Source organism: Gopherus flavomarginatus, chromosome 8, assembly GCF_025201925.1.
Source record: "Gopherus flavomarginatus isolate rGopFla2 chromosome 8, rGopFla2.mat.asm, whole genome shotgun sequence".
Lineage (NCBI taxonomy): Eukaryota > Metazoa > Chordata > Testudines > Testudinidae > Gopherus > Gopherus flavomarginatus.
Genome location: NC_066624.1, coordinates 54,283,064 through 54,771,553, shown reverse-complemented (window position 1 = coordinate 54,771,553; position 488,490 = coordinate 54,283,064). Strand labels below are relative to the sequence as shown.

Genomic DNA, 488,490 nt, shown 5'->3' with positions numbered 1-488,490 from the left:
GCTCAACCTTTGGCAGGGAGGTGAGATGGCATGACAATTGCATGTTCTCCAGATGCCAGTCCATCTGGGTTTTGTCTGATGCTCTGAGCTTCCACTTGTGAAGTAGAACTGAGTCCATCTTATATGAAGAGACTGCTCCATTTGAGAACAGCTGTGTGGCCAGGTGGGAACTGGGCATGGCTCCAACACACTAAGGGGCCATGGAGAAGGTGGCAATGTGCTTGTTGGAACTCTCTAGAGGATTAGTAGCTAGGCTGGAGTTGTGAGTGAGATATCTGGAGCTTGGGCCTCTTCTACTGAAGATTTTGGTGCAGTGAAGCTAAATCTTTTGCAGGCAAATGAAACCTAAAATGAGTGGAGCAGGGAGTGATAACACCAATTGGTTCTAGTGCTCAAAGGCTTTCCCCCTATGGGTCAATGTCTCCCTCTCACCAGTGCTGACTTGGGTTCTGTGTGGGTCCTTCACTTTAAGGGCTTCCATATACTTAATTTGAGTTTAGGCTGGCACTGTCCTGTGACTTCTGTATCTGCTCTGTCTCTCTTCTCCCACCGCACCCCAGCTCTGGTGTTAGCCACTAATCCAAGTAGATAGCATGTACGCTTGACCTGTCCAAATAAATACCTTCGTAGTCTGCATCAGTAGCTTGTTGGGCTGTGTGAAATAGGGACTGGCCAGAGGGCTCTAGAGACAGTGCATGGGGGGAGTGCAGGATCTGGAAAGTCACTTTCTTAAAGCCCTGTGTCCTTCTGGGCCATGGCTTTGGGGTGGTGGGGGAGGAAGGGTGGTTTTTACAAGACCTTCTCTATGAACAGAAAAGAACACTTCAAGTGAAGCTCTAAACTTTTTAAAGCTTAAAAAGGCAACCCCCTGCAAGGCCTGATGGAGTTGTGATGCAACTCATCTCCTAGCATGAGGGCCCAGTCGCACAAGGCCTCCAGCAAGTTCTGGCTAATCCCCTGTTACTGGGATCTCTAGTAAATTGCCCACCTTTACTAGACACTTGTGTCTTAGACTCTCTTGGAACTACCTGAAACGCATCACTCCCCCAGATCAACTTGGATGAGATTTTAGTCTTTAATGCAACCTTTTTTCTTTTCTTTCCCTTTGGCTCAAAGCACCTTAGAAGCAAAGTCCAGAGACCTTTCTCCTAGTCTTTCCTCTTTGCCTATTGCTGCACCAACCTGAGTGTCCCTCAGTTCCACTGAACCCTGGTTACACTACTGAGTAGCTTTCACTTTCTCTTCTGTGAATGGATTGTAGCCTGCCATAATCTAATGAATTCCTGTTACAGCCTGGATCTTTTCTATTTATTATATGCTGTATTTAAGTGTTCATGTAAATAAATTGGTTTGTTTTGCTAAAGAGAATCGTAGCCTATTCTTGGGTGGGGGCAACTTGTCCTCCTCTAGTGGCAGGTCTTTCTAACCACCTCTAATGTGATAGATTTCCACTGGGCAAGGAGTGGGTTAAGAATCCAAGTCTGGGGCAGACAACTTCAGGCAAGCAAAGCTCTATCTTGATCCTCTTAAATAGACCCCCATCTTGCTATGTAACTCCCATGGGCTGAGTCCAGACCCCTGTCTAGTCTTTCCCTTTCAGCATATTCCAAGGCTGCTGTCTCTAATTAGACACTAGTTAGTGACTGCTTCCTTGGCAGAGGGTCTGCTGAGCTTTGTGTTTCTGGAAGTGGAAGCTGATTTGGGTGGCACTATTCTTTCATCTTCCTAGAGGTCATTGGCATGGGGACTTTTGGCCACCATTTCAAGGCTGTGCCATGGAATGCTATGGCAAAGATCCCTACAACACACTGTTCCTCTGCAAGTGAGGGGATTTACTCCTGGGATAGCTTGGAAGGCATGGCAGCTAGCACATAGACCAGGCACAGTGACATGCCCAGCAGCTGGAGCAGAGGGGTGCCCCTATTATGCAGCACCCAGGAAACAATGGTGGCTACCCACAGACTGAGGGCCAAGTTTCAAAGCTCATATCCAAAGCTGGGCTATGCCAAAGGATCCTCTGGATCAATGGCGGTGCTGAGGGCAAGAGTGGCTCTGAACCTGCCCACAGCCTCTCCCCAGCAGGATGGGGGTGTCTCCTCAACTGTGAAGAGAGCCAGGAGATGGACAATTGCAGAGATAATTGGTGAGTCTGAGTGGGGTGACATGGTTTGCTAAGGGTGACTCAGATTCCTTCTTGCCTCACATGCCCAGGATAATCTCTATTGCTAGCCCTTGGCCACCTTAAGGAAATGAAGAAGAGCCTAAACAGTGTGCATTGTACAATGGTGCTAGGCCCTGAGCTGCCAGCCCTGGAGCCTGCAGTTTTCTGTCCCTCTGAGCAGAGGCAACAGTGAAGTATCCCTGTGCTCCACTCTGTGTGCAGCAGGCTTTCCCTGAGCTGCACCCATGCAGCTGTGAGTAGAGCTGCATTCAATGCCCCAGCCAGTGTCGGAGGAAACTGGCTGCTTGACTAGATGTGGCAATGCCTGTGCTGAGGCTGGAAGGGGAGTCGCTGCTCAGGAGGCTATGGCTATGGCCCCAGCCTCTGGCTGCAGGCAGGGGGTAGCTGGCTTGCACAAGGCTGCCCCTCCCTGGGTGGAATTTCAGTACCCATGGATCAATGGGTTTTCATAACCCAGAGGTGGTGTGCAAAGTCATCCCAGCTTTCGGGGGGGGGGGGGTGTTTGGTTTTAGGCAGCTATTGAATGAGTCATTGAATTTCCGAAGATTCAACAAATCAGTATTAATGCACAGCTGTGTTGCTGAGCTCTGGTCTGTCAAGCTGGCATAAGTCCTGACTGGCAGTGCTCGGTCAGGGTGCTTTGGGGCAGCAAAACTGACCAGCAGAGGTAGGGCAATGCAGGTGTACAGCTGGACAATGGAGTGACACAAATACCAGCTCTCCTTCAGAGTGAATTGTTGGGGGAGGGGGGAGAAGAGGATCCTATTCCTTTCCCATTGGCCAGGCTGGTGATTTTGGACCCAGAACTGTGCAGGGGAAACTCCCGGGGGCACTAGCACCCAGATCCTCAAAGGTATTTAGGCTTGTAACTTCAATGAATCTGCCCCTAGTGTCCCCCAGACTCTGTGGTGGGGGGTGTAATGTCTCTCCTCCCCTTTGCCATGTGGCCCTGGAGGGGAAACTGCAGAGGAGACAGCCTGAGGCTTGATCCAGCAAGCAGAGACACAGCCAGTGCAAGGAGCTGGGGACACTCCACTTCAAAGCAGCAATGTTTCTCCAACCCTTTCACTCCACCCTGCCTGTCCCTCCCCACTTCTCTTCTTTCTATGTAGCTTATCCCTTGCTAACTAACCCCTCCAACCCTCCCACTGTGGAACTAACCTATCCTTTGCTGCCATCACATTGGTCACTTGCTGCTGTGTTCTCCCTCTCCCCCAGCTCTGTCTGATCTGTTTAGATGTCAGTTTTTCATTGTATTCATATCTTGTCGTATAGCTAGATTGCAAGCTCTTTGGCACAGGTCTTTGTACAGCACTTTGCACAACAGTGACCTGGGCCGTGATGGAGGCTGTTTGCTGCTATAATAATATAAATAATAATAAAGATCCATACTGCTATAGCTTGCTCATAAGAGGTGGCAGACTATTGCTTTCCATTCACAAAGCACGCATTTCCCATCAAGGTGGCTTCTATGCTACATTAGGGAAAATGGACAAAGGAAGAACAAATACCAAGTCTCCAGATGAGGGGGAGCACTGTATCTCTTGCATGACAATCCTCATGGACAGGGTTAAAAGGGGAAGTGCACAGGGAACAGAACCTGAGCTGTGCATCCTGCAGGTGTCACTCCAACCCTCTGCCAATAGGGGGTATCACAGCTCTTACGGCCTCAATTATGCCAATGAAATGGATAAGTATGAGAAAAGGGTGCTGGTGTATTCTAGGACCACAGATTATAAGGCCAAGTGGCTTTCAGGGAGGGAAGACTGTTTTCCCACTGCTGAAAATGGGTGAAGACAGGCAATCCCCACCCTGAATGGTGGGGAAAATCTACAGTAAAATCCAGGAGAAACTAATGATCATGTTCCAGGGTCCCAGCCGGCTGCTGATGGTTGGGAAGGAACTTCCCTTAGGCACAGGTTATTCTGGTGTCATCTGATTCAAAAGGAGAATTCTTGCACCTTCCTGTGAAGCAGCTGGTCTAGGCAACTGCTGGAGCCAACACACTGGTCTGGAGAGGCCCTGGTTAGCCAATCCTAGGTTTACACAGGCACTCTGTGCATTTCACATGAATGGGGTGGTGACCAACTGTTTAGAAAGAGCTGGGAGCCTTGGTGAAAGGTGCTGCATTGAGAATGTTGGTGTCTGAAGCAGCGGCGTATTAGCTCCTAGGCCTAGGGTGGCAAATTTGCTCATGACCCCTCCCCAACTCTGCCCCTTCCCAAATCCCTGGCTCGCTTCCTCCCCCAGGTGCACTGTGCTTCCCTACTTCTACCTCCCTCCCAGGCTTGCCACACGAAAGCACTGGGAGGGAGAAGCGAGTAGTGGTGTGCTTGGAGGAGGCAAAGCAAAGGTGAGCTGGGACTCGCAGGCGTGAGGAGTAACCCAGGGGAGCCAGGAACCACTCTCTGCCCCAGCTCACCTCCACTTCACAGCTGCCATCCCCTGAGTGCACCACAACTCCCCTTCTCCTTCCTCCCTCCCTCCAGGCTTACCATGGGGGAGCAGAGATGAGCTGAGGGGGGCAATTTTTTGAGGGTCTAGGGGTGCCAAATTTGTTAATCCACCACTGGTCTGAAGTCCTATGTCTTCAGAATGATGGACCAGAGCCAAGCAAACTGCCCAACCCACGCTATGATTATCAGTAGCGTGCTATTAGTGGTATAGCACTGCACAGACATAGGATGCAGGGCCTGCATGGGCAATTACAGATGAAAACCACACTACTAGGAATGGGACTGAGTCTGACCCATTGCCAAGAGGCCCCCCAAGCATCTGTCATATGGGACCCCTTGGTCCAGGGCAGGGCATCAGAGTGGGTGTCAGGACTCATGCCACTGACTCATGATGTAACCTTGTTACTTCCCCTCCCTTTGCCTCCATTTCCTTTTCTGTAGAAATAGGGATAATGATTGGTATCCACTTTGGTAAAGTGCATTGAGATCTTTGAAACACGAATGGACAGGTTTGAAAGGATTGTTTAGATAATTGAGTAGACAGGATCACAGCTATACATGCCAGTTACACAGGTATCTAGTTTCAGAGTGGTAGCCATGTTCGTCTGTATCAGCAAAAAGAATGAGGAGTACTTGTGACAACTTAGAGACTAACAAATTTATTTGAGCATAAGCTTTTGTGGGCTAAACTTCACTTCATGAGATGCATGCAGTGGAAAATACAGTAGGAAGATATATATACACAGAGAACATGAAAAAATGGGTGTTGCCATACCAACTATAACGAGACTAATCAATTAAGGTGGGATATTATCAGCAGGAGAGAAAAAAACTTTTGTAGTGATAATCAGAATGGCCCATTTCCAACAGTTGACAAGAAGGTGTGAGTAACAGTAGGGGAAAATTAGCTTGGGGAAATAGTTTTTACTTTGTGTAATGACCCATCGACTCCCAGTCTTTATTCAAGCCTAATTTAATGGTGTCCAGTTTGCAAATTAATTCCAATTCTGCAGTTTCTCATTGGAGTCTGTTTTTTAAGTTTTTTTGTTGGAGAATTGCAACTTTTAGGTCTGTAACTGAGTGACCAGGAGGTTGAAGTGTTCTCTGACTGGTTTTTGAATGTTAAAATTCTTGATGTCTGATTTGTGTCCATTTATTCTTTTGCGTAGAGACTGTCCGGTTTGGTCAATGTACACGGCAGAGGGGCATTGCTGGCACATGATGGCATATATTCCATTGTGCTACATTGATGACATCTTCATCATCTGGACTCATGGAAAAGAAGCCCTTGAGGAATTCCACCATGATTTCAACCATTTCCATCCCACCACCAACCTCAGCCTGGACCAGTCCACACAAGAGATCCACTTCCTGGACACTACAGTGGAAATAAATGATCGTCGGATAAACACCACCCTATGCTGGAAACCTACTGACCGCTATACTTACCTACGTGCCTTCAGCTTTCATCCAGACCACATCACATGATCCATTATCTACAGCCAAGCTCTACGATACAATCGCATTTGCTCCAATCCCTCAGACAGAGACACCTACAAGATCTCTATCAAGCATTCTTAAAACTACAATACCCACCTGCTGAAGTGAAGAAACAGGTTGACAGAGACAGAAGAATACCCAGAGATCACCTACTCCAGGAAAGGCTCAACAAAGAAAGTAACAGAATGCCACTAGCTGTCACCTTCAGCCCTCAACTAAAACCTCTCCAGTGCATTATCAAGGATCTACAACCTATCCTGAAGGATGATCCCTCACTCTCACAGATCTCAGGAGACAGGCCAGCCCTCGCTTACAGACTCCCGCCCTCACCCCCACCAAATACTCAGCACAACTACACAACAAAAACACTAACCCAGGAACCTATCCTTGCAACAAAGCCCATTGCCAACTCAGTCTACATATCTATTCAAGGGACACCATCATAGGGCCTAATCACATCAGCCACACCATCAGAGGCTTGTTCACCTGCGCATCTACCAATGTAATATGTGCCAGCAATACCCCTCTGCCATGTACATTGGCCAAACCATACAATCTCTACATAGAATATCAGGGTTGGAAGGAACCTCAGGAGGTCATCTAGTCCAAACCCCCTGCTCAAAGCAGGACTAATCCCTAACAATTTTTTTTTGCACCAGATCCCTAAATGGCCCCCTTAAGGATTGAACTTACAACCCTGGGTATAGCAGGCCAATGCTCAAACCACTGAGCTATCCCTCCCCCCAAAAAGAATAAATGGACACCCATCAAACATCAAGAATTATAACATTCAAAAACCAGTCAGAGAATACTTCAACCTCCTGGTCACTCAATTACAGTTGCAATTCTCCAACAAAAAAGACTTCAAAAACAGACTCCAATGAGAAACTGCAGAATTGGAATTAATTTGCAAACTGGACACCATTAAATTAGGCTTGTATAAAGACTGGGAGAGGATGGATCATTACACAAAGTAAAACTATTTCCCCATGCTAATTTCCCCCCTACTCTTACCCACACCTTCTTGTCAACTGTTGGAAATAGCCATCCTGATTATCACTACAAAAGTTTTCTTTTTCTCCTGCTGATAATAGCCCACCTTAATTGATTAGTTTCATTATAGTTGGTATGGCAACACCCATTTTTTTATGTTCTTTGTGTATATGTATCTTCCTACTGTATTTTCCATTGCATTCCTCCAACGAATTGGGTTTTAGCCCACAAAAGCTTATGCTCAAATAAGTTTGCTAGTCTCTAAGGTGCCACAAGTATCTAGGAAGCTCTACAGGTGAATATTCAATTCAGGTACAGTCAGAAATTCAAAGTGCACAGCAAGTTGCAGCTTCTTTAGGTGCACAAAAGTTACCTGTCCAGAGTATGGCCTATAATTTCCATGTGTAACTGAGTCCATTGTAGAAGTGTTTAGGCACGGGGTTTAAGCCCCTTGACTGTTGTTCTCCTAAATAATGAAGTAATGGTTTGCCATGACCCCTCTGTCATCGAATGGGCCCTGGGATTGCTTGAGTCAAGCTGCATTTTGTTGCTTAGCCTGCATTTGCAGAGGTATTTAGAATAATAGAATATCAGGGTTGGAAGGGATCTCAGGAGGTCATCTAGTCCAACTCCTGCTCAAAGCAGGACCAATTCCCAACTAAATTATCCCAGCCAGGGCTTTGTCAAGCCCAACCTTAAAAACCCCTAAGGAAGGAGATTCCACCACCTCCCTAGGTAACCCATTCCAGTGCTTCACCACCCTCCTAGTGAAAAAGTTTTTCCTAATATCCAACCTAAACCTCCCACACTGCAACTTGAGACCATTACTCCTTGTTCTGTCATCTGTTACCATTGAGAACAGTCTAGATCCATCCTCTTTGGAATCCCCTTTCAGGTGGCTGAAAGCAGCTATGAAATCCGCCCTCATTCTTCTCTTCTGCAGACTAAATAATCCCAGTTCCCTCAGCCTCTACTCATAAATCATGTACTCCAGCCCCCTAATCATTTTTGTTGCCCTCCTCTGGACTCTTTCCAATTTTTCCACATCCTTCTTGTAGTGTGGGGCCCAAAACTGGACACAGTACTCTAGATGAGGCCTCACTAATGCCGAATAGGTGGGAATGATCACGTTCCTCATTCTGCTCGCAATGCCTCTACATATACAGCCCAAAATGAAGTTAGCCTTCTTAGCAACAAGGGCACACTGTCAACTCATATCCAGCTTCTCGTTCACTGTAACCCCTAGGTCCTTTTCTGCAGAACTGCTTCCTAGCCATTCGGTCCCTAGTCTGTAACAGTAAATGGGATTCTTCCGTCCTAAGTGCAGGACTCTGCACTTGTCCTTATTGAACCTCTTCAGGTTTCTTTTGGCCCAATCTTCTAATTTCTCTAGATCCCTCTGGACCCTATCCCTACCCTCCAGCATATCTACCACTCTTCCCAGTTTAATGTCATCTGCAAACTTGCTGAGAGTGCAGTCCACGTCCTCCTCCAGATCATTAATGAAGATATTGAACAAAACTGGCCCCAGGACCGACCCTTGGGGCACTCCGCTTGAAACCGGCTGCCAACTAGACATGGAGCCATTGATCACTACCTGTTGAGCCTGATAATCTAGCCAGCATTCTATCCACCTTATAGTCCATTCATCCAGCCCATACTCCTTTAACTTGCTGGCAAATATACTGCAGGAGACTGTATCAAAAGCTTTGCTAAAGTCAAGGAATAACATGTACACTGCTTTCCCCTCATCCACAGAGCCAGTTATCATCTCATAAAAGGCAATTAGGTTAGTCAGGCATGAGTTGCCCTTGGTGAATCCATGCTGACTGTTCCTGATCACTTTCCTCTCCTCTAAGTGCTTCAGAATTGATTCCTTGAAGATCTGCTTGAAGATTTTTCCAGGGACTGAGGTGAGGCTGACTGGCCCGTAGTTCCCCGGATCATCCTCCTTCCCTTTTTTAAAGATAGGCACTACATTAGCCTTTTTCCAGTCATCTGGGACCTCCCCCAATCACCATGAGTTTTCAAAGATAATGGCCAATGGCTCTGCAATCACATCCACCAACTCCCTCAGCACCCTCAGATGCAGCGCATCTGGCCCCATGGACTTGCGCTCGTCCAGTTTTTCTAAATAGTCCCGAACCACTTCTTTCTCCACAGAGGGCTGGTCACCTCCTCCCCATACTGTGCTGCCCAGTGCAGCAGTCTGGGAGCCGACCTTGTTCATGAAGACAGAGGCAAAAAAAGCATTGAGTACATTAGTTTTTTCCACATCCTCTGTCACAAGGTTGCCTCCCTCATTCAGTAAGGGGCCCACACTTTCCTTGACTTTCTTCTTGTTGTTAACATATCTGAAGAAACCCTTCTTGTTACTCTTAACATCTCTTGCTAGCTGCAACTTCAAGTGTGATTTGGCCTTCCTGATTTCACTCCTGCATGCCTGAGCAATATTTTTATACTTCTCCCTGGTCATTTGTCCAGTTTTCCACTTCTTGTAAGCCTCTTTTCTGCATTGAAGATCAGCAAGGATTTCACTGTTAAGCCAAGCTGGTCTCCTGCCATATTTACTATTCTTTCTATACATCGGGATGTTTTTTTCCTGCAACCTCAATAAGGATTCTTTAAAATACAGCCAGCTCTCCTGGACTCCTTTCCCCCTCATTTTATTCTCCCAGGGGATCCTGCCCATCAGTTCCCTGACGGATCCTTTTCTGAAGTCCAAGGTCTGTATTCTGGTGTCAGGATCCTGAACTCAACCATCTCATGGTCACTGCCTCCCAAGTTCCCATCCACATTTGCTTCCCCTACTAATTCTTCCCGGTTTGGGAGCAGCAGGTCTAGAAGAGCTCTGCCCCTAGTTGGTTCCTCCAGCACTTGCACCAGGAAGTTGTCCCCTACACTTTCCAAAAACTTTCTGGATTGTCTGTGCACCGCTGTATTGCTCTCCCAGCAGATATCTGGGTGATTAAAGTCTTCCATGAGAACCAGGGCCTGTGATCTAGTAACTTTTGCTTATTGCCTGAAGAAAGCCTCCTCCACCTCATCCCCCTAGTCTGGTGACCTATAGCAGACTCCCACCACAACATCACCCTTGTTGCTCACACTTCTAAACTTAATCCAGAGACTCTCAGATTTTTCTGCAGTTTCATACCAGAGCTCTGAGCAGTCATACTGCTCTCTTACATACAATGCATCTCCCTCACCTTTTCTGCCCTGCCTGTCCTTCCTGAACAGTTTATATCCATCCATGACAGTACTCCAGTCATGTGAGTTATCCCACCAAGTCTCTTTTATTCCAATCACATCATAGTTCCTTGACTGTGCCAGGACTTCCAGTTCTCCCTGCTTGTTTCCCAGGCTTCTTTTATTTGTTGTATAGACACTTAAGATAACTCACTGATTGTCCTGCTTTCTCAGTCTGAGACAAGAGTCCTCCCCTCTTGCACTCTCCTGCTCGTGCTTCCTCCTGGTATCCCATTTCCTCACTTACCTCAGGGCTTTGGTCTCCTTCCCCTGGGAAACCTAGTTTAAAGCCCTCCTCACTAGGCTACCCAGCCTGCTTGCGAAGATGCTCTTCCCTCTCTGCATTAGGTGGAGCCCGTCTCTGCCTAGCACTCCTCCTTCTTGGAACATCATCTCATGGTGAAAGTATCCAAAGCCTTCTCTCCGACACCACTTGCGTAGCCATTCGTTGACTTCCACAATTCAACGATCTCTATCCAGGTCTTTTCCCTGCACAGGGAGGATGGAGGAGAACACCACTTGCACATCAAACTCCTTTATCCTTCTTCCTAGAGCCATGTAGTCTGCAGTGATCCGCTCAAGGTCATTCTTGGCAGTATCATTGGTGCCCACGTGGAAAAGCAGGAAGGGGTAGCCATCTGAGGGCTTGATGAGTCTCGGCAGTCTCTCCGTCACATCGTGAATCCTAGCTCCTGGCAAGCAGCAGACCTCTCGGTTTTCTTGGTCGGAGCGGCAGATAGATGACTCAGTCCTCCTGAGGAGGGAGTCCCTGATCACCACCATCTGCCTCCTTATCTTGGGAGTGGTGGTCATGGACAGGGCCGGTGCAACCATTTAGGCGACCTAGGCGGTTGCCTAGGGCACTGGGATTTGGGGGGCACCATTTTCTCCGGCAGCGACCACGGCAGCCGGATCTTCAGCCATGCCGGTCACCGCCGGCCTTTAGGCGGAGGGAGCTGGGGCAGAAGAGTGCGGGGAGGGCCGCCTGCAGCAAGTAAGTGGGGGGGGGTACGCAGGGGAACTCCCCGCCCCACCTCCCCCCTGCCCCACCTCCTCCCTGAGCACGCCATGGCTGCTTCACTTCTCCTGCCTCCCAGGCTTGCGGCGCCTAAGCTGATTGGCACCGCAAGCCTGGGAGGTGGGAGAAGTGAAGCAGCCACAGCGTGCTCGTGATCGTGCGCGGAGCAGGGGTGAGCTGGGGGGGGGTGCCTCAGGGCAGAGGGGGGGTGGGGAGCTGTTGCAAGGGGGGCGCCTCAGGGTGGAGGTGGAGGCGGAGGCACGGGGGGGGGAGAGGACACAAGGAGGAAGTTTCGCCTAGGGCGCAAAACATCCTTGCACCGGCCCTGTTCGTGGAACCCCCATCCCTTGGACAGTGCATCACATGCCTTCCAGTTGGTGGAGTCTTATTCTGCTCCCTTCCCTCAGATGTATCATCTAGTCCACTCTCCGCATTAGTTCCTGTAGAGAGAACATGAAAACGGTTGCTCACCTGTATCTCCATTGCTGGTACGTGGACCCTCCTCTTTCTTCTTCTGTACGTCACATGCTGCCAAATTTCTTCACCATCCCTCTCTTCCCTCTGCACAGCCTGCTCCAATTCTTCAGAACGTTGTACCCGTAGAAGCATATCCTGACGTCTGTCCAGGAAATCTTCATTTTCTCATATGCAACGTAGGGTCGATACTTGTTGCTCCAGACCTCAAACCTTCTCTTCCAATATGGACACCAGCTTGACTTTATACAGACAAAGTCGCTTCTGTCCTATGGAAGAAAGTAGTACATAGTCATATCTCCAATGTGAGTGTTGTGAGTCAGGGCTTGGTGATGCATTTCCTAGTGGCTATGAGGTAGTGCCATGGACTTTCATCATGCTGATTGCTGCTGAGTTTTTCTGAGCTATTATCCAGGAGATTCAAGGAGTTTGGATTAGAAGAAAATATATGTATGGCAGCTTATCTACCCCCTGCCTGCTCAGAGGAGGATGGATGCACGAGCCCGCATGTTGTGTGAGGATGATCATGTTGAAAATCCACGTGCTAACTTCCCACTGGAAATCTTTGCATGCTGGGAAGACTCTGGAGAATATTAGCACAGCATTAAAACTGGCTTCCCATTGCTCTATTTCAGCTTTATTCAGTGCCCAGGGAGTCTGGTACTGCACAAACACCTTGGAAGAGACAGTCCTTACTCCCAAAGGGTTTACAGCCAAAACCGGTAAAGCAGAGAAAGGGTGGGAGGTGAAAGTGATGTACAGAGAGGGGCAGTCCCAGCTCTTCAGAGATATTGAGCCTCCTAACTTCCATGGATCTGTGTGGAGTGACTTCCTAGGAGACCGTACTGATATTTCGCTCTGTCAGCAGCACTGGGGTTTTTTTTTGGTTTTTTTATTTTTTTTCTCTCCACCGGCAGACTCCCCCCCCCATCTCATCTGATCACCCTATAATTTCCCCATGATCTCTTGGCTGCCAGTGCAGGGCCCTAGCCACTGGGCCACAGTTCACTGGCCTCAGCTGGCAGGTGCGTGGGGTTGCCAAGGGAGAGTGGAAGGGCAATACTGCTACAGCTGGCCATATCTGTGGCAGCTGAATGGTTGGATCTATGGTTCAGATGATTTGGTGGGAGGCTGGTCAGATTGTCCTGCTCCTACAGGGCCAAGAAGCTGTGGGAGGATCCAAGGACAAGGTCAGGAAGGGGGTCAGACTGGGTCTGTCCCACCTTGCCAGTGGTTTGGCTGGCATGTGGGTGGAGGGAGAGGGGGGCAGTCTGCAAAGGGTGCTGGTTTCAGGGACACAGGAAAAGTACCATCAGTGGATGTTGAGATCCTGTCACTGCCAGCTAGGTATGCCAGGGAGCTGCTCACTGATATTCAATGAGGTTGAGGAGCCGGTGCCCTTCTATCCCTGCACAAATGTAGAGCTGGCCATGGCATCCTTTATAGCAGGGAAGTGCTGTAGGAAGCATGGGCCTGTGAATGGTGCACTGGGCTGGGACTCAGGACATCTGGAATCAAGTCTTGGCCCTGCCACAAGTTCAGTGGGATCTCAGCCAAGTCACATGAGGTCTAGTTCGTCCCAGCATGCAACCACAGGGAGGTAGTTTGCCAGTGGGCAGCTGCAGGGGCCGAGAATCACTGAGTACCCTGGCCCACCCCAGCGTGCCTTCCAATGCCTGGGCTGCTCCAGCAGAGCTGTGTGCAGGTCCATGCTAGGATCCTTCACTCAGAGGGGCCCATGCCTCCCCTATGGCCCCTTTGTGCCAGTGCAGGTGGTGCAAATGGACTCTAGGGCGACAGTGAATCCAGCCCTTAACTTGCTCCATGCCTCAGTTTTCCCCATCTGTAAAATAGGGATAATAGTGTAATACCTCCGGGGTTACATTCAAGACTATGTAGCCGTGCTCAGAGGAGTGAAGCAGAGAGGAGAGGGCCCTAGCAGCAGAGAGAAATGCTAATGGTCATTACGGTTAACTGGGGCTGGACCCAGGCACTTCAGCCTGAAATCACTAGCAGCAGCTCCCTGCAGGGTACTGCACCCAGTCACTCCCTGCCAGAGGGACAGCTGCCTGCAGTAATCCTGACCCTGCCCTGTTAACCAATGTGTCTAGTTCATGGCTTTGTTTGGTGTTAGCGGGAGGTGGCTCTCTCACAATGCTGGGCTCTAGTGGGAGAATTGATTGCTCTGTTTCAGGGAAGGCTGAAGGGCAACCCTGCAAAGGGTCTGATAATCCTGCAAATCGCCATAGAACAAACCAGCTCCCCAGCGCCCCCTTAAGGTGATATTCACTCCACAGCAGCCTTCTCCCAGACATGTGCCTGTTCTGAAGGCTGACAGATTTGGGCTATTTTAGACAGGAGGGAGGCAAGAGGCCCTCAGGGAGAATTCTAACATGAGGGGCCCTTGGGGAGAATGCCCTGACAGCAGCTCCCAGATTGTTGCCTCTTGGCCTGAGCAGTTTGCCAATATTTAGTCCTTGCTGGATTGTTTCCATTAGAAGCAGAAATCAGTGAAAGGAGGTGGTTATTTTGTGTGCAATCCTGTTTATTTATAGTGGCGGTTCATGCAGTCCTGGTTCCCTGAACACAGCAGGAACAAACAGTAGCAGGCAGTTTCCTTGCTAACAATTTCAAAGCCTGCCTTTCCAGCCAGTCCTGTGCCCAAGGAGTTCTGTCTCCTAGCTTTCTTTCAGGGCCATGCTTATGACTGCATCTCTGTCTGGCTTTCTACCTCTCACACCCAGCTGGCTTGCCAAGTAGTCCCTGCCAGCTCCTGCATTTGCAGCCAGTTCAAGGACACTCTTCAGACCACATCACTTATTCCTGCTCAGGATGTGCCATGCAGCCAATTGCTGTGGGCAGTGGCTTTTATTGTCTCCAGCTGTCTCATTCCATAAAGGGGCATTTAATTGCTCCTTCCATTCAGCTTGAATGAAGGATGGTTAGCACACTCATCAGTTTTAACCATGTCTATGGTTGTCTATAGATCAAGGTAGTAGCTGACATCTTCTAACATAGCAATATTGGGGGGAGGATCCTGAGCTGGAGGGAAGCGGGAGCATGGTCTCGGGAATATAGATCCTAACTGTGGGCTTTGTAGAACAAAACCAACACCTTAAATGCTGCTCCCCCAGCAGCCAGTGCAGCTCATGAGCAGGCTGGCAGTGGGGCACTCCCCTTAGCAGACAGGCTGCCACCATGTTCTGTACCAGATTCAGCTCCCAAATGGATTGATGCTCCCCACTCATGCTCTAGTTCTCCTGCCAGCTAGGTATCTGTGTTACTGTCCAGCCTGCTCTACAATCTTACTGGCAAGGGCTGCCCTTCCATCCCTCCCACGAGTCAGCATTGCAGCCAGACATCATGATGATGGGCTCAGAGAAATGCCTCAGCCTCAGTGGGGGCATCTCTCTATCAGTCATGCTGCTTCTTGGGCACCCAGCAGAGGTGCCACCCACACTGTGCTCTTTGGTGTCTCCATTAGTTCGGTTCCCAGAGCCCTCGGGGGGGGGGGGGGTCAGCCTGTCTGTTTGTAGTGAGCTCAAGGGCTTACAGGATACAGTGATGGCCACTCACCTCCCACATTACAGGGCTTGTATGAGCAGGAGAAGGGGCCTCTCCTCCACTTCCCAGAGACTCACTGAGTGGCTGGTTTTTATCAATAACACAACAACATCTAAAGCATATTTAGCATGTTTTATCCAGCAGTCTCTTTACACAGAATCCAGTGTCATTATCCCTATGCTACATATGGGGAAACTGAGGCATACAGTGGGGGAAAGCAGCAAAAGTCCTGTGGCACCTTATAGACTAACCGATGTATTGGAACATGAGCTTTCGTGGGTGAATACCCACTTCATCGGATGCACGTAGGGGGAAGCGACTTGCCCAAGGTCATCCAGTAGCTCAGTGGCAGAGTTGCAAATAGAACCCATAGAATCTAGCTGCTCTGAGTACTAGAGCTCTGTCCACTAGGCCAATGGTTCTCAACCTGGGGGCAATGGTCCCCTGGAGGGCTGCAAGCAGGTTTCAGGGAGGCCACCAAGAACTGGGCTTCAGCTCTGGGCAGTGGGGCTGGGACTCAAGATTCAACCCTGTGCAGCAGGACTCGGGGAGGGAATGTCATCTCCAACCCCTGACTCACCTTAGCAGGCCACCCAGCCTGTCTGGTTGGAGGGGCATAACCAAAAATTGCAGCGTCATTACAGAAGAGAGCTCTTCCTCTGCCATCAGAAGGGGTTGCCTCGCAGTCATTGACTGCATGAGCAGGCACAACTAGCTAAGGAGACACCAATGCTCTGTCCTGCTACAGCAGCCCTTCAGGGAGCAGAGCTAAATGGAAGGCAGCCAAGTGGGGGTGCACATGCCCCGCTGAGTCACTCCCCTATGTCACCTCTGGTGGCTGTGTGCAGATTTGTCTATTGAAGTTTAGGGTAAAAAATGGGTAAAAAAAGGTTGAGCACCACTGCCCTAGGCCAAACTACCCCTAGGAGGACCTCAGTTCTGAGCTAGGCCCCCCACTTTGTGCACCTCCTGCAGCATAAAGCAGCAGCCTGCTGACTTAACTGGCCACTGGGAAAGATGTCAGCTTCCTTGGGTGGAGTAGAGCAGGCAGACAGTTGTGCACCCCTAACACCCACCCAGTGTAAGGGCATGGCCCAGGAGAAGGGGCATGACAGGAGCATGCTGCAATCAGGCAATTCCCAGCTGCAAAAACAGCCCTAGCAGGGCCTGAAGCTGAGTGTTAGCCCTGGTCTATACTACAGGATAAGGTCGAATTTAGCAGCGTTAGGTCGATTTTATAATGAATGAGTCTACACAATCAACGCCGTTCCATTGACCTAAAGGGCTCTTAAAATCACCTTCTGTACTCCTCCCCAGCGCGGGGAGTAGCACTAAAATGGACCTTGCTGGGTCGAATTTGGGGTAGTGCGGACACAAATTGACGTTATTGGCCTCTGGGAGCTATCCCAGAGTGCTCCAATGTGACCGCTCTGGACAGCACTTTCAATTCCAATGCACTAGCCAGCTACACAGGAAAAGCCCTGGGAACTTTTGAATTTCATTTCCTGTTTGGTCTGTGTGGCGAGCTCAGCAACAGAGGTGACCATGCAGTCCCCCCAGAATCGCAAACGAGCTCCAGCATAGAGCGAACAGGAGACACTGGATCTGATTGCTGTATGGGGAGAAGAATCTGTGTAGGCAGGTGTCATGGTATAAGTCCCCAATCTGAACCTTAGAGTCCAAAAGTTGGGGTACCAGCATGAATTCCTCTAAGCTTAATTACCAGCTTAGTACTTGTAGCACTGCCACCAACCACGAATTCCAGTGCCTGGTACACTCTGGTCCCCCCAAAACCTTGCCCGGAGACCCCCAAGACCCAGACCCTCTCGATCGTAACACAAGGAAAGTAAACCCTTTCCCTCACCGTTGCCTCTCTCAGGCTTCCCCTCCCTGGGTTACCCTGGAAGATTACTGTGATTCAAACCCCATGAATCACAACACAGAGAAATCAGGTTTGTTTCCCCCCCTTCTCTCCCCGCTCCCAGGCGTTCCCTCCCTGGGCTATCCTGGAGAGATAGACAGATTCAAGCTCCGTGAATCTAAACAAAGGGATTCCCCCCTTCCCCCCTCCCTTCTTTCTCCCTGTCTCCCACCACTTTCCTGGTAAGTACAGACTCAATTCCCTTGAGCCTCAACAAGGGGAAAAAATCAAACAAGTCTTAAAAAGCAAAACTTTTAATAGAAAGAAAGAAAAAAAGTAAAAGTTGTCTCTGTAATTTAGATGGTAAAAGTTACAGGGTCTTTCAGCTTATAGACACTGGGGAGAAGTCTCCCCCCAGCAAAATACAATTTAAAATACTTCCAGTAGAATACACATTTGCAAATATAGAAAACAATCAAAAGACTATAACCGCCTTTCTACTTTATACTCTGTCATAACCTTAGTCCCAGATTTGGACCTTAGCGTCCAAAATATGGGGGTTAGCATGAAAACCTCCAAGCTTAGTTACCAGCTTGGACCTGGTACCTGCTGCCACCACCCAAAAAATTAGAGTGTTTTGGGGCACTCTGGTCCCCCTGAAAAACCTTCCCTGGGGACCCCAAGACCCAAATCCCTTGAGTCTCAAAACAGAGGGAAATAATCCTTTTTCCCTTCCCCCCTCCAGGTGCTCCTGGAGAGATACACAGACACAAGCTCTGTGAAACTACACAGAGTGACTCCCCCTCTCTGTTCCCAATCCTGGAAACAAATAGTACTTTCCTATTCCCCCCAGAGGGAATGCAAAATCAGGCTAGCAAATCCAACACACAGATTTCCCCGATTTCTTCCTCCCACCAATTCCCTGGTGAGTACAGACTCAATTTCCCTGAAGTAAAGAAAAACTCCAACAGGTCTTAAAAGAAAGCTTTATATAAAAAAAAAGAAAAATACATACAAATGGTCTCTCTGTATTAAGATGATACAATACAGGGTCAATTGCTTAAAAGAATATTGAATAAACAGCCTTATTCAAAAAGAATACAAATCAAAGCACTCCAGCACTTATATTCATGCAAATACCAAAGAAAAGAAACCATATAACTTACTAGCTGATCTCTTTGTCCTTACACTTAGAAACAGAAGACTAGAAAGTAGAAACTACTTCTCCAAAGCTCAGAGAAAGCAGGCAGACAGACAAAAGACTTAGACACAAACTTCCCTCCACCCAGAGTTGAAAAAATCCGGTTTCCTGATTGGTCCTCTGGTCAGGTGCTTCAGGTGAAAGAGACATTAACCCTTAGCTATCTGTTTATGACACGCCCCCCAAATTGCAGACAGTGGGGAAGCTCACTGGCGGTGATTTCCTTCTAGAACTTGAAAATAAACAGATTAATACAACACATGCACCTTTACATATACCCCTAAGTATATAACTAACAGACTTCTACATTTTAAGAACACTTTTTAACTACTGAATTCTGGGAAACTCTCACGGGAGAGTGCATCAGCTACTTTGTTAGAAGCTCCTGTGATGTGCTGAATTTGAAAATCAAAATCTTGGAGAGCTAAACTCCAACGAAGAAGTTTCTTGTTGTTCCCCTTGGCAGTATGAAGCCACTTTAGTGCAGCATGGTCAGTTTGTAGTTGGAACCGCCGTCCCCAAACATATGGGCGTACCTTTTCCAGGGCGTACACAATGGCATAGCATTCCTTTTCACTGACTGACCAGTGACTTTCCCTCTCAGACAGTTTCTTGCTGAGAAACACGACAGGATGGAAGTTGTGATCTGTTGCTTCCTGCATGAGCACTGCTCCTATACCACGCTCAGATGCATCTGTGGTTACTAGGAATGGCTTGTCAAAGTCCGGGGCCCTGAGCACAGGGTCAGACATGAGCATCGCCTTAAGCTGGGTAAAGGCCTTTTGACACTCATCAGTCCACTTAACGGCATTTGGCTGGGTCTTTTGGTCAGGTCGGTCAATGGGGCAGCGATTTGGCTGTAGTGTGGTACAAATCGCCTGTAGTATCCGGCCAAGCCTAAGAAGGATTGGACCTGTTTCTTTGACCTTGGGACAGGCCACTTTTGGATAGCATCCACTTTGGCCTGTAGGGGGTTTATGGTTCCTCGACCCACCTGGTGCCCCAGGTAAGTCACTCTGTTTTGGCCTATTTGACACTTTTTGGCCTTAACAGTTAGTCCTGCCTGCCTGATGCGCTCAAAGACCTTTTCCAGGTGTAGTAGGTGTTCGGGCCAGGAGTCTGAAAAAATGGCCACATCATCGAGGTAGGCAACTGCAAATTCTCCCAGTCCAGCTAGTAGACCATCTACCAGCCTCTGGAAGGTGGCGGGTGCATTTCGAAGGCCGAAAGGAAGGACATTGAATTCATACACCCCCGCATGGGTGACGAATGCTGACCTCTCCTTGGCAGGTTCATCTAGCGGTACTTGCCAGTACCCCTTGGTTAAGTCTATTGTAGAGATGAACTGGGCACGTCCCAACTTCTCCAATAACTCATCGGTACGTGGCATTGGATAGTTGTCCGGACGAGTTACAGCATTTAGCTTACGGTAGTGCACGCAAAAGCGTATTTCCCCATCTGGTTTGGGTACCAGAACCACTGGAGATGCCCATGCACTGGTAGATGAGCGGATTATACCCATCTGTAGCATGTTCTGGATCTCCCGTTCTATAGCAGCTTGGGCATGAGGAGACACCCGGTAGGGTGGGATTCTGATTGGGTGAGCATTACCTGTATCAATGGAGTGGTATGCCCGTTCAGTCCGTCCTGGGGTGGCTGAGAACAATGGGGCGAAGCTAGTGCACAGCTCCTTGATTTGTCGCCGCTGCAGACGTTTCAGGGTGGTTGAGAGGTTCACCTCTTCCACGCCACCATTTTTTTTTCCGTCGTAGTAGACACCGTTAGGCCACTCAGCATCATCTCCCTGGACTGTAAACTGACAAACCTGTAAGTCTCTGGAATAGAAAGGCTTGAGAGAATTAACATGGTACACTTTAGGCTTTAGTGAGGAATTGGGAAATGCTATGAGGTAGTTTACAGCTCCCAGGCGCTCTTGGACCGTGAATGGCCCTTCCCATGATGCTTCCATCTTATGGGCCTGTTGCACCTTCAAGACCATAACCTGGTCTCCTACCTTGAAGGACCGTTCTCTGGCATGTCTGTCATACCAGGCCTTTTGCTCTTCTTGAGCATCCTTTAGGTTCTCTCTAGCAAGGGCTAAAGAGTGTCGGAGGGTGCTTTGTAGGTTGCTTACAAAGTCCAGAATGTTAGTTCCTGGAGAAGGCGTAAACCCCTCCCATTGCTGCTTCACCAACTGTAATGGCCCCTTAACCTCGTGACCATACACAAGTTCAAATGGTGAAAACGCTAAACTGGGATGTGGTACAGCCCTGTAGGCAAACAGCAACTGCTGCAACACTAGGTCCCAATTATTGGAGAATTCGTTGATGAATTTTCGTATCATGGCCCCCAAAGTTCCATTGAACCTTTCCACCAGGCCATTGGGGTGGCAACCAAGTGATTCACCCCATGAGTTTCCCACAGTTTTTCCATGGTCCCTGCCAGGAAATTAGACCCTGAATCTGTAAGGATGTCAGAGGGCCAACCTACCCTGGCAAAGATGTCTGTTAGGGCCAGGCACACAGTGTTAGCCCTGGTGTTGCCTAGAGCTACTGCTTCCGGCCATCGGGTAGCAAAGTCCACTAAAGTCAGTACGTACTGCTTTCCTCTGGGCGTCTTTTTTGGGAAAGGGCCCAGAATATCCACAGCTACTCGCTGAAATGGGACCTCAATTATGGGGAGTGGCTGGAGAGGGGCCTTGACCTGGTCTTGAGGCTTACCCACTCTTTGGCATACCTCACAAGACCGGACATACTTGGCAACATCCTTGCCCATCCCCTCCCAGTGGAAGGACTTCCCCAACCGGTCCTTGGTTCTGTTCACCCCAGCATGGCCACTGGGATGATCATGGGCTAAGCTTAAGAGCTTCTCCCGGTACTTAGTTGGAACCACCAACTGTTTTTGCGGCTGCCATTCTTCCCGGTGTCCACCAGAAAGAATTTCCTTGTATAAAAGTCCTTGGTCTATAACAAACCGGGATCGATTAGAAGAGCTGAGAGGCGGTGGGGTGCTCCGTGCCGCCGCCCACGCTTTCTGAAGGCTGTCATCTGCTTCCTGCTCAGTCTGGAACTGTTCCCTTGAGGCTGGGGTCACCAGTTCTTCCTCAGACTGTGGACTTGGGCTTGGTCCCTTTGGAAGCGATGTAGGTGATGGGGTTGTTTCCGTTGCTGGTGAACCGCTCTCCGCTGGTGCACCTGAGGGTATTTCAGGCTCTGGCTGAGCCTTTTGGGTATGGCTGTCTGTTGCTTCTACCAGTTCTGGCTCGCTGGCGCCCACTGGCGTTGAGTTTGAAGATGGGGTTGCAATCGCTGGTGCTGGTTGCTGTTCCAGTTCCGGGCCTGGGACTGGAGATGCTGTGGCTGTTTCAGTGGTTGGCATGGAATCTGGATCCACTACCTCTGTCTGGGTCTCTGGTAACACAGACGGGGCCTCTGTGGACGGCTCAGGAACAGGAATGGGTCTGGAAGCTTGCCTGGTTTGGCTACGTGTAACCATTCCCACTCTCTTGGCCCGCCTCACCTGGTTGGCCAAGTCTTCCCCCAGTAGCATGGGGATAGGATAATTGTCATAGACTGCAAAAGTCCACATTCCTGACCAGCCTTTGTACTGGACAGGCAGTTGAGCTGTAGGCAAGTCTACAGCTTGTGACATGAAGGGGTAAATTGTAACTTTGGCCTTTGGGTTGATGAATTTGGGGTCAACGAAGGATTGGTGGATAGCTGACACTTGTGCCCCCGTGTCTCTCCACGCAGTAACCTTCTTTCCGCCCACTCTCAAATTTTCCCTTCGCTCCAAGGGTATTTGAGAGGCATCTGGGCCTGGGGATCTTTGGTGTGATGGTGGTGTAATGAATTGCACTCGCATGGTGTTCTTGGGACAGTTGGCCTTGATATGTCCCAGTTCATTACACTTAAAGCATCTTCCATCTGATGGGTCACTGGGCCGAGGTGAGTTATTGGAGACTGGTGAGGTTGAAGGGTAGGGTATCTGTGGCTTTACTTGGGTGGTATGTGGGGTCTTTGGCTGTCCTCGGTTGTAGGGTTTATGGTCTGTGTGCCCCCTGGGGTAATCGTTCCCCTTGACAGTAGCTTTCTTGCTTTCTGCCAGTTCCATCCATTTGGCTCCAATCTCCCCCGCCTCAGCGATATCTTTGGGATTTCCATCTTGTATGTACCGTGTGATGTCTTCAGGAACACCATCCAAGAACTGCTCCATTTGTATGAGGAGGTGCAGTTCTTCCAAGGTTTGAATGTTGTTTCCTGTTATCCAGGCCTCATAGTTTTTTGCAATGTAGTAGGCGTGTTTGGGAAATGACACCTCTGGTTTCCACTTTTAGGTTCTGAAGCGCCGACGGGCATGACCTGGGGTTATCCCCATTCTGTATCTGGCCTTGGTTTGAAAAAGTTTATAGTCATTCATTTGCTGCTTAGGCATTTCAGCTGCCACCTCTGCTAAAGGTCCACTGAGCTGTGACCTCAATTCTACCATGTACTGGTCTTCGGGGATGTTGTACCCAAGACAGGCTCTTTCAAAATTTTCCAAGAAGGCCTCGGTGTCATCACCTGCCTTGTAGGTGGGAAATTTCCTGTGCTGTGGAGCAATATTTGGCGCCGGGTTGTTAGGGTTGGCTGGAGTCTGTTGCTTAGCCTTTTCTAATTCCATGGCCTGTTGGTGGGCTTCCCTCTGGAGTTCTATCTGTCTTCTGTGGGCTGCCTCGTCTTCTGCTTGTTTCCTTCTGTGGGCCACCTCTTCTTCTTCTAGTTTTCTTTTGTGTGCTGCCTCTTTGGCTGCCTGTTCTCTTTGGTAGGCTGCCAGTTTGATGCTTTCTTCCTTTTCTTTCAGCTCCACCTCTTTTTGTCTTTTTTCCAGTTGTCGCCTGTGTTCAGCTTCTTTGATTTGTTCTTCGGCCTCCATTTTTGTCTTGGTAGACATGGTTCCTGTTTTCTTGTGTTGGGGTGCCCTCCGGTGTTTATACTCTGAACTGCAGGTTCTCTGTTGCCTCCTGAAGTCTGCCTAGCAACAGTGCCTTTAGCTAATCTTCAATGTTAAGTAAACCTGAAAAACCACTTTATTTGCATGTATATAGTGCTGGTATGACTCTCAATGGGAGTGCTATTGTGTGACAAAAGACCCTTAACAGTCTGGTAATGGCTTGTTGCTTAACATGCAAGCCACAAACTGCCAGAGAGAGCAGAAAAAAAATTCTCTCTCGTTCCCTTTAAAAACCAAACTGTTTCTCTCTGCTAAAAAGCCCTTAGCAGAGAAGAGAAAAATATAATATTCCTACTGGCTTCTGGATTCTGTCTATATCCCACCACTGCCACCATGTCATAACCTTAGTCCCAGATTTGGACCTTAGCGTCCAAAATATGGGGGTTAGCATGAAAACCTCCAAGCTTAGTTACCAGCTTGGACCTGGTACCTGCTGCCACCACCCAAAAAATTAGAGTGTTTTGGGGCACTCTGGTCCCCCTGAAAAACCTTCCCTGGGGACCCCAAGACCCAAATCCCTTGAGTCTCAAAACAGAGGGAAATAATCCTTTTTCCCTTCCCCCCTCCAGGTGCTCCTGGAGAGATACACAGACACAAGCTCTGTGAAACTACACAGAGTGACTCCCCCTCTCTGTTCCCAATCCTGGAAACAAATAGTACTTTCCTATTCCCCCCAGAGGGAATGCAAAATCAGGCTAGCAAATCCAACACACAGATTTCCCCGATTTCTTCCTCCCACCAATTCCCTGGTGAGTACAGACTCAATTTCCCTGAAGTAAAGAAAAACTCCAACAGGTCTTAAAAGAAAGCTTTATATAAAAAAAAGAAAAATACATACAAATGGTCTCTCTGTATTAAGATGATACAATACAGGGTCAATTGCTTAAAAGAATATTGAATAAACAGCCTTATTCAAAAAGAATACAAATCAAAGCACTCCAGCACTTATATTCATGCAAATACCAAAGAAAAGAAACCATATAACTTACTAGCTGATCTCTTTGTCCTTACACTTAGAAACAGAAGACTAGAAAGTAGAAACTACTTCTCCAAAGCTCAGAGAAAGCAGGCAGACAGACAAAAGACTTAGACACAAACTTCCCTCCACCCAGAGTTGAAAAAATCCGGTTTCCTGATTGGTCCTCTGGTCAGGTGCTTCAGGTGAAAGAGACATTAACCCTTAGCTATCTGTTTATAACATACTCACTATTCTGAATATATAAGAGACTGTAGCAGGGAGATTGGCAAGAAACCTGGTTGCACATCTAGTCCCTTTCAGGACCCAGAGAGAACAATGCAAAACTCAAAAAACACAAACAAAGGCTTCCCTCCACCAGATTTTAAAGTATCTTGTTTCCTGATTGGTCCTCTGGTCAGGTGTTTTTGGTTCCCTGTTTGTTAACCCTTTACAGGTAAAAGAGATATTAACCCTTAACTATCTGTTTATGACAGCAGGACTCCGATCAAATAGAAGGAATGCTAATATATATGCCAAAATTGAACAGGGCATGATGGACAAAGGCTACAACAGGGACACACAGCAGTGCCACGTGAAAGTCTAGGAGCTCAGACAAGCCTACCAAAAGACAAAGGAGGCAAACGGTTGCTCTGGGTCATAGCCCCATACATGCCACTTCTATGATCTGCTGCATGGCATTCTAGGGAGGGACCATAATACTACCCCACCACTGTCCGTGGACAACTGCAAGGGGAAAGTCTCAAGCAACGGGGAGGAGGATTTTGTGGATGAGGAAGAGGAGGAGGAGAATGCATAGCAGGCAACTGGTGAATCCATTCTCCCCAGCAGCCAGGACCTTTTCATCACCCTGGAGCCAATACCCTCCCAAGGCGGGATACCCCATCCTGAAGGTGAAGGCCCCTCTGGTGAGTGCACATTTGTAACTACACTACAGGGTTTGAAAGCAATAGTGTTTAATGTTTGATTTGCCCTGAAGACTTGGGATGCATTCGCGGCCAGAACAGCTACTAGAAGAGTCTGTTAACATGTCTGGGGATGGAATGGGAATCCTCCAGGGGCATGTCCATGAAGGTCTCCTGGAGGTACTCTGAAAACCTTTGCAGAAGGTTTCTGGGGAGGGCTGCCTTATTTCGTCCTCCACGGTAGGATACATTACCATGCCAGGCCAGTAGCAAGTAGTCTGGAATCATTGCAGCACAAAGCATGGCAGTGAATGGCCCTGGGTTTTGGTCGCATTCAAGCAACGTTCGGTCTTTATCTTTCTGTGTTAGCCTCATGGTGACCTGGTTGAAATAGGGTAATTTTTGTAAGGTAACAGTAAAAGGCCCCTGTTCATGCTGGGCTGTTTGTGCTTGGCTAAAAGGGATCATCTCTGAGAACACATGCACCAACTTTCCCTGGCGCTGGTGGGTGCTCGAACCCCGTCCCCGGCCCTGCCCCGACTCCACCCTTTCCTTGCCCCGCACCATTCCAACCCCTTCCCCAAAGTTCCCGCCCCAACTCCCTCCCCTCCCATCCCCTATTGGACTCCTTCCCCAAATCCCCACCCTGACCCCATCTTTTCCCTGAGTGTGCCGCGTTCCCCCTCCTCCCCCTTCCCTCCCAGCTGCATGAAACAACTCTTTTGTGGTGCAAGTGCTGGGAGCTAGGGGGAAAAAACGGGCATGTGGCGCACTCAGGGGAGGAGGCGGAGGTGAGCTGGGCGGGCGGGGAGCTGCCAGTGGGTGCTGAACACCCACCAATTTTTCCCCATGGTGGGGGGAAGGGTGAAGGGATCATCACAAATAGCCATGCAGAGGGGGAGGGGGAGGGGTGTGCTGCACATCCACCTGAAAACTGCAGCCCCTCCTTTTAAATGGCAAACCCAACCAACATTACTTGCTATGGGAAAGGAGGGCGCTGCAGTCTGAAAACATTCCCACATGTTATGAAGGCATTAGAAGCCAAACCGTGTACCCTTTGGCTTACCATGGCTGCCTGGAAACCAGATTCTGTTGCCCAGACATGTGTGATGTGTCATCATACCAGCAGGCGCTCAATATAAAAGGCAAAATGCGACCTTGTACCTAACGCACATGCGCTGTCTGCTGTGAATTGCATGATTCACTGTGAAAGAGTCTCCCTTTTGTTCTCAGAGCTGTATCATCTTTAATTTTACTCTCCCATTTTATCCCCACACAGGTGCAAATGTTCTGTGCTCCACCTATCATCTCCGTCCGTTAGGTTATCGCAGATTAGAAGGCGAAAAAAACGCACTCCTGATGACATGTTTTCTGAGCTCATGCAGTCGTCCCGCACTGATAAAGCACAGTTGAATGCATGGAGGCATTCAGTGGCAGAGTCCAGGAAAGCATTAAGTGAGCGCGATAAGAGGCAGGATGCAATGCTGAGGCTAATGGGGGAGCAAACAGACATGCTCAGGCATTTGGTGGAGCTGCAGGAAAGGCAACAAGAGCACAGACTGCCACTGCATCCACTGTACAACCCTCTGCCCTCCTCCCCAATTTCCATATCCTCCTCACCCAAACGCCCAAGAACGCGGCAGGGGAGGCTCTGGACACCCAGCCACTTCACTCTAGAGAGTGGCCCAAGCAACAGAAGGTTGTCATTCAAGCAGTTTTGATTTGTAGTGTGGCTACAATAAGCAATGTGGCCTTGTTCTGCTCTCCTCCCCCACTCCACCCTACCTCTCCCAGGCTACCTTATCAGTTATCTCCCCTTTTCTTTAATTAATAAAGAAATAACGCATGGTTTCAAAACAATAGTGACATTATTTCCTTTGCCAGCTGTGATTGAAGGGGGGAGGGAGGCTTACAGGGAGTTAAAATCAACAAAGGGGGCGGGTTTGCATCAAGGCACAACACACACAACTGTCACACTGTAGCCTGGCCAGTCATGAAACTGGCCTATCTGTGCTCTTCTAATCGCCCTGGTGTCTGGCTGTTCAAAATTGGCAGCCAAGCGATTTGCCTAAACCTCCCACCCCGCCACAAACGTCTTCCCCTTACTCTCACAGATCTTATGGCGCACACAGCAAACAGCAATAACAATAGGTTTCAGAGTAGCAGCCGTGTTAGTCTGTACCCACAAAAAGAACAGGAGTACTTGTTCCATTCTATGCATCCGAAGAAGTGAGCTGTAGCCCATAAAAGCTTATGCTGAAATAAATTTGTTAGTCTCTAAGGTGCCACAAGTACTCCAGCAATAACAACGGGAATATTGGTTGCACTGAGGTCTAACCTAGTCAACAAACAGTGTTAGCGAGCTTTTAAACATCCAAAGGCACATTCTACCACCATTCTGCACTTAGTTGAACTGCTCCTTACTACTGTCCAGGCTGCCTGTGTATGGCTTCATGAGCCATGGGAGCAAGGGGTAGGCTGGGTCCCCAAGGATAACTATTGGCATTTCAATATCCCCAACAGTAATATTCTGGTCTGGGAAATAAGTCCCTTCTTGCACCTGCTCAAACAGCCCAGAGTTCCTAAAGATGCGAGCGTCATGCACCTTTCCTGGCCATCCCACACTGATGTCAATGAAACGTCCCTTGTGATCCACCAGTGTTACTGAAAAGTATCCCTTGTGGTTTATGTACTAGTTGGCAAGGTGGTCCGGTGCCAAGATAGGGATATGTGTTCCGTCTATCGCCCCACCACAGTTAGGGAACCCCATTGCAGCAAAGCCATCCAGTGTTGCCTGCACATTTCCCAAAGTCACTGCCCTTGATAGCAGAACCTCAGTGATTGCATTGGCTACTTGAATCACAGCCAGGGCCGGCTCTAGGCACCAGCAAAACAAGCAGATGCTTGGAGCAGCACATTTGCACGGGGCACCATTCAGGTCATCCTTTTTTTTTTTTTTTACTCACTTCCTCCCCTCTTACAACCCTGCAGACGTGGAGCCACAGAGTAGCTGGGGATCCAGCATGAGAGCTTAGAACCCATGGGACCCTGGGAGCTGTAGTCTTGCCTAGCTCCCTGCCTATAGAGCCAGCCCTAGAGCAGGAAAAGAACTACATTTCCCAGAAAAAGCAGCAAAGAGTCCTGTGGCACCTTATAGACTAAGTTTTGGAGCTTTTGTGAGTGAATACCCACTTCATTGGATGCATCCCACGAAAGCTCATGCTCCAAAACTTCTGTTAGTCTATAAGGTGCCACAGGACTCTTTGCTGCTTTTACAGATCCAGACTAACACGGCTACCCCTCTGATACATTTCCAAGCAATCCCTTGGCAGCTATCAACAGGAAAGGGACGGGGAGGGAGTGAGATAGCTGAGCCATGCTGCAGCTTGCTGTGAGTCAAGAGCTGCTAGAAGGGGGTGACACTGTGAATGGGGAACAACTATGCCCAAGGAGTAGACTTTGCCCCAGATATCCCCTTCAGAAGACTTCCTCAAATTGGATTAAGGATACTGGTGTGACCTCACCTTGCAGCCCCCAAAGAAAGAATTGGGTGGACTAAATGGACAGTGCACCTCTCTATATGAAGTCAAGCAAGGGAGGTATGTGGATCCCACTAGAATTTAAAATGAAGAGTAAGGGAGGGGAGGCTCTGCTAGGGGACTTCGGCAGCTTTAGATACAGTACCAGGCATATAGGAGTATTTCCACTTCTGAGCCATGGAAGCAGAAATTGACTTTTCCTTTCCAGATTTAACTAATATTCAGAAAGGGAATCTAGCACCTGCCTTCCAGATTTGAACTCCTCAAAATTCAGGAGTGCTCAAGCTCAATTTGGGAAGCTGTTACTTCTTTTCTCTCAAATCAAATATACTGATCCACTGTAACTTGCTGTAGAAAAAGTAGGATAAAATTGAGCAAAAAATGCTTCCCACTGGTTTTTAGGACTGGAATTGCTATTTTCAACAGCTATTGTCTTTTTTTTTTTAAGTTTTATTTGTTTAAAAGGAAGACAGTAATATTGCATTGGCAAATTCCCCATAGAAACAAAGAGTGGAACAAAAGAATAATAAAGGCATCTCAACTTTTCCTCATTTATGTAGGACAGTGTTATAGATTCATAGATTCATAGATTCTAGGGTCAGAAGGGACCAATGTGATCATCTAGTCCGACCCTCTGCACAAAGCAGGCCACAGAACCCTACCTATCCACTTCTATAACAAACCCCTAACCTATGCCTGAGTTATTGAAGTCTTCAAATTGTGGTCTGAAGACCTCAAGCTGCAGAGAATCCACCAGCAAGTGACCCATGACCCACGCTGCAGGGGAAGGCAAAAAACCTCCAGGGCCTCTGCCAATCTGCCCCAGAGGAAAATTCGCTCCCGACCCCAAATATGGCGATCAGCTAAACCCTGAACATGTGGGCAAGACTCACCAGCCAGCACTCAGAAAAGAATTCTCGGCAGTAACTCAGATCCCATCCCATCTAACATCTCATCACCAACCACTGGGCATACTTATCTGGCGATAATCAAAGATCAGTTGCCAAAATTAGGCTCTCCCATCATACCATCCCTTCCACAAACTTATCAAGCTTAATCTTAAAGCCAGATATGTCTTTTGCCCCCACTACTCCCCTTGGAAGGCTGTTCCAGAACTTCACTCCTCTAATGGTTAGAAACCTTCGTCTAATTTCAAGTCTAAACTTCCTAGTGTCCAGTTTATACCCATTCGTTCTTGTATCTACATTGGTACTAAGCTTAAATAATTCCTCTCCCTCCCTAATATTAATCCCTCTGATATATTTATAAAGAGCAAGCATATCCCCCCTCAGCCTTCTTTTCGCTCGACTAAACAAGCCAAGCTCTTTGAGTCTCCTTTCATATGACAGGTTTTCCATTCCTCGGGTCATCCTAGTAGCCTGTCTCTGAACCTGTTCCAGTTTGAATTCACCCTTCTTAAACATGGGAGACCAGAACTGCACACAGTATTCCAGGTGGGGTCTCACCAGCGCCTTATATAACGGTACTAACGCCTCCTTATCTTTGCTGGAAATACCTCGCCTGATGCATCCTAAAACCGCATTAGCTTTTTTCACGGCCATATCACATTGGCGGCTCATAGTCATCCTGTGATCTACCAATACCCCAAGGTATTATATTATTATAATATGCATCCAGATATCCTCCAATCACACAAGCTGAAAATTGTTCCACTTTACTGCAGTTCTGTAACCATATGGGAACCAATCCTGGCTGTGTTCTGTGCACATCCAAAATTCCTGCTGAATAACCCACACTGGGAGCGAGTTACCAGTAATCCAGGGCTGGGACAGCAGGAGGGTGCAGGTTGGGGGGGAAAGCCCAGGGCTGGGGCGGCAGGGGAGAGCGAGTGGGGGGAGGGCACTGATGGGGGGGAAAGGCAGGAGCCCAGTGATAGGGCAGAAGGGGTAGGGGGAGAGCCCAGGGCTGGGGCAGCAGGGGAGTGCAGGGCGGGGGAGCCCAGGGCTGGAGTGGGGGACAGCCAAAAAATTTTTTGCTTGGGGCAGCAAAAAACCCAGAGCTGGCCCTGCTCACAGCAGTCCCCACAGTAGACTTGCAACTCCAAATTGATTCCTGACTGACTGGTAGCACTCATGCTTTGCAAGCTGCCACAGGGCTATTGCCACTTGCTTCTCAACTGTCAGGGCAGCTCTCATCTTAGTATTCCTGCACTTCAGGGCAGGGGAAAGCAACTCACAGAGTTCCAGGAAAGCAGCCTTACGCATGCTAAAGTTTCGCAGCCACTGGGAATCATCCCTGCAACACTATGCGGTCCCACCAGTCTGTGCTTGTTTGCCGGGCCCAGAATTGGCATTCCACTATATCAACCAGCCCCATTGCCGCCATGATGTCCCAATTGCCACATTCTGTGCTTTCAGGAAGGTCTGTGTCCATGTTCTCCTCACAACTGTCCTCGTGCTGCCATCTCTTAGCCAGGTTCTGCACATACTGCAGTGTCATGTTCGAGGTGTTTACAATGCTCGCAACAGCAGCAGTGAGCTGAGCAGGCTCCGTGCTTGCTGTGCTATTGCATCTGCATGGGTAACCCAGGAAAAAAGGCGCGAAATGATTGTCTACAGTTGCTTTCACAGAGGGAGGGAGGGGAGACTGACGACATGTACCCAAAACCACGCGCGACAATGTTTTTGTCCCATTAGGCACTGGGAGTTTAACCCAGAATTCCAATGGGCAGCGGAGACTGCGGCAACTGTGGGATAGCTTCCCACAGTGCATCACTCCGTGAGTCTATGCTAGCTACGGTAGTGAGGATGCACTCCGCTGACTTAATGTGCTTAGTGGGGACATACACAGTCGACTGTATAAAATTGATTTCTAAAAAGCAACTTCTATAAAATCGATGTAATTTCGTAGTGTAGACATACCCTTAGTTGCTTAACCTGGTTACTAACTATTGATTGTTGCTACCAGCTAGTGGCTGTTTGGTAGCTCATGGGGAAGGAAGTACAAGGGACGGGACAGGCATGACAGGGCCTGTCTGAAGTCTGTGTTTCTCAGCATGGAAGGGGCTGGGTGCTATGGGGGAAAGGGGAGGGAATGGAGCCAGCTGGGGAGGAGATGGGTCTGTGGACTGTCACATATGGGAGGTGAGTAGGAAAAGTCTATGACAAAAGCTTGGCACCAGTGTTATCCATCAGGCCAGAGAAATGGAAACAAAAACATAGTCCGGGGACCTGAGCCATGGAAAGACCAGGCCACCCCCAAACTAGATGTGGGCTCAGTCCTCAGCTGGTCTTTAATCAGTGGAGGGATGGGGAAAAGGTGGATTTATGCCTAGATCCTGGGGCAATCAGGGGACAGTCCAGCCCTGGCACAACCTAGAGCAGCCTCGGGCTGTTCTGACTTATGTCTGAAGCCATTCTGTCAGCTGGAGATCACTGAAGAGCAGCAGCATTCTGGCCATGGCTCTTTCACTGGCTGCACCCCTGTGTTCACAGAGCCTGAGGATTCCCCTGGGCTGGGCAGATCACAGATCAGCCCGTTAAGTCACATTAGCCCAGCGCAGCCAGAGTAGGGGCAGGATCTGGCTCTTTCTTTCCTCTGATTCCCAGTTTGGGTGTTGGGGAGGGGCTCAAGGGGTGCCCTACCCTAAATTGCTTGGACTCCCAGGAGACCTCAGCTCTGCTTGAGGGTTTGATCTGGTGCTGGCTCCCGGTAAGCAGATGTCTTCCTTGACAATCAGTGCAGGTTTGTGCTGTTAGTGGTGTGGGAGGGCAAAGAGTGGAAACGCCTTAGCGATGCCCATCAACACTCTTTGGTGGGCCCCTATCTAGGCTGCAGCTGTGCACCTGAGTGCTGTCCAAGGCCCCATGCACGCCCATTGCGTGGCTTTTTATGGCTATCCAGACTCACAGTGATGTGATCTCAGCTTCCTGTGGCTCTTTGAGAGTTAGTCCAGCAGCCAAAAGCCCAAACCCTTGCCCCATCCCAGTCACGTGGCCTCGGGTCAGAGCAGGGGAAGAAGATTAGGGGTTTTTTTTAGCCCCAATGATCTCTCAGTGGTAAATAAACCTGTTCTGATAGCAGATGAGGGCACAGGCTGGGAACTGGGCTGGTCAATTATTAAACAAAGCATATTGAATCATTATGACCAGAGATGGTGCAATATGCTGGGTCTGTCCAGTCCCGGCTCCAAGCCCAGCTCTGGTGTGAGCTGGAGAGTTTGTCCAGTGAGCTCTGGGCTTGGCCTTTTCAAATGCAAGCCACGAGCATGGGAAAGAAAGGCTATGCCCGATCTCCAGATGTTCCATTCCTTCTTACAGGACACGCTCTCTTCTGTGTTGTTGGCAGCTTCTCTGGAAAGCGATTGTAGGAACAGCTCCTGCACAGCTCTGTCCCAATGTGTGGCAGAGGCAGTGCTGCTCCCTGTAGCTGTTAGCCCGGCAGAGTCAGCACAGCTAGAGCCAGGGAGCCAGAGTGTAGCCTGGTTCGCCACCAGGTTCATTACATAAATCACCTGGATACGTTCCAAGTGTAGGGGAAACTGTGACCTCGGGGCAGCTGGGCAGCTTTGTCCCTGAAACCCACGGCATTGCCCAGGGAGCACCATTGGAGGGTGAGGGGGCTCCCTGGCTGTCATCAAGGACAGACTCCAGCCCGACTTGCAGAGAATTTCAGGGGAGCCATGTCATTGCTGTCCCAGTGTCGGATGTTGGGTGGGAAGGCCTTGGCGATCATATCACTCCTGAAAGCTGCCAGGGCACCTCTCTGAGGTTCAGCCAGCCCTCAGCTAATGATAGGAATGGGAGTTCACAGTCCTAGGGCCAGACTCAGCCCTTAGTGACACAGCTGCAAATCCTGAGCAAGTGATGCTACACAGCAGAGTCTGGCCCTGGGCTACGTCAATGCAAAGGCCAGTTGGGTCCTTTCACATCCAGGAAAGGAGCTTGCGCAGTGCTAGGTCTGTAATGGGTATGTTGAATGGGGAAAGAGCAGGGACATGGCCATGGGGAGAAAGCTGAGCTGCAGGTGGCATGCTCTGCCCTCTGGGGCAAGGAACATGCTACCAGGAAGTCCCACGCTGGGGCAGCACAGCAAACTCCTGCACTGCAGTGAGAATAGCATCATGGGCCCTCAGGATGGAGCACCTGGAGATTGGGCATCACATGGTGCCCAGCCACCCAACCATCTGTCTTGTAGATGGATGAAACAGCCTTCAACCTGCTATTTGCTACAGCCATTTAGTCCTGTATCCCTGCCTAGGGGAGGACAGGCAGGGTCACAGTGACTGGGTTCTGGATTTCCTGGGGGCCTTGGGATGCTAGGTCATGACTCAGCATCATGTGGTGATGTTGCATCTCTACAAAGTAACTTTTCCTCTGGAGGCTGTTACTCAGCACTGAGTGCCCAGCTTAGCAGGGCGGGTGGGCACCGCCATGTGCAGGGCTCATAGAAGTTCAGTTCCAGCATTACCTGCCCACTGTGGCTGGGGCAGCAGCAGAGCTTCTTCAAACCACATGACCCTGACCCAGAAAGGGAAGCCCAGTGGCAGATGTTCAGGATCAGCTGGGACACTCAGCTGCAGAGCTGGAGGTACCCCTGGTCCAGGCCATGACAGGACCACTTTTGGGCCAGGCAAAACCTAGGTGGGGCTGCAACCCTTTATGCCAGATCACACATCCACTTGCAGATTTGGAGGGGATGGACATAGAGGCTCACAGGGTTCAAGCTGCTGGAGCAGAGGTGGCAGCTCCTGAGAGGGGAAGAGGACAGTTGGGGCGAACCAATGGCTCCCAACTTGAAATGGCTCTCTGCAGCCCCTGGCTGGACTCTACCCCTTTTAGCTGCACCCTGGGATCTGGTTTGTGGCCCACAGGTAGCAGGTGAGTGGGTGGGCTCCTGGATTAGCACCCACGTGCTGCTAAGTTAGAAGCTCACTTTAGAAACACTTGTTGCCTTCCAATGGCCAATACTCTTGGGCCTCCTGAACTGGCATGGGTGGTGGCAGCTGGGCTCTCAGATGAGCTGCTGGAAATGCCAGCTCAGTCCTCAGCTGCCTCTGTAGCACTCAGGGCCCAGCATGCTGCCCTGGCCTAGGTATTCCACATGCTACACTGAGGAAGGTTTGGGGATTTTAAGCCATGTTTGACCTTTGACCCAGCATCAGCCCCAGTGTTGCTAGCTTAATTGCACTGATTAATTCCAGCTTGGGAACTGGCTTATCAAAGTCAGTTAAAGTGGCGAACCAAACCGGGGTCAGGTCTCTGGCCTGTGTTCTGCAGGTTAGACAGATGATCACAAGGGTCCTGTATGGTCTTACAATCTATTAACTCCCTAGCCTGATGGGAGAACAGGGCCAGAGCCAAGGGCTGAGGGGGCATGTGTGCTCAGTGGTGTGGAGTCCAGGAGCACTCGGGCTGTGTGCCCCCCATGGTGGATCCTCATCTTTCTGGGTTGCAAGGGGCTGACTGGGGATCTGGCCTGGAGCCTTGTGGATTCAGCCACAGGGGGAGGGATATCAGGGAGGCTGGATAAAAGGCAGGGGCGAGGGAGTTACCAAACAGCAGGCACCTGTCAAATATTTGATCACAGGAGAGACGGGTGCCAGGAAACCCAGGGGGACGGAGGAAGCACATAGGAGCCCAGGGCTAGTGGCTGGTGTGTGCTGGGTGGGTAGCACCAGGGCCGTAACCACACGTACCCAGCCGTGAACACAGGTAGCATGGCCAGCGGGCTCCCCTCTATGCTGTGGGGTGCAGGCACCAGGAGGACACTGCTCATCTGCATCCTGCTGCTGCTGCTCAGCTCCTGGCAGGTGAGTTCAGCCTGTTTGCACAGAGCATGGGGGATCAAGGGCTGAGTATTGCTTGGGAGACACCAGTGTGAATCTGGAGCCACTCTGGCTCTGCAGTGGAGCAGACTGCCCTGGAAAGGGGTCACCAGGTATTAATATCAATGTGTGCGCTGGGTGATTGCCAAGGGAGAGCATTGCCACCTGCCCCCAGCCCAGAGCTTAGTCAGAGGCTTAGACCCACACAGAGAGCCAGAGCCTCAGTGGGTGAGGTGGGCACAGGGTGCTATAGGCCTGGGCACTGCTTAAAGGGACTATTCCTCTGCTGTAACAGTGGGGAGAACACATGGGCGAAGCGCAGTGCAAGGAGGGATGGCTCCCCCAGACAGGGATTCTCAACATGTGGTCCCAGCACCCTTCAACAGCAGAGTGTGGGGGAGAGGGCACCACCCAGCAGGAATGGAACTGAGGAAGCTGTAGCCAGAATGGAGAAGCTGGAGCTCCACAAATGCTGAACTCCTTTGTATTTACATCAGTACCGCTGAGTGAGAGCAGGATGGGGCCCACTCAGATATTTAACTGCAGGCATTTCTATGGGACTGATCCCCAGAGAGTCCCAGTGGTGTGCAGCCCCACACCCATGAGAGAGGGCAATACTGTTAGCCCCACGTTACAGTGAAAACTGAGGCACAGATTGGGGAGGGGACTTTCTGGGTCATCCAGGGAGTTTGACTGAGGCAGGGGTTGAATCCAGAACTCCTAGCACCTGCTCTAAGCACAGACTATCCAGGCAGGCTCATGCAGGGACCTGGGTAACCAGGCACACACTCCCCAAATCTGGCTGCAGTTTTACCCAGGGATCCTCAGCAAACAGCAGCACAGAGCTCAGACAGCCCCTTAAGGCTCCCTCTGTTTTCCCTGGGACTGGTCAATAGAAGCAGCCTGGGGCCAGGGGTTCTTGTGGGGTTCCAAGTCACTGCAGCAGAACCCAGAGGTTTCGACTACCTGCAAAGATATTGCATGAGGGTCTGATGCTATGAACCCAGCTCCTTTTCCTAGACTGCTTCTCCCACAGGGCACTATTGGATCCTACCTGTGCCTGTGAGAGACTGTACTTTATGGGCTTTCCACATACAGTTCTGCTGGTGACCCTCAATTCTGACCCACAGCCCCTTGCTAACCCAGCCCTGGATTCCTTCCCTCCCACCAGAGCTCTGCAGGTGACCGTTAATCCCAACCCATAGCCCATTGCTATTCCAGCCTTGGACTCCCCCATGACAACTCTGCCAGTGCCCCTCAATCCCAACTTGTAGCCCCCTGCTATTCCAGTCCTGAGCTTCTCACCCATCTCCACTGATGTCATAGAATCATAGATTAGGGTTGGAAAAGATCTCAGGAGGTCATCTAGTCCAATCCCCTGCTCAAAGCAGAACCAACGCCAACTAAATTATCCCAGCCAGACCTTTGTCAAGACAGGCCTTAAACACCTCTAAGGATGGAGATTCCACCACCTCCCTAGGTAACCCATTCCAGTCCTTCATCACCCTCCTAATGAAATAGTGTTTCCTAATATCCAACCTAGACCTCCCCTACTGCAACTTGAGACCATTGCTCCTTGTTCTGTCATCTGCCACCACTGAGAACAGCTGCGCTCCATCCTCTTTGGAACCCTTGTTCAGGTAGTGAAGGCTGCTATCAAATCCGCCCTCACTCTTCTCTTCTGCAGATTAAACAAGCCCAGTTCCCTCAGCCTCTCCTCGTAAAATCATGTGCCCCAGCCCCCTAATGATTTTCGTTGCCCTCTGCTGGACTCTATCCAATTTGTCCACATCCTTTCTGTAGTGAGGGACCCAAAACTGGACACAATACTCCAGATGTAGCCTCACCAGTTCTGAATAGAGGGGAATAATCACTTCCCTCAATCTGCTGGCAATGCCCCAATTTATGCAGCCCAAAATGCCATTAGCCTTCTTGGTAACAAGGGAACACTGTTGACTCATATCCAGCTTCTCACCCACTGTAATCCCCAGGTCCTTGTCTGTAGAACTGCTGCTTAGCCAGTCGGTCTCCAGCCTGTAGCAGTGAATGGGATTCTTCCATCCTAAGTGCAGGACTCTGCACTTGTCTTTGTTGAACCTCATCAGATTTTTTTTGGCCCAATCCTCCAATTTGTCTAGGTAACTCGGATCCTATCCCTACCCTCCAGCGTATCTACCTCTCCTCCCAGCTTAGTATCATTCGCAAACTTGCTTAGGGTGCAATCTATCCCACCATCCAGATCATTAATAAAGATGTTGTACAAAAACGGCCTCAGGACCAGAGCCGTAACAAGGAATTTTTGTGCCTGAGGCAAGGGCCGGCTCCAGGCAATTCGGTGGCAATTTGGCGATGGGTCCCTGAGTCCCTTTTGGAGGGAAGGACCTGCTACCGAATTGCCACCGAAGAATGAATGAAGTGGCGGCAGCGATTGGGCGGCAGGTCCTTCCATCCGACAGGGACTCAGGGACCCACCACCGAAGAAGCGGTGGTGGTAGAGCTGCTGCCGAAGCGCCGCCGATCACCCCACAGCTTTGTGCACCCAAGGCAAGTGCCTCACTCACCTCGCCCTTGTTACAGCACTGCTCAGGACCAACCCCTGGGGCACTCTGCTTGAACTAGCTGCCAACTAGACGTCATGCCGTTGATCACTACTCATTGAGCCCAACAATCTAGCCAGCTTTCTATCCACCTTATAGTCCATTTATCCAAGCCATACTTCTTTAACTTGCTGGCAAGAATACCGTGGGAGACTATATCAAAAGCTTTGCTAAAGTCAAGATATATCATGTCCATTGCTTTCCACATATCCACAGAGCCAGTTATCTCATCATAGAAGGTAATCAGGTTGGCCAGGCATGACCTGCCCTTGGTGAATCCATGTTGACAGTCTTTAAACCACGATTTGAGGACTTCAGTAACTCAGACATATGTTAGGGGTTTGTTACAGGAGTGGGTGGGTGAGATTCTGTGGCTTGCATTGTGCAGGAGGTCAGACTAGATGACCGTAATGGTCCCTTCTGACCTTAAGTCTATGAGTCTATGAGTCCCTCCATCCTAGGCTGAAATGGGGCATGGAGCTCAGAGTTTAGAAAGACTGAGAAGCCATGGAGATGGGACAGGAATGGGAGCTGCTCCTGAAACAGGGCTTAACTAAGGAAAGTTCATAGCCCAGTTTGTCCAGACTATTCCCCAACTCCCGCTCTGATCTATCTGCCTTTCCTCTTGCTGAGCAACTCCACACTGAGGCTACATCCTCAATGCTGGTATTTAGATGACTAACTCCCCTTACTCCCTTTGAGGCTCTGGTTGCATGTGTATGGATCAGTGCCACGTGCTGGGGTCTCCCCACATAGGGCACATCCATGCCCACAATCCCAATGCAAGGCACTTTGAAGTGGCAAGTGAATCCTGGCCTAGCACTGTGAGTGGCCTCCCGGCCAAGGGTCCCAGCAGTCACACAGCTCCTCATCCTTGAGAAGAGATGAGTCTACCTGACTGAGAAAGGGAAGAGCAACTTTGCGCACCAGCTCGCCACCCTAGGGAGAAGGATTTTAAATGAGGTTGTAAGGGGCAGCTGATAAAAGCTCACAGGTCAGTACCCACCTTAACAGAAGGTTAGATTTTGGGGGAACATGGAAAATTACAACAAGGTCATAAAAACAACAAGAGGGGAAAGAGTGGAGGAATCTGCTTGACATCTTAGATGTCCGTACACAAATGAAAGGCATGTGGGCAATAAACAGGAAGAATTGGAAGTATTAATTTTGTAAGGTAAATTATTCATTAATAGGCACCACAGAGACTAGGGGGGATAATCTCATGACAGAAATATTGGTATAGAGGGGTACAACTTGTTGAGGAAGGACAGGCAGAGTAAAAAGAGAGGAGAGGTTGCATTGTACATCAAGAATATATACACCTGTTCTGAGGTCAAGAAGGAGGTGGAGGCAGACCAGTTAAGAGCTCTGGAGTAAAGATAAATAGGGTAAAAAACAGGAACTACATCATGGTAGGGGTCTGCTACAGACCACCAAATCAGAAAGAGAAAGTGAATGAGGCATTTCTAGAACAGATAACAGAATATCCAGCACGCAAACCCTGATAGTAATGGGGAATTTTAACTATGGAGACATTTGTAGGAAAAGTGATGTCAAAACAACAAATTTCCAATAAGTTCTTGGAGTGTGTTAAGAATGACTTCTTGTTTCAGAAAGTGGAGGAAGTAACGAGGGATACATCTGTTTTAGACTTGATTCTGCCCAACAGGGAGGAACTGGTAGTGAATCTCAAGGTGGAAGGCAATTTGGGTGAAAGTGATCATGAAATGATAGATTTCATGATTCTAAGGAAAGGAAGCATGAGTAGGGTCACCAACCCTCCAGCGTTGTCCTGGAGTCTCCAGGAATTAATCTTTAATTCAAGATTATGTCATGTGGTGAAACCTCCAGGAATATGTGCAACCAAAATTGGCAATCCTGAGCATGAGAGCAGCAGAATAAGGACTTTGGACTTCAAAAAAACAGACTTTAACAAACTCAAAGAACTGGCAGGTAAGGTCCTGTGAGAAGAAAATCAAAGGGAAAACAGAATTCAGCAGAGCTGACAGTTCTCAGGGAGACAATACTAAAGGCACAATTGCAAAGTATCCCAATGCGAAGGAAAGATAGGAAGAACAGGAAGAGGTCAATATGGTTCCATCAGCTCTTTCATGACCTGAAAATCAAAAAGGAATCCTACAAAAAGGGGAAACATGGACAAATTGCTAAGGAGAAACAAAACATGTAGGAACAAAATCAGAAAGGCTAAGGCACAAAATGAGTTCCAACTAGCAAGGAACATACGCGGCAATAAGGAGAGACTCTTTGAATACATTAGTGCAGGGGTGGGTAAACGTTTTGGCCTGAGCATATGGGTATGGAAATTGTATGGAGGGCCATGCTCACAAAATTAACAATTCAGTGATGTAGAGTTTATTTCTGTTTTAAAAAGATACATTAGGATGTTTTGTTGAAAAATGGTGACTCAAATTGTACTCCTTGAACACCGTGATGCTCCCCTAACTGCTGCCCTTATTTCAAACTGCTGTTTTACAAGATTGCACACACTGTGAAAAAAATGGACCCGCTCTGTAGCCTGGATTTGTTGGACATCAGTGCCCCTGACAATTTTGAACCATAGCATTCTAGCCCAGATCCAATATGGATGGACAAGAGGAGACAGAGACAGGTGTAAACTCACTTGTAACTTTATGCCCCACCCTCCTCCCAAAAATGGTGTATTTGAAGCAGTGAGGTGAAGTCGCACCTGCAGTGTGGCTCTGTGTGTGCAGAAAGATGGTAGAATTGTGAGTCGGGGGCTGAGGAGTGCCAGGCAGAGCGGAGCAAGCCCCCAACCCTGGCTTCCTGGCCGGTGCACTGGGTGGAGCAGAGCAAGCCCCCGACCCTGCTCCCCAGCCAGAGCGCTGGGCTGAGCAGAGCAAGCCCCCAACCTTACTCCCTAGCAGGAACTCGAGGGCCAGATAAAAAGGTCTGCTGGGCCAGAGGCAGCATTAGGGGCAGGAGAAAGATGAAGGAAAATGTAGGTCCTCTAATTGGCAGGGAAGGAAATTTAAGAACTGATGACATCAAGAAAGCTGAGCTGTTTAATGCCTATTTTGCTTCAATCTTTACTAACAAGTTTAATGGTGAACAGATGCTCTACATAGTTAATATTAACAAGCGGGAAGGGATACAAGTCCCTTGGGGGAAGGGATAGCTCAGTGGTTTGAGCATTGGCCTGCTAAACCCAGGATTGTGAGCTCAGTCCTTGAGAGGGCCACTTAGCGATTTGGGACAAAAATCAGTACTTGGTCCTGCTACTGAAGGCAGGGGGCTGGACTCAATGACCTTTCAAGGTCCCTTCCAGATCTAGGAGATAGGATATCTCCATTATAAAAGTCAAATAGGAGAAGAACAGGTTAAAGAGTATTTGAATAAGTTAGATGTATTAATGTCAACAAGGCCTGATGAAATTCATCCTGGGGTATGTAAGGAACTAGCTGAAGCAATCTTGGAACCACTAGCAATTATCTTTGAGGGAGGTCCCAAAAGACTGGAGAAGGGCAAATATACCTGTCTGTCTTTAAAAAGAGGAACAAAGAGGACCAGGGAATTATAGACCAGTCAGTTTAACATCAGTACCTGAAAGATATTGGAGCAAATTATTAAACAATCAGTTTGTAAGCACCAGGAGGATAATAGGGTTATAAGGAATAGCCACTATGGATTTGTCTAGAACAAATCATGTCAAATGAACCTAATTTCCTTCTTTGACAGGATTACTGGTGTAATGGATGGGGGAATCAGTAGATGTGATATATCTTGACATTAGTAAGGCTTTTGATAAGTCCCACACAATATTCTCATAAGCAAACTAGGGAGATTTGGTCTAGATGAAATTACTGTAAGGTGGGTGCACAACTGATTGAGAGACTACTCAGGGACTAGTTATCAATCGATAGTAGTCACACTGGGAGGGTGTATCTAGTGAGATCCCACATGAGTCAGTCCTGGGTCCAGTGCTATTCAATATATTCAGTAATGGAGTAGATAGTATGCTTACAAAACATGTAGCTGACACCAAACTGGGATGAAGATTGCAAGTATTTGGAGAACAGCATTAGAATTCAAAATGACCTTGACAAATTGGAGAATTGATCTGAATTCAACAGGATGAAAGTCAATAAAGACAAGTGCAAAGTACTACACGTAGGAAAACTCAAAAGCACAACTACAACATGGGGAATAAGTGGCTAGGTAGTAGTACTGCTGAAAATGATCTCGCACTTATAATAGATCACAAATTGAATATGAGGCAATGAAGTGATGCAGCTGTGAAAAAGACCAATACTCTGGGGTGTATTAACAGGAGTGTCATATGTAAGATATGGGAGGTAATTGTCCTATTCCACTCAGCACTGGTGATACCTTAGCTGTATGGTGGCCAGTACAAATTGTCCAGGAGAAATTGGAGAGAGTCCAGAGGACAGCAACCAAAATGATAAAAGGTTCAGAACACCTAACTTATGAGGAAACGTTAAAAACCTGGGCATGTTTAGTCTTGAGAAAAGACGACTGAGGGGAAACCTGATCACTGTCTTCAGATACGTTCAGGGCTGTTCTAAAGATAATAGGGGTCAATTGTTCTCCATGTCTGCTGAAGGTAGGACAATCAGTAATGGGCTTAATCTGCAGCAAAGGAGATTTCGGTTAGATATTAGGAAGAACTTTCTAACTCTCTGGGTAGTTAAGCTCCGGAATCAGCTTCCAAGGGAGGTTGTGGGATCCTCATGCCACAGAGTGCACCTCAGCTTGTGCATCACTGCCTGGCCCATTGGAGTGGCCTCTTACTCACAGCAAATGCACTGGCCATTGCTTTGGGTATCTTTAATCTTTAGATTCCAAGCATTACAACAGTACAGGCATATCAGGAGTAGCCTCTCACCCAGCTTTCTCTCCACACCCAGCTCCATCTCTGCACTCTCCCACTTTACTAGCTGTTTTCCACATTATAGATCTTCTCCTTATTGAGCTAATTACATCATTAGCCTCACTATTGCCCCCAGGTGTCAACAGTCCCCACCATAACAAGCTAATTGACCTAATTAAGCCTGTAATCTCTGTTAGGCAGTTCCCTAAGTGACTAGGGTGCTACAACCAGCACTCTTTCACACCCCATGGTGTTTAAGAGCAGGCTGGACAAACACTGCCAGGGATGGTCTAGGTTCACTTGGTCCTGCCCCAGTGCTGGGGGCTGGACTAGATGACCTCTCGGGATCCCTTCTAGACCTATATTGCTATGATTCTATGATTCTCACCCTTTGCTTGTATAGGGACCATGGCCAGAAATCCCAGCCAAGTGGACAATGTTGGAGCCCACTGCTGCCCATGCTGGGACCATCTTGCTCCCTCCCTTTTTGCCTGTGAGGCCACAGGGATATCTGGCCCATCCCACCAGCATCAGTGGAAATCACACAGCAGGGGCTGCTGGATGGTGACCCCAGCCACAGAGACAGAACTGCACTGCAGGGTAGTGGCCTGCATGGTCCCTCCCACCTGCTTCTTACTGCCACCTGGGATCTCTTCCTCTACCATGCTGCTGGAGCCCAGCCCCGCCAACCTGCATGTCCTAGCTGTGGGCCTGGGGTGACACTGATCTGTGGGCTTAACAGGCACACAATACATACCTCTCTGCAGCTCCAGGAGGAGCTCTCACCCAGTCAAGAGGAATTGTCATCTAGTAGAGCAGAGAAGGAGAGGACTCCTGGGTCCTATTCTTGGCCTTTCCGCTGCTTCCATATGTGTCCCTACATGAGTGGCTTTGATCCCTCTGTGCCTCAGTTCCCTATCTGTTACATGGGGCGATGAGCATGGGGGCAGGTCTTTGGGCACCAATATGTGAGGCTTTCTGAGATGCTAGAGCCAAGTGCTTCCCCCGAGAGCCCTGTATTGCCCCACCATCATCAGGGATTGAACATCTTAACTAGCCTCCAGGTGGCTGGGGCTGACCAAGGGTCTTTCAGACGGGGAAGTCCCTTAACACCCCATCCACTGGGTCTCTCTACACCACAGCCAAGGCATGATCCAGCTGCCTTGATGTTAGATTCCCACAATGGCCATTGGGGTCTGCTCGCCAGGCTGGACATTAGAGGACAGGTGATGACTGAGGAGGAGGAGGTCCCTATACTGAGCTGGAGGGGCATAAGGCTGTGCCCTCCTGAACTTCTCCCAGACTGAGCCCAGAGCTCCTTCTGCCCCATCACAGCCTGGGCCTTGGAATGCCAGGTGGCTACCTCTTATGTTGATGCTTCTCCCATTCCAGCTGTCCTTGTCCCAGGGCCTCTGGATCACAAAGCCCATGCTGAGACTGGCCTGCCACATTGTCGAGTATAGTGCTGACCTGATGCCAGCCCCAGAGGAGTTGGGGGGGATGGAAGTGAGCCCTAGCAACTCCCTCTGTGGGGCTGACCAGCCCTCTCATGTCACTCTAGGGAACATCAAGTCCTGCTGGGAGCAGGATATTGCTCAGCATCACAGCCAGCCAGGTCTCCTCCCCACCTGCCATTCTCAAGTCAGGCCTTGATGAGGGACCCACACGCCACCGGGCAGTCAGGATGACACCCTTCTGGAGGATGGTGGGCAGCAAACCACTAGGAGCTTACTGCCGGCACGGCCTGGAGTGCAGCACCAAGATGTGCAGGTGAGTCTGGAGCTCCGGGGGAGCGCTATTATTCCAGCCCTGGACTTTCCACCCCACTCTGCTGGTGCCCCTCAATCCCAATCTGCAGCTCCCTGCTAACCGAGCCCTGGGCTCCCCACATGCACAGCTCTGCCAGTGCCCCTCAGTCCGAGCCACAGCCCCTTTCTATTCCAGCCCTAGGTTCCCTGCACCCCCCCAGCTCTGCTGGTGCCCCTCAGTCCTGACCCATAGCCCCCTGCTATTCCAGCCCTGGGTCCTGTCCCCTGCACCCTAGCTCTGCTGGTGCCCCTCAGGAGGGTGGTTGGAGCTGGGGACTGGGTTTAGGCCTTTTTCTACAGTTCACTCTGTTGAGATGGGGGCACTGAAGTTGGGTGTGCAGGGAATGGAGATGAATTAGGGAGCAGAATGGGGGCATGCAATCAGGAGATCCCGCTGCCCAGGGTATGGGGGTGATGTACTCTCCTCCTAGGCTCACGGCTGCTTTGCCTTCCCAGGAACGGGCACTGTGCTTCCCCACAGTACGAGTGCTGAAAGCTGGAAGCTGATGCAATCCTGGCTGGATACAATGCTCCCCATCTACCCCCAGGCTCAGAGCATCTGCAGACTGGAGGCCATCAATACTTGCCCCTGGAGTAGGACTGTGAGACACATGACCCAGAGCCCTGCAATCACCACTTGGATGTGAGGGCTCCAGCCTCCCCACACAGGTGGGAGTGTGTCCCAGTTTCCTCACATGCACCCTCAGTGAAGGGGAAAGTATTCATAGTCCCAGTGGGGGTGAATTCCAAGCCTGACCCAGCATCCCCCCAGCAGCAGCCATCTCGGGGGCTCCCACAGTGAAGCCTGCACAGACCTAAGCTGCTCGCAGGGACTGCTGTTGCTCCTGATACTGAATGGGGGCTGAGAGTGCAGGGATGACCCCAACAAGAGCTGGGAGACCAGACCCTTCCTTGCCCCAGCATTGCTCTGTGCAAGGAAAATTGGGACTCTTAAAGGAGCCACATGCACAAGTGGTTGCCACTCTACAGGGGCTGAGATTCCTCCTCAGAGCCAGCCCGAAGGAAATGCTCCCATGACCCTACCCAGCAGAGGGATCTTTTTTGTGCCTTCCTGCCAAGCCAAGCAAGTGTCCCACCTGGGGGTCCCTCTCCTTCCGCAGGGGCTGGGCAGACTCCCAGCCTGCCCCTGGGGACAGGCTCTAGGTGCAGACTGGAAGTCTACTGGGGGGATATCTTGCTGATCTGGGGGTTCCCACACTCCCCCATTGCAAGGTGATGGGCAGCACCCAAACTTCCCCTGCAGGGACCCCAGGGTGGCACCTGGGGTAAACATGGACTTTTTATTGGATCACCCAAGGCTCCTGGCTGGCTGTGTCACCTGCAGCGCACTGGGCGTCCCAGGTCTGCGCCTCATAGACTGTTTGAACCTACGCTGCTTGCTCAAACAATAAATGCATCTGGCCTGAAAGTCTGTGACTTCCTGACTCTTTCTGAAGGGAGCAGAAAGCAGTCGCTCCCTGGTTTCCCCAGCAATGCAGTCCTGCAGCTGATCAGGTCTGGCCAGCTGTGCCTAGGAGCTGGGATGTGTTAGTCGCCATCAGGGCTGGGCAAATACCCATGTCCCCCAGCAGTCCCTTGGCTGCAAGCTGAGCTCCTTTGGCCTGTGTTCCCAGGAAACATGCATTAATGGGACCATTCTAACGCACAGGTTTGTTGGCAGGGTGCGTGGGAACAGCAATGTGGAGAATATCAGCAGTCGGCAGAAGGCCAGTGCATGACCGCTTGGTTTCCACAAGCTCCCCCACAGCCAGTTAGGGACTTGGCCTCTGTGCTGTCTGAACTGCAAACACTGCGGGCTGGCAGGCCCAGGCCATACCACTTTAAAGAGATAACTGAGCCAATAGCACTGGGTCCGCTGATGTGGCTTAGCTGAAAAGCCAAAGAAACACGTCCCAGGCCGACAGAGAAGCACCTGTGCCAAGTGAGGCAGGGGGATAGTTTCCTGCATGTAAGGCCTGATCCCGAGCCGTGCTGAACTCACCCCACATGGCCTAAGTGTGCTCCGCGACAGTTCTTTGCCCAGTTCTAAAGGCACCGTGTCAGCTTGGCCTGCTGCACTACTCCAGGGACCAATGCCAGCCTGGAAAAGGTGGAGTTGTGGCACTTAGGGCAGCAGTAGTGCGCAAAGCATTTTGCACTGTAAGGTATAGCCACATGCTGGGGATGTGCCTGCCCAGCCCTGGGGAGAGACTGACCTCAGGGGGTGCTGTTACTATAAGTAATGCTGCTGTACAGCTGCCCCCCTCCCTGATTCTCTAACATGCTTTGCATGGCTTTCCATTGCAGAGATCCTGCCCCACATGGGACTGGGGCTCATGCTTTGGGTCTCAATACATGTCCCAGGTTCCAATACCCCCCACATGCCCACAGCAAAGATTCAGGTGACACCGCCCCCCCCCCCCCCCCCGCCTTCAGTACGGATGGTCTCCAGTCCAGAACAGATGCTGCTGTAAGTTTGCTCCCATCACTTGGCAGTAGGGTGTCAAGGCATCCGGTTTGCTGACTGGGCTATTAAAGGCACAGCAGGGCCCGGGGCTAAGGCAGGCTTCCTATCAGCCCTAGCTCCACGCAGCTCCTTGAAGAGGCTGCCAGGTCACTGCAGCCCCTAGATGCATGGGCAGCCAGGGAGGCTCAGTGAGCTGCCCCCACCCCGAAGGCTGGCTCCGCAGCTCCCATTGGCTGGGAATCACGACCAATGGGAGCTGCAGAGGTGGCACCTGTGGCCATGAGGGCAGCCTGTGGAGCCTCCCTGGCCGCCCATGCATCTAGGGACTGCAGGGACGTGGCAGCTGCTTCCTAGGAGTCACAGCAAATGCTGCCAGGACCCCCTACCCCAAACCCTCTCCCGTGCCCCAATCCCCTACCCCACCCCAGGGTCCCCTCCCACATGCAAATTCCCTCCCAGAGCCAACCAGCCCCAACATCCCAACACCCTGTCCCAGTCCTCTCCTACACCCCAAACCCCTCATCTCCAGCACCACCCCAGAGCATGCATCCCCAGCTGGAGTCCTCATCCCCCTCCTGCACCCCAACCCCCTGCCCTAACCTGGAGCCCTCTCCCGCACCCTGAACCCTTTATTTCTGACCCCACCCAGAACCAGCATCCCCAGCCCAAATCCCATACCCCCTACACCCCAACCCCCTTCCCCAGCCCGGAGCTCTCTCCTGCACCCCAAACCCCTCATCCTTAGCCCCACCCCAGAGCCCAAAGCCAGAGGCCCCCCCCCATGCCATTCCCCTGCCCCAGCCCAGTGAAAATAAGTGGGGATGGGGAATGGAGCGAGCGCGAGCGGGATCTCCGAGAAGGGGCAGGGCAAGGGTGTTTGATTTTGTGTGATTAGAATGTTGGCAACCCTGCTTGGCTTTGGCAGGCTGGCACAAAACAGGGCCCAGGGTTCCAAACTGCAACTTCCCATTTGCCTGGCTCCAGTGCAAGGGCTGTGATTGATGTGCTTGCACTGCCACCTGGTGGCTGATCTCAGCAGGTTCAGCTCTAATCTATAAACTCCCTTGAGATGGTTTGTGCAGTCACTGGGCTGTGAGTTTCTTAGTGCTGAGCAAGGCTGCTCCATCCCCAGCACAGAGATTCATAGAGTCTAAGGTCTATGAACAGGAGCTGCTAACAGGGAGTTTCGCAAGGGAGTTTGGAAGGGGAGTGGGAAGCGGGCAAAGGCCCCTTGCTATTATTTGTGTTTTAAAACCTATAAACTAAACTACAGTCAAAACTTTTTGCTTTAAACAACCCCTTCATTAACTAGGAGACAATGCAGGCAGACCCCCAGCGGCAGAGTGGGGGCTATCCAGTTTATTGCGCTGAGTGCAGCATGTATGATTACCTGTCCTGTGGGTGAGTGGCGTATGTGTGCAAGTGGTGCAAGGAGCTCCTGGCCCTCAGAAATCGCGTATGGGCTTTGCAGGCCAGGGTGGAGGAACTGGAACAGCTAAGGAGGCAGAGAGGTATGTTGATGAGGCTTTCCAGGACACTGTAGAATTGTCCTACCTCCGGTCAGACAGGCCCTGCACTGTTGAGAAGGATGAAAGGCCCAGGGAAGCAGAGCAGTCTACGGGAGCAGAGAGAAACCGTCCCATAGTTGGGACCCTCCATCTAGATGGTGTTGGGGTATCCTCTCGCACTGAGGTTACCTCTCCAGGGGAGGGAACACCAGTTACTAGGAAAAGGCAGGGGTTAGTAATGGGAGATTCAATCATTAGAAACATAGCTGGGTTTGTGATGACCGGGAGAACTGTATGGTGACTTGCCTGCCTGGTGCGAAGGTTGCAGATCTCTCGAGGCATCTAGACAGACTTATGTGTAGTGCTGGGGAGGAGCTGGTGGTCGTGTTACATGTAGGTACCAATGACATAGGGAAGGGTAGGAGAAACGTCCTGGAGGCCAAATTTAGGCTGTTAGGGAAGAGACTGAAATCCAGGACCTCTATGGTGGCATTCTCAGAAATGCTCCCAGTTCCGCGCATAAGGCCAGGTAGGCAGGCAGAGCGTCAGAGTCTCAATGCGTGGATGAGACGATGGTGTAAAGAGGAGGGGTTTACATTCATTAGGAACTGGGGAAACTTTTGGGATGAGAGGAGCCTGTACAGGAGAGATGGGCTCCACCTAAACCAAAGTGGAACCAGACTGCTGGCTCTAAACATTAAAAAGGTTGTAGAGCAGTTTTTAAACTAGGAGATGGGGGAAAGCCGACTGCTGCAAAGGAGCATGTGGATTGGACAGAGACTTCTCTTAGGGTATGTCTACACTACGGGATTATTCTGATTTTACAGAAACCAATTTTTTGAAACAGATTGTATAAAGTCGAGTGCACGCGGCCACACTAAGCACATTAATTCAGCAGTGTGCGTTCATGTACCGAGGCTAGAGTCGATTTCCGGAGCGTTGCACTGTGGGTAGCTATCCCATAGCTATCCCATAGTTCCTGCAGTCTCCCCTGTCCATTGGAATTCTGGGTTGACATCCCAGTGCCTGATGGGGCAAAAAACATTGTCGCTGGTGGTTCTAGGTACAGCCTCACCCCTCCCTCCATGAAAGCAGCGGCAGACAACCATTTCACGCCTTTTTTCCTGGGTGAACTGTGCAGACGCCATACCACGGCAAGCATGGACCCTGCTCAGCTCAAGACAGCAATCATGGACGTTGTAAGCACCTCATGCATTCTCGTGCAGTCTATGCTGAATCAGGACCTGCAAAACCAAGCAAGGAGGAGGCGGCTACGGCAGCACAGCGATGAGAGTGATGATGACATGGACACAGAATTCTCTCAAAACACGGGCCCCTGCGCATTGGAGATCATGCTGATAATGGGGCAAGTTCTAGCCATTGAGCGCTGATTTTGGACCTGGGAAACAAGTACAGACTGGTGGGACCACATAGTGTTGCAGGTGTGGGACGATTCCCAGTGGCTGCGAAATTTTCGCATGCGTAAGGGCACTTTCATGGAACTTTGTGACTTGCTTTCCCCTGCCCTGAAATGCCAGAATACCAAGATGAGAGCAGCCCTCACAGTTGAGAAGCGAGTGGGGATAGCCCTCTGGAAGCTTGCAACGCCAGACAGCTACCGGTCAGTCGGGAATCAGTTTGGAGTGGGCATTGGTGAGGCCTCATCTGGAGTACTGTGTTCAGTTTTGGGCCCCACACTACAAGAAGGATGTGGAAAAACTGGAAGGAGTCCAGCGGAGGGCAACAAAAATGATTAGGGGGCAGGAGCACATGACTTATGAGGAGAAGCTGAGGGAACTGAGATTGTTTAGTCTGCAGCAGAGAAGAATGAGGGAGGATTTGATAGCTGCTTTCAACTACCTGAAAGGGAGTTCCAAAGAGGATGGATCTAGACTGTTCTCAGTGGTACCATATGACAGAACAAGGAGTAATGGTCTCAAGTTGCAGTGGGGGAGATTTAGGTTGGATATTAGGAAAAACTTTTTCACTCAGAGAGTGGTGAAGTACTGGAATGGGTTACTTAGGGAGGTGGTGGAATCTCCTTCCTTAGAGGTTTTTAAGGTCAGGCTAGACAAAGCTCTGGCTGGGATGATTTAGTTGGGAATTGGTCCTGCTTTGAGCAGGGAGTTGGACTAGATGACCTTCAGAGGTCCCTTCCATCCGATATTCTATGATTTTATGATTCTATGAAGTCTACTGTGGGGGCTGCTGTGATGCAAGTAGCCAAAGCAATCACTAAGCTGCTGCGACGAAAGGTAGTGACTCTGGGAAATGTGCAGGTCATAGTGGATAGTTTGCTGCAATGGGATTCCCTAACTATGGTGGGGTGATAGATGGAACCCATATCCCTATCTTGGCACCAGAGCACCAAGTACATAAACCGCAAGGGGTACTTTTCAATGGTGCTGCAAGCACTGGTGGATCACAAGGGACGTTTCACCAACATCAATGTGGGAGGTCAGGAAGGGTTCATGATGCTCGCGTCTTCAGGAACACTACTCTGTTTAAACAGCTGCAGCAAGGAAATTACTTTCCAGACCAGAAAATAACAGTTGGGGATGTTGAAATGCCTATAGTTATCCTGGGGGACCCAGCCTACCCCTTGATGCCATGGCTCATGAAGCCATACACAGGCAGCCTGGACAGTAGTCAGGAGCTGTTCAACTACAGGCTGAGCAAGTGCAGAACGGTGGTAGAATGTGCATTTGGACATTGGCGCACATTACTGATTCACTCAGACCTCAGCCAAACCAATATCCCAATTGTTATTGCTGCTTGCTGTGTGCTCTACAATCTCTGTGAGAGTAAGGGGGAGACCTTTATGGTGGGGTGGGAGGCTGAGGCAAATCACCTGGCCGCTGATTACGCGCAGCCAGACACCAGGGCAATTAGAAGAGCACACCAGGGAGCAGTGCGCATCAGAGAAGCTTTGAAAACCAATTTCATCACTGGCCAGGGTACAGTGTGACTGTTGTGTTTGTTTCTCCTTGATGAAAACCCGTCCCCTTGATTGACTCATTCCCTGTAAGCAAACCACCCTCCCTCTTCCATTACAGCTTGCTTTCTAAGGAAATAAAGTCACTATCATTTAAAAATCATGCATTCTTTATTAATTGATTATAAAAAGAGGGAGAGAACTGACAAGGTAGCCCGGGTGGGGTTTGGGAGGAGGACAGGAGGGAAGGAAAAGGCCACTGAAAAAATTCAAAATAATGACTGCCTTTTGGTTGGGCTGTCCACTGGGGTGGAGTGGGTGGGTGCATGGAGCCTCCCCCCACGTGTTCTTAGACGTCTGGGTGAGGAGGCTATGGAACTTGGGGAGGGGGGAAGGCAGTTATACAGGGGCTGCAGCGGCACTCTGTAATCCTGCTGATGTGCCTGAAGCTCCACCAGACGCCGGAGGATGTCAGTTTGATCACACAGCAGCCCCAGCGTTGCATCACGCCTCCGTTGATCTTCCTGCCGCCACCTCTCATCTCCAGAGTCTCTCCTCTCCTCACGTGCGTCCCTCCTGTTCTCACGTTCACTGGCATCTTTCCTGTACTTTGATACCACGGCCTTCCACTCATTCAGATGAGCTCTTTTATTGTGGGTCACTTCCATGATTTCCGAGAACATTTCATCTCGCGTCCTTTTTTTTTTGCCGCCTTATCTGAGATAGCCTTCGGGACGGAGGAGGGAGGCTTGAAAAAATTGCAGCTGCAGGAGGGAGGGAAAAAGGGGAGAGAAGTATTTAAAAAGATACATTTTACAGAACAATGGTTATACTCTTTCACGGTGAACAACACTATTCACATTACATAGCACATGTGATTTCAGTACAAGGTTGCATTTTGCATCTTAATATTGAGTGCCTGCAGCTTTGGTGTTAGAGATCACAGACGCAGGTCCAGACAACAGAATTTGGCTTGCATGCAGCCATGGTAAGCCATTGTCTTTCGGCTTCTGCAGCCTTCATATATCCAGCACCCTCCTTTCCAAAATACCAAGCAAAGCCCATTGAGTGCTGTGTCTTTCCTGTTAATGTGCAGCAGCAGAAACCAAACTCCCCCCGCCATCCAATTCTCTGGGATGATCGCTTTACCCCTCCCACCACCGCGTGGCTGGTATCATGGAAGATCCCTGCTAGTCACCACCCCCCCGCCCACCGCGTGGCTGGTATCAGGGAAGATCCCTGCTAGCCAAACGCGAAAAAGCTCAGCGCCAATCACCCCCCACCTCCTCCCTCCATTTGGCTAACTGCAGGGAAGGACTTTTTTTTTCAGCCACAGGCAAACAGCCCAGTAGGAATGGCCACCTCTGTCCCCTTAATTAAATTCCCATATTTCAACCAGGTTGCCATGAATGATATCACTCTCCTGAGGATAATACAGCAAGATAAAGAACGGATGTTGCTTGAATGCCAGCAAACACTGGGACCATACGCTGCCAGGCTCTGTCATGCAATGATACCAGATTACTTGCTACTAGCATGGCGTGGTCAAATGCAGAGTCCCCTGGTCCCGCGGCTTCGGAGGACCTCCCGTAGGCACGAAGCCGCGGGACCAGCGGAGCCTCCGCAGGCAAGCAGCCGAAGGCAGCCTGCCTGCCGTGCTTGGGGCGGCAAAATGCCTAGAGCCGCCCCTGGTCAAGTGTCCTACCATGGAGGATGGAATAAGGCTGCGCTGCCCAGAAACCCTCTGCAAAGGCTTTTGAAGTACCTCCAGGAGAGCTTCATGAAGATGTTCCTGGAGGATTTCCGCTCCATCCCCAGACACGTTAAGACTTTTCCAGTAGCTGTACTGGCCGCGAATGCATCTCAAGTCCTCAGGGCAAATTAATCATTAAAAAACACTTGCTTTTAAACCATGTTTTATATTTACAAAGGTACACTCACCAGAGGTCCCTTCCATGGCTTCATTGTCTGGGATAGTGGCTTGGGAGGGCTGGGAGGGTAATTCTGTCAGGCTGAGAAAAAGGTCCTGGCTGTTGGGCAGAACCGTGTGCTGTATGCTCTCTGCAAGCTCGTCCTCCTCTTCCTCTTCCTCCTCTTCCCTGTCCACAGAATCCTCATGCATGGCTGAGATTACCCCCGCCTCGGAATCCACGGTCAGAGGTGGGGTAGTGGTGGCGGACCCCCCGTAGAATTGCATGCAGCTCAGCGTAGAAGTGACATGTTTGCGGTCCTGCCCCAGACCTTCCATTTGCTTCTTTGGTTTTCTGGTAGGCTTGTCTGAGCTCCTTAACTTTCAGACGGCACCGTACTGAATCCCTAGTGTGGCCTCTCTCCATCATAGCCTTGGAGATTTTTTCAAATGTTTTTTCTTTTTTGTCTTTTGAAATGGAGTTCTGCTAGCACACAATCATCTCCTCATATAGTGATCAGATCCAGTATCTCCCGTATGGTCCATGCTGGAGCTCATTTTCAATTCTCAGACTGCATGCTTACGAGCTGCAGAGCTCTGCGTGGTCACCTGTGCTGATCAGCTCTCCATGCTGGGCAAACAGGAAAATGAAATTCAAAAGTTCGCGGGGCTTTTCCTGTCTACCTGGCCAGTGCATCCGAGTTCAGATTGCTGTCCAGAGCGGTCACAATGGTGCACTGTGGGATAGCACCCGGAGGCCAATACCATCGAATTGCGGCCACATTGACCCTAGTGCAAAATGGCAATACCGATTTCAGTGCTACTCCCTTCGTCAGGGAGGATTACAGATACCGGTATTAAGAGCCCTTCATTGTATGGACGGGTGCAGGGTTAATGTGGTTTAATGCTGCTAAATTCGATATAAACTCGTAGTGTAGACCAGGCTTTGAGGAGAGTCTATTGATAGAGATTTTATAGGTTACAGTCAGGAACAGAAGATGGAAGAGGATAATGTAAGGACCAGCTCAGATGAGAAACATTCACATAAAAAGGAATCTGACACATCAGAAAAGGGCAGACAATTAAACAGTGACAAGTTTTTAAAGTGCTTGTACACAAATGCTAGAAGCCTAAATAATAAGATGGGTGAACTAGAGTGCCTTGTGAAATAAAGGAGGGTATTGATATAATAGACATCACAGAAACCTGGAGGACTAAGGACACTCAATGGGACACAATCATTCCGGGGTACAAAATATATCGGAAGGACAGAACAGGTCGTGCGGGGGAGGAGTGGCACTATATGTGAAAGAAAATGTAGAATCAAAGGAAGTAAAAGCTTAAGTGAATCCACATATTCCACAGAATCTCTATGGATAGTAATTTCATGCTCTAATAAGAATATAATATTAGGGATCTATTATCGACCACCTGACCAGGACAGTGATAGTGATGATGAAATGTTAAGGAAAATTAGAAAGGCTATCAAAATTAAGAACTCAGGAATAGTGGGGTATTTCAATTATCCCCATATTGACTGGGAGTATGTCACCTCAGGATAAAATGCAGAGACAAAATTTCTCAATACTCTAAATGATTGCTTCTTGGAGCAGCTGGTACGGGAACCCACAAGGGGAGAGGCAACTCTAGATTTAGTCCTGAGAGGAGTGCAGGAGCTTGTCCAAGAGGTAATAATAAAAGGACCGCTTGGAAACAGTAACCATAATATAATAACATTTAACATCCGTGTGGTGGGAAGAACATCTCAACAGCCCAACACTGTGGCATTTAATTTCAAAGAGGGGAACTATGCAAAAATGAGGGAGTTAGTTAAACAGAAATTAAAAGGTACAATGACTAAAGTGAAATCCCTGCAAGCTGCATGGGCACTTTTTAAAGACACCATAATAGAGCTCAACTTAAATGTATACCCCAAATTAAGAAACACAGTAAAAGAACTAAAAAAGAGCCATTGTAGCTTAACAACCATGTAAAAGAAGCAGTGAGAGATAAAAAGACTTCCTTTAAAAAGTGGAAGTCAAATCTTAGTGAGGTAAATAGAAAGGAGAATAAACACTGCAAAATTAAGTGTAAAAATGTAATAAGAAAAGCCAAAGAGGAGTTTGAAGAACAGCTAGCCAAAAACTCAAAAGGTAATAACAAAATGTTTTTTAAGTACATCAGAAACAGGAAGCCTGCTAAACAACCAGTGAGGCCCCTCGATGATAGAGATAGAAAAGGAACGCTTAAAGACAATAAAGTCATTGCGGAGAAACTAAACAAAATCTTTGCTTCAGTCTTCACGGCTGAGGATGTTCGGGAGTTTCCCAAACCTGAGCCAGTTTTTGTAGGTGACAAATCTGAGGAACTGTCACAGATTGAAGTGTCACTAGAGGAGGTTTTGGAATTAATTGATAAACTTAACATTAACAAGTCACCGGGACCAGATGGCATTCACCCAAGAGTTCTGAAACAGTGGAAAACAGAAGTGTTCTCATGACTGGCAGCCCTGGGAATCTTTTGTCTCTCTGGGTCCCCACCCCTTTTTCTAAATGAAACAGTACCATGTTTAAGATGGATTCCAGTATCAGGTGACATGAACACATGTCCTGTGATATCTCAGCCTCCATTCTTCCAGGGCTGGCCCGCATGCACCCAAGAAGGTTTGCAAGTAAACAGACCATTTACAACCAATCGTCCTAGTCAATGGGAGCCATCAACCACCATTAATGGCCCACACTTTGCATAATTATGATAGGACCCCGGAGTTAAACTTCATATTCCTAGTTTCAGATACAAGAATGATACATACATACAAACAGGAGGAATATATTCAGTAGGTTATAAACTTTGTTATGATACCTTACAAGAGACTTTTTGCATAAACCTTATTCCAGTTACATCATATTCACACTCATAAGCATATTTCCATAAAACATTATGGAGTGCAAAGTCACACTCCTGTCTAACTCAGGCCAGGGAACTACTATGATTTCTCATCAAGCCCACAGCTTCTGGTTGACCTGGAGCATATATATATAAAACGACTTCAAGTGATGGAGAAGCCACTCTCACGCTGGGTAAATTGTTCCAGTGGTTAATTACCCTGGATCAGTGCTATGCTCCCAGCTTTGGAAGTGAGTCCCCCTTCGATGGTGCCTGACCCCCCGCAGTGGTCCCACTCTTCCTTCAGGATAGGCCACATGGCCTCATTTCCTCCTGAGACTGTGGCCTTGGCTACACTGGCGCTTTACAGCGCTGCAACTTTCTCGCTCAGGAGTGTGAAAAAAACCACCCCACTGAGCGCTGCAAGATACAGCGCTGTAAAGTGCCAGTGTAAACAGTGCCGCAGCGCTGGGAGCACAGCTTCCAGCGCTGCAAGCTTATCCCCATGGAGAGGTGGAGTACGTGCAGCGCTGGCGCTGCGACCACACTCACACTTCAAAGCGCTGCCGTGGCAGTGCTCCCGCGGCAGTGCTTTGAAGTTTCAAGTGTAGCCAAGCTCTGAATCTCTGGGCTCCAACTCTTCTGCTTCAGGCTGTGAACTCAGCCCAGCAAGTCCAACTGAAATAGACTCACTCCTGGTAGAGACATGTACATCCTGCAGAGATTAATGCACTGCACCCAGTATTAGCTGTAACACCAGAGAAGCACTGTCAAAACAGTCAGGTTTATTAGCAACTGGCACACAGCAAAAGAAGTCCTTAGGTTAGCACAGAGGAACAAAGGTTAAAGCATAGTCCATTCTAGTCAACCAAGCTATAGTGAATCTAAGGGCTTGTCTACACTATGCAGCTTTTAGCGACAAGGCTGTGTCGACACAGCCTTGTCGCTAAAAGTCAGCATGTGTAAATGCTCTTTGTTGGTACTTTGTCAGCACTTTTGCCGACAAAATACTTCCAGCTCCGTGAGCAGCGTTAGCTTTTTCGGCAGGAGCACTAGCCACGTTCACACTGCCACTTGCATCGGCAAAACTTTTGTCTTTCGTGGGGTGTGGGAGGGGGCGAGATTGGTTAAGTAACCGTGAAAGACAAAAGTTTTGTCTTTCAATTTCTCAGTGTAGACATATCCCCATATTCAGGCTCTGTATGTCTCTCTCACTCTCACTTTCTTAGCCAGTTCCTAGGTGAGAGAGCCCCCAGCTTCCTCCAGAAGAAAACACTCCATCCCCCATCTCACACCTCTCAGTCTTTTCTTCTCCAGATGGGGTCTCTGTTTGGCTTCCCTGCTGAGAGGTGGGGAAGTCCACCTCCTCTGGGTCATTGGTTGCTAGGTATCAATGTCTCAGTGATTGGGTTTTCCATTGTTTTCTCAGATTTTCTACTGATATGCCCAAATAAATTTGTCAGTCTCTAAGGTGCCACAAGTACTCCTCGTTCTTTTCACAGATATGGGGTCACCCTCACCCAGTCCTTTTAATGACTCATTCAGGGACAGCTAGGCAACACACACAGAGCTACATCTCTTAGCCTGCCCTGAAAGCAAACGTACTCCTTTTCCCTTCACTGGGTAGCCATGCAAAAAATGTGGAAGCTGAGGCACAGAGTATTCATAAAAATATTACAGAAAATTCCCACTTCATCATACCCTGTCTTTTAAAAATAGACACTTTATTGCCACCCTGAATTTGTATAGTTGCAGCCTCCAGCCATTGCAGTCTGCCTTTGTCTGCTAGATTAAGGAACCCTCTACTACAAACTAATCCTCTCTTCCCTCTAGATGCCTAGGTACTTAGAACATCCCCTGGGGAGGGGACTCAGTCAAGGGATAACCCACACTCCCCTCAGGCAGGAGGAGACAGGCAGGGGATCTCCCACATTCATTTCAGGCAGGGGATCACCCACACTCCCCTCAGGCAGGAGGAGACAGGCAGGGAATTGCCCACACTCTCCTCAGGCAGGGGATCGCTCACACTCCCCTCAGGCAGGAGGAGACCGGCAGGGGATCACCCACACTCCCCTCAGGCAGGAGGAGACAGGCAGGGAATTGCCCACACTCTCCTCAGGCAGGGGATCGCTCACACTCCCCTCAGGCAGGAGGAGACCGGCAGGGGATCGCCCGCACTCCCCTCAGGCAGAGGATCGCCCACACTCCTCTCAGGCAGGGGGAGACAGGCAGGGGATCGCCCACACTCCCCTCAGGCAGGGGGAGACAGTCAGGGGATCCCCCACAGTCCCCTCAGGCAGGGGATCGCCCACACTCCCCTCAGGCAGGGGGAGACAGTCAGGGGATCCCCCACAGTCCCCTCAGGCAGGGGCATACAGTTCATACAGGGCATACAGATCAGCAGCCCATGTTTACCTCAGGTGTGGCCAGTCAGGGAATCACCCCCACTCCCCTCAGGTAGAGAGAGGCAGTCAGGGACGGCTCTTACTCCCCTCACACAGGGGGAGACAGTCAGGGGATCGCCCCAACCCCACTCAGGCGAGGGTGTAGAGTCGTTGGACCGCCTGCGCTCCCCTCAGGCCGAGGGAGACAGTCAGGGGACCAACCATGCTTCCCTCAGGCCAGGGGGAGACAATCAAGGGAACACCCATGCGCCCCTCAGGCAGAGGGAGGCAGTCATGGGATTGACTGTGCTCCTCTCAGCCAGGGGGAGACAGTCGGGGAATCGTCCACGCTCCCTCAGGCAGGGGGAGACCACAAATATGGTTGGCAAGTTGGCAACATTGTAAATGTGAAGTCATAAAATTTTCCTGTATGATGTTCAAAACTCATGTAGCGCAAACTGGTCAAACAGGTCTGTCTTGAACAAAGGAGTGTATGTTTGCCTTAAATTATATAGAAGCAGTAAACAGAATCATCAAGCAGGAAGACTAAACACAGGAAGCTCAAACAGGTGAAAAAGAAACACTAGGAACATCCTTCCACACAGACTCTGTCTCTGAATTCCCAGCTGTAAATGTTTTTCAAGAGGGGGATTGAAACTATAAAATGAAGGGGCAAACACCCCAAGACACCACTCTCTCTTCCTGCCCCTTCACATTCTCTACTCCTGAGAAGACTAAAGGAAAAAGTTGTGGATTTTGTGGGAAGGGTCCTGACCTGAAGAGTTTGGTCAGTAATGTTGCTGGAAGCACGTGATGAGAAATTTTGCTTGAATCTAATGGAGTTTAAATTACACGCTAGTAACTTATGTGCTAATAACATTTTATTTATTTTTCTTTTAACCATTTCTGACTTATATGCCTCATTACTTGTACTCATTTAAAATCTCTTTGTAGTTAAATTTATTTTACTGTTTTATCTAATCCAGTGTGTTTAAATTGAAAGTCTCTGAGTAACTCTATTAGCTAATATATTATTCCCTCAAAGGAATAACGGATTTAAAATATTTGTACTGTCCAGGAGAGGGCTAGGCAGTACAAGATATACATTTCTGGGGGAAAATCTGGGACTGGGGGGGAGTGTTGGGGTCACTCTGCAACGTAATCAAGGGTAGTGAGAGCCAGGGTGTAACTGGCTGGCTGCAGTTACGCACAGACACTCAGGGTGCGGTCTGCACGCTGGAAGACTGTTTGTGAGCAGCAAAGGTGGGAGCTACTTCAGCAAGGCATTGTAAGGCAATGCAGGGTAGGGGTACACAGCTCCCCCCTCACTAGTCTGGATTGTACCCCAGTGTGTCACACCCAGGTTACATAAGGAAGGAATGCTGAGGATCATCCAGCCCTCTGACTACTACCCCATGCTGCTCATCCCTGTGGGCACTAATGGTACTGCAAGGTATGACCCTGAGCAGATCAGAGGTGACTACAGGGCCCTGAGCATGAGGGTGAAGGAGTTGGGGGTGCACGTGGTGTTCTCATTGATCCTTCCAGTCAAGGGCAATGGCACATCCTGGAAGTAAACACATGGCTTCATGGATGGTGTCACCAGGAGGGCTTCGGCTTCCTCAGTCATGGGATGCTGTTCTGATAAGGACTGCTGAGAAGTGATAGGGTCCAACTATTGAGAAGGGGAAGAGTTTCTTCACATACAGACTAGCTAACCTAGTGAGGTGGGCTTTAAACTGGGTTCCATGGTGGGAGGAGACAAAAGGCCAAAAGTCCAAAACATGAAGACCTAAGTGAAGAGTCAAAATCTGGGGGGAATACGGGCAATCACAGCACGGACAGAGGAGAGACAGGAGGGTATCGGAGAAAAACTCAGTTCTCGCTTTTAGTTTGGGTGCAGCAAAATCAAATACTTTATTATTTTTTAAGCAATATTAATTGAAGGAGGGAGTGCCCGAGGACACTGGGTTGCCCCAGTCCCGGACAGGTCTCTTCACAGGTAAACAATTACAGCAAGCATTTATACCTTTGCTACAGACAATAGCAAGCAATATTACAGACAATGATGAGCAACAGATGCATTTTGTTTATGCATAGGCCATCCTGCTATCTTATTTTTCTTAGCTTCTGGGCACCAGCCTACGTATTTAATTATCAGTGCAAGGTCGTAATAACTTCTCACACAGTTCTTTTCTGCTCGCCTCACACAATCCTCACTTCTACAAGTCTCACGTCATTAGGGTTACAGCTGGCCTAACTCTTGTTAACAAACTGACATGCATTAAGATCCCCTACAAACCCTTGTCAATTTTTTCCCTTCTTCCACACTCCCCCCTTTTGTACTTCTAGTACAACAGATATTTTTAAATTTTTATTTGTATTAAGCCATTGATTTTTGATTTTACATTAGATGTTTTAACCGTAGGGGTTTTTATTGGATGAAATGACAATGCAAGATTAGCATGGACATGAAAGGTATTACTATTATTATATTTTTTACAACAACAACATAATTTTAAACTAACTAACAGCAATGCAAGCAATAATATACTTAGAGCAAGCATATGATGAGGTTGTTGTACAATTTTGGTTACAAAGCATAATACATTATACTTAGTACATAAAGTAGATACTTTATAAGCTGTATGAAAGGCATTTTTTTTAGCTTGATATATATTTTGAAGTATGTGAATTTGTTTTTGTAATTTAGAGATTTTTTGAACCGTTGGTAACAATGAAAGCAAATTTTGAAATTGATTAGGCATTACTTTAATTTAATTAAATGATACCTGAAACCTAAGAGCTACTTGCAACATTTTATTTGCAGGCCAATAAATTATATGATTGTCTGCAGCAGTGGTAAGATTAATGTGTATATTTTGCAATGTGGTGGCTTTGACATACACACAGCTATTATTAGCTTGAAAAAGTGGGTGTTTTGTCAGGGTAGTTTTTTGTTTTTTACTTTTTTAGATCACTCCTGTGGTAGTGGATCTTTAGGAGATCCGACCCATGGTGGGCTGACTCGGCCTGGCATCGTCCGGTGAGGAAGCTACCTGGGTCTAGGAGCATGTGTAGCCATCTTCCCTTCCCCTTTCCTTTCCGTGTGGGCTACTTACAGTCTGATCATCTCACTGGATGCAATCAGAGTAAGCAGCGCTGTCTCCCAGAGACTAGCCGACGCTCTTTGCTGAAGGGAGGTGTAGGAGGGTTGTGGCCATCCTCGTTAGCCTCTCCTGTGTGAGTACCCTGTAGGAAAAAATTCTTAGTTTATGAGCCGCTAGCGAGGACAGGGCACCCTCCCTGTGTGTGTAAGTGGAAAACGGGTGGGGGGCAGTCTAAACATTCCACCTCACCCTCTAAGGGTACCCCAGCATATTACATGTACATACATTAGGGTCCTGAAACCTGCAGACATTTAGACAATTGAAATCTGTACACACGTGAAAATTCATCTAAACAATGCCCATTAGAGGTTATTTTATAAGAATTTAGTTAGGTTTTTTTTTTTAGAGGAAATAATTTAGGTTTTTTGTTGTGCTAATTTAATGGCAGCTTTTTGTGAACAATTTGGGGGCTCGTCCAAATGTATACCCATCTTCCCTTCCCCTTTCCTTTCAGTGTGGGCTACTAACAGTCTAATCATCTCACTAAATGCAATCAAAGTAAGTGGCGCCGTCTCCCAAAAACTAGCCGACGCTAGTATTGGGGACCACTCCAAATGGCCATCAGCTGGTCATTCAGGAAATTCTGCACTTCTGTGCAGAAATACCACTTTTTAGATATTTTGATGAATTATTTAATTTTATAAGCATTTTTTTAATGGACCTGGTAGGATTTAGTACGTGGGAGCCCACACTTCCTTAACCGGTCCATATGCTTGGAAGGAGCACTGTGAATGTTTACACTTTTATTTAGAAAGTTTTTAAGTATGTTTTTATGGCCACAGATTAGATGGTATTTTTGACGTGTTTGTAAGGGCAGTGGGCCAAGCCTGGTGCTTAAAATCACTCTGAATGGCCATTAGCTGGTCATTTAGGAAATTCTGAATTAACATATAACATCAACAATACCAAGCAAAGCAAACATAAAAATAACAAGGGTAAAACAAATAGATGGTGTAAATTCTGCAGGGCTCCCCCCTTCCCAATTGCTCACCAAACTGTGACAAATTTCTGTTACCAATCTATCCCTTGTGTCAGGTGATCAGGCTGACACTGCAGGACGTTGGGGGAAGATAAAGAAAACACACCATATAACTGAATTTTAATGCTTCATTTTTTTGGCTCCGGGGACTGGGGAGACTCCATGAGTCTCGAGTGCGGAGTCTAAAGGACTCCCAAAAAAAAAAATAAAAAACTCAAGTACAGGGTTTAATACATAAATGTAAAACGTCTGAAAGTTTTCCTGCTCGAGCAAACCCCTCTGCTCCTCTTTATCCTCAATTAGTTAAAGCTAATAGTAAGGAGGAGACTGCTGAAGACATAGTAGATTTTTTCAGCAGCATTCCACGGGGTCACATCCCCCTGCCCCGGTTGTTTCCCCGCTGCAAATATCAGCTACACAATACAGTTTATGTATTGGTGGAAGGAAGCAACAAAGAGACTCTATGAGTCTCGAGTGTGGAGTCTAAAGGACTCCCAAAAAAAATTAAAAACTCAAGTACAGGGTTTGATACATAAATGTAAAACGTCTGAAAGTTTTCCTGCTCGAGCAAACCCCTCTGCTCCTCTTTATCCCCAATTAGTTAAAGCTACACAAATTCTTTCCTCTCCTACGGAAGGACTTTCTTCTCCACCCATGAGTGATTCTGATCCTCCACTAGTCCACCCGACCCTGATCCTTCTAATGAAAATGCCCACTACTTTCTTAGAAGCAGGGCACAGGCACTCCAGGCTCCTTTAAGAAACTTGCCTAAAAATGGGAGGTTAGTTACAGTGCATGCCCCTTGAACACCCAAAAATCTTAAAAACTTAGTAAAAAAATTTCCTAAAATTAAAAAAAAGCCAAAAAAGTTTAAAAAAATGCTTCAAACAGTAATTCAGTGCTATAATCCATCTTGGGCAAATATTAATCAACTCTTAAGGGCAGTTCTGCCAGCTAAAGTTCATCAACGGCTTAGCAGACAGGCTGCTTGGCCTAATGCCGACCCTGAAATTAAGCGTAAGTTAAAAAAGGCTAGAAACCGTCTTTTAACCTCTGTTACGAAAGTTTGTCCTAAAAAAACAAATTAAACAAAAATTACTAACTGCAAACAAAACAAAAAAAAACCTGGAATCTCTGAAAGAGACGCCGCAGGAGATTCCAGGGTGTAAAAGAACAGCCTTCCCAAAAGCGAAAGCATGTTGGAAATCCTTGTCAATGTTTTCCCTTCTTCCACAAGGAGGATATCTAATGAACATTTTAGATGTCTGTATACTAATGCAAGAAGTATGTGGAGTAAACAGGAAGAACTAGAAATACACCTCTACCCTGATATAATGTGACCCGATATAACGCGGCTTTGCATACAATGCGGTAAAGCTCTGACACGCTGCTCTGAGCAGCATTTTAAGGGTGCTGGGGCCAGGCCGGAGCCTAGGGGTTCGATAAGGGGCAGAAGGTCTCGGGGACGGTCAGGGCCCTCACCCCCTGGGATCTGGGAGGGCACTTTTCAGGGCCCCACAGTCCCAGAGCGGCCCTGGAGATTAGCGTGGGGCCGGGAGCAGACCGCTCTGCTTCCCTCGCCCCGGCCCCAGCCGTGTGGCTCAGGGGAGGGGGCTTGGGGGAAGGGATCCCCCCGCACTCACCAGCAGTGGTGGAAACAGAGCAGCCCGGCCCCAGTCTGTTCCACTCCTACAGCTCCCAACTGCAGCGCTCCACTTCCCGCCGCAGGTGAGTCCTTTCCCCAACCTCCCTGCACTCATCAGGACCATTGGAGGAACTAAAAGCAGCCAGGTGATCCAAGGACTCACCTACCCAACCAGGAGGGGATCTTCACGGCCAAGTTCCCTGTCATAGAAGCTGAGACAGTTGTAGTTTGAAATGGAACTGAAACTGAAAGAGCTGGAGGACCGTGAGAAGGAACAGTAGGATCGTGAGAGACAGAGGCAGCATGAACTACCGATGGTGGAGCTGAGAAGCAAAGAGACCCGTGCTGGGGTGAGTGGGAATGGGCCCAGGGACCAGAGTGGCTAAGCCCATAGGGAACTCTGATATAAAAGTGCTGGCTCGGTTTAAGGAAGGGGATGATGTAGATGCCTTCCTCACTGTCTTTGAGAAGGATTGCAATGTGAACCAGGTTGACCTTGCAGACAGGCTTTGGCAGCTCAACCCCTTAACTGGGTCCAAAGGCCTTAGGGATGTTCAGCCAGATGGATGGGGTGGAAGCAGGGGACTATGAGCTGTTCAAACAACCCCTGCTGTGCTAGTTTGAACTGGAGTACAGAGATCTCCCTACCCACTCTGTGACACTTTTCAGGGTTAACTGAGGTGTCCGGGATGAATCACTGCTACCTGATTACAGGGTGAGAGAGCCTTGTCTGTGCCCACCAGGAGAACTCTCTCACAGCTGTGCTGCTGGCTACTGGCAACACAAGCACTCTGCTCTGGGCTTCATGAGCCCCACTCTTTTTCTATAAACGTCACCAATTTACATGCCCCATTTTGTTACACTAGAGTGCTCAGTCCCCTATCTACTGGGCATCCGCAATGTACCCCAATTTGCTGCCTCTGGGGAAGCAGTGTACCCAGTTCACTAGTTTCACCTCCATTCAACACTCTCTTCAGCTAAAGGCACTGAGGGCTGGTCTACACTGAAAAGTTCCATCTGCACAGCTATGTTGGTCAGCAGTATGTAAAATCCATGCCCCTCAGACACATAGCTAAGACAACCTATCTAACCCCCCACTGCAGACAATGCTAGGTGGATGGAAGAATTCTTCCATGAACCTTAGTGGATTAACTATAGTTAGGGCCCTACCAAATTCACAGCCATGAAAAACGCGTCATGGACCGTGAAATCTGGTCTCTTCCCGTGAAATCTGGTCTTTTCTGTGATTTAACCTATACTATACAGATTTCACAGGGGAGACCAGCATTTCTCAAACTGGAGGTCCTGACCCAAAAGGGAGTTGCAGCGGGTCACAAGAGTTTGTGTGTGTGTGTGTGTGTGTCCACCCTCATGCTGCCTTCAGATCTGGGCCTGGAGAGCTGCAGCTTTTAGCTCTGACGGTGGCGCTCCACCAATAGCAATGCAGAAATAAAGGTGCAATACTATACCATGTCACCCTTATTTCCGAGCTGCTGCCTTCAGAGCTGGGCAGCCAGAGAGTGGCAGCTCTTGACTGAGGGCCCAGCAGTGCAGGCAGAAGCACAGAAGTAGGGGTGGCAATACCATACCATGCCATCCTTACTTCTGCGCTGCTGCTGGTGGCAGCTCTGCCTTCAGAGCTAGGCTCCTGGCCAGCAGCCACCGCTCTCCAACTGCCCAGCTCTGAAGGCAGCACTGCCACTATCAGCAGCACAGAATTAAGAGTAGAAGTACTGCAACCCCCTGCCCCTACAATAACCTTGCGACCCTCCCAACTCCTTTTTGGGACCCCCCTACAATTACAACACCGTGAAATTTCAGATTTAAATTTCTGAAATCATGAAATGTATGATTTTTAAAATTCTATGACTGTGAAATTGACCAAAAGGGACCACAAATTTGGTAGAGCCCTAACTATAGTGATGGGGAAAGCTGTACGCTGCAGCTGTAGCATGTTAAGTGTAGGTTTATAGTAAAACCAAGGTGAAGTTTACTTAACAAGGCTTGAGCTAAAGATTTAAATAAAATCAAATATAAGGATTTAGAAACATAAGGTTACGGGTAAAAGAAAAACATAAGAGGCAATCTATAGCCTATACTTATTGACAGGTTACTTTCCTGTCTAACAATCTACTTCTCACTCAAAGGTTATTCCCTGCAGTACTTGACCAGTCCAAAAGTTGGGAACCACTTTTCATGAGACATCCCCATTGACAGAAAGTCTCCTGATGTACTAGATACCAAATTGGGCCATTTCTTCTGCTCTCATATAGTAACCCAGGCCCAAGGGACCACCTCTTCAGAGAACTCTCCTGGGATGTGTTTGTCAGTGCTCAAGTCTCCACCTGGATCAGACGTTAAACATGAGCTGGCTCCATGGATGTCCATTGTTCTCCCTGTGGATTGAGTTAGCCCTGAGACCTGCCTTACCTTAGGTGGCAAGTCTCACTTCAACAGTTTTGGAACCTAATGTTCTACATTTTACACATCTCATCAGCTATCCGCCTAGAAACATCTGGCAGTAACCAGGGCATTCTGCTAGTTCTTCGCTCTCTGAAGAGACCACACGCAACTCCTTCGCTGTAATAGCAGGAAAATGGTCGGACACGGATGTGTCACACGTCTGTGTCACACCCGCTGATCTGGGTGCACACACCTGCACCCCAGGTAGGCTGGTGGCTCCGTGAACTACCCTGTGCTGTGGGCTCTCTCGCCCGGGGTGTAAGTGTATACCCCAACAGGGCCGGCTCTAGCCATTTCGCCGCTGGGGGCGCTCTGCAGCTCGCTGGTCCCGCGGCTCCGGTGGACCTCTCGGAGCCGTGGTGCCTGCGGATGCTTCACCGGAGCCGCGGCACCAGCGTACCTTCCACAGGGACGGCTGCGGGCGGTCCACCAGAGCCGCCTGCAGCATGCCGCCCCAAGCACGCGCTTCGCGCTCTGGGGCCTGGAGCCAGCCCTCTATCCCAACCCAGCGCCGTTCCCCCTCTGTTCTGCGCGGGGGTGCGTGCGACTCAGACCTTCCCCGTCCTCCGAGTCCGGCACTTTCCCCACGACCCCTAAAAGTAACAACAAAATCCAAGTAAACTTCCGAAAAAGACGTTGCCTCTGCTGGGTCCTGGCAGCTCAGTAGCTCATGGGGTCCTGACGGGGGCTTTCCAGTCGCTCTGGGAAATAGTGGCGTCGCGCCCGGTCCTTGTTGGCTCGGCTCACTCCGGTTGTGTACACTCTGCTTTGCTCCCCATTCCCATCCTTTAATGGACGCTCTGGGCAGCTATGGTGCTGCCAGGACCTGGGAAACTGAGGCCCCGTCCCCTCGCTTATCAGCCAATCAGCGTGTACCGGGGTGGCTAGCCGGGGTCCATGCGCAAGGCTAGCCACTGGTGCGGGCTGTGAGCTTCGGCGGGGTTTAGTCTGCTGGGGCGGGGCAGCAGGGAGTGAGTGGAGCCGATCCTGGCGCGGGACCGACCGAGCGCTCACCCCGCTGACATGATCCGCGTCCCCGCCATGATCCCCTCCGCCCGCCTGTGAAGGGTCCCGGCGAGCTGAAGTCTGCGAGGGGCTGCGGGCGGCAGCAGGACCGCGCCCGGCGAGCTTCGCTCTTCGCCTTCCCTTCCCCCCGCTGGCTTTGAGTAGAGGCTGGCTCCGCTTGGCGGGGGTGCGACTCGGAGCTGTCGCCTCGGTGCGTTCGGGGCTGCCCGGAGCGCGCTGCCAGACTACAGCTCACCGGCGCTTCTCCAGCCTACAGCACTGGTGTGTTGCTTATAATTGCTGGCAGATTTGACGCCGAGACCCCTTCGACCAGGCCATGAGGAGCAGGAGTAACTCCGGGGTGAGGCTGGATGGCTATGCTAGGCTGCTGCAGCAGACCATCCTCTGTCACCAGGTGAGGTGGGCTGAGCTATCAGGGTGGCTGCTGGCGGCCAAGGGGGGGTGGGCGCCGCCGAGCTGACTTGGAGGCAGCTAGATCGGCTCAGCTCAGTGTTTTGCACTGGGGTGTCAGACAGGTGGGATGATGGCACTTGGTGTTGGCAGCGTGCTGCTCCATTCTCGTGACACTTAACAGACTCTACTAGATCATTCTAACCCAAGGTTAGAAATCGGGAAACTAAGGTAGAGAGTGTGATCTGTAAAAAGTGACAAAGAGTCCTGTAGCACCTTATAGACTAACCTAATTATTGGAGCATGAGCTTTCATGGGTGAATACCCACTTCATCAGAGGCATGTGGTGGAACTTTCCAGAGGCAGGTATAAATATGCAGCCAGGAATCAGTCTAGAGCAGGGGTCGGCAACCTTTCAGAAGTGGTGTGCCGAGTCTTCATGTAGTCACTCTAATTTAAGGTTTTACCTGCCAGTAATACATTTTAACATTTTTAGAAGGTCTCTTTCTATAAGTCTATAATATATAACTAAACTATTGTTGTATGTAAAGTAAATAAGGTTTTTAAAATGTTTAAGAAGCTTCATTTAAAATTAAATTAAAATGCAGAGCCCCCTGGACTAGTGGCCATTCCCCAGGCAGTGTGTGTTCCACAGCTCCTTGTGTGACTTTGACCAAGTCACTGAGACTCTGTGCCTCAGCTTCCCCATCTGTAAAATGGGGACAGCACTGCCCTACCTCACAGGGAAGAGGGGTGGGGGTTGTAAGATAAAGACCTCCTGGTATAGGCGGGCCAGATGGGTAATCAGATAAGTATGCTGACGTTGCCTTGGCATATGACACTGAGCCCTTGCTTTCCCTTTTATTATTTGTTTTCCTCATGGATAAACAAGACTCTCTAGTTTTCCTCCCTTTCACAACTTGTTTATCTCCCTAATGGCCAGCCTTCCCCCAAGTTTTAAGGGCTGGAAAGCTAATTTCATGTTTCTTTTCCTCCCTCACCTGACCTCCCCTCATGCTGCAGGACCCGGTGACAGGATTGCTCCCAGCCAGCTGTGATCACAAAGATGCCTGGGTCCGGGATAACGTCTACAGTGTGCTATCTGTGTGGGGCCTGGGTTTGGCGTACCGCAAAAATGCAGACCGTGATGAGGACAAGGCAAAGGCATATGAGCTGGAGCAGGTATGAGAAACCTACAGGAGGGATGGCTTGGAAAGCTCACAGCTGATGTCCTGAGACTCGCATGCAGCTCGAACCTTCTAAACACTGGAAGCTGAACTAAAGATTAAACTCTTCTTGTAAGCAGGGCCCCTTGTATTTCTTCACACAGTAGTAGAGGAATTTGCTGTGGAATCTCTTGTTACTCACAAAACCGTGCACCAGAATCACTGTTTCATCCATTATTTTCATTAAATGGAGATATATCTGTCTCCTAGAACTGGAAGGGACCTTGAAAGATCATTGAGTCCAGTCTCCTGCCTTCACTAGCAGGACCAGGTACTGTCCCTGTTGATTTTTCTTTCAAGATTAAGGCTTCTAGCCCTTACACTTGGCTCTGACGCTTAAGGTTAACAGGTGCACCCAAAGTCTATCTGTCTGGTGACAGCCTGAAACGATGGTTCTGAGAGGAGTGAACTTCTCCAGTTTGACTCACCAGGGTGTTTGTCACCATTAACCTTCAGAGTTAACATGACTGCTCTCCATTTGAGTGAAACTTCTGTCTACAGTATCTATCCCACAATCCCCAAACGCTTCCTAGGAGCCAGAAGTCTGAGCTGCTGAACCCTCCAATCTCCCCACCTCTCTTCCCCCAATTCACAGAACCTTCTACATTGGCTTTTTTCAGCAGAGAATTTTGCAGCATGGTGAAAATGCAGGGGCAGTATTGAACTTAGTATTGAATTACACAGTTGGGGATCTGATAGCACAATGACAGGCACTGGTGTAAGAATCATAACTAGGCAGATGGAAAAGGAATTCTGTTCTGAATGTCTTAATCACTTTCATATTTAATTCAATAAAATCCCCTCCCCTCTGTCTTTGTTCTTTACTCTGTACTCAGGGAGTAGAATCTAGTTCACTTGCCATGGGATCTTGTTTGTCAGACTAACATAAAATAAACGAACCCCAAAAGGGTCTGACATTGGAGATGCACCAAGAGCATAGTAACAGACCCATGGAGTTTAAGGCCCAGTCATCTAGTCTGTCCTCTTGTATATCACAGGCCTCAGCACCCACACACAATCTCTCCCTTTTGCACCAGCCTTCTGGGATGAAAAACCTACAGATTGATTTGTCTAAATTTAAGCAAGTGTCACTTGCTCTTTAAGCTATGCTGTAACAAATCCCTCTCTGGGAGAGCTGTATGTGATGGATGGGCTGTTTATTTGTTAAAGTTCCATGCTGTGGTTCCAATATTGTTCTTGCTGTCTTTCATGGAGGTCAGCCATAAGAATGGCAGGATGGTCCAGTGATTAAGGTGCTAGCCTATGATTTGGGAGCCCCCAGGTTCAATTCTCTGCTCTACCACAGACACTGTGTGACCTTGAACAAATCACTCAGCCTCTCTGTGCCTCCGTTCCCCACCTGTACAATGGGGATGATAGCAACGCTCTGCCTCATGGGGAGTTAGGAGGATGAATTTATTAAAGATAGTAAGGTTCTCAATACTTTGGTGTGGGGGGATGACCATAGAAGTACCTTCAATAGAAGATTGAAGGAAGGAGTCTCTGTTAATCCTTATCATTCAGAATTAACCCCAGATATATCCAAAGGAGATGTGGAGCCATTTTGGACTGGTGCTCTTCAAACTGCTGACAGTATCTTAAGGCCCCAGATGGGGAAAGTCAGGGATCTAAAAGCTGTTCTCAGCCAAAGGGTTTGTTCTCTGACCTGAAGCTTGCTGAAAAATTCCAGGTGAGCCCCTGGAGTTCCCTGAGTAAGCCTTACTAGGATCAGGGGAGAATTCTGGAGTGCAAACAGTTCACGTGTGAGCTGCTTAGAACTCTGGAGAATCTGTATTTGTATCATCTAAATCATCAGAGAAACATTTTGACTCAAACATTTTAGAGCCAGGACTATTTCTCATAGCACACTAACCACTGGCTTCAGGTTAAATTCACTCCATGGGGAGCCCAGCAACCAGAAAAACACATGGAACATATAGTCTAACAGGGGAGCTGATTGCCTTGGCAGGATGGCATTTCAGACCCTCTCTTCCCATGACATGCATCACCTACATGTCCCTGGTGGATGGTTTCCATTTCCTTTGTATGTCTTTTCTGTAGATAGTTGGCTCTTTTTAGCAGGAATGCAGAACTCGATGCTCCCTTCAACAGGGTGGCCGGGAGAGAATCAGGCAACTCCCTGATCCTGCACCAGCCTAGCTCTGGAATCAATTATTTCAGCCTCGTGAGGAATGGAGGGTAGCCCAGGAATAGTGTCTTTTGTGGCAGTGTAAAGCCTGCGTTACAGGGATAGGAGCATTAAAACTGCATGGCTGGAATGCTTACAGCTCAGTGCTAGCACTTCTAGTGAGAGATGCTTAAGGTATTTCTGCACTCTCTATTGTGTGTGGTATCTTGGTCAACATGAAAAACCTGAGCACACTAGGGGAGAGAGAATAACTAACTACCCAGTTTCAGTGACACAGGGCAGTGGGATGTTATAGCTGAAGTACTGCATGCAGTGGGCAAGTATCTGGGTTACAGTTGGATGATTCACTTCTTGTGGATGACACAAAAGAATTGAACATTAAGAGGGCCTTGAATACAGCGAGGATTTGAGGCAGGATGGTGGGGATCTGCTGCTGGCAAGATGGGAGTATAATTGCAGACCCAATGCAGGGGGCAATTTGGAAAAGGTGCAGGGGTGGGAGTGGGTGGAGATGACAGGTGGGACGCAGAGCTGGCATTGTTAACAGAATAAACGTGGCTGGAGATACAGACCCAAGTGGGATTGTGTTGGATAGGGAATCATTCAGGTGATCTTAGAATATCCGGGTTGGAAGGGACCTCGGGAGGTCATCTAGTCCAACCCTCTGCTCAAAGCAGGACCAATCCCCAACTATATCATCCCAGCCAGGGCTTTGTCAAGCCTGATCTTAAAAACCTCTAAGGAAGGAGATTCCACCACCTCCCTAGGTAACCCATTCCAGTGTGTCACCACCCTTCTAGTGAAAGTTTTTCCTAATAGCCAACCTAAACCTCCCCCACTGCAACTTGAGACCATTACTCCTTATTCTGTCATCTGCCGCTACTGAGAACAGTCTAGATCTATCCTCTTTGGAACCCCATTTTAGACAGTTGAAAGCAGCTATCAAATCCCCCCTCATTCTTCTCTTGTGCAGACTAAATAATTCCAGTTCCCTCAGCCTCTTCTTATAAGTCATGTGCCCCAGCCCCCTGATCATTTTTGTTGTCCTCCGCTGGACTCTTTCCAATTTTTCTACATCCTTCTTGTAGTGTGGGGCCCAAAAGTGGACACACTACTCCAGATTCAAAATGATCTGGACAAATTGGAGAAATGGTCTGAGGTAAACAGGATGAAGTTTAACAAAGACAAATGCAAAGTGCTCCACTTAGGAAGGAACAATCAGTTTCACACATACAAAATGGGAAGAGTGTCTAGGAAGGAGTACGGCAGAAAGGGATCTAGGGGTTATAGTGGACCACAAGCTAAATATGAGTCAACAGTGTGATGCTGTTGCAAAAAAAGCAAACGTGATTTTGGGATGCATGAACAGGTGTGTTGTGAACAAGACACGAGAAGTCATTCTTCCGCTCTACTCTGCTCTGGTTAGGTCTCAACTGGAGTATTGTGTCCAGTTCTGGGCACCACATTTCAAGAATGATGTGGAGAAATTGGAGAGGGTCCAGAGAAGAGCAACAAGAATGATTAAAGATCTTGAGAACATGACCTATGAAGGAAGGCTGAAAGAATTGGGTTTGTTTAGTTTGGAAAAGAGAAGTCTGAGAGGAGACATGATATCAGTTTTCAGGTATCTAAAAGGATGTCATCAGGAGGAGGGAGAAAACTTGTTCACCTTAGCCTCTAAGGATAGAACAAGAAGCGATAGGCTAAAATGGCAGCAAGGGAGGTTTAGGTTGGACATTAGGAAAAAGTTCCTAACAGTCAGGGTGGTTAAACACTGGAATAAATTGCCTAGGGAAGTTGTGGAATCTCCATCTCTGGAGATATTTAAGAGTAGGTTAGATAAATGTCTATCAGGGATGGTGTAGACAGTATTTGGTCCTGCCATGAGGGCAGGGGACTGGACTCAATGACCTCTTGAGGTCCCTTCCAGTCCTAGAATCTCTGTATCTGAGGCCTCACCAATGTTGAATATAGGGGAATGATCATGTCCCTCAGTCTGCTGGCAGTGCCCCTACTTATACAGCCCAAAATGCCATTAGCCTTCTTGACAAAAAAAGCACACTGTCTACTCATCCAGCTTCTTGTCCACTGTAACCCTAGGTCCTTTTCTGCAGAACTGCTGCCTAGCCATTCGGTCCCCAGTCTGTAGCAGTGCATGGGATTCTTCCGTCCTAAGTGCAAGACTCTGCACTTGTCCTTGTTGAACCTCATCAGATTTCTCTTGGCCCAATCCTCTAATTTGTTTAGGTCCCTCTGTATCCTATTCCTACCCTCCAGCGTGTCTATCACTCCTCCCAGTTTAGTGTCATCTGCAAACCTGCTGAGGGTGCAGTCCACATCCTCCTGCAGATCATCAATGAAGATTTTGAACAAAACCGACCCCAGGACCGACCCTTGGGGCACTCCTCTTGATACTAGCTGTCAACTAGACATGGAGCCATTGATCACTACCCATTCAGCCTGATTATCTAGCCCGCTTTCTATCCACCTTATAGTCCATTCATCCAGCCCGTACTCCTTTAACTTGCCGGCAAGAATGCTGTGGGAGACCATATCAAAAGCTTTGCTAAAGTTGAGGAATAACATGTCTGCTGCTTTCCCCTCATCCACAGAGCCTGTTATCTCCTCATAGAAGGAGGAGTGTCTCCAGGTACCTCAGTTTCCCCACCTGTCCAATGACTTAAAATAGCGTTTGACTATTTAGGTGGTCAGGTTTGGGACTGTCTCTTAGTGTGCGTATGTACAGTGACAGGCATGATCAGGCTCTGCTTTCGTTTGGGGTCAGTGCAGCGTTGGGCACAGTGAGAGCACCAATCTCAGTGAAGTACCTGGCACAAGGAGCACCCGTTGATGATGGGCATCTCTGCAGTGCCTGGCACAACTGGGGGCCCTGAGTTCAGTCGGAGTTTTTCGCCTTCCTTTGCAGCATGAGACACGAGTCACTTGCTGGAGGATTCTCTGAAGCTTGAGGTCTTCAAACCACAATTTGAGGATTTCAATAACTCAGACATAGGTTAGGGGTTTGTTACAGGGGTGGGTGGGTGAAATTCTGTGGCCTGCATTGTGCAGGAGGTCAGACTAGATAATCATAATGGTCCCTTCTGACTTTAAAGTCTATGAGCCTATGAGAAGGCAATTAGGTTAGTTAGGCATGACTTGTCTTTGGTGAATCCATGCTGACTGTTCCTGATCACTTTCCTTTCCTCTAAGTGCTTTAGAATTGATTTCCTTGAGGACCTGCTCCATGATTTTTCCAGGGAATGAGGTGAGGCTGACTGGCCTGTAGTTCCCTGGATCCTCCTCCTTCCCTTCTTAGCCTTTTTCTAGTCATCCAGGACCTCTCTCGATTGCCGCGAGCTTTCGAAGATAAGTTTCCAGAAGCTAACGCCGGTGTTACTTGAGCTGGTGACTGGCTTGGATGCTGAATGTCACTGCTGTATGGTGGAGGAGGGCTGGGGCATCTGACTCTAGACACTAACTTCACATCTGGCTAAACTTAACCACTGGATCTAGATATCCTTCTGGGAATCCTGCGTTCGGTGCCTTTCTCAGAGTACAAATACTATGCCTTCTGAACCCTAACAGGTTTATTTCAGAGATCCGCAGTAGATCCGCAGTAGTAGGACAACAGAGAGTCTGCTACAATAAGGCACTTTCTCTGATTGATGTTAGGTTGTTTATTAAATAGATGAGGTCCAAAGTGCTGGGCTTCTCTTCCCAATGAGGGGGTTAGTGTCTATCTGGCTGAGGGATATGACTAGCTAGCACAGCTAAATGACTTGTAACCTCTACCTCAATATAACACTATCCTTGGGAGCCAAAAAATCTTAGCGCGTTATAGGTAAAACCGTGTTATGTTGAACTTGCTTTGATCCACTGGAGTACACACACACACACACACACACACACACACACACACACACACACACACACACACACACACACACACACACACACACACACACACACACACACACACACACACACACACACACACACCCCTCCCTCCCGGAGCACCGCTTTACCATGTTATATCCAAATTTGTATAGTATTGGGTGGTTTTATAGCGAGATAGTGGTGTATTTTTAAATCAGAATGTGGTGTTTGTGCTGAGTGTGGTATGTTGGGACCTGTTGATGCTGCAAGCCTAGCACCTATGGGTAAGGTCTGCTTTCAGTGAAGCATCCTTGCTCATGTTCTGCCTTCTGGATCCTCAGCAGGCCTGCTCCAAGCTTTGCATGAGGACCCAGACTGGCTGGTCAGCTGGGGGCTCCCTGGCTATAGTACCCAACATGCGGTGTGCAGCCTTGTGCCTCTTCTGTTAGGGAAGGGGTGGGCATTGCCCAGTCTGGGCCATCATCTAGGCAAAGATTCCCTGAGGAGATCCAGGGGTTACTTCCTGGGGCTCTGGCAGCACCATATGGCATGGGACAAGAGCAGTACATGTCTCAGCAACATCTGAATTTACCCCAGGTGGGATTGGGCTACCAAGGAAGGAGGGGTAGAGGGGTCCTGCTTCCTGGGGAACCATCAGATTGGTGTCTCCCACTCCCTTTTGGGGTCCCACAGGTAAAGGCAGAGGTGTGCTGTGCAGTGTGGGACAGATTGGCTCCATGCATAGTGGCTGACCTCTCTCTCTGCCCTCAGTCCTGACCTCTTTCTATAGGTGTGAATGTCCTTTACCTTAACTGATTCAAGGTTGATGCAGTCCTGGGGATTGTATCCTCCCACAGCAGCAGATCAGGTTATCCCTCATGATCTGCTCTGCCCCGGCAGCTCCTTCCTCAGCCACTTGCCCAGAAAGTAAATGCTGTGGAGAATCTGAGCTGTGGGTACGATTACAGGCTGCAGGGCTCTCGAAAGGTCATGGGCTAGATGCCATTGCTGAGTCAGTGCTCTTCCCATCTAGGGATGTGTTTAACAGGCCTGTTTTTTTGTTCCTTTCTGCAGAGTGTAGTGAAACTGATGCGAGGATTGCTGCAATGCATGATGAGACAGGTATGGTACATATGGTGTATTTCCAGCTGAAATTCTCCTGTTGTAACACACTGATTCAGCAGAGATCTGCCATCAAACTGATCGCAAAAAAAGCAGTCCTGGCCCAGGCACAAGGGTCTTTTGGGGAAGGCTTAAAACAAGCCTAGACCCCAGTATCCATCCAGTCACTGAACATTCTGTCCATGGCATGGATGTAGTGTTTTTATCTGCGCTAGCCTAGTGTCTTAAAGGAACCCTTTCCCCTACAGGCTGCCAATGCCATTGCGCCACTGGCATTGCCTCCTTCAATCGCTTTCATACCATCAAAGTGTGACCCCTTTCTCTAGGTGTGCTGCATGATGCAAACTCACTTGGGAAGCTTCCCTCTGCAGCCAGAATTCCTCCCCTCATGGCAGTGGAGTTGTGTGGCCCTGTAGCCTGTTGAGGCATGAAAATAAAGTATCTTGGACCTGGAATTTCCTGTCCCAAATGAGATTAAAATCTCAGCCTTTCTGCCCTGATAATGATACCAAGTGTGACTGAATCACAACTCTGTTCCCATAAGGTCCCCTGGTCTCTGTTGCTGTCCTTCTGTGCTCTTGTCCTTCTCCGAATCACTATTTCCCTTTTATCACTGCTGCTCCCCCCGGTCTCTGAACCACCCAGTGGCTGTTTCCCAGCTCCTGTGTATCCTTTGGGCCCCAGCGTGCTCCAGCGAGCTGCCTCCTAACGGAGCAGTCCCCACAGTACCAGCTAGGGAAACGGAAAGGCTGCTACCCACAATCTAATCCCTCCATGTCGATCTTCTCCATTCAGTACTAATGCCAGCTGTGCCAAGCCTCAGCCAGACACCAGGCTAATAATAATACCTTGCTCTAATATGACTCCTCCTCTCCTCTGAGCTTGTACCAGCTGTGCCAGAGCTAAGGGCCCCTTCATTCTCAGAATATGTGTGGCCAGAGTGATTTTTTTTGTGTGTGTGTTGCTTTCTGGAGTTCAAGTACAAAATACTGCAATGTCTCCCAGTGCCCTCTCCTGTGTTATCTGCTGGATCAGTTACCATGATGTATGGGGTGGCATATGAAGTGGAATAGACGGTTTGTGTCCTGGTATGACACAGTCACGCATCAAACGGTTACAGCCTGTGTGAACCACAAAATGTCTGCCTGCTTTTCTTGCTGCCATCCAACCCGTGGCTGAAGTGGCCATACATGACCTGGAGTGCCTGTGCTGCTTGAGTTGTGGACATGCAAACCTAGAATGCTGTCCATCCCTAAAAATGGGTGCTGGGGGCTTGCTGTGACCTAGGTAGGGGGTGAAAGAATCCTCCTCCAGGCTCTGGGGACCGGGTGGATATTCAAGGTCTTGGGTTCCTGAGGAGCTGCTCTTCCCCTACTGACTCCAAAGACCTTATTTCATGTTAACCATCCTCCTTGTCCAGGAAGGCGGGATGCAGCTCCCTTCAGAGCTAGCCCACACCTGCCATCAGGGGCTGCTGGTGCTGTTAGAATGGCTGGATATCTTCCCTCTTCCCCGCCACCCGCACACTCCCTGCGGGTACTAGGCTGCCATATAAAGCACATGTTTCATATGATGATCTTGTGACTCCACTGAACTGATAGCAGTGGCCCCTCTTTGTATTAGTCCTGGCATGCATGAAACATGCACACCTGTCCCTTGCATGTAGGCCCTGGAGCTATCTAGGAACCTCACTCTGGCCACTGAGTGCAGTTCTTAGCAGGCAGCAGTTCCAAGAAACCGGTAACTTGAAGTTGTTTACTCTGCAGTGACTCATAACCTGCCTACAGGGCTGCATGGAGGGCTGGGCTAGGACATCCTGCTTGATCCCTCCTGTGCCCCTGGCCCGCCCCACAGCCCCAGCTGTGAGCATGGCACTGGGGAAGCTAACTATCTATTCTTTTTCTAATGGAATGCTGCAGGTGGATAAGGTGGAGGCATTCAAACACAGCCAGAGCCCCAAGGACTGTTTCCATGCCAAGTACAACACCCACACCTGTGCCACTGTGGTTGGAGATGACCAGTGGGGTCACTTGCAGTTAGACGCCACATCAATTTACCTGCTCATGTTGGCACAAATGACAGCCTCTGGTAATACTTGCATCTAGGCATCTCTCTGGTGCTAATTGCTGTGGGGTGCTAAGGAATTAAGCCTCTCTGCTCCCTGAGAACCAGGGAAGTAGTATTATCCCTGGGGTACAGGTGGGGAAACTGGGGCATGAGGAGTGGGAATTGATTTATCCAAGGCTGCAAGGGGGTTGGTGTCAGAGCTGGGAAGAGGACACAGATCTACTGAATTCCAGTCCTGTGCCCTGTCTGTAACTGTGAACTACTACTCCTGAGCCTGACAAAATTCCTCTGCTCCGGGGTTTATCATCATGTTACCCTCAATGTGATCTAGTCCTTAAAGTAAAGCCTAGGAGACAGGAGATCTGGGATCTGTCCCTGGCTTTGCTAAGATTTATTGTGCAGCCCTAGGCAACTTGGGTCTCAATCTGTGCCTCAGTTTCCCCATCTATAAAATGGAGGTGATAATGCTGACCTACCTCAGAGGGTTTGGGAGGCTTCGTGGATGACTGAGTGTAAAGAGCTTTGAGGTGCTTAGATGGAAGGCACTGAAGAAGGCCTGAGTATTATCCAGCACCACCAGCTGTCTTATTGCCAGTACAGAGAAACCCAGAATCACAGCTGAGACTGAGCTGTGCTTCTTGGGGGTGGGGGGAAACAGCACAGAGGACACAGCTAGTGGGGAGTGGACAGCTTCCGGCAGTCATATGCTGTTCCTGCACTGAGGTAATTCACCCTTTGCTCCTTGCAGCATGTTTCTAGTGCGTACAGGGCTGGGTCCCCAGAGGATGTCTCGGAGCCCTAAAGTTCTCTACCCCGGCCTTACTAGCCCCACACTTTAGAGAGTGCATGACTCGAGCAACAGTGAAACTTGCCTGATTGCTCGTCTAGCCAGCTAGAGGTGGCTTTGTAAGGAAGGTGGAGCAGCACTTACTTTAAGGCACACTCCCAACACATAGTGGCCTCCTTCATAGGCTTCATGGCAGAGTGAGCTCAGCATGCAGAGCCGCTGTTCAGAGGTGGCCAGGATACACTGGCTGGTGCAGGACCTCCAAAGGCAATGCATGTAGACAGAGGGAAATCAGGAGGAACTGACAGTGTTAACAGGGAATGTCAACTCTTGAGCTGACAAGTGCCCAGCCTGCAACTACTGCATATCCCCCGGTGCTCTCTGAACACTGACAGATCAGATAACCGCACTTAGCTGTGCACTGGTTCCCTGTATCTGTATGAAGTCCCTACCACCTCTAATCTGCTGTCCTACAAGTACGGCATGTGACTGGCAGCTGCGAGCAACATAGGTTCAAATTCAGCCCTAGAGTAAGTGGATGCAACAGGGTTGAAGCCAGCACAGCTGTGCCTGCTTATCCCAGAGCTAGACTTAGCTGGCAGTTCCCATAATATGGCAGTTTGGATTGGGTGGGTGCTGGGGACAGCAGGAATCTGGTTCAGATTGAGCTCAGTTGCTGCTCTGTGGGCTGTTTGGTGGTGGATGATTTGGCCTCAGATCAGTTCTTAGGAGACAGGTGCCCAAACCACAGCAGCACAATTGGCAACCTCAGGAGATGGACCTAGGACTGAGTATGCCACAGAGCCAAGGTTGCCTGGATCTGGGCTGAAGCATGTTGGCAGGGGCAAGTGTGTGGAGGCAGATTCTGTTGTTTCAGCCTGATCTGCACCTGTTCTGGGGATGGCTGGATGGATGGAGGTGTCTGTTCTCCAGAGGTCTCAGGTTAGTGCTTTCAGTAGGATGAAACTCGCTTTATTTTTAAATGGCTCAGACTCCCCATTCTTGTCTAAGATTGGTCTAAACACAGAAGCTGCATGGGTTAAACTAAAAGGATGATGCTAAATAATACACTATGTTTAAGGGGCCATGAGAGCATACATACGGGCAGACACACTAGTTTAGCATCCTACATTCGGTTAAACTGGTGGAACTCCTAGATTCCGTGTACATGTAACCCTTGTTTGGGACCGAAGTGGCATCTCAGCTCTGTCACCTTCTCTGTTAGGTACAGGATGCTGGGGAATGTTAGAGAAAACAACCCCCTGCTTAACTCTCCAATGGATGTTATTTGCCTGGAGCCTGTGAGCACTACAGGCTCAGAGCCTGGCTTGTGGCTTCTGTGTATCTTTGTGGTGCACTCTGAACACTGACAGATAAGATAATGGCACTTTGCTGCACCCTGGCTTCCTGTATATGTATGAAGTTCCTGCAGCCTCTAATCTGCTATCTACAAGTGCAACCCATGACTGGCATCTATGAAACATATAAACACAGGGAAAAGAGCCACAGCTCCAAAATTGCTTCCAGTCCATGGCCTTGAGTCTGCAAGCTACTCCACTTGGGTGGACGCACATTGAAGTACCTGGGATTCCTCATGCTTTTATTGTGTGTGGAGTTTGTTACAGGATTGAGGTCTCTACAGGGATAACACACAGCAAGGAGGTTTGGGGGGCTGTGAAGAATACTACAAAGGCTGGGGGTGGGGAAGAGGGAAGTGACATGCTGCTTGAATTCTTATCTAAGTGTGTGATCTGGAGGCTTGCGTGTGTATGTATTTTAATAAGATAAATGGGTAAGAGTAATGGACCTCTAACAACTGACTGGCTGACTGCTAGCCAATGTGTTCATGGATTTTTCTCTGTTTCAGGGCTTCACATTATCTACAGTCTGGATGAAGTCAATTTCATACAAAACATTGTGTTTTACATCGAAGCAGCGTATAAAACTGCAGTGAGTAGCCCTTCCAAAAGCAGGCGTTGGCTTACTAAACAAGTTGTTGCTGGTTTTCCTGCATCTGTTGCTGGCTAGCGAGGTGGTGTGGCCTCTGGGGCATGTGTGTTGCAGGAGTTGGTTTGCACTGTGTGGGACCATAGGCATAGTGTGAAAAGCTTACTGGTCTTTTCCTAGTCCTGGTGTGACATGCCTGTGCTGCTACGATGCATGGAACTTACTGCTGGAGCTGGTCAGACAGCAAAAGGAAACATATATTGAGCAGCTTTTTGTTGTCACAGCAGCACTAGGGAGCTCAGCCTCTCCATGCCAGCGCATTGGGGCTGGAAGAGCTGCTGTCTCTGTATGTCAGGGACATTAGCACCAGAGGAACCTTTCAGCTGCTAGTGGCTCTGTGCAGGGATGCTGTGCTCCACTCCCTCCTTCTGACCCTGCTTAAGGCATGATCCATGTGGGCCAAAGGAGAATCGCTGTTGGTGTGATAGTTCCTGTGACACAGCAGCAGAGTTCTCATCACACCCACTAAAGGAAAGGATTTAAGTAGAAAACATTTCAGAATAAATTGTTTGCTAGCAGTAACAAAACCCCTGATATTACTTCACAGAACAATGGTTGTTAGGATACAGTCAGATTTTTCTTTCAAGCATCCTGCATGGAAAGTAAGCCCAACCCTGAGTGTCTGCCCCCTTGAGCCTTCACTAATGTAACCCAAATGCACATTCCTATCCTCCAGCTATTTTTGAATGTGCATTTTTGCCTGTTACCCTGGTAGGTTTACTAGCACTCAAGTGCTTGTCTAATTTTTCTTTAAACTTCATACATTTTGCCAGCATCAGTTGAGGATTTTGAAATGTTTTTCACCCATTTTTGGCTGGAGAGTGAAATGATTGAAATGTAAGTCTTCCTTTGCCCAATGGCTAGGGGCACTGGCGTGTGAGTCAGGAGTCCTGTGTCTGGTTCTACTGCCGATGTTACTGAATGACTTTGGGCATGTTGCTGTTTTTTCTGTGCCTCAGTTTCCCCACTTGTAAAATAGGGTTGTTATGTGGCTTCACCACTCTGATATCTATAGGTAGATAGTCCTAGTAAGTGCTTGTTTCAGATTTAGGATATGGTCACTTTAAAAATAATAAAATCGGTCGTCTTCTAGTTCCTGTAGAAATCAGATTTAATTGTCATTCCTCACAAGGGTGGCTGTGGCAGGCAGCACAGCAACCTCCAGCCATGGTGGTTTTTTTGTTTGTTTGTTTTTTTAATGGACAAAATTCACATTTGAACAAGACCAAAGACTGAAAACTAGAGTTGAGACCAGCTGCCTGTCCCTGTTAGAGGAAGGATGGCCTAGTGGTTAGGCAGTAGCCTAGGACTTGGGAGACCTAGGTTCAATTCCCTGCTCTGTCACGGACTCCCTGTGTAGCCTTAACTACTTACTGTTTGGGCCTTAGTTCCATCTGTATAATGAAGTAACAGCTATGCCCTGACTCCCAGGGTGAGAGAAGGAGGATAAAATCTTTAAAGATGAAGCACTTTGAGATCTAGTGATGAAAATCACTATGTAAGAGATAGGGACTATTTTATAGAGGTGTTTTTAGATGTCTGGGACCCTGCAGAATTCTTCTCTCTGCCTTGTGTGACTGTGGTATACAGAGATTTATTAATTCCATACTATTTAGTGTGGACCAAGTAGATTTTTTTCTACTCTCAAGCTGGTCTGTGACTCTGCCATGTGAGGTGCCAGGGCATTCCCTTGTGCAGTGACTCCCTGATGTGATCTAGATGCTAACTGTGCTGTGTCACTGCTGTTTCACTTGCTGCACTGATATGTTGATGTTGATTCATGGCAGGACTTCGGGATATGGGAACGTGGAGACAAGACAAACCAAGGAATCACGGAGCTAAACGTGAGCTCAATCGGCATGGCTAAGGTAAGTCTGACGAAGGCACTGGGAGGACATCTGGTGACCTTCAGCAGTTCGTCACCCAAGATGGATTTTGGAGGAGGATGAAATATAACTCCTCCCAGGGTATATTGACAAGCTATGCTCTCTAGCCTGTTTGATGCAGCTACTCATTGCTTGTGAGAGGGGGAGCATAAAACATCCACCAGTAGCAGCACCCAAGTTGTTAGCCAGGCTTGGCAGCTACTAAATAGCAGCTATTCATGAGTACCCAAGTCTCAAGAAAGAGTTAAACCCATCTCCAGTTGAGGTGTGTGTAGGCTCATCTCTGTTTGCCGTGTATAAGGTGAGATATGGCTCTTTCCCTGTGTTATCCTAGCTTATTGCTCTTTGCAAATTTGTCAGGCCAAGATCATTAGATTAGCAAGGAGAGGTCCTTTGAACAGCAGGTTAGTTTATCAGACCTGCTCTACGCTGTGGAGGAGGGGAGATTGATCTAAGTTATGCAACTTCATTGCTGAAGTCAATGTACTTAGACAACTTATCATGGTGTCTGCACTGTGGTGAGTCGAATGATGCTGCTCCCCTGTCGAATCCTCTCATGCAGGTGGAGTACAGGAGTTGAGGGGAGAGCGCTCGGGGGTCGAGTTATCGCGTCTAGTCTAGACATGATAAATCAACCCCCATGGGATTGATTGCTGCCTGCTGATCCAGCCGGTAGTGTAGACATACCCATAGACAGAAAGCACCTCTGTCTATTCAAGCTGGCGTATATAAGTCTCTGTCGTAGCCCATCAGTCTCGCTGAAGGGTCTGCACTAGAACCTCTTCATGCTTGGCCAGAGTTTCCTCTCCTTGTATTATCTTGGTTAATTCATCTTAAATCTTTCCCCAGATGTTTTAAAGAGGAAAGGGTTTCCAAGATTTGATCTCTCTCTGGCATGGGACTGGAGGATCCTCTGTTTGCAATAGTGGCGATAGCGTATGTGCTCTGTAGCCCCAAGACTGCCAAGCCTGGGGGCAGGGCAGCTCAGCAGGTTCTACTCCTGCAGTGGGATTTTTTTTTGTGTGACCTTGAGCAAGCTGTTGTCTTTCTGTGCCTCAGTTTCCCTACCTGCAAAATGGGGTTCTCATGTTTTGTAAAGCTGCCTATTCAAGGGCACCCTGACTGCAGTCAGGTGATGAACAGGTTGTAGGCTAGTGTAACTGCTGTAAAATTGTCCTTTAAAGTCAAGTGGTGGAGCCCCTAGCTTTCTGGCTACTGTTATTTCAAAATACCCTCTGCTTCTGGAGTCTCTTGGGTGAGATCCTAAGAGATAGGGCCTGGGGTAATGGGGTGTGTGTGTCGGGGGGGTGGGAGGGACAGAGATGGAGTTCCACAGTCCAAGCCCAGATCCAGCTCCTGGCTCTCCTGTGGTAACCTCTCAAATCTTGTCTTTATGTTCCTTACACTGGTAGAGGTTGGGGCCTGGGCTGGGAGGAATGCTCAGGTTTCGGAATCTGTAGCTGTCATACTAGAGCTACCGTGTGGTGCTGCAGCCTCAGCAACTGTCTTCACGTGCTCTGTTCTCTGCCTGGCTTCCTCCCCACCATCCCTGGTCACAGGCAGCCCTTGAAGCCCTGGATGAACTCGATCTCTTTGGTGCCAAAGGAGGCCCTCAGTCAGTGATCCATGTTCTGACGGATGAGGTGCAGCATTGCCAGGTACGAGTGCTGCTCTGAGGGTCCAGCAACTAGTGCTTCCTCCTGCCAGTCCAGCAGCCTGGAGTCTTGCTCTTCTTCTACAGAGAGGAAGAGCTGTCTGACTTCTTTACTCCTCCGAGTTTAGAGAAGTTTGATCCTAGACCATGTTGCTCTTGTCTCAGCTGACTGCAGTTGCTTGATGGGAGGGAGATGTGCCTTAGGGCACAGCCCTGCACTGGCAGGGGTGGAGTAAATGATCCAATAAGTGTCTCATTCCAGTGATTCATCTCCATCCTGTAGGATCCCTCCAACTTGGTGCTCTGCTGAGGCAGAATGTTTATGCTGTAGGAGGCAGTAGCTCATGGCATGTGGCTCCTTCAGGAGTGTTGGTGTGGGGGTGGCAAAAATCAAGTTGGCAGGGGTGCAACGAGGGGGGATGCAGTCCTTCCCTTGGCCCTTGACCAGAGGTGGGTGGCGTAATGGTAGATCCCCTTCCCTGCAAGCAGGACAGATGGGCTGCCAGGCCAAATATGAGTGGTTGGCATAGCAGCCTGGCTCACGGGGTCACCACACCACTCAAATCTGGCCCATTTTGGTTGCTTCTCCCCACCCCCTCCACATTGCTGCACTCCTTTCCAGCACCATTGGGCTCTCCCAGGTCACAGCCCTTTATAAATTACAAATGGTTCCAGTCCAAGCACCCCGAACTCTCTTAGAGTTTGGATCTGAGCCTCCTGGCCCAGGCCCAACTTTTGAATAACCCTAGCTCTTCCCTCTGCCCAGAACTGCCCTGCAATTCCCATGGCACACCCCACTGCCATAACATGATAATGCTGTGGGCCGTGGAAGCACTGACCCCCATTGCCTCGGCACTATTAAATGTGCAGAGACCAGTGTTTGATATCAGTGTTTCTCCTTCTTCCTAGTCTATTCTCCATTCCATGCTGCCAAGGGCTTCGACTTCCAAGGAAATTGATGCCAGCCTCCTCTCAGTCATCTCGTACCCCGCCTTTGCCGTGGAGGACAGTGAGCTAGTGGAGATAACGAAGCAAGAAATCATTACAAAGCTTCAGGTAAGCATCTCTCTAGGCTGCTTTTGACCCTTTCAAGGAGAGCTGTCCAGAACTGCGCGTCCTACTAATCTTCAGTGTCACAGGTAATAGCTGCCAGGGCTCTACCCCAACAGAGAAATCACAAACACCTCTGTCAAGGCTGATTTTCCCCCCTCTGGCACTTCGAGTGCAGAAGGTGGGGCCCACAAGAATTTTAAAAATTAATACCTGTCACTCCAGACTTGTATTAAACTCCAAAGTTTACAGCTTTTCTCCGACCTTGGCTTGGTAAACGCTGCCACCACCCAAATGCAAACCCCTTGGAACCCAGGAAAGTGCACTTGGGAATTCCTTCCTATGGGTTACCCTCAAGCCCTTTTACCACCCCTCCAGGGAAGAGCTGAGAAAGAAAACAAAGGAAATTAGCTGTTGACCTCTGCTAATTAAACATGCACAAACCTCTTAGGGACACAAAAATCCAGTCCTGTTCTTAAAAAAGGTAAATTTTATTAAACCCAAAAAGAAAGGAAATACATTTGGAACTTAGGCTTTTTGCTAGATCTTAAAAGAAACAATTAAAAGAATTAAGCATCAAGATAGCTCTCTTGAGGTTCAGCTTAAAGGTTACAAGTAAAACAAAAGCATCTGGGGTTAGCACAGAGGAGTCCACAAGCCAATAAGAAATAACCCTAATCACATCTTTCTAGACATTCCCTAATTTACTTACATATCTGAGGCTTCAGATAAGTAGGTTCGAGGTATGAATTGATCTATGATCATACCTGGCTTAAAGCTGCATACAGCATTGCTGCTCTGTATCTCTGCTCTCTCTGAGAACCACAACACACAGAGAAAGGGAAGTCTTTAAAACTGAGAAAAAAGTTCTAGCCTCCCATTGGCTCTTTTGATCAGGTGCCCACTCCTTTTCCTTTACCTGGGCGACTTTGTTGACCCTTTACAGGTAAAGCAAGAAGAGAACAGTCACCAAGAGGGACTTGATAGCTAACCGCCTGGTTGGGTGTCCATAAAGGGGAGCTATCCTCCCTTCATTTATCACAACCTCCCTGAGACCTGTCCCTTCTCCTAGGACCTACAGGTCGTTGAGCTCTGCTACTGTAGCCTGGCCAGCTAGCCAGTGGAGGTGCTGTAAGGGATGTAATCTCAACCCCATACTGACACACAAACCGAAGTGAGCCACCTTGGCTGGTGTACAGCTAATAGAGGAGTGTCGCAGGGTTCTTCCCCACTTTGAACTTTAGCGTCCAAAAAGTGGGGACCTGCATGATCACTTCTAAGCTTAATTTCTAGCTTAGATCTGGTACGCTGCCACTAGCCAAAAATATGGTGTTTGGCACACTTCCTGTTCCCCCAAAACCTTCCCTGGGGAACCCAAGACCCAAACCCCTTGGGTCTTAAAAGAAGGAGAAATTAACCATCCCCCCCTTCTCCCCCCCCCCCCCCGACTTTCCCCTCCCTGGGTTGCCTTGGAAAGCTATACAGATCCAAACGCCTTGAATCTTAAAACAAAGAGGAATTAACCATTCCCTTCCTTTTTCCCCTGACCAATCCCTGGTGAGTTTAGACTCAAACCCTTGATTCCAAAACAAGGAAAAATCAATCAGGTTCTTAAAAAGAAAGCTTTTAATTAAAGAAAGAATAAGTAAAAATTTATCTCTGTAAAATCAGGATGGAAAATGTTTACAGGGTATTCAGACTCATATAGACTAGAGGGACTTCCCTCCCTGCCCCCCCCAGCCTGAGATTCAAAGTTACAGCAAACAGAGGTGAAAATCCTTCCAGCAAAAAGAAAAACATTCACAAGTTGAAAGAAAACAAACATAAGACTAATCCGCCTTTCCTGGCTACTTACAAGTTTGAAACATGAAAGACTGATTCAGAAAGATTTGGAGAGTCTGGTTGTACGTCTGGTCCCTCTTTGTCCCAAGAGCGAACAACGAACAAAACAAACAACACAAACAAAGACTTCCCTCCACCAATATTTGAAAGTATCTTGTCCCCCCATTAGTCCTCTGGTTAGGTGTCAGCCGGTTTACTGAGCTTCTTAACCCCTTACAGGTAAAAGAGACATTAACCCTTAACTATCTGTTTATGACAAATCCCAACCCCATACTGACACACAAACCGAAGTGAGCCACCTTGGCTGGTGTACAGCTGATAAAAGAGGACAATGAAAGGGGGTGAGATAGGTGAGAAAGAGGGCCTGAAAGCCATGGCGGGCTGTATGTTGGGTGGCTGTTCTTTAGTGACACTCTAACTCTGCTGTACAGTAACTGCTCACTTAAAGTCTTCCTGGTTAATGTTGTTTCTTTCTTATGTTGCTGATCAATTAGAGAACATGCTCATTTAAAGTTGTGCAATGCTCCCTTATAACGTCGTTGTTTGGCAGCCACCTGCTTTGTCCACTGCTTGCAGAAAGAGCAGCCTGTTGAATCTAGCTGGTGGGGGCTTGGAACCAGGGTGGACTGGCAACCCCCTATCAGACTCCTGCTCCCCTAAGTTCCCAGTGTGGCAGCTGCCTAGCAGGCTATCAGTTGCCTGGCAGTTCAGCTGTCCCTCCCCCCACTGCTGGCTGCTGCTCTTGGGAGCCTCCTGATGGCTGTGTGGGGGGATGGGGGAGGGAGAAGGGTGATAATGTCAGGGTGTCCCCATCCCCCCGCTCCTGCCCCCTGCTTAACCCATCTTCAGAGAGCTGGGGCGGCATGGGGATGATGGACATGACAGGCTCAGGACAGGGAGGAGCTTGCTGGCAGCAGCTGCTATCTCAACTTGCTGATCTACTTAAAAGGGCAGTGTACTTATGTCATGGTATATTTCCCCAATCTGAACCTTAGGGTCCAAATGTTGGGGTACCAGCATGAATTCCTCTAAGCTTAATTACCAGCTTAGATCTGATAAGCTGCCACCAATCAGGAATTCCAGTGCCTGATACACTCTGGTCCCCCCCAAACCCTTCCCTGGGGACCCCCAAGACCCAGATTCCTTGAGTCTCACAACAAAGGGGAATAAACCATTTCCCTTCCCCCTCCTTCCCTCCAGGTGTTCCCTCCCTGGGCTCGTGGAGAGAGATACAGATTCAAGCTCGGTGAATCTAAACAAAGGGATTCCCCCTTCTCCTTCCTTCCTCCCAGATCTTTCCCGCCCTGGGTACACTAGGAGATCACCGTGATTCAAACTTCTTGAATCACCACACAGAGAAGAGTGATACCTTCCCCCCCTCCTCTTTTCCCTTCACCCAGAGGCAATCCAGATTCAAACTCCGTGAATCTAAAACAAAGAGGAAATTCACTTTTCCCTTCTCCCCCCTGCTCTCTTTCCCTTCTCCCCACCAATTCCCTGGTGTACACAGACTCAGTTCCTTTGAGCCTTAACTAGAAGAAAAAAAAATCAGACAGGTCTTAAACTTTTACCTCTTTTCTTTCTTTTTATTAAAAGCTTTGCTTTATCTCTGCAATTTAGATGGTAAAAAGTTACAGGGTCTGTCAGCTTATAGAAACTAGAAAGAAGCCTCCCCCCCCAGCAAGATACAATTTAAAATACTTCCAGCAAACTACACATTTGCAAATACAGAAACAATAAAAAGACTATAACCGCCTTTCTTACTAAATTACTCACTATTCTGAATATATAAGAGACTGTAGGAGGGAGATTGGCAAGCAACCTGGTTGCACGTCCAGTCTCTTCCAGGACCCAGAGAGAACAAAGCAAAACCCAAAAAATGCAAGCAAAGGCTTCCTTCCACCGAGATTTGAAAGTATCTTGTTTCCTGATTGGTCCCCTGGTCATGTGTTTGGTTTCCTGTTTGTTAACCCTTTACAGGTAAATGAGACATGAACCTTTAACTATCTGTTTATGACAACTTAGAGTTGGGTCTGTGTACTTAAAGGGGCAATGCATGCGCTCTCTCAGACACAGGGTGTATGTCTGTGTGTGTGTGTGTGTGCGTCTCTCTCTCTGCCATGTTATCTCCCCTCCCTCCATTCCTGCTGCCTTGTAGACTGTGAGGCTACATTGTTGTTAATGTGTTAACCCTTGAGGGCTCAGCGGAGTACTAGTTTATCATTTAGCAGTAAGGCATTCCCTGGGAAATATTCCACCCTCTGACTCCACCACCTCAACTGAGCTTCACAGTCATTGCTGTGTACAGTATTAAATTGTTTGTTTAAAACTTATAGTGTGTATGTGTGTATAAATAAAAAATACAGCCTTTTGTCTGACAAAAAAAAAAAATTAGGTCTGCAACCTAACACCCCCACCCCTCCCCCATTTACATTAATTCTTATGGGGAAATTGGATTTGTTTAACATTGTTTTGCTTAAAGTAGCACGTTTCAGGAACATAACTCCTTGCTTAAAGTTATAGTTACTGTAACTGCATTGTATCCAGCAATGAGGAATGGATCCTTGTCCCAAAGTGAATTTCCCTTTCTCTTCCAGGGGCGTTATGGCTGCTGCCGGTTTCTCCGAGATGGGTACAGGACCCCTAGAGAGGTGTGTATTATGGGGTTTGCTGGCTGGATTTTCCTTTGCTTTGCACCAGGCAGCTGCCTGATTGATGGGGTGGTGGGGGCAGGGCGTGTCTTGAGTTTCTTTTACTACACTTAAAACATCAGCCCTGAGATGGTTTAGGTTAAAGGAAGTCTGTCTAAGACTGTCTGGCACAGGAGGGGATGATGGAGGGGCCCTTTAATTCAGGAATCACTAAAGCTTCCACGTAGTAACACAGCCAAGAGAGCCAGCATGCAGTCGCCAATGGAGCAGCAGTGTTGGGTCACAGAGGGAACCCTGGCGACTGAGGGCTACGGAAGGAGAGGAGGAGTGTTTGCTGTTCAGTGCTGCTAGGGGATGATATCTATCCACCCTGGTGCTGAGGCCTGCTGTGGGGATGGGGCATGTTTCCTGGGTTATTGTCTCTAGGGGAGGTAGAGGGGACCTGCCATCTCTTGAGAAAGTCCTGCATAGTCAGGGCCTTTGGCCCCCTCCCAATCCTCCTCCTGCTCTGCTCTGCTTGGGCAAGATTAGCAGCACTTGGACAGCGACCAGCACCGAGCTCCATACTGATCTGCGTCTGTGAGACCCTTGCCCCTGGGAAATACAACCTTCCAGGCGGGGGAGAGTTGCTCGGGAGAAGCTCATTTCCTCCTCTTCCTCTCTAGCACTCCCATTCTGCCATCACACAGCTGAATGCCTGTAAAAGATGGAACCCTGCTCCTCCCCATCCTTGGGGTTTCTGTAGGACCCGCCTCCTCCCTGCTGGACTTCTGCTTTGAAGCTGTGTACATTTGTAACAATTACATAACAGATGCTGTGGGTAAACTATGTACAACTCCACTATACTCCCTGTTCCTGCATCTCAGCTTAACTCTGCCAAAGCCAGACCAGAGATGTCTCTTCTGGGCCTTGTGGGAACACATTATACAGAGTGAGGCTCACAACTATTGTATGCAAAACCTTGAGCTTTGGTGTTAATGACAGCTACCAGTCAGCTGCCAGGAGAGGGAATCCTGTGGTTTCTAAGTAAATATCTTAATACACACATTACAAACAGTATTTGGAATACTTACACATTTTAAACAGAAGATATTGGGTAGCAAATCTACTGGTATTCCTTGCACTGACTTTCACCACTCTGCTGCTGTCATGTGTATTTCACGGTGAGTGCTACACTTTTTAGCAGGCACGTTCCCTACTGATCTTAAAATGTAGTCTGTGTCACCTGGATTCCTCCCAGCTTGAGAAGAAAGCGTTTCATAGCTTTGTCAGGAAAATAGCAGTCTGGGAATCCTTTCAGCTAGCAGCATTCTAGCCCTTGGGTTAATAATGATGTAAACTGTAGTAATAGATATGTAATAGCAATTTATATGGCTATGACCGAAGTATTGACTGGTCTCAGTTTCTGGGGAGATCGGAAAGCTGTAGCCTGTATCCAAAATGATATGTTGGGATCAGCGTGTAAAATCACGTGCTGCCCTATGAACCTGGGTTATGCAGTCATGCATGATGGGCAGCTACCCCCTGCCTTTGGATGCAGTTCCCAGAGCTGGAGCAGTTCATGGCCAGATGGTCACCATGTGAGCACTCAGCTGCCGAAGCAGTCAGGAGAGGATGGCTCAGAAGGGAGAGGGTGTCGGGTCACTGGGCCAGGACAAGCCTCCAGCTGTAGCTTTGCGTGACTTGATCCAACGTATCTCTGGACAGGACCCAAATCGCCTCTATTACGAGCCTGCTGAGCTGAAGCTCTTTGAGAACATTGAGTGCGAGTGGCCTTTGTTCTGGACCTATTTCATTATCGACGGGATCTTCAGCGGCAATGTAGAACAGGTAAGATGTGGGATGGAGAGGGCACTCGGGTTGGGGAGGGGAGCCTGGCTTTATGGGGAAAAATAAGCTAATTGTTTTCCTGTCAAACACAGTCCCCTGGGTGCCTTTGTCAGTCTCTCTGTCTCCTTCGCTCCAGGTGCACCCTGCTTTGTTATCCTGGGGTCTCAGAACTGCTGGGATGCCTTTGTGTTCATTACTGTAGTGCCTAGGAGCCCAGTCATGGGCCAGGTCCCCCATTATGCTCAGCCCCATACAAACCGAGTAGAAAGACAGCCCCTGCGCCCAGTGGTTTACAAGGGAATAAACACACTGAACTGCTGGCATGGCAGCTGGGGGAGCGGGGCCAGGCTCTGCGCTCCCCTGTGTGCGTAGAGTGAGCACATTGGTTCTGCATGTTGCTATTTAACACTTACATGTGCATTCCTAATCCCAGTTGCTCCCGTGGGGGTGGGGAGGTCTGGGGCTAAATTCCCTGTAAGCCACATGGTCATGTAGCAACCTATTAAGTGCTGCACAGGCGCTCGGGGAACCCACCTGGCCGGGACCTGCCTCAGCCAGGGGAGGGGCACCTTGGACCCAGACCTGGGGAGGAGAGAGGTATCCACTGTGGGGAGTCTCTCTCTCCCCTCCCCCTCCCTTTCCCCTCTGCAGCCCTGGGGCAGCCTTCCCCTTGGCCCCATCCCAGAGCCCACACCCACTCCCCCCAACCTTCTCTCCAAGCCCTGAGCCTCTCATCCCTGGCCCCACCCCGGAGCCCTCACACCACTGCACCCCAACCCTCTGCCTCAGCTGTGAGCCCCCTCCCACACTCTGAACCTCTCGGCCCTACCCCACCACATGAATTTTGTTATGCAGCAATATGGAGGTGATGTGTCTGGGAGCTCTGCCCTTGGGGATGTTGTGTTGGGAGCTGATTTCCTGTGGTGCTTCTCCCTCAGGTCCAGGAGTACAGGGAGGCCCTTGAAGGTGTGCTCATCAAGGGGAAGAACGGAGTTCGCCTGGTGCCGGAGCTGTACAGCGTCCCTCCCAATAAGGTAGCAGGGCAGCCTCCATCTTGAGTACTTCCCTAACGGCAGGCTGTGGCATGACACACCTGCCTCCATTTCCCCTTCACAGTCTGTGTCTCAGCAGCAAATTCAAACCCTTTTATTCATGTGAAGAGCCACAGTCTGCAGATCCCTCATGGTAAAAGGCAGCTTCTCCCTAAACCCCAGAGTAAAACACGGTCGCAGGACAGCAGCTCTTCAGTCCCATTCAGAGGTCACCCACCAGAGTCATTAACCGTGATGTGATTGGAATAACAGAGACTTGGTGGGATAACTCACATGACTGGAGTACTGTTGTGGATGGATATAAACTGTTCAGGAAGGACAGGCAGGGCAGAAAAGGTGGGGGAGTTGCATTGTATGTAAGAGAGCAGTATGACTGCTCAGAGCTCCGGTATGAAACTGCAGAAAAACCTGAGTGTCTGTGGATTAAGTTTAGAAGTGTAAGCAACAAGGGTGATGTCGTGGTGGGAGTCTGCTATAGACCACCAAACCAGGGGGATGAGGCTTTCTTTTGGCAACTAGCAGAAGTTACTGGATCACAGGCCCTGGTTCTCATGGAAGACTTCAATCACCCTGATATCTGCTGGGAGAGCAATAGAGCAGTGCACAGACAATCCAGGAAGTCTTTGAAAGTGTAGGGGACAATTTCCTGGTGCAAGTGCTGGAGGAACCAACTAGGGGCAGAGCTCTTCTAGACCTGCTGCTCACAAACTGGGAAGAGTTAATAGGGGAAGCAAAAGTGAATGGGAACCTGGGAGGCAGTGACCATGAGATGGTCGAGTTCAGGATCCTGACACAAGGAAGAAAGGATAGCAGCAGAGTACGGACCCTGGATTTCAGAAAAGCAGATTTTGACTCCCTCAGGGAACTGATGGGCAGGATCCCCTGGGAAAATAACATGAGGGGGAAAGGAGTCCAAGAGAGCTGGCTGTATTATAAAGAATGCTTATTGAAGTTGCAGGAAAAAACCATCCCGACGTATAGCAAGAATGGTAAATATGGCAGGCGACGAGCTTGGCTTAACAATGAAATCCTTGCTGATCATAAACACAAAAAAGAAGCTTTCAAGAAGTGGAAGATTGGACAAATGACCAGGGAGGAGTATAAAAATATTGCTCAGGCATGCAGGAGTGAAATCAAGAAGGCCAAATCACACTTGGAATTGTAGCTAGCAAGAGATGTTAAGAGTAACAAGAAGGGTTTCTTCAGGTATGTGTTAACAACAAGAAGAAAGTCAAGGAAAGTGTGGGCCCCTTACTGTATGAGGGAGGCAGCCTAGTGACAGAGGATGTGGAAAAAGCGAACAAGGTCAGCTCCCAGACTGCTGCACTGGGCAGCACAGTATGGGGAGAAGGCGACTAGCCCTCTGTGGAGAAAGAAGTGGTTCGGGACTATTTAGAAAAACTGGACTAGTACAAGTCCATGGGGCTGGATGCACTGCATCCGAAGGTGCTAAAGGAGTTGGCGGATGTGATTGCAGAGCCATTGGCCATTCTCTTTGAAAACTCATGGCGAACGGGGGAGGTCCCAGATGACTGGAAAAAGGCTAATGTAGTGCCCATCTTTAAAAAAGGGAAGGAGGATGATCTGGGGAACTACGGACTAGTCAGTCTCTCCTCAGTCCCTGAAAAAATCATGGAGCAGGTCCTCAAGGAATCAATTCTGAAGCACTTAGAGGAGAGGAAAGTGATCAGGAACAGTCAGCATGGATTCACCAAGGGCAGGTCATGCCTGACTAACCTAATTGCCTTCTATGAGGAGATAACTGGCTCTGTGGATGAGGGGAAAGCAGTGGACGTGTTATTCCTTGACTTTAGCAAAGCTTTTGATATGGTCTTCCACAGTATTCTTGCCAGCAAGTTAAAGAAGTGTATAGGCTGGATGAATGGACTATAAGGTGGATAGAAAGCTGGCTAGGTTGTCGGGCTCAACGGGTAGTGATCAATGGCTCCATGTCTAGTTGGCAGCCGGTTTTAAGCGGAGTGCCCCAAGGGTTGGTCCTGGGGCCTGTTTTGTTCAATATCTTCATTAATGATCTCTGGAGGATGTCGTGGACTGCACTCTCAGCAAATTTGCAGATGACACTAAACTTGGAGGAGTGGTTGATACGCTGGAGGGTAGGAATAGGATACAGAGAGACCTAGACAAATTAGAGGACTGGGCCAAAAGAAATCTGATGAGGATCAGCAAGGACAAGTGCAGAGTCCTGCACTTAGGACGGAAGAATCCCATTCACTGTTACAGACTAGGGACCGAATGGTTAGGAAGCAGTTCTGCAGAAAAGGACGTAGGGGTTACAGTGGACGAGAAGCTGGATATGAATCTACAGTGTACCCTTGTTGCCAAGAAAGCTAACGGCATTTTGGGCTTTATACGTAGGGGCATTGCCAGCAGATCGAGGAACATGATCATTCCCCTCTGTTGGACATTGGTGAGGCCTCATCTGGAGTACTGTGTCCAGTTTTGGGCCCCACACTACAAGAAGGATGTGGAAAAATTGGAAAGAGTCCAGAGGAGGGCAATAAAAATGATTAGGGGGCTGGAGCACATGACTTCTGAGTAGAGGCTGAGGGAACTGGGATTGTTTATTCTTTAGAAGAGAAGAAGGTGGGGAGGAGGTGGGGATTTGATAGCTGCTTTCAACTACCTGAAAGGTGGTTCCAAAGAGGATGGATCTAGACTGTTCTTAGTGGTACCTGATGACAGAACAAGGAGTAATGGTGTCAAGTTGCAGTGGGGGAGATTTAGGTTGGATATTAGGAAAAACTTTTTCACTAGGAGGGTGGTGAAGCACTGGAATGATTTACCTAGGGAGATGGTGGAATCTCCTTCCTTAGAAGTTTCTAAAGTCAGGCTTGACAAAGCCCTGGCTGGGATGATTTAGTTGGGAATTGGTCCTGCGTTGAGCAGGGAGTTGGACTAATGACCTCCTGAGGTCCCTTCCAACCCTGATATTTTATGATTCTATGAACCGCTCAGTTCCATTCCTCTGTCCCAGGGACCCACTCTCCAGGCCTCCCGCTGAGAGTTCTCAGACCTGCTGCTCTCCCATTAGCCATGAAACATTGCTCTCCCTTGAAGCCTTGGGGCTCAGCCTTCTCCTGTAGCCCCAAGTCAGGTCTCCTGTGACAGAGGCTCCTCTGCCCTAGGGCTCCTCACCTGTGTACCCCATCCTGCTCCAGGGAAGCTCCCTCCAGGGCCAACCCTGTGCTGCTGGGCTCCTCCCACAGCCCTCCCTCCCCTCGGTCTTCTGCTAAAGTGTGCCCTACAGTGTTTGTCTCCTAGGCCTCCCAACCTGTGAGGCCTCCTCTGCTCTTGGGATCCACCCTCAAGAATCAACGCCTTGCTTCTAGGCCCAGCTTGCACTGACTAAGCTGACTCTGCCACAAGCTCTTTGGCCCCTTGGTAGGGTCCTCCAGCTCTAGCCAGTGCTCCTGACAGTTTTCTTATGGTGGGTCTCCTGCAGTTCTTTCCCTCAGACAACTCCCTGCTCCTTCTTCCTGTTGCCTGGCCTCAGGCAGCTCCCACTTGCCCAGTCTTGTCTCCATCTCAGAGAGATGGAGACAAGACTGGGCAAGTGTATGTGGCCCAGGTGCCTTCTCTTAAGCCTCATTGGGCAGCAGCTGCCCTGTCACAGTCACTGGGCCCGGCTCCCTCTTAAATGAGCCAGTGGGTGACAGGGCTGCACTTTATGCCCAGGGCCCAGGCTCTTGCTTGAAGCATTAGAGGTAACAGAAGTCAAAAGGGATCCAGTCTCCCTTCCCCTGCCTCATGTTCTTGCTGCCACCCCATAGATGCTCCCTCTACCAGTGCCCGAAGCTGGGAGGGGCAGTGATGACAGCTCTTATCCAAGACACCTGTGCATCACTGTCCACCTGCCTGGCCAGGGGTAAAGTGGAGTGAAGCTGGGCACCCCTGCTGGATTCTCAGAACAGCTGGGCCTGATCCCTGCAGGACTCCCCCTGCTGACTTTCCCCTCCCCCTTCTGCATGAGCTGGGTGGGGTGAGCATGGCTTGCTGGGTCTCGTCTCCAGTGTGCTCCATTCCTGGTCAGGACTAAGACTGGGCATTGCTGTGACCCCTGCCCTGTGGGTTGAGGGGATGTCCATCACGCCAGTTCTCTGGGTTAATGCTGCCCCCTTACCAACCGGTGTGTGGGGGTGGGCAGGGGCTGTGTGCTCCCTTCCCTCTGAGGTCAGAACAGCTGGCTCCAACACCCCCTGACCTCAGGCCTGCTCTCCTCAGGATGGAGTGGGTACATCTGCGCTGCAGCTGAGCGCGAATCTGTCTACCTGAGCTGGCAGGCTTGCCCCCAGCTGCAGTGTGGATGCAGCTAGCATGTCCAGCCAGGAAGCACAATGCCATCTATCTCCATGCCCTTCAGCTCATTGCAGCACTCACCGTGCACGCGCCGCTTGTTCCAATGGGTGTTGCTTGCTGTTGAGGCACCTGCCCTTCCAGGCAGTGCTTTAGTGGTGTTCTAAGCTCTGCTGGCTGCACTTTGCCCCCCCTCTGTCAGTCTCTAGGTCTGTCTGCCTGACCCCAATGAACCAAATGTCTGAAAGCAGCCAAGGAGGAAGGGGCATGCAGGGGCAGCTATGATCTCCTGGGGGTGGGTACTTTTAAAATGTGTCAATTGCCTTTAAAGTCAGCATCCAGCTGCCAAGAGTGAGAGGACGTCACAGCCATGCTGGGGATCCTCTGATAGCCTAAGAACTCTGCTACACTAAATCAGGAAGATCCATGGGAATGCTGCTACAATGTTGTGTGGAAACTCTAGCTGCTTCCAAGAGATTTGCATTGGGAGGCCCTGAATGTTGGTATTGGCCTCCCCTAGCTAACTGGGAGGAGGGTACGGAGTCTCCCATCAGGGCATGGGAGGGGAAGCTTGCCTTGATAACACCCCACCCCAATAAGAGAGGAGCCCCCAGGTATGTGATGACAGTTCTAAAGAAACGTTCCCTGCTGGGCAGTGGGTTGGTGCCTTGCAACATCTTCTAGGCTGTAGCCACTGTCGGCTGCCCAATCTCACACTTTTTTTTTTTTTTTTCCTTCCAGGTGGATGAGGAGTATGTGAATCCCCACACTGTTGACCGAGTCCCTATGGGCAAGCTGCCCCACATGTGGGGCCAGTCTCTGTACATCCTGGGGTGCCTGATGGCAGAGGTGAGATCACACCTGTCACTCTGGCCTGTCGGTTAGTCCAAACTTAGCAGCTCTAGTTGCTGAGGTATTTGTCTGCTCAGGAGTCAGTCTTCATTCCTGTTGCTTTAAACATTGAGTTGCTGAGCACTCTTGCCTCCACCATGGTCAGTGGGAACTGGGCGAACTTAGCACCAGGCCCGGAAGATCTTTAAATTTGCAAGAATTGTCCATAACTTCATGGAATATGTGGTGGTTCTTCAAGTGCTTGCTCATATCCGTTCCAGTTAGGTGTGTGCATGCCGCGTGCACGTTCGTCAGAAGATTTTTACCCTAGCAACACTCGGTGGGTCGGCTGGGCTCCCCCTAGAGTGGCACCACCATGGCGCCGGATTTATACCCCTGCCAACCCATCCGCCCCTCAGTTACTTCATACCACCCGTGTTGGTCGTTGGAACAGTGGAGTGCGGTTTTACTGACCTTCACCTCCCTAGCTACTCATAGTTCTCTAGTTATTTTGTTGTGTATATAGTTTATAGTTCATTTTTATTGTTCATAGTTAGTGTATAGTTAAGAGGGGTTCGGGGATTAGCCCCTTCCCCATACCCGGTGCCGGGGCCTATGCCTGGTTCACGGGTTTCAAACCTTGCTCGGCCTGTCATAAGCCGATGCTGACAGGAGATCCACACGACTCCTGCCTTAAGTGCCTCGGGGAATCTCACCTGACAGATAAGTGTCGCATTTGCAAGGCTTTTAAGCTGAGAACAAAAAAGGAGCGGTACTTTCCGCTAAGCAGCTCCTCATGGAGGCGGCTCTTACCCCTCCGCCTTAGGCACCGAGCACTGGTCAATCGGCGAGCAGAAGCACCTCCTCGGCACCAGACCGCGCCGGTACTGCAAAGGCCTCTCGGCACCAGCCGTCGCCGGCACCGAAGTCGACTCGGCACCGCTTCCTCTCCCCGAGGTCAAGAGAGCCTAAGACTCCTGCTGCTTCTGTGCCACCTGCACCATAGCCAGAGAGCTCATCTAAGTCGGATCGCCCAGCACCAACACCTGCTGCGGCACCGACAACGTCGGCACCGTCGATTCTGGTCCCACGAGGGCCGTCGAGTCCGGTGCCTGTCAACTCCCCAGCGCGAGTCTGTGGTTGAGCTTACTATTCCATCCACGCTGGAGACATTCTCAGCGGCGAGGGATCTGATTGCCATGACAGAGTTGATGCTGCCTCAACCCCCGGCACCGCCGGTGCGGGTAATACAGTCTATCGGCAAGCCTGCCTTGATAAGACCATCCTCTGTCGGCACAGCAGAGCGGCACCGTTCACAATCACGGTCCCGCAGATGTTCCAGGTCCCGTCGGCGCTCCTGCTCCCAACGCTGCTCGCGCTCCCGGTACCGTTCTCCTCCTCGGTAGTGGTCGCACTCGCGGCACTGGTCGGTATCCCATTCACCGGCCCGCTACTTTCAGCACCGTTCCAGCTCCTGGCATCGCTCTAGGCACCGTGACTCCCGTAGCCTCTCCCAACGTCAAGCCTCGATCTCTGTCGACCTCCTGGCACCGCTCCGGTCGCAGGTCCCGATCTCGTTCCCAGTACCGGTATGCCTCCCAGTACCAGTCCCTGGTGCCGAGTAGGGCAAGGTCCGCTAGAGACAGAGACTCTGCCCAGGGCTTTTCAGCACCTCCATGGCCATTCAGACATGCATCAGTGTCGTCCCACGTGGACAGCTCTTATGCTCAGGACCGCGATTCTGATGTGCCCACCAAAGTTTTCCAAGAGACCCAAGACCAATGACCCCATCAGTGGTCTTTCTGGACACCTTGGGCGTACCACCAGGCCCAAGGCGTACCAGTAGTTCCGTCCCACTCTGTCTCATCAGAGCACCGAGTGCCAGAGGCAACGGTTAGCCGTCCCCCTCCGACTGCTGCAGAGGAAGCCCCAGTTCACCCACCGGACTCCCAGCTTCCTCTGGAGCAGGAGATCGCCCAAGAGCAACAAGCCACCCAGGACCCGCTCGTCGCCAGCATCTCCTCTTCCTCTTCTCCAGATGAGGCGGTGGCAGGAACATCCTCCTCAGGCCCTCCTCCAGTCGACCTGAGAGCTCATCAGGACCTCCTAAGGAGGGTAGCACTCAATATGAACCTCCAGGTGGAGGAGGTCCCAGAGGTAGAGGACCCAGTAGTGGACATTCTATCAGTGGATGCCCCCACTAGAGTGGCCCTACCGTTTATTCGGACCATCCAGGGGAATGCCGATACTATATGGCAGTCACCAGCCTCTATCCCTCCTGCGGCCAGGGGAGTCGAGCGTGAATATATGATGCCCTCTAAAGGGTACAAGTACTTGTATGTCCATCCTCCTCCCTGCTCACTAGTCGTCCAGTCTGTTAATGAGAGGGAACGCCACGGCCAGCAGGCACCAGCCCCGAAATTGAAGGAGGCTAGGCGAATGGACCTACTCGGTCACAAGGTGTGCTCAGCAGGGGCCCTACAGCTCCGGCTGGCAAATCAACAAGCCTTGCTTAGCCGCTATAATTACCCACCGCCACCCAGGTGTTATAAGTTTATGGAGCTTCTCCTTCAAGACTCCCGCCAAGAGTTCGTTGCCCTCTTGGAGGAAGGGAAAAAAGTGGCCAGAACTTCCCTCCAGGCCTCGTTGGATGCAGCAGACTCAGCAGCCAGGACTCTGGCCTCAGGAGTTGCCATGAGGCGCATCTCATGGCTTCAGGTTTCAAACCTCCCACCGGAGCTGCAGTATACCATTCAGGGCTTACCTACCATTCAATGGTAAAGGCCTCTTCTTGGAAAAGACTGACCCTAGGCTGCAAAGCCTGAAGGACAACAGGGTTATTATGCGCTCTCTCGACATACATACGCCGGTGACCCAACTCAGGCCTTTCCGTCCCCAGCCTCACCGCCCATCCTCTGTGCCTAGACAAAGACAGGACTTTGGCAGGCGGCACGGCTGAGGTGGTCGCAGACGACCGTCAGGACCCCAAGGGGGCCAAAATCAAGGTCCCTTGAAACCACCACTGGGACCAAAGACGAACTTTTGAAGGTGCGCCCAAGGGCGGCATACCAGTTACAGGCCAGGACCCTCTCCTCCCTTCCCCAACCGTCTCTCCTACTTCCTCCGGCGTGGTCCCAGTTAATTTCAGATCGCTGGGTCCTACACACAGTGGAGTATGAGTACCACCTCCAATTTATTTCAGCCCCGCCCTCCCACCCTCCAACCCTGTCCCTCTTCAGGGACCCCTCTCACAAGCAATTCTTCTTACAAGAGGTGCAGACACTCCTCGCCATAGGAGCTATAGAAGAGGTACCGATGAACGAAAGGGGCAAGGGGTTTTACTCCCGTTATTTCCTAATCCCCAAGTCGAAGGGAGGTCTCAGACCTATCCTAGACCTGTGAGGACTCAACCAGTTTATGATAAAGTTGAAGTTCCGCATGGCATCCCTGCGGACCATTATCTCGTCCTTGGATCCTGGAGACTGGTATGCCACCCTTGATATGAAGGACGCATACATTCACATCACCATCTTTCCTCCGCACAGGAGATAACTCTGCTTTGTAGTGAACCGTCAGCACTTCCAGTTTACGGTCCTGCCGTTTTGGCCTTTCTACAGCCCCAAGAGTATTGACAAAGTGTATGGCCGTAGTCGCCGCCTACCTCCGCCAACGTCGGATACACGTTTTTCCGTATCTGGACAATTGGCTCATCCGAGGGGCCTCCGAGACACAAGTCACTCAGCATGTGGGCATCGTCAAGGACCTATTCACATGTCTATGTCTGATGATCAATATAGAAAAATCCACTCTGGTTCCCACGCAGAGGTTAGACTTCATAGGAGCTATCCTGGACTCCAATCTAGCCAGAGCCTGCTTATCACAGCCGTGGTTTCAGGCGATGGCAACAATCATTCGAGGTCTGCAGAATTTCCCGACGACCTCGGCTCGCACTTGTCTTGGTCTCCTGGGTCACATGGCTGCCTGCACATCTGTAACCAAACACGCCAGGCTCCGCCTCTGTCCTCTCCAAGTTTGGCTCAACTCGGTATACCGCCCAGGCAGGGACCCAATAGACACGATAGTCACCATTCCCCCGAGCACCCTAGGCTCCCTACAATGGTGGCTAACTTCCTCCCTGGTGTGTGCAGGGATGCCGTTCCATCCGCACCAACCCTCAATGTCCCTGATGACAGACGCGTTATCTCTCGGCTGGGGTGCTCACCTTGGTCACCTTTGTACTCAAGGCCTTTGGCCTTCTCAGGAGCTGGCATTACACATAAATGTCCGAGAACTGAGAGCAATCCGCCTGGCGTGCCAGGCGTTCCAGCAACAGTTGTGATGCCGTTGTGTCTCAGTGTTTACAGACAACACAACGGACATGTACTACATAAACAAACAGGGAGGGACATGGTCCTCCCTCCTTTTTCAGGAGGCCATCCAACTCTGGGACTTTTGCATAGCCCACTCGATAGATCTGGTAGCGTCCTTTCTCCCAGGCGTTCGGAACATCCTGGCGGATCGACTCAGCAGGTCTTTCCTGTCTCACGAGTGGTCAATCCGCCCGGACGTTATGCATTCTGTTTTCCAGAAGTGGGGATTTCCCCACATAGACCTGTTCGCTTCCCACGAGAACAGGAAATGCCAGATGTTCTGCTCCTTCCAAGGTCTCTCCCCGGGATCGATCTCGGGCACTTTCCTGATGCCGTGGAAGAGCTAGCTCCTTTATGCCTTCCCACCATTCCCGCTGGTTCACAAGGTCCTGCTTAAACTCTGCAGGGACAGAGCGTGCATCGTCATGATCGCTCCAGCGTGGCCCAGGCAGCACTGGTAAACCACGTTGCTCAACCTGTCGATAGCCAACCCAATTACCCTGCCACTCCACCCAGACCTCATAACTCAGGACCACGGCAGGCTTCGCCACCTGGACCTGCAGGCTCTTCACCTCACAGTGTGGCTGCTGCGTGGCTAAACCAGTCAGAGTTACGTTGCTCTGAATCAGTATGACAAGTTCTCCTGGGTAGCAGGAAGCCTGCCACCCGGTCAACGTACCTAGCCAAGTGGAAGCATTTCTCCTGCTGGTGTGAAACACTTAATCTTACTCCCACTGAGGTCTCGATCCCCTCTATTTTGGACTACCTCTGGTCTCTCAAACAGCAGGGCCTAGCAGTATCATCACTGAGGGTACACTTGGCAGCCATCTCCACCTTTCACCCAGGCGAAGGTGGTCGTTCGGTGTTTTCACACCCTATGGTTTTGAGGTTCAAGGGCTTGGAGCGCTTATACCCTCAAGTACGCCGCCCAACCCCGACCTGGGACCTCAACCTGGTTTTAACCAGACTTTTATGTCTTCCCCCATTCGAGCTGTTAGCAACCTGCTCGCTACTATACCTGTCTTGGAAGACAGCTTTCCTCGTAGCCATTACATTGGCCAGATGAGTCTCCGAGCTTAGGGCTCTTACGGTGGATCCGCTGTACACTGTGTTCCACAAGGACAAGGTGCAGTTGTGACCACACTCAGCTTTCCTCCCTAAGGTGGTTTCGGCCTTTCATGTTAACCAGGACATCTTTCTTCCCGAAGCCATACTCAATGTGACGGGGGCAACAAATGCACTCCCTGGACGTCCGTAGAGCGCTCGCATTTTATATTGAGCGGACAAAACCATTTCGTAAAATGCCCCAACTCTTTGTCGCAGTAGCAGACCAAATGAAAGGCCTACCTGTTTCCTCTCAGAGGATCTCATCTTGGGTGACGGCGTGCATCCACACTTGTTATGGTTTGGCTCATATTTCCCCAAGCCACATCACTGCGCATTCTACCAGGGCTCAGGCTTCATCTGCTGCCTTCCTGGCTCGTGTACCTATCCAGGAGATATGTCGCGCAGCTACCTGGTCCTCGGTCCATACCTTTGCTTCGCATTATGCTCTGGTTCAACAGTCAAGAGATGATGCAGCCTTTGGCTCGGCAGTTTTGCATTCTGCCACATCTCACTGCAACTCCACTGCCTAGATAAGGCTTGGGAATCACCTAACTGGAATGGATATAAGCAAGCACTCGAAGAAAAGACGGTTACTCACCTTTGTAACTGTTCTTCTTTGACTGCTTGCTCATATCCATTCCAGTTAGGTGTGCGTGCGCCGCGTGCACGTTCGTCGGAAGATTTTTACCCTAGCAACCCCCAGTGGGTCGGCTGGATCGCCCCCTGGAGTGGCGCTGCCATGGCGCCTGATATATAACCCTGCCGACCCGACTGCTCCTCAGTTCCTTCTTACCGCCCGTGTTGTCGTTGGAATAGTGGAGTGCGGCTTAGCTGTCCTCCACTTCCCTAGCTACTCCTTGTTTCTTCGCTATCTTGTTGTATATAGTTAGTTAGTATATATAGTTTAGCAGGGTTTCGGCATTAGCCCTTTTCCCGCACCCAGTGCCGGGGCCCATGCCCGGTTCACTGGGGTTTAAACGGTGCTCGGCCTGCCATAAGCCGATGCCCACAAGCGATCCCCACGACGCGTGTCTAAAGTGCCTTGGGGAATCGCACATTACAGATAAATGCCATATTTGCAAGGCATTTAAACTGAGGACAAAGAGAGACTTTTGTCTAAAGAATCTCCTCATGGAGGCCGCTTCGAACCCTCCGTCCTCGGCACCGAGTGCGAAGCACTCCACTAGCAGTGCTCCTCCGGCACCGGACCGTCCCGGCACCACGGAGATACCGCGGCACCGGCCTTCTCCGGCACAGGGACCTGCTCGACACCGATCTCTCTCACCGAAGCAGAAGAGGTTGAAGTCCTCCACTGCCTCTGTCCCCTCGGTGCCGCAGATGCAGCCTTGGTTGGACTGCCCGGCACTGGCACCTGCTGCAGCACCGCCTGCTGCAGTACCGTCGACTCCGGTCTCACGAGGGCCATCGAGTCCGGTCCCTGAGAGCTCCCCGCCAAGGCCTGTGGTTGAGCTTATGGTCCCTTCTACTCCAGAGACATTCTCTGCAGCCAGGGACCTTATCGCCACGATGGAGTCTGTCCTGCCTCAAGCCCCAGCACCGCCGGTGCAGGTACTACAATCCAGAGGCAAGCCAGCTATAATGAGACCTCCTTAAGTCGGCCCGGCTGACCAGCACCGATCACAATCCAGGTCCCGGTGCTGTTCGCAGTCTTATAGACTATCACAATGCCGGCGCCGCTCGCCTGTCTGGTACCGGTCGTGCTCGCAGCACAGATCGACGTCTCGGCCTCCACGGTACTCTTGGTACCGCTCCAGCTCCCGGCACCGCGACTCTCGCAGCTGTTCACGTCGTAGATCTTCGAGATCCAGGTGGACCTCCTGGCACAGTGACGGTCGCAGGTCCCAGTCTCGTTCTCGGCACCGGTATGACACCGACGGCGAGATAGACGGACCCTTACCACGGCCTCTCAGCTCCTCCCTGGCCGTCCCGGCACCCCTCCGTGTCTTCCCAGGCGGACAGTACGTATGCCCAAGACAAGGACACGAATGTGCCCACCGCGCTATTCCACGAGCCCCAGGCTCAGGATCACAGACCTCAACAGTGGGCATTTTGGACACCCTGGGCATATCATCAGGCCCAAGGTACACGTCCAGGCCCATCGCATTCTGTCACATGAGAACACCGGGTGCCGGAAGCCACTATTAGCCGCCCTCCTCCTTCTGTTTTGGAGGAAGTGTCGGTCCAGCCACAGGACTCCCAGATCCCTAGGGAGACAGAGGCTGTCCACCAAGAGGAGCCCTCAACTGACCCGCTTGTCCCTGGTCTTTCCTCATCCTCCTGCCCTGACAAGGCAGTGGCCGGAACGTCGGCGGTAGGCCCTCCACCAATCGACCTGAGGGCCCACCAGGGTCTCCTCAGGCGTGTTGCACAGAACATAAACTTGCCAGTCGAGAAGGTCCCGGAGATAGAGGACCCAGTGGTAGACATCTTAACATTGGATGCCCCCACGAGAGTGGCCCTCCCCTTTATACGGACGATCCAGGCCAATGCCAACACAATCTGGCAGTCTCCGGCCTCTGTTCCACCTGCTGCCCAGGGAGTGGAACGTAAATATATGGTGCCCTCCAAGGGCTACGAATATTTGTATGTCCACCCCCCTCCTTGCTCCCTAGTTGTCCAGTCAGTCAATGAGAGGGAACGCCATGGCCAGCAGGCTCCAGCCCCGAAATCAAAAGACACGAGGCGCATAGACTTACTGGGGCGCAAAGTCTATTTCGCAGGGGCGCTCCAACTCTGTGTGGCTAATCAACAAGGCCTCCTTAGCCGCTATAATTATAATACCTGGGCGGCGGTGGACAAATTCAAGGAGTTGCTCCCGCAGGACTCCTGACAGGAATTTGTGGCCATCCTGGGTGAGGGAAAAAGGGTGGCTAGAAAGTCCCTCCAGGCTTCCCTGGATGCTGCAGACTCAGCGGCCAGGGCCCTAGCCTCTGGGGTGACTGAGGCGTATCTCATGGCTGCAAGTCTCAGGCCTTCCCCCGGAGCTCCAACATACAATCCAGGACCTCCCCTTTGAAGGGCAGGGCCTGTTTTCAGATAAGACAGACCCTAGTCTCCAAAGCCTGAAAGACAACAGGGTGATTATGTGCTCACTGGGCATGCATACATTAGTCAAATTGGAAAAGGTGGGGATCAATATGAGAATTGAAAGGTGGATAAGGAACTGGTTAAAGGGGAGACTACAACGGGTCGTACTGAAGGGTGAACTGTCAGGCTGGAAGGAGGTTACTAATGGAGTTCCTCAAGGATCGGTTCTGGGACCAATCTTATTTAACCTTTTTATTACTGACCTTGGCACAAAAAGCGGGAATGTGCTAATAACATTTGCGGATGACACAAAGCTGGGGGGTATTGCTAACATGGAGAAGGACTGGGATATCATACAGGAAGATCTGGATGACATTGTAAACTGGAGTAATAGTAATAGGATGAAATTTAATAGTGAAAAGTGCAAGGTCATGCACTTAGGGATTAATAATAAGAACTTTAGATATAGATTGGGAACGCATCAGTTGGAAGCAACAGAGGAGGACAAGGACCTTGGGGTATTAGTAGATCACAGGATAACTATGAGCCGCCAATGTGATATGGCCGTTAAAAAAGCTAATGCGGTTTTAGGATGCATCAGGTGAGGTATTTCCAGCAAAGATAAGGAGGTGTTAGTACCGTTATATAAGGCGCTGGTGAGACCGCACCTGGAATACTGTGTGCAGTTCTGGTCTCCCAGGTTTAAGAAGGATGAATTCAAACTGGAACAGGTTCAGAGACAGGCTACTAGGATGACCCGAGGAATGGAAAACCTGTCATATGAAAGGAGACTCAAAGAGCTTGGCTTCTTTAGTCGAGCCAAAAGAAGGCTGAGGGGGGATATGCTTGCTCTTTATAAATATATCAGAGGGATTAATATTAGGGAGGGAGAGGAATTATTTAAGCTTAGTACCAATGTAGATACAAGAACGAATGGGTATAAACTGGACACTAGGAAGTTTAGACTTGAAATTAGACGAAGGTTTCTAACCATTAGAGGAGTGAAGTTCTGAAACAGCCTTCCAAGGGGAGTAGTGGGGGCAAAAGACATATCTGGCTTTAAGATTAAGCTTGATAAGTTTATGGAAAGGATGGTATGATGGGACAGCCAAATTTTGGCAACTGATCTTTGATTATCGCCAGATAAGTATGCCCAGTGGTTGGTGATGGGATGTTGGATGGGATGGGATGGGATCTGAGATACTGCCGAGAATTCTTTTCTGAGTGCTGGCTGGTGAGTCTTGCCCACATGCTCAGGGTTTTGCTGATCGCCATATTTGGGGTCGGGAGGGAATTTTCCTCCGGGGCAGATTGGCAGAGGTCCTGAAGGTTTTTCGCCTTCCCCTGCAGCATGGGCGGGGTCACTTGCTGGTGGATTCTCTGCAGCTTGAGGTCTTCAAACCACAATTTGAAGACTTCAATAACTCAGGCATAGGTTAGGGGTTTGTTATAGAAGTGGATGGGTAGGGTTCTGTGGCCTGCTTTGTGCAGGGGGTCGGACTAGATGATCACACTGGTCCCTTCTGACCCTAGAATCTATGAATCTATGACTCAGCGCAGGCCGTTCTGCCCGCAGCCACACCGCTCTTACCCTCAGCCCAGGCAGAGACAGGACTTCACTAGAAGGCAAGGTAGAACCGGTCGCCGGAGGCAGTCAGGCAACCAAGGGGGCCAGAACCAAGGTCCCTCCCAAACCTTCCACAGGGCCAAAACCCTCCTTTTGAAGGTGCGCCCGAGGGCATCATACCAGTGTTGTCAAACGATCCGTTCCCTCCTTTCTCCAGTCACCTCTCCCTTTTCCTCCCTGCGTGGTCCTGGCTAACGTCAGATCGCTGGGTCTTACGCACGCTGGAATTTGGGTATCACCTCCAATTTATTTCACGCCCCCCCCCTTTCCACCCCTCTTCCTCGTCCCTCTTCAGGGACCCCTCTCACGAGCAACTCCTCCTCCAGGAGGTGCAGACGCTCCTTGCCAAAGGAGCCATAGAGTAGATACTGGAACACGAATGGGGCACGGGGTTTTACTCCCGATACTTCCTAATCCCCAAGGCAAAAGGGGGTCTCCGACCTATCCTGGACCTGCGGAAACTCAACAGATACATGATAAAGCTGAAGTTCCGTATGGTATCCCTAGGGACCATCATCCCATCCCTGGATCCTGGAGACTGGTATGTCGCCCTCGACATAAAAGATGCGTATTTTCACATAGCCGTCTTCCCACCTCACAGGAGGTTCCTCCGATTCGTAGTCAACCGCCAGCATTTTCAGTTCGCGGTCCTACCGTTCGGCCTCTCTGCGGCCCCAAGAGTATTCACAAAATGCATGGCTGTAGTCGCCGCTCACCTCCGCCGCCATCGGGTACATGTTTTTCCGTATCTAGATGCCTGGCTCATCCGAGGAACCTCTGAGGCACAGGTGATCCATCACATCGGCATTGTCAAGGCCCTTTTCCTACATCTAGGCCTAATGATCAATGCAGAAAAATCCACTCTGATTCCCACTCAGAGGATAGACTTCATTGGTGCCACCCTGGACTCCAACCTCGCCAGGGCCTGCTTACCGCTGCCCCGGTTCCAGGCAATGGTGGCGATCATCCAGAGTCTGCAAGCTGCCCCGTTGACTTCGGTTCGCCCTTGCCTCGGTCTCCTGGGTCACATGGCCTGCACATTTGATGAAATACGCAAGACTGCGCCTCCGTCCTCTCCAATCGTGGCTGAACTCAGTGTACTGACCAGGCAGGGATGCCATAGACATGATCATCACCATTCCCCTGAGCATCCTAGGCTCCCTCAAAAGGTGGCTGAGCCCCTCCCTGGTGTGTGCAGGGCTGCCATTCCATCCACCCCAGCCCTCTATATCCCTGACAACGGACGAGTCATCTCTCGGCTGGAGTGCTCACCTTGGACATCTACGCACACAAGGCCTTTGGTCATCTCAAGAACTGGCCTTGCACATAATTGTCTGGGAGCTGAGAGCAGTCCACCTTGCTTGCCAGGCGTTCCAACACCACTTGCAAGGCCGTTGTGTGTCGATATTCACCGACAACACAACAGCCATGTACTATATAAACAAACAGGGCGGGACAAGGTCCTCGACCCTTTGCCACGAGGCCTTACGACTCTGGGACTTTTGCATAGCCCACTCTACAGACCTCATAGCGTCCTTTCTCCTGGGGGTTCGGAACACTGTGGCAGATCGCCTCAGCAGATCCTTCCTTTCCTACGAGTGGTCACTTTGCCCGGACGTTATTCTTTCGGTCCTCCGGAAGTGGGGATTTCTCCGTGTAGACCTCTTCACCTCCTGTGAGAACAGGAAATGCCAGATGTTCTGTTCCTTTAAGGCCTCTCACAGGGTTCGACAGCAGACGCTTTCCTCATACCGTGGACAACTCACCTGCTATACGCCTTTCCACTGTTCCCACTTGTCCACAAGGTCCTGCTGAAAGTACGCAGGGACAGAGCCCGCTTGATCATGATTGCTCCAGCATGGCCCAGGAAGCACTGGTACACCATGTTCCTAGACCTGTCAATAGCGGACCCTATCCCACTACCTCTGCACTTGGACCTGATAACTCGGGATCACGGCAAACCTAGACCTATAGTCCCTCCATCTCATGGCATGGCTCTTGAGTGGTTGACTCAGTTTGAGTTGCGCTACTCTACCCCAGTGCAACAAGTACTCCTGGGTAGCAGGAAACCTTCCTAGAGCAACATATCTGGCCAAGTGGAAGCGTTTCACATGCTGGTGTGCAGAGCATAACGTCCTTCCCACTGAGATCCCCATCCCCACCATCTTGGACTACCTCTGGTCCCTTAAACAACAGGGCCTAGCGGTATCTTCTTTGAGGGTGCACTTGGCGACCATCTCTACTTTCCACCCAGGGGAGAATGGCCGCTCCGTGTTTTCACATCCTATGATATCTCGAATCCTCAAGGACTTGGAGCACCTATACCCCCAGGTACGCCACCCCACCCCAACCTGGGACCTCAATCTGGTTCTTACCAGACTTATGTTGGCTCCATTTGAGCAATTAGCATCTTGCTCCCTTCTCTACCTCTCCTGGAAAACCACTTTCCTTGTATAGCCATCACATCGGCTAGACGAGTTTCTGAGCTCCGGGCTCTCATAGCGGACCCTCCATATACTATCTTCCGCAAAGACAAGGTGCAGTTGCGACCACACCCGGCCTTTCTCCCCAAAGTGGTATCAGTCTTCCATGTTAACCAGGAGATCTTCCTTCCGGTCTTCTTCCCGAAGCCACATTCATCGCACAGGGAGCAACAGCTGCACTCCCTAGACGTCTGTAGAGCGCTTGCTTTTTATATCGAGCAGACAAAGCCCTTCTGCAGAAGTCCCCAACTCTTCGTCACGGTGGCAGAGCGTATGAAGGGCCTTCTCGTTTCCTCACAGAGGATTTCGTCCTGGGTAACTTCGTGCATCTGCATCTGTTACGACTTGGCTCAAGTTCCATCCAGCCACCTCACTGCATACTCTACCAGGGCTCAAGCCTCATCTGCTGCTTTCCTGGCTCGTGCCCATCCACGAGATATGTCGAACAGCTACCTGGTCCTCGGTGCATAGGTTTGCCTCTCACTATGCCCTGGTTCAGCAGTCCAGAGATGATGCAGCCTTTGGCTCTGCAGTGTTACACTCTGTGACATCTCACTCTGACCCCACCGCCTAGGTAAGGCTTGGGAATCACCTAACTGGAATGGATATGGGCAAGCACTCGAAGAAGAAAAGACGGTTACTCACCTTTGTAACTGTTGTTCTTCAAGATGTGTTGCTCATATCCATTCCAAACCTGCCCTCCTTCCCCACTGTCGGAGTAAGCGGCAAGAAGGAACTGAGGGGTGGTCGGGTTGACCGGTGTATATATCCGGTGCCATGGCGGCGCCACTCCAAGGGGCAACCCAGCCGACCTACCGGGGGTTGCTAGGATAAAAATCTTCCAACGAACGTGCATGTGGTGCGTGCACCCTTAACTAGAATGGATGTGGGCAACACATCTCGAAAAACAACAGTTACAAAGGTGAGTAACCGTCGTCTTTTCCTTGTAGCGCCCTATTCCTAGGTAGTCTCTGCATCTGCCTCTGAGTAGCGCTTGTCTTTCTGACAAACACATGGGGCTGTTCTGTTGCATTCTACTCAAGGCCTTATCTCCAGCCTTTCTTCTTCTGGTCACTGCACTCTGCTTGGCCCCGCTTGCTGGCTAGTGTGTTGGGTGAACAACCTTTTCTGAAATATGCTCATATGAGTGTCTGGAGGCTTGTCTAAGTAACATCATCCACCACACCATCCCCTCTGCAGTAAAACATCCCTCCGCCAGGATAGTGAAGTCCCCAGTCAGCATCCAGGGGCTGCTATTCAGCATAGCAGTGCACTGTACTATGACCACTGCAGCGCGTAGCTACTTCATTCATCTTTCAGGCCTGTTTTTAGGAATTTCCCTGTCTGGGTGAGCTCTCTTCCTGCCAAATTATAGCAAATGGGGGCTTGGTGGGATTAAAGAGTTAAATGTTCTTTCTGGCCAGAGTGTGCTCGTTACTCAGAGTCTCTCCAAGAAAGCATAAGAACGGCCATACTGGGTCAGACCAAAGGTCCATCTAGCCCAGTATCCTGTCTTCTGACAGTGGCCAATGCCATGTACCCCAGAGGGAGTGAACTTAACAGGTAATGGTCAAGTGATCTCTCTTCTGCAATCCATCACCATCCTCTGACAAACAGAGGCTAGGGACACCATTCCTTCCCATCCTGGCTGATAGCCATTAATGGACTTAACCTCCATGAATTTATCCAGTCCGCTCTTTTTTTTTTTTTTTTTTTTTTTTTTTTTTTTTTTTTAAATGCTGTTATAATGTTATAAGCAAAATAACTCTCTGGGTGAAGGAGGGTCTGGCTCCGAATTGACTCATCCATGAGTACCAGAAAGGGGAAGAGGTTTTTCCAAGCTATCTTTTTCTAGTAGGCTTTAATAGCTCATTATAATGCTGATCGACTGAACCTGACAGATGGGGGTTCCCCATCTGATCTGGTCCTCAGTGTGTGATCTGTGTTGCTGATGTGTTCTGCTGCTAGGGTTATGTTAACAGGGGTCTCTGTAAGCAGCTTGTCTTCTCGGTGAGGGCAATTCCTCTCTCTGGTTATTTCTTCACACAGGGATTTCTGGCTCCAGGTGAAATTGATCCCCTGAATCGCAGATTTGCTACTGTCCCAAAACCGGATGTGGTAGTCCAAGGTGAGCATGGCAGTCTTACAGGTTGCTGTAGGTATGCTACACAAGAAGGGATGGAAACAGTCTCTGGCTGCAAAATGCAGGATGGCTTCCTGCCCACCAGCAGAGCTGGCAGCTTCACCACACTGGATCTGGTAACTGACTTGATTTGGCAGATGTTACTTGCATCTGGCAATGGGTGGTGCAGCTGGTTGCCCTTTCAGGGGGTTGAAAGGCTTCATACAAGTGGTGAGTGGTGCCATGGGGTGATGGCAAAAGTAACATTTCCCCCTTTACAGTTTCTCTGATCCTGTGAGATCACTCAAGCTAAGCAGAGTCAACTCAATCAATACTTGATTGGAAGACCTCTCAGGTGTCGGTGTGTCTGGGGACTCTCCCTTCTGAGTCAGTGCTGAGCCAATGCCCTAGCCTGGTTTGCTGCTTGAGATGCTGTTCTTTTGGATGGTGCTCTGAGAATGAAGGGGCCAGGACTCTGATTTAAAGATTCCTTGTCTCCCTTCAGTTAAACCAGCTGCTATGTTGTTCCACAAAGGTGGCTACATTTCAGCAGTGGCCCAAGTGACATGGGAGCCATATAAAGGAATCTGTTTAAGTAGGTAAAGTTCTTAAGGGTCCTTCAGGATGGAAGGTGCTATAGAAATTTAAGTGCTCCCTTAAACCATGATCTCCTGCCAGTGACATTGCTGGCTCATATCGTGATGAGTCTTGCTCTCACCTCTGTCACCTGCTAACCTAGACCTCTGATCCAGTCCACTGGGCAATGAAAGCTTCAACAGGGCAATTGTTGCTGCCAGGGGGATGGCTCTCGGACCCCTACCCCTCATGGCGGAGAGCCCAGGTTGTTCTCTAGGATGGCAGGTTAGTTGGGATGGGTGCTGACCCTAACGATGATGAAACGCAAGCAGTCATCGCCAAGCAACTTGCACCCAGTCTCTGAGCAGCCTCCGCAAAGGGGGAATGGCCATTCGGCAGTGAAGTTCCTGGCCTGAGATCTCCAGCTGCTAATACTGCCCTCTCCACCCTCGCCCAGTGTGCATCCTAGCCGAGACAGACAGCATCAAGGCCATCCTGAAGAAGCAGGGCATCGAGGTGGAGACAGTGGCTGATGTCTACCCCATCAGAGTGCAGCCAGCCCGGATCCTCAGCCACATCTATGCCAGATTAGGTGAGTGGCTGGAGCTTTGCCTAAGCACCTGGGGTAGGGGGTGATAGAACATCTGGATGGGACAGGGAAAGGCAGCTTGGGAAATGACTCGATCCTCCCTGTGTCTGACTTTCCAATGTGCACTAATGGCCAGCGGAGCAGCAAGTCTTGTCTCAGCTGTGGCAGTTCCCTTGACACTATCAGCTCCTTCCCCTCCCACCCCCATTTTTTTGTTGGAGAATGTCATGAGGCTGCCAGTAACCCTTTCCTGACTGAACACAGGTATGGTTTTTTTTCTCTAATGGTCCCTGCACACCTTTTAACCCCGCTCATGTAGTCGGCAACGGACTCTTGGGAGAGCTCCCTACAGCCTTGTCACCACCCATCTCTCTCTCTCTCTCTCTCTCTCTCTCTCTCTCTCTCTCTGTCTCTCTCTCTTCTCCCCCAATCCCCCTCCCCAAATCCCTCTTTCAAGCACCAACATCGGTCTCCATCCTGCTGACTGTAAGCCCAGGCTGCCATCAATATGGCCACGTTGGTCAAGCTTGCTTCCAAATCTAGATCTTGTTATAACAAGTTTCAACAGAGCCATAGATCGATGGAAATGGTTTTCCCCTCATTTAAAAACCTCACAACCTCCAGTGCAGAGCCTGCAGCCCAGATGCTGTGATGCTGGGCTCCTAGATGCAGACCTCCAACGGGCTCCGTACCCTCTGACTGTCCAGGCAGCTTTCATGGGCCGAAAGTCTGACAAGGGGCATGGAGGGTGAAAGGTCAGTTGGAGTCTGAACTCTTTTGTCATCTAGATAAGGCAGGGGTGCATGTATCCCTGGGGATACGCAGAGCTCTGCCAGGAGGTACATCAACTCATCTAGATATTTGTCTAGTTTTGCATCAGGCTACAGGAAAAGCATGAGTAAAGTCAGTACAAACTAACATTTCATACAGACAATGACTTGTTTATGCTGCTTTATACAGTTTACACTAAAATGTAAGTACAATATTTATATTCTGTTTTTATTTTATAATTACATGGCAAAAATGAGAGAGTCAGTCAGCAGTTTGTCAGTAACCCTCTGCTGAGACAGTTTTTTTTGTATTTTAGCTCTGATTTTGTAAGCAAGTATTTTTCAAGTGAAGTGAAACTTGGTGTGCATAAGACAGTCAGACTCTTGAAAAGGGTACAGTCGTCTGGAAAGGTTGAGAGCCACTGAGATAAGGGAACACTTCAAAAAGACAAGAGCCCTGTTATCATCCAAAGCCCTTGACCTCTTCTCTCTTCCTATGGCCAGTTGAATGCAGGCGAGGGAGGTCTGAATTAATGCTGACGCTCCTTCCCTCTTCCTCTAGAGACTGCTAACTCTTCAGCCGTCCCCTCTTGTGTTGCTTGCTTGATCTCTAGAAGGGACCTGTTTTGAACCAGATGCTGGGTGTTGTGAAGGGATTGCTTGGGGAAGGGAGACCTCTCAAGTCCTATCCCAACCTTTTGCTTTGTGTAGCTCCAGCCAGTACTCCTGAAAGCCCTGTGAAACGCGTTGCTAGCACAGCCTACAGCTTCTTGAAAATCTGCCTATAATGGGTCACAGAGACCCCCTTGGGACTGTCACCTGATGTGCTGAAATTACCTCTGAGCTCATTTTCCCTTCCAGCTTGGGACCTCAAGAACCCTGTTTTGTTGAACCAAACATGCTAGCCTGCTGCAACACAGACCCAAGGTCTGGTCCAGACCCCCAAAGCTGCAGTCTGAACTGAAAACAGCTGAGCAGGTTACCTGTCTCCAGCACTCAGACACCCAGTTCCCAATGGGATCCATACCCCAAATAAATCAGTTTTACTCTGTATAAAGCTTATATAGGGTAAACTCATAAACTGTCCGCCCTCTATAAATATATGCACAGCTGTTTGCTCCCCCAGGTATTAATCACTTACTCTGGGTTTATTAATAAACAGAAGTGATTTTTATTAAGTATAAAAAGTAGGATTTAATTGGTTTCAAGTAATAGAATGACGTAAGTCACCAAGCAAAATAAAGCAAAAACATGCAAGTCTAAGCCTAATACACTAATAAACTGATAACAGGTAATATCTCACTCTCAAAGATGTTCTAATAAGCTTCTTTCACAGCTCCTTCATAGTCTAGGCCCAATCCTTTCTCCTGGTACAGTCCGTGTTAGTTCCAGCAGACATCTCAGGTGGTACGCAGGGGTTTTCTCATGACTGGCGTCCTCTTTTGTCCTGCTCCCCTCCCTTTTATAGCTTTGACACAAGGCGGGAATCTGCTTGTCCCCACCCCAGCCTCATCAGTGAAAAAGTACAAGAATTAAGATGGATTCCGGTATCTTGTGACATGGTAACATGTCACTGTAAGACCCCTCTTGTCTCCATGCTTCCTGGGTTGGCCCACAGTACACAGGAACTCTACACCAACATTCCACACAAAGATGGACTACATGCCATGAGAAATAGTATCCCCGATAATATCACGGTTAACCTGGTGGCTGAACTTTGTGACTTTGTCCTCACCCACAACTATTTCACATTTGGGGACAATATATACCTTGAAGTCAGCGGCACTGCTATGGGTACCCGCATGGCCCCACAGTATTCCAACATCTTTGTGGCTGACTTAGAACAACTCCTCCTTAGCTCTCGTTCCCTAACGTCCCTACTCTACTTGCGCTACATTGATGACATCTTCATCATCTGGACTCATGGAAAAGAAGCCCTTGAGGAATTCCACCATGATTTTAACAACTTCCATCCCACCATCAGCCTCAGCCTAGACCAATCCACACAAGCGGTCCATTTTCTAGACACTACTGTGCTAATAAGCGATGGTCATATAAACACCACCCTATACCGGAAACCCACTGACCACTATACTTACCTACATGCTTCTAGCTTCCATTCAGGACACACCACATGATTTATTGTCTACAGCCAAGCTCTAAGATACAACCATATTTGCTCCAATCTCTCAGACAGAGATGATAAACACCTACAAGATCTCTATCAAGCATTCTTAAAACTACAATACCTACCTGCTGAAGTGAAAAAACAGATTGACAGAGCCAGAAGAGTACCCAGAAGCCACCTACTACAGGACAGGCCCAACAAAGAAAATAACAGAACGCCCCTAGCCATCACCTACAGCCCCCAACTAAGACCTCTCCAGCGCATCATCAAAGATCTACAATCTATCCTTAAAGATGATCCCTCACTCTCACAGATCTTGGGAGACAGGCCAGTCCTCACTTATAGACAGTCTCCCAGCCTGAAGCAAATACTCGCCAACAACCGCACAACATAAACACTAACCCAGGAACCTATCCTTGCAACAAAGCCCGATGCCAGCTCTGTCCACATATCTATTCAAGTGATACCATCACAGGACCTAATCACATCACATGCCATCAGGGGCTCGTTCACCTGCACATCTACCAATGTGATATATGCCATCATGTGCCAGCAATGCCCCTCTGCCATGTACATTGGCCAAACCGGACAGTCTACGCAAAGGAATATGGACACAAATCTGACATCAGGAATCATAACATTCAAAAACCAGTGGGAGAACACTTCAACCTCTCTAACCACTCAGTGACAGACTTGAAGGTGGCAGTTTTGCAACAAAAAAACTTCAAAAACAGACTCCAAAGAGAGACTGCTGAACTTGAATTAATATGCAAATTAGATACAATTAACTCAGGCTTAAACAGAGACTGGGAATGGTTGGGTCATTACACTAATTGAATCTATTTCCCTATGTTAAGTTCTCCTCACACCTTTTATGGGTCATCTTAATTATCACTTCAAAAGTTTTTTTTCTCCTGCTGATGATAGCTCATCTCAATTGATTAGACTCTTCCTGTTGCTATGCATACTTCCACCTTTTTATGTTCTCTGTATGTATAAATATCTCCTGTCTGTGTGTTCCATTCTGTGCATCCGAAGAAGTGAGCTGTAGCTCATGAAAACTCATGTTGAAATAAATTTGTTAGTCTCTAAGGTGCCACAAGTACTCCTGTTCGTTTTGCGAGTACACAGGAAGTCATGCAGGTAAATAAACCATTTACAAGCAATTGTCCTAGTCAATGGGAGCCATCAGCATTCTAAACCACCATTAATGGCCCACACTTTGCATAACTGCAATAGGACCTCAGAGTTATATTTTATATTTCTAGCTTCAGATACAAGAATGATACATGCATACAAATAGGAGGAATATATTTCAGTAGGTTATAACCTTTGTTATAGAGTATTAGGGTTGGAAGAGATCTCAGGAGGTCATCTATCCAATCCCCTGCTCAAAGCAGAACCAATTCCTAACTAAATCATCCCAGCCAGGGCTTTGTCAAGACGGGCCTTAAAAACCTCAAAGGATGGAGAGTCTACCACCTCCATAGGTAACCCATTCCAGTCCTTCACCACCCTCCTAGTGAAATAGTGTTTCCTAACATCCAACCTAGACCTCCCCTACTGCAACTTGACCATTGCTTCTTGTTCTGTCATCTGCCACCACTGAGAACAGCCTAGTTCCATCCTCTTTGGAACCCCCCTTCAGGTAGTTGAAGGCTGCTATCAGATCCTCATTCATTCTTCTCTTCTACAGACTAAATAAGCCCAGTTCCCTCAGCCTTTCCTTGTAAGTCATGTACCATTGCCCTCCGCTGGTTATGATATCTTACAAGAGACCTTTTGCATAAAGCATATTCCAGTTACATCATAGGGTACGTCTTCACTACCCGCCGTGTCGGCGGGTAGCAATCGATTGCTCGGGGATCGATATATCGCATCTCATCTAGACGTGATATATCGATCCCCGAACGCGCTTATATCGATTTCCATAACTCCACCAACCCGAACGGAGTTGCGGAATCGACAGGGGGAGCCGCGGACATCGATCCCGCGCCGTGAGGACGGTGAGTAATTCGATCTTAGATACTTCGACTTCAGCTACGTTATTCACGTAGCTGAAGTTGTGTATCTAAGATCGATTTTCCCCCGTAGTGTAGACCAGCCCATAGTCATGTTCATAAGCACATTTCCATAAAACATATGAAATGCAACATCACACTGTCTCCTTCCTCTTTTCTGAGAGCACATCTTCATTTACATACCAAATAGCTTCCCCACTGCATGTTCTGCTCAGGGATGTCTGTGCACCCCACTGCCTGGGATTTGCTGCATGATGGTAGGGAAAGCCTTCATTCACTGGTGCCAGTATATTAACAAGGGACTCGAACATCCTGGCACAAGCAGTGTGGGACCTAGGAGTTCAAAGGAGGAAGCATGTGACTGTTCTAGCAGCTGGATTTCATTTAAGCCACAAATCTTCAGTTTCTCTACAACGATAACAATAGAACCTGATCCAGTGGGAGGGCTGTAAATGTTAACTCTCCAGTGCAAGAAGCATGTTGGAACAGGGCATAATAATGAGTCCCTAGCTCTTATCTAGCACTTTTTCTTAGCAGTATTGTCCCAGTTTTACAGATGGAGAAACTGAGGCATAAAGCAGCCTTGTGACTTGCCCAAAATCATCCAGGAGGCCAGATGCAGGAATAGAACCCAAATCTCCAGAGTCCCGGTCTAGTGCTCAAATGGGCTATAATGCCTAGGGTGCAGCATAGCACATCCAGAGTGGGGAGCTGTCCTCGAACCAAAGCGTTGTCCAAAAGTAACAAGATTATCACTATTGGAAACACTCTTGCTCCAGATGTGTCTTGAATCAAGTGGGTTTCTTTGCAAGTGGACAGCTGTTGAGCCTGAGTCTTTTTGCTCAAATGTCCTGTCTTAGGTGTCCTCTCAAAGCATTTCAGTAACAGAGGCATTGACCTCTCCTCTTTCCACTTCTCACAGGTCGCAACAAGCGAATGAATCTGAGTGGACGACCCTTCCGGTACATGGGAGTCCTGGGCACATCCAAGCTCTACAACATCAGAAAGAACATCTTCACCTTTACACCCCAGGTAGGTTGTTGGGCTGTTTGTCATGGTAGGAGATGTGTAAGCGGTGCAGCTCCAACCAGGTAGGTGCATGGCCTTTATGGCTCGAAGCACAGGCTTCTTTTTAAAGGATACTGCAAACTGCTAAGTGTAGCTGTAGCCATGTGGATCCCAGGGTATTAGAAAGACAAGGTTGGGGAGGGAATGTCTTTTTACTGGACTAGCCTCTGTTGATGAGAGCAGCAAGATTTCAAGCCACACAGAGCTCTTCTTCTTAGTTTCTCTCACCAACAGAGGCTGCGCCAATAAAAGGCTGGTCCACCTATCTGGTCCCTCAAAGAGGCACAAAGTCAGAGATGGGGCCTGCCAATCTTGACCCAGTCCACAGAAACCTCTGTCGGTTTCTCCATAGCAGGTGCTTCAATGCTGTTGTTTTTTAAAGAAAGTGATCCATGACAGCAGGCCAGCCCCTGCGTGGACCCTACCATAAAAGCAGTGTGTGCATAGGCAATGGAAGGAAATGTCTCTTCGCTCAGCCAGTCCTGGGAACAGCGTGGCTGCCTGTGGTGCCATGTGATGCCATGGTGGTCAAGGCCTTGCAGCTGGGTGTACCAACAAAGCAGTTTATGGAGAGAGCCTCACAAAACGGGAAAGGGAACAGCTAGAGCCTCCTGGTTGGGGAAGCACTGAGTGTATGGGTAGAAAGTGCTCCTATAAGCAATTCTTCCTTTTCTTCACAAACAGGGCAGCCCTCTAGAGGCTGCTGTGAATAGGGAGAAATTAGGAAAAGGACCTTGACTGTGGCAAACTGTAAAACCTCTTGGTTTCCTCCTTTTTAAGAACACCAAGAGGGATTGGTAATAGAGCAGGGAAATTTTCACCTTCTAGGTCCCTGGTTCTAGCCCCACCTAGGCGTGCAATGATCAAAAGCCAGGGTGCAGCAGGCTGCTCCATGGCTCCTATATGTAGAGAGTAGGTAGGCAATTAAAATCTCCTGCCAACTGTCCCCCAGGCTGGCAGGCTTGACAGAGAACCTGAGGGCTGTGTAGGCAGAGGCAGGTCGTCCTCTTGCTGCAGCAGGTGACTTCTCTGCATCAGGGCTATGCACACTGGAGAGGCTGTGAAGTCTGCACCATCTGCAGCTCTGTAGACAAATGGAGGCTGTCAGCCCAGCCTAAAATCCACAGGCTGTCAGGAGAGAACAGAGCAGTCAGAGCTCCAGTCACCAAGATGATACAGCAGCTACGCTTGTGTCTCTTGGGCTGATGACTTGTGTTTTATAGGTGGTGTGAAGGTAAGTGGGGAGAGAAGCAGACTGTGTGGGAAAGAAGTGACACCCCCCCCCCAATTGCCACCCAGATGAGGGCATTCATCTAACAGCGATTTAACTGAATCTGTGTATGCAGCACCTGCTGTTAAATGCCTTGCTACAGAGCTATTGAAATCTGGTCTTTCTCTTTATTGATGTGTGCTTTATCACTAAAGTAGCTGCTAAAATTGCAGTGGAAGGGCACTTCCTCTCACAGCAGGATGCTGCTCAGCAGTGCCCATTGCTCTTCTCTCCAGAAGTGTCACTGCCACAGATTCCCTGGTTAATTACTCTGTGACAGCGAGCAGGTTCCCACCCCTGTATGACAGCATTAACACCTTCCCACACCTGCCTATCAGCTGGAGAGCTGGCAGCCATGCCTAAAGAAGGAGTCTTGAATCTGGGGTTGTCTTGAATCTGGGGTTGTCAATCTCCAGGCAGGTTATGTAGAAAGGATTTCCAGTGGGACCTAGCAGCCAAGAACTAGCTACTCCCATACAACTTCTGTGATTCTCCAGCATTGCCTGTCTTGCACTCATGCAGCCTACAGCACATGCCACCTGTAAGACCCCTAAATCCTGCAGATGCCCCAGAACCAATCCATGGCAATGGACTGACCCGCTTGCTGTGCTGTTGCAGAAGCCCTTTCTAGCTTTGCTCCTTTGTCCCATGAATGGTCCACTTCCCACCTCTCCCTGTGCTGCAGTAGCAGTCTGAGTCCTTGTGGCTTTCATCCTCTCACGCTCACCTCTACTCCCGTGTCCCCTGCAGTTCATCGATCAGCAGCAGTTCTACTTGGCCTTGGACAACAAGATGATCGTGGAGATGCTGCGGACAGACCTCTCCTACCTGTGCAGCCGCTGGAGGATGACTGGACGGCCGACAATCACCTTCCCCATCTCGCAAACCATGCTTGGTAAAGGCCCTCTGGCCTGTCTCTCTGCGTATTCAGAAAAGCAAAGTCAATGCATCCCTTAAACGCAGCGTAGCCTCTTGGCCCCAGCACCTAGCAGAGCTGCACTAAAGTTCTGTGGAGCTGGTCCAAAGGCCCCAGCTGATCAATGGGAAGGAGGCAGAGCTGTGCTGTCATGCTCTGATCTGTTGTAACAAAGCGGCCTTTGGTGGGGCACAACTGATAGTATCAATTCAGGACAAATTGCTTAGAGCAGGGCTGTCACATCCCAAGGCTGGGGGTCCTTTACTACTAAGGCACGCCAAACCAGCCAGAGAGCACTTTGGTGTTACCTCACTGGCTAACCAGAAGTCATACAAGCAATTCCCTCAGACACTCCAGTTTCCCAGTATCACCACCAGTGCCACTTTGTATGGGGATGAATGATTATGAAAACCAAAACCCCGGTAAAAGAAAAAAGGTTCTCCTGATCCTAAAGGACCAAGCCCCAGACCCAGCTCAATATACCAGTCAGATCTTACCCACAAATCATGCTGTTGCCTATCCTTTAGAATCTAAAGGTTTATTCATAAAAAGAAAGAAATATAGATGAGTTAAAATTGGTTAAATGGAATCAAATACATACAACAATTGCAAGTTCTTAGTTCAGGCTTGTTTCAGGCTTGATGCGATTACTGCTGATTTAAACCAGTCAAGTCTCTGGAGTACAAACATCCCAGCTTGGATGGGTTGTTCAGTCCTTTGTTCAGAGCTTCAGTTTCAAGCACAGTTCCTGCAGAGGTCAGCAGCAGGACTGAAGACAAAATGGAGAAGATGCAGCTGCCCTTTATAATCTCTTGCCATGTGGCCTGTGTTTCCTTTGTTTCAAACACAAGCTGCCTAGCACATGGCTTGGAAGCCTTAGAGTTCTCTCCATAGGCATGTCCCTGCATGCCTTGCTGAGTCACAAGGTGTATCTGCCTTCTCTCAATGGGTCAGTTATATAGCTGATGATCCTTTATTTTGTCTGCTTGATGGCCCATTTTGCTGATGCCAAACTGTCTGGGGTGTCATGCAGAAGCATAGGCCAAATTTGAAATACAGACAGACATTTATAACTCATAATACAAAGGAGATACAAACACATAAACAAGATGATCATGTCTGGCAAATTATAACATGTTTGCAGATATCTTGCATGGCATATCTGGCTGATTACTTTGTGGGTGTTACACCAGGAGTTGACATTTGAAACAGGTATAGGGCCAATACTTATGACTTTAAATACAAAAATGATACATGCATACAGTTAGCATAATCATAACCCTTCATAGATACCTTACTTGATCTCTTTTGTATAAGATTTGGTGTAACTTCTGTTAATCTATAAGGTGCCACAGGACACTCTTGTTGCTTTTTATAGGACCTTGGTTGCAACAATGATCTATACGGTCACAGTTCATGTCAATAATGTCATACCTGTGAATAGCTTGCCTTGCTGTGGAAGGCACTGCATCATGAGGAAAGGGTCAGACTGGACACCACTGGGGCCGAGAGCTCAACTCACAGTTGTCTTAGAATGCAGATCTTTGCTAAAGAGGCTGCGTTGTGCAATATTGGCAAAACAGCAGTGTTAGATGCCTCCCTCCCTGCCTGTAGGAAGTGCCTGTGCCTTGAGACATTGCGGGTATCTCCAGAGTCCATGCCAGCCTAGAGCTCTGCTGTTGGCTTGAGCTGGTTGAATTTTGACGAATGAAACACTACTTTGTAGAAAAAACTGCCTCATCTAGGATGTCGTAATTTGCAACAATTTCCATCTGAATTTTCATTTTTGTTTTTCCACTTCCCTCCCCTCCACCTTCCTCCATCACTTAAAAAAAGAAAGTTTTTGTTAAATAGTTGTGAAGGAAAAAGAACCAATAAAGTATTGGCAAAGTGAGCAGTGGCTCCATCCAAGCCCAGAAACAAGGAACAGAACCGTTCTTCCCTGGCTAGCCAGCCCTACCGTTGGCCCTCCATGCAGAGGGGGACTTTCCTCATCCTGCCCCTCTCATTTTCACTGTTGCCTCAGTCTATTTTAAGCCCAGTCTGGGTATTTCTAATGTGCTCCTTGCTGTGGCATCCTATTGCTTTTCCTGCAGTTCCCCTGAACTCTAATATCTGGGGATGATATTTCATTCCCCTCCCTGCAGCAGCCCTGTCCCTGGAAGCCCTCAAGTTGGGCTGGCTGTGCTTGCAGCCCAGGCCCTGTCAGTATAAATCCTAAGTGCTTAGAATGGGTTTGTTTTGCCTGCCCATGGCAGTCTGGCTGGGATCCCCCTATGAGACTGGCATCTGGGAAAGACTTTATATCCTGCCTACTCATCATCTGTTTCCTTCTTGAAGACTAGCTGCCCTTGCTTCTTTCCCATATGGACATTCCTCCCTGATCTCCTCCAGCCTGTCAGGTGCATAAGTGGCCTGTGACATTACAGGGAGGTTGTTTGATCACGAGGTAACTCTGGAACAAAGGCACTCCCTTGAGACAGCTGAGATTTGCCTAGAGGACATCTCACCTGTGCTGAAGCCGTTCCTGTTCCAGGGTGTGATCTCTTCCATTGTCATGTTTGGCAGAGGAACTTGCTCCTCATGGCTTGTTGCTGGCTTGGTTCTGTAGTGAAACTTCTTGGCTTGGGGAAAGTGGAGGGAGCCCCATTGCTTGGCACAACTTAAATAATCAGCCTGGACAGAACTCAAGTCCACGCACGCTAGGAAACAATCCTGCATTGGAGGGAGAGGTTCTACTGGGTCATGGGTCCCTTTGATTTAAGGAGAGGATGAACCATCTCCTGAGGCTGGGTGGAGTCACCTTTGCTCTCACCCATTCTTTGTTAATTTCTCTCTCTCTCTGTCTGCTATTGATGTTCAAGCTCATTCCCAACACTCCGTCCCTTAATGAGAGGCTTTCTGGCTGCCCTCTTGGAGGTCTCTCTAGAAGAGCAGTTGGGAAGATGACTTGGTGCAAAAAAAAAAAAAAAAAAAAGCCCTTTTGGAAGCCTGTAGTTCTGTAGAAGAACTAGGATTGGATCAGCCAAGTGTCCTGGCTTCAATGCCACCTGCTTCAGAGGGCGTGCAAGAAAACTTGACAGACAACTATGGAATAACCTGCAATAACTGCAGTGCCTTCCTAGCCTTAGTGATTGGTTAATGCTGAGAAGCATGAGGGCTTACGTCCTCATCATCCATCTATGAAAAGGTCTAACCCTTTTGTTTGAATCCCGCTACACTCTTGGGCTCTGTATCTAGTGGCAATGAGTTCCACATGTTATGCATTGTGTAAAAAGGTATTTCCTTTTATTGCCCTTAAAATTGCTGCCTTTGAATTAAATTGACTGTCCCTTAGTCATCTTTTCCCCTAAAAGAGGGACAAAGAGCATTTCCATCTCTCCGTCCCACTCTATAACTCTCTCATGTCTCCTCACTGCAGTAGTCAATCCAGCTGACTCATGCTGATGTCTAGTCTTTGAGCAACAGTATACGCTATCTGTTACAGTTCAAATGACCATTGTTCTCCTAACATGATTAGGAAACCTCTGGTCACTTTTAGAGGTACCTAATCAACCTTGTTACACCTCCTAATGAGGTACCTCAATTATGGAGACTGCCTGTTGGGCAGAAGGACTGATCTCCTTGCCCTGACTAACTCTCTGTCTCTTTCGCTATGTATCTTGCCACTGCATGGGTGGTAAGCTGCAGTGTGTTGACTATCACTCTGAGCCCCACACGAGGGTATAGGCCAGGCCTAGCACAGCACACAACTGCTTATGCCTGGGGCTCCCTAGAAGTCCTGGCTGGATGTGTCTTGAATGTTAAATTACCTTGTTACTGCTTGGTGCTTCAGTGGAAGGCAGCCTGCTAAAGAGAAAAGGGGAGCCTCTTTAGGCCTGGTCTGTGCTACAAAATAAGACTGTGACCTGACCTAAACTAGAGTTAAGTTGACATAAAGCAGCTTGCGTTGATCTAAGTGCCATACTACATGTACATGCCCTACTACACTGACATCATAACTCCACCTCCTCAAGCGGTGTAGGGCTTATGTTGATGTCATTAGGACGACACAGTGTCAGCTCCATTGGGTGTTGGCTGTCATTCTTGTTAATTTCAGGGTTCTGTGCTGGAGCTGTGAAACTGACAAAGTCCACCTCACAGCTCGGGCTGTCTCCCTGGGATGGATGGGAGGCTGCCCAGGGAGGAGCTGTGCATGGAGCTGAGAGCCCAGGCTCTCAGCGCTCCCCTCTGCCACCCCTCTTAAGAAGGTAGAAGCGCTCCTGGTGAGGATGTGCAACAATGACCGACGGAGGGTAGTGTGGATGTGAGCTGGGCTGTAATTTGACCTAGCATAGGCTGATTGATTTAAGTTTATAGTGTAGCCATGCCCTGTGTCCCAACACAACAGCTAGGTCTTTGGGTGACCAGGGAAGCTATTTTTTAGAATAAAACGGAGGTGGGGAAAAGTCTCTGTATGTTGGGCATGCAGGAAGGGTCTTCATGGAGTTGTCCTTCCAGTGGTTGGAGAGAATAATAAATGCTATAAAACAAAATGCCCTGTCTGGATTGCAGTGAGATTCTAAATGAATGTGTCTCCCTTGAGTCATTCTCATGGCTGGTATCTCTTTGTGACAGATGAAACTGGAACCAGCATCCACCCGACGGTGCTGGCAATGCTGAGGAAGCTGCAAGATGGGTATTTTGGTGGGGCAAGGTAAGCAAGAGCTACTGTTGCCATAGCGTGTACCCGCCGGCTGATGTGCTCCAAGGACTGTGTGAAGCAGGGGTTGAAGGAATGCCCCTGTGCAAAGCATTGCCAGCCAGCTCTGATCTGAGCAGATGCAGTCTCAGCTTAATAAACGCCCAGCAATCTCCCCTCATGATGACATGTTTGAGCATTCCTACTTGGTAGTAACCTTGTCCCTCAGTCCCCACTCTGGGGTAATCCAAGGCCTTTAAAGCCCTAGGGGCAAAGTGGTCGGGTTTGGCATACCTTTCAGCTCAAAGAGAGGCCCTGTTTTACCCTGTTCAGCCTGGGACGTGGTGGGGAGGAGGAGTGCTCCTCCTACCCATGGGCACAAGAGGTCCCAGAGAAGGGGATTTGAAGTACTTTGCAACAGGAGGTGTTTTTACTAAACCTTCAGTTATAAAGTCTGCACAGGGACATAAACCAACGCATCAGCTGGGAACCTGCCAAGCACTGTGCAGTCTTGTCCCAGATCAGTGCCATGAGCTAACCCTACAAACCCTTATTCCCATTCCTAGTGTCCAATACTTTGATATTGCAGTGGTGGGTGTTTTATAAATAGCAGAGGTAGTTATCAATGGGACTACATTGCATAGAGGAGGAGGCACTGTGCATGGCGGTGAATAGCTTGGGGTTGGATTTGTATACTGCAGAAAAGAAAAATTCTCTAAATTTTCCCTTTGGTCCCTGAGTGACCTACGGGACCTGCCCTCTGTTCCCACCCCATGTCTGGTCCCATAGTCCAGTTTTGGCCATGTCTGGGTGCTTTGTCCTCCTCTAGTGGCTGGATCAAAGAGGTATATAAGTCTACTATAGTCGTTGAGCTACCAGAGCTGGGTCTTAGCTCAGGCAGGAGAGGGCTGTACATCTAGGTCCAGAGGTCCGAAGTTTCACCCCTACTGCCAACAACCCACCAAGAGGCATTATGTTACCTGGTTCATGTTTATTTGCAAGGTGATTTCAGGTAGACCCTTAGGCATTCCTCCCTCTTTCTGAAGTTCCAATTCCTAGCTGGAGGGGGTGGCTGTGGTACAAATGCTGCCTCAGCAGTGTGTTCTGTAATAGAGGTTTAAAGAGACATTCACATTCTTAGAGCCTCTTCCTCTTTCCAGCTAACTCGGCATCTGTTTTTATGTAGTGTTCTGACCTCTCAATAACTCTGTCAATCAATCTGTCCCATTCTGCTTTGGTGGCTGTGGATATCTTTCTCCAGTGGCCTTTCTTCTGACTCTCCCTCTCCCACCCCTAAATTTCTAAGCCGAAGAAAGCATGGCTCCCTATGCTTTGTTTGCATCCCTCTTGCTTAGCTTGATCACTGTCAGGTGCAAAAGAAATATGCAGTACTGGATGGGTTTTCATTTATTGCTTCTCCAGGCCTGCAGAGGTCGCGCCTGATAAAGGTTAAAGCCATTAAAGGTTTGTCTCTTAAGAGATCTAAGGTCAAATCACACTTGATGATGGTCACAGTATTGGACAATATCCCCATTGAGGGCTGTAGCGGTCTAGGGCTCGCTGAGCAGTCTGACGTTCCAGCCAGTAGTGGGCAGTGCATGTGGACACCATGCTAGCCAGTATGCTACAGTTCCATTGGCCCCATTGGGTCCTCAGCCTGATGCAGAGCTAGCAGAACAAGCCCATGGCACTTCTGATCTGACCTCTCCTCTCTGTCTCGCCCAGGACCCAAACGGGTAAGTTGTCTGAGTTCCTGACAACTTCGTGTTGCACGCATCTCAGCTTCATGGATCCCGGGCCAGAGGGTAAGCTCTATGCTGATGATTACGGGCTCAGCATTGACAGCTACAGTGAGCTCAATCCCGAGGAGTGGCTGCATGGCTTTCAATTAGCGGATGATGGTAAGGAGGAAGAGGTTGGTGACCTTGGTGTGCTGGAATAGGCTGTGCTCAGGAGTGCTATGCTTATCAATAAACCAATTAACTCTGAGGCTGTCAGCAGGGAGCCTCAGTAACTTTAGTGTACTTGGATTTCCACCTTGGTTTTGTTCTCCCTTGACCCCCCCCACCAATTAACTATGTATCTCTAACATGACTGTAGCATTAGGAGGATTGAGGGCTGGGTGGATCACTGGCCTGGACATTGAGTCTCTGCTTTTGTGGGTGTGACAGGCAAAAGCCAAGAACAAGGGGAGGAAGTTCTGATTGGAAGCTAAGGAATTTGACTTTCTGCTTTAGGCCCAGTGCCGGGAAAATACAGAGGGTGATGTTGCACATAGGATCTGAATTGCAAAGAACCTACAAAGGACCTGTTTAAAATCCTGGGATATCTTTAGGAAGAGATGGTATATGTCTGCATCCAGTTAGCTACATTAAATAGTCTGGAAGGAAGGCTTTAAGAACTGATGAAAGTGAATGTTTTCTAGCTCCATTTGGAGTCCAAGGTGTCAGTTTTATGGGAAAATTTGTAAGACTTTAGGTCTTAAGTACTTTTGCTGAGTCAAGGCTCTTGTCTCTTGGGCTGTATGTCCTGATATGGAGCCAGGTGAGAGCAATCTGTTGCCCTGTTACAAAAACCACCCCGGCCCTAAAGGCAAAGGGTATCGTCCCAGGTTGGGCCACTATAGCTGGCTGAGGTTGGTTGTTTCCTCTCTCGTGATGTTGTCTTCGATCTCTTGTTTGCAAAGATCTCTCATAACCAAGTGTCTGTCCCAATCCCTTTCCTTAACTCTCCTCTATTCTCTTGACTTATCCCCTAATCCATTTAGACATTAACTGCCTGTAATCAGCTTGCTATTGCATATCTACCCTCACTCCCAGATAGCTGGTATCCCTGCTCTGGACTTGGCATAAGGTTTTCCTTGTAAGTTCTTTTTTTGCCTCTTTTTGGCGCACATGCTGCTAATCTAGATTTCCTTTTGCTATGATGCCTGCATCTTATAGGCAAGGTGTCTGTGTCTGTGTCTGTGCCTGTATGCAGCAGCTGTAGGGCTAAGTTGTAGCCTCTGCTCTGGCCAAATGTGCTCTTTTAACTGGAACCTCCTTCAGGCAGCAGAAAAGATGAGTGTTCCTGAAGCTTCCCAGATATCAAGGCTACAGTCCAGATGTTTTCTGCAGCATCTCATAGCCCCACATAAGATGATTAAAAATCCCCTGCACTGTATCTTTGAGTGGCGGCTCTGCTTATGACTATTGCAAAGAGCCCCTGTCTGAAAGCCCATCCAGATGCCTGCTAGGCAGGGTGCTAGGGAAGTGCCCCATTCAGACCTGAACATGGGGCAGATGCTGAAATACCTCTGCCTGTATGGATGCCCAGACCCCAACACTGGCTTGACTGTTTGTACAGGAAATCGAATGAAGGTGTATATGCTCTAGAGTAAGTGTTCACATGAAAGCTGTATGGCCATGCTCATGCACAGTTGAAGCAAGGGTGTTCCAGCATGACCTTTGCATGAAACCGTCATGGTCTTCATCCTGACGGCATTGCATTTACAAAGAATCCACCTATATTATGTTATACTATAAATGTTCTCCTGCAGAAGGCAGAGTGCTGCAGTTCATGCATGTGCACTGTACCGGAAATCTGTATGGTGTTCTCCATGTTGCATGGCTAATTGACTTCGATACTGCATGGGCTAGCAATCTGTCACTCCTCATCTGCAAAGACCCAGACCCTGCCATCCAAGGATGTTCAGTTGCTGCCGCAGAGAGAGAGAGAGAGAGAGAGAGAGAGCGAGAGCGCGAGCACGGCTGCATGCATGTGACTTTGTAGGCAAGTGGTATAAATCACACTACAGGCTTGCTTCACTGTGGCTTGAGTGTGTCGAAAACATCTGAGGTGCACTCTTGAGAGAGCCCTGTCAGCAAAGTGCTTCCATGTGAGGCAATGCACAAGTTGTCTTTGTGTTGCAGCCTCTTGGGCCACTGTGCAATGCAATAAGGCTTTGCTGCGATACTGATTCTGTTAACAATGTGGTGGTAATGCCAGAGTGGGGGAGGTATTCAGCTAGCCATGATAGAAGGCATAGGACAGGCCAGGAGTCTAATTGCATATAAGCCCTTTCCACCCCACACCAGACTTGTCTGATATCTTGGTTACTTTAATCCTGGGCTGTGGGCAGGCAGCGAGGAGATAATGGGTCCAGCAGGTGCCAGGGCTATTTGGGTTTTGACTCCAGGTGGGAGGGCTAGTGGGATAGAAAAGAGGTGGATGAAGAGAAGGGGGTTTCCATTCTCACCTGTGATGGCTTGGAGGCAAACTTTGTCTAATGGTTCTTGATTATGTATTAGGAATAGTTTATTCATAATTAGAAATAGCATTTTGTGTCCCATCAGGGCCCTGCTGTGCTGAGTCTTGCACAACTAGGAAGAGACAGTCCCTGCTCAGAAGAACTCAGTCTGGGTGCAGAGAAGTAGTAACAAGAGGATGTATCAAACCAATGGGAAACGTCAAGGCCGGGGGCCACAGGGCCCAGCTGACTTGCTTTGTGGGAGTCTTGCAGGGTTTGAGCTCATATCTTTTAATATAAAGGAAAAGAGATATGAATGATATTGGTGAAACCTGGCAGGAGCCTAATGAATGCAGTGCTCTGTTCACCAAGAGCCAGGCCGGAGAAGTGTATGAGGTGGAACCAAGGAGCATGGTCATGACTGTACTTAAGCCCACTGTGATCTCAGTAACTCTTTATTGGCTGTTCCCTGGGGCAGTTAGGGTTGAATTGTGCTGGATGCTTGAGATGTGCTGAATTGATTTAATGTGGTGTTGTCTTTTAAATGGATACTGATCTTGCTTTTAGAAACAGCATAAAAATATGCGCCTGAAATACTTGGGCTAACCCAGTGAAAGGCTCTACCTCATTTCCTGGATGATGGATAAGCTGGGCTTCCTTTGGGTTCTCACTGGGATCACATGCAGCCAGGGGAGGGGGCTGGCGAAGCCCAGACTGATTTAGTTGAGGGATTTCACTTTGGTATGTGTGTGCTGCAGCTGACTGTCCCACCCTGCATCAGAAAGGAGAACAGCAGCAGGACCGAAGGGACAGATAGCACTGCTGGAGTTGGATGCTGGGTTTCTGAGGACTGGATTGATGGCAGGCATTGCAAGGTGTGGAGAGGAGGGACTTGGAACCATGTCCAATGCAGGAACTGCTCTCTGAGGCTGCTGTTGGTGCTGTACCTGTGTCTGCCTAGTGAGTGAGTCAGGCATGCTGTTGCTGCATCGTGTAGGGAGACTGCGCCTTCTCCTGTTGCCTCCAGTGTGCTGGTAACATGGAGTTCTCCCTAAAGCAAGGAAAACCCAGGGGAGCCTAGGCATAAAGTAACTAAACCCCTCTCTTCTGCCTGCTCTTCCAGCTGACGTTTGTGATGAAGTGGCTCAGTATTTAGATCACCTTTTGGAGCACACAGCTCCCAAGGCTGCCCAGAAAGGAGGGCTGCATCGCTTCCGAGCCGCAGTGCACACCACTCGTGACCTCATGTCCCTGGTGTCCCAGGCCAAAGAGCTGCACGTACAAAGTGAGTAACACACCAGGTGCTGCCCCTGGGGAGCAGCCATGTGGCTGGGGTCGTGCATGGACTCTTCCTCTCTACAGAGTTGAGCTGTAGGCCCCAGGTGACTCACTGGGAGGTCGGGGGCTTCCACCACCAATGGAGGTATTCCCACCCCTTGCTCTGGGGCAGGTTGGCACGACTGGCAGCCTCTGGAGCAGCAGGGGTGGCATTTCAGGCACGAGGTATATTGAGGAGCAGTGTGGCATGGCAGGCCATGGGAGAGTCAGCCCTTAGAGAGGGTCAGTGCCACGGTGAATCTTTCTTTCATCCCTGGTGTCCCTGGAAGTGAAGATTCTAGCCAAGCCTGTATTACAGCACAGCTGTGAAGATGTGAAACTCTCCCTGGGGCTCCCTTCTCAGGCCCCCAGAGCTTTCCCTGGGCCAATGGCTGCATGCTTCACAGCCTCATTGATTATGGAGGGAACAACAAGACCCGCAATGGGTGGTGAGAGGGGTGAAGTAGCTGAGGTGGTAGTGCTGGCCCTGGCTTCTCTGCTAAGCAGTCACTGACCTCTCTCCACGAGGAGGGGTAGCTCAGATGTGTGCTGGCTGCCAGTGGATAGCTGCCTTCCAGTCCTGACTCTGACACTGACTTCTTCTGTGGCCTTGGTCAGAATACTTACCCTTCCTTATTATTCTCCCCAGATTAGAGGCGGAAGTGACTGCTCCCCTGTCTCACAGCAGATATGGCTGTTGGCATTTCCGTAGCTCATAATATCTATTCACCAAGTGTTAGTGTCTGACAGAAGCACGGGCGGGGGAGGTGGCAAAGGAGCTCTAGGACTCAGGGTGAGCAAAGGGCACTGAGCAACAGGGAAGAGGAAATGTAATGGGGAGTGGGGGTGAGTAGGCAGGATGGATTCAAAGTTAGAAATGGGACAGCTGCATTTTCCAATCCTTCCCCCGTGTTCCATTGGCCCCTTCCATCGCCAGGTTTTGCAGCCTGGTTTCTGTCATGCAGGCCCATTGATGTAGCGTAGTTTAATTTAGCTGGGAAGCTATTTGCTTCTTGGGAAGCCGGGTAAAGCCCAGGGCATTGGGCCGACCTTTACCATATCTGTGTCTGTGTAAGTCATAGGGCTGAAGCTGTGAGCTAGTTAAAGATGTGTACACTGGAGGAGCCTGAACAGCCAAAGCAACACTGTCCAGGTGAGCGTGGAGCACGGTACCTGAGCTTTGAGTTCTACTGTAGCGGTGACTTTCTCTGTCCGTTAGTCTGTTAGCGTTACAGGGCTGGTTGTTATGTATGGCTGAGACAGGAAGGATGTTTGCAGCCCGGTGCCTCCTGTGGCAGAGTGAACAGTGCCTGCATCAGACACTTGTGAACAGGCCATAAGGAGCAATCCTGCCTCGGCTAGGGCAAACCCAAATTTCACATGGGGAGACAAAGGTCTCTTTACCACTTTCTGACTTGTTCAGAAAGTTCTCACCCTGAAATGGCAGCACTCCTATGGCACATTCTGGAGTTCTCATGCTGCAGAAGTGCAGGGGTAGTGCATGGATGACACCAGCATACAAACAGCATGGCAGAGCTGTGCTAGCCACTGAAATCATGCATAGAAATGTCCTTAATGGAGCATATTCCTCACACTGTGTCCTGGTGTTGATCCTTGCCCTCTTGCTTGTATTGGGAGATGGCATCTTAGCCCCACACCTGCCTCTGCACTGACCTAACCTCCTTTGAGCAGGTAAAGCCTCCTTAGGCCTAGAGCTCTGCAGCATCCTCTGCCAACTGCCCCCGATGAGCATGCAGCATCTGAGCCTTGGGTTCCCTAGAGGTTTGCTACTATTGCAGCCAGGGGTGGTGCAGACCATTGTACCCCAGTGCAGCTTAATCTAGCTTGAAGCAGGGGTGCACTGAACTGGTGTAAACAGCAGTTTGCCTGTCTGCATTGGGGGGTCCACACTTGTGGCTGGTCCCTAATGCCTGGAATTGGGGCTCTATCTATATTTCCCCCAGTGTAGATAGAGCCTTATTTAAATCTGTGTGGGGCCAGGAGCAGAGCCAGCCCCCCAGTGCCCTTTCCCTTCTCTCTGTCCTGGTTTCAAGTTCCTCCGTGACTGGCACAGGGTAGGTCAGATGCAGGGGTTCTCCTGTCTGTCTCGGGTGTGGTCACCGATCAGGTTCATAAGGTGTTTCTTAGGTACTGCCTTAGAGGTGAGGTGGTTGGGGCTTTTCCCCCGTTCTCTGAGTGGGGTTGTTGTTTTCCTCCCCCCCAAACACACCCACAGACACACCTAAAACATAATATTTCCGCTGCTGAGAGAGGAAGCTGTTTCACTGGATGCCTCATCCCCTTTACATTCCATACTCCAGTCACTTCCTTCCCATTTGTCTGTTGTCCCGCTATTTGTCTGTCACTGCCAGAGTTGTGCTGCCCAGGCTGGGATGCGAAGTGCTTAGTGACAGCCATGTCACGACGCAGCAAGGCTGATGGGTACCGGAGTTCTAGTTGCTACTGTGGTTGCAGCACTGTGTGCCAGTCTAGACTGACCAAACTAGAAGCCCTGCCTATGCTACAGATTTTACCATGTTGGAAGCATCCCCCTCTCTCCACCAACTGCCTCTTGTCTGTGTAGACTGGACCTGTTCACCTATTGACACCCTGCCTGGCTTTGCCTAGAACAGAGTTCGCTCAAAGAGCTTGTCTGCTGTAAGGAAATATTGTATCCCTTTTTCAGCATCCACGTGGCTGCATTGCCACTAGCACTGATGTACATGCTCATGCATGTGGGCCTCAGCTGATGCTAGTATTTACATATTTGCAGATGCACCATTGCTAAAAAGCGGGTACAAAAACATCTTGTATAGATGCCAACTCTGCCTGTCTGCTATAAGAAAGGAGAAGTTGGCAGCAGCCTTCTGAAGTCTGTCAGAACCCTTACAAATTGCTGCTTCCTAAATGCATCTCATTTGCAAAGACACTGGGACCAAATTATGTGTAACTCTGTTGCCAAGTTGTGTGCCGGCCCTGCAAAGGTCAGGGCTGTTGCTGTTTTGATAGCATGGTTATAATGTTGGTTGGATCTAGCCTAGACAGAGAAGACAGGTTGTGTTTACAATGGGATTGAAATCTGTAATGGAGATGGGTCCACTGACCACATACCTAGGTGGGCAGGTAAAGTCTGATGTGGGTTCTCGGTCTGTGGGTTGCAACCAGGTGCCACAAATAGAGCTGGGCAAAAATCTTTGGCTGCATCATTTATTTGCCACAAGATGCAGTTTTGGCTCAACCAAAACTACTCACAAATTGGGGTGGAATTTGGCGACTACTTTCAAACAAAAGGAATGAAAACTTCCTTTTTTTTGTTTAAACTTTTGTTTAGAAATTTTGCTAGTTTTTTTTTGTTTAAACAAGGAAAATTCCTGAAAACAAAATGGAAAAACAAGGACATTTTTTGTTGCAGGTCAAATTAAACATTTTGTATGACCTGAAACATATATACCTGTATATAGAGAGATTTTTCAGATGTTTTAGGCATGGCAACCAAAAAATCAGTTTATCCTAGCTGAAGTTAGGGCCACTGTGCCCTTCCCATATGGCTGAATGGCAGGAGGGTCCTGAATAAACAGGTGAGGACTGGTCCATGAGCACCATCTAGAGCAGTGGTTCTCAAACTGGGGGTTGGGACCCCATTTTAATGGGGTTACCAGGGCTGGCTTAAACTTTCTGGGGCCTAGGGCCGAAGCCCAAGCACCACTGCCTGGGGCCGAAGCCCAAGGGCTTCATCCTGGGGTGGCTCTGGTTACAGGCCCCCTGTCTGGGGCTGAAGCTCTTGGGCGGCTTCTCCTTTGTTCCGCCTCCCCAACCAGGGTGGTGGGGCTCGGGTGGGCTCAGACTTTGGTCCTCCCTCCTGGGTCGTGTAGTAATTTTTGTTGTCAGAAGGAGGTCATGGTGCAGTGAAGTTTGAGAACCCCTGATCTAGAGCATGCTGCCAAGATGCTGCTGCAGCAGTTTAACTGTTGGAATCCTGTTGGTCTGTAACCACTGAGAAAAGTAAAATGCGGTTACAAGTCATGCAGTGCCATGACTCTCTGCTCTTGAGTTAACCCAAGTGTTGCAACTGGCCAAAGAATAACTGTGCTGTGTGCGAGGCGTTGGGCATTGTCCAGGTTCAGTGTTCACTGTTAAATACAATGGGTTAAAAATCTAGAAAGAAACGTGACTGTCCTGATGAGCTCATTTGCACTTCCTTTCTCAAGGCTGGTGACACTACAGTGAGCAGGTAAAGCTAATCTGCCTCTAGAGCGTTATTAGTGCTCTACAGAAATTAACCCATAAAGGTAAGGTGGGTAAGTATTACCCTCATTTTACAGATGGGGAAGCCAAGCGGTTAAGTGACTTCTTCAAGACTGCAGAGAGGTCGGTGTCAGAGTCAGGCTTAGAGTTCCTGATTCTAGGGCTGCACAGCTGTTAATAAAACCCACAGAGTAACACCTCCCTGTGTCATAGCCAGTGTGCCCCAGCTGCCATTCTTCTCCTGCCCTCTTCTGCTGATCTAGCCCCTTGTTAAAGCTGCCCCAGGAAGACCCTCTCTCATCAGGCTTTCAAAGAGCTACTTATAGGGAAGGCTGCAGAGCACTGCCCTCTCTGCTCTATCCCCTCTAGGCTTCCAGTGTGTGTGAAATTAAGTAGTTCTCTTGTGCTGGATTAATCAAGCAATTAACTAGTGTATAAAATCCTGCAGTACTTGAAGACCCATGTAATTAATCTTGGCTGCAGTATATGCGCCTAAGTATAAGCGCTAGTCAGTTAGGGTTCTGATGCCTTGCGGCCTCTACACAAATTCCTGAGAGATTAGGGGCTATTAAATAGCCATCAATTTCCCTCCCCGTCCTATTCACCTGTGGTGGGGCCAGAGGACTGCTTGTCCCTTAAGCACAGTAGGCAGCAGCACTGACTGGAGGCTATGAGTTCACAAGGATTTTAAACTCTCCTGAGCAGGATAGGGCCCCAGACACTGTTCTAGATAAATTGCAATGTGCTGAAGTCTAAAGCCTTCGAGGACAAATGTTGGTTTCTTGCAGATGTCAACATGTACATCCCGTCCAAGCTGTTCCAGGCCTCCCAGCCTTCAGTGCACTTGCTGGGCTCCACCCACACACCTGAACAGGACAGCCAGGTGACCCTGAGCTGGGAGTAGGGTGGGTACTTGGGGTGCTGAACACATTCTGGCTTGAGAGTCAGCTGCCTGGCTCCTAACTGTATCCAGTGTGCCAGGTGGGACATAAACATACTGCTGCCCTGGGGTGGAGCAGCAGAATCCATGGGGGGGATGTGATCTGGGTGTCACCTGGGAACAGCTGGAGACATGGATAGTTCTGTTAGCCAGCTGCTCTTCACAGCCCTGTGACCCACTGGCTGCAGGAAACTCAAGAGCGGGAAGCGAGCAAACTGTAGCAGACAAGCAAGTGGGTAGAAGCCCTAACCTTGAAAGAGCAGGGCCTGCTGGGGAAGAAGGGAAGTGCTGCTGCTCTGGCATGTAACGTGAAGGGGAGGTGGAGCGGGTGTGGGGCAGGAATCTGCATACAACAGAGAGGAGGATAGGTTGGATGGGGAGTTATTAGCAGAGCATCCTGGCTCATAAGCCAGCCCCGAGCTGGGGTCCTTGCAGCAGAATGCTGTCCCAGCCCCTAGCAGCGGGGTGGGTCACGCTTAGTGGAGATGGCCAAGACCTGAGCTGGTGTCATGGCTCTGGTCAGTTTTTGGAGACAGCATTAACCAGGGAAGAGCAGAGCCAAGGCCAAGTCATCTGCCCCAAGTGGGGTGCTCTGGGATTCTAGAGCAGGGGTTGGGACACCAGCTAGAGCTCTAACATAGAACCTAAGTGACTTCTCCTCCTCCAGATTTGCTCACTCCACACCATGGTAAACCTCCCTCAAGACAAGGCTGGAAATGTGGACTGCAAGGCCCTGGTGGATCAGCTGCGAGAGTGCCCCACCCTACAGGAGCAGGCTGACCTTCTTTACATGCTCCACACCATCAAGTAGGAGCCCCCAGCCTGCATTACCCAGGAAGCCCTTTATATTGCTTTGCCCCTGGCTTTATCTTCCTGATCATAGTGTTACCATCCCCAATGAGAAGCCCACTCAGGAGAAGCAAGGTGGCTAGCTCCCTGTGTTTCAGCCTTTATAACTAGGTTGGGAAATGTTTGCCAGATGGGAGACTGGTGTGAGTGTTTGAAAAAAATGCCCTTAGCATGGATTTGCCTTTTAGCCACTTTGATAAATTATCATAGCAATGTAGGGCTGACAGGGACCTTGAGAGGTCATCTAGTCCAGCGCCGTGCACCGAGGCAGGACCACATAAACCTAGACCATCCCTGAAGGGGTTTGTCAAACCTGTTCTTAGAAACCTCCAATGACAGGGGTCCCACAACCTCCCTAGGTCACCTGGTCCAGTGCTTTTGTGTTAGCACCTCTAATGAGATCTGGGCCTTGTGCTGGTTACTGCGCATGTAATAAGAGATTCAGAATTTGCTGTCTCTAAAAGGATTAGTTGGGTACAGTTCTCAAGAGCTGGTACTTCCAAACAGATAGTTCCATTGCATTGCCTCAGCCCTGTGCATTGCTGAGCATACTATTTACTAGCTCAGAGTAAATAGTTTGGAGTTGGAATGTTATCATAGTGTTCGTTCTGAACAGTCATGTGTTACTCTGTAATGGTGCTGCTGTAGAGTTTGTGGCGGCTGGGTAAATAATCTTGCTTACATAGTCTTTGCTGTGACCTGGCATCTCCTTGAACACAGGGGGCTTGACTGGGACACGGAGATTGATGGCCAACCTGGTGCTACAGTCAAGGACCTCCTCACTGAGCTATATGTCAACGTGGGGGCTACCCAACAGTGGGCCCTGATCCGCTACATCTCCGGGATCTTGAAAAAGAAGGTGGAAGCTCTCGATGAGGTGAGGACTGGGCACAGGGGCCTTGCTCTGATCCCTGGCCTGGCTGGTGGGACAAGGCAACAAATGGGCAAATCAATGCGTGACTTCACAACTACCTCTGAGAAACAACTTATTTGTAAGAGACCTTTCCATCTGAGAGGTGGCCTCTGAAATGCCAGACTCTTTGTTGCTGTTTTCCCACTTTATGGAAAGTATGAAGGTCATTTAAATTTTTGAGACGCCACAGGGGCATACTGATTTATGTGCTCACTTAAAAGTATGTGGCCTGAATGTCCATGGCTCTGACAGCTGAAATGGGGAGCGCTTGGCCCTGCTTAAAGCCTTGCCCATCGTGGTTTGGATTTGCAGACTGTGCAGAAAATCCTGGTCTGGGGGCAGAGGATCTCACACCAAGCTGAGCCCAGTACAATCCCTGCAGTGGAGATGGAACTTTAGAAAATAGTCCAAAAGCCACACTGTGTGTCTTAGAGGTGTGCGTGAAGCTCTCGCTGGGCGGGAGGGAGTGCACTTGTAAGGTCACTGTGGGTCTGTGGCTGTTAAGTATCCATAACCAAGTGTGTGGTGATATCTCTGTCTAGGCCTGCACTGACCTCTTGTCTCATCAGAAGCACTTGACAGTGGGGCTGCCTCCAGAGCCTCGGGAGAAGACGATCTCTGCGTGAGTTCAGCGCCTTTTGCTTCAGTGTACCAAAGGGGCAGAAACCATTGCATTAGTCAGCCTGATCCAGGGGTCAACTTTGCAGGGGTGGGGAGGGGGAACATAACAGAAGATGAGTGCTGCCAGGCTCCGCCCACCTCTGAGGCTCCGCCTCTGCCTGCCCATAGGAAAGAGGCCACTGCTCTCCCAGGCTGGATCTGTATGAGCTCCCTCTCCCCTGAACCTCACTAGTTGTGCACATTGTGCTGTACATAGTGACCTCAAAGCAGGTGGGGCAATATGTGGGGGCTGTCTAAAGTCAGACGAAGGGGCATTAGCCCTGCATTGAGGGGCTGTAGATCATATCTGCCCTGTGTCTGTGTGTACTGGGATCTCCCCTCTATTCCCATTGTCTCCTCAGCCCTGTCCCGTATGAGGAGCTCACCCGCCTGATTGACGAAGCCAGTGAGAAGAACATGAGCATCTCGATCCTGACTCAGGTGACAGGGCTGAGTCCAGCCAGTTTTCAGGCAGCCTGTCCATGCCCTCACAGGCCAGAGGATGCGCCTGTCCCACTGGGCGGCTGCCTTGTGACCTGTCTCCTTGCTTTTCCCGTTCAGGAAATCATGGTCTACCTGGCCATGTACATGCGTACCCAGCCCACCCTCTTCGCTGAGATGTTCCGCCTTCGTATTGGGCTCATCATCCAGGTGATGGCAACGGAGCTGGCACACTCCCTGCACTGCTCAGGTACCCAGCCCGAGTCCGGTGTCCAAATAGTCAAGACAGACAAAGGGTGGGAGCATCCCTCTTAAGTCCTAGCCTGCAAGTGCTGACTGGGGGCCCATGGTATATGGAACGCCCAGGCTTTGTTGCATGTTGCCTCACAACTGGGCAAATAGCAGAGTGGCTGCCTTTTTTCTGAAATGAACAAGGTGGGTGAGGTGTCCAGCCCAGTGTCTCACACCAGCCAAACCTTCCCTGGGTAGGAAAGGACTGTGATAAGAAACTGTCCCTCAAGCTTTCATTGCAAGACCTCTGGAATATCTAGGGGAATCTCCATGGGCACATGTATGTGGGCACCTTGTGTCTGAGTAATGTGGTTCTACCGGTAGTTCTCAACTGGAGCCCATGGCCCAATTAGTTCAGCTGTGTGCTAAAGGCCGTGGGCTCCAGTTGAGAATCACTGGTATAATCACATTACTGGGTTATACAGTCAAACTTGCTGTGTAGTTGGGGCCAATAAAATAAAACCACTGGGGAAAATGTTGAAGGGAGATGCCTAGCTAGTAGACTCACTAACAGGGCTGGCTCCAGTGGAGGAAGCACATGCCTTGGGTGGCAAAAATGGTAGAACCGGCCCTGCTCACTAAGTGCTTGATAGTACTAAAAATATAGCAAGTCCCTGCTCACCAGCTCAGCCATTTCGTTACGTTTGGGTTTTCTTTTCTGTTTGAAAACTTGGCTACCTGCTCAAACAGGTCCGAATCCTCACTGTGCACTCGGCTAGCTTGTTGGGATCCTGAGAGAGATTGGGGTGTGAACAGCTTTGTTTGATTTTTTTGGGGTGGTGTCAAACTGCTCCTCACTTTGAAGGGACACAGTCAGCCTAAGTTACACTTGGATTGGGAAACTATTGGCCCTGCAAGTGTAACAAGGAAATATCTAAGACCAGAGTGGAGAGATGATACAGAGCAGTGGCTCTCAACCTTTCCAGACTACTGTACCCCCTTCAGAAGTCTGATTTGTCTTGCGTAACCCCCAGTTTCACCTCACTTAAAATTAACTTGCTTACAAAATCGAACATAAAAATACAAGTGTCACAGCTCACTGTTACTGAAAAAATTCTGAAGTTCTCATTTTTTACCATGTAATTATAAAATCAGTCAATTGGAATATAAATCTTGTACTTATATTTCAGCGTACAGTATATAGAGCAGTATAAACAAGTCATTGTCTGTATGAAATGTTAGTTTATACTGACTTCGCTAATGCTTTTTATGTAACCTGTTGTAAAACTAGGCAAATCTCTAGATGAGTTTATGTAGCCCATGGAAGAACTCTGCATACCCCCAGAGGTACATGTACCACTGGCCCAGAGCATAGGCCAGTAGCTTGGAACTTCAGAGAACCGGGTTCAATTCCTGCTGTGCCACAGACTCTGTGTAACCCTGGGCAAGTCACTTAGGCCAGGTCTGCACTTAAATTTTAGGTTAACAAAGCTACATCATTCAGAGGTGTGAAAAAATCCAACCCCCTGAACTCCATACCTATGCCAACCTAACCTCCAGCAGAGACACAGCTAGGTCAACAGAAGAATGCTTCCATCCACCTAGCGACTTGGGGAGGTGGTGGTCCCACAGTCATGGAAAAACCCTTCCCTTATGTAGGTTACGTCTACGCTATGGGTTTATGCCGACATAGCTATGGTGCCATAGCTATGCTGCTATAGTCCCGGTAGTGTAGACATGCTATTAGTCTTTCTGCGTCTCAGTTCCCCATCTGTAGAATGGGGAAAATACTCTACTTCACAGGTTTGTCGTGAGGAAAATACAATAAAAATTGTGAGGTGCTCAAAGGTAATGGGGGCCACATAAGTACCTTGGATAGACTGATCCCAAAAGAACAGGTTTCTCTAAGCATGTGCACATTTCACAGCATAGTCAGTTTCCCTGTTTCCTGGATGGTTTTGTGGATTTTTTGCACAGTTATTGGGGGAGAGGGTGGATGGAGTGGAGTGATTTAATTTGGCCAGGGGCTGTGAGGGAAGTATAGCACCTGCACCATTCTTCCCTCCTGTGTCTGTAATCGACTGGATATCAGGCTGACAGTATCACTTAGCCATATCTGTTCTCTTCTGGGGAGGCAGAGCAGGATGAGATCTCGAATGCTTGATTAATAAATCCTGGTGTGCAACTAATGTATGGAAATACCTAGATTCACTTGTGCCCCTCGAGCCAGGAACTTCCCATACTAGAACTTCCTCTAAGAATCCTCCCTTCTCCACTAATGATGTAGATTGTAACCTGGGAGGGAAAGGAGGTGACCTTGTTGGCAGTCTCTCTTCCAATTAATCTCTGATCTCTAGCTGAAGAAGCCACCGAGAGCTTGATGAACCTCAGTCCTTCAGATATGAAGAGTCTTCTACACCACATCCTCTCTGGCAAGGAGTTCGGAGTGGAGAAGAGCGGTGAGTCTGTCTGATTTAAGCTGAAATCTTGAAGTGGCTGCCTCTAAAATGGTTAGAGATGAAACTGCACCATTGTCATGGTATAATTCCCCACTCTGAACCTTAGCGTCCAACAGATGAGGTACCAGCATGAATTCCTGTAAGCTCAATTACCAGCTTAGAACCTGTAGCGCTGCCACCAACCAGGAATTCCAGTGCCTGGTACACTCTGGTTCCCCCAAAACCTTGCCCGGGGACCCCCAAGACCCAGACCCTCTGGATCTTAACACAAGGAAAGTAAACCCTTTCCCTCACCGTTGCCTCTCCCAGGCTTCCCCTCCCTGGGTGACCCTGGAAGATCACTGTGATTCAAACTCCTTGAATCTTAAAACAGAGAGGAAAATGCACCTTCCTCCCTCCTTCTCTCTTCCCCTCCCAGATTCTCCCTGAGAGAGACAGTAATCCTAACATAGAGAGAAATTAACCTTTCTCTCCCCCTTCCCTCCTTTCTCCCCACCAATTCCCTGGTGAAACCAGACCCCGTCCCCTGGGGTCTCACACCAGAATAAAAAAACAATCAGATTCTTAAACAAGAAACTTTTAATTAAAGAGAGAAAAACAGAAAAAATTATCTTTTGTAAATTTAAAATGGAATAGGTACAGGGTCTTTCAGCTATAGACACTGGGAATACCCTCCCAGCCTAAGTATTCAAGTACAAATTAAAATCCTTTCAGCAAAATATAAATTTGAACTCCTCCCAGCCAAATACACATTTGCAAATAAAGAAAACAACCATAAGCCTAACTCGCTTTATCTACCTAGTACGTACTATTCTGAATTTATAAGAGCCTGTATCGGAGAGATTGGAGAGAAACCTGGTTGCACATCTAGTCCCTCTGAGCCCCCAGAGTGAACAACAACCAAAAACTAACAGCACACACACAAACTTCTCTCCCTCAAGATTTGAAAGTATTCTGTCCTCTGATTGGTCCTCTGGTCAGGTGACAGCCAGGCTCACTGTTCTTGTTAACCCTTCCTAGGCAAAAGAGATATGAAGCACTTTTGTTCTATTAACTCTTACTTATCTGTTTATGACAACCATAACCACTCTCTGGTCTGGCCTTAGTCTCATTTCCAGCAACTCAAAGGTGTCCATTTCTCTGTCTCAGGCACTGCATCTTCCCATTATTTACTCTGGGCTGCAATGTCCTTCACACACCAGTGCTGTGGCTGGTGGCATCTTGAGACACCCTGGTCATTCATCCTCATGATCCACTGCAGTTCAGGCTGCCTAAACACATACAGGCGTGTGTGTATGAGCCCAGTCCAAAATTCAGTATTAAAATAACTACCCCTCCTCTGGTGGTGAAACAGGCCCTACCCGTGCGTGGAGCGGCTATCAGTCAGGGATGACAGGACAGCCTCTGGTGATAAAAGAAACTCCTCCTTCTGTGGCAGTAGTTTCTGTAGTTGGGAGCTTCTAAGAAGGTTAAAGCAGGGGCACCTCGGGTCCTGCTCACAGAAGGTGCTATAAGAAGGGCTTGGGAGCACGAGGTGCCCTGACTGTTGATGAGTCTGTGTCCTCGGAGCCCTGGCAGTGAATTCTGACCCTCTCCTCTCTTGCAGTGCGTTCTGTTGATTCAGCCCTAACCCCTGCTATTTCCATCCGCGAGGTTGGTGCCGTCGGAGCGACTAAAACAGAGCGAGCTGGGATAGTGAAGCTAAAGAGTGAGATCAAACAGGTGTGTGTTGGTGGGTGGAAGAGTGAGTTTGGGGAGAGGCTGGGATGTTGATGGGGTCGGGGTTGGGCTATGTGTGAGCCTGCTGGAGGACACTGATTGGGGATACCTGTGGGATGGGCTGTGGGCATTTTATCGGTATATTGATTTTGCTTGTGTTTCAGAAGGCCATAGGTCAGGGGCAGGCAAACCTTTTTGGCCTGAGGGCCGCATTGGGTTTCCAAAATTGTATGGAGGGCCGGCTGTGCCTCCCCAAACAGTCAGTCAGGCACGGCATGGCCCCCGCCCCATCTAACACCCTCTTGCTTCTTACCCCTGCTGAACTCCTGCCCCATCCAACCCCCCCGTTCCCTGAAAGCCCCTGGAATCCCTGACTGCCCCCTGCCACCCCATCCAACTCCTTCTCTCATTCCTGACTGCCCCCGGGACTCCTGCCCCCATTCAACCCCCCGTTCCCTGCCTTCTGACTGTCCTGACCCCATCCACACCCCCACCCTGAACTCCCCTGCCCTCTATCATAGAATATCAGGGTTGGAAGGGACCTCAGGAGGTCACCTAGTCCAACCCCCTGCTCAAAGTAGGACCAATCTCCAGACAGATTCTTACCCTAGTTCCCTAAATAGCCCCCTCAAGGATTAAACTCACAATCCTGGGTTTAGCAGGCCAATGCTCAAACCACTGAGCTATCCCTGCCCCCTTACCGTGCTGCCTGGAGCACTGGTGACTGGCAGCACTACAGCCGTGCTGCCCAGAGCACCAGGACCGGCAGCTGTGCTGCCCAGCTGGAGCCAGCCACGCCACTGCGCAGCACAGAGCACCGGGTCAGGCCCTGCCTTTGCAGCTGCGCTGCCCCAGGAACTTGCAGCCCCGCCACTCAGAGCATTGCACTGGTGGCGGGGTGAGCTGAGGCTGTGGGGGAGGGGGAACAGCAGGGGAGGGGGTGGGGGCTTGCCTCCTGGGGCAGGAGCTCAGGGGCTGAGCAGGAGGATCACATGGGCAATAGTTTGTCCACTTCTTCCATAGGTGGAGAAGCTGTATTGTAGCAAGGCATGTGTGCACCCCACTGCCCTCTGCTGAATGGGATGAGAACTACCCAGGGTTTCTTCTCATCCATCTGACTCTCTGCGGGCCCGCTCCTGTACCTTCCCCATGCACACTTGCTAGTGGGCTGCTGAGCCAGGCTTAGGAGTCCCTTGAGATTGCAGTGACAGTCACTGAACGGACATTTCCGGGGCTACTCTTTAACCCTGCCTCTCCCTGGGTCCTTGGCTCCAGCATTACATCCAAGGTATAAAGAAAACTAGGAATCCTGCGTCCTAGGGTATATTTCACTGTGAAACCTGTGGTGCATCTGTCTTCTGTGTACTCTGAACTCAGCAGCCTGGCAACCTGCTATGAGCAGGTTGCCACAAAGGGTGAGGGACAGCACCCAACACGTGCTCCCCGGTGACTCTGTAGGACTTGTTTGTGTGGAAAGCCAGATTAGCCCGTGGTGTGAATCTGGACCAATGTTAAGTGCACTGGTGTGTGCATCCACACACCTGCTTGTAGATTTCACTTTAGCTTAAGCTGGCTGGGAACAAACTTAAGTTAAACTGAAATAAACTTGTCAATACAAACCCCTGGATGCCTTTCACATGTAGATAGACCCTTAGATCAGGGGTTCTCAGGCTTTTGTACTGGTGAATGCTTTCACCTAGCAATCCTCTGAGTGTGACACTCCCCCTCCCCCCTTATACATTAAAAACACTTTTGTATATATTTAACACCATTATAAATGCTGGAGGCAAAGCAGAGTTTGGGGTGGAGGCTGACAGCTCACGACCCCCCATGTAATAACCTCATGACCCACTGAGGTGTCCTGACCCCCAGTTTGAGAACCCCTGCCTTAGATTAAGAGAAATCAAACCAGCCAACATGCAAGTTGTTCTGATGCAACAATCTGCTCTAAGTGTCAGTGGAGAAGCCATGAGGACTGGTGGTGAAGCTGGGCTTGTAAGAGGAAGGATGGCCCAGTGGTTAGGGCACTGAGCCACAGGACACCCAGATTCCATTCCCTGCTCTGCCAGAGGAAATCACTCAGTTCCCCATGTGTACAATGGGGATATAGCCGTACCCTGTGGTTAGCAATGGAGATGTTCTGAGTAGGGCCATAGAAGTACCTTAGACAAAGACGCAGGCCTCGGAGTGAAGGGTCCTAGATGTAACTGCACTGTGGTCACAAGCCAGACTCTTCCTTGGGCTGTGGAATGCAGCACAGCTGTATTGCTGCCCCAATCACATTGTCTGTCTGTATCGTGATCTCCTTTTTATCTTTCAGCAACTGGATAAACGTAGGCAGTCTCTGAGGGAGAGTAAGGTGAAACCATCAGTGTTCCCTTCAAGCCTTATCTTACTCAGCAACCTTGCGCACCGAGAAAGCTTCTGAGCATGCATGAGCTAACGGGCTTGTGTCAAACTGTAGCAAGCGAGCTGGCTTCCCCTCTGACAGCTTAGGGTTTGGGGCTCAGCTCTCCACCTGGAGGTACCATGAGCTACAATTGGGTCACTTGAAAGGACTAACCAGTCCAGTGCTGTGAGCAAGAGGCTACAGTCCAGTGCTGTGAGCAAGAGGCTCTTGGGTGGGATTGTGGACTGTGTCTTGTGTTCCCTGAGCTCTCGACTGGCGGTGACTTGTTGCCTGGGAAGCTGTGAAGAGCAGATGGGATCCAGTGTTGGGTCTCTCTAACCCAGACTAATAGCATTGCCATTCTGGAGTCCAGTCTGGGAACTCCTGTGGTTCTCTGGCCAGAGGTCAGTGTGCTCAGGTTCTGGTGGGGCTGGGAGAGGAATAGGAAAATTGGATGTACCATAGTATGCAATTCTGGAGGATCAACGTTGAGGAACACTCAGCAGGCCTCTGACCCGCTTTTCTTCTCAAAGCTTTTCCTAGGACCATTCCAGGGGAAAAGCTTTGTGCCAGAGAAGCCTACTAGTCTTACCCAGCTGTCTTAGCAATGTAGGCCTAGCCCGCAGTGGGAGAAGGGGTGGGGAGACACAGAACAGAACCCAAATGATGGTGCTTCATTCCATGCTATAGGACAGACTGGGCCTGTCTGCATAACCACGGATGTTTGACCTACTAGAACACACTGGGTCAGGAGCCTGCAGTGAAGCTAAGCAGGCAGCATGTCCTGTAGCTAACTATGCTGTGCCCACCAGCCAGATTCTGCCTTGCACTGTGGAATGCAGCACAGCTGTATTGCTGTCCCTAATCACACTGCAGGACTCCTGTCCAGTGCCGAAAATGGTCAAATAACCCCACTAGCTAAGTCAACTTCTGCTCTTCCTCCCCAGCTGCCTGATAGAGCAGTAAGAAACATGGCTCCCTCTGAATCCACTGCCGCCTCCTGCGCACTCCCAGGCTGACAGTCTGGAACAAGCTAGCTACTACTGCAGTGCTGATGTGATGAGCTTACTGGCTCTCTCCAGGCCACACCTTAAACGGCCTCTAGTTGGGGTACTCTAAGCTTCTGTGCCTGAGTAGATCTAAACCTCCAGGACCACCCCCTCCCTGCTAGATTCTAACCAGACTGAGGGGCTGACAGTGCCCAGCCTGTCGCTACTGTGTCCTAAAGCCAGTCTGGCACAGTAATTCTGGAAGGGGAGCCCAGCTGCTTGGATTTCACACTGTGCAGTGTGTCACCTTGTAAACACTAAACTGTTTAATTAGCATCTCCAGGCACCAACCTGGCTCTTTAATCTCCTGCCCTCTTCCAGCTTTGGTTTAATGTGAAACTCTGTGGTGCAACTTCCTAAACTGGCTCTAAAGTCTCTGGCTAGCCTCAATCACCTGAGATAGACACTGAATGAATGACACCAAGCTTTGCCCATGCTTCTGCTAATGCTTCTGCTGCCTGCTCCACCCTATCAGGGTTTGACTGTCTCTCTCTCTCTCTCTCTCTCTCTCTCTCTTCTTTAGTCCTGTGGCTTCCAGTCTCTGGAGATGGATTCAGGATCTCCCCTGGTAATGTGCATCTTATGTTTACACATGCGGTGTGTTTGTCCTCGCAGGTCCCAGAGCATTTTGCTAGCTAGAGGCAGGGATCTCTTCACCCTGGGGTGGAATGCAGCCACCTGTGGAGTGGAATACAGCAGCCCGTTAGCAGTGGCTAGGAAAGCTACACAACCATTTAGGACAGGACACATTAAGCACAAGCTAGGGACACAGCCACTTGAGAAGACTCTTTTAAGGCGGGCTCTGACACTCGGGCCTAATGTAGCTCTCCTGAGGAAGCAGGCCAGGAGGAAGTAGTGCTGTCTGGTCAGTCTCCCCAGCCCAGGCTTGATGGTGGAGCCAAAAGGCAAGGTGGTGCTTGATACCCTGAAAACTGCAAGGACAGCTGTGGAAATGGAGAATTCCATCTCCAGATGCAACTCTGTGGCTCTAGAAAGGTGGAATGTAATAACCCCCTCTGGATTGTCCCCCAGGGCCCTGGACTAATGTCCTGATTTGGGCAGAGATTGCCAGGGGATCTCTAATGGCCATGAGTGGCTTTGTCTCATCAGACAGCATTCTGTATATCCTATCCCATATGAGGACATTGGGTTAATGCTGGTTGGGAGAGGAAGTGTCCGCTTCTGAATTGTGTTCCTTAGTCTCCCCTTCAAGTACTAGCCCGGCCTGATCCTTCTTGTGTAGCTTGAGAGCTGCTGAGATCACAGCCCAGGGGAAACAGAGGCCAAGTGCTTCTCTGCAGTTAGAGCTCCACAAGCTAGGGGGGTGCGCTCTCTAGTGCTTCATCCTAGTCCTGTTGCGTTTCCTGTAACTCTCTTTTGTTCTCAGAGTTCTGGACGCTCCATCTTGCCTGCTGGCGGATCCTTCGCTAGAATGCTGGAAGATCAGGTCTCCAGAGATGGCCGCCATGGCCAGTGGCAGCGGAGAAGGCGGCTGGACGGAGCACTCAACAGGGTCCCGGTGGGCTTCTATCAGAAGGTCTGGAAAATCCTGCAGAAGGTAAGCTGGTCTCATGTTGCCGTTGTTCAGCTGTCTCTTCCACGTGTGCATGCATGTATATGTGAGTGCATATCCATGCACCTGGATCCACCGGGCCAGTGTTTTCACGTCATGGGGATGATCCAGCAGCAGCACGCAAACCTCATCGTTATGCGTTCTAGCCAGCTGAGCAACTACCCTATTCCTGCCTTTGAGGGCCTATTCCAATAGCTGCCAGCCGTACCGGTTCTCAGTGTTTGCTTGGGAGCTCTATGACAAGAGCACAGGTTTGGGCCCCATAAAGTAAGGTGCTTTTTATTACTGCTGGGAGCCCCAACCTGTTGGCTGGCTTTGCAGCTAAATCCTGTTTCCAGGGCTGCATAGATGTAAAGGGCCCATTTCATCCCTATGTTAGCAGAGGGAGGCAGTTTGTGACTCTCTTTTTTGTTCAGGGGCTGCAGGGGCACATGTGACCCCCTGCATTAGCCAGGACAGCCCAGATTTGCCCCTATGCTGTTTGTAAACGGCAGCTAGAAGCCCAGATGGGTTTACTGCCTGGTGCAGGTGGTGCTGGCGAGGAATTCCTGCACAAATATAGCTGCCAGTCTGGAGTGGTAGGTCATGGTACCAAACCTGCCAACTAGAGGTGCGGTCATACTGCTAGGCACGGATGTGAGACATATGGCACCAAACTTGGGGCTTGTCTACGTGGTAAATGGAAGCAAAGGGACTGTTGCAATCCACCCCTTTGTCATTATGCTGGACGTTTGCTTTCAGTAAAAGGGCTGCATCCTTCAGTAAAAAGCCTGTCTCTTGAGAGAACTTATCCAGCTTAACCAAACTGATGAAGGCACTTGTACTGCAGTGTGTGCCCATGTCCAGACTTCAGTTGAAATAGCTAGGGGGTGAGTTACAACTGCAATTGTTGTTTCAAGTCCTCTTACCATGTAGAAAAATCCTGAACTTTACCGTGTGTGTCCACCATATCTGGGTGCTAACTGCATTTCTCAAGGCTGCGTACTCTGCGTGGTGAACGGAAAATGCAGTTATTGGTTTGCTGGGTTTTAAACACTCCACTGGGGGGGATCCAGGCTAATGAACAGGGCCCTGTCTGGGCTGCAACCTCTAACCCTTGGTCTTATTCTGCAGTGCCATGGCCTCTCTGTGGAGGGCTTTGTCCTTCCAGCCTCAACAACCAAAGAGGTAAGAGCTTTGGGGATGGGAGTATCAACTGATCTTTATGAGGGTAGATCCATGAGGAAGTTTGTGTGAGAAATAATGTCAAAAGTGTTAAGGTTGCAAATTCAGGCACTCAGGTTAGGATGTGCCAGAATTAAGGCTGCCCATACCACAAGCATTAGAATTATTATTTTACTGCTAACACAGCTGACCTTTCCCCAGCCTTTTTCTCAAACAGCCAGACTGTCTTTGTTCTAACTCCATTGTTCTCCTCTTCCTCCCAACCCCCAAAATAAATGCGGCTCAGGCAGAGAATGCACGTGGAAAGGGCAGCCTGGAGAATTGTTTGTCAGTTTGCAAAGCAATTGAGAATGGTTAGAATGAGAAGCATCAGGTACCTCTAATGTAGGTGTTGCTACCTCCCCACCCTGCAAGTATTTGCATAATGCACCTCTTATCCTCCCTCCCTGCCCATCTCCTTTCATCTCCAGGGAGGACTAAACAGGGCCTGGCTCTCCCAGAATATCAGCCTTTCTCCCTTCTCTCCCGCCATCCCCTCACTGGGGCTCTAAATGATCTCCCACCCACTTGTTTGATGCTCACCAATCAGGAGGGGGAACAGTAGTTCGCTGCTTCCTCCCCCTCTTGACTGTGGAGCAGCAGGGTCTTGACCGCTGTTTTCCCCCACGTGGGTGAGAGAAGGCCCAGCAACTCCCAACAGTTCTGAGCCTCTAGACTGGTCAAGCGCCTGCTCTCAGGCATGGAGCAGAGCGTTGAGTGGCTTTGCCGTGTCATGAGCTAGACCAGTCTGTGATGGCTGCTTCTCCCACATTGCGGCTGGCTGCTCTGTTACTTCTGGGGGAATTCTGTGCCAAAAAATTAAAAATTCTGTTCACAATATTTTAAAATTCTGCACAATTCTGCATATTTTATTTGTCAAAATAACACAATATAATCACACTGGTTTCCATTATTTTTGGTCATTTTATTTCGAAATACCTGTGAGCAAGTAAGTCTCTAACAATATAGATAACAACAACAACAAAATTCCTGAATATTTTGACAAATAAATTTCTTACTAGCCATATTAATACAGAATTCTGAGTAATAATTCATTTAAAGTACAATACAGAACTGTATTTCCCACACCCCTCAGAAGCAGTGCAAAGGCCTGTGGGAGTCTGGGAGAGGGAAGTAAATTGCTGGGAAGGAGCCTGGGTGTGAACTAGGGTATGGGTGGGAAAAGGTATGGAACAAAAGTATGGGGGGCGGGGAGGGATTGTTAGGGAGCTTCCCCCATGCAGACCCTGGCTGACCCCTAGCCTTTCCCATTCAGTCAGGCACATCTACTCCATCCCCATGTGTTCCTGCACCCCTATCTATCCTTGCACGTCTTGTCCACATGTACCTCAACCCGCCCCTCAGACACCCACTCCCCTCTACCCAACCACCACCCGTCCCTATGTGCCCATGTGTCTGTGCCCCCTCCACCTGTCACCATTTGTCTGTGTGACCCCACTCAGCGACTCCCCGTCCCTATGTAGCACTGCACCCGCTCTCCCATCACCATGTGGCCCTGCACCCTCCTCCCCCCTGTAGCCCTGTGCCTCCACTGCTATTCAGCCCTGCCTCAGTATGTCCACAACCACTGGCCCGTAAGAGTCTGTCTGCTCCTCCTTCACCAGCACCTCATGGTATCTGTCTCCCCATAGCCCCTGTCTCCTAACCTGACCTGAAGGGTACTGAAGGCTTTCTCTTTCCCTCGCTGGCTGGGAGCTGCTGCTTTGTTCTATCGCCACAGTGTCCTCTGGTGGGCAAAAGGCAGAACTGCAGCAAGATTTCGTCAGAATCTCTTTTTCTGTGCAAAAAATTTAAAAATATGCATGGCTCATTACTATGGCATGCACGCAGTAGCATTGAATTCCCCCAGGAGTATTCTATGAAGCACGATCTTCAGTGCTCCTGAACTCAGGGGTCCCACCAGCCTCAGTCAGCCAGTTGCTCTGTCAGCATGTCACCTCTGCACCGGCACGTCCCTTATAGAGGGAGGCGCTTAGAATCCAGGCTCCTAGGTTCCATCCCACTGACTTGCTGGGGAACCCTTGGCAAGGCACTTTCCCTCTCTGTGCTTCTGTTCATCCACCTACACAACGGGGCTAAGGATACTGAGCGATTTGCTGCCTGCTATGAAATGCTAAAAAGCGCTAGATTGCGGGTGCTGGGCTCGGCATGCACTGTGAGGGTTGTGGGGTTCACTGGAACCTGGGACACACCTGCATGTGTATTAATAGACTTTTGGTTCTCACAGATGACTCCTGGGGAGATCAAGTTTTCAGTCCATGTGGAGTCAGTCTTGAACCGTGTCCCGCAGCCAGAATACAGGCAGCTCCTGGTAGAAGCCATCCTTGTCCTGACCATGCTGGCAGATGTGGAAATACACAGCATTGGGGGCATCATTGCAGTGGAAAAGATTGTGCACATAGCAAATGACTTATTCTGTCAAGAACAGGTACGGAACCTGCCCTCTGCCAGAGGGAAGGAGTGAGACGAACCTGGCCTTGGACTGTTCAGGGCTGTGGTGGCAAGCGTGCATGTCATATGTTCCTTAGCACGTGTGGGTCATGGCACAGAGAACTTGCAGCAGCAGTGCAGTCAAAGGCTTCTACTGAGTGTCCATTTGAGACCCAAGCCCTGATGGTTAAGAGCAATTTTGTGTGTCACCTCGAGGGCATATTTCTAGAGAAGGTGATGAGGGTGGAGAGGAGGCAGTGGTGGCAGGGTTTGGGCAATGGAAATGGGGATGCTGGGGGTGCCTGCTGCTGGAGTGTAGGCAGGATTGGCTCGGGCTGTGAGTGTGGAGTGGAAGTGATGTGGCACTTGGGGGTGCACAGGTGGCTGATAACTCCCTTCTCTCCTTTTCCCCACTCCTCACCCACACAGAAAGCACTGGGCGCAGATGACAACATGCTGGAGAAAGATCCTGCCACAGGCATATGTACCCTGCTATATGACAGCGCCCCTAGTGGCAGGTTTGGCACCATGACCTACCTCTCCAGAGCAGTGGCAACATATGTGGAGGAGTTCCTCCCCAGCAGTGGCTGCACCATGCAATAGACCCATTTGGGCTTGCAGCTGGAGTTTACAAACTGCCTTGGGTTACCTTTTAGGAGTCAAAGGCATGCGTTAAGCCTGCTTGCTGGTAGACTGTCTCCATGCCATGACAACTTGTTGAATTCAGCGGTGGAACCTACCATTTCCTAGCTTCACCCTGGAGGAAAAAGCTCTGCTGCAATAGCTGTTCTCAGCACAGGGAGCGTGTCTCTGCTGATACCAAGAGATGTTTCAGGAGAGCATGTTTGTGTGATTAAACCATGGCTGTGTTTGCATACAGCCATCCCAGTTCTTCCCTGGCACTGAACCCAGGACCGGGTTCACAAGTGAGAGGCCTGAGCTGAGGGTCCCGAGGTTTGATCCCTGCTCAGCTCTGGGGTGTCTATATGTGCGTTACAAGTCCGAGCTTGGGGTGGGTTTCACTCAGTGAGGTGGTGAATGGGGGATGGCTCTGAAGATGCATGCTATGGTGCTCAGGCAGGTCTCATGTCACTGGTTTCAAAACCCAACACACAATGGAGGGAACAGGCTCTTGCTGCTCTAGCCCCAAATGTGTGTTGAATTTTGAAGGAGGGTTTTATAAAGTGAACAGTAGCTTACCCTGTTGTCGTAGGAGCTTGGCCCCAGAGCAGACCCTGCTGGCATTAACTCGCTGAGCAACGCAAACCTAATCCCTGTGCTCTGCCCATTAGTCCCATGGGCTTCTTCCCACAGTGCAGTCTGGACCCATAGGCACTGACTCCATGGATGCTCTGGGGCTGGAGCACCCACAGGGAAAAACTGGTCGGTGCTCTGCAACCACCGGCAGCTCCCCGTCCTGCCCCAGCTCGCCTCCGCCTCCTCCCCTGAGCACGCTGCCACATCCTGCTTCTCCCCCGTTCCTCCCAGCGCTTGCACCATGAAACAGCTGTTTTGCGGCAAGCCTGGGAAAGAGGAGGTTTGGAGAGGGCTCCAATAGGGGCACGGAGGGGTGGAGTTAGGGCAGGGACTTTGGAGCAGGAGTGAATTCAGGTCGGGGGTGCGAGCACCCACTGGCAAGGAAAAAATTTGGTGCTTGTGTCTGGACCCCCCGGCTCCTCTGCCCCCCAGAGATGTGAAGCTTTCAGAAACCAGGCAGAGTCACTTTGGAAGGCGGGTGTATCGAGACCCTGAACCACTCTCCCCGTCTGCTGGGAGCCATGAAAGAGAACGCTGACTCTCGGCACTTTGGCTGGCTCTCCAGCCCCATCTCACACCATGTTCAGCCAGGCTTTGATGTGCTGTGTTCCTGCCAATCAGGCCTATTGTCAACTCACCCTCCTGGAGTGCCCCTTGTGCCTGACGTAGTGTTTTGGTGACTCCACCTCTCTCTCCTCATCAGGACTTCAGTGGGGACATGGCCCTCTGGCCAGGCTGTTCTGTTGCTCCTCTGCTTCCAGGGTATCGGTGTCACCAATAAATCCTACCTGACAGAATACCGGCAATGAACAAGTCTTCCATCCCAGCCTTCTCTCCAGTCTCACTCGTTTGCCAGAGCAGTGACTCTGAGCTTCCCCCCAGAATCCCTCAGCAAAATACAAACCCAGCAAGTTGTGCCCAGCCCCAGCTTGAGCTTGTAGCCAGCTTAGGTTCTCCCCAGTGCTCCGCTCTTCTACACAACAGTGACCCCCACCCCCCAGGGCTGCCTCCCTGGAGTTCTACCCCCTTTCGAAGGCCCACCACAAGCATGAATTCCAGTCCTGACCCTTTCCCCCCATACTCTTCCTGCCCAGCTCCTGCAGAGAGGGCCTCCAGACAACCTGTCCTGGTTTTCCCTTCCTCCACGGCACTGACATCCAGCCTGGCCTCCCTGCAAGTGTAACAAAGTGGGGCCCCTTCATAGTGGAATGTGGTTTATGCACCTCCTCAAGGCTGTGTCCAGCATGGTACAGATGGTTTCCACCTCTGAGGTGCAGGACCTGGGCACATAGGTGGTCCAGTTCCTCCTTACACTCGCTCATCGTCAGGAGCAGACAGTCCCTACCCTCCAAGGACTCCCAACATCCAGAGCAGTTCTCCCTTTCACAGCGCCTGCTCTGATTCCAGCAGCTTCTTTTGCATGTTCTCTGCCATTGCAACTATATGCTTGCACCCTGTCCCATTCAGTGCCTCTGCAGTAAGGGCCTCAGTCTTTTCACCTAGCTCTCGGCAAGCTGCTGAGAGTTGGTAGTCACCCACACTTCCCCTGTTTTATTTGAGGCAGTGTCCGAGTCCCTGCTGTAGGCTATTCAGCCTCTCGTGTGGGCTCTGCTCCCTTGTGCTCATCTCAGCCCAGAGGGAAACCTGCTTCTATACCTGCTGCTGCTGCTACTTCCAGTGTTCTTCCTCTGCCATTGCCAAGGCTGGTTCTTGTCTGGCCGCTTGGGCCATCACTTCTTGTCAGGCAGTACCTGTTTCCACCTGCTCTCACTTACAGGCTTTCAGCTGGCCAGGCAGAATCTGCAGGTGACCAACCGGCAGCCATGAGTCTCCTTCAGCAGTCTCCAGCTGGGTTTCTAACACCTTTTGAGTCCTCCTCAGCCTCAGCAGTCCTGGGCTGCAGCTCTTCGTTCAACCTAGCCCTTCCCTTCCCTTTATATCATCATCTTTTGTACCAGGATTGGGAATTCCCACTAATCCCTCCCCAGGATCACGTGCTGAGGAAGAGTCTTGGCTGCACCAACCTGCATATGCCACCCCTGGCCCCTTACCTCCAACTCTAGTCGGTTGTGGGACACTCCCTTCTCCTTTTCTTCCTGTACACAAGATGTGCATTGGCAGGTGTTGGTCCACATTTCCTCAGCCCAGCGTTTGACCACACCCTGAACCCACCAGGACATCTACTGCTACTCCTCTCCCTTAGATAGCCCTGTGTTTTGACAGCTTTTTAACCTTATCCAGGAAGGGCCCTGCTCCACAAACTTCATTGAAGTAATTCATGTATCTGTGCTCCATCAATGGACAGTCCCTCCTAAAGCATCCTGGCTTGCTGCACTGACTTCCTTGGCTGCCCCCAGAGGAGCTCTGTTCGACTGAGGGACTGACCGGAAGGCTGGTAGATCTGGAGTGCCCTGGAGAAAACTTCCTCAGTTTCCTGGCAACTCCCCAATTGGGGCACCTCCATCCACCTGTCTCCCTTGCTGGGACACTCCCAGTCTGGCCCATCATTCAGGCGTAGCCCTCTTGGCTTCAGAACAAGCTTTGGTAGGGTGGCCAATTTTGATTGGATGTATTTCTGGAAGTTTCATCACATGACATAATCTCTAATTTCTGGCAACTCCAGGACAGTGCTGGCAGGTTGGCAACTCTAGGCTTTGGCCTGCTCTCATGTCACCAACTGATGCAGGCCAGAACCATCTTACCCCACTTCAGACCCCTTAGGGCAGAAGTTATAGAAATTACTGCAGGACCATGTGGTCCATGACTTTTCCACTGAGCGGGTCAAGGCACAGCCACCAGGACACGAGGTCCTGCAAGCATTGTGCTACTACTTGAGGCAGAGATTTTCCCCCAGGGAGGGCTGGCCCCGGAACCTGAGCTGATATGCTGCTAGAGTCAGTCCTAGCCTGTTGGGTGCAGGGGCAGCTCTAGTTTTTTTTGCTGCCCCAAGCATGGCAGGTAGGCTGCCTTTGGTAGCCCGCCTGTGGGAGGTCCCCAGTCCTGCAGATTCGGTGGCTTGCCTGTGGGAGGTCTACCGGTCCCGCAGCTTCGGCGTACCCACTGCCGATTTGCTGCCGAATCCACAGGGGACCTCTCGCAGGCAAATGGCCAAAGGTGGCCTGACTGCTGCCCTCACAGCGACTGGCAGGGCTCCCCCTGCGGCTTGCTGCCCCAGGCACATTCTTGGAGCGCTGGTGCCTGGAGCCACCACTGGTTGGGTGGCAAATGGTCCTGCCTGCTGGTTGTCCAGAGTTGGAGGAGGAGCACCTGCGTGTGCCATTGCTGCTGTTGTAGCACAGCCATCTGCAGCTGTCACTGGGTCGCTGCCAACAGATGTGCCAGCCCCACTCTTCTTTGCCTTCCCAAATTCTGGGCCAGATCCCTCTGGCTCTATTTCAGAGGCTGATTTGAGGTGCTAACATGCTCTGTGTTCTATTGCAGACGCACTGTCTTAGAACACCCCTTTGTGGCATGCATGACATGGCGTTTCAGCGACTCTGCCTCACTCTCCCCCCTCTGGCCCTCAGTAGTCTGGTGCAGTGAGGCGGTGGCCCTCTGGCCAGGCTATGCTATAGTTCCACCTTTTCCAGGGTATCTGTGTCCCAAACGAATCATATCTGATAGAATAATGGCAATGCACACAATATCTTCTGCCCCGCAGGTTTTTCTTCAGGCTCTCATTTGTCAGAGCAGTGATTCTGGGCTTCAGTCAGGACCCCCTCAGCAAAACCTAACACCAGCTGAAATACAAACCCAGCAACTTCTGCCCAGCCCCTGCCTGGCTCTCAGCAGCCTTCACCTTCCCCAGTCTGGAATCTGCCAGGAGAAAGGGCTTACCCTGACATGAGCTCTTAGCCTGTCTTAGGTTCTCCCCAAGTGTGTCCCCCTGCAGGTGTAACCTTGCGGGGTTGTTAGAGGTCTCAGCAGTAGCTAACCGTGTGGGGCTGTTAGGTCTCAGCTGTAGCTAACTCTTCTTGGTTGGTGTGGGATCTGCATCCCATCCCATCCCATCCCCTTTCATCTCTCCAGGTGAAACCAGCAGTAAATTAATTGCTTCCCAGTCGCTGCAGCAGTGGACCATGGTGGCACTGGTCCTCCCTTGCATCGCCAGTACCTGGGTGGGGTGTGTTCATCTCTTGGACAGCTGGCTGCTCCAGTTCTTGAATTTCACCACTTAGTGATGGTATCTGCTGCAGAGCTATTTGGAGGCTTCAAATATTGTATGAATCTGCACTAGATCTTTCCTAATCTAACAGGCTGAACCCTCCAAAGTAGGTCAGTGCCACATAAAGCAAGTCAGTGCATGAGCCAACATCTCTTGCAGTCTGTGGATTTCTCTGCTGGCTTCCCAAGGCAGCACTGGGGACAGTAGAGCGAAGTGGTTTTTCTGTACAGTAGCTGATGTCTTCATTTTCTTTGCCTTTAACAAAGTATATGCTCCTCTGGAGGCATTGGGCGGATTGTCCTCCTTGCACAGAAACAACACTAGAAAAATCTCCTAGGTGGTAAAGTTCTTTTTTTTCCATCTTAACTTCTTTCCTCCCATAGTCCCCCAGCCACAAATGAACTCCCCCATCTGATCTTTTAATAGTGTCAGAACATCTGAGGCTAGGGGTGTTAGTGCTGTGTGCGCTGTAGGGGTTCCCTACAGCTCCATGGAAAGGGAGGCTAGGATATCTGCACTGCCCAGAAACCACTTCCACTCCCACCCTCTTCACCTAATAAAATAACCCTAAACAGGGAAGCAAAAGCGTATGTTACACTTAGCCCATAGACTAAATGGTGCTCTCTAATTGTCTGTCAAAGAATGACGTTGAATGCCATAGATGGGGCTGGTTCTCATTCATGCACATCAAGTTCTTTCAAAGTTGGGAGTAGTTGACAGTGTATGCACTTTACATTCTCCGATCACTCCCAGAGCAGCCTGCAATGGTCAAAAACCAGCTCCTTCTAATACCAGAGATTTTTACCTACTATAAAAGGTTACAGTGGAGATATAAGGGGGAGCCTCTCCATTTCAAATGGTTCATATGTAGGATGCTTGTGCTCCCTTTGCAAGGGGAAAGTGCTGCTCAGCCACTGCTGAAGGCAGAGTTTGAAGTACTTGACACCTAACACACACTGGTAATAAGGCCACCATAGTTGGAGTCCAGGAATCAGGTGTCCTGCTGTGGGGCTTCTGTTTAGCTGCATTTTTATTGTGAGATTTCTCTTAAAATTTGCTTTTGGAGAGTTTCTGCCCAGAGAGCAGGAGCTGAGCTGCACCTCCATAGATGTCATGAAGTGCTAAAGCCTTGTAGACCCAGCTGAGGCCAAGTAACACCCAGTTGAGTAGGTAAATAGTGTTCCAGCGTAAGGGCTGCTTGCTGCACTCCATTTTGATGGTTTACTGATCGTAACACAGTTGCACTCTCACACTTAACCATGTAACATTTTCAAACTCCATTTCCTAGATCTTGCTTTTGTTTTCAGGGGATGAGGGCTGAGATGCATGTAAACATTAGTCTTTTCTTCTAATAAAACAAAAAAAGGCAAAACCTGCTGAAGCCTGAAAAGCTAGAATAAAATGCCTCTATTTCCAGCATTCCTGTGTTTTCATTTCTAGCCCTCGGCGTAGTTTGTGAATGAGCTGTGCAGGGGAGAGGTGACTGAACATCCTAGCGTGCTGCTCATAGTCTGAGTTGGGGGTGGGGTTGGCATTGTCTACTGCTGAGGTAGAGTGACCGGCTCTGGCCAAGGGTAATAGCTTGGGACCAAAGGGAGTCTGCAGCTTTTGAGTGGTGGGGGGTGGTTTATGTGTATTACTGTAATGCCTAGGGTGCAAGTCTGATGGGGGCTTCTTTGTGCTAGGTGCTGTACAACTCCATCCCAGCCCCAACGGGCTCAGTAGAGCCTCCTACTCTCTATATTTATGTGTATCTTAACCATGGCCCTTGAAGCCACAGGCAAGCTTAGCTAGGGTAAGAGCAGCATACCTAATGCATCAGCTGGGCTCCTGTTACTAATGTTTGTATTGGGGTGGGGCCTGGAACTTCTCAAGGATCAGGACCCCATTATGCCAGGTGCTGTCTGCTACTCTGACAAAAAGTCAGTCCCTAAGAGACCACAGGTACTTGGCAGGGTGGAGCCCAGGACAATAGCGAGCAATAGTTTGTGTAACAATATCATTAGGCCAAGCTAGATCTAAAAGTGAGTCAGGCCCCAAAATTCACAAGCTTGGTTTTAAAATCACATGTGGGTGGTTTTTTTAAAATGAGGTGGTTTTCTGTGGAGACTGAGTCACATTGTCAAACTTGTTCGTGTGAGCAAGAGAGCTCAAAATGTACTTTTCCATATTCTAAATCAGGGCTGGCCAACCTGTGACTCCAGAGACGTGCAACTCTTCAGAAGTTAATATACAGCTCCTTGTATAGGCACCAACTGCGGGGCTGGGAGCTACAGGTACCAACTTTCCAATATGCTTGGGGGTGCTCGCTGCTCAACCCCTGGCTCTGCCCCTTCATGCTCTGTCCGCTGTGCCCTTGTGCCCCAAGCCTCCTGCTTGCCACAAAACAGCTGATCGGGAGGGGCGGGAACAGAGGGGGAGGCTGATTGGTGGGGGCTGCTGGTGGGTGGGAGGTGCTGGGATTGGGGGAGCTGATGACATTATACTGTGGCTCTTTGGCAATGTACATTGGTAAATTCTGGCTCCTTCTCAGGCTCAGGTTGACCACCTCTGTTCTAAATGAAAGCCATCATTCTCACTCTAGTTAATTTATCCCACTGGAAACTAAGGCTTGACTTGTTCGTAGTTGACAGGTGCCAACAGGGTGAGGAGTTTTCTGCTTGTAGAGGGCTCTTCAATCTAGCAAAGAAAGATATAATGAGAAACCGGAACTAGACTAAAAATAAGGTGCATATTTTGAATAGTAAGGGGAATTTAACCATTAGAAAAAACTGAGGGAGGGCTATGAGGGATTCTCCATCACCAGCTATCTTAAATCCAGCTGAGCTATCATTCATAAAGGATGAATTATACTTCCACCCAGAAGTAATGGGCTTGATGCAGGAATTATTGAGTGGGTTTCTTTGGCCTGTGGTAAGCAAGCCTAGATGATCATGCTATTCTCTTCTGGCCTTAAAAATCTATGAATCTTCACATAATCTGATGACTCCGGGAGCTGGAATTTGAAGAAAAAGACCAAATATCATGAGAGTTAGCAACACTGTAGTGAGCAGCGCGTGAAGAAGCTGTTGCTGCAATAGCTTTGTCCCTGCCAGTTGAGGACCTGATTAGACTAGGACCAGAACCTTTAACTGCATGAACCACCTTTCATCCAGCAGAACCAAACACCCCCAAATTTACAGCTTTACCCTGTTCTGTCTCTTGCAGTGTTGTAACTCGGTTGAAGTGAATTAAGTCACACCAATTAGAGTAGTGAAAATGAGAGAATAGGGTGTTCACACTGCTGACATGGGCTATCGTAGGCTATTTACCAGCGTCAGCAACATTAGCCAGTACTCACTCACTCAGTATAGAACTGCAGAAGAAATGTTGGGAAACCTAAGCATCCTTGGACTTTCAGGACCTTTACCTAAAGCTCTTAAGCAAAGGAAGCTGTCATGGCTCAGTAACTGGTTAAAAGACAGGAAACAAAGGGTAGGAATACATTGTCAAGTTTTCACAGTAGAGTTAGGTAAATAATGGGGTCCCTTGAGGATCTGTACTAGGACTAGTGCTGTTCAACATATTCATAAATGAGCTGGAAAAGGAGGGTAAACAGTGAGGTAGCCAAGTTTTCAGATGATACAAAACTACTCAAGATAGTTAAGTCCAAAGCTGACCGCAAAGAATTACAGATCTCACAAAACTGGGTGACCGGGCAACATAAGAAGGCCATACTGCGTCAGATCAAAGGTCCATCTAGCACATGTGCCCTAGAGGGAATGAACAGAACAGGTCATCATCAAGTAATCCATCCCCTGTTGCCCATTCCCAGCTTCTGGCAAACAGAGGCTAGGGACACCATCCCTGATCATCCTGGCTAATAGCCATTGATGGACCTATCCCCCAGGAATTTATCTAGTTCTTTTTTGAACCCTGTTATAGTCTTGGCCTTCACAACATCCTCTAACAGAGATCCACAGGTTGACTGTGTGTTGTATGAAAAAATACTTCCTTTTGATTTAAACCTGCTGCCTATTAAAAAAATGGCAGATGAAATTCTATGTTGATAAATGCAAAATAATGTACATTAGAAAACATCTTCCCAACTATATATAGAAAATGATGGAGTCTAAATTAGCTGTTACAACTCAAGAAAAGAGATCTTGGAGTCATTGTGGAAAACATCCACTCGATGTGCAGCATCAGTAAAAAACAAAACAAAAAAACACTAACAATGTTAGGAACCATTAGGAAAGAGAGAGATACTAAGACAGAAAATATCATAATGCCTCTATATCAGTGGCTAAATCACACTGGGAGTTACAGCTAGCAAGAGATGTTAAGAGTAACAAGAAGGGTTTCTTCAGGTATGTTAGCAACAAGAAGAAAGTCAAGGAAAGTGTGGGCCCCTTACTGAATGAGGGAGGCAACCTAGTGACAGAGGCTGAGGAAAAAGCTAATGTACTCAATGGTTTTTTTGCCTCGGTCTTCACGAACAAGGTCAGCTCCCAGATAGCTGCACTGGGCAGCACAGCATGAGGAGGAGATGACCAGCCCTCTGTGGAGAAAGAAGTGGTTTGGGACTATTTAGAAAAGCTGGATGAGCACAAATCCATTGGGCTGGATGCCCTGCATCTGAGGGTGCTAAAGGAGTTGGCAGATGTGATTGCAGAGCCATTGGCCATTATCTTTGAAAACTCATGGTGATCGGGGGAGGTCCCAGATGACTGGAAAAAGGCTAATTAGTGCCTATCTTTAAAAAAGGGAAGGAGGAGGACCCGGGGAACTATGGGCCAGTCAGCCTCACCTCAGTCCCTGGAAAAATCATGGAGCAGATCCTCAAGGAATCAATTCTGAAGCACTTAGAGGAGAGGAAAGTGATCAGGAACAGCCAGCATGGATTCACCAAGGGCAAGTCATGCCTGACTAACCTAATTGCCTTCTATGAGGAGATAACTGGGTCTGTGGATGAGGGGAAAGCAGTGGACATGTTATTCCTTGACTTTAGCAAAGCTTTTGATATGGTCTCCCACAGTATTCTTGCTGGCAAGTTAATGAAGTATGGGCTGGAAGAATGGACTATAAGGTGGATAGAAAGCTGGCTAGATCATCGGGCTCAACAGGTAGTGATAAATGGCTCCATGTCTAGTTGGCAGCCAGTATCAAGCGGAGTGCCCCAAGGGTGGGTCCTGGGCCAGTTTTGTTCAATATCTTCATTAATGATCTGGAGGATGGCATGGGACTGCACCTTCAGCAAGTTTGCAGATGACACTAAACTGGAAGGAGTGATAGATACGCTGGAGGGTAGGGATAGGGTCCAGAGGGACGTAGAGAAATTAGAGGCCTGGGCCAAAAGAAACCTGATGAGGTTCAGCAAGGACAAGTGCAGAGTCCTGTACTTAGGAAGGAAGAATCCCATGCATTGCTACAGACTGGGGACCGACTAGCTAAGCAGCAGTTCTGCTGAAAAGGACCTGGGGATTACAGTGGATGAAAGAAGCTGGATATGAGTCAGCAGTGTGCCCTTGTTGCCAAGAAGGCCAACGGCATATTAGGCTGCATTAGTAGGAGCATTGCCAGCAGATTGAGGGAAGTGATGATTCCCCTCTATTCGGCACTGGTGAGGCCACACCTGGAGTATTGCATCCAGTTTTAGGTCCCTCGCCCCCGCAGAAAGGATGTGGACACATTGGAGAGAGTCCAGCGGAGTGCAACAAAAATGATCAGGGGGCTGGGGCACATGACTTATGAGGAGAGGCTGAAGGAACTGGGCTTGTTTAGTCTGCCAAAGAGAAGAGTGAGGGGGGATTTGATAAACCTTCAACTACTTGAAGGGAGGTTCCAAAGAGGATGGAGCTCGGCTGTTCTCAGTGGTGGCAGATGACAGAACAAGGAGCAATGGTCTCAAGTTGCAATGAGGGAGGTGTAGGTTGGATATTAAGAAACACTATTTCACTAGGAGGCTGGTGAAGGACTGGAATGGGCTACCTAGGGTGGTGGTGGAATTTCTATCCTTAGAGGTTTTTAAGGCCCAACTTGACAAAGCCCTGGCTGGGATGATTTAGTTGAGGTTGGTCCTGCCTTGAGCAGGGGGTTGGATTAGATGACCCCCTGAGGTCTCTTTCAACCCTAATCTTCTATGATTCTATGATACATTGCTCTGTTCTGTTCATTTCTTCTAAAGCATCTGACACCAGCCACTGTCAGAAATGGGTCATTGATCTGGCCTAGTATGTCCTTTCTTATGTTCTAAATAATGTGACCTGGTTTTAGTTAAAGCACTAAAGTGAATGCTTCTCTTGAAAGAATGTGATCTACAATCACTACACCACTGGGAGGGTTTGCAAGCACTCTGGAGGGCATGATTAGATTTCCGAAGGATCTTGATCAGGTGAGGAATTGGTCTGAAATCTACAAGATGAAATTCCATGAAAATAAGTACAAAGTGCAACATTTAGAAAGCAAAATTGAAATGCACAACCACAAAATGGGGAATAACTGGCCAGGTACTTGCACTGTGGGCAAGGATCTGGGGTGCTAGTGGGTCACTGATGGACTATGAGTGATACAGTTAATAATTTATGGAGATATACCTATCTCATAGAACTGGAAGGGACCTTAAAAGGTCATTGATTGCATCCAGTCCCCTGCCTTCACTAGCAGGACCAAGTATTTTGAGGGTGGTTTTTTGCTTTTGCCTCAGATCCCTAAATGGCCCCCTCAAGGATTGAGCTCACAATCCTGGGTTTAGCAGGCTAATATTCAAACCACTGAGCTATCCGTGCCCCGGTTGTGAAAAATGCTCATATTGTTAGGGGTATGTTAATAGGAGTGAGGTATCTGAGACAGGGGAGGGAACTGTCAGCTCTGCTCAGCACTGGTGAGCCCTCAGCTGGAGAACTGCGTCCAGTTCTGGGCACGGCACTTTTAGTAAGAGGACAAGTTAGAGAATGTCCCATGGGACTACAGCTCCCAGCATGCCCTGGGACGGTCAGGCCGCGCTATAGGACTACAGCTCCCGGCGTGCCGAGGGGTCGGCGTGCCGTTGGTCCGCACAGGCCGGAGGGCGCGGAGCCGGCTCGGGAACCCATGGAAGCGGCTGTGCCGCTGCCCCCGGTCTATGTCTGCAGCCCAGAGTACCTGGCGCTGTGCGACTCGCTCTGCAAAGTGCCTAAACGGGTGAGCGAACGAGCGGGGGGCCTGTGGAGGGCAGGGCCGGACACCGGAGTGTGGTGTGCGGAGCTCGCGGGCTTTGTGGGAGGCGGAGTGGGGAGTTTCGGGGGGTGGCGTGGAGAGCTTGGGGGCACTGGGGTGCAGATGGGGAGCTTGGGGGGCTCTGCTGGGGCGGTGTGGGGAGCTGTGATGGGCTGGGTGGGGAGTTTGGGGCGTCCTGTGTGGGGCGGGGTTTCTGGGTGCAGGGTAGTGGGCCCTGGGGAGCAGGCTGTGACTTTCCCCTCCCAGCTGAGACGGGGTTGGTGTAATCCAGCGGCCTGGGAGTAGCAGTAAGGTTGGTACAAAAACAGTGTGACGTGAAAAGCCCCCCATGCCAGTCAGAACATCTGTGTTATAATTGTTTGTACACCTGGAGGCCCTGCCTGAGATCAGGGCCCCCTCGTGCCCAGCCCCACACAGACACACAGCAAGAGATGCTCCTTGCTCCAGAGCCTTAGCTGGCTGAGGGGAAAAGGGGAGCTGCCAAGTGAAAGAGATTAATGTGAGGAAACAGCAACATGGGAGCTAATGTACCCAGAAGGCTTTGTAAGGATCTTTAAAACCTGGCTAAGGGAGAAATTGGGAGCAGGGAACCTTGTTTAGAAAAATGGGGCATAAATCTGTTTTGTTTTGATAACATTTATGTAAAAATTTTCTCCTGTTCCCTATGCTTAACTCCAGAGGGGGGAATCTCAGCAGACCTGGCAGTCTCTAACCAAGCTGCTGTTTTCTGGTCTCTTGGATTGCCAGCCTCTCCTGGTGGGAAGGAGGGCACCACATGCTAGGACATTTTCAGTGTCCTCTGATCCAGGGAAGCTTAAGAGCATACAAAACTTCTGCTAGTTGAAAGAGTGATACAGGCTTGAGAAACTCCTCCTTGCTTAGGTAGTACCAAAATTAGGGTGTTGGCTTGAGATAGACAGCTTTCAAATAAACCTGGATAAAATCTTTATACCAAACTCTGCACCCCCATGTATTCTGCAGATGCCACATTCTTCAGAAGAACTATTTCATGTGTGAATAGGAGTGAGTGGATGTTCAAGCCTTGTACCTGTATTGCTGTTTATGTTTCTCCGCGGCTGCCTATTACTATAGTTTTCAAGCACTAAACCCATCCAAGTCACGATGGGAAGGAAATCCACATAAGGATGGGGGGAAAGAAATATTTGAGTGATTCCTTTTAATTAAAGAAAAGGAAAATGAAGAAAAGGCTCTTTGAAGCTGTTCACAGTTCAGGAGTGGTTGACATAGTCCCTGGGAGATGGATCAGTGGGCAGAGTCCAAGTGAGATGGTAAAAAATGCATGATAAATGCAGTGTATTACATGGATGTCACCTGTGTGGTATATATAAGGCTCTTGTTTGTTTTTATTTTATTTTATTTTTTAATTTATTCCGATTTTCATTTTTTATTAACGTTTAAAAAAAAAAACTGGAGAAAATAGGTAGAAACTGAAATCAAAGGGCAGAGTGGGGGTGGAGGGAAGCAGAGTCTCACCGTGTGGCAGTAGCCTTCCACTCCCTGTAGCGGTCCAGTCCTTTCAGCTTCCAGGGCCTAGCTCCCCGCTCATCTCATTCTGCCACTGTGTGGAGGAAGCAGATGGGGCCAGGGTAAAGGGCTGAATTCTGAAGGGGAGCAGAAGGCTGCACCCCTGACTACTGGCCCTTGGTGTATAGAGCCCCTCCTAACCTGGCTCACCCTTCCACACAGCCCCATCTGGTTTCCCAGCGAAAAATTCCTGGATACTGACACAGCCAAAATTTGGATGAAAATCAGTAAAACCCGAATATTGTTTTTTTTCAAAACCCAGGAATTTTGGGGGAAAATCGTTAAAGACTAACAATGAAGGACCTTTGGTACATATCAGCACCATTTCAGTTTAGGATCTCTGACATATCTGCTCTATGTTTGTGTGGGGGCTACATTGCAAGCTTCTGGGTTAGGGACATTCTTCTACGTATGGTGCAGGCCTGCTTGGTAACCCTTGCATAACTTGTTAACCTGTGCTCTTACATTTCTATTCTGTAGGCCAGTATGGTGCATTCTTTGATCAAAGCATATTCCTTACTTGACCACATGAGGTAAGTCACATCATCTATTTCATGCAGAGTGTATGCTAATTGCCTGATCCTATGGGTGCTGAGTATCCTCAGCTCACCAGGAACTCGGTACCATGCTGCATAGTGCAGGATTGGGCCCTGCATTCTGTGCATTCATAAAACCCACACACTGACTTCTAGTGTTGTTGATTTGTACACAAAGTTTGCTTGTTCTGCTAAATGGACAGTGTTACAGTAGTTATGACAGATGTGATTTATCATCAGAATCTGATGAGAAAAGTCTTCCAGGTACTAAATATCTAGTGCTTTTTTTTTTTTTTTTAAAGGTGCCATGCCATCTTCAACTTTTATTAATGAGTGACAGTGACCAAGCACTGATTAGCTTTCCCACTGCTAATAGAGCCTAATGGGCAGCTGGGAAAACAACACAGCCATGTCAGTTTCTTATTGCTGCTTGAGAACAGTCTAGCCAGGTCTTAGAGCTATTCATGGGGTACAACGGACTCAGAATTTGTGGGGTACAAAAGGACTCAGGCAGAGGTTTGGTGTAGGGTATTGAAGAGCCCTTCCCTCAGGAGGGTGTTGGGAATTGGGTAAGGAGGAAAAGAGAGGTTTCCTCTTCTCTTCCAGTGCTTAAGGGGGCTGGTGTATGTGTTCAAACATCCTGGATGCCTGTTAGCCTGCTACAGATGATAGAACCTCTGAGCAGTGTCCAGAAATAGCATCTTAAAGGAATCCTGCTCTTCTTCAAATGCTTGTTCATGTCGATTCTATTCTAGGTGTGCGCATGTGCATAGTCATTGGAAATTTTTTCTTAGTGGTATCTGTAGGGTTGGAAGTGGTGCCCCCTTGAGTGCAGTGCTCATGCACTGGTATATCAGGCACTGATGACCCTGTGCCCTCTCAGGGCATGGCAGATGTAGAGCGCTGCGAGATAAACCAGCCCTTGGAGACTGCAGCAGGGAGAGCACTGCAGTGTGTTCATACTGTCAGCCGCAAGAGCACTGGCGTGGCCACATTTAAGGCACTTGCAGCGGCATTGGGAGCAGTGCATTATGGGCAGCTATCCCCCAGAGCAACTCTTCCTATTCTGGTGCTGTGGCTTGTGGGAAGGGGGCAGCGGGATGCGGGACATTCTGGGGCCTGTCCCAATGCCCCGTGATGCATCGCTTCGCATCCCAGCAATCGCTGTGCTTCTGTGCACATTTGGCACATTTTCAATGTTTTTTGTACTATGTGCTCTGTCTTCCCTTTTGGCATGTGGAAATGGATCTCGAACTGCTGAGGAATATGCTGACGGGTCTCGCCAGCACGTCACAAATTGCAGTCAAGTTAATCTGTAAGCTACTAAGCGACAGTGAGGAGTCCGACGATGATGTCAACTCACATAATGCTTACAGCATGAGATTGCCTGTGACATTCACAGACATGCTCACCAAAGTGGAACGCCGCTTTTGGGCTCGGGGAAATAAGCACTGAGTGGTGGGATCACATCATCATGCAAGTCTGGGATGACGAATGGTGGCTGCAGAACTTTTGGATGAGAAAAGCCACTTTCATGGGACTGTGTGCTGAGCTTGCCCCCACTGTGCGGCGCAAGGACACGAGACTGAGAGCTGCCCTGATGGTGGAGAAGCGGGTGGTGGTTTGTGAAGCTACAGATGGGCTGGGTGGTGAAGCTACAGATGTTGAAGGCAGCTGATGGCAATAATAACCCGGATGTTGGGGAAAGTGGGTTGGCAGTGACATGGAGGCACAAGGGAAAGAGTTTTGGGACAAGGGCTGCAGAGGGGGGAGTGGGCGCGGACGTGCTCTGCCTGCATTGCTACGAGCGCCTGTATCGAGTCCGCTTGGCTCTCCATGATGCTTAACAGCCGCTCCATGCCTTGGTGCCAGCAATCCACATTCTGCTGGCGGATCCTCCTTTCACTCTCCTGCCACACCTACACTTTTTGATTTTCATTAAGGGACTGCTGCACATCCTCTTTGCTTCTTCTCAGATGCTTCCTGATTCTTTGGAGTCTTTCAGCCAGTGATGATAAGGATGGCTGGGATCTCAAGTTTGCACCTGTAAAGCCAAAATGCAACACTTAAGAGGTAGCATTGTTCACGCCAGACAGAGCAATGATTCGGCCGTACTTAAAGACAAGCACAGTGTACACAATAGTAGAAATTGCCTGTCCCAAAGCAAGCGCACATAACCCACAGGAGCCCCAGAATGGTGAGTAAGCACAGGGGCAAGGGGGACTGATTGTTTCACAGCTTACTGTCCTCTGGGGTTCTGTGCCTTGGGGAGAGCCAACAACTGCAGGGGGCCCCTATACTCAACACTGTCCCCACATTTTCCACAGGATGAATTGGTCCTGGAAGATATCTCGCTGCTAAGGGTGACCTGGGAAGCAAGGGAGGGTCTTCTACTACAATGCGGCTTCCGCCCTGGCCCATATGCAGCATGCCTGTGTGCAGCAGTGGTCCCCCCGCCCGTCACGGCACAGTGGTGTGGACATGTTAGCATTACTGGGACGAGGAGCATAGTAGCTCTGCCAAGGAGCCTGTGTAAGCGGATTGCCCAGCTTCTGCATGAGACCTTTGAAGAGATCACTGAGGCCAATTACTGCGACGTGAGAGAGCACGTCACTGGCCTATTTCGCATCTAGGCCTGCATGCAGTCCTAACCCTCCTTGCCCCAAGAGCCCTCACCAAAAAACTTCCTTCCCAAAATAAAAGCCGCTTACCAGGCACCTCCTCTGGTGTTTGTTCTTCCCCAAGCACCATCCACTGCAACTGGCTACCTTCCTCCTGGCTTGAAAACAGCTCCTGGCTGCATGCATCTGGGGATGCCGGGCTGTCTCCCTCGCTCCTGCTTTCCTCCTTCTTGAATTGGGTTCTGAAGTGTCCATGGTGGTTTTAGGAGTGGAGGTGGGGTCGCCCCCAAGTATTGCATCCAGCTCTTTGTAGAAACGGCAGGTTGCACAGGCAGCACCAGAGCGGCGGTTGCCTCGTGCGCTTTGCGGTACGCATTCCACAGCTCCTTTACTTTAACCCTGCACTGCAGTGCGTCCTGGTCATGGCCCTTTTCCATCATGTCCCTTGTGTCAGAGAAAAAGAGTTCTCACTCTCTGGTTGGGTGTAGCAAATGAGATACTTTATTATCTCTAGAAATTGCATGGACAGAGAGAGCTAAACAGGTCTCTCTCCAGGTAAACAATTACAGCAAGCATTTTTACCTTTTGTTACATGCAATAATAAGCAACAGCTGCATTTTGTTTATACATAGGTCATCTTGATATCTTATTTTTCTCACTTCTATTTAGACTATAGTCTACATCCACATCTAATGCAAAGTTGCAACAACTTCTCACACAGTTCTTTCCCATTCGCCTCACACAATCCTCACTTCTACAAGTCTTGCGTTATTAGGGTAACAGCTAGCCTGACTCTTGCTCGCAGAAGCGACTGTTTGCATTGAAGTCCCCTTCAAATCCCTGTTAGTTCTTGCTTTACTTCCACACTTGATATCTGCCCGAAGGTTGTATAATTCCTGCGACTGGAGCGCAGCTGGGACTGGACATCTTCCTCCCCCCAAACACTGATGAGACCCAGCACCTTGCCATTGTTCCATACTGGGGATCGCCTGGTGTGTGGAGGCGTGGTCACATGGAAAGATTCGCTGAGATCATTCCACATCTGGCTGAGCAAACAGGAAGGGGATTTTCAAAATTCCCAGTGAATTTAAAGGGCAGATCTGACAGTTCATCACCTGAGGTCAGAGCAGTAGAGTTCAAAGTGATGACTAGAGTGGCTAGACAAGGCATGGTGGGACACTTCTGGAGGCCAATCAGAGCGCATTAATAGACCAGGGTATCCACACTGGTGGCGCTCCAGGCGGAGCGCAGCAAGTATTATGCCTCTCATGGAGGTAGATTACCAGGAGCGCTCCAGCAGTGGAGTCCCTGTGCTCTGCATGCCTTGCCAGTGTGTACGCATCATGAGTTAGGGTGCTCGGAGCTGTTTTAATGCACTCTAACTCGAAAGTGTATCCAAGCCCGTAGTTCCTTCTTAGTGCATGTGGTGATTAGTTGGAGTGCCTTTCCTTGCATTGCAAGGGCTAGCGGTTTTCGTCTTACTGACTTGGAGCCTTAGGGCCTTGTAAATAGTTAGTTTATAGTAGTTAGTGTTAAGTAGTTGTTAAGTGTATTAATAGTTAGCAGTTAGAGTCCCAGCGGGGACTTCACCCCAGGTAAGCCTTTCATGGACTGCAACAAGCCTGTGCTTGTGAGTGACCCCCATAGCAGCTGCCTCGAGTGCCTGGGGGAATTACACGATAGAGATAAGTGCCAAATTTGTAAAAATTTGCACTCCCTCCTGGAGAAAGAGCGGGCTTTTCATTTACCGGTTCTCCTCATGGAGCCTGCCCTTCGTCCGGCTTCCATGCCGTCCCACCAGGACTCACTGAGTGCCTTGGTGTGCTCCCGGGCACTGGGTTCTGTCCAGCACCATTCCCCGTCGCCCGTGCCAAAAAAGAAGGCTAGGAAGCATGACTCCCTGGCATCAGGCAAGAAGGGATATGGGTCATTGGGCAAGAGACCCACTTCAAGCCACACGGCCACTCTGAAGCCCCATGCTCGTGCCTCCCTTAGCCCCTTGAAAGATCCACCACCAACTCCTGGGAGCAGCATGGGACCTAAACCCCCAGATGGTACCGACGCCTTCACAAGCTATCCTGGGGCTGAGAGAGCAGAGGCTTCTGCCTGCGCCGCCAATGCATCACGTGTCTCAGAAACCAGTAAAGGCTCCCTATGAGGGCAAGCCAGCTGCTAAGACCCCTTGGGGTAGTAGAGCACTGCCGATCCCCCAAGACGAAGCACTGCTCTCCACCTTCGTGCTACACGTCACCGGAATCACAGCCTAGACTCTCTGGGGCTCGCCCTAGGTCACGGTACTGTGATAGCAGTCCCCACCATCTCAGCATGGATCGCCTAGAGGAAGACGGTGGTCTCTGTATGACCAGCACTGTTTGCCCTCCCACCCGTTGTCTTTGGCACAGGTTCTGGTCACCTGCCTTGTGGGAGTGTTCCCTATCTCGTTTCTGGTTCCCCTGGCACCGGTCCCCTTGATACCGGCACTGATCCCCTCGCTCCAGGCACTGGTCTCCGACGGTGACAGTCAGCAAACAAACTCAGGTGTTAATGGCCCCACCGTGGTCACCGGAAGGGGATTCCTTTGGCACAGAATCTCAGTTCAGCCCCTCGCCTAGACTGCACCAGTGCAAGTGGACACCCTAGGCAGTATGGCCAGTGGCGAGGACAGTGGCTTTACTGGAGCACGTGGGGAGTACCAGTTATGTCATTGCCCCCTTCACACTGCTCATCAGCAACTGCCTCAGAGCAACAGCTGGTGGCACCAATGGCACCAGGCTTGGTGCATGAGGCACTACTCAGAGGTTGAGGCAGAGGAAACTGCACCAACCCCTAAGCCTCTCTCCCCCAGTGGTGCAATCGTCATCTTCGTCCCCAGATGAGGCTGTTGCGGGACCCTCGAGGGCCAGCCCACCAGATGATTTTAAAGAACACCAGGCCCTGCTTTGTTGGCTGGCTGAGAACTTGGGCCTGAAGGTGGAGAAAATGGCTGAGCAGGTGGACATCTTTTTTTGATGTCCTGTCAGCCTCTACCCCAGTCCGTATCGCACTACCAGTGCATGACGGTGTCCTCAATCTTGCCAGGCTCCTCCGGCAAACCTTTTTACCCATCCCTCCCACCTCAAAAAGGGCCAAAAAGAAATACTTTGTCTCTGCCAAATAATCTGAATACCTTTACACTCACTATCCTCCGGATTCGCTGGTGACCTCCGCGGCCAGTGAAAAAGATAAACAAGGTCATACCAGCTTGACCCCTCCCCTCACTACCCCCGCCCAAAAAAAAAAAATTAGTGAGAGCAAAAGATTGGACTTGTTCAGAAGAAAAATTCATTCGACTGCTAGCCTGCAATTCCGGGTGGCAAACCATCAGGCCCTCCTAGGGAGATAAAATTTTAATTTATGGGACTCCCTCTGTAAGTTCAGAGTCCCTCTCGTTGGGCTTGGGCCACGAATTTGGCACCCTGGTGGAGGAGGGTGCTCCCTCTGGATGGTGTGGGACGTGCCTGACTCCACAGCTAGGGAGGTAATGTCGGCGGTGGTTATGAGGCAAACCTTGCTACAAGACCTCCCATTTGATGATGTTGATCTTTTCTCAGAACAGAAGGATGCGAGGCTTCATGGGTTGAAGGACCTCGGGCCACCCTTCACTTGTTGGGCATACATACACCACAGCCTGCGAGAAAGCAGTTCCAGCCATCTAGGCCTTGGCAACCTTGTACAGGGTCTGCAAGAAGAAGGGAAAGAGATGTTTAATTTCAGTGACCGTTACTCTTCCTTTTCCCGCTCACTTGTGCAGCCCTGCCCAGCAAAATACCCTTGAGAGCCAGAAGCACTCATTTTCAGCATGCGGTTGAGAGCGATGCACCAGTCACCTCCCAGGATCCATCTTGCTTTCCTCAACCATCTTTTGTCCCTTCTGTTCAGCCTGGTCCCGAGTCACCTCGGATGGTTGGGTGCTGGAGATAGTGTCTTAAGGTTACACCCTGCTGTTTTTGGCTGCTCCTCCCTTCCACTCCCCGTCCTTCCTGTCCCTCTTCAGGGACCCTTCACATGAGCAACTCCTCGTTCAAGAGGGGCAGTGGAGGACGTCCCTCGGAACATGACAGGGAAAGATTCTAGTCCTGTTATTTCCTAATCCTGAAAGCAAAAAGGGGCTTCAGACCCATTTTGGATGTGTGATGCCTCAGCAATTTTCTCAAGAAGTTGACGTTTCTTGTGGTCTCCTTGACCTCCACCATCCTCTCCCTGGATCCAGGAGACTGGTGTGTTGCCCTTGACTTGAAGGATGCATATTTCCATATTCAAGATCACAGATGTTTCCTCCATTTCATAGTGGGGAAATGCCATTTCCAATTTATGGCACTCCCCTTTTGGCCTCTCAGCAGCTCCAAGGGTCTTCACAAAATGTATGGCGCCAGTGGCCAATTACCTAAGACGTTGAGGGGTCCAGGTCTTCCCATATCTCAACGATCTGGCTTGTCAAGAGCAGGTCTTGGGAACAATTGCAGAGCAGCCTCGATCTGGTGCTTTCCACCTGCCACAATCTGGGCCTGTTGATAAACGAGAAAAAATCCAACTTGAGGCCAGTCCAATGCATGGAATTTATTGGGATGGTTCTCAATTCCACAGGAGCCAGAGCCTTCCTTCCAGAGGCATGCCTGATCTCCCATGTGAAGAACCACCTGCTCACCATGGCTCACACCTGCCTGCAGTTGTTGGGCCACATGGCCACCTGTACATACGTGGTCAGTCATGCCTGGCTCTACCTCTGACCTCTTCAAGCGTGGCTGGTGTTGGTTTACGCCCCCAACAGACACAACATACACTGGGTAATCAGGGTGCCGGATCACATCCTGTCATCCCTGAAGTGGTGGTTGAACCCTGGGTTGGTGTTGGAGGGTGTTTCCCTTCATGGCCCCATCCCTGACCCTGGTTTCAGATGCTTCTGACCTCGACTGGGGAACTCACCTGGGCAAGCTCAGCACTCAAGGCCGCTGGCTGTGGGACAGTCTTGCCCTTCATATCAATGTTAGGGAGCTAAGGGCAGTTCGCCTGGCCTGTCAGGCTTTCTTGCCCCACCTGAGGTGCAAGATGTTGCAGGTCCTTATGGAAAATACTGCCCAATGTATTACATCAACAAGCAGGGCAGAGCCAGGTTGTCAGCTCTTTGCCAAGAAGCTTTCATCCTTTGGGACTTCTGTGTGCGGCATGCCATTCATCTGGTAGCTGGGCCCAGGACCAAAAATGTGCTAGCAGATTGCCTCAGTGGGACCATCTTGTATCACCATGAGTGGTCGCTCCATCTGGAAGCAGCTAGTATTATCTTCCAAAAGTGGGGAACTCCCCAGGTGGACTTGTTTGTGTCCTGCTAGAACAGGAAATGCTATGTGTTCTATTCGCTCCAGGGATGGACAGAGGTTCCATGTCAGATATTTTCCTGCTCCTGTGGTCGGGAGCCCTGATGTATGCCTTCCCGCCAGTGCCATGGATCCACAGAGTCCTCGTGAAGATCAAACAGGACAGGGCGAAGGTTATCCTGATAGCTCTCGAGTGGCCTTGCCAGCACTGATTTGGCCACTGCTACTCCCTCTTTGTCCAGCTCTGCTGTCCTAGGAGCACCACAATTTCCTGCATCCAAACCTAGAGGTGTTGCACTTGACAGCATGGCTACTGCATGGCTGAATGCGGAAGAGTGGGAATGCTTGACCCAGCTGCAACAGGTCTTGCTGGGTAGCAGAATGCCCTCCACCAGAGCAACTTACCTGGCAAAGTGGAAAAGATTCACATACTGTGCTTTGGATTGGCGGGTCTGTGCCAAACAGGCCTTGCTGCAGGTGATCCTGGATTACCATCTGCACCTCAAATTTCAGGGTGTGACACTGTATCTCAGGGGAACACCCTGCACCCCCATGTTCATCCTTATAATATGATTGTGTGGTATCCAATGCAAAGTTTGTCATGTCGGGTGTCTTTGGAAGGCTCATGATGTTGTTATAGTAATGTTATAGATTGTAATTTCATGTATATAGTTATGAGGCTGAAAATGTGTCCTCATGGCTTAAAACAAGCCCAAACAAAACTCTCCAGGAACAGAGGGGCAGTATGGGACAAGCCTAGCCCAGCCTCATAGAAATAAAGGACACTGGCTTAGGCAACAACAAAGGATCCGTTGGACTCTTGAGTGAGTCACCCCCCGCTTCCTTTGGTCAGTTTGGGACTAGGATGCGGTAATGCTCACCTGACCCTGAAGGGGGAGGAGGTCAAAGCCAAGGGGGAAGAAAGAACGTGATAAAAGGGAGAGACGTTTGCCATACTCTCTCTCTTCCACTTCCATCTACAGATACCACCACCAAGCGACTGAAGCGCTGATCAAAGGAGAGAGCCTGGCTGAAGGGCAACTAGCCAGCCTGTGGTGAGAAGCATCTTAGTTTGTAAGATTACTGAAAGTGTTAAGATCAACTTAGAATGTGTTTTTTACTTTTATTTCATTTGATCAAATCTGACTTCTTGTGCTTTAAGGCAAAAATCTCTGGCCACGCATGTGGTCGCGCGCACAGCTAGAATAGAAGGGATAACAGTTATGAAAGGTTGGTAGCTGTTTTTTCCTCTTGCCTGATGGGGTGATGCCTAGAAATTCCCGAGTGGAAGTTTTGGGGCAGAAAAGATGGTGGCGGCAGCCAGTATCACAGTTCCAGGGCTAGCTGCATATTTGTCCCTTCTCTAGTCACACAGGTGACATGCCCTGTGTCTTCAGCTCTCTCTGGGTGGAACCCCATGATTCTCCCACTCTTAGGTTAAGTGCCTTGTGTATCAACTGAGGTTGCTCCACAGATCCAACGAGGTTTAGCTACTTGTGAGTCTTCTCGTTGGCAGCTTTGACCCATGGTGAGTACAGTGACACACAGCAGCCTTCTTAGAACAAAGTAGTGTTTAATCTCAACAGTAGGAACAAAGCATAACCAACACAGGCACTGGCTTCTAACTGTCCTCAACTCCTACTCTGCCCCTGCTCCTCCCCCTCAATCCCAGCGCCTCCTTCAGGCTGTGAAATAGCTGATCACGGAAGGCATTGGGAAAGAGGGGAGGAGTTGATTGGCAGAGCCACTGGCAGGCAGGAGTAGGGGGTAGGGAGGGGAGTTTGGCTGCTGGTGGGTGCTAAACACCCACTAACTTTTTTTCCGTTGGTGCTCCAGGGCTGGAGCACCCACAGAGTCAGCACCTATGATGATAACCATAGAAAGGGGTTTTAAACACAGTAAAAAAATCTATGGTCACACATATCCCTCTTACTGTAAATGTAGGTACTGGTAGGCCTTGCTTATCCTAGACCTCACCATCTCTGGGTCCAGCGGTTCAGCCTACTCCTCTGCCTCATTCTCTCCTGTTCTTCAAGGACTATTCTTTGTTCCAGTTTTTCCTACGGGGGATCCCTTCCTGTAGTTTCCAGACTGTTGAAGTCTGCCTGGTGTCAGACTTTAAAGTGATTGACATCTGCATTGTCCTTTCTGATGCTCTTGTCCCCTTTTCTTGCTATGTGCAAGCAACTCCTGCTTGAATGAATCCCTTGTTATCCTATAACAAACAATACAATAATAGATCGAACAGTATGATATTCATATAATTTTACAGGTGCTCCCTGGTCTTTTAAACATGATTTATGTTCTCTAAGCCAAGGGGCCAATTCATCATTAAAAACAGGAGAGCAGCTGGGGAGACTGGAGGCGGGAGTGACTTTGCTTCCTCCAGGAGCACTGACCAAACACAGAGACTCACAATGGGGCAGGGGGTGAGATAAGATTGAGGAGGGGTGTGTTCAGGAGTTTTGTTGTTTTCCATTGATCTGTAACTCTTGTGCTTTGTAACAGTAAAGTGTGTGTGTGTGGGGGGGGGGGGTAACGTATTCTTTTGCTAAGCCTGGATTTCCTTGCTTTATTGTGATGTTGCCCCTGAAGGGGTTAACTAGAAAGCAGAGCTCCCATAGCCAGGTGGACTCCTTGGAATTTGTCTAAGCAACTAGGGATTCAGGAAGGTTTTGAAACTGATTCTGGAGTCTGGGGGGCCAGACTATAGGGTTCTACTGCCCAAGAGGGGTGTTTCTGCACTGGGGAGTGCACCTGAAAGACAGGAGCGGCGCCAGGGTTTTTGGCGCCCTAGGCGGGGGTCCTTCCGTGCTCCCGGTTGGCTGCAATTTGGCGGCGGTGGGGGGGTCCTTCTGCGCTCCCGGTCTTCGGGGCACTTTGGCGGGTCCCGGAGCGAGTGAAGGATCCACCGCAGAATTGCCATCGAAGACCCGGAGCGTGGAAGGACCCCCCACCGCCGAATTGCCGCCGAGGGCCGCAAAATGCTGCCCCCCCCCATCCTGGTGCCCTAGGCGACCACCTAGGTCGCCTAAATGGAAGCGCCAGCCCTGCTGAAAGACACAGAGCTCCGACCAGCAACCTGTCACTCTCCAGTCCCAGGGGCTTAGCAGCATATGGCATCCAGAGATTGGATCCCATCATAATGGACTGGTGTCCATTCAGAGAGTGGGACTAGACCAGGCTGTGACACACAGGTGTTATCATGGGTGGTGAGTATCATAGGCAGGGGGAGGCTGTGCCTCCCCAAACAGCCTAGTGTGGCTCCGCCTCCAAGCCAGGCCCCATCCTGCGGTTCCCAGCACTCTGCCCGGGCTGGCTGGCCTGCCTCACACAGGGACTCAGGGTGGCTGCTGCTGGGGTTGTGCTGCCTGGCGCACTGTGGGTGGCTGCAGCCGTGCCATCTGGGGCTGGTGCCTGGGGGCTGGAGCTGCTGCGGCCGGGCCCCCCGGTGCGCTGGGGCTGGGGGCCATGGTGGAGGTGGTCTGGGCTCCTGAGGGGGAAGGGGGAAAGAGGGGAGTGGGAGAGGGGGACTGGCCGCCCATGGGTGTTACCTATCTGTGTATGTGACCAAAATGATTGGATCTGTAGTCAGCCAAACTCAGAACAGCATCAAATAAAAGTGAAAATAGAAATGGAATCCAAACAAGGGCAAAAGATTAATTGCACAGTAATCTGAAGCCAGTGCTTGCAAGTGCTCCACATCAAAGGCAACCATGATAATGTTGCCTCACACCCATTAAAATCAGTGGCCCAGCTCAGAGCAGGAGGCCTTTTTCAGTAGAATGGCAACCTTTGCTGTGAGTGTTGTGTCCTGTGTATTTTAATAACGTAAGTTAATTTGAGATCCCTAACCTGAGGAACTTCCAGTCAAGCAGTTTCCGCTATGCCTCGTGAATCTGCCTTACTGCTCTTGTTCCATCTGTCTTGCTAGGATAGTCAAGCCCAAAGTGGCTTCCATGGAGGAGATGGCAAGCTTTCACACTGATGCCTATCTGCAGCACCTCCAGAAGGTCAGCGAGGAGGGGGACGATGACCACCCAGAGTCTGTGGAGTATGGACTAGGTAAGGAGCCTTTTTAAGCAAAGATGAATGGAAGATGGTTGTGTTTGTTTTGAGGTTGGAGTCTTGCACATTTTCCAGAAGGAGCCATCAAAGATTTTCTCATTTTCAGCCTTTTAAACAAAGTCCGTTTCTGCTCTAAGTGACTGTAAAAATGGGCTGTTCTTACTGCACAGATCTTCTCCCTGTGTTAATTGGCAGAACTACTAGCTTTCCCAGTGCAAACCTTTCTAAAAACTGCTCCTTTTAACCTAGAAGAGGCAGCACAGCTTTGCGAGAAGGAGCTAGATTCTGTACTGACTCATGCATCATTATCATAAAGCTAATGGAGTCTCAGTTTGAGAATCTATATTACTGCAGCCCAGCGTGACAAGGAATGATTCCAGCATTGCTCTTAGATCACTGGGTGAGTTGGCAGGCTGAGTGCTAGACACAAAACAATGGTTTACTTGGAAACCAAGTGCATTTGATCTGATGTGTCTACACAGCCTGCGGCAGCAAGCCTCCCAGCCTGAGTCAACAGACTTCGGTTGGTGAGTGGGGTTTGTGCTAGTGCTCTAAATACAGCTGCATAGACAATGCTTTGAAGTTGCAGCCTGGGCTCTGAAACCTAGGGAGGGGGGTGTCTATATAGCTATTTTTAGAGCTCTAGTGAGTCCTGTTAACATGGGCTGGGAGGCATGCTGCTGCAGACTGTGTAGACATACTCCCCAAGATGATAAAGATGGAGCCCCAAGAGACATTTTAACAAGGCCGCTTTCAGAGTAGAACTGTTCTTCAGTGGCCATGGCTGAACAAAGAGTGACTTAAACCTTGTCTAGACTGCACATAGGTTCTGATTCTAGTCATTGGTATAACTCCATCCGTATACCTCTAGTGTGGATGTGCAAAGCTGCTATTTGAACTGCTGGAACCTATGTATCCGACGAAGCGGGTATTCACCAATGAAAGCTCATGCTCCAGTACGTCTGTTAGTCTATAAGGTACCACAGGACTCTTTGCTGCTTTTACAGAGCCAGACTAACATGGCTACCCCTCTGATACTGGAGCTTATGGGTTTCTAGGGGGGTAGGAGAGAGGGGTATTACACAATGATCATCATGCAGAACTTGCAGTGTTCCTGGGATCTGAGGCTTCACTTTTAGTTTCAAACAGGCAGAGGGCACCAGAGAGTGGTCCATGGTGTAACCTGTTCCAGTGTTTCTTAAGAGGTCTGGAAGCCAGGCTTCCTGAACCAGTGGTGCAAAGGGGGTGGGGGTGAGGTGGTGTCTTCCTCCTCCTCCTCCTCCTCCGTGGAGCATTAACTTGAAAACCTAATGATGGCTCCTTAATTGCCAATGCCATTAACTCCTTCTCTGCTGCTCAGTATGATTCTTGGGTATTGGATTCTCCACTGGATGTCTTGACATGTCCTGATGTTCCAGGCGTTTGAAAAGCCATTTGATAGGAAGCAGCCACTCAAACCCATGTGCCTTGCATCAGCAGAAGAGGCAGATGTCGAACAAGCTGGGACTGGCCTTGATTTTAGCTCCAGCATATGCAAGCAGAAATCACGGAAATAACAGGAGCTCAGTGGGCTCCAACCAAGTACTGTAGCTTTGTGCTCTATAGTGGATTTATACTGCTCACTTGCCTGCCATGGCACTTGCAGCTGCTCCTTGAAGTCAGCACTCTGGAGGGCTTTAGCATTTCCAGCTGCACAGTGAGAGGTGAAGTTTGTCATCCAACATCAACGTGGGATGGCCGGGAAGGGTTCATGACGCTCGCGTCTTCAGGAACGCTACTCTGTTTAAATGGCTGCAGCAAGGGAATTACTTCCCAGACCAGAAAATAACAGTTGAGGAGGTTTAGGTTGGATATTAAGAAAAACTTTTTCACTCAGAGAGTGGTGAAGCACTGGAATGGGTTACCTAGGGAGGTGGTGGAATCTCCTTCCTTAGTGGTTTTTAAGGTCAGGCTTGACAAAGCCCTGGCTGGGATGATTTGGTTGGGAATTGGTCCTGCTTTGAGCAGGGGGTTGGACTAGATGACCTCCTGAGGTCCCTTCCAACCCTGATATTCTATGATTCTATCTTTGTGTGGGACAGTGGGAGACGCTGCCTTCTTCTTGATGTTACACTGATCCCGACTGCAGAGTCCTGAGTTCTGCACAAAACACCCAAGGCTCTTCCAAGGCAACAGGTTTAATTCTAGAAACTGGTCCTGGAATTCTGTGCTGCTCTGAGGGTCTGTCCGCAGTGCATCAGAAGTGTGACTGCAGCACATAGTTGAAATAGCTTTGATCTAGCAAGCTCCAATAACAGTAGCAGTGAAGCCAGGGCAGCATGTGCGGCAGCACAGGCTTTGGAAGCCCTCCTGAGTGAGTAACCTGTGCTGCCGCAGCTCACCGCTATTGTTTGAGCTAGCAAGAGCAAAACTAGCTTGACATGCTGCTGCCATATCTCTGATTGCAGTGAAGACATACCCTGAGATTTTGGATATGCCTGGAAAGGTCTCCAATGCGTGGAGTGGTGCTGGAGGTGAGAGAGTAGGTTATGTTCTCAGTCCGCATCCACTGAGTTCTCATGATAGTGTTCAAGTGTAGAAGGGCTCTGCTTCTGGAGACTAAGGATGTGCTGTGTGGCTGTTGGACAGGTAGAGGGGTTGCAGGCACTGCATGTGAAAGAGGGGACTAGAGCAGAGCAACCCAATATATCTGGTAACTGAACCAGTGTGTGTGGTGCAAATGGGCTAACTGACCTGGCACCTGATCGTTACTGAGCCAGGAGGGGTCCATACAACCCCTGCGTATTCTTAGTCTGAGAAAGCCATTTGGCTTTTAATTCTTTTTCCTGTGGAGCAGGGTCCAAAGAAACCCACCTTGGAAAGCCAGAGGGTGGCATCTTCCACATGGACCATGCTCAAAGGAGGTCAGTCCCCTTGCCAGCAGCTTCACTTTGGCTTCCTACAGTAGCCAGAATAGGAAGCCAGAACTGTAACTAAAGTTAAATATAGTTCCCTGGTGTACTTCCACTAGGAATGCAGTGATGTTCCCACTGAAGTCTTCTGTCCTGAGTGACGCTCTCTGGTTCTTACCCCTAGGTTATGACTGTCCAGCCACTGAAGGTATTTTTAACTATGCAGCAGCTGTAGGAGGGGCCAGCATCACAGCAGCCCAGTGTCTGATGGACGGCAAGTGCAAGGTAGCGATTAACTGGCCTGGAGGGTGGCATCATGCAAAGAAGTAAGAAGAAAACCTGTTACCTTGTGCTTTCCAACCTGGTATCTGAATCGAGCCTGATAGCTCCTAGCTTTCCACACAGACCATCAGAGCAAGGAGTAACAATAGCATCCAAAGAGACCAATACAAATGAATTGGGAATTTTTAGGAGGTGGGGAGGAGGATGGGTGGGTTGAAAGACAAGAGGCAGCTGGGGAAGAAGTGGTGTGTAGTGCAGAGGCAGGACTCTTGGCTCCCAGTTATCTAAGTTGTGGCTCTACCATGGGCTTTGCTGTGTGACGTAGACCACTCACTTAACTTCTCTATGCCTCAGTTTCTCATAGTACCTCATGTACTTCATAGGGGTGTTGCAAGGCTTAATGCTAGTAAAGTACTTTGAGATAGAAGTGCAAACTGCTGGTGTGTTGCCAAGCACTGAAGAGAATCGAAACCTGGAGACATACGAAGTATTTAAGAAGAGATGAGGTGAAATAGAATTGAATCTTCATATTCCTTCCTATGCTCTGAAAGTATCTGTTAGATCTGTATTGTAATATCTGAGATAGGGCAGTAATGTACTGTCAATAGCAATATTACAGAGCAGCAGGAGAGGAGATGGGAACTTTGCCCTTAAGATGCTCTCATTCCCAGGAGGTCACAGGACTAAAAATGTTTATAAAGCTGGCTGTGGCTTGTACCCTTATTGCTCTCTGAGTTTCAGGAGAAAGTAGTATTTTATCTTCTGAAGCACAAGGACTGTGTTTAATAGCATGTGCAAATGCGAAAGTCACCCCTCTTTCTAATAGAATCATAAGATTTTCCATACCAGATTGGACCAACAGCCTGTCAGTTTTGGTATACTGCCTGTGATAGTAATCTATAGTTGATGCATTGGAAAAAAGTCCTCAGGAAGTACCTCATCAATTGTGGAATGCTGTATTTAGGGACAGGGCAAGATTTCTTCTTGACCTCTGCGGCCCAGTGTCTTCTTGAAGCATGAGATTTGGTCCCTCTATTCTGTGTGTCTACCAGATGGGGTCATTCATAAAGTTCTCTCATCCTCTTGAAATCCAGCTGCAGCTTTTGCTTTCTACAGCAGTGCATTTCCTGAGCTGACGGGGAGTTCTGTCCATACTTCTTCCCCATGTGCACACTTTGGGGATCCATCTAAAAATACTGGCAGTTTAAGGTGAACCCCCAGGTCAGCATTAGAACTGTGCAAATCTGGATTTGGTTTTTGTTTCCACTGAGCGGGCGGAATTCAGATTAGTCAGGCAGAACAGTCTCAGTCTGCTCAGGATGAATGGCTTTTTAACGATTTCTTGTGCTGTTCTGTTTTGACTACACTACCTGGGATCTCCCTCATGGGTGATGCCTGGAACTAAGAAACAATCTCAACAACTTTGCCTCCGATGTGCTGAGCAAGGCTAACGCTAAAAGACATCATTACATCATTGTCAGTGCAGCTGTCCCGTGAGTGTTAAGTGTGCACTAGAACCCCCTAAGACATTTTCAGTGAGACATTTGGAGACTGATTTCAAAATCCCAACAACTTACTTTTCTGTTCAACGTATGCTATATTCTGGCTAGTGCCAGACATTATGTCTGAGCTATTAACTCCTGAGAACAGACATTTATAATGGAAATACTGACACAACCTTCAGGTAGAGCAGGGGTGGGCAAACTACGGCTCTTGGGCCAGAGCTGGCCCCTCTGGGCTTTGGAGCCGGCCCGTGGGATTGCCTCCCATGGCACTGCGGGCCCCACGCCGCTCTCAGAAGCGGCTGGCACCAGGCCCTCATCAGGGCCACAGCGTTTCCTGGAACGGTGCAGTGCCAAGGACAGGGCAGGCATGCAGGGAGCCTGCCCTGGCCCCAGTGTGCGCCACTGCCACCCCAGAGCCGCTTTAAGTAAGCGGCGCTGGGCCGGAGCTCGAACCCCTCCTGCACCCCTGCCCTGAGCCACCTCCCGCACTCCACACCCCTCCTGTACCCCTGCCCTGACCCCCCTCCTGCACTCTGCACCCTAGCCCCCTGCCCTGAGCCCCACCACAGTCTGCACCCCTCCTGCACCCCAACCCCTTTCCCTGAGCCCCCTCATACACTCCACACACCTCCTCTGCCCCAATCCCTTGCCCTGAGCTCCTTCCTGCACACTGCACTCCCCACACACACACTCTGCACTCCGTCCTGCACCCCAACCCGCTGCCCCAGCCCTGCATACAATTTCCTCACTCAGATGTGGCCCTCGGCCCAAAAACTTTGCTCACCCCCAAGCTGGAGACACAATACATGACTAACAAACTCCACATACTGGCAGAAGTTGGGGGAAATCCACTGAAGGGTTAGGAAAACCCTCTGACTTAACCTAGAGCTCTCCCTAGTGGTACCTTGGCTAAAGCTGGAAAGGACATTTTAAAATCAGTACATGAAATGTGCACTTTTTGGCATTCAACATTTCATAGAATATTAGGGTTGAAAGGGCTCTCAGGAGGTCATCTAATCCAACCTCCTGCTCAGAGCAGGACCATCAGCTAAATCATCCCAGCCAGGGCTTTGTCAAGCCTAACCTTAAAAACCTTTAAGGAAGGAGATTCCACCACCTCCCTAGGTAACTCATTCCAGTGCTTCACCACCCTCCTAGTGAAATAGTTTTTCCTAATATCCAACCTAGACCTCCCACACTGCAACTTGAGACCATTATTCCTTGTTCTGTCATCTGCTACCACTGAGAACAGTCTAGATCCATCCTCTTTGGAACTCCCTTTCAGGTAGTTGAAGGCAGGTATCAAATCCCCCCTCATTCTTCTGCAGACTAAACAATCCCAGTTCCCTCAGCCTCTGCTCATAAATCATGCGCTCCAGCCCCCTAATCATTTTTGTTGCCCCTTTGCTGGACTCTTTCCAATTTTTCCACATCCTCCTTGTAGTGTGCAGCCCAAAACTGGACACTGTACTCCAGATGAGGCCTCACTAGTGCCGAATAGAGCGGAATGATCACGTCCCTTGTTCTGCTGGCGATGCCACTACATATACAGCCCAAAATGCCATTAGCCTTCTTGGCAACAAGGGCACACTGTCGACTCTCATCCAGCTTCTAATTACTAAATAAAAATGCTTTGTGTCAAGACAGGTGCCCAAACCCAGTTGGACGTGCAGGGTGATAAGCAGTAGGTATTGTTGGGATTATGTACCTGGGTATCAGTCTAAGCGTGGGAGAATTGCAAGATTCCACCTGGAAGCAGATGAGGGCAAGAGGCTGAACACCTGAGGCGGTAGCGCTCAGATAGCCCAGAACCGGGACAAGAAGTGCAGACAGTCCTGTAACTGTAACACCGCTGTAGTGGATGCACGCCACCTTTGGAGCGCTGCCACCAGAAGTTCCTGAGAAATTGCCGGGAGGCACTGGCGCCCGAACCGTGGCCCTGCCCCTGCTTGGCCTCTTCCCCTGTGGCCTCACCCATGATCTGCCACTTCCTGCCCTTGCTGTGCCTCTGCCCCTGAGACCCCAGTTGCTCACTCCTCTCCGCCCTCTCCCCCCCATTGCTCACCCATAAGGCAGGAGGGGGCAGAAAGGAGTGGGCGGGGAGGAACAGACAGCAGGTAGAGAGGAACAAGTGGCGGGAAGGGGGAGGAGGCAGAGTGGGGGTGGGAAGAGCAGAGTGGATAATGGGGCCTCAGGGGAAGAGGCCAAGCAGGAATGGGGCCACAGTTCAGGCACTAGTGGTTCCTCCCACTTCTAGAGAGCTTTTGGTGCTCACATCCTGCCTCCCCAAACACAAGAGTCATGTGCTGCGTATAGACAACTGTAAGTGAAACACGTTAGCAAAAACTCTGTGTTTTGGGTTGGTTGTTTTTTTTTTTCAGTTTGCCTTATATCGTCAGTTTCTCTGTTCATTAAATGACCTTTAAAAATGAAAAGGGAGCTGAAAAAACCCTCAAGCCTATTTTAAAAAAGACGTTAAAAGGAAAATCCTCAGGCTATGCTGTTTAACAAGTGTTTAGTCACAAACAAGGATTTTTTTCTAAGTCAACTCCAAAAAAGTCAAATTGAATCTCTTTAGAACCTTAATTAGATCCACAACGTAATATTGGGGCTGCTAGACTGCTAATTTGTTTGCTATGTTTTGCGTTGCAATCCAGACTGAGACTAAGGGTATATCTACACTACGGGATTATTCTGATTTTACAGAAACTGGTATTTGGAAACAGATTGTATGAAGTCGAGTGCACGCGGCCACACTAAGCACATTAATTCGGTGTGCGTGTACCGAGGCTAGCATTGATTTCCAGAGTGTTGCAGTGTGGGTAGCTATCCTATAGTTCCTGTAGTCTCCCCCGCCCATTGGAATTCTGGGTTGAGATCACAGTGCATGATGGGACAAAAACAGTGTCGCTGGTGATTCTGGGTAAATGTCATCAGTCAATCCTCCCTCCATGAAGGCAACGGCAGACAATCATTTTGCGCCCTTTTTTCTGGATTGTCCTGGCAGATGCCATAGCTCGGCAAACATGGAGCCCGTTTAGCCTTTTTGCACTGTCACCATATGTCTACTGGATGCTGCTGACAGACGCAGTACTGCAGTGCTACACAGCAGCATCCCCTTGCCTTTGCAAGTTAGCAGAGACGGTTACCAACCATATTGTACCGTCTTCTGCTGTCATGGGTGCTCCTGGCTGGCCTCGGTGAGGTCGGCCGGGGGCGCATGGACAAAAAAGGGAATGACTCCCCAAGTCATTCCCTTCTTTAACTTTTGTCTAAAGGGAGAGTCAGTCCTGCCTAGAGTATCAGGCAAGCCTACTAAAGAACCAGAGAGGCAAACAGCCGCTCTGGGTCAGAGCCCCAGACATCCCGCAGAAATGATGAGCTGCATGCCATTCTAGGGGGTGCCCCTGCAACAACAACACTCGCTGCTTCCCTCCTCCCCCACCCCTTCTGGGCTACCATGGCAGTTATCCTCCCATTTGTGTGATGAAGTAATAAAGAATGCATGAAGAAACAATACTGACTTTATTGCCTCTGCAAGCAGAGATAAAGGGGGGAGGCAGCCTCCAGCTGCTATGATATTCCAGGCAGGACTGAATCTCCATTAGACAAAGCTTAAAGAAGGGAATGACCGGGAGTCATTCCCATTTTTGCCCAGGCGCCCCTGGCCGACCTCACCGAGGCCAGCCAGGAACACTCACGGGACGACAATGATGGATACCAGTCATGTTGTACTGTCTGCCATCAGGAAGGGAAGGGAAGGGAATGCTGCTGTGTAGCGCTGCAGCTCTACGTCTGCCAGCAGCATCCAGTAGACATATGATGACATTGAAAAAAGGCGAGAAACGATTTTTTCCCCTTTTTCATGGGGGGGCTGACGACATACACCCTGAACCACCCGCAACAATGTGTTTGACCCTTCAGGCATTGGGAGCTCAGCCAAGAATGCAAATAGTTTTCGGAGACTGTGGGAACTGTGGGATAGCTAGAGTCCTCAGTCACCCCTTCCCCCTCACCACCGGGAGCATCCATTTGATTCTTTGGCTTTCCGTTACCCTTGTCTCAGCTCCTTAAGTTTCATGCAGCACTGTGTTGAGTCCCTCTTGTGGCCTCTGTCTGTCATAGCCTTGGAGATTTTTTTCAAATGCTTTGGTATCTCATCTATTGGAACAGAGCTCTGATAGAACAGATTCATCTCCCCATACAGAGATCAGCTTCAGTATCTCCCGTACGGTCCATGCTGAAGCTCTTTTTCGATTCTGGGACTGCGTGGTCACCTGTGCTGATCGGTGCTCCATGCTGGGCAAACAGAAAATGAAAATCAGAAGTTCACGGGGCTTTTCCTGTCTATCTGGCCAATGCATCCGAGTTCAGATTGTGACCGCTCTGGACAGCAATGGTGCACTATGGGATAGCACCCGGAGGCCAATACCATCAAATTGTAACCACACTAACCCTAATCCGAAATGGCAGTACTGATTTCAGCGCTACTTCCCTCATCAGGGAGGAGTACAGATATGGGTATTAAGAGCCCTTTATATCGATATAAAGGGCTTCGTTGTGTGGACGGGTGCAGGGTTAATGCGATTTAACGCTGCTAAGTTCAATATAAACTCATAGTGTAGACCAGGCCTAAAGCCCAGTCCTTATGGCAGATAAATTGGTCTGTGCGGCTTTTTCAAGCTCATTGTGAAATCTAGTCAATTTCAAAAAGGAGTTATAGTAGTAGATGTTCCCTTGCCAATTTCAATGGGTTTACAATGACATTTTTCCAATATATCAAGATGTTTCTCTTCTGTGCTGTGCAGAAGACCCATGTGAACAACAGAGGAACCTGGGTACATGGGAAGCAGGGCAATGAGCTACCCACGAGGCATTGTCAAATGCACAAAAGTAAAGAAGCTGGGGAGGGGGAATGTCATTTTTTCTGAACTTTCAGTTGTAATCCTCTTAGGTGCTAGTTATAATCACAATAGGCCAAACACTTTCAGATTCTGGCTTTTTAAAAAGTTGACTGGGACCCTTTAGCACCAGAAGAGTGCACATTGATGGAATGATCTCCAAAGAGAATGTAGGGAATGAGGTATGAAATTCAATAGTTAAATGATTCCAGGTTTTTGTACCATCCCCCCATTTTTAATAGAGGAAATAATGGTGCTATAAAACCATAGAAGCCCTTTTCTGTAAAAGTCATTGAGTCAGATCTCAAAAGAGAGCTATGCATTTGACAGGCAACTTGAACTGTGGTGCAGGGTGGGGAGGAGAGAAGGGGAGGCAGAAATACTGGGATTTGACTTTCTAGTAATAAAATAGGTATTGGAAAAAGGGGAATCTGGGTGGCTTGATTCTGAACTCCCAGTTCCATGGGGGTGACTATTTTGGCAATGAAGGCTCAGGCTTGTTAGTTAACTTGCCCTCCTTCAACTCATTGCACTTATGGAAAAGGGAAAAAATCGATCTGGAAGATCAGCTGTTCTCTGAAAAAAAAATCTGTTAAAACAGGGCTTTGACACCAAAGATCTCTTCCTTGCAATTATACAGATTCAGCTGCTGATGTTAAGGAGGAAAACAAGCTTTTTTACTTCTGGTAGGTCCACGGAGCCTGCAAAGGTATGAGAGAGTAGAATCCAAATCACTCTTTCTTGCACATCAGTAGAATTAAATTCTAATGGGATATGCTGTACCATTCCCCAGGGTACAGTCTGGACTGTTGGATAACTGTGTCCCCTCAACTCTTCAATTGGGGGTGTCTTTTACACTGCTTCACTGTAACATCAAGCGCTCCTGGTCCATTGACATATAACCTCTAACCTGCAAAATCACTCCCAGCCGAATTACATGAGTGCTTCTAGCCAGCCATTCATGAATGATATTACAGAGCGACTCCAGCAAATTCCCAGTTCCAGACCTGTCCCCAGAAATATTCATCTTGTACTGCCCAGCACCCTCCTGGACAATACAAGCTCCTAGAAAGACTGTCATTTCATTAACAGGGTTTGTGCATATTTTCTATTGTCTCAAATGGAGGTTTCCAGATACTTCAATCCAAGAACACACTGGTTTAGATCAGGGGTCGGCAATCTCTGGCACGCGGCTCGCCAGGGTAAGCACCCTGGCGGTCTGGGCCAGTTTGTTTACCTGCTGCGTCGGCAGGTTTGGCCAATCGCGGCTCCCACTGGCCATGGTTCACCGTTCCAGGCCAATGGGGATGCAGGAAGCCATGGCCAGCACATCCCTCAGCCTGTGCCGCTTCCTGCTGCCCCCCTTGGCCTGGGACAGTGAACTGTGGCCAGTGGGAGTTGTGATCGGCTGAACCTGTTGACCTGGCAGGTAAACAAACTGGCCAAGCCCGCCAGGGTGCTTACCCTGGCGAGCAGCATGCCAGAGGTTGCTGACCTCTGGTTTAGATAAAACAATATAACAAGTTCATTAACTTACAGAAAGAGAGATTTTTAAGTGATTACAAGGAATGAGGTATAAAAGATATTGTGAGACACTGCATCAAATGGCTTACTAAATCCAAATATGTGATGCACATAGGTTCCTATAGCCTGCTGGCAATTTAGTAATTCTGTCCATTAAAGTCAGTTTTATCTAAAGAATTGATCTTTAAAAACTCATGCTGCTTATTGCATGAGTCCATTCGGTGACTTCTTTCTTCATGCTGGATGGTCCATCATTTCTCTTGGGGATTGCGTTTGAACTTTCAAATGGTTATTGCTAGGATCATTCTCCTTTTCTCTTTGAATATTGTCTACTTGCTCTTCACTAGTTTTTGGTACTTCACCAGTTATCCATGCCTTCAGAAATAATTAGCAGTACTGTAAAATCCATTAGATTAATTGTATGATAATCCCACATTTTAACATGGGTCTCTGTCTCAAATTAGGACTTAGCACATTGAAAGAACTGAGCAATATTCAGGCAATATAAGCATGGTGCAAAACAGAATGAAGGGAGACTTCAGTGCAAACTTTATCTGTTGGGGACTCACTGTCTTGGTACATGCAATTAACTAATAATGATCCTTTGTATCTTAGAGGCAGGAGTTGTGTGCCACACTGAAAGTGAATAAGTACACTCTTCATCTTTTATCTTTCTTTAACTTGCTGCTTTTTCTGCAACTGTTGGGGTGTGGGTGTATACACATACACATGCACTTTTATTTTGGATTCCTAGTCAGATTGGTGTGTATCCAGAACAAGTGCTCCTTTGTCAAAATAATCTGCTTGTGGGGGAGGCAGGATGTTGGCTTAATTGCTTCCTGAGGTCATAAGCATAGAAATGGAAACCACAGTCTTCATGGGTTCAGGGCTTGAAGTTCAAAATAGTCTAGGATGGCTTGGAGCTAAGGGTTGGTGCCTTTTATTGAGCAAATGCTGACCTTTCACCTCTGGAACCATGCTCAAAGCTTTCATCCAGCATGAATCTAGGAGATAAATTATCCCAAATATTATCCCAAAGGAGGCATCTTTGCAGCAGCTAATTCTCTATCCTGGAAGGTGCACTTTGGCAATAGCTGGTTCTACTTTTCTTTTGATTAGTATTTTAAATTGTCATCTGCTATATTTACAGCGTCAATAGACCCAAACAGCTGATGTTGCTGTCTTGTCTTTCAGCACAGATGGGATGTAAAAGGCCTCTTTGCCACTCATAGACTTTAAGGCCAGAAGGGACCATCCTGATCATCTAGTCTGACCTCCTGCATGTCGCAGGCCACAGAACCTCGCCCACCCACTCCTGTAATAGGCCCATTATCACTGGCTGAGTTACCAAAGTCCTCAAAGCTTGATTTAAAGCCTTCAAGTTACAGAGAATCAACTATTTATTCTAGTTCAAATGAGCAAGTGACCCAGGCCTCAAGCTATAGAGGAAGATGAAAATCCTCCAGAATGTCTGCCTATCTGACCCCAGACATGGCGATCTGTTAGATCCAGAACATGTGGGCAGGACCCACCAATCAGCCACCTGAGAAAGAATTCACCATAGTAACTTCAAGCCCTCTCCATCTAGTATCTCATCTCCAGCCATTAGAGATATTTGCTAATAGAAATCGTGAGTGGGCCAGATGCCATTATAGGCAATCTTCTTATACCATCCTCTCCAGATAAGTCTTGAAACAAATTAGGGTTTGGGGTTTTTTTACCCCCACTGCTCCCCTTGGAAGTCTATTCCAGAACTTCACTACTTTGATAGTTAGAAACCTTCATCTAATTTCAAGTTTTAACTTACTAATGGCCAGTTTATATCCCTTTGTTCCTATGCCAACATTGGCCTTTGCCTTAAATAACTTCTCTTCCTCCCTGGTGTTTGTCCCTCTGATGTGTTTCGAAAGAGCAATCCTATCTCCTCATAGCCTTCATTTGGTTAGACTAAACAAGACAAGCTCCTGAAGTCTCCTTTCATAAGGTAGTTTCTCTGTTCCTCGAATCATCCTAGTTGCCCTTCTCTGCACCTGTTCCAGTTTGAATTCATCCTCCTTAAACATGGGAGACAAGAATTGCACACAGCATTCCAGATGAGGTCTTACCAGTGCCTTGTATAGTGGTACTAAACACTTCCCTGTCTCTACTCGCAATACCTCACCTGATGCATCCTAAAATTGGACTAGCCTTTCTCATGGCAGCTCAGAGTGATTCTGTGATTGAGAAATACACCCAAGTCTTTCTCCCCCTCTGTCACTTCCAACTGATACGTCCCCTTCTTATAGCAAAAGAAACTTGTGAGTCCCTAAGTGCATGACCTTGCACTTTTAACTGTTAAATTTCATCTCCTTTCTGTTACTCCAGTTTTCAAGGTCATCCAAATCTTCTTTTATGATGTTGCAGTCCTCCTCCATATTGGCAATATCTCCAAACTTTGTGTCATCCGCAAATTTTATTAGCACACTCCCACTTTTTGTTCCAAAGTCATTAATGGAAATGTTAAATAAGATTGGTCCCAAGATCAATCCCTGAGGAGCTCCAATAGTAACATCCCTCCAGCCTGACAGTTCACCTTTCAGTATGGCCTGTTGTAGTTACCCCTTTAACCACTCTTATCAGCTAGGCACAAAAAATGGAAAGCACCTGCCAAAGTGCTCTCCTTAGATTGTTTTTGTGTGTCAGTCACCCTGGGATTGCAGCAGTAAATGCCAGCAATTCTCATTGTCCCTTCAGTAGTTTCCCTAAGATGGTTCTCTCACTGCTCTTATCGGCACCAGCTTTATCTTGGTTAGCTCCGCTAGTGATAGCAATAGTGAGAGTGCTAGTATAGAGGAGATCCTGGTGGCCACCAGCATCTTAATCCATGTATCATCTCACTCTGTCATCTAGAAGAATTAGGCCTGTGTATGAATGGGATTAGGTGACAGGGTTGCTGGGAACTGGACTCTATGATCCTGGAGGAACCCTCCAGTCCAGTGCCTGGCTATGTAGACCCTACAGTGGTAACAATTCCCTTTGCTGGTCTACAGTGGCACTCCCACCTGGTGTAGAAGCTGTAGTCATGGTACAGAGAACAATGGTGTTTCCTTCCGTCGGCACCTAATGCAAACTTGAGCCAATGTAACTGGGGATAGTAACTTTCTTCATGAGAGTGATCTAGCTGTTGGAGACCTACCCTGACTTAGAGTCCAGTTGTGCTTTCTTTGGGGAGAGGGAGATTCATTATTTTAAAAAAGTGAATACATTTGATTCTAATAAAGATGGCCAAGAGACAGGCCACGTGGATGCTGCAGGTTCCCTGCACAGCCCTGCCAATGCACCTCCCCAAGCCTGTCTTTGTGGCCTTTCCGGTGCGAGCTAATTCTGCACTGCAGTGACCCCTGCTACACCAGTCCTGAACTGCTACCTAGTTTTACCCATTAGCTAAGTGCCCAATTTCAGCATCCTCTGCTAGTCCAGTCCTAGAGAAGACTGTCAGTCATACTGTGAATTGTTAGCTCTGTAATGTGGGTCGTGGTCTATAAGGGACTAGTCCAGGAAGCCACTGTGGTATAAGGTTAGTATGCTAAAATACTCTGTCCCCAGTACATTAAGAGAGCCCCTGCTAGACTGTCCCCGGTTCTGTGGTGCGGAGGGACAGTCTAACAGGGGCTCTCTTAATGTACTGGTTCAGCAGTTTTATTACTGTGAAGCCCATGTGAAGTTAAGCAGAAGCCATAATCTTTAATGTCAAACATTTAAAATGCGAAAAATAGCCTGTATGTTAGTAAAACTGAAAAATGCTCCCTGGATGCTTTTAGAGAAGCAGTCCCCAGTGTTGCTCTGTTAATGGAGCTAGAGGTTCTCTGACAGCACCAGTTCCCATCTGCAGCAATGAGTGTTAGAAACTACAAGACTACTCTGCAGAGCTTCTTCCCATCTACCCCACAACCTTGTGCCGCAGAGGCGGAGAGTGGTGGTGGTGGGGGCGATACTGAGCAGAGAGAACCACAGGCTGAATATCCAGCAACATTTCCAGCAGTGAGGTCTGAGAACATGGACAAGTCTGGTAAAGGAACAAGGGAGGCCCTGTCACTTGAACCATCGTGGACATGTCTACACTGCCACTGGGAGCGAGTCTGCCAGCCCTGGTCCACAGACTCCCGCTGGCTATGGAGCTGTTGTGGCTCAGGCTCTCAAGCTCCCCCTCCCAGTCCCAGAGCTTGAGAGCTCAAGCTCCAGCCCAAGCTGCAGCATCTACACAGCTATGTTTAGCATGCTAGTGTGAGACACTGGACCTGGCCTGGGAAGTTCATTCCCAGTGGCAGTGTAGACACACCCTTAAAAGTGGGCTAGAAAACACTGTATGGGCCAGCCTGCACTGAGTTACTCCTGAGGGCATTCTGCGCCAAAAGTTTTAAAATTCTGCACACAATATTTTAAAATTCTGCAGATTTTTGCATTTTTATTTGTCAATAAATAAATGTGGAGGCTCCAGCATGGCAATGGGCGGTCACTCTGTCAGAGTGCTGGCTTCATGGGGTGTGGGTCTGGGTGCTGACTTGGTGTGGCTCAGTGGGGTGGGAGTGCAGGGAGCTTGTTGGAGTGGTCCAGGTGCAGGTGGGATGACACTTCTGGGGTGGGAGTTCAGTTGCAGGTGGCAGTCTGGGTGCAGAGGTGGGGTCTGGATGCAGGGAGATTGGGCTCGGTGGGGTGGGTCTGGGTGCAGGGAGTGAGGTTTGGTAGGGTGATCTGGGTATGAGGCAGGTCCAAATGCGTGGGGGTTGGGTGGATGGGGGAGCAGCTCCCCATACAGTGACACCCGCCACCCCACCCCACCCCACCCCACCCCAAGCTCAGGAGCGATGGAGGCAGGAGGCGGAGGAGTGTGGAGCTTCCTGCAGCTGGAGAGGTTTCTAGGGCTGGATCTGACCTAGCTCTGGCTGCTCCTTGCAGGGGAAGAGGAAGTCCTGTCCTCCCCAGACCAGCCGGGACTAGCAGCTGGATAGAAGCCACTGTCCCCAGCCCTTTTTCCCTAGTGATTTACACCTCTGCTAGCTGGTTCTGGCACCTGAATCGAAGCACCGTCACTGCTGGGGAGCGGCACATGACTGTTCTTGCAGCTTCCCTTTGCTTCCCCATCAGATTGCACCCTCAGGAGTAACTGAGTGGTGGCCAATAACTTCTACCAGGCTGGAAGACTTCTTGTGGTTACGCTCCAGGCATTTACTGTTGCATTACTGGTGCTCTGCTCGCAGACACTAGCTCCAAGCATGACAAAGAGCTGGCAATTGCTGCCAAAAAGAGCAGGGCCCTGGCTGAGAAGAAGTTATCTTGATTTATTGAGTGGCTGACTCAAGGTGGGCAGGACTGCAGGTCAGCTTTTGTGACTGGGCTTTGAAAGTGCAGAAGGATTTTCTTCACAGCTTTGCTTTTTATTGGATTGCATCCTGTAAGAAAGGCACCAGCATTCCTTGTTCTGCTAGAATTCAGCACACTCGTAAACCTCCTGGGATATGGGTGCTCAAACTTTGGCCAGCCAACAGTTGCATGGACAGTGTTCCAGAAGTTGGAGGGCTGCCTTTAACTTCCATAAAACGGAGAAGATTGCAGCTGCCCTTCCCTTTAGTGCAGTGGCATGAATATCAGCATCAAGATACTAAGGCTAATAGCCCATGAAGCTTGCAGCTTTGTTTTAGGATATCAATAACCTAATATCTTTCTTTCTCTTTAATGGGCTTTATAGATGGATGACTGTTGTTACCTCTTGTCAGGGTCCTTCCCCACTCTGAACTCTAGGGTACAGATGTGGGGCCCTGCATTAAAGCCGCCCTAAGCTTATTTCTACCAGCTTAGGTTAAAACCTGGTACTCCGCCACCACCAAGTGATTTAACAAGAAACAAGGAAAAGACCATGTGGAGTTCCTCTTCCCCCAAAATATCTCCCCAAGCCCTTACATCCCCTTTCCTGGAGAGGCTTGAGAATAATATACTAACCAGTTGGTTACAAAGTGATCAAGACCCAAACCCCTGGGTCTTTGGACAATGGAAAATCAGTCAGGTTCTTACAAGAAGGATTTTATTCAAAAGAAAAGGTAAAAATCATCTCTGTAAAATCAGGATGGGAAATAACTTTACTCGGTAATCAGATTCAAAGAGCCCAGAGGAACCACCTCTAGCCTTAGTTTCAAAGTTACAGCAAAACAGGGATAAACCCTCTAGCAACGGGAACATTCACAAGTTGAGAAAAACAAAGATAAACTAACGCCTTGCCTGGCTGTTACTTACAAGTTGACTTGTTCAGAAAGATTTGGAGAACATGGATTGATGTCTGGTCCCTCTTAGTCCCAAGAGCAAACAACACCAAAACAAAGAGCACAAACAAAAGCCTCCCTTCCCCCCCACCCCCAAGATGTGAAAGTATTATGTCCCCTTATTGGTCCTTTGAGTCAGGTGTCAGCCAGGTTATCTGAGCTTCTTAACCCTTTACAGGTAAAAGGATTTTGGTGCCTCTCTGGCCAGGAGGAATTTTATAGTATTGTATACAGGAAGATTTTTACCCTTCTCTTTATAGTTATGACACTTTTCTTGGAGGAGAGGGGGAACTGAGGCACAAGGCAGTTAAGTGACTTCTCTGCGGTCACACAGCTTGTTAGTGGCAGAACTGGAATTAGAACCCAGGTCTCCTGACTCGTGCTGTGTTTGTTGTGCTGCCTCTCAAAGAGAACTCTAGAGGTTGTGCTTAGGTGACTTCTGTGTTAGATCATTAACATGCTTTCCACAGCAGATCTGAGCCAGCATTCAGCCTGGATCCTTACAGAGTAGTGATTTCCCCTTATTTCTTTTCTTGCTGCCTCCTTAAATCAGCCTTGTACATATGAAGAATTCCTGGGATAGGAAAAATGGGACTTTTCTGCAAAGGCGGTGCTGGGAATGTAGAAGTCCCATGCATTAGCTGAGGACAGCAGTTTCCCTATAGCAGCTTGCATTTCCTCCATTTATTTGACTATGTGACAGCTACACATGAGCAAGGAAAACATGTTTCATATTAATTTCATGGGCCCTCCTTTCCGTGGGAGGAAGAAGCAGCTTAATTCCCCTCCGCCCCCATGACTCCCTTGCTGGTGAATTTTCTGGAGGGGGCGAGGTGTTTAAAACTTTACTCCTCTTCCTCTGAACTGCATTCTGACACTTCATTGGGGATATACACTTCTCACATGTGCAAGCTGTGAGGTGGATTTCAGCCATCAAAACTAAATGGAGACTGGGTGGCTGACGGGGATGGGAATGGGATCTGGCCCAGGACAGCAGTGGCCTGACATCTGTTCTTGAAGTCAGGCCAATGCTGAGTACTTTGGCTTTATTTGTTGGGTGTCAGAGTTCTTGGGGGAGTTCCCAGCAGCAGGAGTCCAGAGCACCAGACTGCTCACTTTTAGCCCATCAGCTGAGACTGACTACAAAAATTAGCTTGGACTTGTAGACCTCCATAGTGGGGGGGAGGGCGGGCTGTGTCCCTCCAAGGCAGGGCTGAGGTGCATTGGCACGGGGAAGATTGTGCTGCAGTGTCTCAGTACTGTGCTGCAGACAGAGGAGTTTTAAGTGCTGGACTCTCAATCTGCCACCTTTCAGTAGGACCAAATTCACTTAGTGTTTTAGATTTTCAGGAGGCTAATGGCAGCTAAATATGTGTGTTTAGCTGCTCTGTACTACCCTCTGCTGTTCATCCCCGGGCCAGTCGAGCACAGTCTCTCAAGCCACCCGAGGCCATGATGGCTGTTTTGGTGCGGGATAACACCAGCAACCTCATATTTAACATTTCAAGCTGGACATCAAGCCCAGGTTTCCAAAGTCCCATGTAACTGATCAGATACACTTTGTGTCTTGTGGCTGGCTCTCATGTTGCTGCTCCTGACCAGTGGGACTAGTTGACACCCATGCCTTAGTGTTCCTCCTTTTAGTCCACACAAGATGGAGGCTGTGCTGCTGGATGGGGGTTGTGGAGGGCTCAGGGGGCAAAGGTTGGGGCGAGCGGCTGTCTTGTCTCCACTTGGAAATGTTGAACTTCCTGAATGTTTCCTTGCAGAGATGAAGCTTCTGGCTTTTGCTACCTAAACGACGCCGTCCTGGGCATCCTGTGGCTGCGTCGGAAATTCGACCGCATCCTTTATATTGACTTGGACTTGCATCATGGGGATGGTAAGGCAGCCATGCGGGCTGCTAAGTGGTCCTGCCAGGGCAGTGCTTCGGGGAAGCTTTGTGGGAGCCAGGATCACCGAGGGGCTGTTACTGCAATGGAGATTACCTGCAGCACTTTGAAGATAAAGTGACAGGCAGGCAGGCTTTGTGCCTGTTTGTTTGGGTTAATAAAACCATAAGAAAAGCCCCAGAGTTGCACTCTTGACACCTCAGCCATAAAATAGAAATACACTTCTTCAAACAAAATGTACGCAAATGAACAGCCTTGCCTCTTTACCGCTCTTGCATAGATTCCAAGTCCAGAGGGGACACCTGTGATCACCTAGTCTGGCCTTCTGTGTAATGCAGACCACTGGACTCCCCGAGCAGAATTGCTGTTTAAACTATAGCATAACTTGTTAGAAAAACATCCCTGCTATTAATCAACAACAACTAAGGGAAAGAAAGCAGTTCCGCTGCCCCATAGAAGAAGGGTGATTAGGGCTGCTCTTCAGGCTGTGAAAATAGATGAGATTTGCATCATGCCCTGAAGTTCGGCAGTTTCAGGCTACTTCGACTATTTAGGTGTGGGGGAGGAGGCTATGCAGCTGAGGGTGCCTCTAGAAGAAGACCCTGCCAGTCGATCCTTCTCTCTAACACCAAGGGGACTTGAAATCAGCAGATGCGCTGGAGCTGAACTCCAGCAGTATAGCACAAGGAGTGAGAGGTTCTCTTAAATGAGAGGGGCCAAACCACTTAGAGCTTAATGGGTCAGAGCCAACACCTTTACATGGTTTCCAGAAACCAGTGTAGATCCAGGAGCTCTGGTGTCCTGCCTTGATACTCTGCATAGCAAGTGGGGTGCTGCAGTCTGCACACAATTGGATTTGCTAGTCGGTTTAAGGTGCACTCCCATGTCAAGTGCATGGTGATACCCTCAGGTCAAGGTGATAAAGGTGTGGATTAGTGGCATCCAAAAAAGTCCTAGCCTTCTACCTAATGGAGGTGTGAAACAGCTGTCTTGATTGCAGTGGCTGGAGATCTAGCTAGAGCCTAAGACGGCACATATGCTTTCAGAGGGACAGGTATAATTGTGGCCAAATCTTTTAATTGTTTTCCCCAATCTACCAATATCTTCAGTGAGTTGAGCCTTTGTCAGCTAGGCCAGATCCAGGCCCCGATCTTTACCTGACTGCTGGTAGAGCACACAACTGATTCACCTGGGTTGATACAAGTGAAGCGCTAGGGCAGGATGGGGTGTCATCAGCACCACAGCTCGTGTCTCCTCGGCCATGCTCTTAGTGAGAAATGAACAGTGGTGAGGCATTGGGACCCTGCAAACAGACCCGTGTATGGAGGAGGATGCCTAGAGTGCAGCTTTCACAAGCCAGAGGTACTAGCTCTCATCTTGCTGTAAAGCAGGGGTTCTCAAACTGGGTCACCCAACGTAGGTTGGGACTCCGTTTTAATGGGATCACCAGGGCTGGCGTTAGACTTACTGGGATCTGGAGCTGAAGCCCAAGCCCGCTGCCTGGGCTGAAGTTGAAGCCCGAACCCCACCGCCTGGGGCCAAAGCCAAAGAACAAGGGCTTCAGCCCTGGGTTACAGGGATCAGGTTACATGCCTCCTGGCCGGGCCTGAAGCCTTTGAGCTTTGGCTTTAGCCCCCAACCTGGGGCAGTGGGGCTCGGGCTTTGGGCCCCCCAACCCGGGGCAGCAAGCTCAGGCTTCGGTCCCCACTCCTGGGGTTGTGTAGTAATTTTTGTTGGTGGAAGGGGGTCACAGTGCTAAGAAGTTTGAGAACCGCTGCTGTAAAGAATGTTTTTTTTTCTCCACTTAGCAAGGTGAAGTTCCCTCAGTTCACTTAGGCCCAGGTCTTCAAGGTATTTAGGCACCTAACTCCCATTGATTTTTTTTTTAGGGAGAGTTTAGGTGCCTAAATACCTTTTGAGCACCTGGGGCTAGTTGCTGACTCGTGTTAGGAGCTGTCTTGTGTGTCTCTCCCAGCCCTGATGCTTGCTCTGTGTTATTAAAACACACGGCCCTGTGGTGGTGATCTGAGCAACGGTGGAATATTAAAAACAACAAGTTCTATATTAACAAGCTCTAATTCTATTAAGCCCCTCCGCCAAGGGGTCTCAAGCAAGAGGATTTCCTCACTGCCCCTCACCTTCCATACAGGATGCAGGATTGTGTAATGGCCAATCCCAGAGCTTAATTGCATCAGTGCAGATTTGTGATGTTGCAGCAGTCCGTACTAAATGATGATTCTATAAAACTAAAGCCGGAACGGTCTTTGACTGAAGCTGCTCTCTGCATTGGGGCCATTATTTCAACACTATTTAACGTTTCCTGCTCTCCTAATTTTTATGGTGTGTTTCATTTTGGTCCATTTCCCCTGCCCCCCCACATACACACATTTGGTTTGTGTTAAGTCTTCTGCAACTTCTTTCCCAATGTCTATGTATATTAAAAAGAGGCTTGATGAACTGGAGTGCTGCTAAAAGAGATGGATCATTAACTCTGGTTCTAATCAGGGACAGGTCTGTCCTGGGGCACCCTAATTCTGAGCTGCCAGGCTTCCTCTACTCTTCCAGTCTGAGCAGACAATACCAGTGCTGCGGACTTTTGCAATGATTTGTGATGTGGAGATGCATTCGCCAATGATTAGATTGAAACCAACAAAACTCATTTCACTTGTGACCCACACCACATTTGAACTAGTCTCCATTTGTTAAGGAAGGATTTACTATGTCATGTCTGCCTTTTGCACATTCTCTCCCCCTTCCCTACTGCTTGTTTGAGGTGTGCTCTTGTGATTTCTTTGTAATGTGTAGTTCATGTGAGTAATTGACACCTGAGTTTCTTTCTTTCTCTCTGCTAGGTGTGGAAGATGCCTTTAGTTTCACCTCCAAAGTCATGACTGTGTCTCTGCATAAGTTTTCACCAGGATTTTTCCCAGGCAAGCAATCTTATTATGGCTTCACTAACTAGCAGAGTTTCTGCACTTGGGTTAAGTCCTGTTCCCTTCACTCTTTCCAGGTTTCCCACTACCCGTCTGTGTCCGCATCCTCTCTTTATCCAGAAAACAATACAACAGCAGCCCATTCAGTCAGTAGTGCACTTCCTTAGCCTCTTCCTGACATTAAACCTCAAGGGCACGACCACTGCTGGGTTCATTCCGCTGTGCTGCCGCTCTCTCTACCTGGGCTGGTGTCCTACTGTGTAGCAGAGAAAAAAGCAGAACATCAGCAGGGCTTGGATGAGCCCAGAAGGGGCACTGAGGGCAACCTCACCCTCTGTGTACCGTTAGAGGGGAGAGGGGACAATGCAATGAGATGCAAGGCACCCTTGCTTGTGCCTTTTTCAAGAGAGGGAGGCTGTGAGGTTCTAACGTGGGACTTTCTAGAGCTATGTCGTCACTTACTGCAGTGTGTCAAGTACAGACACTACGTGGTGGAGTGAAAGGCTCTGGCAGCGAGGAGACAGCAGGGATGCTATGCTGTTAAAAATAGCAGTGTAGACACGTGAGGCACTGCTTGGGCTGTACACAGCCCATGTAGAATATCTACCATGGGGGTTCAGACATGTAGGGCACTCTAATCTTCTTATCTAAGCCCTGTCTCACCGTCTCTACATTGCTACTTATCCCATGCTAGCTGGATGGGCAGTGTCTGTACTCTACATGCCATCATAAATGTAGACATACTGTATGAGTTAGCTTGTCAATGGCTAAGGAGGACTCCATTGGCACTAATGAAAGCTTTGCAGGACTCTATCAAGAAACGTCTTCAGTCGTCCTCTTTACCTGGTTTCAGTTGTGATATGGTTCGATGTACAGAAGCAACTCTTACCAGAGTTTTCCGCCTTTTCATGTGACGCACTGTTTGCTCCAATCAGAAGTAAAATTTTAAAAATAGCTTTTTTGTTTAAAGAGAACATTTAACCAGTTTTTTAGGTTTAGTGTTAAATAAATCTTAAGAGCCTCAATTCACGTCCACTTTTGTAATTGAAGGAAAATATAATACAGATGTCCCCTGCGATGCTGGTAACTCAGATGCAACAGTGCTGTGCAGAAAGTGTAACTGACTATGGAAACCCTGCATGAAGCTGACGAGTCTAGTTTTACTGACTGAGCTGAGTGAAATGTTAAGTCATTGAAGATTGTAAATGATCAGTAAATCTTTCTAAATCCATTCTGGTTTAGTGTTAGGCAATGATTTTCAGTGATACAGACCATGAAACCTCTTAAGACAAGTTTTATCTTCACCGTGTCCTGTCCATAGGTGCTGTGCAACCCATGTAGGTCTGTCCTGTCAGGTGCTGAGCCCTCTGGCCCCAATCCAGCAAAGCACTTAAGCATGTGCTTAACTTTGAGCATTTGAATAATCCCATTGATTTCACTGGGATGATTTATGTGCTTAAAGTTACAGCCATGGTTGTGAGAAAGGAAATATTGTCCCCATCTTACAGATAGAGAGCTGAGTACGGAGAGACAGAGTGACTTGCCCAAGGAAGTCTGTGACTGAGGTGAGAATCAAACCCAAATCTCCCAAGTCCTAACCACAGGACCATCTTTCTGTCTGCCAGAATGGTATTTCTTATACACCTTAGGGAATGTAGAGCCTTAGCACTTGGATAGGTCAGTGGCTTTTATCCAAAACTTCGGCAGTATCCTTTTAACATCAGATTCTACCAAAACCCCTTTCACTGTCAGTTGCAGCAACCTGTGTGTAGATCAGGGCGTACACACTTCCCTCTCCCACTGTTGCTAATGTATTGAAGTCTCTGAACTCTCTCTGGGGCTGTAGTTTGCAGAGTTTGAAATCTTAGAAGTATCTTCCCCAGGGCAGATACTTCTTGAACAAGGTAACTCAAAACCTCCCCTGTTGGAAGTAGAGTGCAGACTTCTCTGAAGGTGTACTGTGCCTCAGATCTTCCCATCCTATGAAAGACATCCCAGATCTGTTCAGCCAATGTTATTGAGCTCATTTTCTCCTTAGCTGACTGATAGTTCTGGTTTGTTTTTTGTTGCTCAGGAACAGGAGATGTGTCTGATGTTGGCCTGGGGAAGGGGCGATATTACAGTGTCAACGTACCTATCCAGGATGGCATTCAGGATGAGAAATATTACCAGATCTGCGAGACGTGAGACCCATTTTCTATCTGTTTTGTTTTGAACAGAGGATTTCAGAGAACAGAACCTGTACAGATTATTACAAATCTTTTTATTATTTAAGTTTTGGCCCCTTTATGGTGTCAGTTTAAAGACACAAAGCTATGTTAACTGGTAGTTTACCTTGTAGGATCCCAATCCCTCTACAGATTGTATATACAGAAGCACTGAGCAGCAATGTCATCCACCTCTAGGTGGAAGGGGACAAGCATCCAGTTCATCTGTGTGTATTTATTTTGAGGGGCAGAGGATGTAATTTTAACCAAGCACAATGGGTCAAATATCTACTCTTAGACTAAATGCCATGGGATCTCTAGTGTCCATACAGAGAGGGACGTGGTTGGGGGACAAGGTTAAGGTTGTTTGCAAAGCATTTCAAGTGCAAAGCTCCATTGAATTTATTTTATCTAGCTTGGAAGGATTAAGGACTGAGCCATCTTTGCTAGAATTGGAATGGTTGGTTCTAAGGAGTCTAATTCTGCACCTTCACAGGTGCATGGCACAAACCACTAAATCAGCCTTTCTTGCAAAAAATGAAATCCAGGGCCTGTTTTTTTCTAAAGGTGATTATCTTTAGGACACTGCTGCTGCTGCTGCATGCATTTGTATGTCAATCTAGTGCTCATGATAGCCAAGGGCTAAACCAGTTGCTAGCTCAAGACCTGTGATAGGCAGTCATTGTGCAAGCTTCCCAGTCCAGCTCTGGCAATACATGTTTGTCCTGACCTATATAGTACCCGACTTCTGCCACTACCTCCATGATTCCAATCCTGGATCTCTTCTGAGTATACTGTGTCAAAATGCAAAGTGATTTTAAGATTCCAATAAACATCCACTCAGGAGTAGGATGAGACCATCAGATTTGTTTCTACTTGTGACTCAAGTTGGGATTTAAACCCAAATTCAAAACTGTTCAAACAGAATACATTGGAAATATAAAAATCAAACAGTTGTGAAGTCCAATGTGTTAAATGGGAAAATCTTACATTGGCCTGGAGAGCGTTAAATAAGCTAAAAGATCCCTTCCCTCTGACTTCTTTTTTGCCCTACAACGATTATAGAGTCAAATTATCCATCCATTTACAAAGTGGTCATGGTATTTGATTCTGTGACCTCCTGTGACAATGAATTCTGTAAACTGACTACTCCCTGTGCAAAGTATTTCCTTGTATTCTTCTCATCAGTGACCCCTGCTGGCGAGAGGAGCCCCCTTTCATTGGCTGCCTTTTCCTCTTTGGCAAATAGCTGGGCTCCAGACTTGCTCTTTGGCGTTCCCACAGCCAAGCACTAGTAAAAAGTTATGCAAAACCATGCCATTTCCCACCGTCTTGGTGGCAACTGCCTTCCTCGTCTCTATGGAAACTGACCCATTGCAGCACAATGATATAAATAAATAAAAAGGAAGTTTTGCTGCTGGAGTCTTAAACCATGTGCACTTTGAACTTGCCTCTCTATAAATAAGAGTGCTTGTGTCTGAATGCTTTTGTTGTAGCTGATAAACTCCTATCCTGCTCTTGGGTGGTATGGCATATGTATAATTGCCTATTGTTTCTGCAAATTGAATGACTCAGACTCCAATTAAATGTAATTGTTAGTAATAGCTGCTGTGTGGAACAGAGGCCAAGGTGTGACATTTGTTTTTTTTTAAAGTCTGACATGTCTTTAAAATATTGTAGATAAAGGCAGCCAGAGATGAGACGTTTGAGACTGACAACAACAGAGCTGGATACTCATCTGCAGCAGTATGCATCAGTCATACGCAGTGCAGAGATGTCTAAGAAATCTATACGTACACAGTGCTCTGGAAACTTGGGCACTTACCTATTTCCTCCATCAAAAGAGAAAGTTACATGAGTTCTAGCTAATCAATGACTATCTCTTATTCATAAGATCATCCAGAATAGCTTACTTATTTGATCTTCCTGAAAAAGTGCTCTAATTAGGTTCTGATAAAATGGTGGGTACCTTCATATCTATTTTAAATATTATCCTTCTGAAGATAAAAATACAGCACCTGAACAACATTACAAATGTGGAGAACCATACTAATAAATAATCCAGAATTTGCAGGGGCATTTTCTGAATTCAAACAGAAATATTTCACACACGTTTATTCAAATTGCTGTAGCAGTTAGTATGGTACATTCACATTTAATGATGTGAGGAGGAGAAATTTAGTTAATTCTCATCTAACAGAGTCAGTGATGTACAAAAGCAGTAACTATGTGTTCAGTAGGGTCATACATAGTACATTCCAGTGCATAGCATATTACTATACACATATGTATATGACTGTATTAGCAGGACATGCTGAGCTGCGGTGTCAAGTTTTTCTCAGCATGAGTTTGGGATTGTTGCATTATTCTTGACTGGAGAAACCACGAGTTATGCAGGTCACCTCAAAAGAGTGAATGTGAAACCTTTATAGCACAGATACTTTTATATGTTCTGTTTTTAGTAGGGAAGGAGGTTTGAAATGTATTAGCAAGTTTAAGAAGGGTTGGAACTGGATGTTTGTATCCCATCACTGAAGGTCAGGAGGCTTAGTTACTTTGAGCCTAGTGATAACACCAGCAGTTACGTTATATAGGATACAAGTATAGAAATCTTCAGATTTCCGCATGTGTGTTGACCATTGATTGCCTGGGGTTAAGAGGAAATGGCTGCTGTGGGCTGGTTATTCCATATTATTGTGCATGTTTCTTGCCCCTACCTCTGAAGCATCTGGCAGTGATCACTGTCAGAGGCAGGATGTTGGACTAGAAGAACCAGATCTGATCAGGTGTGGTGGTTTCTTCTGTACAGGCTTTTGAGGGAAAGAAAACTATAGTACATCTTAAAAATAATCTAAGCTAGCTTTTCTAAGCACTAGTGCCTTAGTTTCAGGACCTTTCAGGATCAAAACAAGGGTTGAGCCCCGTCTCTGGGAAAGTGGAATCACCCTTTCACAATGGCACAAAATGCCCATTTTCAGCTATGAGTCAAGCAATATCAAATCATAAACCATCTGCTGACCCAGACTGAACAGTCAGTGAATGTGAGAGGTGGGTGAATGTAGAGCAGAAAATATTTTTGTGGCAGATTGACTTTTTTTTATTAAACAAGATACCTATTTAAAGCACTTCAGATTTTGGAATGTTAGGCCCAGTCCTGAAGAAATGGGATCAGAGGATAGAGAGTGCAGGTAAGGCAGATGGAATGTGCATTTATCACATGTCTCTGTAACTTATAGTTTGCAGTGTTGTGGTAGGCCTGTTGGTCCCAGGATAAGAGTGAGACAGGTAGGTGAGGTAATATCTTTTATTGGACTAACTTCTGTTGATGGAAGGGACAAGCTTTTGAGTGTCAGAGCTCTTCCTCAAGTCTCAAACAAGTAACCAGAGTGTCTAATCTAAATGCAAGGTGTGGCAAATTGTTAAGCATAAGGGGTTCATGCATGCTGCGTGAAATGAAGTAGACAATTAATACTTAGCAGGTGGGTGACCAGTTGGTGTAATGAGCCATAAAACCAGTGTCTCTGTTAAGTCCATGGTTTTTAGTGTCCAGCGAAAGTTGTGAATTTAAATTCACAGGCTTTTCTTTTGAAGGTTTTGTGCACGTTTCCTTTGAGGATGAGGACTGAGAGGTCGGATATGGAGTGATCACTTTGTGAAAAGTGTGTGCCCTTGGGTGACAGGATGATCTTGTCTTATAGCTTTTCTGTGAGAGTTCATTCGAGAGCATAGTGTTTGGTTTCGCTCACATTGTTATTGTCAGGGCATTTGATACACTGGAGGAGGTATACCACATGTTCTGATAGGCATGTGTAGGACCCATGGCTCTTGAAAGTGTGTTGGGTGGGGGAGTATTATCATTGTAGCAGTGGATATATGGCTGCAGGTTTTACATTTGTTGTTCTGACAGAGTCTGGTGCTGCTTTGAGATGATGTGTCCTGGTGATGATGAGCATGGGGATGTTGAGTTGCTTGAAGGCCAGAAAAGGAAGCTTGGGAAAGATTTATTTCAGGGTATGCTCCTCATCAAATATGGGTTGTAATTGTTTGATACCCCGCATGGGTTCTAATGTGGGGTGATAGGTAGTAACTGGGGTGTGCAGTCAGTGCGTGTGTGGGACCATACTGTATTGCATCAGGTTCTCCTGGGGTATTTGGGTGACCTGTTCCATGATGTGTTTGTGACAGGTTCGGTCACAGAGACTCTTCTCGAGACTGTCACTCGATGAGCTGGGATACCACTGAGAACACCCCTCCTGCCAGAACAGGCTCCCCTCCACTCCTGTCTTGCTGAATTAGACGCTCCGGTCAGCTTCAGCACAGACCCAGAGGTTGGGACACGCCTCTCTGCAGTTCACTGAAACTGAGATTCAGTCAGCCAGGGGCTTCTCAGTTAACAGGGACTTTCCTAACACCCAGTGTTCAGCCTTTTTGGGAGCCTGAACCCCAGATAAATCCATTTTACTCTGTATAAAGCTTCTACAGGGCAGACAATTTATGAATTTACCCTGTATAACACTGATAGAGAGGTATGCACAGCTGTTTGCTCCCCAGGTATTAATCACTTACTCCGGGTTTATTAATAAAAAGTGATTTTATTAAGTATAAAAAGTAGGATTTAAGTGGTTTCAAGTAATAACAGACAGAACAAGGCATGCAAGAAAAGTAAAGCAAAAACAGGCAAGTCTAAGTCTCAGACATTAAGAAACTGATTACAGGTAATATCTCACCCTTAGAGATGTTCCAATAAGCTTCTTTCACAGCCTACACTCCTTCCTAGTCTGGGCCCAGTCCTTTCTCCTGGTACAGTCCTTGTTATTTCCAGTGAACATCTCAGGTGGTAAGCAGGGGTTTTCTCATGACTGGCAGCCTCCTTTGTCCTGCTCCACCCCCTTACATAGCTGTGGCACAAGGCGGGAATCTTTTGTCTCTGGGTCCCCACCCCTCCTTCCAAATGGAAAAGTACCAGATTTAAGATGGATTTCATTATCAGGTGATGTGGTCACATATCACTGTAAGACCCCTAGTCTCCATTCTCTATGGGCTTGAAGAGCAAGAAGGCTTTCAAGTAACAAAGGCCATTTGCAACTGATTATTTCTGGAGCACCCTTAATGTGTTTACATCAGTGATACAAGTTTATATCTTATTCTCCTAACTCCAGATATAGAAATAATACATGCAAACAAATAGGATGAACACACTTAGTAGATTACAAGCTTTCTAATGACACTATACAAGGGGTATTTAGTATAAAGTATATTCCAGTTGCGTCATATTCATAAGCATATTTCCATAAAGCATATGGAATGCAATGTCACAGTGTTGATCTGCTTCTCTGACGGAATGTGCTTGTTTGGTGAGGGTGTTTTAAAGTGTGTACCCTGGACTTTCTCGTCAGAGAATATTCTCTGGTATCTGAGTGCTTGGCTGTAGAGAACAGATTTCTTGAGATGTCTGGGTCAGTGGAAGTAAGTGTGATCATCTATGGGGTTTTTGTCTATGGGTATCTGTAGGGTTCCATTGTTGAAGCTGATTGTGGTATCCAGGAAGTTGATGCTAGTGTGGATGTGTTCTAATGCGAGTTTGATGGATGGATGGTGGTGGTTGAATTGTGGTGGAAATCTGAGGGCTTTTAGGTCATCTGTCTAGTGGATGAAAATTGTTGGTTTTATGATGCATTTTCCAGAAATTCTTCTTCAAGGTGGCCCGTGAAGAGGTTAGCATATTGTGGAACCATTCTTGTACCCAGGTTGTTCCCATGGAAAGTCCCCACAGACTTGGGGACTACATTTATCTACATTTAAACTTGTGCTGATGTAGTGCATCAGTGTAGACGCTCACTACAGCAATGTGAGGGTTTTTTCCATCACTGTAGTCAATCCACCTACCTGCCAGCCCTTAATTGCCCATTTTAAGTGGTCTCCGACAACATGTGTGAATCTGTCACACCTTGTATTTATCTTGGACACTCAGGTTACTTTCTCCAGATCTAAGGTAGAGCTCTGTGATTCTCAAAACTCGTCCCTTCCACCAACAGAAGTTTGTACAAGAAAAGATATCTCACTTATCTCGTCTAATCACATGGCTAGTGGTCCTGATTCACTTTGCACAAGTGAAAATGGAGCCGGGTGGGGAGAACTGGGGTCTCCCCTCCAAGTGTGGTGCATGCATAATATAAACATAACTGTGTAAAATACAAAGTAAAACTTAAATGGATACATGCCTCCAGGGCTTAAATTCTCAGAGATTATTTCCCAGAGCCCCCCATGCCCTTCCCCATTTGGGGGGCTCTGGGCTTCAGATGCAGGGCGGAGGGTCTCAGGTCTTTAGCCCCATGGGAGGGAGGCACAGGGGCTCAGGGGTTTAGTCCCATGGGGGTGGGATCATGCCCAGGCTTGTGGCTTCAGCCTCATGGCAGGTGCACCAGGGCTCCCATGAGTTTGAAAATATTTTCTGGAGTTCTGCTTCAGGGGGCTCCAGCTGAATTTAAGCCCTGCATGCTTCAGCTGTTGTATTGCAAAGCCATGTGATAAACAGTTGCTAAAGGATGCAGAAGGAGGCTGCTGCTCCTGTTAACTATGATGCACATTGAAATGTAGAATGACTAAAAGAATAAGCATGGTACCCTGTACCCACTCAAAGACAATCTGTTTTCAAGGCTTTCCATGAAATAATGTTGGAATTAGGCTGGAGCCACACCTGCTGCTGCTGTGGAAAGAGGAGATGTGCTAATACAGACACAAAATGTCCAGCTGAAATGAAGTGATCAGGCAGCCTGATTTTTATGCCTGACCTATTTTAAACAACTTTTTATCATTATTATTTTTCAAGTTCTTGTCCCAAGCAAAACCACTGCACTTCTCCAGTCAGCCTGCCACCTCCACTCTTCAGTCCCTGCCATCTTACTCAGCACACCTGATAACAGGACTTCCATCAGTCAGGAGGTCGATGGTGGGCTTTTAGAAAGCTCCCTGAGACTTCAGAATAAAGCTAATGACATGCCAGGCTTCGAAAGCAACCATGGAGCATGTGGGAGGGAAATGGAGGATCTCTAATTAGAAGAGTCCATGCTCAGGGTTTGGGCATCAGGATGGGGTACAAGCAGTGCAGCTCTCATAAAGAGAGAGGTTTATTCTGGGTGCCAGACCCAACAGGTAGGAATGGGAACACTGCTCGAATGCTGGGCTTGGTACCTGTTTGGGGATAGTCTTGGAAGGTCAGGTGCCTAAGCTTATAGGGGTTGCACCCGGCAAAGCACCTACAACAATTGCAAGATGGCTGGCCCACCATCTGGATTTCTTTGAGTTGATCTGGATTTCATCATGCAACAAGACACTGATTCTAAGTGCTCGGCCAGACTCTATAAAGTTGACATGATTAAAAATATACTGCCCTGCAAAAATAACCGCTGCAACAATGGTGAGATTTGCGCTGAAACCCTACAGAGACCACAGCGTTTGAAATGGGGCCTGTAAACCCAGACCCAAGCTTTCATTTCTTTCTGTTTGAACACAGGCCCTGGTTCTAATGGGGGAGTTCAGTCACCCTGACATCTGCTGGGAGAACAATACAGCAGTGCACAGACAATCCAGGAAGATTTAGGAGAGTGCTGGGGACAACTTCCGGTGCAATTATTGGAGGAACCAATCAGGGGCCATTCTCCTCTTGAGCTGCTGCTTACAAACAGGGAAGAATTGGTAGGGGAAGTAGGAGTGGCAACCTGGGCAGCAGTGACCATGAGATGGTTGAGTTCAGGATCCTCACAAAAGGAAGAAAGGAGAGTAGCAAAACACGGACCCTGGACTTCAGTAAAGCAGACTTTGACTCCCTTTGGCCTGGTCTACCTATGAGTTTAGGTCGAATTTAGCAGCGCTAAATCGAATTAACCCTGCACCCGTCCACACAACAAAGCCATTTACTTCGGCATAAAGGGTTCTTAAAATAGATTTCTGTACTCCTCCCCGAGGAGAGTAGTGCTGAAATCGACATTGCCAGTTCGAATTAGGGTTAGTGTGGACGCAATTTGGTGGTATTGGCCTCTGGGAGCTATCCCACAGTGCACCATTGTGACCCTTGTGGACAGCAATCTGAACTCAGATGCACTGGCCAGGTAGACAGGAAAAGCCCCAGGAACTTTTGAATTTCATTTCCTGTTTGCCCAGCCTGGAGAGCTCATCAGCACAGGTAATCATGCAGTCCGATAATCGAAAAAGAGCTCCAGCATGGACTGTGTGGGAAATACTGGATGTGATCACTGTATGGGGAGAGGATTCCATGCTAGCAGAACTCCGTTCCAAAAGATGGAATGCCAAAATATTTGAAAAAGTCTCCAAGGGCATGATGGAGAGAAGACACAACAGGGACTCACTACAGTGCCACATGAAAGTTAAGGATCTCAGACAAGCCTACCAGAAAACCAAAGAAGCAAACAGATGATCCGGTGCAGAGCTGCAGACATGCAGCTTCTACGCTGAGCTGCATGCAATTCTAGGGGGCGCCGCCACCATTACTCCACCCTGACCGTGGATTCCGAGGACGGGGTACTCTTAGCCATGCCTGAGGATTTCACGGACGGGGAAGATGAGGAGGAGGAGGAGGACAAGCTTGCGGATGTTGATCACTGATTACTCTTGCCCCTCGCTCCACCGATATGGTCACAAGGTGCCCGTTATCTACCGGGTAATGAGCGTTGGGATAGGGCGGAGGCTCGATCACTGGATGTACTCGGGAGGGGTGACAAGTGCCCTGAAGGTAGCAATGGGGATAACGCAAACAATGAGTCGTGGGGTTAAAATTGAGGGTTTATTGAATGGGTCACAAGTGAGGATGAGGAACAACTTAATACTAGTTACAACTTGGGCCTACAATATAATACTAGAACAAATAATAAAAATACTGCAATTACAAACAGAAGCTGACCCTGGTACCGCTCTAAGTCCCAGTAGTTATTTAGGTCCTTCCAAGGGTTAGTAAAGGTGCTATTGGTGCTATTATTAAGCATAAATGCAATTACTCGTCTAAGTAAAAAAAAATGCAATAAGACAGTTAAAGATTGCCGTGAGACTCCGGCCAATCCCCCTTGCGTTCAAGGTTTCCTGGTTAGCGGGTTTCCCCTAGCAGGAGCCTTGGGGCGGCTGGGATCGGCTTTCGTCTCCGGCTTACAACACGATTACAGGCTCAGTTAGTTAGCAGAATTAGTAGCTAGGCATACTTACACACACAGACCACAAACGTTTCATTACCACCGGCAGACGGGTAGGCTTCTGAGAACACGGAGCCGAGGGAGACTTCGAGTTGATCAGGCTCGGTTACGGGTACAGGTTTCTGCATTTTCTCCCTGCCCACTGCTTGCACGGTGGGCAATTTATAAGAGTAATGACGTGTTCAGTTTTTTGGCCAGGTTTCTCCTAATTAGGAGATTTACAGGTGCCTCGTTACCACCCTCGGGGGGGGGGGGGTTCCTGGAACTGGCTGACCACAAAATTTGCCTAGCCCCAACGGTTACTTTCGGGTAATGCTTCTCGCTTGAGAGTACGTGCATGCTCGTTTCCTGAACATGGAGGCCAGAGCAAAAGCTACCTAGGGCTGTGAGACTAACAGCGGAGAGCACACAGCACACCATACTCCCCAACAGCCAGGATCTTTTTCTCAGCCTGACTGAAGTAGCCTTCCAACCCTCCCAAGGCGATATCCCAGACTATGAAGCCATAGAAGGGACTCTGGTGAGTGTACCTTTTATAAATATAAAACATGGTTTAAAAGCAAAGTTTTTTAATGATTAATTTGGCCTAAGAACTTGTAATGCATTCTCGGCCAGTACAGCTACTGGAAAAGTCTATTACCGTAACTGGGGATAGAGTGGAAATCCTCCAGGGACATCTCCATGAAGCTCTCCTGGAGGTACTCCAAAAGCCTTTGCAGAAGGTTTCTGGGCAGTGCAGCCTTATTCCATCCTGCATGGTAGGACACTTTACCATGTCATGCTAGTAGCAAGTAATCTGATATCATTGCATGACAAAGCATGACAATGTATGGTCCCAGTGTTTGCTGGCATTCAAGCAACATCCGTTCTTTATCTCGCTGTGTTATCCTCAGGAGAGTGATATTGTTCATGGTAACCCGAATGAAATACGGGAATTTAATTAAGGGGACAGAGGTGGCTGTTCCTATGGGGCTGTTTGCCTGTGGCTGAAAAGAAATCCTTCCCTGCAGTTAGCCAAGCAGTTGGGGGGGGGGGCGGGTATTGGCGCTGAGCTGTTTGCATTTGTTTAGCAGGGATCTTCCCTGATACCAGACACACGGTGTGGGGGAGGGGTAAAGTGATCATCCCAGAGAATTGGATTAGGGGGTTAGTTTGGTTTCTGCTGCTGCACGTTAACACGAAAACTGCAGCACTCAACGGGCTTTGCTTGGTATGGGAAAGGAGGGCGCTGCTTTTATGAAGGTTGCAGAAGCCAAAAGACAATGGCTTACCAAGGCCGCAAGCAAGCTGAATTTTGTTGCCCGGCCCTGCGCCTGTGATCTCTAACACCAAAGCTGCAGGCACTCAATATTAAGATGCAAAATATGACCTTGTACCGAAATCACATGTGCTATGTAATGTGAATAGTGTTGTTCACCGTGAAAGAGTATAACCATTGTTCTGTAAAATGTATCTCTTTAAATACTTCTCTCCCTTTTTTTCCTTCCCTCAGCTGCAAATTTTTCAAGCTTCCCTCCTCCGTCCCAAAGGCTATCTCAGATAAGGCGGCAAAAAAAAAAAACACGTGCAAGATGAAATGTTCTCTGAGATCATGCAGTCGACCCGCAGTGAAAGAGCTCATTTGAATAAGTGGAAGGAAAGAGTATCACAGTACAGGAAAGCGGCCAATGAACATGAGGACAGGAGGGAAGAATGTGAGAAGAGGAGGGGCGCTCGAGATGAGAGGTGGTGACAGGAAGATCAGAGGAGGCAGGATGCAATGCTGCAGGATCAAATGGACATGCTTCAGCGTCTGGTGGAGCTTCAGGAATAGCAGCAGGAGTGCCACTGCAGCCCCTAACCACCCTCCCCATGTTCCATAGCCTCCTCACCCAGATGTCCAAGAACACGGGGGGAGGCTCCGTGCACCCTGCCACTCCACCCCAGTGGACAGCCCAAGCAAAAGGCTGTCAGTCAACACGTTTTGAAGTGGCCTTTTCCTTCCTTTCCTCCTCCCACACCCCACCCAGGTTACCTTGTCAGTTCTCTCCCTATTTTTATAATCAATTACTAAAGAATACATGGTTTTTAAATGATAGTGACTTTATTTCCTTTGAAAGCAAGCTGTGATCGAAGCGGGGAGGGTGGGTGGCTTACAAGGAATGAGTCAATCAAGGGGTCAGGTTTTCATCAGGAGAAACAAACAGAACTCTCACACGGTAGCCTGGCCAGTCATGAAACTGGTTTTCAAAGCTTCTCTGATGCGCACCGCACCCTCCTGTACTTTTCTAACCATCCTGGTGTCTGGCTGCACGTAATCAGCCGCCAGGCGATTTTCCTCAACCTCCCATCTCGCCATAAATGTCTCCCTCTTACTCTCATGGAGATTGTGGAGCACACAGCAAGCAGCAATAATGGGAATATTGGTTTTGCTGAGGTCTGAGCAAGTCAGTAAAGTACGCCAGCATCCCTTTAAATGTCCAAATGCACATTCTACCACCATTCTGCACTTGCTCAGCCTATAGTTGAACAGCTCCTGACTACTGTCCAGGCTGCTGTGTATGACTTCAAGAGCCATGGCATTAAGGGGTAGGCTGGGTTCCCAAGGATAACTATAGGCATTTCAACATCCACAACTGTTATTTTCTGGTCTGGGAAGAAAATCCCTTGCTGCAGCCATTTAAACAGATTAGTGTTCCTGAAGACCTGAGCGTCATGAACCTTTCCTGGCCATCCCACGTTGATGTTGGTGAAATGTCCCTTGTGATCCACCAGTGCTTGCAGCAGCATTGAAAACTACCCCTTGCAGTTTATGTGCTGGCTGCTCTGGTGCCAAGATAGGGATATGGGTTCCATCTATCGCCCCACCACAGTTAGGGAATCCCATTGCAGCAAAGCCATCCAATATGACCTGCACATGTCCCAGAGTCACTACCTTTGATAGCAGCAGCACAGTGATTGCTTTGGCTACTTGGATCACAGCAGCTCCCACAGTAGATTTGCCCACTCCAAATTGATTCCCAACTGACCAGGAGCTGTCTGGTGTTGCAAGCTTCCAGAGGGCTATCGCCACTCGCTTCTCAACCGTGAGGGCTGCTCTCATCTTGGTATTCTGGTGCTTCAGGGCAGGGGAAAGCAAGTCACAAAGTTCCATGAAAGTGGCCTTATGCATACAAAAGTTTCGCAGCCACTGGGAATCATCCCACACCTGCAACACTGTGTGGTCCCACCAGTCTGTGCTTGTTTCCCAGGCCCAGAATCAACGTTCCATGACATGAACCTGCCCCATTAACACCATGATTTCCAAAGCACCGGGGCCCACGGTTTGAGATAATTCTATGTCCTTGTCCTCATCTCTCTCGTCGCCGCACTGCCGCCACCTCCTCGCTTGGTTTTGCAGGTTCTGGTTCAGCATAAACTGCATGATAATGCATGAGGTGTTTACAATGTTCATGACTGCTGCGGTGAACTGAGTGGGCTCCATGCTTGCTGTGGTATGGCGTCTGCATAGTTCACCCAGGAAAAAAGGTGCAAAACGGTTGTCTGCCGTTGCTTTCACGGAGGGATGGAGGGAGAGGGGGGACTGATGACATGTACCCAAACCACCCACCATTGAGATCTCAACCCAGAATTCCAATGGGCGGAGGAGACTGCGGGAACTATGGGATAGCTACCCACAGTGCAATGCTCCGGAAATCAACGCTAGCCTCGGTACTATGGACGCACACCACCGAATTAATGTGTTTAGTGTGGCCGCATGCACTCGACTTTATACAATCTGTTTCCAAAAATCAAATTCTGTAAAATCAGAGTAATCCCGTAGTGTAGACATACCCTTAGGGAACTAATGGGCGGGATCCCCTGGGAGGCTAATATGAGGGAGAAAGGGGTGCAGGAAAGCTGGCTGTATTTTAAAGAAGCCTTATTAAGGGCACAGGAGCAAACCATCCCAAAGTGCAGAAATAATAGCAAATATGGCAGGCGACCAGCTTCGCTTAACAGTGAAATCTTTGGTGAGCTTAAACTCAAAAAGAAAGCTTACAAGAAGTGGAAACTTGATCAGATGACTAGGGAGGAGTATAAAAATATTGCTCGAGCATGCAGGGGTGTCATCAGGAAGGCCAAAACACAACGAGTTGCAGCTAGCAAGGGATATGAAGGGTAAGAAGAAGGGTTCCTATAGGTATTTTAGCAACAAGAAAAAGGTCAGGGAAAGCGTGGGACCTTTAATGAATGGGAGAGGCAACCTAGTGATAGATGATGTGGAAAAAGCTGAAGTACTCGATGCTTTTTTGTTTTGCCTTGATCTTCACAGACAAGTTAACTCCTGCACTGCTGTCCTGGGCAGCACAGTATGAGGAGGAGGTGAACAGACCTCAGTGGTGAAAGAACAGGTTAAGGACTATTTAGATAAGCTGGACATGCATAAGTCCATGGGTCCAGATCTAATGCATCCGAAGGGGCTGAGGGAATTGGCTGATGTGATTGCAGAGCGGTTGGCCATTATCTTTGAAAACTGGTGGTGCTCGGGGGAGGTCCTGGATGATTGGAAAAAGGCAAATATAGTGCCTATCTTTAAAAAAGGGAAGAACGAGAACCAGGGGAACTGCACACCAGTCAGCCTCACCTCAGTCTCTGGAAAAATCATGGCACAGGTCCTCAAGGAAACCATTTTGAAGCACTTGGAAGAGAGAAAGGTGATCAGGAACACTCAAAATGAATTCACCAAGGGTGTCATGCCTGACCAATCTTATTGCCTTCTATAATGGGATAGGGGTGGACATGATATATCTTTACTTTAGCAAAGCTTTTGATACGGTCTCCCACAGTATTCTTGCCAGCAAGTTAAAAAAGTATGGCTTGGATGAATGGACTATAAGATGGATAGAAAGCTGGCTAGATTGTCAGGCTCAACGGGTAGCGATCAACAGCTTGATGTCTAGTTGGTAGCCGGTATCAAGTGGAATTCCCCAGGGGTCGGTCCTGGGTCCAGTGTGGTTCCCATAAGATGTATTGAACAGCCTTCAGATGATGATCAGGTTTGGCTGTTCCTGGCTGGAGCTGGATTGTGGCTGATGGCTTGCTATGCACAGGTGTTGCAGAGCTCTGCAGGCAGTAAAAGATTTTTCATACCAGTGACCTGCATTAAATGAGCCTAATGGGAAGACTTCAGCCTTAAATCGTTGGGATTTTGAGAAGGAAGGAGAATCAGAAGAAGGATGCCTTTGTTTAATCTGGAAAGGAATGGGTGTCATCTGTAAGGAGAGAGAGAACAGGCTGAGTGGGGAGAGAGGCAGAATCAGTTAAGGTTGAGTGTAGCGGTTGTGGGAAAGGGAACGGATTCGGGGGGTGGTAGTTTGGTGGGTTTGGGACACTGTTTCATGAGGGCTAGGGGACTATTCCATCACTCATTTTCTGAAGGCTTGAAGAGGAGTCCAAACTTTGGGAGCTCTTCCAGATTTTTCAAAACCACAAACCATACTGAGATTCACCTGTGACTAGCCAAGAGAAGGTTTGAATGCCTGTGTGATCCCTAATGAATGTAATCAATGCTAGATAACATTTTAGCTTCCATTCTGTGTTCACTCAAGAAACAAGAGTGGTTGGCTTTCACATCCCACCCCAACACAAACCCACTCTCAGCTGCACTCCAGTCAAGAGGCTCCATTCTTCTGACCTTTCAGTATGTAACAAAGGGGCACTTATACTTCTGCCACTTCCTTGTTTTGAGTGAATTTAGAGCTGATGAAAGATGCTGGCTTTACAGCCCTAGGGACTGAGGGCCTCTGTTTAGCCACACAAAGCACAGCACAGGCAATGCCATTTTCTCCCCATATGCTGCCCTGATGGGATTTAATCAGGTGGTCGACACAATGCTGAACCCCGTTTGTCCTCATCTACGCTGCCCACTAAGCTATGATCATTGTCACCTTCCTTGATTGTCCACAGTCATGGTCAGGCATGATAGAATCCTGTGAGATAGACAAACTCTTAAGACTGTTGGGCTCTGGCCACCTGGAGTTGGTTTCTGTTACATTCTTGTATAGCTTGAAATTTAGCCTGTTTGCCAAATCTGGCACCAGTATCAGAGGTTGCCTAGAGAAGAAATTCTTCCAGAATGTAGATGGAGGTGATTGTAGAGCAGCACTTCCCATCTCTTCCCAGATGAGTAGAAAGAGTTACTCTCTCCTTGAGCATGGGGCTGTATTATCAACGTGCTCTAACAGAGATTCCAGGAGCTTAGGCAGTATTGATGCTTATCATTTAGGTAAGATCTGCAAAGTGCTTTGAAAATGAAAAGTGCTGTTTAGGATGAGTGTTGAAGTTAAAAACTTTATATTGTGAGCAAAAGGGTCAGAGCAGCCTGCAGGGATGCTTCACTGTCCTAACTGGGAGCCTTTGCTGAGAAATATTGGGAAGTCTTGGGACCTGGATTGGTTCTGTGTGGCTGGAAACAGACTGAATGTGTTCAGTGTAGCTCTTTTAGGAATAATCACAGGGCTTGTATGGTAGCAATTCTTGCCTTCTGTGGAAGTGGTGGATTCTGCCACAAGAAGAGAATGTCCCCTAGATGAGGCAGGATTACGGAGAACCAGACCTGTGCAAACGTTTACAGGTTCCAGTGGGAGCTGTCGTTGGCGCTGGAGAGCTCTCACAAAATTGCCCATCAAATGAAACTTCTTCAAAATGTGTATCTTGAAAAGTGGCTGTTGGCAGCAATTTCGGCCCATCTGACATTGGATCTAATGGCCTCAGTAACAGATCTTCCCATTCTTCTCTAGCAAGAGGCAAACATTCCACTGGCCATAGCGTTTCATGTGTCTCCCCTTTGCTAATGGAACCTCGAGGAATGCAGAGTGCCTTGTTCAAGGTAGCCAGAAACTAGTGTGTGTCTAACAGAAGTAGAGAAACTCAGCAGAGAGGAGTGTCCTGGGGAAAGGTCAGTTGGGATAGTCGCACACAGGGATAAGAGCAGCTGGGTGAACAAGCTCTAGCACTAAGGAGGCCAGTGTGGAGGCAGTATCCCTAGCCCTGGGGAAAGGAATGACTTGCATCACTCTGCAATGACCACTGTTCCCCACCCCACTCCCCAGAAAACTGAAGGAGCAGCACTCATGGGTTTGAATGAACCCTTGCAGGAGGGAAGATTACCACAATGTGGGGCCCTTTGGCAGAAGGATGTGAATAGTGGGGGCCACTCAAGTGTGATGAGAAATCTGGGTGAGATATTGTCTGTGCCAATAGAAAAACATCAGTCTCCTGGCATGTCCTCCCCAGAATGCTGGTGTTACTCTCGAGAGGTTGTCTGGGAGAGAGTACACACCCTGGGTGGTGTGTTTGAGGTTAGCTCCGGATTGACAGCCCAGGGGACTGAACTATATTATCAAGAGTACAATTGTAGCACGGGCAATCGCAGTGCATATCCTCCCCAACCCCAGTCATTATTATCAAGCCCTCAAAGAGCCTCCGTTAGTGATGAGAAAGGAGTCTGGCCTCCAGAGGCCATCCAGCTGTTGGTGTCCCTTCTGAGCCTGCCAGCCATGGGGCCTAGTTTTGTGTTAATTGTGAGGGTTGGGTTTTGTTTACCCATTCAATTATCCACTAAATTGTGATTCTCTTCTTCCTCCTCTCCCTCTCTTCCCCCCCCCCTCCAACCACTACGCTGTCTACCAACTAGCCCAGGGGTTTTCAAACTGGGGTCAGGACCCCTCAGGGTGTTGCGAGGTCATTACATGGGGGGTCGCAAGCTGTCAACCTCTACCCAAACCCTGCTTGCCTCCAGCATTTATAATAGTGTTAAATATATTTAAAAGGGTGTTTAATTTATTAGGGGAGTCACACTCAGAGGCTTGCGATGTGAAAGGGGTTGCCAGTAAAAAAGTTTGAGACCCACTGAACTAACCCCTTGGATAGTAGCAACTCTTGGTCATACCTGCCTTGGGCTGGCTCTGGAGCAGTGGCCTGCTGTAGAGCTGAAGAATCCATATCCTATTGCTAATCCCCTAAGACATCCACTCTTCCACACTGTGCCCTGGTGACATTCTCATTTGTGCCGCTCTGGTTGCTGAATGCACCTGAACCTGAGTCATCCATGCTGTACAGATCATGTTGCCCGCTTACATACCAAATTTGAGATGGGCACCTCATGTGTTTAGAGGGAAGTTACTAATGTGCTGTAGTCTGATGCACTCCCTACCTCCCTTCCCTTTGGCAGGGGTACAAAACCTCAAACCCATGACTTGCTGGCTGGGTGTGGTCAGCTCCCTCCTGAAATACCCTGGTGTGGATAGTGATATTGTATGTTTCAGTAGTTTCACATCAAGGTTGTCAGATAGACTGAGAAATTACTAGAGTTCCTACAAAGTACAAAGACTTGACTGTCTCATGTTATTGATCAGTGAAAATCCCCAGTGTGTGGCAAAAAGTGGGTCAGGCAAATTGATCACATGTGATACTTGTGTCATAGGAGCAAAAAAAAAGTACAATGCCAAGGTTAGCAAACCCCGCAATGCCTTTTGTGACTGTATGGGGAGGTGCAGTGTTTACTAATACAGTTTAGATCCTGTCTGCTGCTCACAGGAAGAAAGAACTCATTTGTTTTTTAATGGGGTGATGGTGGTATTTTGAGGCTCCTCTTTCAGGTTATTAATCTGCTAAAATCATCATTTTCCTCATTTATACCAAATCCCACTCCACTGAGAAGTCCTGTGCCCTTGGGCCAAGCTCTCAGCACATATGGGGCATGTTTAGAGTGTGCTGCCTTCTTCCAACACTTCTCAGCACTCTGCAGATATTAAGTTTGGGATATTTTCATAGGTTTGAAAGTACAATGTATGTTCATTGTATATTCTGTCTACATAATATTTATTGTGTATTTATTCCTATTTTAACAGCCATAAGGCCATTAAAGATCTAGCAGCATGTAGTAAGATTAGGAGTCTTAGCTTTAGTTTTCCTCCCAAATTCTGTGTGGGTAATTACCTACTATTTACCTCTGCAGTCAGACATGGATACAGCTCTTCCCTTCCTATCCTAAACTATTACTGTGTAGATGCCATATTCTTCACTATTATTCATGAACTAACAGTTGACATTGCTGCACTCTTAAACATTTGTTGCTTTTCACCCAGAGGTGAGTGCACTTCAGGGCTTTTCTACATGGCAATGCAGCGTGCAGCAAGGGTGTGAGTGTACAGTTCACTAGCCTGCTGCATGCTAAGTTGCCATGTGGACCCTGCTGCTGCACACTTAAAGAGACATAGCAGTACATCAGAGTGCACTCCAGAACAGTTAGTTGCAGTAGTAGGGTTTGGATGGCCAGCGCTGTAGACTTACACTCCAGCTTGGCATGAACTAAGTCACCAGGTAGACAAGCCCTCACTGGTGAGTGAAGTAATGCTTTCACCTGAAGCTCATAAAACCCAGTTCCTTGGTCCTGCAAACACTTGTGCACACAAATAACTTTGAGCTCAGTGGGACTGCTCACATCTGTAAAGTTACTTAGGTGAGCAAGTGTTAGTACAACTAGGGCTGAAGTTTCACTAATGTTTGGGATACGTCTGGATGAAAGTCATGTAAATGTAAGATCATTATCACGTAGGAGCTGTTACTTTTAACCAGCTCTCCAATTTATCACATTGTTTTATGTTTATGTATCAAGTGAGATTTTTGTATATTTTTCTCCCTGTTTGCTGAGGTAGAAATGTTTTGGTGCCTCTGGCCTGGATTTTTGTTGGTACTGCAAAATCACTTTCCATTTCCTTACTGTTTTTAGGCCCTTTTAACATGCAATGTGACTGAAGAGCAGAGTCCAGGTCTACCATGTCTGTCATAACTTTGACCAAAGTGGCATTCTGGGAAATAGGAAAGTACTTCTCTGCTCAAAATGCAAAGCCTAGACAATGATTGGAAAGGCAAAGTAACAGTGTGGTTTAGCTGGCTGAAATGGCCTGCACACATCACATGTCTCAATGTTCCACGGAGGTGTGGCCATTTGTGGGAACTCTGTTTTGTTTTATTGCATGCAGTGTGTTGAAGGAGGTGTACATGGCGTTCAACCCAGAAGCGGTAGTCCTGCAGCTGGGAGCAGATACGATAGCTGGGGACCCCATGTGTTCATTTAACATGACTCCAGTGGGGATTGGCAAGTGTCTGAAGTATGTTCTCCAGTGGCAGCTGGCTACTCTCATCCTGGGAGGAGGTAAGTGCATGAGAGACTTATTCTTCTCTTCAAGTAACAGGTTAATACGGCTTGCTCCCCTGAGGCTGCTCTTTGAAAGTGAGCCCTTCTGCTTCTGAAAGCGGCATCATTTGAGAAGGGCAGCTGAAGAAACTGAGTATGCATAGCATAAGGGGGGGCACTGTATTGCTGATGCAGTGCTTCTTTTACACAGACTTCAACTCCTTGGTACCAACAAGTCCACGTCTCAATTCCTGACTCCGAGATCCTAGGTTAAAGGTTGCTTGGCCCCTCCAGAGATCAGCTGTTAACCTCAGTCACCTCTGACTCTGTCTGCTCAATGCTAGCTTTGAGTCCCAGCTCTCATGATCTGCACTGCAGGCCTTCTCTTTAAAAGTAAGCATTATGCTCCCAGACCTACCTTGGGCATCTGGCAATGAATTATCTCATTTGGATTCAGGCAGCGTTTGAATCTTTTATTGGCTTCATTCACAATAAAGCAGAATTTTGATACCTAATGGAAGCCCCTTGAGTGCCTTTTGGCTTGTAGCGCATTCTGCCACTCAATATTACTAGCTGCTTGTCCAGTGGATGGGAAATAAGCAATTCTATGTCAACAAAATGGGGCAAGGGAGGAGCACTTTGTCCCAGGAAATCTCAACTTCTTTTGGAAGATGCCTTACCCACTGCATCAGCTGCTCGAGTAGCAGCTATCCGTTTAGGGGGTAGGTTGTATCATTTAAGGGATATCACCAAGTACAACCAATTGGGCCTAAAATTTGACTTAGCTACTGCTAGTTGTTTGGTGACTGTTCTGAGTGTTCAAACCAGCTGTGAGCGTGAGGAGGAGAGGCACAGAGAAATTTGTTTTATCTACCACTTCTTGCCAAGAAATGAGGAAAACTAGCCACTGTCTTAGGGAAAATAACAAAACTCAGATGGCTCCGTTCTGAGCAGGGAGATTGATGTTTGCCAGAAGGCAAAGGGGGAGAGAGAATGTGAAACTGTTTTCAGTCTCCCAAAGTGGAGTTTTGATTAAGTTACTGTTTATTGTTTGTAAGAACTCCTAAAGGTTTCTGATGGTTATTTGAGTGGAAAGATTCCCCTTGCACAAAGTAAGGACACAGCAGTGCTGATTGCAAATAGATTGGTGCTTTTGACTTGCTGAGCCCCAGAATGAGCCCCACTTTGGAGTTTGTGTTAATTTGGGGATGCTCAGATGCAGAATCTACTCACAGGTTGTTTCACCACTTCAGTTGGCTTCATATTTTGGTCACTACTTTTAAATAAGAGTAAATTCCCCTCCAGAGGGATTCTTGCTCAGAGGGTGGCACGGATGGAAATTTTATCAGCTAACGATCAGTGTTGCTTAGCCTTGATTTCATTTTGGATCACAAACTAAGTTAAAAGGGAGATCCCAAACTGCTGTACCTGATTAGTTTGCTCCGCTCCACTTACGTTAACTCCTTCCATGCTGAGCCTGAGCATCTCCCTCCCCACCATGTCACCTTAGGAAATCTTGACCCTTGGAGTCAAAGGCTTGCAGCTTGCAGGTATCTCTTGAAACCAGATCTGGAGGGGTGGATGATATTGCATGTGCAATTGCTGAGATGACCAGTGGGTTCAGTTTTGCAAGTCTTCCTTCTTAGTACTGGTGATTAACTGTTTTAACTTAGCCCTATGCATCCAACAGGTGCAAAATACAGTTACTGTGCATGACTTGAGAAGACCAAATAAAAAGCCTTATTCATATGCATTGCAGATATAAAATCTCTTGCTTCTCAACAATGCATTCCTTTCATTAAAACTGCCTCTCTCCTTCTCTCTCCCTCTTCCCCTTTCTAATTTCACGATTCTTGCTGGAGACAGGAGGCTACAACCTTGCCAACACAGCCCGCTGCTGGACATACTTGACCGGGGTCATCCTGGGGAGAACGCTACCCTCCGAGATCCCAGATCACGAGGTAAGGCTCTGACAAACCATCCCTTCTCCTAGAATGAGAGCTGAGTCATTCCACCTAATCAAAACGGCATCCTTGCCACTCAATACTGTTTTGTTGAGAGACACCCCTGTAACAATAACACACTGTCCCAGCAGCATAGTGGGCTCTTGTTCCCAAAACCCGAGACCATCTGCATCTTTTTACAAGGGATTCTGGAAGCCAGTCGGTTTCAGAGAGGGGTTCACCTGTTTGCACAAATTGTTCTTTGGGACATGCACATATTTTCACCAGAAAAAAGCAAGCCCTTTCTCAGGTTAAATTTAGCCTTGTTTTCCCTGGATTTATAGAAAGTTCCAGATGCAACTTCCAAACTGTACCAACTGCTGCTATTCCAGAGTCATGGGGCCAGGTGGTGTTCTTTTAACACAAGCTATCTTGAAATGCATAATCTGAACAATGGTATCCTAAAGTTTTGAACAGGGCAAGGGGATCAACTTGAAGATGCATCCGACGAAGTGCGTATTCACCCACGAAAGCTCATGCTCCACAACGTCTGTTAGTCTATAAGGTGCCACAGGATTCTTTGCTGCTTTAACTTGAAGGAACGCTGTCTAGATAAAATTTTGCACCTGTCAGTCTGTTTGCTGAATCCAGATAACTAGGTGTTTCTTCCCAAGCCACATATTTCAGTGCTCTTCCATTCCCACATCGAAGTTCAGTGCTAGCAACCCTACCAAAACAAACCAGAGTATTCAGCCCAGCCCTACAATAACAGCACAGTACTTGGAACTTCTGTAGTGCCTTTCATCTTGAGGATCTAACCAACTAGTATGTGTAGAAATAGGTAAAGAGCAAATTCATGGAAAGGAAAGGAAAGGAATTTCAGATTCAAGCTTGAAAGAGGTGATTAGCCATTGTAAGGCTTATGAAGCCTTTTTAAGGGTATTCTATTTAAATGTGAACCTCTGACCACAGCTGGGGAACACATGAATGAACCTTGAGTATACATGGAGAGTAAATAAGGTATTATTTCAGAATTTCAGAAATTAACAGGTATCAGTCATTACCTTTCTATTCTTGTTAATCTGAATATTCAGCATTTAATGATTTCTAAACAGTACTGAGGGATTAGTGTAATGCAGAAATGGAACAGTTGGAGGATGCTGCTGTGCATATAACATTGCATCATTTGGCTCCAGGCCTTATGACTTCTTAATCTGAACAAGCTTGGCCAGGGAATGGGTTATGGAAAGGGAGATGCTTTGCCTGTGGAGCTGGGATTGCTCTGAGTTTAGGGTCTGAAATTGACCAGACCAGATCAGCAGCAGATTCCTGTTGTAGCATTACAGTGCTTGTAGTTTTCAAGGGTTGAGATGAAGCTGATGTTCAAAGAGCTGTCTTGAATGCATGTTCCCAGATGGGTGTACTTGGAGATGACCCTAGATCACAGTGATTGAAGAGGCATGGGATCTGGAGGAGGAGTTGCATTGGCTGCCCAGCAGACATCCCCATTCCAGTTGTAGAGCCATCGGCTCAGCTTAAGAATTCTAAGTAGGTTTTCTGCAGTAAATTCTTTGATCTCAGTGCCTGCCAGGAGCATCATGTCTGGCTGTCAGATCATGAAGAGGATGGTAGTAAAAGAATCACTACATTTCAGTGTGGTGTGGCCACCAACTGGTTCAGCCAACAAAACAGGTGTTGATGGACAGAGGAAGTGTAGAATCTGTTTCTTTGTAAACTGTTTCCAAATCCAAGACCCTAGGAATGATCATAGTGTGATGGTGCACTGATCCTTCTGGTCTGACAGCCCTGCTAACATCTCATTACTTCTACCTTCTTACATCCTATTTCCCAAGTTCAGCTATTTCTCCTTAATACTTGCTCATATTACATATTCATGTCTCCTCTCATGCTGTCCTGGTGCCCTGAACAGCCTATCTTTCTGGACATGAAGTGGTTTCCCTCTCTGCTTAAAGCCCACTTCTATCACATAGGTTTCTATTGCCAATCGGCTGATGCAGCTTTCTTGTACCCTAGTCTTTGTATTGCACCATTTATACTGTAAACTGTTCAGGGCAAGGAACGTGACTATGATGCCTTATTTAAATGCCAGATAAATTGGCTGAAAAATAACGAATAAAGCTGTAAAACACCTATATGAACAGAGCATGGTGTGAAAGGATTTACTTTTGCAGAAACTGCGGCTCAACTCCATCAATCTATTAGAATACACTTGTGTGTCATCAAAATAGTGGATAAAGTTGAGTCAGTTACATTTGTTTGGATTTTAAAATTGACTTTTAAAAAACTTTTGACAAAGTCCCTCTCAAAAAACTATTAAAGAAAGATGAAGTAGTGTCATGGGTCAAATGTTGGCTGAGGTGATGAAACCAGTGTGAAGAAATGGTCCATTGTCATCATGCAGAAGGCTAGCAGCAGCATGCCTGCCACAAGGTCACATACCAGGACCCCTTTTATTGAATATCTGTGATGATCTAGAAGAAGGGGGTGAGCAATGAAGTGACAAAATTTGTAGGTGACATAATTATTTAGGCTAATTGAAACCAGAGAAGATGGAAGAGCGGCAGAAGGACCTTACCAGGCTAAGTGAATGATCAATACAATGCAATTGTCAACAATGAATTTCAGCTACCAAAGTGATGTGCAATGAGTCATTCCAACTATTCCTTGCCTACACATAATCACACAGGAAAAAGACTTGGGCATCTTTATGGTTTGCTGAATGAAAGTATTTGCTCAGTTGTATAGCAGGGCCAAAGATGTAAATAATGTTAGGATGATACTGAAAATGTTTAGAATCAGTGACACTGTGTTCAGTTATGGCCTCCTTCATCTCAGAAAGACCAGAAATGAAGGGGTCCAGAGATGTTCCATCAATGTGGTTAGAGGACTGGGAAGACCTTCATATGAAGTGATCGAAATGATTGAGTCAGTTTAGAGATTTGATGAATATGAGGGGAGATGCGGATGGGAAGAGAGAAAGAGATTCCGTATATTGATTATTTCTGAGAGGTATTCTTAGACCACAGTGATGGGCTGGGCATCATGTAAGGACCTATGTAGAGCCATGGTTACATTAAGTAGGATAAATGTAAGGGGTATGATACCATCTGGCTTCAGAACACAAACTGACCACTCAATGACAGGAGTCAAGTAAGAAAAGTTCCCCATGGGCAGGTTTATTCCATAATTGTCCGCTACAGGGTTTCTTGCACTTTCTTCCAAAGGGTTAGACATGCCACAGCTGAAGACAGGATTGTTGATTATAGGGCAGTTCCTATGTAATTTGTAAAGCCCCATGCGTGTCCTATGGCTGTCTGGTATAAGTAAATCTCCTATATTGGAATAGACCAGGGTTAGGCAACCTGTGGCACACGTGCCAAAGGCAGCACGCGAGCTGATTTTCAGTGATACTCACATGCCCAGGTCCTGGCCACCGGTCAAGGGGGCTCTGCATTTTAATTTTAAATGAAGCTTCTTAAACATTTTTAAAACCTTGTTTATTTTACATACAACAATAGTTTAGTTATATATTATAGACTTATAGAAAGAGAATTTCTAAAAACGTTAAAATGTTTTATTGGCACGCAAAACCTGAAATCAGAGTGAATATATGAAGACTCGGCACACCACTTTCTGAAAGGTTGCCAATCCCTGGAATAGACCAATGAGCCAGCTAGCCTGCTAGTATCCTCTCTCTGAGAATGGCCAATCCTGGATGCTTCAGAGGAAGGAATTATTTAAAATGTGCATCTATTTGTGTGATACTGTCTGGGAGGGAGGGTGAGTGTGATCAGCTGGGAATCAGCTTTTTCCCTGAAGCATGAAGGTTGAGAATCATGATTTTTATTCTCACTAGATTACAGATGCTGTTTTTAATATAAATGCATAATCCTGTTTTGAAACTGTAAACAGTTTGCATCAATAATATCCTTCAGCCCAGAGCTCCCCAGGCTAATGATAATATTTCCTTTGCAAGGATTTCCTTTTTCAGTTTTTAAATATACTTTTCCAGTTCTCCCCATCAGAGATTCCATGTGTTTGTAGCTCCTGAACTATAACCAAGACCAACAATTTCTGCAACTGACTGTCTTGACAAGAAGTCTGAAAGATTTTGTTTGTTTTCTTAACATCACCAGCTCCCCTTCCACCTCTCCCTGCTGAACAGGATCATTTCAAACCACTGAACATAGTATTTATTTGGCTAACAGTAAAGATCCTGCCTGTGCTTTCACATTGGGTAGTGGAAGATCATGTGCACTAAAGCTGAGATGTCCAGCCCTTGCCCATTGAAGAGCCATACTGTTAACTTGTGATAAGTCTGGGGTCTCACTTAATAAGCTCTCACATACCACCTGCTCTTATATTTAATATGTAAATGATGTTAATAAACATTCTTCATCCCAGCATGCAATATTGACTTACAGTGTGATCATCCTCTTTCCAAATCCAGATGGAGCATATTTCTTCAAGCCATTTTACCAAGCCACACAGTGTGCACCCTGTCACCAATTCTTGGGGCAGTGAGCCAGTCAACAGGAATCTTTTAAAATATCTTTTATTAGCCTACTTCAGGTCCTGAACAAAAAAAATGAACTGAAAGTGGTAATGTTAGTAGACTTGCTTAACAAGAGAAGTGTGTGGAAAAGGAAAGCGCATGCATCAGTGTGCTAGGCTATTTGCTAAACCTACAGGATGGCTGGATCCCTGCTTTAAGGAATTTACAATGTAAATTACAGAGGGCATGGTATAGGCATGAAATATACCAGAGGAAGATGCAATCTCAAATGAGTTTTAATGAGCTCTCAGCCAAGCATTTTGTGGCTCATGTCCTTTCAGGGTTTATTTACCAGGACAAACCTTGAAAAGTAGATCTTGCCGCATGGGACAGTGTGTTCCTTCTGCACCTGCAATGACTGAATTGTTTGCATTACTGATTGCAAGTATCCAGGCAGCAGCAAGCCTGCAACGCATTCAGTACCAGGGCCACAAAGCAGCTTTAGTGGGGCGTATTGAGCTCTGTATGTGAGAGGAGATGGGGAGGAGGAGAGGGGATGTTGGCATCTTAATGAAAGGGACCGACAGCCAGTGACCACCACAGAGGGAGGTAATAATATAGGGCACTTCTACTGCAGGAGGAGGTCCTGTGGCAGACAAAGCCCCTGTAGCCAGTTTGTATAGGTCTTCATTCTTTTATTCAGTCTTTTGTGCTCTTTTCATGACCAGGGATCAAAGAGACACTGCTGTGGTCCTGCTTAGATACCACAAACAGAACCTAGTCATTTTACTGAGGCACCTCCTCGCCTTCTCCCAGAGCCCTGAGGAGCCGCAGCTCAGCACTGTCTGGGGAACAAAAGAGACTTTGTACCTGCTGAATAAACTCTACTCCACTCCCGACTCCACCAGCTGCCACGATGCTGCCAGAAGTGAGCAAACAGGAGGCCTGCCTTTCCAAGACCATGCAAGGGGGTTGGGGTGGGGAAGAGAGAGATTTGCATTTAGGATGACAAAAAAAAAAAGCCAATCACAAAGCCTGATTGTAAGCATAGTGTAGCCCTTTTGTTGTTTCCCCTGTGTGTGTTTGGGCTTGTTCTAGTGTCTCCTTGCTGCTTGGCGCCTTCTACCTATGAGGCTGGCTAGCCCCGGGGATTGCTTTTTAAAAAATGAAACTATTCAATGAAGGTGAGGCAAACAGGGAGCCCTCTTCTGAAGTCAGCTTTTCTACCCTTCCACTGGGCAAACTTTCATTCTAACGCCAGCACAGCATGTCTGGGACTTTCCTTCTACTGAGCTACAAATGGAGGTTCCTTTATATCTCAGCTCACTGCAAGGGGGGGTTGCTCTCTTACTTCCTGTCCTATACCTATGCAACCTGAATTCAGCCCCCTTGTGCATACGCATTATGATGCAGTCTTTAGTTACATGATTACATGCTGTTTTTTTCACAGGGCCCCTACCTTATGGTCTTTTTTTGTGAGCCACAGAGAGCGTAAACTGTGGGTGTCTGATTTTGAAATTCCTAGGACTTAATTTTACAGACTTAGCATTACATAGCACTTTGTATTTTCAGAGCACAGCTTCTATTGATTTCAGCTGTAGCTGCAAGTGCTCAGCACTTCTGTAAATCAGATCCCTTTCTCTTCCCACAGTCCTCTCCCTCATTCATGATGCACTTTCCAACTTGTGCAACAAGCGAGGTAGGGGTCCTACACAGCAGCCTTCTTCAGGTCACAGCCCCAGTGTCTCCCGAGAGCACTATCCATCCTGGGTGCTGAATGAGGCGAGGGGCCTGTGGAAAAATAGTAACCATAAAACAAATCCAGAGAAGTGAGGTCTAAATTGATGTGTTTGCAACTTTTTTAATGAATCACTTTAAACCAGTGCGACTTCTGCATGTCTAAGAACTGCACTGCTAGATAGACCTCCTCCATACAGCCAGCATTTGAAGAGGGCAGTAGTTAGCCCTGTGCCTAATTGGAATATAGTGGCATTGGGCCTACCCTGCTAAACCTAGGAGTGCATATGTAGCATTTTGGTCACTCTCTGCATGGAAAAAAATGTTTATTAGGAGTGACAGAGCAAGACTGAAGGTTGCCAACAGGTAACATTGGACTGGTAACGATCACTAATGGCTTCTCTAAAAACCAGGTTCACTAAAATTAGACATTTGGGGAGACAGGGAGGGAAGCGTACTGGAGTAGGTCTTATCTAGCCCTCCCTGCCGAAGCGAACTCTGGCCACTGCACGAATGATCCCTTCAGTTGACTCTCTAGGGTTTTATTCAGTTTTACGTGATGGAAACAATGAGATTTCTACCACTTCCCTTAGGAAAATATTCCTCCTTTAAAAAGATTTCCATAACGGGAAATGCTCAGATACTCTGCTTGATTCGCTTTGTTTAATTTCATCCCACTACCCCATTCACCCTTGGACCAGACTGTCCTTTGTGTTTACACCCTTCACTTCTCTTGTTGTTCAGTGTGCACTCTATTCTAACCTTTCCTCCATCAGTAAATCTCTTTCTTCCTTTCTTCCTTCCAAATTTACATTGTGATTTAATAGTTATACTTTTGGGGGGGCAAATAAAATGTGACGTGTGCATCTGCTCCTGATGAACCTGGGAATGACTCCCCTCTCCCATCAGCTTGCAGTTTAATCTAGAGGACACTGGGCAATGGGTACACTGGAATTTACCAGAAACCTAATGACCGCTATACTTACCTACATGCCTCCAGCTTCCATCCAGGACGCACCACACAATCCACTGTCTACAGTCAAGCTCTAAGATACAACCATATATGTTCCAATCCCACAGACAGAGACAAGCACCTACAAGAGCTCTATCAAGTATTCTTAAAACTACAATGCCCACATGCTAAAGTGAAAAAACAGATTGACAGAGCAGGAAGAGTCCCCAGAAGTCACCTATTACAGGACAGATCCAATAAAGAAAATAACAGAACGCCACTAGCAGTCACCTTCAGCCCCCAACTAAAACCTCTCCAGCGCATCATCAAAGATCTACAACCTATCCTGAAAGAGGATCCCTCACTCTCACAGATCTTGGGAGACAGACCTGTCCTCGCTTACAGACAGCCCCCACAACCTGAAGCAAATACTCACCAGTAACCACATACCACAGAACAAAAACACGAACCCAGGAACCTATCCTTGCAATAAAGCCCAATGCCAACTCTGTCCACATATCTATTCAAGTGACATCATCATAGGACTAATCACATCAGCCACGCCATCAGGGGCTCATTCACCTGCTCATCTACCAATGTGATATATACCATCATGTGCCAGCAATGCTCCTCTGCCATGTACATTGGCCAATCGGACAGTCTCTATGCAAAAGAATAAATGGATACAAATCTGACATCAGGAATCATAACATTCAAAAACCAGTAGGAGAACACTTCAACCTCTCTGGTCACTCAGTAACAGATTTAAAGATGGCAATCTTGCAACAGAAAAGCTTCAAAAACAGACTCCAACAAGAAACTGCTGAACTTGAATTAATACACAAACTAGATATCATCATTTTAGGCTTGAACAGAGACTGGGAATGGCTGAGCCATTATACACATTGAATCTATTTCCCCATGATAAGTATCCTCACACCTTCTTGTCAGACTGTCTGAAATGGGTCATCTTGTTGATTATTACAAAAGTGTGTTTTCTCCTGCTGATAATTGCTCATCTTAATTAATTAGCCTCTTAGAGTTGGTTGAGCAACTCCCACCTTTTCATGTTTTCTATATGTGTATATATATCTCCTCACTATATGTTCTATTCTATGCATCCAACGAACTGGGCTGTAGCCCACGAAAACTTATGCTCAAATAAATTTGTTAGTCTCTAAGATGCCACAAGTGCTCCTGTTCTTTTCATTAGGAGGAAGCTCATCAGTGTTCTGAACTCCTGCTACTGTACAGAAAAGCTGCTGATGATAATGTCAGACTAGTGGGAGTGATATTTTCCTAACTAACCAGAGAGCTGTCCTTGGCCATTTCTGACCACTGTGTCCCTGCTGGGCTGAATCTGTCTGGCACAAAGATTTTGTACTAGGGCTGCAGCAGCAGTAAAATGCCCACTTTATTGACACAGCTTTTAACGTATACAGGTTAATGGTAACGTAAGACCTGGCTTCCAGAGCAACACCACTTCTAAACCTCAGGAGCTTTGCTACTGAACCATAAAGGATGGGCAGTTGTTTCCAAGGATGGAAAGCTCTGTAAATACAGCTACAGAACCCCTTGCAAGGTTCTTAGCAATTTTTGACAACTGATTAAAGACTTGTCTTTAGAAGCTGCAAGGCCATTCCAGGCAGGATGGCAAGAGAGCAGAGATAATCTGCCTGTCCTGTGCAATCTGCATTTGGGCTAACAGGCTTCCTTCACCTGCTCTACATCCTGTTCATCACAAGAAATCAAAAGAAGCAACTCAGCCACAGCAGCTTGTGGGTGTGTCTTCACTGCATCGTGAACTCAAATCCTTACTCTGGTGTTGACACTATCCCAGCTCCGGTCTACACCCACAACCTCTGACTTGAGGTGTGCTGGTGCTTTATACTCAAACTAGCTGGCTGAGCTGAGGATATCGGCTAGAACCTGGGTGCAGCTTTCACTCAGGCTGGTAACCTGCCCACTTTGCAGTGAGGTTGCAGGCTAAGTCACATGGATGCTGCTAGTCCTCCTGTGCTGCCTTACAATTTCCTGAGTGTCCAGAAGGACAGGCGTATTCTTCCACAATTTGCTGGGAGATAATCCGTAGAGCAGCTCAGCTCACTGCAGCAAAAGGCCCATTGGATATGCCCCCAGCAGTCCTAGTGCCATGCAGGGAAATGCAATGCCAACATGGGCTCAGTGGAATGGGAACACTCAGGCAAGGCTTTGCAGTGTCTCTGCTGTCACCCAGCTAGGCTAGCCCAGGTGCTCAAAGCTGAGTGCCCCTCATCAGCATTAACACTGCAGTGAAGCTGTATCCTAGAGCGAAGCAATTCAAGTGTTGTTTGGGGGTTCTCCCCTCAGTCTGCTCTGTGAGTGCACCTGAATGGAGAGGAGACGTAGAGAGCTGGAGCCAGAAGACTCATTACTGATGTAAGCTAGGGACTTGTTTACACAGGGCGTTCTACCCGTTTTAGCTGTAGAGAAATTTCTTGTATAGACAAACCCTAAATCGGTACAGGCAAGTTGCAAACCAGTTGAGGTGTGTCCACATACGAGTTTGCACCAGATTAACTCAAGTCGGTTTTTAATGGCCATACTGGGTCAGATCCATAGTCCATCTAGCCCAGTATCCTGTCTTCTGACAGTGACCAATGCTAGGTGTCCCAGAGGGAATGAACAGAACAGGTAATCATCAAATGTTCCATCCACTGTTGCCCATTCCTAGCCACTAGCAAACCAAGGCTAGGGACACCATCCCTGCCCATCCTGGCTAGTAGCCATTGATGGACCTATCCTCCATGAACTTATCTGGTTCTTTTTTGAACCCTATTATAGTGTTGGCCTTCACAACATTCTCTGGCAAAGAATTCCACAGTCTGACTGTGCATTGTATGAAGAATGCGGGGGGGGGGGGGAGGGAGGGATAGCTCATTGACCTGCTAAACCCAGGGTTGTGAGTTCAATCCTTGAGGGGGGCACTTAGGGATATGGGGCAAAAATCTGCCTGGGGATTGGTCCTGCTTTGAGCAGGGGGTTGGACTAGATGACCTCCTGAGGTCCCATCTAACCCTGATATTCCACGATTCTAAGAAATACTTCCTTTTGCTTGTTTTAAACCTGCTGCCTATTAATTTCATTTAGTGACTCCTAGTTCTTGTTATGAGGAGTGAATAATGCTTCCTTATTTACTGTCTCCACACCAGTCATGATTTTTATAGACCTCTATCACATCCCCCCTTATTCGTCTATTTTCTAAGCTAAAAAGCCCCAATCTTTTTATCTCTCCTCATATGGAAGCTGTTCCATACCTGAATGGTACGCTGCTTTAAAGTTACACTGGGGCAACCTTTGTGTGTAGGCAAGGTCCAAGTGATCTGTGTATACAGTAACTTGGAAAGAAAAAGGGCTTTTAGTTTTGCTAAGTCAGTGTGTGGTGGTGTTGAGGAGAGCTGGAGGAAAGGCTTAGGCGATGAAGGGGATATGGGTGGGGAAGGGAGGCGTTTAGACAGATTAGGGTTTATTAACTTGAGTTGCGATGGCCAGCTAAATGAGAGGTTTGCAATGATGCTTCCCCATGTATCCTGACCTGTGGGAAGTGATTCAGAGCTGGATTTACAAGCTCAGTAGGTTGGACCTGTTTCTCTAGGCAATGGTTTCGCACATCCAGCTGCCTTTCTTAATGAGTCATGTGATAGACTTCTTAAGGTTCATTGGGGATCCCTTAATTGTAGGGATCTAGGGCCAAACTCGAACATGATGTAAGTGGGTGAAGCTGTCCGGGATGTCTCTGGGCTAAGGTCAGCAGTAGTGTAAGTGATACAGTAGCTGTCTGGTGTCATAGTGCAGCTTGAATTTATTTGCCCATCCACTGGGTTTGCAAATTTTGTAATTTACCTGCTGCCAAGAGGGGTGGTGGTACCTCAGGAGGAGGTATAAGATGAAGCAGATGCCCTCTCCTTACGCCGTCCACCATCTCAAGAGAGTTGAGGCCACGTTCAGACCCTCGCATGTGCAGGCACAATTCTGGTTTCAGTGTTTCTGCTGGTTTTAATTGGTTTCAGTCATGGCTATTCTCAGATCACCAGTGTCAGCCATGTAGGGAAGTACTTGATCCTCTCTTCCTTTCATCTCTAGGGATCGGCTTCTGCACGGCAGCACTGTGCTTCATAAAGGAATTGTTCTTATTCAGCTGCCTGTGCTGAGGGATTGGGCTCTCTGATCACAAGTTCTCCCAGGCTTCAATTCGTGGTTGAGTTCCCCAAACACTGTGATTAGATCTGGAATCCTGAAGTGCTTTGGGCCAGGCTAGCTCGTGTTGTCACTGCATACATGCATGCAAATGGTCAGTTTTGAGTATTATCTAAGTCCCTGAAGTTTTCATGCACCCCTCAAAGCTCTGTTCCCCTTGAAAACTTGTCTCTCTCACCAATAGAAGTTGGTCCAATAAAAGATATTACCTCTCCCACCTTGTCACTCTAATGTCTCTGTTTAGTCCAACATCTTGAAGGCAAATTCTTTCCCTCTCTGTCAGTTTTATAACCCTGAAGAACAGCTACCAGTATTTCCCTTCACATTCAACCTGATCCAAAGGTGAATTCTCCAGCGTATACAAATCTAGGGCTGTGTCTGCTGCACAGGCAGGGAGGAGATGGGGGCACTTTCCATCCCCCTCTGAAATATCATGTGATGGGATGGTCATCCTGGGACAGGCCATGCCACATGTGTTGGCAGTGTGCTTTTAAAAAATAAACCTAAATACCTCATTCTGAAGTGCCCTATATTCCACCGGTTTCCCCGCTGCAGATGAACTCTCCTTGTACTGGGCGGAAATAGGGCTGTTTTTATTTCATTTTTATGTCTTGCTCACTGTAGGGCCAGGCAAATTCTCTTAAAAACTCCAGCAACAGAAACAGTCACATGCCACCTCCCTCCCAAGCCAACACAAACATGCCGTCCCACTGGAGGGTTGGCTGTTTTCTTTGCCTCTTCAGAAGATAGAGTTACAACAGGAAGTGGCTCTGTGGTGTTTTCCAGCCATTGTTTTGCAACCCCTCAGCCAGTGCAGGAACTGATGCATCCGCCTGTCACTCAAAGGAAGAACAGTCGGCTGGAAATGTTGCTGACTGAAATTGTCTACCTGTCAGGGAGAAATTAATAGCCAGGACTGATAAACGAGTGGAGCTGTGGAAAGACTGTTTTACATATTAGTTAGGACTTTTAAGCAGTCATTGGCGCACACAAGCCTAGGACTAACACCCAGTCAGGACCCTTGAAGAAATGGAGTCAGTTCACAGAAGGAATGTACAGGAGGGCTCAGTTTGGCAGTGTGCTGTGAAAGAAGAGAGTTTTGGAGACTGTTAGATCACTCTTTAATATTCTTCAGTGCAATGAGCTAGGAAAGCAAAAAGTAAAGGCCCCTTTCTGCCTGTTGAATGCAGGGGATACAGTGAAGTCCTGGTGTGACTGGTAATATGCCATTCCCTCTGCCTTTCTTAGCAGATCTTGTCCTTATCTAGTTTCAGTTTTCCCATTCTGTATATACTCAGCAATGCTCTGGGCTCTGAATTTTCTCATTCCGAGAGAAGAGATGATTTGAGGGTGAGGATTAGGCATTAGCAAGACACACCTACCCTACTTCAGGACTTTCACCCAAAATGTTTGAGAAAGTTCACTTGAACTATTTTTTTCTTTCTTATTATGGCTGTTCTGCTTTTGCTTTTCCTGATTCCAGCCAGAAATGACACAGGACCAGGATTGTAGCATCTGTCCTCACAATACTCCCAATCCAATCAGCAGTATAAAGCACTGGCAGTTTCATGAAACTTCCAGCCTAGTTTGGAGAATTCAGCAGAGATTCTCAGCTTTGGATGCTCATCTGAACCAGACCTTAGCGCCTTCTGAGATCAGCCCATCACTAGTCATGGCATGTTGATAAATACTGGCTGAGGATTTGCAGCAGGCTGTGTTCTGGCTTGATCTCCATAATCCGCCATACTAAAGGAGCCTTTCTCCCCTAGAGATGGCGCCTGCAGGCTGTGAGGCATTGTTGGGGTCAGGGTGGGACCACTTATACAACTGCTGCCCACGTTGTACTGCTCCCAAGAACAGATATTCATTCTCCAGGGCTGTGAATCTGGCACTTATCACCAGCGCTGACAAGAGGAAGCAAGTCAGAGCATAATTTCAGAAGATGATAGAAACCAATTCATATTATCACTAATCTCTCCTAGGAGGCTCATTGCTGAAACCCTGTCTCCAGAAATGTGTGCAGTTTTGCTTTAGCATCTTAGTAGTGCTGATGCACAGACAAAGGAGCAAAAAGTGAGGCATGTTGGCTCCTGTTGATTAGCTAACCAGAATACTATTGTCATAGGTAGCTACATGAACTGCCTGTGATGGGAGAGGCAGGGAGCAGGGTGAGGAGCACAGTATACATTTCTAGATAGAGGCATCCACAGCTGTGAATGCTAGTAAGAAGAAAAGCCCGTTTGTATGCCTGGAAAACCCCTTCTTGTTTAAAGAGAACAAGCCTGAAGTGCTAGAGACACCCAGATGCATTCAGTTGTTTGTCTAACTCTTCATAGTGAGGTGCTGCATGGGACTCCAGCAACATGTGACTATTTTCTGTAGGCAAGAAGGTGAGGTGGCTTATTTTGATTTGGGTCTTTTAGTTTTAACAGTTTAATTTATACAATGCTCAGTTATGTATTGACCATGGGTTCAGTGCATTGCTGTTTGGAGTTCAGCAAAGCCAGCCAAGCTTATCCCACCAGCTAATTTACATAGAACCATAGAGTATCAGGGTTGGAAGGGACCTCAGGAGATCATCTAGTCCAACCCCTGCTCAAAGCAGGACCAGTCCCCAGATTTTTACCCCAGTTCCCCAAAGGGCCCCCTCAAGGATTGAGCTCACAAGCCTGGGTTTAGCAGGCCAATGCACAAACCACTGAGCTATCTCTCCCCCTACATCAACTAGAGCAGGTAGCAGCTACCCTAGTCTTCCATAGATAAGCACAGTATGAATTTCTCCATCTTGATTGGAGTGACCTGATGGCTCAGCTCAGCCAGAAACATTTCACAATGCACATCAGTGTTGATGCTGAGGCTGGCTGTGCACTATTTGTCTGAGCTCACTGGGCGGTCTGGACTTAGTGTACCATGCATGTAACTGTGACAGATGTATCTCCCAAATGCTCAACCCTGAGTCTACCCAGCACTCACTCTTATGATGCAGCCTGAACTTGGAATGGATGTCCAGGGCTACACCATAGGGAACTCAGAGCATACTGGGATTGTAGTTCAAGGACTCTCCTATTCTTTCATTCCACCAATGGCCAAACAGATTTATTATTAATGGACACGATTTACAGTGTCCTGTGGAAAGGGGCAGCAAGCCTGAACGCCCTTAAACTAGGATACGGTCAAAGATGGTATGGATATAATGTGTACAGATTCCCAGGCTGTTTACAAAGCCACCACATGGTTTAAAGGAAAGAGGACATTTAAAACAACAATTTATCCTAACCTCTGAGTCTATCCGAAACAGGATGTTGTTTCCTGCTGGGTTCAGACACAGAAAGATTCACTCTTCTCCTCTGCTGGAGAAATGAAGGAATGTGTGGGTGGCCAGGACTTCGCTAGGTAAGGGCTCATGTGTAGATGGCTTTATGCACGGAAGTCCTGCTGAGCTACCAGCCCTTAGGGAAGTGGGCTGGCCACCCTTACTCCCCTCTGCTTCCTGTGGAGGAACTGAACCTGTTGTTAAAAGGGAATCTCCCATCCCAAGATGCACACAATAAGGGGAATTGGCTTAGCAAACTCTGGGATCTGTACCCCCAGTAATCTAGTGATTTATGTTCCCCTTCAAGGTTCTGCTTCACCACAAAACTAGCTGGTAGATTGTTTTGTGCTGGCTAGCGTTAGCCCTACAAAGCACAGTAAGATCGGAGACTGCAAATATATGTCTTGGAGGATTTGACAGTTCCAAAGCATGGAGAGGGTGCAGAAGGGAGAGAAACACATCATCTGCCTCTTTCATGTCTTCTTTTCCTTCAGCCCCCCTGTCCCTCTTTACTTTCCAAGAAGCTCTGACCAACTCAGTCTCATTTGGTTGATTTAAATTTACTGTTCATTTCTTACCATAATGAGTTCCTCTCTTTGTGGCTAGCATGGTGGCCTGGGGCCAGAAGGCCTGGGTTCTTTTTCCAGCTCTGCCACTGACCTGCTATGTGTCTTTAGACAAGTCACTTTCTCTCTCTGTGTCTCAGTTTCCCCTCCCACATTTTGTATGTCTTGTCTATATAGATCATTAGCTCTTCAGGAAAGGGGCTCTTACTATATGGTTGTACAGTGCTTCACATACCGGCCCTGACCTCAGTTGAGGCTGCTGGATACTACTGTAATCTAGCAAAGAATCCTGTGGCACCTTATAGACTAACAGATGTTTTGGAGCATGAGCTTTCGTGGGTGAATACCCACTTCGTCAGATGCAGTATTCACCCACGAAAGCTCATGCTCCAAAACGTCTGTTAGTCTATAAGGTCCCACAGGATTCTTTGCTGCTTTTACCGATCCAGACTAACACGGTTACCCTTCTGATACTGTAATCTAAATAATCTATCATTCAAGATGGTTTCTATTCCATTGCTCCTTGGGTCTGACATCGTTTTACCCCTTTGTGCGCTACAGACTTAACTTCTTCACAGTATTATTCAGACTCCAAGATAACAAAAATTCTCTCCTCACTCCAGTGTAAGTACAAAGCTACTGCTTTGAGCAGGTATGTAACAGTTTACCTTCTAGTCTCTTAAGTAATTAAATGGTAGGGGGAAGAAAAAGAAAAATCCCATCACGTGTCATTAACTTTGTAATGTCTTCTGGGAATTGTCCTTTTTCATGCATGTGCACCACTTCTGTTCTGTACATACCTGCGCTTGGTAATCTTTCTGGATGCTAATCCAGGCTGCCTGCATTGTACTTGAGGGATAGGTTAGCATATTTATTGTGAACTGGTAGAAGCCGATTTAAAAAACACTGATGTGAGGGAAACTGGTTTGGATCTAATGAAATGTCAGCTGAAATATTTACACAGCTATGAGATAACAGCATGTACTTTCTCTGTGTATATGTCTCTGTGCACAGAACTGCTGTCCGTTTGTCAGGTTCCCAGATTTATTCTGCTACTCCTGGCAAGGAACCGCTAATGATTTAATAGCCTGTCAACACCTCTACAGAGAAACAAGGGCTGGCACTTCCTGATTCCTTATTTTCTTTGCTTTAAATAGGAACTCCTATTCTGATTAACTGAAATCTGGAAATCAAGCTGTCAGGCTGGGCAGCCTTTTGAGATCCTTAATCGGAGCAGGTTGACTGTAATCCAGGGGCCACTTTCCTGCTATACAAACACAGGCTTTGCTCCCCTTTCTAAGGAAACAGTAAGAGTTCATTGCCTGGGAGAGAGCATTTGCTGAAACATGTTGCCACAAAGCAGATTAAAGTGGAACAACCGGATACGTACCGGTCCTCAGTGTTGCTAAGTCTTGTGATATTTGGTGCTTTTAAAGCCCCCAGTTCCTTGAGCCACATGGCTGTGAGAGGAACTCAGTTTCACTTAAAAATTAAGTTTCTAGCTCTTTTGGTTGTGGAGAAAGGCTTGAAAATGTCACCCCTAAAGACTCGGAAAAAAGAATCCCACATTTAATGGTTTTAAATAATCTCATGATTTGGGGGGGGGGTGCGAGGATTCATGATTTTTGCATGCTTTGGGTTGGCAGTACAGTGGACCAGGTGGTAAGGGTAGGACTGCATGCTCCCCTCCATCTGCTGCAGTTTTCTGTTGATGTCAGGGAGAGTTTTGCAGTAAGATCAAGGATAGAATCTAGCCTTTTATGTAGTAACTGAAGTTTGTTTGTTTTGTTCGGTATTTTGGTGTTGCATTTGGCCTCCTCCCTTTTAGGAGCACTGCTATTTCTACCCTTTATTTCTCATTACTTCTCATCCTCCTTTCTGTCCCTCTTTCCTTCTCTTTGAATCTTTTCATTTCTCCCCTCTCTATTTCCTTCCTGGCAGCAGCTCCTACGTTCAGTCTCCCATGACATCGCTCCCATCCCCTTCACCTTTCCATCCATTAGAATGATCAGCAATGGAATTGTAAATGTTGTCACTGAAATGTCATAGGCTTGACTCACCAGGGAGGCAGACTCAGGCGCACATTACTCTCATTTCATTTAAGTAACTTTCAATTGTTTTCCCATTGTAGATTTTTAGAATTCTGCACCAAGTGATTTCTGCACTTTGGTATTTCTACAATGTTTGTACCTACAATTTTAAAAATCTGAGTTTATAACATCGAAGGTGTTTTTTTGCCAAGGATATCTGAATGTGAAGCAAAATGAAGGCATCTGTCTTTGTAATTACTGGAGCACAAAGTTGCCTTCTCTTAATGTTCTTGTTCTGCCAAGAGAAAAATCAAAATGAGTCTTTTCGATGCCTTGAATACCATCCCTTGGCAACATCTAGCCTGTGAGGGATTGATTTCAAGATGGCTGATGCGACTGGGTTGTTTGTAACAGTTTTGGAAACATTAAGTCTCATAAAATCCACCGTCTCAAAGAGAATCAAAGATGGCCTTTTGATTTTTTGGGGCTGATGTGTCTTTCCGCAATTGGCCCTCCATAACTCATCAGAAATAAGCAAATTCCCATGAGTCGTTTGCTGCATGTTTAATTGAGGAGTGGCTGGGAGAATTTATTTAGACATTGCTTTTCTGTGCTTATGTAAAAACGCTATTTTAAGATTCACAAAAATTGTTCTAAAACAGAAAATAACTTAGCACAGTTGAGCAGTCACGTGCTCTGCATCCACACAGAGTCTTTGGAACCATCTGCACATGAAACCAATTGCAGGATTGGGATATTAGTTATTAAATACAAAAAAATTGCATTTCCATAAACAACAAGATGGTCCTTGGTAATTAATTGCTGTCTTAACTGTATTCATGTGCAGTATTAATTAACTGTATTCATGTGGAGTTTGTGATTTTAATAGTATTGTGATTTTAAAGTCTGGAAATGCAAAAGTTAAGGCTCCGACAACAGTACTATCCTCATTGTTGTCCATAAAAATGAGTTATGGGCATGTTATACTTATGTCCAGGGCCGGCTCCAGGTTTTCTGCCCCCCCAAGCGGCTGGGGGGAGCCAATCGGCAGCACTTCAGTGGCAGCTCAATTGTGCCGCTCCATTCTTTGGCGGCAGTACAGCGGTGGGTCCTTCACTCCCTCTCCTCCTCTTCAGCGATACTTCAGCGGCAGCTCAAAGAGGAAGAAAGAGACTGAGGGATCCGCCGCCGAAGACCCGGGTGTGCCGCCCCAGCAGCGGATGGAGTGCCGCCCCTTTGTATTGGCTGCCCCAAGCACCTGCTTCCTTAGCTGGTGCCTGGAGCCGGCCCTGCTTATGTCATAAACCATGATATACTTTTACAGAAAAAAAAGGAATAGAAAATAGTGCAACTGAGGCAACTTTGCTGTTAGAACCGTAACCTTTTCATTTTTGAACTTTTTGTGACTTAACTCTGCAACCCTAACATTGCAGTGTTTTTCATTTTATTTCCTGTTTCTTTTATAGAAATGAAATTAAAAGATCTTATTGAGCTTAGCAGCTTTTTCAGCTGAATGTGTAAATTCCTTGAAATAACTTGCTTTGTGCATTATTCCATGCTAATGCATGCATTGCACTAAGCTCCTTTGCAAACTCAAACCAATTAAAGGCTCTAGACCAGTGGCTTTCAACCTGTGATCCATGGACCCGTGGGGATCTGCAGACTGTCTAAAATTTCCAAAGGAGTCCACACCGCCATTTGAAATTTTTGAGGTGTCCGCAAATGAAAAAAGGTTGAAAACCACTGCTCCATTCAAGTATCAGTTGTTTTTGCTGTATCCCTGTTAAGCAAGGTAAGAATGCTTTTTACCATGGGGAAAATGTTCATAGTTGTCCCACAATGTGAACCGGAGGTGAATTGGAAAACCCTTTCCAAATTCACCTCAGGGCACAAACCAAACAAGGAAAATGTCCCGCTCTTGAAAGGTGACTATTTCAGAAAGTTGTGGACATATGAAAAGTAGATGTGCATGGAAACTGTATTGTAAGTTTATCATTAGTAGGCGCTAGGATGTTAGTGTGCTATAACAACCATGGAGCATTGAGAATATAATGTAACTAGTGGAGATGCCGTATGCATTTGAGGTATGCATATGATAGAAATTACCATTATTATCATGCAAAGAATCCTGTGGCACCTTGTAGACTAACAGACTACATGAGCTTTCGTGGGTGAATTTTTGTTATCATGATACTCGGACCATCAGCAAAATCTAAGACTTTATTGAAGAGCGAGGTTAAAATTTTCAAAAGTGATTTAATGCCTTGGTCTCTTCTGAAAATGGAAATTAAGTGCTTCTGAAAATCTTACCTTAGGAAAAATGACCCTTCCCTTTACATGACCTTCATTCACCTCCTAACATTCTAGGAGGAATCCGTGTGTCTTGTTCATACAGGCAAAGTGCTCAAATTATAGTCTAAATGACTGAGAAGATCAGTATTTCAATCTGCTGTTCCATTGCTATGAGCATTACTATAAGTCCTTTTTAGGGCTGTCGATTAATCACAGTTAACTCAAAAAAATTAATTGCGATTAATTGCACCGTTAAACAATAGACTACCGATTGAAATTTATTAAATATTATGGATGTTTTTCTACATTTTCAAATATATTGATATCTATTACAACACAGAATACAAAGTGAATAGTGCTCACTTTATATTATTTTTTGTTACAAATATTTGCACTGTAAAAATGATAAAATAAATAGTATTTTTCAATTCACATCATACAAGTACTGTAGTACAATCTCTTTATTGTGAAAGTGTAACAAAACAATGTAAAACTTTAGAGCCTACAAGTTCACTTAGTCCTACTTCTTTTTCAGCCGTTTGCTAAGACAAAGAAGTTTGTTTACATTTACAGGAGATACTGCTAGCTGCATCTTATTTACAATGTCACTTGAAAGTGAGAACTGGCATTCGCATGGAACTTTTGTAGCTGTCGTTTCAAGGTATTTATGTACCAGTTATGCTAAATATTCATATGCCTCTTCATGCTTCGGCCACCATTCCAGAAGATATACTTCCATACTGATGACGCTCATTAAAAAATGTGTTAATTAAATTTCTGATTGAACTCCGTGGGGGAGAATTGTATGTCCTGTTCTGTTTTATCCATATTCTGCCATATATTTCATGTTATAGCAGTCTCAGATTATGACCCAGCACATGTTCATTTTAAGTCCACTTTCACAGCAGATTTGACAAAACGCAAAGAAGGTACCAATGTGAGATTTCTAAAAATAGCTACAGCACTCAACCCAAGATTTAAGAATCTGAAGTGCCTTCCAAAATCTGAGAGGGACAAGGTGTGTAGCATGCTTTCAGAAGTCTTAAAAGACAACACTCTGATGCGGAAACTATAGAACCCAAAGCACCAAAAAAGAAAGCCAGCCTTCTGCTGGTGGCATCTGATTCATGATGATGAAAATGAACATGTGTTGGACCTCTCTGTTTTGGATCGTTATCAAGCAGAACTCATCGTGGATGCAAGTCCTGTGGAAGGATGGGTGAAGCATGAAAGAACATATGAATCTTTAGTACATCTGGCACGTAAACATCTTGTGACACCAGCTACAACAGTGCCATGCGAATGCCTGTTATCATTTTCAGTTGATGTTGTAAACAAGAAGCAGGCAGCATTATCTCCTGCAAATTGTAACCAAACTTGTTTGAGCAATTGGCTGAACAAGAAGTAGGACTAAGTAGCCTTGTAGGCTCTAAAACTTTGCATTGTTTTATTTTTGAATGCAGTTATTTTTTGTACATAATTCTACATTTGTATGTTCAACTTTCATGATAAAGAGATTGCACTACAATACTTGTGTTAGGTGAATTGAAAAATACAATTTCTTTTATTTCTTACAGTGCAAATATTTGTAATAAATAAATATAAAGTGAGCACTGTATACTTTGTATTCCATATTGTAATTGAAATCTATATATATGAAAATGTAGAAAACATCCAAAATATTTAAATAAATGGTATTCTGTTATTTTTTAATCGCTTGACAGCCCTAGTCCTTTTATATTGTTTTATGGGCTGAAATGAGGGCATGAAATGATGAAGGATATGCTGCAACTTCCTCTGAAATACGATATTTATCCTTTAATGGAGGGTTAAATAAACAACTCCACTTCTTTTCCACTGTAAAGCCATCCAGCACTTCTCTTAGAACACAGTTACCCATATTTGTGTTCCTCAATCATAGCGCCCGTACGTGGATAGTTTTAGGAAAGTGGTAACCAGAAACAAACCCTTTCAACTCTGTCACAGACTCAAATCCCACCCAAGTCAATAATGAAACTGAATGAAGTCTTAGCTGTGTGTTGGGTGTTTGGTCTATGTGATCTGGAAGTTATGTCCTAGGGAACAGGAGTCCACATCAAAATTTGTTGTCACAATTGGCACTTCTTGCCAAGGCTGCCAAGAAAGTTAAGAACTAAACTGAGCTATGGAGATTTTTCTTCTCCTCTCCTGGAGATGGTTGCTGAGCATCAGAATTGAAGCACGTTACTGGCTCAGTGTGGGAAAGCTTTCACAGCTGCTGCCTGTGCTGTACGTATTTTTAGATAAACAGGGGATCTCAGCTGCTGGAGCTGCCAAATGACACCTTTCCTATATTCCCCCTGTGCATCATTTAATCACATGGGGGAATACAGCTAGTTTGGCTTTCCCTTAATTTTATAGAATAAGCCTGATTCTTGCGTGCCTAATTACTTTCTTATAAACTGGCCAACCTTTTAGGCTAAGTTTAAATTCAAATGTATACATTTTTTTAACACACTTAACTCAAAGCCAGCTGAATTTTTAAAACCTCCCATGTGCTGGTTCTGTGCTCGGTGTTGTGTGTTTATGCAATAATTTATGGTATTCTGTATTAATATAAAAAACTGCAGTTTTTCTCCTATAGACTTAGTTTCACGTCTATCTGTAGCACGTTGTATGGAGAGGTATGTTAACAGCCTTATGCATAGCCCTGTTCCTTACTGTATTTCCTATCTGATGTAGCACCTTCCTGGTGTGCAGGGATCATGCTAGTGAAAGAATGTATTGTGCTAGAGCTGTGCAGGGGGGCGGGTTCAAAGTGTCACCACTCTGGCACAAGGAAATCCAGCCAGAGTGTTGATTTCATTGTGTGTTCTCATTTAATACAGGCAGGTGTGCAGGTACCCATATGTGTGATATAACAATGCTAAATGGATTTGCCGTATGTGCCAAGGGGGATGACAAATAAAATTGTATTCACAGCTGCAATGCTGTAAAATATGGCTCATATATGGAACTTGAATTGTTAGAGCAGTTGTAGAGTTCAAGCAGGTAGAAACTCCGTAACACGTGCATTAAATAATTAAGCTATGTGAGCCACCTTGGAGGGGAAGAGGTATTTTACAGATGAGCGGATCAGTGGCAGAGCTGGGAAGAAACTCAGTCTCCTTAATAGAGATGGGGAAATAGCCACTAAATTAGAGAGACAGAAATTCTTTCTTTGGGATATCAGGAGCACATTTGGAACCTAGCAAACAACAAGGATGGGAGTCTGTCTCTACTACCCCTAGTCCCACCTCAGATGCTTCCCCCTACTGCATTGTTTTCAGGACAGTTCTCCTTGAACCTCACCCAAACTATTTCTGCCCTGCACAGTGACGACTTTGCTGATTTCCCTTTCCCTGCAGTTTTTCACAAAGTATGGTCCTGATTACGTGCTGGAGATCACACCAAGCTGCAGGCCAGACCGCAATGAGCCACACAAAGTCCAAGAAATCCTCAGCATCATCAAAGGTGAGCTTCCCCCACCTCCTGCCACCTTACTGTTCTGGGAGACAGACCGCTAGCTGTTGCGAAATCCACAAATAATACATTGAGGAGAATATTTCTCTTAGTATCTTTATTGCTCTGGCTAGGAAGCTGAACTCCATGTGCTTGACAAGTCATAATATACAATGACATCCATCTTCTGCCCAGTGTTGGATGTGGTAACGGGTTGGTTGTGAAGTGCAAATGTTTCTATAGGTGTGACTGCTGCACTGTGGTCTGTGGCCTGTGGAATTCTAAGAAAGGTAGTCCACAGCTGTCCTCTTCAATACGAAAGGGCAGCCGGCAGAAACCCCAGGGCCTGGTGCTTGTTTATTTTTCATTGTTTTAACCTGTCTCTAGCTGCTGTACAGACACTAAAGCAAGCACACAGAATTAGTTAACAACAGAGCAGTAGGCTCACGTGTCCGCTAAAGCTAAATCTCTGAGCACCAGCCAAGAGACGTGTTTATACCATGCCCCAAAGGTCAACAGATCTGGGTTCTGCTGGACCAACAGGGGACTCTTAACTCCCCACTCCTGCGCGCACACACCTCTCAGGATGCCCAATTCTAGGGACATTTACTGAGCACACTTTAGCTGTTCTGAACTGTCCAGTGGCGTGTGCCTGGCCCCTGAGCTCCTGGCCCGGGAGGCTAGCCCCTGGCCCCTCCCCTGCTGTTTCCCCTTCTGCGCAGCCTCAGCTCCCCCCACCGCTGGTGCAATGCTCTGGGCGGCAAGGCTGCGAGTTCCTGGGACAACACAGCTGCAGAGCCAGGAGTTCTCTGTGCTGCACGGTGCGTGGCTGTCTCCAGCTGGGCAGCCACTAGCCACAGCTGCTCCAGGCAGCACGATAAGGAGGCAGGGAGCAGGGGTGTTGGATAAAGGTCAGGGGAGTTTGAGGTGGTGGTCAGGGGGCGGGGAACGGGGGGTTGAATTGGGGGCAGGAGTCCCATGGCAGGGGGGAGCGGGCAGTCAGGAAGGAGAGGGTGGGTTGGATGGGGCAGCGGGGGGCAGTTGGAGGATGGGTTCCAGGAGCAGTCAGGTGACAGGGAGAGGGGGTTGCTGGATGGGGCAGGAGTCCCGGGGAGGCAGTCAGGAATGAGACGAGGGGTTGGATGGGGCAGCAGGGGGCAGTCAGGGGCAGGATTCTCGGGGAGGCAGTCAGGAATGAGACGAGGGGTTGGATGGGGCAGCAGGGGGCAGTCAGGGGCAGGAGTCCCGGGGAGGCAGTCAGGAATGAGACGAGGGGTTGGATGGGGCAGCAGGGGGCGGTCAGGGGCAGGAGTCCCGGGGAGGCAGTCAGGAATGAGACGAGGGGTTGGATGGGGCAGCAGGGGGCAGTCAGGGGCAGGATTCTCGGGGAGGCAGTCAGGAATGAGACGAGGGGTTGGATGGGGCAGCAGGGGGCGGTCAGGGGCAGGAGTCCCGGGGAGGCAGTCAGGAATGAGACGAGGGGTTGGATGGGGCAGCAGGGGGCGGTCAGGGGCAGGGGTTCCGGGATGGTCAGGGGACAGGGAACCAGGGGGTGGGGGGATTGATGAGGCAGGGGTCCGGAATGCGGGGGGCGAGAAGCAGGGGTTGGGGGTGGATAGAGGGCAGGGGCCGGGCCATGCCTGGCTGTTTGGGGAGGCACAGCCTCCATACAATTTCCGAAACCCGATGCGGCCCCAGGCCAAAAAGTTTGTCCGTCCCTGCTCTAAAATGCAGCCTTCTGCCATGCTGGATACACCACAGGACCACGTGCTGCAGGGAAACTGAAACTGAGCAGTTTTGTTTTACTGAATGAACCATAAGTGGTTTGCAGAAAGATCACCAAAAGCAGTACTGGGGAATAGTGAATTTGACCTTAGTATTCAGTTTTAACAATCTTGCATAGAGGTAGAAACACTGTAGAAAAGATTTGTGTCACATCAGTGTCCATTTAAAACTCCTGGTATCAGCTGGATCAGTTAAATTACAAATCAGAAGGTGTGTGCTGGACTTCACAACACAAATGCCTATTAACAAACCTATGAGAAAACAGTGGGTGTTTGATTAGTGCCGATGCTGTTTTGTAAGAAAGGAACTCTTGAAAAGTATGACATTTTATGTTCTCTTGTGAACACACACAGTGCTACAAGTCATTCATGCTAGGGAGATAAATGAGGCTCTGTACAGAAATACATGGTAGGTCACAGGAGTTGAGAGGACTACATATGATGTAAACTCGGGGAGCAGATTATTTTGCATTATGTATTCTGTTCAATAATGTACCCTTCCCTCCATAAATTTGATTAGAGTCTAACTTTAGGAATGTCTTGGCATTCTGGAGTGCCGTACAAACTTGTGGTTTATGATTACCACCTTGGATTTACAACCACCTCTAAACAGTTGTGGGGAAGGAAGGAAGAACTTCTGCCTCTGTATTGTACATGATAAATCATTCAAAATGTATGCAAAAGGCATGGGGCCTTTGTGGAAGATCCAGATGGACATTCTTAATAGGAACCATGTGTCCAGAGCTCCATTTGCCAAACTGAATTCAGATCCCTGTCTCATATGCACTCTAAATTAAAACCTGCTTTTATTGAAATCACACCAGAGAAAGGACTGCTGCTTCTAGCATGAACTGTAAATTGGTGGTTTATACTTCAATGTACATGTTTAGAATAATTTTTTTCAGTTAAAAGAAGGTTGAAAAATAAAGATGATGAAGAAGAGTGGGGCCATGTGGTATGATCATATTGTTAACTGGATTATAAGAGCTTTTGGGGGATGGATTCTAGTCACCTAGCTATAATCATCTTCCAAACACACACAGGCATCTCTGCTAGCAGAAGGGAGCCCCTGAGGAGGACAGATGGAGGGCAAGCTAGTTATACTGCAAACAGAAAAATTGTGTATTCATGCGGCCCATGTCTATCTAGTCATGGGGTTTTCTATACCACCTGTTACCCTAGGAAGAAAGGGGAGATGACTCTTAGCTCACTACCTACTTGTCCAGGGTTAGTACAGACCTGGAGGCTTAGCAGCAGTTAAGAATGGAAGGCAGATGGATAGGAGGGAGGTGCTTTGGGGTTCAGCTATTTCCTTAGGATGTTTTCTCTTCTCAGCCTGAGCTCAGTTTGAGTCAGCTGCTCTCCTGGTGCTGATCTCTTGAAGGTGCTGGGACATCCTTGTGGTGGTGCCAATTGCATGTTACAAAACCAAATGTTCAGCTGAACATTGTTGGTATATTGCTGGCAGCAGAGCCAAGGGTGTCTTGGCATCTTTCCAAGTGGTTCCATGTAATACTGAAGAGGAGGGTAGGCAGGACATATCCCTGAAGGTGCTCTTGGGATGTGGAGCTCATCCATTAGGGCGGTGTCTGTTCTGTGTCCCAGTCTAACGGCTGGGTGCAAAGAGTCCCAGATGACCACCAGTGTCACCTGTTTTCGGATCTTAGTCGTAGCTACTTTCTCAATGAGCTGGCCTAAGAAAGGAAAGTCAGAGAAAGGAAGATAGTTGGGAAGATTTTACGCATCAACTATTGGGTTTATTTTGGTCATGTTGACTTGTGTTTTCAGAGTGGGCTAGCAAGTTCACCTCCAAGAGAAACGGAGTCACTGATTATCACTTTTTTAGTAGTTTGTGTCAGTTGTTTTATACGGGCTATCATCAGCCAGGAGGGGCTGAAGGAAGAGAACTGTTCACTAAACCTGAGGAGCTCTTTGGCCTTGACTAAACCTACACCTGACCTGATGATTTAAAGAGAGGGTGGAGTCAAACAGAGAGAGACCGGGAGAGACAGCGAAAACCTTACAAAGGGACACAGAGGAAATGGGAAATAAAATATGATATCCTGGGAAATCAATGAGTGACTGCATGATGGGGAGGCAGATCCAAAGCACAGATATTCCATGGGAGGGAGATGCAGGGCGTGGGAAAGCAGCAGTAACTAGGCAAATTAGTGGAAAACAATTGAGACAGAGCTTGGAATGCAATATAGCAGCAAAAAAGCCAAAGCTTTGCTGGGCTGCATACATAAGGTTGCCTCACTGAGCAGAAATCTAGTAACCCATCAGTATAGGGCCCTACTTAGAACAACCTACAGTAGGGCATAAACTGTAGGGCACCTTGCTCTCAGAAAAATGGGAAAGCAGCTAGAGGTTATGAGGAAGCATTACAAGAAACAAATATGTATAGCGAAGCAACTGCAGAAATGTGCAGGTGCATGAAAGGTAGAAAGCAGCAGGGAGAGGAGTTATATAGGGTGGTGCAGGAGCTTAACTGGGAGCAATAAGGTGAAAACCAGGAAGAGGAAGTGGTGAGATCTACCACTGGCTAGAGAATTTTCTCCATCCTTTGGGTCGCTTAGAATGAGACTGACCAGCGCCATGGAGAACATGTTGTAGGGAGCGATCCTGCCCTGGCTAGCAGCTGAGGACAGAATGACTTAATACATATGCCTCCCCTCAGGCCTGCTGTTCTTGGAGGGGAACTTACTCCTCGTCTAACTTGATGGCAGGAATCTGAGTTGCCATACTGGAGCCCTGTGCTCAGCAGCAGCACTGCAGCATGCGTCCCCCACAACACATGTTGCACAGCCAGTGTGCTTAGGTTTTGGGAGCAGAAGGAAGAGATGGGGCGGCTGCATTGATCCTTGTGGGCAGATTGGTGAGACAGCACTGGTTCAATGTTCTAGCCCACCTGTAAAGTGGGAATTAGTATTTTCTCACCTCTGTAAAGCCCTTGAGACCTGCGACTGAACACACCATGTAATCCTAAGTACTCATCTTCCAATGGACTCTGCATGTTTCCACCTTTGTGATATGCCTGTGGTGCAGTGTGGACCAGTGGAACCTTCTCAAAATGGTGCCCGTCAGAGCGCTCCTCTGTTCCGGACTGTTCTGAGGTAAAGCTGTAAAAGGCAGTGCTGTGTTCTGCCTACCTCACTTCCCTCCGGCCACAGTAGCAGACAGAACAGGAGCCTCACCAGAGCTCTGTGAGCATCTGTCAGAACAGATGATTCCCAGTACCACCTTAACTACCTCTTATACTGATGGATCAGTTCTGCAATTTCAGCCTCATGCCTTGGAACCCAGATGCATATCAAGGGGCGATGTGGAGGGCAAAAGTCTTTTTAAGACTTTTATTCCTGAGGAAACAAGGCTTTGAGTTCCAGAGGTGTTGCCAATGAAGCTCTTGACGTCACCTTGGATTCATTGGTCCCTCCCAGGTCCATGATTACAATAGTCGCTTAGGTTCAGCATCTGGATCCACAGTCGGATCAGAAAGCCCTTCACACAACATGGAACACAGTGTCCTCAGGGCAGAAAGATACAGGAAAGAAACCACAGATGGTTGGGCCAATTTCTCTTCTTTTGTTTTCCTCTCTGGGAAAACTTACTGAACCCACTCCCTGGCAGGCGTAGGCTTCCCCAGATATACAGGAACTCCTCCCTAGAGCATGTACTAACTCCCCTGGGGGAAATACCTCACCTGGTTCAATCCTTCCTTTACCAGGGCTGGTACTGCCTCCCATACAGCCACCTCATATCCACAGTCTGAGGCTAGATCAAGCTCTACCTTCCCCTTTGTGTCCTGAGTATTTGCACTGTAAAAATGATAAAAGAAATAGTATTTTTCAAGTAACCTCATATAAGTACCATAGTGGAATCTCTTTATTGTGAAAGTGTGACTTGTAAATGTAGATTTTTTTAAATACAGTTCTACATTTGTAAGTTCAACTTTCATGAGAAAGAGATTGCAATACAGTACTTGTATTACGTGAAAAATACTATTTTTTATTTTTACAGTGCAATTATTTATAATAAAAAATAAAGTGAGCACTGTACACTTTGTATTCTGTGTCGTAATTAAAATCAATATATTTGAAAATGTAGAAAACATCCAAAAATATTTACCAGTATATAAATAGTATTCTATTATTGTTTAACAGCGCGATTAATCCCAATTCATTTTACAGCCCTGATTTAGTCATGATGCAGTACAGAGACTTTTGAAGGGATTGATGAATGTCTGCGCTGCAGTCAAAGAACCCACCCGACATGGGACCTCAGTCTTGGTACTTAGCTCATGGAGGCTCTATTTGAGCTTTGGAACAAAGTTCCCTGTTTCACTTTTCAGTTGACAGGCTTCCTTGTGGCCATGGCATCTGCTAGAAGAGCAAGTGAGCTAAAGTCTCTGACAGCTGCCCAATCTTTTATAGCCCTCCACAAACAAAGTGGTTCTTCAGCCACACTGTCAGTTCCTCTCTGAGGTAGTGACAGAATTCCACTTAACCAGTCCATTAACTTGCCAGTATATTTTCCCTAGACGTCACTCAAGGGAGGCAAAGTTACATGCTTTAGGTAGCAGGAGAGCCTCAGCTTTCTAGCTGGACAAGTCTGGGCAGTTCATAAATCACCCACACTGTGCAGCTCCTCTGGAGAAAGAATAGAAATCAGTCGCATCAGAGTGCCTGTGTATGTGGGTGAGGCTTTGTGTGGAGGAATGGCGCAGCAGATCTCTGTTCCTGTCCCAATGGGGCTTGGATCACACTGCACAAGGGCCAAGGCAGTGTCCGTGGCCTATCTTAGACCTGCCCCAATTTTAGAGATCTATAGCGCTGCCACCTGCAGCTTGTGTCACATCTTTACGAAACCCTGTTCCCTTGATCTGGCAGCCAGATTAGAGGCTCAGTATGACAGTCAGTGTGTAACTAGCATGCTGCAGCCCATTGTCCGGAGGCAGGAGTGCTGTGGATCAAACATTGCAGAAGTCCTGGGAATGTGTAATAGCCCCTTGAAGAAGAACTGAAGGTTACACAGCTGTAACCGGAGTTCCTTGAGATGGACTTTGCATGTTCACACTCCCCACCTGCCGCCTTCTCTTCCTTGGAGTCCTATTTGGATCAAGGAAGGGGGCCAGAGTATAGCATCCCCTTTTATAGTCTTCCCCTAACAGGATTCAGGAGCACTGAGAGAAGGGGATGGGAGGGCTTTAGTGGGCACTGCTGCTAGAAGGTTCTGCCAGTTGAAGCTGCGCCATTGGTGCATCCCAAGCATGAGAATGTGCAGAGCTCATCTCTGACTCCGGTGATAAGTGGGTAATATTCATTGCTGCAAGTGCCTGTTGTTTGGGAATCAGCTGTTTTCCTCCAGGTGCCACCGTGCCCTGGTAACTGCACTTATTGGATGTGATGTCAGTCTTGTTTATCACTGGAAGAGGCTTCAGCACTGTGAGCACAAGGCCAGCTTTAAAGGACATGGAATTTCAGTTCATGAACTTGAGGGAGACAGAGGCTTAAAGATTCATATATTCCAGGTCCTGAAGGGACCATTTGTGATCACATAGTCCGACCTCCTGGAGAACACAACCCATAAATGAATCCTGGGTGTTCCTGTCCTCCCTGCCTGTCTATCTCTCAGTAGCCAGACAGTGGGAAGAGACTCCTGCATGCTGGAGGGGGCAATCTCTCTGCTCTGGTGAGGCTGCAATTTGAGTCAGTGCTGAAGAGAAGACTCAGCTGAATGGAGAAGTGCAGTAGTGCAAATTAATTCCTCTAATCCCTACCTCAGATCATAGAATCGTAGAGGATTAGGGTTGGAAGAGACCTCAGGAGGCCATCTAGTCTAACCCCCTGCTCAATGCAGGACCAATCTCCAACTAAATCATCCCAGCCAGGGCTTGTTAAACCAGGCCTTAAAAACCTGTGAGGATGGAGATTCCACCACCTCTCTAGGTAACCCATTCCAGTGCTTCACCAACCTCCTAGTGAAAAAGTTTTTCCTAATAGCCAACCTAAACCTCCCCCACTGCAACTTGAAACCCTTGCCCCTTGTTCTGTCATCTGCCACCACTGAGAACAGCCGAGCTCCATCCTCTTTGGAACCCCCCTTCAGGAAGTGAAGGCTGCTATCAAATCCTGCCACTTTTCTCTTCTGCAGACTAAACAAGCCCAGTTCCCTCAGCCTCTCCTTATAAGTCATGTGCCCCAGCCCCCTGATCATTTTCCTTGCCCTCTGCTGGACTCTCTCCAATTTGTCCACATCCTTTCTGTAGTGAGGGACCTAAAACTGGACACAATACTCCAGATGTGGCCTCACCAGTGCCGAATAGAGGGGAATAATCACTTCCCTTGATCTGCTGGCAGTGCTCCTACTAATACAGCCCAATAAGCCGTTAGCCTTCTTGGCAACAAGGGCACACTGCTGATTCATATCCAGCTTCTCATCCACTATAATCCCCAAGTCCTTTTCTGTAGAACTGCTGCTTAGCCAGCCAGTCTCCAGCCTGTAGCAGTGCATTGGATTCTTCCATCCTAAGTGCAGGACTCTGCATTTGTCCTTGTTGAACCTCATCAGATTTCTTTTGGCCCAATTCTCCAATTTATCTAGGTCATTGAGGACCCTGTCCCTACCCTCCAGCATATCTACCTCTCCCCCCAGCTTAGTGTCATCTCCAAACTTGCTGAGGGTGCAATCCATCCCATCATCTAGATCGTTAATAAAGATGTTGAACAAAACCGGCTCCAGGACCGACCTTTGGGGCACTCCATTTGATACTGGCTGCCAACTAGACATTGAGCAGTTGATCACTACCTGTTGAACCGGACAATCTAGCCAGCTTTCTATCCACCTTATAGTCCATTCATCCAATCCATACTTTTTTAACTTGCTGGCAAGAATACTGTGGGATACCAGTGTAAATCAGTGGGAATCTGATTAACACCCTGGCTTTATACAGGGGCCAGCTCCCCTCATGAAGGAATCTTGCACCCTGACTTCTGTCAACAAAAATGTGCATCCTTTCCTCTGCTCTTAAGCAATGACCTCACCCTGAGGTGTGGCTGACTAGCCGTCACTCCTAGCCAAACACTGGCTGTTGCTAATTTTCCTGGTCCTGCTGCAGCCTGTTTAACATCACTGTAACTGCCTTTTTCTGTGCACCCTTGCTTGTGCACTTTAGGTGCTAAGAACTGGTTCGCAACAGCTGAGAGCTGTGTTGGTAACTTGCTAGGAACCTGAGAACCTCACTTAATTGCATGAAATGTTGCCACTTGCACCCATGCTCAGTCCATGTTGAGTACTGATGTGCAAACTGCAGAGTACAGCTCCTGCCATGTAATTTTCCATCATGACCCAACTGCAGCTCTATGTGGAGCATTGCATGCTGGAAGCCTGTAGTTCTGTATTAAAGGTGAAGGCAGCTATATGTCACATTATAGAATCCTTTAAATGACCTGTGAGCCAGGCTTCAGCCACCCCAGTTTAAATGATTAAGAGCAGGGATGTGAACAGTCTTAAGGGGCACAGTGTTCCCAGCGTAGAGTAGGATGTATATAAACATGCACTCCTCTCCCTGCAGTTCCAAGCCGGAATCGCCTAAGGGTTCATTTCTTTAAATGAAGTTAGACTGTCAACTCTGTTGAAACATATGCAGTTCAGCTGGCCGTTGTGTAAGAATGCAGCATGTGCTTGCCAGTTGGCACCAGTCTTGCCAAGTGTTTAGAGGCTGTCTGGCCGAAACAAATAAAATGAAAGCATCACTGATTAAATGTGCCTGAAATGCTTAATTGGCTGCCAGAAGAACTGAAAATAAAACAAACTGCTTTCCATGGTGCCAAAAAAGCAGAATAATGGAGAATAACAAAGGCCTGGAACAGTGAGCCATCAAACGCTGGGGCATGCAGGGCAGCAGCCCAGACCGAAGTGTCCTGTTCTGCAGCACGGTGTGTTTTCTTTCTGCCCTCGCCTTTCTTTAGAGCTTTAATTTAATTGTTTAGTAAATATAAATCAATTGGTGAACAAGCCAGCCAAACAGTCCAGAGCCAAGATGTGTGTCTGCCTGGGAGAGGGCTTCAGCCCAGCATTTACACACCACTTGCAGTCATCTCAGCGCCTTTTCTGGGGTGCATGTATCTGGTCAGCGCTCAACTCATTCTGTTCAGTGCCCTGGACCATCAAGAGCAGGCAAGTCCCACCCTGTGCAGTGCTCTGTCCTCCTCTAATAGTGGCTGAGCCTGCACCAGCCTGGGTTAGTCTCTTAACTCAGGCAGGAGAGGCTCATGCTTTAAGATCTCAAGGTGCCAGGTTCAGTCGCACGGCCAATACCCCACTCAGGAGCATGGTGTTGTGCTGCCTAGTGCACATGTGGCTCCAGCAGAGCAGAAAGCTACTGGGATTAGCTTCTCAAATGCTGTCCTCCCCTCCATACCAGCAGGCATGTATTGGGTCACAATCCAGAACTGGGAGGAGGAGAGGAAAGAGATCTCTGTCCTCCCAGCAGCTAGGGAGAGACCCAAATAAAGTGACATCGTTAAGCTGCTGTGGTGTGATGCTCCATCAGCATGCGATGACATGGTGAGATGATGATAATTTCATGAGTCGCCATCTGTGAAAAGCAGAAGGTCCCACTGGCTTTGTTTAGGGCATCGATAACTGTGGGCCAGCAAGATGTGAATGATACCCTCGCACAGCTACAATTCTGAAACACAGTCAAGTCTGTTCTTAATTTTAGTCTTTGCTTTGCTGACTGCTCAGTTGTTCTGGCTGCTGTCGGCTTTTCCAGCCAAGTCTGTGCTGGTCATAACAGACCCTAACTACTGTGCAAAGCAATAAATTTACACAGTGGTGCATCCATTCCTCGGGCATGCAGTAAAAGCCTTTATGATCTGTTTGGGATGTAAAGCAGTGAGTCTACAGAGAAATTGGTAGTGTTGAAATTGGGGGAGGGAATCCCAGCGCAGGCTTGTGTGCCGTCTTTATCAAGTAGTAGTTGTTGCATATTTGAAAGTAACTGAGCGAGAGTTGCCAAATTGTTTGCCAAGAGTCCTGGGAAGCCCCAGGCACTTCTTCCTATATGAGACCTAAAGAATAAAAGTTGTAGATAGGCCCAGATCCTCAGCGCCATTGATGCCAATTTACATCTGCTGAGGATCTCACCTACAGCTTCAGTTGTGTGTAGATAGAGAATTGCCATTCACCTTTCTGGCACTGCAGCTGCTTTGAGGAGATCCAAGGGCTTACAGGGGTTTTTGCTCATCAAAGGGAGACGAGATTAGTCTTCTGTTTCCCACAATGGCTCAGTGGTTATGGCACTAGCCTAAGACTCTGGAGACCTCCTCCACCCCAAACTGCCTATATGACCTTAGGCACATCACTATGGGTTGGTCTCTGCTACAAAGCTAGGTCAGCTTAAGTACATCACTCAGGGCTGTGGAAAATGTTGTGCCCTGCATGATTTAATGAAGCTAAGCCCTGGGGTAGACACCACTACCATCTCTCAGAGGGATGGAGTTACAACAGTAATGGGAGACCTCTTCTATTGCTGCAGTAAGTGTCTACCCTACAGCAGCGCAACTGCAGCCCTACTGCTGTATGACTAGCATTTCTGCATAGATGTACCCTTGGCTTGTCTGGGCCTTGGTTCCCCATCTGTACTACCTCTTCCCTGCCTCCCAAGAGTGGTGGGGATGATTATGGATGTTGTCCCCATCACAAAAGCCACTGTTACAACTGGGGCCTCAGCATGGAGGACTGGGACTGAATAACCAGTGGAGTCTGTCACCCATTGGGAAGATTTCTCAGGATCAGGGACCAGGTGAGTCCACAGGGCAGTGGGAGGGAAGCTTGCCCTGTATATGTTGTCATGTCAGTAGAGAGGGTATCCATTTGTATGTAAGGCTGTCAGGCCAGTAATCGATTCGCTTATCAGTCCATACGTGGACTTGGGCCTCCTGACTTTCACAATTTAAGCCCACATGTGTATTTTACCATCTTATGGCCTGATCCCCTCACCCAATGAAGCCTAGAAAATGGAGAAACGCCCTTAGATTTCAATGGGAGCAGGCCACTAATCTTGGCTGGGAAAATCGAGAGTTCGCACGCTGCGCTCATCACTGGAGTATCTGAGTGCCTTCTAGTCATTCAATAAGCAGCGGGCTAATGTCTGTCATGTCCGCTCCCAGAAGAAGTGTGCAGTACAGTGCTTGGGTCTGCAGGTTGTATAATTCTGTACATGCTGCCGCCTGTTTATATTAGAGAAGACAGGCCAAAGAAATGTATCTGGCCCTTTGAGCGGAGGGAGGGGAGGTTTGTGATGGTCCTTAGTTCCTGGGGGAATTTGTTCCACAGACTCAGGTTGGCCCCTGAGGAAGCTCTCACCTGTGCAGACGGTACAGAGATCCAGCATGCCAGAGGAGCAAAGTTGTTGACAATAGTCTTATCTGTTCAATCCAGACTGTGGAACACCTTGAAGATAAGGACCAAGGCCTGGAACTTGAGTCAGTATTCTGTGGGAAGTCAGAGTTGTGCGATAGGCAGGCAACAACGCACTGCTCCTGGTGGGAGAGCTGGACCTTTGAGCCTTGCTGACAGGAGATGGGGACCTGGCTGAGGATTTCAGCAATAGAGTCATGCTAGCATGTTGCAGAGGGATGATGGTCAAGCCTCAGAAAAAGAAGTCAGAGAATCACCAGCATCACTTACTGCAGCACCTTGGTGTCCTATCAGGGCCTCACATTCGCGAGCCAGCCAGTCCTAATGCTGAGTAGTGGGCAGATCTATTACAGTTACAGCTCTTGTCAGCAGAGCTGCATGCTTAGGGGTTATGTGAACATAAGAACAGCCATACTGGGTCAGACCAACGATCCAGTGTCCTGTCTCCAACAGTAGCTGGTGCCAGGAGCTTCAGAGGGAATGAACAGAACAGGGCAATCATCAAGGGATCCATCCCCTTTTGTCTACTCCCAGCTTCTGGCAAACAGAGGCTAGCGACACCCAGAGCATGGGGTTATGTCCCTGCCCAACCTGGCTAATAGCCATTGGTGGCCCTATCCTCCAGGGACTTACTTAATTATTTTTTGAGTTCAGTTAGAGTTTTGGCCTTCACGTGTCCCCAGTAACAAATTCCTCAGAGTGACACTGCGTTGTGTGAAGAAGCACTTCCTGTTGTTTTTATTAGACCTGCTGCCTGTTAATCTCATTGGGTGAGCCCTGGTTCTTATGTTATGTGAGGAAGTAAATAACACTTTCCTATTCACTTTCTCCACACCAGCCATATGGTTCAAACCCAGGCATTTAATCGACATGGCCCTTAAAACCCGGGTCTTGAAGACCTTTTTCTAACCCTAGCTTAAAGCTGTTAGAATTCAAGAGTGATCAGAGAACTAAAATTCAAAGCTTGTTGTGATCCAACATGATTCCAGTTCATAATCAGATCCTGCGTCCCTTACCCAGACAGAATCGTTATTGACTTCCAGGGAGGGTCGTCAGAGAAAGGAGGCCAGGCAGTGCCTCCAGCCCTATAGGACATCCTGAGCAAGCAAAGACCTAAAGAAATTAAGGGTTCTTGGCTGATACATCTGAACTAATTATTAGTCTCCAGTCTGAATGCTTAATGAAAATGGTTTGTTCCCCTTAGCAGCCCCTTAAAGCTGGGTTTGAGAGAGAGCACAACCTCTCTCAATGAGAACAAGATGTTGTCTGGCATGCTGGGAATTCAATCTGCTTTGAGGGCTAGTGTGTCTGTATCACTTACTGATTTGTCAGCCCTGCCAGTGACGGGGAAGGGACATGTCATAAGCAGCGCTCTAATCTCCCAGAGGTCAGCCCTGCTGGATTTCACATCAATGCTTTTCCAACACACTTTTCGAAAATCCTTTCTTCCTGGGGTTTTGAAGGAGAGGAACAAGCCCCAATCGGAATACAGCAGCATTGAAGACAAAGCAAAGGGCCCTATTATGGTGACCAGACAGCAAGTGTGAAAAATTGGGACAGGGGGTGGGGGGTAATAGGAGCCTATATAAGAGAGAGACCCAAAAATCGGGACCGTCCCTATAAAATCGGGACATCTGGTCACCCTAGGCCCTGTATGCAGCCAAAAAAATACCTTGGTCTGCCTCCCTGTGAGACTGAAGTTAGTCTGAATGTAAATGTTGTTTTCTCTCTCCCTTTGTTTACAGGGAATCTGAAGCATGTGGTTTAGCTGAAAAGGAAAGCTTATGTTTCCACAACAGCGGAGCGTTTCCTGTGCCAAAGACAGTGTGTTTATGTGAGCAGCTTGTGGAATTTGTGGCTGCAGGGGAAATTTGGAAGAAATTATTTTATTTTTTTTTGACGTTTCCAAGCAGCAGTGAGTGGCCCCAGTGCTGAGGGGTAGGGGAGCTCCCAACTTCCACCCCCTTGTTCCAACAGATTCTGGCTTATTTTTTACAAAACTGCTTTTATTCTTGCAGATGGTTTTTCTAATTATCTTTTTTAAGGGAGGTGGTGGGTGAGGGACGCTCTGAGCCACAGACTCTCCACAGTCTGGCGCCTGTGCCACTTGTACTGGGCCGCCTTCCTGGTGGGACCACAGGCTGTAGGTGTAGATACTGTGACATGAACTCCAGAGGGGATACATTGAGCGACAGGCACAGGGCCTGTAATCTTGGCTGCAGCCTTATCTGGGGAGGGAGCCACAAACGTGTTTTTAAACAAATAAAAGAGTTGAAATATTTCTGCTTTGTCCTGTGTCCTTGCAAGCTGCTTATCACCCTGCGCAGTATCGGCTCCCTGTGCCCCTGGACTCCCCCTTTGTCTGTAGCCATCTGTTGTCCTATACATGCATTGTAAGATCTATGGGGCAGGGACTGTCTTTTTTGCTTTGGTTCTGTTCAGCACCTAACAGAGTGGGGTCCTGGTGCATGACTGGGGCTCCCAGGCAGCCTAACCGGGGCACTGCTAGCTCTCAGTGACCCAGGCTACCCCATGTGGAATTGGGCCCAGCATCTGCTCTCCGTCGCTGGGGAAAGGGCTTGATTGGTCTGTAGTTGCTGGAGGAGGAAAGTGGCTTACTGGAGCTCGTTATCCAGACTTCTGCACTCTGCTGAGGGAGCCAGACACCACAGTTAACCCTTTGTTCCAGGGGTTTGGCCTCCAGAGGTTGGCTTCACCTGCCAGGAGCCACCTTCTCTAGGAGCACTTGCACTGACAGTGGTACGGCTAAGTTCAGGCTAAGCACCCAGTGCTTATGTCAGTAGGTGTAGTTTTGACCCATAGTGATGTCAGTGCAGCCCTCTGGCTCCTGATGAGCTGCCAACATGGCCCTCCTTGGTGCTCTGTTCACAGCTAGTGCCTTGTCACCACAGCCTAAACCTCCTGCAGCCAGGAAACCAACAGGCAGCTTGCACTCAGACCCTGGCTAGGGACCAAGATACAAGCTAAGCTGCCAGCGAGCCCCAGGAGGCCGTTTATTTCTGTTGCTGATAGCTGGGACACATCCCCTGAACAGGCAGTTACTGTATAATCACCACCAGAAGCTGGAGAAGTGGATCCAGCTGATAAACATCTGCCATGCCGCAGAAAGTACCTTGCGTTCACCATTGGGCCTGTTTGCCAATCAACTGGCACTGCTAGAGTGGCCTCTCTGGAGACGGGCTCTGCTCTTCCAGGCGATTCCAGCAGCATGTGAAGTGTGGTGGTCTCTGAATGCAGGAGCCACAGCAGAGTGCCAGCCAGCCACGCCAGCTCCAGCCACTCTGAGAGGCAGGAGGGTTTGACTCCAGATCTGAAAATTTATGAATTGGGCCCAGTGCCAGCAGGAACATTTGCTGACAAAATACAGTGCAAACAGATGTGAATGGCCATGTAGCTCACCGATACTAGCATCTAGAACCCTGGCCCTGGAAGCCCCAGCTCTTTGTGCAGGGCTGTGCAGTGCTTGCTTGGAGACCTGGGAGTGAATGACTTGCAGGTGGGGCATTCCCCTATAAAAGTCTTCCAGGTGGGAGGTTATATTTTGAGAAGGTGATGAAGGCAGGGAAGGGAGAATGTCAGAAGTGGTGCAAATATAACTCAACTTCACTTAAAATGTGCTTCCTGTTCTATGAAGAGTTAGATCCTATGCTGTCCCCTGCCACCCCCCGCAGCTCTGAGCAGTCCCCTTCACACACACCAGCCCTCAAGGGAAAATGCTCAGAGGTCTGTCTCCTGGGGCAGATGAACAACTTATAGCAGAATCTGACATCAACCTCGCTCCTTTGCCCTAGAAATCGGCAGATGGAAAACAAATTGTAAAACTGGAAAGAGAGAAATTCAGCTGGAAAACACATACCCCCAGGGGGATTCTGTGGGATTATTAGGAACAGAACAGCAAGAAACAATGTTTAAAATTAGTCGTGTCCCTATAAAAACAAATCCCAGCCCAGCTGGAGAGTGATTTTTTGCACTGTGTATAAAGTTGTTAGTGCTTCCTGCCCCTGGCCTGCAGCAGGGTGGTCCAAGCAGTCAGCTTTGTCGTGCTGAGTTGGCATTAGTCGATTGTCTATTGGTTTAGAAGCTCCTCCTCCCCTCTCCCACTAAAAAAAAGAAACTCCAACGAATCCTGGAATCCGTAAGGGAATAACTAGCATGGAGCAAACATGGGGAAAGGCAGCTTGGAGCGGGGGAAGGGGACTGATTGTCTCTGGGAGTTCCTTTGCTCTCCTTGAATAGAAGTGTGACAGCAAAGGCTGTCCCCCATGTACCCTCCCCCCAAAATCTGAAGTCATAATACAGGGTTGCTTGATATCAGTCAGTGTGCTGCTGTGGAAATCAGTGTGAGGTGTCAAAGCTGTGGTCATGACATCAGGGCAGGAAAAGCTAGGGTGGAAGGGAGCAGATCCTGTGGTTACATTTAAAGGTGGAAGTGTGTGTGAGGAGAGCGACTAGAAAGAAAGGATTAACTTTTTAACTGTGTTTGAAATGGCCATGAGCTGCAGCCCTGGGAGCTGGGGTTTGGGCCTGGCTCTGAGCCCTCAGGTGGGGCAGCTCGCAAGATGCAGCTGCTCTGAAGCCTAAAGCAGCCTTGCTAATGTCCTCTAAAGACCTGTGCAAAGCGCTTGCCAGCATTAGCGTTACCGTTGGCAGAACCCATTTTCTGCCTGGCGCAGAGAGATGTGCTGTACCCATGAGTCCTCCATGGGGTCGCTAGAGCAAGGCACGTGCTGTTTGCACATTACCTGCGCCAAAGAGAGGGAGCCAAGCTGCAAGGATTGTGGGTCTGGTATTGGAGGCAGGAAGACAGGGCCGTGCATGGCAAAGCACTACCTATCCTGCAGTCCCCATGTCTGTTCCACGGAGAAGATGGAAGCAAACTTCAATATCTAGAGGCAAAACAAGACTATGTGGTTACCAAGCTGTGAAATGCTAGCTCCAACTGGTCTAGACCTATGACCCTGGGGGAAGCCAAGTTCCTCCCCATGCCCGCCTTCTCCTGCTGAAAGTCGCCACCTCTGCTCTAGGCGCTCCCTTAAACATACAGAAACAGGAGTCCCTGCCACTGCAGCTGCTTTTAATGATGGTTATCTAGTCAGTGCATCTGTCCCTCTGTATGTCTGTCCGGTGGTTTTGGCTTGTACGTGGTTTGGTTTGGGGTGTACATGCATGTGCATTCATTCAAATACAGTCTGAAGGACATAGAAACATAGGGGCAAGAGCCTTTGATTTATCCCTGGGTACTAGGAGCCCATCGGTGGTTGCTTTTTGCAGTGTCTTTGCGTTGTAGCAACAGAGCTGGGGGAAGCCAGCTGGCAGCGTTAAATGGCTCAGGTTGGTCAATGTGGCCTGGCAAGGCACCACAGGGACAGATGGTGTGGTGGTGTGTTTTTCAAAGGGGATTGGGCTGGCAAAAGGTGCTGCCTGGTGTCCTCGGCCCATAGCACCGGGCGCAGCAATCTCTTCATCCTTGCAGTGCACTCCCCTTTTACTACAGCTGATGTGATGGCAGGGCCAGCTGCCCGGTAAGCAGGGCCTGCATCGCTCCTTCACCCCTGTCATTCCTACCCACCCTGATGGACACTTCCTCCGCTCCTCTCCAGTTCTGGGCTGGGTGCAGGAATCACTGGGTGGATTGTCTGGCTGGCGTTATACAGGAGATAAGAGCAGATCATCAAAATGGTCCCGTTTGGCCTTAAAATCTATGAATCCCCATTGCACCTCCACGGCAGGTTACCGGGCTCCAGCCTCATGCTCCCGCTAAGCTATGGGACCATCTGTAGGGGCAAGAGGGGAACCCACTTCTCAGCCTCTCTGCCAATACCAGGGGTTTGCAGTGATGTAGTCGTGTCAGTTCCAGGACATTAGAGAGACAAGGTGGGGGAGGCATATCTTTGATTTTCAGATTACGTTTCTCTTCCCACAGCAGAAAGTGGTCCCATAAAAGCTATCCCCACCTTGTCTTTCCAACAGCAGGGGTAGTGTTTAGTGCCAGCTGCCTCACTGGCCATGCTTGGGGCCTGCTGTTTGAACACAGCCTCCCTGTAGCAGTGGGGCCTGATTCTTGGGTGCTGGGTCCCCCTTGCCATCAGCTGATGCAATGGGGGTGCAGCGTGAGCCTCCTCCATGGCTGGCCTGACTTACCAGCAGGGTCGCTCCCTGCCAGTGATGCTGCTGCAGGGCCACCTGGAAACTGCCAGAAGCTAGGCAAAGGGAAAGAGACCTTCCCCATTCAGTGCGCACCCCCCGCTCTCAGGCTGCAGCAGGCCCTGGCTGTGCCTATCCCAAGAAGCAGTTGACCCTATAGTTAGGACCCTACCAAATTCACAGCCATAAAAAACGCATCATAGACTGTGAAATTTGGTTTTCCCCCATGAAATCTGGTCTTTTGAGTGTTTTTACCGTATATCATACAGATTTCACGGGGGAGACCAATGTTTCTCAAACTAGGGATCCTGACCCAAAAGAGAGTTGCAGGGGGACTGCAAGGCTATCTTTAGGGGGTTGTGATATTGCCACCCTTACTTTTGCATTGTCTTCAGAGGTGGGCAGCTGGAGAGCGGAAGCTGATGGCCAGGCACCCAGCTCTGAAGGCAGCAGCACAGAAGTAACAGTGGCAATACCATACCATGCCATCCTTACTTCTGAGCTGCTGCCTTCAGAACTGGGTGGCTGGAGAGCAGCGACTGCTAACTGAGGGCCCAGCTCTGAAGGCAGCAGCACAGAAGTAGGGGTGGCAATACCATACCAGGCCATCCTTACTTCTGCACTGCTGCTGGTGGCAGCTCTGCCTTCAGAGCTGGGCTCCCGGCCAGCAGCCACCGCTCTCCAGCTGCTCAGTTCTGAAGGCAGTGCTGCCATCAGCAGCAGTGCAGAACTAAGGGTAGCAGTACTGCAACCCCCACACACATACACACAATAACCTTTCAGCTCCCCCAAACTCCTTTTTGGTTCAGGCCCCTTCAGTTACACCACCTTGAACTTTCAGATTTAAATATCTGAAATCATGAAATTTATAATTTTTAAAATCCTATGACTGTGAAATTGACAAAAATGGACTGTGAATTTGGTAGGGTCCTAACTATGGGCTTTGGCCTGCTCTGTTTTGCACCTTTGTAGCAGCAAGGGGTGGAGCTTCCTTGTGGTCAGCGTTGCGGAAATTCCCATCCTGAGCCTGGTTTTAAATCAAGCCAGTAGAGACAGCATGTTCCCAGGGGCCTGATCCCCCACCCCACGTGTGCCCTGGCCCTTCTTGCCATTTCTTCTTAAAAAGCCACTCACGCAGAGTCATTGGCATCCTCCTGCAGTTGCTCCAGGAAAGCTAATTTCCTGCTGCTTTAATTAGATGGCGAAGGAATAAATAGAAGGTGATGAGACTCCCAGTGTGGCCGGTCTTTGTTTTTATCTGTGCTGTTTTTCCCTTTGGACGCAAACAACAGGAAATCCAATGTGGAGTTACTTCAGCTGGATTCCGTTCTCGTGTCCCTGTCTGCCCACTGAACACCCCCTGCCCCTCATGACCTGAACAGGACGTTGAGTCCTGGGTGCTAGAGAGCTCCCTCCTTCCTTCCTTGGGGAGATTGTTCGCTTTGGTCTATAGTTCTTCTTCGAGTGATTGCTCATATCCATTCCAGGTAGGTGTGCGTGCCGCGCGTGCACGTTTGCCAGAAACTTTTTACCCTAGCAACTCCAGTGGGCCGGCAGGTCGCCCCCTAGAGTGGCGCCACTATGGCACTAGATATATACCCCTGCCGGCCCGCCCGCTCCTCAGTTCCTTCTTACCGCCGTGTCAGTTGCTGGAACTGTGGAGTGCGGCTTGCTGTCCTCCACGTACCTAGCTCTCCTGTACTCTGTTCGTAGTCGTAGTTGTAAATAGTTTCATAGATAGTTTGATAGTATATTAGTTAGTTGTGTATTATATATAGTTGTTTAACTTGTTCGCGGGTGGGCCGTTGCCCTTCCCGGCGCCCGGCACCGGGCTCATGCCTGGCTCGCCGGGCTTCAAGCAGTGCTCGGCATGCAAGAAGCCGATGCCGACTAGCGATCCCCACGACGCGTGCCTCAAGTGCCTGGGGGAATCGCACATCAGTGAGAAGTGTCGTACATGCAAGGCCTTTAAGCCTCGCACAAAGAAGGAGAGGGATCAAAGACTCCGCGCTCTCCTAATGGAAGCAGCACTGACTCCGGCACCGGCGGCGCAGCCGGCCACTTCTGCTCCGGCACCGGACCGCGCCGGCACTGGCAAGACTCCCCTGCACCGGCCTTCCCCGGCACCGGGAGCAGATCCAAGACCCTCGACATCTGCGACACCATCGAGGCAGGCTCGAGTGGAACGCCCGGCATCTACCTTGGCCGCAGCACCGCCTGCAGGGCTGCTGTCGACTCCGGGTCCGGAAGGTCCGTCAAGTCCAGCCCCTCCTAGCTCCCCCTTGAGATCAGGGGTCGAGCTGTTAGTCCCATCTACGCTGGAGACCTTTGCCTCGGCACAGGACTTGATAGCGCTCACGGAGCCATCGCAGCCTCAGACCACGGCACCCCCGGGACGGGTAACCTCCAGAGGCAAACCAATGCTGAGAGCGCTGTCTCCGGAGTCCCGGCACCGATCGCCCCGGAGACGTGAACGCTCGCGCTCGGGGCGCTGCTCGCAGTCCCGGCACCGTTCCCCCTGGCGGTACCGGTCGCACTCGCGGCACCGATCAGCATCTGCACGGTCCCGGTCTGGCTCCTCTTACCACCGGCACCGAGACTCTAGGAGCCGTTCACCTCAACGTTCAGCTCCTCGGTCGACCTCCCGGCACCGAGCCGGTGGTAGGTCCCGATCCCGGTCGACCTCCCAGCACCGCGTCGGTGGCAAGTCCCGGTCCCCACTGCCATCCCGGCACCGCGCTGATCAAAGGTCGCGGTCCCGCTCTCGGCACCGACCTCAAGGCAGATCCCGATCCGGATCCCGGCACCGACTACCACGCCGTTCCTGGTCCCGATCCCGGCACCGATATGCGTCGCGGCACCGATCCTCAGCACCGAGGACAGCGTCAGAGTCGCATATAGAGAGGTCTATCAAACTGGCTCAGCGCCTCCGTGGCCTTCCAGGGAACCATCTGTGTCCTCTCAGGCAGACAGCGCCTATGCCTTGGGCCAGGACAGACACTCGGCCCTGTTTCAGGACCCTCCACCTCAGGAACGAGGGCCTCAACAGTGGGGGTTTTGGACCCCATGGGCGTATCGCCAAGCCCAGAGTCCACAACATATTACTCCCCGCCCTGCGGCGAAACGCAGGCCACCGGAGGCGACGGTGTCTAGACCCCCTCCCTCCCCAGAAGCAGAAGGCAGGTCCAGGACCCAGAGCTCCCTCCAGTGACGGAGGTGCAGCCCCAGACAGAACCCCCCGTGGACACTCTGTTGCCGGGAGTTTCCTCGTCGTCTTCACCGGATGAGGCAGTGGCGGGTACCTCGTCCTCCAGCCCTCCCCCGCTAGATCTTAGGGCACACCAGGACCTCCTCCGACACATGGCACAGAACCTGGACATTCAAGCCGAGGAGGTCTCTGAAATCGAGGACCCGGTGGTGAGCATCCTCTCCGCCGATGCGCCCACCAGAGTGGCCCTGCCCTTTATCAAAACTATTCAGGCCAACGCTGCTACTATCTGGCAGTCACCGGCCTCCATCCCTCCGACCGCTCGAGGAGTAGAAAGGAAGTACATGGCCCCCTCGAAGGGCTATGAATATCTGCACGTTCACCCGACACCATGCTCCCTTGTGGTCTAGTCGGTGAATGACAGGGAGCGCCACGGTCAAGAGGCCCCAGCGCCCAAGTTGAAGGAGGCGAGATGGATGGACCTCCTGGGCCGCAAGGTCTATTCAGCGGGGGCGCTACAGCTCAGGGTCTCGAACCGGCAGGCCCTCCTTAGCCGCTACTCCTTTAACTCTTGGGTAGCGGCGGGAAAATTCGCAGAGCTGTTACCACAGGACGCCCGCCAGGAGTTTACCACCATCCTGGATGAGGGCAAAAAGGTAGCGAGGACCTCGCTACAAGCCTCCCTGGATGCTGCGGACTCGGCCGCTCAGACCCTTGCCTCGGGGCTTACGATGCGCCGAATTTCCTGGCTTCAGGTCTCTGGCCTTCCACCAGAGCTCCAGCATACGATCCGGGACCTCCCCTTCGAAGGCCAGGGCCTGTTTTCCGCTAAAACAGACCCCAGACTAAAGGACCTTAAAGACAATAGGGTCATAATTAGGTCTTTGGGGATGCATACGCCTGCGACACAGCCCAGGCCATTCCGGCAGCAGAACCAACAACAACAACGTCGACCGTATCCTCAGTTCCGTCCGCGGTAGGACCTCACTAGGCGCCGTGGCAGGAACAACCGATGCAGACAGTCGGGTGGCCAAACGGGGCAAAACCAAGGCTCCGCCAAGGCCCCTCCTGGACCCAAGCCTTCATTTTGAAGGTGCGCCCGAGGGTGCAGTACCAGTTTCCCCTCCGGATCCTTCCCCGCAGTTTTCCAACCGTCTTTCATTTTTCCTCCCGGCGTGGACCCAAATAACATCGGACCGTTGGGTCTTGCGTACGGTGCAAGCCGGTTATCGCCTGCAGTTTTCTTCGCCCCCTCCCCTCCCACCCACCATCCTCGTCCCTCTTCAGGGACCCCTCTCACAAGCAATTCCTGTGTCAGGAGGTGCACACGCTCCTCGTCAAGGGAGCCATAGAGGAGGTTCCAGAGAGCGAGAAGGGCAAGGGGTTTTATTCCCGCTACTTTCTCATCCCCAAGTCCAAGGGGGGCCTCTGGCCTATCCTCGACCTGCGGGGACTCAACAAGTATATGGTGAAGTTGAAGTTCCGTATGGTATCCCTTGGAACCATCATCCCATCCCTGGATCCCGGATACTGGTACGCCGCCCTCGACATGCAGGACGCTTACTTCCACATCGCCATATTCCCCCAGCACAGGCGTTTCCTCCGCTTTGTGGTCAACCGCCAACATTACCAATTTGCGGTCCTCCCATTTGGCCTCTCTACGGCCCCGAGGGTGTTCACGAAATGCATGGCAGTCGTCGTCGCACACCTTCGGCGCTGCTGCATTCACGTGTTCCCCTACCTCGACGACTAGCTGATCCGGGGCACATCGGAGCTGCAGGTCCGCGACCACGTCCGCAGAATCAGCAGCCTCTTTGCTGCCCTAGGCCTTGTGATCAACGTGGACAAGTCTACTCTGCTCCCCACGCAGAGGATAGAGTTCATCGGGGCCATTCTGGACTCTATCCTAGCCAGGGCCTTGCTACCCTTGCCCAGGTTCCAGTCGCTGTCGGCCATCATTCTGCGCTTGCAGGCGGCCCCGCTGACCTCTCTAAGAACATGTCTGGCCCTCCTGGGCCATATGGCGGCCTGTACATTCGTGACAGCGTATGCCCGACTTCGCATGAGGCCTCTTCAATCTTGGCTCATCGCGCAGTACCAGCCAGCCAGACATTCCTTGGACACAGTTGTCACCGTTCCCCAGAGGGTACTGGAATCCCTTCGGTGGTGGCTGGACCAGTCCATAGTCTGTGCGGGGCTCCCGTTTCATCCGCCCCAGCCCTCGGCATCCCTGACTACGGACGCCTCAGATCTGGGCTGGGGGGCGCACTGCGGTGCCCAAAGAACTCAGGGCTTGTGGACCCCTCAGGAGCTGGACCTCCACATCAACATATGGGAGTTGAGAGCGGTCCGTCTTGCTTGTCAAGCGTTCGTCCATCACCTTCAAGGTCATTGTGTCGCGGTGTTCACCGACAACACGACGATCATGTTCTACATCAACAAGCAGGGCAGCACCAGGTCCTCTCCCCTATGTCTCGAGGCGATGCGTCTCTGGGAGTTTTGCATAGCCCATGCCGTTCACCTTTCCGCCTCCTATCTCCCGGGAGTACGAAACACTCTAGCGGATCGACTGAGCAGGTCCTTCCGCTCGCACGAGTGGTCCCTCCGTCCAGACGTCGCCCTCTCACTCTTTCAGAGGTGGAGTCGTCCCCGGATGGACCTTTTCGCGTCCAGGGAGAACAGGAAATGTCGAGCCTTCTGCTCCTTTCAGGGTCAGGAGCCCGGGTCTATAGCGGATGCCTTCCTGATCCCATGGGCGACCCACCTGTTTTACGCGTTCCCTCCCGTTCCGCTGATACACAGGGTTCTCCTCAAGGTGCGCAGAGACAGAGCTCGGGTGATTCTCATAGCCCCAGCGTGGGCCAGACAACATTGGTACCCCATGTTGCTGGACCTCTCAGTAGCCAACCCAGTTGCCCTGCCCCTACATCTGGACCTGATCACCCAGGACCACGGCAGGCTCTGTCACCCGGACCTTCCGGCTCTGCACCTTACGGCATGGCTCCTGCATGGTTGACAGGCTCCGAGTTACGCTGCTGTACCCCGGTTCGGGAGGTTCTCCTGGGCAGTAGAAAGCCTTCCACCAGGGCTACTTACGCGGCTAAGTGGAAGCGTTTCTCCTGTTGGTATTCGGAGAAAGGTCTTCTTCCTATGGAGATTCCCATCACCTCTATTCTAGACTACATCTGGTCCCTCAAGGCCCAGGGTCTGGCGTAGTCGTCCCTCCGGGTCCACCTAGCGGCTGTCTCCGCGTTTCATCCTGGAGTGGACGGATGTTCCGTCTTCTCCCACCCTATGGTGGTGAGATTCCTGAAGGGATTGGAGCGTCTCTATCCGCAGATCCGCCCTCCTGCCCCTTCATGGGATCTCAGCCTGGTCCTAACTCGGCTCATGGGTCCTCCATTCGAGCCGTTAGCTACTTGCTCCCTGCTCTATCTCTCATGGAAGACCGCGTTCCTAGTGGCCATCACCTCAGCTAGACGGGTGTCAGAACTACGGGCCCTCACAATAGATCCCCCGTATACGGTCTTCCATAAAGACAAGGTGCAGCTGAGACCACACCCAGCCTTCCTTCCTAAGGTGGTCTCTGCTTTCCACATTAACCAAGAGATCTTCCTCCTCGTCTTTTTCCCAAAGCCCCATTCGTCCCGCAGGGAGCAACAGCTCCACTCGCTAGATGTCCGTCGGGCGCTAGCATTTTATGTGGACAGGACCAAACCGTTCCGCAAGTCCCCCCAGTTATTCGTGGCGGTAGCGGACCGGGTCAAGGGGCTACCGATTTCCTCGCAGAGGATATCTTCCTGGATTATCTCCTGTATCAGGACCTATTATGACCTGGCCCACGTTCCGGCGGGCCGTGTGACTGCTCACTCCACCAGAGCGCAGGCGTCATCGCTGGCTTTCCTTGCCCGCGTGCCAATCCAAGAGATTTGTAGGGCGGCGACCTGGTCATCGGTCCACACATTCCCATTACGCCCGGTTCAGCAGCCCAGAGATGATGCGGCCTTTGGCTCGGCAGTGCTCCAGGCCGCGACCTCTCACTCCAACCCCACCGCCTAGGTAAGGCTTGGGATTCACCTAACTGGAATGGATGTGAGCAATCACTCAAAGAAGAAAAGACGGTTACTCACCGTTGTAACTGTTGTTCTTCGAGATGTGTTGCTCATATCCATTCCACACCCGCCCTCCTTCCCCACTGTCGGAGTAGCCGGCAAGAAGGAACTGAGGAGCGGGCGGGCTGGCAGGGGTATATATCTAGTGCCATAGTGGCGCCACTCTAGGGGGCGACCTGCTGGCCCACCGGACTTGCTAGGGTAAAAAGTTTCCAGCAAACGTGCACGCGCGGCGTGCACACCTACCTGGAATGGATATGAGCAACACATCTCGAAGAACAACAGTTACAACGGTGAGTAACCGTCTTTTAAACACTTATGCCCAGATTAACATCGCCTCACCCCCTCCCCCCAACTGCCCATATTCTGCTGATTGGTTGGAATGAAAGATTGACAGGCAGTTGCCCACTAGGCCTAGCAGTGGGGCTGCACACATCTCCCTCCCCAGCAAGCACTGGACATGGGGCCCAGGGGCCTAGGGAGAGCCAAACTGAGAGGCAAAGGGAAAAGAACCCATTGGTGTGTGACCTCCCCCCAGCTTTTCAATCCACATGGAGCTCTGGTTTTGGGGATGTGGGTACCACGCCGGTGAGTGTGACTTGGACTTTGGATTCACGGCCTACTCCCGAGGATGCTTCTATAAACCAAATTGTGGCATCCTGCCTATGGCACACTTAGGGCTCAAGGCCTGGGTTCTCTTCCAGGCTCTCTCATGAGCTTCTCCTGTGACCCTGGGCAAATGGGGCTCAGTTTCCCTCTTGAGAGGGCGATGGTGGCACCAATGCACCTTTGCAAAACACACTGAGACCTGCAAAGAGTTCTGCACAGACCACGTGTTACTAGTAATGCACTTCTTAGCGCTAGCAATGCCCTTGGGGGCCTGACCTGGGAGAGGCCATGGCAGAGCACAGCTGTTATTGACAGGGTTAGTTCCTATGGGTTAGGAGCTGGTCTAGTGAAGTCCCTAACCACAGTTGAGAGTGATATTCTCTCCAGTGTGAAATGGCAAGACAGTGAGCCACTGTTCAGACTGGCTGTAAGGTGTGCATTTTAACAGTGGAGCAATTAGCCATGGGAACAATTTATCAGAGATTGTGGTGGTTTCTCCATCACTGACCACTTCAAATCCAGATGGGCTGTTTTTCTGCTGCAGGAATTGTTTTAGGGAAGTTCTGTGGCCTGTGGACAATAAGCCCCCCCCACCAGCGATGTAAGTTACACGGTGTGGACAGTCATATGTTGTCTGGAGAGTTTCTACTGCCAACACAGCTACCGCCTCTCGCAGAGGAGGAGGAGTTATGCTGATGATGGGGAGCTCTCTCCTGTCAGTATGGAGTGTCTGCACCAGATGTGCTGCAGTCATAGCACTGAGTGCTTTGAGCACCTCCCCTCCTGCTCTGCACATGCCCCTCTGCAGGTGCTGGAATGTGCATTGTCTGGGCACTTGCTCAGCAGCTGAGGAGGATCTGTGGGATGGTGCAAGCCTCAGAGACACAATGAACACAAGTAGTCCCCTGAGCCTTAGGAAAGGCACATTCCAGTCATAGGAGAAGGGACACTTTGAGCACCCCACAGCTTTGGACCCACCCCAGCACTGAGCTGTTCCCTCTCTGGAGGAACAAGCCATAAGCTGCTGCTTTCATTGCACAGCAGAGATCACTGGCACCAAACACTGCATGTAAAACAGAGATTATCCAACCTGGGCAGCTGCAGTGGCTTCTCCAATCTCCCCTGCAGCTGCAGCTTGTTCCTCCCTGGGCAGGCTCTACAGCTAGTTCCCCTGTGTCCTTTGCGAACAGAAGTGAATGGCTGCAAGGAACTTGGCCTCTTCAATCAGAATTTCAGTTGGGGGAAAGAGCTGAAATGCCAAACTCCAGTGACAGAGCGAGCTGGGCGGTTACATTGGAAAGCAGTGGGGCTTGTGTGGATATCCGCAGTCCGCTGGCTGGCCTATATGCAGTTCCAACATCTCCAGCCCCCTAGCCTCATCAAACCACTTAATGCCTAATTCTCTGATGGACCTTTGGTCTGACCCAGTACGGCCGTTATTATATTGTGACAGGACCTAGTACAGCCCAGACTAGTCCAGTAACCAGAGTCATAAGAGTTCCTTCTGCCCTGGTTACAGGCTAAGTCTGTACCTAGACTGTGCTGTTCTCCAGTTCCTAAGGCTGCAGTTCTAGACCTCTCCAGAGCTCATACCCTGCAGCCTTTTACCCCACTCCCACCCTGAGCCCAGCATACTTCTACCATAATAGAGGCTCAACTTAAATGTATACCCCAAATTAAGGACTATTTAGTCCTATTTAGTTAAGAACAATTTAGAAAAGCTGGATGTGCACAAGTCCATAGGTCCAGATCTAATGTATCCAAGGGTGCTGAGGGAGTTGGCTGATGTGATTGCAGAGTCATTGGCCACTATCTTTGAAAATTCGTGGCGATCAGGGGAGGTCCCGGACTATTGGAAAATGGCAAATATAGTGCCCATCTTTTAAAAAGGGAAGAAAGAGAACTGGGCAAACTACAGTCTGGTTAGCCTCACTGCAGTCCCTGGCAAAATCATGGAGCAGGTCATCAAGGAATCCATTTTGAAGCACTTGTAGGAGAAGAAGGTGATCAGGAACAGTCAACATGGATTCACCAAGGCAAAGTCATGCCTGACCAACCTGATTGCCTTCTATGATGAGAAAACTGGCTCTGTAGATATGGAGAGAGTGGTGGATGTGATATATCTTGACTTTAGCAAAGCTTTTGATATGGTCTCCCCCAGTATTCTTGCCAGCAAGCTAAAAAAGTATGGATTGGATGACTGGACTATTAGGTGGATAGAAAGCTGGCTAGATTGTTGGGCTCAATGGGTAGTGATCAACGGCTTGATGTCTAGTTGGCAGCTGGTATCAAGCAGAGTGCCCCAGGGGTCAGTCCTGGGGCCAATTTTGTTCAACATCTTTATTGATGATGGGATTAATTGCACACTCAGCAAGTTCACAGATGACACTAAGCGGGGGGGAGAGGTAGATAAGAGAGAGAGTAGGGATAGGGGTCCAGAGTGACCTAGACAAATTGGAGGATTGGACCAAAAGAAATCTGATGAGGTTCAACAAGGACAAGTGCAGAGTCTTGCACTTAGGATGGAAGAATCCCATGCACTGCTACAGGCTGGAGACCGACTGGCTAAGCTGCAGTTCTGCAGAAAAGGACCTGAGGATTAAAGTGGATGAGAAGCTGGATATGAGTCAGCAGTGTGCCCTTGTTACCAAGAAGGCTAATGGCATTTTGGGCTGTATAAGTAGGGGCCAGGGCCGGCTCCAGGCACTAGCATTCCAAGCTGGTGCTTGGGGCTGCATTCTGCAAGGGGCGGCAGTCCATGTGTTTTCGCCACCCCAAGCAGGGCACCGAATTGCGGCCGTGGACAGCGGGGGCAGTTCGTGTGCCCTTAGGGCGGCAGGCGCGTTTCCACGGTGGTGGCAATTCGGTGCAGCTTCTATGTTTAGCTGTCCGCAGCAGTTTCAGCTAAACATAGAAGCTGCGGCCGAAATGCCGCCGCCGCGGAAACCCGCCTGCCACCCTAAGGCGCACAGACTGCCCCCACTGCCTGCGGCAGAAATTCGGCGCGCTGCTTGAGGCGGCGAAAACTGTGGAGTCGGCCCTGGTAGGGGCATTGCCAGCAGATTGAGGGAAGTGATTATTCCCCTCTATTCGGAACTGGTGAGGCTACATCTGGAGTACTGTGTCCAGTTTTGGGCCCCCCACTACAGAAAGGATGTGGACAAATTGGAAAGAGTCCAGCAGAGGGCAACGAAAATCATTAGGGGGCTGGGGCACATGATTTATGAGGAGAGGCTGAGGGAACTGGGCCTGTTTAATCTGCAGAAGAGAAGAGTGAGGGAGGATTTGATAGCAGCCTTCACCACCTGAAGGGGGGTTCCAAAGAGGATGGAGCTAGGCTGTTCTCAGTGGTGGCAGATGACAGAACAAGGAGCCATGGTCTCAAGTTGCAGTGGGGGAGGTCTAGGTTGGATATTAGGAAACACTGTTTCACTAGAAGGGTGGTGAAGGACTGGAATGGGTTACCTAGAGAGGTTATGGAATCTCCATCCTCAGAGATTTTTAAGGCCCGGCTTGACAAAGTCTTGGCTGGGATGATTTAGTTGGTGTTGGTCCTGCTTTGAGCAGGGGATTGGACTAGATGTCCTCCTGAAGTCTCTTCCAACCCTAATATGGTAATATTCTATGATTCTATGAATTAAAAACACAGTAAGAGAACCAAAAAAATGCCACCATGGCTAAATAGCGAAGTAGAAGAAGCAGTGAGAGACAAAAAGGCGTCCTTTAAAAAGTGGAAGTTAAATCCTAGGGAGGAAAATAGAAAGGAGCATAAACTCTGGCAAATGTGTAAAAATATAATTAGGAAGTCCATAAAAAAATATGAAGAACAGCTAGCCAAAGACTCAAAAAATAATAGCAAAAATTTTTTTAAGTATATCAGAAGCAGGAAGCCTGCTAAAAAAAAAACAATGGGGCTTCTGGATGATGGAGATGCTAAAGGAACGCTCAAGAACAATAAGGCAACTGTGGAGCAACTAAGTTAATTTTTTGCATCAGTCTTCATGGCTGAGGATCTGAGGGAGATTCCAAAACCTGAACCATTCTTTTTAGGTGATAAATCTGAGGAACTGTCACAGATTGAGGTGTCATTAGAGAAGGTTTTGGAATAAATTGATAAATTAAACAGTAATAAGTCACTAAGACCAGATGGTATTCACCCAAGAGTTCTGAAGGAACTCAAATGTGAAATTGCAGAACTACTAACTGTGGTTTGTAGCCTATCATTTAAATCCGCTTCTGTACCAAATGACTGGAGGATAGCTAATGGGATGCCAATTTTTAAAAAGAGGTTCAGAGATTATCCCAGCAATTACAGGCCAGTAAACCTGACACCAGTACCAGGCAAATTGGTTGAAACTATAGTAAAGAACAGAATTGTCAGACACATAAATGAACATAATGTATTGGGGAAGTGTTAACATGGTTTTTGTAAAGGGAAATCATGCCTCACCAATCTACAAGAATTCTTTTGAGGGGATCAACAAGCATATGGACAAGGGGGATCCAGTGGATATAGTGTACTTAGATTTTCAGAAAGCCTTTGACAAAGTCCCTCACCAAAGGCTCTTAAGCAAAGTAAGCAGTCACGGGATAAGAGGGAAGGTCCTCTCATGGATCAGTAACTGGTTAAAAGATAGGAAACAAAGGGTAGATATAGATGGTCAGTTTTCAGAATGGAGAGAGGTAAATAGCGGTGTCCCCCAGGGGTCTGTACTGGGACCAGTCTTATTCAACATATTCATAAATGATCTGGAAAAAGGGGGAAACAGTGAGGTGGAAAAATTTGCACATGATACAAATCTACTCAAGATTAAGTCATATGTGACTCAAGATTAAGTCATAACATCCACTCAATGTGCAGCGGCAGTCAAAAAAGTGAACAGAATGTTGCGAATCAATAGGAAAGGGATAGATAATAATACAGAAAAAATAGAATTATAGGACTGGAAGGCACCTCAGGAGGTCATCTAGTCCAGTCCCCTGCACTCATGGCAGGACTAAGTATTATCTAAACCATTCCTGACAGGTGTTTGTCCAACCTGCTCTTTAAAATCTCCAATGATGGAGATTTCACAACCTCCCTATGCAATTTATTTCAGCACTTAACCACCCTGACAGTTAGGAAGCTTTTCCTAATGTCCAACCTAAACCGCCCTTGCTGCAATTTAAGCCCATGGCTTCTTGTCCTATCCTCAGCGGTTAAGAACAATTTTTCTTCCTTCTCCTTGTAACAACCTTTTATGTACTTCTTCTCTTTTCCAAACTAAACAAACCCAATTCCTTCAGCCTTCCTTCATAGGTCATGTTCTCAAGACCTTTAATCATTCTTGTTGCTCTTCTCTGGACTTTCTCCAATTTATCCACATCTTTCCTGAAATGTCTCACCAAAAACTGGACACAATACTCCAGCTGAGGCAGAGTAGAGCAGAAGAATTACTTCTCATGTCTTATTTACAACATTCCTGCTAATACATCCCAGGATAGTGTTTGCTTATTTTGCAACAGTGTTACACGGTTCACCTATATTTAGTTTGTGATCCACTATGACCCCCAGATCCCTTTCAGCAGTACTCCTTCCTAGACAGTCATTTCCCATTTCGTATGTGTGGATTGTTCCTTCCGAAGTGGAGTACTTTGCATATTGACCCTTGATACTGCGTGAAGATATGGTAGCCCCATCGCAAAAAAGATATTTTGAAATTGGAAAAGGTTCAGAAAAGGGCAACAAAAATGACTAGAGATATGAAATGGCTTCCGTAGGATGAGAGGTTAATAAGATTGGGACTTTTCAGCTTAGAAAAGAGACAACTAAGGGGGGATAAGATAGATGTCAATAAGATCATGACTAGTGTGGAGGAAGTTGTGAAGGCCAAGACTATAACAGAGTTCAAAAAAGAACTAGATAAATTCATGGAGGACAGGTCCATCAATGTCTGTTAGTAGGGCCCTTCCAAATTCACGGTCCATTTTGGTCAATTTCACTGTCATAGGATTTTTATCAGATTTCAGAGTGGTAGAAAAATTTCATGATTTCAGCTATTTAAAAATTAAATGTCATGGTGTTGTAATTGTAGGGGTCCTGAACCAAAAAGGAGTTGTGGGAGGTCACAAGGTTACTCTAGGGGGGAGGGGTTGCGGTACTGGTACCTTTTACTTTTGTGCTGCTGGTGGTGGCAGCGTTGCCTTCAGAGCTGGGCACTGGAGAGCAGTGGCTGCTGCCCGGGAGCTCAGCTCTGAAGGCACAGCTGTCACCAGGAGCAGTGCAGAAGTAAGGATGGCATGGTATGGTATTGCCACCCCTACTTCTGTGCTGCTACTGGCAGGGAAATGCCTTCAGAGCTAGGCACCTGGCCAACAGCCACTGCTCTTTGGCAACCCAGCTCTGAAGGCAGTGCCAAAGTAAGGGTGGCAATACCACGACTCCCCTAAAATAAATGTTCAACACCCCTGCAACTCCATTTTGGATCAGGACCCCCAATTTGAGAAACGCTGGTGTCCCCCATGAAATCTGTATAGTATAAGATAGAAACACACAAAAGACCAGATTTCATGGTCTGTGACGCATTTTTCATGGCCATGAATTTGGTAGGGCCCTAGCTATTAGCCAGGATGGGCAGAAATGGTGTCCCTAGCCTCTATTTGCCACAAGCTGGGAATGGGCAACGGGATGGATCACTTGATGATTACCTGTTCTGTTCATTCCCTCTGGGGCACCTGGCATTGGCCACTGTCGGAAAACAGGATCCTGGACTAGATGGTCCTTTGGCATGACCCAATATGGCCGTTCTTTTGCTCTTGTGTCTGAACATATAGCTACACATCTGATGACTCAAGCCTGATCTACACTACAAACGTAGGTCTACATAAGTCATGTTAAATCAATCTAATAATATATGTGTCTACACTACTGAGTCTCTTCTGCTGACCTAAGTGGGCTGTAAAGTCGACTTCTGTACTCCACCTCCGTGAGAGGCATAGCACTTCAGTCGACATCCACGACATGGGGATAATGTAGACACTGCGTTGTGTAATTTGAATGAATTGGCCTCCAGAAGGTGTCCCACAGTGCTCCACTGTGACTGCTCTGGAGAGCACTTTGAACTTTACTGTATGTCAGCCAGGTACATAGGAACATAGGCTCCTGTTAGAGCCCCGGGAACTTTTGAATTTTCATTTCCTGTTTGATCAGCATGGAGAGCTTACCAGCACAGCTGGTCATGGTGACTCAAGGCCGCAAACGTGCTCCAGCATGAAGTACAGAGCAGGATGTGGATCTTATTGCTGCGTGGGGAGAAGTCTGTGCAGACAGACTTCTGATCCAGCAGAAGAAACTCTGACATCTATGTCAGGTTGTGCAGGGCATGGGGGAGAAGGGCTACACCAGGGACACACAGCAGTGCCACTTGAAAATAAAGGAGCTTCGGCAAGCGTACCAGAAGACAAGGGAGGCGAACAGTCGCTCTGGTTCTGCCCCACAGACATGCCGCTTTTATGAGGAGCTGCATACAATTCTAGGCGGTGACCCCCTACAACCCAAAACTCTCTGTGGATACCTCCCAGGAGCCCTGGGCGACCTTGAGCAACAATGAGGAGGACATTGTTGATGAGGAAGAGGAGAATATGAGGCAAGCAAGTGGAGGATCCATTCTCCCCAACAGCCAAGGACTTATTTTTAACTCTGGAGTCCATCCCTTCACATGACCAGTTGGTGGCAGACTGTGATGCCAGGGAAAGCACCTCTGGTGAGTACATATTTCCAATCAAACTGTAGGGGTTACATGCTATTATTTTTTATGTTTAATCTGAACAAAAAAGTAGGTGTAGTGGGTATCAGTGGCCACTCCAGCTATGCAGAGGGTGCTCTTTGAAAAAGATTGTTTATGTGCACGGGGATGGCCCAGAAATCCTCCATGGAGATCTCTAGGAAGTTTCATAGAGGTACTCTGCAATCCTTTGCAGAAGGTTTCTGGGAAGGGCTGCCTTATTTCGTCCAACACAGTAGGACACTTTCCCGCACCACTCCAGTATTAACTCTGCTGGCATCATTGCGGCACACAGCATTGAAGCGTAAGGATCAGGTCTGTACCCAGACACTTGCAGCTCCCTCACTGCCTCTGTTACCCTCAGGAGATTGATATCGCATAGGGTCACCTAGGGTAAATGGGAGAAGTTTTCAATGCTAGCTGTTAAACCGCAAGCAATTTGAAAAGTAATCTGCCTCCTGTTTGGTGAAATCTGGGTCACACGACCATGCTTTCCCAAACATGCCATGGCTGTAGTTGGAAGGGATCACCATGTATTGCAAGCAGCATTGGAAAAAAAGGGGGGGAGAGGTGACGGCTTCCTGTTTGTCTCCCTCCCCCCCCCCCCCCCCGCAACCTGGTGCCAATTTTGTAAAAAACAAACTATTTGGGGGGGTTTTACACTGGTGCCTTCACATGTTCCAACCAGTGAGCTCAAGGATGTCTTCACAAAAGCTGCAGCACAAGACCTCTCACCCACTCCTCGTGGCCTTACTCACCATGACTGGATCAGCAAACCAAGTCTTGCAGTAGCCAGCGGTTGTGATTACATTGTGGCTTGCAATGAAGTGTATGGAGGGGTGTTTTTTTAATAAAAAAAATTAACCCTTGCACCAGAAACAATGTATGCACTGTCAATGCTACCCTTGTGCTTTGCATTCCTTGCAGCTGAAACCTTGTCTGTCGACCCATCTTCCACACTGGGTCAGAGACTTTCTCAGATTAGAAGGTGGAAAAAGAAGGCTCGGGAGGACATGTTCAGTGAGTTAGCACGCGCTTCCAAGAGTGACAAGACGGAGCTCACAGCATGGAGTATTACACTGTCCGATAACTTGCACATGGACAGGGAGGAGGGAGAACGTGCAGGGAACAAGAGTGTGCCACAGAGGAAGAGATGCTGTGGATTATGAAGGAGCAATCAGACATGTTGAGGCATCTGGTTGAGTACAAGAAAGACAGCTTGATGCTAGAGTCCCCCTGCAGCCTATGCTGAACCTGCTGCCACCATCATCCAGTTCTACATCCTCCTCTCCCAACTGGAGTGGGGGGGGAGAAGGAGGAGGACATTTGGTATCCTTTGCACTCAATGCCAGGGGAGGGTACAAGAACCAGAAGGTGCCCATTCCCACACCTTTGACTGTTACTGCAATGCATCTGTGTGATGTTATTAATATAAACTGTAACTGTATAGATCATTGTTTCAACCAAGGTCATATAGTGGCACCAAATCTGGTACAAAGGAGGTCAAGTAAGGTGTCTATTAAAAGGTTATGATTTGCTGATTATGATTATGCTATCTGTATGCATGTATCATTTTTGTATTTAAAGTTAAGTATTGGCTCTTTACTATCTGTATTTCAAACTTGTGCTATGCTTCTGGGTGACACCCCAGACAATTTGGCTTCAGCACTGCCTAGCCTGCTTGATGGCCAATGAAGGACCATCAGCTATACAATTGACCAGTTGAGAGAAGGCAGATACACCTGGTGACTCAGCAAAGCATGCAGGGACATGCCTATGGACAGAAAAGACGGTTACTCACCTTTGTAACTGTTGTTCTTCGAGATGTGTTGCTCACATCCATTCCAGTTAGGTGTGCGCGCCGCGCGTGCACGTTCGTCGGAAACTTTTTACCCTAGCAACTCCAGTGGGCCGGCAGGTCGCCCCCTGGAGTGGCGCCGCCATGGCGCCCAATATATATCCCTGCCGGCCCACCCGCTCCTCAGTTCCTTCTTGCCGGCGACTCCGACAGTGGGGAAGGAGGGCGGGTGTGGAATGGATGTGAGCAACACATCTCGAAGAACAACAGTTACAAAGGTGAGTAACCGTCTTTTCTTCTTCGAGTGATTGCTCACATCCATTCCAGTTAGGTGAATCCCAAGCCATACCTAGGCGGTGGGGTCGGAGTGAGAAGTCGCGGCATGGAGCACAGCCGATCCGAAGGCCGCATCCTCTCTAGACTGCTGGACCAGGGCGTAGTGGGAAGCAAAGGTGTGGACCGATGACCAGGTCGCTGCCCGACAGATCTCCTGGATGGGCACACGGGCGAGGAAAGCCAGCGACGACGCCTGCGCCCTGGTAGAATGCGCAGTCACACGGCCCGTAGGGACGTGGGCCAAGTCATAGCAGGTCCTGATGCAGGACGTTACCCAAGAGGATAGCCTCTGGGAGGAGATAGGAAGCCCTTTCATGCGGTCCGCTACTGCCACGAAAAGCTGGGGGGATTTGCGGAAGGGCTTGGTCCTCTCCACGTAGAACGCGAGAGCCCTACGGACATCAAGCGAGTGGAGCTGCTGCTCCCTGCCTGAGGAGTGAGGTTTCGGGAAAAAAACCGGGAGGAATATCTCTTGGTTGACGTGGAAGGCTGAGACCACCTTGGGGAGAAAAGCAGGGTGTGGTCTCAGCTGCACCTTGTCCTTGTGGAAGACCGTATATGGGGGGTCTACCACAAGAGCCCGGAGTTCCGACACCCGTCTAGCTGAGGTGATAGCTACTAGAAAGGCCGTCTTCCAAGAGAGGTAAAGCAGGGAGCAAGTAGCTAACGGCTCAAAGGGGGGCCCCATGAGTCGGGACAACACCAGGTTAAGATCCCAGGTTGGAGCAGGGGGACGGACGTTAGGGTATAAACGTTCCAGCCCCTTAAGGAATCTAGACACCGTCGGGTGGGAAAAAACAGAGTGACCATCCGCACCCGGGTGAAAGGTGGAGATAGCCGCTAGGTGGACTCGTAACGACGATATGGCCAGACCTTGCCCTTTGAGGGACCAAATGTAGTCTAAGATGTTGGCTACTGAAACTTCCATAGGGCGGAGATTTCTCTCTACGCACCAATAGGAGAATCGCTTCCATTTGGCCAAATATGTCGCCCTTGTAGACGGCTTTCTGCTGCCCAAGAGCACCTCCCTCACCGGCGTGGAACAGCGCAGCTCAGAGCCAGTCAGCCACGCAGGAGCCATGCCGCTAGGTGCAGCGACTGCAGGTCCGGGTGACAGAGGGTCCCGTGCTCCTGGGTAATCAGGTCCGGATGAAGGGGCAGGGGAACTGGGTCGGCTATGGCCAGGTCCAGCAGCATGGGGTACCAGTGCTGTCTGGGCCACGCCGGGGCTACCATGATCACATGAGCCCTGTCCCTGCGCACCTTCAGAAGGACCCTGTGGACCAACGGGAATGGGGGAAATGCATAGTACAGGTGGGTCGACCACTGGATGAGGAAGGCATCCGCTATCGACCCGGGTTCCCTGCCCTGAAAGGAGCAGAACGCTTGGCACTTCCTGTTCCCCTTGGCCGCGAAGAGGTCCACCCGGGGATAACCCCACCTCCGGAAGATGGAGAGGGCGACGTCCGGGCGAAGGGACCACTCGTGTGACAGGAAGGATCTGCTCAATCGATCCGCCAGCGTGTTCCGTACCCCGGGGAGGAAGGAAGCCATGAGGTGAATGGAGTGGGCTACACAAAAGTCCCAGAGTCGTATCGCCTCGTGGCACAGGGAGGAGGATCTGGTGCCGCCCTGCTTGTTGATATAATACATGGTCGTCGTGTTGTCGGTGAACACCGCGACACAACGACCCTGGAGCTGATGACAGAACGTTTGACAAGCAAGACGGACCGCTCTCAACTCCCGCATGTTGATGTGTAGCCCCACCTCCTCCTGGGACCACAGGCCCTGCGTCCTCAGGGTCCCTGCGTGGGCCCCCCAGCCGAGATCGGAGGCATCTGTTGTTAGGGACACCGAGGGCTGAGATGGGTGGAAGGGGAGACCCGCACACAATACTGACTGGTCCAGCCACCAACCGAGAGAATCTAAGACCCTCTGGGGGATCGTGATTAACATATCTAGTGGCTGTCTTGTCGGCCTGTAATGACTGATGAGCCACAACTGGAGCGGCCTCATGCGGAGCCGAGCGTAATTGGTCACGAAAGTACAGGCCGCCATGTGGCCTAACAGGGTTAGACACGTCCTCACTGACGTCAGGGGGGCTGTCTGTAGTCGTTGCACGATTGCCGACAAGGCCTGGAACCGCTGCAATGGCAGCAAGGCCCTGCCCACAGTGGCGTCCAGGACGGCCCCGATGAATTCCACCCTTTGTGTGGGGGCCAGGGTGGACTTGTCTGTGTTCACCAAGAGGCCCAGGGTGGCGAACATGTCGGTGATCACACGGACATGGTTGCAGACTTGTTGTTCCGACGTGCCCCGAATCAACCAATCGTCTAGATACGGGAACACGTGGATCCGACTGCGCCGAAGCTGCGCCACAACAACTGCCATGCATTTGGTAAACACTCTCGGGGCCGTGGACAAACCAAATGGGAGGACTGCAAATTGGTAATGCAGAGACCCCACAAGGAAGCGAAGGAAACGTCTGTGGGGTGGCCAGATAGCAATGTGGAAATACGCGTCCTGCATGTCGAGGGCGGCGTACCAGTCTCCCGGATCCAGGGATGGGATAATGGTCCCCAAGGAAACCATGCGGAACTTCAACTTCACCAGGTACTTGTTGAGCTCTCGCAGGTCGAGGATGGGCCTGAGGCCTCCCTTGGCCTTGGGGATCAGAAAGTAGCGGGAATAAAACCCCTTGCCTTTCTCGTTCTCCGGTACCGCCTCTATAGCCCCTTTGCGGAGGAGCGTCTGCACCTCCTGCCGAAGGAATTGCTCGTGAGAGGGGTCCCTGAAGAGGGACGAGGAAGGGGGGCGGGGAGGAGGAAATGAAACAAACTGCAGGCGGTATCCCGACTGCACCGTGCGTAAAACCCAGCGGTCTGATGTTATGAGGGACCAGGCCGGGAGGAAAAAAGAAAGGCGGTTGGAAAACGGGGGGAAAGGATCCAATGGGGAAACTGTTACTGCGCCCTCGGGCGCACCTTCAAAATGAAGGCTTGGGACCAGGCGGGGGCTTAGAGGAGCCTTGGTTTTGGCCCCCCTGGTTCCCCGAATGCCTGCGCCTTCCGTTCCTGCCGCGGCGCCTGTTAAGGTCCTGCCGCTGGCGGAACTGGAGATACGGCCTTCGCTGTTGTTGCTGTTGCTGCGGCCGGAAGGGTCTGCGCTGCGTCACTGGAGTGTGCATCCCCAGTGACCTCATGATGACGCGGTTGTCTTTTAGATTCTTTAGTCTAGGGTCTGTCTTATCCGAAAACAGCCCTTGGCCTTCAAAAGGAAGGTCCTGTATTGTGTGCTGGAGCTCCGGCGGAAGGCCGGAAACCTGCAGCCAGGAGAGGCGACGCATCGTTACACCCGACGCGAGGGTACGGGCAGCCGAATCCGCAGCGTCCAGAGAGGCTTGCAAGGACGTGCGTGCGACCCTCTTGCCTTCCTCTAAGATGGCCGCAAACTCCTGACGAGCGTCTTGTGGCAACAGCTCCTTGAATTTGTCTGCTGCCACCCAGGAGTTAAAGGCATATCTACTTAACAGGGCCTGTTGGTTGGAGACCCTGAGTTGCAGCGCTCCCGCCGAGTACACCTTACGGCCGAGGAGGTCCATCCGCCTAGCCTCCCTGGATTTGGGGGCTGGAGCCTCCTGGCCATGACGCTCCTTATCATTGACAGATTGGACCACCAGGGAACACGGAGTCGGGTGTACGTGGAGGTACTCGTAGCCCTTAGAAGGAGCCATGTACTTCCTCTCGACGCCCTTCGCCGTGGGAGGAATGGAGGCCGGAGACTGCCAGATGGTGTTGGCGTTGGCCTGGATGGTCCGTATGAACGGCAGGGCGACCCTGGTGGGAGCGTCTGCGGAGAGGATGGTGACAATAGGGTCCTCCACCTCCGAGACCTCCTCGGCTTGTAGACTCAGGTTTTGGGCTACTCGCCGGAGGAGGTCCTGGTGCGCCCTGAGGTCCAGCGGGGGGGGGCTGTTGGAGGAGGTCCCAGCCACCGCTTCGTCAGGGGAAGAAGATGAGGAGACCCCTGGCAAGAGGGTGTCCAAAGGGGGGTCTCCCTCGGCCCTCGCCTCTGCCTCAGGAGCCAACGTGGGGTCCTGTTGCTTGGATCCTTCCTCCCCATCCGGGGAGGGAGGGGGGCGAGACAACGAGGCCTCAGGTGCCCTGCGCTCTGCAGTCGGCGGTCTAGCAGGGAGCTGTTGGGGGCCCTGGGCCTGATGATACGCCCAGGGTGTCCAGAAACCCCATTGCTGTGGGGCTGCGTCCTGCTGTGGAGGCTCGCTGAACAGCGCCGCCTGCCGGTCGGTGCCCAGCGCGTAGCCACTGTCCGCCAGCGAAGACACCGACGGCTGCCTCGAGGGCCATGGCGGAGCGGACCCTGGATGGTAACGGTCCGCGCGGGCCGGCACGGGCGATCGTCTCGGTGCCGGGGACCGGTGCCGGGAGTCGTAACGGTGCCGGGAGCGGGACCGAGTTCTGCCACGGTGCCGGGATCTGGATCGGTACCGGGCGTCGCTTCGGTGCCGGGATCGGGACCTGCCACCGGTTCGGTACCGGGAGGTCGACCGGGACCGGGACCTGCCACCAGCTCGGCGCCGGGAGGTCGACCGGTGCGGCGAACGTCTGGATCGGCTCCTGGACTCGCGGTGCCGGTAACGGCGGCTGGAGTCCGACCGCGATCGTCTCGGTGTCGACCGGTGCCGCGAGTGCGACCGGTACCGCTGAGGGGAGCGGTGCCGGGACTGCGAGCGGCGGCGGGATCTGGAGCGACCTTGACGTCGGGACCTGGAGCGAGAACGAGAGTCCCGGGACGGTGCCGACATCATAGGCTTGCCTCTGGACACAACCCGCACCGGAGGTACCGGGGGTGGTAGCTGCGTGGGCTCGGTCAGGGCTATGAGGTCCCGTGCCGAGGCGAAGGCCTCTGGTGTAGATGGCACCACTATCTCAACCCCAGATGTCATGGGGGAGCTTGGCGGCACCGGACTCGACGGACCCGCCGGGCCCGGAGTCGACGGTGCCGGCGGCGCCGCGGCCGATACTGAGGCCGGGCGCTCCACTCGGGTGTGCCTGGCCGGAGTAGTGGACTTCGACGGCCTAGGCTCTGTCCCCGGTGCCGGAGAAGGTCGGTGCCGGGGAGTCTTCTCGGTGCCGGTGCGATCCGGTGCCGGCGCCGACATCACGGCCTGCGAAGCCGCCGGGTCAAGTGCCGCCTCCAGGAGGAGAGTCCGGAGCCTTTGATCCCTCTCCTTCTTAGTCCTTGGCTTAAAAGCCTTGCAGATGCGGCACTTGTCGGATCTATGCGATTCCCCCAGGCACTTCAGGCACGCGTCGTGGGGGTCGCTCGTGGGCATAGGCTTCTTGCAGGCCGCACACTGCTTGAAGCCCGGCGAACCAGGCATGAGCCCGGTGCCGGGTGCCGGGAAGGGCTAAGCCCCCGGCGAAAAACTATTTACAGCTACTTATCAGTTAACTACTACTATCTACTTAACAATCTAACTAACAACTACAATAGAGATAACGATAGAGATAACGATAGAGAACAAGGAGAGCTAGGGACGTGGAGGACAGCTATGCCGCGCTCCACAGTTCCAACGACCGACACGGCGGTAAGAAGGAACTGAGGAGCGGGTGGGCCGGCAGGGATATATATTGGGCGCCATGGCGGCGCCACTCCAGGGGGCGACCTGCCGGCCCACTGGAGTTGCTAGGGTAAAAAGTTTCCGACGAACGTGCACGCGCGGCGCGCACACCTAACTGGAATGGATGTGAGCAATCACTCGAAGAAGAACTCTAAGGTTTTTCCATGCCATGTGCTGGGCAGCTTGTGTTTGGAACAAAGGAAGCACAAGCCACATGGCAAAAAGACTATAAAAGGCAGCTGTGCCATCTCCATTTTGTCTTCAATTCTGCTTCTTATCTCTGGAGGAACTTTGCTCCATTGAAGCTCTGAACAAAGGACTGAATGACCCACCCAAGCTGTGGATGTATTCCAGAGACTTGATTTGAGCCTGCAGTTTATTCCATCCCCGCTACAAGCCTGAACCAAGAACTTTGCCATTACTGTATGGAATTGATTACTTTCACCAATTTTGGCTCTCATCTATATTTCTTATTTTTATGAATAAACCTTTAGATTCTAAAGGATTGGCAACAGCGTGATTTGTGGGTAAGATCTGACCTGTATATTGACCTTGGTCTGGGGCTTGGTCCTTTGGGATCAGGAGAACCTTTTTTCTTTTACTGGGGTACTGGTTTTCATAACCATTCATGCCCACAAGGAGTGGTGCTGGTGGTGGTACAAGGGAACTGGAGTATCTGAGGGAATTTCTTTTATGACTTCTGATTAGCCAGTGGGGTAAAACCGAAGTCTTCTCTGTTTGGCTGGTTTGGTTTGCCTTAATAATAAAGGACACCCAGTCTTGGGCTGTGACTGCCCTTCTCTAAGCAATTTGTCCTGAATTGATACTCTTAGTTGTGTCCCACCAGAGGCTGCTTTGTTACAAGCTGTAAGCAAGCTGTCCTTTTCTCTCCCCCCCCCCAGTGTTATGCGTCCTTTTGCCCCAGGTTATCTTACTTTTCTTTGCTGTCTCTGTGTGCAAAATAAAACTTAACGGAGTGAGGAGAAAAGGCTCTTTCTTCATTCAACACACAGTGGTTGGTGGGGTTGGAGTTTACAGGGAAGAAAATGCAATGGAGGGGACAGTTTGGTAAGGAACAACACAGATAAGTGTCACATTACTCTGGCTCATTGCTGAAACCAGCTTTCAAAGCTTCAAAGAGATGCAGAGCCCCTCAATGTGCTCTTCTTATTGCCCTGGTTTCTGGCTGCGCAAAATTGGCTGCCAGGCGATCTGCCTCAACTCCCCACCATGGCAGAAACTTTTCTCCCTTTGATTCAAGATATTATGGAGCACACATCAGGCAGCAATAACAATGGGAATATTGCTTTCACTGAGGTCTAACCTAGTAAGCAAATAACACTAGTGATCTTTTAAACATCCAAAGGCACATTCCACCACCATTCTCCACTTGCTCAGCCTATGGTTGAACTGGTCCTTACTGCTGTCCAGGCTACCTGCATACATCTTCATGAGCCATGGGAGCAAGGAGTAGGCTGGGCCTCTCAGGATCATGAATGGCATTTCAACATCACCAATGGTTATTTTGCAATCTGGAAAGAAAGTCCCTGCTTGCAGCTTTCTGAACAGATCTGTGTTCCTAAAGATGTGCACATCATACTCCTTTCCCGATCATCCCACGTTGATGTCAGTGAAACAGCCCTGTGATCCACCAGCACCTGCAACACCACTGAGAAGTACCCCTTTCAGTTTATGTACTCTTTGGCAAGGTAATCTGGTACCAAGATAGTGATATGCGTTCTGTCTGTCGCCCCACCACAGTTAGGGAACCCCATTGCAGCAAAAGCAGCAAAGAGTCCTGTGGCACCTTATAGACTAACAGACGTTTTGGAGCATGAGCTTTCGTGGGTGAATACCCACTTCGTCGGATGCATGTCACCCATGAAAGCTCATGCTCCAAAATGTCTGTTAGTCTATAAGGTGCCACAGGACTCTTTGCTGCTTTTACAGATCCAGACTAACATGGCTACCCCTCTGATAATTGCAGCAAAACTATCCCCTATGTCCTGCATATTGCCCAGAGTCACTACCCTTCTTAGCAGAAGTCTGTTCAGGCCCTGCAAACTTAGATTGATCCCATGGTAGATTTACTGACTCCAAATTGATACCCCACTGACCAGTAGCAGTCTGGCATTGCAAGCTTCCACAGAGCCATCGCCACTCGCTTCTCCACTGTCAGAGCAGCTCTCATTTTAGTATTGCTGTGCTTCAGGGCTGGGGAATGCTCTTCACACAGTTCCTGGAAAGTGGCCTTACGCATTTGAAAGTTCTGCAGCTACTGCTCATCATCCCATAGCTGCCTAACGAGGTGGTCCCACCAGTCAGTGCTTGTTTCCTGGGCCCAGAAATAATGCTCAGCCATGTCAAGGTGATGCGTGACTGTTGCCAGCAACAGCGATTTGCTCTATTCTATGTCTTCTGGCAGGTTGGCTTGCATGGCATCACATTGTTCCATGTGGCGGCTCCTGTACTGGCTGTGTAAATACTACAGGATAAGGCGCGAGGTCTTTGTAATATTCACAAGAACAATGTACAGCTGAGCGGGATCCATACTTATCGTGCTATCGCATCTGCGTGGGTAACCCAGGCTTGCGAAAAAGGCTTGGTTTGTTTGACATTGATTTGCGAGGGAGAGAAGGAGGTAAGTGCGTCATGGGAAGCTAACGTCATGTTCCCATAACCACCCACACCAATGTTTTGTTGCAATCACAACCCAAAATTCCACTCAGCTACGTGCACTGTGGGCTAGCTATCTACAGTGCAGTGCTCCATGCGTTGATGCAAGCCCTGCTAGTGAGGATGCACTCTGCTGACACAATGAGTGTAGTGTGGACATGCAAGATTGATTTACTTAAATTGGAGGCTCAATGTCAACTTACATGAAGTCAACTTAACTTTGTAGTGTAGATGTGGCCTCCATGGCTCCCATTCAGGTTTTCTGCTCAGTGGGTTGCAGAGGGTGCAGCAGTCAGTGGAAGAGCTGAAATGAGAACTCCTGGTTCCTGCCTTGTTAGTCAGGGCTCTGGGGTATATTGCAGGGGAGTCTTTGCATGTGTCTCTCGCACCCACAGCCATATACACCAACCAACAGGTGACAGTTCCCTGCAGATGCAGGAATGTGTGACAAATCTGCCAAAGTTATGAGGTCCAGCCCCCTTCTCTGCTTATCCCATTGTTCACCCTTAAATTGCCTTTAAAAGCTCCCCCTGTTCACTTCTGCTGGAATCATACAAACTATCAGAATAAAAAAGCTAAAACCCAGCAATGTTAAACAGAGCTAGGGACATGAAACTGGTAGATCACAATTAAAATAACACAAACCATTCCCCAAGCTACATTTAGTAAAGTCACAACTGCTCTACTCTGCCACCTACTGACTGAGGCCTGATCTACACTGAAAAGTTATATCAAGACATAGCTCTGACCCCTGCCCCCAACCAACATGCTGCCATGACCCCCTGTGTGACTCACCTCTGACAACAGTGTGCTTCCTGTCAGCATAGCTGGCATTGTTTGGGGGGGCTGGTGTTCCTGCTGCATCTACACTACAGGGCTATGCCTGCATAGCTATGCCAATAGAGTCTCTAGTGTAGACATACCCTTAGCCCTGGTCTACACTACGAGTTTAGGTCAAATTTAGCAGTGTTACATTGATTTAACCCTACACCTGTCCACACTACGAAGCTGTTTGTTTTTTTTTTACTTAAAGGGCTCTTAAAAGCGATTTCTGTCCTCCTCCCCCGACGAGGGGATTAGCGCTGAAATTGACCTTGCCGGGTTGAATCTGGGGTAGTGTGGTCGTAATTCGATGGTATTAGCCTCAGGGAGCTATCCCAAAGTGCTCCATTGTGACCGCTCTGGACAGCGCTCTCAACTCAGATGCACTGGCCAAGTAGACAGGAAAAGTCCCGCAAACTTTTGAATCTCATTTTCTGTTTGGCCAGCTTGGCAAGGTGCAGGTGAGTGCAGATCTCATGAGCAAAGGTGACCATGATGGAATCCCAGAATCACAAAAGAGCTCCAGCATGGACCGAATGGGAGGTACGGGATCTGATCACTATAGGGGGAGATGAATCTGTGCTATCAGAACTCCGTTCCAAAAGATGAAATGCCCAAACATTTGAAGAAATCTCCAAAGTCATGAAGGACAGAGGCTATAACAGGGACCCACAGCAGTGCTTAAGGAGCTGAAGCAAGCTTACCAAAAAAACAGAGAGGCAAACGGCCGCTCCCGGTCAGAGCCCCAGACATGCTGCTTCTATAATGAGTTGCATGCCATTCTAGGAGATGCAGCCACCACTACCCCAACCCTGTGCTTTGATTCTGTCAATGGAGTAGCACGCAACAGGGATGTGGGTTTTGGGGACGAGGAAGATGATGATTAGGAGGTTGAAGATAATTTACAGAAAGCAAGCAGAGAAATCATTTTCCCCAACAGCCAGGAACTGTTTCTCACCCTGGACCTGGAGTCAGTACCCCCCGAACCCACTGTGATAGACCCATGGCAGTTGGGAATAGCAGAGTAGTAGAAGGGAGATATACTGGCCACTGGGTAAGCAGTTTTCTGTTCCCTGAGTGACCAGAGCAGGGGCTGCTCCAGGCTAATGAGAACACCTGACTCCAATTAATCTGCAAAGAGTCAGATGAGGCTGTTAAGCACCTGACTTTAATTAAGGCTCCTCTGATGCTATAAAAGGGCTCACTCCAGTCAGGCCAAAGGGAGCCAGGGAGCCAGAGGAGAGGAAGTGCGTGCAAGGAACTGAGAGCAAGAGGCGTGCAAGAAGCTGAGAGTGAGTAGGCATACTGCTGGAGGACTGAGAAGTACAAGCGTTATCAGACATCAGGAGGAAGGTCCGATGGTGAAGACAAAGAAGGTGTTGGGAGGAGGCCCTGGGGAAGTAGCCCAGGGAGTTGTAGCTGTCGCACAACTGTACCAGGAGGCACTCTAGACAGCTGCAGACCACAGGGCCCTGGGCTGGAACCCGGAGTAGGGGGCAGGCCTGAGTTCCCCACAAACCTCCCAACTCCTGACCAAACACAGGAGGAACTGACCTGCACTGTGGCTTCTACCAGAGGGGAAGGTCTCTGGGCTGTTTCCTGACCCACAGGGTGAATCTGTGAGGCGAGAAAATCTGCCAATAAGCACAGGACCCACCAAGGTAGAGGAGGAACTTTGTCACACCACCCAAGGCTGTCTCCCGGACCCACCAGGCAGAGAAAGGACCTCTGGTGAGTGTACCTTTGTAAATACTATACACACTTTAAAAGTAAGTGTGTTGAATGATTAATTTGCCCTGGCATTCATGGCCAGTACAGCTACTGGAAAAGTCTGTTAACGTGTCTGGGGATGGAGCAGAAATCCTCCAGGGACATCTCCGTAAAGCTCTCCTGGATGTACTCCCAAAGCCTTTGCAAAAGGTTTCTGGGGAGGGCAGCCTTATTCCATCCTCCATGGTAGGACACTTACCGCGCCAGGTCAGTAGCACGTAGTCTGGAATCATTGCATAACACAGTGTATGGTTCCGGTGTTTGCTGCCATTCATACAACATCCATTCCTTATCTCTCTGTGTTATCCTCAGGACAGTGATATCATTCATGGTCACCTGGTTGAAATAGGATGATTTTATTAAGGGGACATTGAGAGGTGCCTGTTCCTGCTGGGCTGTTTGCCTGTGGCTGAACAGAAATGTTACCTGATGTTAGCCATGTGGTGGGGGGAAAGGTGAAGTGATCATCCCAGAGAATTGTGTATGGGAGGGGGAGGAGTTAGTTGGGTTTGTGCTGCACGTTAACCCAAAAACCACAGCCCCTCCTTTTAAATTGCCAACCCGTTTTAAATGGCCAACCCAATGGCTGCTTGGTATGGGAAATGAGGGTGCTGCTGTTTGAAACCATTCCAACATGTTATGAAGGTTAAAGAAGCCAAAAGACTGGGTCTTACCATGTCTACCTGCAAGCTGAATTCTATTGCCTGGCCCTGCGTGAAAGATCTCTCCCACCAAACTGGCATACCCTCAATAAGAGGCAAAATGCAACTTTGTACCGAAAGCACATGTGCTATGTAATGTTAGCAGCAAGGTTTACCGTGAAAGAGTCTACCCATTGTTCTCTAAAATGTGTCTTTTAAACTACCACTCTCCACCAGCTGCAAATGTTTCAACGCTAACACTATCTTCTCCTTCCCAGAAGCTAGAGAAGATTAGAAGGTGAAAAAAATGCACTTGTGATGAAATGTTCTCTGAGCTCATACAGTCCTCCCACACTGAAACAGTCCAGCAGAATACGTGGAGGCAGACTATGTCAGAATCTGGGAAAGCACAATATGAATGCGAGAAGAGGTGGCGGGCTGAAGATGATAGGTGGTGTCAGTTTGGTGACAGAAGGCAAGAGGCAATGCTGAGGCTACTGGAGGAACAAACTGATATGCTCTGGCTTATGGCTGAGGTTCAGGAAAGGCAGCAGGAGCACAGACCACCACTACAGCCTCTGTGTAACCAACTGCCCTCCTCCCCAAGTTCCATAGCCTCCTCACCCAGACACCCAAGAACGCGGTTGATGGGGGGGGTCTGGACACCCAATCACTCCACCCCAGAGAACTGCCCAAGCAACAGAAAGCTGGCATTCAATAAGTTTTAAAGTGCAGTGTGGCCTCTCCTCCCCCACCCCACCCAGTGCTTCCTTCCTCCCCCACCCCTCCCGGGTTATCTTGGCAGTTATCCCCCTATTTTTGTGATGAATTAATAAAGAATGCATGAATGGGAAGCAACAATGACTTTATTGCCTTTGAAAACGGTGATTGAAGAGGGGAGGGGAGGGTGGTTAGCTTACAGGGAAGTAGAGTGAACCAAGGGGAGTGGGAGGGCAGAGCTGTAACTAGGTATTTTTGCCCCTGAGGCAAGAATATAAAATTGCGCCCTCTCCCAGGGCCGGCTCTTTGATGGCAATTCGGCGGCGGATCCCTGAGTTCCTCTCGGAAGGAAGGGCCTGCCACCGAATTGCGGCCAAAGAATGAATGAAGCGGCTGCAGTAGAGCCTGTGATTTGGGGGGTGGGGTCTAACTCATGATTTTTGACTGCTTGGGCTGGTAATGTTGCTTCCAAGATGGTCTTTGGTTCCAGTCCAGTTCCAATCCAGAGGTTACTCACAGGTTAAGAGAGGAGGGAGGTGCTGGATATCAGCAGTGGCCACTAGGGATCAGCATGTGTCCTGAGAATGCTGGGAGTTCAGGTCTGCAGGGCAGGATCAGGGGTGGCAGGTTTGTAGAAATTGTGGTGGTGTCCAGAACCCACCCCTGCCCAAACTCCACCCCCCCCCACTCTGCCCCACCACCAGCCCAAGGCTCTGGGAGGGAGTTTGGGTGAGGGAGGAGGTCTAGGGTGCAGGCCCTAGGCTGGGGCAGGGGATTAGGGTGCAGGTTCTGGGAGGGGGTGTGGAGGGAGGGGGTGCAGGGGTGAGGGCTGTGGGGTGTGGCTGCAGATGTTGGGTTTGGGGTGCTGGAGGGGCTCAGGGCTCAGACAGAGGGTTGAGGGTGCTGTGGGAGTGTGAAACCTCTAACTGGGGGTGTGGGCTCTGGGGTGGGGCAGGGCTGGGGATGAGTTTGGAGTGCAGGCAGGCTGCTCCAGGACAGGGGCCAGAGAGGAGGACTCCCCCCAGCCCTTTTCCTGCCCTCCCAGCAGCACATTCACCTCCACCACTGTCACTGCATGTGCTCCTAGGGCCCCTCTCAGGTCCAGGAATCTCCCTCGCCTCCCCCGTGGGGTGGGTGCTGTTGCCCCTGACTGTAGCCTCACTGGGGGTGAGGGATGGGGCTGACTCCTTGCCCAGCATGGGGCAGGAGCGGTGACTGCGGTCAGGGGGCGGGGAGGCCCTGTGCTGTGGAGGGTCCCACTGGAAAAAGAAAGGGTCTGAGAGGGAAGGGCAGGCTCAGAGTTAGTCTGCCCTGGCCGCTGAGATGGAGGGCACATGGAGCTGCAGGGGATAGACAGAGATTCTCTGCTCCAGGCCGGAAAGGCATGGGGGGGGAGCAAGTCGGGGCTGGGGGACACTTGGGGGAGGGGCAGGAGGGGAGGCAGGTGAGGACACCAGTGAGATCATGTCTGCCCAGGCGCCCTTGACCAACCTTACTGAGATCAGCTATAAGAGCACCCAGGAGACAATGACAATGGCTACCAGTTGTAATGCACTGTCTGCTGCCAAAAGGCAATGAGCTACTGCTGTGTAGCAATGCTGTCCCACATCTGCCAGCACCCAGGAGATGTACAGTGATGGTGAGCTGAGCGGGCTCCATGGCATGGTATGGCATCTGCACAGGTAACCCAGGAAAAAAGGCTTGAAATGATTGTCTGCCGTTGCTTTCATGGAGGGAGGGAGGGAGGGAAGGAGGAAGGGGAGGCTTGACGACATGTACCCAGAACCACCTGCAACAATGTTTTTGACCCATCAGGCATTGGGATCTCAACCCAGAATTCCAATGGGCGGCGGAGACTGCGGGAACTGTGGGATAGCTACCAACAGTGCAATGCTCCGGAAATCGACGCTAGCCTTGATACTGTGGACACACTCCACCTAGTTAATGGTCTTAATGGTCTTAAGTGAGGATACACACAATCCACTTTATAAAATCGATTTCTAAAAAATCGATTTCTATAAATTCGACCTAATTTCATAGTGTAGACGTACCCTTAGAAAGAGTCTGCAGGGGAACTAAACTTGCCCAGCAACACTTCTGTTCTTTGCTTCATGCTGTGGACTGTTGTGTGGTGTTGCAATGCGCTGTTAAACAGCATTCCATCCCAGAGGTGACTTCCTTTCAGTGTTGGGTGAAGTGATTCCTGGATGTACATGCTTTAGGCTCCTTAGGGAAGAAAAGTGGTATAGCAGGGGTGTCAATCATACAGGCCAGGGTGGACCTGCCCCCAAACAATGTAGTTATGTGGCCCACATAGCATTGTCAGAATCTCAGCTGCTTCTAGCCTTTGTGGTTGCAAAAAATTTTTCCAAGTGTGAATGGAGTGTAGCTGATGCAGGGATGTCTGCCTGAGTCTGCAGGCAGCCTGAAACGATGACTTCTTAAACGTCAGCATTAACTATTTCCTTGCTCATTCTAGTACTGTAATGGGGAAGGGGATGAGGCTCATGAGGAGGCAGGAACTGAAGAGAGAAGAAAAGAGGAGTGACACAGGGAAGAAGGAGAGGCACAGAGAAAGGAGGATGCAGGAGGAAGAGAAAAAAAGGACAGACATAGCAATAGGCCTGAAGGAGCACAATTCTCCCATGGACTAACATACAGGTTGTGATAGCTAAGGATACAGGTCACGTCCACCCAGCGCGCTCTGTGCAAGCCTCCCACTGGCCCACACACACCCTCCCCTGCCTGCCTGAGCCTTTGTATACTCACCCACAGCCTATGGCCGCAGTTGACTCCTGCCCCAGAGCAGTGGGCTGGACAAGGGAAATAGTACTGGAAGGAATGTGCAGTCTGAGTAACTTAGTGCGAGACTCAGGTCTGCGCTTCCAAGGGCTTCACTGTTGATACAGCAGCCACGTGGAGTTGTGTTGCTTCATCAGGTATTCACGTTGTCGCGAGTCACTGCACAAGGGCAGATCTGCTGAAGTAGGTTTAACTCCCCCACCCATCAACTCAACTAACACTCCAACCCCTCACTAAACAATTTCAGGGGAGCTCTGAGCTTCCGTGTAGTGCATGGAATTGTCCGCAGTGCTGGGGTGGTTGTTTCAGAGAAGTGCAGCAGGCTCGTGCATCATCCCTCACCACTGGGACAGAAAGAAATTGGGGTGGACCCTTCCCTGGCTGGGGAACACTTTTCTGGCCTGCTGCTGACTAAGGGGAAGGATTTCTCCTCCTTGGTGCTCATTGTATTGCCATTGTGTGCCAGCCTGATGGGGCGGAGGGCTTCGCTAGAAGAAGCGGGGTGGGGGGGTCAGGGCAGGCCTTTCTGCTGCCTCTCAATACTGTGCTCACTCAACGGCTATTGAGCAACTGAGCCGGAGATCCTTTGCACAAGAAACTGAACAGATGCCCCTTTCCAACCATCTCCTGGGGGCTCCTGCAAAACCCGGAGGGGAATAGCAGTGGATCTGGATTCAGAGTGGTGCAGGGCTGCTCTCTGACCTTTGAGCTGCCTGCCAGCAGCTGCAGGAGGAGGGATTTACTCCTGAAGAGGGAATTGGATAAGACTAATGCAAGCAGTGAGCTGTGCCCAGTATGCCCTTCACACTGTGCTCAAAGCTGGTTTCCATGTAGGGTGACCAGATGTCCTGATTTTATAGGGACATTCCCGATATTTGGGGATTTTTCTTATATAGGTGCCTATTACCCCCCACACTCTGTTCCGATTTTTCATACTTGCTGTCTGGTCACCCTATTTCCATGGAAAGTCCAGCTTGTTCTTTATTTAATCTGCTGAACACAAGGAACATTTCCCAGGGGCCGACATGCAAACTCTCTGTTAACATGCACTAGAACAGGCCTGCACAACTTGTAAAGCGGCGAGGCCCATATTACTCCAAAGAAAACAGCTGAGGGCCGAAAGCCCCCGGCCCTGCCAAAACATCTCCATCCCCTGTGCCACCCTGCGCCGCCGAGCCCCGCTGAAACACTTCCCCCAGCGCCACCCACCCTGCGGAAACAAATTCTCTTTCCCCAGCGCCGTCCCGCTGAAATAGCTGTGGGCTGAAAAGGAAGGGGTGTGTGTGTGTGTGTGGGGAGGAGAAATGGCGTGAGTAGGATGACCAGATCACAGCAGTAATATAGGACATTCCCCCTCCCTACTCAGCCCCACCATCACATCCCTCTTCAACCCCCCAGGGGTCACTATATTACTGCACACAGCAGTACCAGAAATTAAAATACTGAAAATGGATGCCCCTCCTCCAGCCACCAACTCGTCGCTCACCTCCTGACTCCCCCCCCCCCCGCAAGTATAAAGCCTTGCTGCCACTGCCCGCCCGCCCGCTTCGCTCATCATCCCACCATGAAATAAGGGGAGGGTAAAAAGGGGACAGTTTGAAGGGATTTTCTGGGGCTATGAACTAAGCTGAGGAGGGCAAAGGGGCGCAGTTTGAAGGAATTGGATGTGACTGTCCAACACACAAACACAGTGGCCACAGGGAGTCAGGGGGGCAGGGTGATAGGGGTCGGGGAGCGGGGAGGTCCCAGGACTAGGGAAAGGGGCTGCAGTTGGGGCAGGGCAGGTGCAAAACACACACACACACATCTCCCCCCCTGGGATTTCCTGGCTGCCCACAGACAGTTCAAACCGCCCCCCCCCCCCCATCACTACGGATGCCACCCTGGGACCAACCAGCGCGGCAGCTATCCCTCCCCCAACTCAAGGGTTTTTTTGGAGGGCAGTCTTTGACCATATCCTCCCCTCTCCCTCCCAAGCTGTGGCTCGAGCCCAGGCCGGATGCCCCTCCCCTCGCTCAGCACTTACTGGCTCTGCCTCTGTCCAGTGCTTCCCGCCTCAGTAGATCCCAGAAGTGATGCACTCGCTATATGCCAGGTGTGGGGAGTGGGAGACGGAGGCACATGCGATTCTGGCCCTTAGGGCGGTTGGAGCATGTGCGGGTGGGGCTGTGAGCCCCCCCACCCCCGGGAGGCAGGGCGTGAACACAGCAGCCCCACTGTGCCCCTTGCCTGTGGGCCACACAGTGAGCCCACACGGGACGCATGTGGCCCGGGGGGCCGCAAGTTGTGCAGACCTGCACTAGAATATCTGTGCAACTGGGGAGCTGTGCTAGTGCCTCCAGTAAGCAATGAAGCAGCCAAGCAATGCAGCTGTGCTGGTAATCTTTTTTCTGGGTCTCAGGGGAGGGCAGCTTGGCCCTTGCTGCCATTTTGTGCTTCAGTTCAGCTGCAGAGTGTTACAGCAGCATCACTCTGCACTCTCTCTGACACTGAGACTTGAGATTTGTTCTCACTTTGCTGCTTTCCTTTATCTGAAGGAAAAGGCAAGTAGATTGGAAAAGCCCGATCTGCTTGAGATGTGTAAGGAGAAACATAATCCCTAGCTCTTAGCTAGCATTTTTCACCAGCAGATCTCAAAGTACTTTACGGAGGAGCTCAGTGCCTTAGCCCCATTTTACAGAGAAGAGCACAATAAATAATAATACACAGCCAAATCCTCAGCTGACATGCATTGGCACAGCTCTATTGAAGGCAATGGGGTTACAATGACTTACCTTAGCTGAGGAGCCAGCCTGCAGCATGTTGATCCATCTCTAGGAAACAAGGCAACATGAGGCTTATGAACTGACCCCCCTGCTTGAGGTATTTCTCAGCCAGCAAAGCATCAGCTATTGGAAGGCTCTTTACATTAGGGCCTGGTCTACACTACACGTTTAAACTGAATTTAGCAGCGTTAAACCAATTTAACTCTGCACCCGTCCACACAACAAGGCCCTTTATATCAATATAAAGGGCTCTTTAAACCGGTTTCTGTACTCCTCCCCGACGAGAGGAGTAGCGCTGAAATCGGTATTCCCATGTCGGATTAGGGTTAGTGTGGCCGCAAATCGACGGTATTGGCCTCCAGGAACTATCCCACAGTGCGCCATTGTGACCGCTTTGGAAAGCAATCTGAACTCGGATGCCTGGCCAGGTAGACAGGAAAAGCCCCGCGAACTTTTGAATTTCATTTCCTCTTTGCCCAGCGTGGAACTCTGATCAGCATGGGTGGTGATGTAGTCCCAAATCCAAAAAGAGCTCCAGCATGGACCGTACGGGAGATACTGTATCTGATCGCTGTATGAGGAGACAAATCTGTTCTATCACAGCTCCGTTACAGAAGACGAAATGACAAAGCATTTGAAAAAATCTCCAGGCTATGATAGACAGAGGCCACAGCACAGTGCTGTGTGACAAGCATAATGGAAACCCAAAGAATCAAATGGACGCTCATGGAGGAAGGGAGCGGGTACTGAGGACTCCAGCTATCCCACAGTCCCCACAGTCTCTGAAAAGCATTTGCATTCTTGGCTGAGCTCCCAGTGCCTGTAGGATCAAACACATTGTTCGGGGTGGTTCAGGGTATATCTTGTCAATTTACCCTCCCTCCCCCCCACTGTGAAATAAAAGGGGAAAAAAATCTTTTCTTGACTTTTTTCAATGTCACCGTATGTGTACTGCATGCTGCTGGTAGATGCGGTGCTGCGGCTCTGAACAACAGCATCCCCTCCCTTCCCCAGTGGCAGATGGTTCAGTACAAAATGACTGATAGCTGTCCTCATCATCCTGTGAGTGCTCCTGGCTGGCCTCGGTTCTCTAGTACACTTACCCCATATTCTAGGCAGAACTGACTCTATTTTTAGATAAAACATAAAGGAGGGAATGACCCGGGGAGTCATTCCCATTTTTGTCTTTGCGCCCTCAGCTGACCTCAGCGAAGGCCAGCCAGGAGCATACATGACAGCAGCAGATGGTACAGAATGATTGACAACTGTCATCTCATCGCCAATTTACAGTGGCACGGCAGACAGTACAGAACAACTGATAACTGTTATCTCATTGCCAATTTACAATGGCATGGCAGATGGTATAATAGGGATGGTAACCCTCTCTGCTACCTTGCAAAGGCAAATATCAACCCAGAATTCCAGTGGGCGGGGGAGACTGCGGGAACTTTGGGATAGCTACGGAATCGCTACCCACAGTGCAATGCTCCAGAAATTGACGCTAGCCTTGGTACATGGACGCACACCGCCAAATTATTGTGCTTTGTGTGGCCGCGTGTACTCGACTTTATACAATCTGTTTTACAAAACCAGTTTATGTAAGATCGGAATAATCCTGTAGTGTAGACGTACCCTAGCAGACAAAAGCATCATAAAATCCAATGCCTGGAAGTTGAAGTCCACAAAGTTGAAACCTGAATTAAAGCACACATTAGTGTGGGGTGATGATACTTAACCATTGGAACAGATTAGCAAGGAGGGGGCATGTTCACCATCACTTGGCGCTTCATATCATCCTTAAGAGCTGGTGACCCAGGGAAGGACCAGCAGTGCTGCGGGTGTCTGATGCTTTAACATGGGAGGAGGGCTAGGCACAGACAATGGCTAGCAATGGAAAAAATAATATTTCACAGGTGTACTCCAGAGCTAAGAGGGTCCCTGTGCTTAGAAAGCAGCAAGGCAGACTGCATTGCAGGTGCAAGGACTGCAGGTGACATTGATTTAGAATGGCCAATATGACTCAGTGTCAATGGCAGAGTTACAGCCTTTAACCTGGGTCCTGCAGCTCACTGCAGGGTTAGTCCAGAGCTGCTGTACAGAAATGTAAAGCAAACCTTGTTTCATGCTTTCTTACCTAGAGTTAACTGATTGCTAATCCACTCAAGGGAGTTCACACATTCATAAAGGCCACTGTGAACACTCCCACACCTATGTTCCAGACTGCAGATACTTTAGTTTATCCTAGGCTGGCCCCTGGCCTGGTATGGACATTTGAGGAGTGTCCATACAGCCCTTTACAAATGTGTCACTGGTCACTGTCAGAGACTAGATGGACCTCAGGTCAGGATTAGAGACAATTCCAGCAATTTCTAAGTGCCGGGGAAAGGGAAAAGAAACAACCTGAGCGCTATGGCAGCCATTCAAAACCAATGTCCCACCAGATAACAAGCCCTTCTGAGAAGAAGCCAATAACAGCTGGAAGGCAGCAACAGTTGGTTCCGGGTCTGCAGAGGCACTGTCCTAGCCTGTGGAATTGGACACACAGAGGTACCAGAAAAATTGCTGTGATTCACATGAGCTACTGTAGACATCCTAGAGATTTTTTTTGGGAGGGTGGTGGTGGAGGGAGTGTAAATGAGGGTCCTCAAGGAACAGTGAAGGGAATGAGAGAGTCTATGTCAAGGTCAACAGGATGGGTGCAGCTATGCACCAGCATTGCCAGAGGCACCAAGACATGGCACAACTGCCTGAATCCATAACCAGCTCCCCATGGAGTGAGCCAGGTCAGAGGCTAAGTCCCCAGGTAAACAAGGGCCACATTTTCAACCCTGTTCAGCGCCTGTATGCACCCAACATTTCTTATTAATAACAATAATTATTGTTTATTCCTGAAGTATCTAAAACCCAGCCTCACAGACCAGGAACCCATTGCACCAGGTGCTGCACAAACACAGCTGAGCTCTGGTGAAAATCTGGCCCCAACTTTGGTGCTGAGCCCTTTCGAAGATCTCAGCCAAACTACACAATAAGGGGCTTTGAAAACTCTTTCAGGCTCTTTTGCCCAGTTCTATGGGATGTTCTCTCAGAGTTAATAATACTGCTGTGGAGGAATTACAGTACAGATGCTCCCTGAGTTACGCAAGACCTGACTTGCACAAATTTGCACTTACGGAAAAAGTTCCATAAACCAGAAATAGGATTTTCGAGCTGTGGAAATTTTTGCGTAATGTATGGGTACACGTTTCCAACTTATGCAAAATTCAAGTTAAGCAAGGCTTTCCAGAATGGAATGATTTCATAAATTGGGGCGGGGGGGGGCGTCTGAATGTGGGGGGGTTTCCCCTCCAAAAAAATAATTATTCGCCCCCCCCCCTTGTTTTTTTACATTAGAAATTCTGATCCTGTCTCAGCTGGAAGACTATGGTGAGACAAAAAGGGAAAGTTGAGATATTGAAGGGAAGGGTGCTCTTTAAAATGCTGTGATTTTTGGTAACACCTATTTTAACTTCAGTGGCTGAGGAACTTTTGCCTTTGTTAAAGATTCAGCATTTTCAGTCCTTCAGCTAAGGTATTAAATGCTCACAGTAAACACTTTAGAGACTTCCCAGAGATTCTCTGGCAGACAAGGAAGACAAGACTACATTACTGATACTGTATTTCTAAAGGTTTGTCAACAGATGAAAATCAGTCTGGATTAAGGGAGGGTGTGAATTTAAAGCAATTTAGCTATTCCTGATTAACTCATGTGCAGACACACTTATTCTGGCATAAGAATGCCATATTACAAATTAGCTAAATCCTCTGACATTGACGAGGAATGGTTAATTGGGAATAGCTATTCCAGAATAATTTCCCATATAGACAAGCCCTAAAGTCAAAAACAAACAAGGAAATCAAAAATTAAAACAAACAAACTTTCTAGCTTTCTTTATACATTGTATGGAGATTTAAAAGGGCCATACTCCCAATTTTGTAAACATCCTTTGAAAGTCACCTTTAAAATAGCTAAAAAGAGTGGATGTGGGGAGAAGAGGAGAGATGTAAGAGCAAACTCAGCATTCACAACCCCAATCATTCAAAACCCATGAGTCAGGCTCCCAAACTCAGAGTTTGGCTTTAAAATCATGAGATGTTAAACAGTCAGTGTTGGGTTCTTTGCATTTGCCTTCTGGTGTCTGAGCTTAGAGCTAGAAACTTACTTTCCAAAAAAAAGGCAAACTGGTTTGATTCTGGCATGTTCACATGACTCCAAGAGCTGGTACTTTAAGAAAAAACAAATCCTGTGTGACTGATAATACAATGAGGAGAGCTGGCAGCACTCTTATGTGCCCCACTACCCTGCATCAGGGTGAGTGAGAAGTATGCAGAAGCCTGCGCAGCTTCAGGTTGAGTTGAATGCATGTGCCACTGATGGCAGGCCTGGGCTTCCTCTCCTGGTGTACTGAATGCCACACACAACAGAGCAAGAACCCTGTCTGAGCCCCTCCTCTCACACCTCTCCATTTCATAGCACTGCTGCAGGTCCTGCTGCAGGTCCAGGCTCTGGAAGATCCTGGCAGAGCTACTCTGTGCCTGGTTGGAGAGGAACACAGGAATTGCCAGCATGGCTCAGACCCAAGGTCCACCTGGGCCTGGGCTTCACAGAAAGGCAAGATCCTCACCGAAAGCATCTGGTGGATCATCTCCCCGCCCAGCAAAGGTCTCATGTGAACCCCTAACAGAGACTGGCTTAACCCTGCCTACATTACTGGGAATTGTTCCCTGGTCGAATCACAGGGTCCTAACGGGACCTGGCGGGAGTCGCCTCCCACTCCCATGACTCCCGTCCACGTTTTGGGACGGGCTCGGAGAATCAGGCCATGTGCTAGTAGCGATCGCAGCGGGTATAAAGAGGGACAGCGCAGCCCGTAGCGCAGCCCGTGTGCGCAGCAGGGCAGAACGGCGCGCTAGTTGGCCCAGGCCGGGGGCCTGGCTGCGGAGGCTCCGGCGGGGGCTGCCCGTTTAGCAGGGGGACCGCTGGCACCGCTGCAGGTTCCTGCGAGCTGTGAAGTCACTGCGGAGCAGCCGCCCCATGGGTAGCGGGGCGTGCCGGTCGGGACGCGTCTGAGTCAGCCGGGGAGCTGCGGAGAGGTGAGAGCGGGGGACGCTCCAGCCCCCCAGCTGGCCACTGCCGGGGTGTAGTGAGCACTGGGTTCCCGCCGCGGGCAGGGCAGGGCGGCAGCCGGGCGGCGCAGTAACTTGTGAAACTTCCTCTGTCTGCACGCGCCGGCCGGGCTCAGGCGGGTGCGAGCCGAGGGCAGAAATTCGGGGCACCTCCGGGCTTCTGCAGTGTCCCCCAGTTCACACCACGGCCACGCTGCCGGCCGGTCCTGCGGGCCTCCCAGCTGCAGTGCCGGGGCTCGAGCCCCCCGCGCACTCCAAGCACGTGGTGGGCGGACCCTGGGCCCAATGCTCGAACCCCCCGCTCCGGGATCGGGCCCGCAGCAGGGTCCCGGGGAGCCGCTTAGCCGGGGTCGGGCGAGGACAAAGGGGGCGGTCGTCGGGTGCCTCCCAGTCAGAGGAGAGGGGAGAGTTCTGCGGTCTGTGGGGCACGGGGCCGAGGTACGCTCCGGGCTATGGCTGGGACTGCTGACGGCCCGAGCTCGGCTGGCTTGTGAATCAGTTTGGGGCTGGAAGGGGGGGGGAGGCGCCGGCTCTGAGAGATCCCGGGGTCTCCCTGGCCCCGCAGACAGGGGTCACTGGGGGAGGGGGCGCTTTCCATCCTGGCCTGGTGGTGGAGCCATCTGTTCGCGTGGCAGTTGCTGGGGCCCAGATTTTGGTGTATGCTCCTCCCCTCATCATTAAGTGTCACTGCACGTGCAAGTGACACACTGGGTTGCCACCACCTGATAATCCAGTGTGAACCCTGCACTCCCCCATCTGTGAGTGCCTGGTGAGCAGCCTCCTGTGAGGTAGGAAAATGAGTATTGCCTTTCCCAAGTGGGTAAACTGAGGCACAGAAAGTGGGATGGCTCATCCAGGCAAGTCAGTAGCAGTGCTAGGCAGAAGTGCCCCATCAGAGCTAAAAGTGACCCCATTGCCTGGCTTAGTCCTGTGCTCTAACCACTACACTGTACTGCCTCTTTCACCTCACTCTGCTGTAATCATCCCATGGTCTGAAGCTGCTCTAGCCTTGGCTTCCAACACCACTTAGGTACTGTGGAGAGGGGCTCTTCAGAGGTGCTGTCAGACACCTCCTTGTATTTAGGCTGGTTACAAGAGACCCTTTCTAGAACAACCATGGCTGGCTTGGCAGAGAGAAGTGTGGGGTGATTATACCTGTCTTCCTGTGTCATAGGTGTCACCACTGCCCTCTACTGGAGGCACTCAGAATGGCCCAGCTGTGTGTACTAGACCCTATACAGCTAATAGCAACTCTCCTGTTGCTTGTGCTCCTGGAGTAGGAGCGCCTGTTCTGTGCCTGCTGTTGGTGAGCAGTGTGGACATGACAGCGCTTTAGCAAAATGGCGGGAAAGGACTGAGCTCTTCCTGGCTCCTCCCACTGCTGACTCCCATCCAAACGTGGCAGAGAGGTTAAAACAGGACCAGTTATATTCCCCTGCACTGCCCTGTCTACAGAGCTTTGGGAGGTATTAGCACATGTTGGCTAGCACCTTCTAAGGACCCACCTTTCCATCCATTTCCTCTGGGTGGGGGATGGGTTGTCTTGGCCCCCAGAATTCAAACTGAAACTCAAGTAATTTTAACAGCCCACTGGCCATCTGTTCCATTTCCCCTTTCCCCCCCAGTGCTGGAGTGTTCCTGGAGGAAGCGTTATTTAACTACCCACAGCACTTGTACGGTTCCAGCATCTTCTACCAGCAGTGAAACAAGGTCCTTCCTGAGAGGGGTGGAGATCGACCTCCCTCTAAGGAAAATGTTATTTGGGGGCTTAACTAGATCTGAAGCTGTCCCCTTTTCCTGCCTCTGCTCTGCCCCAAGGAATGTATGCTGTAGAAAGAGTGGGCCAGCAGCACTGCTACATTAATGGACTTAACATTTTAAGAGCAGCAAAGAATCCTGTGGCACCTTATAGACTAACAGACGTTTTGGAGCGTGAGCTTCCGTGGGTGAATACATCTGACGAAGTGGGTATTCATCCACGAAAGCTCATGCTCCAAAACGTCTGTTAGTCTATAAGGTGCCACAGGATTCTTAGTCTGGATCTGTAAAAGCAGCAAACACGGCTACCCCTCTGATACTTAACACTTTAAGTGATGATGACTATCAAGCTTTAAAGCTTAAACCCCTGCTGAAATGAAGCTCTCAATGCAGAGTGGTATTGTATTCCTCTGCTAGCTGCAAGAGCTTTGCTTCAGGGAAGGGGTGGTCCTGTTGTGTGGGTTAAGTGCATTGCAATGCCCTGGGATGCCCTTTTCCAAGGGGGGCAGATCCCAGCCCTCTGGCTTTGGCTGCCAGATCATTGTTTTGTATTACCATTGCCTCTAGAGGTCATGGAGCAGGAATCAGCTCCTGGTAGGCATGTTTCTAGCAACCCTGAAAAGGCACAATCCGGATCATGTCAGTCCCTCCCTCGTTCAGGACCTGCAGGCGTCTCCCCTTGTGCATTGACTCCTATTTGGTCAACCCCCTTTGGTGTGGCACTTGCTGGCTGGTGCATGGGTGGCAAGTTTGTAGAAATTTTGGTGGTGCCCAGAACCTGCCCCCCAACTCCGCCCCCACCTGCCTAAGGCTCTGGGAGGGGGTTGGGGGGGAGGTCTGGGGTGCAGGTCCTGGGCTGGGGATTAGGGTGCAGGGTGCAGGCTTTGGGATGGAGTTTGGGTGCTGGGTGTAGGCTCCAGGCTGGGGCAGGGGGTGGGTGTGCAGGATGGGGTGAGGGGTACAGGCTTTGGGACGGAGTTTGGGTGCAGGCTCTGGGAGGGAGTTTGGGGGTGGAAGGGGTGTGTGGGAAAGGGGAGGTGGTGCACGATCTGGGAGGGGGTGCATGCTCTGAGATGGAGTTTGAGGATAGGAGGGAGTGCAGAGGTGAAGGCTGTGGGGCTGAGGATGAGGGATTCATGATGCAGGACGGGGCTCAGGGCTAGGGCAGAGGGTTGGGGTGTGGAGTGAGGGCTGTGGGGCTGAGGATGAGGGGTTCATGCTGTGGGGGGGCTCAGAGCTGGGGCAGAGGATCAGGGTGCTGGAGGATGAGGGTTCTGGCTGGGGTTGAGGGGTTTGGGGCATTGGAGAGGCTCAGGGCTAGGGCGGAAGGGCAGGGTAAGGGCAGCCTGCCTTGCCATTATTGGAAGGCAGGCGCTAGGACCCTGGGGCAGCAGACAGCAGTTCTGCCAGGAGCTGTTCTACTCCAGCAGCGCAAGCAGGCAGGGGAGAGGCATGCACTGATTTCTGTCAGGCAGGCGGGGGGAGACACACAGGGGGAGGGGTGGCAGGCGAGGGCTGGGACCTGCTCCAGGCAGGGATGCTGCAGGGCAGGGTGGGAGATCCGCGGGGGCCAGGGCCCGATCCAGGCAGGGCCAGGGGAGAGACCCAGTTCCAAATATTGCTGGAGCAGGGCCCCCAACCCTGAATATTTCTGGTGCTCGAGCACCGCAAACATTTATAACCTGCTGCCTATGGGCTGGTGGCCATGTGAGTGTGTGCCTCTCAAGACGCTGAGGGCTGTTAGTGACTGGGATTCTGCTCCACGCTGCTGCCATCCAGCACAAAACTTCTGTCGAAGAACTGGTGCAATTAGAGATGGGAAGAGGCCACTCAATCTGAGGGTCCCATTTCACTGAGGGATGTGGGGATTACAAATGGGTCTGGCACAATTACCCTTCCCATATTGCTAAATGGGGGAGGGGAACCCAACTAGATCCAAGCACATGGGGAGGGGGATCCTTACAGGGAAATTAGAGGATTGCAGCCCTGCATTCCAAGGACAGGTCTGTTCTCTGCCCAGGGTGCTCTTGGGCAGTGTGGAGCCAAATGCTCCTTAGTGGCAAAGAGGAATCTGAAGTGCTGTTGGGGCTGGAAGATAGTTGGGGGCTACCCTATCCCACAGGCTGGAAGAAGACTGTTGCCGACACTCTGCTTAGCACGTTCTCACTGCTGGGCAGAGAGAGGAGGCATGCCCAGGGCTCGGGGGTGCCTGTCTCAGCACAAAGGCTGAGGATCCAGCAGTGGTACCAGACCCAAATGCATTGAGCTGGGCCACCTGCCCAGAGTGCCAGCTCTCTGGCTAGATGCCCCAATTGGGGGGATGGGGGACGGAGCAGTGTACTGGGCACAGCACAGAGCCAGCATCACTGCCCAGTGTTCCCAGTCTAATCCTACAAAGTGCAGGAGGGGATACGGGAACAAAAAGGTGAAGTGACTCACCCATGGATGTGTACATGATCAGTGGCAGAGCTGGGAGTAAAGACCAGGTATCTTTATCCAGTACCCTTGTCACTGGACCCTGCTGGCTCAGCAGCTATGTTGCCTTTGAAACCCCTGCTCCCTGAGAAGTCCCTGCATGCTGTCCCCTTGCTTCTGGCTGAAGCTCCCCAGCCAGAGCTAGCCCAGGACTGAGCAGCACTAACCATGGGGAGAGCCCACTCTCTCCGGGCTCAGCTCTGCTACTCCTGCAGCATCTGTTGCCAGGTAGTATGCTGTGCTCTGCCCTCTAGCAGCCAGCCATGTCTGTGTGCTGAGGCCTGGGTAAGGGCCACCCTTCCCCTTGGCCTGTTCCTGGTGTCTGCTTCCCTCCAAGCCGCCAGAGGCAGAGGGTGTGAGGCCCTTGTGGGGGACACCCAGCAGCCTGAGGACAGTAACACAACCTGGCTGTGAAACACAACCAACAAGGCTGGAGCCTGTGATCTGGCAGCTCTGACCTCTTGCAAACCCAGTTGCTGCTGCTCTTGCTGTCAGCACTGCCCTGCCAGGCCTCTGCTGCAGGTGCATGTGTGTAGGGTGGGAGGGTGGTAAGACCTGGCTGGGCCCTGCAGTGTGGGTTGCTCCTGTGGGTCTGCAAGCTGAGCAATGCTCCCTGGGGTTGGGGTTCAGAGGAAGGGATTTGGGACTGTGGCCTGTATTAGGAGCTGCCCATTGACAGGGCACCTCCACCCTGGATCATGATCAAAGAGCCTTGCTGTCTTTCAGTTGTCAGTCTGACTGTAGCCAGCAAAGCACTCCCTTCCTGTCTGAGGACTCTGACCCTCCTGGCAGGATGAGCTCCACTTAGGCAATCAGACAGAAGCTCAAGATGCTTCCTGAGCTGTGGGACGGGGTCTCTGCCATGGCCATTGCTGAATAGTGCAGGCTTGCCAGACAAATGCATCAGCACCAGCCTCTCTGCCATGGAAGAGCTGGAAGGGAACTGGAAGCAGGCAGGAGGGGGTCTGGGGGTGGATCATGGGTGGGGCCACCCCAGGCTGATTGGAGAAGCAATTACTGGTTGATCCATCCCTTGTCGTCTAGTACCAGCATCTGGCAGTCAGAGGCCTACGGATACACAGAGCATGGGGGTTGCATCCTTGGCCATCATGGCTAATAGCATTGATGGACCTATCGTCCAGGAACTTATGTAAGTTTTGTGTGTTGTGTTGTTTTTTTGTTTTTGTTTTTTTACCCAGTTAGTTTTGGCCTTCACAACATCCCATGACAGTGAGGTCCATAGGTTGACTGTGTGTTGTGTCAAGAAATACTTCCTTACGTTTTAAACCTGCCTATTAATTCCATTGGGTGACTCTGGGTTCTTGTGTTATGTAAAGGGGTAAATAACACTTCCTTATTCACTTTCTCCACAGCACTCATGATTTTATAGACCCCTCTCATATCCTGCCTTAGTTGCCTCTTTTCCAAGCTGAACAGTCCCAGTCTCTTTAATCTCTCCTCATATAGAAGCTGTTCCATACCCCTGATCATTTTTGGTGCCCTTCTCTGCCTTTTCCAATCCCAACAGGTCTTTTTTGAGATGGGGCGACCAGACCTACACGCAGTGTTCAAGGTGTGGGCTTACCGTGGATTTATATTACGATGTTGTGATATTTACTGTCCTATTAGCTATCCCTTTCCTAAGGGATGTGAACACTCTTAGCTTTTTTGACTGCAGCTGCACGTTCTGTCCTAGGGGACACGCCCATAATCAAATCCATGTCATGACATGCATCATCCAGCACTCTGATTGCCAGTCTCAGCCCAGGTTGCCATGGCTTGTGAACTCCCTCCTGGCCTCTCTCCAAGGCCAACCTGAATGCAGGCTGGCAGGGAGGGTGTGTGTCTGGGCGCTTGCCCTGCTGTTGTACCAGTTCTGTGGCTAAAGAACTCCGGTCTTCGGGGGCAGCAGCTCAGTGGCTTTAGCTAGCACTAAACTCTGCAAGAAACACTGACTGCCCCAGCATCCAAGCCTGAAGGAAGGGGCAGGGCTGCAGGCAGGAGATTGGGGTGAGGAGGTGGGGGGCTGGGATGAAATGGAATACATCCATGCCAGCAGCTGGCTGGGATGAGACTGGAATACAGCATGTGTGGGCACAGCAGGATTTGTCTCCCAAGAGGTGGTGGAACCCAGAGTGGCTGCATTCAGAGTTACAGTGAGATCTGCCCACCAGGCTCCCTGCACTGGGGTCTCCAGTGATGCAGGGCCTGGTGCTGATCCTTGACCCAGGGTGGAATGGCCCTGGTCTGCAGGAAGGGATGGCAAATAGCCTGGGGAATGCCATGGGCATCAAGCCTGGCAGGCTGGTGATCCAACAGCCTCTGCCAGCTGGCTCTGCCTGAGCTGCTCACACAAACTTGTTCTGGAGATGTTCTCATCATTCCTTTCATGGGCTGGCACTTCACTGGCAATGGGGTGGCCCTCAGCTCCCGATTCAGGCTGAGCCCTGAGTGAGGCTCCCCTATGGGAATGCAGGCTGCAGGGCATCCCAGGGCATGGTGCTTGTCTGTGGTGTTCTCCTATAGCAGAGGGGCTGGCAGGATCAGGGGGAGGGGCGCTGGGGTGTGGCTCTTGTAGTGAGAACTCCTGTTTCTCTTCCAGGACCCAGCAGGACATGAGCTCTCTGGTTTATCCCAGCCTGGGCATGAAGGACCGCAAAGCAGTGGCCATCCTGCACTACCCTGGGGTGGGCATGAACATCAGCAAGGCCAGCACGGGACCCCACATCACCAGTGCGGGCATGATGGCCCCCTCTGCAGCCCCCCCACCCTCAAAGCAGCCCTCCTTCGCTCTGCCAACGGCCCCTCACCTGCTGGCCAGCATGCAGCTGCAGAAACTCAACAGCCAGTACCATGCCATGGGGGTCTCAGGGCACCCGGCGGAGGCTGGGTCCATCCAGAGCTGGGGCTTTGGAGCTCAGCCCCTGAGCCAAGGGGCACTGGCTCCCCCTGCTGGCGCCCACAGTCCTGGCATTATTGATTCTGATCCAGTGGACGAGGAGGTGCTGATGTCACTGGTGGTGGAACTGGGCCTGGATAGAGCTAATGAGCTCCCAGAGCTGTGGCTGGGCCAGAACGAGTTTGATTTTGCTGCAGATTTCCCTTCCAGCCGCTGATGCCAGACTGACCTTGACCACAGGCAACCCTGGCAGAGGACTTAAACAGGACAGCTGCCAAGGGCTGGCTGGCATGATAGGCCTGTCCCTCCAGCCAACTGAGAGGCCTCTGGGCCTGGTTCCTACTACAGCTGAGTCCCCCTCTACAAGGCTGCACTTGTGCAGTTCAGGACAGTTCGGTGCAGCTGGAGAAACTGCAGAGTGGCTGGTACTCTGTGAGCTTCTCTGAGCTGTGTGACCTAGTGCCTGGTGGGGTTGCACCTTGCTGTGGAGGGCCAGCGTCTCCTGCTGGATGGATGGCTGATGCTGGAGGGGAGAATGGTGCCCTGGGGACTAAATCCCAAACTGGTGCTGGAGAACAAGGCAGACTGCCAGGAGAATGTAGCAGGGCGGAAGGTGAAAACAGGGAATGGAGGCTCATGCAATATGTACACGCCTGCTGTGTCCTGGGAAGGGCTGCCTCAACGGGTCTCTCATGCAGCTCCCAGGGACCAAAGCTGTGTCTCCCATCCCTGCAGGGGGCCAGTGACTCGCTTTACAGAGGAGACCGCCAGGGGCTAAGCACAGTACCTGCATTGCTGGGGGTGCTGGGACAAGGTGGGGAGGGGCAGGGTCTATTTCTGCAACAGCGTGGGGCTGATCCTGTGTGGCTTTTCAGTAAAACCTGTAGAAGGAATCGGCCTGCCCACAAGGCTGGGGCCTGGCTCCTGTCACCTGTTGTGCTGATTTATAGTTGGCCTTGGGGTTGCCAACTTTCTGATTGCAGAAAATCGAACATGCTTGCCCTGCTCCCGTCCCACCCTTTCTCCAAGGCCCTGCCCCCTCTCCCTCCATCTCCGCTTCCTCTGTTGCTAACTCTCAACCACCCTCCCTCGCTCATTTTCACCAGACTGGGGCTGGGGGTTAGGGTGAGGGTCCAGCTGGGGGTGTGGGCTTGGCAGTGGGGACAGGGATGAGGGGTTTGGGGGCAGCAGGAGTGTGGGAGGAGGCTCTCTGCTGGAGGTATAGGCTGCAGGGTGTGGCCAGAAATGAGGAGTTCGGAGCTGTGGGATGGGGCACATGGTTGAGGTGTGTGTGGAGGGTCAGGGTTCAGGCTGGGGGTGCAGGCTCATGTGGGGCTGGGGCTGAGGGGTTTGGAGTGCAAGAGGCATGCAGAGCATGGGCTCTGGGAGGGAATTTAGTTGCAGGAGGGAGTTCAAACTGGGGCAGAGAGTTGGGGCATGGGAGGAGGAGGGGTGGGGTGCAGGCTTCAGAGGGTGCTTAGCTCAGTTGCCTCCCAGAACTGGTGGCATGTCTCTTCTCCAGCTCCTAGGTGGAGGTGCAGCCAGGCAGCTTTGTGCACTGCCCCATCTGTAGGCATTCCTGCAGTTCTCATGGGCTGTTGTTCCTGGCCACTGGGAGCTGCGGAGCTGGTGCTTGGGGTAGGGGTAGTGCATGGAGCCCCTTAGCTGTCCCTGAGCCTAGGAGCCAGAGGGGGGATATGCCACCACTTCTGGGAGCCAAGGCAGCTAACCAGACTGTGCAGCCACCTGGACTTTTAACAGCTCACTCAGCAGTGCTGACTGGAGTTGCCAGGCTCCCTTTTTGACTGGGCATTCAGGTCAAAAGCCAGATGCCTGGCAATCCTTGTCACACTGCTAGAGCTGCTGTTGGAGCTCCCCTGTTCTGGTGGCTGGAACGAGCAGGTGCCTGATGCTCCAAGAGCAGGCTCTGCTGGTGGTGGTTTGGGTCTGCTCCGGACCTCAGCTGGTGTGATGCAGCGAGCTGTGGCTGTGTTACAGCTGTGAGTATGAAATCTGATCTGGGAGGGGCTAGGGCTGTGGTAACACAGGCTGGGGTGCCCAGCGTGTGCCTCTCCCCAGGGCGTAGGGCTGAACCCCTGCCTGCATGGTGCTCCGCTGCCCTAGTCAGCGCGCGGAGGAATCTGCTAGCAGGAGGGAGCCTGCAATGACAGCAACGCTCAGTAACATCCCTGCTGTGCTGGTCATGCCAGTTAAAAACAATGGGCCAAACAAGCTGCTCCAAAGCTCTAGCAGCTCTGTGAGAAATTGACTAGGCAGGGCTGCTAGTGCCTCCTTGTGGAGGGTGTGAGCCAGTGTGTGCCTTGGGGCTGGATTTTTCAGGGGGCCCCAGCACTGAGCAGAGGGCTGAATTCTCCCCTCTCTGGGAGAGATGGGGTGCCCTGTGGGTCTCCATGGGAGCTTGTGGGTGTGGATTCCTTCTGTCTGCATGACAACTGAGTGTGTAGGAAGAACTGCTGCTGCCATGCTGCAGCAATGGTGTGTCTACATGGCACTGTTCATGTGGCAGCAGCAGGGTACGTACCTGCCCAGCCTTCCTACCTTTCCCCTGTGTGCCCAGCAGGGACAGACATGTCCTCCCATGATTGACTGGGAAAGAAATCATACAAGTGCTCAGCTTCACTGCAGTACTAAGAACCATGGGCCATGCCCTTAGCCGCCTGTGTGCCATCCCCACCCACAGGGCCAGTGTGAACATGGCAGCTGAAATGGTATTTTGCAGCACGGCTGCTCTCGCTCCACCTAGTCTAATGTGAGAAGAGCAACTCAGACATAAGTAGCTTGAGTTAGCTCTGCAGTGAAGATGTATCCAAACCCTACTGCCCATGCTTTGTACGTGTACCCCACATTTAGCACCAATCACCCTACTGTCTAGGCACAGACCCACAAATGCTGGGATGTAGAAGAAGCTGTTGAGCTGAGGACACATTTCATGATCTTGGCCCCACCCAATGGTCACAAGGAAAACTGCGTGATCATATCAGTATGTGGCTAGGAGTACTTGTGGCACCTTAGAGATGAACAAATTTATTTGAGCAATTTGTTAGTCTCGAAGGTGCCACAAGTCCTCCTGTTCTTTTTGCGGATACAGACGTACACGACTGCTACTCTGAAACCTTTCACTATGTGACTAATACACCCACCAGGATGGCAGCAGTATCTCAGGGGATGCTTGGTTGAAAGGATAGGTGAGCCCGGCAGTCTGAGCAGCACTTGTGCAGTGGAAGCAATGGGACAGGCTTGAAGATATTATAATGACCCTGCAATCGGGGATCACAGATGGGAAAGGGAGAAGGGGCAGCGGGTGCTGGCAAAGAATGTGGGAATGAGGTCAGTACAATGGCCCTGGACTCTGGAGCCAACCCCTTTTGGGAGGCCCTGGGAGGGTGAGAGATGGGTTTTTGCATTAATGGGGAACCAGCCTTGAGCAGAAAGGGAGTGTGAGATCATGAATCCACTTCAGTAACTTGGTGCTGAGATCTGCAAGGCAGCCTGAGGGATTTGGACATGTTTCAGTAACTGGATGTTATGTCTCTAAATCCCCTAGACTGCCTGGGAAGTTTCAGCTCCCCCCCCCCCGCCCTTTTAGCGCTTGAATAGAGACTGGTACGGTGGCCCCACACACTGGGGGTGCTGAAGATTTTAGAATTCAGCTGGTAAAATCCCAGCAGAGAGATGAGAAGCACACCAAAAGGGACACCAGGAAGAGTAAAACGATATAATTAATAACCAAAGTGCCTCCCCGGAGTCATTCCCTCACCTGCGATGACTGAAATGGGAATATTTAGCACTTTAGATGTCAGAGTGCCATGCAAACGAGCTAATTCAGTCTCAGAACGTCCATGTAAGGTAGGTGAGTTTATTACCCTGTGTTACAGATGGGGAAACTGTGACACAGCCAGGGGCAGTGACTTGCAGAAGGTTGCACAGGACATCAGCAACAGTCAGGATTTGGGCCCATGGTTGGTTGGTTTCTGTTTCCTTCCCCCCCCTGCCCTCAGACCTCACTTTAACACCTCAAAGGGGGGAGGGGTCTGCAAAGCAATGGCTGCCTGCCCGCTACTGCACTGGTGGTATTTTTGTCACTGACATCGACAGGCTCAGGATTGGACGCATCGTGTAGTATCGCACCCAGGGTAAGAGTGAAGACGACAGCATGGGGCTCCCTGCTTATGGAGACTCCAGCTCAAATGTTCTTTCTGTGGCCAGCTCCAAGGCTCTGCCCGAGAGCTGTGGACCGTCTGGCTCACTGGGTCACCAACTCTCAATTTGCCCACAAGTTTTACACCAGTGGAGGTTTTGGCATAGGCAGTGGGCGGAAACATTCTGGGGGTTGGGGAAGGGGCTGAGTAAAATGTAAGGCCAGCTGTGGGGATGTTATGGCACAGGCTGGGCACCTGGGTCCACACCTAACCGAGCCCTTGGGCTGTGGTAGAGAAGAAGCAGGAGATACTAAACTGGCTAGTGAAGGTGTCCGCCCTGGTACTCAGCTATTTGTGGGGCGTGAGATTCAGCCTGGTCCCTGGAGGCTGAGGAAGTGCCCTGTTACTCACATGGGAAGGAGGGCTCTGCTCACAGAGGGCAGCTATCTATGAGAGCAGGGAGAGCAACCAGGCTCCCAGCTGTATGGGTTGGGGGGGCGGGGCAGGTCCTGCCAGGGCCGGCTCTGGCTTTTTTTGCCACCCCAAGCGGAGGGAAAAAAAAAAAAACCTGCGGGGTGGCCGGAGTGTGGGTGCAGGGTAACTCCTGGCCCCGCAGACGTGCCCCAGGCAGCAGAGTGTGCCCCCCAGCTAGCAGGGGGTGGGGGGAGAGAAAGGGGGCGGCCAGGGCTTCCTTTAGCAGGGAGCTCACCATGCCGCCTGCCAGGAGGGCTCCGTGCCACTCCGGTTGGTGGGCAGGGAAGGACACAGGCTGCCTTGCTGGGCTTGCTACAGACCTGGCACCCCTCCCAGCAAGGCACTCCCCTCCTCCGTGCTGCTGCCACCTACAGGTCGGCTGGAGCAGCGAACCAAAAAGAAGAAAACCTGCGGCGAGGGAGGGGGGCGCCGAAGTGGCGAAGCAAAAAAAAGGATTAGAGGGAATGCCGCACCTTGGAATCTGCTGCCCCAAGCACGAGCTTGCTTGGCTGGTGCCTGGAGCTGGCTCTGGGTCCTGCTTTCTGGGCATGGGCAGGGCTGGTGCAAGGATATTTTATGCCTTAGGCGAAACTTCCACCTTGCGCCCCCTCCCCCAACATTGGTTCATTGAGGGGCAAATCCCGACAAGCCTTTATAGACCCCAGGGGCCAGCCATGCTCAGGGCCTGCTCCCCAGACCAGGTTCCCCACTTCCCACCCCCTGAGATCCCTTGGATGGTGCACACCCCCCCCCCCCCGTGAGCCCTCCCCTCGCCACACTTGGGTTCTGCAGCTCCCGGGAGTGTGAGCCACTGCTCCTCCTGGAGCAGGCTCAGGGTCCTGCACCCTGGCGGCAGCTCACATGCCCAGGAGCCACAGAGCCCACGTGTGGAGGGGGGAGAGCTGGGGGGTGCATGGGGGCTTCTGCCCACATTCATCTGCAGGAGCCCCCAAGGGGGGCGCCAGGCCACAGCCTGGGCAGGAGGGGCAGGGGGCACAGCTGCTCCCTGCTAGCAGCACCGTGCTGCCTTTGCAGGGCTCCTGCCTCCTTGCACCGCATCGTCTCCTCCATGGCTGGCGCTCACCGCTCCCGCAAGCTAACACTCTGGCTCTCCGGTGCCTCCGGAAGGTGGCTCCTCCCTGCCACGCCAGGGCACTGTTTTTTGGTGCCCCCAGGGCTGTCCTTAGGATTTATGGGGCCCTATGCAATATTATTAAACTGATGCCCCTATGCCTGACGGCCACATGAGCTTGCAGCCTGGTGGGGACGGGGGTGGGGGGACAAGGTAGAAAGAAAAACAAGATGCCCAGCCTGCCTCATGGTGGCAGAGTCACAGTTCCCCGCAGAGACCCCTGTACCCTCTCCCTTACGCAGAATGGACATGCAGAAGGAACCTAATTAAAAGCACTAAACCTGGGGGGGGAATGTAAATCACAGGTTTTTTAATATGTCCTGAAGTTTGTCAGACATTTATTTGCAAAAACTTTGTAGTAAGGGTGAGTCAGCTGTCTTGCTGAATACAGCATTAAATATTATGGAATACATTATGCAGCTCTTCTCTATTTTGCATTTTCTTAATCAGTATTTCTAAGCTGATTTTATAAAGTACTCATTCCAGATTACTACATATTTAACTCACTGAAACAGACCTTATTTTAAATTAATCAGTCACAGAGGTTTAGTGTGTTCAGAATAATGTTCATTGCTTTTAGAAAAAGGGAACACTAATTTACTGTGTGTGATCTCCATAACAATACACGTTTATGAAATTTCACCACCTTTAAAAATACCAGAGAGTCCTGCGGCACCTTTAAGACTAACAGATGTATTGGAGCATAAGCTTTCGTGAGTGAATACCCACTTCGTCAGATGCAACATGTGTCTGATGAAATGGGTATTCACCCATGAAAGCTTATGCTTCAATATATCTGTTAGTCTTAAAGGTGCCACAGGACTCTGTTGCTTTTTACAGATCCAGACTAACATGGCTACCCCTCTGATACTTTGAAAAATATGTTTCCAAAGATTTCAGGCATAACAAAGGATTTTATATCTTACTAAGGTAGTGATTTTGCTTAAAACTAGTTCATTAGATAGTCAGAAGTAAAGAAAGGGAAACTCTTTGTCCAGCTATCTGGAAGCAAAGGGCTGTTGCTTCCTTCAGTGGAGGAGGGGGGAAGAGAGAGAGAGAGAGAGAGAGAGAGAGAGAGAGAGAGAGTGTGTGTGTGTGTGTGTGTGTGTGTGTGTGTGTGTGTGAAGGGAGCTTGTGGGCTGTTCCAGATGCATAAGGTGTGGGGCTTGTCAAGGTGGGGGTTCAAGTGTGGGGAAGTGCAGCAGGGGGTGGTCTGGGTCTGGGTGCAGGGGGTGGGGTTTGGCTGGGGGTCTGGATGCAGGGGGATGGTCTGGGTGTAGGGGGAGAGGGGCCCGGTGTAGGGTCTGGGTATGGCGGGGGTCCGGATGCATGGGGGTTGGGTGGATGGGGGAGCACCTCCCTATATAGTGACCCCTCTCCTCGTGACTGAGGAATGATGAGGGCAGGAAGGAAACAGGGTGTGTGTGTACGTGGAGCTGGGGGAGGTTTCTGGGGGTGGGTCTGGCTTGGCATTCCTCATCCATCCCCAGCCCAGCCAGGACTAACAGATGAGCCCAGCACAGAGTAGCAACCACTGTTTGGGGGAAGGACTGTGTCATGGTATAATTCCCCACTCTGAACCTTAGCATCCAAAAGATGGGGTACCAGCATGAATTCCTCTAAGCTCAATTACCAGCTTAGAACCTGTAGTGCTGCCACCAACCAGGAATTCCAGTGCCTGATACACTCTGGTCCCCCCAAAACCTAGCCCAGGGACCCCCAAGACCCAGACCCTCTGGATCTTAACACAAGGAAAGTAAATCCTTTCCTTCACCGTTGCCTCTCCCAGGCTTCCCCTCCCTGGGTTACCCTGGAAGATCACTGTGTGATTCAAACTCCTTGAATCAAAAACAGAGAGGACAATTCACCTTCCTCCCTCCTTCTCTTTCCCCCTCCCAGACTCTTCCTGAGAGAAAGTAATCCTGGCACAGAGAGAAATCAGCCTCTCTCTCCCTCTTCCCTCCTTTCTCCCCACCAATTCCCTGGTGAATCCAGACCCAGTTCCCTGGGGTCTCACCAGAATAAAAAAACAATCAGGTTCCTAAACAAGAAAAGCTTTTAATTAAAGAAAGAAAAAACAGTAAAAATTATCTTTTTAAATTTAAAAAAATGGAATAGGTACAGGGTCTTTCAGCTATAGACACTGGGAACACCCTCCCAGCCTAAGTATACAAGTACAAATTAGAAGCTTTTCAGCCAAATACACATTTGAACTCCTCCCAGCCAAATACACATTTGCAAATAAAGAAAACAAACATAAGCCTAACTCGCTTTATCTACCTAGTACTCACTATTTTGAATCTATAAGAACCGGTATCAGGGAGATTGGAGAGAAATCTGGTTGCACGTCTGGTCCCTCTGAGCCCCCAGAGTGAACAACAACCAAAAACTAACAGCACAGCACAAAAACTTCCCTCCCTCAAAATTTGAAAGTCTCCTGTCCTCTGATTGGTCCTCTGGTCAGGTGACAGCCAGGCTCACTGTTCTTGATAACCCTTTACAGTCAAAGAGATATAAAGTACTTCTGTGCTATTAACTTTTCTTATCTGTTTAAGACAGACTGGATGCAGGTAGGGGCAGGGCCATCCCTACCCATACGCAAAGTACACAGCTGTGTAGGGCACCAGTAACTTTGGGGCACTAAATTTCCTGGTGCCCTATGCAGCTGCTCCAGCCCCTGCTCCGCCCCGCCTCTTCCTGCCCCTGCTCTGCCCCATCCCCGCCCCGCACTCTCCTGAGGACTGCAGCAGGGCCAGGCCTGCACTTACTGGCAGCAGTAAGTGGAGCGACCTGGCCCAAGCCTACTCCACGCTACCAGTTAGTGCTGGGGGGTGGTTCCCCCCTGACCCCCAAGTCTGATCCTGCCCCCCTGCAGATGCCTGGGGCCAGCCCCTCGCCCTGTGGAGGCTGGGGCCCCACACAGCCCCTCCCATGAGGGGGCTGCCTAGAGCACCAAGATGTCTAGGGATGGCCCTGGGCAGGGGTCAAGATAAGACTTTTGTCTGCAGCCGTATTAGGACAGCAGCAGCCAGCAGCCATTGGCCAAGAAGGAGAAAGTCACATCTTCACATTCCAACTAAATTACATTAAAACAATGAAAGATTTCAGAGTAGCAGCCGTGTTAGTCTGTATCCGCAAAAAGAACAGGAGTACTTGTGGCACCTTAGAGACTAAAATTTATTTGAGCATAAGCTTTTGTGGTCTACAGCATCCGATGAAGTAGGCTGTAGCCCATGAAAGCTTATGCTCAAATAAATTTTTTAGTCTCTAAGGTGCCACAAGTACTCCTGTTTTATTAAAACAATGTAACATCCAGCTGTTAAGAAGGTGATCCTGGCCTAACAGTACCCACCGCCACCAGATAAAGAAATGGATCTTAAGATGGTTAAAGAAAACTTTTTTTAATAGCATCCTGTCTAGCAAGAAATCACTTATCAATAGCTGTGATTGTAAAATCTATACCTCTATTGTTTTGCATTTATGGTCCCCACTCCTCTATTGTTTATCTGTATGGTCTCTGTCTCTTTCTTTGATAGTTTCTGTCTGTTGCATAACTAATTTTGCTAGGTGTAAATCAAGGTGGTGTGGAATGATTGGTTAAAGAATTGTTTTACAATATGTTAGGATTGGTTAGAAATATTTTAGTAAAATGATTGGTTAAGATATAGCTAAGGAGGATTCAAGTTTCACTATATAAACGGGTCCAAAAGGAACTTCTTGGAAAACAACTCCAGGACATAGCCCCTAGATCAGAGCTGCCAGACCTCAACACCATGCCAACCACACTCTGCAGAGCAGAAGCTGGAGTCTCCCAGATGACCTGATCTTGACTGCCATCAAGAGAAGTTCAATCTGCCCCGCTCTCAGGACCGGCACCAGGGTTTCTCGCGCCCTGGGCGCATGGCCATTTCGCCGCCCCCGCCCCGCGCTGATCCTGTGGCTCTGGTGGAGCTGCCGCACGCATTCCTGTGGGGAGGGTCTGTTGGTCCGTGGCTCTGGTGGAGCTGCTGCAGGCATGCCTGCGGGAGGGCCACCGAAGCCGTGGGAGCAGCCAACCATCCGCTGGCATGACTGCGGCAGCTCCACTGGAGCTGCGGACCAATGGACCCTCTGCAGGCACGACTGCGGCAGCTCCACCGGAGCCGCCTGCCGCCCCCACGGCAAAATGCCGCCCCTTCAATAATCCTGGTGCCCTAGGCGATTGCCTAGGCTGCCTAAATGGTAGCGCTGGCCCTGCCCGCTCTAGCCCCGCCCTCACTCCGCCCCTTCCCCTGAGCAATGTCCTGGGTGACTACAGCAGGGTTGAGCACATTCTGCACTCACCAGGGCAGTGAGAAGTGGAGAAACCCAGCCCCTGACTGTTCTGCACAACTGGTGAGTGCTGGGGGGCAGTTCCCTCGTGTCCCCCAGTCTCAAGTCTGGGAGCCAGGGGAGCAGAGTGGAGTGGGCCTGGGCCAGGTCACTCCACTTCCCACTGCCCCATAAGTGCGGGGTCAGGCCCACCCTGCAATCACTGGAAGCTGCAATGTCAGGAAGCAGAGAGACCCGGCCCCAGCCCGCTCCGCTCCACCAGTGAATGCTGGGGGGCGGTTTCCCCCTGTCCCCCAAGCCTGGGGAGATGGAGCATTGGGGAAGGGGCATGGGATCGGGAAGAGAAAGGGACAGGAGAAGCAGGGGCAGGGGGGAAGGAAGGGGATGGGATGGGGAGGAGATGGAGCGGTGAGGAGGGGGCATGGGATGGGGGAAGCAGGGGCAGAGGGGAAGAGACAGTGGAGAAAGAAAGGGGTTGGATGGGGAGGAGATGGAGCAGTGGGGAAGGGGCATGGGATGGGGAAGAGAAGGGGATAGGGGAAGCAGGGGCATAGCATGCAGATCCCCTTGGCAGCAGCTGGAGCTCCCCTGTTAAGCAGGCCCTTGAACCCTGACAAGCCCCACCTCCCCTGCATCTGTACCACCCCAATAAGCCCCCCAGATACCCTCCCCACTGAGCCCCAACCACCTACACCTGGACCCTTACCCAAATGAATCCCACCACCCCTGCACCCAACTCCCCCTCCCCCACTGATCTCCAACCACTTTCACTTTGTCCCCCCTTCAGACACCCATTGCCCCTGCATCTGGAACCACCCTGTGCATCCAGATCCCCCACTGAGCTACCCTCACCCAGACTGCTCCACACAGAACCCTCTTACGCCCATCTGGATTTCCCCCACATTAAGTCCCTCTGCACTTGGATCCTGCTGCCAGGCTGAGCCTCCCTGCCCACATCTGATGTGCCTGGTGCAAAAGGGGCAGGGCCCCAGGGTGTTTCTGTGGCAAGCACGGCTCTTGTGCTGTGTCAGGGTCAGGTGCAGACTCACTGCCAAGTTCCTGTCCCAGGGGGGCAGGGGAGGCTGCAGGATATTCTCCCATCTCCATGCAGCCAGTGGCCTGCGCTCCCCACTGCCATAATGGAGCTTGCACATGTAACCCTTCTGCCCCTCTGAGTTGGCAGCAACAAGGGCCGGGTTCAGTATCCAGGGGTTCCGTTTCAGTAACACAATGCATAACCGGCTCGAACCCCCACCCAGTGACCTGGGACACTCATATACCACACCCCCCTGGGCGCCTCTAGGAGGCAATACTTCCCCTCTCGCAAGCACGGAGTCTGAGTGTAGCAAAATCCTTTTAATAAAGGAAGGAATCAATGCGGCATCCCACTGGAGAAACACCACAAACAGGGTTATAACACAAACCATAAACAAAAAAAAACCCACCTCCAAGTAAGTTTGGCACTGTCCTTTTTCCCTTTAGGGTTTTAAGTCCAATCACCCCAAAGTCCAACAACCCAAAAGTCTCTGGTCAATGCCACCCCAGAGTTCGAGAGTTTATCTGTAGAGGTCCCTCCCCCCAGCCTGGGTAGAAAGGGGCACCTTACGTGGTCCGGGGCCAACTGCCCTGCCTCTCCGTGGGTTCTGCTTCTGCCTTCTCCACGAACTGCTCCGCTTTACCAGCCGCTCCACTCTGCTCCTCCAGCCGTCCTCAGAAACTGCTCCGCTCCACCAGCTGCTCTGCTCCATGAGCTGCTCTGCAAACTGCTCGGCTCCGCTCGCTCTGTGGGCCGCTCCACCCGTCCCACAGCTACTCCGCTCTGCCAGCTGCGCTGCTGCCACCAGCTGTCCCATGATCCGCTCCAGCCGTCCCTGCAACTGCTCCACTCCACCAGCTGCTCTGTTCCACAGTATATCTTCAGGCTCCCCCACTAGTTAGCACAATGCTCAGTGCTCTCAGCTCAGTCATTTCAGCTCTTTAGTGATTTCCACTCTTAGCGATCTCAGCTCTTAGTGGGGGAGCCTCAGTGCTAGTGCACTATTAGCCCAAAGTGAATTCAGCTCAGTAACCTGTATTTAGATTCTTGAGGGAATAAAAAAATCAACTCTGACATTCCACAGTGGAGAGAGGAGGGGGTGCAACTGGTGCTTCTGGCTCCACAAGGAGACCACACTACCAGGTACAGATACCTATCCCCAGCCTCTCTCAATTCACTGGGGTTTTGGAACCTATGTCCCTTGTCTAGCAAGTACCACCCAACTGAGGGTGAGTCATTTGTCACCAAGCAGTCCCACAGCTCAGCAGTCTGGGATAGGGTAGGCGTGCCTATGCAAATACACTCCCTGACATTCTTTCCACCAGATGTCAGGGTAGAGCTTATCCTGACCCTGCTTACACACATTTATTTATTGTAAAAAAAAATTGCAGAATTTTAAAATACACCTCTGCCCCGATATAACACGGTCCTCGGGAGACAAAAAAACTCACCGCGTTATAGGTGAGACCTCGTTATATCAAACTTGCTTTGCCCTTCACCCCGTTCCTTGTTCCCTGACCACTCCCTCCAGAGACCCCCATCCCTAATCACCCCCAGAACCCCACCCCCATGTCCACTGACTGCTCTGATCCCTATCCACCTCCCTGCCCGACAGGCACTCACAGGCAGGGGCAGGAAGCGGAGCAGCCCGGCTCCAGCTTGCTCCACTCCGCCACCTCCCAGCCACAGCACTCTGCTTCCCGCCGTCGGTGAGTGCGGGGAGGTTGGGGAAAGGATGCCGCCCTGTACTCACCTGTGGCGGCCCCAGCCCACTCTGCTTGCCTTGCCCCAGCCCCAGCCGTGTCGCTGGGGATGGGTGGGGAAAGATCCTGCACTCACCTGCCTGGCGGGAAGTGGAGCATCACTTCTGGGAGTTGGCGGAGTGGAGCTGGCTGAGGCTGGGCTGCTCCGCTTCCCGCCGCAGGTGAGTGTGGAGTGGCTGGGGAAAGGATCCCCCCAAAGTCACCTGCTGTGGGAAGCTGAGTGCTGTGGCTGGGAGCTGGTGGAGTGGAGCGGGCTGGGGCCGGGCTGCTCTGTTTCCCCCGCTGCTGGTGATTGCGGGGGGGGGATCCCTTCCCCCAGACCCCCTCCCCTGAGTGACACGGCTGAGGCCAGGGTGAGGGAAGCAGAGCAGGCTGCTCCTGGCCCCCACTAATCTCCCAGGCCACTCTGGGACTGCAGGGCCCCCCAAAGTGCCCTCCCACAGCTCTTGCCTCCCAGACCCTGGTGGAGGGGGAGCTCCTGACCGCCCCGAGACCCTCTGCCCCTTATTGAAACCCTTGGCCCCGGCCTGGCCCCGGCACCCTTAACAGGCTGCTCAGAGCAGCGTGTCAGAGCTTTACCGCCTTGTATGTGAACCTGCCTTATATTGGGTCGTGTTATATCGGGGTAGAGGTGTATTATGCACCGAATTTGATGCAGAATTCCCTCAGGAATATGGGGCACTATGCAACTGTGATGTTGTGACTGCGAAGGGGGTGCTGGGCAGTAGGGGATCTATGGGTGGGGTAGCTGGGCAGAGGGTGTGCTGTGCAGTTGTGGTGGGAGGTCAGCGGAAGGGGTCTCTGGGCAGGGAGTGCTTGGCATAGAGGGTCTGGGGGCATTTGACATAGGGATCTGTGGGGGAGGTCTCTGGGTGAGGGGACACTGGGCATAGGTCTCTGGGTGAGGAGGCACCGGACATAGGGATCTGTGCGGGAAGTCTGTGGGCGAGGGGGTGCTGGGCATAGGGATTTGTGTGGGAAGTCTCTGGGTGAGGGAGCGCTGGGCATAGGGATTTGTGCGGGAAGTCTGTGGATGAGGGGGCACTGGGCACAGGGATCTGTGCGAGAAGTCTGTGGGTGAGGGGGTGCTGGGCATAGGGATCTGTGCAGGAAGTCTGTGGGTGAGGGGGCGCTGGGCATAGGGACCTGTGTGGGAAGTCTGTGGGCGAGGGGGTGCTGGGCATAAGGGTGGGGTGCTGGGCAGGGGAGCAGTGTGGAAGGGGCATGCTGGCAGTGCAGGGCTGGGCGGGACAGTGCGCATCTAGCAGTTGTGGGATTGTAAATGGTGCCCTTGTGCTGGGCTGAGTGGTCCCCCCAACCGGCCCCTCGCTCTACTGACCGCTCCCCCCACCATCATATGCCCTATTTCTCCAGTGGGGGCCCACAAATATATTTGGCACTGGGCCCACAAAAATTAATCGGTCTCTGCGTAGTGTGCGTATTCTGTTTCGGTAATCATTAATAAACAGAGGTTCTTCTTCGAGTGCTGTCCCTGTGAGTGCTCCACTCCAGGTGATGGTACGTCCCTGCGCCGTTGATCGGAGATCTTCGGTAGCAGTGCCTGGCCAGGACACGTGCTCAGCTGCTGTCTTGTGGCCTCATTAGAATCTGCCTGAGTGCACCCCCATCGGTTCCTTCTCAACCGGCCTTGGCTGAAGACAGGATTTGGGGAAGTGCTGCTTCTCTTCCCTGGACTCTGAAGGAAACAATTACAAAGAATATAGAAATAGTAACATCCCAGTTGTTTCCCCGTCCCTTAGAATAGTTACTTAGTTTAAAAATAAATAAATAAATAAAACTTTTTTTCCTCAAGCTTGTCTCCTGCGGAGACACTCTTCCCCAGCATTCCTAGTACAATAATGCCAGGGGCTTCGAGATTCAAGAAATGTGCTTCCTCTCAGGACTCTATGCCAAGGTCCTATGGACACTCACGTTGTATGAAGTGCCTCGGCAAGACACACGTCCCTGCCAAGTGTGTCCATTGCACGAGCCTCAAAGCCAGGGCTCGTTATGACAGGGAACTGCGGCTGAAAATGCTTTTCATGAGGAAATCCCTGCAGCCACCTCTGGAGACGGGAAATGTCAAACCCTCTTCCTTACGCTCCCTGGCCAGGTCCAAACCAATTGGGAGCGCGGCTTCACCCTCTCAAGCGAAGAGGCAAGAAGCCCAACTGTCTCCAAGCAGAGACTTTCACAAGTGTAAAGGGTCTCCTGCAAGATCCTTACCCTCAGTACTGACAGTGCTGAAGGCAGGTGCCTCCAACTGTCGCAGCACCTCAACCATGGCTCCCAAGGAGCATAGAGGCAGGGACCCAACTTCCTGTGCCAGGAAGGTCTCCTCAGGACCGGTCCCTTCGGCACCGAAAATAGACCTGGTGCTGACGCGTGCTCTATCCCAGTGCCAAAAAGAATGTCGGCACTGAGCCTGCCTGCCACTCAGATAGCATCAGTGGACCTCCTGCATACAGGTGCCAACTTTTTTTGGCGCCGGTGGGTGCTTGCAACTGCCCTGCCCTGACTCCGCCCCAACTCCACACCTGCCCCAAAGTCCCCACCCCAACTCTGCCACTCCCTTCCCCTTTTGGACCCCTCCCCAAACCACTACCCTGGCCCCGCCTCCTCCCCCAAGTGTGCCGCATTCTCCCTCCTCCCTCCTAGGCTTGCCATGCAAAACAGCTGTTTCACGGCACAAGCACTGGGAGGGATGGGGGAGAAGCGAGACATGGTGGTGCGCTCAGGGGAGGAGGCAGAGAAGGGGCAGAAGTGAGTTGGAGCGGGGAGCTGCTGGTGGGTGCTCTGCACCCACCAATTTTTCCCTGTAGGTGCTCCAGCCCCAGAGCACCCATGGAGTTGGTGCCTATGCTCCTACAAGAGACTCTAGGCACCAGGAAAAGCCAAACAAAAGTCTGTGCACACCTCTGAGCACCAATCGCGTGCAGCAGAGTCAGAGCCCAGGGAAAAGCAAAAACAGTTCCTAAGTCAGGAAGACCTTTCAGTGGCACCTGAGCCTAACTCTCCACTCCTGGACACACAGTGCTCACTCTTTGACCAGCCACTCTCCCCACCTGACCTGGCTACCTTTACTGACAGTGAGCCTGATATGCAGCAGCTGACGGAGTTTTCCCCACCTGCCTCTCCTCTTCCATCAGAACCTTTTACACCTCAGATCACGGCTCACAACCACCAGCCTCAGTTTCCCTACTGTGCTCCCCTGTGGGCAGCACCTAACTTTTCTTATCTGATGCCTTGGCCTCATTGGTACCCTTGGCCAGCTCCTACTGCCACTTGCCCTCATGCTTCTTCCATCAGACCACAAACTCCTTCTCCACCTCTATCTCCAGCTCTGTCTACTTCTAGAGTGCCTGAACTCCTCTCTGAAGAGGTGGGCTATGGACCTATCCTGATTTGCCGACTCCTAACACTCCATCAGCTCCAGATGGAGTCCTCATGCCTCCGCCTCCACAGAATGTGGTTGACTTCAAACAGTTCCAAGAACTTTTCAAGAGGGTGGCACTCAGCCAAGATATCCCTTTAGAGGAGGTCCAGGAGACACAACACAAACTCCTCAAAATCCTTCAACCCTCTGCACCCTCAAAGATCGTGCTTCCCATAAATGAATCACTCCTAGAACCAGCTGACACTCTCTGGCAGACCCTCTATCTTACCAACTTGCAAAAAGGCTGAACATAAATATTATGTTCCTGCTAAGGATGTAGACTTCTTATTCTCCCATCCATAACCAAATTCTCTGCAGCGACTCACAGGACGAAACAGCCACAGTACTGACCCACCCCACAAGACAAGGACCTCAAACACCTTGGGCTGCAAGTTTATACCTCCTTCACTCTGCAATTCAGAATTGCAAATTATTCTATCCTACTTGTAAGCTACGACTTTGATAACTACAATAAACTCTTTGATTTTACCTCCCATATTCCAGAGGACAGGAGAGCAGACTTTAAGTCTCCAGAATGGCCCTACAAGCATCTCTGGACATGGTGGATACAGCTGCTTGCAACTGCAGTGGTTATGTGCAGATCTTCCCAGCTCTCTGCATCCGGCATCCCCAAAGACCTGCAGACCAAAGTGGAGGACCTCCCCTTTGATAAAGACAAACTCTTGTCCAAGAAAACCGACGAAGTCCTTCACACCATGAAAGACTCTAGAGCGATCCTATGCACCCATCCCTTCCCAAGAGACAACGGTATCAACCTTACCAGAGGCCAGGCACCCAACAGTATCACCAGCCTCAGAACAGACCATATGATATACCCAGGAATTGCGCTAGACCTCCTAGGCGCAGACAAAACCAAGCGCAAACAGCTATCTCCCACCCATTGGGAAATAAACAACAATTTTGAAGTGTTGATTGAGGGTCTGCACGACCACCCCTTGACTCCTGTAATAACTTTAGTCCCAGATTTGGACCTTAGCGTCCAAAATATGGGGGTTAGCATGAAAACCTCCAAGCTTAGTTACCAGCTTGGACCTGGTACCTGCTGCCACCACCCAAAAAATTAGAGTGTTTTGGGGCACTCTGGTCCCTCTGAAAAACCTTCCCTGGGGACCCCAAGACCCAAATCCCTTGAGTCTCACAACCAAGGGAAATAATCCTTTTTCCCTTCCCCCCTCCAGGTGCTCCTGGAGAGATACACCGACACAAGCTCTGTGAAACTACACAGAGGGACTCCCCCTCTCCGTTCCCAATCCTGGAAACAAAAAGTACTTTCCTATTCCCCCAGAGGGAATGCAAAATCAGGCTAGCGATCCAACACACAAATCTCCCCTTGATTTCTTCCTCCCACCAATTCCCTGGTGAGTACAGACTCAATTTCCCTGAAGTAAAGAAAAACTCCAACAGGTCTTAAAAGAAAGCTTTATATAAAAAGAAAGAAAAATAAGTACAAATGTTCTCTCTGTATTAAGATGATACAACACAGGGTCAATTGCTTAAAAGAATATTGAATAAACAGCCTTATTCAAAAAGAATACAAATCAAAGCACTCCAGCACTTATATTCATGCAAATACCAAAGAAAAGAAACCATATAACTTACTATCTGATCTCTTTGTCCTTACACTTAGAAACAGAAGACTAGAAAGTAGAACTACTTCTCCAAAGCTCAGAGAAAGCAGGCAGGCAGAAAACAAAGACACAGACACTCAATTCCCTCCACCCAAAGTTGAAAAAATCCAGTTTCCTGATTGGTCCTCTGGTCAGGTGCTTCAGGTGAAAGAGACATTAACCCTTAGCTATCTGTTTATGACACGCCCCCCCAAATTGCAGACAGTGGGGAAGCTCACTGGCAGCGATTTCCTTCTAGAACTTGAAAATAAACAGATTAATACAACACATGCACCTTTACATATACTACTAAGTATATAACTAACAGACTTCTACATTTTAAGAAAACTTTTTAACTACTGAATTCTGGGAAACTCTCACGGGAGAGTGCATCAGCTACTTTGTTAGAAGCTCCTGTGATGTGTTGAATTTCAAAATCAAAATCTTGGAGAGCTAAACTCCAACGAAGAAGTTTCTTGTTGTTCCCCTTGGCAGTATGAAGCCACTTTAGTGCAGCATGGTCAGTTTGTAGTTGGAACCGCCGTCCCCAAACATATGGGCGTAGCTTTTCCAGGGCGTACACAATGGCATAGCATTCCTTTTCACTGACTGACCAGTGACTTTCCCTCTCAGACAGTTTCTTGCTGAGAAACACGACAGGATGGAAGTTGTGATCTGTTGCTTCCTGCATGAGCACTGCTCCTATACCACGCTCAGATGCATCGGTGGTTACTAGGAATGGCTTGTCAAAATCCGGGGCCCTGAGCACAGGGTCAGACATGAGCGTTGCCTTAAGTTGGGTAAAGGCCTTTTGACACTCATCAGTCCACTTAACTGCATTTGGCTGGGTCTTTTTGGTCAGGTCGGTCAGTGGGGCAGCGATTTGGCTGTAGTGGGGTACAAATCACCTGTAGTATCCGGCCAAGCCTAAGAAGGATTGGACCTGCTTCTTGGACCGTGGGACAGGCCACTTTTGGATAGCATCCACCTTGGCCTGTAGGGGGTTTATGGTTCCTCGACCCACCTGGTGCCCCAGGTAAGTCACTCTGTTTTGGCCTATTTGACACTTTTTGGCCTTAACAGTTAGTCCTGCCTGCCTGATGCGCTCAAAGACCTTTTCCAGGTGTAGTAGGTGTTCGGGCCAGGAGTCCGAAAAAATGGCCACATCATCGAGGTAGGCAACTGCAAATTCTCCCAGTCCAGCTAGTAGACCATCTACCAGCCTCTGGAAGGTGGCGGGTGCATTTCGAAGGCCGAAAGGAAGGACATTGAATTCATACACCCCCGCATGGGTGACGAATGCTGACCTCTCCTTGGCCGGTTCATTTAGCGGTACTTGCCAGTACCCCTTGGTTAAGTCTATTGTAGAGATGAACTGGGCACGTCCCAACTTTTCCAATAGCTCATCGGTACGTGGCATTGGATAGTTGTCCGGACGAGTTACAGCATTTAGCTTACGGTAGTCCACGCAAAAGCGTATTTCCCCATCTGGTTTGGGTACCAGAACCACTGGAGATGCCCATGCACTGGTAGATGAGCGGATTATACCCATCTGTAGCATGTTTTGGATCTCCCGTTCTATAGCAGCTTGGGCATGAGGAGACACCCGGTAGGGTGGGGTTCTGATTGGGTGAGCATTACCTGTATCAATGGAGTGGTATGCCCGTTCAGTCCGTCCTGGGGTGGCTGAGAACAATGGGGCGAAGCTAGTGCACAGCTCCTTGATTTGTTGCCGCTGCAGACGTTCCAGGGTGGTTTAGAGGTTCACCTCTTCCACGCCACCGTCTTTTTTCCCGTCGTAGTAGACACCGTCAGGCCACTCAGCGTCCTCTCCCTGGACTGTAAACTGACAAACCTGTAAGTCTCTGGAATAGAAAGGCTTGAGAGAATTAACATGGTACACTTTAGGCTTTAGTGAGGAATTGGGAAATGCTATGAGGTAGTTTACAGCTCCCAGGCGCTCTTGGACCGTGAATGGCCCTTCCCATGATGCTTCCATCTTATGGGCCTGTTGCGCCTTCAAGACCATAACCTGGTCTCCTACCTTGAAGGACCGATCTCTGGCATGTCTGTCATACCAGGCCTTTTGCTCTTCTTGAGCATCCTTTAGGTTCTCTTTAGCAAGGGCTAAAGAGTGTCGGAGGGTGCTTTGTAGGTTGCTTACAAAGTCCAGAATGTTAGTTCCTGGAGAAGGCGTAAACCCCTCCCATTGCTGCTTCACCAACTGTAATGGCCCCTTAACCTCGTGACCATACACAAGTTCAAATGGTGAAAACCCTAAACTGGGATGTGGTACAGCCCTGTAGGCAAACAGCAACTGCTGCAACACTAGGTCCCAATTATTGGAGAATTCGTTGATGAATTTTCGTATCATGGCCCCCAAAGTTCCATTGAACCTTTCCACCAGGCCATTGGTTTGATGGTGGTATGGGGTGGCAACCAAGTGATTCACCCCATGAGTTTCCCACAGTTTTTCCATGGTCCCTGCCAGGAAATTAGACCCTGAATCTGTAAGGATGTCGCAGGGCCAACCTACCCTGGCAAAGATGTCTGTTAAGGCCAGGCAGACAGTGTTAGCCCTGGTGTTGCCTAGAGCTACTGCTTCTGGCCATCGGGTAGCAAAGTCCACTAAAGTCAGTACGTACTGCTTTCCTCTGGGCGTCTTTTTTGGGAAAGGGCCCAGAATATCCACAGCTACTCGCTGAAATGGGACCTCAATTATGGGGAGTGGCTGGAGAGGGGCCTTGACCTGGTCTTGAGGCTTTCCCACTCTTTGGCATACCTCACAAGACCGGACATACTTGGCAACATCCTTGCCCATCCCCTCCCAGTGGAAGGACTTCCCCAACCGGTCCTTGGTTCTGTTCACCCCAGCATGGCCACTGGGATGATCATGGGCTAAGCTTAAGAGCTTCTCCCGGTACTTAGTTGGAACCACCAACTGTTTTTGCGGCTGCCATTCTTCCCGGTGTCCACCAGAAAGAATTTCCTTGTATAAAAGTCCTTGGTCTATAACAAACCGGGATCGATTAGAAGAGCTGAGAGGCGGTGGGGTGCTCCGTGCCGCCGCCCAAGCTTTCTGAAGGCTGTCATCCGCTTCCTGCTCAGTCTGGAACTGTTCCCTTGAGTCTGGGGTCACCAGTTCTTCCTCAGACTGTGGACTTGGGCTTGGTCCCTCTGGAAGCGATGTAGGTGATGGGGTTGTTTCCGTTGCTGGTGAACCGCTCTCCGCTGGTGCACCTGAGGGTATTTCAGGCTCCGGCTGAGCCTTTTGGGTATGGCTGTCTGTTGCTTCTGCCAGTTTTGGCTCGCTGGCGCCCTCTGGCGTTGAGTTTGAAGATGGGGTTGCACTTGCTGGTGCTGGTTGCTGTTCCAGTTCCGGGCCTGGGACTGGAGATGCTGTGGCTGTTTCAGTGGTAGGCATGGAATCTGGGTCCACTACCTCTGTCTGGGTCTCTGGTAACACAGACGGGGCCTCTGTGGACGGTTCAGGAACAGGAATGGGTCTGGAAGCTTGCCTGGTTTGGCTACGTGTAACCATTCCCACTCTCTTGGCCCGCCTCACCTGGTTGGCCAAGTCTTCCCCCAGTAGCATGGGGATAGGATAATTGTCATAGACTGCAAAAGTCCACATTCCTGACCAGCCTTTGTACTGGACAGGCAGTTGAGCTGTAGGCAAGTCTACAGCTTGTGACATGAAGGGGTAAATTGTAACTTTGGCCTTTGGGTTGATGAATTTGGGGTCAACGAAGGATTGGTGGATAGCTGACACTTGTGCCCCCGTGTCTCTCCACGCAGTAACCTTCTTTCCGCCCACTCTCAAATTTTCCCTTCGCTCCAAGGGTATTTGAGAGGCATCCGGGCCTGGGGATCTTTGGTGTGATGGTGGTGTAATGAATTGCACTCGCATGGTGTTCTTGGGACACTTGGCCTTGATATGTCCCAGTTCATTACACTTAAAGCATCTTCCATCTGATGGGTCAGTGGGCCGAGGTGAGTTACTGGAGACTGGTGAGGTTGAAGGGTAGGGTATCTGTGGCTTTACTTGGGTGGTATGTGGGGTCTTTGGCTGTCCTCGGTTGTAGGGTTTATGGTCTGTGTGCCCCCTGGGGTAGTCGTTCCCCTTGACAGTAGCTTTCTTGCTTTCTGCCAGTTCCATCCATTTGGCTCCAATCTCCCCCGCCTCAGCGATATCTTTGGGATTTCCATCTTGTATGTACCGTGTGATGTCTTCCGGAACACCATCCAAGAACTGTTCCATTTGTATGAGGAGGTTTAGTTCTTCCAAGGTTTGAATGTTGTTTCCTGTTATCCAGGCCTCATAGTTTTTTGCAATGTAGTAGGCGTGTTTGGGAAATGACACCTCGGGTTTCCACTTTTGGGTTCTGGAGTGCCGACGGGCATGATCTGGGGTTATCCCCATCCTGTATCTGGCCTTGGTTTGAAAAAGTTTATAGTCATTCATTTGGTGCTTAGGCATTTCAGCTGCCACCTCTGCTAAAGGTCCACTGAGCTGTGACCTCAATTCTACCATGTACTGGTCTTCGGGGATGTTGTACCCAAGACAGGCTCTTTCAAAATTTTCCAAGAAGGCCTCGGTGTCATCACCTGCCTTGTAGGTGGGAAATTTCCTGTGCTGTGGAGCAATAATTGGCGCCGGGTTGTTAGGGTTGGCTGGCACAGGCAGCCCAGCTTTTGCCAACTCCAGTTCATGTTTTCTCTGTTTATCCTTCTCTTCATTCTCTTTTTGTTGTTTTTCCATTTCTTTTTGTTGTTTTTCCATTTCTTTTTGGTGCTTTTCCATTTCTCGGCGGTGCTTTTCCATTTCTCGGTGGTGGGCCACCTCTTCTTCTTCTAGTTTTCTTTTGTGTGCTGCCTCTTGGGCTGCCTGTTCTCTTTGGAAGGCTGCCAGTTTCATGCTTTCTTCCTTTTCTTTCATCTCCATCTCTTTTTGTTTTATTTCCAGTTCCTGTTTGTGTTTTTCCATCTCTCGCCTGTGTTCAGCTTCTCTGAATTGCTCTTCAGCCTCAATTTTTGCCTTAGAAGTCATGATTCCTGTTTTCTTGTGTTGGGGTGCCCTCCGGTGTTTATCTTCTGAACTGCAGGTTCTCTGTTGCCTCCTGAAGTCTGCCTAGCAACAGTGCTTTTTTCCTTTTCTCTCTCTAGCTAATGTTCAATGAAGGGAAACCAGAAAAACCACTTTATTTGCATGCATATAAGTGCTGGTACTTGCCTCCTAATGGGAGGGCTATTGCATGACAAAAGACCCTTAACATGCAAGCCACAAACTGCCAGAGAGAGCAGAAAAAAAAATTCTCTTTGGTTCCCTTTTAAAACCAACTGCTTCTCTCTCTGCTAAAAAGCCCTTAGCAGAGAAAAGAAAAATATAATATTCCTACTGGCTTCTGGATTCTGTCTATATCCCACCAGCTGCCACTCATGTAATAACTTTAGTCCCAGATTTGGACCTTAGCGTCCAAAATATGGGGGTTAGCATGAAAACCTCCAAGCTTAGTTACCAGCTTGGACCTGGTACCTGCTGCCACCACCCAAAAAATTAGAGTGTTTTGGGGCACTCTGGTCCCTCTGAAAAACCTTCCCTGGGGACCCCAAGACCCAAATCCCTTGAGTCTCACAACCAAGGGAAATAATCCTTTTTCCCTTCCCCCCTCCAGGTGCTCCTGGAGAGATACACCGACACAAGCTCTGTGAAACTACACAGAGGGACTCCCCCTCTCCGTTCCCAATCCTGGAAACAAAAAGTACTTTCCTATTCCCCCAGAGGGAATGCAAAATCAGGCTAGCGATCCAACACACAAATCTCCCCTTGATTTCTTCCTCCCACCTATTCCCTGGTGAGTACAGACTCAATTTCCCTGAAGTAAAGAAAAACTCCAACAGGTCTTAAAAGAAAGCTTTATATAAAAAGAAAGAAAAATAAGTACAAATGTTCTCTCTGTATTAAGATGATACAACACAGGGTCAATTGCTTAAAAGAATATTGAATAAACAGCCTTATTCAAAAAGAATACAAATCAAAGCACTCCAGCACTTATATTCATGCAAATACCAAAGAAAAGAAACCATATAACTTACTATCTGATCTCTTTGTCCTTACACTTAGAAACAGAAGACTAGAAAGTAGAACTACTTCTCCAAAGCTCAGAGAAAGCAGGCAGGCAGAAAACAAAGACACAGACACTCAATTCCCTCCACCCAAAGTTGAAAAAATCCAGTTTCCTGATTGGTCCTCTGGTCAGGTGCTTCAGGTGAAAGAGACATTAACCCTTAGCTATCTGTTTATGACAACTCCACCATCTACTTGCCCGTTTGGCCACTTCAGATTTTCCACCATGCCTGGCAGCAGATTACACAGGACCATTGGGTCCTGGAAATAGTTCAGTCTGGTTACTCCATCCCTTTCATATCCCACCTGTCTGCCCTTTCCTTTTCCCCATCCCCCTTCAGAGACCCCTTTCACGAGCACCTACTTTGTGTAGAAGTGGCTCATCTTCTACAACTAGGTGCAGTGGAACCTGTGCTGACACAACATTGAGGGAAAGGGTTCTACTCCCACTACTTTCTGACTCAGAAAAAGACTGGGGGATGGAGGCCTATACTAGACCTATGCCGACTGAACACATTCATAAGGGTACAGGAATTCAAGATGGTCATACTAGGCACAATAATATCTGTGCTGGAACAAGGTGACTGGTTCACAGCCCTTGACCTACAGGACGCCTATTTTCATATATCCATTCATCCAGCCCACAGACGCTTCCTACGGTTCACAATCAGTCACGACCATTTCCAATACAGAGTACTCCCTTTCAGACTCTCCACAGCACCGAGAGTATTCTCCAAGACCCTAGCTGTAGTCATGGCCCATCTCTGCAGACACGGGATCATACTTTTCCTCACAATTTATTTGTCTCCACTACCGAGGAATCAAAGGGTGCAGCCATTTCTAAACGCCTTTCCAAGTGGATCTCTGACTGCATCAGAGCCTGTTACCACATTCAGAATGCACAACCACCTGAAGGCATCAGAACTTATTTTACTCAAGCCACGTCAACATCCATTGCCTTCCTCCATAATGTACCTATTCCTGATATTTAAGGCAGCCATGTGGTCATCCGAACACACATTTACCAAACACCATGCTATCACGCAGGATACCATGGCAGACACCATAGTAGGCCATACAGTACTGTCTACAGTGCTCACTGCCGCAACTCCAAAGTCCCACCAGCCATAGTGGGTACTGCTTCACATGCACCTGGAGTGGAGCACCCACAGGGACAGCACTCAAAGAAGAAGAGAAAGTTACTCACCTTGCAGTAACTGAGGTTCTTCAAGATGTGTGTCCCTGTGTGGGTGCTCCACTCCCCGCCCTCTTCCCCTCTACTTTGGAGTACTACTCTGACCTCTCCAAGGTAGAGAAGGAACTGAGGGGGGCTCGGGATGCGCACACTCAGGCAGACTATGAGACCACAAGACAGCAGCTGAGCATGTGCCTCCTAGCCAGGCACTGCTACCGAAGGTCTCTGATCAACGGCGCTGGGACGCACCATCACCTGGAGTGAAGCACCCACAGGGACACACATCTCGAAGAACCTCAGTTACTGCAGGGTGAGTAACTTTCTCTTAAGGTTATACTGTGTGAGGCGTTTTCACTGGTAAAAGATCCTACAAACCCATCAAGTGTAAGGTTATGTCCTGAGCCCTAGGAACGGGTTAAGGGTGGGTGCCTAAATTAAGAGAGTTCTTTGAGTTCTTGCTCATATCAATTCCAGTTAGGTGTGTGTGCGTGCCGCGTGCATGGCTGTCAGAAACTTTTCCCTAGCAGCTACCCATTGGGCCTGCTGGGGAGGCTCCTGGAGTGGCTCCAGTGTGGTGCTCTATATACAACCCTACTGGCCTGACCCTGCTTCAGTTTCTTCTTACCTCCAGTGACGGTTGTTGGAACAGTGGTCTCTTGCTTGCAAGTGTCCCACTAATCCCTACCTCTTCTGTTAATCTCTGTATATAGATACCCATTGTTAGTTAATAGTTCTTAGTTAGCTGTTAATTGTAGTCTCGCTACTTAGTGGGTCGGGGGGGGGCTCCCCCTCCACACGTGCTCTGCAGGGCCCCAGGGAATGCCATCTCAGGGCTTCAAACCCTGTAGTTCCTGCACTAAGCCTATGTCCACAGGGACCCCCATGACTCCTGCCTCCAGTGTCTGGGAGAAGCCCACAATTCGGACAAGTGCAAGATCTGCAAGGCTTTCAAGCCTTGCACCAGGAAGGAGAGTGACATACGCCTGAAGCAACTTCTCCTGGAGTCAGCTCTCTTTACACAGCAGGACCCGGCCCCAAGCGCCTCGGTGCAGAGTGCTCCTCCTGCGATAAGAAAGGACTTGGCATGCCAACCCAGGAGCCACTGGTCCCCTGGCCCCCAGTAGCATTCACCCCAGCACTGCTCCCATTCCATGGCTGCCCACAAGAAACAGGCCAAAGGGAAATCCCCCAGCAGGTTGCTATGGCTACTGCACCACCAGAATGGGACAGTGCAGGGGACAGGCCTAGGGCCGGCAGATCCTCGAGCTGCGCACAGCCATCCTGGGCCCCTGTCTCTCTAGGAAGCCCTACTCTCCTGGAATCACTGCGGCTATATGTGGGGGAAGTTATGATACCTTCCACTCTAGACACCTTTGAAGCCGCTAGGGGGCTCATAGAGATGGTGGCACCTAAGTCTCCCACTGTGAGGGATAAGCATCCACTCCCCGGAGGATGGCACAGTCTAGAGGCAAGCCTGCCATGTTGGGTCTGTCTGCCCCCTGACCTGGATCTCCGAACTATTTGGAGTCCTGACGCTGCTCCGAGTATGCCCCGCTCTGGTCTGACTCGTGGCACCGGTCCGACTTCCAGCAGTGGTCCCATAGCCCCAACCCTTGGAGCTGCTGACGTTTGAGGTGGTCGTCATCGGATAAGTCATGGTCCCACTCGAGGTCCAGGTCCTGCTCGGTGGCCTCGCGGCACCACTCTCAACACTGGCCTCAGCCGGGACGCCACTCACCTTCCAGGCGTCACTTGATGGACTGGCACCTCTCCATGCTGCGGCACCACTCTACATCATGGCACCACTCTTCATCGCAGCACCGCTCCCCAATGTGGCACAGCTCCCACTCAAGGCACCGCTCGTGGCACCACACTTGTTGCAGCACCTCTTCCCACTTCAGCACCCCCTCGATTGCGGTACCACTCTACATCGCGACACCGCTCTTCATTGCAGCACCGTTCCTCACCTTGGCATGGCTCTATGTCATGGCACTGCTCTACTTCACAGCACCGCTCCACATCCCACCATCACTTCCCGCAGCGGCACCATCCTACATTGCGGCACTGATCGACATTGGGGCTCTGCTATGCTTCACAGCACACATCTCGCCCATCAGAGGAGGATGTTTCTCTGGTGCAGTCTCGCACCACTCCCCCTTGGCTGTCCCACTCAAGGTCACCCTCCCTCTGCTCAGGCAGGACATTGGGAGCATCTGAGGTGCCCAGATCAGGGCCATGGCGCCTAAGGCAGGATGCTTTGGCACCCCAATGGCTGCCTCAATGGCAGTTCTGGACCCCTATTGTACCATCAGGCCCAGGGCGCCCCTCCTGGTATACCACCACCACAATGTTCAGGATCTCGCCTCCCAGAGACAACTCTGAGCCGCCCACCCCAGGACCCTCCACAAAACACTGACCCAGCACCATGTTCACCTCTCAAGACTACACCTGGTGCCCATGAGGACCCGGTCCCTGAGGATCAAGAGGCCATCATGGAACTGGACCTACCAGTGGCTTCCGCCTCATCGTCCCCTGATGAAGTGTTGGCAGAGACATCAACATATGGGCTGCCACCCGTGGATTACAGGGTTCTGCAGGAACTCCTCCTCCGAGTAGCCCTGAATATGAATCTTCAGGTGGAGGAAGTGGTTGAACTGGAGGACCCAATGTTGGATATCCTGGCACCAGAGGGTCCCTCTAGGGTAGCCTTACCCATTATAAAAACTATTCAGTCCAATGCCAAAACCATTTGTCAAACACCTGCCTCCATCCCCACCTGTGGCCAAGGGGGTTGTGAACGTAAATACTTTATTCCCACTAAGGGATACGACAGGTTTCAGAGTAGCAGCCATGTTAGTCTGTATCTGCAAAAAGAACAGGAGTGCTTTTGGCACCTTAGAGACTAACATATTTATTTGAACATAAGCTTTCATGGGCTACAGCCCACTTCATCAGATGCATAGAATGGAACACATAGTAAGAAGATATACATACAGAGAACATGAAAAGGTGGAAGTTGCCATACCAACTCTAAGAGGCTAATTAGTTAAGATGAGCTATTATCAGCAGGAGAAAAAAACCTTTTGTAGTGATAATCAAGATGGCCCATTTCAGACAGTTGACAAAAAGTTGTGAGGATACTTAACATGGGGAAATAGAGAGATATGAGTATCTCTACACCCATCCTCCCTCATGCTCTCTTGTGGTGGAGGCGGTGAATGAAAAAGAGAGGCAAGGTCAGCAGGCCCCTGCACCCAAGTCAAGGGAGGCTAAATGGCTAAGCACAATCATCCCTTCCCTAGACCCAGGAGACTGGTACACCACCCTCAATATGAAGGATGCTTATTTTCACATATCTATCACGCTGGCTCACAGATGGTTCTCCGCTTCTTGGTGAACAACATGCATTACTAGTTCACGGCCCTCCCATTTGGGCTTTGCACAGTGCCTCGCGTCTTCACCAAGTGCATGGTGGTTGTAGCAGCCTTTCTCCGCCACCACCATGTGCATGTCTACCCTTATCTGGACAACTGGATTTTCTGGGGCCGATCCTATCAGCAGGTGGAATCACAGGTGCAGTTAGTCAGAGACACATTCAATCAATTAGGTATCATACTTTATGTCAGCAAAACAGTACTCATCCCAACTCAAAGGATAGAGTTAATCAGAGCTGTTCTGGATGCGACTCAAGCGAAAGTGTTCCTACCAGAGACGCGTCACCTGGCCCTCTCGCAGATAATCAGCAACCTTTGCAGCTTCCCTACCACCACGACGAGGCAGTGTCTCAGGCTGTTAGGCCGTATGGCATCCTGCACTTACGTGGTTCAACATGCCAGGTTATGACTCAGGCCCTTGCTAGTGTGGCTCGCGCTTGTATATTGCCCAGGCCACAACAAACTAGATACAGTGCTGACCATCCCTTTGCACACCCTTGATTCTCTACGATGGTGGCTCAACCCCTGCATGGTAGGCACCAGGGTTCCTTTTCGCCCACTCCAGCCCTCCCTGACCTTAGTCACAAACGAGTCCGTGTTGGGCTAGGGAGTGCATCTGGGAAGTCTGGCAACTCAGGGCCTATAGTAAGTAGAGGAACTGGCTCTACATATCAACATCAAAGAACTCAGGGCAATCCTCCTCGCTTGCCAAGCTTTTCTGGCTCACTTGCAGGGCCACTGCATAGCAGTATTGATGGACAAAACTATGACTATGCTTTATATAAACTAGCAAGGCGGAGCCCGCTCATCTCCTCTCTTCCAGGACGCCCTCCTACTGTTGGAATTTTGCCTAGCCCACTCCATCTTTCTCCAGAGTTCATACCTGCCAGCCGTGTTGGATCACAGAAACCCCCTTGGGACTGCCAACTGATATGCCAAGACTACTTCTGCCCCTGCTTTCCCTGCCAGCTTGGGACTCCAGCACCCTGTCTTGTTGAGCCAGACACTCCAATCTGCTCCAACACAGACCCAGGATCTGAACCACATGCCCCAAAGCAGCAGACTTAGCTGAAAACAACTGGAGAAGTATTCCTGTCTTTAACACTCAGAAGCCCAACTCCCAGTGGGGTCCAAACCCCAAATAAATCCATTTTACACTGCATAAAGCTTATACAGGGTAAACTCATAAATTGTTCACCCTCTATAACACTGAAATAGAGATATGCACAGCTGTTTGCCCCCCCCCCCCAGTATTAATACATACTCTGGGTTAATTAATAAGTAAAAAGTGATTTTATTAGATACAGAAAGTAGGATTTAAGTGGTTCCAAGTAGTAACAGACAGAACAAAGTGAATTACCAAGCAAAATAAAATAAAACACTCAGATCTGAGTCTAATACGGTAAGAATACTGAATACACATGAAAACCTCACCCTTAGAGGAATTCCAGTAAGCTTCCTTTTACAGACTAGTCTTCTAGTCTGGGTCCAGCAATCACTTACACCCCCTGTAGTTACTATCCTTTGTTCCAGTCTCTTTCAGGTATCCTTGGGGGTGGAGAGGCCATCTCTTTAGCCAGCTGATGACCAAATGGAGCGGTCTCCCAAGGGTTTAAATAGACTTTCTCTTGAGGGTGGAGACCCACTTCTCTCTTCTATGCAAAGTCCAGCTCTGATGCACTCTGCCGCCGAGAAAAAGGAATTGAAGGAGTGGCGGAACAGCAAGAAGAGGGAATGAAAGGAGAACGCAGCACACCAGAAAGAAGCCTTGAAGCGGCTCTAAACACTTAAGGAGCACCAAGCAGACACGCTCCAGGAGATACTAGCTCTTCAAACTGAGCAGCTCCACGCCCACCCTCCCCTGCAGCCGCTGTTGCAAAACTCTTTCCCATGCGCCCCCCCCACACACACACACACACCGCCAACACACTCTTATCAACCTCCTGGCTCCACTCTCTTCCCGCTGCATTCCACTCCTCCCTCCTCACCAGGGCTTTCCCTAGCTATTCTAGGGCCCTACACAGCCCTCTTCCCCTCACAGGGTGTGTGTGTGGGACCCCAGACCTCCAAGGTGGGAACCGCCCCACCAACACTCACTGGCAGTGTGGCTGGGGCCGGGTTGTTGCACTTCCCACTACTGGTGAGCACAGGCCTGACCCTGCTGCAGTCCTCAGGGGAGTGGGGGTGGGGCTGGGGTGGAGCAGGGGTGGGGCATAGCAGGTGCGGGAAAAGGTGGGGGTGGGGTGGAGCAGGGTGGAGGCCATGGGGAAGGGGTGGACTGAGGCCGAGGCTGGGGCAGAACAGGGGCAGGAGCCATGGTGCAGGGGCTGGAGCAGCACACAGCTGCGTAGGGCCCCAGGAAATTTGGTGCCCCAAATTTCCTGGTGCCCTACACAGCTGCGTACTTTGCATATGAGTAAGGACAGCCCTGCTCCTCATAGTCCAGCAGTGTGGACTCCCAGTACCCATTTAACTCAACACCCATCCATCTGCAGTTTGGTTCTGCTGAAGTACAACACCCACTGCACCATACTCCAATGGAGAAGGTTGGGTACGATCCCTGGACATACACAAATCTGTAGCCATCCTGGGACCCCTCCTCCTCTTGAGACCTTCCATTCTCCCATCCTTCCATTCCCTCATCCCCCTCCCTGCTCATGAATTTTTTCATTTGAGTCTCTCTTCTGGTTGTTGTCTTTCAGTAAAAGAATAGTGCTTGTTTGGAAGCAATCTTTTATTCTATTAAGTGAAAGCGAAAAGAGCCCAGCAAAGCAACATATAATTATGTTAAGGCCCCTTCTTGCATCATGTGCACCAATCACCTCCTAGCATTACAAGCACTGCAATCCTGAGCATAGCAACAAATATTACTGGCTTTCAGCTTCATATTGCTGCCTCAAAGCATCCCTGATCCTTATGGCCCCACGCTGTGCCCTTCTAATAGCTCTGGTCTCCGGCTGTTCAAACTCAGCCTCTAGGTGCTCAGCCTCTGCAGTCCAGCCCTGAGTGAAGCTTTTACCCTTCCCTTCACAAATATTATGGAGTGTACAGCACGCAGCTATAAGCATAGGAATATTGTCATCGGTCATGTCCAGCTTCCTATACAGGCATCATCATCAGGCTTTTAAACGTCCGAATGCACAATCCGCAGTCCTTCTGCACTGACTCAGCCTGTTGTTGAACCACTCCTTACTGCTGTCAAGTTGCCCATGTATGGCTTCATGAACCACGGCATTAAGGGGTAGGCAGGGTCTCCCAGGATCACAATGGGCATTTCGACTTCCCCTACAGTTGAAGGATATAAATCCACACCATGTAGAGGTCAAGCATAGGAGTTTATTACACACAGCGCTGGCGGTATGTCACCTTGCTTATTAGGCTCAGAGACACTGTCAATCAATTGATTACAATAGAATATATAGATTTTCCATGAGCAGGGGAAAGTGACGGGGCAGGCAGTTCCACACCCCGGGATAGGTTTTGCAGCAAGACAAGATAGCACATTAGCCAATGGTTAAAATGTTACATAATGTCTCCGCCCATGGTCTCAAGTTAGCAAGTTAACATTTAATCAATACTTTGATAAAATGTTATTAGTATAAAATATATATGTTGAATTCTGATGTGGGGTCGATAGGAATGGAGCAACTCCTTTGATTGTCCAACAGGTACTGTCATAACTATAAAGGGAAGGAAACAACCCTCCTGTGTACAATGCTATAAAATCCCTCCTGGCCAGAGACACTAAAATCCTTTTATCTGTAAAGGGTTAAGAAGCTCAGGTAACCTGGCTGACACCTGACCGAAAGCACCAATAAGGGGCAAGATATTTTCAAATCTTGGTGGGAGGAAGGCTTCTGTTTGTGTGCTCTTTGTTTTGGGGATTGTTTGCCCTTGGGACTAAGAGGGACCAGACATCAATCCATGCACTCCAAAACTTTCTGAACAAGTCTCTCATATTTCAAACTTGTAAGTAACAGCCAATCAAGGTGTGTTAGTTTTATCTTTGTTTTCTCAACTTGTAAATGTTCTTTTTTGCTAAGAGGATTTACCTCTGTTTGCTGTAACTTTGAACCTAAGGCTAGAGGGGGTTCCTCTGGGCTCTATGAATCTGATTAACCTGTAAAGTTATTTTCCATCCTGATTTTACAGAGATGATTTTTACCTTTCTTTCTTTAATTAAAAGCCTTCTTTTTAAGAACCTGATTGATTTTTCCTTGTTTTAAGATCCAAGGGGATTGGATCTGGACTCATCAGGAATTGGTGGGGGAAAGGAGGAGGGATGGTTAAATTCTCCTTGTGTTAAGATCCAAGGGATTGGATCTGAGTTCACCAGGAACTTGGTGAAGAACTCTCTCAAGACTATCCAGGGAAGGGAGTTAGTATTTGGGAGTGGTGGCAGCAAAACCAAATCTAAGCTGGTAATTCAGTTTAGGCGTTCACATGCAGGTCCTCATATCTATACTCTAAAGTCCAGAGTGGAGAAGGAACCTTGACAGGTACATTCCTAGGAGTTAAAGCAAAGAAACAGTGAAAGTATATGACAATACAGATTGTCTCCTTTATGTCTTAAGGCAGGCATTGGTCCCTGGGAAGGGAGGTGGAAGGATGCCATATCTTATACTGACGTGCCAACTTTTCATAAACTCAAGGTTGGATCTGTGGGAAGAACGTTCCCTACAGAAGAGATTGACACAATAGGAACAAGGATCTTTTGTTCAGTTTGCAACTCTGAATAAGACACAATTATTTAGTTCTTAGCTTCAACACCTGAGAATTTGCTGACCAGGCCTATTTTAGCAAACACAAGATTATCTGTTTACCCCAGCTTTCTCTTAACTAATCACTATTTGCTAGGCCTCCGGTCTCCAGACCAAACTCTGGACTTCGGGTCTGAGAAAGAGCTGGCACAATCCATATATCAGGTTGTTATATAAAATGCACATAGATTTTAACCCTTCAACCGTGATCTTCTGGTCTGGGAAGAAAGTCCCTGCTTGCAGCTTCTTGAACAGGCCAGTGTTCCAAAAGATGCATGTGTCATGCACCTTTCTGGACCAGCCTGCATTAATATCTGTGAAACGCCCACAGTGATCCACAAATGCCTGGCGAACCATTGAGAAATACCCCTTGCACTTAATGTACTCGGTGGCTAGATGGTCTGGTTACAGAATTGGAATGTGCATGCCATCTATCATCCCTCTGCAGTTAAGGAACCCCATTTGTGCAAAACCATCTACAATCTCATGCACGTTGCCCAGAGTCATGATCTTTCGGAGCAGGATGCAATTAATGGCCCTGCACACTTGCATCAACACGACTCCAACAGTCGCTTTTCCCACTCTGAACTGGTTAGCGACCGATCAGTAGCAGTCTGGAGTAGGCAGCTTCCACAGTGCAATTGCCATGCACTTCTCCAGCAACAGGGCAGTTCTCATTCTCGTGCCCTTGCACCACAGGGCTGGTGCGAGCTCATCACACAGTCCCATGAATGTAGCTTTCCTCATGTGAAAGATCTGCAGCCACTGCTTGTCATTCCAGACATGCATCATGATGTGATCCCACCACTCAGTGCTTTTTTCCCGAGTCCAAAAGCGGTGTTTCACTGTGGTCAGCACCTCTGTGAATGCCAAAAGCTTTCTGACATCATAGCTACTGCATGTGGTGAGATCAATGTTGCACTCCTCTTGCCTTTGTAGTTTAAGGAATAACTCCACTGCCACTCGTGATGTGTTGGTCAGTGCAAACAGCATTCTTGTCAACAGCTCGGGATCCATTTCTGCAGCCAGAAAGAGGCAGGGCAGGGTGTGCAGTACACAAACCCTTGACATATGGTGCCAATGCGGAAGGAAGCACAAGGATTGCTGGGATGCTAAGCAATGCATCATGGGGCATTGGGACAGGACCCAAGATACCCAGCAACCTCTTCTGCCTTCCCACAAGTCTTAGTGGCAAAAGAGAAAGAGGTGCTCTGTGGGATAGCTAGCCAGAGTGCACCTCTCCAAATAGTGCTGCAAGTGCAGCAAGTGTAAACCCGCTATTGCACAGGCAGCTGTCAGTGTGAATACACAATAGCGGTTTTCTTTCGGCACTCTCTGAGCAGCACTGTAACTGCCGGCATGGTAACTTTGCCAGTGTAGACGTGCCCTCAGTTATGACCCTCCAGGAAAGAGAGGTGGGAAAACAAGTCAAACCTCAGAATAAGAAGGACAAGTTAACCCTAAGTAGGAAAAAAAAATTTGTGTGTGTGTATGCACAGTGCCGAAATCTGAAGACAGGTACAAAAGGGGTCTGCCCATATGCACGACACCCCTACCTCTTTAATTCACCAAAACCCCACGGATATAATTAAATTAAAGCCTATGCAAAGATTTCAAGAAGATATTGAACACACTGGCCTCAGAGACAAATTGCCTAAATAAAAGGCATGGTACAATGTGATACTTATAAGCATCCACTTGTAATAGACTTGATGTTAATGTTATTATTTAATATTAAACAGTGGGATAAATTTAATGTTAATAAGTAACCTGTAACAATGTATAATTTATATGATTTTTTTTGGGAAAAAAACATTTAAGCCTGCTAGAAATGGTAATTGGAAACACACCTCATATTAAAAAAGCTTTATAGTAATAATGCTTCTCAGCTATTACCAGTGAATAAACTTAAAGCTTAGCACAGCAAAGAATCTATTACAAAGTTGATCTGCTGTATGGAAAGGGAAACTGAGATACACCACCTCATGAATGTAATGACTGAACAGTGGGATAATTCATTATAAATCCTTAAAAGGTAGAAGCCATTGAAACCTGGCCTGAACAAAAACACAGGAAAGTATGGGGGTAATTCTTCTGTTTTGCCTGCAATCAGCAAGGATATTCGTAAAAGAAAGGAGTTTTTTTAACAATAAACTGCCCCTCTCCACCAAGGAGGCAGGAAAATGTTCTTTTTGTCTTTCAGAACTTCAGGAAAAGCTGGCGCCAACTGAAGAGCAACCCAGAATACCACAGATCTGCTGTCGCGACGATTGTCTTTTGTGTTTTATGTTTTGTGTTGTTTGTCTTGTCTTGTTGCTAGCATTGTTGCATACTGTGTTTTAAAAAAAAGATACTGCATTAGACTAAAAAGGATTCATAAACATTTAAACTGTATTTACAAATACAAATGTTGCAGAAGGGTGGAGGTCAAGGAAGGCCAGTCTGTTAACAGGGAAACATCCACAGGTAGTAAAGGCACATTTAAAGACAAAATATGCATGGGGTACAAGGTTTATCTGTTGGTGGGAATGGAAGGATGGACATAAAAAATTTGAAGCACAAAGTGAAATTACCAAGGGAAAAAAGGGTATGTGAAAACATTGGTTACTGAAAAAAAATCAGCAATAATTGGCAAGTCTTAATCAACTTCTAGCATGTAAACCCAACTGAATGCACCTGGGTGTGGTATAAAATTGGAGATAAGAAAAGGAAAGCCATTGCAACACCTTCCCTGATTACTATAAGGCAGCCAGGAAGGGTGAGTAGCCTAAAGAAAAGGCTCCCAAAGAGTGTATTGAAAACTGCTTTGGGTAAAACTGGATTAGGAGTTGGAAGAACGGAGGCTTCTAACATAAAAGTAATGGCAAACAAACTTAAGTTATGTTACATCACATACAAGACTTGGGAAAGACCATCAGTGCATCCTTGTAAAAATTAGGAATGGGGCAACAATTATTCTCTAAAATACTGCCAGTTTGGCAACAGCAAGGTGAAAAGGATTTGTTACTTTTAGCAGGGACTGTGGAAGCAATACAAGAAAATGTGTCCTCAGCATTAGCCTGTACATAGGCCCAGGAAATGTCAGCAATTGGTCATTCAAATAATTCAGGAAAGTATGCAAGGAAATTTGCCTTTGGAAATAAAAAAGTTGTGGGAAAAAGTTACAGAAGGGAAAAAACAATTAATGGCATGGTGGAAATTGATAAATTTTACCCTAAATAAATATCAAATGGTTCTACAAGCATATGTAGTATCTATACACCCCAGTCTAACTACTAATATACTGTATATGCTTGTTCATTAGCCCGTTCATTTACAAGCCAACCCCCAAGATGGTTAGGTAAAAATAGCAAAAACTGTATGACTCTTTCATAAGCCGACCCTATATTTCAGTGATTGGCAAACTTTGGCTCTCGGCCCACTAGGGTAATCTGCTGGCAGGTTGGGACGTTTTGTTTACTTGGAGCATCTGCAGGCATGGAGCCCCTCAGCTCCCTGTGGCTGCGGTTCACCGTTCCCAGCCAATGGGAGCTGAGCAGGACTGGTGCTACCATTTAAGCCAACTAGGCAGTTGCCTAGGGCGCCAACATTTGGGGGCACCAAAAAGTGGTGCACCCCACTTTATTTTTAAAGCCTTTCAGTGGCTGCTGCGCTGGGAGGGAGAGGGAGTCTGAGCCACCAGCAGGCATCCCAGGGGTTCCCGTGGGTCAGCGCACCGCCGCCAGAAGGCAGCCCAGGGGTTGCCCTGGGTCAGTGCCTCACCCCGGCAGCCAGCCCAGGGGTTCCCCTGGGTCAGAGAGCTGCTAGCAGCCTAGGGTTTGGGCTGCTGGTGGCGCGCTGACCCAGGGGAACCCCTGGGCTGCCTGCCGGGGGCTCACACTCCCTCTCCCTCCCAGTGCAGTGGCCACTCCATCCCATGCGATTCTTCTCATTGCCGGCAGTGGCACCGGTGGCTGGGCAGAGCTCTGCAGCTCTGCTTAGTGCACGTGGCACGAGCCTGGTGATGGGCGCGACAACAGGGCTTCTGGAGCAGAGGTGAGCTGAGGCGGGGAGGTGCTGGAGGGCTCCCGGGGGAAGGGGGAGCTGCTGCGGGGGTGGTGCCTCAGGGTTGAGCTGCCGCAGGGCTTTGGGGGGTGAGGGATGCAAGGTAGCAGTTTTGCCTAGGGCGTGAAACTTCCTTGCACCGGCCATGGAGCTGAGGGGCTCCATGCCTGCAAACTCTCCAGGTAAACAAAACAACAACATATTAGATATTTAATTCAATGATTCCATAGAGTAAAATCATCAGATTTTAGTGTTGACTCGTTTATAAGCCGACCCCTCATCTGTGATGCGTCACTTTTTCACCAAAAAATATTTGGCTTATGAATGAGTATATATGGTATATCCAGTGGTACCTGTGGGAATCCAGCTAATAAAAAATTGGTCATGTATTCCACTGATCATCATTCCTGGGCATATAAAGAAAACCAACAATGGAAAACCAGTGACATGTTTCAGTGAGTAGCCCATGAAAATTTGGGATGTGTGTGTGAGGATCAACATTTACAAGAAAGAGATGAATGTTTCTGTATTAAAGACAAAGGAATCAAAGACTTGTGTTTAATATATTCACTGAATAGAAATCAGCTGTTGTATGTGCAGGAAGGGGGGTATGTTTGTGTTAGGAGTCATTGTCCAATGGTAGTAGTGGACAATAAGGAATTGTATTTTATGACTTATTTAGTTAAAAGATGTTTTTGCAATATTACAAAGATTAAAAGTTGTGATTTTGAATACTGTGTACCTGTATGGATTTTAAATTACTTGAAGTTTAAATCACAATGTAATGCCTGCAACCTAAGGCATGAATATCACCATGATAAGAAAATTGTTACTCCATCCTATGTAAATATGTATGTATATTCATATTTACAATATATTGCACAGACAGGAGAACAATTACATATTGAAGTACAACATGATAATCCAGAAATCACTCATGTACTGAAAACTATTGCAGATGCAGACATCGCTCTTAGGCCTGGTCTACACTGCGAGTATATCTCGAATTTAGCAGCGTTAAATCGAATTAACCTTGCACCCATCCACACAATGAAGCTCTTTACTTCGATATAAAGGGCTCTTAATATTGATATCTGTACTCCTCCCCGACAAGGGGAGTAGTGCTGAAATAGGTACTGCCATTTCAAATTAGGGTTTGTGTGACCGCAATTTGACAGCTTTGGCCTCCGGGAGCTATCCCACTGCGCACCGTTGTGATCGCTCTGGACAGCAATCGGAACTCGGATGCACTGGCCAGGTAGACAGGAAAAGCCCTGTGAACTTTTGAATTTCATTTCCTGTTTGCCCAGCATGGAGAGCTGATCAGCACAGGTGACCATGCGGTCCCAGAATCAAAAAAGAGCTCCAGCATGGACTGTATGGGAGATACTGAAGCTGATCTCTGTATGGGGAGATGAATCTGTTCTCTCAGAACTCCATTCCAAAAGACGAAATGCCAAAACATTTGAAAAAAATCTCCAAGGCCATGATGGACAGAGGCCACAACAGGGACTCAACACAGTGCTGCGTGAAACTTAAGGAGCTGAGACAAGCGTACCAGAAAGCCAAAGAATGAAATGGATGCTCACGGAGGGAGGGGCGACTGAGGACTCTAGCTATCCCACAGTTCCCGCACTCTCTGAGAACCATTTGAATTCTTGGCTGAGCTCCCAAAGCCTGAAGGGTAAAAAACATTATCACGGGTGGTTCAGGGTATATCGTCAGCCCCCCCATCCCCCTGTGAAAGTAAAGGGAAAAAATCATTTCTCGCCTTTTTTCAATGTTGCCGTATGTCTACTGGATGCTGCTGGCAGACGTAGTGCTGCAGCGCTACACAGCAGCATCCCCTTCCCTTCCTTTCCCTTCCAGATGGCAGACGGTACAGTATGACTGGTATCCATCATCGTTGTCCCGTGAATGCTCCTGGCTGGTCTCAGTGAGGTTGGCCACTGTCGCCTGGGCAAAAATGGGAATGACTCCCTGTCATTGTCTTCTTTAAGTTTTGTCTAATGGAGATTCAGTCCTGCCTGGAATATCATGCCAGCTTGAGGCTTCTGCCTCAGGCTGTTCTCCTCAGTCAGCAGCACCAAGCGGTCGCGCCTACCCCTTGCTACCAGGGCTCACAATCAGATGCTTAGACCTCTACATTTTGCTGCAAATAAAAAAATTAAGCTGCCATTTAGAACTGTCCCCCAATAATACATATCCTGGGACATTTTGTATTTTACCAGTGTCAACCAAAGGCCCACACACAAATGGAGATTCACTCCTGCCTGTGCTTCTGTCCTAGTGCTTGTCACAGATTCCCATTTTCAGCTATAGGCTGAGGAAGTGCAGAATGGTGTTTCACTCTACTTTGCTGTAAGCCAATCGCCCTCCCCTCCTCCCTTTGATCTCTGCTTGCAAAGGCAATAAAGTCAGTGTTGTTTCTTATGCATGCATTCTTTATCACTTCATCACAAAAATGAGGGGATAACTGCCACAGTAGCCCAGGAGGGGTGAGAGAGGAGGGAAGCAACGAGTGGCGTTGTTACAGGGGCACCCCCTAGAATGGCATGCAGCTCATCATTTCTGCAGGATGTCTGGGACTCTGACCCGGAACGACCGTTTGCCTCTCTGATTCTCTAGTAGGCTTGCCTGATATTCTAGGCAGGACTGACTCTCCATTAGACAAAACTTAAAGAAGAGAAAGACCTGTGGAGTCATTCCCATTTTTGTCCATGTGCTCCCGACCAACCTCACGGAGGCTGGCCAGGAGCACCCATGACAGTAGCAGATGGTACAGTATGACTGGTAACCATCTTTGTCAACTTGCAAAGCAGCAGATGGTACAGTAGAGCTGGTAACCATCTTTATTAACTTGCAACGGCAAGGGGATGCTGCTGTGTAGCACTGCAGTACCGCGTCTGTTAACAACATCCAGTAGACATATAGTGACAGTGAAAAAAGGTTGAATGGGCTCCATGGTTGCCATGCTATGGCATCTGCCTGGGCAATCCAGGGAAAAGAGCGCAAAATGATTGTCTGCCGTTGCTTTCACGGAGGGAGAATTGACTGACAACATTTACCCATAACCACTCATGACAAATTTTTGGTTCCATCAGGCATTGGGATCCCAACCCAGAATTCCAATGGGCGGGGGAGACTGCGGGAACTATGGGATAGCTTTGGGATAGCTACCCACAGTGCAATGCTCCGGAAGTCGACACTAGCCTCGGTATACGGATGCACACCGCCAAATTAATGTGCTTAGTGTGGCCGTGTGCCCTCGACTTTATACAATCTGTTTCCAAAAAGCAGTTTCTGTAAAATCAGAATAATCCAGTAGTGTAGACATACCCTTGGTGGGAAACACAACTAGGGTGGTCACCTTCTGCAACTGGTATGTTAAATAGAGATCCATTGTGGAGATCATTGGAATCTAATTGGCTTTATTAGTAAGCATAATAGCTTTGGCTTGCTGGATGAAGAGAACTGTTCAAAGAATACAGGAAGCTGGCATGCAAAGTCAAATAAGGCTCTTGTTAATTATACCCAGGAGGCAAACCCAAGCTCAGCAGGTCTGAGTGTTGGACTCCTGTAATAGTTTTGTAATAGAAGGCTTTGGTAATACCATCAATGAGGAGGGGACTGTAAAGATAAGGCCTTTTCCTGTACCCATATAGTAAGGTCTGAGGCCTTTGTCTGAAGCCATATAAAGAGAACAGCAGCTATTAGCCAAGAAGCAGAAAGTCACATCCTCACCTTTCATCTAAATTACATTAAAACAATGTAACATCGAGCTGTTAAGAAGGTGATCCTGGATTGGTTAGAAAATTGTATAGTAATATTTTAGTAAAATGATTGGTTAAGGTATAACTAAGCAGGACTCAAGTTCCACTATATAAACTGGGATCCAAAAGGAAGTTCTTGGGAACCAGCTACAGGATACAGCCCCACAATCAGAGCTGCCAGACCTCAACACCATGCCAACCACGCCATGCAGAGCAGAAGTTGAAGTCCCCAGATGACCTGACTGGCCATCAATTAAAGTTAATCTCCCTGATTGGGAGCGGTGAGCATGGTATGCTTAGCATGTGCATTCTGTTTTGGTGATTGTTATGAAATAGAGGTTAAGTAGGATATTACTGTGTAAGGCTCTTTCACTGGTAAAAGACCCTGCATACTTGCAGAGTGTAAGATTACACCCTGAGTCCATGGAAGGGTAAGGGTGGGTGCCTAAATTAAGAGGGTTATGCCTTGAGCCCACAGAAGGGTAAAGGTGGGTGCCCTACAGCATAAGGTTATGCCTTGAGCCCGGGAGCTGGGTAAAAGTGGATGCCCCTGGAGTATGCGAGTAATAGAGAATTTTGTCTGGGTAACAGTTTGGCAGGATGGGGGTTCATGTGTGGAGAGCTCAGTGGGGGGTTCTGGGTGCAGGATGGGCAAGACTCAGCTGGGGGGGTCTACGCATGGGGCAGGTCTGTATTCATAGGGGTTGGACAGATGGCAGGTGGGTCTGACCTGGCCTGGCTGTGGTATCCCCAGGCCCTCCCCTCCCCCCACAGTGATTTACCGCTCTGCCAGCTGTCAGAAATGATGCACCCATGCTGCTGGGGAGGGGGTGTGATTGCTCTTGCAGCTTCCCCTTTTTCCCCATCAGAAAGTCATTTTTCTGTGAGGAAGCAAAGAAATCTGTGCAGAACATGAATTCTGCATGCGTGCAGTGGCACAGAATGCCCCCCGGAATACTCTTTGTAGGCTAGGGGGCTCTGCAGGGAAGCATGGGATCTGGGTTCAGCAGCAGTGAAGCTACAGAGAGCCAGCCAAGAATAAAATGCATTAAGTTGTTCCTCTCTGGTTTAGGGAGCAGCCTGTTTCCTCTGTCTCTTGTTTTCATTCTGAATTCTAAGTAGTGAAGGAATGTTATCTTGCAACCTTCCAGAAAGAGTACTTTAACTTCTCTGTGGAAGTGCTGTGAACATAATCCAGACAATCCCTGTTCTCTGCAGTGCTGACACATTTGGATGTTACACACTGCATGGGCTGTTTGCATTGATTTTAATTAATTACTGAAATAATATAAACTTGTAAAGGAGCTTTTAATATTCAGCTCTCATACAGTGCTTTTCATCTGTAAATCTCAAACTGCTTAACAAATACCATACACCTCAGTTCACTGATCGCACTGTTGCCAATGCTCGTGATTTTATGGTGAGTCTTGCACTATTTTGGTGTTTTTTCTTAAAGCCTGAACTCTTGCAGTCACGAAAATGTTAAATAGCTCCTAAATCACAAATTCCCCTCCTGCCCCAAAACCTCCATGAGATCCCCCTATGTGTGAAGGCTCCCCTCGTCTATCTCTGGGGGATACAGGGGCTGGATCTGTTGGGGCTTTGGAAGAAGGTAGATGCCTAATAGCCCACGGGTGCCTCTCCAACTCACGCTGCGCCCGCATGGCAGCCTAGGGCTCTGGAGGCGCTGCCGCACTGAAGCCTCCCCGCCGGCAGAGGGCGCTGTCTGGCACGCGCGTTTAACGGGGCTTGTCCTAGTCGGGCCGCCGTCAGGCCGGCCGGATATCCGTGGCTAGACGGAAGCGGGCCGTCCTTTCTTCGGCAGAGCGCGGCCATGGTGAGTACGCGGCCTGGTCCCTGGTCCCGCCATCCGTTGCCATCCGCAGCCTGCCGTGGCCCCGCCGCCGCATCCTGGCCGGGGGAGGGGACTCCGCTGTATGGCGCCGGAGGGAGCCGGGCCGGAGCCCTGAGGCGCTCTCCTGCCCCGGCCCCAGAGATCCCCGCGGGGCCGGGTGGGAATAGCGGGTTCCCCGAATTCCTGCCGCGACTCGCGCTGCCCCTGGCGGCGGAGCGGGTGCTGGACTTGGCCGCCGAGCGGGCACGGGGTGGGGAAGGACCGGCCCGAGCAGCTGGCGTGACTCCGGCGCACACGCGGCGTGAAGGGAGCTCGGCCGGGTGCGCACAGGGTAACGCGGCTAGGGCTGTGCGTGGAGCTGCGTGCGGGGTGTTACATGGCAGCGTTAATCTGAAGTCTTGCAGGTATTGAGGCGGCCAGTTCGGAGAGGGGATTGTGGTGGTAATATGCGGAGAAGGATACTGCGGTACGTTTCCGCTTCGCAGCTCCTCATTCTGTGTGTTAACAGAACCACAGGTTCTTAGGAACAACTACTTCGTGAGCAGCTTAGTAGTGTCTTAATCTATTTTTTTTCTACCTGAGGCTCGGGGTCCCAAGAAGCACCTGAAGCGCGTAGCAGCTCCAAAGCATTGGATGCTGGATAAATTGACAGGAGTCTTTGTAAGTATCTCTTTTTGAATTCTGCACCTCAAAATAAAAAAAAAAAAAATTACCGGTTTCATAGCTGGAATGTTTGCCTCCTTTTAATCTGCCTGTATTTGGCCTGGTAGGCAATTGGCAGCTTCTGTGAGGTTTCAGAGTAGCAGCCTGGTTAGTCTATATCAGGAAAAAGAACAGGAGTACCTGTGGCACCTTTGAGACTAACAAATGTTAGTCTCGAAGGTGCCACAGGTACTCCTGTTCTTTTTGTGAGGTTTCAGCCTCCACAAATCTTTGTCATAATTTGCCCACTGGTGGCAAGTTAGAGAAAATTATCTTGGTTGGTGACCACTTGGTTAACTTGGCAAGGGTTGTTCAGGGAGATTTAGAGTGGAGTTTGTAAGAGAGGGAGGTCCTCCACATTTGTGTAATGTATTAATACAGTTATTGGGTTGGCTTGTCAAAGAATAACTCAAATGTTTAGACCTAGGGACTGTTGTTGAGTGTTCCCCTACTGCAGCTGTCTCTGGCATACAAGGAGCAAGGCTGTCTGTGAGCCAGTGGGATCCAAACTTTATGAAATTGTGAAGAAATCATAAGTCTAACCTAGTATTTATTGAGCATGTACTGTTTCTGTTTTGGAAGATGGGTTTTGCTGTTTGCTGATGTGATTGAACAGCTGGCAGAAACTTAATTTTTCTTCTGTTTGTAGGCACCCCGTCCATCAACAGGTCCCCACAAATTGCGGGAATGCCTTCCACTCATCATCTTCCTTAGGAACAGACTCAAGTATGCCCTGACAGGAGATGAGGTCAAGAAGATCTGCATGCAGAGGTTCATCAAGATTGATGGAAAAGTCCGTACTGACATCACCTATCCTGCTGGCTTCATGGGTGAGTGGAGACAAATCCTGGGATAGATGGTGAGGATTGGGGCAAATGCTCAGCTTAATAAACTGTTGCATGGCAAAAAATGAACCTTTCATCACCATGCCGTGAAAGCCAGTGTTTGAACTGGGTGGATGGGGCGGCTGTTGCTGTGCAGTGTGGTTTGTGTTGGTTATGTTTTAAGTGCATATTTCACCAGAGGCCATAATTGGCCAAAACCAGCAATTGGTGCATTATTGACACACTTGCTCCTGATTCTGACAGTGAAGGTAGTTTCTGTGAACCTCAAGAGGTTAAACAGAAGAGAGCAGCTAGCTGACTCTTCAGAACTGTTGGCTTGTGTTCCCAGTTGAACAAATTGCATAAAACTACCTTTTTCTGAGCATGCTTGTGCTGATACTGTGATTTGTGCTAAGAAATGTTATCATTGGCAAATTTGCTGTTACTTGGCAGTTGGTCAAACAGAAAATAAACCAAGTATATGTAGCGTGATTCTTTTTATTATACCCAGGAAAGTCCAATATTTTGTGAGGTTTGCAGTTGTACTGGGATGTTGTTGGCCTTGCTTAAGCATTGGACTCTGCCTGTAGTTGCTTTGATTTAGTTTTAAGTTGCATACTGCCACTAGTATTAGTAACACATATTTGCAACCTCTGAGTGGTCCTTTGCACCTGGAACTACTTTCCAACTTATCTGACCTGAGTCTTGCATAGCCCACTATTCCATGACTCATTCTAATTGTAGCCATTTGCGTAGTCTGGTAGCTATTCAAGAGTGGGGGCTTATGTCAACATGTCTGACCCACTCTACAGAGTTTTTATATGCTTCATGGTTCTATATAAATGAGAACTCTTCACTGATGGTGGAACCTCTAGTGTGAATGCTACCGAATGGGGTAGCTTTCAAGCTGTGATAAAGGCCTAAGAACCTGGAAATGCCTCTCCTAATGAATTTGTTTTTAACCAGATGTCATCAGTATTGAGAAGACAGGTGAGCACTTCCGCCTGGTATATGACACCAAGGGTCGTTTTGCAGTTCACCGCATCACAGCTGAAGAGGCCAAGGTGAGCCCCTCTCTCTGGCAGTGTATGGGAATGTTTTGTTTCTGAACTTGTTGCAGCCATCAAAGCAGCTGAGTTTTGCTGCAGGTATCAAAACTGCCACGTGCATAAATCTAAAAGTTAGTGTCAGTCCTACTGCCTTGAGAGAGAATCTGAGCCATTCAACGTACCAGGTGCAGTCTCCATGGGGTTAAAGGGGAAGTGGTGAGGGCTTATGTAGTCTCCATACACAGAAAGGTGCAGCTGGCTGTCCAGTACATGACAGTCCAAAGTGGGCTCTTTATTATCCTTGCTGTAAGCCTTCCCTGGAGCCTTTTGCCTGGGGTGCATGTGCAGCCGTTCATTGGAGTGTTTACAAAGTGCTTGCTGAAGCATCACAGAGTGCAAATGGTCATAATACACAGTGGGCTACAAGATTAGAGGAGGAATACAGCTGTGCTAAAATGAACCACTTTACATGACATTAACTGTCTGTTTCTTCACTGAAGACCTGGCACGTGGGTTCCCCTGTGGGCAAACATTCGCTCTGGTGCACTCCCAAGTTGTTGTGCAGTCTGCTACTCTCCCTGCATCTATGTTCAAACTAGCCCCTTCTCTCCAGAAGGCTCTAAAATGATGCTTTAGACCAAGGGGTAGTCAATACATGGGCAGTGGGCCAAATCTGGACTGCCAGATGCTTTTGAATAGAACCCAAACTCTTTTTATTTGCTACTTATTATTGTTGGGTTTTTTATCATTTTCTCTGGAGTCTGGACCTCGACTATACCTTGACCAAGAAATTTGTACCTTGACAAAAAAATAATTGATTATCCCTTCTTTTGCTCTGGGAGGTTGCACCAGATTAACCAATGTAGATTACTGTGACTTTAAATTGAGTACAGTTCTAGTACAGACAAAGCCTTGTTTTTACCAAATGCTCAAAGCAGAATTTTCTGAGTGCAGTAAATATTAAACCTGCCTGTAAGTTCCTTTGCTTTAAACAAACAATTATATCGTGTCTGATCAAGTTCTAAGACTTGATCCCTGTTTTGCAACAGTAAAAATTGGAATGAATTGCTCAAGATGTCTGCGCCAATATTCTGTAACTGGTGGTGCGTGAATTGTCACTTATTTGGGGAAGTTGGTATCTGTGGAAGAAATGGCCATTGGGTTGGGTCCAGGGGTCCTGGTCACTGGAGTAATCTCAGACTCACTAGTGGTTTCATCTGTCTTTTTAAATTGGAAGTTTCAGGGATATCTGAAAACTGCTGGCCTTATTTGTGTTTGTATACAAAATCTGTTCTTGATGGACGGCATGGAGCTCAGGAAGGGCAGGTGCGAGCTGTAAAACAAAATGGCTATTAACTGGATATGACTCAGCAAAGCTTCTCAAATTCAAATGTGAAGTCAAAACCTTTGTACTGACTTAGACAGACACTAAAATAATGGTTCTACAACTCTTACATCAGAGAACTTATGTCAGTGTGGCTGTTCTGTGAAATTACATGTGATACCTTGCTTAAGTGTTCTTAGTTTAGAAAACAACAAATATTTCTACTCGTAACTGCCAGCCCTGTGGTTTGGCTGGGTTAGTTCTGCCATACATATAATCTCACTAGTAGACGCTGTAGGCCAAATCACTCCCTCAGCGACACTTGTTCGTTCCCCTTCGTTGCCATTTAGTATTGCACAAGTGTCTGATGGGATAATTTGGTCTACAAAAGTGTCTCCTATTGGTAGTACATGAACAGGAAAGGTCTCAGCTTGGCTCCCAGATCCCAGGAGGAGATTTTAGGGCTGGTAGTTAGAGGAAAACATCATTTTACTTATAAACTCAGCAGTTGGGATCTAAGAGAGGCACAATGGGCACATCTTCATGGTGCTGCTTTTGGCTATACTTCTGAGTAGAACCATGCTAAAATCTCTCTGTGGACACCTCCCCTCCCAATCTAGATCTTTTGGAGCACTTGGGTTATCTAGAAAGTAAAATTAGGGTAGCATTAGGAGGAGGTGAAAATAAACTTGCTTTGTTGCAGTGGGGATGGGTATGTACAGTACTCAATGTCTGACTGCTCTAATCTCCACGCTACGCTGTAGTCTGGTTCTCTCCTGTATTTGCTGCCCTCTCAGCTATGTTGTGACTCTCAGATTTGATCACTGTTAAATTTCCCCACAGAGACATGAAGTACCCATGTAGGGGTCAGAGGTTAGAAAGCCATTAGCTTTGTAGACCACATGAAAGGGTTATGGCAACTGCTGTTGGTCATGGGCCACAGTCTGGGAACCAACACTGGAAGCAAAATCTGGAAATCAGCTTTTCTTCTACTCACCTGCCAGGTTCACAGTTCCCTTTGTAAGAGGCCTTCAGCTTGTGTCAGGGAGCACAGAACTCTGATCTGAAAAGCCTGAAGTGCAGTGTAATTTGTGTTCAAAATCGACTTAGCCTCAAGCTATGTCTCTTGTTACTGAGCTGGGATGTCAGTGAATACCTCTGCTGACCTGCCCAAGGCCAGCAGCAAGACAGTCGTGGTGGAAGTGCTGAGGGGGGGAGAGTTGCTCCCTTTAACTTCACTCTGGAGTAAATGAGTATTTTGAAAGCCTCTTAGTTGGACACTTTGTTCTGGAGTGGAGATTGGCCTCTGCCCTCGGCACATGGCTTATCGAGCAGTGCTGATGCTGTTGTGCAGAGGTGATGCTTCATATGTTGTATCTAGGTCCTTCCCTGAGCCATATAAGCTATCAGTCTAGTCTGCTTGCATTCATTGCTGTTGGCTTGTGTTCACAGTACAAGCTGTGCAAGGTGAGGAAGATATTTGTGGGCACTAAAGGAATCCCTCACCTGGTGACCCATGATGCCCGTACCATCCGCTACCCAGATCCCCTCATCAAGGTGAATGACACTATCCAGATTGACCTTGAGACTGGCAAGATCACAGACTTCATCAAGTTTGACACAGGTACATCGTTCCATCTCCTCCCGCACTCAGCTCTCCAAAATAGGAGACATGGGGTTTGAATAAATGGGGTTATAGCATCCCCCCTTCAAAGGGAAGAAGGCATTTAGCTGAGCTGCACTGTCTGTGGGATCCGATTTCATTAGATGAGCACTGAGTGGGCTTGGAGGTGCCATAGCAGTTGCACAGTCCCATGTCCAAGTGTAACAGCAATACTGACTTCCTGGTTTTAGACCACTGTGTGCTATAGCTGCTGAGGAACTTACTGAATGAAAATTGGCACATCTAACATTTAGGTAGCAGCACCTGGGGTATATCACTTTTTGCCATGTGGAAATAAAATAGGCAATGCCCTTGGGCTAACTGTTGCCTGTTGTAAGGTGAGCATTTGATTCCAGGAGCGGGAGGAAAATTTCTAGATTATAGATGTTTCACTGCTCCTTCCTTGTCACACTCCAGATATAAGATCCCCCAGTGTACATTGTTTATGATGTCTGGTGCTGTTTCAGATGAGGCATCTCTCTGAAATGTGGATTGCCAAAGACTATCTTAAGGCAGGTCTTCACTTGAAATACTGCATCTGCACAGACACAGCGCTGTCCCCTCTGGTGCTTAGGTTGGTATAACTATTGAACAGGGATGGATTATTCTCCACAGAACGACATAGTTACACTGAAGTAATTTTGTGGTGTAGACCAGGGCCAAATCTTAATTTCTGTTTCTCAGTAGGGTCTTCTCCACAGGCAGCGTAGGGGTTCATGTTTCTAGTGCTGTTATATAATGCTGACGGGGGAAACGCTTCTGCTAGTCCCGCAAGGAGAGAAGATGGTTCTCTAGTTGTTCTGGCAGAGGAGGCCCTCCATGTGTGCCCTGGGGGAGGAATAGGGACTCTTCCTGGCTTTACTCAGACTCAGTGCACAGGGGCTTGAGTGGGGGAAAGTGGAAGAGCCCCAATGCCTGCACTTGTATTGCATTTTTTGGTTGTAGACTGTTCCTCCCCCTCCCCCCCCAAAAAAGGGGAAAAAAAAGGCAGCATGATGTTTACTCTTCCCTTTCCCAAACCAGAAGGGGTGCTGCATGCATTTGGGTTTGCAGCATGGAACACACAGTTCATCACTGCAGTTGCAATAATCCCTCACCCTTGTGTTGCATTTGTGTCTTGTGGAGGGGCTGACAGTAACCCTTTCACATAACATCTTGTGCCATGCTAAGGCAGTAACACATGCAACTTTGATGTGCAGTTGTATGTAAATTCTTCTAAATTTGATGCGCCACATCTCAGCTTCAGTATTGATCAAGGCAGGAGCTTAAAAAAAGCCCTGATTTCTTTAACTGATTTCTTCATGTTGATCGTCACTTCCAGTAGGACAGTGCTGATGGGGTTGGAGAAACCTGGGTCATAAAAGTGAAACACTTGGTCTCAAAAATAACACACCCTTACCTCCCATGTTTCAAACTTTGAAAAACCAAGTTACTTATTTTGTCCTGATGGTCTCTAAATCATTTTTGGTGCTTTGAGGGTCCCTCTGTATAGTGCAGTCTTTCGGATAAGAGGAGTGAGGTTATGACCAGTAGGAATAAAACTGGGTGGATGAAATATGACTGCATTGGAATAAAGCAGTGAACACCAGCTTCTCACTGCAACTGTTCACATTTGGTGTAAACTTACAGATTTAGCTTGCGCCTCTGTCTGTGGACTTGCATGGCCTGAGGTGGCCTCACTTGTTGGACAGTCAGCCTGATTGTAGTAGGTCATTGGGTGCCAACACAACTAATAGGACCATGTGCCTTGTCAGATCTTTTGTCTTTGTAGCATCTTGGTCTGACTGGTAGGGTTTCTGCTTGACCTCTGTACTGGGGCATTAGCTTAGTGCAGCAGCATCTGACCAGACAGTGGTCCACACAGGGTACAAATGATGATGCACATTGTCATAAAGGGCGTGGGGTTTATTCAGATTCACAAACTCATTAACGGTCTTCCTTCCACTTAGGTAACCTGTGTATGGTGACTGGTGGTGCTAACTTGGGCCGTATTGGTGTGATCACTAACCGGGAGAGACACCCAGGTTCGTTCGATGTGGTGCACGTGAAGGATGCCAATGGCAACAGCTTTGCCACCAGGCTCTCTAACATTTTTGTTATTGGCAAAGTAAGTGTGAGCTAATAGAACCCCTGTTGCTTTTCCTCTCCGTGTTACGGCTTTTGCTGAAGAGCCTCCTGCTGGATAGATGTCTCACTTAGAGGGAAGGGGAAAACAAGGTGCTAACTGCAAGAGAGATGGATGTGTTCCCAAATTAGTTCTGAGCTTGTTCTGTCTGAAGCTGCTGCTGTCCATAGCAAAAGTTAAACAGTGGCTGGGGCTGCCATCTGGCTCCACTCTATGTGGTCCCAACCTCCTACAGACTGTGGCCTGTTCACATGGCTTTCCTCACAGCCACATTAGTTGTAATGCAAACATTTTTGACCAAAACAGCCAAATTGCTCCGTGAATGTGCAGAAACCATTGTGTGCGCTGAATTGAAAAGTGGTGACCTCAGGGCACTGGCTGTGAACCATAAGCAGAGCACACCCACTCATGCAGGCCATTTTCCCATGAACGTGTCCTCTGGCTGAGGAACCTGAGAGCAAATTGTGGGTTCTGATCAGCTAGCAGAGGTCACTCTACAAAGCAACAAGGTGCTGTGCTGTGCTAATGGAAATCCACCTGCTCTTTACCATGTTAGCCAGAAGGGACCCTGTGATAATCTAGCCCCTCTCCAGTGTAACACTCACAGGCCCTAGAACTACCCTGAAATAATTCCCTGTCTGAGCTACAGCAGATTGTTTAGAAAAACATCCAGTCTTGACTTTAAAACCACCAGTGATGGCAAAGCCACCACAGCCCCTGGTAAATTGTTCCAATGGTTAATTACTCTCATGGGGTCCCGTTCTGAAAGAGGGTGTCTGTTCGAGGCCTGAGACCAAAGTAGGGTGGCCTCAGTAAGGCTGCAGAGGGGTCACAGTTGCAGTTACCCCAGATACAGTGACTAGGTGGATGACTAGTTAACTGCTTAAGGGGCAGTGTACAAGTCACTAAAGGCTCTTGACCAAACAGCAAGCATTAGGAGCACAGTCTTTGCTCATTGAATACAGTATTTTAAAAATAGTTGCATACAAGTAACTCATTATTTGTACTTCTAGCAGCAAGGAAAAGGAACAGGTATTAGAATATGCTTTGGACAAATTAGCCCAGCCATTACGGTCTGATTCTTCAAAGTAGTAAATGCCCTCAGCTCCCACTGATCTCGATGGGAGAGGAGGATGCCTGCCGTGTACAGGCTCGGACCATAAGAAGGAATATATATATATATATATATATATATATATATATATATATATATATATATATATATATATATATATATATATATAATATAAAAATAAATAAAATTGGGGCATTTTGCACCAATGCCGCAGTACATGATGGATAACAAATTCCTGCAGCTATGTAGCCTTTATATTGTCAAAGAGCTATCTAGGAAGGAGGCAGGGATTCGGCTGCTAGTACAAAATTCATAGACCATGTGTGTCCCTGGTTTAACCCCACTGACCTGTGGGACACCAGATTGAATTTAGGCTTGTGCCTATCCATAAGTTCTGTCACTCAGTAAACTATACTGTTTGGCTATACTGGATCTGTGCAGAGATGCTTGAGTTATGTCCTGCATGTAGGGGAAATGTTCCACTTTTTTTTAATGGAGATATCCGATCTCCTAGAGTGGGAAGGGACCTTGAAAGGTCATAGAGTCCAGCCCCCTGCCTTCACTAGCAGGACCAAGTACTGATTTTTGCCCCTGATGCCTAAGTGGCCCCCTCAAGGACTGAACTCACAACCCTGGGTTTAGCAGGCCAGTGCTCAAATCACTGAGCTATCCCTGTTGATCCTGTAATCTGGGTTTGACTGATGAGCTGGAACTAGGGAATGCACTGGCAGAGCAGCTGACTACCCTTGCATTTCAAGATTAACTTTACTTTGATCCCCATGATGGATTTCTTATGAAAGACTAAGGTCTTGTCTAAACAAGGATTTGTTAAACTGGTTTAACTAAACTGGTACAAATCCATGTGTGGCTGCTCTTGTTCTGCTTTGAAGCATTTATTTCAGCATAGCTTAAATCTGTTCCTAATAGACTTAAGCTAAACTGAAATGAGTGTCCATGCAGCCTTTTGCATCTGTTTTAACTGAATCTGTTTCTAAATTCCACCTTACCACAAAGTTGCACCAATGAATTTAACAAGCCCTTAGAAGCTGCTGCAAAGAGAACAGAATTTACTTCTCAAGAGGGAGGTTCTCTTAGCCTGGAATAACATGGAGGGAGAGGGGGGCGTAGTCTGGAGTTGGGTGAAGCATCCATACAGTGAAGGTTGCTTGATTGTACAGTGTTATGATTCTCCCCTCTTGTTTTAGGGTAACAAGCCATGGATCTCCCTGCCTCGTGGAAAGGGAATCCGTCTGACCATTGCTGAAGAGAGAGACAAGAGACTGGCAGCCAAACAGAGCAGCAGTTAAACCCTCAAAAGTGGACAAACAGCAGGCCATTTCCTTTGTCAAATAAAATTGTTACCAACTAAAACACTGCCTTTTTCCCCACCCTCTGAACACCAGTTCTTGCAGCCTGTGGCTCTGATAAGCTGACAGTGCACTGCAGGCTACCAAATCACAGGACTCTGGTCACTCTAGAATACTAGGTCACATGAAGCAGCTGAGCTACTACCTGTCCCAGATTCTAACCTAAAGTTGGGAGGTGATGAAGACTCATTGCTACTGGGGTCTTAAGACCTGCCAGTTGTAAGAAAGTTTCTTCACAAAGCCACAGTCCTCTAATGCTTTTCCCTTTAGAGTAAGGATTCTCAAATTGGGGGTTGACCCTTTAGGGTCATGAGGTTATGGGGGGGGGGTCTCGTCATGAGCTCTCTGCCTCAACCCCCAAACTCTGCTTCACCTGCAGCATTTATAATAGTGTGAAATATTAAAAAATGTATTTTTAATTTGTAAGGGAGGTTGCTGTGTGAAAGGGTTCACCAATGCTAAAGTTTAACCACTGCCTTAGAGGCTGTCTGCTGCCTCCCAACAAAATAAAACAAAAGGGTTATCATATTTTGTATATCTGCACAACAGCTTCATCTAATATAGACAGATCTTCAGAGACAAAGCAGAAGAGGTGGGTTTATGACCAAACTGCTGGTAGCTCGGGTTTTTGTACATATGTAACATCTTGCCCTACTACATCGTTTTCTGTGACCCTGGCCCAGCCTGGATCATGGATTGTTGCTCCTCCACCCTATTGATACAGTAAATCTGAGTTGACTAAAGACAGGAAGGCCTCTTACGCTGACACAGTAGAAACCTCAGAGTTTGAGGGTGAAAAAAAATTGACAAAGTAAGAAAATGGTTTCTGTGCTTTTCATTTGAAGTAAAATGATTAAAAGCTGCATTTTCTTCTGCAGAGTAAAGTTTCTAAGCTGTATTAAGTCAAGAACATTTGAAAGAAGCAGAACATTTGTTTACAAGAAGTGGAAACTTGGACAGATCACTAGGTTGGAATATAAAAATATTGCTTGAGCATACAGGGTTGTAATCAGGAAGGCCAAAACACAACTGAAGTTGCAACTAGCAAGGAATGTGAAGGGAAACAAAAAGGGTTTCTACAGATTTGTTAGCAACAAGAAAAAGGTCAGAGAAAATGTGGGACCCATAATGAATAGAGGAAGCAACCTAGTGACATGATGTGGAAAAAGCTGAAGTACTCAATGCTTTTTTTTTGGCCTCTGTCTTCACAGAAAAGGTCAACTCCCACCCTGCTGTCCTGGGCAACACAGTATGGGGAGGACGTGAGCAGCCCTCAATGGTGAAAGAACAGGTTAAGGACTATTTAGAAAAGCTAGGCATGCAAAAGTCCGTGGGTCTGGACTGAATGCACCCTAGGGTGCTGAGGGAATTGGCTGATGTGATTGCAGAGCCATTGGCCATTATCTTTTGAAAACTGGTGGTGAGCAGGGGAGGTCCCGGATGATTGGAAAAAGGCAAATATCGTACCCATCCTTAAAAAAGGGAAGAAGGAGAACCTAGGGAACTACAGATCAGTCAACCTCATTTCAGTCCCTGGAAAAATCATGGAGCAGGTCCTCAAGGAAACCATTTTGAAACACTTGGAGAGGAAGGTGATCAGGAATAATCAACATGGCTTCACCAAGGGCAAGTCATGTTTGACCAACCTGATTGCCTTCTATGATGAGATGACTTTCTGTGGATATGGGGAAAGCAATGGACATAATATATCTTGACTTTAGCAAAAGGTTTTGATATGGTCTCCCGCAGTAGTATCGCCAGCAAGTTAAAGAAGTATGGCTTGGATGAATGGACTATAAGGTGGATAAAAAGCTGGCTAGACTGTCAGGCTCAACGGGTAGTGATCAATGGCTTGATGTCTAGTTGGCAGCCGGTATCAAGTAGAGTGCCCCACGGGTCAGTCCTGAGGCCGGTTTTGTTCAATGTTTTTATTAACGATCTGGATGATGGGATGGATTGCACCCTCAGCAAGTTTGTGATAACACTAAGCTGGGGAGAGAGGTAGATACACTGGGGAGTAGAGACAGGGTCCAGAGTGACCTAGACAAATTGGAGAGGTGGGCCAAAAGAAATCTGATGAGGTTCAACAAGGACAAGTGCAGAGTCCTGCACTTAGGATGGAAGAATCCCATGCACTGCTATAAACTGGGGACCATCTGGTTAAGCAGCAGTTCTGCAGAAAAGGACCTGGGGATTACAATGGATGAGAAGCTGGATAGGAGTGAGCAATGTGCTCTTGTTGCCAAGAAGGCGAAAGGCATATTGGGCTGCATTAGAAGGAGCATTGCCAGCAGATCAAGGGAAGTGATTATTCCTCTCTAATTGGCACTTGTGAGGCCACATCAGTAATATTGTGTCCAGTTTTGGGCCCCCCACTACAGAAAGGATGTGGACAAATTGGAGAGTCCAGTGGAGGGCAATGGAAATGATCATGGGGCTGGGGCACATGACTTGCAAGGAGAGGCTGAGAGAGCTGGGTTTGTTCAGTCTGCAGAAGAGAAGGGTGAGGGAGGATTTGATAGCCTTCAACTACCTGAAGGGGAGTTCCAAAGAGAATAGAGCTCAGCTGTTCTCAGTGGTGGCAGATGACAGAACAAGGAGCCATACTCTCAAGTTGCAGTGGGGGAGGTTAAAGTTGGATATTGGGAAACACTTGCACTAGGAGGGTAGTGAAGCACTGGAATAGGTTACCTAGGGAGGTGGTAGAATCTCCATCCTTAGACAATATATACCTTCAAGTCAGTGGCACTGCTATGGGTACCCGCATGGCCCCACAGTATGCCAACATCTTTATGGCTGACTTAGAACAACGCTTCCTTAGCTCTCATTCCCTAACGCCCCTACTCTACTTGCGCTACATTGATGACATCTTCATCATCTGGACTCATGGAAAAGAAGCCCTCGGGGAATTTCCACTGTGATTTAAACAATTTCCATCCCACCATCAATCTCAGCCTAGATGAATCCACACAAGCGGTCCATTTCCTAGACTCTACTGTGCTAATAAGCGATGGTCACATAAACACCACCCTATACCGGAAATCCACTGACCGCTATACTTACCTACATGCCTCCAGCTTCCATCCAGGACACACCACACGATCCATTGTCTACAGCCAAGCTCTAGTACAACTGTATTTGCTCCAATCCCTCAGACAGAGATGATAAACACCTACAAGATCTCTATCAAGCATTCTTAAAACTACAATACCCACCTGCTGAAGTAAAAAAACAGATTGACAGAGCCAGAAGAGTACCCAGAAGCCACCTACTACAGGACAGGCCCAAAAAAGAAAATAACAATGCCACTAGCCATCACCTACAGCCCCCAACTAAAACCTCTCCAGTGCATCATCAAAGATCTACAACCTATCCTGAAAGATGATCCCTCACTCTCACAGATCCTGGGAGACAGGCCAGTCCTCGCTTATAGACAGCCTCCCAACCTGAAACAAATACTCACCAGCAGCTGCACACCATACAACATAAACACTAACCCAGGAACCTATCCTTGCAACAAAGCCCAATGCCGGCTCTGTCCACATATCAATTCAAGTGACACCATCATAGGACCTTGTCATGGTATAATACCCCACTTTGAACCTTTGCATTCAAAAGATGGGGTACCAGCATGAATTCCTCTAAGCTCAATTACCAGCTTAGTACTTGTAGCGCTGCCACCAACCAGGAATTCCAGTGACTGGTACATGCCAGTCCCCCCAAAACCTTGCCCGGGGACCCCCAAGACCCAGACCCTCTGGATCTTAACACAAGGAAAGTAAACCCTTTCCCTCACCGTTGCCTCTCCCAGGCTTCCCCTCCCTGGGTTACCCTGGAAGATCACTGTGATTCAAACTCCTTGAATCTTAAAACAGAAAGGAAAATTCACCTTTCCCCCTCCTTCTCTCTCCCCCTCCCAGACTTTCCCTGAGAGAGAAAGTAATCCTAACACAGAGAGAAAATTAACCTTTCTCTCCCCCTTCCCTCCTTTCTCCCCACCAATTCCCTGGTGGATCCAGACCCAGTTGCCTGGGGTCTCACCAGAATGAAAAAACAATCAGGTTCTTAAACAAGAAACTTTTAATTAAAGAGAGAAAAACAGTAAAAATTATCTTTGTAAATTTAAAATGGAATAGGTACAGGGTCTTATAGACTCATAGACTCATAGGTCAGAAGGGACCAATCTGATCATCTAGTCTGACCTCCTGCACAAGGCAGGCCCCAGAACCCCACCCATCCAATTTTATAACAACCCCTATCCCAGGACCGAGTTATTGAAATCCTCAAAAATGGTTTGAAGACCTCAAGCTGCAGAGAAACCACCTTCCAGCTATAGACACTAGGAATACCCTCCCAGCCTAAGTATTCAAGCACAAATTAAAATCCTTTAAGCAAAATACAAATTTGAACTCCTTCCAGCCAAATACACATTTGAACTCCTTCCAACCAAATACACATTTGCAAATAAAGAAAACAACCATAAGCCTAACTCGCTTTATCTACCTAGTACTCACTAGTCTGAACTTATAAGAGCCTGTATCGGAGAGATTGGAGAGAAACCTGGTTGCACGTCTGGTCCCTCTGAGCCCCCAGAGTGAACAACAAGCAAAAACTAACAGCACACACACAAACTTCCCTCGCTCAAGATTTGAAAGTATCCTGTCCTCTGATTGGTCCTCTGGTCAGGTGACAGCCAGGCTCACTGGACTTGTTAACCCTTTACAGGCAAAAGAGACATGAAGTACTCCTGTTCTATTAACCCTTAACTATCTGTTTATGACAGACCTAATCACATCAGCCACGCCATCAAGGGTTCGTCCACCTGCACATCTACCAATGTGATATATGCCATCATGTGCCAGCAATACTCCTCTGCCATGTACATTGGCCAAACCGGACCGTCTCTTCGCAAAAGAATAAATGGACACAAATCTGACATCAGGAATCATAACATTCAAAAACCAGTGGGAGAACACTTCAACCTCTCTAACCACTCAGTGACAGACTTGAAGGTGGCAGTTTTGCAACAAAAAAACTTCAAAAACAGACTCCAAAGAGAGACTGCTGAACTCGAATTAATGTGCAAATTAGACACAATTAACTCAGGCCTTAACAGAGACTGGGAATGGCTGGGTCATTACACTAATTGAATATATTTCCCTATGTTAAGTTCTCCTCACACCTTCTATGGGTCATCTTAATTATCACTTCAAAAGTTTTTTTCCCCCTACTGACGATAGCTCATCTCAGTTGATTAGACTCTTCCTGTTGGTATGCATACTTCCATCTTTTCATGTTCTCTGTATGTATAAATATCTCCTGTCTGTGTGTTCCATTCTGTGCATCTGAAGAAGTGAACTGTAACTCACGAAAGCTCATGCTGAAATAAATTTGTTAGTCTCTAAGGTGCCACAAGTACTCTTGTTCTTTTTCCATCCTTGGAGGTTTTTAAGGCTTGTCTTGACAAATCCCTGTCTGGGATGATTTAGTTGGTGTTGGTCCTGCTTTGAGCAGGGGGTTGGACTAGATGACCTCCTGAGGCCTCTTCCAACCCTAATCTTCTATGAACATTTCAGAGTTATCAACAGCCTCCATTCCTGAGGTTTTCATAAAAGACGGTTACTTACCTTTGTAACTGTTCTTCAAGATGTGTTGCTCATATCCATTGCAATTAGGTGTGCGCGAGCTGTGTGCACGATTGTTGGAAGATTTTTATCCTAGCAACACTCGGTGGGTCAGCTGAGGCACCCCCTGGCGTGGCATGCTTATGGCACCTGATATATGCCCCTGCCGACCCAGCGCCCCCTCAGTTCCTTCTTGCCAACTACTCCGACAGAGGGAAAGGAGGGCGGGTTTGGAATGGATATGAGCAACATATCTCGAAGAACAGCAGTTACAAAGATAAGTAACCGTCTTTTCTTCTTTGAGTGCTTGCTCATATTGATTCCAATTAGGTGACTCTCAAGCCTTACCTAGGCGGTGGGGTCGGAATGAGATGTTGCGGAGTGGAAGACCGCTGAACCAAATGCTGCATCATCCCTGGACTGCTGCACTATGGCATAGTGGGAAGCGAAGGTATGTACTGATGACCAAATTGCTCCCCTACAGATCTCCTGTATGGGCACATGAACCAGGAAGGCGGAGTACGAAGCTTGAGCCTGAGTGGAGTGGGTGGTCAGGTGTGTAGCTGGGACACCAGTTAAGTCATAGTGCACACGGATACATGATGTAATCCAGGACGAGATGCACTGGGTGGAGACGGGGAGGCCCTTTATCCGGTCTGCCACAGCTACGAACATCTGGGTCATCTTTCTAAATGGCTTCATATGCTCGATGTAAAAGGCAAGGGCCCTGCAAACAACTAGGGAGTGCAGCTGTTGCTCCCGTCGAGAAGCGTGCGGCTTCAGATAAAAGACTGGAAGGAAGCTGTTTGACATGGAAGGCAGACACCACCTTAGGAAGGAAGGTGGGGTGTGGTCGGAGCTGTACCTTGTCCTTATGAAACACTGTATACGGTGGTTCCAAAGTGAGAGCTCTAAGCTCCGATATACATCTTGCTGAAGTTATAGCTACAAGGAAGGCCATCTTCCAGGCAAGATATAGGAGCGAGCAGGTCACCATGGGCTCAAAGGGAGCACTCATGAGCCTGGAGAGGACCAGGTTAAGATCTCACGTAGGGGCTGGCTGTCTAATTTGTGGGGACAGGCGCTCCAATCCCCTGAGAAATCTAGTGATCATAGGACTGAAGAAGATAGAAAGTCTGTCCTCACCTGGGCGGAACGCTGAAATAGCTGCCAGGTGCACTCTGATGGATGATATGGCCAAGGCCTAATGTTTTAAGGACAAGAGGTAGTCCAGTATGACAGGAGCTGGCACCCGTAGGAGGTCTTATGATTCCAGATGCACCAGTAAGAAAAGCATTTCCACTTGGCTAAGTATGTGGATCTGGTAGAGGGCTTTCTGCTACCCCAAAGTACCTGCTGAACCAAGTGAGAGCAGCACCGCTCAGATTGGTTTAGCCATGCAGCATCCATGCTGTGAGGTGGAGAGATTGCAGGTCAGGATGACGGAGGTGTCCATGATCCTGAGTGATGAGGTCTGGCCACAGCGGGAGTGGAATTGGAGTGTCCACTGACAGCTCGAGGAGAGTGGTATACAGTGCTGCCTGAGCCACGCCGGGGCAATCAAAATCAGCCGGGCTCTGTCCCTGTGGATTTTGAGCAGGACCCTGTGGACTAGCAGGAATGGAGGAAAGGCATAGCACAGGGGAGGCTTCCACTGTATTAGGAAGGGCATCCAAGAGAGAGCCCGGGGAGCGACCTTGGAGAGAACAGAACACCTGGCATTTCCAATTGTCACGAGAGGCTAATAGGTCTATCGGGAAATCCCCACCTCCGGAAGACAGAATGGATAACATCTGGGCGAACTGACCACTTGTGAGCCAGGAATGATCTGCTGAGGCGGTCTGCTAAGGTATTCTGGACCCCTGGGAGAAATGACACCACCAGATGGATCGAGTGGGCTATGCAGAATTCCCATAGACGAGTGGCTGCCTGACAGAGGTGGGGGACAACTGGGCTCCCCCTTGCTTGTTGATAGAAAAGTTGGCTGTTGTGTTGTCTGTGAGGACTGCAACAATACGGCCTTGAATGTGCTGTTGGAATGCTTGACATGCCAGGCGCACTGCTCTGAGCTCCTGTACGTTTATGTGTAGGGATAGTTCTGCTGCCGACCATAACCCTTGTGTGTGGAGATTCCCGAGGTGGCCCCCCCATTCCAGGGATGAGGTGTCCATGACCAGGGACATGAAGCGCTGTAGGGCATGAAATGGCACACCTTTGCACACTACCTTGTGGACCAGCCACCAGTCTAGAGAGGCTAACATTCCTGGCGGAATGATAACTATCGTGTGCAAGCTGTCCCGACTTGGTCTGTACACTGTTGATAGCCAGGCCTGCAGCGGGCGTAGTCGTAGCCTGGCGTGTCTGGTCACATACATGCAAGATGCCATGTGTCCCAGGAGGCATAGGCATGTTTTCCCGGCCGAGGTCGGGAAGGTTTGAAGGCCATGGACGATGTTCGCTATGGACTGGAAGTGCATGTCCGGCAGAAGTACCCGGGCTTGGCTAGAATCTAATACTTCTCCTATAAATTCTATCCTCTGGGTTGGTACCAGAGTAGATTTCATGACGTTGAGCAGTAGGCCTAGTTGATCGAACATGGCCATGGTGGTCTGAACATGAGACTGCACCTGATCTCTGAAGCGACCTTGAATGAGTGAGTTGTTGAGATACGGGAACACTTGTATCCATTGCCGACGAAGGGAAGCAGCTACAACAACTATGCACTTTGTAAACACCCTGGGGGCAGTGGAGAGGCTGAAAGGAAGGACGTTGAAGTGGAAGTGCTGTTGGTTGACCACAAATCAGAGGAAACGCCTGTGTGGAAGTATACGTCCTTCATGTCGAGGGTGGCGTACCAGTCTCCAGGATCTAGGGAGGTGATAATGGTCCCCAGGGAAACCATGTGGAACTTCAACTTTAGCATGTATTTGTTGAGTCTGCGCAGGTCCAGAGTGAGTCTTAGCCCCTCTTTTGCTTTAGGGATTAGGAAGTAACAGGAATAAAACCTCTTGCCCCGCAGTTCTCTTGGAACCCCTTCTATCGCCCTGATAGCCAGGAGCGACTGCACCTCCAGTAGAAGGAGTTGCTAGTGAGAGGGGTCCCTGAAGAGGGATGGGAAGGGGGGGCAAAACAAATTGGAGTCGGTATTCACTTTCCACCATGCGTAGGACCCAGTGTTCTGATGTTATGTGGGACCACACAGGGAGGAAATAGGAAAGCCGATTGGAGAAGGGTGGGAAGGGATCCTGAAGGGAGACTGGTGTTCCGTCCTCGGGCTCACCTTCAAAAGTTTTGCTTGGGCCCCGCCGGTGGCTTGAGGGGCCCAGATTCTGACCTGTCTGAGGGCCAGATTGTCTCCTCCTACCACCCCGGCTGCGTCTTCTCGAGAAGTCCTGCCTTGGCTGAGGGGGAAGATAGAATCTCTGGGGCTGCGGCCTGAAGGGCCTTTTCTGCGTTACCAGCGTATGCATGCCCAGTGAACGCATGATGGCCTGGTTGTCCTTCAGACTCTGCAGCCTTGACTCTGTCATTTCAGAGAACAGACCCTGGCCCTTGAAGGGCAGGTCCTGTAGGGTCTGTTGCAACTCTGATGGTAAACCAGAGACCTGCAGCCATGAGATGTGGCACATAGCTATGTCTGAGGCCAGGGTTCTAGCCGCCGAGTACGCCGCATCCAGAGAGGCTTGTAAGGAGGTTCTGGCCACCTTCTTGCCATCCTCTATTAGAGCTCCAAACTCTTCTCTGGACTCCTGTGGGACCAATTCTTTGAATTTGGACATAGACATCCACAAATTATAGTCATAACGGCTCAGGCATGCCTGTTGGTTGGCCACTCTGAGCTGCAAGCCTCCTGCCTAGTAAACTTTGCGCCCAAACAAGTCCAGGCGCCTAGCATCCTTCGACTTAGGCGCAGGGGCCTGTTGGCCGTGGCGTTCCTTTTCGTTGACCGAAGCCACGACAAGGGAGCACAGTGGGGGGTGTGTGTAAAGGAACTCGTATTCCTGAGAGGGACCAAAGTACTTCCTTTCCATGCCTTTGGCCATCGGTGGAATAGAGGAAAATGACTGATAGATTGTCCTAGCAGTGGCCTGTATAGTCCATATGACAGGGAGGGCCACTCATGACTGTGTCTCAGAGGACAGAATGTCCAGCACGGGGTCCTCTACCTCCACCACTTCCTCCACTTGGAGGTTCATATTGCGCGCCACTCTGCGGAGCAGTTCCTGGTGGGTGTGGAGGTCCATAGGGGGAGGACCTGCCACCACCTCATCCAGTGAGGACGAGGAAGATACCCCCAGAAGTAAGGGATCCTGGGTGGGGTCCTCCTGTGGGGGGTCTTGCTGGTGAAGGTCAGTGACGTTAGCAGGGTGGGCCTGCAGTGGCACTGGAGCAGTTGTCTCAGCATCTCCCGGAAGGGGGGTTGAGATATCGTAGCCTCTGGTACTCATGGCTCCGAAGGTGCGGAACAAGAGGCCCTCAAAGGAGCTCCTTGGGCTTGGTGGTATGCCCAAGGTGTCCAAAAGGACCACTGTGGGGGTTCTTGGCCTGGGTCCTGGCCTTCCAACCACTGACCTTCATCACCCTCGCCCTGGATGGAAGCCACCCTGAGAGCACGACGACACTGAAGCAGAGTGAGATGGCCAAGGTGGTGCTGTACGGGACGATGCCAAGTCCCTCAGTGCCGCACAGTGCCATGGTGCAGGGGACTGCTGGCGTGATGAGGAGTGGTACTGAGACAGGGAACGGTGCCTGTGGTCATAGTGGTACCATCAGCCCGATCTAGATCTTGATGGAGATCGATGAGATCGGCAGCAAGACCAGCTCCGGGACTGGTACTGGGAGAGGTGCTGAGTCTGGTCGGTACCGTCCGTACCATGATTCAGACGTCTGGGAGCCAGAGCGGCAGCGTGAGTGCAACCAGCGGCGAGAATGAGATTGGTGCTGGGACTGCAACTGGTGCCGAGACAAGTGCCAGGGCCATGACTGGAACCAGTGCTGTCCTGCGTTGCTGGGTGACAGCGGTTGCAGCAGGGATGGCTTCCCCTTTGATCTGAGTTTCCACACATGTGGTGCCAGAGGCTGTTTGAGGAACCAGCTCCGTGAGCGTCATGAGGTCTCGCCCTGTTGAGAAGGTCTCAGGTGTAGAAGGGAGTCCCAGCTCGACAATGGTGCACGCTGGAGAGCTCACAGGTGCCGGACTCGATGGCACTTGCAGTGCCGGACTCGACAGCGCCAGTGCTGCTAGTTGTCCCACATGCTCCAGTAACAGGCACGGCTCTGGCTGCGGTGCAGGAGGCGCTGGCTATTGGTGAGCCAACGAGATAGAAGCGGCCGTCACCTGTTTGGGTTGCTTCTTCCTTTGACCCGGAGACAGGGACAGGTGCCGTGGTGGTGGAGGCACCATGGAGGTATGGCGCATGTCTTTTGATGAGTCCGAACACAGTGCCAGACCAGTCGGTGCTGCAGGAGCACTCTGCACTGACGATGATGGTTCTGGGTCCCATGAAGTGGAAGGGACCAAGCTAAGTGCTGCCTCCATGAGGAGCTGTTTCAATACAAAGTCCTGCTCCTTTCTTGTCCTGGGCTTGAAGCTTTTGCAAATGCAGCACTTGTCCGCTTGGTGTGATTCCCCCAGATATCTTAGGCAGGAATTGTGGGGGTCTCCCATTGGCATCGGCCTCAGGCAAGCCAAGCAGGGTTTGAAACCCCGGCATGGGGCGGGGGGCGAGACCCTGCTCCCTCTCGGCAAGAAACTAATCTAAACTAATTGCCCCAACTATTAAACAACTATTCACAACTATTAACAACTACTTACTACTAATGAAAACTATTAACAATTGCTAAAAATGAATGCTAGGGAGAGTGGAGAACAGCTAACTGCACTCCACAGTTCCAACGACCATCATGGGCGGTAAGAAGGAACTGAGGGGGTGCTGGGTCGGCAGGGTCATATATCAGGCACCGTAAGCACGCTACTCCAGGAGGCTCCTCAGCCGACCCACTGAGCGTTGCTAAGGTAAAAATCTTCTGACGATCATGCATGCGACGCACACACACCTAATTGGAATCGATATGAGCAAACACTCGAAGAATAAATGAGTTCTATTGTACTGTTCATGGGTCAGGGCTACACATGGCACCTAAATCATTCAGAGAGTTGCTAGTTCTGTAACTGCCTGAGTCGTGCAGCAGGCGCAAGACCTGTAATTTCTAAAGTTTAAGACACCAGAAATCTTGGCAGGAGCCCTGTTGGTCCAGAAGGACAGACACATTTTCCCACAAATCACTGGGAAGAGATCACAGCGGCTCAGCTCACTGGAGCCTTAAGAGCAATTGGATGAGCCCCTGGAAATAGGAGCACTGCTCTTGGGTGAGCACAGCACCAGTGTGGACACAGCAACTCAGCTAAGGGAGAGCCAGCCTAACCTGGGCACCAATCCCTCAGAGGCTCGGCCACTGTTCTCAGCAGGGCTGATCAGATGAAGGGGAACTGGAAGTGCTGACAGTTGTGATGCTGGTATCCCAGCTGGTCCAGGGCATCTGAGCTGAGATTCTCAGTCCAGGCTCTGTGTTCCAGGCCCTGCAATGTCCTCTCAGGCAAGGCTGGCGCTTGCACTTAGGCGGGCTAGGCAATCGCCTAGGATGCCAGAATTATTGGTGGGTGGCATTTTGCCAGAGGGGGCGGCAGGCGGCTCTGGTGGAGCTGCCGCAGTGGTGCCTGCAGACGGTCAGCTGCTTGCGTGGCTCCGGTGGACCTCCCGCAGGCATGACAGCGGCAGCTCCACCGGAGCCGTGGCACCAGCGTGTGGGACGGTGAAATTGCAGTGCGCCTAGGGCGCTCAAATCCCTAGCACTGGTCCTGGTCTCTGGTGGCTGTAGGATGTAACGTTTCGGTAGCCAAGCAGTGGGAGTTGGGAAGGTGCTGTCCAGGAAGGGCTCCTACTACATCTGGGGGAGCGGGCTCAGCTCTTAACCCCTGCCTGCCAGAGCAGAAAGGGGGGCATGACCTCTCATCTAGGGCTCCTCCCAGAGACCATGCTGCTTCTCTGCACTGCTTGCTGTACCCCCCCCTTCCCTACTCTGTGACCCCCAAGGAAAGGGCAGCAAGACCAGCTGGGGCAAGGCAGAGTGGGGCACATTCAACCTGGAGAGGAGGGCTCATGCCCACACTTCTGTGGGTGGGGGAGAGGACCCACGGGCATCAGAGGGGCTAGGCTGATGTGCCCAGGGATGTGTGTGAGGGGATAAGGTTGCACCCTGTGGTCACATGGCCCCTTAGGGCCTTGTGATGGGAATGGCTGCCTCGCTCCCCCTGTAGCTAGCTGCCCCTTCTCCGGGGTGTTTGCCCCTGCTGTCCTCATGGGTCTTTCCCTTGCAGGGGTCTGTCTGTGTGAACAGTGAGGGGTTAGTGGGAGCTGAGGCGAGGCTGGATGGGTGGATAACAGTGGGATGCACCATTCAGAGAAGCTTCCCTTCAGAGTCTCCCCAATGGGGAGACTTGGGGATTGAGCAACTACTGCCCATGCTAGGGTGACCAGACAGCAAGTGTGAAAAATCAGGATGGGGTGGGGGGTAATAGGAGCCTATATAAGAAAAAGACCCAAAAATTGGGACTGTCACTATAAAATGAGGACATCTGGTCACCCTAGCCCACCCACTACCCTGGGCAGGGCGAGGGAGCCAGGTTGCAGCTATTGCTCAGTGACATGGCTAGAGAGAGGGTTCGTGCCCTGCATGTGCCCTCAGCTGCCTGAGGGGTGCCCCAAGGAGCAGGCTTTGTCCTCCTCTCCCCAGCCCACCCCTCCCCTCTCCTCTCCTTTCCCTCTGCCTTAATGAAGTTCCCACCTGTGCATTGCTCAGCCCAGAAAAGGAATGGGGAGCTTGATTCTTCTCTGAGCTGTGTGGGGCAGTGCACTGGGATGGAGCAGCTGAGCCGAGGCTACAGTTGCTATCAAACCCCTCTCCATTGCATATCCCCTTCCCCTTCCTCCTGGCCAAGTAAGGGAGAAATTCCTGGACCAGGAAGTGGCTGGGATCTGTCTGGAAGACAGCAGCCTCAGGGCTAGTCCGGGAAATTGAATGCAGAGGCCATGTGGCTAGCTAGGAGCTGCAGAGAAGCTGGATGCAGAAAAGATTCCCCAGGAACTGATTGCAGAGGTGTGTGCAAAACAGGCTGTGATGGCCGGGCATCACTGCAGGGTGCAGGTCTGCGTGGGGCTTCTGGAGGAGCAGCAGGAGCTGGGCAGGGAGCCAGTGTCAAGGGACCCCAATGAGAGACACTAATTGAGCCTGGCTTGGAAACTTGCAGGTGCCTGTTTACTGGTGCAGAGCCTGGCTAGAGGGACTCCCCCCACCCCCAGGTGCTAGACCTGCCCCAGGAATCCCCTATTAACCACGAGTGCTTACTCTGCATTGGAACTGGCTAAGCCTCTGTATCTAGGGTGACCAGGCAGCAAATGTGAAAAATCGGGATGGGGATGGGGGGTAATAGGAGCCTATATAAGAAAAAGACCCCAAAAATTGGGACATCTGGTCACCTTATCTGTACCTAGGGTATCTGGGACTGCAGCTTTCCCACTTCCTGCCAGCCTTAGGGAAATGCCCTTTAACCATGAGCGGCTATTGGCCCCACTCAGGGTTAGCACCTACCAGCTCAGCGGCTGAAGCACTTACAGTGCTTGCCTTGAGCTGCAGTACTGTGCACCTGAGGGGCTTGGGGTGCTGGGCAGCGCCCATAATTACAGCAATTCCCTGCAAAGCAGCTGCAGGAGCAGCCAGGGACTAGCCACAGCCACGGTGGGATGTTCCTGTCTGGCCCAACAGCCACATTCTGGGGGAGATCCTGGAAAACCATCTGAGATTTGGGAGGGGAACAGGTAGAAAAGCCCAGCTGGAGCACTGAGATCAGCCCTCTCATGGAGTCACCACTTCTCGTGGAGCCTCCAGCATGCCTCTCATCTCCTCAACACTCTCTGTCGCCTGGCTGCCAGGCCAAGAAAGGCTGTGCCTGACTCTTGGGTGGAGTAGAGTGGCATGACATGAAAGCATCTGCTATCACTGGGGACTGATCTTGCAGCTGTTTACTGTGGGAGCTCTGATCAATCTTAAGCAGCAGTGCTGAATAGCTCAGAAATCTTGGTTCTCTCTGCTGGCCTTGGGAGCTCCTGTCATTGCCTGTGGTTTGGGGGTGCTCCTGATCCCCTGTGATGCTGATGCAGAAGGTCCCGTTCCCTCCCATGGCACTGCCTGCTGGCTGGGACTCCTCAGGGCCGGTGCAACCTATTAGGTGACCTAGGCAGTCGCCTAGGGTGCTAGCATTTGCGGGGGCAGCATTTCGGGTCCTTCAGCGGTGACAGCAGTGGCCAGATCTTCGGCTGCCTTGGTCGTCGTCATTTAGGCAGAGGGACCTGGGGCAAGGGGGGCGCGGGGAGCAGGGCCGGCTCTAGCCATTTCGCCATCTCAAGCACGGCAGCATGCCGCGGGGAGCGCTCTGCCGCTCGCCAGTCCCACGGCTCCGGTGGACCTCCCGCAGGCATGCCTGCGGATGCTCTCTGGAGCCGCGGTGGACCTCCTGCAGGCGTGCCTGCGGATGCTCCACAGGAGCCGCAGGACCAGCGGACCCTACGCAGGCACGCCTGTGGGAGGTCCACCGGAGCCGCCTGCTGCCCTCCTGGCAACTGGCAGAGTGCCCCCCGCAGCATGCTGCCCCAAGCACGCATTTGGCGCGCTGGGGCCTGGAGCTGGCCCTGGCAGGGAGGGCCGCCTGCAGCAAGTAAGGGAGGGCCCATCATACAGGGGAACCACTCCCCGCCCCAGCTCACCTTTGCTCCGCCTCCTTTCCTGAGCAGGATGCCCCACTCTGCTTCTCTCCCTCCCAGGCTTGCGGTGCCAAACAGCTGATTGGCGCCTGTGATGTTATTGATATAATCTGGGACCATATAGAATATGGTTGCAACCAAGGTCCTGTAGTAGCACAAATCTTATGTAAAGGGGGTCATACAAGGTGTCTAAGACCAGGTTATGTGTTGCTGGTTATGATTATGCTGTCTATATGTATGTTTCATTTTGTAGTTGAAGTTATGAGTATTGGCTCTATACTGACTGTATTTCAAACTTGTGCTGTGCTTCTGGGAGACATCCTAGACGAGTTGGTGTTAGCTCTGCTTAGCCTGCTGGATGGCCTATTAAGGACAATCAGCTACACAACTGACCCATGGAGAGAAGGCAAATACGCCTTGTAACTCAGCAAAGTATGCAGGGACTTGTCCATGTGACTCCAGACTCCATTTTGCTGTAATTTTCCACAGTAAGAACAAAGAAGTGTTCTTACACCTGGAAAAGACTATAAAAGGCTGATGCCTCATCTCCATCTGGTCCTCAGTCCTGCTTCTTACCTCTGGAGGAAGTTTGCTACAAACTGAAGCTCTGCACAAAGGACTGATTGACCCATCCCAGCGGGGGATGCACTCCAGAGACTTGATTTAAACCTGCAGTTTACTCCATCACTGCTACAAGCCTGAACCAAGAACTTTGCCATTACTGTATGTAATTGATTCCATTTAACCAATTCTATCTCTCATCTCTATCTTTTTCCTTTTATGAATAAACCTTTAGATTTTGGATTCTAAAGGATTGGCAACAGCGTGATTTTGGGTAAGATCTGATTTGTATATTGACCTGGGTCTGGGGCTTGATTCTTTGGGATCGAGAGAACCTTTTTCTTTTATTGGGGTGTTGTTTTTCATAACCACTTATGGCGGGGGCGGGGGGGACGCATCGGTTGGGGGGAGTTGGAGAGCTGCCACAGGGCTCGGGGGCAGGGGGAGGGGCACGCAAGGTGGAAGTTTTGCCTAAGGCACGAAACATCCTTGCACACCCCCAGGACGACTCATCCTTTGTTCTGTGGCACCCCCAGCTAGCTTGTGATGTTCTCTGTCCTGTCATGGCACTGCCTGCTGGCTTAAGAGGCTTCTGGGGTCCACACAATGCACCAGGCCAGCTTGCATAGCTCCCCATCCTCCACATGGCACTGCCAGCTGACTGGGAGAGCTCCTTGTCTCCTGTATGGGGCGCCCTAACTGTACAGCCTGTGTCCAAGGTATTAGTCCCTTTGTCTGCTCCTCCCTGCTCTTCTCCTGGGCTTAACTGAGACTCCATGAGGTTTAAGCTACACGTGATCTCTACAACAACTGGCACTCCCTGACCCCAAACAGCTCAAACCCACACATTTTTGACTAAAATATTTATTCTCTCTGGCATATATGCTTTCTTGCATGGCATGGATCTCCTATGCTTTCTCAGGATCTGGTGGGCGCCCATTCGGTGCGCTAATAGAAGAAGATCGTGAGAAAACTCTGGACAGAGCACTAGGTACTTTCTTAAACAATGAAGACCGTTGTCTGGGAACACTGGAGTCTGAAACAGCAGCAGCTACTGTGGAGAAAACAGAGCAGTGGTGTAGCACGTACCAGATTGGCGTGAGTACACTGTGCACTAGTAAGCTGTATTGGAAGTGACTGAGGGATTCCACTAGTAAACTACAGGACTGGATCCTCAGCTGTGGTCAACCACTGCAGAGTTCAGTGTGCATCTGCTAAAATACTGTGTGTGAAATGCTAGCTCGGGTAGGAAGGACAGTGTCAGTGTGGCCTTGTGAGAGATGTCTGTAGAATTGTGACCTCTGTTTTGTATTATGTGCTGAATGCATGGAGATTTGCCCAAGCAGCTGATTGCATCGCAGACAGTGCCGCAGACAGTGAAGATGCTTTACATATTGTCCCAGGACAATGGATGAGAAGCAATAAAAATGGTCTCAGGCCACTGGCTCTGATTGTCTCTCAACTACTAACCCCACCCTGTGAAACAATAGGTTTTCTGCTCTGCAGCCCACAGAGTGGGTTGAGCATGAGTCGGGGAGGGGGGCTGGAGCATCCCAGGGAAGTACATGGAAAAGAGAGAAGACATTCTATGTAAGAGGGGGTGCTGCTGTGTGATGAATGAGGAGACCAACCATAAGGACTGACAGGAGTGAGAGAGCAGGACAGATGCTGGGCAGCCTGCAATGCTGAGGAGCCACAGACACACAGGAAGGGTGAGGCCAGACTGGGGTGGGTGCAGCTCAGGGCTTGATTTATTTTCGGAGATCTGTAACTCATGCATGCTATTAAAGTCCCTGTGGCTAAGAAATTCCTTTGCTACACCCGTGTTCCTTGTTTTCCTGCCACGCTATCCCTGAGTGCTTGTAGCATAAGTGGAGCTCAGGGAGAGCACATGTGGGCGCCTGGGAGGGTGGCCTCAGGAAGGCAGAGACACTGATTTCAGGGTCTGGGGCAGTGGGCCGACAGTGCCCCATGTCCCAAGAAATGCATCAGATGAGAGGCTTGAATCTGGCAGTGTGCCCTGAGCCCCAGAGTTAGGAACAGCAACCAAACTCGACTCAGAGCCTGCTGGCTTGGAAGCATATGGGAGTCAGCAACTGGATCTGTTTGCAACAGCCTGGTAACTGTCCAGAGGGGTACTGGACCACCTGGTAACAGCTGGTGTAGTGGGTAGGGCAGTGGATGGGGGACTCGGGAGGCCTGTGTTTAGTTCCTGGCTCAGCCACAGGCTTCCTGGGTGACCCTGGGCAAGTCACTTAATCCACCCAGTGTCTCTGTTTCCCCTCTGTGTGATAGAGAGAACTCTTTCCTATCTCACAGGAACTCTGCACATAAACTCAACTAAGGAGTGGGAGGTACAGAGAGCCTGCAGTGAGAAGGGTCATAGAAATACTTTGATACCTGTTTTCTCTTGCAACGGGAAGTCTTTATGGCCAGCATCTTCGTAAGGCGAGACAAACTGCACCGTGAGAAGAATAAGAGAGTCAGCATATAAGTCTGTTTTGTTCCTGCTCTCCAGGGTTATGCAGCTGCTGGATGAGTATCAGGCAGCTGTTAAAGGGGGTGGAGGACTGTCATTCCATTCATGCTTTCTGAGGATGTCATGAATGACTACGGCCTGGTCTACAATTAGGTCAACAATTATGTCAGTGTCCAGTCTACGGCCTTGCTCCCGCTGACGTAAATGCCTTACTACACTGACATCATAACCACCTCCACGAGAGGCGTTGGGCTTATGTCGGTGTCGTTAGGGTGACACTGAAAGTTATTTACATTGACTGTTGGCTGTCATTCTTGTCAATGCTGGAGCCATGAAAGCCATGCTTGACAAGAAAGCCAGGCTGTCACGCCAGGGAAAGTGGGGGGCCTCCAGTCGAGCCCAATTGCCCCCCGGGTCCTGGCTCCCAGCCGGGCTGCCCCCCAGGTCCTGGAGGTGGGGAACTGAGAGCCTGGGCTTTCAGCCCCTTACACTGCCCTTTTTAAGTTGGGTGAAGTGCTCCTTGTGAGAATGCACACCACCAATAGAAGGTGGGTAGTGTGGACATCAGCCAGCATAGTAATTACTAATATAGATTGACTGAATCAAGTTTCTAGTGTAGACATTCCCAAGGGTGACGCGTGAGTCACTAATTGGAATTTCAGCCCCTTATATCAAATACAAAGATCTCTGTTTTGAAGTCAGACATGGATCCATCTCCATTCTTCTCCCTCCCTACTCCCAGTGCTGTCCATTCTCCGCCGAACATTTCCTCTGCCCTTCCTCCCTGACCACTCCTGTTGTGCATGCACCCCTCCTGCAAACCGCATTGCCCTGCTGCTGTTTGCCAACAGAGGGGCTTCCCCTTCCTGCTATGCTGGCTCCTTCTTCAATGGCATCAGCACCCATTTCCTTATGCTGCAGTGAGACAGGGGCTGCATGGGTAGGAGCAGAAGTTATTGGCCAAATCCCACAATTCATGGACATGGTGTCTGACCTCTGACTTGTGAGCTTTGGCCCCAAACTCTGAGCAGCATTACCTATGTTATGAGAGTTGATCCAAAGGGCTGACTGCTCAGAATGATCTAGGTGATGCTGAGCCTAACTTTTAGGTACCTGGAAAACCCACTGGGATTCACGAAGCCTGAGCTAGGCGCCCTGACTCCTGTATAATGAATGGGGAGCCATGGGAGCTTTAGAATGCGACTCACAAAGCCAGCATTCTGGGCAGGGTGTGGGGGAGCTGGCTAAGCTAGCCAATGGGAGATGCTGACCAGAGGGGTATATGCTAAGCCCCTCCCCTCGCAGAGATAGGTGCCTTGCTCTACTTGCAGTTCTCACCGAGGGACCCTCTTTGTTGCAAGGCCCCTCCTTCCCCTGTGCCAGTGTAGGAGGAGGAACCTGGTGGCTGAGTACCTAGTTCACATTCCCCTCCACCTGAGGAGGCCAGAAGATTTAAACAGGGCCTGCCATCTCTCAGAAAGTGCACTAGGCTATGGGTACTCTGGTGTGGGGCTGCCTCAGTCTCTCCTGTTGAAACTATTGTTCCGTGGCTAAATAATGAAAGATTGACTGGAGCAGGGGGACTGGACGCTGGGTCTCCCACTGCCTAGGTGAGTGCTCTGATCACCAGGCTACAGGGTCATTCTCATACTTGTGTGCATGCTCTCTCACGCTCTCTCCAAGGGTCATTTGGTCCACAGAGAGAGGAACTCCCTATATCTGAATATCCCACAGCCCAGTAGCCAGAGCACTCACCTAGGTGGTAACAGGCCTGTTCAAACCCCTTAGATGGAGTGGGGGGTTTGAATGGAGGTCTCCCACCTCCCATGTGAGTTTCCTACCCACTGGGCTATAAATGATGAGGGAGCCCTCCACCCCTCTCTGATTTGTGTAAGTTCGCCTGGGGAGCCCGATCCAGTAGACAGCCTCTGAGCATGCCCAATGGATCAGCCCCTCAAGTGAATCAGGCAGAGGAGCACCTGTTCTTCCCTGTGTGTGGATTGCACTGGAGCTTAGGTGGGACAGAGCCAGAGGCATCCAGACACTCACAGGGAGGCAGTAGTGAGCATGCCAGAGGCAGAAACATAAGAACCTCGAGATCTTTTGCTGCCAAATCTTAGGGTACAGGGTTTAAGTGGGAGTTTTGTGCCTCGCAGTGGTCCCAAAACTGGGACTCAGGCACCTGACTTCATCTGAGTATTCAGCCCAAGCTACAAGTGAGAAACAAGGGGCTGCATGAAATAAGATGAGTTTCAATGCTAAACCTGCAAAACTAGTAAACCTGAGCAGAGGATATCCAGTGCACAGATAACCATCACCATCAGTAACTGTCTCTAGAAAGCAGAGTGTCCAGGAGATCTCGAGTGTTGAGAGATAGCAAACTAAATAGATAGCAAACTAAACATGCATCTGACGAAGTGGGTATTCACTCACGAAAGCTCATTTCCAAAACGTCTGTTAGTCTATAAGGTGCCACAGGATTCTTTGCTGCTTTTACAAACTAAATAGAAGCTCTCAGTGTGACACCACTGCTAATAGAAGGACATGCTCTTCCCAGTGCTATACAAGCTGTGTTTCTCTCACAAATTTAGAGAGGGTAGAGAGCAGTTCTGGTCCCAATCATTTAAGAATGTTATACAGAAACTAGAGAAAATACAAAGAAAGGCAACTAAAAGGATGCAAGGCTGGAAAAAAGAGAGGCGAGACTAAGGCTCCAATTCCATACAAAGACTTCATAGAATGGACCATTATGATCCTCTAACCCAGTCATTCTTGAACTATGGGTTGGGACCTGTCATGGTATAATTCCCCACTCTGAACCTTAGCGTCCAAAAGATGGGGTACCAGCATGAATTCCTCTAAGCTCAATTACCAGCTTAGAACCTGTAGCGCTGCCACCAACCAGGAATTCCAGTGCCTGGTACACTCTGGTCCCCCCAAAACCTGGCCCGGGGACCCCCAAGACCCAGACCCTCTGTATCTTAACACAAGGAAAGTAAATCCTTTCCCTCACCGTTGCCTCTCCCAGGCTTCCCCTCCGTGTGTTACCCTGGAAGATCACTGTGATTCAAACTCCTTGAATCACAAAACAGAGAGGACAATTCACCTTCCTCCCTCCTTCTCTTCCCCCTCCCAGACTCTTCCTGAGACAAAGTAATCCTGGCACTGAGAGAAATCAGCCTCTCTCTCCCTCTTCCTTCCTTTCTCCCCACCAGTTCCCTGGTGAATCCAGACCCAGTCCCCTGGGGTCTCACCAGAATAAAAAAAACAATTAGGTTCTTAAACAAGAAGAACTTTAATTAAGGAGAGAAAAACAGTAAAAATTATCTTGTAAATTAAAATGGAATAGGTACAGGGTCTTTCAGCTGTAGACACTGGGAACACCCTCCCAGCCTAAGTATACAAATACAAATTAAAATCTTTCCAGCAAAATACCAATTTGAACTCCTTCCAACCAAATACACATTTGCAAATAAAGAAAACAACCATAAGCCTAACTCGCTTTATCTACCTAGTACTCACTAGTCTGAACTTATAAGAGCCTGTATTGGAGAGATTGGAGAGAAACCTCGTTGCACGTCTGATCCCTCTGAGCCCCCAGAGAGAACAACAACCAAAACTAACAGCACAGCACAAAAACTTCCCTCCCTCAAGATTTGAAAGTCTCCTGTCCTCTGATTGGTCTTCTGGTCAGGTGACAGCCAGGCTCACTGTTCTTGTTAACCCTTTCCAGGCAAAGAGATATGAAGCACTTCTGTTCTATTAATTTTTCTTATCAGTTTATGACAGGACCCAAAGTAAGTCACGACCCTATTTTAATAGGGTCGCAAGGGCTGGCACTAGACTTGCTGGGGTCCAGGACTGATGCTACACAATTTCACCCAGTGATTCCTCCATTGAGCCCAATAGACTCTGGTTGAGCTAGTGTCTTTTTTAAAAAGCCATCCCACCTTGATTTAAAGGCTTCATTCACTGCAGTCCCATGCAAGATGTTGCAATAATTAATTATCATCACTGTAAAAATGTGCACCTCCTCATTTGTAGTGTGAATTTGTTTCGTTTCAGGTTCAAGCCTTTGTTTCTTTCTCTGCCTTTGTCTGCTAGTGTAAGAGCCCTCGGCTGTCAGAAGTCTTCTCCCCATGTAGGTATTTATAGACTATGATCGAGTCACAGCTTAACCTTCTCTTTGCTAAAGGGTTTGACCCTCTGTAGTCTCTCACTGCAAGACTTCAAGTCATTCTTACAGCTCTTGCTCAACTTTTTTACAGTTTGGTGACATCCTTTTTAGTGTGGGCACCAGTACTGGACTCAGGATGAGAAAGTTACTCACCTTGCAGTAACTGAGGTTCTTCGAGATGTGTGTCCCTGTGGGTGCTCCACTCTAGGTGACGGTGCATCCCGGCGCTGTCGATCGGAGATTTTCGGTAGCAGTGCCTGGTTGGGGCGCATGCACCCAGATGGTATCTCCCGTCTAGTTGGAATCTTCCTGAGTGCGTGCACCCCACACCCTCCTCAGTTCCTTCTCTACTGTGGAGCATCATACTAATACTCCAAAGTAGAGGGGAGGAGGGCAGGGAGTGGAGCACCCACAGGGACACACATCTCGAAGAACCTAGGTTACTGCAAGGTGAGTAACATTCTCTTCTTCTTCGAGTGCTGTCCCTGTGGGTGCTCCACTCTAGGTGAATGTGTAGCAGTACCCACTATGGTTGGTGGGACTTTGGAGATACGGCAGTGAGTACTGTAGATAGTACTGTATGGTCTACTATGGTGTCTGCCATGCTGTCTTGCGTGAGAGCATAGCGTTTTGCAAACTTGTGTTCAGATGACCCCATAGCCGCTCTGCAGATGTCAGGAATGGGAACATTGTGCAGGAAGGCAACGGATGTCGACATGGCTCGAGTGGAATGATGCCTTCGGGCGGTTGAAGATTTTGCGCTTGGTAACAGGATCTGATGCAGTCAGAGATCCACTTGGATAGACGTTGTTTAGAGATAGCCGTACCTTTCGATCTTTTGGTAATGGAAACAAAGAGTCGTGGGGACTTACAAAATGGTTTGGTCCTGTCTAAATAAAAGGCGATTGCTCGCCTGACGTCGAGAGTATGCAGGGTTGCCTCTTGCGGAGTCTTGTGAGGTTTGGGATAGAAAGTAGGTAAGTATATAGGTTGGTTGAGGTGGAAGGTCGATACCACCTTAGGAAGAAATTTAGGATGTGGTCTCAAAGTGACTTTGTCTTTGGAGAAGATTGTGTAGGGAAGGTGGGCCATCAAGGTGCTCATTTCACCAACTCTCCCTGCTGATGTTATGGCAACTAAGAAAGCCACCTTCGTGGACATATGAAGATGAGGGGAGGTAGCTAAGGCCTCAAATGGAGGTTTCATGAGAGCATGAAGAACAAGGTTAATATTCCATGCAGCCGCTGTTGGGTAAATTTCAGGGTGGAGATTTTGCAGGCCAGTGAGAAAGCGTTTTACGGTGGAGTGGGTAAAGAATGAATAACTGTCTAATAGGTCATGGAAGGTGGTAAGCGCCGCCAGGTGCTCTTTGATGGAGCTGAGCTAAAGTCCTTCCTGTTTTCGTTTCAGGAGGTAGTCTAGAATGTTAGGGAGGGTCACATTATTGAGTGCTAAGTGATTACATGAGCACCAGGGGGCGAAAACGCTTCCACTTCTGCAGGTAGGTTTTACGAGTGGAGTCTTTCCTACTGTGCAGGAGGACATATTGGACTTGCTCAGAACAGGCTAGTTCATAGGTTTGGAACCATGAAGGAACCAGGCTGTGAGGTGGAGTTTTTGGAGCTGGGGTGAAGAACCCGTCCATTGTCCTGGGAAACGTGGTCTAGCCTGTTGGGGAGAGCCCATGGATGACGGGAGGATATGCAGAATAGGCAGGGATACCACATCAGTCTTGGCCAAGCCGGGGCAATAAGGATGACCCAGGCCTTGCCGTCCTCAATCTTCCAAAGAATTCTGTGTAACAGAGGGATTGGTGGAAGGAGTACAGGAGGGAGTTGTTCCATGGGATGAGGAATGCATCTCCTAGGGATGCAGTCCCGCTCTGGAGCAAAACGGAACATTTTCGATTCTAGGTCGTGGCAAAGAGATCTATTGATGAGCTGCTCCAGAGGGAGAAGAGCTGTTGGAGTACTGCGAGGTGCGAGGTGCAGTTCCCATTCGCGTTGTGTCAGGAAGTGCCTGCTGAGTGTGTCGGCAGTAGTGTTGTGGCAGCCTGGTAGGTAGGAAGTGATGATTTGTATTCGATGTCATATGCACTAATTCCATAGTTGAATGGCTTCCATGCAATGGGAATGTGATCAGGTTCCCTCTTGTCTATTTATGTAGTACATGCATGCTATGTTGTCTTTTAAGGCCCAAAGAGATTTGTTCTTTCTGAGGGGAAGAAAGTGAAGGCATGCTCGCCTCACTGCTCTGAGCTCTAAGAGATTTATATGTGTAGGTGCGTCTTTGATGCAGACCACTGGCCTTGTGCCCTGTGCCTCCCTAGGTGCGCTCCCCAACTGATTAGGGAAGCGTCCGTGGTGAGCATGAGTGTTGAGGAACATTGCTGGAAGGAAACCCCTGTGCAGAGGTTTTCTGGACTTGGTTACCCATGCTGGGAAGCTATAACATTGGGAGGAGGAGTTAGCAGCATCCCTAAGGTGTGTCCGTTGGGTTTGAAATTGAAATTGAGCCAGCCCTGGAGACATCTCATGTGTAGCCTGGCGTGGTGAACCATGAAGACGGTGGCTGCCATGTGACCAAGGAACTGTAGGCAAAGTCTTGCCTGTGTCCTGGGATGAATAGAGAGCGTGCGTTTGAGCTGTGTGATAGCGAGGAATCTGTGATATGGGAGAGAGGCCCTGCTCTGGATTGAGTCGAGATGAGCTCCGATGAACTTGATCTGTTGTTTAAGTGTCAGAGTGGATTTTTGGATGTTTATTTGGAGGCCTAGGCTGTGAAAGAGGGAGATGGTGAAATGGGTAGCTTGAAGTGTCTCGCCATAGGAGTTGCCCTTGATAAGGCAATCGTCTAGATACTGGAACAGCGTGACCCCATGTTTGCGGAGGTGAGCCACGACCATGGCTAGAGCCTTGGAAAAAACTCTTGGTGCTGTGGCGGGTCCGAAAGGAAGAACTCTGTATTGAAAATGGTCATGACCGATTGTGAATCGTAGGAAGCGTCTGTGAGCTGGATGAATTGATATATGAAAGTAAGCATGCTGTAGGTCGAGCGCTTTGAACCAGTTCCCTTGATCCAGTGCAGGTATTATTGTGCCCAGTGTGACCATCTTGAATCTTTGTATCCTCACGAATTTGTTCAGTCGGCATAGATCTAGTATAGGCCTCCATCCTCTGGTCTTTTTCTGAATTAGAAAGTAATGGGAGTAGAAACCTGTCCCTTGATTTTGCGTTGGCACAAGTTCCACTGAACCTAGTTGCAGAAGATGCACCACTTCTGTGCGAAGTAAGTGGTCGTGAGAAGGGTCCCTGAAGAGGGACGGAGAAAGGTAGGAGGGCAGGAGAAAGTTTGTCCTTATCAAAAGGGAGATCCTCCACTTTGGTCTGCAGTTCTTTGGGGATGCCAGATGCAGAAAGCCATGAGGATCTGCGCATAACCACAGCAGTTGCAGTTGTACAGGCTGCTGTGTCTGCCGTGTTGGAGATGCCTGTAGGGCTGTTCTGGAAATCAGTTGGCCCTCAGATAGGATTGATTTGAAGTCTGCTCTCATATCCTCTGGAATGTAGGAGGCAAATTCAAAAGTTTAGTGTAATTATCAAAGTCGTAACTGGCGAGGGGAGCAGAATAGTTTGCAATTCTGAAATGTAGTGTGGAGGACGTATAAACTTTGCGTCCCAAGACGTCAAGGCATCTAAGGTCCTTGTCTTGCAAGGCGGGTCGATATTGTGACTGTTTCAACCTCTGTGCAACTGCATCCATGACAAGGGAGTTCGGTGGTGGATGAAAAAATAGGAAGTCAGCGTCCTTAGCAGGGACATAGTATCTACGTTCGGCCTTTTTGCAAGTTGGTACTAAAGACTCTAGGGTTTGCCAGAGAGTGCCGGCTCCAGGAGTGGTTCGTTTATAGGGAGAGCAATTTTTGAGGGTGCAGACGGTTGAAGGATTCTGAGGAATCTGTGTTGCATCTCCTGAACCTCTTGAAAGGGAATATCTTGACTGAGTGCCACCCTCCTGAAAGTTCTTGAAATTGTTTACAGTCGTCCACAGCCTGTGGAGGCGGAGGGAGGAGGGCTCCTTCCAGGGTTAATGGAAAGTTAAGGATATGGTGCATAACTTGCATACTCAGGAGGGGGTTCAGGCACCTTAGAAGTGGACGGAGCAGGAGATTGATGCACAGAAGGAGGATGACTAGTAGGAGGATGTTGCCGAGGGTACCACTGAGGCCAAGGCATAGGGTAGGAGAACCCAGGTGTCGCCCATGGGGGGGAGAAGTAGGGAAGCTGAGGCTGGTGGCCTTGAGCCGTGACCTGAGGTGGCAGAGGTGCCTGTGGAGGAGAAGCAGGAGGGGAGAACTCCGCTTGTTGCTGTAAATCAAGTTCACTGTCAGTGAAACCAGTTCAGGTGGAGAGAGCGACATTCAAAAAATGAGCCCTGTCTAAGTAGGAGTGGAGAGTGAGGCTCAGGTGGCACTGAAAGGTCACATTGAGTGAAAAACTGTTGCTCCTGCTCCCTGGGCTGAGCTGAGCCTGCTGTCTGCTCTAGCTCATTAGCAGGAGAAAGTGCAAGTGACAGTAGTGCTGCAGGCTGCTTGGAGGTGCCCTGCTACTGGTGCCCAGGGGGAAGATAGTCTTGGTGCCAACGTTCTTCTCCCTGCAGGGGAGGATTGCACTGGTGGCATCATGGCCGTTTTTGGTGCCAAGGAGCATTGCGCTGCCGGCACCACAGCTGTTTTTGGTGACGAGGAGAGGCGTGCTGCCGGCACTGCGGCCATTTGCGGTGCCCAGGAGGCTCATGCTGCTGGCGCCACGGCCGTTTGCGGTGCCCAGGAGGCGTGCACTGCCAGCACCGTAGCCATTTGCGGTGCCCAGGAGGCGCGCGCTGCCGGCACCAGGCCGTTTGCGGTGCCCAGGAGGCGCGCACTGCCGACAGCGCGGCCATTTGTGGTGCTGAGGAGCAGCACGCTGCCGGCACCCTGGCCGTTTGTGGTGCTGAGGAGCAGCACGCTGCTGGCACCGCGGCCGTTTGCAGTGCCCAGGAGGCATGCACTGCCGGCAGCGCGGCCGTTTGCGGTGCCCAGGAGGCATGCACTGCCGACAGCGCGGCCATTTGTGGTGCTGAGGAGCAGTGCGCTGCCGGCACCGTGGCTGTTTGCGGTGCCCAGGAGGCGCGCACTGCCAGCACTGCGGCCGTTTGCAGTGCTGAGGAGAAGCGCGCTGTCGGCACCGCAGTCGTTTGCGGTGCCCAGGAGGAGCACGCTGCCGGCACCGCAGCCGTTTGCAGTGCCCAGGAGGAGTGCACTGCCGGCACTGCAGCCGTTTGCAGTGCCGAGGGGACTGGAGCCACAAGGACCTTCCTGACACGGGAGGTTAGGTCCCTGCCTCTGCGCTCTGTCAGAGCTGTGCCTGAGGCATTAGAAAAAGCTGAGGCACCTGCCTTTGGTGCTGTCAGCACAGAGGGTAGGGATCTCGTGGGAGACCCCCTACCCCTACCTCCTGTGAGACTGTTCTGCTTCTTGCCTCTGCTCCAGGGAGGGTGAAGCAACGCTGCCCACCGGTTCTGATCTGGCTGGGGCACGTGTGGGAGCAGGTTTGACGTTTTCCATCTCCGAAAGCGGCTGTAAGGATTTTCCATCATCAGCATTTTGAGCCGCAGATCCCTGTCGCGACGAGCTCTTGACTTGAGGCTCGCGCAAGGGAAGCACTTCACACAGTATGAGTGCCCATCTGTCCGTGGCATGGATTCCTGACAGGAAATATGCCTTTTGAATCCTGAAGCTCCTGGCATTATAAATTAGAGGTGGCCGAGGAGAGTGTCTCAACGGGAGACAAGCCTGAGGGAGTTTTTCTTTTTTTAAACTAAGTAACTAACTACACTAAAGGAAGGGAAACAACTGGGATGTAACTAATCATTATTTCTATGTTCTTTGTTACTGTTTCTTATAGAGATCAGGGAAGAGAAGGTAGCACTGCCCCGAGTCCCGTCTTCAGCCGAGGACGGTTGAGAAGGAACTGAGGAGGGTGTGGGGCGCACGCACTCAGGAAGATTCCAACTAGACGGGAGATACCATCTGGGTGCGTGCGCCCCAACCAGGCACTGCTACCGAAAATCTCCGATCGACAGCGCTGGGACGCACCGTCACCTAGAGTGAAGCACCCACAGGGACAGCACTCGAAGAAGAACCAGTAGTACGCTCACTACTTCATATACAGCAGTAATAACATCTTACTTCTATGCTGTACACAGCCAAGGACTACATCTGACTTACTAGCCACCGCATCACACTGGGAGCTCCTAGTCTGTCAATTTCTACCTAAATGTCCTTTTCTGAGACACTGCTTTCCACTCTGTAAGAGTGACCTACATTCTTGGTTCCTAGGTGTAGGACCTTGCATTTAGCTGGATTCAAACATGTGTTTAAGTAAGCCCAGTTTTCTATGTGATCCAGATCGCTCAGTAAAATGACCTGCTCTTACTTATTTACCATCCGACCAATTGTTGTGTGATATGCAAACTCTAGCAGCGATGATTTTGTTTTTTCCCCCCAGATCATTAGCTTAGGGTTAAGAACAGATCCTTGCAGAAGACCACTTGAAAACACCCCCATTAGATGATGATTCCTCATTTACAATTACTTTCTGCATAATTCATCACTTTATGCAGATGTATAAGTCTGGAATCTGGACTTATGAGAAATAAATGTATCACAGGCTATAAATATCTATTTAAGGGAACAATATACATGAAGGAAGAGAATTAATCCACCTCAGAAGATGGATGGGGAGTGGAGTGAAGGAAATGTTTACATTAGAGAGTAGGAAAAAGTGCTTAATCCTGCTTCCATTGAAGCCAATGGAAGAATACCCATTGACTCAAGTGAGAGACGGGTTGGGGGTCAAAGATTTTAACAGATGGAACAAGTGGACCATGGAATAAACACTGTAGATCAGATGGAGGCAACATCACTGCAGATTACAGAACAGGTTACAGGTAACTGTTAGTGGGAATGGAGTGGTGAAGAGATCTGCAAAATGCAAGGAGGTGGAACTCTGGAGAAGCCCGATCCTACGCTCTGGGATGTTGTTATTGGCTGTTTTAGAACTTATTTTACCTCAAAAATCTCTGAAGTGTCCTCTGTGTCCCGAGCTTGGTGCATGTTAACATACATTCCTGTAACACAAACACAGTTTGCTCAGCCATGGCTAATTTCAACTTTCAGTGTCATCTAACATTACCTTAGAGCAGTGTCTTGCAACTTTTGTGTCTTAATTTGCATGTAAAAATAGTGGGTACTATCTTTTATCTTTAGGAGCTGTGTTTATACACGGGTGCGTTTTTGTTACTTTTCGGGCATGTCTGGACACACATGCTACCTCCAATGTAATCCAAAAAAGCCCAAAGGCCCTGAAGGCTGCTGTATCAGTGATTTTGCCCAATGTAATTAACTTTCACTCTCATCATACTTTCTCTTCACTGCCCTCTTGACTGATCCCTTACCAAGCTGTCAATAAGAGATTTGCAGTGCAACCTTTACTGGTCTATTTGGTAACATCAGCCCAGATCCTCAAAGGTATTTAGGCACCTAACTCCCATTGAAATGAATGAGAGTTATGGCCCCAAAAAACCTTTGGGGATCTGGGCCATCATTAATGACAAAGAGCTGTAGGAAGTCATAGAGCTTAAGGCCTGAAGGGATTCTAGTCTGACCTCCAGTACCTTAGGCCACCAATCCGCACCAGTTACTCCTGTATTGAGCCCAATAATGGCAGTTAGATTAAAATATTACAGCCCTGAGAATAGGAGGGACTGAGGTGCCCCAAGGCTTGAGGCACCTTCAGTGGCAGGGAACATCATGAGAATGCTTTTGACAACCAATGAACCAAACGGTCCATTTGTAGCTGGTCTGCCCAAGAGACAATGTTCTGTGCAAATCTGTACAGGGAACTGCAAACAGAAAAGGAAAACTAGATCAAAGGCCCGAAGAGCCCCTTTAAAGTCTGACTTTTCTTTCTGCAGTGAGTCAGTTCTTTGGGGGAATCCCTCCCGCCTAGGCTTGCCCAGCCTCTTGAGTATCCTCTTTTAGTGAGAAGCTTTTTGCTGACAAAATCATTGAGATAAAGGAAGTAAAAAACATCTAACCCTCAAAAAAGTAAAAATATCAAGCATACATTCACCTTTGTCCTGTGCCACAGGAACAGAGGATGTTTCTTCAGCACTCTCACTAAAAACAAAAGGAAGCACTGATTTGAATTATTAACACTCACAATAATGAGCACTGAAGTGTAATCTTGTTTTGATTGTTAGCTGTGTGGGACCGGATGTGTCTCTACTTTGTACTCTGCCCAGTGCCAAGAGCCTTGTCAGTGCCTAACAAATAATCCTCCCAAGCACTTTACAGACTTTGTGTCTAGTCCTGCCTCCCTGACATCCCTGTGCAGGGTCACTGGGAGGCAACATGGAGGGGGATCAGGATTCTTGGGTTCTGTTCTCAGCTCTACCACTGACCTGCTGTGACCTTCGGCAAATGATTTTGTGCTACAGTTCTCCTCACAGGGAAATAGAGCTCACAGAATTGCTTACTCGCCTGTGTTGAACACTTTCAGCTTGACGGTTGAAATGACCTACATGACACATAGGTATAGTTGAGTAGGATTTTCAAGGCATACATGTGATCTAGGAGCACATGTCCCATTAAAAGTCACCTGGACTTTGACTTAGGAGCTTTTCAATGGAGCCTGTGTTCCTAAACCACTTAGGCACTTTTGAAAATCACCCCCTTATTGTTGACTTCAGTGACAACTCACTGCACATGAACTAATTCAGTCGTTCTCAACTAGGGGTATGTGTACCCCGGGGGTACGCAGTGGTCTTCCAGGGGTTACCTCAACTCCTCTAGATATTTGACTAGTTTTACAACAGGTTACATAAAAAGCACTAGTGAGATCAGTACAAACTAACATTTCATACAGACAATAACTTGTTTAGACTGCTCTATATACTATACGCTGAAATGCAAGTACAATATTTATATTCCAATTGATTTATATTATAATTATATGGTAAATGACAGTCAGCAATTTTGCAGTAATGGTGAGCTGTGACACTTTTGTATTTTTATGTCTGTTTTTGTAAGCAAAGAGTTTTTAAGTGAGGTGAAACTTGAGGGTATGCAAGACAAATCAGATTCCTGAAAGGGGTACAGTAGTCTGGAAAGGTTGAGAAACACTGAACTAATTCACTTCCTCATCAGAAATGGTAGAAATTTCTCATACTTCATCTCTACAGGTAGCATCCAAATCAGAATTGGAATAATGTGAATAGGCTTGAGTTTTTAAACGTAATTTGACCTTTATTTAGAGCCCAGTTCTTCTCCATCTCAAGTCAATGCTTCTAAGTTTAACCCCTGTTTCCTATATAGGCCCAGGATCTTCATTCTCATAACTGTTTTGGGTCTCACCTTTAGGGCAAAATCCTGCCCTTTGCTGCTTGGAAGTGCTATGAAGGGAGAGAGCACTGGGAACCTCTTTCCCCAGCCCAGAAGCAGGGCAATATTCCATATATAGGGCAGGACCGGCCAGCACGGTGCAGCTTGTTTGGGTAGCATGACTGGTAGATTCTGGATATACACCTGGTGAAACCAGCCCCAGAAGCAAACATCCCAGGGCCAGGGGGCACAGGGGACCCTATGCTGTACCCATCTCTAGCTGAGGTTTTGGGCTCCTTGTGGCTTTTAGCAGCAGTCCCCAGGCTGACCTAAAAACATTGGGGACTTGTCTTGCACATAGCAGGCTCCAGATTTGAAGAGTTCACAGTCAACTTTCATTCCCTCCCCTCATTTAATGCTGTGGGCAGTTGGGCCGGACCCAGGATCTGGCTCATAATGTTCAATAGAATGCTTGGCTGGACTGCACCAGTGCCACAGATAGGAGAGCACAGCTGGGAAGGGGCACACTCTGGCAACTGGTGGCGTAATCTAATCCCCTACATCCTTCAGCATAAAGGGCTCGATCCTGCAATATGGTGCACCTCCTGAGAGGGCCCGAGCCTGCCCCTTTCCCCTGAGCCAGCGGAGTTGAGCAAGCTCAGTGCCTCACAGGAATGGCCCATGTTGCAGCCTGCAGCATCTACTAGACTGATGTGGGTGCAAGGTTCACCCCACAATGCAGACTGCTTCAGCCTCTCTTGGCCATCCTGTCCAATGCTGCTCAGGGAAGTGAGGCCAGGGAACCTAAAGAGCATAGTCAAGAAAATGAGCCTCTAAAATGATCACTTTCAAACTTGATGTCAGTGAGTATTTCCAGCTGAGAATGTGTGGGGAACTGGGGTTATTTCCTGGTGACAGAATAAATTAATGCTGCTATGCAACTGTGGAGTTTGATCCCACTGAGCTGTGGACAGGGCTGGTACAAGGAAGTTTCGCACCCTAGGCAAAACTTCCACCTTGCACCCCCCACCCAGCTAACCCCCCGCCCCCCACAGCAGCTAACTCAGCCCCCCACCTGGGGAGCCCACCTCCCAGCAGCTACCCCCCTGACCGTGACAGCTAACCCCTCCCCCCCATCTCCCCATGGTAGCTAACCCTGCCTGGGGAGACTTCCCCCCTCTCCCCCCCGCCACGGCAGCTAACCCTGCCTGGGGAGACTCCCCCCACAGAAGCTAACCCTGCCTGGGGAGACCTACTCCACGGAAGCTAACCCTGCCTGGGTAGCCTGCCCCAGCTCACCTCGGCTCCTCCTCCTCCACTGAGCACGCCAGTGCTGCTTTAATTCTCCTCCCCGCCCTGGCTGGCGGCACTGATTGGAGGAGACTTAGAGCTGGGCTGTGTGCTCAGCGGAGAAGGCAGAGTGGAGGTAAGCTGGAGCAGGGAGCTGTTCCCCTGTGCGCCTCCCCCATTACTGCAGGTAGCCCTCCCTGCACGCCCCCCCACCTAGTTCACCTCCACTCCACCTCCTCACCTGAGGGGACTTTTAGGCACCCCCAACCACTAGGCGCCCTAGGTGGCCGCCTAGTTTGCCCAAATGGTTGCACCGGCCCTGGTTGTGGAGGACACAGGGCTCTGGTCATGGGAGAGGAAAGAGTTGGGTGGAGGCCTGTGTTACCTCCCATAGAGCCCCAATAAAATCTAGACTGAGCCCTGCCCAGTACCTCTGGAGACTCCTGCTGTAATGGGGCTCCATTCACCATATAGGTGCCTCCTGCTGGTCATCTTTGGGATTGACTCTGCAGGTTGATACACCTTCTGGTGTGTCACCCACCATTAATTCTGCTCCCAGACCCACCTCACTCCAAGGATCATGGCATACTCTTCATGACACAGCCTTCCAGCCATGTCACAATCTGAGTTCCCCACTTCCAGGAGCAAGTGTTGCAGTTCAACTGTTCCACCACTTCCCCAGTGGGGACTGCAGCCAATTGTCTAGCCACTTCTCAGCAGCCCCAGTACCCTCTTTGCCCTTGCCCCAGACACTCAGCCTGCAACTGCCAGCCACCAGCCAGAAGCTTTTCCCTAGCTCCCCTGGTCCCTAATCATATAATCATAGAATATTAGGGTTGGAAGGGACCTTGGGAGGTCATCTAGTCCAATCCCCTGCTCAAAGTAGACCAATCCCCAGATTTTTACCCCAGTTCCCCAAATGGCCCCCTCAAGGATTGATAGCAGCATTACTTTGTCTGTGCTGGCTTCCTTCCATTTGCAAGGCAGCCAGTCCTCCCTTCTTGAACTCCAGGGAGTAACTGACCCTGCTCTTCCTTGCAGCTTTTCTTACATGGGTTTGCCCGGCCCTGAATGGTTGCTCCTCTCAGCCCCTCTCTAACTGGCTGCCTCCTGCACAGTCTCCCTAGGGCTCTATTAACCCCTTTGAGACCAATGTGGGGCCAATGCCCCATCACACCCTCACTCAAACATAGACCCTCTCTTGTTTCCACCATGGAAGCAGTTACCTTAAACGTTTGCTGTCCTTGTTTAGAGCAGACACATCTGTGCTTGAGGCTGAGCCAAGGACTCTCGGTTCCAAGTCAGGGAGGGGACCGTGAGTTAATATTGTGTCTTTCACCCTCTGAAGAATAATTACAATTATTTCAGGCAACATTTCAGCTCCTTGGCTCACTTACCTTTGCCTTGCTTCTATTCCTTTCCTCTCTTGGTCCCCTTTTGTTACATTCATGGTCACCTCACCTGAATGCTCCTGCCCCAGAGAGGAAACTCAAGGGTAATGAAGGAATCTCATTGCTGGGCAGATACAAAAGCAGTGATGCATATATTTCTGGGACCTCAGTGGTATTCACAACACCTCTCCTCATCAGTAGCATTTATACATTAGGGAGATTAATTTTTTTCACTGGCTATTCAGGTTAAAACACGATAACAACAAAGTAATATGGCAATGAGAGAGGTGGACACCTGTGAAACTCTAATCCAGAGCTAGAAAATAACCTACATTAAAAATAAATTTAACCTTGAGGACTGATAATAAAGATAGAAAAAGTGGCCCAGATAAAAGGTGGGAGACACCATGCAGGATGAGAGGACAGGTAGGAGTCCAGATGAGCTAAACAAGCCCTGTATGTTTCCACTGTGTAGTAAGATGTACAGATGGCATCTACAAAAGTACTTAGGTGGCTGAACCCCGGACTTAAGTGCATTAATCTTGGGTTTAGGCACCTGAGTCCCAGTTTTGGCTCCTCACAGAACTCCCACCAAACCCTGTAGTTGGCTTAACTCACTTGGTGTCTAAATGTTCAGGATGAAAATTCCCTTTGAGCCAGTGTTTCTACCCTGGGCATTCATGCTGCTGCCTCCCACAAGGGGTCCACACACTTGTCTTGTGCCTAAGCCCAGGGGAAGACAAGCGTTCAGTTGCCTACGTCGCATGCAGGGCCCAGTCTGATAGGTGTGCTCAGAGGCTGTCTCCTGGATTAGGGCCTGTTTGGATGCTGGTAGGAGATAGCACACACCTTATAGCCTGGTGATTAGAGCACTCACCTAGGATGTAAGAGGGTCAGGTTCACTTCCCTCTTCCAGAAAGGGAGAGAGGCTTTGACCAGGGATCCTGAGAGGACAGTTCTATGAGCTATGGCATATTCTGGGGGTTGGGGGACTCCTTCAGTAAATCCTCTTGAGGCTGTTCCATGGTGGCTAAATAATGAGCGCAACTGGAGCAGGTGTTAATTGGGGGAGTAGTCTCCTGAGAGGTGGGAGGCCCCTGTTGAAATCTTATCTGCCTCGCTGGGAGAGAGAGGGAAGTTAGCCTGGGACTGCCACACCCTAGGTGAGTGCTCTGACCACCAGGCTAAAAGTTACAAGGTGGGCTCCATCTCCTCCTGGATCCTGTGGAGTGTATTCTTAGGTGCCTATTTTTCCCCATTCAGGGTAGATGAAGCTTAGGTGCTTCACTCAGCTTTGTGGGTTTCACCTGTGATTTTTCTAGGCACCTAAAAGTCAGGCGCCATGACAATCCGCATTGCACCGCCTAAGTTCCTTCCTGGATCTCACCCCCCTCTTCATATGTCCAGGTACATTTGCTGGTTGATACTGACTGAAAATTTAATTATAGAGGGACTCCTTTTTCTGATCGTTAAGGGGGATCTTAAACATGATATAGCTCTGATCTCGGCTCCACTCCCCTGTTAACTATCAACAACCCTTTGTATGAACATTTCCAGACTGCAAGGGTGAGCTTGCTCATCACATTATGGGGCAACAGTCCTGCGCTCAGTGACATCAGTGGGAGTTTTATCATTGACTTCTATAGAGGTAGGACTTGGCCAAGTGTTATCAGAGGAACTAGTACAAGTTTCACATACTCCACTTACCTCGTATTGAGCCTCTTTCCCAGTTGATGGTGGAGCAAATAAATTATCCTGTGTACTAGCCGAAGGGAGAAGGCTCAGATTATCCTGGTCATCTTTTATTTCTCTGACGATATCTTCAATATCATCAGGAATCGAGTTAGATAAAGCTTGGCAACACTTGCTCAAAGACAGAAATTTCTTCTGGCTGCTGGTGGTTGGCCTGACTTCTGGCAATGAAGCTTCACTCTCATATTGCTGCTTCTCCAATGGACAAGCAGACGCCACGTTCTCTCTCCCTGCTGTATCTGGGGGTGATTGGCTCTCAAAAATCAAAGAGGATTCTACTTTTAAAATTTTTTCAAAAGCTGCCTCTTCCTCCTCCTCTTGCTGCTTCACCTTTGCCTCAATATCATGGGTTACTAGTCGCATGATAAGGTCCTGCTGGTTCTCTACATCTTTTAAAAGCTCCACTTTAGCTATGTCAGGCTTTAACATGTCCCAGAATGAATTTCTGCTGACAGGCTGAAATTGAAGAGAGAGCTTTTGAAGAGAGCTTAATTTCAGAGTCAGTTTTCTTATGATTTTTTCTACGGTTCGCTAGTTAGAGAGGAAATAAACAGAAGTGCTTTTAGACTTGCATCTGGATACATTGTTTTCATTCAGTTGAGAATTCAAAAAAATCCTGATTTTTCTATTAAAAATATTAGTTAAAAAAACAACCATGGGAATATGAAAAATATTGTGATATAGCATGGCCAGAGGGCAACAGGAGAGTGATAGATGGGAGATATGTTAGCCCCAGGATGATGAGAGCCTTATTACCTGTAGAGGGAAGAGAGGCTACCACAGATTAGTTAGAACACCTGAAGTCAATTAACCCAATAAGAACACCTGAAGCCAGTCACCTGATTAACCCCCCCGCCACCCCCGCTTCAATCAGACAGTTGGAGGAGTTGAAGCGAAGTGGTTTGGTGTTGGAGCAGAGAGCAGTTTGAAAGAGAACAGTTTGGAGGGAAGCAGAGGAGAGTTTGGAAAAGTGCTATGGCGGGTCAGAAGACCAAGACCCTAGGTAAAGGGAAATCCAGCTTGTATAGAGCAGAGGGACTCCACAGGCACAAGGGGTTGGGAGAAACTTGGCCCAAGTAGAGAGAAGGCAGGAAGCCCCCAAGATGAAGGGCCAGAGAGGGAAGTAGCTCAGGGGAAGGAATCGCTAGTTCAAGTGGTTTACCGCTATCCCTAGGGCCCCTGGGCTGGGACCCAGAGTAGAGGGCGGGCCCAGGTCCCTCCTTCTCCACTCTCCTTCTCTGGGATACTAGTGGGACAGTTAATATCCCAGATCAGGGGCAAGAAACAGCATCCTGAACCCCCCCACAAGAAGAGAAAGCGTGGGACCCATCATAATAGTGCTGGCAATTTGCCACAAAATGTAAACAATTAAATGCATGTGCACTTGCTATTTTATGTGCATTTGTCATGGACTTTAAGGCCAGAAGGGACCATCATGATCATCTAGCCTGACCTCCTGCTCATCGCAGGCCACAAAACCTCACCCACCCACTCCTGAAATAGACCCCAAACTTCTGGCTGAGTTACTGAAGTTCTCAAATCATGGTTTAAAGATTTCAAGTAACAGGGAATCCATGATTTATACTAGTTTAAAGTGACCCATGCTACAGATGAAGGTAAAAAAACCAGGGTCTCTACCAGTCTGTCCTGGAGGAAAATTCCTTCCCAGATATGGCGATCAGTTAGACCCTGAGCATGTGGGCAAGACCCAGTAGGCAGACACCTGGAAAGAATTCGCTGTAGTAATTCAGAACCCTCCCCATCTAGTATCTCATCACCAGCCATGGGAGATATTTGCTGCTAGCAGTTGCAGATCGGCTACCTGCCATTGTAGGCAGTCTCATCACACCATTCCCTCCATAAACTTATCAAGCTTGGTCGTGAAATTGCTAATTTGGGTGCATTTGTCAAAAGAATGGGATTGACACTGAACCTCTACCCAGTCAGAGAGAGTTGAATCAAATTGAAAGCAGATTGAGGCTAAAAACTGACCAACTTAGGGCATGGCTACACTTGCAGATGTAGCGCGCTTTGAGTTAAACCAACCTTCAGAGAGCGCAGTAGGGAAAGTGCTGCAGTCTGTCCACACTGACAGCTGCAAGCGCACTGGTGTGGCCACATTTGAGGCACTTGCAGTGGCATTGGGAGTGGTACATTATGGGCAGCTATCCCAACTTCTTCCCATTCTGGTGCTGTGGCTTGTGGGAAGGGGGTGCGGGGTGCATGGCATTCTGGGTCCTGTCCCAATGCTCCATGTTGCATCGTTTCGCATCCCAGCAATCTCTGTACTTCCATCCAGATTTGGCGCCATCTTTCAATGTTTTTTGTACTGCGTACTCTGTCTTCCCTTTCAGTCTGCGGAAATGGAGCCCGAACTGCTGAGGAATATGCTGACGAGTCTCGCCAGCGCGTCATGTTTGGCAGTTGAGTTACTCCTTAAGATCTAAACTGACAGTGAGGACTCTGACGATGATATTGATTTGAGTAACGCATATGACACAAGATTGCTTGTGGCATTCAAGGACATGCTCAGCACCAAGGAACGCCGCTTTTGGGCTCGGGAAACAAGCACTGAGTGGTGGGATCACATCGTCTTGCAAGTCTGGGATGACGAGCAGTGGCTGCAGAAATTTTGGATGAGAAAAGCCGCTTTCATGGGACTGTGTGATGAGCTCACCCCCCACTCTGCGGTGAAAGGACACGAGATTGAGAGCTGCCCTGATGGTGGAGAAGCAGGTGGCAGTTGCAATCTGGAAGCTGGCAACTCCAGACAGCTACTGATCGGTTGCTGACCAGTTTGGAGTGGGAAAGTTGACCACTGGAATCGTGTTGATGCAAGTTTGCAGGGCCATTAATCACATCCTGCTCAGAAGAACCATGACTCTAGGTAACATGCATGACATTGTGGCTGGCTTTGCACAAATGGGTTTCCCTAACTGCGGAGGGGCGATAGATGCAATGCATATTCCAATTCTGGCACCAGCTCACCTAGCCTCCGAGTAAGTTAATCAGAAGGGGTATTTCTCTATGGTTCTCCAAGTGCTTATGGATCACCATGGCTGTTTCATTGACATTAATGCAGGCTGGCCTGGAAAGGTGCATGACACACACATCTCTCAGAACACTGGCCTGTTCAGGAAGCTGCAAGCTGGGACTTTTTTCCCAGACCAGAAGATCATCACAGGGGAAGTCGAAATGTTCATTGTGATCCTTGGAGACCCTGCTTACCCTTTAATGTCGTGGCTTATGAAACCCTACACAGGGAGCCTTGACAGCAGCAAGGAGCAGTTCAACAACAAGCTGAGCTGATGCAGAATGTGCTTTTGGCTGTTTAAAGGGCTGCTGGTGCTGTCTGTATGGGAAACTGGACCTGGCCGATGACAGCATCCCCATGGTTATATCCACATGCTGTACCCTCCATAACATTTGTGAAGGGAAGGGCGAAAGATTCCTTTGGGCATGGAACTCGGAGTTTCGTCACGTGGAGATTGAATTCGAACAATCAGAAAACAAGGCTATTGGAGGGACCCAGAGTGGGGCTGCAAGGATTAGGGAGCAATCTGAGGCTGAAAGCCACAAGTAATGTTTGGTGCCCTGCACAGGAGTGAAGTGCAGTGGGTCCAATGCTAGTAGGAATCTGTGTTTGCTATGCTGACTTGCAGTGCCTGTTGCTTTCCTGGGCTAAGATATCTTTTACTTTATGCAATAATAAAGAATGTTTTCAAAGCCAAAAAATCCATTCATTGAAAAGAAAATTCATTTATTGAAAGAAACACAACTGTTTGGGAAACAGAAAGGGCAAGGGGGTGGGGAGGGAAAGATACAGTCACAGATTTGTGTATGTCCTGTTATCATACTCAGCCTTCCTGTCTGGAGTGCTGTGCAATGAGTGCTGCACTTCAGGATGGCTATAATGCATGATAATGGGGGTTGAGTGCAGTGGGTAAGGGTAATTTTCAGAGCTGGGTGGTGAAGCTACAGGTGTTGGAGGCAACTGGTGGCGATAAGAACCCGGATGTTGAGGAAAGTGGGTTGGAGGTGACATGGGGGCACAAGGGAAAGAGTTTTGGGACAAAGGCTGCATGGGGAGCGGGGGGTGGTAGTGCTCTGCCTGCATGGCTACGAGTACCTGGATCAAGTCCGCTTGGTGCTCCATGATGCTTATCAGCCAATCCATGCTTTGCTGCTGGAGCTCCATGCTTTTGTGCCAGCGCTCCTCATTCTGCTGGCGGATTGTCCTTTCACTCTCCCTCCACTCCTGCGCTTTTAGATTCTCATTAAGTGACTGCTGCATTACTTCATGCAGCATGTTGTTTTTGCTTCTACGTGGCCTCTTCCTAATTCTTTGCAGTCTTTCGGCCGGTGATAACATGGACTGCTGAGGTCTCAAGGTTGCATCTGTAAAAGCAAAATGAAACACTTAACAGAGGCAGCATTGTTCACACCGGACAGAGCAATGATTCCCCCATACTTAAGGGAAAGCACAGTCTACACAATAGCATAATTTGCCCATCCATAAGCAAGCGCATATAACCCATGGGAGCCCCAAAATGGTGAGTAAGCACAGGGTCAAGGGAGACTGATTGTTTCATGGCTATACTGTCCTCTGGGTTTCTGTGCCTTGAGGGGAACCAACAGCTGCAGGGGGCCCCTATACTCTACACTCTCCCCACGTTTTCCACAGCAGTTCATCCTGGAATATATCTTGCTGCTGAGGGTGATCTGGGAAGCAAGGGAGGGTTTTCTATTACAATGCAACTTCCACCCTGGCCCATATGCAGCTTGCCTGTGTGCAGCAAAGATCCTCCCACCCCTCAGGGTACAGTGTCACAGACATGTTAGCCTGATTGGGATAAGGACCACAGTCGCTCTCCCAAGAAACCTGCTCAAGTACATTGCCCAAGTTCTGGATGAGACCTTTGAAGAGCTCACTGAGGCTGATTACTGAGATGTGAGAGAGCACATCAATGCCCTATTCTGCTTCTAGGCATGGATGCAGCCCTAACCCTCCTCGCCCCAAGAGCCTGCACCGAATAACTTCCTTCCCAAACTAAAAGCCACTTACCGGGCACTTCCTTTGGTGTTTGTCCTTCCCCAAGCACCAGTTGCTGTGACTGGGTACCTTCTTCTTGGCTTGAAAACAGCTCCTGGCTGCATACATCTAGGGATACCGGAGTGTCTTCCTTCTCCTCAGCACCCTCGCTTCTGCTTTCCTCCTCCTCCTGCCTTGTTGAACTGGGTTCTGAAGTGTCCATGGTGGTGGGGTCGCCCCCAAGTACTGCATCCAGGTCTTTGTAGAAACGGCAGGTCACGGGGACAGCACCAGAGTGGCTGTTTGCCCCGCGGGCTTTGTGGTAGGCATTCCGCAGCTCTTTCACTTTAACCCTGCACTGCAGTGAATCCTGGTCATGGCCTCTTTCCATCATGTCCCTTGATATCTGCCCAAAGATATCATAATTCCTACGGCTGGAGTGCAGCTGGGACTGGACAGCTTCCTCCCTCACAAACACTGATGAGGTCCAGCACCTCACCATTGCTCCATACTGGGGATCGCCTGGCACGTGGAGGCATGGTTACCTGGAAAGATTTGTTGAGAGCACTCCATGCCTGGCTGAGCAAACACGAAGGGGATTTTCAAAATTACCAGAGAATTTAAAAGGTGGGTCTGATGGTTGGTCACCTGAGGGCAGGGCAGTAAAGTTCAAAGTGATGACCAGAGTGGTTAGAACAGGCATTGTGGGACACTTCTGGAGGCCAATCAGAGCGCATTAACAGACAAGGGAGTCCACACTGGTGCTGCGGTGCTCCAGTGGGGGCACATCAAACCTTATTCCACTTGCTGAGGTGGATTACCAGAGCACTCTAGCTGCGAAGTCTGGATGCTCTACGTGCCTTGCCAGTGTGGATGCATCATGAGTTAGAGTGAATGGAGCTGCTTTAATGCACTCTAACTTGCAAGTGTAGCCATGCCCTTAGTCTTTGCTCCCGAACCAGTCAAGTGAAAGGACCAAAACAGCTGATAGATGCCAGGCAATGGGGGCACCATGGTAGGAGCTGGAGAGCTCAGATAGTATGCTAATCTCTGACACTAGCTAGAGACCAATGTAATGCTAACGTGACTAACAATAGCAAAGTAGAAACACACAGCAAAGGAGCAGCTGGTTGTGGAGCCAGTTGGCTCTGGCAGCAAGAAAAGAAATAAGGGTGACTGGGCAGTAGGTTCTTTTATAGCCTTCTGCCCCATGTCCAGGTGCCCAAGGTGGATGGCCTGTAGCTCCAATGTGTATGAATTTCTCTATGGTTCGGAGCTCATAGTGCCAAGGGTGCACATGTCTCAAGAGTAGGGATCTGGCCAGGCAGAGGGACGAAGTCTGCTTTGGACAAGGGACGGCCAGGACAGAAACTAAATGTTAAATGAACCGAATCATGGGAAATCCCAAGACAACCCAACATGACACTCTAGAATGGAAAACAGAGTCCCACTTTCTCTTCTGAAGAACTTACTTTGCTGGCAGAGGGGCTGCCACAGCAAAGGCTACAAGAAAAAGGAGAAAAGGAGACACTCCTAGGATGAAATCTAGGTCTTGTTGAAGTCAATGGGAGGTTATGAGCACTATCTCTCCTCCTGGAGAGGGAACCAAATCCAGAAAGTTTCAGCACTTCCAAAATGTGGGTGAAAATCAGTAAAAAACAAATAATGGCTTTTGTAAAACCCAGGATTTTGTCACTAAAAATCTATAAAAACTGATGCAGCAAAGCTCTTAGTCCTATTGACTTCAGTGGGATTCACATGCTTTAAGTTAAGTGTGTGTGTAAATGCTTTTGAGATCGTGGCCCTGGGGAGGGTAGGATGAACAATTTTTTACTCAATCTGAATATGACAATTCCTATGTTACAACCTGCTCCAGTCCTCCTCTCTGGACAGATCCTAGTCAGTTGGGATGGGATCCCACTGCCGAATCCCATGTGCTGCTGAGCCTCGTGGGTCTGGCAGGTGATTGGTCATGATTCTTAGCTCTGGGTCTCTCAGGTGCATTCCCAAGTGCAGACCCTGGGTCTGACACTCTTCTTGAGAATAAGATCCTGCAGTCTGACTGCCCAGGCGCCTTCCTTCCTTCACTCTCCCCAGCTGAGTCTTCTGTTTCTGGTGATGAAAAAGCCCCTTGGCTTAGAAAGCACCAGTCTCTGACACACTGAGGCAGGTGGTCAAGTGGAGAAACTGAAGTTCTCCCAGTTGTGTGCTGAGCAGGGGGGATTCTAGCTTCCCCTTCTCCCCAGACAGATTTCCATGAAAAGAATCCATTCAAAGTCAGTGGCCCTATTAACAGCTAGCCCTGTGTCCCAGCAGGGGACAGGCATCATGGCTGAGGGCTCATTGTTAACTTTCTAGAACATGATCCCACTGTGACATTCTGTACCTCAGGGGAACACCCAGCACTTCCGTGTTCATCCTTATAATATAATTGTGTGGTATCTAATGCAAAATTTGTCAAGTCAGGTGTCTTCAGAAGGCTTATGATCTACTGAGCATTGTTATAGTGATGTTATAGGTTGTAATTTCATATATATAGTTATGAGGCTGAGAATGTGTCCTCATGGCTTAAAGCAAGCCCAGGCAAAAACTCTCCAAGAGCAGAGGGGCAGTTCACACCTCATTAGGGCATGTATGGGACAAACCCAGCCCAGCCTCACAGGAACAAAAGACACTGGCCTAGGCAACAACAAAGGATCTGTTGGACTCTTGAGTGAGTTATTCCCCTTCCGTTGGTCAGTTTGGGACTGCGATGAGGTAATGCTCACCTGACTCTGAATGGGGTGGGGCAAAGCCAAGAGGGAAGAAAGAATATGATAAAGGGGAGAGACATTTGCCATTCTCTTCCTCTCTCTCCCACCTCCATCTACAGACATCACCACTAAGCAACTAAAGCACTGATCAAAGGAAAGATCCTGGCTGAAGGGCAACCAGCCAGCCTGTGGCGATAAGAATCTAAGTTTGTAAGGGCACTGAAAGTGTTAAGATCAGTTTAGAATGTGTTTTCCTTTTATTTCATCTGACCAAATCTGACTTGTTATGCTTTGACTTATAATCACTTAAAATCTATCTTTCATAATTAATAAATCTGTTTGTTTATTCTACCTGAAGCAGTGTGTTTGGTTTGAAGTGTGTCGGAGACTCCCCTTGGGATAACGATCCTGGTACATATCAATTTCTTTGTTAAATTGTTGAAGTCATATAAGCTTGCAGTGTCCAGTGGGCATAGCTGGACACAGCAAGATGGAGGTTCCTAGGGTTGTGTCTGGGACCGGAGATATTGGCTAGTGTCATTTGGTTGCACAATCCAAGGAGCAGCTTACATGTCAGAGACTGTGCGTGAACAGCTCAGGAGTGGGGTTTCTCAGAGAAGAGCAGGGTAAGGCTGACTCCCAGAGCCAAGGATCAGAGTGACCTAGCAGATCACTGGTCCAGATAAAACCAGAGGGGAATGTCACACCCAACCCTTTTGCATAAGCCTCCACTACCCAGAATAGACAGGTTGTTAACCTCCTGGGATGCCTTAACCCAAGATGGAAGTTACAATGCAAAGGGACAGTTTCAGGGAAGGTTACAATCAAGGCATTCACAAAACAAAATGGAGTTTACAAGTTGACACAGACATATCCCCCAGACTACCAATCTCACTCTGTTTACTTACCTCCTTTGGTTTTACATCCAGCCGTCCTGATACATTCAGAGAGGGACGTCTTTCTCTTTTTCTCTTTTCTTCAGCTCCACTAGTTTCAGCTGCAGGACTCTTCCCAGCCACTGAGACTCTTCTCAGGTCTTCTATACTCAGTCCAGTGTAAGCGAAGCATGCTTTTTTCAGCTCCTCAAGAGGCTCTGTTTTTATGGAAATAACTGCTAAATGTTCTGACACGATGTCCGGATCTATTTGTAATGCTTTATTTCCAATATAAGGGATTATTTTAATGGGTAGCCTGGTTTCTGTTGGTTGCTCATTTGCATTTTCATCTCTGATTGAACATTCTGGTGCAGGCACTGTGTGAAGGGAAACTTGTGCATGGACTCTGTCAACAATTCTATCAAGTGCTATAGCGCTCTGGCTGACCATCGGTGGATTGTCTTTAAAAGCAAGTGCTAGATGGCAATTAGAGATTTCGTTAATTATTATACTAGCTACTTGTTGAGGAAAATTTGTTCTGGAACATGTTACACTATCATAAAAGTCTTGCTGAGATCCAGATTTTTGCAGGACATTATTGTAAATAGCATGAGCCACTTGATTAAGAGTCTCGTTGTGTTCTGGATTTGCCATATCACCTGCTGCTTCCACAAGACTGATTTTATTTTTGGACATTAGGTTTTCCATGGACTGTTTCAGCTTTCCAGCAACTTCATTCACTTCAGTCTTTGATAAACTTCTTTTTTCTGGGCTTCTGCTATGAGTTGACTTTAAGATTTTAGACAAGAATCTACTTAATATTTCTTCCACAAACATCACTGGTAACACAGGGATATGTGATGCCGAGGGATGTTTTGGCATCTCTGTATTGGTAAGAATCTTTTTAATAATACTGACAGCCTCCAGCATTAAAGGTGAACTGGGTGGTGACTCTTCCTCCAAAACAGGTTGAAATTCATGTTTAGAAGTATCACTTACCATTAAAGCTATTTTATTAGCTAAAACTTCATTCTTGTTTGTTAGATCTTTGTGAATAGAAACATCAGAGTCAGATTGTTTCAAAATGCGTGTATAAACAGAATTGACCTCTCCAGTAGCTTTGCTGTCTTCTTCTTGTAAAGAATCTGGTTCATTGATATTTTCACTAGTATTTATCTGATTTTTTGAAAGGAGCACTTGCAGTGAATTCATAATTGTGGAAGTTACATCCTTCACTGAAGAAATATTTTGTGCATCCAAGTCCACAATGGGAAATATGGATAGAAGTTTATGTAAAAGTTTAGCTGAAAGTTTTTCTATGATGAGAGAAGATAATTCACTAATATCTGATGTTATGGGGTTTGTGTGATCCGAGGGTTCGGTGAGGTCTCTAAGCATATCTTCAACAACATTGTCTGCTTCAGCACATTGGTGAGGTGTTAATTCTCCAGAAAAAAAGTTCTGCAATTGATTCCTTGAGATCTCTCTTAATACCAAGTCAGCTATTGCTTCAGAAAGAATTGTGCACCCACTTTTTAAGCACTTCTGTATTGTTAACTGGGATCCAAACTGTGGCAAAAGCTTATTGTACATGGATTCTACAACTGTTTGAACAATGGCATTGCCATCTCGATGTAAACATTTAACATATTGAATAATCAAATTCTGATCTTTAGAGATTTCTGTCATAACCTTACTAACTAGCTTCATGTGAATAAAGTCAAATTCTGCAATTTGATTTTCCTTTTCTGCTGAGGAAGACATGTTGGAGTGTTCAGGGAGAATTTTAGATAACAGTTTGGTAATTATATCTTCTAAAAATCCATGTGGTACCCTAATAGTATGTGTGGTGGAAGTTTGGCATTGTGTGCTGAGTTTGTTAGCCTTCTGTAAAACCTCTTCAGCAATTAACCCAGATTCTAGAGGCTTAAATATAGTAGATGATGACGCTTTTGCCAGTGGTCCCTGAAATTGGTTATCAATAACTTCTCTCCTTATTGAAGTAGGTAATGTTTCTACTGAAGCACTGTGATCACTTTTAATGTCTGTATAATCTGAGGCTTCAGAACCACATTCTTTCAAAATGTCACTTAAACTGGAGTGAATAATTTTAGTAGCCAATGTGCTAACCTGTGGTGGAGGGCTCGGACTTTCCAACAGTGGCAGCTCCTTGCCTTGAGACTTTGAACACTCGTTTAACATTGAATCAGTTAAACTTGTCATCACATGAGAAGGATCAGTGTCAGCTGTCTTTCTGTCCTGGGTGTCCGTGTTTTGAGAAGAAGTGATTATTTTGCTTATTAGTTCACTACACATTTCTTTCAAAAAACCAGCAGAATTAATACCATCCTGTGACTGTTTTGCCTGATTCTCAGTTTCACAGGATGGCAGAAATTCACCATGTTCTTCATGCACTGACCTATGCTTTGCTTCCCCTTTGGGAGATTTCTTTATGCCTATTTTACAGAATGATTTTCTTGCAAATTGTCTTCCAATTGGGGGTAGAGTCATCCTGGAGCTAAGTGTTCTTATTGTTTCTCGTGCTGGTCTAGAAGATCTTGGTTTGGGAGCTGTGGTGTAGAAAATAGACTTTCTGATTCTCTCTGATGTAGTGGGAGCATCCCGTGCAGAGAACTGGTTACACTGGAGAGTTGGAAGATTATGTGGAATTTCCTTTTCCATTTCTGTTTTTTCCTCTGAATTAATCACCATGCCAGGAACACTGGTAAGTGGAAAGGTTTCTCTTAAGTCAACTTCTAATTTTTTAGCAGACATTTTCATTCCTTCTGACATTGTAACACCCTGACCAGGAATTTTATTATTTCCAAATGCTCGTCGAGGTTTTTCCATATGAAGATTTTCAAACTTCGATTCTGAAGTAATTTCCATCTGATTTTGACTGCATTGCTCTAATATGGCACCAGTTATCTCACTTACCATGATGTTTTCTTCTGTCATGTCACTAAATGGAGATGTTTCTCTTTGGCTAATTTCTTTTTCAGGTTTCCACTTGATGATTTCCAGAATTTTGGTAACAGCAATTTTAGCGTAAATGCTCAGTTCTGAATGGAGTCTTTGGACTTGGTAAATTGCATTCTGTATTCTTTCCCTGGTAATCACACTGCTAATCCTTGATATGTCGGAAGAGCTATGAAAGGGTTCTAATGTGGGCAGAATTCTTTTATTTGTAGTTCTTGGCACTTTATGTTCAAATGATAATTCTATTTCATTTGCTACTTGAATTGAGAGAGGCCTTAGGAATGGTTTCTGTTGTGCACCAGACCTATTTTCAACATGGAGTCTCATTATTTCAGAAAATTTACATTTAAAGTCATGTTTAAATTGAAAGGCTACAAATGACTCCAGTGTGAATACAACACTTTCAACCATCTCTTTGGCTATTTTATCTATAGAAGCCAAAGAAAAGTGTGGGTCATAAACAGGTAATTCAGATTGCGTGACTCTATTTTTTTCTGATTTGGAAACTCCGCTAGTTGAAACGGATGCAGTGGATATGCAGGACACCAAACACCTGTGGAAGTTATCAAACACAGTTGCTACAATCTCTCTAGCAACTAATCCAATTTCTTTCTGGAAATCTTTATGAAAAGTCCCTGGAGATTCGGTTCTTTTAAATTTACTACAGAACAATCTCTCACTAAGCTCAATTGGAGCCTTCTTTAAAATGCAAACAGAATGATCCAGATCTTTTACCCTTATAAAAATGTCCTTGACAACATTCTCAGCCACCTGCAGCATCTTCAAGTTGTCAATGCCATTTGCTTCTGTTCCTCTTTGCTGCTCAAATAATTTTTTGAAAATCCCTTCTGTAGGAAGACTTTGGTTTAAGGCTGAAGAAATACCCCCACCAATCAGATATTTTTTTGGATTGGTATCTTTTGTTGTCGATTCAAGTTTAAAATAAGTTTGGCTAAATGGAAACTTCTCTGTTTTGAAGTTCTTTCTGGGAAACTCAGCTATAGCTCCCATGCTCACGACCTTCCTGTGCAGACTAGAAATATTTTCAGTCTGAGACTGAGGTGTTATTGCTGGTTTTCCCTTGTGAATATTTTCTTTGTGGAACTCACTTGTCAGAGGTGTGAAAGGTGATTTTTGAGCCAGTAGTGGAGTTGGTTTTCCTCCTGTCACGATCTTGTGATCAGTTGATGAGCTGGTGGGTTTTATGCCTATGTCTGTAAAGATGACCCTTCTGCTCTTGGAGGATGGAAGACTTTCAAACACATCAATGATCTCTTCATTGCAGCTACTAGAGTTCTCATAAGAGAGTACTGACCCTACAGCTGTAGTATGTGTTTGAGCTCTGATTCTTTCTTCGTACTTTGTTACAGCGGGGTATAAGATACTTGTTACTTCAGCCAGGAACCATGTCATTATATTCTGAATTTTACTGTTCATGTCTTCAGCTCTGTTCTTCTGCAATACAAGCAAATGTGAAAGGACACATTAATGTGTTCATTTACTCCAGTTTTACCTTCTTCAGGTGGTATAAACTACTTACTGTATCTGATTAAAACATTTAGGATGGACAGTAACAGCTGTGACATCTATAAATAGCTAGTTTAGAAAAGGGCTCACCAGTGAAAGACTAATTAGGGCCACATTGGTTCCTCTGGAGCTCTGAAGTTATGGCAGCCTCTACTTTCCAAAGACCCTGGGGAAAATCCTGCCTCCCCTGGAGTCCATGGGACTTGTGCCATTGACTTCAGCAGTGCTAGGATCTAACCCCATTAGCCCAAGGTGACTGAAGTTTGCCTGTTTGTTCCTACCACAGGTGTCAGGGAGGGCTAGGAGTATGACACACCTCTGAGCACATTCTGTGGGGTGAAGTCAGAGACTCCATTGTGTGGGAGAGTGCAGCAATGCGCAGCTGTTAACCCCTGGACAGTCCTGAGCATTCATACAGTCTGACGGAGTCTCATTCTTAGCCAAGGGCCATTGCAACCTGCACTGAAGCAGCCTTGATGCCCAAGTTTTGGTCCTAGACTCTTACTGTCTTGAGGATGAAACCTCTGAGACATTCTGGCCAGTTCATGCTGGAGCTCCTGGGAGTTTCAGAGGAAGCTTTTACAGCCCTGCCGGGCCTCAGTAATCACAGTGCATCACACAGCTAGGCCAGCTGTGGCCCTCTCCTGGGAACAGCAAACCACAGTCATATTTGCCCAGTGGCTAAACATGTCTGGGGGCACCTGACTGGGAGGCAGCTGTTCTCCTTGCACAGTATACGCATGACAGGGGCCCGTGCCTGGTGCTGGACTGTCTCCTTGTCCCAAAGAAGTCACTTGTCAATCAGCATATTTCTCTTTGGGGCAGAGAATCAACTAATCTGCAGGCTGTTTTCTGTGTGTCATAGTGACCATGGAAGGGTCTGTGTTTTCTCTGTACATGCTGCTCTCCGGTCCACCGAGCTGCAGGAGGAGGCATCCAGCAACACCAATAATACTGCCATACTGCCTACTTTTATATACTCAAAGGGATGCCCCAACATTGGCTAAATGTCCCTTCAGCCCCTCTTCCTCCTCCAGGAGGTAGATGAAGTAATTATCCCCATTTTACCAATGGCAGAATGGAGAGGTAAGTGACTTGCCCAAAGCTCCTATCTAGAAGCCATGGCCCCTGGACCATGGTGCCCACTAGGTAAATCACTCAGGGACTCTCTTACTTTTCCCAGTGGGGATGATGATGCCATTTCACATTTACATAGCATATGTTTCTCTGTAGATCTCCAAATTCTTTACAAATCTGGGTATGCCTTGATAGATTGGCTGACTCACAGAGAGATTAAGGCAGCATCTACACTGAATTCCCTCGATTGCTACCCACAGGGAGAGCTGCTTCAGGGGCAGTGCAACAAAAACATAGCTTGACACCTTGTTTCTGTCAAGATGCCTCCCCAATGTGTTGGCTCATGCCACTGGAATGATTAGCTCAGAACTTTGAATTAATGAAATCTGACCTGTCAGGGGCCAGAGGCACAAAATCTAGAGTGCAGATGTACTGCACTATGTAACTTTGGAGAACATACTGTGATAAAGTTCCTCCTCTGCCTTGGTGGGTCCTGCGCTTTCTGGTGGATTTTCTCACCTTAGAGGTTCATGGCAGTCCTCAGTATGGCCTCTTTTGTTAGTGGCACAAACCTGCCACTCACTCAGCTAACCTCATCACTAGCCAGCATGGGGGAAAGGGAGAATAATCTCTGTCGTCTCTGTTGTCCCACCTAGTGAGTCGGGGACAGGCCAGATCCGTTTCCAAATTAGACCTTCCCCTCTGGTGTGTCTCACAGACCAAGCCAACTCCTCCTGTGTCAGACAGGGAGTTTGAGGGAAAGGGGGAAACCCGGGCCCACCCTCTACTCTGGGTTCCAGCCCAGGGTCCTCTGGATAGCAGCTGTCTACAACATCTCCTGTGACAGCTACAACTCCCTGGTCTACTTCCCCATGGTCTCTCCGAGCACCTTCTTTATCCTCACTGCAGGACCTTTCTCCTGATGCCAGATAGCGTTTGTACTCCTCAGTCCTTCAGCAGAACATCCTCTCACTCTCAGCTCCTTGCGCACCCCTCACTGACTGAAGTGAGGTCCTTTTTAAACCAGGCACCCTGATTAGCCTGCTTGTCTTAATTGATTCTAGTAGCTTCTTAATTGGCTCCATGTGTCCTAATTAGCCTGCCTGCCTTAATTGGTTCCAGCAAGTTCCTGATTGTTCTGGAACTGCCCCTGTTATCTTACCCAGGGAAAAGGGACCTGCTTAATATGGGGCTAATATATCTACGTTCTATGACTCTCCTGTAGTATTGGGCCCCTGCCCCGTGGACCCAATCGGCCCCCTCGCCCTTTCACTGTGAGCCAGCTGCACGATCTGCAGCCGGTTCTGTTCCAGACTGCACCGAGGAAACATCTGTACACACTCGTGCTTCACACCCTTCACTACCTCACCCTTGCGTCCCGCCCCTACAAAGTGGCGGGACCTCCTGCCACCTCTTGAGGGCCCAGTGGGCCAGCTTATACTCTGCCCTGGTCCCAAGGCCCGCCAGGGATGTCAGTTGGTGGCTCCTTCAAGGGGCTGTGAGCACGGTCATGTACTTGGCGCGGTTTACCCCTGTCCCCAACACCTGCCCCTTTTGCGGCATGAAGGAAACCCTGGCGCACATTTATTTAGAGTGTTCCAGGTTGGAGCCCTTATTCTGGCTCCTCTTGGATCTCTTATTGCGTTTTTGGTTGCACTTTTCCCCTTACCTGTTTATCTATGCACTCCCTATCCATGGCCCCTCAAAGTTGCAGGATCTCCTTATCAACCTCCTCTTGTATCAGAGAGGTAGCCGTGTTAGTCTGGATCTGTAAAAGCAGCAAAGAATCCTGTGGCACCTTATAGACTAACAGACGTTTTGCTCCACTAACAGACTTTTGCTCCACTAACAGACGTTTTGCTCCAAAACGTCTGTTAGTCTATAAGGTGCCACAGGATTCTTTGCTGCTTTTACAACCTCCTCTTGGTCCTGGCCAAACTAGCCATCTATAAAACCAGGGAGAGGAGGTTGGCTGACGGGATTTCCTGTGACTGTGGGGCCTATTTCTGCTCCTCTGTCCATTCATGCATCTGGGCAGAGTTCCTCTGGGCTGCGTCCGCTGGCTCCCTTGACACCTTCGAGGAGCAGTAGGCGCAGTCCAGGGTTCTCAGCGCGGTATCCCCATCAGGTTCCCTTCGTTTAGCCCTATGACCTCACTCCCGATCCTGTTTTTTTCATTGGTTGTCCCACGTAATTATTTGGTATCACACACCTGTGGATCCTCCCCTTAGGCTGCGGGGAGGTCCTTTAGCAGCGGGCAGGCTTCGCTCTCCCACTTCCTGGATACCAACAAGATGACTCTCCTGTAGCCATCTGGCCTGACCTTGTCACAATACTGTAGTTCCTCAGCCAAGCAAGTTTTGGGGCTGCAAGTCAGCTTCCCATTGGAAAAGAAATTAGGGATGCAGAGTATGGGTATATTCTAATGGTAACTGGTTTATTTACAACAGACACACTAGACATTGAACAGATGTGGTCACAAACAGCACACACACAATTCTGCTTTCAAAAATCTCAGCGCAAGCACCAGTGCCTGATTCCCAGAAAGCAACTCTGCCACAATAATTGACTCTAGCCAGAGAGATTAAGGTGGAGAGAGAAAGAGAGAGAGAGAGCACTAACTCTCTTCTCATTTGCAACATCTTCCCCCAGAAGATGATGCATCACAAAACTAACAACAATACAACTTTTCTTCAAAGATTGTACCCCACTCACAGGCTACAAAAAGAACTTATGAGTATAGATAACAGTGGCATCTGGTGACTTATACATAACAATACATTTCATATGTGCAGTATGACAACATGCATATGTTACTTTTAGTTTTATGTCTGGAGATCTATATGTGCAATCAGTTCATACCTGAAAATATGCTCTTTTCTTGTTTGTGATATTATTAGCAATCTGATCAAAAGGCTGTTGAGAGACCATTGAAGAAAGTAAGATTTTCTTTCCATTAACTGAAGGGCGACTAGAGGCATTAGCTCCTGGAAAATAAATTACAAAAAACTTCAGGTGTCTAACTGTTACATATAGAAAATGTGATGGTGTGGGGGAGCTAAAAAGAATTTATTGCCATGAGTTTGGGATGAATACATTGCACACACATGGAAAAGCCATGAGTGAATTATACAGAATATTCCTAAATCAAGTGGCAGTAAAATGTTTATCCTGCACTACACTGCTTCACAGGTAATGCCAGTTATTTTGTGCATTTCTGGTCCTTCTTTAAGTCTCACTGTTATTTGAAATATATTAGGTTCTATGCAAACAATCATCAGAGGGGTAGTCTTGTTAGTCTGGATCTGTAAAAGCAGCAAAGAGTCCTGTGGCACCTTAGAGACTAACAGACATACTGGAGCATGAGCTTCCGAAGAATTGGGTATTCATCCACGAAAGCGCATGTTCCAGTACTTCTGTTAGTCTATAAGGTGCCAAAGGACTCTTTGCTGTTTATGCAAACAATGACATTAGTATGTGCACAGTTTAGCAACTTCTACAAGTGCCATACAGTGTTACTTTTATATTAATTCAAAATGCATCCCATAGTTATGGAAACACAAGAGTTTATGTGGTGGTTGTGATGTTGTATGCTATATGATTTTATGAAAATATGCTAATCACAGACTCATAGAATATCTGGGTTGGAAGGGACCTCAGGAGGTCATCTAGTCCAACCACCTGCTCAAAGCAGGACTAATCCCCAATTAAATCATCGCAGCCAGGGGCTTCATCAAGCCTGACCTTAAAAACCTCTAATGAATGTGAATATAATGTAACTGGAATATGCTTCATGCAAAAGGTCTCTTGTAAGGTATCATTACAAAGCTTATAATCTACTGAGTGTGATCATCCTATTTGTATAAATGTATCGTTCTTGTATCTGAAACTAGAAATATGAAATATAACTCTGAGGTCCTATTGTAATTATGCAAAGTGTGGGCCATTAATGGTGGTTTGGAATCTTGATGGCTCCCATCAGCTAGGACAATTCGTTGTAAATGGCTCTGTTTACTTGCAAGTCTTCCTGTGAGTCAGGCTGGGAAGAATGAAGGCTTGAGGTCTAACAGGACATGTGACTATGTCACCTGGTACTGGGATCCATCTTAAATCTGGGGATCCAGAGATGCAAACAATTCCTGCCTTGTGCCAAAGCTATATAAGGGGGTGAAAGAGAACAAAGGAGGTGGCAGTCATGAGAAATCCCCTAGCTACCACCTGAGCTGGAACAAGGACTGTACCAGGGAAAGAATTGGGCCCAGACTAGAAAGGAGTCTAGTCTGTGAAAGAAGCTTATTGGGACATTTCTGAGGATGAGATTTATCTGTAATCAGTTTCTTAATGTATTAGGCATGTTCTTGTTTTATTTTGCTTGGTAACTTACTTTTTTCTGTCTGTTATTACTTGAAACCACTTAAATCCTACTCTTTATATTTAATAAAATCACTTTAGCTTATAGATTAACCCAGAGTAAGTAATTAATTCCTGGGGGAGCAAACAGCTGTGCATATCTCTCTATCTGTGTTATAGAGGGTGGACAATTTATGAGTGTACACTGTATAAGCTTTATATAGAGTAAGATGGATTTATTTGGGGTTTGGATCCCATTGGGAACTGGGTGTCTGGGTGCTAGAGACAGGAGCACTTCTTAAGCTGTTTTCTGTTAGGTCTTCAGCTTTTAGGGGACATGATTCAGACCTGGGTCTGTGTTTGCATCTGGCTCAACAATACAGGGTACTGAAGTCCCAAGTTGGCAGGGAAAATGGGCTCAGAGGTAGTGTCAGAACATCAGGTGGCAGTCCCAAGGGGGTCTCTGTGACCAAACTTGTCACAGTGATGTAGTCGAGCAGGAATCTGTGCACAGATGATTGCTTTGAAACACTGGTAGTGATTTTAAGTGAGTTTTGAGTGTGGTGACTGGAGAACAGACAAAGCGGTTACTGGTTTGTTACTTCTGTTTGTTTGTTTTGGATGAGGGAAATAAGCACAAGAAAACAGAAGAATGACTACCAGTGAGGCAGCTACAAAACTAGAACTGGCCAGACTGGAAGCAGAAGAGAAGGCAAAGGACCATGAGCTTCAATTGAGGCTCAAAGAAGCAGAGACAGCCAGGGTGGAGATTGCACATAGAAGGGCTATGGAGGCAGAGGCAGCCAGGGAGGAAACTGCTCAGAAAAAAGCCATAGAAACCCAAAGGTAAGCCCTGGAACTCAGGCAGCTGGAAGCTGATGAAAAAAGGGCTGCATACCAGCAAGCCCTGGAGTTAAAAGACAGAGAAATACAAGCCTACATTGAGACCCAGAAGCATAAACTGACTGTAATGGAGTGGAAAAGACAGAACCCTTCAGCAGCTGGCTCCACTTCCCCAAAAATCCAGCATGATAAATCCAGTGATATTGCTGAATATTCCGTCACCTTTGAGAGACTGTGCACCCTCCATGCAATTCCTGAAGATCAAAAAATGACCACATTCATAGCAAAATTGACTGGCAGAGTTCTGGACATATTCAATATGATGCCAATTGATGATGCTTCAAACTATGGTAAATTTAAGGAACTGGTTTTGAAACAGTTTCAGATTGTTAACCTACAGGGTTAAATTCAGGAGTCTTAAGAGAGGATCTGGATTGAGTAATGTGGCTTATGTAAATGAAATGAGAGATTTGTTAGGCCACGTCCAGACTAGGTATTAAAATCGATTTTAGATACGCAATTTCAGCTACGGGAATAACGTAGCTGAAGTCGAATTTCTAAAATCGAGGTACTCACCCGTCTGGACGGCACGGCATCGATGTCCGCGGCTCTCCGTGTCGATTCCGGAACTCCGTTCGGGTTGATGGAGTTCCGGAATCGATGTAAGCGCGCTCGGGGATCGATACATCGCATCCAGACTAGACGCGATATATCGATCCCCGAGCAATCGATTTTAACCCGCTGATGCCGCGGGTTAGTCTGGACGTGCGCTTAGATAAGTGGGTAAGGGGAAACAAGCATTACAAGCTTGGAAGAAATGTGTGATTTGGTTACTCAAGAACAATTCTTGAATATTTGCAGTGATGATGTTAAACAGTATTTGAGGGACCTCTCAATCTCACCAGTGATACCTGAGAAGGATACATCATGGTGAGGGAAGAACCCATGACTGAGTATGTCCAAGGTTCAGGAGGGAGTTGAAAGACATGATGAAAATTGTCCAAAACAACCTCCAGAGCAGTCAGGCCAAGCAAAAGGCATGGTATGATAAAAATACTTGTAAATGCACTTTTGACATAGGAGATTTGGTCATGGTACTCGCCCTACCAAAAAAGTTCAAAATGCAAAGCTTCTGGGAGGGGCCCTTTAAAGTGATGTAAGTGGTGAGTGAGGACACTTATAAAGTTTAAAAGCCCCTTGATGATACTGTGCCCCAATTGGTACATGCAAACAGACTCAAGGCTTATTGCAGCAGCATGGCTGGGGTAAACATGATCTGTTGTGTCAAACGGGAAACTGAGGCATACCCACTCACTGATTTGATGGCGGAATGCCAAGATGGGTCAACTCTGGAAAGTATGGAAATCTGTAGTGAGCTGACACTAGTCAAAAAGGGGGAAGCATTGTCAATGCTGCAAAGGTACAATGAGGTATTTTCCAACAAATCAGGGAGGACACACTTGCTGTTCCATAGAATCCTCACGAAAGGGACTCAGCCCCCTCGCCCACTTCCAGGCCTTATAGGGCCACTGGCAAGGTGAAGGAGCAAATTCGGGCTGAGATACAAAGCATTTTGGATCTGGGGGTGATTAAGGAATCTGACAGTCCATGGGCTTCCCCTGTGGTCTTGGTCCCCAAAAGGGATGGCACTGTAAGATTTTGTGTAGACTATAGGAAACTTAATGCTGTCACTGTAACAAATGCATACCGCATGCCAAGAACTGATGACATGCTGGATGTGCTGAGCCAAGCCAAGTACCTCAGTACCTTTGATCTAACCAAAGGTTACTGGCAGATCCCTTTGGAGGGGGAAGCACAACAAAAATCAGCTTCTATCACTGATATAGGGCTCTATAAATTTATGGTGCTACCTTTTGGTCTGGTAAATGCTGGTGCAACCTTTTGGAGACTGGTCAACAGAGTGTTAAATGGTTTGCAGAATTACACTGTCCAGAAAAGAAGAATTTTAGGTATACTGCCTCCACCGTGGGCAGTGTCCAAGTCTCTGGCAGCAAACTTCGGAAACTGTCCATAAGTTCTGTGCACAGCTTGCAAATGCCACACAGCACTTATGGACCATTTAGGAAGGACACAAGTAGCGGTTTAGTATGTACAAAAGGCAGTGTGGCCTTAGGGTAATCAGACAACAAGTATGAAAAATTGGGACAGGGGATGGGGGGTAATAGGCGCCTATATAAGAAAAAGCCCCAAAAATCAGGACTGTCCCTATAAAATCAGGACATTTGGTCACCCTATGTGGCCTAGTGGATAGACCATGGGACTGAGCTGCAAGAAAGCTTCATTCTATTCCCAGCTCTACCACTGGCCTACTGGCTGACCTTGGGCAGGTCAATTCTCCTCAATGTGTCTCAGTTTCCCCATTTGGAAAATGGGGCTAATGACACTGACTTCCTTTGTAAAGTGCTTTGAAATCTAAAGAGCTAGATAAGAGCTGGGTGTTAGCCTCCAGTCCATACAGACATGTGGTGGCAGGCAGTCTTATCTCAGTGTCAGAAGAAATACTGTCAGAGGAAAGATTGAAAAAATTGCATTTGTTTAGTATGGAGAAGACTGGGGATGTGGGGACATGATAACAGTTTTCAAGTAGGTAAAAGGTTGTTAAAAAGAGGAGGGTGATAAATTGTTCCCTTTAATTACTGAGGACCAGACAAGAAGTAATGGGATTAAATTGCAGCAAGGGAGGTTTAGGTTGAACATTAGGAAAAACTTCCTGTCAAGGTGGTTAAGCACTGGGACTAATTGCCTAGGGAGGTTATGAATCTTTGTCATTGGAGGTTGTTAAGAATAGGTTGTACTAACATCTGTCAGGGATGGTCTAGACAATACTTAGTCCTGTCACAGTGCAGGGGACTGGAGTAGATGACCCCTTCAAGTCTTACATTGCTATGTGTCTCTTTTGTTAATCTATATCCAGTTGTAACTCACTCACCTCCTGGGTGTGGTGTTCTGTCCCATTGGAGGTGCGGGGCGACAGAGAGTGAGTGAGATAGATTATGAGCCTGCTCTACAGCCTTAGCTAACAGGTAGTTGCCTTTTAGCTGTAGAGGCTCATGCACTAAGCTCCAGAGACCCCAGGTTCAATCCCGCCCGTCAACAACCAGGGTCTGTCGGTGTTACACAGAGCAATGACATGGTAGTATATTATTACAATTATTATGTATAATTAAATTTGGGATTGTAAGATGAAAACAGAACTCACAGGCCAGAGAGAAGAGTGTGTTTTGAGAAGATGTCTGAAAAAGATCTGGTAGTCAATTAGGAAACTTAATTCCAGATTGTGGGGCAGCTCTAGATATTTTGCTGCCCCAAGCACGGTAGGCAGGCTGCATTCGGCGGCTTGCCTGCAGGAGGTCCCTGGTCCCGCGGATTCAGTGGCTTGCGTGCAGGAGGTCCTCTGGTCCTGCAGATTCGGCGGCTTGCCTGCGGGAGGTCCGCCGAAGCTGCAGGACCAGCGGACCCTCCACAGGCATGCCGATGAAGGCAGCCTGCCTGCCGCCCTCGCTGCGGCTGGCAGAGCGGCCCCCATGGCTTTCCGCCCCAGGCATGAGCTTGGCATGCTGGGACCTGGAGCCACCCCTGTTGTGGGAGCAGCTTGTGGGGTGAGCGTTCTACTCCCTGCTGTGAAGAAACAAGGCTGGTGGCAAGGTGAAGTCTGGAAATTGAGGAGCAAGACGAGGAGGTGAATGCATGACTGAGTTTTGGCAGAGAAGTGGTTAAGATGCATGAGAAGGGGACATTCTGGAATTAATAGTAAGTGTATTTGCAGACCCTGGGGACAAGGCAGGAGGCAAAAGGCAGTTACAGATTCTGTACAGATTATTTTATGTGTATAGCCCTTGATTTGTGTGATGGAGTAGGGGCTGTCTGCATGGGGGATGGGAGAGCAGGGGAGGACTTTAGGGGATGGACAATACCTGAGCCTGTAACCTGAGCCAGGTAGAGGGGGAGAGGTGTCAGCATCTTTTGCCCAGGAAGCTGGACAAAGGAAGGGGCCAGTTGTAGGGGAGTTAGTTTCAGTTTCAGTTTTGGGCTGGGTGGTGGGAAGTCAGGGTATCCTAAGCTGGGATCCAAGCACCCTGAAACCCCAGAAGGACTCAATTGAGGGGTCTGGATTGTGCCAACAAGCTCTGCTGTAACCTGCATTCCTGTTGTCCAATAAACCTTCTGTTTTACTGGCTGGCTGAGAGTCACTGTGAGTCCCAGGAAGAGGGGTGCAGGACCGGACTCCCCCTCACTCAGTGACAACTGATGGCAGTGGCAGGAGATACTGGACGGCGCTTCCTGCAGTACGTGACTAGGGAGCAGTAAAACGAAGGGACGATTGTAGGGGTGATTAATCCCTGGGAGTGTGTGCCCAGTGAGAAGGACTTTGCAGTAACAAGGTCCCCCGGGGGATTGCAGTGAGTGGTTCCAGGGGAGGAGGAGTCTGCAGCTTGACCCTGGCAGAGAGGTGGTGACCTCAAGAAGGGCTGGTGCACTGAGGCTCTCCCTGGAAACCGTGGGGAGCAGTGAGCACCCCGGTCTGTGAGTGGCCAACAGGAAGATGTATGCCAAGCGGCGTAAGTGAGACCTGGTGGAGCTGTGCAAGCAGAGGAGGCTGCGCAGTGGGAGGCTCACCAAAGACCAGCTGATTGCCCGGTTGGAGGAGGAAGACCGCTTGAATGAACCGAGCCCTGTCTCTGAGGGAAGCAGCCTGGCAGATGCAGTGCAGGCACCAGTGTCTGTCCCCGCTGGGAGTGGTCAGCCGGCAGCTGAGGGCTTCCCGAGACCCCTCCTTCCTATGCCTAGGGGAAGGGCAGGGAGGAGCCCAGTGAATACCGAGGGCACCATGACACCCCCGGCCAGCAGGGGATCCTCCTGGTGAAGCTCACCCCCCAGCAGGGGATCGTCCCAGCGGCGCTCGGCATCCGTGGAGTAGATGCGGCTGGAATATGACAGGGAGCTGAGATGGGAAGAGCTCAAGTTAAGGAGGCAAGAACTGAAGGAACGGGAGATCCAGCATAAACATGAGGAGAACCAGCACCAGCGTGAGCTGGAGGAGAAGGAGAAACAGCATAAACATGAGCTGGAGCTGGCCCGGCTGACGAGCAGTGGGGCCCCGGCTGCGGTGAGTGAGGGGGGACCCAAGCTACAAAGAGCTTTGATAAGTGCTTGCTGGCCCGGCATAAGGAGGGGGAGGACATAGATACCTTCCTGACGGCCTTTGAGAATGCCTGCGAGCTGCACAGGGTTGACCCTGCAGACAGGATCTCATTTCTCACCCCCTTACTGGACTCCACAGCCGTGGAGGTGTACAGCCGAATGAAAGGGGCAGAGGCAGGGGACTACGAACTGTTCAAACAGGCCCTGTTCCGCGAGTTTGGGCTGACTCCTGAGATGTACCGGAAAAAGTTCTGGAGTCAGCTTAAAACCCGTGAGGTCACATACCTATAACTGGCCAACCAGGCGCAGGAGTATGCCCGCAAGTGGACAGCTGGGGCCCAAATTAAAGAGGATCTGCTTGACCTATTCATACTAGAGCACCTGTACGAGCAGTGCCCATCCGACCTGAGGCTGTGGTTGATGGACCAGAAGCCGGAGAACCTGCAGCACGCAGGCCAGCTGGCCAACCAATTTGTGGATAGTCGGGCAGGGGATAACAGGGAGGAGTCTTGAAGGAGCAGGCCTGCCTCAATGCAGAGAGAAAGTCACCATGGGACCTCCCAGCGGGGGCCTATGGAGAACCCCCACCAAAGGGGAACATCCAGCGTCAGGTCCATCTGACCCACTCGAGGGGACCCATGAGACATGGGCTGCTATCACTGTGGCCAACGAGGCCACATACAGACCCAGTGCCCCAAGCTCAGGGACAGACCGAGCAGACCCAACCTGCAGAGGGTTGACTGGGTAAAGACCCAGTCAGATGAGGGGCAACATTCCCAGGAAAGGGGGGCTGGCAGCGTACCACCTGTGAAGGAGGGAGGAGGTCCCCAGGTCAGCTCCTCTGGGGGGCTGGATGCTCCAGGCTCCGGGTTTCTGGTTTACAGGGTGGGCGCAGGGCTGCCCATCTGGAAAGAGTGCCTTGTTTCCCTGGAGGTAGATGAGAGGGAGGTCACTGGGTACTGGAACACGGGCGCAGAGATGACGCTTGCCCGGCCCGAGGTGGTGGCCTGAGATCAGATAGTGCCCGACACCTACCTGACCCTGATGGGTATGGGCGGGACCCCATTCAAGGTGCCCGTGGCGAGGGTACACCTGAAGTGGGGGGCACCTTGAATGGGAGGGCCCCAAGGACGTGGGGGTACACCCACATTTGCCCACGGACGTGTTAATGGGAGGGGACCTCGAGGACTGGCCAAGTAACGCCCGGAGTGCCCTGGTAGTGACTTGTAGTCAGAGTCAGCGAAGGGCACTGCGCCCCGACAACGGGGAAGGTACTCTGCCCGAGGCGCAGGACCCTAACCTGGTGGAGAGGGAACACCCAGGGACACGGCTCAGAGAGGCTGCGGCCTCAGACCCAGCCGATGAGAGAGAGCAGGTCCCCATCCCTGTCCCAATGGCTGAGTTCCAGGCCTAGTTGCAGAAAGATCCCTCCTTGCGGAAGCCCAGGGTCCGGGCTGACCTCAGTGCAGTACAGACCATGAGGAGAGGTTGCAAGGAGAGGTTCCTGTGGAAGAAGGGGTTCCTGTACCGAGAATGGGCTCCACCAGGGGAAGCAGAGTCATGGGGGATCAGGAGGCAGCTGGTGGTTCCCCAGAAGTTTCGCCACAAGCTACTGTACCTGGCCCATGACATCTCTCTCGCAGGGCACCAGGGAATCCGGTGCACCAGGCAGAGGCTGCTACAGAACTTTTACTGGCCTGGGGTCTTTACCGATGTCCGACAGTACTGCCAATCCTGTGACCCCTGCCAGAGGGTGGGGAAGGCCCGGGACAAGGGGAAAGCAGCTTTGAGGCCTTTACCCATCATAGAAGAACCTTTCCAGAAGGTGGCCATGGACATAGTGGGACCTCTCAACAAGACGACTCAGTCAGGGAAGAAATACATCCTGGCGGTGGTGGATTTCACCACTCGCTACCCCAAGGCAGTGGCCTTGTCCTCTCTCGAAGCGGACACCTTGGCAGATGTTCTGCTGACAATTTTCAGTCCGGTGGGGTTCCCCAAGGAAGTCTTAACGGACCAGGGGTCCAACTTCATGTCGGCCCTGCTCTGGTGTTTGTGGGAAAATGTGGGGTCCGGCATAACTGGGCCTCAGCGTATCACCCCCAGTCCAACGGGCTGGTGGAAAGGTTCAATGGGACGCTGAAGATGATGCTAAAAACATTTATGAACCAGCACCCGCAGGACTGGGACAAGTACTTACCTCACCTGCTGTTTGCATACAGGGAGGTACCCCAGGAATCTACTGCGTTTTTGCCTTTTGAACTTTTATATGGAAGGCAGGTAAGGGGGCCCCTAGACCTGATGAGAGATGAATGGGAGGGGAAGGCCGCTCCCGATGGAGAATCAGTGGTGGAGTATGTCCTGAACTTCTGGGAAAGACTTGCCGAGCTCATGGGCCTGGCCAGGGAGAATCTGGCCTGAGCCCAGAGGAAGCAGAAGGTCTGGTATGACCGCATGGTGCGGGCCCGTGCCTTCGCCACCGGGGATCAGGTGATGGTTCTCATCCCCGTGAGGAAAAACAGACTCCAGGCAGCCTGGGAAGGGCCCTTCAAGGTTATCAAGCAACTAAATGAGGTAAACTATGTGGTGGAGCTGTCGAACCGGGCACATCACCGTCGGGTGTACCATGTGAATATGATGAAGCCATACTATGACAGGGGGAATGTTGTGTTGGCCATGTGTGGACATTGGGAGGAGCAGGGAGATGACTCTTTAGTGGATCTATTCCCTGGGACAAAAGCTGGTTCCCCCCTGGAGGCGATTCCCCTCTGGATCAGCTGACCCCGGCCCAGCACGCTGAGATCAAAGGGGTGCTCCATCTGTACCGACAGCTGTTTTCCAACCAGCCTGGACGCACTAATCTGACTGCCTACTGGGTGGAGACCAGGTCACATCCTCTTATAAGATGTTCCCCTTTTCGGGTCACTGGGAAAACTGCCCAGGACCTAGAAAGAAAGGTCAGGGACATGCTGGCTTTGGGGGTGATCCAATTGTCGTCCAGCCCTTGGGCCTCGCCAGTGGTGCTGGTCCCCAAAAGGGATGGGTCGATCCTGTTCTGTGTGGACTATCGAAAGCTCAATGCCATCACTGTATCTGATGCCTACCCCATGCCCAGGCCTGATGAGCTCTTAGACAAGCTGGGAGGCTCTCGGTACCTCACCACCATGGATCTTACCAAGGGCTACTGGCAAGTGCCGCTGGACGCAGATGCCAGACTGAAATCAACCTTTATCACCCTTCTGGGGCTCTACGAGTTTCTGACCCTGCCCTTTGGCCTCAAGGGAGCACCGGCCACCTTCCAGCGCTTGGTGGATCAGCTACTGAGGGGGATGGAGAGTTTTGCTGTGGAGTATATTGACGACATCTGCGTCTTCAGCTAGACCTGGGAGGACCATGTGTCACAGGTTAAACAAGTGCTGGACCGACTCCGGGAGGCTGGGTTAACCGTAAAGGCTGAGAAGTGCAAGGTGGGGATGGCTGAAGTATCTTACCTGGGCCATTGGGTGGGGAGCGGCTGACTAAAGCTGGAACCAGCCAAGGTGGAGGTGATCAGAGACTGCTCCGCGCCCCAAACCAAAAAGCAGGTCCAGGCCTTTACTGGGATGGCGGAGTACTATCGAAGGTTCATGCCCCACTTTAGTGCCATAGCCGCCCCCATCACTGAGCTGTGCAAAAAGGGGAAGCCAGACAAGGTGGTCTGGACTGAGCAGTGCCAGGAGGCTCTCTGGGCACTGAAGGAAGCTCTGGTTAGTGGCCCAGTTCTGGCAAACCCAGATTTTGACAAACCCTTTATGGTGTTCAGCGACGCCTCAGACACGGGACTGGGGGCGGTGTTAATGCAGGAGGATGAAAAGGGGGAGAGACACCCCATCATGTACCTGAGCAAGAAGTTGCTACCACGGGAACAGAACTATGCGTCCATCGAGAAGGAATGCCTGGCCATGGTGTGGGCCCTTAAGAAACTGGAGCCATATCTCTTTGGGCGACACTTCACCGTGTACACCGACCACTCTCCCCTGACCTGGCTGCACCAGATGAAAGGAGCCAACGCCAAGCTCCTGAGGTGGAACCTGCTCCTGCAGGATTATGACATGGACATGGTCCATGTGAAGGGAAGTGCCAACCTGATAGCGGACGTGTTGTCCCGAAGAGGGGGCCCTGAACTTCCCCAGATCACTGGGCAGAGTGACCCCGCTCAGTTCAGTCTCGAAGGGGGGAGAGATGTGATGGAGTAGAGGCTGTCTGAATGGGGGATGGGAGAGCAGGGGAGGACTTTAGGGGATGGACAATACCTGAGCCAGGTAGGGAGGGAGGGAGAGGGAAGCTGGACAAAGGAAGGGACCGGTTGTAGGGGAGTTAGTTTCAGTTTCGGTTTTGGGCTGGGTGGTGGGAAGTCAGGGTATCCTAAGCTGGGATCCAAGCACCCTGAACCCCCAGAAGGACTCAATTGAGGGGTCCTGACTGTGCCAAAAAGCTCTGCTGTAACTTGTATTCCTGTTGTCCAATAAACCTTCTGTTTTACTGGCTGGCTGAGAGTCACTGTGAGTCCCAGGAAGAGGGATGCAGGGTCAGACTCCCACTCACTCCGTGTCAATCTGTAATCTCTTAGTCTTCGGATAATGGCTTACCCCGGCCCTTTTCATGATTTTCAGATTCTTCACTTTGATAACCATCCTCATGCAGTTTTCTCAGGTGGAATGCCATTTTTTTCTCTAGCTTTGCTTGTTTCTAGAGTATTTAAAAAGAATGTGAAAGTGCTGTTTAGCACAAGATTTCCATTGCAGAGAGCAAAATAATATTTTTAGATGCAGTGATATTTTGATAAATGTTTTGTTAAAATGTTTATATCTTCTAATTTATTAGATATTTGATGTCATCATACATATATAACTGTCCACATAATTTACATCATCTCTTTGACTCCCATCTGTGTTTCTTCCCCCAAAAACAATTTTATATATTAAAATGGCTTTGCACCCATTTGCACTCAAACTTTTACCTGTCTTTCCTTTTCTTCTTTCAAAAATGCAACCAGAACAAGCAATTCAAACTGTTTCTAGAGGAGCTGTGTGTCACACCCACGAAGCTCAAAATTCACAGCCATAGTCAGATTCTAGGAGGGCTTTCTATACTGGATAGCATTAATGATAACCCTTATCTATATATTGCTCTTTTCATCATAATCATCAGAGGCCTGATTTCCAAAGGCATTTAAATCATAGAACATCAGGGTTGGAAGGGACCTCAGGAGGTCAGCTAGTCCAACCGTCTGCTCAAAGCAGGACCAATCCCCGACTAATGCCTAACTCTCAGTAATTTTGATGGGAGCTAGGCATCTAAGTATCTTTGGAGATCTTGGCCTAGTGTCCTTGTTCTGTGGCATGTGAATTTTAAAAGAGATAGTATTTTAATATACCTTTTTTGCTTTCTCTTCTCTTCTTTTCCTTCGTAGATGTTCAGTTCTCGATTCTCTTTTAACATCATCTCCAATTTTCAGCAGAAGTAACATTTCTTTTTTTTTCCATGCCTAAAGATTATAAATTTGCCATGTTGTACCAGAAGGTGATAATTATAAGTGTGTTTTGCAAAGTGTGTCTGGCACATATAGCACATTTTCTGTTGCTTCATTTAATGATTTTCATATTGGTACATTCTAAACATATTGGGCCAAATTCAAAAAATTTGGTACCTACAAAATTATTTTTCCAAGTTATTAAATTCTACTCAGTTTTAATGTTTGATTGACAGTGGACCTGCTGGATAGCAGAATGACAAGTATTCTTCTGGACCATTCATAAATCTATAATTCCAAAGCCAGAAGAGAACACCCTCCTGTACAACACAGACCACAGAACATCCCCCAAATAATTCCTGGAGCAGATCTTTTAGAAAATCATTCAATCATGATTGGAAAATTGTCAGTGCTGGAGAGTCCACCACAACCCTTGGTAAGTTGTTCCCATGGCTAATTACTCTCACGGTTTCAGCCATCAGCACCCTGTTGGAATCACTGATTTTCAAAGTGACGTGTTCAATGTGTCCCTATCTGCACCACTCTTTAATGTTACAATTCCAATGCCATACATTTAGGGCTCAATTTTCAGCCAGCTCTCAGCTGGTCTCCCTTCTTACAAGTACAATTTTGCCGCCAGAAAAATTCCACTTTTATTTGTTTGACCCCTACAAATAACCATTGGCACAAATCCCACTACTAAGACTGCTAACTACCTGATTGTTTGCAGTGTAATTGTAGCTGAGCTGGTCCCAGGATATTGGAGAGACAAGGTGGGTGAGGGAATATCTTTTATTTTCTGTTGGTGAAAGAGACAAGTTTTGAACATACTCAGAGCTCTTCCTCTGTGTAAGCTGGAAAGCTTGTCTCTTTCACCAGCAGAAGTTGGTCCAATAAAAGATATTACCTCACCCACCTTGTCTCTCAAATACCTGATTGTGAATGCAAATAAGGGGCGAAACCCTGACTTCACTGATTCAATAGGAGTTTTGCCATTGACTTCAGTGGAGCCAGGATTTCATCCCAAGGGCAGAACTGTCTAAGTGGTAGAATTTGTGACTGTAAAAAACTGGCGCAAAACATGGAGGCAGTGTCTGGAAATTTGAGCCTTAAAATATTAATGTGTAACCCTGCCTAACTGACTTTAAAATGTACATTTTTTTTCTTCCAATATATACCCAAACACTTATGCATGTGTTTAACACTAAGCATGTATGCAGTCCTATTAAACTCAATAGAACTGCCCACATGCTTGAAGTTAAGCACAACATACATAAGTGTTTGCAATATTGAGGCCATATTAATTAACTCTTTAAAATTCCTCATGGGCTTGCCAGAAAATTCACTCACTGCTAATAACTTTAAATATTTGTCAGTTGACTCATTAAGGTGTGGTGTAAGTATATTTATTTGTATTGTGTCTTTCAGTTTCTTGTTTCTAACCTCCTCCATTTTTTTACGAAGATTAAGTTGTTTCTTTTTGTTTTGGCCATGTTGCTTTTTCTCTTCCTCAGCCCATTGAAAGTGTTGGTTTTCTTCTCCAGTGGCCTTGATTTTTTCCAATTCCTTATTAATCATGTCTAAATCTCTTTTAAGAAAAGCATAAATAATTGATTAGAATCAGTTGTGATGTTCTCTCCCAGTCAATTTTCTGCTCAGCTCCAGCCATCTTCTTTGCCTGGGTTTCTGCTTACTTAAGCCACCTGAAAAATTTAGAACTGATTTCACAAAGTTCCTAACACAATTCATGCCCAATTAATAAACAAATCTAAATTAGAATGAGGTATTTCATCATTTACACTCAGTATAGGTAAAAATAAGGCCCCATCCTGCTAGGAGCTCTGTGCAGGCCCCCAAAGACGCTCCCAAGTCAGTAAATTATAAATTTATTTTGTGTCTTGTACCTGTTCCTCATCTGCCTCTCTGACTCGTGTAAATTTGGACTTTCTTCTCGTAGCAACCACTCCCCAAAGTGGCAGGTGTCACCTCCTTCTGGAAGCAGATTGGGTTCTTGTCGTTTTGTGACTTGTCTTTCAAGTGTTTTCTGAAAATTGAGAATGGATTTAAGGGCTTTATTTGCCAGGAACGCCTTCATCAATCTGTGTGTTGAGTTCTCAGACAAGCACTTTGCTGAAGGCCAAACCCTCCATTTCACCCCTGAAATGACAGAATGAGGAGGGACCCTTCTGCAGTTCCTAGCCACTGCAGTCTCACAGTCTCCTCCACTTTGGGAATAAGCAACCAGACCTGTAGCCAGCCAGGTCCTAGATCTTGACCGAACTGAAAATCAGCAAACTCTTTAAATGGACTTTGAGGATGAAAAAAAAAGGACCACTGGTGCCAGAACTGGAGGGAGGGGCAGGGGGCCATGGCCCCCTACTTTTTGACAAAAGAAACATGCAAGTTTGCCCCCCACCAAAAGAGACAACCTGTACCTGCCAATAGTGTGGGGGCAGAGTAAGGGCAGTGGCTTCAGCAGAAGTTACTGAGCATGCTCAGTACAAACCAAGAAATAAATTTTGGGGGGAGGGGCACATGATCCTGCATGCCCCCCCCACGCATCGCCTCTGGCCCCACTACAAATGTTCCAGTGCCCTTGCAAAGGATTGTCATTTGCTAAAGTTAAGTTCAGTCTCCTAGAAGCATCTTCTACTTTTGTTTTATTTGTAACCAATTCTGTTTCTGCTGTCTTCACTCGGTATCATGTAAATCTCTGTTCTTTATTAATAATCTTACTCATGATTTTCCTATAAGCTGATTTCAGTGCAGTATATTAAAACTAAAGTGTACACCCTCATCTGAGTCAATCAGGCTGGCGTATGTTCTGCCTCTGGAGACAGCAGAGGTGATAACTTCTGCAAGTGTCCAGTGCCGGGGCTGAGTACTGCAGGGGAGCGCTCTTCAAGAGGGCTGAGGACAGGCGTGCACCCGAGGGTAACTTGCATGGTGAAGTACAGGCTGGCGGAGCATTTGAGGAGCTGGCTGGAGGTGCTGACAGACTGGAGTGTCAGGGAGCTGGCATGCGCATTAGCTCCAGCCCAGGCCCTATCTTGCTGTGGCTGCAGGTAAAAAGTGACTCACAGTCCTGACGCCTCGAGAAATGTGACAGGACTGATACTGTAACTGAGGAGAACAAATGGCCTTAGGCATTCTGGCTGCCCGCAAGGATGCAGGCAGCATGCCTGGTAGGTGCTGGAGGTAGAGTGAACCCCAGGACTAAGTTTTCTAAAGGGAAAGGCCTGTGACCAGAGGAGGCAGGAGCCTGGCCACTCTGCCCACTTGGGAGACAGCACTTCCTGTGGCCACTGGTTGTTCTCCCAGCCCCTGATGTCAAATAGTTTAGAGTTCTGCCTGGGCCCTGCACTGGAGAGCAAGAGGCTCCCTGCACCCTTCCTTCCCACCCCCAGTCTCTCTCTGCATGCCCAAAAAGGCCTAGCTACAGTCCAACCTTCCTGGAGGGGTGATGGTGGCTTGACTGTTAAGGTTGAGTTTAGATTTAAAGCAGGGATTCCACCGCCTTGTCTTGCATGAAGAATGCAGCGTTACTGGCCAATCGCTACTCACAGATAGGCCGTCTTGAATGGTTGGGAGAATTTTGGAGGAAATACAAGTAAATCTGTTAATTAGTTTGAGTTAAAACAGACTAAAATGATTCCTTTTCAGATTTTGTTGTTGTTGAGATTATAACTTTCCTGGTGCCATTCTACCTACCACAGCCCAGAATGACAGTCGCTAGACAGCCAAAAATTCACACCCATCGCACACATCATCACACCCGCTGTTGGGAAAAAATACATTTCAAGGAAGTTGTTTGTAATTAAGCAAAATTATTAATGAATGTTGTATTTAATTTTTATGATGATACTCAGGGCCAACTCAATAGCTCGGGTCATTTGTAAACTAGGTCATTCATAAGCTAGGTCACTGTGATATCACCATTCTTCTCCTGTTAATTTGCAAGCAGTTCTGTTAGTTGGTTGGATGCTGATAGTTGATGACATACCTGTTCAAAAGTTAGCAAATGCCCAGAACACCAGAATTAGCATTTCCTGTGCAACCTTAATTTTGCTCCCTTCTGTATAAGCATCATGATACAGTCTTTAACTACATGATCACATACTGTTTTTCCCACACAACTCCTGCATCATGCAGTGCCTCAGCTGGACTTGCTCAGGATTGTGTAGTGAAGGAGGCTGTTGCCTGCTTCATTTGTAACAGAAGTTGGAAAGTGTGTAGTGAACAAGGCAGGGGACTGTGGGAAAAAGAAAGGATGATCCCGTGGTTAAGGAAGCTGAATGGAGAACTGGATTCTGTTCTTCCTTCTGCCACAGAGTTCCTGTGTGATTCTGGGTAAGTCGCTTAACCCAAACTTTTCACAAGTGGTCACTGGCTGTGTGTTCCTCATTTTCTGAATGATCAACTTGAGACTCTGGGGACTGATTTACAAAAGTGCTGAATGCTCACAGCTACAGCCAAAGTCATTGGGAGCTGGGTTTTGAACATAAAGTGTTATAATGCTAAGTACTCTGAAGAATCAGGTCCTAGGAGTATCAGTTTGGGCACCCAAAATTAGTGGACCGCATTCCTTTCCCTGCACAAGCAACCAGACATAAGCTGTCCACAGCTCTCGTGCCGGTGATAGAAGAGGCACATGCTGACCCTTACCTAACACCCAGGCAGAAAAAGGAGCATATCCAATATCCAGCTGGCCATCAATAGTGAGTGCTAGTCAGCAATGGCTAGGGAGTGCGTGCTGCTCCTTCTGAGCCATGTCTTGTGTTGGCTCATTGTAGGCAACCTGCCTTGTGCGAGCTTGATGTCTGGAGTGATGCCTGCATGGCCATATGTTGCCTTCTACAGGAGTTTTCTGTGAAGGCAAAATAAGCTATAAAATATGATGGGTGCAAATGTAAAAAGTTCTCACTCTTGGCCAAACTTTTGTTCCCATTGAAGTCAATAACAAAGATCTCATTGGCTTCTAGGGGAGCAGAGTCAGGCCAACACTAAGTGTTTATGAACACCCGTCCCCCCCATTACTAACATCATGTGATTTTAACCTACTTTGTTCTCATTGGTGACATAGCCTCCTCTTTTAAATCTCCGTAGACTGTCTGTGCGCTTGTAGTAGGAATGCAAATGAGGATTGTGGAGACTCGTATATTTCGTTGTCATTATTTGACAGAAAGGATCACCAAGATCGAAACCACTAGAAGGTTGATAAAGCTACAAAAATAGTAACAAAATATCAGCTGTCTGTAGAAGAGAGACATTCCACTATTCTTTATACATCCAGGCCAAAATTTTAAAACATTGTCTGGTTAGATTAATTCCCAGTTTCAGCAGAATTACACTAGCTATGAATTTTACCCAAACAAAAATTAATTTACTCGTGGTACTCTTAAAGTGAAAGATAAACTTGTCTAAACTCAGCTTTTGAGTAACTGTTCTATTGGCTGCTGTACTGAAAAGACTAATTATTTCAGATATTTATAGAGAATTTTAGTTGCTCTACTAAAATTTACAAAATTTACTTCTGTAGACACAATTTGCACTTGTAGTGAATTGTGCCTGAGTGTGGTATATGCAATATATTCATGTCTTTCTCTGGAAGTCCTTTGCAGTTGCAAATTGTGGCTGCCATGCGTAGTAAGTGCAAGATTGCCCCTGCAAAAATGGAAGCTTGGTTTGAAAACCAGATCCTAAGATTTTATTCAAGTATTTTGAATTAATAAAAAAAAAACTAGCTAAATTTCAGAAAAACTACAGGCAGAACAATTCAGATTTTCTTTTTCAGTTTGTATATATTGCTCCAAAATACAAATACATACAGTAAGTTGTAAGATGTCAAGACACATAAGAGAGTAAAGGGACCAGTTACTGGAGGAGGATTCACCTCACCATATAAACTAATTCCAGTAAATGCTGTGCAACAGTAATCTGGAGAATAAAGCCATACATTGTCTCAGAGGGTCAATCAGTTCCCCATGGGAGCAGTAGTCTCTTAATTACTCTAGGCTCCTACATTATGTACAGGCTGGCTTAGGACCTAATGTATGCAAATTCTGATTCCTTCCCAAACTTGTGGCAATATATTTGAAGACAGTCTTTAAAGAGTAAATAACCTTTAAGCCATTTTCAGGGTATACTCCTGAAAGAAAGTCAAGGTATTTTTTCACTACCATGGACTAGGTAAACAGAGTCTTGCTTAGAGTTCTCAGCAGCTTTTTGGTGTTCTGGCCTCATCCAGAGAGCTTGGCGAAATGTCTTCAAGGTAGCAAAATGCTCCAGTGACCCTACAAAGGACTCGTGAATCCTGAATGCATCAAATCCAGACAAGAAGATGAGTCAAGTGTAGAAAGGCAATTTCTGTGTGAGGAAGGTGACCAGGCCAATGACCCACCTAGTGATCACGTGTACAAATCCCACCCTGGGCCCGAAGGGTAAAGGACACTACTGGGCCCAGGTGAACCTGCATGCTCCAGCTGGAGAGGCAGCTTAAAAGGGAGCCAGTGCCAATCAGCCCAGAAGGAGAAGGCTAGGGAGGAAGACAGATCTGCCCTGAGGGCTCCTGAATGCCGAAGAAGGCTCATGGTGAGGTATCTGCTGAGTCTGGATGGGGCTGAAGGGTTAGTCATCTTTTCTTTTGCTATTTATAGGACTCAGAGGCTTTGGGGGAGATGGATGGTAGGTTGTGACCCAGAGATGCAACTCCGGGAGCACTCCTGAGTGCCCAACACTGTTGTTTCTTGTGGGCCCTGGGTTGGAGCCGGTGGAGGGGGAGGGCCTGGGCTCCCTTTGTTGGAGCCAAGGAGGGGCATTAGCTTCATTTCCACCCCGTCTTCCCCTGTAGTAAGGAGAGAGAGGGACATTGATAACCTGAGGTGAGGATAAGCCACATTAAGAGATAGGAACTGACTGAAGGCTCTTCCTTCCAGGAGACGAGAGACTGGAAAAGAGGTGTGCTAACAGTGGGGCAGCCTGGCCCTCTGAGGACTCTACAACTCCCACAGTGTGCTAAGGTAATTGGCACATGCAAAACACGAAAGCTGAAAACTTACCTTGTCTCAGAGAGCTGCTGCTAACACAGTTGTGGTGCCAACTAAGCAGTTCAAAGCCCTGAGGAAGATGGGTGTTCTGAGGAACCAGGGAACCAGAAACAGAGCAAGCCGATAAGAAGCTACAGGAACACAGTGCACACCAAAGGCAATCTGGCAAAGCACTGGAACCAGCTTTAATGGCTCCAATTCAAATGAGTCAGTCATTATCTAATCAGAGTAAGTGGTGCTGGACAAGACACAGGAGCCTCTCTGAAATCAAGGCGAGTTGTAGGTGCCCAGAACCTCTTACAATTATGCCACTAATTCAAATATAGATTTGGGAGTCTAAATGTAGGCACTCAGCTTTGACCCTTTGGTGTTAGCACTCAGATGTGTGGCAAACAGATCTGCAGGGTGGAACCATAGATGGGATTTGTTGTTAGACCAGACACAGATGGATGAAGAAGGTAGTCAAGCAGTGCTTTGTTGGGGAAATTCAAAGGGGCTCACAAGTGCCTGAGTGCACCATGCTGCAACCCTTTTGTGGGTCCTCCCACTAGAATGCAGTTTAGGGTTTTCAGCACCTGTTCAGGAACCCCAGGCCTCTACCCTGTCAGGAAACAGGCTGACAGGGAGAAGTTTCCTGGGTTGGGATAGAGCAAAGTGTCTTGGGGTCTGTGAACAACCTTGGAGCCTGATGGAATCACCCAACCTCACTGGTAGCAGGTTGGAGCCAGAACTGAACTGGTAGAGCCACTGAACCATTACTGTACCTTTCCTCTAAGAAATATTGGTGGGGAAAGGCATGCGGAGCCTCCCTCCTCTGACAGACTGATAGCTTCTTGCATAAGTTAGTGACGGGATCCACATCCCGTGTCCCACCCAGCAGTAGACTCACCACATTGTGTTCCAGAGACCACTCATGGCAGGGTCTATTAGCAACTGACTCTGTCTGTGCCTGTTCTCTGTCCTTGGTCCAAGTGGTGACCCAGAATACCTTAGGGGTAGAGCCCTATTAAATTCACGGTCCATTTTGGTCAATTTCATGGTCATAGGATTTCATGATTTCTGAAATTTAAATCTGAAATTTCACCATGTTGTAAATGTAGGGCTCCTGACCCAACTCTGAAGGCAAGACTGCAGAAGTAAGGGTGGCCTGGTATGGTATGGCCACCTTCACTTCTGCGCTGCTCAGGGACAGCTCTAGACATTTTGCCACCCCAGGCACGGCGGCATGCCGCGGGGGGCGCTCTGCCGGTCGCCGGTCCCGCGGCTCCAGTGGACTTCCCACCGCAGGACCACCGGACCCTCCGCAGGCACACCTGTAGGAGGTCCACCGGAGCCGCGGACCAGCGAACCCTCCGCAGGCATGCTGCCAAAGGCGACCTGCCTGCAGCCTTCCTGCCGACCGGCAGAGTGCCCCCCGCTGCATGCCACCCCAAGCACGCGCTTGGCTTGCTGGCGCCTGGAGCCGCCCCTGGTGCTGCTGCTGGTGGGGCGCCACCTTCAGAGCTGTGCATCTGGCCAGCAGCCACTGCTCTTTAGCCGCCCAGTTCTGAAGGCAGCACAGAAGTAAGGGTGACAATACTGCAACCTCCAACAATAACCTTGCAATCCCCCCTCCCCGCAACTCCCCATGACTCTCTTTTGCGTTGGGACCCACAGTTTGAGAAACGCTGGGTCTGCCCCGTGAAATCTGGTCTTTTGTGTAATTTTACCCTATACTATATAGATTTCACTGGGGAGACCAGATTTCACAGTCTGTGAGGCATTTTTCATGGCCATGAATTTGGTAGAGCCCTACTTATGGGACAAAACCCATTCTCACATATGCAGAGCTTCCCAGCATGAGAAATGTAACCTGGTGTCCCCTGCTTATTCTTGATATAGAGCATGATGGTTTTCCACCAGAATCTGGACCCCCTTTTGGGACACCAAGCCTCTCCAAGTCCTTGGTGAGCGTGGGCAGGCCTGCTCTCATATCCTGAATGCATCGCTGCCATTCCTGGTATGAAGTCCTTTGGTGCGGTTTCCGGAGCACAGCATAGAGATATCCATGGTCATTACAATTTGTGCTGGTGGAAATGGGAAGTCAAATTCATGTTGAAGATTGTTCTTGCCTGCCACCTGGGCAAAGAGGCCCCAATGCCATCTGCCACCTGGATGTGATATGATAGACTCTGTGTAGCTTGTTTAAAATGGGATCTCAGGGTCCACTGAGGTGGTTTCCTGTGCAGACTTGCCATGGGTACCATGACTCCTGTTGAGGCCACAAGATCTAAAATTTGTGTCTACTCCTAACAATCTCTGGCCTTGACAAATCTCCACCAGGCTCATGATACCTTGGAGCTGACTCTGGAGTAGGAAACCACTGAGCTGAGCCATGACTGCCAGATCTTCTGCTTATTTCAGTGAGCTGTTGGGCAGCAAACTGGGACTAGGTAGTTTATTGTGACCCCTGCTGATTTCCGCACCCTGCTGGTGTCACAGATTGATTCAGAAAGGAGAACACGTGCACTCCCTGCTGGGCAGGTGGATAACTACAGCCAAGTTTTCCATGAACACAGATTTGGTAGTGCTGGTCCCCTCTTACAGATCTCATATGAAATATAATGTGGATAAATGTAAAGTAATGCACATTGGAAAAAATAACCCCAACTATACATACAATATGATGGGGGCTACTTTAGCTACAACGAGTCAGGAAAAAGATCTTGGCATCATTGTGGATAGTTCTCTGAAGATGTCCACGCAGTGCGCAGAGGTGGTCAAAAAAGCAAACAGGATGTTAGGAATCATTAAAAAGGGGATAGAGAATAAGACTGAGAATATGTTATTGCTCTTATATAAATCCATGGTACGCCCACATCTCGAATACTGTGTACAGATGTGGTCTCCTCACCTCATAAAAGATATTCTAGCACTAGAAAAGGTTCAGAAAAGGGCAACTAAAATGATTAGGGGTTTGGAGAAGGTCCCATACGAGGAAAGATTAAAGAGGCTAGGCCTCTTCAGCTTGGAAAAGAGGAGACTAAGGGGGGATATGATAGAGGTATATAAAATCATGAGTGATGTGAAGAAAGTGGATAAGGAAAAGTTATTTACATATTCCCATAATACAAGAACTAGGTGTCACCAAATGAAATTAATAGGTAGCAGGTTTAAAACAAATAAAAGGAAATTCTTCTTCACACAGCGCACAGTCAGCTTGTGGAACTCCTTACCTGAGGAGGTTGTGAAGGCTGGGAGTATAACAATGTTTAAAAGGGAACTGGATAAATTCATGGTGGCTAAGTCCATAAATGGCTATTAGCCAGAATGGGTAAAGAATGGTGTCCCTAGCCTCTTTTCACCAGAGGATAGAGATGGCTGGCAGGAGAGAGATCACTTGATCATTGCCTGTTAGCTTCACTCCCTCTGGGGCACCTGGCATTGGCCACGGTCGGTAGACAGATACTGGGCTAGATGGACCTTTGGTCTGACCCGGTACGGCTGTTCTTATGTTCTTATGTTATATATAATCTGTAATTGAGGTGTGTCCCTATATGCAAATAGGCTGAGATTTTCAAAGACGTCTAAGGAAATTAGGTGTCCAAATCCCTTAGGTGGCTTTGTAAATCCCAGCATAAGCATTGGCAAAGTCCAAAATGCATGGGTAGTAGCCTTTTTCTAGAAGAAGTTTGATAAAGTGTGAGCTTTCCTTTGGACCAGTACTTCTAATTGGCTAGACAATGATAAAGGTCCTTGAGATCCAGGATATGCCTGGTCTTTTTGGGTATCAAGAATTTGGAATTCCGTCTTTTTCCCAATGGAACGGACTAGATGGCTTTTTTTTTGTCTTGGCTGCAGCATCTTTTTCTGATAAAAAGGTGCCCAAGAAGAGTAGGACTTTGTCTTTTAGAGCCAAGAATTTTTTAAAAAATATTGTACATGGTTTGAGAAATTATATTTGCTAGGATAAGTGATTTTCATACTGATCACTTGGTTTAAGTGCTTTACTTCAAATTATGTAGCATGTTGTAGCATACAGATTAATTATACGAATGAGGATAATAAAAGCTTCTGTTATTCTCCAGCATACTCTACCTATGTAGTGAGGAATAAAGAAAATGAGATATTTTGCCACTTTCTATAGCTAATTTTTTACCTGTTTGCCCAAATGGGTGGAACAGAACAGCGTACTGGAGCCTGGTAGCAAAGGCAGCTTGGCCCCAAGTGGAATATCCAGGAGCTGATTGGGTGCTAAAGCTGGTAATCGTTTTCTGTTTCTAACCTAGAAAAAGAATACATTAATGGGATTTCTGTCTGACATTTGAATAGTCCACTTGCTTTGCAGTTCTCATAAACCACCCTGACAGTTTAAGAAGCCAAACAATTTTTAGAAGAAAACAAAGGACACAGTGTTCTGAGGGTGAGATGTTTAAAGCTGGTCTCTGGTTCTGAGACCAGAATTTGCAGGTGCTGTTGAGATAATTCAGATGTCTCTGTACCTGACTGTACTCATAGACAGCTGCAGCAGCACAGGAACCAGCAAACAGAACTGTAAACAGGGGAGTTTCAGTGGGAGTTCTGTTGGAGGAGAAGGTTTTTGTTTTTTGTGTAATATGTGTGGAGGCTGGTAGGGGCAGTGTGTTGGGAGAGAAGCTGAGCCCTGATTAGGGGGTAGGGCTTCTCTGCTTAGGGGTCCTATAAAGGTAGCCAGCCAGTCAGGCAGCGGCATAGACAGCTGCAGTGGCACAGGAGCCAGCAAACAGAGTGTAAATGGGAGTTACAGTGGGAGTTTACATGGGGAGTTTGCGGGGAAGACTAAGAGACCTAGGCAGAGGAATTGACAGGCTAGTGAAGGGAGGGGTGGTGTTCTGCTGGTGTTCTGGTCCCTGTTGGAGATTTGTTTTGCTGTAGGTGGTGGTGGTTTGCTTTGGTTTGTGTTTCCTGGACTAACAGGTTGTAGGTGGGAAGGCTATGACAGTTACAGAGGCAGCAGTGAAAGACACAATGAGGATGACTGGATGTGGAAGCTGCAGCATGTACATGATCCTGGAAGGGGTACCTGAAAAGAGTTTCGTCTGCATGAAGTGCCGCCTGATAGAGCTGATGGAAAAAAAGATCTGAGGACTGGAGATGCAGGTGGAAACTCTGGTCGAGTTTAGAAGGGGGTTCAAGCAGATGATGGAGCAAAGACATGAGGAGGCTGAAGAGAAAAGCACAGACTTGCAGATGGAAGCAGGACCAAAGAATTCTGAGGGGAGACTGCTGGGTGAGGAAAGTGGATGGTGGAAGCATGTGACTAAGAGAACCAGGCAGAGGAAAAGACAGGCCAGTGAAGGAGAATTAGAGCTCAGGAACAGGTTTGCAGAGTTGGAAAATGAGGAAGGGGCACAGCAGGTGGTCGCTGAAGGAGAGAGGGCAAGGAAGAAGAGAAGAGCAGCTAGGAAGAGGGGATGAGTCAATGGAGATGACACCAAACATGAGCCCCAGGAGGATACGGGATGGGTTGCAGAGGATTGCAAGGGTGAATAGGATTCAAGAGGACTTGCAGACAGAGGGAACAGGGGATAGACCGGAAAATCGCACTGTCACTAGGAAAAGGCAGGTCTATGTAATTGGGGACTCCTTACTGAGAAGAATAGACAGGCCTGTAACTAGAGCTGATCCAGAGAACAGAAGGGTGTGCTGTCTGCTAAGATATGAGATGTGGACCTGAGGCTGAAAAGGATCCTAATGGGAGCGGAAAAGAATCTGCTGATTGTCCTTCATGTGGGAATGAATGATACGGCTAGATTCTCACTGGAACGTATCAAGGGAGACTATGCCAGACTGGGGAAGACACTTAAGGAAATCGAGGCTCAGGTGACCTTCAGTGGGATTCTGCCGGTTCCTAGAGAAGGGCAACAAAGGTGTGACAAGATTATGGTGATCAACAGATGGCTCAGGCAGTGGTGCTATAAAGTGGGCTTTGGGATGTATGGTCACTGGAAAGCATTCATGGACAGAGGACTGTTCTCTCGGGATGGACTTCACCTGAGTAAGGAGGGAAATAGACTTCTAGAATGGAGGCTGGCACAACTGATTAAGAGGGTTTTAAACTAGGAATTTGGGGGAGATGGTTGGGAGATGTCCAGGTAATCTCCAAGCCGGAATTTAACATTGAGAGGGAAGAAATAGTAAGAAAGGATACAGCCGTGGGTAGGAGAAAGACCATAAGGAGAAAGAGTAGTGTAGATACCAGTCTAATAGGTGATACTGGCAGTAGAATGTCTGTGCCTAATCTGGTAAAGAATGTCAGTGAAGTCAAACGGCAAAAATTAAGATGTTTGTACACTAATGTGAGAAGCCTAGGTAATAAAGTGGAGGAACCAGAGCTACCGGTGCAGGAAGTGAAACCAGATAGTATAGGGATAACAAAAACATGATGGAATAGTAGTCATGACTGGAGTACAGGTATTGAAGGCTATGTGCTGTTTAGGAAAGACAGAAATAAAGGCAAAAGTGGTGGAGTAGCATTGTATATCAATGATGAGGTAAACTGTAAAGAAATAAAAAGTGATGGAATGGATAAGACAGAGTCTGTCTGGGCAATAATCACATTGGGAAAGAAAGCTACTAGAGCCTCCCCTGAGATAGTGCTACAGAGTGCCGGGATCTGATTTGGATATGGATAGAGACCTCTTTAATGTTTTTAATGAAGTAAACACTAATGGGAATTGTGTGATCTTGGGAGACTTTAACTTCCCAGATATAAACTGGAGAACAAGTGCTAGTAATAATAATAGGGCTCAGATTTTTCTGGATGCGATAGCTGATGGATTCCTTCACCGAGTAGTTGAAGAACCAACAAGAGGGGATGCCATTTTAGATTTGGTTTTGGAGAGTAGTGAGGACCTCCTAGAAGAAATGGTTGTAGGGGACAACCTTGGTTCGAGTGATCATGAGCTAATTCAGTTCAAACTAGATGGAAGGATAAACAAAAATAGATCTGGGACTAGGGTTTTTTATTTCAAAAGGGCTAACTTTAAAGAATTAAGGAAATTAGTTAGGGAAGTGGATTGGACTGAAGAACTTGTGGATCTAAAGGCGGAGAAGGCCTGGAATTACTTCAAGTCAAAGTTGCAGAAACAATCAGAAGCCTGCATCCCAAGAAAGGGGAAAAAAATCATAGGCAGGAATTGTAGACCAAGCGGATGAGCCTACAAGAAGTGGAAGATGGGAGGGATTAGCAAGGAAAGCTACTTTATTGAAGTCAGAACATGTAGGGATAAAGTGAGAAAGGCCAAAAGCCATGTAGAGTTGGACCTTGCAAAGGGAATTAAAACCAATAGTAAAATGATCTATAGCCATATAAATAAGAAGAAAACAAAGAAAGAAGAAATGGGACTGCTAAACGCTGAGGATGGAATGGAGGTTAAGGATAATCTAGGCATAGCCCAATATCTAAACAAATACTTTGCCTCAGTCTTTAATGAGACTAATGAGGAGCTTAGGGATAATGGTAGGATGACAAATGGGAATGAGGATATGGAGGTAGATATTACCACATCTGAGGTAGAAGCCAAACTCGAACAGCTTAATGGGACGAAATTGGAGGGCCCAGATAATCTTCATCCAAGAATATTAAAGGAACTGGCACATGAAATTACAAGCCTATTAGCAAAAATTTTTAATGAATCAGTAAACTCAGGGGTTGTACTGTACAACTGGAGAATTGCTAACATAGTTCCTGTTTTTAAGAAAGGGGAAAAAAAGGTGATCTGAGTAACTATAGACCTGTTTGTTTGACATCTGTAGTATGCAAGGTCGTGGAAACAAATTTGAAGGAGAAAGTAGTTAAGGACATTGAGGTCAATGGTAATTGGGATAAAATACAACATGGTTTTACAAAAGGTAGATAGTGCCAAACCAACCTGATCTCCTTCTTTGAGACGGTAACGGATTTTTTAGACAAAGGAAACGCAGTGGATCTAATTTACCTCGATTTCAGTAAGTCATTTGATACGGTACCATATGGGGAATTATTAGTTAAATTGGAAAAGATGGGGATCAATATGAAAATTGAAAGATGGATAAGGAACTGGTTAAAGGGGAGACTACAACGGGTCGTACTGAAAGGAGAACTGTCAGGCTGGAAGGAGGTTACTAGTGGAGTTCCTCAGGGATCGGTTTTGGGACCAACCTTATTTAATCTTTATTACTGACCTTGGCACAAAAAGTGGAAGTGTGCTAATAAAGTTTGCAGATGACACAAAGCTGGGAGGTGTTGCTAACACAGAGAAGGACCATAAAAGAAGATCTGGATGACCTTGTAAACTGGAGTAATAGTAATAAGATGAAATTTAATAGTGAAAAGTGCAAGGTCATGCATTTAGGGATTAATAACAAGAATTTTGGTTATAAATTGGGGACACATCAGTTGGAAGTAACAGAGGAGGAGAAGGACCTTGGAGTATTGGTTGATCACAGGATGACTATGAGCCGCCAATGTGATATGGCTGTTAAAAAAGTTAATGCAGTTTTAGGATGCATCAGGAGAGGTATTTCCAGTAAAGATAAGGAGGTCTTAGTACCATTATACAAGGCACTGGTGACAACTAATCTGGAATACAGTATACAGTTCTGGTCTCCTTTGTTTAAGAAGGATGAATTCAAACTGGAACAGGTACAGAGAAGGGCTGATAGGATGATCCGAGGAATGGAAAACCTGCCTTATGAAAGGAGACTCAAAGAGCTTGGCTTGTTTAGCCTAACCAAAAGAAGACTGAGGGGAGATATGATTGCTCTTTATAAATATATCAGAGGGATAAATACCAGGGAGGGAGAGGAATTGTTTAAACTTAGTAGCAATGTGGACACAAGAACAAATGGATATAAACTGGACACTAGGAAGTTTAGACTTGAAATGAGATGAAGGTTTCTAACCATTAGAGGAGTGAAGCTCTGGAACAGCCTTCCAAGGGGAGTAGTGGGGACAAAAGACACATCTGGCTTCAAGATTAAGCTCGATAAGTTTATGGAGGGGATGGTATGATGGGATAGCCTAATTTTGGCAATTAATTGATCTTTGATTATTAGCAGGTAAATAGGCCCATGGGATGTTAGATGGGGTGGGATCTGAGTTACTACAGAGAATTCTTTCCTGGGTGCTGGCTGGTGAGTCTTACCCACATGGTCAGGGTTTATTTGGGGTCGGGAAGGAATTTTCCTCCAGGAAAGATTGGCAGAGACCCTGGAGTTTTTTTGTCTTCCTCTGCAGCCTGGGGCATGGGTCACTTGCTGGAGGATTCTCTGCACCTTGAGGTCTTTAAACCATGATTTGAGGTCTTCAGTAACTCAGACATAGGTTAGGGGTTTGTTACAGGAGTGCGTGGGTGAAATTCTGTGGCCTGCATTGTGCAGGAGGTCAGACTAGATGATCATAATGATCCTTTCTGACCTTAAGTCTATGAATCTATGACCAGGTACTGAATGGCTAAGGGCCTGATACGGAGCTCCCCCATCCTCACCCCCCTGCTTCCACCTCCCCAGTCCTCACCCCACCCTGCTCCCATCTCCCCCGGGCTCACCCTTGCTGCTCCAACCAACACCAAGAAAAACCTCGTCCCTCCGCTCCAACGCCCTGAAGCCTCACACCTCCCCCTTGCTCACCTCTTCTATCTCCTCTGTCCCCAGCAGCTCATCTGCGGTCCTGGAGCGGGCATAGAGATAATGCTCCATGGCCGTCTTCAGCACCCCCCGTCTGGGACCCATCATTGTTCTCCTTCAATAACTCCAGCTCCCCCGATGAGCTCTGGCCCTAACTGCCGCTGCTGGGCTGCGATTCTAGAACTGTTGAGCTTGTTGCCCTGGGAGTGTTCTCTCACAATGGCCTTCTCGCCAGCCCGCCAGGTGGCTTATGTGGCTGTCGTCATTTTAGGGGGCAGTTATTGGAGAATCTGACTGGTCCTTCCTAATTCATACCCACCCCCTTCCTGGCACAGAGGATTGGCCAGGGCTCCCTGCAGAGACCCTCACCACTGCTCTTTGAGACCTGGATCCTGCTCCTGTTGATTTCTACAGCAAAACTTCCATTGACTTTGATGTGAGCAGGATCAGGCCATAACTGACTGCAGGGCTTGTTTTTGAGTTCCCCTTTGTGGCACATAGCCCTGCAGGCTTGGGAGCAAGCACATCTGTGATCTGCAGCCTGGGACTATGGTTTTCTTAGCAGCTCCTATGGGCATTGGGAGGTAAGGGTGCCCCCACCTTCTGGCTTCCTACCTTATTACCTACTAGCTCAGCTTTGAAGTTAGGGTTTTAGTGGTACAAGCATTTAAGCACTGTTGAGTTTAACTGGCTCGGCTATAAACTGGTGTCTTTCTATTATCTCCAAACATTGAGGAGCTCAATAGGATGAACCTTTAATTTCCCTGGCTCCTGTGGTATTACAAAGCTCCACAGTGGCTCAGGGTGTTTTCCTCGGCTCTCACTGCATTACAGAGTTCCTAATTCCCCAGAGTCCTCTGAGTCCCCAGAGCTGGAAACTCCACAGTTTAGTATGAGCTGAGCCAGAGAGGCAGGGGCCCAGGCGGGGAGAGTCTCAAAGCTGGGGAGTTGATGGCACAATCAGTTTTGTTCACACAGGGCCGAGGGGCAAATTTCCAAACTTATCTTGAGAAAATGCCTGCTCTGCATGCCTTGGTCATCACCACACGTATACACTGGAGCCTTGGGATTTTCAGAGGGATGTTAGCATACACAGAGAGGTACCCAGCCAATGCTGTATCCATGTGAATCACTTAGGCATAGCCCTCCTACACAGTATGGAACTGCAGAAACTCTGCATGACATAAGAATATAAGAATGGCCACACTGGATTCAGACCAAAGGTCCATCTAGCCCAAGATCATGTCATTCAACAGTGGCCAGTGCCAGGTGCCCCAGAGGGAATGAACAGAACAGGTAATCGTTAAGTGATTTATCCCATTGCCCATTCCCAGCTTCTGGCAAACGGAGGCTAGGGACACCATCCCTGCCCATCCTGGCTAATAGCCATTGATAGACATATCCTCCACTAATTTGTTTTTTGAACCCTGTTATAGTCTTTGCCTTCACAACATCCTCTGTCAAAGAGTTGTATAGGTTGACTGAGTTGTGTGAAGAAATACTTCCTTTTGTTTGTTTTAACCCTGCTGCCTATTAATTTCATTTGGTGACCCCTAGTTCTTGTGTTATGAGAGAGTAAATAACACTTCCTTATTTACTTTCACCACACCAGTCATGATTTTATAGACCCTATCATATCCTTAGTCATCTCTTTTCCAAGTTGAAAAGTCCCAATTTTATTAATCTCTCAGCTGTTCCATACTTCTAATCATTTTTGTTGCCATTTTCTGAACCTTTTCCAATTCCAATATATCTTTTTTGAGATGGGGTGACCACATCTGCATACAATATTCAAGATGTGGGCGTACCATGTGTCATAAACAGACAGCTAAGGGTTAATGTCTCTTTCACCTGAAAAAAAAGTAACCTGAAGCACCTGACCAGAGGACCAATCAGGAAACCGGATTTTTTCAACTCTGGGTGGAGGGAAAGTGTGTCTGAGTCTTTGTCTGTCTGCCTGCTTTTCTCTCAGCTTTGAGAAGTGATTTCTGTTTTCTAATCTTCTGTTTCCAGTTGTAAGTACGAAAAGATCAGTCAGAATTTATATGTTTCTTTTGTATTTACATGAATATAGTTGCTGGAGTGCTTTGGATTGTATTCTTTTTGAATAAGGCTGTTTATTCAATATTCTTTTAAGCAATTGACCCTGTATTTGTCACCTTAATACAGAGAGACCATTTGTATGTATTTTTCTTTCTTTCTTATATAAAGCTTTCTTTTAAGACCTGTTGGAGTTTTTTCTTTAGTGGGGAGCTTCAGGGAAATTAAGTCTGTACTCACCAGGGAATTGGTGGGAGGAAGAAGTCAGAGGGAGATCTGTGTGTGTTAGATTTATTTGCCTGACTTTGCATACCCTCTGGGTGAGGGGGGAAAGAGAGATTAACTCTCGGTAATTCTGTTCTCCAGGACTGGGAATGGGGACGGGGGAGTCCCTCTGTTTAGATTCACAGAGCTTGTGTCTGTGTATCTCTCCAGGAGCACCTGGAGGGGGGAAGGGAAAAAGGATTATTTCCCTTTGTTGTGAGACTCAAGGGATTTGGGTCTTGGGGTCCCCAGGGAAAGTTTTCAGGGGGACCAGAGTGCCCCAAAACACTCTAATTTTTTGGGTGATGGCAGCAATACCAAGTCCAAGCTGGTAACCAAGCTTGGAGGTTTTCATGCTAACCCCCATATTTTGGACGCTAAGGTCCAAATCTGGGACTAGGTTATGACATGAGATTTATATAAAGGCAATATGATATTTTCTGTCTTATTATCTATTGTATATTTCTTAATGATTCCAACATTCTATTCATTTTTTTGCTACTGCTGCACATTGAGTGTATGTTTTCAGAGAACTCCATGATCACTTTCTTGAGTGATAACAGCTAATTTAGACCTCATCATTTTATATGTATAGTTGGGATTATGTTTTCCGATGTGCATTACTTTGCATTTATCAACATTGAATTTCATCTGCCGCTTTGCGGCGCAGTCACTCAGTTTTGTGAGAACCCTTTGTAGCTCTTCACAATCTGCTTTGGACTTAACTATCTTGAGTAGTTTTGTATCATCTGCAAATTTTGCCACCTCACTGTTGACCCCTTTTTCCAGATCATTTATAAATATGTTGAATAGGACTGGTCCTGGTACAGATCCCTGGGGAACATCACTATTTACCTCTCTCCATTCTGAAAACTGACCATTTATTCCTACCTTTTTTCCCCTATCTTTTAACTAGTTACTGATCCATGAGAGGACCTTCCCTCTTATCCCATGACTGCTTACTTTGCTTAAAAGCCTTTGGTGAGGGACCTTGTCAAAGGCTTTCTGAAAATCTAAGTATGCTATATCCACCAGATCCCTCTTGTCCACATGCTTGTTGAGCCCCTCAAAGAATTCTAGTAGATTGGTGAGGCATGATTTTCCTTTACAAAAACCACATTGACTCCTCCCCAACAAATTATGTTCATCATGTGTCTGACAATTTTGTTTTTACTATAGTTTCAACCAGTTTGCCCAGTACTGAAGTCAGGTTTACTGGCTTATAATTGCTGGTATCACCTCTGGAGCCTTTTAAAAAATTGGCGTCACATTACCTACCCTCCAGTCATTTGGTACAGAAGCTGATTTAAATGATAGGCTACAAACCACAGTTAGTAGTTCTGCAATTTCACATTTGAGTTCCTTCAGAACTCTTGAGTGAATACCATCTGGTCCTAGTGACTTATTACTGTTTAACTGATCAATTTGTTCCAAAACCTCCTCTAATGACACCTCTATCTGGGACAGTTACTCAGATTTATCACCTAAAAAGAATGGCTCAGGTTTGGGAATCTCCCTCACATCCTCATCCTTAAAGATTGATGCGAAGAATTCATTTAGTTTCTCCGCAATGGCCTTATTGTGTTTAAGTGCTCCTTTAGCATCTCAATCATCCAGTGGCCTCACTGTTGTTTAGCAGGCTTTCTGCTTCTGATGTACTTAATTTTTTTTTGCTATTACTTTCTGAGTCTTTGGCTAACTGTTTTTCAAATTCCTTTTTGGCCTTCCTAATTATATTTTTACACTTCACTTGCCAGAGTTTTGGTCCTTTCTGTTTTCCTCACTAGGATTTAACTTCCATTTTCTAAAGGATACCTTTTTGCCTCTCACTTTTTCTTCTACTTTGTTGTTGAGGGGGTTCTAGAGGCCAGAGTGTCCATTGACTCCCTATCCTTATCCAAATGTTGGGTGTTATTCCAGGAGCACTGACTATAAATTGATTAGGCATATCAGTAGTTTAATTTCCCAAATGTCTCCATGAATTATCCAATCCCGCATGTATGCTTCCCATGGACCCGGCAGGATTTGGTATGTGGAAGCTCACACCCCTCCAACCAGCCCATATGCTTGGAAGGAGCACTGCGAACATCTGCACTTCCACCCAGAAAATCTCCCAAGTATGTCTCCATGGCCACAAATCAGATGGCATTCCTGAAGCACTGTAAGGGCAGTAGGCCACGCCTGATGCTCAAGATCACTCCAAATGGCCATAAGCTGGCCATTCAGAAAATCCCTTTTTTCTAAATATGCCAGATCCCACTGCAATTCCTTTCCTGCCTCAATGATATTCAATACCATCTCTGTCAACAGCTTCTGGGTCATTGAGCTAAGGGCAGAAACAACATGTAATTTATCAACCCCAGCCTATACTTGGTTTACTGTGCTCTAATAATAAGACCTGTGGCCTTTTTCAGTTGCTCTAATTTCTCATCATATGGTTGGCCTTTGTAAATGTTCCAAATTGCTGCTGCACTATTGGCATCATCCCACAGGGATCACTAAGGTGTAAGGCCTTAGCCATTGGGTTTCATTAAAGTATACAGTATTGCCTGTATAATAATGTGTTACAGGGGTGGTAGTGGTAGTGAGGATAATGACAGGGGCAGTGGTCGTGGCAGCAAAGCGCCTTTGGTATTTGTCATCTGAAAGCCAATTAGGGAGGGCTATATATGCTGAAGACACTTGTCTGAAAGCACAGAGCCCAGTCCCCGGAATAAACCCAAACCACCACTCAATACCACAGTCCCAGGCGCAGTTCCCACAAGTTCCTCCCTGCCGGGTTACGATACTTCGTCTCTTTCACCAGGGCCAATTCTTAATGTCTTTTGTAGTTAAGAATCCCTGGACTTTGGCAATTTCAGTGGAACGAACATACCTTCTTATTCTTTCCTGGAACAGTCGTGGTTCTGCAGCATACAGGGGAGAGGTTACCAGCACGTCACCCTGTAATAACCTCCAGCAGATGGTGAATGTATGGTGGTTCTATTAGTGGACAAGGGAGAGGTTGCTAGCACTTCATCTTGTCCTTTTCTCCTGCTGTCCAGAAGGAGGAAAAAGTATCAAAAGGATGGACAGGCTGATCAGCAGTTGGAGGGTCATCTAGAGGTGGAGAGGCCTTCTTCCAGTGAGAAGCATGGGTCCAGGTAGTCAGTCCTTGGCACTTCACAGCGTTGTTGGTAGTTAACAGGACTTGGTAAGGGCCTGTCCAGTATGGGGTCAGAGCGGTCTTTTGTTGATGGACCTTTACGTAGACTCAGTCTCCTGGTTCCAGCAAGTGGCAGGGTTGCTCAGGAGCCTTGAGTAGTGCTTCTTTCAATTGTGCATAAAAAGACCTGACACATTTCATTAGTGCCTGGCAGTAATTTAGCATTGTGTCATCCATTAAATGAATGTCCATCTGGGCAAGGGCCAGAGGAGGCACTGCTGGAAGTCGCATCAGGTATCCTGTTAGGGGGGAGGGATAGCTCAGTGGTTTGAGCATTAGTCTGCTAAACCCAGGGTTCTGAGCTCAATTCTTGAGTGGGCCATTTAGGGAACTGGGGTAAAAATCTGTCTGAGGATGGGTCCTGCTTTGAGCAGGGGGTTGGACTAGAAGACCTCATGAGGTCCCTTCCAACTCTGATATTCTATGATCTCATGTGGGCTAAGTCCAGTCTTTCAATTGGGAGCAGCCCTCATGCTAATAGCAAGGCATTTGGCCATTTTAAGTTTGTTTCTGCACAAATCTTGGCCATTTGTTTTTCATAATCCCATTCCAAAGTTTCACTGCATTCTTTTACTATCTGTCCAGTAAAATGAAGTCCCACAGTTACTGTTGATACTCACAGGTATGCCAAATCATGGTACAAAATCCTTAAGCAACAATTTCACAACAGTCTTGGCATCTGCCCTTCTGTAAGGGAAGGTTTCAATCCAATTTGAAAATACATCAATTAAAACTAACACATACTCATAATTACAACATTTAGGCATTTGAATAAAATCAATCTGAATATTTACAAAAGGTCCCCAGGAAGGGTGTGCTGCTTTTCTAGCTTTAACTGCTTTTTCAATATTAAGTTGCTGGCAGTGTTATTCCAATATTATATTGCTCAACCTCTTCCCTCAGTGAGTCTACAGGATAGGCAGATCAGCACTGTATGTGGCCAACAACACAATTGCAAGCAGGTATGGGAGGCCGAGGGGAAGAGAAACAAGAGAAAGAAGCAGAGAACAAATGAATTCATCACTACAACTAACAAACTCAATGCAAAAATAAGAGAACTACAGCCCAAGGCCAGCTGCTACCTGCCAAGACAGAAGGTGAGGGAGGTCCAACCCCCCTCAACCAGCTGTGAGGAAAAAAAGAACTAAGTGAGACACACGGCTCTAAAGATAACAGTGAGAACAGTGAAGGCCAAGGCAGAAAAAACAGTCTTTCAGTGCCGGGATGTTTTGGAAAAGGAAAACAACAGATCTAAAACTACAAAGATGGAAAAACACCAACTACCAAGCAAATTACTTTTAGGTGCATACCAATCTCGTTAACTGCAGCAATCATCCCCCCCCCCACCTTTGCTTGAAATAGGGCACTCCAAGAACATTTCTCAGCTTGGCGCAGCCTCTGTCACATATATTAAAACCTTAGTATTTCCTGATAGTATCTAAACCCCTTTGTATTCCAAGTTGGATAAAACAAGTATCTGCATTAACTCTAACCCTTCTATTTGGTTTTGAACTGGACTGTCCTATAAAAAATTAAACACAACAATTCTCGCCACTAGATAAACACCACAAGGACATAGACACAGAACACAATTTCTATTGTGCCAGTAAATGCATGGTATGTTGCACTGCTCTTTAGCTGGCATTAGCTTGCTCTAATTTTCTAAAAGATAAAAACATTTTCCTACCCCTTCTGGGGTGATCAGTCAGTGTTTAAAATATTTCTTTCTTATACAAATACCTTTGCTGATTGCAGGCAAGACAGAGGAATTACCCCCATATTTTCACTTTTACTTAAAAGGAACACAATTAACTTTTACCAGGGTTCTAATTGCCTGTTACTTTTAGCTCCTATTTTCAAAGACACACAGTAATTCAAAAGGAAAACACCAACTATTGTAGCCCTTTGGAATCTAATAGGATTTTAATTAAGTAGCACTGCATATTTGCATTTTCCTCACCCCTTTTACAATATACATTACACGTATTCTTTTCCTTGACATTCCTTTCATACGTTTTGGGTGGTTAAATTCCAATAGACACTCCGTATGTTTTCTCTAATCCGACTAACCTGTTCATAGCCAAATGATTTTAATTAAATAGTCTCTTTGCCTGGATTTATTTACAGACATTTCTTTGGAAAAGGGCCCATTTTTCTTTCAGAATGGCTGCAAAGAAACCAGGAATTCTTTCATAACACCTTTTCTTCAACATTTGTACAAAGTTTCACTGCTTAATTCTCTCCAGTAACTACAGAGTTAATTTCTCACTTTCTTTCCTTAAATCACTTGTTTATTTTCCCAAAACGACACCTCAATCAACTCAGATTTTACCATTCCAATTATTATTTTAGGGATCTGAATTTCCCATGTTTGCATTTACTGCATCCTTTACTTCTGCCACTATACTTTCAAGGTTTCCAACCCCTTTCCCGATTTTTTCTTTCTGCTCCCTGCCTGCTCGTCTGGACCCGATCCTTTTTCGCTTGCTGCATCATTACTTTCCATGGGCACAGACTTTGTTTCACTACCAATTTAGTAAGGAGAGTGGGCTTCTTGACTAAACTTCACCCTCCCTAGTCCTTTTCCTTAACAATATCACTCACAAGGGTCACCTGAATCATTCCCCCAATTGGCATTTTAACTGTTCAGTTTTTCTCTAGCTGTCAGGTACATGTCTCTTCTCTTTTTCCCCAACTCCTCTTATTGCCTGGTCCTGCTACAACCAGGGGTAGACCCACCTGCAAGCCCCCCCCCCCCGCTTTTTTTTCTTTTTATACTCATGAACACGCTGCCTGGGCTGGCCAGGCCAGGGATAGGAGAGAGAGAGAGAGAGAGAGAGAGATGGGTGGGAGGTTATCCTGCGCACAGGTTGAATAGTGGTACGCTGAAAAATCTCCAACTTGCTTCTGCTCTTGGGTTTTTCTCTGCCATGGGGTCTCTTGGGGTGCCTCTTTCAGAGACCTTTGCTCAGTAGTCGAGTCCAGGCCAGCTGCCTGTGGTTCCTTCAGTGTCCCCAAACCACACCAGCTCCAGGATCACAAAGGCAGATTGTTGGATCTCACTGGTAACTGCAAGTTGTATTGCCTTTGGTTTGCCTTTGTACCTTTTGTTCACAGCCAGCTGGGGCTGAAAGCAGTTTTATTGTTGTTGTTGTTGCTTGTTGTTTTTTTTTCCCCTCTGTACTTGGCATAGTCTGTGTTAACTCTTGACCTTGAACGCAGAGCAGCTTTCTCTTTATCTCTGGGCCAAGATGAATTTTCAAATTAACCTGTTCCTTCCCTCAGTAGACAAATTGTTCCCACTGTGTATCAGAGGCTTTTGGTAATGCAAGGGTTCCTCTGAGGTATGTGAGTTTAGCTAAATCAAAGGTACCTTCTAGTGGGAATTGTTTAGATGGGTTATCCTGTGTGTAACAGTTCCAGTCTCTAAATACCTGCAAGATCTTGGTCCATACTGCACATACATATAATATGCAGGGGTGCCCTTTAGTGGTGAGAGGGAATTCTTAGACTGTACCCCACCCATTTTCCAATCACACATGCCGGGAGAGGCGCCCTGTCTGCTAGCTGCTCATAAACTAGGGAATCTTGGGAGGGCACCTTGTCCACTAGGTTAGCGGCTCATAAGCTAGAAAGGATTTCCCTCACACTCCGGGAGATGCCCTGTCTGCTCAGCAGCTCATGAGCTAAAAAAATTCTCACTCTCTCACTTCCCGGGAAAGGGTCCACTGGGGCCAGTGGCTCATAAATAAGGAAAAATTCATGATTCAGCTGACTCCCCTTGCTTTCAGAACTCCCACATGGAGTAGCTCTGGTGCGGCTGGAGTCAGCTTAGTCTTAGACATGGTCAGCGGCTCATACCCAGCCTTTATTCATTCAAACACACATATTCACATACACACACACTCATTCCCCATATCTAGATGCATTGTGTTTTTGGTTGGTTGGTTGGGTTTTTTTTTTCCTTTTTTAACCTGAGGGTGTTACCACAACCCCTCCGTCTGGACTGAACACACCTGTGTTCTTCTCTGAGGGCATTACCACAGCCCTCAACTCAATAGGTCTGACCTAAGCCACACATTGGCTTTACCCTGGGGCAACAACACATTTCCCAGCTCTGTGTAAGCATACAACCAACCTTACATGGGGCAACCAATTCCCCAACACTGTTCTGCGTCTGATCTTGTTGCATAAGCAAAAGTTTGCATGGCGTGAGCCCAAAGGGACAGACGGCTCCACAGGCAGTCCTCCTGCAACACCCCAATAGAGATTTCAAAGGTCTCTTACCTCTATTATGGTGCCATGGGGTTCGCAGGGGAACAGTCTGTAGTAGTTTGTTGCTGTCTCAGCCGCGCGTTTGCCATCCGAGTCATAGCACCAAATTGTGGGAGAAAAAACGAGTCCTCACTCTGAGGTTGGTTGCAACATGTCAGAGGCAGTTTATTCTCAAGCAATATTGCAAGGGGGACAATGCACAGTGGCAGGTCTCCCAAAAGATAAACAATTAGGGCAAGCATTTATACCTTTTGTTACATACAGTAATGATCAACAACTGCGTTTTGTTTATACATATTCCTTCCTGATATCTTACTTTCCTCAGCAATTTCTGCTACAGTCTGTGTTCCATTCTTATCTAACTCAAGGTCGAAAAACAGCATCTCTTACGGTTCTTTTCCATTCGCCCAGGCCCTGCTTGGAAGTCTTGCGTTATTAGCTATTAGAGTTAGCCTGACTCTTGCTCTTCCTGGAAGACTAAGAGGTCTGCTTTTTTTCCAACTTCCACAGTTTGAATAACTAATTTAATTAAGTAAATCAGGAGTGGGTCATGGATATTTTGCAAGCAGAAAAAGAGAGTAAATTTGTAGAATAAATTGTTAAATGGAAATTATTTGCCTAGATCTTTGTTTGATAGAATTTAGCATTTGGAATAAGTGGTTGATTGCAACATTTCTTAACCCCTTATAATTAATAATCTCTCCCACCTCATATTTAGCTGTGGCACTCTGTTTACCTTTTCTAGACCTGAAGAAGAGCTCTGTGAGGCTTGAAAACTTGTGTCTTTCACCAACAGGAGCTGGACTTTTCTGTCTCTTATTCTGGGACCAACACTATTATAACAATACTGCAAAAGCTGAATGGAGTAGGAAAGAATAAAGATACTGAAAGCTTTGGTGTTCCCTTTCTTCTCTATTGAGAGTTTCAGAGGAGATAGAGCAGAACTGCTATTATTAATCAGCAATTCAGTTTGAGTTTTAGCTTTATTTTCATGTTAAGTGCAGTAACTGTGTGTGCCCATGGTCATAGCTGTTCAAAGCCATCTCAGATTTAAAGGGACATTGTTAAGTTGTTTTAAAACATTCAGATTTCTGACAGAGCACCCTTTAAATAGCATGGACAGGATGTTTTTCAAAAATTCCTTTTTACAGTGTTTCCAACTCTTGTGATATTTGATGACTATTTTTACACACACACACCTTGGAGTTGGGACGTTATGTGAGAATCTTAGCTTTCATTAAAAGGTAAGTGTCTGGGCTTGCAAATGTGAACTCTAAAGGCAAATAAGACTCCAAAGTTGTTTTTTAAATGCTCATGATTTTTTGGGCCTGACTCACAATGTTTGAACACTTGGGGGTTGGCAATGCTGCGTTAATATTTTGTTTCATAAGGCTTTTCCTGCTCCCTTCTAATCCTTAATAAGGATCTCTTGGGCAGACCTGGCAGCAATACCAACAACCATGTGCAACCTCTGACCTCCACCCTTCCCCTGCCCCTGCCCCTTCCACTCTGCACACGCCTCCCATTTCAGCTGTGCTGATGTTGTTACCAATAAACAACCACTTGTGGGGTCTGTGGATGAGCATAGTCATGAGCTCCACCAGCACTAGACCCAGGGAACACAGCCTATGAGTTCCACTCCCTAATGAGTGCATAGGAGTTCTGTCAAAGTGGAATTGCTACATATGTTTCCTCTAATCTTTCATTAAAAGGAATCTTTGGTACACAAATTTCAGATAGAAATGTGACCCTGCCCTTTTTAATATGGGTTGTGGTAGGCAATCCATGCAGATGTGTCTGCAGACATTTTGATTGCAGAGATGGCATGCGTTACCTAAGAGACTTGCCACTTCAGAACTTCAGCTTGACTAAGAAATCACAGAAGCATTAGGTGATCAGCTGGCAATGGGACTCTAGTCTGAAGATAAGAAAGAGGGAAGACTAGCTCTCATAGTCCATCATTTCACACAAATCCCATAAAAGGATGTAGTGGCCCAGATCAAAACTGTGCTGCCAGGGAAGTGGTACCTATTACAGTTACAGCTCTGGGCTTAGTTAGAGTTTCTGACTCTGTGGATCAGCATTTGGCTGTGGCACAAGATAGACAGGGACTGTGGATTTTTCAGAGACTTCAGGATTAGCAAGTGAACTAGACTTGCTGAAGAGTCTATATTTCCACACTGCTGACTAAGCCTTCTGTTTATACCATGTACTTCAGTGCCCAGAGCTGTCAAGCCTTCTAATATCAGAGGGGTAGCCGTGTTAGTCTGGATCTGTAAAAGCAGCAAAGAATCCTGTGGCACCTTATAGACTAACAGACGTTTTGGAGCATGAGCTTTCGTGGGTGAATACCCACTTCGTCAGATGCATGTAGTGGAAATTTCCAGGGGCAGGTATATATATGCAGGCAAGCTAGAGATAATGAGGTAGTTCAATCAGGGAGGATGAGGCCCTTTTCTAGCAGTTGAGGTGTGAAAACCAAGGGAGGAGAAACTGGTTTTGTAATTGCCAAGCCATTTACAGTCTTTGTTTAATCCTGAGCTCATGGTGTCAAATTTGCAGATGAACTGAAGCTCAGCAGTTTCTCTTTGAAGTCTGGTCCTGAAGTCTGGACCAGACTTCAAAGAGAAACTGCTGAGCTTCAGTTCATCTGCAAATTTGACAGCATCAGCTCAGGATTAAACAAAGACTGTGAATGGCTTGCCAATTACAAAACCAGTTTCTCCTCCCTTGGTTTTCACACCTCAACTGCTAGAAAAGGGCCTCATCTCCCTGATTGAACTACCTCATTATCTCTAGCTTGCCTGCATATATATACCTGCCCCTGGAAATTTCCACTACATGCATCTGACGAAGTGGGTATTCACCCACGAAAGCTCATGCTCCAAAACGTCTGTTAGTCTATAAGGTGCCACAGGATTCTTTGCTGCTTTTACAAGCCTTCTAATGTCTGTCACAAACCTTTATTTATATTGTGCTACTTCCTACAGCTCCATCTCCTGGGCCAAAAAAATAATCCAAGGGCAAATGAAAATGTAGTTTGGAAATGATAAACCCTAGTTTTGCATTGGAAAGTGATACCGTAGTAACTGCACCTATGCCTCTGCACCCTCCTTCTGCACTGCATCTCTGCAGCAGGATTCCAGCAGGCTCAGTGCTTTATATTATTGTGATCCTATTCATGGAGGATAGTCCATCAACGGCTATTAGCAAGATGTCAGGGATTCAACCCGATGCTCTGAGTGTCCCTAGACCTCTGATTGCCAGAAACTGGGAGTGGATAACAGGGGATGGAGCACACTGAAGCATCTGGCACTGGCCGCTGTTGGGAGACAGAGCACTGGACTAAATGGATCATTGGTCTGATCCAGTATGGCCATTCTTATGTATCAAGCAAGGAGTGAAAACTCAGCACTGGCCATCAGGCAACCTTATTTGCCAATCCAGAACAATACTCAGCAGCACACTACTTTGTATCTTCAGCTAAACTCTCTTCATTCAGGCTGTCTCCATGAAGAGGCCTGGACTAAGTTGTTTCCTGGTCCAAGCTGAGGAGCAGATAGCAGGTCTCCAGGTGGTCAGGGCCCATTCGATGTCCAAAATGAGGTTGCAGATCCTCAGGAGTGAACTGGGCCTGACCTGTGATTTCATCGTACAGAGAAGGTCCAGCCTCACCTGCAGGCAAGTGACAAAGAAATGAGTTCAGATGACCCCAGGCTGGTCTATTCAGATTTGGGAAATGTGGTATGGAACCTTGCTTCTCACCTCACTTGTTCAAACCCAGCCCAGCTGACTAGGGACTGAAGGCTGACACTGCCCATTGGCCATTCAGTAGTATTTCTAGATCTCATGCCACTTTCTGGTTATAGATGTCTACAGTATAAAACTGCTGCTGTACCTTGCACTTAGCATGGTAGGGACAGCTGATGCCACGTCAGGGTGATGGGAAGGAATTAGCCAGGCTGCAGTCTAGTCTCAGCTTTGCCCTGATGCACTGTGCAGTTTGGGGTGTGTCATATGACTTTTTGGCTTCAGTTCCCCCAGCTGTGAAATGGAGATAATGATGATTAGCTACCTGAGGAGTGGTTGGGAAGTTCACTGGTTTCAAGTGTGTACAGTAATTGTGCTGGGGACGGACTGTGCTAAGTGTTACCGTACCCTCTCTGGCAGACCTAGCAGAAAGAATGGGCCATAGTGACTGCACTTCACTCCCCAGAGACGTGTCTCAGAGCCCCCAGAAGGTACCAACAGCAGCATTAGGGAGGTGGATGGAGTCACTCCCCACTCCTACTTCCACCCAGGGCCTCAGGCTAATGTTGAGCTTTTGAACCTAGGGGTCACTACTCCAGTGCCTTGTGTGGAATGTTGCAAATATTCTGGGACAACGTGTGTGAAGGAGAGAGGTTGTGGATAGTTGAATTCCTTCACAGCATGGAAAAAGCTGGGGACCTTTTTCACAGCTCAGCTTGTCTCCTGCAAAGCAGAAACCCTGGAATCAGATGAGCCTAGCCTCCTTGTCCGTCCCCTGCGGGCCTGCAGTCAGTATGGAAAGGTGTAAACGGGCTGACTCACCCCTGCGGCGCCCCCTGCTGGTGTCTTCAGGGAATTAGCTCGGTTTCCAGCCCGGAGCGCCCTCTGCAGGCCGGTGATCCGCCTGTCCTCTGGCCCCGTGTCCCTCCCTGGACCCGGTGCCCTTTTACATGGAGTGCTGCCCCCAAGCAATCACCCCTTTCTCTGAGGGTTTCCCCTTCCTGGGGGACCCCCACCCTCTATCCCCACTTTGCCTCAGTATATGGCTACTGCTCAGTCTCCATCTAGCCCCCGTTCACTGGGCAGACTGCAGTATCAGCCACTCATCATAGGCAATGGGGTTTGGACTGGCTGCCTTTACCCACTCTCCAGCTGCCCCTCTGCAAGCCCAGTACCTAGGAGGCCTAGAACTAGGCCCTACAGCCTGGGGAGTTGCTGACCTAGGGCTTCCCCGCTCCTAAGGCCTTTCCCCAGCCCTGCCTTCCTCTAGGTCCCCTGGCTGAGTTCCCAAGCAGCCAGGCCTATCTCCCTCTCCAGTCAGAGAGAGACTGTTTTCTTCTGGCTTCCCTGGCCCTCCTATAAGGCCCTGTTGCTCCGTTGGGGCGTGGCCCCAGCTGCAGCCACTTCCCCAATCAAAGCAGCCTAAAGGCTGTTTTCCCTGGCCACAGCACCCTCTCAGGGCTGTTTTTAACCCCTTCTGGGCAGGAGCAGGGATCCACTCTGCTACACACACCCCCCCGCAAAACCCTCATCCCTGGGGATAGGGAGGCTTCTTCCCCTGGACCAGTCGCCCATGTGCCTCCAGTGCCACTCGCTTCCTTTCCGATTCCTCCAATCGCTTCCGCAAGTGGACCTACTCATCTATGACAGCCGCATACTCCTTAGCGAGGTCCACTGCTCTCGCTTCAGACTCACGGAGGGCCCGCTCTGCTGCCTCAAGCCGTGCCCGTAGATTTGAGTTCCTCAGGCCCTCTTCCTTCAGGGTCTGGGTCCCCTTGGTGGTCTGTCGCATAACCACCTGGGTCTATTTTGTTCCCTGGACATGTCCCGCCTGGGCTTCAGTCTCTTGCTGGGCCCACTCCGTCTGGGTCTCTCTCTCTCCATGACAGGCAGGGTAAGGATCTGGGTCTCTCTCTCCATGACAGGCAGGGTAAGGGTCTGGGACTCTCTCTCCATGACAGGCAGGGTGATGGTCTGGGTCCCTGCCTCCTGTGGGGTCCCCATGATCTCCACTTCAGCCTGTGCCACCTTCTCCAGATCCAGCATGGCCCCATCCGGGCCTCCCAGCACCTCCCTCGGCCAACCCTCACCTCTCGAGAGGGCAGTGCCTCTTAATGTGGCCCGGCTTCTGGCAGCCCCAGCAGGCTCCCTGCCTCCTCGCGGCCTTAGGCCTTCTCCAACTTTTTGTAGGCCTAGCCCTCCCTGGGTTGCCCTGCACCATGTTCCCTGGCCCTCCTAGAAGGCCCTGTTGCTCCGTTTGGGGCGTGGCCCCAGCTGCAGCCACTTCCCCAATCAAAGCAGCCTAAAGGCTGCTTTCCCTCACCACAGCCCTCTCTCAGGGCTGTTTTTAACCCCTTCTGGGCAGGAGCAGGGATCCACTCTGCTACAAAAGGCAAGAAGATTAGTAGTCCCTAGTGCATTTACTGGCTTTCCAGTGTTTCCTCACCTTTGCACATCTCCCGCAAAGTCTTCAGGGTGGAGGAGACAGCAGCAGACCCTTGGTGATCCATCTGTTCCTCCTGGAATGCCTCATTGTCAGCTGGCACCTTGATCGCACAGCGAGCATTGCTCACCACCTCCTCCAGGCTGGTTTCCTCAACCTCCTCAAAATCATCAGGGTAATCGGTCAGCTCCGCCTCATCCTTCCACTCTGCAGCGGGAGGGGCAGGGGAGCCCCAAGAGCATTAATACGGTCTCAGGCTGCTCTAGGTGCTGCTCTCTGGATAGAAGCACATGACACGCTCCTCTGCACCCCCCCATCCCAGGATACACAACTCAACCTGCTGCTCTGCACACATGCTGCACCCACCTCAATGCCCAGCTCTACACTCCCCCCCAACACACTCACGTCTCCTGGCATGTCACACACATCTCCTGGCATGCCTCTACACAGCATCTCCTCAACACACACAACCTTGTGCCCCAACACAACACATATCTCCTAACACATGCACATCACACCTCACCATCCTTCACACTCTGGCCCACCGCCACACCCTGTCTCCATACCACATTACACAGACCTTAGGCCCTTGCACAGGGGATGGCCTCAGTGAAGCTGGGGGGAGGCCGTGTGCATGTCTCATGCCAGGACTGCACACCTCCCCAACAGAGCCAGAGAGGTGTGGGATGAGGCCGCCCTGCTACCCTACTTGAGACATACCCTGAGAGGGCAGGACTAGCTGGCTCCCCCAGAAGGCATGTGTTTGCTAGTGACCTATGCCAGTGGTTCTCAATCAGAGGCTCAGGGCCCCCTCGGGGGTCGTGAGCAGGTTTCAGGGGGTCCATGACGCATGGCCAGCTTTAGACTCATTAGGCCCAGGGCAGAAAGCCAAAGCCCCACTGTGCAAGACTGCAGCCCAGGGTCTCCAGCCCCATAATCCAGGGCTGAAGCCAAATTCTGAGCATTGTGGTGCCCCCTTATGGTATGGGACCCCAGGCAATTGTTCTGCTTGTGACCCCCCCAACACTGTCCTAGCTTTCATATGCAGAAAACCTATTGTTGTGGCACAACTGGGCCATGGAGTTTTTATAGCATATGTGTGTGCATAGGCGCCAACTTTTCCCAGCACCAGTGGGTGCTTGCGCCCCCCCGCCCCCTCCACTCCACCCATGCCCTGCCCCTGCCCTGCCCCCATTCCAACCCCTTCCTCAAAGTCCCCACCCCAACTCCACCCCCTCCCTGCTCCTGTTGGGCTCCCTCTCCAAATCCCCAGTCCTGCCTCCTCCCCACGCACCTTGTTCCCCCTGCTTCCCTGTCCGGCCCAGCACTTGCTGCCAAGAAACAGCTGTTTCGTGGCGAGAAGAGCTGGGAGCTAGGGAGGAGAAGTGGCGTGCTCAGGAGAGGGGGAGGAGGCGGAGTGGAGGTGAGCTGGAGCAGGGTGGAGAGCTGCATGTGCGTGCTCAGCACCCACCAGCACCCACCAATTTTCCCCAAGGGTGCTCCAGCCCCAGAGCACCCACAGAGTAAGCGCCTATGTGTGTGTGTGGGAGGGGAGTGGCTCAGAAAGGAAAAGGTTGAGGACCCCTGACCTATGCAACTTGTGCCAGAACACCAAGATTTTCAGTGCAGGAAGCCACTTTGTAACAAGATGAAAGAATTTCCAGTTTGGGCTGGGTTTGATTAATCAGCCAAGGGCTGGGTGTTCTCTGAATGTTCTCTGACTTGCACAAGGGGATTGCAAAGCGGAGCTTGGACTCTCATGACACTGGGGCTCTGCCCTGACATTCCCAGACATACTCCAGAACCATCTTCCTAGCTATATTTTGTCTTTTCTGCATCTGTTCCCAGCATAAACCCAGCTGTACAACAATGCACTGTGTGCAAACACAAAAGGTGGGTACACTTTTGGCTTGGGGGTTATATTGTGTCTGACCAAGATCATGCATGCCTTTGTGAAAGTCCTGATCTGGGCTTTCATTGCCCTGGGTTTCAGAGATTGTGCAGACAGGATGTGACGGTACCTTGTAAATCTGTGCTCAGGGGACTGGAGGGTAATAGTCTGTCAGGAGAGCTGCCCTGGTCTGCAACAAAGGAAAGAAGACACATGTCAGACAAAGCAGGTGCTTAATACAGTGGGTTTTCTATGACAACACTGGTGTCCACCAGAGATTGTCCTGAGATGCAGATTCAAATTTGGGTATAGGTCCAAATTTTAGCTCCCTCAAAGTTCCAGGTGTCCAAATCGGGCACTCTGGTTCAGACCTGTCTTTAGTTTAAATCCTGGTTAAGTCCCCAGTAAAAACATCCGCTTGGTTGATCTTATCCTAGATTTGACTTTACCTCATTCTAAAGCCACTAACCATTTTTGCATGGCTAGCTCTCCCTAATGCCTGCCTGCAATAGCAGAGGCTGCAGCAGACCAGGCCTGAGGTGCATTGGCAGAGAGTGTTGTGAGGAGGGGCAGGACGAGGTTAAGAAGGGATGTTGTAGGTCAGGTTGGGGAGCAGAGTCAAAGTTGTATGCATGGGTCTGTCTAGTTCTAACTGATGGAAAAGTGTGCCTGGTACAAAGCTCTTTATAGCCCTAGACAGCAAACCTCTAGAATATTATGAGGTTGTTTGGGTGTCCTCACCCCCATCCTGGAATCATGTGCTTCTGCACAGGAGTATAGATGTACGTGGTAGTAACCACTTGCAGGGTTAGGCCTCATACAGCCCATAATGAGCTGTGACTACTTATTGCTTATATTCCAGCTTAGGGAAAAAGTTGGGTTACATATTTATTTTTACTTAAATAGGGCTCAGTTTGTGCCTATAATGCATGTCCCTGCTCTGCGGGCAATGCAGAGCTGCACTAGCCAAGGAAAATGCCGAGAGGCTTGGCACTGCCTCCCAGAGCTAAGTGCACAGAGGCACCACATCGCTTAGGGACGCCACAGACTCCCCTTGCATGGCTAGCCACTGTGGCCGGCGTCATGGGCTGGCACATAGGATAGACAGCGCTATATGCCTCTGTAAGAGTAATCTGACTAGTCCTTATTTTTATACAAAATGTCAAGAGAAATGCTTAGCCTTTTTTTTTTAAAGTTCACACAGTGCAAAAGAATTGCCCATGGGCTTTTCTGGGGCCCCTCTCTATGCCCCTTGAACTTATAGGTGTAGTTATTTAGCAGTGCCTAGTAACTTTGCAATACACTATATTGTGTGGTTCATGGTTTCACAGTGTGCTGCCAAAACCGCCCTGAGAGGTCATTCTAGCCAACTGCTGGCTTCTCCACAGTGTTGTTAGCTGAAATATCTGGTGGTTCCAAGGTTAAAAGGGCAAGGACTGGAGTATTTCTCTGTGCCCTCTACATAGCACAGCTGTCACCTCAGATTCAGGTCATGGCAGGAGGGAATGCAGGAATCACATGTCTCAAGCCAGCCCTTCAGTTCTGTGTAATGTTCCAACAGAATTAAAGACAAAGCGGTTGCCTGGATATTTTATTGCAGAGGAAATCCAGCATGGCAGAGGCATGTTTAGGATTGTTTCATTAGCCTGACAGAGCAAGAACCTGCAGAACCTAAGAGTCAGCTGCACTTTGAACATAAAAGTACTCTTATGACTGGCCTGGCAGCCTTATTGCTGCCCTAGCAGCTTAAGGATGAGGCTCTTGGTTATAGAGATCCTGGTATGAAGCTCTGGTGGCAGAAAAAAAAATACCACGAAATTTATGACACCTCTAATTTTAGCAGAGGCAAGCTAGAGGTAAGACTTTTGCTCAGACTGCAAGAGGTGCTTGGTTCCGATTGCACACAAGACCTGAAGGTCAATATGAAAGCCATGGGCTTCTCATCCCGAAGATATGCAGATCATGCATGGATGTACATTCAGTTGTATGTGTCTGCATCAACCCTACAATTTGTATTTGGGTTCTGAATTTGAAAACACTTGAAATTATAGTTTTCCCTTGTAATTATGACAAAACTCATATTGAGGCCAGGTCTGAGCATTTCCAGTGCAGCTATGAAATTCAATATGATGTGGGAAGGCAGCTGTTTGGGGTGTGTCTGTAGCTGTATATTTAGGGACAAATTTCCAGCCACCTTCAAAAGTGTCTCTAACTTTGTGCCTGGTAAGTATGTAGTTAGGCTCACAATTACTTGCTCTGAATGCTCAGATGCCTATTTGCATGTACAAATGTGAGGTTTATGCAAATAAATGCACATGTGTAATGTTTCAGAAAGAAAACTGGAGGCACTTCTTAACACAAAGCCCTTAATCTCCTGTATATTGCAAGTGATGGTTGTCAGAGTTTAGGAACCAGCCTTTTTAGTGCAGTAAAATAACAACAAAAACCTCCCATTCTGCACAGGCAAAAAAGTCAAGAACCGGGGCTGGGGGCCTAGCAGGACTGCTCCCTTTCCTCTCTCCTCAACAAATAAAAATAAACCAGCAAAATCTCACACTTCCCTCTTTCCCATTTCTTGGATTTCAGCCTGGTCTCCGGAGCCTTTCCTCCCCTCCTACACCCAGTGTTCCCTGGTGGCTCTCTGATGTCACTTAGGGTATGTCTACATCTACAATTTTGCAGCGCTGGTTGTTACAGCTGTATTAGTACAGCTGTATAGGGCCAGCGCTGCAGAGTGGCCACACTTACAGCAACCAGCGCTGCAAGTGGTGTTAGATGTGGCCACGCTGCAGCGCTGTTGCACACCGCGGGGAAGGAGACCTGCTTGGAGGGGGGATCGGGGAACGCCAGAGCACACCGTGGGGCTGGATACCTGCTTGGAAGGGGGGTCGGGGAACGCCAGAGCAAACCGCGGGGAAGGAGACCTGCTTGGAGGGGAGGTCGGGGAATGCCAGAGCACACCGCGGGGAAGGAGACCTGCTTGAGGGGGGGGTCGGGGAACGCCAGAGCAAACCGCGGGGAAGGAGACCTGCTTGGAGGGGGGGTCGGGGAACGCCAGAGCAAACCGCGGGGAAGGAGACCTGCTTGGAAGGGGGGTCGGGGAAGGCCAGAGCACACCGCGGGGAAGGAGACCTGCTTGGAGGGGGGGTCGGGGAACGCCAGAGCACACCGCGGGGATACCTGCTTATTCCACGGAGGTCAACAAAAACGCTGGTGAGTGTCTACACCTGATGACCAGCGCTGGATCACCAGCGCTGGATCCTCTACACCTGAGGCACGACCGGGTGTACGGCCAGTGCTGCAAACAGGGAGTTGCAGCGCTGGTAATGCCCTGCAGGTGTGTACACATCCTAAGTTGCAGCGCTGTAACCCCCTCACCAGCGCTGCAACTTTGTAGTGTAGACAAGGCCTCTCTGTTTGAACCATTATTTCATGGTATTTAGAAGCATAGGACAGACTAGTTGAGTAGACTCTCCCCAGCAGTGGCCAGGACCCAGGTCTTACCTATCTCTCTTGGCACCTCCTTGATCAGAGGTGGAATGGGTATGTCATCTTCTAAGTTCTCCTCAATGGAAGACACGCTTTCATGCTCAAAGTCTTCAGAGTAATCTGAGCTGCTGCCTAGAGTGCTGGAGAGCTCCTCTGGCTCATAAAGCTCTGAACTGTGTGTGCTGACATACGGTGGAGCTGACTTTGGCCTTAAGGCTCCTCTCACTTGATGAGCTAACAGTGTCTTACTTTGAGGTGTGGATGGGAGGGGATCTGTGTTGTCCTCCTCATGGAGCTTTGCCAGATGTTGCTGCCTGAAGAGCTGGGATTCTTGGTGAAGAAGGAAAAGCTTGAGGTGTTGCTGGACATAAGGGATGTTGAGGATGCTGCTGGCACTGGGTCTCTTTCCTGGGCACTTTTCCAGGATGGTTTGGATCAAGCCATGCAGGGGCTCAGAATAGCACTCTGGCACAGTGGCATACTCGCCTTTCACAATCTTGTAAAACAAGCTGACGAGATTTATTCCATCAAAGGGTGGCTTTAAGACACACATTTCAAAGAGAACACATCCCAGCGCCCAGATGTCCGACTTGGAGCTGTACGGCACATCCTCGCAGAGCTCTGGGCTCAAGTAATAGGGTGTGCCTACAAAAGTGCTTGCCATGTCCAGGGTGCTGTTCATGACCTTCGAAATGCCAAAGTCCCCCAGTTTCACCATCCCTTTCTTAGTGAGAAACACATTGGATGTTTTGATATCTCGGTGCAGGATCTTAATGGAATGGATGTACTGAACAGCCATAGCTAGTTGCACAAACCATTCCATGATTGTATTCTCGGGAAAGTACCCCTCCTTCCTCATCTTAATATGGTCATCCAGGGAGCCACCATCACAGTAATCCTGGATGATGAACATATGTTCCTCCTCAAAGAAGTGCTCATAGCAGGTTACAATGTGAGGGTGCTTGAGTTTGCCCAGGATGGTCACCTCCTGAAACACTGCCTCTTTGGTTCTCATTTTTTTTGATGGATCTGTCTTGATTTTTTTCACGGCAAACAGTTTCTTTGTCTCTGTTTTCCTCATCAGGAAGACCTCAGCACTCGATCCCCTGCCTATGGTTAGTATTTGCTCATACTTCTCCATTGTCTCAACCAGCGTTCAAGCTAGAAGGAGAAGCAAAACCTCAGGTTACCATGTTAGAGATGTCAACCAAGTCTGCATGCTTTCTGTTTCACGACTGAGGGAGGTTACCCTCAATTTTATGCTAATTGTGTGGTTGTGTTGATGACAGGGATTGGAAGGGGCAGGGTGCTGGTAACAGGATTTGGAGCTTTTCACCTCTACATCACTGGTTTGAATCTGCGCCAGGCCAGGAGGGATTGAATGATGTGACTCTCTGACAGCAGTTGTTTAGTGGGCCTGTGTGAAGGGATTTGCTGGGCTCAGTCCAGTGGCTAGGAGCTACATCACAGAAACCACTATGACACTAATTCCCGTTGTTGGCAATTTTAGCTGAAAGGCCAAGGATTGAATGGGCCACGCTTCACGATGAGAGGTGGCCTCTCCAGTGCAGGGTTGAGGCTTATTGGTGGGGGTTGGTGTTCAGGAAGCTTGCACTGCTGCTGGTCTTCAGTATGACTGTGATGCCAACAGACCAAGTGCCAGTTCATGCCACTGCCCCCATGTCTCAATGGAACAGTGATTTGAGCATTGGCCTGCTAAACCCAGGGTTGTGAGCTCAATCCTTGAGGGGGCCACTTGGGGATCTGGGGCAAAAATCAGTACTTGGTCCTGCTAGTGAAGGCAGGGGGCTGGACTTGATGACCTTTCAAGGTGCCTTCCAGTTCAAGGAGATAGGTATAGGTAAGCTTGTCTGGCGACCACAGCAGTGCACCAAAGCTCTGCCCTGCAGAGACCCCAGTTAGGGTGAGAGGTATGTTCTGTCTCCACAGCCCATCTAGTCCTTGGCTCTGCTGAGGCTGCCATGAAGGGAGGCGGCCAACTACTGCTCACTGTGAGGGACACCACTGACCCCTTTCCCATCACACATTCATGTGTTTCAGCCAGTGCTGGTTGGACTTGAACTGATGCCCTGGGCAAAAGCAATGCTGGGTTTACAATAGCTCCAGTGGCTTCATGGAGCTGGGGCCATGCTGAAAAGGGGCCCCAGCCTGCTCCACATGCACTGCTCCCACCACTTGCTCCTCTTAGCCTACCTGCTGGCTGGTCAAGGGCTCCTCCAACTCTGGGCAATCTCTGCTTCCTACAACGTGTGGGGCCCCACCTGGGACTGTTGCAGAAGCCTGGCCAGTTTCAGCCAGGTATGTGTGAGGGGGAACTTGTGGAGGGCATGGCTGGGTCCCTCCAGGCAAGGTGGGAGGGATAGCTTAGTGGTTTGAGGATTGGCCTGCTAAACCCAGGGTTGTGAGTTCAATCCTTAAGGGGGCCACCTAGAGAGATCTGGGGCAAAATCAGTACTTGGTCCTGCTAGTGAAGGTAGGGGGCTGGACTCAATGACCTTTCAGGGTCCCTTCCACTTCTATGAGATAGGCATATCTCCATATATATATATAAGTGCATCTTGAGGGACCCTGGCCGGGGCAGGTCCTGACTTGGCTGATCATGCCATTCCCAAAGGGCCAGAGTGATTCCCAGCCTTGGGACCAGCCATGGCTGTGCTGTTGGCTCAGCCTGGCAGACACAGTTGCCTCCAAGCAAGGCTGGGGAGTGCAGCTGGGAGGTGGGGAGTGGGTCTGTGGGGGGCATGAAGGGAGTGCTGGGCTGTGAAGGGGCAGGGAGGATGTGTGGGTGTTGGGGCACTATGGAGTAGGGGTTCTGTGTGGGGAGTGGGGCTGTGGGCAGGGGTGGTGGTGTGCAGGGAACTGTGCATTTGTGGGTGAGTCTGGGGGGCACTGGGTACAGTGGGTCTGGGGGACCTCTGGCTGTCGGGAGTGCTGAGAGCGCAGGCTGTGTGGTGTGGCAGGCCACTATGTGTCTGGCAACTGCTGGTTTGTAAATAGTACCCTCACACTGGGCAGAGCAGGGCCACCCCTGCCATACCTTGCCTCTGGCTGGCCCCTTGCTCGGGGGACTGACCTCCATGGGGGCCCACAAATATGTTTGGCACTGTGCCCACAAAAGGTTAATTGGGCCCTGGGGGGCTTGTCACACATCTGCTGCCAGCAGGGCCCCTCCCGCACAAGGTGATTTTCACAAGCAGTGGGGCCTGAAGAGGGAGCAGAGATAGAGGAAGGGAGGAAGGAAGATGTTGAGAGGAGCCTGGAAAACTCTGGGGAGGTCACAGGGGGCAGTGAGAGCAGAGGACAAACCTCCATGTGGGTAGAGTGACCAGATGTCCCAATTTTATAGGGACAGTCCTGATTTTGGGGTCTTTTTCTTATAGAGGCTCCTATTAACCCCCCTCCCTGTCTTGATTATTCACACTTGCTGTCGTTACTCTACATGTGGCTTCTTCTGAAATCTTCTCCAATCTCTTTAAACAACAGTAAAACAAGTGCTGTAGCTATGTTCCTCCTCACAGCAGTGCCCCTGAAACAGAGCTTTGTTTGTTCTGCAGTCCTTGGCTTTTCTAACTGCCCATAGTTCCATTTTCTTTTAAGCTGTCAGGTACAGCAGGTTTATCCACGAAAGAAACTCACAACAAAAGCAAAGCACAGCAAAGCTACACTAGGCAAATGTAGGAACATAGGACCTGCCGGGTCATTGAGTCCAGTCCCCTGATATCACAGGAAACTCTCTCAGGTGAACCTGTTCATAAACTTATCTACAGAGTATAAATGATAAGCACCATTTACAAAACATATCACTGAATGGCTGCTATCACAGTAAATGCTATGTAAATGCATCTGAATGCAATACGAAAAATGTTCGTTCCCATTATCTCAATTCAAGAGGGTTATACTGTATGTTTTTCATCTTTCCTGTGCTGCTCATACATACATACACATACCCACTGTAATCACCAGTCTGTGTTACACGTAGTTTGCTCAGAGTTTCTTTCCTGCTCCTTTTTCCCCCTTTTCAATATCTGCCATTTTGGTGCAGCTTTTGCCATAGTGCCCTCAAATATTCATAAAAGGGGCAGGGCAGAAACAAAGTGAGCTAAATCTAACACTCTCTGGGTCAGGTGCATTCATGCATTCCCTTCTCTCCTGTCCTTCTCCTCATCCCCCTTTTCCCCTGAAGCCTTTCCCCCTCCCCCCCCCCCGAGGGGCCAGATCCATGTAGACCCCCCCCCCAACTATAAACCGTGCTTCTGTGACTTTACACATCATTTCCCCTTAAAACAATGACTTTTACTAAATCTACCATGATTGCTCTGTGCTCTTGGATAAAAAATGCCATGACAAAATGCATCCATATTTCTGAATGTTAACAAACCTGCTCAGTTTATCTGTCCTTTGCTGTTTATTTCCCCTCCTAGGAGTTCTCTAGGCTGTTGACAGGTTTACACACACCTGCTGATGCAATGACTGAAATAGACTGCAATCACAGCTTGGCCCTGCACTTTGCTTTCCTCGATCTTTGAAACGGTGCTTACCTTGTCGGCCAGCAGACCACAGATCAGAGCCCCCCAGATTCTGAAAAGCAGCCTACCAATCTGTGCCTATGTAGCTGTGCAGAGAGATCACTGTCTCAACACTGTCGGATTTGCCCAGGGCTATGCAGATTTCCTATTTGCAGGGAGAAGGCTGGTGGGTCTCCAAGACTAGCCCAGGTGAATCTTCTGACGGTTCCCCAACCAGGAAGTTTGGAGCTGGCCTGCATTTGTTCTCAGGCTTCCCCACCTGGCTGGGGCCTGGTGCTGCAGTGCACTGCTAGACTTGCTTTGGACATCTCCATGGCAACCCCGCTTATCCCAGCTGCTGTGCGTGCCTGAGGAGCAATGACGCTGGCTTCTGATCAGGCTTCACGGGACAGGGAAAGCTCCTGGGGGCCTTGCAATCCTTCCCCCAGGTTGGGACAATCACGAAGGCTAGGCCAGTCTGAACGGGGAATGAAGTTACAGAGTCCTTCAGAGCCCGATCCTTGCCTCAGTTGCATTTATGTAAACCAGACTAACACCAGGATAAGGCCAGGGAGACTGAGAGGAGACTCAGACCCCTTCTTTTACGTTTCCCTAGGAAAAATTACTATAGTGTTCTGCAGTAACAGTACATTATCTAGCTGTGCTTTCACACAGTGCCTATCACTGTGGTACCTGGTCCCGCAACAGTGTATATTAGTAACAGAGCAGCATGTGAGACTATTACTATATCATTACTCCCAATTAATAATAGCTTGCCAAGGGCATGCCAGGCTAGGGAACCACACACCCTCGAATGACAAATCACGGCTGTACTTTACAAGAACAGTTGCAAACAGTACAACTTGTAGCTGAGTTTGCAGAGTACTGCGGGATGTCTTTTCTGTAGGGGTGCCCATGGTCTACAATTTTTGAGAAGTTGTCTGCTTCAGAGATAAAATGTGATATTTATTATGTATTTTGATGTGCTGAATTCAAATATGACAATTAAAACAACTGATTGGCTCCTGTTTCTAAGCTATTTAAGTTTTTACATTTTATGTTTATGTATATTGTGTAGATAGTAGAGTTTTAATCATAAATTGTAAACCTAGGTCTTTTCATGTGTTTATGGTTGCTTTACATGATAATATTTCACCTGTCCTGTTTATGTAACACTTTAAAAATCAGCAAAAGGGTTATATAAATAAAATTTATTATGAAACAAAAGGTAAAAAACTATTATGTACATAGTTTAGTCCTATTCAGTGTCTACTCGGCGCTTCTTGGCTTGTCTCTTGTATTCATTAAATGGAGCATCTCTTGTCACTGTCCAGTAATAGTCTGCAAGCATTGATGGGCTCCATTTGCCCTGATAGCCTGCCAGGAGATTCCACTGCTGTAGTCTGGAGCCCAACAGCTCTGCCTTACTCTTGGGTAGTTCCAAATCCCTGACAAGGTCATTCAGTTCACCTTGTGTTATGAGGTGTGGTTCAGAGGAGGAGGATGGGAGAAAATGTGGGTCCTGTGACATTGATGGTTCAGGACCAGAAATTTCATCCTCTTCCTCTTCGTCATCTGACTCAAGTGAGAATGATTCTGGTGCATCAGGAACCGGCAGTCCTTCTCCATGGAGTACTGCGCGTATAGCTGATGGAATGTTTGGAAAATGCACAGTACACTTTTTCTTCTTTGACACACCTTTTCCAACTGGAGGCACCATGCAGAAGTAACAATTGCTGGTATGATCTGTTGGCTCTCTCCAAATCATTGGCACTGCAAAAGGCATAGATTTCCTTTTCCTGTTCAACCACTGGCGAAGAATTGTTGCACAAGTGTTGCAGCATATGTGTGGGGCCCACCTCTTGTCCTGATCTCCAATTTTGCAGCCAAAATAAAGGTGATAGGCTTTCTTAACCATAGTGGTTATACTGCGCTTTTGTGATGCAAAAGTCACTTCACCACAAACATAGCACACAAGTACGAGGCATCTCTGCTCACTTTTGCTAAACATAAACGTGTCCCTTTGCAAAATCAAACACTGACAAATAAGAGAGCACGACACTGTATGATTTCTAGAGCTGATATAGGGCAATTTGTTCAGCAGAGTGATGTAAGCTTTGTTATGATTGCATCATCCATGACTTCTAGGAATAACATGATGCAATTCATATCATATATGATGCAATACCAGCTTCAGATTGCATCATTCATTGTTTTGCCTAAAAAGCAAGTACTGTCCAAACCGGTCATAGATTTATTCATAGATCCAGTCAAAGATGTATTTTAGTCATTTCTGGTTTAAATTGAGATCCCTTCCCTTTATAACTCACTTATCCTCCGCCATTCCCAAGTCAAGGGTCGTATATACTGACCCAATAGCATATCTTGAAAACTAGAGCCAATCAACAATTTTAAGCATCATTTTCGTTCTCAGTGACCCAGAATTAGTAAAGCTGGACTACATTTATTTCAGAAGCATTTTGGCTGTAGAGCAGTGTAACCAGACCTGTGGTGCTGGAACATGGAAAGGGAAATGTATCTGGTCATGTTTGCCTCTTTTGCCTCTGCCACCACCAGACACTGACACTTGGGTGGCAGATGATGGGCTAATGAGGCAGTTGGCTCTGTAAATGGTAGGATTTATATTAGGGAGGAACAGGAAGCATAGGTGCTGGCTTCCTCTGGGCCCGGGGGGGAGGGGTGCTCAATGCCGCCGCCCCACTTCTTCTTGCCCAGTTCCACCTCTTCCACCAGCATGCCCCCCTCACTCCTCCCCATCCCTCCCAGAGCCTCCTGCATGCCACGAAACAGCTGACCGTGGTGGGTGGGAGGCCATGGGGGGGTGCTGATCAGTGGGGCAGCAGGTGGCCGGGAGGCACTGGGAGGAGAGTGGAGGCAGGTGGCTGCCAATGGGGGCTGAGCACTCATTAATTTTTTGCATGGTAGCTCCAGGGATGGAGCACCCATGGAGTCGGCACCTATGATGGGAAGAATGGGGGTGCTCAGAGGAGAGGAAGAGGGAGAGGAGAAGAAGCTGTGTGAAAGGCTCCTCCAGCTATACACCTGCGGTTCTGTTAATCTTTGAAATGGCAGATGAAGTGCACACGAGGTGAAAGAGAAACAGCCTTTGGGGGTCTGGAGCTAGAAGACCCCAAGAACAGGCTAGGCAGCAGTGCTCTCAGGTTCAGTGGAGGGCCTGTGTGAGACATCACCTTTATATTGGTATACATAACAAAATTCATGTGGTGAGGGTGGGGCTGACAGGTTTGGAATGTGGGGGGCGCTCAGGGCTGGGGCACAGGATAAGGGTGTAGGCTCAGGGGTGGGGCTGGGGATGAGGGGTTTGAGGTGCTGGCACCCCCCAGCCCACTCTTGCCGCAGCAGCTCCGGACCAGGGCAGACGCACCCAGTAGTTTCCCCAGGAACTGAAACTAGAGCGGGTTTCAGGGCCAGTGAGATACATAAAAAAGATATGAATAAAGTAAATATTTTGTTAGGATAATGCAAATTTAACATAAGGATAATGCAAGTTACACCAAAACATATAACAGGTCTAGATTTCTAAAACAAATAAATTTTATATATATATATATATATATATATATATATATATATATATATATATATATATATATATATATATATAATTTAAATTGACTTTTGAAAAGTAAGCCATCATGGGATAAGAGGGAAGATCCTCTCATGGATCAGTAACTGGTTAAAAGAAGGGAAACAAACGGTAGGAATAAATTATCAGTTTTCAGAATGGAGAGAGATGAATAATGGTATCCCAGAGGGGTTGGTACTGGGACCATTACTGTTCAACATAGTCATAAATAATCTGGAAAAATGGGTAAATAGTGAGGTGGCAAAATTTTTAGATGATACAAAACTATTCAAGATAGTTAAGTCCCAGGCAAACTGCGAAGAGCTACAAAGGGATCTCACAAAACTGGGTGACTGGTCAAGAAAATGGCAGATGAAATTCAATGTTGATAAATGCAAAGTAATGCACATTGGAAAACAATCTCAACTATCCATACAAAATGAAGGAGTCTGAATTAGCTGTTATCGCTCAAGAAAGAAATCTTGGAATCGTTGTGGACAGTTCTCTGAAAACATCCACTCAATGTGCAGCGGCAGCCAAAAAAGCAAACAGAATGTTGGGAATCATTAAGAAAGGGATAGATAATAGGACAGAAAATATCATGTTACCTCTATATTAATCCATGGTATGCCCACATCTTTAATACTGTGTGCAGATCCTGTCACTCCATCCCAAAAGAGATATATTGGAAATGGAAAAGGTACAGAGATGGGCAACTAAAATGATTAGGGTTATGAAACAGGAGGAGAAATTAAAATGACTGAGAATTTTCAGCTTAGAGACGACTAAGGGGGGATGCGATAGAGGTCTATAAAATCTTGACTGGGGTGAAGAAAGTGAATAAGGAAATGTTATTTAATCCTTCATGTAACACAAGAACTAGCACTCACCCAATGAAATTAATAGGCAGCAGGTTTTAAAAAACCAAAAGGAAGTACTTCTTCACACAAAATAAAGTCAACCCATGGAACTCTTTGCCAGGGGATGCTGTGAAGACCAAAACTATAACAGGATTAAAAAAAGAACTAGATACATTCCTGGAGAATAGGTCCATCAGTGGCTATTAGCCAAGATGGGGAGGGATGCAACATCATGCTCTGAGTGTCCCTAGCCTGTTTGCCAGAAGCTTGGAATGGGCAACAGGGGATGGATCATTTGATGATTCCCTGTTCTGTTCATTCCCTCTGATGCACCTGGCCTTGACCACTGTCAGAAGACAGGATACTGGGCTATATGGACCATTGGTCTGACCCAGTATGACCATTCTTATGTAAAAATTAATTATAATAATAAAAATGTTTAGTACAGAACCTCCCCAACATAATGACCTCTCAAGATAGCAACAATGTGAGATAACAACCTTGGCAAATAATGCATTTTAAAAATCTTGGCCTACTAGGAAACATATTTATATAAGTTTTCATTCCTAGTCACGAATCTAGCATTCTAGAGCAAAGTCACTAAAATATAGTCCAACAAACAAATGTTTGTTTAACATGCCCCTCACTTTTCCTTTCACCGCATCCCACTCACTGGTGGTGTCCTTGGTCAGTCAGTGGAAACTCAGAGTTCAGAGGTGCTTTCACATGAGTACACCTCCTAAGTCGGGGGCAAGAAGGCACCTTGCTCGTTCCTCCAGTTGCTCACTGTTCACTCTGGCCACAGCTATTCGTAGTGCCACTATTCACTCCACCACTCTGTTGCCAATGGCCCTGAGCAGTCACCTTCTGCTGCCACCTGCCACTGTGACCTCTGCGAGTTGGTCTCATGAGGGTCCACCCAGCTCTCAGGCCATGGCTACACTAGAGAGTTGCAGTGCTGGTGAGGGGGTTACAGCGCTGCAACTTAGGATGTGGCCACACTTGCAAAGCACGGCCAGCGCTGCAACTCCCTGGTTGCAGCGCTGGCTGTACACCCGGTCGAGCCTCAGGTGTAGGGATTCCAGCGCTGGTGATCCAGCGCTGGTCAGCAAGTGTGGACGCCCACCAGCGCTTTTATTGACCTCCGGGGTATAAGGAGGTATTCCAGAATACCTTAGAAGCCTCTCTGGTAATCATGCACACTCCACTGCCCTGGGCTCAGCTGACCCCACCTTTAAATGCCCCGGGAATTTTAAAAATCCCCTTCCTGTTTGCTCAGCCAGGTGTGGAGTGCAATCAATCATTCAATCAATCAGCGACCATGCCTCCATGCCCCAAACGAGCCCCAGCATGGAACAATTCCGAGCTGCAGGACCTCATCAGTGTTTGGGGTGAGGAAGCTGTGCAAGCACAGCTGTGCTCCAGAAGGAGAAATTATGATACCTATGGGCAGATATCACAGTCCTTGCTGAGAAGGGGCCATGAACGGGACGCGTTGCAGTGCAGGGTCAAAATAAAAGAGCTGAGGAGTGCTTACTGCAAAGCCCATGAGGGAAATCGCCGCTCAGGAGCTGCCCCCACAACCTGCCGTTTTTACAAGGAGCTGGATGCCATACTTGGGTGTGACCCCACTGCCAATCCTAGGAGCACGATGGAGAGTTCAGAGCAGGGAGAAGTGGGGGAGGGTGTAGAGGAAGCCGAGAGTGAGGCTACTGGGGTGGAGGGAGACACCCCGGAGTCCCAGGAGGCATGCAGCCAGGAGCTCTTCTCAAGCCAGGAGGAGGCTAGCCAGTCGCAGCAGCTGGAAGTTGCTGGTGAGGAAGAAGCTGAGGAGTGTGCTCGGGGTAAACAGATTTTTATGTTTTGGGAGAGGAGGGTTGTGGTTATGGCTGCCTGCATGCATGCCTAAACGTGGAATAGCCCATTGATTTGCTCTATCGCCTCTCTGTAATCGGCCTCAGTAATCTCTTGAAAAGTTGCAGCCAGAGCGTGCGCAATGTGCTTTCGCAAATTTATGGGGAGAACCACCATGGTCCTTGTCCCGGTCAGGCTAACTCGTCCGAGCCACTGTGCTGCGAGGGGTGGGGGGACCATTGCTGCACACAGGCAAGCTGCATAGGGGCCAGGGCGGAATCCACATTGCTGTAGAAGACCCTCCCTCTCTTCCCAGGTAACACGCAGCAGTGATATACCTGGCAGTAGGAAACCCTGTTGAGAATTTAGGGATACTTGAGTGCAGGGTGCCAGGTTTGCGGTCCCCCCCACACCCCGTGGTGCGTTCCGGTCTCTCCCCCCCCTTCCCAGCAGGCAGCCAGCCCCGCGGTGCCCTCCGGTCTCTCCCCCACCTTCCCAGCAGGCAGCCAGCCCCCCCGGTGCGCTCCGGTCTCTCCCCCCACTTCCCAGCAGGCAGCCAGCCCCGCGGTGCCCTCCGGTCTCTCCCCCCCCTTCCCAGCAGGCAGCCAGCCCCATGGTGCGCTCCGGTCTCTCCCCCCCCTTCCCAGCAGGCAGCCAGCACAGCTGTGTGTTTTCTCCCGCCTCTCACCAGCAGGCCGTCAGTTACGCTGACCGCCCCCCCCCGCCAGCAGCTCGCCTAATTCCTGTTCACTACTGTCCCCTGTGCAGGACACCAGCTACCTCCTGTACCCAGTGCAGATAAACCCCAGTGACCCATTGGTCAATTCCCCCTCCCAGGTGCAGTCAGGGCAGAAACACTCACCCCATTGCTCACCATGCCTTCGCTTCCCTGGCCTCTCTGTGTTATGTTAGGTATGTGGGAAGGATGCTACAAAAAGTCTAAAAACTCCTTCACTGTGTGATAATAAACAATGTAGCCTCTGTGTATTACATGTTTCTATCTATGTTTTTTTTAGTGACCTTGACTAATGCAGCCGGATCACCGGCCTCACGTCGCTTGCAGAACTTGAGAAAAAATCCGCGAAAATCAAAAGAAGAATTGATCAAAGCAGTTATGATTCACTACAACAGAGAAAGTAGGAAGACGCAGGAATGGAGAGAGAAAATGTATGAGTGGAGGCAAACAGAAAGCAGGAGAAAGGAATTGGCTACCAAAAAAACCTCAAAGCAGATGATAAGCCTCCTGGCTCGCCAAACTGACTCTTTCCAGTCTCTCGTAGCCATGCAGGCAGATCTGTACCGTGGTAACCCACGCCCCTCCCAAAGCTCTCTTTCTTGTACCCCAGTATTTGCACAAAACACCTTTCTCCAGCAGCCAGTTTCTTATTACCCCCAGCTGCCCCCAACACCTGTACGATCACCTACCAGCCCTGATAACTACAATTCTTACCCTGTGCACTCCACCCCCATTACCCTGCAGCATAGTAATCCTGAAGTGCAGCAGACATTGAACAGTAATCCAAACAGGACATATTCAAACCTCTGAATGTACAGTCCACCGCCCTAACCCCCCTGGCCTTTTATGTACTGTACTTTGAATAAAGGATTTTATGGCTTTTTCAATACATTTTATTATTGCAGGAAGTGGTAAATATTGTACCCCAAAGTAGAAAGGAGCACAGCAAAGGCACCAAACATTACTGTTGGCTCTCAGCATCAAATTGCTCCCTTAAGGCATCCCTAATCCTTGAAGCCCTTTGCTGGGCCTCTCTAGTAGCCCTGCTCTCTGGCTGTGCAAATTCATCCTCTAGGCGTCGAACCTCGGAGGTCCATTCCTCACTGAATCTTTCACCCTTCCCTTCACAAATATTATGGAGGGTACAGCACGCCAATATAATAGCGGAGATGCTGCTTTCCCCCAAATCTAGCTTCCCATAAAGACACCTCCAGCGGGCTTTCAAACGGCCAAAAGCACACTCCACAGTCATTCTGCACCGGCTCAGCCTGTAGTTGAACCGGTCCTTGCTCCTGTCAAGCTTCCCTGTATACGGTTTCATGAGCCATGGCATTAAGGGGTAAGCGGGGTCTCCAAGGATCACAGTGGGCATTTCGACGTCCCCTACTGTGATCTTGCGGTCTGGGAAAAAAGTCTAGGCCCTCAGCCTCCTGAACAGGGCACTGTTCCGAAAGATGTGTGCATCGTGCACCTTTCCAGGCCATCCTGAGTAAATGTCAGTGAAACGCCCACGGTGATCCACAAGCGCTTGCAGAACCATGGAGAAATACCCCTTGTGATTAACGTACTCTGATGCCAGGTGGGGTGGTGACAGAATAGGAATATGTGTCCCATCTATTGCCCCTCCACAGTTAGGGAAACCCATTTGTGCAAAGCCATCCACAATGTCCTGCACGTTCCCCAGAGTCACAGTTCTTCTTAGCAGGGTGCGATTAATGGCCGTGCAAACTTGCATCAGCACCATTCCAACGGTGGACTTTCCCACTCCAAACTGGTTCTCCACCGATCGGTAGCTGTCTGGAGTTGCCAGCTTCCAGATTGCAATAGCCACCCGCTTCTCCACTGGCAGGGCAGCTCTCAATCTCATGTCCCTGCACCGCAGGGTAGGGGCAAGCTCAGCACACAGTGCCATGAAAGTGGCTTTTCTCATCCGAAAGTTCTGCAGCCACTGCTCGTCATCCCAGGCTTGCAGGATGATGTGATCCCACCACTCAGTGCCGGTTTCCCGAGCCCAAAGGTGCCGTTCCACGGTGCTGAGCACGTCTGTTACTGCCACAAGCAATTGAGCATCTTGAGCATCAGGCGTTTCAATATCATCGTCTGACTCCTCACTGTCACTTTGCAGCTGAAGGAATAGCTCCACTGCCATGCGTGATGTGCTGGCAACATTCATCAGCAAGGTCCTCAGCAGCTCAGGCTCCATTTGTAACAGAAATCTCAGAAATCGCGCTGCAGACCACAATGCCGCCAAACTGCTCGGAATGTGTAGCAAAGCACCATGGGGCGTTGGAACAGGAAGCGGAAAGACCGCACCCTTCCGTCCCCTTCCCACAAGCCACAGCGCCAAAATGGGACGAGGTGCTCTGTGGGATAGCTGCCCACAATGCACCACTCCCAACAGCGCTGCAAGTGCTGCAAATGTGGCCACACTGCAGCACTGGTAGCTGTCAGTGTGGACACACTGCAGCGCTGGCCCTACACAGCTGTACGAACACAGCTGTAACTACCAGCGCTGCAAAACTGTAAGTGTAGCCATGGCCTCAGTGAT

General features: G+C 48.9%; 7 protein-coding genes and 2 long non-coding RNA genes across 29 annotated transcripts; 5 read left to right on the top strand and 4 right to left on the bottom strand.

Moving 5' to 3' along the window:
• Positions 1-61,471: 61,471 nt before the first annotated feature.
• Positions 61,472-65,086, bottom strand: LOC127057111 (uncharacterized). The gene is made up of 2 exons (XR_007776018.1): positions 65,016-65,086; positions 61,472-62,310 (listed from the first exon to the last, which is right to left on the bottom strand). It is a non-coding gene; the product is annotated as an uncharacterized LOC127057111 (long non-coding RNA).
• A 2,737-nt stretch (positions 65,087-67,823) lies between these two features.
• Positions 67,824-161,356, top strand: PHKA1 (phosphorylase kinase regulatory subunit alpha 1). Of its 3 annotated transcripts, XM_050965362.1 has the most exons (33): positions 67,825-68,735; positions 69,755-69,913; positions 77,057-77,104; positions 79,024-79,192; positions 81,826-81,908; positions 83,753-83,833; positions 85,411-85,509; positions 86,415-86,561; positions 90,995-91,048; positions 92,756-92,878; positions 93,817-93,912; positions 98,986-99,093; positions 113,760-113,838; positions 114,866-115,000; positions 120,839-120,948; positions 123,005-123,149; positions 127,788-127,866; positions 129,577-129,752; positions 133,203-133,364; positions 138,430-138,524; positions 139,249-139,388; positions 140,151-140,307; positions 140,886-140,965; positions 141,366-141,444; positions 141,565-141,694; positions 144,033-144,134; positions 145,741-145,856; positions 148,174-148,212; positions 149,815-149,859; positions 150,679-150,849; positions 151,978-152,031; positions 154,316-154,516; positions 154,948-161,356. In XM_050965362.1, the coding sequence occupies exons 1-33, from the start codon at positions 68,658-68,660 to the stop codon at positions 155,119-155,121; spliced, it is 3,714 nt and encodes a 1,237-aa protein (XP_050821319.1). In that variant the 5' UTR covers positions 67,825-68,657; the 3' UTR covers positions 155,122-161,356. The 3 variants fall into 3 exon arrangements, with proteins under 3 accessions (XP_050821320.1, XP_050821319.1, XP_050821321.1); XM_050965363.1 differs by lacking the exon at positions 148,174-148,212 and having other exon boundaries at positions 67,824-68,735; XM_050965364.1 differs by lacking the exon at positions 133,203-133,364.
• On the bottom strand, positions 118,095-374,521 carry LOC127057093 (uncharacterized). Of its 2 annotated transcripts, none has more exons than XR_007775997.1 (3): positions 374,026-374,521; positions 373,022-373,847; positions 118,095-118,126 (listed from the first exon to the last, which is right to left on the bottom strand). It is a non-coding gene; the product is annotated as an uncharacterized LOC127057093 (long non-coding RNA). The 2 variants fall into 2 exon arrangements; XR_007775996.1 differs by lacking the exon at positions 118,095-118,126 and adding an exon at positions 234,441-234,537 and having other exon boundaries at positions 373,072-373,847.
• Positions 166,967-264,603, top strand: HDAC8 (histone deacetylase 8). 15 transcript variants are annotated; one of them, XR_007775976.1, is made up of 13 exons: positions 166,967-167,101; positions 169,163-169,215; positions 178,174-178,245; positions 181,125-181,255; positions 184,334-184,475; positions 200,424-200,536; positions 203,399-203,476; positions 205,554-205,662; positions 224,894-225,066; positions 226,915-227,009; positions 250,020-250,125; positions 261,504-261,705; positions 264,068-264,603. XR_007775976.1 is itself a non-coding variant. In XM_050965584.1 (12 exons), the coding sequence occupies exons 1-12, from the start codon at positions 167,012-167,014 to the stop codon at positions 264,088-264,090; spliced, it is 1,185 nt and encodes a 394-aa protein (XP_050821541.1). In that variant the 5' UTR covers positions 166,967-167,011; the 3' UTR covers positions 264,091-264,603. The 15 variants fall into 15 exon arrangements, 6 of the variants coding, with proteins under 6 accessions (XP_050821541.1, XP_050821543.1, XP_050821545.1 ...); XR_007775977.1 differs by lacking the exon at positions 178,174-178,245; XR_007775979.1 differs by lacking the exon at positions 261,504-261,705 and having other exon boundaries at positions 226,911-227,009.
• Positions 309,081-317,552, top strand: CITED1 (Cbp/p300 interacting transactivator with Glu/Asp rich carboxy-terminal domain 1). Of its 2 annotated transcripts, XM_050965706.1 has the most exons (3): positions 309,081-309,280; positions 314,591-314,696; positions 316,149-317,552. In XM_050965706.1, exons 2-3 carry the CDS (start codon positions 314,632-314,634, stop codon positions 316,660-316,662), a joined length of 579 nt encoding a protein of 192 aa, XP_050821663.1. In that variant the 5' UTR covers positions 309,081-309,280; positions 314,591-314,631; the 3' UTR covers positions 316,663-317,552. The 2 variants fall into 2 exon arrangements, with proteins under 2 accessions (XP_050821663.1, XP_050821664.1); XM_050965707.1 differs by lacking the exon at positions 314,591-314,696.
• On the top strand, positions 359,537-369,706 carry RPS4X (ribosomal protein S4 X-linked). Its single transcript, XM_050965672.1, has 7 exons — positions 359,537-359,555; positions 360,156-360,233; positions 360,925-361,105; positions 362,066-362,163; positions 364,925-365,096; positions 367,085-367,242; positions 369,541-369,706. The coding sequence occupies exons 1-7, from the start codon at positions 359,553-359,555 to the stop codon at positions 369,640-369,642; spliced, it is 792 nt and encodes a 263-aa protein (XP_050821629.1). The 5' UTR covers positions 359,537-359,552; the 3' UTR covers positions 369,643-369,706.
• A 22,381-nt stretch (positions 374,522-396,902) lies between the features above and the next one.
• FSIP2 (fibrous sheath interacting protein 2) lies at positions 396,903-418,868 on the bottom strand. Its single transcript, XM_050965234.1, has 4 exons — positions 418,116-418,868; positions 414,912-417,008; positions 406,174-406,674; positions 396,903-397,697 (listed from the first exon to the last, which is right to left on the bottom strand). The coding sequence occupies exons 1-4, from the start codon at positions 418,866-418,868 to the stop codon at positions 396,903-396,905; spliced, it is 4,146 nt and encodes a 1,381-aa protein (XP_050821191.1).
• Positions 418,869-465,599: 46,731 nt separating this feature from the next.
• On the bottom strand, positions 465,600-479,181 carry LOC127056995 (serine/threonine-protein kinase nekl-2-like). Of its 3 annotated transcripts, none has more exons than XM_050965547.1 (5): positions 478,919-479,181; positions 474,375-475,520; positions 471,001-471,060; positions 468,983-469,186; positions 465,600-466,461 (listed from the first exon to the last, which is right to left on the bottom strand). In XM_050965547.1, exons 2-5 carry the CDS (start codon positions 475,498-475,500, stop codon positions 466,313-466,315), a joined length of 1,539 nt encoding a protein of 512 aa, XP_050821504.1. In that variant the 5' UTR covers positions 475,501-475,520; positions 478,919-479,181; the 3' UTR covers positions 465,600-466,312. The 3 variants fall into 3 exon arrangements, with proteins under 3 accessions (XP_050821504.1, XP_050821505.1, XP_050821506.1); XM_050965548.1 differs by having other exon boundaries at positions 478,975-479,181; XM_050965549.1 differs by lacking the exon at positions 478,919-479,181 and adding an exon at positions 478,759-478,831.
• Positions 479,182-484,311: 5,130 nt separating this feature from the next.
• On the top strand, positions 484,312-486,824 carry LOC127057018 (zinc finger and SCAN domain-containing protein 29-like). The gene is made up of 2 exons (XM_050965613.1): positions 484,312-485,196; positions 486,223-486,824. Exons 1-2 carry the CDS (start codon positions 484,548-484,550, stop codon positions 486,750-486,752), a joined length of 1,179 nt encoding a protein of 392 aa, XP_050821570.1. The 5' UTR covers positions 484,312-484,547; the 3' UTR covers positions 486,753-486,824.
• Positions 486,825-488,490: the final 1,666 nt, after the last annotated feature.

What these genes read in the sequence shown, in the direction of transcription:
- RPS4X (XM_050965672.1), top strand. An exon ending in ATAAATTGACAGGAGTCTTT is followed by an intron (nt 360,234 to 360,924) that starts GTAAGTATCTCT and finishes TTCTGTTTGTAG; the next exon opens with GCACCCCGTCCATCAACAGG. An exon ending in CTATCCTGCTGGCTTCATGG is followed by an intron (nt 361,106 to 362,065) that starts GTGAGTGGAGAC and finishes GTTTTTAACCAG; the next exon opens with ATGTCATCAGTATTGAGAAG.
- FSIP2 (XM_050965234.1), bottom strand. Translation starts at nt 418,868, where the DNA reads ATGGGAGCTATAGCTGAGTTTCCCAGAAAGAACTTCAAAACAGAGAAG. An exon ending in TAAGGCCTCTCTCAATTCAA is followed by an intron (nt 417,009 to 418,115) that starts GTAGCAAATGAA and finishes CCTCCACCACAG; the next exon opens with GTTAGCACATTGGCTACTAA. An exon ending in GGAAAGAGGCTCAATACGAG is followed by an intron (nt 397,698 to 406,173) that starts GTAAGTGGAGTA and finishes TTGTGGCTCCAG; the next exon opens with TCCCCTCGGCACTGCAAACG.
- LOC127056995 (XM_050965547.1), bottom strand. Translation starts at nt 475,500, where the DNA reads ATGGAGAAGTATGAGCAAATACTAACCATAGGCAGGGGATCGAGTGCT. An exon ending in GGAGGTGCCAAGAGAGATAG is followed by an intron (nt 471,061 to 474,374) that starts GTAAGACCTGGG and finishes CCTTTGTTGCAG; the next exon opens with ACCAGGGCAGCTCTCCTGAC. An exon ending in TTTGCGGGAGATGTGCAAAG is followed by an intron (nt 466,462 to 468,982) that starts GTGAGGAAACAC and finishes ACTTGCCTGCAG; the next exon opens with GTGAGGCTGGACCTTCTCTG.
- LOC127057018 (XM_050965613.1), top strand. Translation starts at nt 484,548, where the DNA reads ATGCACACTCCACTGCCCTGGGCTCAGCTGACCCCACCTTTAAATGCC. An exon ending in AGCTGAGGAGTGTGCTCGGG is followed by an intron (nt 485,197 to 486,222) that starts GTAAACAGATTT and finishes TGTTTTTTTTAG; the next exon opens with TGACCTTGACTAATGCAGCC.
- HDAC8 (XM_050965584.1), top strand. Translation starts at nt 167,012, where the DNA reads ATGGAAGCGGCTGTGCCGCTGCCCCCGGTCTATGTCTGCAGCCCAGAG. An exon ending in TCTGCAAAGTGCCTAAACGG is followed by an intron (nt 167,102 to 169,162) that starts GTGAGCGAACGA and finishes TCTATTCTGTAG; the next exon opens with GCCAGTATGGTGCATTCTTT. An exon ending in TACTCTCATCCTGGGAGGAG is followed by an intron (nt 225,067 to 226,914) that starts GTAAGTGCATGA and finishes TGCTGGAGACAG; the next exon opens with GAGGCTACAACCTTGCCAAC.
- CITED1 (XM_050965706.1), top strand. Translation starts at nt 314,632, where the DNA reads ATGGGGGTTGCATCCTTGGCCATCATGGCTAATAGCATTGATGGACCT. An exon ending in CCTATCGTCCAGGAACTTAT is followed by an intron (nt 314,697 to 316,148) that starts GTAAGTTTTGTG and finishes TTTCTCTTCCAG; the next exon opens with GACCCAGCAGGACATGAGCT.
- PHKA1 (XM_050965362.1), top strand. Translation starts at nt 68,658, where the DNA reads ATGAGGAGCAGGAGTAACTCCGGGGTGAGGCTGGATGGCTATGCTAGG. An exon ending in CTTTCAATTAGCGGATGATG is followed by an intron (nt 129,753 to 133,202) that starts GTAAGGAGGAAG and finishes CTGCTCTTCCAG; the next exon opens with CTGACGTTTGTGATGAAGTG. An exon ending in CGGGAGAAGACGATCTCTGC is followed by an intron (nt 140,966 to 141,365) that starts GTGAGTTCAGCG and finishes TTGTCTCCTCAG; the next exon opens with CCCTGTCCCGTATGAGGAGC.